The 576716-nt window shown below is 38.4% G+C and overlaps 4 protein-coding genes and 1 long non-coding RNA gene across 16 annotated transcripts; 2 read left to right on the plus strand and 3 right to left on the minus strand.

Moving 5' to 3' along the window:
* Positions 1–10674: 10674 nt before the first annotated feature.
* Positions 10675–32436, minus strand: LOC118250986 (uncharacterized). The gene is made up of 5 exons (XR_004779627.2): positions 32314–32436; positions 31453–31921; positions 26148–26320; positions 16172–16296; positions 10675–11676 (listed from the first exon to the last, which is right to left on the minus strand). It is a non-coding gene; the product is annotated as an uncharacterized LOC118250986 (long non-coding RNA).
* A 41-nt stretch (positions 32437–32477) lies between these two features.
* PRPF4B (pre-mRNA processing factor 4B) lies at positions 32478–56123 on the plus strand. Its single transcript, XM_035552685.2, is given in 16 exon segments — positions 32478–32582; positions 35899–35990; positions 35993–37091; positions 39966–40139; positions 40404–40559; positions 41178–41259; positions 42000–42210; positions 44027–44100; positions 45542–45632; positions 46305–46452; positions 47597–47734; positions 48921–49074; positions 51604–51718; positions 52214–52365; positions 52834–52920; positions 54603–56123. Coding segments are annotated over 16 exon segments (3018 nt in total). The 5' UTR covers positions 32478–32541; the 3' UTR covers positions 54807–56123.
* Positions 56124–80950: 24827 nt separating this feature from the next.
* On the minus strand, positions 80951–113003 carry OTULINL (OTU deubiquitinase with linear linkage specificity like). 11 transcript variants are annotated; one of them, XR_007707841.1, is made up of 11 exons: positions 106602–113003; positions 106253–106400; positions 92926–93085; positions 92783–92814; positions 92594–92685; positions 89527–89676; positions 88558–88686; positions 85752–86024; positions 82694–82909; positions 82461–82580; positions 80951–81270 (listed from the first exon to the last, which is right to left on the minus strand). XR_007707841.1 is itself a non-coding variant. In XM_035552678.2 (10 exons), exons 1-9 carry the CDS (start codon positions 106665–106667, stop codon positions 82730–82732), a joined length of 1230 nt encoding a protein of 409 aa, XP_035408571.1. In that variant the 5' UTR covers positions 106668–113003; the 3' UTR covers positions 80951–82580; positions 82694–82729. The 11 variants fall into 11 exon arrangements, 8 of the variants coding, with proteins under 8 accessions (XP_035408571.1, XP_035408570.1, XP_050564828.1 ...); XR_007707843.1 differs by lacking the exons at positions 106253–106400; positions 106602–113003 and adding exons at positions 93251–93378; positions 103217–103985; XR_007707842.1 differs by lacking the exons at positions 106253–106400; positions 106602–113003 and adding an exon at positions 103981–104057.
* Positions 113004–119027: 6024 nt separating this feature from the next.
* TRIO (trio Rho guanine nucleotide exchange factor) lies at positions 119028–367773 on the minus strand. The gene is given in 58 exon segments (XM_035552676.2): positions 119028–121462; positions 122208–122346; positions 123074–123274; positions 123940–124018; positions 124170–124291; positions 126955–127117; positions 127979–128006; positions 128469–128558; positions 128561–128606; positions 129453–129700; positions 133808–134577; positions 135432–135609; positions 136581–136772; positions 137661–137738; positions 137968–138018; positions 138628–138720; positions 139327–139416; positions 141292–141361; positions 141710–141813; positions 144790–144856; positions 145615–145763; positions 147897–147992; positions 151932–152102; positions 153283–153575; positions 186743–186986; positions 195294–195393; positions 196040–196182; positions 197533–197634; positions 200942–201132; positions 203186–203297; positions 205291–205383; positions 209094–209183; positions 209658–209727; positions 210450–210559; positions 211361–211427; positions 211966–212081; positions 212198–212392; positions 215222–215344; positions 218657–218772; positions 223298–223412; positions 224870–225019; positions 225893–226084; positions 227661–227780; positions 233559–233725; positions 234355–234550; positions 241406–241580; positions 242495–242664; positions 252259–252450; positions 258393–258515; positions 265805–266035; positions 269877–270008; positions 273397–273588; positions 284588–284710; positions 287373–287885; positions 288541–288733; positions 292057–292171; positions 298983–299057; positions 367610–367773. Coding segments are annotated over 57 exon segments (9087 nt in total). The 5' UTR covers positions 299038–299057; positions 367610–367773; the 3' UTR covers positions 119028–120919.
* Positions 367774–423871: 56098 nt separating this feature from the next.
* DNAH5 (dynein axonemal heavy chain 5) lies at positions 423872–552355 on the plus strand. Of its 2 annotated transcripts, none has more exons than XM_035552710.1 (79): positions 423872–423928; positions 429115–429249; positions 430472–430571; positions 433520–433662; positions 433985–434206; positions 434817–434954; positions 437453–437629; positions 437983–438096; positions 439370–439477; positions 440180–440302; positions 442112–442327; positions 445037–445144; positions 445865–445950; positions 446697–447018; positions 450635–450841; positions 452025–452196; positions 453511–453656; positions 455798–455960; positions 456865–457107; positions 457923–458113; positions 458192–458291; positions 459674–459798; positions 461385–461586; positions 462759–462994; positions 465060–465278; positions 465976–466038; positions 467008–467246; positions 468120–468360; positions 468807–469006; positions 469834–469987; positions 470614–470777; positions 471425–471581; positions 472474–472686; positions 473463–473687; positions 475005–475177; positions 476274–476452; positions 477350–477537; positions 477976–478170; positions 478495–478629; positions 479293–479400; positions 483426–483579; positions 484155–484301; positions 486078–486319; positions 492212–492388; positions 492902–493106; positions 493586–493728; positions 494463–494597; positions 496441–496563; positions 498591–498804; positions 499454–499677; positions 501159–501354; positions 503910–504082; positions 509615–509745; positions 510669–510822; positions 511606–511873; positions 512871–513102; positions 514687–514801; positions 515058–515234; positions 520321–520524; positions 522000–522179; positions 523080–523217; positions 523816–523951; positions 525454–525770; positions 527052–527207; positions 527691–527873; positions 532119–532362; positions 533448–533562; positions 533987–534177; positions 535439–535560; positions 536473–536622; positions 538859–539104; positions 540728–540947; positions 541602–541807; positions 542608–542811; positions 543368–543583; positions 546087–546299; positions 548393–548545; positions 550254–550485; positions 552204–552355. In XM_035552710.1, the coding sequence occupies exons 1-79, from the start codon at positions 423872–423874 to the stop codon at positions 552353–552355; spliced, it is 13875 nt and encodes a 4624-aa protein (XP_035408603.1). The 2 variants fall into 2 exon arrangements, with proteins under 2 accessions (XP_035408603.1, XP_035408602.1); XM_035552709.1 differs by having other exon boundaries at positions 430472–430556; positions 433499–433662.
* The last annotated feature ends 24361 nt before the right edge of the window (positions 552356–576716 follow it).

Below are 576716 nucleotides of genomic sequence, written 5' to 3' on the forward strand. Positions count from 1 at the left end.
CATAGGTCTGGCCACAGATCTACACGCAGTGTGGTTCTCCAAAGGGATTTTATTCATGTCAAACAGCACAGCTATATTTACAGCATGGAAGGAGATTTATAAACTACTGTGCTAACCTGACACCATCCCCTACTAGAAAGGGAATTTCAGATTCTGTAGAAGACACTCCACTTGAGACCATCACCCTCTTTGCTTTTACCAGTGCGGAATCAGCACAAGCCCACTAACTTCTTTCGATATGACACCAATTTACACCAGTGCAAGAGGAGAAGACAACTTGGCTCTAAATTTGATGCTGCCGCAGTGTTTGGTGGTAGTGATGCCGAATTCTGAGCAACTTTCCTTCTGAGGTGATGGGGTTGGGTGGCTTTCAACTAAAACATCTACACTAGAAGATATATATTTTTTCTACTTAAACTATCCAAGCGTTTAGGATTTTTGCCTCATGTTAATGAAGACAAATTACTTTGCAGTTACCATGTGATCTAGAAAAATGAATTAAAGATTATGAAGGAAATTTGCATCAGCATTTCTTTCACTGTCATGACTTGTACCAGCTGTAAACCTGACCTCAAAAATCCATGTTGTTGTACACGGTGCAAATCAAAAAGCACAACACAATACCATCTCTCACAGCCTTCCGGCAACACTGCATTTGTCATGCTAACTTAGAAGACACAGCAGTGACAAAGTTTGGAGTATGTATTAGCTTCTTTCCATTCTACGAGGTTCCTGCTACTTCTGCTGCATACACACAATGCTGTGATGAAACTGGTCTCTTACTTTTGTTGTCAGCACAGAGGAAACCACTAAACCACACGCCTCTAAACCTCACACTTCACAGACTCGCTTAGCAGCTTCCAATTTTTTTTCAGGTGTCACTGCATGGAGATGCGTTTAAATTGTTCTCTCTCTTCCTGGATGGCAGCCAGCACAACACACAAATTTGGGCAGGTTTGATACAGGCAATGTTCTGACTAATAGTGTGAAAGCATTTCATGAGAATAAAATAAAAAAAGAAAGAAATGACTTACTGCTAATGGCTTACTCCCTTTTGCTTTTTAGCAAATGACATCATAACAAGCCCAGGAGCGTGTAAGTCAGAAGCTAAGGCCAAAGAGAACCTGTGTGATTTACCTTCTCTCTGAAGTGCACATGCATTTCATTTCACTACCCAGTATGGAGGGCGCAGCACTAGAGCTAACAATACCATGTCCTGAAAAGAGTGAAGACAGATCCTGAGAGTGTCGCTGACAAAGGATGTAGAGCTGCACTTCTCTCACAGAGCAATTTGCTTCAGCATTTGTCTGTGTTGTCATTGTCTCACCCACGGCTGAGTCACAGCAGAGCTCTCCAGGGCTGTGTTGGAAAGAGCTGAGCATTCAGCTTTTCTCTGCCCTCCATAAGCTTTATCCGTTTTCATCCCTGTTCTGATTTATTTGGAGCACAACACAAAAAGACAGTGGGGTTTGTAAAATGGGTAAGATAATAGAAGAGCAAGTTTTCAATGTCCAGGAACACATGCAGAGTGCACTACACTTGGGAATATCTGGGAAAGAGATGACAGCCCGAACATTCTCAAGAAATTATGTTAGACTCAAAAAGTTGACTTAATAGTTATATTTCTGACACTGTACCTCTATCCCACCACTACCAGCAATGTTCTAGCACAGACTTTACAGTTTTAGAAAAGTTACAAATTAGTTGCCACCTGCTGATATTTAAACTTACATAGGGCTACAATTACAAGTAACTATCTGAAGACTTGTCCCTGTGTTTCTGCTCAGGCAAGAGTCTCACAAAAGCACAGAGGCTGGCAGAATATGTCCTCAGTGATGAGTCTCTTACATTTCTTCTTCACTCATCTTTTACCAGTTGAACAGTAGAAGAATAACACCACCTTCCTCCAGCCCTTGCTACCTAAGTAAACTGGGGTTAGGAGAAAGTGTTGTGGTTAGTAGCAGGGCATAGGGACAGATGGACAATAGAAAATTAATTTAGGGCAGAAGAGAATCAAAGCTCTGGAGCAACTTTCCAATAAGGCACAAAAACAACAACTCTCAGAATGGAATTGAATTGAATATTTGAAAATCATTTAATTCTTGTGAGAATGGGGATGAGACTCAGTGATACAAGAGATCCTTTGCAGTCCTGTATTTCAAAAGTGACTGTTTTGTGATGATTTTAGATGATGATTCTAGAACTTAATTGCATGTATAGTAAAAGCTTAATAATGATGTCTATTCCTTTACATCAGCCATGTTTTCCTACTTACATCTTGCTCTAGCATGTGGCGGGCAGGAACAGACATTGGCTTCACTTCTAAATGACTTTTAAAGGATAGAGGAAGAATACATTTCTTCTATGTAGGACTCCTGCCAGCAGTTCTGGAAGCTGGAGTTGTTGTCCTTATGCTTAGCAATACAGATATACAACACCACTTCATTTCACTCTAAGGAGCATATGGTCTGTCTAGCATGTACTTGAACCACTGCCATTTCATTCTAGCCTGGCTGCTTTGTAACAACAATAGAATATGGGTTTCAACCCATCCTTTTTTCCAGTAGCATCTTTTCAAACCCATGCTACTCATCTCCCAGCTACAAGCACAGTTGCAAATAACTAGGAAGCTCAGGAAAAAAATGACCTGCCAGTACTTAATCACTCGAGGCATATGGGTAAAATGTTTAAAAAAAAAAAAAAACACACAAAAAACCACCTTAGTACACTTTGTGTAATTAATGTTTAGCCATAAAGTGAAATGGTTAACTTAAATCTATTGATCAACCTCAGAGATCAAGGATTAAGCCTATCACCGTGTCTCTGTGGAACAGTTGCTGCATTGTGAGCAAGAGGGTAAAGAAGTGAATGAGATGACACTCTCATGAGCCAGAAAGGGAAAAGCAAACAAAATTGGTGTAACTATTTACACAAGAGAAGCATAATAAAATGACCATTCTGGATAAAACTGGCAAAAAAAATAAGCTTAACCACATTTGTTTATTACTGTTTGTGGTTTTTTTTTTTAATCTTATTACTTCAGAGGGCATTTTAAGAGAGCAAAATTTGGTCAAACAAATGCTCTGCTGATAGTTTTCAATCTCTTGTGGTGGTAAGTTTGCCAGAAAAATTAACATCGTGGAACAGTCCTGTTCCTTTTTTATGCAGGGCAATGACTTGAATCCATCAGAATTACTAATGACATGAGAAAAAATACACTGTAGAAAGAAACAGTTGGCAGTAATGAATTTAAATTCATCTTCATAGTGAGAAAAAGGAAATGTGTTGTGATAGGCTGACATCTTAATGAATGCACATACTGCTTGACTTCGAGTAGGGCGTTTGAGGATCTCCAAGGAACAGCATGATTCGACAAATGCTTGCTGGTGAATGCAAGAGTTGTAAAAGGAAAACTTAAGATTTTAAAAAGCAATTTCATAAATTAGCTGTTTTACAGCTTGTACTGTACTAGCATCTTCACAGTCACATTGGAGAAAAATAAAAAAAAAAAAAACCCTTTGGTGTTGCCATTCTTAGGTTATCATATGTTTTTACTGTGCGAAGCAGAGAGGAAACAGGATATCGCCCTCTTTCTGCAGGTTCTGTGCCAGCCAGGAAACACGCTATAGACTGACTCTGACAAGTAATTTATAAACTGTTTTTTGACCACACTGATTGCAATTACAAAATGAAAAGAAGAGCCAGAGTAATAGGAAGGCTAGAGAAAATGCACTTCCATTGGGGCTTAGAGTACTTGACTTATCAAAAACGAAATAAAGAATGATCTGATTACAGTGTGTAAACACACCTTCATGGTGAAAAATAGCAGGTCCCAGAGGGCTGTCTAACCTAGCGCAGAAATGCACTGCAAGAATCAATAGTAAGAAATTAAAGCTAAAAATAGCTATGTAAATTCAGAAATAAAATAGGCAACATTTTAACTATAACACATCACTAAGACTGATTATGAACAGAAACAGCAGATTCCTTTTTTTGGTTTTAGATGATACAATCTTTTCTTAAAACACAAGCCGTCTCTCGTCTAACACAAGTGGGCACAGAGAAGTTCTGTGGAAGGGACTACAGAGAACAGGCAAGGTAGGAGATCTGACACAGGCCCCCTTCTGTGCTTTTTGGGGCCAACCACCCTTTGAAATCAGTCAATTCTCAATACTCTAGCACACCAACAACCCCCTCGCTCTACAGTTTTGCCAAGTTTCCTATGAAAATAAAACACAACTTTGTGCTCCACACAGACATGGGTCTGTCCACTGCCTCTTACTAAGTAATTCTGGAGCCCAGTGGCCAATTTTAAATAACTTTAACAGAAAGGTAAGGGGACTCTAAAATACTAAATTGCTAAATAATTTGTGAAAATAGACAAAAGCGAGAGAATCTCATTTTCCCTACAGAGGAACTGGCCACAGCATTAGACACCAGAGAATCCATTTTTGGTAGTGAAAAATGTGGTGGGTAACGCTGCTTTTCTTACTCATTTGAATTCCACATTCACCATTAGGCTGCAGGGACTGTTCTTTTTTAAATGCCATTGCAATTATCAGACAGATCCCCCCAAAGGAAGATTTTTAATATGATTTCTGGCTACTGATAGCATTTCATTTGACAGAAAATCTAACCTGGAAAACAATCCCTTCACAGATCCTTTTGCAATATCAGGTCTACAGAGAGCAGAGGCCCTGGCTGTTCGAATGCTCCCAGCTGTGGCCACATCTAGGAAGCTCCCATCAAAGTGGGATTAATTACACTCGGAAAATAACTACTGCTTCCATTGGCCCTAGAATGAATCCAAATGCTTAATTTTAGATGGAACGCATGATTTCTTTGGCTACTAAAGTTTAGAAAGATGGATCACACACTTGGCTCCAGGAGAGCTGGAAACCTATACCAGATCAGTTGGGAAGATTCAATGGCAGGCAGAGCGCAGCCTTTTAGGAGGGTAGGGAGTAAAGTCATTGCCTACAGACACGGTGCATGAAACCCTGGCTTCAATCTCAATAACTTGACATTTATCTATAACTGTCATCTACAGAAAGGAAAATACAATAGAAGAAAGATCATGCGATGTCCATCCATAAGAGGCAGGTATTTACCTGAAAAAAAATGCCCCAAATCTTCAACAGGATATGTCTTTTATTAGGAGACAGATCGTATTAAATGACCTGTTTCTGCCTGTTTCTCGAGCTGTGACTAAGGCAGGATTAATTGCATCCTGTGAAAGGTGTACTGCATTGCTCATATGCTGTTAAGGAAACAGAAATTAAAGCTGCCACATGAAAATGGAGTTGTTGCATCTCCACGCAGTGGTTGGCATGTGAAGAAAAGGCATTCCAATCATCAAGACATCATTTCCGAAATTCAGACAACAATCAAACGTTTCAAGACAGTCATACCAACTAACACTGAGGAAGTGATGTTTTCTGAGCATGTAAAATGCTTACGCTATTCGGTTGTTTTTTCCTCGTATTTGTGTACGAACAGAGAATAGCAACAATAAATGGTAACACAGCTATTTATGATTGCAAGGCATTTTCTAATCCTGTCACACTGACACTGGACACACCCACGCCTAAAATTTTGAGGAGAGTCAAAGAGACACTGATTCAAGCAAGTGAATCAGTAGCAACCCTCTGAGCAACCTCATTCCAGCCAACCGCTAGCGCACATAACCTCACACGTAGGGCCAATGGGGATACACAGACAGGACACGAAGCCCCAGTCTCTTACCAACACATATTGGCAGGAAGCAGTAAAATTCTAGCCAAAGTATTCCTCATGACACAAAAGAGGAGAGCTACAGATTCCTTTCCCCAGGGATAAGAATTACTAATAATTATAGCAATGCACTCTGTTCTCCTGCTAGACTTGAATCGACAAGGCTCTGAGCCCCACCTATAAAGGGCAAAATTCCTTGGCTCCTGCTAACAGCTATTAGCCAGTACAACTCAGAGCACAGCAAATTAACACCGATTAGGTGCAGTCAGCACTTTTTGCAACAGATTACGGGCATACCTTTGAATATGCCTGGTTAGGAACACAAAGAGGGCTTTCCTGGGCTCTAGTGGCTTGTCCTTGCTCACTGGGTATTACTCACTGGGTGTGGAGCTATCAGGGAAACAACCCAAAAGAATGCTGAATATCAGTGTACAGCAGGGAACTTTCACCTACCCCTCCTCTGTTGGTTTGTCTGTTGATTCGTCTTCGTATGTCATCTCTTGTCACGTGTTTTCTTTATCTAAGTCTCTATTGACAGCTGCTTGTTGTGAAAATAATCAATCCATTGTACGTGAGGGAAAATAATCCATAAACATTTTTGGGATACCTTTCTACATAGACTGCTGCTGTGTTTGTAGCCAATTTATTTCTGTTGGCCTTTTATATTTCCTGTTATACACAGAATACCCTTCAAGAGAATGTCAAGTTAAAAACGTACCATTTAGATTTCCAATAAACTTGAAAAATTATCCAAGACATTTCAAGCAATGCAATTCAAGAATGTACATCATATTTATCACTAAGCCCTGTTTAGGTATGATCAAAAAAATAATAATGTGCCAACACAACGCATTACCTTGCAGAGCAGAGGTAACGCTTTAACTACCGGTCTTCTGAGGAATTTCAGGTTTAAGCAATTCCATCTGAGTCAGATTTCTCCTTCCTACATTTTTAGTTTTATTAGCTATCCTGAATTTGTTTTCAAGAAGGATCTTCTCGGGGAAGGAGGGAAGGAAGTTAGCTTTCTTCTCTATTTTTACTATTGTCCTAAAAGGGACAGATATATTTGAAAAGGCTGATGTGTGAGACAGAACTATTTTTTAAGATTGCCCAGAGAGGTTGTGGAGCCTCCATCATTAGAGATATTCCAAAGCTGCCCGGACATGGCCCTGGGCAACTGGCTCTAGGTGGGCCTGCCTGAGCAGAGGGATTGGACCAGATGACCTCCAGAGGTCCCATCCAACCTCAGTGAGTCTGTGATTCTCTAATTCCTGCCCTGACTTGCTTTGCAACCTCAAGTGAAGGAAAAGTTAAAAAAAACAACAAACAAACCCTCTTCTGCCTGATGATATTGCCATCACCTCTAAAGAAAGGGTCCTGACCATAAAGCCAGAACATCTGAAACCACTGCTTCAAAGAGACTAATTCAGTAACTGTTAGTCAACATGAGAAGAGACCGTAAACACAACATAATGATGAGAACTAATTCCTGTTCTGTCTAACACGGAAGATCTAAAAATTCTCTGGAATAGAAATTAGAACCCTGGTATCTTCATGCATATATAAAACACTTTCGCTGTAGTACTTTATAAGCCCAGTTTCAAAAGGCTTGTCTTCTGCACTCTCATAGGAAACACAGAATACGAACCACTGTCCTCCTGTGCAAAGAAGTGATCTGAACTGCCATCTGATATCTAAACACTAGTATCTATAAATTAAAGTAGGGCTCCTAGGACTTTCCCTGGTTGTTGTTTTATCAGAGCAAATTCCAGTCATCAAACAAAGAGGCAGATTTCATAAGTGAATCCTCACCAGAAGGAAGCATGTGAAGACCGTGGGTAAAACTCAATCCTACATTCAGTCTTAAATCTTAACTTGAAGGCTCCCTCCTCAGCGTCAATATCTGGATTGGACTCTGAGGCACCCAGCTCCCCAGTAACTCAATACATACCAAAGCTAGGACACGGGGTTGCTGTAGACGCTCCAAGCTTGGGGTCTGGTGTTCCTACAACATTTCCTGGAATCAGCCTTCAGTTACTATTGGAAGAAATCCATGTCACTGAGGAGTTCTATAAATTTAAGCCTTATTTAAATCCTAAATTAGTCTTGGTAGAAACACTCTTAAGTTCATGTTTCTTAGGCTTGTCCACAAACAACAGGAGATTAAGATTGCCCAAACTGGACAGTAATAAAATAACATTGGCACTGAACTGATAATATGGGCCACCCTAATCTGCCTCCCCTTTTTTCTACAATTTTGCAAGTTGAGGAAGGAGACGGGAGGCTCATTCACTATTCATATATATATATATGTATATATATATGAAATTAAGAAGAAAAAAAATCTGCAAAATTCCTCTCAACACCATTAAATCAGTTTAAAACAAGATTGGTAATGACATGTACATAGAAATGATCCAAATTAAAGAAAAAAAAATCAATCTAGCCCAAAGCAATCTAATAGCCTTCACACAGACCTGTATTCCCACATTTATGCACCACTTAGGTGCCTGTCAGGCATCTTCACTGAAGTTGGTAGGATGTTCTGTTCAGAACAGGCCTTAAGGTGTGGTTTTAAATCAATTTAATTAAAACGGTAGAAAAAGTTGTGTTCATCCTCTGAGATGTGTTTAGTGTTCCAGCCATGTATGAGCCTCACCACAGTAGTTATGCATACAAGCCTGAACCTGTGGCTAACATCAGGCACAGTGTGATTAATCCCAGATTAATCTGGCAAGAAATGAGCATGTTTATTATCTGTTGTATAATTCATCCCCTACTAATAGTTAAATTTTATTTTCAACAGGTACAATGCATGATCCTATTATTATAGACCAAGGAAAATGGGTACCTAGTCTTGTAATTGCCTTAGCAAAGTGTTTTAGGCAACTTTCATAATATATGGTGACAGAAATTCCCAGATGGTTAGCTAGATATGGAATTTGTCTTGATTTGTATATAGGTACTCATTAGCACAGGTAGTACTAACAGAAACAAACAACCACAAATTTGGGGAATGTGTTGTATGTTCAGTACATCAACAGAATCTACCCCTAACAGATTACACAGAAATCAACAAGCCTGTAGAGACAGGTATTGCTATGTGCAGTTTCCAATTAAAATATGCGTTATTTATAGCAGTAGAATCTTTGCCTCACTGTAACAAGACAAAGAGTCCTTTGTCAACTCTGCTACAACCCCTAACCTATGCTGAGACTGCACTGTGTGGAACATGTGTTCTATGAAATGTCTGCACTGACAGCAAAGGGAAATAGAAGGAAACAGAATGCAGGGGACAATTCTCTCAAGAGAAAGCACATTTCATTTAACAGCCTCATAACAGTTGCACAGAAAACTTTCTTCAGTTTCCCCTTGTACTCACGTAAGCTGATGCTCAAAAAACCACATGCATCACTTAGCTTTACTGGTTTACGCAGAAAGAAAGCAAAGCATACTAACTCAGGTATTCCCAGAAGAATTGTGCTTGGAGCTAGAAGTGGACTCATAGGATCTGTAATACACAATAACTGAACTAGAAACTGTTTTCTGAGCTAATGAAATTGTTAATATTTTATATTAATAAGTGATAGGTTTACATTATAGACACTTCAGAATTCCATTAATGTATATTAGTATAAAGAGCAGATTAGAATTTGGTTCTATAAATCACACCTTGTACATATAAAGATTGCTGTCAGCAGTCACTCTCTTCAGTACGCTAACTAATGATGAATATTTCTGCCCACTTACAATAGGCTAGTAAATATGTAAATATATAAAAAAAAATGAAGCGCTTATTTTACATTCATGATCCAAGCTCAATTAATTTCCCAAGCCTATTATACAACTACACAAACAACAGAGGGGGAAAAAAAAAAAGAAAAAAAAAATCAGCACATTAGAAATTCTAGTGGGCATGCAACTGCACCATGCTATGCCTGCAGCTCTGCTACTCCAAGCTGTACCCTTGCCTGTTTTCAATACTAGGGTTGAACTTAGTGCCTACATGAAAGATGCAAAAAACAGACAAAAGGCTGCCAGAAGTAATGTCTAGTAATTTGGTAAGTGGTATAGTCTACCCTGCACAATATTACTGAATAAATTCCCTAGAAAAGTAGGCACTAGATTGCTTACACCACAATTGTCAAGGTGACATTAAAATGAAAGCTCAGTCCACTTAACTGTTAGAAGTCCCCTTGTGCTTTTTGCAAGATTGCAACTGTTGATCTGAATTTTGGCTGAATTCCAGTTTGGTTAATTAAATTCCACACATCTACATCCACACATCTACTGATAAATGCTATTAAATAATGAACATGCTAAGTCAATGTCCTCTGGGTCTAACATCAGCAAGGATAGAAATAATTCCCTGGTGCAAAGTTAGGGAAAAGCTGCTGGAATACTTCTGAATAAAGTACTGCTGTTTCTGTAAATGAGTACTTACCATTCAAGCAAATTCAAGTTAAAGAACCATCAGAATATTACAGCATTTTGAGTGGTTTGTACAATGTAAATTGTACTAAAGAGAAGTAAAAACTTCTCATTAGTAATTATGTATGTGTTTAGTTGCAATGTCCAACTATTATAATTCCAGATGAAGAGGAACCAAGTGTGTTTGGTATGTGCTTCCAAACTTTCCTGTTCTGACTTCGTGACAGGAAGATGTGCATCAGTTTCTAACAATATAAACATTTTTCTTCGGAAAAAAAAAAAATATATACATATTTTTACATGTCTTCTACCATTTGCCAATACCTATTCTTCACATAACTCCTTTTACTAACATTTTGCTGTAAATCAAGGAAACCAAAACTTACCTGAAGAGAAATTTCTATCCTGTCGAACTAGTGTATTCTTTATGTTTAAGAGAGCAGTATAGGCACACTTCAGTCAGTGTTTGCTTCTGTCTAGTAGGAATTGTGATATTTTTTAATTATTTTTAGTAAGAGATACTTTTCCTGAGTAGCATTCATAGCTAACAACAAACTCTACAAAACCACCATAGTCAAAGAATGTAGAGTCTTAGAGTAAAACCAGTCCTCTAACAGCCTGAAGTTAGAAAATATTTTTCTTCTAATTTGATCTTCTTTAAAGTGAGCAATTTCCACGTGGTTGAATTAGGCACAGATGTATTTAGCCACTGAATTTTCAAGTCAGGTTTATTTGATGTCGTATTTCAATAGTTTATATTTTTACTTTAACTTGGACTAGTTCATAATAGATATACTTTGTTAAAAAAAATCCAGGAAACAATTTACTGACTTACAAGTATTACTGTGTCAACAGATTTTCTTGAATCCTTCAATGTTTTATATAAAGAGACCAATATTAAAAATGAGAGATGTAGCACAGAAACAACCTGTAGGGTTCAATGTTAGTTCAAGCACATTTCAACAGATTCTGCCTTCAAATGTCAAAATCTTCATTTGTAATTAAGCAGAATATATCAGGAAGATGTAACCAGAATGAAAAACCAACATATTCACCCTTTACAGAACACAAATCTCCATGCTTCTTTCAGCAAATTAGAGTTACAACCTGTACCGTAACATGCACACATGTTTTGGGGATGACCATCTTAAGCATCTTATTTGAATATGTCACCCGTACTTCTAATTGCCACAAGAGGACTGTTCCTTCTCTTCTTCCAGATCACCCCTGGCTTTCAGCGCAAAAGTCTGACAATGCCAACAGCTTCTTTATTTGCTGGGATGCTCTGGTGGAAACTTAAGCACGAAGAACCTAACATTCCATAAGAAGTGATTTGAGAGCAAAAGTGGGCTGGGAACTGGTTAATGAGGTTCCTGCACCCAGCTGATATTTCTTAATGTGTTTTCAGAGAAGTTGTTTGTCAGGGGAAGAATAGCAGCAAAAACTACAGCCAAATGCCTCACCAGTGCGATGTTGGTGTACATGAGAAGGTCCAACCTTGTCTTCTGAATCCTGTAAAAAATTAAAAATATATCAGTCATTAGTGCCAACTGTGAGCATTGCACAAACACGGGCAGTCAGTCTCTAGTTCCAAAATAGCTGAACAGTAGGTTAGGGGTGAGTCATCCCTAAAAAGATTGCATGGCTCTGTCCAGTGACAGAGCTAGACTAGAACACAGCTCTCCTGACTTCTAGGCCAAGGATTTCAGCTCCAGCATGCTCTTTTCCCAAGTGAGGGTTTCTAGAACTAAAATATGTCATTTTAAATGAGAAAGACAATGTCTTTCACCAGATCTTTTGCCTATCACTGGAAAAAGTTAGTGTAGTGTGTATCATATTGTCCACGAGATTTCTATTTTAGTGTACCTGTGGATACCTCTATTCTTTGAAATTAAAACCTCTGTACAGACATTAAAAATGCAAACTCCTACAAGCACAAGTCTGCCAATTTATTCTTTTGTCTTAATAGAACATGTATGGATTTATATAGTGAGGATACAATTGCTCCAGTTTGCAGCCACACAGAGCATAGTTGCATGCATTTTCACATGCATGTGCATCTATCTGCATGTGATTCCAGCTCAACATAATGAACACAGCAAATCCACCTGAATATAGTTTTGACCTTGCACTTGCCATCCTGTCCTATCAATTTTGTGTTACGAAAAGGGGGGCAAATCTCAAAATAAAGAATTTAACCATAACACAAATTGTGTCAAGAATTGATTCTATATTAAATTGTGAGGTCTGCTACATACTTACTATGGGTCTAAATCCTGCCCTAAACCAGTGGGATTATCGCCTGGTCCTAATCAAAACCTTCGTTCTTTTAGACTGGTGTAATGCCAACTCTAGGATCTAAACCTTGGTGTTCGCACTTCCTCTGTACTAGGCCAACCTAGGATGTAACTGTGTACAGACTGTAAGAGAATCCGGACTGAGACACGTGGATTACTCTCAGCATTTGTTACCAAACACCAACCAATCAGTTTCAAAGCTTATAAATTTGTAATGTAAGCTTCTTTGAATTTAAGTCCCTCGCCCCCAGCGTATGTTAAGGATCTATTTACTTTGGCAACAGCTACAAACAGTGCTATGAGCTAGGAATCAAAACCAATCACCTACAGTAGGATTCATCCCACATAATGCTATCTAACAGGCATATTATCTTCCAGGTTTCCTCTGTACAATTAACTACAGGCAGGCAGTAAGTAACGCTACTGGGGTGAATCAGCCCACACATTTAACTGTCTATTATGAAATTAGGATGTCTTCTGTGAATACCCATCATCTTCCACTGATTATAGAAGGGGAACTACAGAGATGTTAGATTAAACAAGCAACAAAGTAGATTAAAATTAATTCTTAGACTCGGTAAATGCACTCTACCAGCTTAAAAAAAATCATGGTTTGTGCTGCAAATATTTACCGGTTTTCTATATACGGGGTTGTACTACTTAAGCAGTGGTGTTATTTATGTGGATGGAACAAGCGAAAGACTGTGGACTTAACTCTCCTTTTCCCCTCACACTTAACAAGAAGTGTAATTGGTTGATCTGGCACATGAGAAAATGTTTTACAGCACAGACATAGAAAAGCTTTGGCTTTCAAGTTACGGTTTACGGAAAAGATTAAGTATTTTCCCAGACATTCTTATTAAATCATCACATAACTCTTTAAATCCCTATCTGTATTATTATCAGGAACACATAATTTTCAGGAAATCCTGTTGCAGCTTTTGACAGCAAAACTACCGAAAATGTGAACCTGTCGGATTCTGTGCAATCAGAAGCAGTCATCTGACTTCAGTCACTGAGTAATGCAGATATCTCATGCTGATTTACATTTCTTCTTCCAGATCACTTTGAGCTTTTAATACGAAAAAAGCCTTAAGGTAAAAGCACTCAACCTGTTGTAAACAGCCCAGATTCATACACATATGATTCTATGAACATTTCCAGTCTAGAGTTCATTATACACACATACACAGATACAAATACATATCAATACATTCTAAAATTAAATTTCACTGTAATCCTTAATTTTGATGAAGAGTTGCCACTTGAGATTTCACTATACTGGCATCCATATGATTACTGAAAAATAATGTCTCTGCTAAACACAGAGCACAAATAGTATTAGCTCATGAGAGCGTGAATAATGAAATTCTTTTCTAATTGAGTATCAGTAAGCAATGCATTTTTATTCTCAAACTAAACCAAAATACTACAGAAAAATGTAATCTCTTAACTTTTTCAGATTTCATTAATGTGGTTATGCCATCCTTAGCTTTGCTTACACTCAGATTTCCTTGCTCATGATTTCTGTTTCCACCCTTTACACCTCACTTTTGAATACAGCCCACTGAATCAGTCAATGGGTTCTATGTGGGTGTAAATCGTATGCTTGGGGACTGGAAAAGAGTTGTTAGCTTTAGGTGTTCAGTGTTTGTTTTCTACTTCTTTTATATTCCTACATTTTGTTGTATTCCTCCTACAGTTCCTGAAATAAAGGGTCTTACAGTGTACTGTCCTTAATATCTTAAGGCTATCACAGACCTGACAGAGACAACTTAGAACAAAAATAAGCCTTAACTATATTTACCCAATTGAAGCAAACTGTTTCCCAAGTGTCAATTTCAAACAGCCAAATTAATTAGGTCTAGAACACTATGCAAGCATTTACACTTTCCATTATGCAGACAGGAACTAAAATATTTTACATTAATATGTATTTTACATAAAAGAAAATAATACGTTCAGGCGGTGTTATCATTTCCTCTTACAGACACTGGTTAAAACATTTACCTCCTGATCCTATGGACTTTCATAATGTTACAATTTTTTAACTTATTAAAGAACAATTCTGTTAACTTAATTAAAACAGTCCCACAGCAAAAGTTAAGCATGCAAGTACCTACATTATGACAACTAAAGTGCATCCAAGCAGGCTGGTAGAAGGTGACGTGTTAATTTGCAAGCAACAAAATCTTTGATTCCTGTAAGTAGGGCTGACTTACTACAAATACATGAAAAAGTATATTGCAAAAAGAGACAAAATACTATAACATATTACAGAGTGGTTTATTAAAAAAATAGATTTTTAGTAGTACTGGACTCAAAATGACAGTCCGCTGTTACGCTTAGCTCTATCCAATAACTAAAGTTTATCTGATAGGAGGGGAAACTGGATTTCTCGTGCCTACCAGAAAAAAATGAATCAATAAATAGGTTACCAGTGTTCTACTCTACAGCCTGTGGAGTTCACCACTGCCATTCCTCTCAAATATCCCAACAACTGCTTTCTCCTGTTCATATAATTGGACATACATGTCATCTCCTAGAAAGTAAACATCTGCAAACAAGTAACTGGAACAGTAAGAGACCATTTGATTATTCAAATTCCCTTCATTTTTTAATACAAATATTGCGTAATATTTACAAGTCTGCATTTCTACCCAGCTGCCACAAAAGCTAGGAAAAGGCTTTTTTTCCTGTTATTCCATTACTCAGTTGCTGAAAAACTCTCAGCAAAGAAGGAATTTACTTCCAGCTCAAGGTATCCTATCACTTCTGACAGATGCATTTCCCAGTTTTAACTCTGCCATTAGAAGACTCTCCAAAAGTAGCACTAGTTTTATAATCAGAATTACAATTATTATAACAGATAAAGAAACAGAGTAAGTTTTCCTCCACAGAAGTAACAAACAAAAACTTATCAAGTCCTCTCCAACCACTGCGTGCTTTAAGAAGCAACTTGTGCAACTTGTGGACATTAGCTTATCCTAGTTTAAACCTCTGGAGTTAAAAAACAGAGCAAACAGTACATCCTTTAGCGTACAGAGTTTAAACACACAAAAATTTAACATTTAAACAGTCTCTAAGGCTGCTAAGTACACACTTTCAACACATACTTCAGCTACACTAAGACTAGCTAATGCTCCCACTCATCACATGATGCACTGTGCCAACACTGCAAAATGAAATGTGTTAGCACTGTCAGAAATGTGATTTCTGTCAGAAATGTTTCCTCAATTGGCGGGGGTGGGAGCGTGGAATCAAAACACTACAAGCAAAGCTGCAGACAAAAGCAAAGCTGCAGGCAAAATCAGTGTTAAGAAGCAGAATTGTACACACCTAGCACAGTACATTAAGACACGTGGTCACTGAATGAATGCATACAGATACTGTCACCTTCTTCTATCAGGTACTTTTTATTTGTCACATTACTGTTCCACACATCTTCCAGAATAGTCTATGTAGTAGTTATGTACAGAAAGAGCTATAAGGAAGGGACAGAAAGGAATTCCTTTAAATAAAAAAACCCTCATAGATCCAAGCTCCCTACAGGAATATATGTAAATGCTTGGCTTGCTTTTATTAATGGGTAGGAGTGCATACCTTAAAGTCTTTCCTAAGAAAATAAACACCACCAACCAATAAAACAAAATAAAATAAAACCAGTAAATTTTCAGAATTTGTATGACAGAGTGCTTATTTACACTTACCATCTTTATGAACAGAGTCAACATTCACAAGGCATCTCACTCATGTGTGTTCGTAAATGCTGCCACTTCACTACTTGCATCAATGGAGTTGTAAGGGCAGATGTCATATTTGAAAGGCTTCTGACCTACAGAAAGCAAACATGAAGAATGTAGTACCTTCTATGGGAACTCAGAGTGGGGGGAGGAAGATGAAATTCAAAAAAATAAATAAAAAAATCAGTGGATTAGCATTTACAGCACATGCTCAAATCCACAGCTCATCTTTCACGTGAACTCACTGCTAATGAATCATGATCTTACATTAAAGTCTATGCAGTTAAAGGTTATGGCCAGTTTTATCAGTAGGAGACCTACCGCATTTAAATTTGGCTTCCACCATAAGTGTAATCAAGAAAAACTGGCCAGACCCATTTCCAAATTTAGTTTTGATCTTTTTTTTCTGAATCAAAGTCCAGCGTGCTGACTTTCAGCCTACTCTGTCACGAGAAACCTCCACAAAACAAACAAACCAAAGAAGCACAAAACACAAAGCCATCCCTCAGAATGGCGGCAGAACAGGAAGTTTTCAAGAGGCAAAAGGAAATGACATTAAGGGAAAGCCATTTTGAACTTAATGAAGAAAACACACAAAGAATTTTCTCGAAAGACAGCAAGGACAACATTTAGGTCACAGATACAAAGATAAACAATGAATTTCAATAACAAAAGCATTGTGAGGTACATTCTTAAAGAACTACCCTCCCCTTTCATCTGCATGCGTGCTAACAATTTCTAATTCACAATATTTATGTTCTTATCTTTCTGAGGTAACTGAATACTGTTTTTACAGTGGAAAACCTGAAATGCACCTCAACAGAAAGAAACCACAGACTAAAAAAAAATGAAATAGAATTGCAGAATACAAAATGGTTGATGTTGGGAAGATCATCTGGTCCAACCCCAAATAGGCAAATTTATCTTCATCTTCAAAATCAAACACAAAGCAAGTAAATAATTTCAAGTTAAAAATAAAGAAAAGTGAACAGATTTTAAGAACTGAAGTCCTAACAATAACCCTGGTACAGTAATAATTCTCCTCAAGACAGCATTTTAAGGCACCATTATTACAAGTAACTCCAGTTACTTGTACAGTTTGTCCAGTTACTTGTACAGCATTTCGGTTTTATTAGTGTTACCTATTAAGAATTAATGCAGAGGATATAACAATGTGTACTCTTTACAGGGTCAGCATAATATGGAGATTTATTTTTATTTTTTAATGTTTACTCCCACTTGTCAATGGAGAAGCAAACAGGAAAGGGCTGAGGACATTTTCAGGAGCAATTGTAAATAGCCTGATGTCTAGATAACAGACTACTTTTTCCACAGGTAACAAGCAGCTTCCTAAAAGTCGTTACATGCATTTGCAGATTACATAGCAAGTCAGTGGCAGAACAAGTGATACGAAACTGTTCTGGATTTGCAATCCTTCTCCTAGACAGTGATTTATTTTATTCATTTTTGACAGAAGTTTAATTTATTGAGGATGGGTTTGGTCATGTGTCTACTTATGCACCTGAATATCTTTAACAATGCCTGGCCACAGTGTCTAGTCAAGTTCCCAGATGTCATCAGTTATCTCATCTTTAGATATCACGGTCTTTTTCCTCTACCTCTTGAAGCCTTTTTGAAGCCAGTTGCCTTCCACGTAGGCTAAGAATACTGAACAGAGCAAACGTCTGCCTTTCAAGACGCGGCATACTTGCTACCACATAGACTGGGAGCCATCTGTCCCAGTAGCATGCGACGTCTGGCAGCCTCCTTCACACCTCCGCTGCCTGCCAGCCAGCTGCCTGCCCTCCCCTCCTGCCGTGCGGTGTGCCAGGCCGTGGTCCCAGCGCTGCAAGACAGAGCACCACCCACGTCAACCAAGTGTCGGCGCGCCGTACTCCTGCCAAACCACTGCAAGAGCATTTCATTCCTTAAACCTGCTGAAAAGTTCATCTTCCCAACGTGGGCAAAAGTGGATGTATCCTATTCAGTATGCTATAGGATGAGTTCTCCACAGGCTGATTTACTTCAATATTCTCACAAGCAGATAACTGTCTCTCCGCTGTCCTGCCCACCCACTCACGACATACTTTATATAGCAGATTTCAGAAGGCCATTAATGCAACATAGCATGTTCCTGTGCTATTTGTTCCATTAAACTTATTTACAGATCTTGTAAAATGCTCAGTTCAAAAACGGAGAGAGACTTCACTTTTTAAATACCTACAAAATGGAGAAGATCCAAAAGCTCCAAGCAGACAGTGATACAAAGTATGTTCTGTGCAAATTCAGGATTTCTAAATACAAATGCCTTCATTTTGGCACGATGACAGACTTGATATAACCTTGATAATATAAAGTGTATGTAAACAAACTACTTGACTGAGATAGGAAAAAAGCAAACAAAGCATCAGTCAGAAGCTGGGGCTTCCAACAGGCTCAACGCTGAACTTTAAAACAGAACTCTCAAGTAGGAAACACACCAGAAAATGAAAGGGAATATAGCCAAGACAGGCAAACATCAATCTATAATATTAAGAAGAATCTTGAAATATGCAAAAATGTGCAAGTTGATTTAAAAAGTTTTGCAAAGGCATTCCCATTCTTTTCCGCTTATGGTATACCAGTAGAGAGAATAAGAAATAGCAATCTGATTCAAGCCCACATCCCTCCAAACTAGCAAAGACACCTTTCTCAGTTAATGTGCCAGGGATACAAGCTGTTCTTGTCTTTGTTATATCTATACCTTGTCACAAGTGTCTTCTGAATATAGATCCTAAACTGGGATTTCCTAAAGTACACCCATATTCAGGGAAGCAACACAAACATATCCTTAAGGGATAGACCACAGAAATAATTTAGTTAAAAATTTGCTTGTTTTGTTAAATCAGGATCTGATTTTGTTTGTCTGTTTCATATTCAACATAAGAAGAAGAACTACCAGTTGATAAAAAATAAAAAATACCCCTTTTCTTGAGAGATCCTTTCCACAGCACAGAAGCAGCACTCAATATTTGACTGTACAGTTGTTGTTTTTTTTTCCTTAAGTAATTTAAGTGGTAACATAAAAAAGACACGTGTAATCCACCTGTACAAATTCATATATGCTGTATCAGGGAGGCCTTGAGACTTGTTCAGTACTCATAGCGCCGGTAGTGAAAGGTTTTGATGCCAGCATGTATTCCCATGTGCCTCTGCAAAGCTAACTTTAAGAACACTTCCTGACAGAAAGGAAATGAACCTTGTCAGAGTTGGAAAATCATCATCTATTTTTCCTGTATAAGTGGTCTGAAGAGATGACATTTCTCAACTAGTATGTTAATTCAGGTTTTTGATGATTTTTATCATGAGTATTTGAGCTTATTACTTATATAGGAAATACTGATATCATTAAGGGAGGAATGAGAGCATAAAGATTCCTATCAGACCTGTCTACAGTCAAGTAATTCAGTTATTATTTTATTATCTTTCAACTAGTTATTTATATTCCCAGAATGACATAGCTTCCTGCGTTGAAGTAATTCACTAGCAGCCAATACTGCACAACGCAACATGCTCACATTGGATTGTTGTATTTTCCTGTTTGAATGGTCTGCCTACATTTTTTAGAATTTTTTTCTCTGTGTGAAAAATACAGATTCTACGTTCTCTATGGCATGACGTGTTACACTTTCAGGCCTGCAAGTGGAATTTATCCAAGTGGAAAAATAATGTGTGTCAGAATTACGTGTGCTTGTAAACAAAGAGAGGATTCCTAGGAAACAAAACTGTAAAACATTTACAGATCGTAGATCTACTCTTCCAAATTCCTCGATTTGCCAGATTCTTCCCCACACCATGCTTATAATACCTCAAAACCATTTAACTCTATGCCTCAAGCATTTAAAGTTCCTCAAAGCTCAGCAAAAATAAAGGAAGCACCGGTTGTTCACAAATTCACAAACAAGTCTGTAATGCACATCTATAACACAATAATTTCAAAGGGAGAAATATAAGCAGAGAACAACTTTAAAATCCTTGTCCTGTGGAAGTTAACTATGGCAGGTTTGAAAGGTGCTTACACCTCTATCCAGATTATTGATCAACATAGCAAAATGAAACAATTCCCTTTCAAATCATACCTGTAAATAATTAACTACCAAGTAAATACTAATTCTGACTACACGCACTACATTCATGTTAGATGTAATAAACAGGGTTACTCATTCTTTAAATACTCTATAATGAAAACACAGTTATTTTCATGACACATTTGTGAAGACAATGGAAGTCCTGCCATCTTAAAAACAAAGTATTTTAGAAAACAATGAAATTAGTTTATATTATGCTCAAGACTTCTACTGGTAGAAGTATTTCTGCTAATTCAAAAGACAGACTGAATCATACGGCTGTTATTTTACGTAATAAGATTCAAAACAAGAAAGATGCAAAAGGGGACTTGGCTTAATCCCCAATTATTTGTGTAGCTTAATACTTTCTTGCACCAGAGCAATAAAGCTTTGCACCAGAGAAATAAAGCTTACATTGCTTAAAGAATAAAAGCCCTTAATTTGCATGAGGGAACTAAAGTACTTAGGGGAATTGTTGCAGTGTTTGATACATAGAAGGTGTGAAAGCTAAAACAATAATCTCAGTAAAACCAAGGACCTATAAGGAAAAGTCTGGGATTTAAACAGTGGGCTTCAAGATGAAAGCCAACTCTGAAAGGCGAGCAGTACAATTCTGAATAATTCTTTGCATTAATTTTTCCCCTCTTCCCTAAACATTTGTGTTCTCTCACGGGGAAAGGCTATCACAAAAAGGCTTTCACATTGTGAAAGATCTAGATTCTCAGCTCCTACAGGATAGACAGAACTTTTTTAGCACTATGAAACAGAGACCAAAAATGCAGAAGCTGATTTCTGTAATATCTTTGTGAATCTAACACAAGCACAGTAGTTCAAATGTATATAATGTGCTGATTAACAGACTGGGAAAACATTCTTTGTTACCATTTCTATTCATTGAAATCAGAATTAAAAGTGTACTTTTATGCATTCAAAGGATGTCTTTCACAGTGACATAGCAGAACAACCTTTCCCTGTTAGCGGATTAGATGCTTTGTAGAAGAGTAGAGCTATTTGGATTTTCTAGCTATTTCAATCATTCCTTAACAAGTTTAAGCAGAGATGCCTTAACAAAAGTAACAGCTTTAAATACAGACTTTGGAATTCTGATGTTGTGGACAGTGCCCATCACATGCAGTGTTTGTGGTGCAAACTACCCACAGATATCAGTGTGTCCTTTTTCTTCAATAAGAAAAGGAGGACTGTGTTACTAGGAGATCTTCATAGGCTAAGGACCAAAAGACCAAACGAACTTGGAACTGTAGTATGGATTTTTCAACCTTTCATTCTTGAGATCTAAATAAGCCTTATTTGAAACATTGGGCAATTCAGACACATTAAGAGCAAAGGGTTTTTCTGTTTTTGGAACAGAATGGATTATTATCATGAGTATTCTTCATCAGAGTTTTAGGCTCCATAAAGCCCCCTTCCCGCCTCCACCCCACATTATAACACTTACGAAATTAACAAAACAGTCAGGCAAGACTGTCAAGAATCAGTTTCATTCTTCCCAGTTAGGCTTTGAACACTGATTATAGGTAGCTGATCATCACAGAAGCCACTATAATTTTCCTTTTTTAAGAACTAGCAGATAAAACTCAGCAACTGAAGAGGTTAGACTGCCCTCTCTCTGCCATTTTTTGCTAACTACTTCTGTAACATAAATAGAATTATGGCCACACACTTTCATGAAAGTCAAGACATTAGGGTATGCCAACATTTTCCCATATAGTCAGAAAACAGCATACTCCAAACTGGTAATATGGTATGTCTCCGTAAAGTTTTAGGTTATAAAAACTGTACTTCATTGCTGAAAGAAGGCAATACAATTCGGTTATACTGTTTAGTAGTTCTACTATTCCCTGTGAATCAAAGCCTTTAACTTGCATACAGTGTTGGAAGAAAGCAAGAGCCATCCTCGTACTGAATTAATATGTGAATTAAAATTATCTCTACATTTAATGTACTCTCAGCCTTATTTTCTGATGGAAGAAAAATGGCCAAGGGAGCATTATTTTGAATTGTAACATTACCTTAACTTAACTTGTAATGTAGGAAATACCAGATATTTGAAAAATGTAAGCAAGACTTAGGTGACTAACTTATAATGTCATGGAGTATGTCATGGAGTTCAGTTGTTCTGCTATCTCGTCCTTTAAAATATACATACACCTAATGTCATAGTCAAAAATCTTAAGTCTTCACATGGAGCTACCTTTTTTTATAAAATTGCATAAATTCAAATTAGATTTTACTAATTAAACTCTACTGTCTAAAACTGAAAAGAATGAAGACATCTAATTCATATATTACAGCTATCCTTGTAGCAAATGAGTTAGGTAGAAATAATCATTTTAAACTGGATCTCTGACAAGAGTATGTAGCCTACACTGAGGTAGGTATACAGTCAAAGAGGAACACTGAAAAAGCCCTTGAAAAAGCCATGGTTATGTTGCTCCTTTGCTGCCCCCTTCTGGAAAATAAAACAAACATAACAACAAGACAGGAAAATAGCTGGTCCCTGCATACCGTTATCCCCATTTCTCAGACGACTCAGCCTTGGGACGGCAGATCTTTTTTAGTTTAAAGGCTTTGGATTTTTTTTTTTTAAGTTTTAATTTTGAAGCATCAATAAACACTAAAATATATTTTCCAAAAGAGCTGTTAATCTAGGCATAATGAGAGACAACTCTAGGAAGAAGAGAAAGTGAGGCTGCTCGCTTTGGCACTCTGGAGCTCTGCCCAGCAGCACATTCTGCGCATTCAGAGGCACAGCCAGCACAGCAGGATTATCTGTATGCCATTCTGCCATCAGCGATTTAACCTAAGCTTCTGAACACAACACTGAATTGGCTGCAGTTTACAACAGATTCTGCTGTACCGGTGCTGCCACAGATTCTCAGGCAAATCTTTAGGGGAAAGCCTGTGGCTGTCTTCTCATCCATCATCACGGATACTTAGCAGTTTTTGCTAGCATGCCTTTCAAAGAGGCTGTAAGAAGGAAACAGGGTTAACTCGAAGCTTGCTTTGCTGGACAGGAAAACTCAAGTGAGAACGAGATATGAAAAACTCAAGTAAATTCGTAATCTGCCGTATTTGGAAGCACTGTTCCAGGGATAGCTCCAGAGACCCCTTCTGCAAACACACCTTTTACTTCTGAAACAGAGGTGTTACACATACGTCAGATAACAACACATTTCATACATAACCTTATACTAAATCTGGGTTGCTATTGTCCACTTGTTAAAACCAACAGTTGTAATGATGTAAGAATGTAAAATGCTTAACCTTGTACAACTATACTTCTCAAACACTTCAAAATTGAGACAAGTTATGTCAAAATACCTCTCTGTGATTGTAAGAGCAACTTGTCTGACTGCTCTGTTTGCACAATTTGTTGTGTCTGGAATGTGCTTTGACTATGACAAGGCTTGTTAACAGACTACTTAATTTAAAAAAGATGCCTATGTGAAAGGTGTCAGCATGTCAGCCTATTCTGTATCTATTAGCAATGCTGCTAGTTCATTAAAAGTAATTGGGCCTTTGACTATCCAAGCCCAAATTCCTTTTCTTTTTTATTATACCAATTTCAGTAAGCAATTAAAACATGTATTTATTTTTTCCACATGAGCAATAATGACTTCAAAGCAGGAAATCCAGATTCACTATAGACAGTTATTTCAGTCCTACAAAACAGCGGGGTAAAGAAGCTATTTGGGAAAAATCCTTGAAAATGTGAATTATTTAGATTACGGTACATAACTTTAAAAGTCAGAAAGTGGTTTCTCTAGTTAAATGGTAGGTGTGTACTGTGAATATGTTTTCTAGTAATGTAACAGGCATATGTATGGCCACGTATCACAAATAAAACATCCTCAAAAAGAAACTCGCATACTTAGAAGAAGCCTACAGAAACTGAATGTTCATTAACTCATTCACCTAAGTAGTAGGAAAACTATCACTAGAATATTGTGTGATGTGAAGTCATGGACAGGTGGCTACCAAAGGATCTTTTCTGAACAACGTGAAAGCATCAAATGCTTTCTTAAGTTCTCTTCAGAAGAGAGGATGCACTTGAGATCAGACAAAGTCTTAGTGTGAACTCATAGCTGCAGATAAATGGAACTTTACATTAACCGACAAAAGAGATTATTCAGTAACTACGCCTATTAAAAATGTACCGCTGACTACAGAGAAAGCTGTACACTCTCACATTTTTTTTCATCCAGTTTATGTGCAGGACTCTGAGAAGCCTCACACGTGCACAAGAGTACACATCTCATGGCAGTTCAATGAGCACTTCTCAGTGGTTCTTCCTTCTTACTGCTTGTAATAAAATGCAAGCTTTAGAAACAGCTCCTGCTTGGTTTATTCAAAAAGACCGGTACCATCACAAGACAAGTAGAAGATACAACTATTTGGATAGGGTACCTTATTTTCATTCAGGCTATCTGTGGAAAACTTTCTTGGAAAAATAGGTAAAGTACGTAAATAAGCGTACCACGTTATCAATTGTTCCAGGCTGGATGTGGTTCTAGGCAGCCTGCTCTAGTGGCTGGCAACCCTGCCCAGAGCAGGGGGGTTGAAACTAGATGACCTTTAAGGTCCTTTTCAAACCAGGCCATCCTATGATTCTATGATTCTGCAGTAAAGATCTACAGAACTACTTCGAGCATAACAAGCAGAATAGAGAATTTTGCTATAATACAGGCCATAGCTACTGCAGGTACTGCATGCTAATTCACTTGAATTCTTCTTTCCAGTTGCTTTTGTGTTGGACCACACGGGATTATCTTCAGTCTTCATCTCTTCCTCTCTTTAATTTGTGTTTTCTAATGGATTTGTTTGCGATGTCCATTCATCTGACGTCTGGTTTTGAATACTCAACCACAAATTGAACACAAAAGGGCTGGAGAAGTTGTGTGGTTTTTCACATGCTCTTTCAACTCTGCTCTAGATTGTCAAGAAAGAACTAAGTTAAGTAAGCTAATTCAAAAAGAAACCCCAAAATAAGTGTCAACTGACATTTTACATTACCACCAATGACTTAAAAGACTTAATTTCAGGTAAGATACTTTCAGGCAAAAGACAGTTTTAAAGGGACTTTTGAAATACTGTAACCCTCATAAATCAGTCCACTAAGAGAAAAAAACAAAAACAAACAAAAAACTTGCAGATCATTCTAGGTTATGTTTGTGAAACAAACACACAAACACACACAGAAGGGGGAAAAAAAAAAAGCTTCCCAGAAGAGCCGAAGAGCTAGACAAGCCATTTGATTTTTAACTGTAGGGCAGAATTAGATCTAAGTTGCTGATGTTGAGGAAGTAAATGGTCTATTTTACTTTTGCACATATAAATAGTAGATGACTTCCAGGAATGTTTAACTGCCATTCACACACACCCTAAAAGAACAGATTATCATTCTGTATGCACACTTTCATCATAGAATTGCTATGGTGCTGCTCTGCACAAAGAGAAAAAGGGGATGAAATAAGCACAAGTGATAATGATAAAATAAAAACACTTGGAAAGTTTCTACTGTCTTTGAGATGCTTGTTGCCACAATAAATATCCTTGCTTTTTTAAAAATGAGAAGGCAGAGAAGAGAGCCATGATTTTCAAGAATCTCATTTGATCTGAATCTATTGGGTTTATCAAATTAAATGTTTTATCATACAAAAGCTGTATCTAAAAACGCACGTTTTAAAAACTCGTGCTTTCTAAGTCTCCTCCATTGTGAACATTTATAGATAAAAAAACAACAGCAAAAACTTTAACACGTCATATATGTTATTTGAGACCGTATACTGAAGTAAGCATTAGGAATAAACACTTACCTCACCCTCTATCCAGTGTATGCCAGCTCCATGCTCCAGCAGGTTTTGGTGATCAATACATCATCAACCAACGCAGCGTATATGTTATGTGTCATGATGGAGGTGTTATGTGTCATGAAGAGTCATGATGGAGGTAAACCCGGCAACCCTAGAGGGTCTGGACATCACAGGACCTAAGGAACAAATTTGTGCATGTAACAATGTGCTCTGTGGTCTCACAGCCTGGTCACTAAAAGCCTACAGCACATCTTGGTAAAGCCAATGGATTTTTTGGTAACTTATTCTAATACGTTAAGGTAGATTCCCAAAATATCTTCCTCAAAGCTAAATAAATCCTATATTAAAACACAATAAAACCCTCAGCTCATTAAGTTTGCTAAGCCAAGAAATAAAATAATTAGGAAGTGCCATAATCAAAGTTGCCTTGGTAACCTTAATTTCATTGCTTTCTGCCTATACACTCAACACTCACTAAAAAAAAAAATCTACTAAAGCACTATTCATTCTTGCACTGAATTTGGGAAGAATAACGAGCAAGAAAGATTGTATGCAGGCAGGCAACCGAAGATTTTGAAAGTGTACCTACACACCCACACAGAAGATGAGTATCTGACTTTGCAGCTTTTATTGTGAGCTTTCTTGCTTTTAAACAAAAAAAAAAATTAAAAAAATAATAAAAAAAAAACCTTCTTGATATGGCTTGGGCTTTACTTTTTGAAACAATGTACCTAAGAAGTTAAGACAGAAATTCCAGATTTCACAATGGAGAACCATACATGGACCCACTGGCATTGCTGAAACCCTTAGATACACCAGAAACGTCTGATGTTAGATTTAATTGCTGTTAATTGCAATCTTTTACCCTCTTCTACTAATGTTGGTTCACTTATTTGAGACTCAAAATCCTTTCCCTCAGCTTTAGGCCGCCCGGTAACCTAAGTTACTTTCATTCTCCAAGACTTGCCACTTTATTTTATGCTCTGTGTGCTGTGCCCAGTCCCAGTAGCAGTTTCTGTCATATGCAAAATTGTGCTGAGGTTCATCTACCCATCTCACCCTGACCCCTAGCAACTTCTCACAGGTTTTCCAACTCCACTGGTCTTCAGCACCCAGCTTTTTTTAGATACTCTCTATGAATGAATTCAAAACATTTGGGACCAAAGAAAATCGTCAAATTTTCTTAGTCCTCCCTCCTTAAAGCACAAAGCACAATTAGCTTCCTACAGTAAAGTATCTTCACTGCTCCCTGCACTTTCCAGAGGCTGTGAAGAGGCCAAACCAAGACAGGTTTTTGCATCAGGAGCACGCCTTTCAGCTCTTCTAATGGAAGACACCATCTGAAAAATGCTTAGAGCGTTCCTGCAAGCCACGGGTTACTAGGGCTTTTTAAATAAAAGCCACACTCTTACTGCTTCCACTTTAAAATATTATGAGCAATAAGTTTTCCTCCACAGGCAATCTAGAAAATTGGCTGAATTATTTTGGTTGATCTCTTCTTAAAATAAAAGTATCGGTTGAAGGCAAAGAAAAAATTCAGCCAATACAGTTCAAACAAACAAACAGAAAAGCAAGACAGAAGGGCAAGTGAGAACAGTGTCTTTTACAGAAATAATAACTGTGGTAATAAAGCAGTTGATGCAGAGCAGCAAAAAAAAAGTAATTAAGTGTGGTTTTAATACAAAACTAAATAATGAGTTAGCATTGAAAATAGAGAAGAAGTGTGAAAGATGCAGGCACATCATGAATTCATTTCATTCCTGTTTTCAGAGGAATTATGTTTCTTTAACATAATCTTGGGGAACATTTATCAGCATGAAGAGGAGCTGTTGTTAGAGGCATAGCCTCTACCAATATTAAAATTGAAATTAAACAGTCAGATTTGATGGTGTCAAGGTTCTGCAAGAATGCCCAGCTCCCTCAGCAAGCGACAAAGCTGGATAGCGTCCTCAGAAAGTCGCTTTATGATTTAAGAAATGTTGAAGTTCCCCATATTTGATGGAACTAAATTAAATATATATATATATATATTGATAGGCTGCTATATAGTTCCTCGTCAGATTCACCCAGCTTCAGTTAACCTCATTAACCAAAGACAGCAGTCAGAAATCAGAGAAGCATGGACAGGTTTCTCCACACAGCCCTGGTCCAACCACCACAAGTCTGGGAAGCTGCAGGTTGAGTTCAGAGGAGCTGGAGCTGCTAGCAGTACAAACTGCAGTGTGCACTTTTGGCATTGTTCAATGCACAAGAGGAGTCAGAGAGAGACCAAACTCTTTGCCAACATGGATCTAATTTGAAGTTTGAACAAAGCTGGCCTTCATTCACAAGCATCCGAATTCTGATGATATTCCAGTCAAATTGTCACCAAGTTCAAATCAGAAAAGCTTCACACATGAAGCACCCCTCAGCTTTGATGTTTTAAACAGCACAATAATCTCTCCACACAAGTGAAGGGTCCAGTCTAATAACAAAAGTCAACAGAATTATGAGATAATACAGAGCCTTTCTTGTATGAAGCTTTCAAACCAATCTTACCTGTTGCAGATCGGAAGAAAGCTCTCACAGAGTAAGATGAAGCACACTGAAGACTGAAGATAAATTTGCTGCTACTAACTCAAAAACCAATGAATTTCCTTTTAAACTAACAGACAACCAAGCAATTGCTTAACCAAGCAATTACCAATTGCCAAAAATGATTGGTTTTGGAAATTACCAAAATAAGTCAATCAGGAAATCAAATCAACAGAAAGAAGTGCAAAAAGCCAAATATTTCATGGTGCCCTGCATCTCAATTCCCCGTATCTCCCTGCACTCTCTTCTCTTCACCTCTGTGTACTAAACAGCTGGTCCACATTAAACACTTGTTAACATAAATGTTCAAACTTAACTCCTGCGTAGTTTTAAAGTGCTTTGTGGTGGTTTTTGTTGTTGTTTTTCTGAGCAGTATAAGCCTGAATTTGGTTCAGATGCACAGTACATCAGAAGAAAGAGCAATTGTTGATCATGAAGACCCAATTTGAGCACGTGGGCTCTGGTGGCAACAGCAAGGTCAGCTCAGCACTAAGGATGCTCAACCCATTCCTCTCTCCCAGCATCGAACACAACAGCAGCAGCAACAAAAGGATGACAAGCAGTTCTCAAAGATTTCACACCACAATTAAAAATGAGTTAGCAAAATACACTGTTGCAGCAGAGTTATTTCGATGTGAATTATGGAATATCTGAAAAACCATGACGGAACGGATACCTAAGAAAAAAGCAAAATACCCAAGTTTCAAAGGACTATTTTTAGTGGTGAGATGCGATATGCTTTACACGCCCATTTTCTTCAAAGCTCATCTGCTGACAGTCTAAATTTGGTCTAGCGAAATAACTTGATTGGAGGTTGTGGGTTCTGCATAGAGGATTTCTGTTTAATGGTAAATGGAATCTAGACCACTAACTCTTTCCTGTAAAGCTTTTAGTGTAAAATCATTGAATTTCATAGCAAGTTCTAGACTCTCTTTTAAAATTCAAAAACCGAAAATGATGACGGGCAGCATGATTAGTCTCAGGCCTTTTGCCTCTTCATCCCCAGTACAGATGGCAAACTACCGCTATACAACTTATGTAAGTATCAACAATTACTTTTATTTAGACAGGCAACTAATATTAAGAAAACTTTCTGCATATGTTAACAGTGAATGGTTACAATCCTCAACATTCATTGCTCCTTGAACATAGTGGAAATTGTGAAACAAGTATCCCAGAACACATCACCCCAGGATGTCCTCTCACCACAGTTGCAAGGGAGGTAGATTTTTGATGTCTTTTTCAAACAAACTGTAAGGAAGTTATCCTTTAAAAGATACAACTGTCGATACAAAACAGTTCTCCTTTGACCTAAGAAAGTATTATTTATATAGGTACTCATAAATCTTTCCACCCTTATAACCATTTCTGTTTTGAAACACTGTGACAGAAGTGACAGGAGCTGTCACAATTCCAGCTCTCTCCTACACCCTTCTTCCCAGCCTCTTAGAGAGTGGACTGCAGCCTTGCTGCCTGCTTAGTTACATATAACTAAATGGAGACACTGTGCTGTTGTGAGCAAATAAGAATACTCATTCTGCTTTTAGCTCTAAAAATGACTTTTTTTTTCAAGTTACTTTTCCTGCAGAAATTCTGCTACAACCTTCCGTGGAAATTTTAAGCACTGTCATTTTAAGCACTTAAATTTCAGAACAACCCTACCTTTCCCAAAGATAAACAAGAAGACTTCAAAATTAGACTGCTGAGCACAATCTAATCTAAAGCCTCTAAAACCAACACCACAATGCAGATGCAAAGTCTGGCGTGGCAACGAACACAGGAAGCCCTGTTATTCCACATTCCCCACAAGCAGAGGGTTTTCTTAATCTGACTGCTGCCACAAATTGCGGAGCACTCCTGTGAGCCATCACCTCATTTCATAAAGACTTGCAGTGCTTTTGCACAGGCCTTACTGAGCAATCAGAACTGAACCAGCAGTTCAACCTGGGCAGCACGAATTTGGTCTATATGAGCCGTAGCAGCCAAGGCAACCTTGCTAAACATAAATAAGAAAATCTACAGTCACTGCAGATCACCTGCAACCCTGAGCAGTTGAATGGAAAAATGCCTGGATACAGATTTTTCACAAGTTTACCCAGTGACTTGAATGCAAGCACTAAACGCACGGCTTTATTGAGAGGAAAGCACCTGCAATTAGTAACAGAAACAATTTAAAGTTTTTCGTTCCTTGTTCAATTAAAGAACAGTTGGTCTGATCACACTTGTCATCAATGAAAATAACAGCAGAGGAATACTGGCATCCTGTCCTTTTCTAATTTACGAGATACAGATTAAGTTACTCATTTATAAATTGAGATAATATTTAGCTATTAGTTGTTTCACACAACTAAGCAATAAAAAAACATTAACCTTGATAATTTCTCAGTAACGTTACAGACCCATTAAAAAACTAATAATCTACAAATTACTGCAATATGACAGTCAACTACTCCTAGAAACTTTCCGAATCCACACTATAAAGTGAGCTAGGATTTTGCAAAATGAAGGAATATCACCAAAAAGTGAACATTTACAACACCTTTTAGAATTTTTGTTTCTTATTTCTTCCTTTTTTTTAATCAGAAAAACGTTTTGCTCTAACTTCTCATGATAGCATTTGCACCTCACACTAGAAACACTCTAATAAACTTACACATGACCAAATACAGTCATGTGCACTGATATGTTTATAGCTGAGGCAATTGTATGAGAATTAAAAATATATTTGACTTACTGGTAAAATCAGAGTGGATACATTGAACGTAGACTATTAATGGCGAGCTACACAAAGATATCTGCTCATTTTCAAATGATGATGATGATGAACACTTTTTGCACTGAAACAGATGAGGCTTCCTCTAGTGATGTTTTGTGCACTTTCCAGGTACTTTGTGACATTAAAACGCTTTCACAGATGAAGCCAGGATGTTTCATTTCTCTCTGAGAGATGCAGGTTTGCTGGTGGAGCACACTGGCATTCTTTGCAGAAAGCGCAGTCAGGCATTGGAAGAGGTTGCCCAGGGGAGTGGTGGAGTCACCGTCCCTGGGGGTGTTCAAGGAAAGGTTGGACGTGGTGCTTAGGGACATGGTTTAGTGGGTGACACTGGTGGTAGGGGGACGGTTGGACCAGATGACCTTGGGGTCTTTTCCAACCCTAATGATTCTGTGACTCATTCATTGTCAGACGTTGCTGGCAGGCATATCTACAGAAGACAAAGAACAAAACAGTTAAAGTCCACTTTCGGTCATGGTGATATCCAAAATCTGGTTGTGAAGATGATCTTAAGAGTGTGTGAAACGGAGCGAGGGCTTTGCCATGACAAAAACGAAGACATAAACAGCTTACTCAGCTCGCTTGTTGGGATAAAAACCGAACTAGGAGTTCGTAGCGTGAAGTTTATGACACCCAACCGTTAGAAAACGCGCGGATCCTCACAAGCACCGCTGAGAAAGCCGCTCTGCGGCCACAGCCCCGCACCAACCCCCCCAAACGCAGCCCAGCCCGCAGAAAGCGAACCCCGACGGCAAGCGGCGCCCCCCAGCCCCCGCTGCCAGCCGGGGCCCCCGAACCAGCCGCCCCCTTCCCAGCACCGACCTCACCGAGCCGCATGGCGCCGCCCCCCCGGATCGCCCCGGGGCAGGGGCGGCGCTGCGGGGGCCGCTCCCCGCCCACAGCCCGGCCGCGCTTCCGCCCGCCGCCGCCTCCGCAGCCGGCCCCGGCCACAGCCCCGGCCCCGGCCCCGGCTCCTCCCGGCGGTGCGGGCGCGCGTGCGCGGCGGCCCCGCGCCTCCCCGGCGGCCGCGCAGGAGTTGGGACGTTCAAAATGGCCGCCGCGGCCGAGCCCGAGCTGCTGCGGGCGCCCGAGTAAGGGAGCGGCGGGGAGCGGGCGGCGAGAGGAGGGCGAGGAGGAGGAGGAGGAGGAGGAGGACGGGGGGAGAGGAGCGGTGGGGTCGGGTCGGAGGGAGAGGGAGAGGAGGGAGGGAGACGGCGGCCGCGCGGCGGGAGAGGGGTTGCTAGGAGGCGGCCGGCGGGGCACGGCGGCCGCGAGGAGGAGGAGGAGGAAGAAGTGGGGACGGGGCGAGCGGGGCCGGCACCGCGTGGCCTCCACGCCGCCCGGCCTCGGCCTCGGGGGGGGGTGGGGGGAAGGCAGGGGGGAGCCGCTTCCTCCGCGGGCTTCGAGGCCGCCCGGGGCGCCGAGCTCGGGAGCCCCTGAGGCGAGCCCTCCTCCCTTCCCTCCTCCTCTCCCTTCCCCGCCTCGCCGGCCCGGCCTGCCCCCAGCGCCGGGCTCCCCGGCGGTACGGAAAGTGTCTGCGCCGGTGGAAGCGAGGAAGCGATTTGTCGCCGCCAGCTCCTCCTCCTCCTCGTCCTCCTCCCGCCGGCCCTCCGGCGGCCGGCTCCTCGGGGTGCCCGGCTTCCTGCGCGTGTGGCCCCACGAGTTGGTTTCGGTGCTTGGTTTGTGTTGGTTTCCGCCTTAAAAAGCGGCCCTTTGAGGATTTTTTTTCCCTCCAGTTAATCCTGGGAGTAGAGGACGCGAGTGTACGTGCGAAGCACATGGACGCAAAATAAGGGCGTTCGGTGTTTCGTAGAGAAACAATCCAGGGAAATAAGGTGGTGAGTGGAGATAGGGAGCCCGAAGGTAGGAAAAATGGGCGCCACCTCTTCGCAAATCTTCATGAACTTCCTGTGGTTCTCCTCCTTAAATTCCCCCACCAGGGAACGCGGGGCTGTAACAGGAATAAGTCCCGACTCCTATCTTTTTGAAGCCTCTGGCCCCGAAACGTGCAGATACCTCTCTGCCTCATCGCTTTGTGAAATCTTCCTAAAAGGTTTCTCAGCCATGTAATTACAGCTCTGAAGTGTTTAAATGAAGTGAAAGTTTGTGTGTGTTCTCATGGCACTGTTTGAAGGAAATGGATTCCTACGCATGAACTAACTGAAATATTTTGTGCTGACAGAATTTAATAATAATGGTGTATTTGAGGTACAAAAGCAAAGAAAACCGGCAGTCATATTAGCAATCCGGTGGCCTGAGGTGCTGCTGTGGGGGTGTACCCTATCTAGAGCCTCTGCTACCAGCTTGCTTTTGCAGAAAGTGAGGTGAAGTTCTTACATAACATGGCGATACATTTGATTAAAAAAAAAAATCCTTCTAGCTTTTGGTGTCATCTTGTCTGGAACAGCTTGAATAGATCATTTTTTTGTTGCTGTTCCGTAATATTTTTATAATGTATTGGAAGGACATCAGTATGTTAACAGGGTACTCTCCCAGCTTCCTGTAGCCAGCTAAAAGAAATCCTAAAAGATGCACGGTCACCTTAATACTCCCCTTGTCACATTTCTCTGCCCTTTTGCTAACTCATTGCACTGATGCTATTTGCTGTGGATTGCAAATCCAAACTGAGAAAGTTTTAAACCTAACCCTTTTTTCTTTTTTGGTATCTCTTGTGCCTAATGTGACACTGAATGAACTCATCACACGGTTTGACCTCTTTCTTTCGGATATTTTATTGTCACCATGGTGTCAAGTGACAGGAGGGGTCAGTTAAGAGGGATACCCTTCTTTTGCAGATGCTTTACTTGAGTAAGCAGTAGTAGTGGTAGAGATGTAAAAGAGAAAACATGCAGTGTTCATACTTCAGTTTCTAATAGAAACTTCAGTATTTTTTAACTCACAGTCTGTCCCCTTGGAAAGTGAAGAAAAACATTTCAGAACAATAAAGGGCTAATGGATAGCAAATTATTTCAGTGAATATCACCAAAATTTGTTTTGGTTTGATTTTTTTTTTCCCAGTACTTTAATTTGCACCAACTCAGGTAGGAGAGAATCCTGAACTGTGCTATTTGAAGATCCTATTCCTAATTGGGAAAACACTTATCAAATTTATAGTGAGGTGCCATCCTTTAGATGTCTTAGAATATTTCTGATACATTTATGCTATTGGATTGCTGGGCATAAGACCACGGTATGAACCTAGCGGAGTTCAGAGGATATCTCTACTTTTCTGTGCACATCCCACCAGTGCTCCAGACCGTCGTGGTCAGAGAATTTCTTTTCCATGAGCGAGGCTTGGGAAAGATCTGTATTTAAATGACTGAAGTGTTGGTAAATTCCAAAAGTAGTGCAGGTGAGGCAAGTTTGTGGAAAGGTTAATTTAGCTGGCACCTGTGCTGTGATTTGGCAACAGATTTCAAAAGGGAAATATCCATCTTAGCATAGCTGATAACATAATTGATGTTCTGAAGGTATTTGATAAACACTGTACGAGTCTATTGATAATCCAGTTTTGGCTTCTGAGGAAGATAACACAAGTGAATGCTTAATATGTCAGGGCTGAATAATGTAACTTTTGAAGGTGTTGTACTAATTAAATTGCATATTGCTTTGACTAGCTAATTGAACTGAGGTTTTTTTAGACACTACCATTCTTATTTTAATAACCTGCTGTATACTTATTTTCTATTTTTTTGCCCAATGCCATCCTGCAGGTCTAAAGATAACTGCTTTTTTTCTCAGGAAGCTGATAGTATTCTATATACGATTGGAAGGCTTTTCTGAAATTAACCTTCCTTAATTTGTCCTGTCCTTGATAGTGTTCCCTGCTTTGCAAATATAAATAGATTATAAAAACAGTTATTTATTTTCCAGCAGGTGTATACACGTACAGAAAGGAGTAACAAGAGAATCAGTCTGCTCTGCATGAAGTTTTGCACAATGGTTTACTTAGGTGGTCAGAATCATCCCTTGGCATAAGTTTTGATCTTGGAAGCAAAACTGTGGCCTGCCATTTGAAAGTACTTTTAAAAGGCATAGCTTGAGATAGGCATGTGAGTAGCGCAGCAAGTAAGAAAGATGATGGATTGACAGTATGCATAAATATGCAGCGCTGTTGTACGCTGTTAGCAGATATCGTCACTGTTGAACGTAAAACTGTAAACATTGATTTCACTTGTGTCTTGTTTTGTTAGTGCGTTTGCTGTATCTTCCTTCTGTGTTTTTTTTTTGCAGTCAGCTGTCTGTTCTTGATGAATCTGCTATTATAACTTTGTTACAATGGCTGTACGTTTTTAATTCTTTCAAAAGCAGATAAATGCTACTTCTATCATAAAAGAGACTAGCAAAGTAACATGAGTTGAAGGACTGCAGTGAATTGCTAGTACTGATCTGTATTTATTTTTGCAGGGCTGAGGATGCTAACGTGTCTGAGAAAAGTACAAATGAAGAAAATGGGGAAGTATCGGAGGCAGACCAACCTCAGAACAAGCACAACCGACACAAAAAAAGAAACACAAACATCGAAGTAAACACAAGAAACATAAACATTCTTCAGAAGAAGATAAGGACAAAAAACATAAACACAGACACAAACATAAGAAACATAAACGGAAAGAGGTAGCCGATACCTCTGACAAAGAAGATGGACCAGCTAAAAGAACTAAAATTGATTTTCTGGCTCCTCTGGAAGACTTGGAGAAACAAAGAGCATTATTGAAAGCTGAACTTGAAAATGAATTAATGGAAGGAAAAGTCCAGTCTGGTATGGGATTAATATTACAAGGTTACGAGTCAGGATCTGAAGAAGAGGGGGAAATTAATGAAAAAGTGCGGAATGGGACTAGGCCCACAACTAAATCAAGCACCAAGGGGAAATTAGAACCCGTGGAAAATAAAGCTAGTTCCAAGAAAGGAAATAAGAGTGAATCAAAAGAAAGGACTAGGCACAGGTCTGACAAAAAGAAAAGCAAGGTGGGAGTTGACGGAATCAAAGAGAAGACAACTAGAAGCAAGTCAAAAGAAAGGAGAAAATCCAAAAGCCCTTACAAAAGAAGCAAGTCTCAAGATCAGACAAGGAAATCAAGATCTCCGATGCTTAAAAGGCGATCTCAGGAGAAAAATAGGAAGTCTAAATCTCCCCCAGAAGACAGAAATAAGGCTGATGATAAAAGTAAATCAAGAGATCGCAGAAAGTCTCCGGTTGTAAATGAAAGTAAAAGTCGAGATCGTGGCAGAAAATCCAAATCTCCAACAGAACTCAGAAGCAAATCCAAAGATAGACGATCACGGTCCAAAGATAGAAAATCTAGGCGATCAGAGACTGACAAAGAAAAAAAGCCAATTAAATCTCCTTCTAAAGATGCTTCTTCAGGGAAAGAAAACAGGTCCCCTAGAAGACCTGGCCGAAGCCCAAAAGGAAGAAGCTTATCTCCCAAGCCACGTGAAAAGTCAAGAAGAAGCAGATCCCCTCTCTTTAATGATCGTAGATCTAAACAGAGTAAATCCCCCTCTCGAACCCGGTCTCCAGGTAGAAGACTGAGGAGTCGATCAGTAGAAAGGAAAAGAAGAGAATCAGAAAGGAGGCGTCTGTCTTCTCCCAGGTAACTTGAAGATGTCATGAACCGTTGCAAAAATGCCTTATGGGGTGAACTGTCTTCTAGTTTGGTGTTTCTCTTTTATTTTGGAAATAGCTATTAAAAGGGGAATCCGATTGTATGTTGCGTTACAAGTTTCCTTTGTATGTGTTCAGGTTTCAAAAATATTCCCCCCAGCTGCCAGACATGCAGACTCAGTGTTGGTTGTTAAAATACTGAGTTACTTGCTGCTCACACCAGTACTGTGAACAAGTTTTATAGCTCAGGTTTGGCCTTTTGTCACTCTGTTCGATTCAGATTTGAACTTCTATTTTGGTTCTTAGTTAATAGGTCTGTTTTCAGGAATTCCTGAGAAGAGAGATCTCTCTCTTTTTCCACTGCACTTAAATGTCGGTGTTGGCTAACTGTGGGTAATTAATACCACCACCACCTGCAAAATAGTCATACTGTCAGCACGATGTAAACAAATCTTGAATATCAAGATGTCCTTCTTAGTTGTTTTTTCTTAAATGTTTTGTCGCTCATTTGCTATAGGTATGGTAGCATTTCTTTGTATTGATCTGCATTAATGGTGAGACTGAGCTCGTGTATCATTGCCATATTCTGCATACACCTAACTGAGGGAGGACAGGCTGAAATCTTTCTAGTGTACTTTTAGCATTTGTTTTAAAAGGCGGTTTAGCCTCTGAAAAGAAATTACCTTGAGATCTGATGTAAACCATCAGGTAATAATTTCTAGCATCCCCTTCTCTGAAGCTGACAAGGCCTGGATGGTAAGTTTCCAGAGAACAATAAAAATGTATACTCTTCTGAAAGATAACTCGTTAAATGCAAAAACAATTCAGCAGGCAAAAGAGTTCAACGTTGCTTTTGGATGATGAGTAATTTTTAAATAACTTTAAACTTTTTAACATGGATTTTAGCTTCACACATTCTGAGAATTAAGAAGTATGAATTCGCACCTTGGAACCACTCAGATATAACTCAGTAAATAAGCATCACGTAAGTGTGAAAGTCGTCCTGCCTGCATCACTGAAAGTTACTCTAGTTTCAAGTATGGGTATCTTCCACAGGCACGGTTACCAGCTTGCTTTGACTATGCTTTTGATAAGCAATAGTGCAGGTGCTTTGGAGAATGACCCCAGTGGTGGTAACCAGATTAAACGAGTATTGTAAATGCTACCGGTTTATCTGGCTGCTTCTTGGTGAATGGGCATGCCGTTAAGCTTCTTTGACGTGGTATTCGTCTGTCTTAGCGTTTTACATCTTTCAGTTTTCATTTTTAATCACAGCTGGCATTGTAGCCAGTTTGAATTAGTTGTCTAAACACTACTTCAAGTGATGCATATGTCTAGAATTGTGCTGTCAAGTTCATAGAAAAGTAACTTTGACAACACTGTGGTGAGTAGGGGACTACTGAGAAATATCCTCTGCTGGAAGTGTTTGGAAATCATCAGGAGACGTTTTTGTGGGACATCTTGAGCCAATGCTCCTATGTTGGAGTATTAACTACCTGTAACTCGCCAGGCTGCCAGAGAAATTCAGGAGCTTTGACAAACAGTTTTAACCACAGATTCCCAGTAATTCTATTTTTTCTGTTTGTTTCCAGTGTTCTAGTCATGTGAGATACTTAGTTCTTTGACTGAATCTGTTTTTCTTACAGATATTGTGGCAGTACAACCACTTTGTTAATTAGGAAGCCTAGAACTGTCAGTTTATCTTCTTTTTTTTTTTTTTGGTAATACTGTTCACAAGAACATATCCTAAATTAGATGGGATGAAGAGATCAGCCTGCTCCATCATTGGAGTCTTGCAGAAACTGGTAGAACTTCTGTATGTGCTTAACTTTTTGTGTCTTACCATTCGCTCTTATGCATCAGTTCTGTATATGTGTCCATTATACATAGCTAGGGTATTCAAACCTGATATAATAGTTGCAAAAAAATAAATCATTACAGAATGGGTGGAATTAATCTTTCAGACCTGAGGGACTTCGTTCATTGATGGCATGCAGCAACAGAAATAACTTGTCCTGATTCGATTTAAAAGAAAATTAAAAGAAATAGAATAGCAACAGTTTATTTGAATATTTGAACAATGGTATAGAAATATTTCTAAGAGTTTATGTTGCAGCCTTGTCAGAATAGTTGTCAATACTTTTTTAGCATTCATTCTTCACAATTTTGGGTTGAAGTCTTGCTGTCAAGGAATACAATTAAGCTTTTTAATATCATTGGCTCATCAAGGATTGTTTTTCTTAAATAATTGTGCATCTATGTAGATAAGAATGAACAAATTTTGAACAGTACGTGGTATCATACTTCTCTACATTTGAGAAGGGTTAAGTGAGAATTGTAGTTTTCAGCTGCTGTACTAGAATGTGTGAAATGCTGAAACTGTCCAGTTCTAGTGCCCAAACTGAGGAAGACATGGAAGTCATTGCTACGGAGTAGCTTTGTGCTAAATTTAAACTGTATTGTAAAGTTTTTGAGAAGACTTCAATAATTAGTTTTTGGGTTTTCTTTATTGTTTAAATACGGCTTCTGATAAACATGAAAGCAGGCCACTATTTAAGTAAGACCCAAATACTAGCTTTGCTTTCAAACCATTCTCAGCTTTATCATAGTAATTGAGCTCTGTTTCCAGAATTGTCCTAAGCTAGACCTACACATGGGCACGTATTTCCCAGGGTGGGAAGAAACATACAAGGAGGGCAGCCAGCTCTGCAGTACACTTTTATCCATTCCTGCCCTCAGAAGCCCACGTGGTGGACCCTCACCTGCAGTGAGATACTTAAAGTGAGCTTTTAGAAGGAATTGCAGGTTTGTTGCTTTTCAGCTTGCTCCCACTTTTATTACTGTTCTTTCTCTTTATTTTAAGAACGCGGACCAGAGATGATATTTTGTCCAGACGTGAAAGATCAAAAGATATCAGCCCACCCAGTAGATGGTCTCCATCCAGGAGGAGGTCTCGCTCACCCATTAGAAGGAGGTCTCGGTCACCTCTTAGACGTAGCCGATCACCAAGAAGGCGGAGTAGGTCTCCTCGGAGGAGGTAAAGATACCACAGTTCTGTTTTGTTTCTTAAAATATGAATTAAAAAACACTAAGCGTCTCCTGTGTAAAAAAAAAAAAAAATTATGCATTTTCAGTCCACATTTATGTGCTAGCATAGTTGAATTAATTTTGTGCTCCACAAATTGATTTATTACTGGGAGTTGCTGTGTATCTTTGTTTCTTGAATCGATTTTCCTCCTTTTCTTTTAAAAAAAAAACCAAGAAAACAAAACCAAAAAAATAACCCCCCTACTGTTACTAGGGATAGAGGCCGAAGAAGTAGATCTCGCCTTCGAAGGAGGTCCAGGTCACGTGGTGGCCATAGACGTAGGAGCAGAAGCAAAGTTAAAGAAGACAAATTTAAAGGTAGTCTTTCTGAGGGTATGAAAGCTGAACAGGAATCTTCATCGGATGAAAAGTAAGTTTTAAGATTTAACTTAAGCTTCTTATCTAAAAATTACAGATCCACTTACATGGAGAATGAACTGATGTTTGTACTTCATGCTGTAGTTTTTGGCTTGTCACCTAAAACCTTAATCACATGTTTTAGTACTTATAATCTTGTCAAATGACTGTTGGGATGACCTAGAGGATCAAGATCTGTTGTCTAGCAGGCAGGCCGGAGGGGATGATGTATGGTTTGGTTGCTAAATTCAACTTGATTAATATCTTGTGAAAATCATTTGGTCTGTGTGTAACTGTAACAGCTGAAAGGATTGCCACTAGCGAATTGTTCTTATACTTGCTGAATATCTAATTAATCCAATTGAATAAAAACAAGCATTCATAACAATCAGGCTTGCAGTTACAAATGAAATGCTGAGTCCCAGTGAGATAACAAAAGCCACCTTTTCTCAGTAAGGAGATGTATTAAATCCCAGTGTGTGTATTTACACCTTTGCTTTCTGACTTAGCTGAACAGCTTTTGTTTAATATTCTGTTGTGTGTTTTCTACACCAAAGAACTGCATTTGATAAAATTCAGTATGTAATCTTATGTTTATAATGTTACATAAAAAGTAATTACATTTTTATAGTCTTGAAGATTTTGATTTGGAAGAAGAAGATGAAGAAGCAGAGATAAGACAAAGAAGGTTACAGCGGCAAGCAATTGTTCAGGTACGTGGTTATATTATCATGTGGGTTCCCCCTTCGTGAAAGTAGATAATGTATATAGTTATACATGTGAGTTTATTCCCATGAAGGTCTTGCTCCTTGTAAGAAGGTGGCAGTAGTGACAGGTATTACGTGGCTGAGTCCCCTGAAAGAGAGCTGAGGCCAGGCCAAGGGGTTGTAATTCTAAACCACAAGTTGGGTGTCTTTTTTTTTAAGGGTGGGATTTGGCACATGGTTAGAACGCAGTAGGCAAAATGCTTTAGCATATTTATTTGTAAAAATAGTGATCATAATTAGTGCCGCTTAAAATAAGGTCTAGGTTATAATAGTCATATTTTGAGTTTTATGCAATGCTCATTGTAAAAATTCTTTAGAACTGATTTTTTTTCTTAAGGACTCTATTTCACTCTGTGTGCCAGAATGGTTTCAGAATAAATCTGGAAGTATTGACGTTTTGTCAGGCCCGAGGAAATAGCTGATTTTCACTAAAATCAACTTTTATGGAAATAGAAAAATTGCCTGAAAAGACACAACTTTTTTAGCCTGATTTTTTTTTTTTTGGCCTCAGTGGTAGTGTTGTAGCAGAATAAGTTTTCACAAACTGTATCCAGTTCTACAAATCTGTTGCCATTAGAGATGTAGGTGATTATGAAAACTTAACTTCAGCACAAACCTTTCAGAGTGAGCATAAAAAATAATTGTGATAAACTGCGATGCTGAGATTAATAATTCTGTTTGTTTAGAAATACAAGGGCCAGACAGAAGACAGTAATATATCTGTGCCATCTGAACCAAGCAGTCCTCAAAGTAGTACACGTAGTCGCTCAAATTCGCCAGATGACATCCTAGAAAGGGTAGCTGCTGATGTTAAAGAGTATGAACGGGAAAACGTGGACACATTCGAGGCATCAGTAAAAGCCAAGCACAACCTCATGACAGTTGAACAGAACAACGGTAAGAATCTGAAATACTGCTCCACAATACAATGTGTGAAAGCTCAGCTCTTAAGCAGAACACTGCAAAAGAGACATCGCTTGGTTTCTTTGTATACCTTCATAGACCGTCTGCAATGCACCCTGTAGTGTTTGAAAAAATGCCTTGTTTTTGTCCTTTGAATTACAGTAAATCTTCCAAGCAGTCAAAGGCGTGTCTCTAGTTGCCAAGCAAATATACTTGGGCTAGTTTAACTACTCTGGTAATTGCAGCATCATGCTGTTTAACCTGCAAAACCCTTTAGGAGATAGTTGGACAGTTAGCTTGTATTTCATATCATGTACTAGATATATCTTTGGGATCTAAATAGGCTGTGTTCTAGTGGACGGTGCTTTGCAGTAGTAAAGCTGCATTTCTCTGGGACTGGTATCAGGACAAACTGCTCTGTAGTTTGTCCTGGTGTTCCCTTGAGCAGTATGTTTTCAGATTATTCTTGTGCAGTGGAGGTAGAAGGAACCATACTAAGCACCTTCCCTCTGTTAAGCATAGCACAAGTTGAAACTGAGTCTTTTCTACGCGTACAGTCAATAATATCTTGTTTCTTTTTTTGCGAGAGGGTATATAATGTTTTCTAGTTTTGTCCACTAAAGTATACGGAAATACAGCTGTTAACTACACAGACATTTTTAAGATAGGAGAGAGATTTTTTTTAAACTGTTCAAATACACCCGTGATGTCCAGGATTTTTTTATATTGGTAGGATTCTGGATCCAGGGGTGGCTATAACAACTGAAGGAAACAGTGGATCATCTGGTTTTTGTCAGAGCTATTTTTGATTTATATCCTGCCCTCCTATAGAGGCATGATAGTAAGTCGCTAAGGAACTAGTTAGTAACTCATTGTAGCCCAGTGAAAATGTAAGCAACTGAAACTAAAAAGAAAACTTAAGGCGGTTGCTGGAAGGGTCCACACCTGCAAACAGTGGTGTCAGCATGACAGATGATTCTTTGATGCTTTCAGATTTCAGTCCAGGTATTTTAAATGAAAGTCTGTAAGCATTGAGAACTGGAGAATACTGAGGTAAACAGTTTATTTTTCTCCATTGCTTAATACCCTAAATGGAGTATGTCTAATTCACTATGGTCATGAAGGAATGCTATCATAATTTGTGTTACAAAATAGTTTGAAGGTTATGTGCATTCACTAATGTGTGCTTAATTTGTATTTCTTTGTTTTTATCTTGTCAACCAAGTAAAATGTCTTTGGGACTTTAAAGATGATTAAAAGGTGAGAAAGGGATAATCTTGCCCACATTAAGATTCTCTCATGTTTCTCTTTTAAACATAATTAACTTTGTCTTTAACTGTAAGCTACACGAGATCCTTTTTGACATGGTTGAAGAAAGCACTAACCAAAGAAAGGGTTTCTGGGCTTTTCAACTCTGTTTTTTAGTAAAATACTTTGTGATTAGCAGAAACCCTTGAACTTGTATATTAAAAACATGTTTGTTTTTTTAATACATATACACACAGCCCTTATCTGTAGGGATCATGTACAGTATTTATTCTTTCTGTTATGTGAGTTGCTTGAAAGCTGTCATACTTAGTTTTTCAAGGAGGTGTAAATTTTTTTGAGTGCTTTGAAGAACTTAACCAATCTGAGTTTTGTATTTCTAGGATATAAAATGGTATTTGTTAGAAATGTTAGTAAAGCCACCTGTTTGCCACCATATTGATTTTGAGATTACAATTTTTGATTTGATATTGTTACAATATACTGGTAACAGTTATAAGTTTGTCATCTTTTTCATGTTGAGTAATCTAAATTTCCTTTTAAGGTTCAGCTCAGAAGAAACTGCTAGCTCCTGATATGTTCACAGAATCAGATGATATGTTTGCTGCATACTTTGATGTAGGTAATTCTTAGAGGTGAAATGTATCATTTTTTTCTCCTTGATTTTTGTTGAAGGGTTGCTGTCGCTTGAGGTTTGTGGGAATGCTGATTTGTACAAGCACGTGTAACCGAGTGGATGATGTGTTCTTTTGATCAGCTTAGGCAGACAAAGTGGTTGTTAGTTAATATTTCAGTGAAAAAAAAAAAAAAAAAAACAACTGCTGAAATTAAGAGGATTTTTGCCAGAGGAAACAGTTAGGGATATCTGCTGTTTAAATGGGACCCATGATTGCACACCGTAACAAACTTTGTTTATACATTATTCTTTTATGTTCATGTTAGCATGCTGCACTGTTTCTTCTTCAGGGAAGCGTACTTTCTGCAGAGATTTGTGTATGGTTAATTAGAAAGCGTCTGTGTAGTGTATTTTGATTTGCTAATGATGCTGTGTTGGGGTAATGTGGTGGCTTGTTCTTGGATGAAGAGTTGCATTTCCTGTTTTTATGTTTTGCACTATTCCAGCAACTTTTCTGTAAATGTGCTGAAGTGGCATGCAAATCTTGCCGGTCCAGTGAATAGTTTTGATACTAGTTGTTGCTGATATGCAACAACTTGAAATAAGTACAGGTAACAATTCTTTTCTTAACTCAAATTCTCCAGTTAAACTTGTTTTATGGCAGACATAATCTATTAGTTTTGACAGAAGTACTGGTGACAAAAGGCTGCCTTGGTATCACTATAATACACACCAAAAAAAATCAAAACGCTTTAACCTGGAAAAAGATAAATACTTAAAGAACAATGGAGGTTTTGTTTTTTTAAAAACTTCAAAATTGCAAGTAGGGATTTAAATAGCTTGTAAGTAACCAGTTCCCCTTCCAAAAAAAAAACCTGTTGTGCAATTGAAGATGCTTTGTACTACCCATAGATTTGGATTTGTGAATATTGCCAAATCTGTTAAAAGATGTCAACAGCAATTGTAATAATTGTATGATCATAAGTATAATAGTATGGATTTCGTGATGTCACTGAATTAACAGAAATTAAAGGCTTAAACTATTACAGTTACCCCTCAAATTGCTAAACTTAACTACAAACATACTGTATGCAGTGTCTTATTCAGATGATCCAAAATGTGTGTTCTAATTTGACTTGTGTAGAATCTTTGTAGGTAATAGTTGAAACTTGGCCCATTTCTCATCTTTAATAATAGTTCTTTTGTTTGTACCCACCCCCTTCCCTTGCAACAGTCTTCAAATGCTTGTATTTAAATAGCCTTTTGTGTTCAGTAGTTTCTCTCCTACAAGGTAAGTGTGTTTGTAGTGTGGGGAAGAGCATTGTTTCAGTAGGAAGAAAAGTGCCTAATCACATGGCCCTGGTTTGTATCAGTAAACATTAAGGCAAAACATATAGCTGGAGCATGCAATCAGAGCTGTTAATTTCGTTCTTTTTGTTTCAGAGTGCTCGTCTAAGGGCAGCTGGGTTTGGAAAAGACTTCAAAGAAAACCCAAATCTCAGGGATAACTGGACTGATGCCGAAGGCTATTATCGTAAGTCTTGTTGATTTCCAACTATAGCTAAAAGAAGGATGCTAAATGGAAAAGATCGTCATGTAGAAGTACTAAAGCATTCTAACGTAGATGTTCTGCTCTGCCTTCACTGAGTGTGGCATGCCCACAGTAGTTTTCTGGTCTTGCACACTTGTGTAGCATCAAATTACTCAAATTCTAAAAAAATAAAAAAATATCATTCAGAGTAAAACTAAAACCTGTCCATAGTCACAGCCATGACGGCAATGAGATCACCCTCACAAAGGAAGGGGTGCTTGCCAGGATCTGAAACGAAGTGAACCAGCATCCAGTAGAATACAGATAACAGTTGTGGTAGTTGTCATCTGCAACTCAAAATGGAGATAATTAAGTGAGCATATTTCACTTCACTAGCCAATATTAAAGCGCAATGTGAAGGCCAAAATATTAATGTAATGGATTAAACGCAGGCTTTAATCTCAGGAATGAAAATATTCCAGGCTTTGAAGCACAGTTTGTTCTCTGTAGTTTCCACAAAGCTAGGTGATATAAAACATTGTATGTTAGGAAATTTAAAATTGTACCATTTTTTCCTCTTTCTGAATTATACAGAATCATTTATTTTTCATAAAATGTTTTATGATGCGTGTCACTCGTAACTCTTACTTTAAATTGCTTGATTTTATCCTTCAGGTGTTAATATAGGTGAAGTTCTAGATAAACGTTACAATGTCTATGGTTACACTGGTCAGGGAGTCTTCAGTAATGTAGTACGAGCCAGGGATATGGCAAGAGCAAACCAAGAAGTAGCGGTTAAAATCATCAGGAACAATGAACTTATGTAAGTAATGTTTTTGTTTAATAATACTGTAATAAAGCACGTGAGACTGCTGGAAGTTTTTCCCGATGTGATTTGAATCTTCCTTTGTTTCAAGTGAAGTAAGAGATTACAGCTGTGATTCCAGCCTATTCTGCTAATATGCGCCATGTAATTGGAAGCCTTGAGGACTGTTTATCTGCACTTTACAGCTATCACAGGAGCAGGGTACTTGCATTTTCATCAGGCACTTTCTCACTTGTAAAGCTGCAGGGTACAGTGGCAAGAAACAAGCTTACAGTCATTTACGCGGTCTGCCCAGCCCTAAGATTTCTGAGATGGGAGTTGTAGACTGTAAAATGTTGCTTTGATGGACCAAATCCATTTGGCAAACTGTGGGTTGGATACAAATCAGTCATTTCTAACTTACAAAAAGACCTCTAAATTAATTATCTTTGCATATTCTTTGTATGTGTGCATGCATATAAGACAGTGATGGGACGCTGCCTGTAGGACAAAAATTACTGGAGGTCTTTTAGAATGAGTGAACATTAAGTAGGGTGATGTATTAAACTACATTATGTTATATGAGGACTTGTCTCTAATAGTCATTTTCAGCATCTGCTACAGTATTGCTGCGGTTGTGTGTTGTCTTCTTCCATTATGGGCAACTTAAATGGAAATCTTTTCCACTTATTATGCATTTTACGTTGGAAGTTTTAAAAGCTGTCTTGCTGTCTGTGTAACTGGGCTATTTTGAGCTATATGAATAGTATCTAGAAACATTTAAGAAAAAAGGTAATAAGCTGTTTGTTTGGTATATTAAGGTAATTCGGTTTGGGTATGTACTTGAGCGTAGTCAGTTTAGTTTAAAACTTTTTAAATAGTGTATGTGGTTAAATAGTTTTTGTTTGAAATAGTGTCATATTACAGGATGCAACCAGGAGGGCGGAAGAAAGGATAAGCAGGTTAAAAAGTCACAGGTGATCAAAGAATTAAATGGGTAGACAATGACAGTAAACCAGCTGTTGTTTTTAAGCAGTGCTACATTATGTAATCATGAGACACTTCATATTTTCTGACAATTAAAACAATGCAAGTAAATCTCTAAATTAAGCAAGGTACTAGAATCTCATTTTGTTTTCTAATTCTGCTTCTTTGTTTTCAGGCAAAAAACTGGCCTAAAAGAACTGGAATTTTTGAAGAAGCTCAATGATGCAGATCCGGATGACAAGTTTCATTGTCTAAGATTGTTCAGGCATTTCTACCACAAACAACATCTCTGTCTGGTATTTGAGCCACTGAGGTAAGGTGACAAATGGATGGGGTTCTCTGTAAAAAGTGAGGTAGTACTAAGCAATCTTTAACTTGGCTATTGTTTTAATTTTGACACCTTGTTCTATTGCCAACATTCAAGAACACTAGGAACTTAATCCGGAGGCACACATCTACAGTCTGCTGAACTAGTTCAGGTTTACATAGTGTCATTGTGAACTTTATGCCTGGTCAATATTTGAAACAAAATAATGCATTATTAAAGATGGTTCATCTCACAAATGCACCTCTTAACTGTTTTTAGTCAAAAAATTTTCTTAGCTTTCATAATTCTTTACAAATTTGGGTTGAAAATGCATTACTGGAGAGGTTGAGTATATGTATGTTCTATGAAGAATGCGTATACAACAACCCAAGAAAGAAAATTAGTGGTTTGCACACTCACTTTTTCTTCAGGTAATTAGGCTTCTTTGACAGGTTGATTGTAGACCCTCTTTTTTCATAGATATAGATGCAGTAGTTACCTTAGTTCCCATTCCTACTTAAATGTTGTTTGTATCCACTGTATTTGTATCCACTGTTTTTTCTCTGTATGTCATACTTTAATTCTTGCCACAGATACTTGAGGTGAAGATAAGTCGTTTGCTGAAGCAATACAAGTTTTATGAAATGTCTACTTGTTTTCATTAATAAGCCATGTGACAAATTACTTTCTTGTGCTGCGCTGTTTCTTTGTAGCACACTTGTACAGTGTTTCTATCCAGTGATGGTTTTGTCCAGGAATCGTGTGGTCTTTTTATCTGCTGTTCGTCATCAAAAAACACTGCCTCCTCAACTTCTATCTTTTGCATATTTTCTTTTTCATTCATTTCTCAAAAAACTCAGTACAGGGGCAGGACAGTTGTTAAGAAAATGCTGTTCATGTGCAAAGAAATCCTCTCAAATTAATCTGGATTAAAAACGTATTCTGAAGTGATGTCAGTCCAGTCTAGTAAGTAATTACACAGTAGAAATTATACAGTGTAGGGTAGATCTGATTGATCAGCATCTTTGTTTATTGCGGTAGAAAATAGTGAGGTATATATCTGAAGTTGAATGCAACTTTTCCCCAAAAATGTCTAAAGTTAACTAGTTTCCTCATGTTCATCTTAGATTTTGAAGGCAAGTATATTTTCCATTGCTAAGTTCTTTACTGTTCTTTCTCTTTCTTACAATAGCATGAATTTACGAGAGGTGTTGAAAAAGTATGGGAAAGATGTTGGTCTCCATATTAAAGCTGTGCGTTCCTACAGCCAACAGTTGTTCCTGGCTTTAAAACTTCTTAAAAGATGCAATATCCTACATGCAGATATTAAACCAGATAATATTTTGGTAAGTAATAAGTAATCGAAACCTATTTTGCACGGACAGTCTAGGGTGTAAAATCAAGATGTGAAATGAATACCATTCTGTTCATTTGGGTTAAGTAAAAATTTACTTCACCTGAAAAGGTTAAGAAAACGTTTTGAAATAAAATGTCATGTTGTGAAATGAAATGCTATCATGGTATAAATAAGTTAGTGAGAATTATAATGCAGCATCTAAATAACATCTTTCATATAATCTTTCTCTAACTAACCTGCATCCCCTTGTATCTTTCTAAAAAGTAGATCTTCCAAAGACAGTATCCTTTCTTAGGAAAAATCTTGGGACTTCTTTTATCAGTAGTTAAGTGTTCTTACTTTCTGCAAAATGGAAATAATTTGGTTAAACTTGGAAGTAGATTCTTCTGTTCACATGAATGAGATGATTGGGAAAAGTCATTCATGTCCTTTTCTTTTTTTCCTATTAAACATTGCTGTTAGCAGTGTAATAGCTACATCAGAAGAATCAAGTGTGTTGACTTCAGTTTTCTTGCTTGTCACCCATGAGACAAACACAGATTTTTATTTTATTTAAAATGGTTACTTCTTGCCATCTCTGCAGTAAAATTTACTGGTTGAGCATGAGATATGTGAACAACACTCTGTTTTATGAATGGTACTCTGGATACCAGAGGTGGAAGTCTAAACTGTTACAATTGGATTATCTAGAATGAAATCCAAGTCCAGCAATGATATTTTTGCATACTTTGTAGAGAATGGGATGACTGCATGTCATTAAGGTGTCAGGAGGCCACCACTGAGTCGTTTCCAGAAAGCTTTTTTTATGCAGTTCATCAGCTGTGAAATAATGTTTAACAGATTTAAATACTAATTTAAATACTAATATAGTGGCTGACTTGACCAAGTAGATACTTGAATGTGGTGATCAGGCAGGAAGGAATATGACTGGATTTGTTTTAATAATAGGAAGTCTATCCATTATTACTGAAAACAGTAGTACTTACCTGAATAACATGCTGGCCTTGACAATTTTACATATAAAAATGATGTTTCCTGCTACTACATGTTCAACTTATATGGTGTTCTCTCTGTCTCTTAAAAATTTCTGCATTCTGTTCCAAAGTGTACCATTTTTCATTTAATTGCAATTATATTGGGAAGTTCTATTACTACTTTGTTATAGCTTGATTAGGAATCTGACAGGGAAAAAGGGACTTCCATTGTGTACACTGCTGCATCAAAACTAAACTCTTGACACCCAGAAGACTTGCTTTCATGTAGATAATAAAACCGTTGGTTTACCTTAAGTAACTATCTAGTTTATGAAGCTGAATGCAGTAATTCCAGTCTTAGGTGACCTAAATAAATAGTCTATTTCTTATTATTTAAACTCCATTATGGAGTTACCTGGGAAAAAATGTATGTGTGTGTGTGTGTGTGTGTGTATATATATATATATATATATATATATATATATATATATATATATATATATAAAAAATAACAAATGATTTGCTCACTAATGACTACAAATTTTAGAACGACGTTTCTCTTGTAACACGTTTAATGTGCATGTTACATTCATTAGGGATAGGGTGATGCAATTAAGCACATTCAGGTTTTTAAATAGCTTTTGGTTGCCCTTCACGTGGCATGTTTGGTCTCAAATCACACTGCAGAAGTGGCTCGCTTATCTCTTTAGAGATTGACAAGCCTTTGCATCCTGGACTGATCTTGAGTAGGATATTGCCTGCCTGTTCAGAAGATGCTAACTTTAATTCTCTAGGGACTTAAGTAATATTTAGAGGATGCTTGAGGGATTACCTTTTCAAATAACTTTTGTATCAGTTCATATGAAGCAAAGCGAAACTGGTGCCATAATACCTTGGAAGAGTTGTCAGGGCACTGTGGCAAATGGTGTACCATATTTATTAACTATTTAGAAAGTACTGTGATAACTGTATGTGGGATTTTATTGTTCTTTGCATTATTTCTGAAACAGATGCTAATGTAAATGATATTCACTCAGTAATCCTTTGCATGCTGTTCAGTGAGTGTCATGCCATGATTGTCCAAAGCTATGAGAGTTTATTTCTGACTTTCTCAGCAGATGTCACTATTAGTGTGTTCTGTGCAGAAGTTTTAAAACAAGCAGACAAAAAAAAAAGCTTTGGGAATATTTTCTGTTTAGTTTTTGATCATTTTACAGATGGAAGCTGCTAAGTAATGTGTAAATACACACTATTGATGCAGAAATAGTGAAGTAACATTGAAAAAAAGTAACGTGGTAAGAGAAAAAGTATGTGAAACTGACCTTTTTCATGTTTCTTAGGATCTGAAGACGTTAACTGTCACTTTCGGTTTAAGAAGGTTTGGTTCCTTAGAATACAGAGAAGATTGAAATATGGGAAGAAATTGCAACTTAAAGGCTGAATATTTTTCTTATCTCTGACTTAAATGTATTGTTACTTTCACAGTGCTGTTGCCAATTTTGTCTACAACTAGTGCTAATGTGTATTTATATTTAACTTTTTAGGTGAATGAGTCTAAAACAATATTAAAGCTTTGTGATTTTGGATCAGCTTCGCATGTTGCAGATAATGATATCACACCATATCTAGTTAGTAGATTTTACCGAGCTCCCGAAATCAGTAAGTATTATTTTGGATTGGCTACGCTTATTTTAAGCAGCAGTAGTATATACCAGTAGTAGCAAATGAGAATTTGACTTGAGTTTACTTTCTGCTTGGTCTGAGCAAAATATCACTCTGGAAATATGATGGCAGTCAAAAAAATTCAGACTTGAAAGCATGTGTGACTCTTCATATGTGTTGGTGGTCAGCTCAGTGAGGGCAGGGAGAAGTCATTCTGATTTGTTATAGTTTTAATTCAGAGGTATTGTTCTGACTTACTGGTTTTTGACTGACTTAAGGTGTAGTGATTAGTTTGGGTGTAAGGTAAAAGCCTGTCTTGCTAAAATTGGGATGCTTAGTGAAAAGGCTTGCATCCTTCATTTATGATAATTAAGGTTCTTATTCCTAAGAGGAGGAGCACCAATATAGTTTCCAAATCAGATTTTATTATCTGTCTGCTCTTATGTCCTTAAAGCTGCTTTTATGGAATTAACTTGTATTGCTCTGTTTCAGTTATAGGAAAGATCTATGACTATGGTATAGATATGTGGTCTGTAGGCTGCACATTATATGAACTTTATACAGGAAAAATACTCTTTCCTGGCAAAACCAATAACCATATGTTGAAACTAGCCATGGATCTCAAAGGAAAGATGCCAAACAAGGTATGAAAAATAAGTATATGACTTTTAATTAATATCTGAAACCGCTGTTATGAACAGCAGAACATAATTTCTACTTCCTGCCTGAATTCTGCTTCTTATCATATACATCTTCTCTTAACAGCAAGTAAATATCAGACATCCTCTGACTATAATTTATATTGATTTAGAATCTTAAGAAGTGAAAGTATACAGCTTCTTTTTCATAGACTAAGTATAAAGTGAAAGCAGAAAACTTCTAAGCACTGACCTGAAAAAGATACGTAAGTCAATGGAAGATGCTCTCCTTTTGCAACTGGCTTGAACTGTTTTTTTATTCGGTCTAGTTATTTCTCACTGTCCTTTTGCCATATATTTCAGAAATACTAAATTATTCATGTTGCAATCAGTTGGTAGGTGTTGATGCTAATTGTGGAATTGATACAACATAGATATCTTACCTAAAGCTCTTGCTTTTCCCTAATTTTCCAGATGATTCGAAAAGGTGTGTTCAAAGATCAGCACTTTGATCAAAATCTCAACTTTATGTATATAGAAGTAGATAAAGTGACGGAAAGGGTAAGTCCTTAATGTGTCCACTATTACAGTATTTCAAACGTACCTTGATAACTAAAAGTAATATTTTGTAAACTATCAGAATGTCCTGTTGCAGCAGTGCGTACAAGTTACATAATTATAAACTGGTAGAATAGAAGTTTCTAAACTGGTAGAATAAGAAGTTTCCTATGATTCGGTAACATGTTTTAAGAGAAATATTTGGAGGTCAAGAAGCAGCAGAATACCCCCAGTTTGTCGATACTGGGTCCAGTCCTGTTCAGCTTCCTCATTAATGGTCTGGATAACGAGGTAGAGCGTACCCTCAGCAAATTCACAGATGGCACAAAACCACAGGGAGTGGCTGATACCCCAGAGGGCCACACAGCCATCCAGAGGGACCTCAACAGGCTGGAGAGATGCGCTGGCAAGAACCTCATGAGGCTCAGCGAAGTCTTACACCTGGGGAGGAACAACCCCAGGCACCAGTAAATGCTGGAGGCCACCCAGTTGGAAAGCAGGTCTGTAGAAAAGGACTAGGAGTCCTGCTGGATGCTAAGCTGAATGTGTCAGTTATGTGCCCCTGCTAGTAAGAAGGCTAACAGTATTCTTGGCTGCATTAGGCAAAGTATCACCAGCAGGTCAAGAGAGGTGAGTGATCCTTTAGCTCTTCTCAGCGTTGGTGAGGCTATGCCTGAAGTACTGTGTCCAGTCCTGGGACCCCCAGTACAAGAGAGACCTGGACATGCTGGAAAATGTCTAGCATAGGGACACAAAGATGATCGAAGGACTGGAGCAACTCTCCCATGAGGAAAGATCGCGAGAACTGGAATTGAGCCTGGAGAAGAGGAGGCTCAGGGGTGTGGCACAGAATCTTATCAATGCATATAAATACCTGAAGAGAGGGTACAATGAAGATGGAGCCAGGCTCTTTTCAGTGGCCTCCAGTTCCAGGACAGGAGGCAGTGAGCACAAACTGGAACACCAAAGGTTCTCTCTGAATGTCAGGAAGCACTTATTTACTGTGCAGGTGACAGAGCGCTGTCATAGGTTGCCCCAAGAGGTTGTGGAGTTTCCTTGGAGATCTTCAAAAGCTGTCTGGATGTGGTCCTGGGCAACCTGCTATAGATGGCCCTGCTTGAGCAGGAGGGTTGGACCAGGTGACCTCCAGAGGTCTCTTCCGACCTCAATTATTGTGTGATTCTGTGAAATCAGAGTTTAATTTTTGTAGGTAAAAAGGCTGTCTCCACATAACCTAAGCTTTAATAACTAAATAAAAGAAACTCTGCCTTCATTTCAGAGAAGGGTGTCAAACTTCAGTGTAATGCAACTGTGTTGCACAGAAAGTAGCAGTGGCCTCCTACAATTCTAACATGCTGTATTTATTAAGAACTGCAGAATTAGTGGTCAGATAGGGACACTTCCTTCCGAAGTGGAATTTTTACATTCTCTGTCAACAAGGATATTAGGTTCTTGTATGTACCTGCTGCTGGCAAAAGATGCAGTCTGGCCTACCCCAGTGGCTTTATTTCCACTTTTCCTTTGCCAGCCATGAATACTTATGATGCCATGTGATGATGATGAAGGGTGTTGCGGATGAGAGATAAGATAAGCAGCAACTGTTTTTGCAGGGTTAAGTTGTATACAAGGTATGGGGTTTTGTGTGTTACATCTTTTCTACAAGCTTGCCACTTTTGTGTTTGTAGGAGAAAGTTACTGTAATGAGCACCATTAATCCAACCAAGGACCTGTTAGCAGACTTGATTGGGTGCCAGCGACTCCCTGAAGACCAGCGTAAAAAAGTACACCAGCTCAAGGACTTGTTGGACCAGATTCTAATGTTAGATCCAGCTAAACGGATTAGCATCAACCAGGCTCTGCAGCACGCCTTCATCCAGGAAAAAATTTAAACCAGATGAAGAAATTCAAAGGGTTTGAGTAATTAAGATACAAAGACTGAAGAAATTTCACAACAGTTATTAATGTATATAAACATAAATATTTCCCCTGCAAAGTTGAGGAAGAAAAGATGCATTTGAATTAACATCAAGGCTGATATTTCTTTTAGAAATGTTAGAGTAATTCTGTTTTTGTGTCTTATGTGAAAATTTTCACTGTAGAACTGTTTTAATTGCCAAGACTGCACAGAAGTACAATGCTAATGTATATGGTTGCAGTTCGTATATATTATAAAAAAGAAAAAAGCATCTGCTTAAAAAAAAAAAAGCAGTAATACTGGGTGGTTGATTTGTTTTTAGCAGACTTGGCTTCATTTTTGTCTTTAAAAAATGGCCAGCATAAATGCTGTTTATATTCACATTTTCCTAGGTGTGTGTGTGCAGGCCACAGCAGCATGCCCTTGGTGTAGTCAGTGCCGAAGGGGGTCTGTTCCTTCTTGAGCCTGCCCGCAGGGATGGTCTCCTCTTTTAAAGCAGGTTGTGTACAACTTTCAGTACACTGAAGGTAAGCTAACCCATCAACATCACCGGTGTTTAAGCTGTTATTTTACTGGAACAACTGACAAATGAGAGACAATAGCATTGTGGCAGAATTCCCTGCATGTTTGATAAATGATCTTGTTTTATTTTCTGGCATTGCAACTGTGGCATAGTTACAACTTCCGTTCTGTTCATCACATTTAAAATTTTGAGAGTGCGCACTTGATGGATAGAGCGCCTTCAGTGTACTGTTTCTTATTACTTTAATTTTTTTAATCAACTTGCTATAGACTTTGTATACATTTTGTTAAATACAGTTCACTATGACAGAGCCAATACTTACAAAAGAGTTTTCATTTAGTAATTGCATACGTTGGGATCTCATTCAAAAGACCTTATATCTAAAGGATAGATAGACAACATAATGAAACTTTTTAACTATTTGTATGTCATTTTGAAAGTGTACTGCTTTATGCTAAAAGTGTTTCATTTGTTCATTGTTTTCATTATTTGTGATCATGTTGTCTTTCAATACAGGCATAAACCTTCCACTCTTGAACAAAGCAGCTGCTTTTTAAAAGCGGTAATTGCTTCTTTACCTTTTATTTCTTTTGTAAATGAAGCTTTTCTTTAAGAAATGTGACTTTAAAGTGTTGTCTCTTGCATAAAACAGTTGACACTTACTTATTGTAAAGTGAAGATTGTTCTGCTGCATGTAAAGTGGACCATGCAGATTTCTGTATGTTTTCAGTATGCATCATTAGATAATAAAGTCTTTTGTGAACAAGGCATTTGTAGCCATTTTTAAAAGAATCTGTCTTCAGTGATGGTAAATCAGGTAATTTGTAAGAACCACCCCTGCATTTTCTATTAATCATTTAATTAAAGGGACTATTAAAAATTATGATCTTTGGGAGAACTATAGGCTATATTAATTAGATATATAATTATCACTGCTTAAACAAAAAGAAAGGAAAAAAAAACCCTACAGATACTGTCTGTCTGCTTTCATTGTAATGAAATTATTCCTGTAGGACGTGGGATTAAATTCAGGCTTTAACTAATGTTTGTGCTGTTTTTCTCACTTTTCCTTTTGATGGTGCTGAAAGAGAAAAAGGAAAGCGAGTCACAGGCCACTCAACGCCTACTCCATGGGGTCTGATTTGCTGAGACACCAACTTCACCTTCCTAACAAGGTTATTTCTGACAGCATGTGTAGATAAACATTTAGCAACAAGTTAAAAACAGCTTGAAACATTTGGTTTGGTTATACAACAGGAGGAAAACAGAATCAAACTTTTCAGGTCCTTATTGCTGTTTTAATGTTCTTTTTTACAAAATTAAGAGGTTCCTCTTTATGTTTTTATTAATATATTCTGAAAAGGTGTGATAAACCCACTGGTTTCACATATTTTATAATAATTCTTTGAATTAAGAAAGGGTTTTTTAAATCCATCTAGGTATATAGTGACAACAATCATGCACTCTTAGTGCACTCAGGAATGGAAAATGAGGCAAAGCAGTCATTCTGCTGGTGGGGAACACCCCACCAAGGAGATGTAATGAACTACCTACAAAAGCAGGCAGGAGATGGGTGGTTTTGTATGCCTATTTGGAACCTTCAACCTGTCTCTTTTCAATTTTTTATTGTAAAATTCTTTATAAAAAGTAATCAGACTTTATTTCCACATATTAAGGTATCTCGTACATACCAGAAATAAATTCAGCTTTCACACTTAATGAAGTACTAGTTGCTTGCTAGTTAAATGCAGAAAGTAACTTGCACTTCCACAATGTAGGCAGCACTTCTGAGGGCAGTTTTACACAGGTAGTAACAGCTTATTCTTTCTGTTGCTTTGTAATTTATTCTTAAATTAGGAATATAAAACAAATGAGTTGGTGATACAAAAAGCAGTAGAAAAGATGCACCTTAATGCCTACAGAACTGTTTTAAGCTACTCTAGAGAAGCATAAAGTTGCTCGTTCACTTGTTCTTTGTGTTGTAGGTGCAGCTCAAAAGAAGATGATGACTACCAGAAGACATGAACAAAGGTTTCTGTCCTATAAAAGATATGAAAAATACTCTTCATATAGTTCTGTCCTAATCTTTTGGTTTCCAGCATTCCAATTAGAATTGATTAACACTGCTGCAGTATTGATAATTCCTGAAGCATACTTACTGTATGCCTACTGTGCTTGTTTCGTTTCTGGTTGAAGAGATTTGTAATTGTGATTAAATGTAGGTAAATAAGCATGACTGTTTAATGCAAATTTCTTAAAATGATTGAATGATCGCTACAAAACCTGTCATTTAGGAAAGTCTGCCATTTGCTTTCAGCTAGCAAATAGTTGAGCAGGTGATGTGCTTTTTTCTTTAGCTTCAGCAGGTTCATTAATTCTGTCAAACTGTATTGTTGATGCAGAGATTAGCTGACAGGCATTATTCAAAACCTGTGGATTTCAGTCCTGCATCCAGTATCAGTTTCAGGCATTTATGTTGACAACAGCAGAAAACCTTAATTCTAACTTCAAAAGCTTTCAGAATCAAAAACTTCTTGACAAGGTTAAGGAACCTCTTCAGTTTTAGGCAACACCTGTCCTTGTAGCCTCTGATCTTTAAGGACAGCAGAGAAGCTGCTGATGGTCACAGCAGTCAACTGAATTCCAGTGGCTGCAGCTTCGTACAAACAGAACAGTTAGGCAACAAGGTTTTCTTGTTGAACTATTTTTCAGCTGATCTAAGAAGGGAGGATAATTTATCTTTTCCTCCTATATGTGAAGATACAATTTGTATCTTTACCTGGGGTCCTACCTACCGAAAGTCTGGTTAAATCTACTGTGCTAACTTCTGTTTACTTTTCCCTCATGGCGACAAGGGACTTCACGTATTTTAATGTTTAGTTTACCACGCATCTAGAGCAAAACAAAATACTAGTTCTTTGTATTTAACTCAGATTCCTCAGGAGATGAAATGCCCTGTCTTTTCTTTTGTGCTGCAACAAACTAAATATGCAGTTAGATTGTCTTTTTATTACCATGGTATATACTGCTTTAAATAAGAAGTTAAAATCTGTTTAAGAGCCTTTGATAGATAGAATATAATATCCTGTAAAATATTTTTAATAATACTTTATCTCCATACATAGGGTAAGTGGCATTAAACCTCTGAAGAACCTTTATATGTATAATGACCCGTATAAAGAAGGCAGACCAGTTTGTGAGACTACTGGAGATAAAGCAATCTTCTACAGTATGTGTCAGATTGTAACACTGCGTGGAGAATGCTGGGAAGTGGCAATTGCTTGAAGTCAATAAAATATGCTTAAAACTTACTTGGATTGGATCTTTTCTGTTGTGTTCACAAGTGGGGTACTTGCAAAACTTCTAAATACATGAATGACTTTGAAATGTATTAAAAACAACTTTTTTGGAATGGGTTTGTCTGCTTTAGGTATCAGAGGTATTAAAGGCTTGGGGGATGCTGTGACAGCTGTCTTTTTTTTGTGGAGGAAAAGAATGTAGTGTTGATAGAGATGACTGCTGAACTGCTTGGTTGATGGCATGGCTTGCGTCTGTAAACAGAGGAAACAGAGGCTGTCACATGGTCTTTACATCACTAGTTACAGTAGATGGGAAATTTCTTCAAACTCTTTCAGTGCAAGCCTGAAAAGGCTTAAATGAAGGATACAAAAATATCTTTTCAGGTAGCTTAGTGTTAGCTTACCTATCAATAGATCTTGATAAGAAAAGTGAGGTTAGACAAATGGGAGAAAGAAGTGATTGGTGAAATAAGATGGAGTTCTGTATTTTCACATCTAACCTGTAAAACTATGGATCACATCATTAATGTCAGTATATCTGTTATTACAAGGTTACGGAGAGATGGTTGGTAATCTCCCTTAGAAAGAAAGTTCCTGCTTAGACTTTCACATTTTAATTTTGCTCATCCAAATATTTAACTAAAACTTAGTTTAAAGTTGTAGTAAATAAAATTATTTAAATAAAAAACTTGGCCCTTCCTTTCTATGATACACTTTATCATTTCAGCTGTTTCCTCATAAACACTGATGTTTGAGTGCAGCCCCTATAATGCTACAGACTGTTCAATTTAAATTTGTGAGACAAAATGTAAAGCTCTTTAGGGGCAGGTAGAAATAAATGCTTGGAAGACAGCAAAATAGTGTTAGCACGTCAGGCTAGTCAGCTTCTCTATACTACTCATTTCTACCACTACATTTTGGCTGCTTCTGTGCAAAAAGTCAGTATTAAAATCTAATTCTAGCTTTATTTTCTTCCTGTATTGTTGTTTTTTTTAAGTTAGAGCCCTCATCAACTGTGATCACAGGCAAAACTGTTCTCTGTCTGAATTCAATTTCTTAAAACAATTGTTACCCAGCTCTTTTTTCTGGCTTCTTACAGAGAGGATACATGAAGATAATAATTTGTTCAAATTCATTTGCCAATGGTTTTGTTGGCATAGCAGCCTGCCCTGTAAATTCCATATTTTGCCGATAATCTATGCCAGGAATGTAGGAGAACTCCAGGTAGATGCTGATACAGTCGCAGTCTACTTTATAACTAACTGTTCATGGTTTATTCTTAAAAGTGTTGCTTTTCAAGTGGGAGCACAAGAAATAGGGCTTTTTTTGTGTGTTTTGGAGGTTAGCATTTTATTTTTCACCCCTCATATCTGTTACTCTGTCATCATTTTGCTAGTACAAGATACAGATACATTATGTTCAAGTACAGGCACATACTGACTATATGAGGGATGGTTTGGAGAAATGACTTGAGACATAGTTCCACACACTAGAGCTGTCTTCACTAAATCTCATGTTTCTGGGGTTCATCATCAGTCAAAGCATCCACTTTTGGTTCTTGGTGATGCATAAAATGTAATCTAAACTCCATGTGTATTTTTGTAACTAGGCCTTTCTGACAAAATACTTTTGTGGCATTGTACAATTATCGCAGATAATACTGCAGTGTCAATATATCAAAAAGTGCAAAGGGAGATGGGGTACTTCCATGCACTTGGTTACCATTTGCCCCAAAGGCTACAAAGTAGAGACCAGTATTTTTAGATTTGTTTCATAATGTAGGTGAAGAGGACCAGCAGCCGTAATCTTGTTCCTGTGTACTACACACACTCTCCTCAAAACAGTGTTGAAGAGCTTTCCTCAGAGGGAGGGAGATGGCATCCCATCAGGAACAATAAAGCCAGAATTTCACTACAACTTGTGCTTAACTTACAAAAAGGCAAAACCTACACAAATCGTGGAAGACTGTTAAAAGAAACGAGCAGGGGGTACCTGCGAGGACTAGTAAGATACACCCTACCACAGAACAGGGCTGATGATAGTTACTGCCAACAATAAGCGAAGAAAGTCAGTGTGGCTTTCAAAAGAAACATGGAGTTGGTAAGGGGGAGTACTGAGCACAAGGCTATTGACTCTTCTGCCACCAGCTGCATGTGCAAGGTGTCCATCTCCTTCTCTCAAAGGGCACCTGTTAAGAGCATTGAAACAAATGCAAGAGCCTGGAGCCTGTGTAACTGCTGTACCCACCTTTTTTCTGCATCTGCAAGGGACAACCCAACCTGCTTCAGAAAGGAAAGCATTCCAGTTTCCAGTAACACGTTAAAAGCATTTACCTATCTCTTACATTGTTAAAGGAAATGGCCCTTTTAACAGACTATTAAACTATCTTTTGGCATGGTCTACAAGTCTTTGAAAACCTACTTAGACAAGGAGATGCACTAGGCCTTTCTTTTTGGATTTCTCATAGAATCTGAAGCATTATCAGGCAGAGGGACAATTTCGTAAGACTGAGCATTCATGTGTATTTCTGCATTGATGGAAAGAATGGCAACTACTTTTAAGTCACCAGCTGTCTCAGCAGAAGACATGTTTTTGGCATTTTGCATATCTCTTTGGCCAATGGTACCATAGCCTCCCTTAATGCTGCCGCTTCCAAATCTATCTCCCTGGCTAAATGTATTTTTTTCAGTCAGGACAGGCTGGAAATACAAGCAATGTATTCACTGCATCCTGACTGGAGTGTAAGAATTTTTTTGTATCATCTTCTGTAGATAAAACTGGAAGGAAATTCCCGGAGAGAAAAAGATAAGCCTGTCTTCCACGCTGCTGAAAGTAAGTTTCAATGGTGTAAATAGGAGGCCAGCAGCTCCTATTGAACAGGTTACTCAGAAAGGCTATGAAATTTCCATTCTTGGAGACAGTCAAAACTGAGCAAGATGCAACAACAAGCAACCTAATTTACCTCTGTAGCTGACCCTGCTTTAAACATGGGGCAAGACAAGAATGGCCTACAGAATAATATAGACTGGAGAGGACTGCTATGATTTGGGGTTTACTTCTGGCCTTTGTAAAATCTCATTTACTAGCAGTATTGTTTTTTTATGTGAAGTTCCTTGCAAGAAATGAGGTTTTGGTTCTACAGTAATAAAATGTTTGAGCCTTATCCTTTCATAAGTACTGTATCTTGCTGTTACCTTGATTCTCACCTGATGAATAAATATCCTAATTAGAATAAACAGGAAAATATTCTTCCATTAATCGAATGTGAGATGAACTCTTGAAAATAGTAAGAGCACTGCTGAACATATTGCAAGCGGGAGCAGCAGAATCTATATTCACAATTTTTGACAAAACCATTTCATCTGTAAGTACACTTGACAGTAGCTTCGAACCGTCACACTCACCACTCTGAATTTATCTATGTTCTTTCTGCTCCTAAAGCTTGTTCTCCAGTGAAGAAGTTCAACCTCACCTGCTACATATAAAAGGAGATTTACATTACCTAAATACAGCTAAAGTTCAGACATTGTACAAATCTATCTCCTATGTTAAAATAAAGCTCATCCTAAACCATTATCCGGATGAGCTACTCTGTATAGAACACTATATAGAACATGTGGACTGTACTCTTTCCATAGGAACAGAGTTTTCATCTAAAGCCAAGCTTACCTTTACACCATATTCGCTTGTGTACCTGCTAGACATCTATAATGGTGGCATAGATATTCAAACACATTTTTACAAAATTTTCTCTGGACTTAAGTAAAGATACTGTTCCATTCCAACTCTTGAATGAAGATTTTTCATCAGGGCTGAACAAGAGGAAAGCTTGCAGTTGCTTTTCCTTTTAATGGCCTTGTACACTCAGAAAATAGCAATTTACACACTCTTTCTTGGGAAATTTTAAGTTAATTTTGCAACACTCAAAATGCCTACCTATTTTCTTCCCCTAGGAGGCCTAAATTAAATAATACTTTGTTTCCAAAGAACTGGCAGTGTAAATTTAGGCACAGAATTCCCAGCATTTTGTAGAACATCCAGGCACCGTTGCAAGACAGGAAACAACTGATTTCATGACCTGACTCAAACTGGTCTTCTAGCTCATTAATGCTAACATACCACACGCATTTCTATTTGCAAGTGATTAATCTATTTTGCTTTATAAAGGCTTAATAAATAAATAAATAAAGAGCTGTTTATATTAGAATCCCAAATAATACCTATCTCATGCTTTTTTCCTTAAGGTTTTAATTTGAAATAATCAAAAAAAATCTCTTAACATGTGGTAAAATATGTAGTAGTTACATATATATATACACATATGTATGCATATATATATGTAAGAGCAATTTAAGGCATCCCACTGAAGACCTGCATAAGCAACATCTGAATTTTAAAGTGACAGAAACAGCAAGATTCATGTGTTTGGGAAGCTTCTGTACAAAGAGAAATTAATATAGTCTAAATAGTTACTTAATGGAAACAAGCTTCTTATAGACGAAAAGATGAATTTAAGCATGTTATTTTCCCGGTTTGAAGAGGTTTTCTTGAAATAGTCATCACAGTCCTCCAAAATCCATGAGTCCACAGAAGCATGTTCCAGAGTCCGAGACAGATGTAATCATATATGTATTTAATTTACAAGACCATCCATTATTTGGTCTCAGAGAAGCAGAGCTATCAGTAAGCTATTTTGCAGGTTAATCTATTTATACCAAGGCAAATGCGAGTAATTCCTCTGGAGTCTGAAAAACTTTGAGCCCACACCAGTTTCAGAAAGTTGGAATGTGAGCCAGAGACTGCATCTAACTCATTCCCCTATGTTTCCACTGTTTTAACATAATTATGCTAAGTAATAAAACTGTAATTAACACAATTAACATACGGCCTGTATGCTATGTTTTATTATTGCTTTACAAAGATTTGGAAAAAAAAAAAAAAGAAAAGAAAAATAAAAAAGCTGTAATTGTAGTAAGGAAAAGCCCTTTGGAAGAAAGTTAAGTACTTAAGTACTGGCTTGCTTATAAAGTGGTCTTACAAAATGTCTCAAGATCCTGGCACGTAAAACAGATGAAATCCTTTATTTTTTTTTTTTTAAATAACACAGCTGTACTCAACTCCCATGAGCTATTTCCCATCACTTCTAAACAGTAAGAAAACACGTATCCACTTAACTTATAAACTAAACTAAAATAGCAGTGCTGAGTGAGACTCACTTATAACAAGTAAGTAATTCAAGAAATTACTATTTTTCATACTAGTGTATTTCTGCTTTGGCATGGCAAGTGAGAGACCCTACCTTTTTGACAAGACAAAAGCTTACTCACTATTGAGCTTTGTCTGAAGAGGTTTGTTTTGCTCCTATATTGTTCATATGCAATGACATCTTCCTTGCAGAAAGGGTAGAGGTGGCAGCTGTATTTGCTATATTTGGCTTTAACTTTGAAGTTGCCAAAACAGCTGAATGAGAGCTTTGTTCAGAAACAGAGAAAGAGGAAGGTCTCCTCAAGAGCATATGGTTTGATTTTAAAATAACAGTGTCTTAGAGCTCTGTGGAGTATTGCGTGATGCTCTCAATTCCCTCACAGATGAACTGCTAGCTGTCGGTGTTCCACTACACACCTGCTTGTCCAATAGCGCTGGCAAACACATTTTGAACAGCTCAAACATGTACAGCATTTTCTTGATTAAAACCTGACTTAAGACAGGGAGACTGAGATAGCCCTGGCTGACTGACGTGCACTTTGAATAAATAGGTTGACTGCTGACTATCATCAGGGCAAAAGCTGTGAGGTCTTGGTCTTCTCTAGGGACAGATCAAAGCCTCACTTGTGGTTATCCTAGTCTGTAAACACTACCTTCTGAAAAGATTAATGAATGGCAGGGAAAGGAGGGGAGAGGAATATTTCCTTTTCACAGCTGGATATTAGTTTTTCAGTTCTATAGTTTATGGCTTTTTAGTTCAAATCTGTGCTTATATATACATAAAAACATAAAATGAATATTAAATATATAGACGAATCATCATTCATCTTTTCTTTCTCAGATACATTATTTTCTTCTGTTAAAAGACTCTCCTCTGCGTTATCATTTTGTAACTCGATGCTACGTTTGTAAACAGAGGGGGCTCTAAGCTGGAAATAAGGGTTTCAGCTCTAGTATCGGAAAAATATGCCAGTCTCACTTTGACCAGCAAATTACTATTGGTGTCTGCTGAAGGTTGGTGTAAGATGCTGATTAATGTTCAGTCACATTACTTTCCACTGCATAATCAGCAGCAAAAGTATTGTAAAACAATAATAATAAATAATTATGTGAATGTTATTTAAAATGTTATTCCATGTTCTTCATTTTCTACATGAAAATGGGCGTCCCAAAAGGAACATTCATGCTTTTAGTTTACATGAGCTATGTTCAGCTCCAAAGACTGAAACCAATCCTGTGTACCAGACTTCCAAGTTTCTTCTAGACTCCCAGCAGAAGATGTGCACCTTGCTTACTTTTTTATGCTCCAACAGCTACAAAAGGCCGAGGGAGGATCTTTTTTTTGTACTGTTTCTACTGGAATAACAACATAGTCCGTATTTTTGCTTTTCTAATACACCAATTACAGATCAAAGCAAACACTAGGCCATCATAACACAGGTAACAAACTACTGCCAATGTGTCATCTTCTAGGTTTCTCTGCCTCATTGCAGTTGATGCTTCATGAAAGGAATTTTACTGTGGCAAAGCACAGTCTTGTTCCGAGTATATGTTGCAATATTATGAATAAAAAATGATCCAGAGTGCTATGACACAGCAAGTTATTGGACAAAATTAACAAAAAGCTCAGCAGCCTGGTTTGCTTTAAAGAATGTTCTGGCTCCAATCCCCTTTGTCCCAATAACCAGAGGAAGCCTACTGTCCCATGATGATTAGAACACTGCCCAGAAGACAAAATTAAAATAATATCAAGATGTTTATCTACAACAAGAAAGAAAAAAGGAAATGAAGCTGGAAAGGCACAAGGGAAATTGTGGTTTGTTTTAAGCTGAGTCTGCACAAAACACAAGTTAAAGGAGTTTAAAAAATTAAGTTGTTTCTTGGTTTCACATCCATGATAGAATTCTCACTCTACCCTGTTAGACTCACTGTGCTCTCTGCTTTCCAATAAGCACAAAGGAACAACAAATTCTCACAGTATTAAATATGGAGAAAGTTAATGGCTTGGGAAAAGGAAGTGCTTAACATAAGTGTTTCTGTGGGTTCTTGCCCTTATGGCAGAATTTGTTCTGCCTTGATGGGTGTATTAGTGCATACTAAAACTTCAAACTAACATACTTAGGGTTTTGCTGAAGTAAGATAATCACTATTAAAATAGTTCTGAGGTAAACATTTTGGAGCAGTTATATGAGATCTTGGGGTATCTAATTTCAGCATCAGAATACAGTATAGTCATCACTAGAACAAAAGAAAATTCAGTAGTAGTAGTAAGTGGAAAGGTGCTTCTCTCTTGAAATTCACCCTGGTGGTTTTGAATAACCCAACTCACCAAGACGATTCTGAATCTTGGTGTTAGCCACACACTTTATAAGAGAACACCATCTTGAGACATCCAACTCATTCATGATGATACTGAGCGAAAGCAACACCAGAATAAACTCCTGTCAGATCCCAGTCTATGCCCTCTCACTTTGATAACATGACTACTGCTTCGTAGATTGCTTCAGCTGTTTCTACAGCTCTACAACTCTGATTTAATATAGGTCATATTTCCTGGAATTGTTTATGGCAGCTGCATAGCAGAACAGCACAGAAGCCTTACTAAATTTTAAATTGCATTCACTGCTGTTCACATAAACACCAAGCCACACTAACAATGGAAATTAGATCAGTTTGACATTGTTTGTCCTTGACAAATATGGACTATGTTTTGTTCTGGTTTATTATTGCAGAGTAGGGAGGAGACTTCCAAGAAACTCTCTACACTAATGTGACGTTGATATTCTACCTTCTGCTACTTGTATAAGAGTAGACCCTGATATAAAAACTTAAGGTACTGTATCACAACAGAAGAGTAAAGTCACATTTTCTTAGAAGATCAGAGCTTCTAAGATCAGAGTACAATGTGATCAGACCTTAGCTTCTGCTCTTTTGTTGCTCATATATTTTAAGTTTTAAAATGTTCCTTAAATCTAATCAATTTAGAAGTCAAAAGGAAATAGAACAATATTCAGCAGGCCTGTGAGACAGTGAAAATCTCTCTTCAGTCAATGAAAATTGTAACAATTTACAGACAGTTTTGTTATCTCTTTTAAGTAAATTGTTACAAACTGCATGTAATTTCTGAAAGCACTTTATTTTCTAATTTTTAATGTATGCAAATCTTTTCCAGATTTGTTATTAAACCTTCAAATCAATAGGTAGGGAACTCCTAGTTTCGTACACTTAGGATCAATTATATGACTTTTGGCTAAAATGTCTCTATGACAGGTAAAAAAAAAAAATACATTTAGAATAGATAGTTTACTGGCTGAAAAATACAGAACCCTGCACATCACAAAAGGCTAAACAGAGTGAAAGTATAGTATACTTCATTAGAGTGAACAGCAGTATACTATCACGAGAGATACAAACTGGAGATACCATCAGTTTATTTACATGTATGTTTAAGGAAAACTAGGTAAATGAATTATTCAAAGTTCAAGTTGAAGTTTTCAAGCTGCATAAATGTTTCTTGCACATTAGAATACATTGTACATAAGAAATGCTATTTGTACTCTAAAATACAGATGTGGTTCTTCTTACAGTTTTTTAGGGTCATAATTAAATTGGAAGAGAAAGCTACAAAAGCTAGAAAGAACAACAGCCAAACATAAACCTCCCTCTCTGCTATATACTACTCCTTTAATAATGAAAACCAGCAACAGGCAGAGTATACACAGAATGCACTGAAGAAATTACACTAAGAATAGATTTAATGAATTGTATATCTAGGTACCTACAGGCATCCTCAGGGTGTAACTACAGTGCAAAATAACTTACGTTCTAAAAGAGCTCTTATGTTAACGCACTGTTTGTTACCTCCCAAGTATCCTTCCTTAACTTTAATTAAAACAAATTTACATCAATTAACAAAATCCCTATGAGCACTCCAATTAGAAAATATGTAAGTTGATCGTTACCTGTTGATATTTAATTCCACACAGTACCAACACGTATTGCTCTCAACTGTAGCCTGGCTGGATAGCTATGATATTAACTATTCATTTTAATTTAACATAATCATTAAAACATTATTTTACCTGCTCACAGCAATACTCCTTCACAATGTGTCTTCCTCCAGGCATGAAACATTCCTTCCTTGCTGATATTTAGACCTTGCTAAAGTAAGGAAAAAATGGTTTTGTTTAAATATTAGTGACATGTTTTAGAATGAACACAATGAATACGAAATAAAACATGATAGCTGATTTATTTGGCCAAAGTTTACCTGTACTGTGCCACTCTTATTTTCAGATGACTTTAAGTCTGCCAATAATTCCAGGGGAAGTCTCTAAGAGTCCTCCTTCAAAAGAATAAACTAACTGGGGGATTTAGTGCACTTTCTAGAAATCATTAATTAATCTTCCAGGATCTTTTACTCCAGACATTTCTACCTGTTAAAATGCACATCTCTGTCAGTTTCAGTGAGCTGAACTCACCTTTTAATAATATGCTTCAAATGTTGTGTCTTCATCTGAACAAGATGAGGATTTTAGGTAGGGAGAAGTAAATACCTTCTGTAAAACTAACTACAACAGCTGGAAAACAGAGGAGTATTTTTGGGGCATGTGAACAAACAGCCATATGCCTGAAAAGTTTTCCACCTTTTACACTACACAAACCTCTCTAACCAAGGATAGTACCTCTTCCTCCAAACCTTATTTTGTTTACTTTCATAGCACACTATATCTCTGACACAATATAGGTGTATGTAAATTTTGTATTCATGAAAAGTGCTGGTTTGCAAGGCCCAGGAAAGAACACCTCAGCCCAGACAGAGCGTGTAGCTCTGTGTACCCCTGAAACAGAGTGAGGACTCCTGCAGGGATGAGCACCATACTGCAGCCCCTCTGCAGCAGTGCTCAGAGGATTCTCAGGCTATGAGCGCAGGCAGTGTGGCAATCTTTTGAGCAACACTTCTCACTCATACTGACTTGTGGCCCAGTAACAGACATGAGGTCCTCACCACTGTCCTACCAGCTTTCAACCTGGCCTTTGGATGGTGATGTGAGAAGGCCTGAGCAGAGTCTGGGTGTTTTCTTTCAGAAGAGGGGGAAAAAAATATACACCCAAAACTTTGATCCAGAGACTCGCTACTGCCTGACAGGATACTACTGAATTTTCAGTTGCACAGATTTACACTGTAATTCCAAAGTTACAGACAATATAACAGTAGCAACCTTAGCCTTTTGCTTCAGTCTTCTGCAGCCTTCAAACTAAAAGTCTTGCAAAGCTCTGCAGTCGTATTTGACTCATGAACTGGCAGAGAAGTGAAATATGACTCATGAGCTACATCTTATGCTGTGTAAACTTGAACCACTATCACAGATATTTTCCACTGTAACTAATTAATTAAAGTAATATGGTGTTAAACACTATATACAAGTTGCTTTCAAGCATATACATCTTGATTATTTTGAATGAAGAAGTAGTTAGTATCTTACAAAAGGATTTCTTTTTAATGTTTTAGATGTTGCAAGCTAGACTTATTCCATCTACTTAGGGCTACAGTGTTGATACTACATTTCACCTCTTACACACTATGTGCAATGTGTTTTAAAGTTTGCTTGGTTACAAACCAAAAAAAACTAACCTTCCAGGAAAATTTTGCAAATAGAAAAAATTTGCTTAGTTACTACTTGAAGGTCATATAACATCTACTGTTGTCTGCAAGCAAGTTAGGAAGGTTTACAGATGCAGGAAACCTTTTGAGGACAACCATGGTTTAGAGTTTTCCATCATAAATTCAACCTACTTGAAAAACATAGAAGTCCATGTTTAGATCAGAGATCTGTAACATTACATAACGTAAGTGTTTAGTTTCAATTGGGACAATGGAGAAGCACTTTGATACAGCAGAGTTGTTACACGATATTTACAACTGAACTATAAATACAATGTTAGAAACATAAGAATTGGCATTTGATGCAGCCTGAACATCCTGAGTCTTTTATGATAAAATAATACCCAGTGTAAGCTTTGAATTAATAATTTTCCAAACCTGTGTTCAAGTACCTTGCCATTAGTATATCTTCATGATATATTTGATTATTTACTTGTGATTCTATAGAAACATGGAAGAAGATCACAAAACAAATGTATAACTATGCCAAGTGTGACCTGAATCCTATTGCACACTGACTGCACCCCCATGTTAGCGGCACAGACACCAGCAATGGCAACACTTTGAAGGGAAGGGAGGGAACATTCCAGAACATTTGTTATAATCCTCACAATCTAATTATAATAAATAACATTAAAAAGTGATTGTATTCCAGCAGAAGTTATCTGAAATTGCTATTTTTGTATTTATTTTTTATTTTTGTATGGACTAAATAAAAATTGTTTGAAAAGATTCATCAGTCTTATTTTGTTGATAATAATGGGCACCTATAAAATGTGTAAAAGTGGCTAAAGATGCTGGTAGGCAAAAAACAATACCTTGTGAATAAAAAATTTTCAAAGTAAACTCCATGAGCGATCTGAAACATTCTGTAAGAATGATTAGATCTTTGATTTTCCAAAACGTTTCCTAAAATCACCCAGAAAGTACCATTCCCTACAAGTAATGTTGATTTATTCTCATTATTCAGTCAGAATAGAAAGAAAAACTACTCCAACAGATCTAATTCATTACAAAATAAAAGTTTTTCTTCCATTACCATGACATGCCAGCATTCACCGATCAAGGAAGCCCTATTTCTGCTATTTCATCCATCAGGTCACAGCAGCCTATGCCACCACCATTGTACCATAAAACCCCCAAAGACTTCAGGGACTCAGCATGTGAAACACGAGATCGCACAGCTGCTCTCCAACCCAAGATGCCATTAAAAAATAAAAATAAAATAAAATAAAAAACCATATAAGTCATAAAAACCTTGTCAAGACAAAAGACATGCTTCACCCTACCTGAGCCATCTCCAAGCTCAGGGGCTGCCATGGCCCTGAACCTCCTCCTCACTCCCATGCAGTGACCGCCATTTTGTTCCCAGCACAGGGCCTTGCACTTCATGGTGTCCTGCTGACACCCACCCTCTGCCGGCACAGTCCCTCTGGGTGCACCCACTGCCTCGCCACAGCTCCTTGCTGGCAGCCCAGCAGCTGTGTTGTGGCATCCCTGAGCCTGCCTATGCTATCCAGACCCTCACTCCAACAGCATGTTGCAGGCAGCCATTTTGTTGCGAGGATGCAGGCAGCCATTTTGTTGCGAGGAGCTGCAGGGCCTGTGGTTGCATCCTTTTTTTTGGCGTGCTTTTTGTCAATACCAACTCACTGTGATCAAGATACTTCTCTTGATGAGTTTTCTCCACCATTTGCTTTCACTGGCATGATTCCTACCTGCTTTCAGCAGCCTGGCCCCGTCCTCTTCAGTTCCTGGTGTACTCTCTGCCCTGATTTTGATTTTGAGACTGTAAAGACATCTGTGAACGCTGGACAAATTGTCTTGAAAGATAATTGCTTTGGGAATTTAACTGTTAAGTTGCTACAGTAAAAGGTCTTACTATCTTTTTTTATTATTATTTTTATTTTTTCCCAGAAAAAAAAAAAAAAGAAGCAATTCATGGAAAAATATAACACAGATTGCTGAAATTATGCTTGTTACATTGGATCTGGAAGTCTCATGTACAAGAGGCAAACCACTTTAGTTATTACTAAGAAGACTACAAGTGGTGAACCATTTAAAAAAAAATACTTCTTAAACCTACTTCCAAACAAAGATCTCTTTCTGAGGTGTATATTCAGTTTAATATTCTAATAGATGCATGTAATTATACTTTTAAAAAGCAGTCTAACTTGCTCAAAGTATGCAATATTTCTGAGCAACAGATTTATATAAATTTAAGTGTATTAGATAAAATATCAGTGCACAAAGCTGCTTCCTGTGTTTTCCATTTTGTATTGACATTTGAAAAGAAGATGTTAGTCATAACTAGTCATTAATTTGCAGCTTGGTCATACATATTGACTTATATACATCAGTAGAGATGTTTTTTTCAACAAAGGACAGTTGTCCTTTGTAAAGTCTTCCAGACAAAGATGGTGCCTTGCTTTTTGTTATTGCCTACTCTTAAGCATATGTGCACACATTACAAAAATGCTGAAATTAGAGATGCTAAGAAGAATTTCCACAGGATTCTGTTGAATTTCTGATGTTGGTTTGAAGGAGACAGCAATTTAAGAAATATAAACGATGGGTTGTCCCATCTTCTCCACTGTATCAAGTATGTTTTTCCATTATTGATTGCTTGAATTTTCTTTGCACTTGCGAAGGAAGTTTAGAATTAGCATTTGTGCTCAAGATTTTACATTAGATCTACCAAAGATGTATGCATGTTTATTATACTACAAAAACAAGTGGGCCTTGTTTTCGTAAGATAGAAAACAAATAGCCGTTTGCTTGTGTAAATCAGAATCCTTGCTGCTGCTGCCAAGACTGACTTTCTGTTAGTGCTGAGTTTAATAAATTGATTGCTATCAGTAGGCTTCTGAAGCTTCCTAAACCCAGTTGTGAAATACCGCATTAGCCAAACTACGTGATAAAGGGAAGTACCCAGGCTATGCAGCAGGTTTTGACCTGCAGCTCCAGGCTGTTGTTTCAAGCAAAAAATTCTGCTAGCATGGTTAGTTAAATACAGGTTTGAATTGAGAAGCATGCAGTTGGCAGGGCCACCAACTTTTCCTTTGATCTGGTGTGACCTCCTCTTTGAAGTGAAGCAGACCATGAGTCTGCCTGACCACCCGGGTGTAATGAAGTGAAAGTCCAATAGTGAGAAGCAAAACCACCATCTGGATTTGCCATGACATGCGATCAAGATGAAGTCAAATAGTGAGTTATAATGTTCTGCCTAGGGAGTCTGACATGTCTGTACCTGTCATATTTTTTCGGTTATGTGATAAAAGCTTATTTGCACACCTACAAATGAGCACAGAGAGAGACCACCCTCACCAGCTGTACTGATGGCAAACCTGTGAGCCTGACTTTAAGTGTAACGAGAGGATGTCTTTTGTAGTCAAATGTACTTTGTGACAGAGTGTACCATTATGGTCAAGAGAAGTAGCCTCAGTTTGGGTTACTGAAAAAATAAAACATCTTAAAGAACACTCTTTTTAGGTTTATTATTTTTTTAGGTTATTGATCTCTTTACTGGAAATACTATGTGGATAGTTATATGCATGTAGGTTATAAACAACTTGGCATCACTGTAAAACAGCATTTACCTACGTTTAATCTCTCCTAAATACCTTCTTTTATTAGGACATGTAATTGTAGCTGCTGCTTCAAGTACAAGAAAACTCAAAAATATCTCCAGTTAATGTCTTACTTGATGCTAGAATAGTTTGCTTTTAAAAAATTGTTTAACAAAGTGTAGCAGCTAGCTGATGACTTTGTTATATTTGCATCTCTTTCTCACCTGGATTAATAACATCTACTTTCATATTTCCTAGTCAAGACAGTTAAATACAGTTTCACAACATAAACAAATAACAAGTACATAATTCTCACATTACTGAGTATAAAAGGCTTTTTTTTTTTTTTTTTTTACCTTCTTTCTCTTATGCTTTTGCTTCTGAGCAGGCTTTCAGCTGCTTCCATTGTTTTGACCCAGGATCAATCCAGTATGAAGCTGAGTTGTGTATTTTGTTCTCTCATTGCTTCATCTTGCTGCTAAAACCTGAGTACTTTCTTCCCTGGCTTCACTTTCCTTTCCCTGTCACCTTGTGCTGTGGCTCTCCACCTGGTAGGGGTCAGGGTAACTGCCTTCAGAAGCATGGTTTACTCCACTAATTCTTGAGAGTTACGTAGGGAAAGCAGTGAAGTCAGCTTGTATCAGCCACCCACATCACACGTCACCCATATGTATTTGAATGAGAAGGAGTAAGGAAAGCAAAGCTGTTGCTGAATAATGTGAGTACTCAAGAAGTAACTGATATATATGGAAACATAGAAAATAACAGATAAAACTCTACTACTAGAAACTACCTCTGAAAAGAATGGAAATAGATTAAGACAAACAAAAACAAAACAAAACAAACAAACAAAAAAAACAAAATGGTACAAATGCACATCATATCACTATTTCTTGTGCTGTCCTGTTGGCATGTGGCTTAAAACATTCATTTGCTGTTCACTTTTCAAATGTTGCCTAATAGAACATAGAGCAATGCAAAGCATTACGTTCTAAAATAAAGTTCACTTTCATCAGCACTTCAAGAATTCTTGCTTTCCAACAAAAGGTCTCCAAAATACTTTACATCAACATTCTAAACTGCAAAAAAAAAAAAAAAAAAAAGAATAAAAAATATTAACCTACTAATTTAACCCCATAGCCTAAACTATCCTACTACAGTGAAAGCATCAGTTGCTTCCTTTTGTCTTAAGAATATCATTGCAAGTTTGATAGTTGAGGTCCTAATTTCCAGCAAATATCTCTCACCTTCTATTCAGACCTAACACAACTTCAGTTTATGAAGAGAGACTGAATGCCAGCTAAACTGTGTTTTGAACCATAAGTTTAAATCCAAAATATTTACTGTGACCTGGTGCACATCAAACAGCTTAGGATCAGAGATGAGACTAGCTCTATGCTGCCAGTGTTAGTGAAAAAATAAAATACGAAAAGAGGACTCCCAGGTCATATGCCAAGATTGAAATGGAGCACCAGAAAATTCTGTCTCACAGAGACAAAGGAAATCCTTAGGGTTCTCCTTCCTTCTGTTCATGCTCTTGGTATAAGATGAACCCAGAGAGTAGTAGTCACTGTACTCCCCTTTCCGGTCAGCCTCCCCCAGACTGGAAAAAAATAACAAAACAAAACAAAACAAAGGTCAATTCTATAGTTTTACCTGAGTTTAGAAGAGCAGGAAAAGTGGCTCCACTCAAAGGCTGCAGATATTAGCACTTTGCAAGAAACTGCTTATCTGATTGCTGGTAGCATCTCAGAGGAAACCTTTGCTTTGTTACTAAATTACATGCATGTGGGGCACTAAACCTATCTACAACTATCATTCTTTCTTCAACAGCTTCAAATACTTCTCTGTTAACATCTGTGTTGTTTGGTTTTTTTTTTTTTTAATTTTTATTTTTTTCTTTTATTTCACATTTGGGGGTCATAAAGGTAGTTAGCATCCTGATACTCATATATGTAATCAAGCCACAGTATTCCTACCTAACTCCGACTGGTGGCAGGCAGCAGCTCAGTTTTTCAAAGGAAGGAGAAGTGATAGCAAATCAGATGTACAGTAAGTCCTTCCTTCCCAGGCTGACAAACTGTTCATGATGTTTAAGAGCATTCCATGGACTGAGCTGCTGCACTGCATCATTTAGGCAGAAGTACAGATGAGATAGCTGAAACTGAGGCTTTGCATTTAGAGGTGTCTGAATGTGGATTTAAGTCAGTAACAAAGCATGGAGAGGATAACAGACACAGAAGCAACAGCCAAACAGGGAGGATTAGTACCACCTCCAATTCCAGAAAAATGTGAAACTGCAGATCAGGTTGCTTCTGCCCTGTTGTTGCTGAAGACAAATCAGTTGTTGCAGAGTGTGGCTTCTTCGCAAGTATGCACGGATTACCATTAACAAAGCTGACCAGAATAATCTTCAATTTATGAGCATAGATACTGGCAACTAGTTGGACTTTACCAGCCACCAAAGTGCTCATCACCTATTGGAAAATGAAGCCTGCACCCACACACTAACATTTTGGAAGGGACCTGGGAACTGACAATGAAGGAAGATAAAGATAAAGAAACTAGGGGATAAAGAAACTGGGGGATGACTTTAAAGCCATCAAGGTGTCAATAAACAATCTGTAAATTTGTATAAGGATTCCTTCTGCAAGGAATTTGATGACACTGTTTCCTGCCTTTATAGCTCACTGTGAGAAATGATTTCAGTCAACAGAGGGCGTTGGGACTACAAGTTAAGAGGACAGTAAAGGATGATCATCAGCCAGGTGAGAAAAAAAGTGGCGATCTTTCATCCCCCTGCACTCTTCAGTGAGGAAAGTCATACAGAAAGTGGTCACAAAAACGTTAGTTGATGCAGTTAATCCTTCTGGACTTTTATTGCTCTGTGTCTTTTTCTGAAAGGAGAAATAACGCATGAACCAGTAAATAGGCTGGCAGCTTTCCACGCAGGTGCTGTTCTCTTCTATCTTAATTAAAACGTTGATGCCTACTTTCTTCACCTCTCCTTGCATTTCCGAAGTACTGGGCTACCAGCAGCTGTAGCTCAAACAGTTGTAAGTTGATTCCTGAACGTATGATACTGTGCAGTATGCTCTATCCCCAGCTGAATTACACTTGGTGGACCAAATACTGAAACCAGCTTTCCTGGCTCATGCTGCTGTGAAGTCCTTTAATGAAGCCACTTTTATGCTCTGAAAATTTTTCTTTGCTCCCTTTTTCAAATACCTTGGTAATAACATTTCTACTATTTGAACTGTGACACCTTTTCTTCTCCTGCCCCTCAGTGATTCAAGGATCTATTCTGTGTAGAAACACTTCTGAAGATGCCCAGAACAGAATCAAACCCTTGTTCAGTTTGCATGGATTCATCTAAATATCAGCCAACATGAACTGCTCGCTGCTGTGTGGCTGCCCAGCACCCCTAGACTCCTTGTGTTACTACACCAGGTAGAGCATCCAGTGGTCATCACTGCACAGTTTCATTTGTGCTCAGGTGACTTCGGTGGAAGCTATAAGGAACGTGTCAATTCCACATACCTGGGGCTGCAGCTTTCTGGAGTTGTCTTCACACCAAATGCCATATCATGTCCAAAACGTAAAGAAATTTACCTTGCTAGTATGCTACGTCTAAAGTTTGACTCCTACTTTTCTCTTTACTTAGATAATATATTGTGGTCTAGTTCTCCACCAGCAAGAACTCCCACAAGCTCCCAGCAAGAACTCCCACAAGCTCCCATGCTGAAAGCTAACCTGGGCCCTTGAATATACCTTTGGTGACATTCAAGACAGGCATGTGGTCTGACTTGATCATCCATACTTCCTGATTAGATGTGTTTACTCCAGTACCACGGGTAGAAGCTATATAAAGACAAACAAACTTTTATAAAAACAGTAATTAAAGTGTAGCTTACCATTCACTCATTACCCTTGGAAAACAAAGAATTAATGTATTTTAAGAGAACAGTTTACTTTGTACGAAACAGAGAAAAATGTTAGAACATGTAATTACAATACTGCTTCTGCCAGATCAGTATTTTATTCAAAAAATTAATTACTATTAATGGGGAATCAACTTATTGAACTTACTTGAGTGAGTTTAGCATTAGTAACTGCAATCTTTACTTATTTATTTATTTATTTATTAGCATACTCTAGCTGGAATTAAATCAATCTGAATCACAGGCAGCTTTTCGTAACTAGAAAACAACTTTGGGAAGAGGAAGGAAGGGTCTCTCCCTATACACGTTAGTAGGTGTGTATCATGCTTTCTTGCTTTCATAAGCAAGAAAATCTTTCAAATGAAAGAGAGATCAAATTCTAAGGAGAAAGATTTAGCACCACTAGTCAGCATTCGAGGAAAAAAGTAATAAAATCCTTTTAAATCATTGTGTGGGGTGTGGGTGCCTAGTGGTGCCCCTGTGGCTCAGCAGGGCCGCAGCATGAGGGGAGGGCTCCAACAACCCCACTACAGGGCATGGGTGGGCACCTTGGGGTCAGCTGGGACAAAACACTGCCAGGCAGCCAGGGGGGCAGGAAGGAAAACGGGTGAGAAACAGCAGAGGGAACATCGAGGTAGGAGGTGGAGGTGCTCAGTGGTGGAGCAGGTGCCCCCTGAAGGGACCGCTGCCTGTGGAACAGCCACACTGGGGCCATGGATATCCCCACAATGGAGCAGGTGCACCCTTGAAGGGGGAGACTGCAGCTTGCAAAAGGCTCATGCTAAAGCATAGGAAAGGAGTGAGAAACAAGGAAGGGCAGAGAGAAACCACTGTGTCCTGGCTGCAGCCCCCCCGGAACCACTCCTTGCCTTGCTGAAGGGACTGCACATAGCCTATGGCAATAACAAGGGGCAGGAGAGGAGTCCAGAGGGAAGCTGAGCCTGGGAAGGAGGAGTGGTATTTTTTCCCTAAGTGTTTTAGTAATCGCCTTTTTGCTTGTTTCTTTGCCAATATCCAAACCAGTAATTAAATATTTATGCCATTTAGCACTAAATTAAGTTAAATTCCTCAAGCCTGTTTTGCCCATGATGGACCTTGGCAAGTGATTTCCTTGTCCTTATCTCCACCTACAAGCCTTCTTGCTCCTGTTCACGGTGTTTTCTCTGCTGTCTCGCTGGGGCAGGGGCAGTGAGCAAGCAGCTGTGTGGGTGCATGGCTGTTGACTGGGGTCAACCCACTGCCATCATCTGGGTAAGTGCAACAGGAACAGAAGATTCCCAGAAATGAGCTTACTAAAATACATTTTCTGACGCTTGGAAGCCATCTACTGGATAGGTAAAAAGAACACAACATCCTTAATAGCAAAATGCTAAATTTGTCAACCATAACTCAAAAGATGATAATTTCCAACATTTGTAGCATACAGTGTATCAAAATCCCCAAAATTACTATCATAGGGAAAACATTCAGCTTAACATGCCACTTGGCTTAAAGAATACAGAGTTATTAGCAGCTACTTGCTATAGACTTCAGCAGAAGCTGCACACAAACCTGCACAAGTGGATTCCAATTAGTTGCCACCACATTTCAATTAAGAGTTGATGCATGGCCAAAAGCTCTCTTAAAGTGGAAAAAGTTCTGGTTAAATGTCCTTTGAGGCATTAAATTTTGAATTATGCAAAACTGGAGTATACTGGAAGATGAAAGCATCCAGCACCTGCCCGACTTCTTTCATATTTCCAATTTTTCCAAGCAGTAAGTCTCCTTTCTACCCTCACTTGTGAGCGTGACCAACTCCAAGCCAGAGGTCCCAGCACTGCCCCAGCCATCCTCCTGACCCACTAACCCTGGCTGACACAAAGCTCCGTGGTTCACGAAAAGAGATGCAAATCAGCCAAGCCCCAGGGAGGTAGCTTTCTTGGTTTATCTCCTGTCCTTCCCAAGTAGGTCACAGCCTGTCTCCGGGGTGTGCGTGTCTCCTTGGAAAGTTTCTAACCAACCTCTGAAAAAGCCTCTGCAAGTCTGCATGCCCCATCCCTGGCTAAGGCCAGGTTTGGACTAACACCATGAAGGATGCTGTGAGGAGGAATGGATGCCATGAATTAAGGCAGCAGCACACCACCAACCCCAGCTGCCATGCCAGCCTCCTCTCCCAAACAATTTTAAGAGTTCCTTGAAGAACCGTGTCCTGTCCTCTCACAAAACCAGGCCCAAACTGAAAGGAGCTTCTCTCCTCACAGGGAGGACTTCAAACACTCTGAAACTCACTAGTCAAGACAAACAACTACACCTGGTGATTTTCAATTTGCTTCAACTTCGTAGACACAATCTAAACATGACGCTATCTGGACATGAAGTACAAGGGTAGAAGAATCCAGATTGCCAATATTGTGCTATGGAGTTGAAATGAAATATGGAATTTTCATACATTTTTGATAGGCAATTTTTAAAAAAGCTGTCACTTAGAAACAAGATTTTTTTTTACCCATTGTTATAATAAAGATACACACTGCTTCAGCTACTTGCTTAGTGTTCTTAACATACATTTTCAAGTTTTGGGAAGAAGCCAAACCCACCACTGAGGTTTCAATACACTTTGTCTTGCTAAGCCAGCAGTGGTAAATTATAAACACATTTTGATGTGAAACTTTGAGTTGTCTACAATACTGCAGTTAAAAAAATTGGTAATGTCTCTCCGCTAGTTGTTGCTGCTGTTCTCACCATAAGCTTCAATGTTTTTGCCTTAACTTAAGTCATTCTGATCTGATCTTCTCTCTCATACTCATAACTGAGACTTTGAGGGCTCATTCAATGCAGAGATCCACGTCTTGTTACCGTATTTTTTTCATGGGGAAAGATGAAACTAAATGCAAAAAAGCTAGAAAAAATATTTTAAAACTTTTTTTTTTTTTTAAATCAAGCAAAGCTTATTTTGGTTGACCTTGATAATTTTCTGAAGGATTAATGATCAAATTATTTCACAAACAACTGATTCTGAATCACATTGACCTGAGCTTACTGTTTAGGCGTATGGTAAGCAGTTCACAGCTCCAAGGTTTGGACCTAGAGTAGAAAACCATTTATTCCAATGACGACTAGATAAAATAAAAAATACATACATTATACACAAAGGATCTACATGAGACATCTGTATGCTGTGTTCAGTGGCTTGTCATTCCCAAATTTGTCCCATTTCTACAATTACAAAGCAAAGTTATTGGACATGAGTGATTTTGAAAAGACAGCCTTCCAAAGTTCAAGAGCAGAAAGGCAGTAATCACAGGTTCAGAAGATGAGAAGAGCTCTTTGATCACTTGACATCAGTAGAACAGAGCTCTCCAGTGCATGTCTTAGTGCTTAGCTTTCTGGATTCCTACAGCAAGCTTGTCTGTAACCACTGATTCAGGATGATTTTTTTTTCATATATACATATTTACATTTATATACTTGTATATTTTATACATATGTATATACATTCCTTTGTACATAAAATATTTGCTTTATCCGTAGCTAAAATGAATTATCAGAAAACACAATTAAAACCAGTGCAGCTCCAAACCTGTCTCAATGTTTCTCAGAGCACTTTCTGACTTCATGTGTAAGACTTGCAATTATCCTCACCTGAAATTTCTCCTCCTTCACATCTCACTTCTGCTGTTGTCGTGATTCAGCCAGCACTACTGACATCTGATGTTTCAACACATCTTTTCTGGATTCCTGGAACTACTTCACCTCAGACATCTAGACCAGGTATTTGTATGCTGGTCACTGCCAGCTCCCATTACAGTCAATGAGGAGGAACCATGTTCATGTTCTTCTGGAGATCAATTCCTCTGCTTAACTGCCTTCAACTCCACTGACCTTGCAGAGTGCCCAAGGTGACTTAGATCACACGTAAACATCCAAATTGGCGAGATAAATTTCACTGTCTGTGTTAGATCTTTATTAATTCCCTTCTATTAAGGTGCTTGACATTACATAAACATACATTTTGACAATTTAGCACTTTCAGCTATCATGCTTTTGCATTGCTATTCATAAATAATAGCAAACAATTAAAAAGCTCTCTATAAAAGTATACAATTTTTTGGTATGTCTGCTTGTACCAAAACAAGAATAAAATATAGACAAGTTTATTGATAGGTGCAAGTGTTATACATACTGTTGATGAAAAACAGACAACAATACCCTATGCCCAGGCATTATAACATTTCCCCACATGGAGCAGAACCAAATCTAAAGTGGGAAAAAAAGTGAAAATTTTCAGTGAAAAAAGTTGGTTTTTTGTTTGTTTGTTTTTTAAACTAAATATTCGACATGCAGGTCTTGATGAGATGAAATTCTTGTATGTATCAAGCCTTTTTAATTAAAAGCTACAAACTGCTGAACAAAACTGAACTTGGAAAAACTTTCAAGAAACAAACCTGCTATAATACAGCACTCAGGTGTTTGTATTTATAAATACATATACATACAAATAAAAGGACTGTAAGGGATAAAATTTCTTTCCTTTGCACAAAGGAGCAGAGCAGTCTTTGTGCACTCCAAGCATTACCATTTAGTTACCACATTCAACTGCTGTAGCTCCTGCATGCCCAGATTACAGTTTTGTATTCTTAATTACTACTAAAGGGACTTAATTACTACTAGGGGCTTCTATTTTCCCCTGCAGGAATTAAAACCAAACCTACCTACTCCTGTATCTGTACGACAATGAAAGAAGAGACTTTAGCTAATAATAACCCCCCACTTTTTCAATGTAACTGATACCTATGGGATTTTAAGTATTTCACAAATATTTTGCAAGATCTACTGTATCATTTTAATATTTGTACAAGTTAAGGTCCCTCATTTTAGAAATAATCAAAACACAAGTGAGCCTTTTAGAAAATAGAATCAGGCAAAAGGTCCCATGTAATAAAGTAAGTCTCATTTAGTTGTCCCAGACAGATTTCTTCAAACACTGGAGTCTAAACTTTTATCTGGCACTATATTCTTGTGTGTGTGTGTGTGTGTGTGTGTGTGTGGTTTTTCTCTCATTCTTTGTAACACTTCTTCAGCTTCAGATATCAGTACTGAGTGCAGACAGCTTAATTTCAAGTGTCTGAAGTAACTACAGTCTGCAGCTGTTTGCTCTTTCTGTCTCTGGAGGGAGACACTGCAACTGTGAAAGCATGATGTGATCTGAGTCAGCTACACAGTGGCCCTAGTTTACAGCCTCACATGCTGGGCAGCCTCAAATCAGTGCAAGTTTCATGTCCTGGAGTATAAACTCGGGACCCCAGGAGTTGCCTCCTGTGTGATTCATCCACCCTAGCTAGGGACAGAAAAGGGAAAGGCAGGAATTGCTTTAGGAACTTAAGTTTAAACCATCCAGATATTGCCAGAATAAACCATTAGCCTAACAAAGGAAAACATAACGTTACCTTTTCTTTCTTGGTCATTCAGTCTAATCTTGTGTGTCCAACAACCCTCAAATATGACACCCAGACAGTATATAACATTATATTTTATGCTTCTTTATGGCTGACTGGCAGTGAATTGAGCTGTAATGGGAAAGCAAAGTGTTTACACAATAAGCCCACAAATCATTTTGTAATCATCAACGTGCATTTCTGCCGCCAATTAGAAACTTAATTCACTGGAACCGGTTACTCACTATATTATACAAAGGAAAAGAACAGTCACTGGTCCTTCATGTTCTGATAACAGGGATGTGATAATAGTGGTCATCCTCAGTCAGGAGAGAAACCTCATTCCATTCCCTTCGGTACTCATCTGGATAGTTTACTTGAAAATCTTCAGTATTAAACCTATGCAGTCTGTAAACTCTAATCTTCACTTCAAGTAAGTATCCAAGAAGAAATATTTCAACCTAAAAATAAAACAGGCCTGTAAGACTTAGCAGAAAAAAGAGGGTTTATAATCTTTGGAAAAAAGGGCGGGCCACTGAGGAGGACTACAAGGATGTAGCGAGGCTGTGCAGGGAGAAAATTAGAAAGGCCAAAGCTCATCTGGAGCTCAACCTGGCTACTGCCGTTAAAGACAACAAAAAATCCTTTTACAAATATATCAGCGCGAAACGGAGGACTAAGGAGAATCTCCATCCTTTACTGGATGCGAGGGGAAACCTAGTTACTAAGGATGAGGAAAAGGCTGAGGTGCTTAATGCCGCCTTTGCCTCAGTCTTTAGCGGCAATACCGGTTGTTCTCTGGATACCCAGTGCCCTGAGCTGGTGGAAGGGGATGGGGAGCAGGATGTGGCCTTCGCTATTCATGAGGAAATGGTTGGCGACCTGCTAAGAAGCTTGGATGTGCGCAAGTCGACGGGGCCGGATGGGATGCACCCGAGGGTACTGAAAGAACTGGCGGAGGAGCTGGCCGAGCCGCTTTCCATCATTTATCGGCAGTCCTGGCTATCGGGGGAGGTCCCAGTTGACTGGCGGCTAGCCAATGTGACGCCCATCTACAAGAAGGGCCGGAGGGCAGACCCGGGGAACTATAGGCCTGTCAGTTTGACCTCAGTGCCAGGAAAGCTCATGGAGCAGATTATCTTGAGGGTCATCACGCGGCACTTGCAGGGCAAGCAGGCGATCAGGCCCAGTCAGCATGGGTTTATGAAAGACAGGTCCTGCTTGACGAACCTGATCTCCTTCTATGACAAAGTGACGCGCTTGGTGGATGAGGGAAGGGCTGTGGATGTGGTTTACCTTGACCTCAGTAAGGCTTTTGACACCGTTCCCCACAACATTCTCCTCAAGAAACTGGCTGCTCGGGGCTTGGACTGGCGTACGCTTCGCTGGGTTAGAAACTGGCTGGATAGCCGGGCCCAGAGAGTTGTGGTGAATGGAGTCAAATCTGGTTGGAGGCTGGTCACAAGTGGTGTCCCCCAGGGCTCGGTACTGGGGCCGGTCCTCTTTAATATCTTTATCGATGATCTGGATGAGGGCATCCAGTGCACCCTCAGTAAGTTTGCAGATGACACCAAGCTAAGTGCGTGTGTCGATCTGCTCGAGGGCAGGAAGGCTCTGCAGGAGGATCTGGATAGGCTGGAGCAATGGGCTGAGGTCAACTGTATGAAGTTCAACAAGGCCAAGTGCCGGGTCCTGCACCTGGGGCGCAACAACCCCAAGCAGAGCTACAGGCTGGGAGATGAGTGGTTGGAAAGCTGCCTGGCCGAGAAGGACCTGGGAGTATTGGTTGACAGTCCGCTGAATATGAGCCAGCAGTGTGCTCAGGTGGCCAAGAAGGCCAACAGCATCCTGGCCTGTATAAGAAGCAGTGTGGCCAGCAGGTCTAGGGAGGTGATTGTCCCCCTGTACTCGGCTCTGGTGAGGCCGCACCTCGAGTACTGTGTTCAGTTTTGGGCCCCTCGCTACAGGGAGGACATGGACGTGCTCAAGCGAGTCCAGAGAAGGGCGACCAAGCTGGTGAGGGGTCTGGAGAACAAGTCTTACGAGGAGTGGCTGAGGGAGCTGGGGTTGTTCAGCCTGGAGAAGAGGAGGCTCAGGGGCGACCTTATCGCTTTCTACAGTTACCTTAAAGGAGGCTGTAGCGAGGTGGGGGTTGGTCTGTTCTCCCACATGCCTGGTGACAGGACGAGGGGGAATGGGTGAAAGTTGCGCCAGGGGAGTTTTAGGTTGGATGTTAGGAAGTACTTCTTTACCGAAAGGGTTATTAAGCATTGGAACGGGCTGCCCAGGGAGGTGGTGGAGTCACCATCCCTGGAGGTCTTTAAAAGACGTTTAGATGTAGAGCTTAGCGATATGGTTTAGTGGAGTACTTAGTGTTAGGTCGGAGGTTGGACTCGATGATCTTGAGGTCTCTTCCAACCTAGAAATCTGTGTCTGTGTCTGACGTGTATTTCTAGACTTGGATTATTCTTCGTTTTAGAAATCTAAGTTAAAGCAAGTCACCTAGCTTATCTCAAAACAGTAGACAAAGAATTACAAAGGCCCTTTTGTAACCGAAGTAAGAAAATTAAAAGATTGAGGATATTCTCAGTGTCCCAGCCATCTTTCCACTGCTCTTTTGCATGTTAGGGTACTCTGGCTAACAGATGCAGCTTTGGAAACATCCGTCTTCCACCTTACACAATATATAATCTGCTCCCAAACTTGTTTCACACACCTTACTGAGGAGCAAGAAGGGACTAACATTTATTAAAAGATTGATACACCTTGGAAAATGGGAAGGCTGCCACCTTGTGATCACTTGCTAGCAAAATATAATGGTGAAAGGAAACATTTCTTTGTACTTCATGCATATTAAGCTTGAGAACTGGCTCTTCTTCCACACTACTTGCAAGAGCTGCCTTAATCTGGAAAAATGCTTTGGAAAAAGCTCACATCCTTGGGCATAGCCAGACAGAGCATAAAGTATCGAGTTACATCAAACTGAAGGGGAATGCAACATCTAACGATTAACTTGATAAACTGAAACTGATTATGAAAAATAATTTCACCCATTGGAAAGCTCTAAGCTGTCTCATTGACAGCTCACAGCACTTATTTCTGGCCTGGCAAGAAAGCTGTCAACCTATTTTATTGCTTTTTTTTTTTTTTTTATCTCCTTGGAAGATAAATGCCTGTCTGCAGTGCACTTCCCTACATCCCAAAGAAAAAAATAGACCAATTATCACAGATGATGTACAATATATTCCATCTCTGATGTCATTAGGTGAATAATTGTGATTTGTTTTTCATTTGTATCATTACCTGGTCTAGGCAACCAGAGTCACCTATGGAATTCAGATGATTCATCATGAAACTCAAAGGGTCAGACGAAGTATCCCGAGCAAGGAGGAGGCTAAAAAGATGAGGTATAGGTTCTTCCCTGTTCTTTATCTGCTCATAGGCTTCGACAACTTCATAAAGCATGATGAATTTTATGGCCTCATATAGTTTGTGCTCCTTGCTCTCATCAGAAAAGAGTGCATTACATAGGTTTCCTCTTTCTTCGTGATCTTTAGTACCACTTATTTCAATCCACTAGAAAGCACACAGAAGAACAATAATTACAGGTTCTGCAGTGAGATTTCAAACCTTATTCATTTCATTTTCCATTTATCCAGCTGAACCTATTTGCTACATAGAGCTCCAAGCATCTGGATGCTAATGATAGGCTACGAGAAAGCAAATGCAATTCCCCTATACAAAAGCCACCCACTGTCACACTAGAAAATCCAGCTATGACTGTAAGTAAAGAGTCTGTAAGGAACGTAACTACCAAAAATACCTGAGAAAGTTGTAGAAAAATCCATGTGGGTGCATCAAACACACACTAAACCATGAGCAAAGTTTAGATTAAGTGATGACTCCTGGCCTGTTTTTAACTTACAGCTTCCAAAATTTAGTTATTTTCCTACAGTATCCTTTATGTTGAAGTTATGCTAGCTTAAATTCTTTAGATGCCAAACCTAATTCAGAAGCAGGTCAGTTAAAAGGAACTTATATAAACTGGACATGCCAGCATGCTATTATGAACTATACCCATTTGTATGTCTTCAGCTTTCAGCTTCATGAGGTCATGTAGGACTGCAGTGGGTAGGAATTTCTCATTCTGCTCACTGTTGATAATGAGAGCTCCTTAACTCTGTGTTACTCTAGGGGGGTCAAATGTCAGTGCTCACACCTAGAAAAGGGTTGGCCGGGAGACTAATAATAACATTGGACAGGATACCAAACCAGAAAGCTTAAAGCAGCCAGTTCTGAACACAGTGGATAAAAGCTGTCATTTGGAACCAAAAGGTTTTTTAGGATCACAACAAAAGATGATGCTCAGTGACTGGGAATCAAATTAGTTTCAGTTAATTCTGTGTTTGTATCATTTATATGTTGAAACTGCCATAAACTGAACTGTAGCAACAACAACAAAAAAAAGAAAATAATCTAATTTACCTGCAATACTAAATTGAGAAACAGATCCCTCAATCTCCTCCTCATGCATTCCTGAAGACCTTTCTCACAGATGAGAAATGAAACCAAATGGATGACCCACTACTGCCCCTTTGCTAGAGGACCTCTGCTACCTAAGTGAAAAGCCTAGAGTGTAAGTTGCCTATTGACTTACACAGCCCAGGCACAACAGCATCTGCAGGCAGGAGCCTCCGAGATTAGGATGGAGCTGGGCAGCAGAGAGGTGGCTGCCTTGGGCTTAGCCAACAACCGGGCACTCTGCTGCAGTTTGGTCAACAGAGGCAAGTCTGGAGAGAGAAGGCTCAAACTCCTGAGTTCAGGGCGCAAAGCAAACCTCTTGAAAAAACATGCTGGTATTTGACTAATATTCCTCAAAAGTCTTCATATACTTCTGGCAGAGCCCACTTTCCCTGCATCTTCAAACGATAAGCTACAGCAGAAACGCATCTATAAGCTTTGGACACCAAGAAACGTTTACTAAATCTGGCTGTTCAAGCTCCGTGAAAACACACAAGGTTTCTTGGGGTACTGGCTAAATAATGAAGCAAGCAGGTAGTTAAATGCAACAGAACCCTAACTTCCAGTGCTGGCTCTTTTCACACCTCTAAATGTACCATAAAAACATTTGTTAAAATAAGTGAAAATCCATCTCACTGGCCAAACAGCATCTTTTTTAATAATAAAACTGGGAGTTAGACCTCGTGGTCAGTAAAAGCGCACTACATAATAAAGCTGCTCTGCAACAATTTGTAAACTGTATGGATTTGTTTACCATGCTGACTTGAAACATTTTTTCTTTACAAGCATGCAGTTTAAATGCTTAGTGCTTTGTAAGTCGATGTTATTTCCATAGAACCACAAGAAGATAAAAAACAAAAGCCAAACAACCCAACACTGACAAACAAAGAGCAACTAGGACAAAATGATAACTGCACACAAGAACCATGAGACACATCCCTGGAAGATGGGCAGCTGACACTGCAGGCAAGAGACAAGGACTGGTTCTCAGTTTTAATTCCCTCTTTTTATTTCCTAATACTTTGCTTCTATAGCTAAATAAGTCTAGTTATTATTTTGTTGTTGTTCTAAAATGGTTGGTTACTATCACTAATAGTGTTTAAAACTAGAGTTGCTGCTGTAATCAAGTGCTTCGGCTTACAGAGAGAACCTATCATAGAACATGATAAATAAAACATTTAACTGAGAGGAGAACAGAGGAAAGTCAAGATTGAGAAGAAAATGCACCATTTGTTTGTTCCATCCAATTTGGGGAGGGAATCTAGGAGGATACCCCATAGCATGTAGTTATTTTTGTTGAAATTATGAGGTATTGCAGGAGCCACTTGATGGCAAGGGCAGCTAACCATGCAGTAACAGCCGTGGATAGGATGGCCTTCCTAACTTGCTGGGAGACCCCAAATACTTAGCTTGTAGAACCCCCCAAAAACTGAATTCCTCTGCAGGAAAAATGATGGCCTGACCAGTAGCTGAGCTCTCTGAACCTGGGAAGCAGACTGCCACAGAAATATGTACTGAAGATCCCTAATTCAATTTCAACCCACTTCTCAGTGCTTTTATGCCTCCCGACCACCTCCTAAATACTCACGTTTGTCTTTAATGTTTCCATACATTTGCGTAATTTCCCAAAAGCGTTGGGACCTGTATATCTTTCTGGACCAAAACTGTACTGCTGAATCCAGTTGCAACCTTGAGAATACAAAAGCTTTTCAGGGAGCTGGAAGAAAAAAACAAAAAAAAAAAACAAGAAAATTAATTAAGTAGAGATCATAACCATAACAAGAAGGAGAACAAAGTTATATAAACTTGCCTACAGAGATTGCAACACATTTTAGTTTATGATGTGGTTCTATCCTCTGGTTGTACAGCTCAAACAAAAAATAGAAATAGGCTTCAGAACAAATCAAATGTTAAGGAAGCTCCATTCGACTGCCAAGTCCTTAAGAAACTTTTAAAACAATGCTAGCCAAAAAAGAAGAAAATATGTTCTCAGCAAAATATATAGCCCACACTCTAGGAAAGCTGGATACATCCAAACTCAGTAAGATTTCTAGGATTCCAGGCACTTTCCAGTTGGCAGGTGTGCCCCCACAGGCAGCAGCTACAGATACCCACCTCCCCACTGCTGCCTCCTGACAGAGCTCCTGGAACCCAGTACAGAGCTCACACTGCTCCGGCAACATGCTGAGCAGCTATGCTTGATGCTTTCTTCAGCTGTGCTCCCAAACGAGCCACTGGATTTTACATGGATGTGAATGAGGGGGAGCCAAGTCCTTTTGTGTTAAGGGAGTGCAATCTAGCAGAGCAGCAGAAACATTTATCTTGCCACTTTTTTTTTTCCCCTCTATTTTAAACCTCGTGCTCATGTCATTATATTTAGATCAGGGACTCTTTTTCAGTGAAGCATAGTTCAAAGAATTTGAAAAAGTTCTCTTTAAATTTCAATAACAATTTTCCTCTACTACCACAGCATACATATCCCTTTTATCATTGAACAAAGCTTCCTTCTGCATTGCAACGGCCCCTAGATCATGTTCATTTAGGAACTGAATTTTACCTTTAAGATATCTCTCTCCCTCATCCATGATGGAAAAGGAATGCCTTGGCTGAGTATTTGAAAAAGTACTGCTCTTAGCACGCAATAGTTGTCCTTCTTGACCTGTCGCAGATACTTGATATGATAGTTCCAAAACAATTCATTATATGCCTAAAACAGACCAACAAGAAATTTAGCAATAAACATTTTAATACTTGAATCAAGCCCATGTTAAACTGGGGTCCAATTCCAAACTACTCATAAGAGGGAACTAGGGAAAGAGAGAGTATATTTATAAGTTTTATATACACAAAAATGACCTAACATCATAGTTTTTGTAAACACCTTTAAACTGGCACTGCCCCTTAAAAGGGATTCTGCACTGTCTCTTAACCTGGCTATGTGCTCCAGTCTTTGCACTGTTGCTAGCATAAACATTTACGTGGTCACCAAATCAGAAGAGATCAGTGAAAATTTCTTTGCCATAACAGCTTTAACCCCAGTCACTTCACAAGTTATGCTGACACATGGGGTGGAGCAGCAAGAGGGCTGGAACATGCATCTGGAGAACTCTCCTTTTAGCAGAAACATCATCTTATCCTGACCTGAACCCATCACACGGTGATGACCTAAGGCTAAGGAAGAGTGACAGCAACCACAGCCAATACCACTTCTTAGCTGTGCAATCTCCCCCACTCTTCCTTTGCAGCGGCTGAGACTATTGTAGCCTAACGAATTCTTCCTGCGGGGTTAGCTTCCTGCTACTTTGACAAGTTCAGGTGGTTCAGAGAAGGATCCGATGAATGCCAGGGCCAGCACAAGAGGTGTACTGGGAGCACATGCTAGGAGCAGATGACAGCAGGGAGTCAGGCCTCTCCTTTGGGATGACCTGCTGTGCCAGCTAGCCCTTCTGGTGAACCACATCCAAAAGAACATGTAACAGTCAGCACAAGAGAGGCAGAGCGACTGCTCATCTAGAATGAGGCAAGGAAAAAGGAGAGGCAAGACAAGCAAAGGACTGCCCCTTTTGGTGACAGCAAGCAGGTGGGGCTTGTTCAGGTTCTCAGGAGACCTCAGCCTAAAACATCCTTCTTACAGTGACAACTTCAGCCCAATGTCACCATCCATCCACTAGGCTCCCCTGAGTCTCCTTTTCAGCTCTGATCATCTAACAGACTCATAGATCTTCTGAAAGACTCATTACCCAGCATATGGTTGCTAATTTATTAGAAGTTGTGTTATCTTTAGATACTTGTTCCTCCAAATCACTTTCAGCCTTGTTGCGTGTTGTTCTGGGCACTTCTGGCATTCTTGTTTTCCTGCATTTAATCTGGAAAGTTGGATCTTTTCTCCAGTCATCATTTGGACTTTCAAAACTGCTTTTTTGAAAGATTTCTTCTTTTTTCCTGATGCTTCCCTTATGTTTAGCCCCACTTCCTTCTATCCTCAACTCCTTTTGGATACACATTTGCTCTGTGATTCCAATAACATGACCTCAAACAATATACACGTCAAATACACCAACTATAAATACTTAAAGTCTCTTAGGTTCAGTCTTTTAGGTTCTTTTTAACAAGCTTCCTCATTTTTATGTAGTTTCCCTTTCTGAAGGTGGATGCAGTTGTAAGGATTCTTTTGATTTGTTGGTCTTGTAAGGATGTTGAATACAAATACATGCTGTCTCCTGCTTCAGAGCGCAGCAATAGTAATTAGAAAGCGGTATCTTGAGGCAGATCCTATGCACTACTTCAGGTCCAAGACAAGGGATGCTTCCTTTCCTAAAGCTCCCTGAAAAACTGTCCCATGAAACAGTCACTGGCAGCACCTTGAAGTTGAACCCCCTAGCTGTTGCCCAGGGCAGATATTCAGTGTCTCTCATTACTACTGCATCTCCTGCCCCCTCTACCTCTTTGATCTCTCTCAGCACAACTCCTTCTGCGTTCTCACCATCATTAGATAATCAGAAATACAGACTGGTGCCGTATTTGTGCTGAGCTGGTCTGAAATACCACACCATGAGGATGCCAGGATATAACGTCACAGTTAGCTGATCAACTGGATTTAACACTAAGCTTTCTTTAACAGATACCACTACTCTACCACCCGTACAGCTACTTCAGCTAGAAGTTGTATGAGAAAAGTATAGATCCAGCCCACAGTCTCCAAGCCTCCCTTGGTGACTGACACTTAACACAATTGAAACAGAGAGCCACAAAATAGATATCTGCTCTTCTTTGCTCCTAGAGACCCATCCCCATCACAAATTAGGATACTATAGTACTGCTGCAACGGCAAGCACCTGTCAGGGCCCTTCAGAGCGCACCACTGCTCCTGGCATGCCGTCTGCCACACTGCCTCCATCAAAGGCCACCAAGACAACTGCCAACAGCCCTTTGCACGTGCAATACCTTATGTCTTCTGTGAGAAATGCAGCTGCCATTTCTGCCTATGAGGGTGTAAGCACACATACAACACAGAGCTGGAGAACACACGAGCAGACAGAAAGCAGCTAACTAGCATTAGTGAGCCCTGAAGTAAGTAGGCCCCTGGCTCTGGAGTTCAGCTATCCAGGACATAAAGTCTGGCGCGGTACAGCACAGCTCTGTCACCTTGACTCATAATTAAGCAGAAAACCTACTAAGCTGTGAGAAACTATCAGCTAAAATGACAAGGTATGAGAAATAAAAACCCAATGAGAAGTATGATTATTAAGAGGATCTCAGCTGGCGTCTCAGACAAGAGACACTGCCTAAGGCCAAGTTATTTGGGCTGCAGTGCTTGGGATCATATTTTCGTGCTGTTGTAATGGGAGCTCACCCTGACTGCTTACAGCCGCTGCTTGGGTGGCTGGTACAATGGGGAAGAATTCGGAGAAGATGTAAAACTAAAATCTGATCTAGATTGTGATCTGCTCTACTGCACTCTTTATTTGGACTCATGCTAACATTATCCATTTTTCTCTTCATTTAAACAACTGGTGCAGCAAACTCTGGTAGTTGTAGCAGCTGCTTGTTCTGGAACTGACTGCTCTTCTTTCCTCAGGTACCTCTCCCCCATCCACGTGCAGAGATTAAATTTTAACTCTTACCTCCCTCATATGTTTGGCCTGCTTTGTTTCTCCTTTCCATTCTCTTGCACTATAGCCAAGTAGATCAACTTCTGCCAACACACTGTGATTCTCTAAATCAAGATTAATTCATAGATTAGTTACCTTCTCTTGTTCTGCATTTAAAGGGCAGGGGGATTAACGGAGGGAGAATGAAAACAAGAAGATTACTTATGAGTTTTCTTTGAAGGTAGTTGCTCCACCTGAAATCCAAATGATAAAACAGGTGTCAAAAAATGGGTTGTCAAAGGAAAATACTTACTGAAATAAGCAACAGCATTGAAAAATCAGAAGTCTGCATAATAAAAACCTACCGTTTCAATAGCTGTGCTAAAAAGCCATATAGCCTTCTGCAATACCAAAAAACAGCAATGAGGAAAGACATGCTTAGCGTTAGCTGTATTTTCACTTTTTGCCACATGAGACACAAAGATTGTTTGGTAGCTCTTGTCCAGGACTGCACCTCATGCCTTCCTACAACAGTGATAAAAAGAGAGAGAAAAAAAAAATAAAATCTTTCACTGCTTAGCAATACTTCTATTTTTTTAATTTCAAGAGAGAAATCATCCAAGCACCATATCATTCCAAATGAAAAACGCAAGACGAAATGCCAAAGGCACAGTATGTTTAGTAACTCACTTGTTTTTTCAAGTTTATAGGTTTTGGGGTGTACACCATTCATGCTTCCAAGCTTTCCTCCGCACAATGAAGGCTAGATATATAGTCAAAATAGAGTGGAAGGCTTCACAAGACCGATACCAAAGCAACTGTTCAATGACAACAACAAAAAAATTGCTTCAGGATGTGCTAGATCAGAGACGTGTACTGTCATTACTTTGCCATTAAGTCAAGGTTTTAACGACCAGAGGTTCCTAGGAGATGTAGTCTGCAAATGTGCCATATCAGGCAGTGCATTAGCTGACCAAGCAACATATGAATGCCACAGGAATTAAAGGAATGTTCCTGGCTCAATTTGGGCAAGTTTAGGGGCAATTTAAAACTCAGGAGAAAACTCCTCCCCAGGGATTTGGTAGCAAGCTCAGGAGATGATCACAAAGGGGGGGCAATCACACTGTTCTTCACTGACATAAGCCAGGACAGGGTTCTGTTGATCTTCTGGTGTTATTGGGAGGGCTAGACAAAGGTTTGGTAGTCTTCTGTTAATCAAAACCCCTAGAATTGAGAGAGGGTATGGAGGCTGAGGAACTGACAAATGCAGTCTGCTCCCTAAGTGAGAAATGTATTCTCTGGCTGAAATTTGAGCATAGGAAATTCCCAGATTTTATGACCAACAGCTGCTCTGTTAGTAACTTCTTCATTGTTTTTGTACAAAATTTTAAGAGAACTTTTTTTTTTTTAAAGGCATCTCCAGAGAAGGCTGAAAAGATTATTCTCTAGGGAGTCCATGAAGGGAATAATTCATTCAGCATAGTTTTATGTCATTTGAACTTCTGCCCCTCCTGGCTGTAACAGGAAATTTAAGAGGGGCTTAAGTTTTCCAAGGAGCTTAAGCCCATACACTGTCGAAAGCTATCCAGTCACAGAGTTGCATGTGAATTCAAACCTTGGCACTGAGATCAACAGCTACACATACATTTTTATGAGCACTGTAGTGTATATACGGAGCACTGCTGATATTTGGCCTTTCCCAATATTCTGTTGTTTTAAGAAACTTTATTACAGGATGTCATACGCATGTAGTCTGGACGCAAGACCCGTAACTAGTGCCTACCTTGAACAAGAGGCAGGTTAAGAGCTGTAAATGTAAAGGTATTAATAAACTTTAAAGAGGTAATGGGAAAAGTTTTTTGGCCACAAGTACAAATTTACACAAAACCCATACTCTTGCGAACACCATTCATAGAAGACAGACCTGTTATCTTCTACTCACATGCCGCACTAACAAGTGCTTAGCTGGCATAACCTGTATGTGCTGAGTAGGAAAAGCGCAGACACACATGCACACAACCAAGAAGACCAAAAAGCCAAAGCTGTAGGAAGTGTTTATTACTGGTCCCAAGTAACAGACAGCAAAACATCAGCTGTATGGTTCGAAAATGTCACAGCTCATGGAAACACTGGGATACTCCCACTTAGAGCACACACTGCTGATGGAAACCAAGAGATGCCTTCTTAATAAGCACCCAAATTGCTACCAAGAGAACAAAAACTGAGAACTAGTAGAAGACAACACTCCTAGCAGAATCAAGGCACAGCAATATATTCTCTCTTCTTTAGGATTGAAATATCAGCATTGAAAAATCTTATTCAACCATAAATAACTGAACCTCCTGCTGACTGGAATGGAACTTAAAGGCTTACAGATATTATTTGGTCCATGCAGTCAACAAGTGTTTTGGCTGTCACACTGTTGTTCAAAAACCAATGATGATTTGAACAAAACTTGCTAACAGCAACTTAAACATACAGTACCTACAGGAAGATGTGGCAGCCTTCCATCTCATTATTTAAAATGAGTGTATGTTCCCTTTTTTGAACGAACTGGTACTATAAAAAGTGGAACTGGTTTGTGTATTCAACTGACATGCTTTGCTTTATTGGGTACCAGAGATGTATGTGAACAGATCAACAGCATGCAAAAAATTCTTCCTTAACCCTTTTTACAGGCAAAAAGATGAGAGAACTGCATCAGCATGAGCTCTTATGGTAAAAGGAGCAATCTAAGCTTTTGATGGCATTAATCCTGCAAAAAGAACCAACCTTTTGTTGGGAGTCCAACAAAACCCCTTTTAAGGCACAGGGTTAGCAACTACATGAGCAACTGTTCTCCAAGGAGAAAGTTTCCCTAACAAAAAGCCTAATAGGAGATGGGAAAACCTGCAGACAAGTGATTTTGAGTATTTTCACTAGACTTTTATTACAGCACACCCTGGTCTTCATAAACTTTCCCTCCTGTCATGGAAAAGTTGCTGTTCAAACAGCACTTGGTAATTCAGTTACCACTTTAACTGAATATGTCACACTTTGAAATTTAATTACTTTTTTTTTTTATTCAAGTGACATCTAGAAGTGTCAGCTGGATCACAACGTGCTGCAGATAAAAATACATCACGAACAAGACACAGATTAACGAAGAGAGCAATTTAAAATAGATCTCTCCTCCTCCTACCTATCCCGTCCAAAACCCTTCAGAAAACAAAGAGCAATTAAATTAATAACATGCTGGGGAGGGGGGGGGAGTGGAGTAAAATAAACCGACAGATTTTTCAACTCAGTCCATCCCCTAGGATATGGATGCCAATCCCTTCTCTTTCTCTGCAGACAGCTACAGCCCGGCTGCTCTGCAACACGACATCTCTTTGGAGGCTGACTGCGAGCATCACCGCAGGGACTGGGAGGCTCAACTCTTCTCCCACACAGGACAGCAGAGCCCCAGGATGTCTCAGAGAGCTCCAAGAAGAAACTTTGATGAACAGAGGCTGAACAGCGCTGAGGTAGGAGCTGATAGCAGTGTTTGTCTTACAAAGTACGTAATGCACCATGTTTTCTTTTCATGCCACATCATCAACTTCCTGATGGTGCCAAACCTGCTGAAGTCAGCAGGAGAGGCACACAGAAGAAAGAATGCCAGAAAAATGACAAGTAGGAGACATCTGCAACATCTGCTTCTTGCACAAGTAACTCTTGTAGCTCAAGAAAAGTCACTAAAAAGAAAAAAAGCCCCACAACAGTCTCCCACACAACTCTTTTGAAGGCTGTCACCTTCAAAACGTGACTGACGAAATGCAAGATGTAGGGGATCAGCTGGGGAGCCAGCATGCAGCACTGTACACAGCACTGGAGCATGTTGCAGGATGGCAGTGTGATGGCACCTTGCACCTTCTTACTCCCCACCCTGTACCAAGGCCATGAGGAAGACAGAGTATCTTCCAAAATTTAAAGGAAGTCCCACAGTCAGCTTTTAAGACGTTCCTCTTCACAGTCTTGCATTCATTTTAGTATTGAAAATAGGACATAATACATGTTACCTAGTTCCCAAAAAGCAGGTATATCCTCCTCCAAAGAGAGGAACAAAATTTGGGATCCCCTGATCCAACCCTTCTGCTGCCCACCCATACCCTCCTTTTCACTCCTCTCCTGGATCCAGAGCTAGAAAGAGAGCCTGGGATTCCTTGATCCTACACTAAAAAGTGCAGGACTCAGGGATGCTGTATATCAGACCCTTTTCCAGCTTTCTTGAGCCTCCAGCTGAGGAATTTCTTAAATACCTTAAGTAACAGAAGCAAGGCTTGGCACCAGGAGGTCCACGTTTGCACGCACTCGGTGTGTGCTGCAGAGCTGTCTTTGTTACACGTTATGTTTTTCCAAACTGTGTAGCATAAGTACCAGGGTACAGCATAAAATTGGCTAACTCCCTCTTTTATGGGAACAAGATCAAACTGATCCTTATAAAGCAGGCATCCATTGAGTGCCACACAGATCCGCACATACACCTCAACTCTTTGAGCCAAAAGAGACAAAAAACTATTAATTATACAGACTGAATAGCTACAATAAATTACAAGCCCTAACAGCTTAAAAGAAAGAAGCATGCCTTTATAAGCAGTGCCAAGTGACTACTTTGATTTCCCAGAGTTTATTATCAGCACCATGCCGTAAATAAATAAATAAATAAAAGAGAAACTACCGAACCCAGAACAGATCAAACACAAGGTATACAGGAAGCACTGGGTGATTCAATAGCCATCTCATTAAGAAATCCTTCCTTTACCAAGCAAAGCAAGGTCAACCCATTGAGCAAACTTTCTTCACCTGTTCTGATGCAACAACTGGAGATTAGGATCTCTGCTTGGGATAAGAAGGGAAGGAACCGTTTACAGGCAAAGACAGTAATTGTCAGTGACTTACCAAAAGTTAAACCATGTCTACTGACCACATCTCAGCTTCTACCCAACAAAATTAAACAAAATCCCAGCCCCAAGCTGTTACCAGAATCATGCAATTACCTAGAAAACAGAATTGTTTCTGTAGCACCGAGGCCCATCACCGACAAGAAAGCCTTTATTTACACAGCTGGTCCGTGTAGGAGTCTCAAATGTTCTCTCAGCCCTCGTCCCCGTTCTGCAAAGGTCTTTCAGGAAAAATACATGAAAAAGGCAGGCAGCCTCATTTGGATTCCCTGGTCTTTAACAGGACCCGGACTGCTGCTGTTAACGTTTCCACCCAGCTCTGACAGCCGCTTACTCCCACTCTGTAGCAACAGGCACGATGAGTTCTCACCGGCTGCGTGATTATCTAAAGCACACCCTATTACGGTTACCTTCACAGAACCAATCTCATCTACGCAGTCAAGGTATTAATGCGTGCCTTAGCCCACATATACCATTTCTTCTCTACAAACTCCTACAAGAACAAAAGGAAAGGTCAGTGCTTGATCTCCTGTATAATTCAGTTTCCTTTTTCTTAAGGCACAGGGTGCCATCCGGGACCTTCAGATGAATCAAGCTCAACAACACTTCCATCTATGTAAGAAAAAAAACATGACAGAAGCCTTCAGAGATTTTACAGTCCACGGCAATATGTGAAAAGGCTTTTACACCATAAAAAACCTGAAGTATTTCTTAAAAGCTCTTTTTCCTAACCATGACTTAAACATAAATAAAATCAACTTCCTTTTAAAGAAGGAGCCTCTGAATTTTCTGCTATGCTGATTCCTCCTTTTTTCTCTCTCCCTCATGTGGAAAAACATCTGTCCTCGTTCAGAAACGCTATTTAATGCCTGTAAACTTCAAACAGAACTTACGTAAAAGCGCTAAATCCATTATTTCAAGGAAGCCCACTCCAAGGGTGCTTATTCTGTCTGCTGTTGAGCTGCACGTTGAGTCATCCCTAAAGCCACTCACATTTGTTTCTGTTTTATCTATTTGCAGACACAACTCTTCGAAATGGGTTCTATAATACTTTTTTTTTCTTCTGTGCTCAACCCAAATTGACAGAGTAAAGTAAATAGTTTCCTCCTGCACGTCTTCTTTTGCTTAAGTTTCGCTAATAGGCCAGAGTCGTATGAACGCCTTGGGTTTTTCTGTTGATTTGTCTAGATAGCTGAAGCTTTGGTCTGGAAAAAAGCCGAAGTCTTATGTTAGCAATAAGAATTTTAAATCCTGTTTGCTAGACAGCAGACAAGCTGTACCTACAGCCCACCCCTCCAGGGATGCACAGTCGCTAGTGGTGAGCCAGGCCGGCCATCAGCACTTCCCCCCAGTCCGACATATTGCAGGCACCATCTCTCCAGGCAGGGGTCTGGCAGGCTGCAGGGGTGCCTGGGGACAAAACAGCCCCTGGATGTCCCAGGTGGGTCCCCAGCCCCTCAGCAGCTCCTTGCTAAATAGCAGTCTGACACCTCGTGGGGTCCTTTGCTGAAGGGCTGTAGCTCCAGGGAGAAAGCAGCCAGAAACGCCAGCCCACTTGGCAGGCACTCGCTGCAGGAGGAATTTTTCATTTCTACTTGTTGACAAACAATTATCCCAAGCAATAGCCAGGGAACATGGTAGCGTCATGACAGACAACAACAAAAAAATGAACTCATCTGAGCCTGTTTACCACCTGAGCACCATCAGTAACAGCTGCTTGGTCTTGCAGGCAGTGCATATGTTTGACACCAGCATCTTGTTAAGATCCTGCTCCAAAAGCGAGCCCCTCTGATCAGGTTGCATCCACGCAGCTCATCATTCCCACCTCCATTCGCTGGCACGCAGCAGATCTTTGCTGCTGTACCCCCATGACTCTGATTTTACATCTGCCTGCACAGCACAGCCCCCTCCAGAACTCTACCAGACTCTGCACATAACAAAGTGCTACACAGAGCTGTGCATTTTTCATAAGGATTAAAAAGCAACATCTCCTGGCGGCACGTCAGATCACAATCCCCGTGCTTTCCCAGGAGGTGTGCGCAGAGGTTATTCCAGCATTATCGTTTGTCTGCTTGGGAGTTCTGCTTGTCTCTCTCCCTGTTTCCAAGATGGATTAAAAACAGAAGAGAAAAGTAACAGAAAGCAAAATATCAGTCATCACTTTGAATACAAATGACTGGAATTGGTCTTGCGTCTCTTTCCCTCCTCCTCTCAACGTCCAACCTGATGAAAGTCACAGCTCCAGCTTTATTCTGCAGGCAATAATGCTATTAGTATGGAGGCAGCTGGTATTTTTTAAACCGTGCTCCCTCTCTTCATCTTTTAAAGGGCATCGTTTTCAAGCTGACATGCTTGAGTTAGCTCACACACACAGGAGTCCCCTGCCAGTTTTCTGGGAGTGCATTACCATGCATTTCTTTCCTAAAATCTTAAGCAAAAAGGACACGTTGGAATGGAAAACCGACTGCATTGAGATAGCTTAAATTTTCGTTATGATCATGCGGTAGTACCAAAGTCATAGCTAGTACAAACGTTTCATTAAGACGTGATACGAGAACCCAAAATATTCTGCGTGGAAGTTCTCTGCCTGTGAAAACACATAATGTTATTGTTAAGCAGTTTCGATACCACTACAGACACTTGGATGCCCCGAGGAGCTCCAAGCACAGTGCTCAGGACCAACAGACCGCGGTGCTGCGACACCACAGCGTTTGCAGCAGCTGCCCAAGCACCTGGCAGCTAGGTGGGGAGGTCCACATAAAGTACAGATGATGCAGCCCTGTAAAATACACTCAGGTGTCACCCTCACATATCAAGCTCTTTTTGAGGGGGTGGCACTTGGCAAAGGCACAACTTATTTTCACTTGGAAACTAAGAAAACGATATACAGAATTTAGGGCCATTTCCAACCTTGGAATGTGGCAGCGTAATGTTTAGAAGATCTCCAGTGATGTGAAAGTGCCTATTTTTAAAACCTCAGCCTTTGGCAAGTGTGCCACAGCTAAAATTCGTGCACAGGAAGTGATACGAAATGAAACCAGAACTGAAGAGCGCTGAGGAAGCCAGCAGGTCGCTCCAGCGTAAACACGGCAGGCGCACACATTGCTCTGAGCTGTGCTCAGAACAAAACTGGGAGAAACTGGTAGGACATCCCTGTCTGACAGACCTAAAGAAAGCATCAAAGTCTGCAGGATGACGGATTTTGGCAGAGCCTGTGCAAGCTCAGCTAGGAGCGATGAAAACCATACCAGTGTTTCCCTGCGGCAGCCGACCCAGAGCCTTGCCCAGCACTGATGCTACAGCGCTGGATGATGGTCAAAGCCCCACGCGCAGGACAATGTCATGGCAATACTTTGGTGTTAAGGCACATGCTGCCTTCCCAGCATCAACCCAACCACCCTGCCCTGGAAACACAAATTCTAAACGCTTAAGGTCTGGGCAACCTTAGCAACATGTTATTATGGACAAGGGATCTCAGACAGGGTCTTGCCAAAGATCACACACACAGCTGGCGACAGAAGTAGGGACTGTGTATACATAGCCACACCATCCTGGATTTTCAGCCCTCCACCTTAAGGTGACACAGTTCAAATAAGACAGCACAGCTTCTCTGGTCAGCCTGCAGCCTTCTCCTCTGATAAATGTTTGTTGAAAGCAATCTTCAGGCAGCACAAGTTGCCTTGTCAGCCACATCATGCACGTGGCACCTGACCTTGCTGGTGGCATGGGGACAGGAGCTCGGGACACACCTCCCCTCCCCGTCAAGAGTTTCCAGCACAAGCTATAGAGAAATCCCGAATGCCAGGCTCTGGATCCTGAGGCTGCAAAAAGCTAGACAGTATTGCTCCTCAGTGGTGAAAAATGAGGAAGGAACTACAGTGACAAAATAAGGCTACAAAGAAACTAGAAGTTGCTGACACAATTTTTTTTTCAAAAACTTCACAAGGTGATCTACTGCTGCTCTGGAGTATTTGACAGCGTGTTTGCCCTCACTGTATCCTTCTCAAGACAAGGACAGCAGCACCCGTCTCCACCTTTTCTCACACTGGGGTGAAACTCCGACTTACTGTATGTTCAGCCGACAGATAACCCAACCATGAGTTACACTGCTCATTGAAAAACAACTTCCCATCATACCAAATCACGCAACACACAGACTAAACTCTGTCTAGCACCTCAGTACTGGCACGAGATCCCTAGCCACAAATAACCACTCTTATGTTGCTGTGGCTGGTACACGCAAGTCCTGAGTTTTCCATCGTGAAACTATTATGTTTTAGTTAACGAGCAGCTCTCTCTCTGTGATTCTGGAAGGCAGCATGCTGCGGTGTCTGCTCTGCGGTGTCCCAGCCACGCACCCAGGTCTGCTGTGCCGGGAATCCCAGCACCAGAGTGCATGGGCGAAGTTCCCTGTCCCTCCGACAGGCCCACAACACGAAAGCTGCATCGGCCTGGGAGTGCAGGAAGGATGCTGCTGTATGTCTGCTGTGGCCTCAGAAATTCCCTCACAGCAGAAAACAGATCCTTAAGTGATGCAGGGTCAAACATCAGACAGCAACGCAGATGAACATTTGACTTTAAGGAGTACTACAACTCTTTCAGAAGTCAGGATGGCTGAATAAAAACATGAATATAACAGGACTAATGGGGCCCGATGGTAATTTTTAAAACGGTTTCATAGCCTAAACTAAAAGGAAATTAAGAAGCTCCTTAAGATGAACTTCATGCCACCCAAATCACGCTCGCAAACTTAGTTATGCGGGTGTAATGACAGCAGCATAGCTGCACAACCTTTTGACACCTGAGCACTGGTTATTCCCTCGTGTTTTCAAAACAACTGAATTACAGCCATCCTCGTCTGCCCTAACATGATTTGGCACTGTGACTCCCACGGCTCAGCTGTGTGGGGCCAGGAAGCACAGCAGGGAGGTGTTTCTGAAATCTCAAACTCATTTGCCTGGGTAATCACACAAGGTCAATCATTTTCAGACATTAAGCTCCAGGAAAATTGCAGGCTTTACTGAAAAACCTGTTAATGTTTGTTATTATAGCCTCGGTAGATAGGATCTGAGGATTTAACCTGGAAGCGGTATCTAAGAAACGGGGTGGACAGAAAGTCCTGATACTGAGAGGGAAAGCCACACCACCTGGTCAGGCAGCCTGGTCCAAAAAGTAAAACAAAATGATAAAATGTGTATCCCAACAGCAAAAAAAAAAAAAAAACAAAAAAAAAAACAAAAAAAACTCAGAACTATGAAAACTATATATATATATATATATATATATATATATATATATATATATAATTTTTAGAAGGCCAAACCTGAAAAGCACCTGTAATTTAAATGCTGACCAGCATTTTACGGCTTTTGCCCTTGAAAATCAGTTCTAACACCCTTCACATGATGCTTAAACAACACTGCTAGCATATTGTATAAATATGCAAAACTGCAGCTTTTCCTCATGGTGTCCCCTTCGATTCCTAATTAAATTATTTACCCAGCAGTAACAGCACACAAGTCTTAAAGGAACAAACTTCAGTGACGAGCAAACAGTTTTCTGAGTGTTAAAACCAAAGCGAATCATTCTTTCCTGTGTCACACGCTTTACCTCTTTTGTTTCATCACTTGCAGAAACTGGAGCGGGTCAAAGGACGGAAGTGGGAATAACCGTGCTGTCACACATTAGTTAGCAACAGGGCACTTGGCGCCACGAAAGCTTAAAACTCACTTACTCAATGCCCCCGAAATCCGCTTCTTTCTTCACTTCAGAAAATGGAAGTGTAATAATTAAGTCCGCAGGGCTCCTCCAGGGAGCAGACAGCTGGTTCCTACGGAAGGTGGCGCAGAACAAGGGCTGAACTGGTACCCAGGGAGGCAGAAAGGTGTCCCGGCACATAGGGCACGGCACCTGCAGCCCACGGCACCACTCGACGGAGCTCCGGAGGCCGCAGTGCTGAGACCACACGCCACAGGTCCGAAGGGATACACCCATCTTCCCGCACCACATGCTCCTTTCTGATCCCCTTTTCCCCGAACCCTCACCTGTCTGATGGGAACAGAAGCCAGCGGGCAACGTTTGGGTTCAGATTCAGCACAGCAAAAACCGAACAAATGAAAACAACAGGAGCCTGGCACAACAAGAACCGAATGAACAAAAACAGCAGGAGCCCAGGCGTGCACCCAACACAAAGCGGCACGTGGTGTCACGGCAAAGCCACCCCAAGCCACACACCTTACAGCAACTCCCACAGGGCACACAAGATCCCCAAGACACAAAATAAGCACACCCATTCACAAAATGCAGAGCTCCCTCCAGAAGACCTGCCTCTTGCCCCAAAACCACCTCTCCGCAGCAGCAGCTCTCCCGATAATCCCATTTTTCATCTGAAAAACGGCCTCACGGCCTCGAGCAGGAAACGAAACCATAACAACAATAATAAATAATAATGAAATAAGGAAAAGAAACCGCGCAATCCCCTTCCCCCCCAGGCCTCACCGCTCCCCGCCAGCACCCGGAGCCCGGCTGGAGGCCGGCGGGCGGAGGCCATGGGGCGGAGGCCGGCACCGCCCCGGGCGCGCAGGGGGCGGGACGGGGGCGGGGGGACGTGGCCGTGTTCCCCCCGTTCTTTGCCCCCCCAGGCTTTAGGGGTAGTCTGTGGGATGGTTGTTTGGTGTTTTCTGTCAGCAACGGGACCCCCGACGGAGGCCAACCTCTGCCTGAGGTCGAGCCGTGATGTGTAAAGCCGGCTTGGTGACCTCAAAGTCATTTTGTGCTTTGTTGTTTTGTTGTTGTTTTTTTTTTTTTTTTTCCTACCATTAAAAATTCGTTTCCTCACTCATTCATTAGCAGGGTGGAGCGCGTTCGTCCCGAAAGAACTTCCCTGCCAGACCCCTTCCCCTGCAGCAGTGCCTCAGTTGTAACCCGCCCCAGCCCGACGTGGGGTATTTGCATAGAGCAGAGCTATTCCTTTTCTGGTTACACATTAAAAAACAGTTTTCTTTCATCTCCCCCGGGGACTTTGCAGGAGAAACAGAAGGGAATTGTAATGGGCTGAGCCAGTGACGCAGACTTAAATCTTTTACAGAGTTATTAGCAGTTCGCTGTGGCACAGGACTGGGACAAACTCACAGGGCTGTGTTCAGGAGCAGCGCAGGAGCTTAACGGGGCTGGGGACAAACCTGTCAAGTGCGGGCTCACAGAAAGCCACAAGAAGGATCACACAAGGAGAAGAAAATCTAGGTTCTAAAAGAAAAAGAAAAACAAAACAAAACAAAAAAACAGCTAAGAACTGACAGGGTAAATATTTGACTTCAAAGACACAAAACTGTCACCTGCTCAGCACTCTGTGCTGCTCTATAGAAAAATCCTTCTCAGAAATAATAATAAATAACAATAAAATAAAATAAAATAAAATAAAATAAAATAAAATAAAAAATTCCTGAGTGCCACCTCAGCACCCACAGACTTCAGTTTCCCCCTCTGGCTCCAGCTCCAGGAGCTGCTTCCCCTTGCGCTCAGCAGGCTGGTTTCAGCGCCGCTTCATGGTTTCATGCTCCGGCCAGGCCCAAATTTGTCCTCTTTCTGCCCATTCTGACTCGTGTAAGTATCTTGGGATTTAATAGATGGCTTCCATGCGCAGCTGGGCATGAAAGTTAATGTTTATCTGGCTGCTGACTCATTGGGGAAGAGAGGTGAAACACACCTAGTACAAAAGCTGCAAACCAAGGGCTGTCTCAGTGAGTCCTTCCCAGCTCCTGACTCTCTGCTCTCCTCTCAGGGCATCCGTTCACCACATCAGTGCGACCTGTAGAACAGCCTATGTCTCTCTGTGCTGCTACAAGGGTTCAGAAAGCTTGTCCAAGTGTGAACTTCCCCAAAACACCCTGGAGAACCATGCAGGGAGCTAGGGAAGGCCCCATTTAGAGGGTGTGCTCAAGGTTTTCTTTGCAGAAGTAACGCCTCCCCTCGGAGCAAGCAGCAGCTCCATGGGGACAACGGGGAAGCTCCAGGAGCTCAAACTGAAAAGCTGAAAGCAGCCTAAGCCTGAGTCTCTTCCTCCTGACTTTCTGCTCATGGCACTTTGCACATATTCATGATGCTTAGGCAAGGCTACATGCCAACTGCAAACCTCTACTGCTTCAGGTTATTTATGATATTTCCCGCTTTTATGGGAGTGTTATAAACTTGCCCATAACATGAACCTCACTTTGGTGCGTTTCTCCAGGTGATGGCATCTGCAAGCTGCAGCATGACTTGTGTTGACCTCCCTCTGCTTGTACCCACGTGAGACTCCAGAGCAAGCACAGCAAAAGCTTATACTGGAAGACGCACTAAGCAAGTATGAAGACATTTTAACTGTCTCTGCTTAAACTGACAAATCATCAGCAGAAGAAACTGCATATTCTTGCTCCCATCTGCAGATGAGTGACAGGATTATAACCACAGCCCAAAGAACCCAAACAATTCAAAAGGAGTGCTGAAAGTATTCACTGAGACAAAGGCAACAGTATCCAGCTCAGCAAAAGTGAAAAACCTAGGTACAGAGCTGATGAGAGCTTCAGCCTTCAGTTTTTCAAGTCCATTATTAACTGTCAGGAACAATTTCCCTATATATTTTAATTTACTACTACTACTCAGGTAGGTATAGTCCAACACAAAGGTAAAAGTAGTGCCCATGCAGCTATGATCTCCATCACAAAGGCTTCCTATGGTTGATCCCCAGCTTGGTGAGATGCCAAAATTTAGAGGCACAGCTCAATGAACTTACCAACCCTTCTCTTCGAGTGGTTAATTCTGCTTCTTTTTTCTTGCTCAGCAAACTGGTCTCTGTTTTTGCTCACAATCCTGTCATGTCGCCTCTGCATCTTCTCTCTGGAGTATGCTCCCAGCTGGGTTTCTCTCCCCAACTTCTTGTGCTGGGGACAAAATGAGACTTTACAGGCTGAGTTCGTCTTTACAGATCAACAAACGGTGAAAGGATCTGACTTCCTGTTTCATTTCCGTTTAAGTTTTCAAAGTCACCCAGGCTGTGTATGCTTCTCTATATCCAAGCCACAAGAAGAAAAAAAAATAAAGATCAAGCATAACTCAGCTATTTATAAAGGTCAAGTTGTTACCTCTCTGCACATCTTCCAAGTTGTTTGAGTATTGGAGTGACTTTCAAATGGTGATGTACCACCCATGCATGGTCTGTATCGTAGTAGTAATCTTCAAAGAGTCTGTCTCGGTGCTGCCTCTTCCTTTCAACTCCTATGTCATGTTTGATTACTACGTCTTTAACATACGCAGTCAATGTACTTCTGTACTTCTGTAGAAACACCGGGACTGTGAAGAGGTGGTCCACACAACCAACCCTTCTCCATTAAGATATGGACCGTGGGTAAAAGGTAGGGACCATGGATAAAAGTAAAGTTTACACAGATTATACGATAATTCACTTCATAGATACAGGATTTTTAATAAGCGTAAGAAAAGAGTCCTTTGAGAGATTCTTTCCTATCCCCTCCTCACTTGTTTTAGATTAAATGAGGCCAGTGGTTTCTCAACAGTCAAAGGCTACTAATTCTTTCTTAATTACACGGTAGGAAGATATATTGCAATGCCGCAGCCTAAGTTCACTAAATCCAGTCTTCTGCTCTGAAAATACCCACATGTTCCTATTTCAGAGATGGAAGCAACCATTTGCTTTGCCAGATTGGTCGCCTGTTGACTGTTGCACCACATTACCGATGGATTTAAAAAAAATTGCTGGAATGTGTATGGTTACTGACTCACATCTTCCCTTTCACAGGAATGTTGAGTTCCCTGCCTACTTTTTTTTTATTATGCTATTTTTGTTAAGTTAATTTTGAAAATATGCCTCCATTAACATCCTTGGATCAGGAGCATTTGCTTAAAACAATAATGGATATTTGGAAAAGTGAGGTTGGGAAAGTGGGTTGTATATATATATGCCCATATTTATATGTATATATGCAAGTATTTTATGTAAGGTGTTTTTTTGTTTTGTTTGTTTTGTTTGTGGGAGGTGGTTTTTTTTTTTTTTTTTTTTTTTTGGCTGTGTTCACCTTCCTAATTCATTTTGCCTGGTAGGTTGTTTTGCCCCTGCCAGAAACAGTTGTGGATGGTTAGAACTGATTACTCATACTCTTTTCTTCAGTTTCCACATTATTTATCCCATATACCATATTTCTCAACCAAGCATGGCTGACTGGTTCACCTGGATAACTATTTATCAACTCTTTATGCTTTATCCAAGCAGGAAAAGCATGGATTCCCTCAGTTTCCTGCTGTCCTGGGGCATGAATGTTTGCTTGAGCTCTGCACATCTTCTATAGTCCTGGGGGCTTCTTTAGAGCATGGTGAAAACACTGGGATTTCTGAACTGTATATTGCAGGGATCTAGGAACTTGGAGAAGTGAGGTCATCTGTGCTCCAACAGGATCAGGGGACAGGCAGAGCTCCAAAAGAAAGAAGAGGACATACTAAGACCTTCAGCAGCCCTTCCTTGCAGGAAAGCCCCAGCTGAGCTTTGCAACTCAAGTTACACACACACACAAAAAGCAGGATAAAATCCCTCCTCCACATATGCCGTGCTTTTTTTGGTAGAATCATTGATGAGATTTATGCAGGGTCACGGGGAAAAGGGGAAGAAAAACCCAAAGTGGAAGATGGCAAGCTTGGTGTGCCAGAGGCAGTGAACACCTGGGCTAATACAATCCACAGACTCGGAGTCGCTGTGTTTTGCTAAGTAGCCAGTGTTTGCATGCCTGCGTATTTGCACTCTTTATCATGTTCACAAGCTGACGAGGAAATTTCCTTTGTCCACCCCCGCACTTCTGTGGCTGGTGTTATCAGTGTGCCTCTCCTACCCGTGACATTCCCTTGTGGTTCTGTGAGATGCAGAAAACAAGGTCTGCGTTTGACTTTGCCACAGCTCAACAGGCTCCTTTCCCTGCTTGCAAACGATAGAAAGCTCTTGGTCCTCCACCAGCAGTTTGGAAACCCAAACATGATGTGTCAAAACATCACCCAGCTATCTGAATATTTTAAGCACAAATACAGTAGAGATGCAATGAACAGAGCTGTCCCAGAGTTGCAGGCAATTTCATCTCTATTACTGAGCTCTAAAGCCAGCTTCTTCCTTTCTTTCTGTCTCCTCCCTTCCTTTTGGAAGCTGACTAAGGTTCCAGAGACAAATACCCCCAAACTCCAATGGTATGTAGACATTTTTGTCCCACCATCACAAGTTCTCCTACCCTCCTCTCTCTTACCTGGAAGAAAATGACCCTTTTAGGAACAATTATCCTTATCATCAGCAACTTTCTGCCACAGGCTGGAGAGGATGGGGGCAGGAGAGATGCTGTCCTGTGCAGGTGCACAAGAGGTGACTTGGTGGGCTGATGGGTCATCCTTTTCCATCTGAAGACTATTAATGAGCCTAGCATCAGTACCTGCTGATCTCTGGACAGATTAGGATTTTGGAAGCATCAAGCAAGTTGTTAGCGCAGAGCTGCCCTCTGTGCCCTGGGTACGGGCACAGAAGATCAACATCTTTGGGAAAAAGAATCCCTGTTACAAAAACTCTGACAGGCCTTGCGTTTGGAGAGCTCTTTGTAAATAAGATACTTCCTACTTGTAATAAGAGTCCATAGCATGGCTTCTTTTTCCTTAGAAGTCAGCTTGCAAAGACTCGATGTTCTGCTATTTCTCCATCAGGCTGCAACACATCTCTGTCAAAAAACAAGGCACAGCATTTGCTTTTTTTTTTTTTTTTCATTTTTTTCCCTACTGTTAGTGCCTGCCTTTACAACAATGACTAAAGATATATGTTTCACAGTCATAAGTGCTTAGCTGCAAATGAAAGTAAGTATTTTAAGACCTGGCAGCTGTAAGTGATGCACTAAGACTCCAGAACCGAAGATCAGAGCACTCTCCTCCTTGTATTTCTCCTCTGAAGTAGAAGGAGCAAGCCACTTTCTGTCACCTATGCTAGGAACTGCAGTTTTTATATTAAAACAGCAAAACAGGATCACTAAGGGAAAGAAAAGAGCTCATTCTTTTAAGAGGAAGGAGACACCCCAACCCAAAATGTAAAATGCCATCAGTGAAAAGAATAAACTTCCTTCAGACGGAGAGTTAGCAACAAGCAGGAGAATGAATCAGATGTAAAGCCCTAGGCCACCGAGAGAAAGCAGCAGCCTGTGCACAAGGGAGCAACAGTGCTGATGGAAAAGTCATGAAGAGACAAGGGCTCGAGAATGTACATGCCTCCTTTCATAACCCAGCTTATTGACCTGAATGGCTTTTAGTAGGAACAGTAACAGAAGATGTCCCTTTCTGAAAGACTCTTTGTGTGGCTGATAGTTTGCTTATTCTGAATTGCAAAGATAAACATCCTGGCTCTATTTGCCATTTTTCTCCCCATCTCCTAACAGAGTCACCACCCACAGGGTGGGATACAAGGCAAGAGTTCAGAGGACGAATTTCTATTTTTGCACTTGCCAGCACCATATGTATCTTCAGCAAATCCTTTTACCACCTGTTAAAAAAGGGGAAAGGAAATAAGAAGCTTTCTCCATCTGAAAAGTGAAGCTTGAAGATTAACATTGAGAAATACTGAAAATACCACGGTGATGGAGACTCCTCAGCTGAGCATACAGCACCTGCTGTGTGGACAAGCAGCACTCTCATCTCCTTTTTCAGACAGTGGAAATAAAAACAGAATCCCCCTGCTTGCAGGGGATGTTCAGCACCTTCCTCTTGCAGCCAATTTACAGAAGAAAGGTGTGGATTTTGAGTAGCAATTGAAGAGCAAAGCAGTAATCTCCCTCCTAAGCTCAGGAGAACTGTGTCGTGGATTCTGCCTTTATTTCCTCTGTATTGTTTCTAGATTAGAAGATATCCTCTGAACAACCTGGATTTATGTTACATCAGAATAATGGTACTTTCAGTGGCACCTCAAGTTGACAGCTTGCAGATACTCAAAGCTGCTACCAAATTTTTGTGGGGCGTTTTACATTTAAAGTGATTATCAACTATACTATCACATAATTAGATCCTTACGTCCCAAGTTTTGTTTGAAAAGCTTAAGTGATTTCTGCATATGTTAATAAACTTGCTTTAGCAACAACAGCTTAAAGGCATGACACATTTTCTGGGAGGAGAAATGAAAGGGAGACCATCTAAACTTCCATTTTTGCGAAGAAAGGAATCTGCCATACTAGAGAGACAGCAGGAAACCAATGAGGAACAGAATGTACAACCATTGCTTCTGTTAAACATAGTTTCACAGCTCTGAGATGTTAAACAGCCTAGCTCCTGGACTCTCTTCTGCTAATATGTGTCTCATGTTCCCCAAATACCTTACCTTCAGGTTATTTCAAAAAACTCTGTATGATATTCTGCTTCCTTCTCCATCTACTCTAAGTTATTCTAGTATGCTTTGGAGCAGTCCTCTACAGGTCATACAAGCATAACGGTGCTGGATTTCCTTTCTCCTCTCCTTTGCTCTCCTCTCCTCCTTTCTCTTTTTTTCTCTATTTCTTTTTTCCTTTCTCTTTCTTTTTTCCTTTCTCTCTCTTTTCTTCTTTCTTTCACTTTCTTCTCTTTCTTTTTTTTTTCTTGTCCTTCTTTCTTTTTCTAAATTAGATCTAACAGAAGTATCAAATGCACAACCCCATCTTCTGATAGTGAAGCTATTTTTCCACCAATTGTGTTTTACAAGTGAAAAAAAAAAATTAGCAAAACATTATTTGTGTTCCTGTACTATTGTGTTTTTTTCAAGTGAACATGGGAGTAGACCCTACTCCGCTGACCTTCGAGTACTATTCTGGCACAAAATGTACTAGCATGACTCAAGCAGCATGACTAAAATGGCATCATGGTAAGGTAAATATAGTATATTTATACTTCCTTTCAGTGAAAATATTGCCAGGAGACAGACTTCAGAAAGAGCTACACCCAGTAGTAAAATACTTTATACTCAACAAACAAATACAGAGAGCTGTTACAAAGCCCAGTAGGCAACTCAGCCAGAAACAAGCAACTACTTTTAAGTGGCAATATGTTGGCTGCAAATGAGCAACTCAATAGGAGCTGAGACATTTGTATAGTCAAACTAGTGGGAGGCCTAAAATGCCAATGATAAGGCTGCAGGTGGCAGCAGATTTGGCGAGCTGAACAGCCGGTGTCTCTGTACATAGACCTATAGCCTCTGAAAGCTTTTTTTCCTCACCTCCAAATCTAACGTCATATTTGACTTGTTCTTGGAATTAATTGACACATTTCAAAAAAACAGCTTAAATGTGGCTGACAGAGTGGCAAATACACTCCAGCCAGTTGCCATACCTCATATTTTCCTGGTCAGAAACCAGGCTGGGGTTTAACTGTGCAACACAGAGACCTCCGCTACCTTCTCACCTCCATCATCTAACTATGGCGATAGCCTTGCTAAGCCAAACACCACTGTCGTGAACGTCTAGAAGGGTTTTGACTTTTGATACAGGAGCTCCAGAGTGTGAAGACAGCTATCTTGCTAGAAACAGGAAGCTGAGATATGCGCATTGCTCTGACAGATGCAAGATCTAATGCCTGCTCATTCTCCTCAAAAGGAGGCTAGGTCATGCAACGTGCTTGAAAAATTCTTTAAGGAAACAACAGTAGTTCACATGAATTTTTATACAGTGATTTCCTGTTTAAATGCTAGCTCATACAGATCACATATATTTTCCTCCCAACATAACTGCTCTCAGCACCTGAGCACTTTGTTTCTGGGACAGGGTACTTTGGACACGGGGATGTCCCCTTATGGTCCCCTATGTATAGAAAGGAAAAACTTATAAGGGGAGAAATATAAACAGACATCTTGGGGGATCGGATCCAGCAGAGCTTCCCGGAGAGATACAAACAGAGCTCTGGGGATTGATTGTGTCCTCCAGTAGAAAGCTGAGAACAGCAACCCCTGCTAAAGACAGTGCCTTCCAGTGCAACACTTCTTCACAGTAAAATAACGTAATTTTCAAGTCCAGTGGCTGGAGAAACTCTTGAATGTTAAAAAGAAAAAGGCTCAGTGACTACAAGAAGTTGCTGCAATAAGGCAGGGTGGCAGATGCCCCATGACAACACTGCAGCATGATAGAGAAATACAAGAGCTGGTTATAGTTAAGACAACCCACTTTTATACTGCAGATGACCTCCAAAATTTACCCAGGGTATATCCCCCATCTAATAGCCCTGCATCCAATTGGAAAGCTTTTCTCTTGGACCTATAAAATATAACAGAGGGAAAAGCTCAAATAACATCGTAGAAATTGATACTTCTCTGCCTAACGTGGGCAAAAAGTCAATGTTTGACATTGAGCAAAATTAGCCATGGAAAATAAAACCCTGCATTACATAGGACAATAATAGCTCTAAAAAAAACACTTTAGAACATAGACTGCAGCTTCCATGGCACTGGATTCCACAGCATGCACATGTGATTGTAATGCTCTTTTTTTTTTTTTTTTTTAGGTCACTTCACATCTCAATGGATTTATCACAATGGTTGTTTCCTAACACAGGGTCTGATGTGCGATAGAAAAGAAAAACTATAAAAACAAGATTACTAGAAAAAATAGGTTATCTAGGAATAGATTTGCAAAGCTGATAAAGAGTTTCTGTGAAGCACTTCAGTACAGAAAGAGTTCACATCTGAACTAATGGAAAAAGGCATTACCATTTCCTCCTTATTTTTTTAAACTGACAGATGGTGTCTTGGCCTTGTGAAAGGTTACCCCTCTCAACTCTTGAAGTTGATTAACAGAGAAAAATATGTTTCTTGATTATTTGTCAAACCAAACATTACGGACTCAAGAGGAAGATTCAACTTTAATCAAGTACTTGCACTCCTTACCCTACCACACCACAACCGGAAAAGTCACATCATGCAAACAGAAACAGATGTTCTCTTTCACAGGCAAATGCCATCCCTACCCATCCATAAATCCTCTGGAGGCTGAGAAGGAATCATGGTCAGCCATGTACCAACTATCCCAGGACATTCTTACTCAAAGAGACTTATAATATCTTTATTAAATACCAAATAAAGATATTTTCCCCTCCCTGAACTTTATCTCCGCAGTCTCTTTGGGATATTAGCTTCCAAGACAAGAGGCAATGACTGCTGGGGGAACACTTTTAACTTGTACAGTGAATTATTTTGAAAGGATGCCACCCATTCTCAGTGTGCTGTATCTTGCCGCCACTAGAACCATTAGCTTCTCAGAAATTGCTGGAAATATTTTTTTGAATAAAGGTTTTGATTACTATTTTGTATATTTGAACACGTTTCCAAGCCAGTCTTTCTGACATCTTCAGGTGGTGCCATCCTCCCTCATCAGCAGCTCTCTGGTCCTGTTCCAAAGACGTCAGAAGTTGGCTGCGATGGCTTTCCCATGGCTGAACTGCTGATGGCAGCACACTGTAACGCCAGCCACAGCCTCGTATCAGACAGCTAGCACAAAGGGGCAGGAAACAGTGATACATCAATTTGGAGGAAAAAAGAGAATATGAATTAGACATTTGCTGTAAAGTTCCATGTGAAAAAGTAGAACGTGTGCAGGCAGGCCAGCCGTGGCTTCTGTAGGTGGCCCGTTCTTCCAGTGGTCAGACTGCAATGTGCTGGCAGGGATCAGACTCAATTAAAGAAAGCCCTGAGTTGGCCACTCCTACTCCTAAGGAGGCAAGCGTTTTTAAACTTGGCACCATAGTGAGACATTGCAGTCGATTCCTTTGTGTGTTTGCCTGCTGTCTTCCACTTCTCTCTCTCTCATTTTATTTCTCCTCAGCCTCCGTCTGTCCTGGCCTCCCCAAGTACTTTTTGAAATTACTGGCTGTCTTGATTGGACGTAGCACCCTGGCTTTTCCAAGGCATTAGGTGGAACAAGGTAATGCACTTAGGTGGCCAGGTGGAGGACAGAGGCCATACCAGGGCTTTGCGGAAGAAGGAACAGGTAAACCAAACTCCTCTTTGACGCCGGTGACTCACTCAGCGTATTAGCAGCATTATGGGTTACATTATGAGTGTGGAAAAGCTTCTATTTCTTTCTCAGTAATTACCACATAATTAAACTCTGAGGCAAAACCCTGGGAAACCAGGCTTCCTTTCTTTGGTCATATAAATAGTTCCCTATGTCCCTCTTCATTGCTGTATTTCTATTTAGGGGGAAAGCAAGGAAGGGCAGATATCATTTTGTTAGTTTGCAAGCCCTGAATTTAGAAAAAAAAAAAATTACTAGGGATTGTGTATGCAGTCAACATACATCCATCTTCTTGCAGTAAGTGCAGCATGCGTGCACTCTGCTGCAGTTGCCACTCTTTCTTACAGCACATTGTAAACCACATGTGCCCACATAATTCAGTAGCACAGAGACTGTACGCTTTGTTTCGTCACATCTGACAGTCCTTTGGAAGTGAGATAGCTGGAGAAATAGCAACAAACATGCATAGGGAGAACATGCTCTGGAGCTCCAGTGAATAGACAATTTTCTTTTCTCCTGTGAGTGCTTGCATACTCACCTCACACTGTGTGGTAGATCCAGGCAACACATTTCTACATCCACAGAGTAACTCAGGCTTTTACTGAGCAGCAACAGAAGCATCATACATGGAAGCTAAGTAACAGCGTAGTGATTATGTGCTAAAATGACATTGCGAATCCAAACATAAGGACATTTTTAATTGCTATTGTTTGAATTGCAGTGGAGAATGGTCTCAGCAAAGAGAACAGATCTAACTTGACAATCTTGCTACAGGCTGTGAAACTGACAGGTAGCCAGTAAGACAACTTCCCCAGGGTCACATCCTTATATCATTTAGCTGTAGCAACCACCATGTACAAAGATTGACCTGAACGGCTGGATTTTATGCAGAACAAAAACCAAAGCTGAAGTTTTGCGTGAGTTATGAAGCAACTTGAACATAGAAGTGTGTTACAGGGAAATGAAAACAATGATAAATTAATTTATTAACTCCTGGCAAGAACAACACAAAGCTCCAGGCCCTCTTACCAGAATGAGAGATTACCTGGATTCAGTTCTCAGTGCAATGGAGTCCAAGGTAGGCTTGGACAGTTTCCTCCCACAGAATGAGAGGAAATGGGTCCAATGGCTCCAGGAGTTGGCAAGAAAACTCTTGACAGGATAGACTCCTGTTAAATAAGTTTTTGAAAATGTCAGGGGAGCTAGATTGATTTTCTGAAGAGTAAAATGAAGGCCAACAGCAGTCAGTTTCTACTTGTTTAATATAACAGACCTCTGTGCTGAGTTCCGTCAGAACAATCTCACCCTAAGCCAATGGTAATACCTCTGCTTAGTCTGGGGAATAAAATGGCTGAAAGTTAATGCTCATGCAGGATGTGCTGAAAGGGGGGAATCCAAGCTTTACATGTGTGATCATGGGCTCTAAATTGACAATTACCACTCAATTTGGGGACGAGATCTCAGGTTTAATATGCTAAGAAGTATCAACTCAAAAGAAGTCAAAGCAAGTTGAACATCTGGGATTTTCAGCAAAGAAATTGAGAACAAAGTGCCATTTTGTAACTGTAACTCATGTACCTGTATACTCATACACATAAGTATTGTATGAGCTTTACTTCCCTTCCTCCCATCAATAAAATTTGGAACTAGGAACTATGAAAAGTACCTCCAGCAGTCAAGAGGAGACTGCACATTAACTCATTAAGAAAACAGCTTTCCAGATTACTGCTCTTGACAGCTAGATAAATAAAAATATGGTATCTTTCCTGAAGATAGCTCAAAGTTGATTTTTTTTTTTTTTTAACTTCAAACATTTCTACCATGTTTTATCACTATGAGCTATAACCTGGGGGGAAAGCTAGAAAATCGGTGCTTTTCTCTAATACTAGTAAGTTCATAATGGCTTCTTTTATTGGACGGCAGAAATTGGCTGATGAGAGTTTATTATTAGCAGCCTGGGTGCTGGCTCTCCTCACACTACTAGGAGAACAGGAGAATAGGCTGCTCTCAATAACTCCAGCTTTCCCCCTACTGCTCATTTTGCTGAAGCTTTCTGTGTAAGGCTAAGGGAAGTGAACCAGGGAAGATGAGAAGTGTTCCTGTTTTGAGGACAAAAGACATCATGCGGGGAGCACGTTCTCCTATTCCTACTCATCTGGCTCCTAGCTCCTGTGGATGGTCATGGCCCACAGGCATCAAAATGGGAGATCTTATCCTTGTACTGAAGCTCAGTGTTACAGCACGGCGCAGAGGACCAGTGGCTGCATTTCTTCAAGAAATACGGAGGTGGCTGCCAGGCATGGGAATCTTGAGGTGCTGGGCAAGCGAGTGGGCTTGCCAGGAAGGAGACAGAACAGTGGGCACCAGCTCCTCCGCAGTGATGAGAGATCACCACGCTCTTGCACTACGGTGCCCAGAAAAAGTCCCTTGTCTTGGCTGCTTGGGCCGTTGCGAATGTGCAAGAAGCGCTGAAAGTACACCCTCTGCTGCTACACACGCGTGCTCTAATGCAACCTCCATCAGGATCCAATTGCAGCAAAATATTCAGAAGCTGTTTGCCTTAGGGATAAAGCACTGGTTCTGTCAAAAACGCCAAAGTGTCTAGAGGTGGTTTAAACAAATACAGAAACAGCTTTTGTTTGTTTTTACCTACCTCCACGTGCAAATGAAACCCTATAGCAGAGAAATTAATCACATGCACACACACTAAGTCTATACACAAATGGGAAAGGTATATAAAGTTTAGCTCATCTTCTGGACTGGATGAGAGATGACAACACTCCTTGCATTAATCCCTAAAACACAAATACACAGCTATTTGTAGCAAAGATTGACTGTCCAAATACTTCCCTGAATAACAGCTCCTCATACACTTCACTATCTGCACCCACTGATCAAGTACATCCCCTTGTTTCTCTCAAGATTTTGGGAGCCCTGGGGCTTAAACTTGTGTCAGCCCTTGTTTGTGTCCTTGCTTACATTCATTTCTCACTCCTCAGCCCGTCTTTTACATGGAGTCCTATCCTGACTGCCTCAGCAGCAGGGTTCTAATGCTTCTGACAATATCATGAAGTACATTACATGTAAAGAACATCCTATTATATTTTCAGGCACCTAATACCACCAGTCAGGTTTGCACAGGTACTGAAGTCTTTGCAGGAAGCCAAGTGCCTCTGCTGTGCCATTCTGGAGGATCTGTTGTGCCCTGGCCTGAACAGGCTGTTGGATCTGGAGAGAGATAGCCACTTACCTCTCTTCTATTCATTATAAGATCAATAGTCCCACCTGAGAATGAGGATAGCTTATACTAAGTGACATCTGTACTCACGTGAAACAAAAGCCAGGCTCTGTAATCCTATTCCTCACTAGCACAGGCAAGTATGTGATAGGTAAGGCAGTGCTGACTGCTTCCCCCACCACGGAAGTACTTCTTAGCCAGCTTCTCTGCTTACCATTGGCATAACAACTTCTGAGTTAAGTTTAGTGCAAAACCCCACTTTGCTAAAAGGCGTTAGCTTTCCCAAGTAACGGAGCTCTCACACTGGTGCTAGAAATAGTGCACTCTGGTTCACAAATGATTACAAGTTCCACGGCCATGAGGGGGACGCTTCCCTGCTACTGGAAACACTTACAAGCACGCTACTTCTCTTGGGTACGCCACCTGGGTAACTTCTCCCCTGCTTAGCGTATTTTCAGTCAAGAAAGAAGTATTTTAGAGAACTCAATGATACAAACCCTCCTACAGAACATGCTGCCATCTATTTCCTTGCCGTGGAAAAAGCTTCCAGCGGCTCATGCTTGGCAGTACATCTTCCCTAAATATTCTCTGTCTCAATGTAAATTGTCTCTCTCAATTTTCTGTCTCAATAGTAAATTGTGAGGTATAAAGGAGCAGTTTCATCACTGACACATAACAGCAGAATAAAAAGTGTAAATGAGTCATGTATACCATGCAGTGACAAGCAAAAACAATCTGTATTGTTTCTTGACCTTGGACTTCAAGTTGCAAATGTGTTAACAGAAAAGGGAGAGTGCTAAATACACAAAATGAATGAAAAAGCTTTCTGCTTCATCCCTTATAGGATGTGAACAGAGAACCCAAATCTTTATGGATGAAATAAACTTTTCCTTTGAGGCCTTCCAGATTCATTATGAAGATGTGGGAAATCTGTTCCCTGGTTTAATATTAAACCAAATTATAATCCTTTGGTCTTTAATTGGGAACATCTGGAAGAAAACTCTGCTGATCAGAATTTACTAGCTAATAAAGACTGTAATGAATTTCCACAGTTAGAGAGTTATGCATGTTTTATATAAAAGCAATCAGGACACTACAAAGCATTCAACACTTAGAGCAAAGGCAAATATTATTTTGTAAGGCATGAAATAAAGATACATCATTGCGAATTAAAATGAATTCTATGGCAATAAAACAATGTACTTTTTTTTTCCCAATACAGAGCCAAATTAAAACATAACCAAACCTACTTTCAAACTCCTTAAAGCAAGAGATCAGACAAATATGTCAAATATGTTTAATTTTTTTCAAAATAACTGATGGCAAAATAAAGTATTTACATCACATCATACTGTGTAAACATGTAACGTCACTGTACAAAGAAATATACATGCAAAATAAAGCAAAAATTTAACTAAAACAATAAAGGAAAATAATACACAAACATAATGATATGAGGTTGGTACGAATACACATCCAGTTTTGAAGTCAGTTGTTTTAAAAAGTTTCTGTACAACTTTACAAAAAAAAAAAAAAAAAGGAATAAATAGAATACAGTGGAAGCCGCAAAGCTCAAAACTAACCCAAGCTAGGTTATGGCTTAAGACCCATATATCTAACTATTGTGGGATGCCGGCTTGGTTTCTTTAAACATGGCATTTCACACAAACATAGATGACAACACACCCATATGAACTCAGTGATGCACAGAAAACCATCTCTGTCTTCTTAAATAGCTCACGTTAATATTACTTCAACCTTAAAAACAGTTACTAAGACAATTACATTACGTGTCAGACTCTCATCATCTGACCACTACTTTTTGAATGTATTCTTCACCAAAGAGCACAAAAGTCATTTGTTCATTTCACAGAAAGAAGTAAACAGTTTTGAAAATTCTTAAAAAGTAGCAAGTGTTGAGACTGATTTTGGGAAAGTCATACTTTGGCATTTTGAATATAATAATAAATTTTAAAAAGTGTCACCCTATTTCTTAACTGGTTTGAGATTTGGGATACGAATCTCTCTCTCTCTCTTTTAAACAATCCTTAAAACTGACTAGTCTTGACTAAATTCTATGCTAATCCTCATCTTAAACTAATAATGACAGTGTGGTACAACACACCCTCCCCTGCCCACCCAGAAACCCCAGACACACAAACAAAACCATAAAGCTCGCCGTACTAAGTATGTGCTTTTTCTATATATTTATTACAGTTACAACAGAGGTCCTCATAAATAGTTGCATAAAATGTTAAAGCCACAACATTGCACATGATATGAAATAAAACAAAATCCCAAATGAGTGCATTTACAGTATTTCATCCTGCTGTATACTGCTTGACAATCGGGTTGGCAAGCTGGGCACCAACCGGATGTCCTTTTCAAAAGGGACAGCGAACACTGACCCAAACTGAAGACCCGCACAGTGGTATACCACCATTTAGGAGGGAGGGGGGAAAAAAGGATAAGGAGGGAAAAAAATTACAGACCGAAGGCAGGTAACAGTCTATATACAAGTAAGGCCTACATTTTATCAGAGCAAAACGATTCATTCTATTTGTATGCAAAAACTTTGAGGTTGGATGCACTTAAAAGCAGAGTCTGATCTCAGTGCACTGCTACGTGAGATACATACAGGCGAGGCAACTGGAAAGCTCTAGGACCAAGTGAAAACCAGATGTTATAAATGGAAGCCTTATCAATGGGCAGCCATTTTGGTGAGTCTTCTCCAGGCGTGATTTCATTTTTGTTTGACACCAGTGCTTTGAACATAGGCATTTCTTCCTTGAATAAATCTTGAAAACGGTAGTTAAGTTCACTTGCAAAATTCAACTCTTGTTTATTAAAAAAACTATTTTTTTGCAGAAACCTGAATAAAATACTGTTACTGTATCACTCGTGACTGCTTTTGCAGAGTACAGTGCTATCGTCCTCCACCCCAGTGAAGTCTGCATTGCAAGTCCCACGCGCCACCTTGCGTGGTCCCCTTGGAATGCGTTTGCACACGAACATTCGCTAGCAGCTGGTTGGCTCGGGGTTTGCTTTCCTCAAAATTCAAGTCAACAGCTGATTGGCAGGAGGAGTCTATCTCCAGTCTGATTGATTGGCAGGAGGAGTCTATCTCCAGTCTGATTGGCAGGTGAAAGAGAATGAGAGAGAACTTCAAGCAAGGTCAAACTCTTGGCAAGAGCCTGCTCTGTAAGAAGTTTTTAATGCTACGGATGGGTCGAACATCATTCTGGTGTTTTCGCCGCTCAATGAACGAAGTCAGTCTGGATATGTCAATGCTGTCAGCACTTTTGCTGTTCCCCAGCTGCAGCCATTGCTCCTGGAGGGCCAGTGCAGCCGAGGGACGCTTAGCTGGATCATCCTGAAGCAGGAAGCATACAAAATCTTTGGCCTTCTGGCTAACTCCTTTGAAGTAGTCATCTGGGAAACTAAAGTCTAAGCGGCAAATATTCAGGCAAGTTTCCTCTACACTTTCATCCAGGAAAGGAGAGACGCCACTAAGAAGGACATATGTGAGCACTCCAATGCTCCAAACATCTGAAGTGAGGGAAACAGGATTTCCAAGAATAATTTCAGGAGCTGCAAACTCTGGGTTTCCAAGTAACTGGTGGATATAATACGTGGTATTGAGCTGGACCGCGTCTCCAAAGTCAGCCAGTTTTATTGTTGGCTTAGAGGAACTCTGGTCCACCAAAATATTTTCAGGCTAGAAAACATAAAAGCAAAAGAAAAAAAAGTGTTTTTTCAAGTCAATCTAACACACATTTGGTGCTCCAAAATTACTGTTTCCTAGCCTGCCCTGTTAGCTCAAGAAAGTAACAAACAGCTACAAATGATGAGGATCACTGCTGTAGGCAGCTTTGCAAAGCTCCTAGGCAGTCCTACCAGTCCTTTCCCCGGACTGACTGGCAGGCACTCTCTTGCTAACTGAAGTGTGCCATTAATGTGCTTTAGCTGCTGGTATTTTAACTTTTGCAGGAAATATAGCTCTGCCAGATAAGACTGCAAGTGTTTGCAATAACAGCTCTGCAAAATTTCACAGAAAACTGTGTTTGGCAACTTAATCTTAAAGTACAGCAATTATAAATAGAGGGTGGATAAACAATTACTCTGTTTGCTTTATGACGGAGAGAGAACAAAAACCTTGCATTTGAACTTCTGCTGCAAGTTTCACTGGGAAAAATAAAATAAATATATATTAAAAACCAAAACAAAACAACCGTGCTTGACAGCAATTATTTCCAGCACAAAGGAAATGGCCAGCAAGCTTTAAGAGGAAAGCATAGGGAATTCAAAGCTTCTGCTTTGATGGCTATGAGTGATCTAAAGCATCTGGGGATAGTGTTCCTCCCTGCCCACCCTCCCCCCCTTCATACAGCTGCCAGTTTCCTAGAAGGAAGTTTTTACGCCTGGAATGGTGCACGCTGCTGGAAATTCCATTCGCTCCTTACCTTTAGGTCCAAATGTGCTATTCTGCAGTTGTGAAGATACTGCACAGCTTCCAGAATCTCTCCCAGGTAGAGTCTGATCTTCCCCTCAGTGAGGTTTCCCCATCGCACGACGTAGTCTAGAAGGCGACCTTGGTCAGCCCTATTGGAAGGTTACATTTTAATGCAAGTATTAAAACATTTACATTTTAATACTGTATATAAGAACTAAAAGAAAAAGAAAGCCCACACTATACAATCAGTTTTTAAAGTTATATTAAAAAAAACCTTCATAGCAAGCGTCCCCTAACAACCACAATTTCATGAAGTAATCATCACTGTTTCTGATGTCTGGCTTGAGTTGCTCTATAATATACTTTTCTGCCTGCCAGTGGCAATGTTCTATGTCATTTACAGCTGACCTACATCTAAAATAAGGTGAACTAACTTTGGACTGGGAGCAGAGGGTGAAAGCAAGGAAAGAAAGGAAGAAATACAGTGTGTTATCTAGACCGAAAGATCAGATGTGTCATGCCATTAGGCTATGGGAATTACTGTAGCCTTCAAAATCTAGAAGACCGAAGACTAGGATATGAAGGGAAGAGCTGACATCAAACTACCAGATCACAACATTCCTAATTCACTTCTGCAATTGCTTGACATAAAATCATTTCTGGAATTCCAGACTAAGATAACCTACATATCAGTTTAATATGCCAACTTGTTTCCTCCCAAATTTACTATTAAACTTGACATTTTAGTTACAGTATTAGAGAACTGCAGTATTTTGCTTATGTGTTGTCAAACTTCCCTGAAATCTTAACGTTTCTTATTCATAAACCACTATAAACACCCTGGAAAGTCAGCTGTATAGACTGCATTTTACACACATTTCTAACACTAGTATGTAGTTGGTGGAGGTCTCAAAGGTATCAAGAAGGCCAATGAGCTGGGGATGCTGGAGATTCTGCATGACTCCAAGTTCATGGGTAACCTGGTCTCGCTTCATCAACTTCTTATTCACAAACTTAGTGGCTACTGCTCGCTTGGTTCCCTTCTGGTCACACTTCTTAACGACAGAAAATCTGCCCCTGGAATACAATATTGAAAGGAAAGGATTAACCGAAACTTGCACTAAGGAAATGCTTATACCTTCAAAGATTCTGGGAGATACCAATCAATTTAAGACCTCTAATAAGATATCCTTGCAGAATAGTTTCTGTCCACAAACAAGATTTAAAAGTCCATGCATCTTCTACAAAATATGTCTGTATAAATAATTAGCTGCAGATAGAGATCTGTTTTATCACATTTGTAAAGAACAAGTCAGAGTGGTATCCAACTTTCGAAAGTCCATCCAATAAGCCAGAAAAATGTATATTCTCCATGAGATATTTCATATTTTGCTCATTTTCAGATCTTTTGTGGCTTTAATTTTCATACCCTAAGTAAAGTTTGGAGTGCTTCACAGTAGAAGCAGCTTCAGTAAGGCATACTAAAAAAATGAAAAAAAAAAAAAAAAAAGGACTGTAGCTTTCCAAAATACTTGAACACTCATTCATGAATCTATGACACCAATTCAGCCTAAGCATGTTCTGTTTATGCAGTGCCATCTAGTGCAAGTAAGATTTTGGCTTCCTCATTTTTATTTAGCTCAGTATAATTCTTTCCTTTTTGGATCATGTAAGTATTCTATAAAGACAATTCAATTTTTTGAATGAGACATTCATATTTGACATCAGCATACAGAACGCACCTGCCAAGCTCAGCCACTTCACTGTAGAGGGAATCAAAGTTGTCTTTCCAGATTACCATGATTCCATCACTTCCAGGACCTACAAAAGAAAAAACAAAAAGAGAAGAATAGTAAAGGCAACATTTAATACAGTCAGAGCCTTCCTTAGAACTAAATGGTTGTAGTTATCGAATTGGGTAACAGGTGCTTTGAATGTAATCATAAAGAAAAGAGCAAAGAGACAGGCCTACCTAAAACTCGTAGACTGGCAGAAGATGAAACCGAACCCATATCGTTTGCAGCTATACACGTATAGATACCATCGTCTTCTGCAGTGACGCCAATGATTTTCAGTGAAGCCTCTCCTAAGTCACTGGGAAACACAATGGCATCCATGAACATTGTATTCAGTTTACAGACCTTAAGCTATGAAAATTAGACAAAGTGAGAGTGATAATGTTAATATTTCTTATTGTCCAGCCCCTGTACTCTATTGACAACTTTAACCTTGTTCCTGCCATTTCAGGAGTGTCTAGCAGAATCCAAGCATTTTGAGTGTACAAATTATCATGGAACATCCTGCAGACAACAGTGTGGTTTTTTTTTTTAAATAAAAAAAACATCCTCACTGACACTGTCTCAGTGTATCCTAGGTTCCTCTGTGTTTGAAAAAGCAAATGCTTCCCCTGCTCCCTCTATTTCTTGCAAATTATTAGAAGCAGTATCAAGACAACCATCCATCATTACTCTTTCTGAAAGGTTAGTTTCCATCCCTGACTCCCTGGAGTCATATAGAAGCTGGTTTAATGTTTGTACTTTCAGAGGATTCATCCCTTGTAGGAGTGGGCTCCACCTTCAGTACAAAAGGTACACCACTCTGTGACTTCAGAGACCTCAGAATCTGGGAGTATGAGGGTATGAGGAAACTCAGGAAGTCTTTTGAAGTTTTCCCTCAGCTCCATAAGAGACAGCAATAATCTATATAAGACAGGAGAAAGATTCTACAAACTCTTCCTTAAGCTTTCTTGTTGCTCAACTGCCCTTTTTATTTGATGGTTTGTCTTCAAATGTCTGCCTTAATCTTCCTCTGTGCAATTCATGTCTAGTACTTTTTATACCATCTACCATAGACAGAAAGAGTAAATAATTTTATTTGCATAAGTCTCTTACAAATGTGAACACTTGGCAAATCTTGCCTATGCTTTTCACCTCTAGACTCAAAACATTGTGCTATTCTTTCACAACATGGCATATTTTCAAGATTTTCCATCATTCTTATTGTTTGCCTTTGGATCTACCCCAGTTACTCCAAGTCATTTGAATAACTAAAACAAAAGCTGTTTGCCTCTCTCTTTATCCTGCCATTTAATTTCAGGGGAAAACAATATAAATTTTAGGAACACAGGAAGATGACTCTCCTCCCCCAGCTCAAAGAACATTTCATTACTAGTATCTCCAAAAATCTGTCAGCCACAACCAGTATGATTAACTAGTTATAATTCTGCAACAATAACAGATCACTGTGAGATAATTCCAGTGAATCTAGCTCTTACTCTTGTCTCACAATGGTTCTGGATACAATAGCACAGCTGCCACAATGTCCCTGTCTCTCCACAACAAAAGTTATACCAGGTGAAAAGGAAAAAGCAGCTACAGTAGGATACAAAGAACAACATAACATGCTATCAAGTTTGCATATGCATTGGGCTATATCATACAGCCTCTAATATAGCTATTAAGGAGGAAAGGTTTCACAAAAAACCCTTCACTCTGAAGTGAGAACATAATTCATAAACAAGACATTTCTTCACACTAAAGTGACTCTCTAAATAACACTTTCAGTAAATGAATGAAAAAATAAATGAAGAAAACTTTTCTAACAGGTAGTTTCATGTTCCAAAATGCAGTAATATCTGTTATTATGCAGCTGTTTGAATTACCAGTTAAGTCTGCTCAGTTCTATCACAGCAAAACTAAAACCAGACAAAGACATTTGTTTCCATGCTTTGACAATGAAGACAGTGGCACTGCAATGTTAATATGAACCAGAGGCTTTTCTTTGCAAAATACTGTCATGATCATTCCAAAAGCAGTCATTTGCCCCTAAAATGATGTATGCTACTAATGAAAAGATAGGATTGGCAATGGGACATGTCACAGAACTGGAATGCCACAGCATGCTGCTCTAGTTCAAGCACTGTGTCAGTGTCACAGAACCATGGTGTCTTATGTGAGAGCTAATGAGAAATAACAGCTGAATTTTCTTGTTTTTAAAATCAACTGAATATGACATTGGGGTACCCCCAGCCATACTCAGATGAATTAAACAACACTTCCAGAAAATCCGAACACTGAGGTATTCCTGTCTGAGGACAATCCCATCTTTATGTCTCAAAACCAAAAGCTATCCTTCGTCAAGGCTATGAAATACAATAGCTTCAGCAGTTCCTGTTCCTTCATTGGAGTTTTGCTCTTCCTGGATGCAGGAAAAAGTGATCCAGGATCCAGATTAGAAGTGCACCACCTTCCCCCAGGTGAAGAGAAGTCTGCTTTTTATCACAAATCACCTCAGTGATCCTGTTAACAGCACTGTCCATCAGAAACTGCTATGCTGGCACTACTGAGGGGAAACCAACTATGACCCAGGGATGGGAAATTCATTAGCTAACTTTAACACAAGTACAAGGGTTAGCTAAATATTAATGACTCCTGTAAGATTAAAGTAGCCTTCTGACACTGGGGTTTTATCCCTCAAGATTTACCAGCTTTGAATCCTCTTGCCACTAACTCCTGGAAATTTATGTGACAGCGGCAAGTTGAGTACTGAATTGCTATCAGTGGAATCTTTCTATGTGGAATCAGAGTATCATCATGAGTTAAGTTTTGTTTATTTTTTTAGATGCTCAATGCTAGGAGGAAAAAGAGGATATAATTAAGGACAATAACCCAAACACATCAAAACAAATAAGCCACTGAGGTAATTTACAATAATTTTCCCTTTTAAGACAAAGAGATATACTACACAAATTACTGTACCTGTACGAAATGCTGTGATGACCGTCATTGCTCAGTGTGTTATGATCAGGACCTTTCCAAGTAACTGAAGCCTTGGGGCGTCCACAGACTTTACACCTAAGCACGATGGTCTCTCCTGTCTCACATGTTACCTCACTCAATGGTATTATAAACTCTGGGGGAACTGGAAGAAGAATTTTAATGGCATTAGGTCAATTGAAGTTCATCAATTTGCTTTTCTATTTCACTCTCTTTTCTATTAGACAAAGTATGTTGTACTTACAATTTCCAGGGTTTATCTATCCCTCTACCCTTGGAGCATGTCCACGTTTAGGGCACTTGCTGGGGCTCTGTAGAGCTAATACTTTTTCTCTGCATGAACTTGGACATGACACTACTGAAATGCTATGGATAACCCTGAAATTTACCACAGTGAACCAAACACTCTGGGTCAAGTCAGCTAAATAAACAGAGAAGTAAAAAAAATATTTAAGGATATCTTTATATCCAGCCATGTTTGCAGAAGGGAATACAAAACACCTTCTCTACTGAGGCAGTGTAGTGTTTTCCCTTTTTGCTTACAGGTGAAACTCAAGAAGTTTGGCTCTTACTCCAGAGTGCCACTATTTTTCTCCTGATCAGCCTCTACACTGTAGAGACCCTGCACATTCCCTAGGATACAAAGCGAAAATGAAGCAGCAGAGGTCTCCAACTCTTGACCTTCTTATTTTGCAAATTCAACAGTGCCCAACTTCCATACAGTCTCAGTGGAGATGCATTAGTACAAGTATTTCAGAGCAACATATCATATGATCCTTGTGTTTTACATTGTCTTGGACATGTAAACAAAAACATCTTCCTTTCATCTTAAAAAAAAAAAAAAAAGACATTTCACTAACTGCCTCTCTTGTCCAAAATGAGGCTACATATATTTTACAGAAAACACTAATTCCTGATGTAATTCATGTTAAGCAAGTTCAAACAAATAAATCATGCTTTAATCAAATTACATTTACTGTGACTTTTAAAGATTAAAACAACTTACCATCATAAATGTAATTGGGGTTGAGAAGCTGGAAAGGAGAAATCAAAGAATTAGTGTCCTCATAAGTGTATAATAAAGTAAAGAATTATAGAAAATAAAGCACAGTGATGGCATAATAAAATATGTGGCATATAAATATATGGCACATATATAATATATATATATATATATATATAAATATATGGCATAATAAAATAAAGCCCAGTGATGGGCAGAAGTTAGTTGTACCCACAAAGGCCCAATAAACATTTGAATATCAGATTTTTTGTACCACTCTACTTTTTCTGCAGTATCCATATTCAGTATCATGCCTGTAGGTTCAAAAATCCTATCATCTTGTTTTGAAATTTAATAAACACTGTCCATTAGAACCACTGCTGTTTCCAATTCCTTCACGTGAAATTCTATCAGAAGCTAGAACTAGAAGCAACTTTTAAAGGAATTCCAACACAACTCCTTTTGAAAACCACTACATCTTTGTAACATTTACCTTTACAGAAACCTTGTTGGCAAGTCCTTCTCGGGATTTGCGGTAACCATTTTCTAGCTTGCCTTCCCTTTTGCCGTCTTTATCTTTTTCTCAGATTTCTTCCTTAAACGGAGTGCTGTGTGCCAAGATGTTGACTTCCTGAGTGTGGAACAGTAAGCTTTTATAAATTTTCTTTTAAAACTCTCAATTATGTGTTATAATCTCTAGCTTGAGATGACATTGGAAAAGTATCCCAGAATGTCATTTCATTGTATTAAAGCATACTGAAATGAAATACATTAAGTATTCCACATGAGATGCTATCTTTGGTTAAAACTGTAAGCAAGCTACAAGCAACTGTAAGCAAGCTATTAAGATTAGTCTGTAGTTCAGTATTTCTTGAAATCTTTGCTGCAATCGTAAACTTTCTATATGAAAATACAAATTGTCAATCAAACTGAACAACAAACAGCACAAAATCCATCTCAAACACAGGCTATAAAAGCTTTACATAAAACTGCTAAGAATGTGGTTATGATATTAGATCCACCATAGCAGAGTTCAGAGAGAGCTTTTGAGCACCACCAGTCATTTCAAATAGGTTTGTGGCTCAAGGTGGAAATCTAGGAACTCTGAAATCTCATTTCACTTGATGCAAACATTATTATGGTTTTTCTAAACAAAGATGTCTAACCTGGCAACTCATCCTATTGAATAAGCTAGTAACTGTTGTTTCTCTTCAGTGAGGTATTATTAATCTTCTTTTCCAAGAAAATTGCACTACTACAGCTTTTTGATAAAGAATACGTGCTTCTAGGTTCTTTCTTACCACTTTTTTTTTTTTTTTTTTTTTATCATTTTGCTAAGAGACCTCACATATACTCAATCTGTTTGATGTTCATTTATTTCTCAAAGATAACTTTAACTTTCAGTTTAAATGTTCAAATTGTCTGAATTGGAAGGTTTTTTTCCTCCTCCCCCTTCTACACACACCCAGGCACTCACTTGATGGTTCCATCAGGGTTGTCAATGATGACTGCACTGGTATGCCCCAAGACATAGCCGGGAATCCAGCCCTCGGCTGCGGGGCACTGATCAGTGGCGGCTCTGAACACCAAAAACATGTTCTGTTGGTTGCTGGCTAGAATCTGCACGACCTCTCCTTGGTAGACATTTATCTCATCCTCCTTCACTGCCGTGTAATCGTGTGTCACCAGCATGGTGGAGATATTGCTACTGCTGCTACTTTCACTCTGCAAGTGTCAACCAGAAGCACAAAGAAGAGGCAAAAAAAAAAAAAAAAAAAAAGAATCAAGTTTAAAGTTTATAAAGGAGAAAGGCTGCTCTTGGCCTGCTACATTTCAACCATGACCTGCATGATACACATTGATTAAGCTGTAGTCAAAGAAAAGAAATCAGATTTCTCTTATAGAGCTGCTGGTATCTATTTATCTTGTGTGAATTAGTTTGATCTTTGAATACCATTACGTATAGCAGGTGCAGAAATTTATTCCTTTTATTTTTAGTAAAGATCACTTAATTTTACTTCTTCCATTTTTTAAAGGATCTCAACTAGTCTTCCTTTCAAGCTCTGACTCTAAACCTCACATCTTTATCAGGTGACAAAGCCAAATTACATCACATATGACGATTTTTCATTAAGTCTTATGGGTGCATAACAAACCAAGACTTCACCTCATAAACACTGGAAACTCTAACAATGAAAAACGCATAATAGTCTTTCCTAGCACCATTTGTCAGATCTCAGACACCAGCTGTCTGCATACAAAACATGACAAGGTACATAAGAACAAAGCAGGCTTTTTGATAGTGTCTCTCTTAAAAATTAAAGGTTTCTCCCTGGTTTGAATCTATATGATCTGGTTTGTTCCTTTGAATGCATAGGATGAGGTAAATTACTGAAATACCAGATTATTTATTTCTTGGGCAGAATAGACCCACTCAAGCTGGAAATCTCACTTTTAAATGATTAGTGACTATGATAGCTGTGTGTTGTTAGCTGCTTATCACAAACTTTCAACTAGTGTTCATGGATGTTGTGCTTGTTTTCCCACTGAGCGTTTGCAGAGAGCTAATTATGGCTAACCAGGTGCACATTAAAAGTCACACTACTTTTCAAACCAAAAAGCCCTTCTCCTGGCCATGAATCCATGGTAACTTACTAAATTTAGACTCTTTTTGCCCATATACAAGCATTTCTCATATTAGGTTTAATAAATAGAGGTGTGAAATCTGTTATCAGACTGTGCAACCTATCCCCTGAAAGAAGCGATTTCCTTCTTGAAACAAGTTATAAATGAAGTGGATGGCCCATTAACAATATGCCATGAGGTATGTATGTGTGTGCACCTGCCTTCTGATTCTATGTTCTTACTTCAAACTCTTTCAGTTTGCTATCGGTGAGGACTCACTATTGCCTGGCAGTAACTGAGCTGAAAAAGGAAAGCAGTACCCAGCTGTAGCTGAATGCTACTACGGCTTATATAGCACAGCCATGTGGTAGCATCACGTATGTGCAAGCAGCACACAGAAAACTTGGCACACAGGATTAAAATAGTGTCACCTTTTTTCTCAAAACTGTCAAGTATTTGTTTTCTCAGTGTTGAGGAGACACAGCAAGGGTCAGTTGAGAGCATGGTACGCTGGGAGCCCCAAAACCCATGTTCTCATCGAATCTGCTAATGGCCATGAACAAGCTACTCCGTCTCTTGGTGCCTGCCCTTCCTCGTGTGTGTGCTGGCTGACTGAGAAACAAAGGCGTTCAGAAGGGAACTCTGATTACTCATTCCTACAATGTTCAGCACATCAGTGCCTGGGTTTCCAATTCCTTTCCTGTTTTCTCTATTAGGATGATGAAGCAAATGCTACCTGAGAGCAACATCTCCCCTGGACTGTACCTCTATTAAAGGATATTTATATTTAATTCCAGGTGCTATACTTCCAGTGGTAAGAACAGTTTCTCTGGCTTACAGGATTGTCTACATGGTCTTTTGTATTAGCAAGACCCTTCCATACTTCTGGCAAACAGGGAATAGTAGAACCTAAAAAATTCAGAAGTCTTATTTTCAGTCGCTGTTTAAACTAAGATTACAAATTCATAGATTCTTCTAGCTAGATCAAAAAAACCTCCATTCAGAGAAAGTCGCTTTTACTAATTCCTTTTGTTAGACCTATGTGGCAGAGGAGGGGAAGGCTGAAGTAGTAAAACCAACCTATACCCAAACCTTGTCCCATACACTACTTCTGAATATACTGTTTCTTAGCATGCAGTGGAATTTGTATGCAGGACTGGCTTGCATACATCTCTTTTTAATAGTTAAGTCTAGAAGGACAACTTTAAAGTCTGAATATTTCTTACTTTCACAAGGACAGATAAATCTATTAAATAATTGTATGGTAAGCACAAAGTAACTTTCTGTCTTGTGAACATACTTATATCACAATTTATTCTCACCACAAAAAGACAGCCCTTCCTTTGCCTTGCAAAGAAGTAATTATTCTTGCACAGGAGTTTTTTTTCTACTGCAAGTGTTGCTGGTCATCACTGTCTACAATTACTGGATTACAGAGGATATACAATCAAAATCTAAGAAATTGCTCGCATATGCCTGAAAAGCTAGCAAGAACAACTCATTTTTTTTCTTCTTAGGAGTAATCCTTCCATGCATAGGTAAGCTTGTGAAGAAACCTTAACCATGCGTGCATGTAAATATACACAAGCAAATGGTTAAATAAAAATATGCCTTCACAACCCATCTTCTCCAGCTTGTTGAATGCAGTGTGAAATCCTGCTAAAATATGGTCTATAAAGTAAGCATTATGAAGCTTAATTACCAAGCGCAATGTAGTTGTGAAGCAGAAGGCACATTCAGACATTGTTTTACACTAAGATAAAAACAAGCAAAGGTATCTTTGCTGATAGTATCAAAATTCAAATGTTTTGAAAACTTAGTGCCATCCTTTTTCTCCCTCTTTTTTTAATATAATGATATCAATTAATACTATGCAAGTCTTGATTCACATGCTGTGCAGTAATTGTGAGAAAGTCCAATTACCCCAGCTATTCTATTATCATCACATTTTGCTAGACTGAAGATATACACAAGACAGAGCTAAACCAAATTAAAAGTTGAAAGATCAGGATAAAAATATGATACATGCAAAGCACAATTTGTTCTTCTGAAGCTATTATAAAAGTATAAGAACTAAGAAGTCAAGAAAGCTCTCTGTTTAGTTATATTTAGCAGTTCTATAAAGAAATGCATGCATTTTAAAAAGTACAGCAAGTTAGGTTGATTTGCAAAATTGGTACTGCATACGATTTGTGAGAGAGTAGAAAAACAAACATTTGTGAACACAACACTTAGTGAGAAGAAAATCAAACGCACCTTTATTAGAAATAAAAAAGGCACCAGAGCCTGCCTACCACATCCACGGCAAGTGCCTTGACATTTTTGCTTATATTTGCACATGCCCCTGTGATTGCTGTGTTGCATTTCCTGGTAGATTTTATTACAGAGAATGTGGATTCTGTTGATACCCCAGCTTTCCGCACAAACACACCAAGTACATACTAAAAGGTTGAATCTCCAGATGCCCTAAAACAGTTCTTCTTATAAAGCAGAAGAGAAAAGTGGAGCCACTATTTGTTTTGATTGTAGTAGAAGAACAGTTGATTATTTTAGCTAGGTTTTGTTTGCCTATTTTGAGTGGACTGCAGGAAGCTTCCTTGACCAGGCAAAGGATTTAAAGAGAATGCTGCACATCACCTAAGGCTGAAAGGAGGAGGTGGGGGGCGGAAATAAATACAAAATAAAAATCAAGCAGCCCAGGGACTGTACCGTAGACATCTCAACGAAGTTAAAACTCAACAGGACAGTGCTGGCGGATTTGGCGTGACAGGGAAAAAAGCCCCAAGGCAATCTGCCAAAATCTCAAAGTCAGATTTAAATGCTGGCTGCATTGCATACCCCAAGGTGCTCTGGTTGCCACGCTTCAGCATGTTAATTATGTGCCTTCAAATTAGAGACAAAAAAGCAAGGACAGCAAGTTAGTATCAGCCTAGTGATCTATATTTTCAGCAGAGGCAGAAATTGCATCTAATGTTAGCAGTGTTTGTGTGTCTGTATACATATCACTGTCTATGTTTTTATGTATACATACACAAGAGGTAGGTGATTTGTTTTTTAATGTGCAGAAGACACTGGAACAGTTGATTATTTCAGAGCAGTACAGCACTGGAGAGCCAGAAGTTAGTACGGAGAGTGATGGTAACGCACAGAAAGGGAGCATGGGAAGGTTTTAGAAGAGCTCGCAGGACAGAGGTGCTCCGCTCTTACCCCATTACTCTGGGTGGAGTGAACTGACTGCTCGCTGGTCGAGGAGCATGTGCTCATGCGGTCTGTGTCCTTGCTGTGTGAAGAGTGGCGGTGAACCTGCCGCTGGAGGGAGTCATTGTCCCCAGGGAAAGTGAAGGAGCCAGGGCGGCTGGCAGGGGATGCTGGGATGGAGCTCCAAAAGGAGCCCTTCTGCAGGGGGCTGCTGGGTGGAAAGGTTTCTTTGCCAAAAGGAGAAGGGAAAGTCGTGGAGAGAGGAGAGTTCATTGGTGAGATGGCTCCTGGCCTCGGCTTCCCCAGCGTCAGTGATCCTATGCTGTTTCTTGAGCGACTTTCCTCTGAGCTTCCACGTGAGTCTTTCTGGGCTCCGTCAGCTGAGCCAGAAATGTTTCCCGCTGTCTTCCTGGGACTCTCAATAACTTTCATCTTGGGAATCTGCTCAGCTTCTCTCTGAGGACCGTCCGGTTCTGCACTGGGAGGGTGCCTGTCTGGCTGGCTCAGGCCAGTTTCTAAGGAGGTGTTGTAGTGTGGCAGGGAGAGATTGTGAATGGACATACCTGACATCTTGTCTGCCTCTGCTTGGGCCGAGGCTGCAGAGGAGACCAGGACTGGGGAATGGTGTCTGACAGGCTGGGGGATCCGGGACGGCCGGCTACGGCTGGAGCTGGGGATTCCACTAGAGCTGCTGGGGCCGCTGCTGTTACTGCTGCTGCTTCCGCTGCCGCCTCCACCGCTGCTGTGGTTCCTCTGGTACTCGATTGGGGACGTCAAGGCTGCAATGGGGAAAGGAGAGGAAGTGATCAGGGAAAGGAGGGCAGGATAGGGAACAGGAACAGCTTAAAACAGACATTTAGTAGCAAAAGGGGAGCACCGCTCAAATATGATGAATTCCCTTAGCAATGCCGGTCACACTGCAGACCTCAAGTCACTTTTCTATATTATACCTTCACGACCTGCTATATTAAACCTTTAAGAAAGACAGAAAAGCTAAATCCAGGCAAAAATGTTTTTCTTGTTTTCCTCTAGATCACATTGTCAGTCAGCAACCAAGATGAGAATAAAACAAGTGTGATTCCAATTCTCAGCTCATTGTTCTCTGTACTTTACATCTCTTAAAAAAATCTACATCGGGGCAACAACTGATGGATACAGAAATATAGCAAGAAACTTCTGGTGTCACACCAGACACCACCACCTTCTACTGTTCTCCTGCAGAATCTGAATGCTGTTGCCACAGTAAGGTGCAGCAACAATGGCCACCAAAATAACACAAGCAAAACACATTTTGAATGGATGCTTAAAACTCCACTTGCATTTAGTCTTTAAAGGCTTGCATTTGCTTAAACAGGGTACACAAACTCTCCACATCAACGGATGGTACCAGTCTTAATTCACTCCTACAAAACATTTGGAAAATTTCACTGAGAGAACACCATGTAAATTCAGACTACCACTCTTATGACAAATGCTAGCAATCTGTTCTGAAGCAAAAACGTGGCACATAACCTCCAACTGTTCTGCATTAGCTCAGGAAAAAGGAAACTTGCAAACAATTTCAAAGCCAAGAAACAACAGATGAGAGAGAAGTCACTCATTTATGAACTTTCAAAGAGAGCAAATCATTTACCATTTAAAAAGTTGCGCTGGTTTTCCAAAATTTGGTTTATTTCATGGATCCATAGCTGTCGGACTGCTGGGCTGGCAGAATGCAAAACAAAGGTCTCCGTGACATCGCCCGTTCTTGATGTTAGTGCAAATTTACATGGATCGCTGTCCACATTTTCCTCCAGGGAAAGGCAACTCACCTTCACAAAAAAAGAGAATTTCTTTCATGCATTTTTTGAGAAATTGCTTAGTTGATAGCTCAGAGTCAAATCTTCAAATGTAACTAAGATGACCATCTTTTTGCTCAGTAAAGTAATACCATGAAATGAAGGATTACAGTAAACTAAGGATTAATATATGTCATTTTTGGCACACTAAGGATTAATATATGTAATTTTTGGCAAAAGCAAAGTATCAACAACAGTCTCATTCTACAGCAGCCTTTGCTCCAGAGAGCGCAATAGCTGTGTACCGACTGATGCACTGCACTCCTATTATCTCTACACGGACACTATGGCTTAATGTTCTCCATCAGCCCTTGCTCTTCCCTTGTGTCATTTGAAATGCTGAGCCCACTCAGGAGCTCTACTGATGGCCCCACTGAAGTCCTCTCCTCCAACACCGTGGAACAGGTTGCCTGGCCAGTGCAGAACGGGATGTGCAACTGGTACATGGAGCAGCAAGGCAAATCAGAGGAAGCAGGGTCCACACAAAATGCTTCATGAGGAGGGCTGGTAAGCAATACCAGCAACAGCTTTTGTTCCTGGGAAGGTTTGAAGTGGGGGTTTTGCTTGCAGAAAAACTGACACATCCAAGAAGGTGCCAAATGTTACCTACACATTGGGACTGATTGCAGCTGAAACTCATCAGAAGGGATACTTAAAGACTTTTCCTTATTTGCAATGATTTTGCTATGCGGTGTACACACAATGTTTTGTCCAGGAACACCTGCTTTGGTATGCTTCACGTGGGAAGCATCAGAGAGCTGGAATCCAAATATTTCCATTTATCATCAGAGCGAGCATAAATCCAATAGGAGGTCATTGACTGACACCTTGCTGTGCTTTCAGATTGCTCTTCTAGAGGCCATTAGTGACTCCACACTGAATAAGGAACTGTTACCTTTGTGTCCCTTGCACAAACTCTGCTAAGATTCACACACAACAGTTACCTTGATACTGTTTTTAAACAAGAATCCGGGCATGGAGAAACCTTTCTTTTTATCTAGCGGCTCACTGAAAATGACAATCTGCTCAAACAGGAAGACCCGTCTCTCCTTGCAGCGTGGCAGAAGACCTGTGTCCTGGTCTGTAACCAAGAATGTGTCCTGGAGCAGGAGCTTACCCTGGGCTACAATTTTACCCTATAAACAGAAGCAAGTGGAAACATAGTGAGTGCAACCCTTCATTTTAACCCAATCAATCTTTTTTTTAGCAGATGCTCGTGCCAAAATAGTTTTGTATATTTTCCAATTTCTCAGTGTCACTGACCATTATATATTCATTGATCCTACAATACACGAGATACTCTTGTGTCCTCTCTCAAAAAACAACCCCCCCCCCCCCCTTTAAATTCATACTGCAGTTGGAGGTTTATTAGTAACACTGGTAAAATTGGAAGGCTCTCATCTCTCTATTCTTAAGATATTCCTTCCCTGCCACTTCTCACACAGTAAATCATATATACTTCCAGTGTCTTCCAGAGTACTGAAAAGGGGAAGAATTCAAGTTCATACCTGCAGAGCAGAAAGGGCTTTTTCTTTTTTTTTCAAATGGCTTTGCAAGTAGGACACATGACTACGACCTGGCTGATGCATACTGCTTCAACAGCCAACTTTCTTCTAGCCTTACCAAAACAAGAAGGGCTACAGTTGCCTCAGGTACTTTACTGACTGTAGCAAACTCCTCCTTTGTCTACACTGCTGAGGTCTGCTCAACTGCTAATAACTGATGACTTGAGTATTTCAAAATCATTAGTCAATAAGTGAACTGTAATAACACAAGCACTTCCTAGATTTTGTAGACAGACTTCTCTAGTGTGACTGACTTTGGAGGTTTCCAAGATGAAGTCCTTGACAGGGCTAAAAGGTAATTTTGCATTCACTACTTTTTACACTAGCAAACCACACGGCAAAGGAGCACCCCACCTCTCCTTATCCCCATCAACTCCCCCCACAATATTAATGGTTAATTTCTAGAGCATCTGACAGAAGCTCTAAGCAAAATCCACTGAAAAATCCCAGTCAACTTACATCAAATCCTTGCAGGCGGCCAACATTCATCATGTCATTACACCGTTTTGGTACTATACACATGACCTCTACAGCTCTCTGTTCAAGACAAATAAAAAGTCAAAGCTTATTTTTCCAAAACCAAGTTAGCAGGATGAAATTTAGTTTCATTTGCTATGGTTGATTTAGAACAGAAAGTAATGTGAAAAGTAAGCACCTATCACAAGCACATCCTCAAGAAGATAAGAAAAGGAAAATAACTTGTCAAAACAAGTATAAGTTCAGAGTTAAGAGCATTTAAATCACTGAGAGAAAATGTCTCAAGTACCTCTAGTTCTGTTGTATCAAGGTTAGCTTTTTTAGAATATTTGAGGAAGTCCTGAAAAAGGAAAAAACAATAATATAAGTTCTTTGCTCATTAAACCACACAGAGATATCTTAGAAAATCTGTACTTGCTATCCTGTCAGAGGATGAAAGACTAGGGAACACATACACTTTTTTTTTTTTTTTTTTTCTTTTTTAAGCTTCTTGTTGTGGGGCTTCCCCCTAATATTTTTTAAGATTTATTAACTATTTGTTTTAGATTATACAAGAACATGTACTAACATAATGACACCTGTGATAGACACGGTTGCTCTTCGGTAAACATTTACATGGTATTAAAATGGTTGCACATGTAGATGGAAAAATTGGGAGGAATCCCAGTAACTAATATCACATTTAGAGATGAAAAGAGTTGGGATATCCCTCTCATCATTGAATCATATTTGTACAAATTTTAAACATTTCGATGTCACTGACTTGAGTTCATCTGGTCTTTAACATTAAAAAACAAACAAATGAAAAAACAGTCCAAGCTATTTACTTCAATTTTTACAACTACCTGAATATATTCAGGAAAATAATCATTCTACATTGGAAAAGCATAAGCAGTATTTAAAAAAGAAAACATATCATTTAAAACGTACATTAAATCATTCACTTTACCTTTAGTAACAGCTGGTATTTCATAATTCTCTGCACAGGTTTTATTAGCAAGTCCGTGAGCTGAAGTCTGTGGCCCAGGCGTTGCTTTAGATCCTGAGGGATGTAAAACAAACATTTGGGGGGCTTAAAATGTTCTGATACTAAGAAACATAGCAGCATATATCACTATTAACGGCTAGCAAAACAAAACTGGTAAAAGTCAGAGCAGAATTTGATATGCAATTAGCAAAAGGTGGAGTCCTTCCCCTTATCTGTATGAGCTTTACTTCCAAAGTATTCTCTCCTCCCAGAATCTTTTTTTTTTTTTTTTAAATGATTGTTTAGTGAAATGTAATTTTTCAGTCACAGGTTGTATATTGGCCATTTTTCTACAGTGATCTTTGGTCATCCAATATTACCACTTCATATTATATACACTGTTAACCACCTAGACTAGGGCTAGTAAGGATAAGACTACTGATTAATCAGTATCTTCGAAAGGAAAACTAAAGTTCTGGTATAAGGTTAATACCTGGCTTTAGGAGCCTGTATCAGACTTGAGAAGTGAGAATAGAAATGGGCAAGAATTATAATTCAAAGGAATAATAACAACAACCAAATGTGCTTTTTTTTTTTTTTTTTTTTTAACTAGCAGATCTGATAATGCTTATGATTTGTACACACCCTTCACTTTGCATATATCCTCCCTCAAGAACTTACCTCAAAAAATGTATCAATGTATTCTGAGACAATGTGCTCAGACTTTGGTTTGTTTTGGCAGTAAACTATGTACATGTGCAACCTTCTCTCCTAGAAGAACAAAGATACAAAATAATATGTTATCAATTTTATCATCAGGAAAAAGCATGCCAGATTGAAATAGAGTATAATTTTAAGAAGTACAACTGTTCCAATGTATAAGCATAAAAAGGTCCTTTTGATGAAAAGAAGCAGCTACATATGCAGAAACTACAGATCTGAAACCAAATTTATCTGGGTATATCATAATGATTTTAGAAAGAAAACACAAGTAAAAAAAATTGCCTCAGGTGTATAGAAATGATAGCTTAGCAAGTCACATAATAAAAAGAACCACAGAAATTGTTTCTTTTAGTGGAACAATGTTCTTCACCAAGAACAATGTAGGGAGCCTCTGAAATATTGTATTTTTATTTGATTTTTTTAATTTTAATGATCTCATTATTACTCTAATGTATTATAATAATGTCTCCCTCCTATTTAGCTGTACAGAGCAGTTAAGAGAAACCTGTCTGTCTTTTACGTAGAAGATGTCATACTGGAATTTGAGTGTGGGAGTAGGTGATGTAGTCTGGAAATGGTGGTGCTAGTATTTTTGAACTCTGATTCTGTATTTTGTGTGCATGTGTTTTTAAGACTGAGGCAACAAAGAAATAGAGAGAGCATAACTTTGACCTTTAAGATTCATTCTTGGTTACCACCATGCTGGTTAAGAAACACAGACACACAATACGTGTTTATTATCTACTCCAAAATCTTCCTTATTTTACCAGGACTAGTTTGCTATTGATACTTTGCTAGTCAGAAAATTATAGAGCAATGACCAGCGAAGACAAGTGGAAAGTAAAAAAAGAAGATATAAGATGGAGCTTGAAAAGGACACAGGACATAGATCAAGAGCAGAAATAGAATTTTCTATTTCTAGGAAGTTCTAGCTAATAGTCAGGGTTTTGCCAGAGTATGTTGTAATAGGATCATAGCTTGCTCTTCCATCTGCAGTAGTAAGGGTGCTTTTCAAAAACAATTCAGTTACAAATATACCAGGAGAAAGTAAAACAGCAATCAGAAACAGGAAGAGTTACTCCCTTCAAATTTCCCATTTTACCAGTGTCAGGATTCTTCCCTCTCCCTATGCCTTTTTTTTTTTTTTTTTTTTTTTTTTTGTGATCCCTCAGAAATGAAACAGCTCACTCCTCATCATTAGTTCAGGAACTAGGCCTGACTTCCAGTGTTACTGTTCCATTAATGCTTGGTTCCATCCTCTTTTGCTACCTTGGTATTGACTTCAAACAGTCCACAAAGAAAATCCGAAGCCCACTAAATGTGCTTAAATCCAGTCTGTCCTCAGTCTTTGCACACTTGTGCAGTCACACTTAGCAGGCAAGTTTCCCTTCTGCTACCTGGTGTGATTTGGAGTACCTTGAGACCTCATCCCAAACAGATGCTAAGTTGTTCTTCTACACAAAGAGACGTCGCCCAAAAGACGGTAGGAGAATCATTAGTAGCACCTGAAGTTTGACATCTAGTTTCTAGGTAACTAGTTTATATTATTTCCTTCCAAAGCATTACCATATCTAGATGTATCACATGGCTATTCCTTTTAGTAAGCAGATGAAAAGCGGGGAAAAAAAGGGACTTGCATAAAATTATAAAGGGTTCTGTGTTGGACTAGGATTAAACATCATGAATGCCTGGCACTCATGATTTCTTCCCCAGGTGAAGAGGGAGGAATCTCAATCACTAGTGAGATTCTTACTAGTTTACTTAAAAGCTGTTATAACCTCTCTCTCCCTCTTTCTCTTGCAGTAAGAAACATTTTTTATTAACATTAACTTTCTTAACCATGTTATACCATAGATAAATCCTTAATAAACACATTAGTCAGCAGCAACAATAGGGGTTGGCCAAAGAAAACACTTTACTTACATGCTTAACAAACAGGGATCCCAGCTTTTCTGGATCTTCAAGGCACTTCTCCAATTCTCCTAAAAAGAAGCTGCACATAAACACAGTAAGTATTTTCTTCTGATAGCACATACTATGGCAGCAGGTGATTGCAAGGCAACCTAGTCTTATTACAATACATACTTTGCATCCCCTGTCAACAACTTTGGGTATTAACTTATTTCCAAAATGGCAATATTAACAGTGTAATATTTTAATACATATTCCAAAGGGACACACATGCCAAGATGGAAAAATACTGATGTTCGTTAATAAATTTTTCTTTCGTATATTGATAGAAACTTTTCTCCTACTCAGTCTGAGTGCTTGAGGTTGCCAAACTAGTATTTTCTAGGTAGAATTGTTCAGCAGGTGGCTTTAAAGTTAAAGATATACATACTCTCTGTGCCAGTCATAAATCTGATGAATATTTCCAAATACAATCTTGTCTTTGCCTTTCATGTCATCAGGAACTCCATCTTCCTTCATAAGTGCCATGTAACCCTGCAACAATCCAAGGAAACTCACTGTGAGTATTTCAACTTAAAGTGAGAATTGCCTTCTCATCTCCCTTTCCCCAGATGCCTTCCAAATTGCCCATGACAACAACTTGCTTAGGACACAAATCCAAACAAACCAAAAAAAACGCCCTATAACATAACTTAAAACATAAGTTATAATGCTCTACGTAACATAACTTATAACACATAAAACATGGCTACAAACATTATGAATTAATCTGAGGTTGTTTGTGCAACAGTGCCCAGAGTGCTGGAAAGATTAATTCACCTTAGCTAATTTAGACTGTGTGAACAGGCTCAAAGCATAGTGGAAACTTCAGCAGCTCAACCCCTATTCATCTGAACCAGGTGCAATGCTTTACCCAAGGCAGGGCTGTTACCAAGTACGAGTCAGTGCCACTGAACAAGCTTCTGTGCTCCTTTCCTCACTGCTTCTCATTTCAGTTATCCAAACTTACCCTACACTAAGATCTATGGAAGAAGAAAGCAACTGCACTGCATATAGGAATGCATTTACATGGACTAAAATTTGTGGTATGAGCAAACTGAACACCAAACAATTGAACGTCGATTCTATTAGCAAGCATTCTGGCTGCAAGACAGTTCCATTTACCATTTCCAGTAGTCCTGTCTTCTATTTTCTGATCTACATAGACTTGTCTCACTGTGCAATCCCATTGGCTTTTTAAAATTTCTTAATATTCATTCAAGTCTACTCCTTCTACTTTTTCTAAGACTTCTATTCCTAATTAGCCAGATTTTTTTTTTAGTTTGCCAAATTTATGTTTTCATGTCTAATGTTTTCATTAGGATTTTTTTTTGTTAGTTATGAAAATAATACCTGTTCATAGCTTTCTAATGCTCCCTTTAAATAGTGTATGACTACTATCACAATAGTGGGAAAAGCACACATTCGTTATACCTGCTTATTAAAAAAAAAAAATCACCAAACATCTTTTTAACTGCTTGTGTGGACAAAGTGAACAAATATATATGAATTGACCTTCAACTGCATACTGGTAAAATTTTGGTTTTCAATATTGATACAAAATTCACCACCAAAATAACATCAAGCTGTTATCTAAAATCATTTCCTGTCCTTTCTCAATAAATCATATGAAAAATAAAAGACACTCTTTGATGAGAGAGGAGAAGGATTAATTTCAGATTACTTAAGACTTTCTGTACCAATAACCTTCATGCACAACATAAAGACATTTTATATGCACAAGCATTTTATCTTGTGTATAAAATACTAATCCAGCATAAATGTTTAACACACAAAGCCTGCAGCGTTTGGAACTGATTCAACACAGACCTCATACATACAGGGAGTTGCCTCTGATCTATCTACAGCCCTGCTAAGCAGCTTTCTTTTGGAAATGTGTAGATCCAGGGGAAAAAAATGCAAGAAACCAATACAGATAAACAGCAGTCTTAAATCTTTCTGCAAATTAATTTAAGCTGATCAAATGTGGTGCTTAAATACAAGTACACGGTAAATTTTTTTTCAAACTGGTAGCAGTATCATACAGTGTCCTTTTTAAGATCAAGTTTGCCCTATTTTTCATTTTCTAAGAACATTTTTCTCTTCTTCAGATGTGAGCATCAGTACCTAAGGTGCCATTTAACTGTATTAAAAGAAGGTCTTGCCTGAAATCACTTACAGTTTAAGACCTACTGCCATAAGTACAGCAACATACACAGCACTACTCACTTGAGTAGTGTCACTAACCTTACCTGAGAGAAGTTGCACACCTACTGAAGTGTTAATGGGTTTAGGGCCTAAATTAATTCTTAACAAATGGATGTAGCAACCAAACAGTAACAAAAGGAAAATGGAAGATGCTTGTGGATTCATGGATATTTAAAGTCCTCCTACATGCACAAATAAGCTCTTAAGAATATTAAACATGCAGATTAGAAAAGTCTACTAATTTTGTAACTGTATGCCAAAAAAAAAAAGTCACATAGAACGACAGGGAAAGCAAACAAAAAAATTCAATTTAGCTATCTTAGCTATCAAAAATAATTTCTTCAACTATTGATGGTGAAAGCTCTGTAAGTCTTTTTGCTAGCTCCATAGTCCATAACAATTGCACTGGATAACACAATGGATGGATGATGTTTAAATATCAGTCTTACAAAACTTGTTAATCAGATAAAAAAGTAATTTGAGGCACTTGGACAGGAACATAACAAGATCCTGATGAAAATGATATTCATGAATGACAACATTCTATGGGAATGTTCTCAAAAGGCTGCCCCTTGCCCCAGAGGTTACTATTTGTAGGCTCTCCCATAGTCTGGCAGAAACTGATGCTTTTCTGGAGGAGGATTCATAGCTAGAAACAAATTTTGGCTCCACTAGAGGAAAATTTAGTGCCTGTCTTTTTTTTTTCTTCCCTCCATTAAAACAGAGTTTAAGAACTGAACCTTGTTGAAATTTACTGTTATATGCGTTCTCTCTGCTCTTCCATTTGCATTTTACTGGTAGCTCAAAATCACACATCTTCATTAAGTCTTATTTCCTTTCACAGAAGGGGAAACTAGGAAGTCTAAGAGAAGCCTAGCAGCAGGAAAGGGAGCAAGTCTTCCAAATCCAGTATAGTTGTTCTACCTGTTCAGCTACAAGGCTTTTTTGAATTCAGCTGGGCTAAAAATAAAATCATGTAGTCTAAGATACAATTACACCAGAGGTAGCGATCTTCAAAATGACAAAAGAACTACAGTCTTCGAAAGAACAGTAAGAAGCACACAATAATCGGAAGAAAGAAGGAATGAAATCTGATGTGGTATTTCTAATATATTAAAAACCTGCAGGAGGGAAAATTCTTAATGCAAACATTCAGATGTTCAGTTTCTTCCTGTGCTTTGATTTGAAAAAATAAAAATTGAGGTTTAAGCAATACAGTTGATTGGTACCACATTAAAAAAAAAAAAAAAAAAAAAAACATACCTCAACTACGTAGCCCAGATCTCGTACATAATCTCGCTCTGTCTCCACCAATTCCTGCAAGACGTAGCTACAAGGGAAAGAAAATGGTGAACACATGTTTCATTAAAGAAAACATTCTAAAAGAGGATTCATGACATACAACCTTTTACACATTTGCAGTCACATATTCTTGATAAGCAGCGCTGAAAAGGAAGAATTAATGCACATTCGTTCTAAGCAAGATGATTCTTTGACTTTGGAACTGGAGCAGGCTTGCTTCTGTTTATCAAAAGTCAGATGTTTTCCTACATGTGTCATTAAAATTAAACATTTAACTATTGTTTAAAATAAAATGCTACTACATCTCTGGTCTGGAGACTCTTAAGCACATGAACTGAGAGTTATTTCTTGCCACATATTTAAATAATTTTTGAAACCAGGAATGTTTTTGTTCTACCATGGTAACAGTTTACTACTAACAAAAGAAATTCAGAGTCCTTGGAGGAATGGTGTGGGGGAACAGAACAAGGGGAATGACCAGTTTTTTGAAGCCTAACAGACCTATGAATATTCAAAGATCAGTATCGTTCTGCATAACTGACACTGATGTTCTAAAAGTCAAACACAGATGTGACTGAAATTAAAATTCACAGGAAATTTATACTGGGACTAATGTTTGAGAAAAGTTTTTTCTTTGCATAATGTGAGTGCATGCTTGACACCTAACGTGAGTCCTCTCCCTTCCAGATTAACAGTTTCTGCTGCCAGCTCAAAAGGAACATTCTTTAAACACTCCACTTCTCTCTTTAAAACATTATCAAGAATAGAGCGAAAATGAGGTCTTACTGTCGTCTTTTTAAGGAGCTGGATTTCCTTTCTTCCATCTCATCTATGGGTGATGAGGAGGAGAGAAGAGAGTTATCTGAGGGGTTGAAGGACGGACTGCTGCTGTCACCTTGATCTACCAATAATGAACTTGGACGGTCTTCCAGGGCCTGAGAAGGCATTCAAGAAAGAAAGCAACAGTGATTTATTTCCTCTTTATTCACAATATACATTTATGTACAGCTGTATATGGAACCTGTGAAAGATCAATTACTGCAATGTATCAATATAGGACATCTCAAATAGGACATAGGAAATAGGATATAGGACAAAGGACATCTCAAGCTTCTAGAAAACCAATCAACAACTTAGTTTTCCAGGACAGATAATCTAAGCTCCTAGAAGCACATCTTAAACACATCAGTCTGTCCTTCACAGTAAAAGAATGGAGTTCAACTTGTTTGATCACGTGTCATGATCATGTTTGACACGTGTATGTGTGCTTATTGCTAGAGGTTAAATCATATTTATTATACTTTAGTTCTCTCATATGCAAGATACTTTCGATAATAAATAGAACAAACTTAAAGGGGATTCTTTGGATGTTCAGTTTTTTAAATCACAACAGATGGGGGTATTCTTTGTCAAACATTTTATATAGCCAGCCAAAATAATGACTTCTACACTGCCAATGCTGCTTTTGAGCTTCATAACAGGTCAAATCCTAGGAAAGAAGCAGTCTCTTCTGCCATACACTGTCTCCCATGCATGAACGCCTCAGTCTTAGTGTTTGTATAAGAGATGGAGAAGCCATGGGAGAAATAATATGAACAAATTTCGATGATGTATTTATTGGACTTCTTTAATTTAAGCCTATGAACTTGGATCAAGCTATGGTTGTGTGTCACATTTTCCTTGCACGCGATACAGTCTTTAACACAAGACACGTTTACTTCACCAGGGTGGGGTTCAACTGCAGTCTTTTTTTTTGTTTCCTTACAAATAGTAAAAAGCCCATAATGATAAGACTGGCCCAAAAAACAGGAGAAGCTGACCCTTGGCTAAAAATGTGAAATGAGAACATCTCCAACAGGGACTACATGCATGGATCATTAAACTATATCCACTGCTAGGTTGCCCGAAAGAGACATGAACAACCAAACTTTCTATTTACAAAAGCCTGCTTTGAATTTTCCCATAGATTACTTCTTATTCACCCTTCCGGTGCAACAGAAGTAAAAATTAAAGTTAATACTCCAAAAAAGTGCAGAAGTTATTTCATGCAGCAACATAAGTGAAGTGTTAAGTCTTTTTGAATGAATGAGTAAATGGAAATTCAAAGATCTTATTCTGAAATTCAAAGCTGCTTAAAATGAGAAAAAAAAAACCAAAACACCAGGAAATATCAACCTCTGGTAACATGGGCTTGCCAAGTTGCAGTCCTCTGTAGAGTTTTCACAGTGGCACTTCTACTAAGTCCAAAGGGGTCTTCTGTATGTTGCAAAAGGCAGACTTAAAGGTATCAATGGAATCACAGAATTTGTGAGGTCGGAGAGGACCATCTAGTCCAGCACCCTTGCTCAAACATGGTAGGCTAGAGCATGTTTTCCTGGACTGTCCAGTTGGATTTTGAGTATGAAGGAAGAACTTTCTGGAACCATCTCTATAACCCATTCCCTGTCAGTAAGCATCTCAGGGACACACAAACTTGAAAACACTAACTTTAAAAAGCTGACACAAATTGCTACTACTTAATTTGTTAGCAAACATTGCAAAGCAAAGAAGGAGCCAATAACACACAAAGCAATCCTCCCTTACTCTTTCAGGTATTTCTTCATTATCTTGTTATCTAAAGAGCAACTAGATAGCATAAACATTTATGTTTGAGGGTTATTTTTGTTTTACTCTGCAAGATCCACTGTAAATTTAGTTTCAAGTATTCTTCTAATAAAGGTCTATCAGGCAAATCAGGGTAACTCTGGGTATTAGCATTCATTTTTCTAATAGGACATTTTTATTCTATTTTTTGCTAAGAGGACATACATTTTCTTTGCTCTCTTCCTCCTCATATTTATTGTTTTTTACCTCTCTACAAAGCGACTCACCTATTTTTTAACTGCTTTCACAGAAAAGAGTGTACAAAGTGACCTATACACCAACCCACAAAGTGACTTTTGAAATATGCACTACATTTTACAAGTACAAGGTGCACGCTCAGGACGGGCATGGAGTTTTTCTCTGAATAGCAAATTGGGACTTAAAGACAATTAAAAAAAACACGCACATCTATCAATCAGCCTCACCATTTTGCTTTTGACGAGCTCTTCAATTGCACTGACTAGCTCTGCAGCACTGGGTGTCTCGGAGCTGGTAGGCCGCACCAATAATCGAGAAGATGTCTGTGCAATGACATAAAGGAAGGAGAATCCCAGAGTTAGCTTGGCACTTGCTCAAGAACCAAGAGACTTCCTTCACCTCTCTGTCAGACAAAAGTACCCAACAATAACTGTCAGTGTAACATAACACTGAAATCATCCCAACTTAGGCAACTGGAATTAGAAATTTTAAGTAAACCCCACAGAAGTTAAATGTCAAAATACTTCATGCCTTTCATTATAATTACTGGGATAAAAATTCCTGTTCCTACATGCAATAGAAGTCAAGGAAATATCCTTCATCTTGCTAATTATGCCTGACAAATGACTATAAAAAATCACCTGAGCTGACCCAGTGAACAACAAACAGTTAACATTTTATTGCTGGTTAAACAAAATGACAGCTGCAGAAAACTAACAAGAACCAAGAGGGCTTGAAATATAAGATGAAACACCAATTAAACTAAGAAAAAAAACACACCAGTAACTCAGGGGCATCTATTTTTCTAAAGGAGCTGGAATACATTGCCCAGATTCAGAGGGGAAATTGAGCTCACCATTCCTTGTGCCATCCATTTTCCCCAATGGTATGTGTAGAGTACAGAAGATCTCTGGCCTCACACGCTATAAAATGCCAGTTTATAGATACAACTGAAGGCAAAAGGCGTTCACAGTAAAGGATTCTGGTAGAGGGCCATTAAACTCAGTCTCAGTAATTTGCAAACAGAGTTGTTTGCACATTACATTCATCATTAAATAACTGGAAAGTGGAAACAGGGTGTAATATGAACCTTATTTCATATTACGAACAGCATGGTGAACATCACGTAGCACAGGGTAAGCTGTCCTGCAAATGTTTCCAACAAATTGAACAAAGAAATGGCATGTATAATGACTTAACACAGGAGGTTCTGCTCAAATCAAGTATGGGTGGGACAAGGCTCTCCTTAAGTCAATACAAAAAGCAACGTACAGATTTGGGGTAGTTTGCCTTGTATTCGCCTTATTCGGAAAGGAAAAGAGGGGTTGGGTAAGCAAAGGAAACATGGACAACTTTAAATGGAAAGATAGGGGAACTGAGCCAAAGCAGAGACAGAACACAAGTCAACATAATGCTGCGTCAGAGTTTACGAAGAGAAAACAAAAAGCAAAAATAATTAGTTTCATATTAGTATAACTTATCTTGAAACTTTAATACTGCTTATCCAAAATTAAACACAAACAACTTGTAAACTGCCATCAAATGCAAATCCATGAAGTGTGCAATGATTCTACCAAACAGAAGAATGCATACTGTGCAGGTGAGCTCTTAGGGGAGAAAATGGTTGTTATGTAGTGATATTAGACATACCAGCATGGCCTAGCAGATGATACTTGCATGCACACCAAAAACTAAGGCAGCCCACAGCTAGCATGTCTTTTAGGCAATCGTATGCTTCTGATATCTGTAAACAATTTTTTCCCAAAGCTGTGCTGGTATGCAACTTTTCACTTTGGATGCGGAGCTCAGCTCAGCCTCACGAAACACTGTCAGCATTGTAATCAGACTCTGGTCAAGGTCCCTTCTCTCTGTTGTGCTGCGGGAGTATATGAAGTGTGACCGTGGGTAAAACTTCAGAACTGCTTGGTTTCCAGTTCGTGTGGTTATATCGTATATTATCCGAAAAAGAAGGAGCTGCTGGGCTGCACCGATGAAGTCTGTCTATTGACCTTCCTGATGATATATGTGCTCTGGGAGCAGAACACAGCCCTTGCCCAGAAAACAAAGAAAGACGGAGGGAGCAAATGAGCACGTACAGGTGTGAGATGCTGCTGGAGCCCACAGCAGGCTGGGCAGGGCAGTGCAAGCCCAGAAAAGCTGGGAGTTTGCAGCATGAGTGTAGATCAGGAGCCACAGAAAGGAAGAAATGTTTGCAGTGAGGTGCAGACCAAAGCCAAGCCTCTGAGGTCATGAAAAGGAGGAGACATTCCTCGGGATCCAGAGGAGCTGAGCAACCCAAGAAACCACTGACCATAGCAGGAATGTGAAAGACTCCACCCAGAAGGCAGACGGCAGGGGATTTGTTTGTGAGCCTCCATTAATCAGTGACTCTGTCAATAGAGCCAACTGAGTTCTGCTGGGTAAAATGGCTCTGGCTTCTCACTTTTGTGTACCTAAAAAGCATTTGCTTTAGGTACTGAAAATTGGTGTTCTGTTTCAGTGCGTGGACTTCAGGGTGGCACATACAAACTTCAAGGCTGCTACATGATGGGACTTTGCTTCCCACCATGCAGATGCTGCATCAAAAAGATGTGCCTCAGAAGAAACAGCTTTATTTTGAACAGTTATGGCACAGCATATAACTGTACCAAATTTTAACTAACTTGTAAGAAGGTTTCTTTAGAATGAAGTTACAAGCATACCTCTTCAAATAACTGTTCTTGCTGTGTAAAAATAACTAATAATAAGCAAAAGCCACTTTTATCTGGACAAATTTTTATATGGCTTTCTTATAATTTCTTTTTGTATCATTGAAGGGACATGCAAATATGGCAGCTTCTCAGCAGAAGCTTTAATATAATATTTTCACCAACATTATTTTTATTCTATTCCTTAACCTCAAAGAGAGATTCTTATTTTCTAGCCCTAAAATATTCTCTCAGGTCTGAAGGTCAGCAAGATTTTAAAATGCCTGTTTTTGCCTGTTTCGTTTCAGGAGTGTTTCCCAAAATATTAACATTCCCCTCACCCCAACTTGTGTATTATAATATTCCAATTCAGAAAACATGTAGGAAATAAATACACATAGAACATGGAAGCCAGCCAGTTTGATCCTACAAATGACAGCTTCAGGGATGATTGAGATCCCTACTGGAAAGCAGTCAGATAAAAGGAAAAAAAAGTCAACGAGATCAGCCAAAGCTGTCAATGACATCTTCATCACTCAAAATAGCGACGATAAACTCACAATATTCATCAAGAGTCTTTACACTATATTACAATGGTTAAAAATTTTAAACAACAAAATGGGTAGACAATTGTAATGTGAGTATTTGCTGTGCAAGTCCAGACTGTTTCTATTCTAAAAACCTTAATTTCCTGGCTTGACAGTTGTCCCCTAAACATTCAATCTATGTTGAAAATTGAAATAAACCCTCTAAATGTATGAACTTCATAACATTTAAGAAAAACTGGTTATATGCATGTAAGAACTCCTTCACACAGTTACTACCTATATCCCAGAATTTCATCTACTAAAACAGAAGTTTCAACCCTCAATTTAAATGTGCTTTTGTTTGTTAAAAAACAAACAAAAACAAACCAAACAACAACAACAAAAAAAACAACACCAAAAAAGCCCAACAGCTGGATTATTACCCTTACTTGGATATTAAGTTTGTGGCACAGCTGTAAAAGCACACATTTAAAAATAAAAAATAATAAAAATATGCTACTATACAAAAACAACTTAAAGTCAACATCAACAGCTCTTTCTGTTAAGGTATGTACAGTTTTTTTTTTTTTTTCCCCAAACATGAGGCTATCCAAAATAATAGGGTTTAGTGAACAGTCTATTATCTAAAAAGGTTTCCAATATATAACTGTTCATTTCTCCAGATAAACTTTACTTGCACATATTTTAACTTGAGTACCAAAGGTATGGTTATAAAGCCATTAAATTCTAATCACTAAATATGACATCTGTTAAACAGATGTAAATAGGTTTGCAAAAACATCAAGCTTCTCAGTTCTACATAGAAAGGTCCAGTAGAAAAATTGTTGCACCTCTGCATTTAAAATATACAGTTCATTCACACACTTTCCACAGGAAACCCTTTTAATATTGTCTGAAGTTGCATGTTGATAATTTTTGTCTACCATAAAGATGTATTACATACTCTACAAAGACTTCTGGAGACAGAAGGAAGATTTTGGCAGAGGCTGTCTCAACATGCGAAGCCTTCCCTGCTTCCTCTTCCTACCTTGTCATCCTGCGAATCAGGCTGGAGAAGACTGTGTTGCTGAATTGCCATGGGAGGAGGAAGTGGTACAGCATCTGCTCCCTCTTCACCTTCTTCCTCTCCACAGCTCTGCATGCCTGAAGAGGATGACTTGGAGAGAGTGCCACTGCTCAGCCCTTCGTTCCGACCTCTCTGTAAATAAAATGAAGACATTCAAGCTCCATTGCCTTCTCAGTAGCATGAAGCTTGTTAAACACAAGCTTGTCTTAAGACAGTTCTGTAGATTCACCTGTCTCCCAAAAAGTCAAGACGATCCTACACACACAGGTCAACTCCTCAACAATGAAAAAAAAAAAAGCCTATGCTGAAGATTATGTTTTCAGTGTCTGGGGCAAAAGCAGATGGATTGAGATACTGAGAAACAGACAGCTTGAAATTTACTACAGAAAGGTGTTACCAAATACTTGCTTTCCAAGTTCGGTTCTGTGAAGTTAAAGTCACGTTTTACTAACTTAGTAACTGAAGGACTTTGTATTGGAAGTACTGACCTTCATATCGAGATGTCTGAAGGCTACAAAAAAACAGTACAAGAAGTATTTTGTCAATCATCCTTTCTAATTGAAACATGCAGCTCCACTTTAAAGTAGTGAAAGCAGACTGCCTGTATAATTTTTACAGTCATGTTGAAAGGCAGTCCTTCCAACTACACAAGGAACTATAAATTAGCCAAACTTTAATGCAACTGACTTCACAGGATAATTTAGGTACATTTAAAGGAAGACACCACAGACAGTTATTGTTCTTTCCTCACTTTTAAGGGGAAACCTGGTCGTAGATTTTCCCTCACTCACACAACTGCAGAATGATGCCCTCAAAACAAGGCTGCAACTGCACCAGAGAGAGTCTCTTTGTACAGTCTGGCATTCAAGGACAGATGCCAATATTCCTTCCCAAAGCACTTCTCCCACTTCTCCATGCTACCAAGTCACTAGTCTTTTCTTTCCCTATATTCACTGTATAACTCACTGGTGTTCCAAGCTTGCAGCACAATACATCAGGAGCAAGAAAAATAAGAACTAATTAACTGGGCATATCTAAGACCAGTTTTCTATATCATAACTACCAAAACTGCTAGTCAGATTCAAGTCAGGTAAAAGGGAACAATTGCGTAGTGTTTTATTGGAAGGGCACAAAGTATGCCTGGCACAGCACTTATGCAGAGAACAGCAGCCATCAGGAACGAGTAGTACAAGGCACAAGCCACTTAGCTCAACTGCTGGAGCGTCAACTTAAGAGAGAACCTTTACCAGAAAAGACGTAGTTTTAGCGGAGTCACAGAAACACGTCTCAGGCAGTTGCCCTCAACACTCACCTCTTCAATAGTTTCATCTTGTGGGGTTGCTGCGCTATCATCAGAGTCCTTCTGAGAGCCTGCATCGGCACTTTTGCGAACCTCTCTACTCTTCTTATGTTTGTGGGCCAGTTTTTTGACATGCCCGTCTGCTTTTCCACTGCTGAGACGCCTCACAGGACTGGTAAGCCATTTTCTCAAAGTGTTGCCAGGGCGCTTGGGACCCGGGGAACTCTGTGCTCCAATCATATGGGGTTGAAGCGATGTTACTGAAGCAGGAGGACTGGCATCATTGCTGGAGACTGAAAGGGAGTCTAAAAAAAAAGAACGAGGAGAGCATTTTAAAGATGAGATACTTGTAAGGGAGAAACAAGGCAAATGACTGGTAGTTCATTTATGTAAACCCTCCATCAGTTTGACTCAAAAAAAGTTTAAAAGGCATTATCATCTCCTGCAAATCGAAGACTGATGGTAACATAGCATTAACCATCAAATCACACATATGAAAACTAGAAGGCTACTCCTGCCAGCTGTTCACGTCACTTGAAACTACATAGCAAGCATAAACCCTATTAGAAACCTGCATTGACCTCCCAAAAACTGACATGTAACTTACTATGCTCAATATAAGACATGCTACTAGAGCAGTTTTAAGGACCCTAAGGACTATCTCATAGACTCAGATTGGATATATGCAAGAATAGACAAAATTACTTTAAAGTAAACTGGCCTTTAATAACACTAGAGCTATCACCGTCCATGTTGCACATGGCCACCCACAAATAAGCACTTTGTTTACAGCAGTCAAACATTACGTAGTTCTGACTGACTCAATTATTATAATTCATATCAGCACTACTGATACTTATTTGTTAATAGATTATTTTTTCAATATATAACCTGATTTTATGGAATGATACGATTATTTTATCCTTTAATGCATATTGCTTTGAGCATGGACACAAAAAGCAAAAAATTTTACCTCAGTGAGACAAGCAAAATTTTGTAAATCCCAAATTTCATTACAAATGCTCTAGTTACTTTCATTATTTATTTATTTTCTACCCTGGGAGACAGGGTAAGAAGAATCAAGAGAACAGCTAAATATCTGTTTATTTTGTTTAAATCTTCTTGGAGTTTTACTTTCCTTTCTTCCTTTTTTTTTTTTTTAAGAAGAGAACAACTATGTTTAAAGGCCCATTTCTTCAAGTCTCAGGATCAGCAGTATTTCTTAGCATGACAATGCCTGAAAAGTTCTATAGTCAAAGGACATAGCAATAGCTATATGCATATGAGGTCAATATTACTTTCCCACCAAGGCACTTGGAGCATAGAGTATGCTTACAATAAACACTCACTGGGTGAGCTATTGTGAGACTACATTGATTTTTCCCATGCAGCATAACGTTTCTTTCCCCGATTGCTCTTTTCCCTAAAAGCATATATATATATATTTTTTTTTTATATGAAGAAAGACACATTCTCATAATGCCACTCCTATGAATATTACCTAGCACCAGAATATTAACAAGACTCTGCTAGGTTGTCAAGTATGTTGGTTCCTTTTTTTTTTTTTTCCCCTGTGTGTGCACTTTTGTAGATAGCTAGTTTATATAAAGATGACATAAATCATGTTTTGTTGAATTTTTCTTCTGCTGGGAATTAAATGCAGTGTTTGCATTCCTTCTTGAAGTTTGACACAGATGTTCAGGTCACCTCTTCTGGCAGCTTTTCCATAAGAGGCATATTGCCAGTCTGACCAGAGGTAGTTTGAATTTTGTTGGATAACAAGGTCACTGTTGTAGCAATACACTTCACTGGAAACACACAAATCTTGGATCTACACACCAGTATGTGAGCCTGCTCTGTTTCCATAGAATATTAAGAGCAAATTCTGGCCTGAAAGCCACAGCTAAGATGGTGAAAGAGACATAGAATGTGAATAAAATAAGACAACACCTTTTTCCATAATTGTTCATTGTGTTTCAAAGAGGATTATCTTAAAAAAAAATACAAAATACCAAGAAAAAAAAAAAAAAAGAGACATTCCTTTCCTTGGAAACCAAAATTGTGATCAGGCTGTTTATAAACATTCCAGTTTGTTCCAATAAAACCAAATCTGCGTCCACTAACAGGCATGTGACTGTTAAAACACATCAGCTCTTGTGCTGAGGTCTGCTCTGTTATACTGAATGTACACATCCAGACCAATAACTGCTTTTTTGTTTTTCCATAAAGAAGATAAACTTCATAAAACATACTTTCAGTCCAGCAACCTAGTTACTAGCACTTTAAATCCAGAATCAGGATGCATCTACAGAATTACTCTCTAGCCACAACTGTAAGCATGCTGCACAAGACTAAGCAGACCTCCTACAATACCATCAACCTGGTTTAAGGCCTTAAGAATGGGTACCATCAGAAAGCAGATGCAGAATTATGTTAGTCACCTTTTTCTCAAGATGTAGAGACGTGAGTGTTACAGAATTACTACACACTTCTTTCTGGTGAAGCAGGAAACATATGGAAGAAATTAATTACCTGTAACCACAGTTTTCAACTTGCAGTCTGAAGATCCCTCTAAGGCCTGTGAATTACTGTTTAAGGATCGTCAGCAAGTATGTTTGAAAAGCAAGCATACTAGTCATCAGCACCCACATCACTATTGATTTCATTTTTAAATAAAGTAGTCTGTTTATTAAAAAAAATAATCCAAACAAAACTCCCAGTCACCTGCAAACTCTCCACGGGAATCCAAACAATCTCCCCGTAAACCTCTGTAAGAAGTTAGACTGCTCTTTTACCAAATCCACCTTTACCTTTATTGTATCATGCATCTTTTGATTTTTTTTTACCAGATTTCTCATTTCAGAAATCTAAGCAAGTATCAGCTGATGGATACTTCAATAACTTTCTGCCATCCTGCTAATGGAACACAGAAGAGCAGAGAACAGTAGTGGGGTTCTCGTAAATAAGTTTCTCAAAGCACAAACTGAATTTGTGCTTTCAAGACTTTTAGGATGTTATAAGCACTCAGCCTATTTTCTTCCATTTGTATATATTTTTCGGGTCCCAATAAGGGTCCATATAAGTCCATCCACAAATAAAACAGAGTATGTTCATTTGTTTATTAAAAAAAGCAATTAGGCCTTCACAATGAAGTTCACCAAGCACTAACTGTTTTGTGTTTTTGTATCTGTTGGCATTTCTTTCCTTTACAATTATTCCCTGCTGAGGAAAAGGCAGCATTGTGGTGCAGTAACTGATTGCGTAAGATTTATTTTTACATAAACATGCCTATCCCTAAGCATCTAACATGCCAGCAGTTAATAAAACCTTTTTCTAAAACCTCCTCAAATTTTTGCTCATCCTTTTGACAGTCAACACATGAAATAATGAATTTCTCATAAAACAAGCGGTACAATGAAGAGCCCCTGAAAGTGTGGGAAAGTAGTATTTTTGTCTGAATGCACTTTTGCTGTACCACTCCTACTCTTAACTCAAGGCAGCCAACAGTTTGTGGGCAGGAGGAGTGAAGAGAGCAGGAAGAAATGCATACAATCCACTGAAGTGGAGAAGATCTAAAAGACAAAACAATGTCAGCCAGACATGTTTCACAGCACATACTTCAGCCATATCCTCCCACACAGCATTAATTTTCATTTGGTGTGCAGCATGTAACTGCTTCTCATCTTCTCTTCTGCAAGATTTAATATGAAGTACGTATTATTAGGGCTTCAGGGAATCATAAAAGTGGACGGAGTGTAAGCAGTACACCAAAATGATAGCACTGCTCCCCTTTGCCTATGAAAGCACTGGGGGATAAGAAAAAGCCTAAAATTAATAAAAAATACTGCATTGCCATAAAAGCATCAGTCTAAATATCAAATTCTACTTAAAAAGTGTTGGAAAAATAAAAAGGTTTAACATCACCTGTATTAACCCAAATGGAATGTCAACCCACTAGTCTCTTCAGACCTGATTCCTCTCCCCGGCCCCCTTAAATTTGCAGAAAACACCCCCGCAGTCTCATAGATCAATGTTAATACTCAGTGCAAATAAAACACTGCGGTGTTTTTCCAGGGAGACCTTTTATTGTCCATTTTCCCATCCTATCCCAGCTCTCCGGAGTCCAGATTCTGCAATTCCTACTCCTATGAGTTTCCTCAGATCAGTATTTCTAGCCAAGGGTCACAATACTTGGGCACAGTCATGGAAAAAAAAAAAGTTGTTCAAGTTCATACATTTAAGTGGACACACTGTCAGATTCAAACGTTGGGGAATATCAGTATCCAATATAGGAGGTTTTCAAGAACACAAAATGAAAGACCTTTAATCTTCACTCTGAGAAAAGCCATTTGGGTGTGTCTTATTTTTGCCTGGCCCATCACTATATACCATATCTATCTATCTATCTAATCAGAGATACACACTTTGATTGATTACTATGCTTGGGAATGTTTATGCTAAAATTGGCTTTGTTTCCTTTGTGACTACATACCAAATTGTTTTTCTAGGGTTGCTCAAGGATATTTTATCACTAAAACGTGCTAAGAGGAAAAAAGGAGTATTCAAAAATTAAACCAAGAACAACATGGACTTTTTAAACCAAAACAGATGGAATAAATTTGGGGTATGCAAACCCCAACTGTGCTTCAAGTACAGTAAACTTTCTAGTGAGTGTCAGATTCCCTTTTTGAAAAAGATAAATGCAACAGATGGCCATCTTGGAGAGCGAAAAAGCCCCAACGCATATAACAATCACACATAGCAACACCAATCCAACTAGAAACCATCAAATTTAACAAAACCACCATTTACTCAAGTAGAGACAGCTTTATAATTCAATAGCTTATTAAAAACAAAACAAAACAAAACTAAGGGATGTGCTTTGTTTTATAATGCATAGCCACAATAAGAAAAGAGGGCATTTAACTTCCATTTCTCTCCAAGTAAAATCACATATGTTGCTCTGTTGCTAAGGTCAGAGAGTTCACTGAGAGTCCATAAATATATTTTTAAGTAAAAGAAAAAGGGCAGGCAGTGTGGGTTGTAACCCCCCTCAAACCAGAAGATAAAGTTACCTTCAATGAACAGACAAATTTTTGAAACTTAAAGGGAAATGGCAATTTTCATTCTAGTCCCAGCTTTCTTAACACTGGAAACATGCACATCTGCAATTAATAAACTGTTTTTTTCGTAAAAAATAAATCAGCCATGTTGAGCTAGTTGATGACTTGAAAGACTCTGCTTCATATTAACTATTTCCATATTGCCATTTTTAGACTTTTTGTATTTACAAGGAGAGTAAGGGGCTACAAAAACCCGACTTCCTTACCTAGGGAATCAACCAGTCTCCTTGATGCCTGCTCTGCACCATCTAAAACCAGAATGCTGCAAACACCTCACCCGCTCTGGGGACTATGAAACAGAAATTGGGCAAGGAGTTAAAAATAAAATAAAATAAAATAAAATAAAATAAAATAAAATAAAATAAAATAAAATAAAATAAAATAAAATAAAATAAAATGGAGCAAAGCAAGCTTGGTAGGCCCCTACATGGTGTGCCACACTACCACTGCAAGTCCTGTCCACTGCCATGGCCTGTACAGACTGAGGAGCCCACAAAAGCAGGCTGTCACACAGGGCAACTAGTCAGCTATCTGTAAATTGTGATGTAGGTACATTACAAATATTTGGGGATGAGAGCTGCTTGTTGGTTCAAAAAAAATGCAAGAATTTAATATGTAAGTTGGGTGCAATTGGAAGCAACAATCTCCAAGCCCATATCTACCTACAAACAAGCACATTCCGTTTTGAGCCAAGTCAATTTTTGCTTCAGAGGAAGTTACCTAATAACGAAAGCCCATAAAGCCCCAATCATAAAGTCATCATTTGTTATTAGATGAGATGGGGAAGGCCTGAAAAAAGAAAAAGAGTGAGAAGCTTATTCTACTTGCGGACACACGCAGTTTCTGCCTGGGAATTTCTTTTGCAGTCAAGGTGCCACATACGAGGCCATTCAGAACTCCATGAATGTCAAGAATTTTAGTTCTCTCCTGCTGGATATCCTCCTTGGACCCTTACTGCATAGTTTTTGTAAACCAATACTGGAACATATATCAAAATACATTAGATGTGTTTCAGCTTTAACAAACCACCATAAAAGCAGTTACCATTTAAAGACAATACAGTTTTAGCTTTATTAAGCTTGCAAATGTGGAATTTCCCCGATGCTCTTCGGGAAGCACTAATTTCACTTATGATACAAAGATAATTTTCATTAATTGTTAATAATTTTCATAGAATGCAAAAAAATAGTATTCAATATATAAACGCAAATCTAGATACAAATGAGACTGAAGAAGTGGAACACACTGCCTATGAACTTCTGTTCAGCAAATCTTTTCAGTCTTTTATTTCAAGTTATGCTCTATGCTGAAATATATTTTCTAAAATTTTCAGTGTGTGTAGCTAAAAGAAGATAGCTCAATTCTTTAGTATATCTTCCCAGACTAATGATTTGTCTATATTAATTGTGACTGATGCACATACATGCCCAGACCATTTAGATTTAAATATATTCAATAATTTAACCTTTCAAGTTATCAAAGCATGATTGTGTCAATATCAGATAGACTGGAATTCTAAGCTTGAGGCTAGATACTAGTCAACTTCTTTTAATGAGATCCTAAGCTGCTCCACAAGCATGTCTGCAATTTTAAAACAAACACACAGAAAACCTCAAGAGAGAGGTGGAGACAGACATTGTCAGCTTAACTTCCAAAGGTCTTTCTGAAATTGAAAAAAGTCATCCAACAAACCTATCTGCGATATCAGTAGAGGAAGGAATGAAGAAAATATCTGAGTAAGTGCAAAACGAATATACAATGTATTTGAGACAAAAAATCAGTGTTACATGCCTGAAGGGTTTAATACACTGTTTATGTTATTACTGTTCTGTCATCTCACACTCTTTTCTTTTTTCCAAATATCCTTTCGTACCTTCCTTTCTACCCTGTTCAGAAATTAAGGTTTTAAAATGTTTAACAATTTCATATGCATTATAAATTGCTCAAGGGGAGAGCTGTAAACACACCACTGTTAGTTGTGAGCTAAACATCAACACTGAAAAAAATCCTCCTCTTACAACTGCTGGATGGTTTTGCATCCACACTTTTTTTTTTTTCTTCAGCAGGAAGAAGGGATAATACTGTGCCAAAAAACACTTTCTCAGGTGAATAGAAGTAGTTCTGTTTGTACTCCCTGGAATTAAGACCACATGGATAAAAAACCCCCCAAACCTAAATTTTGTGTATTACTGCAAGTGCAAGGTAGTGCTTCAGAAGGAGAGAGTGGATTTTGTGGGTACTTCAACCTCTGCAACAAGCTGTTATTCAATACTACTTTTGGAAAGAAATATTTTTTTTTTTTGTCACAAGTAGGAAGCACTTAGAAGTTACTTAAGTTCAGTTTCCCAGTTTGTGAAAACCACCAGCTTTTAACAGATTAATCAGCTTCCCTGTATGCAGTTTATATTTTAATGATCAATGTCTTGATCTAAAGTCAACTCTTTCAGCTCGAACTTAAAGACAACCACCACATCCATGTGCCTGGCAGGACAGACTGATGACAGATTTATGTCGGTTGTCGGTTTGTCAGTCAAGTTCTCATCCTATGCCAGTCCAATAAAGTCTATTAAGCGCAACAAGCAAGCTATCCTCTATCATATCTCTACGGATCAAAGTGATCATTTTAGTATAATTAATTATACTGAATTATGCATCTTCCCCTAGATGGGGGCTGTACTTCTACTAATCCTTAATTGCACAGGGCTTGCATGCTTTTACATCAGAGCTGATAAACAGAAACCCATGCTCTAATTTTCAGACAAAGTTCTCTTCTTTTCATGAGCAGTCTCCAGTAGGCTTCTTTGGGACATCAGTTAGTTACCTATCTCTGGCACCTCACTAGTGCCTCCTACAGATAACATTTTACATCACTTGACATACTTCCTCTGCAGAGCTACAACAGGCAAGATTTTCACTGACAGATTTAAATAGTTACACACAACTCCTCCCTCAGAAGGACTGACACAAACCATGTAATTAGAAATATTAAGGTATCACCCTCGTTCCATTAAATAGTTGTGAAAGTTCTCCAGTGCAAACAGAAAAAGAAAATAAGAGAAATACTTATTTTCTATGTCAGAAAGCAAATTCTTCCACAGCAATGTAATTTTCCTATATCCCTTAAAATACAACTTTTAAAATCCAATCGTCACTGCTGAGATTTTTCACAAAGTCTCAACTACATCACTCATTTTCAAAAGTGTGTGTGTGTGTTGCAGTTTTACTACAGAGAGACATGCACATTTTAAGAGGTCTTCTTTATACGCTTTTTTCCCCCCAGATGCCCTGGCATGAGCAATCTCCGGCTCCTTTAAGATGACCAAATCAGAAGATCGGATGAAAGCATGGCCTGTCCGCTTCTTCCTCCAGCAGAACGGGTGCCACAGGAGCGGTGAATGCCGGCACCTGCCATGGTGCAGGCCCAAGGCCTCAGCCTGCAGCTCAGCCTGGAGCAGAGCAGAGCCACACACAGCCCTCGCCCCTAGCTTGCCCCAGCTCGTGTCACTGCTTATTAGTTTCAGATGCCGGCACAAGAAGCTGGCAGAGGGCACAGCACAGCTCCTGGAGCAGTGGGAGCTGGCAGCATCAGCTTCCTTCCCACTGCTCAGAGCTGTAGTGCTCCCAGCCTTTGACAAAATCAAGCAGCTAGCTGGTGGGGAGAAGCAAGCTCTGCGCCAAAGAAGGAAAAGAGTGAAGGCAGAAGCTCTGGGCCTGGGCCTCATAGGCAGTGCTGGCGCTTAAGACACTAGGCAGAAAGTTTTGCTGGCTGTTGACAAGCCATTTGTCTCATGCATGCTGAGTGCAACCTACTTTTGAAGAGCCATGCGGCGTGATGTTAGCAGCAACGATGTGGCTCTACTCTCGGTGGAAAGCTGTGTGTCACTTACGACAAATGGAAGCCACTATTTACACAAGATCTGTGACAAGCAGTTTCCGTTTTTAATCAGGGCAACTGCACAATCCATTTTACTCATCTGTTACTGAGCTGCAGTGTTTTATAATCTGCTCCTTTAATTTTTGCTGCAAAGTAACGTTGCCATCTGAAATGGATCAAAATAAATGCCACTCCGCAAAATAGTTATGAAGCAGCACAGCAACCTGTCTGATATGCCACGTGCAACAGTCCAGAAGAGGAAGACATGAACAGATATGAAAAAACGCCCTATCAATGCAGATAACAGAGCAGACAACCAAAAGGAAAAACAACAAAAAAGATTCATTTATCAAGTCTTCAGCTCTACTGAAAAACAGAGAAAGATATGGGGGAGGAGAAGAAAGGAAGCATGCCTGCAGAAATTGGGAAGCTCATTAGGAAGAACTACAATCTCAGACGTTATTTAAAGCAGCACATGCTGTACTTCCTTGAGCAAAAGCTCAACAGTGCAAAGCATCCAAACAGGAATTTATCCTATTAAGATTTTAGAATATCTTCACTCCTCCAGCAAAAAAGCTGCTTATTAGCTATATTACTGCAAGTGAGTTCAAGCAAATCTGATCTCAGAAGGAAGTAGGGGATGCACAGCTCTATTGGTGCAATTTTGAAATTGAGAAGATACGTACAGGTAGGGAGGAAATTAGCTTTCATTGCCCTAGCAAAAGCAATAAAAAACAAACTTCACAATTATGAAGACAAAAAACTACCGTATGTAAAATCAGCATAAAATGCTGCTAAACCAACTTTTTTTTCTCCTTTTGTCCAGAAGATTGAAAAAAACAGAGCAAGTATAACCTCTGCCAGATATTTGCAAAGGAGTAGACTCCAGGGAAAGATGAAAGCAGATGTATTTTATTCTCCACCCCCCACCAATGCCTTAAAAAATTCCAACACATGAGAAAACCTCCAACAACTCCCTATTAAAATTGTGAAAATATGTGGTAAGAGTCAATAAACAGATACTTTAAATCACCAAGCGTAGATATTGATAATAATTCATGATCATATATTCAAGGCTATTAATAAAGCCCATAAATGTAAATAAAGAGATAATACACAGTGGTAATATTAACTTAGAAGAACAAGTAACAGAAAAGAAATAATTACTTCTATATAATTTTATTTCTTTAAAAAAAAGTTATTAGAACACTCACACTAAAAAAAATACTTATTTCCTCTTCTCTTCACCTATTGCAGTTACATGTTAACATAAATACACATACTAATCCAACACTGATTTTAACAGTCTCTTTTTTTTTCCTCCATCCTCTTGATTCAAAGCAGAAGAGTTCATTAGAACAACCAGCGATTGTTTGGAGCCACAGCTTTAGCAACAGCTGTGCAAACACATCAATCTCAAGTTAGGAACTCTGCCATAAGCTTAATAATAATATGCTCATATCATTTAGCTTTGGGGCTATTACAATAACTGTGGTCATTTTCTCTTTCTAAATACTTTGCTCAAAAAATAGCTCAAAAAATAAATTAAGAAGGTAATTAAGTGAATTGGGAGGAGAGAGAGAATTGCTAAAACCATGACAAAATTTGTGCTCCAAAATTAATGTATAGAAAAGATGTTTCCTTATCCAATTCACTTAATATAGATCTAAACTAATTTTACTAACAGTGTTTTGTGTGGCAAAACCTTAACCCTTTTAGTGCACAGACTACCTGGAGTATTCATGAGCACACATACAGCCGTGCCACTGCTATCAGCCTCCACACTGCTCAGCTAGATGGCTGTAGGTGCTGACAGACAACTTCCTCCGGGCTCAATCCCTGCTCAATAACGCCATTATCAAGAGCAGACTTAGATGACAGTGATTGGAAACTGAACTGTTTTTAGACTTTTTATCTACAGATGGAAATGTAACCTGAGCAAAGCAGCAAGAGCACACATGATTTTAATAAAGGTTAGCCACGCTGGAAATATTTTTTAAAACAGACTCGCAGTCAAGGTTGACTAGCAGATAGCTATTAAAATCGTAACTGCAGATTTCTACATAGATGCCTTTTCAGGGTGAAGCATGGTAAGAGATTAGGAAAGGGGAAGATGCTCCTCTACAACTTCATCAATCTTGGAAAAAAAGAAGCTGAATGAGTTAGAAGGGGAAAGATAACTCTTGTATAAATGTATTTTAAAACAAGCAACCTATAAATTAGCGAAAGATGTGACATTTTATCTCGAAGTGCAATTAAAATGTATGAAACCCAGACTACACTGAATACTAAAAACAGAATCCATCATTGCCACGTTATTAATTTGATTACAGTCTCTTCAGAAATAACATATGCACTGCTGAGTTTTCTTTGGCATGATAAAAGCCCATATTGCGCACACAAAAGAGCTACTTTTTGCCATGCAACTGTTGTTCTTATTTCCTTCACAATTATTCCCAATAAAGGCTCAGAAGAAAGTTGATGTCATGAACTCTCAGTCATCTAAATCTCAGTTCCTAGAATCATTCCCCAGCTCCCACCCATCCAGTACTACCTAAGTGGCCACAGGAGAATGTGATAGCATCACGGTAGAGCTGTCCAAAACTGCTTTGCATGTAGGAATCAAAAGGAAAAAAAAAAAAAGGCAAATAAAAGAAGCAAAAACACTTCTTTTGAAAGGCAATAAAGTAGAATTTTTATTATTTGCTTTAATTAGTCAGAAAGGGCAGGGGGGAAGAGATCGGTATCAATAGTAACTTCTACCCAACAAAGATCATTGTTAATCACCTTTTTAAGTTATAGACTCAACCGTAAGCCTAAATTTAGGGGAAACATGAATTATTTGAAGGAAACAAAGAATTTAATTAGCTTCCCTTCTTTTCTGCATTGATTTTTTTTTCTTTTAATCAGGTCCCCTGCTTTCCATTCAATGCATCTCAGCAGCTGACCTCTATGAAGCTTTCTTCTTAGAGCAAACTACCTCATCAAATAGCGTTACATGTTTTTTGTTTTTTTTTTTTTTTTTAACACTAATTCACAGAAATGGACTGGAGGTGCCCAATCCCATGTTCAAAAACAAGGAAAAAAATGTGGTCTAAGAAACATACTTTCCTATTCTCTGAAGAAAACCTATCCTTACAGGGAATTGTTACATTATTAATGTGGTCTTTTCAAAGCAGGACGCGGTATACTTACACCACCTAAATTCTGTTATTCTCATCACCTCTATTAAAAGAATGAGTCAAAGCAAGCCTTGGTGGGCAGATTCAATGGATTTTTACAGCTGCTTGCAGCCACATCCAAAGGGAGATTATGAACATGTTGTTCGTTACTAGTCTAGCAATGAGCACCTTGAGGGAACTTTCATTACGTAAAGTGATAGCTTATTCTTATCCTGCTGCTTCACTGAAGTAATTCATTTAAAATAGAGCTGTAATAAAACAAGAGACAAGTTGAAATGTGAGTTGAGGCATTTCTGCTTTGCTCAGGTTAAGCCTATCCACTCAGATACAGACTTTTCACCATGATACCAAAAATACCTGCCCCAAATGCTTTGGTTACAGGTACTCTCAGAGAAAAACAGATTTGTCGAGGAGGTGAAGAGGCAGCTGCAATTTTCCTGTATAGAATCAAACTCCACCCTTCTCAAAATGTATCAATATTCATTCTGGGGTCTGTCCTTCTCTGCATTTGGGAAACCTTCTTGGTATTGAGTACTTTTTTCCCATCACCATTTTGAAGTTAAATCTAGAAGTTCTTTCCTACTTCAAATTTTGAATATTCTTCATTAATGATAAACTGGAATACAGTCATCTTAGCAAAACCCAAAAATGCCTAAATATATATATTTTTTCTTATTACAAAAATGGAGTTACATGTACAACTCATTACATAAAGTTTGCAAGACAAACCTAACAACATCTCCTTCAGAATAGTATACATTTTCCTTTTACATCTTTCAAAAATCTTTTAAACTAAGAGTTGAGTAGCTGGCTTGACAAGAAGTTGGTAGTAACAGGCCAATTTAAGTTACTACATTTTCATGCAGTACTTATAAGAGGTCAGACGAGAAGACACTGCAGTAGAGGGAACAGACTCCCAAGGATCAGAGGAGAAGACTGCTTGGGGCTAACTCCATCCACACTGCTGTTCAGTCTCAGCTTATTTCATAAAGCAAGTAATACACATGAAAGTTACATGAATCAAAATATGGCAAGTTTGACCGAAGAGATACATCCAAACCATAGGGGAGAAAAATTTGGAGTAGCTCAAATGAAAACAGGGATACCTGGGGATCTTACGACCTCATTCAGAGCAAGAAACCCAAGCCTGAAATCTTCAAGTTCACAAGTAAAGATGACAGCTGTGAAAGGACATCAGTCTTCCTGCATAAGCTCTTACATCTGAATTCATTTTGGGAGGACAAAGAGAGGGGTGTTGAGGGTAGCAAGGGAGTGGTACAATGTTTTCTGCTAGATCAACTCCCTGGTCTGGCTGCCTGTGTGCTTGCTCATGTTGACACAAGGGAAGCAGCTGGATCACATGTGCAAGCACAGGGGAAGTAAGCTGACAGTATCTGACATGTACTTCAGTTTTTACTAACCAAGAAACAGCACAAGATAACCTTCTTCTAAGTCGTGAAGCCTGAAAATTCAAAAAAGCCCTTTTGCAAGAACAGCGAGGAAGGACATACAGGTCAATAAGCAGCACCTTTGCATACTGAACTATACAGCTGACACATGAGCTCAGTTTCAGGAGGATTCTTGGTGCATGCTCTTTTGGTGGAGATGGAAAAGCAAACACAGCACATATTTAACAGCTTCCATCTGTATTCTAAAAGAATAGATTTTCAAAGTGTAGAGGTGGATCTACGCCAAGAATTACACCAACCCATTAGTAATACTGGACTCTCCCACTGCATCCTCTGAGCCTAGTCCTCAGAGACCTCTTATCCTCTCTTGGACACACTTTGCTAACAATTACTCTATAGTAAAAGCATCCTGTTTTATGGATGAATGATTTCTGGGGCTTGATATGCCATAAAATGTTATGAAAGGAAAAAAAATGCTAGTTTGATTCATACACATTATTTCAAACCATCTATTGCAAGCCTAATAAATACATTTCTTCAAAGCTAAATGAGAACTCTCCGTACTCCTACGACCACCTTTCCTCCTCCAAACTGGCCCCCAGATGGTTAATAACTTCAGGATAAATTTTGGTTCTGTAGATTTATTCCCTGGACTTCATCCATGAGATTTGCCTCTCAGATTTCCCAAATGAAATATAGACTCACGTGACCCACTTAGGGACTGAAATACATACATGCTATTGTTTCCTCTAGCTCATAAGGTAACTGAAAAAAGATGTTATGATTTCTAATATCCAGTTCCAGACAAACTACTCAACTCTCTCTTCAGCCAGATAACCATAAACAACTTCGATATTTATCCACACTTGTCTCAAATGCAGAGCATTTTTAAGTTATGGGAATGGGTGGAATTACCATGAGAATTGGTTTCCTCCCAACATCGCCATTACTTTCTCCAACTGATGTCAGATGAAGGCAAAAATACAATATGTATTTATTAATTTCAGTAGTTTCTTGCCAGTTCATTACTTAAGGCCTTATTTTCTTTCTCCCTCAATTTGATTGCATTTTTTCCTCCTCAGGCCTCAGGAAAAAGTGGGAAAAAAATTTTGGATCCTTCAATTAAACAGGAGTACACAGTTATCAATTGCACTACATGCATCCAACATGCTGATGAAAAATAAACTGAACATACTTAGAGAATTTTTAAGGAATTTGAAAAGTCAAAGACTCAGCTGAAGTTTTCTGTCAATAAAATCACGCAGTACAGTACATTGTGAATATTCAGTCTAAAACCAAATTATCAGTTTTAAGTTTGTAGTGGCCAGAAATACCAAAGTTATAATTTTTCTCATTCCAGTTCAAGCAATAGCATACAGTTATACTGGGGCATGCAAGTATGTTTGTTCGCCTATTATGAAAGGCCACTGAGCTTTTTTACAACATGGTTTGTATACACAGACATCTGTTTTTAAGAAACAGTGAGAGAACAATGAAAAATGTTTGTGAAATCACGTATGCTTGCCCAACAAAACTTTGTACATGTCTATGATCTTAATTTATATAAAAATTGGCTACACCCAGCATTTTACAAAGCAGGTTTTCTAAAAATACTTTGGAATTAAAAAATAGATAGATCTAAGCCTGAGTAACCACTGCAGTAATAAGAGTTCAAAAATGAAGCAAAAGAGTGAAGACAGGAAAACGCAAAGCAACATTAAAGAGGAAAAGACTCTTGCCATGCCATTAACAGACTTCCAGCTGAGAAGGCAGACACAGCTCTGGGTAAGCTATTGCTGTTGAACAGTTTGCTGCAAAGCATTCTGCCTATCAATTATTATTTGCAATCGACTCCTTTCATCCCCCCACTTCCAAGATACTGTGTACTTGTTTACATCTGCAATAACTGTTGTTTTAGAAAGTGATTACACAGCACTGGGGGCTACAGAGCAGCTTTCTGAGATCAGAGCTCTATTGCCAGGATCAGAGCTGATAGCCTGCTAACATTAACTCCCTTTGGCTGGTACTCCGATGCCCTGTTGTCTTTCAGGAGCTACTGAGACTTACACGCGGCCCTATGAGATTACTGTCCATTACATCCTTGATTCTGTATTTGTTATCCTCCTGCCATCTTCCCTCTCCTTTTGGTCCACCCATAAAAGCAATTTTGCTACTAACAAATGGCATAACTGGCCTTCTGCTGCTTATTTTACATATAAGCTCACAGCATACAGCAACAGGTATGCAAGACTTGAACGTAGCTGCAAACAACTGAAAAGGAAGCATCCCAACAGCTACATCAGCTCCAGACACTGACTGTTAGCACTGTTTTGTCCTGCAGATATTTCAGTGTTATGCATGAGAATCAAACTTGTTCTGCAGCAACAAAGTGGCAAGGACAAATATCATTTCCTGTTAATATTAGAATAGAGAAGGCGATGCAGACCCAGCAACAACTGAGTTCAACATGAACATCCCCAACCTTACCTGTGTTTCTGCAGTCATGATGGAAACAGCATTGCTTTCTTCCACATTACTCATTTCAGTAGCAATGATGGCTCTAAACAAGTTGCCTACAGACCAGTTTATTTCCCAACCACCCTTTCCTTTCAAGCTCTATTCCCGAAACGTTACTTCTCAACAGTAACTTAGTAAAAGTAACTGACAAATATTAAACACTATTATTTTTTGGTTTAGCAGCATTATTCTAAGAAAATTTCTAAGCTGTTAAAACAAATTACTACCCCTATTAACATCTCACAGAACAAGAGTTACCATTTCTCACTTCCACATCTCAGCTAAAAATAATCAAGTAGTACATGCATTCTTTTTCTGAAAGAGCTTACTGTACAGCATCCCAGCAGGTTACACAGCAGACTCATTTCATAACTGCTGCCTTTCCCATGCAGGTCCTTTCTGTTATACTCTGCACTTTTTGACTGGGGTCAAGAGGGAGGGGAGAGTAGAGGCAGAGAGAGAAGGAGAAAAGCAAACATCCTACTAAGATCCTATGACTGGAAAACAATCCCAAGACAAACAAACAGCCCTCCTCCCCCAGCCCGTTATTTCTATCGTACATATCTGTACCTAAATCCAGGATCCAGTATTTACAGCCACTCGGCTGCCCGTTACTGCAGCAGGTAGGATTTACTGAATGAAGCGATCCCAGCGTGTCAGTCTGTTTAATCCTGTTTGGCATGGCGAGGAGTCAGCTGTTCCGATACCCCCAGCTTACAAACACCTACTCGCCTGCACCCCAGGGATGTGTTACGGCTCCTCTGCGAGGTGTTCACACAGATAGCATTGCAAGCAAAGCCAGCAAATCGAGGGGGTTGCTATTATCTCTGCAGCCTGGTCTAGCCCACTGCCGTGCCGTCAGAGCAGCTCCTCTCTTCTAGGGATGCTCTCCTCTGACTCACTGAGCACAGTTCCAGTCTTTAAATTCACATGTGGGAATAGCCAGATGCGGCAGATTACACTCTACCGTAACTACCCTAATTGAGGCTCAAGTTCATCTTAAAAACACAGTAAAGCAGATATTTTTCCTCCCAGCCTCCAGAAAAGATACAGTCTGGCACCTCTACAAAGCTTTATAGCAACTGGAAGGCACAAATCCCACCTTTAACACCTCTTTTTTATTTTACAGTGCAGTTAGTTTTCAATGCTTTAGGCTAAAGCAACAAGAAATACAAAAAAGACAGGCATTTTCCGGTCAGCTAAAGCATGCAGCTCTTGCTGTGTAACTTCCATTTTCCTTCATAAAATCTGCACCAAACAAGGAATTACCCTTACCTTCATCTTCTCTCAAGCTTAGTTGGTGACAAAGAATAAAAAGTCAAACACTAGAAAATCCACACCTTTTGGTTAACTCATTTAAGGTCTTGCCCTGGTTTAAAGCAGATTTCAGATCTATCCAGTTCTAAGCTCATATTCTGTGAGATACATTTCTAGTTTATCATACTGTCTGCTTGCTCAGTAAACCGAAACTGCATGAAATTTTTTTCCAGTCTATGCATTCTTCACTTAGCATACCACACAAGCATTTGTCCCTGAAGATTCATTTTTATTTTTTAACTAAACACTTGAAAAACCTATAGAAGATGTTTGGTATCTTCTCCTGAACAGCTCATCATCTAATTTTAGAGGACACACAAAAAGCTACAACCACTAGATAGATAAACATCTAGGAGGCCAAAGCAAGGATTAAATTTCTGTAAAAACAGTAACGAAATGCTTTCATCATACTGTCATGAAAAAAGAGCCTTAAAGAAGTGAGATTGAACAAACAGTACTGCAAAAAACCCAAGCATGTAGTGGGAAAAAAGAAAAAGCATTAAGGAGGTTGCCAATGATAACAGTGCAAACAATTGCATGTAATGAAAGGAAAGGTAGAAATTTTATGTGGAGCTGAGAGCACATAGTGACCTAAAGCCAAAGAAGGCTCACCATCGGCACTTAACACAAACTGGATACACACATTAACCTGTTTGCAGTATTAAGGTGCTGTGTGCACCCTCCACCTGAGACTAAAATTTTTTCTTCTGATTTCTAAGGAAAGCCATCCTAAGCTCTGAATTAGTTTCTCTTTCATAGCCTCCTTCACTGAAACCATTAATTCTGCATCCTTAACATTTTTCTTCTGACCCAAGATGTCTTTCAAATGACACTGAATTCCTGAGGGGAGAGAAAAAAAAAGGAAGAAAAAAAATCTTCTTTTCTGAAGATAAACGATTTAGTTATTTTTATAGTTTGCCACCTACAGTGAGACTTCCACTAAGGCTAGTTTATTCTGCATGAAATTGTAGAACATCTGAAAGTGATTCTAGTTTCTAGTTGTTGAGTAAGAAAAATAATAAATGAAACAATCCTTTTCCACTACTCCCCAGCAGTTCTCACACACATCAAACACGCTAAACAATAACCAGCCATTCTTATTGTAGTTAAACTCAAAATCTTTAACATTTAGAAAAAGCTAGTGAAGTTACCTGTATAGCTTTGAAATAGTGATTTCCAGAAGTAAGAAAGCTTTTGACTAACACACAGCAAAATTTGTGTGTATATATATATACATACACACACACACACATATATGTTTTAAACTGCATATAAACTGACCTTATAACAGCAATAACATCTGCAGGAAGATATTTGAAATGCTGTGGAAGCCAAAGCATTTGCAACTTACTACTGCAACAAGTCCTTCCTTTTTTCTACTCAACTCAAACACCATTATTTTCAGGTTTTGCTTTGATCCCTTCTCAGAAGAGAAATCCGAAAAGTAAATTATGGTGGCAGTAGGGGGAGAATGACCACATGAACAACTACATAATGCATATCTCATAGGTTACTTGGTGAAGAAGAATGCAGCAAGGATATGCACTTGTCATCAATATACAAAATTGCCATAAAAAGCTCCATAGCACCATTGTAGTGGAGACAGCACACTCCACACGAATATGCTTGCAGGGTGGTTGTAGCTACTTGTAAGAAATTGATTTGGAAACATCTCAATTCATATACTGAAACAATAACTGTAGCTACTGAACTCACAGGGATCGTTATTTAGTACCATTATCATCTTAGATTAGCCTTAAATACCTGAAGTGTACCACAAGTAACAATTTCCATCCGAGGCAGAGACCTGTATCAATATATGTATTTTGAAGCCCAAACAAGCAGCCTATTAATGCTTTTCTGCGGTTTACTTTGGGCTCTGCTACAAAGCTCTCTTTGTCCTTTAGCTCCATTAGCTTTTCTGTATTTCAGAGCCTTAGCTCTCCTGGTCTGCTAAAGAGCTCGTTCTGCGACTCCTCACATCAGCCACTTTTTTTTTTTAGGAGCTCATCCTCAGTAATAATGAACCAGTCAGGTAACCTTAATTCAGCAGACAAGAAAATATCTATGTGCAGAACACCTTTAGGCACAAACAAAGCTTGGGTACAGAAGAGCTCTGACTGCATGACACACGTAGCACAGGGGCACAGAGTTGCCCCCACCACTACCCCCTGCTTAAATATTTCTAGTAGTCAGCTCAATGGAAGAAAAAAATTAAATTAGATTCATGAAGAAAAACACTCAAATAACAACCCATGCCATTTGGCAGCATCTAAAATAGCACTTTTTAAAAGACAAAATTAACTATTTCTTTTTTCACCTTAGCTGTTGTAAAGCTGAAAGGCATTTTCTCAGCTAAACAGTTAACACTGTTTCCTTTAAAAAAGTAGACAGTTATCAATCCTGCTGATAACTGATGGAAGGCCCTCCAGACCCCTACCCGTAGCAGTTTAAGACTTCACTGGTTAGCAGCTTAAGTTTCTTAGATCTGTGACAAAAGAAGCGTCTAGGTGAAAATCTTCTCATCAATGGCTATTTCAGGAAGATTTTTAAAAATTTCAGTCAAACCGGTCCTCTCACTTTCAAGACAGCATTTTGAAAAAGTGACTACATCCCAAAGAGTAAACAGAGAAACCAAAAAGCCCAGCAGTTTCTAGAAGAGCACTGTATATTCTCGGGAGACTGAGTAGCGCACACCTTGTATGCCGTACGTAAGCGAAGCATCACGTCCCTATCTATTAGATAGAGAGGGAATGGGATTAACTTTCTGCAGTTAATCTTGGGACTCACTGATAGACAACATCAGACCGACAAAAACAATTTAAGTTAGTAGGGTTTGCCTGCTCACCCCAGAACAGAAGGAACAGCTCATCAGTCTCTGCCTCTGACGGTCAACAGCTCAGCTTGCTGTAACTTCGGTGTCCCAGAGGTACTAGCTGTGACCTGCAGTGTCTGAAACCACCATTTGCCGTGGTATGAGCCCCCAGATGGAAGTGCTACTTCATTTCTGGGTACTATTAGCCTTGCATGTAAGGATGGAAACATTCATCTCTTTTGTTTAAGATGACAACTGGAGTTAAACTGACTGCATTTCTCTAAAACATTTGCATGGTAATAGAAACATCATCTTAACTGACATTAAAGCTGGGATAAACAGCATTCCAGCCTAATCCTCATAAGGCCTCATTACATTTTGCACCATCTTGGGTAAAACAAGCAAAACAAGAAAGGGAAACTAATAAAATGCAGAAATTTCATTTTTGAACACTTATTTAAGTTGAGAGCTTGAAAAAAAAGCCCAAGAACCAACATTTTTTCTCCTTAATACCTACTTTTTGCGAGGAAAAAAGAGTTTCAGAGATTGTAATGGGAGGGGGGGGGGAGGCTTCAAAATACAATTCTGTTCTCAAGCAAAACTACACCTGTCTCTGAAATCTTCCCCCTCTTATTCCAGACATTCAATTTAAAAAAGCAATTCCTGTATTTTGAAATCTGTACTACAAAGATACTTGGGGGAAAAAAATCCTGTTCATCTTAGAATTATAGAAGCTAGTTGAAATTAATAGAAGCATGATCTTTTTATTCAGTTCTGCCAGCATCTAAATGTCACAATTTCAAAATCATTTTTCGAAGTTGTCTATAAGGCAATTTTTTTTCACCATTTAGAAGTGCACTGTTCTCAGAATTTTGAGTCATGCTTCCGCATGTGGGAGAGAAAGGACTCAGACTTCTCCAGAACTGTGCAGGACCAAAGACCACACAGACCTAGGAGCCAAAGTTAGACATAAATCCATAACTCTTAAAATTCTTGCACTAAATTAACATTGCACAAACCAACTGGAATTTTATTTACACTGTGCATTGCCGATTTTTAAAAATAATAATCAGGCGGACTTTGCATACAAACCCTATCTTTGGCAAGTAGCATCTCTATCTCACAGCAGAATGCTCCAACGCAACCAAGAAACTGCAAAAATGCATCAATAAATAAATCTGAGGTTAAGCCTTCATAAGGTGAGTTCCCACACCATGATTACAATTCTGAAAGGCAGCTAGCTTTGCCTTTCCCTCAGCATACAATGTGCCCACAGTTTAAACGCTTGGAGCACAGCTGCGCCACTAGGATCTGGTTTCTTCAGCTCCACGCACAAAGATCATCCTGTTCCCAAAAGCCAGCCTTGCTGCTCCTCGCTCTCACAGATAACACTGCCGGTCTGCACGGCGTGGAGTCGTTCTCACAGCGGCTCTCTGCGTTTACATTCAGCACGTTGTTTCCTGTTCTTTCCTACCCATGCTGCCAGCTGCCAAAAGCACTCTACACTGAATCAGTCAGAAATTGTACTCTGCAGTGAACTGTGTGAGCATCCCTGATCTGGGATTTCTAAGAACTCCTTTCAATCCAATTTCAATAAAAAAAAAAAAACAACACAACAAAGCAACGTTATGTTTTTGAGTTAAAGCTATATCATTAGCTAGTAAACCTGGAGAAAGTATTTTCTGATTGACGGTAGAGATATTTTCAGCTGGGGGATGAATATCCCTCTCCTTTCTACATCTTGGGTAAGGCATTTGTCAAGAGCAACTGATATCAAGACACTGAAGTACTCAGACTTTAATTAAAACTGTTGGGAAATGAACCATTCATCCAACTATTCAGTCAGCAAGGCCAGGATCTAAACAAGCCCTTCCTGTCTCCAGCTTTGCAGAACATGCCCTAGCTGTTGCTCATGCCTGCAATAAGAAAGAATATCAAAAAGCACATGACATACAAAACTCTCTCATCTTACTCATTAGGCCGTTACTTTCTCAAATTTTTAAGCCTGTTCTGTGCTGTAGCCAAGGAACTGGAGTATGTATACCCCTCCCAGGAACGCAGAGGCCTTTCAAAGAAATGGTGAGACATTCAGTGTCCCTGGCTTTCTGTTTATCTGGAAAAGCTTTGGGAAAATTCTGACTCCTCAACACGGTCACCACTGCTGAATGCCAAATCAGCTTGAAGGATCCCAGCCACTGTCAGCAAAACCACAACAAACCAGCTTCAGATAATTCAAACAAAATCTTCTGGATGAGTCCAAGGAATGTTGCTCCACATACATGCACCACTTAGCAAAGGGTGGGAGGGGAGAAGAAATATGCCATGCCTCGTCTCCGCATTGGAGAAAACAGAAAAAAAGTTCCAAGCTAGAAATACTTGCTGTCCTAATGAGACATATGGAAGAAATGCTGGGTTTTGACATTAATTTTATTATCCAAGTCACCCTTAAGCATCCTTCTCACTGTTTTGTTTACTTGGATTTTTTGAAGTAGTCTCCTCAGCCTTATTTAAAACACCCTTTCTCTTCCTTCCCCACTCCAAAGAAAAAAAAAAAAGGAATCAGCTTGTTGGCAAGAAAAAAAAAATCCAGTCAAAACAATGTTCACTCTTCCAAACCAGTTGTAACTGCACATACAAGAATTGGATGCTTCTTAACATAAATCTCTGCTAATTATCTTAACGGGAAATGCATGCAGACAAAGATAAAAGGAAAAGATGAGAATATATTTATCCAAAATCTCCAGAATATTGAAGTACATTCCTGACTTAACATGAATTTAAGTCACTTAAAAGGTAAATGAACACGTCTAGTAGCCAAATTAGGTCATGAAAAATGAAAGAAAAAAACATTTTTAATATTGGATGCACAATCCCCGTAAGAAATATTGATACTGAAATTCCATACATGTGTATCCAGAGAAATTGCTTCTGCAATCTGCCTGGGCTACTTGCTGGTCAATATTGCTGATCTAAATGCATTTCTTATTCCACTTCTGCTAAGTTCATTTTTGTTAGTTCCAAAAAGTTTTCATCAAGACCTCTCCACTTTTCATCTCTGCTGAGTATCAGCCACAACCCAACACCTTGCTTTTTCTGGTAGCAGGGCAGGCACATGGGCACTGAATACACCTGAAGGACATCTGGATTTCAAGCACTAGTGTTTAACACAGAAACCTTGCATACTTTCACAGATACTTTTATTATATAAAAAGATACTTCAGTAAAATGAAGTAACCTCCAACAAGTCCTCTGTAGTATATCTAACAGGTGAACAAAATCAGAAATGGGAATTTTCTCTCTTTATATATAGTCAGGATTTCACATGCTGCATATTTATTAGTTATAACCAGAGATTTGTTACTAAACATATTTAAGTATATTTGGAGCCTAGCCTTACACCAGTGAGAAGAGGAATAAGGGAGCAACAAGCCCACAGCAAAGGGGTTCATTATTATACTTTGCCTATCAGATATTAAAACACAGAAACACTAGAGAACAGGTACTGCCAAACAATTCCCCAAATGTGTATTTCTGCCCTGTAATTATCATTTTTTCTAACCACTCTGAATTTTAGATGTAGAATAATTCAGTCCTGAAAAAGATAAAACATTTTTGTTTGGGTTACACAGTACACGTTTTACCTCCATTAAAAAAAAAAAGTTAGGTTTGAACCAAAAATCAAACACGTTCACACTGTTCACAAATTTGAAAAGAGCATACTTTGTACAACTTGCATCATCACCACTCACCAGAACTGTGATAATGTAGTTATGAAATGGCCGGTCTGATTCTAGACCTCAGATATTTCAGAAAGCAAGTAGTCAGTTGAGACAATGATGCCTCTTCAGCACAGCAATTAAAATTTAGGTGCAAGAAAGTATTTTTAACTGCCAGTTTCTCTACGTTCTCCTTTCTGAGCTAGTTCCTCCTGAACAATGCATGCCATCATAGTAAACGTTTTATATTGGTCATACTTAATTTTAACTGAAACACTTTTAAAAAAGATAATACTTCAAAGGCTCAAGGTTAAGGCAAAACTGTACTACCTCCTTCTGCACATATCTTCAGGGCACAACCTACTGTAAGCACTTTTTCTTTAGATGTTACTCTGGACCTGTAACCAGACCTCTGAGTCAGTGGTTTACCAAACTAATTCCGGCACAATTGCAGTTAGTCCTACCACATCTTTAGGATGAAAGGATTAACATACCTAAGCCTGTTCTACTAAATCAATCAGCAATTAGAGCGCACATATTTTATTATCCTTGAAACAATGTGAAAAGTTAGCACAAAACACGCTAGGATGGACCAACAACCTAGTCAGGCCATGATAAATATCCTCCTTAAAATGACTAGCGACTGAGATAAAAATCCTAAGACACATGCTTAACAAATTTGGTGGTTTGCACCAATTGAGTTTTTCTGTGTAATACTGCCCAAAGCAAACATCAATCCACTCATTCAACCAATTCTGTCATTTATTAAAACTTTCACTTAATACACTTTTCTACCAATGAGCCCTGTTTTCTTTCTCATTCTCTTTCATGATTGTCTTCACTACAAATTCCCTGCCTTTAACGTTCTAATTATCTCCTCCTATTATTCATAAGGGGACATATTACCTTTTAAGAGCTCTTAGGTCCCATCAGAACAAATGGACAGTCCAGTACAAGGTGGGTGCTACTACAAGTGGAAATAATTTCAAAGGAGAGCCAAGGGAATTAAAAAAAACAACCAAACCAACCCCCCAAAACCTGTAAGGAGGAGGGTTTTGAGTTTCCTTATCAGTTTTACAGATGCTTAGCCACTAAATTATGTTGCGCCTTAGAAAGTTCTGCTCAATCACTCTTTCACTGAGAAAAGGAGCAGCAAGAGAGAGCAATCTCACAGTTTCCTGAAAGAGCAACAACGTTAACTTAAGACTGAAGACCCCATTTACTTCCATGTACCTTAAGCATTTCTGCAGAAAGAAGACCATTCAGCTTCACTAGTTCTTTACAGGTGGCTTCCTTAGAAGCTTTCCTTCTCTTAGCATATTTGCAGGTTCTCACACGCAACTAGATTTACCTTGACTTTGTGTTTAAGGAATCTCCATATCACTGATTCCTTAAAGCTTACATTAAGGAATGAACACATGCCTAATCAGGCTAGGATCACACCCAAAAAGAATAACTAGAACTACTTCTGAACAGAAATATTTTTTACGATTCATTTCCATTTCTTACACGGAATTAATGTATTTTAGGGCAAAATCTAATGCACTACTGACATCCCTGCAGACTCTACCTGGAGTCCAAGAATTGAGACCACACTTTGAACATAACAAGTCCATGCTAACAATTCCAACTTTTAACATAGGATCACAGGATGACCCAGGTTGAAAGGGACCTCACAAATTCATCTAGTCCAACCTTCTGATCAATAGCTGTATCACCAAATATGCACTCATAGCAGTAATAAAATATTGTATAATGAAGTGATGATTTGAAACCAATGTCAACGATTTACAAGAGGTAAAAAGCATCTGTTCAAAAACAACAAAACCAAAAAAAACAACAACTAAAAACAGCAACAAAAAAAACCACAAACCAACCCTCCTGATACAGCTCCATAAAAAGTGATGAGCATTTCTGGTTTAGCACATGTAACAGAGATTAATTTACTCTCTGATTTCAGGAGAAGTGAAATGAAGTCAAGAAGATGCATACTTTCAGCAGCCTCCTCACAAAACCAGAATTGGGGGAAGTCACTGGGCTGCTAAATCCTTCAACTTCCACCTGCAGGCAGTGAAGACATCAGACGATTACGTGATGGCGTCCTGAAAGGTGCACAAGAACATCCACTCTAGCCTGCTCAACTATTTTATCCTTCCTCCATTTTCTCCTCTCTTCACAAAACAAATATTCTTTCCAGTACCAAGTTTAAGAACACGAACCACAGCAGCAAAAGCACCAGAAAACTAGAGAGCCAGAAAAGGAACAGATGACCTTACGGACAGCCGTATTACATAGTTCTGTGACAGAAGAAAAACTGATCAAGTTGAATTACCCAGACCGTCCTTGGAAACGCACAAGCACCCCAGCTGCAGAAAAATACACACCGCCAGCTGCCCCTTGTGACAACTCCCTGACTCTCGGAGCACCCTCCCTGCCAAAGAGCCGTCTCCCACCCCAGCGCCCTTCCCCTCTCCGCCCTGCCAGGCTGCTCCTTGCAGAAGGGAAATTCTTCCAGGTTGCTCTTGGCAGGCCAGCGCCAGCTCTGAAGCATTGCTGAATCCAGAAGAAAACACGGGGAACAAAGACACCCTCAACGAGTAATTTCTACCTCTGAAGCAACTTTTTCAACGATTTGTTGCACTTAGGACAGTTAAGAAAAATAAACACTCCAGGATGCTCAATTGCAAAATACTAGCAACGTTGTAGTGTACAATCTTAGTCTGCACTCTGTTCTGCCTCAAAATCCTGGTTAGGCAAAAAACTTGCTGTCAGAAAAAGGCTAATTGCAAGCAAAATAACTCTCTTGGGAAATCTAAAGCCATCAGAATTGCTGCTTTATATCCACCTTCTACCTCCCAGAGATCAGCTGTGCAAATACATCTGTTCTGAAGCAGATACTTTTTACACAGTGATTTCCTTTCCATCTGCAATTTATAAGAGAAAATATATTTGGCAGATCTCTGGGACCAAAAGTACATTCCAGCCAGTATTACAACGTTTCTTCTTTTTTTCAGATATAATAGCGAACTCCTCAACTTTCCTCAGCTTTCACTACCTATGTACAAAAATCCCAGAGACAAATTAACCACGTACTTATGCCTGCAATTAGAGTCAGCATGGAGAATGCAGATACACCAGACAGGTCTTCCCGAACTGGGTTATGGTAGAACACCACATAAGTCAGAGGCAGATTTATGCAGAAATCCATCCTGTGAGTGCTCTGAGCTAATGCAAACTTGATTTATAGAGAACTCTCCTACAAATTCAAATTGTGAGATTCAGTGAATTTTCAAAACCCATGCTATCTAGTTTAGGACTGAACAATGCCAAGGAAGCAATTCATACGGACTACTGTTTATTCAAGGCTGAATTAGAATTTGGCTGTCACCAAACTGACTATCTGATACAGTACAGCTATAAAACTCAATGCAACAATTATGATCTAACAGCCCGCAGGTAATTGCTGACATTTTACTTAAGTTTACTTATCCTCAAAACATGTTTTTAACCGCAGACTTAACTGAAAACTGTGAGGTGGGAAAGGCAGGACAGAGAATTCTTGTTTTACTTCTATAGTGTAGCTATTTTATTTACTTGGACCAGAGCATGAGAACATGTTTTTAAAAAAGCCCCAACTCCCCCCTTCAAATTATCTTTGCAACAATTAGACTATTAATGCTTCTTGGTAAAATATTTGTGATTACATGGAAATCTATGATTTATTAGGCTTTCAAAACAACTGGTAATTGCGAAGTTGGACTTTAGCTAATAAAATGCCTGCACCTTTTCAAGCCCAAGTTTGCCTGGTAACCATCTTGAACTGACACTGCAGCAAGACATTTACAATTTCTTGCTAATTTAGACTAGCAGAGTGTGAAATCCAACTGACTGCTCAGCCCTGTATCCTGTGAGCTGCTCCTAAGGCTTTCCATCAGTTGATTATCTGGATGGGCAGTCTGCTATTTGGAAATGTTATCAGGAAGCAATTGATTCATCAAGAAACGGAATTCTTAAATTTACATTCAGCATCTCGTATACTGTACCACATTTCTCAGTATCGCTTTCTGCATGCGATCACATCTGGCTATGTAGCAGGAGCTAATCCCTCGCTGTATTGTGCCCTGGAAACTACAGCCTGCACCTTTTGCCCTGTGGCCCCAAGGCAGCAAAGCAGAGCAAGCAACATACCTAGTCATTGTTACGAGTTGCTTTCCCTGTTGGCCTGGGTTGTAACTTTTTCATTTCCTGCAGCTGCAAAGGTTGTCAAGACAGTCTCTCAGAGGCAATGCTTTGGCTCTGAGCCACACGCTCGAAGATCTTTGTCCTTACTCATGGCCCCTACTTTGCTTGCTCACCGTCTTAAAACAGCAAATCTCCCCCTTCTGCAGCCTCCCTCTGCTTTTAAGCAAACAATTGCTGCTTAAGTCATGTTTTGTCTTTCTTTACTTCCACTGCAAACAAGCAGTCCATCTTCAATTGCTCAAACTGGATTCCCATTTTACTTGATCAAATTCTGCTGCTGTGCTATTAGAACTTCTGTGTTCTGCTGTGTTATTAGAACAGTATTTGGACTCAACATGGAAACACCCCATTTCTCAACTGTAACTTTCAAAGATCTCCATCATATGTGAGCTGTTTTACCTTTTATTCTCTCCCCTTCCCCTTTCCCCTAAAATTAATACTCTGAACAGAGGGTCTCCAGTTTTATGACAGCAAACTTAAATGCAACAAATTTAAGACTGTTTTATCCCATTCTGTGACCTCAACTATAAAATGTCTCCCTTTTCTGGGGAAGTATCTCTAGATCACCCATGCAATAATTCTTTTTCTTATTCCTGGGTAGGAGGTCCCCATACCCATTCAAGAAAAGCTTTGACACCTCAGACACAGCTCTTCAATGAAGTTTGTCTACCTTTGTGTCAGCTGTTTGATCCTCTTTATTACCATAGATTCTTTGAGAGATACTACAGTTGGGGGAAAAAAAAAGACTGCTGAAAAAACATTTTTTAGTTTATGGCACCATTAAGGACTGCATCCTCAGAGTAAAATCAAAAGCCAGCATTCATTATTGTAGTGGTGCATGGTACATCACACCACATTACGAAGATGTCACCCATCTTTCATATCTGAGCAAACCTGTACAGATACTCGTATTTTAAGTTTTAAAGCAGGCAGACATTGTACCTGTCAAAAGACCTTTGTTGCTAAGTTTTGAACCAAAGAGATCGCAACAACATTTGGCAGTGAGATGTGGTCCCCCCCATAAATGTAACTTATAATGCAGACGTGTAACTGTAAGCCTCCTGAGCAAGGGTTTGTTGCAGTCCTTGTTGCTCTTCAGTGACATCTGCAGGAGGGATATTTGGGACTAACACAAATTCTTCAGACGTCAGAAGGACTCAAAGTTGGAAAAGATGGTGAACTTTCTGATGTAAACAGGTAAAAGATTTACAAACAATTTTGAATACCTGCCATTTTTTTCTGAACTTACAAGCTTAATTTTGTTATACTAAATCCTCTGTCCCTTGCTTTTTTACCCAAAGCCTTGTGGCTATATAAATGCCCTGCAAACAAAGGAAAGAGAACTGGATATATAAAAAGAATGTTCAACAGAATGAAAAGAAACCTTGTTAAAAAAAAAGAGAAAAGCACCAAATAAAACAACAGGAACATTCTTTCTCACCCATACCCAATAACATGTGGGGAATCATTGGAAAAAAAAAATTGTTGCCGTATGTATTACTTGTGAAAAACATGTTCTTCCAAAGCTAGTAATTTATTTTTTTAGAGTGCACCAACTGTTAATCAGCCTCTTCACTACCCACTTGTTTGTCTTTTTCCCTATTATAAAAGGGATTTAGATTTTTAAAAATGTACTCATCTGTAAAAATGCATATTAAATTGATTAAATGACCCAAATAACTTATAAAAATAGATTTGATATCCAGCAGAGCAAGCAAGAGGTCTGGAATCCGCAATCAACCCTCCCTGTAACTGACTATCCATCCACCTCATGAAAGTCTTTTTTCTATGCAATCCTTTCCCATACTATTAACTACTATAAAATTCTTAAGATTAAAGATACTGTAAATACTTTTTTTTTGGTACCCCTTGATACTGATTAGATATTTAAAATAACAGACATTCTTAGAGGACAAATAAGATCTACAAAGATCTGTATGCAAACGAAAAGAGTCACTTTCTGGGCTGTCATCTCATCTTCTAACATCTCATCTTCTAACATGAGAATAAAACAACATTTACCTTTCGTGGTTGACAGACTGTGGACAGAAACTGAATGACCAAGATCAGCTGTCTGAACTAGGCCTCACTGAACATACAAAAGAATATTAAAGCAGAAAGTATTACCCTACTTTGGATGATCCTCACTTCAGATAATTTAAGGCATTAAATAACCCAACACTTTTGTACTTAGTGATGAGATGTGACTTCACGGAACTTAAGAATCAGCTGTAAATTAGAAGAGGTTTGCCATTTCAGAACTTTGACGCTCTCTTCATCTCTGATACTACATGGCTTTCCAGCTTGTTTAGTCAACAGATGGCACTGCTAAAAACTGTTGAAAAGATCAAAATTTACGGTCTGTAGAACTTGAAATATGAGGCACCAGAAAAACTTTGAATATTGTTTCACAGAAACAACTGAAGTTAGAGGATATTACTAAAGATCTACAGAGTTCAAACTATACTGAAAGGAGTGCAAAAACTTTTCACTTAATCCATTTTTATAAGCTAAGCACTCAGCATTCAAGCAGCTATCCCACCACTTTGCTGATAGTTGGTCATCTCCCATTTTGCTTTAGGATTACATAAAACCTCTCTCCCTCTCTGAGCCTTGTACAGCAGCTTGCGATGTCAGACATGCAAATGTCAGACTCATCTCTGCTGCATATCTCTTAACCCATGAACTGTATAGAATTACTCACACCTGATGCTCACACAGTTAGTGTGACATATCACATACCTTTGCAGACCTAAAAACTCCAGAGGGCAATATAGGAGGCTTTGTTAAATCATTCAAATACTCTGCAAGTTTTAATGCATTGTAAACAAACAAATAAACAAAAAATACATATTAAAAAGGCTGAAGTTGCAGAATCAATCACTAGAAAACTAGGAAATTTAATGCTTGTTAACCCAAGCGCATGAAGGTCTGCCTTGAATTATTTAAGTCATTCACTTATTCTTTCTTATGAGGGTGTTTTGTTGTTGCTGTTGGTTAAGGGTTTTGTTGTTGCTTGGAAGAATTCATACCTCAATCAATGCCCACAATGAACAATACTTAAAAACTGAGATCATCATCTAATTGTTTTTCCACTCTTCTGATTAGCATATTCCCCAATGCCTTGTTTACAGAGCTTTAATCAAATCCAGCACTTGAGAAAGAACAATTGCTTTCTGAGATCGTCTCAGGTACTTTTCACTATGTGGGGGAAAAATAATCAAAGCACTCCACCAACTTTCATTAAGTTTTTTTGTAACCCCTCTGTGTAATGAGTGCTATCAACCTCTTTCAAGCAATAAAGAGCTGAGTTACAGACCAAAGCCAAAGCATCCTGTGGCTTCAAGTGCACAATCTAAAGCTTTTTTTTTATTTGCCTCTCCAGATTACTTAGCGTTATATAATAGGTTGCATGTTCAAGACAGTTCAGAGTGACTTCAGTCACATGCACGGGAAACTTTACAGATCAAACCTCCAAGTCCTAAAGCCTGACACCCAGTAATGTGGGAATAAACAAGTAGCAGCTGCTTCTTATCAGCTGGGGTTTAGATGGCATGCAATAACATCACACAGGAAGCCTGTGGCAGAGGCAGGAACAGAAGTCACTTGAGCTTGCATTCAGCCCTGCAAACCACGTCGATTCTAGCATTTGCCTTATCCTGTTCTTCAGCGTCCATGATCAATATAATTAATTAAAGCTCTTTTTTCAAATCAATATGTCAAACGGAAACTAAATTAATTTTACAGTGCTCTGCCCCCTTTTTTCCCCAAACAAATACTAAAGGAAAAAAAGCAATACATATTACACCCACTGAAAGTAACCTCTCAAAGACAAAAACAGCTCTGTGTCTCCCTCAGGAGTCTGACAGGCCCAGTGTTCCTGATATAACATATATTGTCCAGTACAGCCTGCCTCTCTTAATAAAATTATCGGCATTCAAAGGTAAAGTTCCTAGCTCCAAAGGAAACTGGATTTATCAATTCTGTATTTAAAATAATAAATTAAAAAATGCCTGTTAACATTTCCATGATTTCACCCCCTTGTACAAGGAAAAAATGTTTTAGTGATACCCAAATGCATTTTCCAATGTTATCAAAATAACTGCAAACTTCTTCTTCCCAAACGGTTACAGGATACAAGAATTCAAAAAAGTATTACAACTAAATCCTTCAGATGTTTTTATCACTCCGTATTCAGGAAGTTCCCGCTGTGCATGTTCCTGATGTGAGAAATCCAAACTCTCCCTTTGTTAGGCAAGCATATTAATATAGGGTCTGTATTAACTGTGAAAAACTGTCACGTGCTAACTGGGATGGACTGAATAATTAAAAAAAAAATGAGCATATTTATGAAAAACTCTCCAAAGACAGAAGTTTGTGTTTTGGAAAACAAGTTTTCCCCAATACCATTTTCTTACCAATCTTGCTACTTGCAATAACAAACTTTTTGAAACGCATTTTCTTCCACAGCATGTGCTGAAACACCTTCTAATGAACTGGCTTACATTTATTTAATTATTTAAATTCATATTGCTTTCTGTTAGAAGCCTTCAAATTCAAATGGTTTCAAATGAAGCAAGCAAACATCCTTTCTAATACCTAACTACTCCGTGAGCCTGGGAAGTTTACTAAGCCAAAGGACTACAGCACAGCAAAACCTTAACTATCAAACAATTATCAGATTTTTACTGCACTCTTCAGGGGCCCATTCTTCCATTTGGAAACAGAACTGAAGTAAGATTTCAGAATCCAGCTACACTGGAAAAATGAATTAATTTTGCCACTGCTTGTCTGGAAAACTCAGTGAAGTAAAGTACAGAATTCCAAATACTCTGTTCCAGTGCCAGGGCACATGGGTGTATTTACCTCTTCCATCACTGAGCCTGACTTTATCACAACTCTTTAATGCATGGTTTCTAAGCGAACTATTGTTATTACATGCAGGAGATTTTCTTCTTCCCCACTTTCAGTGCATGACAGGAACAGATTTTCTTATTATCGAAGCTTGATCTAACACGATACGTAACTGTGTTTACCACGACATAATTTGCCTAAATCTCTTCCGTGTCTTCAGCCACGTTTTCACAAAAAAACTGCTGACTGTTTATTTTGGAATAGACAGCATGGCTGTAGGTTCCAAAAAGCACTGTGTTTTATCTAACTAAAAAATTAGAAACCAAAGCAGGGCAAGAACACTGAAGTTCCCATTTATGAAGTACTCCCTATTACCCCAAACTCATGCTGCTGACTAGAGACTTGGTTTTCATCATTTCTTACCTTTGTGGTTAAAGATCCCCTCCATCTCCATACTACTGCGAGAGTGAGCGATGCAGAGGGACCCGCAGGGGACCAGGCCTTCTGCGGCTGGGGACCGATCCGTGGTTCGAACCAGACACCAGTCAGGCTTGTCATGGGGTCGCTCCAGGACCTCCACTGTCTGCCCACGGCGGATCGTCAGCTCATTACTGTTGCAGGCAGTGAAGTCATGGATTACCACCGTCAGCTCGCACCCACCAGACAACTGTCAGGGAAAACAAGAACAAGAAGCCAGATGAACGCTCGTTATCAAACCATCCGTCACATACCGTTACCTATTTAGGATTCCTGGCAGGATTTGTATTTTGGATGAGATAGCAAGCTTCTCGGGCTTTCCACATCAAGAAGGGATCATTTCATAACCAAGCAGTTCTGATGCTTTAGTACAGATTTTTAACTCTGCTTGTCTCTTCCTGTGTTCAAAATACACTGGTTGTGACAGTGTTGGGCGGAGGATTTAAGCAGTTTTTCTTGCTAGACTGCTCCTTGCCCTGGAAGTTGAAGTAGCAGCCACTTCAGAGTGTTTTATGGCTGATAATTTGCAGCAAAAAGACAGATATTACTAAATACAATCACTCACAAGCTTTATCATCTTGCAAACCCAAGGCAGAAAAGCGATCTTTTTCAAATGAGCTTACTGTCCCATTCCCATGCCATTTACAGTCCTACATCTGCAGGTCACAAAATCACCCAGGATACTCCATACATAAATATAAAAATCAGCATAAACGTCTTCACATAAGATTCTCAAATACTTAACTATCTGATACAAACCCCACATTTACTTGTAACTTCCGCCTTCTTGTTGATTCCCCAAATAAAACTACACAAACTGGAATTAAAAGCATGCAAGCTCAGGGTTTCCCCCCCCAACTCCAAAACACTTTATTATAATTTTTTTTTGCCTAAGCTTATGTTTCCTCTCTTTGATTGTTTCATCTGCTTTGATCTGAAAATTATTATTTCAGCTTTGCAAAGCTCCCAAGATTACTCGGTGCCAGAACACCCATCTAACTTAACCAAACAGCCTGGGAATGCCTTCTCCTTACACAAGGCAGCAGTGTTCCTGGCTACTTCAGATTTTAGCGTCAGAAACCTTCTATAGTTCAGGATGCTGCAGTGCAACATCCACGTTAGATCATGGCTGGTATGTCCCTTCTACGAACTCAGTAGCTTGGATCAAGCCAGTGAACTCCTTCTACTCAAGGCAGTAACCCCACAATGCTTTACATTTGGACAAAGGTGGACAAACACTCTGTGAGAGTTGCAGCTGCAGCTAATATAGAGGCATGTGCTATACCAACATACTGAACCATTTTCACCACATTATTTTTGCCTATTGCATTTAGGCTTTTAAATGCAGCCTACATCCAATGAGCTTTAGGAAAAGGAAGTAACAGCCTGCACTGCTATTTATTAGTTTTCACTGAAAGCCTTTAACTAAAGCAATAGATAGAAACTTTGCTAGGATAACACTATCGTGTATTATCGAGCAAGCATTTTAGAACAGATGACAAAAAATGCAAAAACCCAAGTAAGACTAAAAGGCTAATTCTGACCTTCTCTTTCTCAAACCTGCAACAAACAACAGGATGTAACTCCTAGCAGACAGCTTGTAGTAACTTCAGGGCTTTCCCATGGTTTCTGCCTGCTAATCTCAATGGCTACCCTTGCTTGTGCCTGCACACAAAGAAGGAATAAAGTTTTCTTTGGGGAAATGCAGGGACTAAGAAGGGCTGAAAATCATTATACATGTAGTGTTTAAGGATGGTAAATCAGGTTGCATCCGTTTAGATCCAGGCTAAAAGTTAATCACATTGTTTACTACTACATCTCTCCAGACAGTCCTAATACCCAAATTATGGTAGTTACATCTTCAAAACATGCTACCTTCTCCCTCATTAAAAACTTCCTTTTCCCTCCCCCCACTTCTCTGTATTTTATTAGTTTTTAATCCATGCAAAACTATGCCAAAGGGGAAAAAGTAAGAGCTTTCCCTTGTTTTCTGGTATTGATTTATATTACAGCCTTCTTCAGACAAACTAAGCAACAATTGAAACCATCTGTATGCCTGATGGGGACCAAGAAAAAGCTGATGCAGTATGACTTCACAAGGTGGCTAACGCAGATTGAATTTTTCTCAGGCAAGTCCATATGCATCCCCAGTCAGTACAAGCACCAAGACAGTAACAAGTGGATACTTTCCAGAAACTCCATTTAGCCATTGTACTTTCCCCTAAATACCTACAGGAGCATAGCTCTGGTGCTCTACTTCCTTGTCTGACCCTTCATCTCCTTCAATAGGAGATTAAAATATACTTTAACACCAGCGCAAAGAACATCTGCTTTTGGCTTTCATGGAGATGTTATTTCTTCTCCTCCTAATTGAAAAAAAAACAAAAGCAGCTAAGACTTTTTGTTCATGAAGTATTTTGTATAGTATTAAGCTAAAGGAAAAAGCAAACAAACGTTGATAGTAGCTATGTCAGAAACTACCAAGGTACCAAAATAGTCATTAAGACTGTGTGGGAATTGGATGTCCTGGCTGATGAGTATTCCACTGAAACCAACTACTCCATCGCACTTCAACGTGCAAGACACTTCCCACATGCAGTTGTTAGCTCCACACTGTTCTCAAACGCTCTGACATTGTTAGATGCAACTCAGCACAGGACTTCTCCGCTGCTGCCTGAAGCACCTAAGGCAGTGCTGTGCTCTCCTGAGCCCACCTCCAAGTTAGCATCTCGGACAGTCAACCAGCATCAACTTTCACCTCCCCTGGGATGACAACCATTCTTTCTCCCCACAACTGTAATGGCCAGCAAACAGTGCGTTCCTCTTTGTTTCAGAGCTTGTTTTCTTTCCATAACATGCTTTCTGAAAGCAGTTTCATCCTCTACACTGATTAAATGCAGTTGGACAGCAAGGAGTGTTTGGGATTAAGTACATTGCTCAACAGCTGTTGTTGGACAGCTTTGGCAAGGCTCTCCAGGCTAGCTGGAGGGAAGAGAAAGAGGCACAGAAAAACCAGGAGACTGACTTGCACTGAAAAGAAGGGAGTTACAAACCACCTAAATCCAAATTTAGGCTGAACAAGGGCTTTTTATGCTTTATCCATCATTCTCAAGAAACCCATTATGTAAACTGAATTAATCATGCATGATAAAAATAAATGAGGCTATGTCTGAAACATGGAAAATGGAGAGGGAGAGACAAGATGAGAAACAAAAGCCAGACAAAAATAGAATGGCAGATTAAAAAAGGCGCAAGGTTTAATTAAACAGCTTATCATGGGACAGTGCATTGCTGTTGCTGAACTTAATGTTAGCCATCTAAGTTCATCTCTCTGGGGCTTTTTAATCACTGCTGACTGTAGAGAGGAAAAAGAAATAAAAGCATAACATGCTGGTTATGTAGACTGTTAGTGTAGGTTTGCTGAAGTCAGAGACACCACATCAGAATTTCATCTGCCATCAGACCCCGTGAAGATCACTACTGGCTGAGTTCTGCCAAGTACAATGACAGCCTTTACATTAGGCCATATTACCTCATCTCAGGGCTGCTTATTAAATTTACTTCCACATGGTAATTTCACATTAAGAGCGAGGAAAGAGCAGCTAATAAGATTTCTCAATTATTTGAAGTGTGAAAAATCTATAACCTCTTTTTTAAAATGGAAACAAGTGCACTGTGGGAGTAAAGAAATAGGGGAGAAGTTTTCTTCTCATAGTATTTCACTTTGACCAGGCAGCTGCTCAGACCTGATTTCTTACGCTGAGGAGAGGTGTATTCTCAGAACTGTGTCTGCTTCTTCGTTTGTTTTTTACTAAAATAAAAAATTAGATTTTTTTTTCCCGCTGGCAGACACCTTTTTCTTTTCTTTTTTTTTTTCTTCTGTGTTCTCAGCTGGTAGAACTAAATACCTGGTTGTCTCCCGCTGCTTCAGTCCTTCTTCTGTTTTCTGAAGTACTACACACAAGTTTTAAGAAGCATGTGAATGAAATACAACTTCACACAGACAACAATACAAAGTGTTACCAGCTGGACACAAAAGACAATTCATTAAAAATAAAATATTGCCGCACTGACCACACAGAGTAGCTAGGCTAGCATGATTCCTCCTATTTAGGATAACATCCTATGACAGCTCTTCTTATAAAAGCCTATCTCTTCTCAGCTACCAAAATAGTTGTTTGGATTATTTTGTATCTCTGTCAGCTCTGTTAACACAAGCATAAAAAGATCCATCAGACCGATGTTGTTTGCTTCAGCCTCCCCATTTCGTTTCCTATGCATTGGATTACATTCAAAACAAGATGTTAAAAATAGATCCAAGCTCCGAGGCTAGGTAACTGTTGAAAGCTGGAAAGAAAGACTGAGTGTCATCTCTTTTATTCATTAGCCACCTAAAATGCTGGGTATACAGCTAGAGAACGTGAATGGAGAAGGTGAAGAATGGAGAACATGAATGAAAGGTGAAGGGTGAAATATTTACTGAGAAGGGTGCAATAAGATCACTCATTTTGAAAACAGATGCTCTGATGGAAGTAGGAATCTCCCTCTCAAAAAGTTTTCATTTTACTCTGGACTCCATTATACCTTCTAATACTTCACGATGGGTTGGTGCTACAGGTGTATTTAGCTTGTCTTGCAATACGGAGATACACCACATGATAATAAAAAGGGGGGTGGAAAGGGATCTTAAGTCACCTAGTCCATTCCTTTCTCTTCCTCTAGATCATGATCAATTGCATCTATGTGAATCATGACTAACGTTTATCCAAAGCTTTCACAAATATTTCCAATTATGGACATTCCCTAGCCTTCCAAACCAGGCTGCTCTAGAGCTTCACATTCCATAGATATATAAAAAAAGTCTTTGCAACATGCAATCTTTTATAAAGACCATGTCCTTTAATCTCATTGTACCCACTAAAAATACGGGTAAAAGACTGGTCTGTAACTCCATGTAGTTTTTACACACTTGAAGACCTTAAGTTCTTCCTCACACCTTTTTTCTTCAGACTCATCAGCCCTAACTATTTTGGGGCTCTTATCTTACAAAGTAAGTTATGTTTGGCAGGCCTCTAATCAAATCTTTTGATTTTGCTGGAATTCTTCCAATGGCCCTCTAATTTGCTAAAATTCTGTATTCAAAACTGGACGCAGTACCTAATAGAAGCCTTACAGTTGCTGAGTAAAGAATGAGGACTTTCTGACCATCAGCATACGGCTGCTTCGTCCCATTTCATAAGTGCATCACAATTAAAAGACTACACGGGTTGTGAGCCTCTGTAACTTCTAGATCTCCTTCTCCAAAACTGTTCAGTACTCTCACCATTTTCATTAATACTTAATTATTTCCACCCATTCACATTAACTCAAATGAGTCCCTATTAAATTAGTATTTTGCCAGTTCATTTCTCCCTTTACCAAGATGATTCTGAATGCTAAAATTCCATCTTCCGATACAGTTTTCAGATTACATGAATCTGGGAAGGATGTCAGCCTTTATAAGTGGTTTACTGGATCATTACTGGGTCATTACTGAAAAGCAGGATGCAAAACTAGAGCCAACAATCAAAAGTTACAATTCTTTGCCCAATAATAAGCCCAAAAAGCAAGGGTGGAGAAGAAAAAAGGTAATGAGAAAGTTATTTTCTGTTGTTAAGGCATTGCCAAACAAGTCACAAAACAGGATGCAAAGAAAGAAGTTCATCTGGACAATACTCAACGATTTCCAAGGCCAACGATTTTTAGTTCTTTCAAAACAGATGTCTCAGCAGGCAAGAAAGAATATTTTATTTTGGATAAAAGATTTCACACTTGATATTCTCCACGTATAACAACTTAGCGCTTCTAACCAAAACATTATATTAAAAGAGTCAATTGTCTGAACATATGATTGGATAGAACAGAGGAAAGGTTTTACTTGGTTGCTGATTAGTATGAGTTGTTTGGTATTGTTTTTTCTTAACCACAATAGTGGACATGTGAACAGAATGAAGTTCAGCAACAGTATAATAAGTGATAAAATGCTAAACATTTTTACCATTTGCTTAACATATTAAATTAGCTGTTATTTTTAATGCTTCTCAGTTTGGAATCTAAGCTCAGTTTGGAACATGCTCCAAAACTGACTGAGAAGTTCCACTGCTCCAACTGACTAAACACATAAACAGTACCTAAAATCCCTATAATTGTTTCGCTCCACCTCTGTAAGGCATTCAAACACACTTTAAGCTTCCAATCTGAAGAAAAAAAAAAATTTTCAGTCAATTTTAAATCCCAAACGGACTAGAGCCAATGAATTCTCAACATACAAAATGAAAGATTACTTCAGATTCAGCAAGTATCAACTTATCCTACTTATTTCACTGGCCTTCTGCCTGTTGCTGTTCCTTAACAACTTTTGTTTTTTATTTATAAACAGATTTAAAAAATTTCTCATCTTAATGCATTTAACAAATCAAAACATAGAAATATTAAACAAAAATTCGCACACTTCAAAAAGTGCATAAACAGCCAGTTCCTTCCTTGGACAGGTATAGGAAAGACATAGCACAAGTAACCTCTAAGTGATTTCCCAGTTTCCAGTATGGATTGGTCCGTTCTTGTCAAAGAAAAGTCTAACAAGAATTTTATCTGTTAATTTGAAAACTCAAAGCTACTTTAAAACAAAACAAAACAAAAAAAAACTAAGCTCACTAACCAACTTTAAAACATAATTTGTCAATAAAATATTTAAAAGCTCTCTCCATCCCTCTTTCCTTCTATTCCTCCTCCTTTTAACTTATAAATCCTGTTGAACAGGTTGTTGGTAAGATTCTTCCTCACGTCAGACTGAAAGACAAACCTGGGGGCATTTCACTTTGCCAACTTTCTTAGTAATTCTTGTATGATGCCTGAAATATTGCTATGAAGGGCAACAGGAGACCATCCATATCATTTCCCAGTAAATAAGTACATCATAAGCAACTGAGGATGGGCAATTGCTGCACATAGCAGGGATGAATTGCATCACCTCAGCTGAAATTGAAGGACAATCTAGAAAAACAGCTTGACTTCTCAGTCAACAATCATGGAAATCAGAGAGATTATGTCTTGGCTTTGAGTGTGATAGATCACCCCAAATCTACACTAGTCATGGACTGTTAAGAGCAGAAATATCAACACAGGTTTTAAGAACACATTGAAAAATGCATTAAGCTATTTTCCAGTATAGATAAAACTTTTTTTTTTTTTGTAAATCACTCTATAACTAATAATGCAAGGAATAAAATAGCAAGAGAGTCACTGGAAGACTCTCTTGCTCTAAGCAACCATTTTGCTAACAGATATCCATAGAAGAACCACCAAAACTACAGACCAACTTCTGTACAAATGTACCAGGTCAAAGCAGAAGATATTTTTGACTAATCTAAGAACAACCCTAAGCCCTTCATACTTCTTTTTGTAAAGAAGAGGAAGACAGAAAAGAGAAAATTAAATCATAGGGTTTAAGTGACATGCAAAAATATGGAAAACAAACTCTCTTTTAAATGACCGTGGGAATTGTCAAAATGTTTCTCTGAGCAGCTACTCACCTAGCTGCCCTGTAATATACTGATTATTTTACCTGTATATTTTTAGTGGGTCATCAGAAGAATTTTACTGAATGAGGTAATAGGCCAAAAATCCGTAACTGTGTTTTCAAGTAATTTACTACTCAGCTTCTATCTTTTTTTTCATTCTCCTTTTGGATAAACATCTATTAGCCATCTCTACCTCCCTGTGAGGTCTTAACACCTCTCGCTTGCCAGAAATCTTTCAACTCCAAAGTAATACACACATGTTTCATATAAGAATTTTTGCTCTTTCGATGCCTATCTTTCTTCTACCCACGAGAAACTCTGGCTGTGTTATCCTTATGGGACAACCCAGCCAAAATCTATAGGCAAAGTTGGAGGAAAGAAATCACTAGTACCAGTATCATATGATACTTCAACTTGTGGGTTACTCCTCTCTAATATGATAATTTTCATTAGTTCTCATGCAGACACCGAACGCTCTTACTGTCTATGCATGTTTGCTTCACAAAAGTAACCACATGGAAATCACCAACCTCAAGAGAGTCAAAAACCAGATGGTATGCTTTCAGAAAAGCTGAGACTGCCATCATGAAAAAAAAAATATGCACAGCATTAAATTCTATGGAAAATATAACTTCATTTTTAATCTGTGACAAAGCTTTGGACAATCTGCAGAAGAGAGGGGGGAAAATATTTTCATTTTGTAATAAACAGAATTTGTGTATGACCTATTGGATTCAAATAATCACCCCTGATCCCCCACTGTATTCAAGATATTTACTCTTACTTAAGATATCTTACTTTTGCATACAGCTATATTTTAAAGATCAAATGCTTCCATGCCTCTTCTCTAAAAGTACTAAGGACTACTTTCAGGTGCTAACTCACACTAAGCTATGAATCGTTTGCTCTAAGAACAGAGCAACACCTGGGAAACTTACCTTATCGCTGTCTAGTGTGTTCTGTGAGGTTCTTGAGGCAATTGAAATAGTATCAGGTTGGCTGCTACCATCTCCCTGACTGTCCAGGTCCTCGCCGTCTCTGCAAATAGTTCAGTTTTCATTACAATATTAGCATTGTGTTTGTAATGTGTTAGCTCATACTTACAACTCTGAAAAAGGGGCACCTAGATATTGTGGCAATGGACCCTAGACAGACAAAATAACTGATGCAAAAATCAAATATTCAGCATTTAATACTTTGTTCTATGCTTAAAGTGAACAGATTCTTTTGTTCAACATCTACATCAACATCATGGAATTAATGTAACCAACCAGCCAGAGCAAGTTTTCATGCCAACTCTGGCAAGAAACAGCCACTTAGCAGTCTGCTTACTAATTTTGGCTAGGTCACTCATTTTAAGCTCTGTCAAAGGAAACCAAGGACCTGAATATGAGTAACACACACAGAATTGTGAAAATCTAAAATACACAGCTATCCTGCACTGCAGTTCCAAATTCCTTCTGTAATGGCTAAATCTACACTAGCCAGCAACTGTGCAGAGCAGAAATCTCAATATATTCAGCATTGCAGGAAACTGGAAAATAATTATAAGACAAAACTGGACACAATGGCTCTTGGTTTTGTCCAGTTCACTGAAAGCTATTAGAAATTCAACACTGCAGAGGAAACAGTGCTGTTGAAACAGCATACTTGAAGATCTCTGACTTTTTAAAATATTAATTACCTTCTTCCTTTCTGTTTTGTTGTTGGTGCCGTTTTGGGGATGTGGATTGGTTCTTTCAATGCTCCTTTCAAATGAATGGTCCTTTCTTGTATCACTTCCCGGATATGTTTAATCCAGTCCTGTTTATTTTCTATACTGGATGCCTTTGATATGTAAAAGAAACAAAAACACCAGACTGGACTATTATAGCTGAGAAAATCCACAAATATAGTCTAATGAATATCAAAGGCATAAAGAAAGACTGTGTGAATCATTTTTGAAAACATGAACAGAGAAATGGAAATCCAAGCTAGCTGTCTTCATTTTGAACCAACAATACTACTTTACACTTGTCAACATTGTTAATATTGTTCATTTAAAAACATTTTATTTAAGATTTACCTTCTTCTTGCATAACTTAAAGCCCCAAGAAGGCTGAAGCCCTATACGTACCTCATGATAGACACAGTGGATTGACTTAATTCAAGAATTCCAGTAATAGCACCTTGAATATTAGTATTTTAAACTCCTGATATGTTTTAGGTCAATTCTAACTTTATATAATAATCTGCTATTACTGAAAGAAAACTTACGTTGTGACGCATATACTTCCACAACCTATTTTATGTATTATTCTTACGACTTTTCAAACATATATGGAAGTGGAAAGCTAATTCAGGGATTGTATTTTAATGACTGTCTGCAACATATCATCTATATCGTTGAGATACCTCAGAAAAGATTTGATATCCAGCTGCTCAATGTGTAATCTGACTGTTGAATCCAATTTAGCCCAGTTACCCTGCACCTGAAATTCTATTAAATATAAGCATTGGTGTGGATTAAAAAAAAATATTGTGTATAAAATCTTACTTCTCTTAATTGCTATCTTCTGAAATAATTGATTTCTAATATACTATATACATTCAATAAACAAGGAAAACATCAAAATAGGATTCTAAAGGGGTGGAAAAAACTAGAGGAACAATGAACAGTTTGTAAAAGAAAACACATTTTTCCTAACGAACCTATTTAGAAGCCAAATACAGTTATGTTAAATATTTATTTACTGTTTTCATGGAATTTACTTATATTATTAATGAGCTCAGGACATGCTACTTTCAACCTTCAAAAACAAACAAAAAATCAACAAAATTGTTGAAAAGCTTCAGATACCATACGAATTATCTAAATACCTACACTCAAAGTACAGAAAAGAATAGGAACACCTTAAAGTGATCTTATGGAGAACGATCCCTTGAAAACAAAACCCTTTATACTGTTTGTATTGGTTTAATCCTTCAGTAGGCCAACACAGGTTCCCCTCTGCTGTCAAGTCACTTTGGTGATAAGTACACCATATCTGCTTCCATACAAGGGAAGACTATTTGTCAGCAGCTGTCACTCTAAAAGAAGCAGAAGTCATCACTGGTTACATTCCTAACAAGCAAGAACAATAACTACAACACTTGGTATATCCATATAAATTCACTAAACATATTCACTAAAGTTACCTTGAGAACAATTTTATTGTCTGAAGTTGGTGTTCTTCCAACCCAGAGAGCAAACTTGCAGGGATCTCCTTCTACGTGTTCTGTGACACCCAGTTCAGAAGTCTGGAATTAAGAAAAAAAAAGTCAGAACTCCATGGTAATTTTTTCACAGGAGACACAAAGGGATGCTCATATAATAATTGAGCTCTGCTATTTGAAGAGAGTTTTAGAAGGTTCAGTCTAGCTTCAGAGAAAATTCTTTATTCTTGGGAGGGTGGAGGGGGCTTCTTTAAAAGCAGCGGCTGCAAGCTAAACTTTTTATTTTTTTTAGTAAAGTAACTACTAACAATAGCACTTATAACCTGAAATACCAAATTGCTTCCAAAATTCCAAATTCCACATTTTTGACTTGACATTAAAAAAAAAAAAGCCGGGTAACTCTAAATAAAATAAATAGAAATACTTGGTGTAAACCAAGTGCTAGTTTCTCTCCTTGCTGATTTCCATTAGGGAATACTCATCACTTATTGATTTTTATGTTTTTGTTAAGATAAGATATGCTTAAGAATTGTCTTGGTATCTTCTAAAACTGTTTTCTGCCAGGCATGTCCTTTGTAGCGTTTCCTTCACAAGTGAGTCCTTGTAGTGTGAAACTGATAAAGAAATTCAAAAATTCAGTTTCCCTTGAGAATTTTGTGGGACAACTACATTAACAATCAGTCTCTGGGAATGTTTTAATGTCAGACTTTTATAGCTAATTATCATCAAAAATGTTTTTGCTTTCCAACTGGAATAACATCTCAATCATGTGAATTTGCTTCCAGTCGAACATTTCATATAGGCTTTCCTCCAAAAAAAATTACAACTGAGAAATATAGCTCAAACCACAAGAATCCTTACTCCAAAAGATAGCTGACAAGCATTCCTACATTATTAGAAACTGTATTTTTCCTCTCACATGCATCATCAGTAGCAAATACATTCATTGCAAGAGATGTTGGATGCACTGTACCTGAGTAAAGGTACTTTGGTTCTTGTCTCGCTTGGATACCAACTTGTTTTTTGTTGCTGCTTTTTTGGTTTGGTGTCTTTTTTTTTTTGAAGAGAAAAACACCCACCCTTTCATCTCTGTCATCTCACTTGGTAAAATTTTCATTGAAATACTTAAAGTCTGTGATGCATTTTAAACTTGACTCACCAACAACTCCTGTGTGTGTTAAAAAGCTTATAAAATACTTGATACAACACCACATTAATTAACTCTGAGAAAATATGCATTACTGCACAGCACAATGTAAAGTCTGAGAGACCGGGATAGTACAATTTAAATATATATTTTTAAAGCCCAGTAAAATTAGAAGCCTTGGTACACTTGCAAATGTTATTAATTCAGGAACAATTGAGACAATGCAATAGAGGCCTGTACAATAATGAGTGGCAGAGCAGACAGAGGTTGGTCACTGTCCCCTTCCATAATGGTGGGTGTCAAGCGAAACTAGTGGGAGGGACTCAGGTTCAAGCACAACACACAGAGGCAGTCCTGTACCTAAAATGTAACTAAGCAAAACATCTCTTTGCCAAAGGGTACTGGATATGTCAAAAGTCTGTATGAGGTCTGTGGACGAGCTCATGGAAGAAAAATCCTTTTAGGGTTACTGAGTGCACAGAAACCACACCCAGGCAAGGAAGCACCTAAACTGCCAATTACCGATGACTGGGAGAGTATTTTGGCAAATTATCACTTGCTTGCTTTGTTTCCATAGCCCTCCTGAGGCACTTGCTTTTGGCCACTTTCTCTTCTCAAAGGGGTTCATAAACACATTCTTCCACTAATACAAGTCACGCCATTGAATATCCTGCACTGGGAAACCACAACAGTAATCACATCCAAGTATTAGAGATGACCCTCACTTTCTTAAGACTGCCTTCCAGAGGTGGAAGATAGGATAATGTGCAAGAAAGATCTTTCAAACAACATGCATGCCTTCAACATCTGTATTAATGCCTTTTCTAAAAATCAAACTACAAGGATTGCTATAGTAAGTAATCTGCACTACAGGATATTTTGCAAACTAGGATATGAAGACAAAAAGATAAGCTTGTATTTTAAGAATGGGGTACAATATCAGTTTTCAACATTTCCAGCAACTTTTCTAGATTCTAGACAATTACTTGTTCTTGCCAGATGAACTGACACAACAAGCTTATGGGACTGATTTTTCACCTCTGTCTCCTTTCCCACGTAATGCTTTGGCAGCTGATATTCCCTCCAGTACAACTGAAGTTTTTTGTATTTCAGGTTCTTCAGGGCACCAAAGAAACACATGATCAACAATGCTGCGGTTTTGTTACCTGCCAGCTACCTTATATCAGGAAGGACAACAAGTGTTTGAAATGAAGTGACAGAACATGCAAAGTAAGACAGAGAAAAATCATTTTTTGAACCAACCTGCTTTACCAATTTGGACACAGAGGTGGGGAAGAGGGGAAGGAGGAGTAAGAAGGAGCTGAAGCAGGGAAAAAAGGCTCAGTATTCATACCACCTAGACTTGGTCATATACCCCAATCGGATCAATAGAATAAAAAGCTCTTTTAGAGCTTGATTTTGAGAGGTAAAGTTATTTCAAATTCTTTTTCTAAACCGTCTATTACGAAAGACAGTCTTGCATTGGCTGGGGGCAAATCAAACCAAGGGAGACTGTCACTTGACTACCTAAATTTACAGAGCGTGAATACTGCTCTCACCCAAGTCATCATATAAGATGTGTGAATTACACTTGTAAAGCGTACACGCTATAGATGAGGAATCCAAGAGGGGATTTTATTATTATTACTTTTTATTTTTAAATGGAAGGGAAAAAAAATCTCATCTCTACATCCTTTCAGTGGACCATAAGAGCTTTTTATTTATTTATTTATTAAAAAAAAAGAAAGAAAAAAAAAGAAAAGTATTACTGAGACTACTAGCCTCAGTAGACATTCTGGAATTAACTTTTCCATAACAAGGAGTACTTGTGTTTCCAGACCAGAATGTGTAGAACATCCACCAGAATGAATCTTTACTACACCTGTTACAGTAATATCCACGTTAAACTAGTATAATGGATGCATTCTGTCAACTACTTCCATCCTGCTTTCTAAAAATGAGCCTTAAAGGCTCTTAAAGAACCAACACATATGAAACAAAAACATTCTGGCCTAGTCTTGATTTCCCCATCCTGACACTGACACATAGTCTTCAGCAGTTGCTATCAACTTACTCTGTCTCCTGAAAAGCATAACAAAATAGCAAAGTCAGAAGATTCAGTCTGCATGTTTCAGTGCAGTATAATAGTTGTTCCAGTTCTTCAGGCATGTTTAAATTATCTGAGCTTAGTCATAATCATCTAGCCAGTTTTCTAAATAAGACCACTTATTCTTCCATACTTACAAACAGTTTACTCTTGTAAATGTACTTGCTCCTTCCACTTGAGTCCTTTACTTCTTTACTGAAAACCAAGGACATCTCAAAAAGGAAAAGGTGCCTCTCTCTCCCCTTTCGAATTAGAGTTTTGGGGTCCCATACTTGGAAGGATTCTTGAAGGATGAGCTCTCCCTGAGATTCTATATTTTCATCAAAGCCTAAAAACCCAATGAGAAGAAAGGTTCACCATGAAAAGTTGATAATATGAGCAAATTAAAAAGCACAGCTTCAGTTCATTAAGCAATTCATCTGACTTTTTTTTTCCCAAATACAGCTTGGAAAAGATAAGAGACCAAGGAAGCAATACTAAAAACAACCCTTGATTTTAACATTGTAATACACTAAATGAAACTGTAGCTCAAGTTTATGCCTAAATTTAGAAATCCAACTGTTAGGAAGTTTATCAACTCTTCTGGCAGAATTTCACCAACAAATGGCATCTCTTTCTGTTGACTTCTCTTAACTTCTTCCACAACAAAAATTATTTTTCCTACTAGGTTTCTGCCAATGTAGAAAGTGAACAGCTTGCAAGGACAAAGAGATCAGATCAGGTTGTTCTGACACGAGCAGGATCCCAAATGCCATCTTTTCTGCTAGTACACCTTCCCTATAGTGCATGCAAGAAGCACGTAAATGTATTCCAACAGGGAATGAAAAAAGATGGCAGCTCAGAGCTGCTGCCAGGTGATGAGCCTGCCATTGATTCACTCCACAATAAAGAAATTGCAGCTGGATTACTCATCTTGATATATATAACAAAGGTGAAAGTTGAGAATACCAATGAGTTTACTTCCACTCTAGTGACAGCGTTCTCCCAGTTTAATACAGAGCTTTAGAATTACAGGATAACAGAAATTGGTCTACGATACTCTTCTGAGTGGTATAAAATTGCATTTTGAAGAAATACTGCTTGCCAATAGTCTCTCAACAGAAAAACACCAGCCTTGTCAGGAGAACAACAGTTCCTTGCTATTCTAAACAGAGCAGAAGTATGGAGAGCATCAGAGGCAAGTTGCTTCAGGATGTTCATTCAAAAACCTCCAGAGACATAAAGAGGAAATGTGCTCACTCACTCTATTTGTTTAACATGGGATGACTCAACTATATACGCATGATTTGTTATAACACCAACTTATGTAAAAAATTAGGATATTCTCCAGAGTCACATTCCTGGTGTTAAAAGATTATTGCCAATGCTGGTCAGCATTTATACTAACACCATCTCCTCAACAAAGCATTTGGAACTGATCCTGCAGACTGACCAACATTCCTGTTGTTTTAAATCAGGGAAGAGAGGTGATTTTGAGCATTCACGTGACCAAGGATCACATGTCAAACCAAGATGAGTTTTATAGTAACTTGCATGGTACTGCATTCCTATGACAAGCTCCATTACGAAGGCATACAGGAAAAACACTATTGACTGAAAACACTTTACAATAAGTCTTTATTCTGCAACTGCAAGCTAAGGTGGCTCTGCTTTTACCTCAAAAAAAATACTTTGTCAAAGAAAAAAAGTTTTATTACTACGATGGCACCATCATACACAATAAAACGTCAACTACAAAATGGATTTTGGCAGAAAGTCGTTCTCAACACATAGAAGCAATTACATCCAAACTCAACTGTCTGCCATGAACATGATTATGCTGTTCTGGCTAAGGCTCAGGCTAAATTGGCTTATGCTGACATTTTACTGCCAGAAGATACATTTCATTTCAACCAGAAGTCTGTGGAACAGGCAGCAAACAGATGTGAAAACTACAAATTTCTTGGAGACTATTATTTGATGCATAAATCAGAAAAATCAACTCTAATACACGTATGACCCTCTTATAAAGAAGAATACTAGTTAGAAAATGTAGATGAAGCTACTATATCTGACTGTTCACCTGCTACATTTTAGGTGACTGGTGGAAAATTTTGCTAGCCTATGTATTTTTCAAATCTGCAGTGGCAGAGGTGTAGATCGGGATGAAAGATCATTTTTAAAATGTTAACAAAAATGTACCAGTTGTCCATCACAATTGATTTTCCTAAGTAAGTTTGCATTTTATACACCTCCAAATAAAAAGTATATAAAATACAAACCCAGAGATATAAAAATGTTCATATTCTTCAGATCTTCTCAGCATATAGTAATATAAAAAGTTATTAAACAAAGTTAATATACAGCATATGACTGAGTTAAAAGGCCAGTTTGAATCCTACCTTCCAGCATGCTGAGGTGCATGGCATCATTGGCTCGCTTTGGCACACTAAGCATCACCTCCAGGCCATCTTTAATCTCACCTTTACCTTCTTCACAGCATGTGAGCAACTCCTGCAAAAGAAAAGCAGACAATCTATCCTATGTTTCTACACTAATACAACAGACAATCAAATGCTACTTCTAAAAAGCAAAAAATCGTTTTTTGCACGTAACATCTACTTTGCTATTTTGTACTTCTTACTCTTCCAATGACTGATAGCATACGTTGTATTTATCACAATCTGTTCTTCACAGAGCAGCCCAAGCATTCAGTTAACCACCTCTGACTTAAATAAAATCATCTGGTTAATAATAAATCTTTAAAAATTAAAATAAGGACAGTTTTTTTTTTTGATAAGCACAGACACAGCTACTGGATGTAGTGCTACATCAAGGCCCAGAACAATACAGATGCTGAGTCATAAACATAGTGGACAGCGGGATAGCACAAAAGGGTCTGCATGTCAATCTTTACTCCACTGCTCCAAAGACCTGGTCTGTACTACTGCTGATAAAAGAATTTATGTTGTTTCATTTCAAATATTCAGGGATCTACTCTACTTTGCATCATTCACACAGTTGAAAGCATCCTACAGGCAATTTTTTTCTGTATACAAAAAAACATTAAATAATGGACAGAAGTTAGAAAAAGGAATATACTGAAATGTAGTAATTTAAGGTGACTCAGTTCAGTGCACATTCAAGACTCAACGATATTAATGTACGAGTGCTTAAGCTGATATTCAAATTTCCTCACATACTTTGAGCATTTGAATAGTATCGAGATAAAATGTAGCTTATATAACCAAAAGGGCACATTATGTTCTTTCTGTAATTCAAAAAGTCCACTTAATTCACTCCCTCAGGTTAAATTCCTTTTAAAGAGAAAGCCAGGTGACTCCTGCATTGCATCATTGCACTATTTTCATTTAACTGCCAATACTATCAATCACTGCATCAAAACAGTACAACACTACACTTAAATTTCTCATGACAACACCACAGAAAAGTGAATGTAACTAAATATCCTCTTGGAGAGGGAGAAGATTAGCAGTTTCAGCACTGTTTGCAAAAATAAACAGAATTTCTGAAGGTGTGTTTTGCCATCATTCAAGATTTGGGCTCCTTATCCTTCCATGTTTCATGACTCTTCTCTTATAGAAAAAAGGAAACTCAACAGCCATCAGATAAATCCATTTTATTATGCAGCAAAGCCATCTGGCTCTGAAAAGCCTGGTGAAACCCATCTATCCCATTCCTTCAATAATGCATCAGCTAAGACATGCTTAGATTAAAAAAGTAATTGTTGAAATCAGTCGCTAAAAATTCTAAAACACAATAACCTATTCATGCAAGTTATTAACTTAACCAAACTGCATTTTTTTGCAAGGGAAGAAATTGAAATATCACAGACTCACTTCCATCCAACTCAACCAGAAATAGCAAGGAATGTTTTTCAGAAGTTTTAAAAAACAATTATCCATGGAAGTTCTTGATTGGAAAGGGGAGACAGAGATCGGTTAAGTTACTTTTGTAGGGAGCTATTACAAAAGCAATGCCATCTAGTAGAGATCCAGCACAATTCAAGAACATTGCTGTTTAGCCACGGAAACATCTGTCTATTGAATGAAAGTGGTAACCAAAGGCTTCAGTTATTTTAACAGCTACTTTGTACTTGACATTACCAGGCAACATTACAAGTAACAATTTAATACCATTACCATAGCTAATGGTTAGTGAAAATTTGTTGCAGAAACCATTACAAAAACACACTTGTCCATACTGCCATGAATGATTTTTTGCTCTGGAAACCCAAAGGATATTTTCTAAGTAAACATTAGTAGAGAGGTATATCCTTCTGATTTACAGAAATCTGGGAAAAAGTTCCTTATTTATGCCATCTTTATTTTTCAGTGTTTTCCTAACAAATATTTCAGCAAGAGTAAAGCTGCCCAGGATGCTCTAGTCTCAAAGTGAAGAGTAAAAAAGCCTTCCTGATTTCAGAAACAGCTTCGCCTGCTTATGAACAGCAAACTCAGGTTAAGAATTTTCAGTTAGTACTGACCTTTAAAAGAAGCTGGTATTTTGTTATCCTTTGGACAGGTTTGATAAGGTAAGAGGAGATGGAGTTGGCCAGTCCATGTCGCTGTTGTATCTCCTACATGAAAAAAGGAAACATGAGGACTGTGAGCACCAACATGCATATATAGCTTGTTCTGAAGGCTACATAACAGACATTAACTGAAATTTCTATTTTAGCAGGAAGAAAGAAGAAGAAAAAAGACAACTGGATGACAAGATATTCCAGTCATAGGAAGTGATTTAGTTGAGAATTTACCCGCTTACTTTATGCAAACAAAAGAATATTACCTCCAAGGGTACCCTCTGAAGTATTTCAACAAGCCTAAATCCAAATAGCAGTGATTAGGAATATTGAACAAGTGGCACCGCCTTATTATTATTTTTATAAACTGGAATTTGTGGGGTTTTGTTACTTTCAGGACAGAAAACAAATCCGAGAGTTCTAGAGAACAATGAGGACTACTGCATGAAGACTGAGAAAGAAGTTTCTTGGCATCATCTGCTAGTTTTAACTAAGTCACAGAGCTTTTTTTTTTTTTTTTTCCCAAAAAGCTGTTACAAATCCACAAGGGGGAGCAAGAAGTAACATTTTCTAACCAAAGGAAAGAGGTTATGCAAGAGGTTAAAAAGAAACCAGAGCCACTTGTAAAAAAAGATGTCTTCGGCTAACCTAAAGAGGAAAATAAAAGTGACATGATAATTACATGGGATAATTACAGAATTCAAATACTGATCATGGATGAACTTCAAGGCCAGTGCTTGCCTTTTATCACAGAAGTGTATGTATTTTAACCACATTATTTCTAGCAGCAGGTTTATGCACTACAGCTATAGGCCTTCTAACCACAATTACAGCATCAGAAATTCCCAACAAAGGATTCACACGACATTTTCACGTGGCCCAGTCATGACATCACCAGGAGCTCTTGAAGTTACCTGTACACAGTCAGGTCTTCACTTTTCTAATCCACCTTAATTGAATTAGGGGATGGAGCGCTGGATACACTGCTAAAATAGAGGAACTGAGGATGTTCCACTGGAAGCAGTGGCAAGAACATATTTCTAATACAATTTTATTAGAGCCTTTGTTGCTTTTTAAAATAGTATCATAGAATCATAGATCGGTTTGGGTTGGAAGGGACCTTGAAGATCATCTAATTCTGCCCCCCAGACATGGGCAGGGACACCTCCCAGAAGATCAGGTTGTTCAAAGCCCCATGCAGCCTGGCCTTAAATACTTCCAGGGATGGGGCATCCACAGCTTCTCTGGGCAGCCTGTGCCAGGGCCTCACCACCCTCACAGTAAAGAATTTCATCCTTATATCTAATCTAAACCTACCCTTTTCTAGTTAACACCATTACTCCTTGTCCTGTCACTACACGCCGACAGAGTCCCTCCCCAGCTTTCCTGTAGGCCACTTCTAGGTGTTGGAAGGCTGCTGCAAGGTCTCCCCCCAGAGCCTTCTCTTCTCCAAGCTGAACAACCCCAACTCCCTCAGCCTGTCTTTGCAGGAGAGGTGCTGAGCCCCTTGATCATCTTCATGGACCTCCTCTGGACTCACTCCAACAGGTCCCTGTCCTTCTTGTGCTGGGGGCTCCAGAGCTGAATGCAGGGCTCCAGGTTGGGTCTCATGAGAGCAGAGCAGAGGGGAGAATCACCTCCCTCAAACTGCTGGCCACGCTGCTTGTGATGCAGCCCAGGATACAGTCGGCTTTCTGAGCTGCAGGCACACATTGCCAGCTCATGTTGAGCTTCTTGTAAACTAGCACCCTAAGATCTTTCTCATCATGGCTGCTTTCAATCCATTCTCTGTCCAGATGCAGGACCTTGCACTTGACCTTATTGAACCTCATGAGGTTCACATGGACCCACCTCTCAAGCCTGCCCAGGTCCCTCTGGATGGCAACCCTTCCCTCCCGCATGTCGACTGCACCACACAGCTTGGTGTCATCGGCAAACTTACTGAGGGTGCACTCAATCTCACTGTCCATGTCACTGACAAAGATATTAAACAGCAGTGGTCCCAATACTGACCCCTAAGGAACACCACTCATTACTGATCTCCACCTGCACATTGAGCCATTGACCACAACAATTTGAGCATGACCATCCAGCAAATTCCTTACCCACTGAGCGGTCCATCTGTCAAATCCACGTCTCTTCAATTTAGAGACAAGCATATAATGGGGGGCAGTGTTAAATGTTTTGCACAAGTCAAAGTAGATGATGTCAGTGGCTCTTCCCCTATCCACCAATGCTATAACCCCATTGTAGAAGGCCACCAGATTTGTCAGGCATGATCTGCCCTTAGCGAAGCCATGTCGGCTGTCATCAGTCACCTCTCTGTTTTCCATGTGCCTTAGCATAGTTTCCAGGAGGATCTGCTCCATGATCTTGCCAGGCACAGAGGTGAGATTGACTGGCCTGTAGTTCCCCGGGGTCTATCTTTTTTTCCCTTTTTAAAAATGGAGGTTGTGTTTCCCCTCTTCCCATCAGCAGGAACTTCAAAGGACTGCCATGACTTCTCAAATATGAAGGACAATGGCTTATCAACTACATCTGCCAGTTCCTTCAGAACCTGCAGATGTACCTCATCAGGTCCCATTGACTTGTGCACCTTCAGGTTCCTTAGATGGTCTTGAACCTGATCTCCTACACTGGCTGGTTCATCATTCTTCCAATCCCTGTCTTTGCCTTCTGGGGCTTGGACCATGTGGCTGGAGCTCTTGTCAGTGAAGACTGAGGCAAAATAGTTATGAAGTACCTCAGCCTCCTCCATATCCTGGGTGACCAGGTCTCCCATTTCCTTCTAGAGAGAGCCCACAATTTCCCTAGTCTTCCTTTTATCACCGATTTTTTTTTTCATCAGCAATTACAGTATTTAATGAGTTCTTTAAATTTTTTTGGTCGTATGACCATATCTAATTGATATGACCTGATTTTCTGTAATGTATCTACTTTTGTACAAGCACTGAAAACTAAACAGAGGCTTCACAGAAAGACTTTACCTTATACTGTTAAGAATTCCCATCTCCTTAGTGAAAGGCTTTTGAAATTAACACCAAGAGCTTCAGGGATATTATGCCCTTCCCTCTATTTCCACAACTAATTCTAAAAAACAATGGTGTTGTCGCTACTCATCTAGTAGCTTAGCACAGGAGAGGAGGAAACAATGTAATTGAATCATCTGTAAATATGTATTCAACAAAATCACCAAGGAAGAGCACAAAGTCCTTCAGAATGACTGAAATCCTCCAAAAACTCTCCAACAGCCACCATATTTTTGTCCTTTCCTAAATGGAATGTTACATGTAGACCAAGTAACTTTGGGACTGAATTAGCAATGGTTGGTTTAGCAGCTCTGAACAATGCCAGTCAACTGAATTACTACTGCATTCAATTACAAGTCAAAGGCACTCCAACAAATTTAACAAAGATTGTCGTCTTTTCTATGTATGGTGCAACCAAAGCAAATCAAAATGCTAAGATTTGCAGAATGTGCTAGTGAGAACTGAAGACTCATGTCTCAGCTGTTGCTGTCAAAACCCTGTTTGCAGTTCTGAACTCCTGTGATATAACACTGACGTCTTATATTTAACAGATTTATGAAGACCAATTGAGCAATATAAATTAACCATGTGAGATATATGACTGATTTTCTTAAGATGACAGTAAATTTTAGTATTAAGCTTGCATTTTCTTAAGAAATAAGGCACTCAATATAAATATAAATACAAGATTCAAACTGGCAAGACATATTTTTAAGATGGACATGAAGTACTTACATCAAAGTATGCTCCTGCATGTTCTAATATCAGCTGGGTAGAATCAGGCTTATTTTTACAGTAAGTAACATACATTTGGAACTTGTCTGCCTGCAGACAAAAATGCAAATTTATATGTTATCACATAGTGTAACTGCTGTCTCAAGAAGTTTTTACAGTTATCAGAGAACATTTCATCTGCCTCAAGAAACTAAGCAACATAGGATTATTTTCCTACTCAAACTGGCCACATAAGAAAATACATCATACAAATGCGACTGAAAACAATGGCAGCATATGCAAAAGTAGATTATTCATAGCTAAGACAAAGACAATGAACTAAACAAAAACCCAAATGGAGATTTTGGCAATTCACATAAACTTTGAGAGCAGCCAAGTACTGGCACCTGACAGCAGTACCTTGATTTCTTTCCTGTTCAAGATAGACAATTTTTTAAATCCAAATTTCAAGGAAGAGTTACTTTTACAGAGACTCAAATTTAAAAGAGACTTGAGAGTAAGTATCTACCCCTTCATGCTTCCTATCTCCCTTGTTACTTCTAAACACAAATCTGACTTTGTTACCCATGTCACGAAGCAGTGTCCGACATCTTCTGGTAACTGTTCATATTTTTCCAGCTCTTTGAGGAATATACTATGGGTAGAGAAGAAACAAACAGCATAAGGCACATGAAACATTTTCATTAAAGCAGCTTACATTGATCTATTGTCTGTGAATAGTTAGAAATCTTGCTGTAATTCATACCAACAACATGAGCTAACACTATTAAAAGGAATGGATGACAAATGTGTAGTATCAGAGATAATATAAATTAGCTATTATAATTCAATACAAACTCTGATGTGAAAGTTCGAAGTTGCTCCAGCAGACTTATGCAGTTAATACATGTACACATAAAAGTAAACAAAACTGAATAACTACAGTTCACCATCCAGAAGATTTCCTATTGTTTCAGTTTCAGGAAAAGTTTAGCCTTCATCTCAAGAGAAATAGGAGGCTGACTTGCTTTTTGAATACTCAAGTTAACTAAAGAAACTGTTAGCGCTATACCTGCTGAGTTCAGTGATTTCTACCTCTTCATGACAACTGGAAAATGTACAGCAATATTTTAATGCATTCAAATAATTTCTTAAAAGCTGAAAGATGTCTGAGACTGAAAAAGACAGTTTCTACTGGTGTACCTACCTGGTTACAAGAAGCAACAATTTTAACAATTTAACAGTATGAGAAGAAATCCTTTACATTTTTGATGGCAAAGAGTTCATTATTCATATGCACCATATTTTCATTAGGAAATCCCTCAGGTCATCATGTGGATTTACCACTAATATGGAAATGGGAGATAAGTCACTCACTTATTGTGGAACTCATAGATTTCCTGCATGTTTCCAAAGATAATGTGTTCTTTGTTTACAATACCAGGTGGGATCTCTTCAACTCCACTTGTCATTTCCCATAGATACGTCTGCCCAGGACAAAAAAGATGCATGAAAAAATCATCAAAAAGCTGAACAGAAGCACTCAGGTTATCTGTAAGCACACACTCAATGCAGAAAAATTGGTGAAAATCACGTAGCATCATCAACTCCAGTTGTCTGTTGTGTCACATATCACTTGTAATTTTGGCAGGAAAATACACGTTCTAAAACTGACAATTTAACATAGTCCTTCAGATTACATCATTTAAAATGCATAGTGCTCTTGACAACCTCTAATGCTTCAGGATATTCCTTACGAAGGTCATGTCTGCGGTCTGGAAGTTCATGTTTTGTGCAAGAGCTAACACTGAACATTACTAGCTTAAGCATAACAATTACTGGGCACTTCTCCATAGAATCTTTCTGAATTTCTATTCAAAAAGTCAGCGAGTAGCAGAACATGTGATACACATAATAAGGGAATTAACACAAGCTCTTTTCTCTTGCTAGCAAAGCATATAAATTAACCCCCTCCTTTTTCCTGTCCCTCTCCAAAAAGAAGGAAAAGAGAGGAGGAAAGGGAAACGAGAGGAGGAAAGGAAAAAGAGAAAAAAGTTTATGAATAAGGAAAATATCAAATACTAAAACTCAGTACTGACAAAAACAAAACATACAGGATGAATTCTGAAATGGCTGATATCAACTGTAATTCTAAGTTTCTTATTAATCGCAGAAAACGCAATTTAAGTCTTATGACAACAAACTGATTTTTTTTTTTTTTAAATCAAAAAGTAGAAAGCAACAGATTGAATCCTGCCTTCAAAAGCTAGTGAAAGAAGAAAACTTACATCCATGCATTCCCGGAGGTCTCTTACGTAAGCCTTTTCTGTCTGAATTAGCTCAGCCATAATAAACCTTAGGTGACAACAGAAAGACTAATCAAATCTCAGTCTGTTTAATCATTATGAATACATAATAACCAGAATACACACTTCTCATCAGGTTTTGCTTTTTCTACTGTTCTAGGAAAAATCTGAGAACTGAAATGCAACAAGAGAAAACACATGAAGGCAACGCGAGAGATAACATTCCTCCATTACTAATCAGTGCAAAAAGAAATGGGGAAGGAGATAGAAATTTTGTCAAATGCTTTTCCATTGCTATATTGATTTAACTTATCCTCCCTCCTCCCCTTACACATATAATTCACATTAATTCTAAAAAGAAAAAAAAGTTATAAAGTGCAACATGGCTTGGAAAGTTTAACATTCTGACATGCTCAAATTTTCTGTGAGAATGAGCATTGAATAAAAGGCAGTAGGAGCTAATGAATAGTATCACTCTCTTTTACTATTTATCTGATTTCTAAGCTCCCAGACAAGCCACGACGGTTGCTTCATTATCAGTATTGATTTATACACTCTCATTGATTAAAAATAAATAAATTCATTACTCTTTCCTGCGGGCAGATTTTCGTTTTTCTTCATTAAGCTCATGAGCAGCATCGCGCAGTTTCACCTCTGACCCAGGGACACTGGCTGGGATTATATCCAGCTGCAAGCTTTTGCTCTTTATTAAAGAAAAGAAATATTAATTAAGACAAGAGAAAATGATAGCTAAATCAAATGCAAGCAAAGTTTCTTTTTTTTTTTGCGCGTCTATCATCACACTCCAATTTCACTTACCGATTTATTGGAATCAGAGGAAATACCCAGAGCTTTCTCTAAAGAGGTCCTGTATTTCTCCATGCGCAGGGAAAAGTCTCTGTACCTCTTATCCACTGCTGTGACACATTTTTTAATCTCTGTTGCATGAGCATGCCCTTTTTCACAAAAGCCATCAGCCAGCTGTATCAACAACTTCACCCTCTCTTTGGTTTGCTATGAAAACAGGAAAATATCAAACAGTTACTAACTCTACCTGTCATGAAAGGGATCATTTTGCTTAACCTGCTACTAAGTACAGGTGGAGAAGCCATGAAAGGAGCTAGCTTCCTCCTCTCATCCCAGAACTTCTTTAAACAGATATCATTTTCTAAATACAAATGGCACAGGATGAATACAGAACTCCTTGGTTTTTACTGTTATATTAGAAGCTGGTTGCTTATTTTTCTTTCAAAAATGTGCTCCATATCTAACCCACAGACTAAATTCTGCTAGAAGAGCTTTGCAGAGCACACTTATCTTCCTTGCACTAACATAAAAGGATTTTGATCCCATTGAAAGTATTTTCTTCACTACCACTGAAGCACTGGTATTGGGCCAAGCCCACAAGGTCTCAGGAAACTTCCTCTCTTTTTACAAGGGCATCAATGAAATGCTATGATAGATATTATTTTTGTTATACTCTTTACAATTTAATGGATATAGACTATATTCTTTACATTTTTTCATACCATGTTTTGCTGTCACATAGTTCTTAGATTCTAAAAGAACAAGAAACCACCACCAAATCTGTAACTAAGTGCTTTTCCCAATTAACATGCTACCTAACACTATGCACTTTCTTTGTGTAAATCATAAATTATCCATAACATGACTTTATACCTCCACCTCTTTGATACCATGTCAGAGTAAAACATCCTGCCAGTGCCCTTGATAACAGAGAGTTAAGCAAAGCAGTTTATAAGAACTTTTTTTTTTCATTCTTTTTTTTTGGTGTTGTTGTTCGTCCTTTCTTTTTTTTTTCTTTTCTTTCTCTTTCCTTATGGTCACTCATCTAAGCACTTTTTTTCAGCGTGGAATTCCAAGTGTAAGAGCAAGCCAGGGCTAATATTTCCTCCCAGCCAGTAATGAAACTCGTTGAAACAAGTAGGGAGTGGCACTAACAACATCCTCTCAAAAGGGGCACCAGCGTCATCCACTGACTGACAGAGGAAGTAACGGGGGCAGTGGTGCTCTGCATGCTGGATGGAATCCAACAGAACAAAGGCTGGAGTGAAACTCGGAAGAAAATCTGGGTTTGAAAAACAGATATGGTCTCTGTTCTTTCTGGATTCTTTTCTCCCTTTCCATGTCCCATGAACAACTCTATCTCCAAGTCTCTTCCCTTCTGAGGTAGTCCTTTAGAAAAACAAACTCGTTTACTTTTTTGAGCTCCTTGGAAGACTGTAGAGCCAAGAGTTGGAAACAGGTGACAGTTACAAAATGAAACACAAAGACTGACAAGTTTACGTAACCTCAGGTACTTTGGTCATGCACTTGTTGTTGTTTTTTCACATGTGAAAACTACTAAGCCTCACATGTAACATCTCCATCTCTGTATAGGCCTCCAGAAACAGAAAAGAAAATAATTCTGCCACGGTTCAAGAAGTTGCAGTAGAATCACAGAATATTTTAATAAAACAAATAACCTTAGCAGTAATGATTTTTCACTATCTGCTGGTTTTCTACTATGCCACAATTAAATTGTAGATGAATAATATGTCCTGTTGTGTTTTATATCCTAAATGAACATTCAGTAATCCACAGACATAAGGATGTAAAAATGGAAATCAAAAGACCTCATGGTTTCCGTTTTTTTAAGTCATTTTTAAACTATTTCACTACAATTCTGTCATAAGAAATCAATTGCACGTAGGGTTGGCTGATAGATCTCCAGTAACACGGTGATTATTTTCTGATTATCTTTTGTTTTATTCCATTCCCAGAAGAAATACAGAAAGACAATGCAAATACACAAAGCTTCTTTGTGACATTCTTATTTAAGCTTTAAGACATTCTTACTGTGTTTTTTTGTTTGTTTTTTTAAATGGTACATGGTTTTATTTATTTATTTTTATCCTTGTGGACAGAGAAACTGATCAGAGGTGGCAACTCTTTAAGGATGCTTTTCTTAGAGCACAGACAACACCAAACTGAATGGGTGCAGTTGATACACCAGTAAGAAGGGATACCAACCAAAGGGACCTGGACAAGCTTGAGAAGTGAGCGCTAATCAGGTTCAACAAGTCCAAGTGCAAGGTGCTGCTCCTGGGTCAGGGCAATCCCAGGCATGAGCACAGACTGGGAGAACTCATTGAGAGCAGCCCTGCAGAGAAGGACTTGGGGAATCTGATGGATGAAAAGCTCGACATGAGCCGGCAGTGCGTGTTTGCAGCCCAGAAGGCCAACTGCATCCTGGGCTGCATCACCAGAGGAGTGGCCAGCAGGTGGAGAGAGGTGATTGTCCCCCTCTGCTCTGCCCTCCTGAGGCCCCACTTGAAGTACTGTGCCCAGGTCTGGAGCTCCCAGCACAAGAAAGATGTGGACCTGTTAGAACGGGTCCAGTGGAGGGCCACAAAGTTGATCAGATGGCTGCTCTTATAAAAAAAGGCTGAGAGAGCTGGAGATGTTCAGCCTGGAGAAGAGAAGGCTCCGGGGAGACCTCATTGTGGCATTTCATTACATAAAGGGGGCTTATAAAAAAGACAGAACTTTTTGCTCAGGCAGATAATAACAGAACAAGGGGGAATGGTTTTAAACTAAAAGAAGGGAGATTTAGATTAGAGGTTAGGAGGAGATTCTTCACTCAGAGGGTGGTGAGGCACTGGCACAGGCTGCCCAGAGAAACTGTGGATGCCCCATCCCTGGAGGTGTTCAAGGCCAGTCTGGATGGGGCCCAGGACAACCTAATCAAGTGGGTGGTGTCCCTGCCCATGGTAGGGGGGTTGGAACTAGATCATTTTTGAGGACCCTTCCAACCCAACCCATTTTGTAATTCTATTTTACCTTTGCTGTGATCTGAAATTCTTCATGTTCTTTTAGCAGCTCTTGAGTGTGCTGGATACTGGAACCAGTGGAAGTATGCGTGGATAAATAAAACTCTCCATTGTCATGAATCCATTCCAGAGCCTAAATAAAGCAAGAATGAAGGAAAAGTAAGAGAGAAGGCAATACACTTTTGCCAACAGAAACCAACTGTAATCAGCATTTCACAAACACAGATTGGTTATAGGTAAATTTTGCTCTACTTCACTTGAGGCAATTGTGTAATAGCTCTACAATATCAAACAGTTTGTAACTACAAAATAATTCACTTAGTCTATGAAGCAATGCTTCAGGGATTAAAGAAAAACAACTGACATACGAACCGGGTAACTTCAGGGAAGTCCACTATTACATTAGTAGTCTACTGTTAAATGGTTTTAACTGACTGTATTTACAGTTTCATTAATATACTCCTTAAACAAGCAAAAATCACTTTTTTGGTTCAACACAGGACAGCTGAACTTGAACATAAATGCGCGTTTTCCCAACCTATAAAAATTTATGCAAGACTGACAAATGTATAGGCTATACTTCTTCTATGCACTTAAGATTTAACTGTTGTTTCACTCTTTGGTTGACATGTATTCCAGCCTCACAAAGTATTACCATACTTTGTAGTATTACCATACTTTGTAGTTACGTATACTCCTAGAAGTTTAACCTGCAGCAAAGGAAGAACGGTGGGATGTATCAGTTCAATTAACGTATGTAGAGGTAAAAGGCGATAGTAAACAGTAAAACACAGTATTTTGTTACTGAAACTGAGTTATCTATGACCTGCAAGCTAAAATTGTTTCCCTTCTACATCCTAGCACCTTACTTTCTTACTATTATGAACCATGCTGATCCATGTTATGATTTGTTTTCTGCCCACATTAATATTCACTGCCCTTTTAGACATAACTCAATTGTTGCAATGAATCCTTCTCGCTTTTACTAGAAAAAAGTGAGTCCTTTCAACAAGCAGCCACTTAACACTAAAAATCAAAAATGTAAAACAACTTGACAATGCAAATCTTCAGTTACAACTCTTAATATAGGCTGCTACGGCAGTACGCAGAGGCACATGCACTTAGAAAATTCTTGGTTCTGACATATTAACTGTTCAATGAATTTAGTACTGTTTGGCTAGAACACTCACTGTCAATGCCTGAATGTTAACGACTGTAAGGGTGTACCAGGATGCTATTTACCCAGTCACATACTAGTGCAGATGCTAGCCTGAAGAGATGGGCCTGCACTTTTCAAGTGCCATTGACGGAAACAAACCAACTCCTCTTTGACTGGAATCAAGAAGAGGTGCACATCAGCTGGCCACCTGCACAATGTCTCATCATTCTAACATCAAACTTTACAGGTGAAGACCGATGTAGACAAGAAGCACATTAAAGGTTGATGCTATAAACAATGTTTATTTTGATACTTCTTGCTTTTCAGTTTTTAGCCTCCACTTTTTTTTTTTTGTGGGTTTATTACACAGTGATGGAATGAGTGACAAACAAAACTTTCCCTCTGCAAGTATCACCCTTTCATTACTTCTTGGCAGCTCTGTAGAGTCATGTGACCAGAAGTTAATCTTGATGTTAATTCCTACAGTTTAAGTCCGCTTGTTTCATATGAAGGTCAGGATTGTATGCTGGAATCACAGAATGGTTGAGGTTGGAAGGGACCTCTGGAGATCATCTGGGTCCAACCCCCCTGCCAAGCAGGATCACCTAGCACATATTTCACAGGATGGCATCCAGACAGGTTTTGAATATCTCCAAAGAAGGAGACTCTACAACCTCTCTGTCCAAGCTGTTTCAGTGCTCTGTCATCCTTACAGTAACGAAATGTTTCCTCATATTCAGCTGGAACTTCCTGTGTTTCAGTTTGTGCCCACTGCCTCTTGTCCTGTCGCTGGGCACCACTGAAGAGTCCAGCCCCATCCTCTTGACACCCACCCTTCAGATATTTGTACGTGTTGATAAGATCCCCTCTAAGTCTTCTCTTCACCAAGCTAAAATGTATAGAGTGCACATCAGCATACACGAACTGGAAAAAATCAATTTAGAGACCAGGTGAGCCCTTAATTCTGGAATGATAAGTAATTCTATCATTTTCCTTGCAAACTACTGTGGTATCTGTTTCCATAGCAGGGCATAGTTCTGAAAGCACAAATCATGGGCTCTTCCAACTTCCAAACAAAAACCATAATAAAGATAGCAATATTTCCCATTTATGGCTAGTCGGTATGGAGTGCCAATAAATGTGGCAGTGACTAAACTGAAGGTTGCTGCAAAACGGGATTTACAATGAAAACGCTGACAGATCTTTATCTCTGGTGTTTGACCATTAGTCAGTAATCTCTGTTCAAAAGCAAGCAGGTCATGTGCTTGGCAGAGGTTGAAGTTAAGGTCATTCACAAACCGGGAAGAGGGGTTGGAGTGGGGGTGTTGTAGTTTTTAATTGTTGTTTTAAAGGCTTATTCATCTTTGACTTCACTCCAGGATTTAACTTGCATTACTTTCTTTGTGAAGTCATGAAAGACAGGCTTCAGAAACCTTTCAAGATCAAAACAGACCACTAGTAATTAAGCCTCTGCCTACATTGGCTGTTGGAAAGAAATAAAAGATTAGCTTTTAGAGTCCTTTAAAATATGTCTAACTATATTTTGCACTATGGGCGTTGTGTTCTTTTTTGCGGAACAGGAACAGATTAGCTTCCTTTCTTTGTCCTATATCCAGTTTAAAAAAAAAAAAAAAAAAAGAGCTGCCGATCATTCCAGTTACCAATTCTGCCTTGGAACCCCCCAGCTTATTTTTATGGCTTCCATTATGACTAGTAAAGTCGATTTTTTTCAGCTGTAATTATTTAATGGTTATTTCCAGACTGCTAAATTCAACAAAATATAAGAAGTTGGACCTACCACGCAAATACACAAAAACTGCAAAGACTTTTGCAGTCATTCAATTACACTGTTTAATGAATTACCCAACTTCTGTTTTCTAGATTAGGTTAATCTAGATTAATTAGATTCCCTCCTAGCCCCAACCATCTGAGAAATATGTTGCTGCCTGTTATTTCCCTGATCAAATTAAGTGTGTTTGTGTAAAGTTAACAAGCATAACAATTTGTCAACACAAGCTTGAAGAAATGAGACTAGGCAGTATCAGATCAAGCTGGCAGAAGCAAAACACTACCTTTAAATTACAGCAATAAAGACCGGCTGCCTCAGCAGATTTAGTTGTTCTGTATTAAAGGAACAGCAAATAATTCATCTTACTTTCTATTTTAATTATTGATCTTTCAGGCATTTGGAATATTGAAGTCGATGGCAAATTTGCAATTATAGGACAAGCCAGTCCATGTCAAACCTTAATCACACTGAAGAGAATTTTTACATACAACCCTCACCTGTTTGGCACTTCTTTCAAACACCACATACTGTTGGCATTGATCAAGCCGTCTTTTACGCATGGTCCAATAATGCAACACACGGTTTTCACGCTGGAAGAGCTCATTCAAGATATCTGAAAGGAAGACAAACAGTTTCAACAGAGGTTATGACAAACAATTTTGAAATATACCAGAATCAGTGGAAGTAGTTTACACTGTAGAATTGGTAAGTGTTACTCTGTTATTTTATTTTGCTCTTTTTCATAATGTTCATGAAATGTTCAGTGCTCCTTTTTCATTACTACTTAGAGAAACATTAGTTAAAGAAACTAGAGATGTAACTGAAACCTATTAATGACACCTCTTCTTCTATCAGATGATTTTCATACAGGGATTGCCACTGTTTATAAGAGCTCAAAACTTAGTATGACAAAGATAGTTCTCGAAGGGTTTGCTCAGAAACAGTGAGCATGCACAAGTATATGCTTCAAGGCTCATATTAACCACAGAATAGTTTTTTTTTCTGAATATAGAAGTTTCCTATAAAGTATTTTTACAATTTAATATATATGGGTAAATATATAAGCTTAGCTCACTACAATAACAAATGCCACATATTCAAACATTATATAGAAGAACAAGAAAAAAAAACATGACAAAACAACAGTATAATTGAGAATGTTGACTTGCTCAAATATCAACGTTCATTGAGCCTCGACAGAATTTCCAGGTAATCAAATAATTAACTCCACAATTTGCTATTCCATTTCTGAGTATCAGAAACTGTCTAGCATTGAGAATTGCATCCAAATTATACTGTTAACCTGCAATTCCATGTGTCTGGCTTATAAGTTCTTTGATGGCAAAGGCTTTTCGCTTACAATATGCTGCAGATCTTATCTGAACTCTGCTTCTTTAATGCTTATTGGTTTTTATTTCAAATAAATAAATCCTAGCAGTTTTCTTGTGAAGCTCACTTTACCCACTGTTTCTTTCAGAACAGCAACCCTAGTGGATTTTGTAGCTACTGCAAACCCAGATGGCAAGGTGAAATACATAGGAATGGGGAATAGCAAGATCTCTGTCAGGTGATTCTGTTGGAAGTGCAAAGAACCCAAAGGGAACCCTCCACCATTTGGAAGAAACAGAAGAGACGACAAAAAAGGCTTATCCTTCACAGCAATGCTTTACTTATTTTTCTACTGACACCCACAACCGGGCATTTTCAATGAATACGAATGAAGAGTCTTAGGTGCTAGACCTCTGAACATCTTTGTGTCCCCCAGCCCCATGGTGCTGGTCCACCACATCTGAACTTGCAAAAGCTAACAACTCAGAGAAATTGTTTGACATAAGCTCAAAGGCAGCCTAAAGGGAAAAACATCTCTCCCTATCTATGGGTGAGCTGGGACGAATTACAATCACCTGCTACTGCCTTCCTGAGGATTATGAAACCTGGCTGCAGTGCTGCCAATATCTTCCTGCTTGGAAATACTGTAGTCCCATTTGACATGGAGCGCTGAGATCACCCAGAATTTGCTTTTTGTTGGAATCTGGTAACTGCAGCCAATGTTTTATTCCTGCTGGGCAGGCTACCCTCAAACATGCCTCAACTAATCTGTCCCCTTGCCAAGTCATGAGCTGATCTGCTACATGCAATGCTGCCTCACCTGCTTTCTCAGTTTTATTTCTGCCTTAGGCCACCTCTGAAATGCTTGCACAGAACACACACCAGATTTCTGGGGGACTAGCATTACATAATGTAATAAACCCAAATGGACACCATATAAAAAGAGACATCTTGATAATGACGCAAGTGAAGTAATTCTGATACACAGCAAGTAAGGTGAATTTAGCTAATTGGAACAGCACTTGTTCTGTGAGGACATGATACAGATGGCAAGCCAGTGAGAGACATTTGGCTGAGTCCCATTAGTTACTGCCATTAATTTCTTGGACTGACAAGGAATAGAACACATTTTATAAAATAACTATAAGAAGTTATGGAATGTAGACTTTCCATATCAGGTTTAGATGAGCAGCTCTACCTATTTCAAGCCTTCTGAACTGTCGTTTTCTTTAGTTCCAGCATTTGTTAGGATACCAAAGTAGTTCCTAAGCTTTCAATTTATTCTGGCTCTATCAGCTGAAATCTCTTGGGGCTTGTCTCTACACATCTTGCACTCTCTATCAGATTATCTAAAAATATGAGCAACACTAGACCAAAGTTCCTTCATCTACGATGTTCACCTGTAACCTGTGAAGCAGAGGCAAGAAAGAAGCACATGAAACAAGCAGCAGAAGGCAAGATGAAGATGCTCTGTTTCTGAGCTTACAGCTATTGTCACTGGCTGAATCCACCTGCCACAACAAAGTTTCGGGCCACTACTGCTTCATAAAAATTGGCTTTGGCATGGTGTCTGATACAGAATTTGTACAGCTGTAACGACATGTCAAGAAAATTATTTACACTGGTATGAAGGGACAGAATGACATCTTTCAGAGTTCAGTATCATTGTGATTACTGTTTCCCAAGAAGAATGTGTTTAGCTAAACTTTGCCTATATTAACAGATTGCTTTTCTAGACATTTTAACCTGCGTCTGGAAACAAGGATCAAGTCTGCCACTGAATAATGTATGTTAATTTGCTTTTTTGTTTGTTTTAAAAAAAAAAAGTTCAGCAGTTCTGCAGAAACTCAAGGGTTACTCCATTTTATAAACAGTTCTTTTTAGCGTCTGAATACTATATAATGAGCACAGTCTAACACATTATTTCATTTTGTTGAAACACAGGGTGCATCTGTTCTGCAGGACCATTACACACACTCGTACTCAGATGTATTCTTGAAATAAACGCTGTACTCTTTTCAATCCTATCTATTTAGAAAAGAGATTAAAAGAGACTACTGTTCTGAAATGTAATTATTTTTAAGGACATTAGCAAAGACTTCTCTACTTTTCCCTCATTTGAACACATTTATCTTTCTCAGAATGACTGTTTCTGCACAAAACAGCTTTTGGAACCAAATCTTAAAGTTTGCCTACAAGTCCTAATACTTTTTTTCTTACACTCAAGAAACATTATAGCACAACTTTCTGCTTTGATTTTCTTTTCTGCTACTAAGAGAAGAGCTAATTGACAAATGTCATTAACAATTTTTCACTATTGATACGACCTGCATCTGCACAGAAATTTTGTCTTATGCGGTTCTATAAACGTTGATGTCTTCAGGATGGGGGGAAATAATCCTTTGTCTTATTTGCACATGCGCAAAGTTTCAAGAGACACAATCTAATTATTTCCCTACAAATGTCCAATACTCTATTATCTCTCCAAGAAGAAAAAATCAGCACAGGGAGATTTTCAATTTGAGTACCATCAGATACATAGATGAGCTTAACAAACTTTTTTCCTGTTATAGGAAAATGAAGAAAGTGAGCATGTCCTTTTCTGGTAGAATCAAAAAATAATTTAGAGTGGAAGTGACGTCTGGAGATCACCTGGTCCAACGTCCCCCTCAAAGCAAGACTAACTTCAAAATTGTTCAGGGACTTGTTCAAATGAATTTTAAAATTTCCCAAAGACTCCACCACCTCTCTGGGCTACCTGTTCTACTCGGTGCTTTCTCACTCCCTGCTGTAACACTTTTTGCTTATATCCATTCAAAATTTTCTATTAGGACCAAAAAATTACAGCAAGGTCCTAATGCTGTGTTCCTCTGAGTTTGGCTCCACCTTCTGCATAACTCCCTTTGGATAGCTGCAAACAGCAATTAATTAGGCAATTTGACTTAGACTTCTCTGTTTCTAAGTCTGTAGCATTGACAAGTGTTCAGCCACGGGTTCAAAATGCATGAAGCAGTATATGACTAGCAAATAAGCTATTAAAATGCAGTATTTATTTCTGAATGTCTCCCTCTAATCTCTGTTCTGCCTACTTCACCCACCATTTATGCACACCCTACTAATTTCTGTTGTTTTGCCACTTTCATCCCTGAAAACCCTACAGATTTCTGTCTCTAGTCCATTCCCTACAACACAAGTTACACCTCAAAGCTGCACTATGTTGAATTAGTCCTACCAAAAGCCAAGCCCCACATAATGGTTCTTTCCGGCCTCAACTCAGCTACTACTTATCTAAACAAGATATTTAAATATGATGCCAGTTATCCTATACTTCATCAACTTCCTTAAAACTGATTCAGCTATATGAAGAGCCCAAGGGCATCATTCGAGGGATTGCCTTGTATCACCCTGGCATTCCTGAGGAACTCACAGAATGCACCACACCAGTAGACTGAGTAAGCTTCAAGTGATCAGCAGCTCCCTTTTGGCTTCAGACCAAACATTATCACATGGAAGTTTACTATCTCATTCTCTAAACAAAAGCAGCACATCTGAGTTTCAAATTGCAAGAAGATCAAGCGTAAGCAGGAGATAGATAAATTCAGAGCAAATTCATTTGGGTATAAGAAAATTTGATGACTGTCAGCTCTTTCAAAGTGTGAGAACAATTTTAATTAATTCCTGTTAAGCCTCACAGAACCACTTCCACTTGTGCAGGCTTCAGTCCCCCAGCATCACACACACCACAGCACATGATCATTGCACTCTTTGGATGGAAAAAAAAAAAAAAAAAAGAACAAGAATCCCCTTACTTTTGACTTGCTGTTCAGGTGCTTTAATGTGTGTCACCATCCCTGGCATGTTTACGCTATTCCTGTGCAGGTATTTCAGGAAGACATCGGCATTCCTCCGGGCCAGCGTGCAAGCCTAGAGAGTCAGCAGTATTATTTTCTTCCAAGATGTACACATATGCATCCAAAAGAGATGAAGGACCTTCCTCTCCCCCTTTTTGTGTATTTCCCCCTTCCCCCATTAAGAAGCGTTGCCTATTAACTTCTTCTACAAGTAAGCCAACCCAACCATTAAAATTGTTTCCCCAACAAATAATCCTTACTTATCCGGCAGGAAAAAGAAAACACACCTAAAAACTGAAACAAAAAACCCAACCAAACAAAATGATATTAGTTTTTATCTGAAGATCCTGGAAAGCAATTACCTGCTTTAGAGCTTTCAGCATGACTCAGAGCTCATAGTTTGTTTTGTGTATGTGCCACTTGAAATGATTTATTGCATAAACAGAGTGCACATGCTTATGACATCACCTGGATATTCTAAAACATCCACCAATACTTTACACAAAAAGTAATTGCTTTGCTGAAGTGAAACCAAACGTGCTAAAATATTAAGACACGTCCTTTAAAGGCCTTGAGAACTTTGAGTCCTCTCAGCTGTACTGCCAACGCTCAGCTCAGCTGCCTTCTTCACCTTAATGCACATCAAGTACTATATATGGTCTGGCTGCCTTATTTCTAATAATCAGAACATGAAATGCTGCTTTAAATTGGTTAGATGCAGTAACAAAGATACCAAGCAATTTCTCAAATTATTTTAACCCAAAGACTGGAAATTCACATGCCCGCTGCTGAAAGATGCATTTGACAGCATACTTAGAGCTACGCTAATGCATTTTTGAATGTTCTCATCTGTGCACTGAGAACAGAAAGGCTTTTAGTAAAACTAAGTTATATACTGTGAAGTCTTTCAAGGCGATACTGGAAAAAGCCTTTGGTTATAGGCTTAGTCATGCTGCTTTGCAAGCATCCGTTACACTTTAATTCAGTATGATCAATAACTCTCTTCATTAGGGCATTAGCTAGAATAAAAAACCTTTAATTTATCTGCAGACTATTACACAATCCCAGCTACTCCCAGATGCTTGTCTGGTAATTTTCTTCTTTCTGTACTGTAGTCCAAGTACAACTAAGAGTTGCTCTGATACACAGGCAGTAACCACAATATGTGACTGTCACTTCTTTTCCAAAGCAGCAGCTTTTAACTATTCTTTACAATGACAGTTGCTTAAAGCTGTGATTCCCAATTCAACTTCAGTCACAGTGGGAGACCTGACATCTATTGAAGTTCCACAGGAAATACATTTATAAGGCTGGCCACAATTTTATGAACTTGGCTATACTCTCTTATTCACTGTCAGAAGTGATTAACATGCCACTTACCACATTTTGTGGTTCAGAACATGTACATAGCTTAGCTTTTAACTAGACACTGCTCCATTGCTTTCCATGCACGTTTCAGCGCTGTAATAGTGAATGTTTGACTGCATGCTTTCTAAGACACAGAAGACCACAAAAAGTGACAAAACCTACCTTTAGGAATGCCTCCTTCTGTTCCAGGTGTTTGCTTATCATGGGTGTAACATGATCTGTTTCAGAGTTGGGACCCAGTTTGTCTGCTCCCCCACACCAGTCTTCTTCTCGCTTATATTCTTGCTCTAGGCTTTCCAGCACGCTGCACACCTATCGGGCAGAAGGAGTCCAACTTGCATGTAATTCAGTGCAACAAAAATTTGAAATTCAGGACAGAAAAACTGAAAACTGATCTATCCCTTACATATATCTTCTGACATATTTTTACTGGGACTTAAGGGAAGGTAACCAACTTTGGCTTTAGGTTTGCAAGCATTGGCCTTCTTAGGTGGAGTTGCTCAGGATGCTCTCTCTGAAGTTGCTCATCTTTCCCAGCCTCTGTGACTGCAAAGTTCAGGATAAGCTTTCGACATGATTGCAGAGGAAGCAACCTTGCCAATATTCCCACTAACTCTTCTGCTGACAAGTCAAATAAAGCTGATTTTTCTCTGACTCTCATACAAAACACAACATTAACCATCTGCAGTAGTTCCATTAAAACCTCTGTGTAACTTGCTTGTGGTTTAAGCAAAACTTCTTGATTCAAGCAGTAATTAAACTAAGGACTTGTATTCCTGTTTTATTTCGGAAATGTTTTACAAGCCTTTTTCTCGATTAAAATAAGAATCTGGGGAACATTAAAGGCCAGAGAGACAGAAGAGGCTGACAAAGATTTGAGTCTTCACCAATAACCACTGCACTTTGGTAATCTTTGAATTTTTCTAATTGAAGCGAGTGTAGCCAGACAAATTACACTGTAGCCTCCAAGTAGTTAGTGCAATTTGTCTACTACTCTTTTAAAACCATGATTTCTGTTTCTAAGGCAGCTGGGAAAATAATTTGCTTTTTGAATTTTTTGTATTTTATGACTGCGTTTCATTGTTATCAAATTGGTAAACATAACCAAATCCAGCCAACCGATTTTTTTGACACCACGCTGAAGAATTTACCAAGGCTGACACAGCTCATATAGCATTTCTGTACCTGTTCAGAAGTTTTATAGAAGGCAACAGAGGCATTCACAAGCTTGAGACGGTCCTCCATCTTCAGCATCAGTTGTTGCCAATGGGAAGCAACCTTCTCTGCACACTCCCTGATCATATCCATGTCATAGTGATTAGCCTGCAGCATTGCCTCTGCTTTCTGCTGAACCTGTAGGGCACTTTGATGCGTTTTCTGACAAGAGATGAAAATTCAGGGGTTCAGTAGAGCATTTGAGTTCATTTTCTTGAAGACCTCAAAGGCTCACATTTCCGCTGTGTCAGTGACACTTCTACACGCGCACACACATACTCATAAACTAAAAATAACTGTCTAATATTAGTCACTGCATGACTTCATTATGCAAACACAAGGAAAATAAATCCTATGGAGATTTACCAGCAAATCAACAATGATTAGCAGACTACAATAAAAGCCGACTGCAAAACATTAATCAGACATCTCATCTCTATGTCACAGTAAAATTCTTTATAACTATGAATTCCAGGTTGATTTTCTTTCCCTTCATCATAAGGAGGGAAAAAAAGATGGAAAGGATTTATCTTATTTTGGTCTGACAGCTATTTCTGTCCTCACAGCTTTAAGGCAGTCTATTGCAAATTAGTACTGAACCAAGATGCAAGCACGTAGGACAATAAAAAAGACAACTCTCTCCAGTCATTAGAAGAAAAATGTTTAACTTTAGTTCTCCATATAAACATATACTTTCCTAAATTCTTCAACACTTAACTATATTAAGTACGATTACATCTGAGTCCAGAATGACTCAGAAAACACAGAGTTTAACCTTCCTAGTCACTTATCCTTAAATTGACAAACAGCTAGAGGTCACACGATTCTTATACTTAAGAGTTACCAAAGCTCTCAAAATGAGAGTACATATAGCTCAAACTGTTAAAAAAAAAAAAAGAAAAAAAGAGAAACACAGAGCCCCACAAAATGGCATAAGAACATGAAACTATTGCTGCAAGACAGTACTACTGAAAATGAAAAGTTTTCCCAAAGAAACATAACATTGGTTACATTTTCAGCAAAAGTTCTTTAAAAGGCATACTATATATAACCAATGTCACCACAAATCCCTCAATAGTGCATATAAATCAATATTACTGTGTTCCAGTCAAACTTAAGATCTCTGTACAATTTTTGCACAGAGATGACCAGTCCAATAAATTTAGTTTGAAATCAAAGCAGGAGGAAGGACACTTCACCACACACAAATTTCAGTAAGATTTACCATTGAACAAAAATGGAAACATAAAAAGACCATATCATAATACACTGAATAAATGGCTGTTGTTCTTTAATCAGAATACATACAATTCATGTGTGTTGTTTCATTTATTCTCAACTTTAACACCTAGTTTTATATTGTTGTATTCTAAAAAAGGGAAACACCATTTTCAGTAAAGCTGCTGTTAACAGACTTACTTGATTTATATTTTAGCTTTTTTATTCTTCTCCAATCAAAAAATTACCACTTTACAATGTTGCAAAAAAGGCACCAAGAAGAGGTGGTCGTCTGGCATTGCAGCTCCAAAACAAGAAAAAAAGAACATGAACAAAAACCCCAGCTTCCCAATACGTGTTTTTTATCTCTTTGCCATGAGATGATTTCAATACTCTAGCGTTAACCCGCCAGTATGAACAGGGAAAGAAAGAGATACATCTCCTTAGGATGATGCTGTTTACAGAGACTCATGAACAGTAACAGAGAACTTAGATAGGGTCACTGAAATGGTGCTTTTACCTCTATTGCATGTTGAAACTGCTCATGTTCCCTCTGTAACTGTTCTGCTTCCTGCAAAGAGCTAGCAGTGATAAGGCCAGCATTTAGCATTGACTCCCCATTTCGGATCCATCCCAAAACCTGTAACAAAGGAGAAGACTTTAAAATACACAATTCCACTGCCAGCCAGCAAGAAAAGCATCATTGCTAGGGACTAAACCATTTATGGACACATGTGGTTCTGGAATTGATGCCTAAATTATTTATTATACGTTTACAGTGAGCAATATATATGTAATATAACACAGGCAATGACATTCACTTTAATTGCCTGTTTCGCTTAGCTGACAACTTGTATGTTTCAGTCAACTATTACATGTTTGTGGGTTCATTTTTTACTGAAGCAAGGTTGTGCTTCTGAATGTCACTTATGCCACCTGGAAAACAGAATAAAGTTACAAGTAATATTTGCTGAAGAGCCAGTGTCAGTCATGCAAATTGAGGACGTGCAGCTTAGTAAAAAGAGAGCAAATAATTCAGAATATTAACGTTGAGAAAAACATGACCGTTAAGTGTTTTCTAATTGCTTGAATGTTTTTGTTTTTCAGGAAGTGCCTTCTTGACTTGTCCACTAAAACCCCAAGAATTCCAGGATGGGGAGAAGCCTCAGGAGGCCACCTAGTGCATTCCTCACCAACAGCAGCAACATGTAACCTTAAGGCCTCCCCCCCCCCCCCAAAGATCTGTGCCTTGTTCATTACTCAAGACTCCAGTAATGGGCATCCCACACTTTCACCAGACATTTTTATCACCTTAAGTCTTCTTCCTAACATCTAACTGTCAAAATCTCTCTTGCTTTAATTTCACCTTATGTAATTTGTCCTGCACGCAATATACAAAAGAAAAAAACAAAACAAACAAAACCACCAACAAACAAGAAAAAATCAACAAACATTTATCCCTCTTGGCATCATTTTCCCCCATCCTCTCCCTCAATAATTTTACCCTACTCCTTCCTCTAGACAACACTCCTCAGTGACAACCAGTCTTCAACCACTCCCCTATGAACTTAGCCTCCTAATTTTTCTCACTACTCTTTTATGAGCTCTCTCCAGTTGATAACCATCACTTCTGTCAAAATCTTTCAAATACTGAGTAAAGCCGGACATAACTGAGGTTATTCACTGTTGTCTGTGAACTTTTCTGCGGAATTACTGCCCAGCCAGTAATTACCCCTGTGCTGCATTTGTTCAGCTGATTATTCCTGCCAGTAAATCATGCTCTGCATTTGTCACTAATAAAATTCATATCCTTCATGCAGCACAATTCTCCAATACATCGAGATTGTCCTGAACTGTAATTCAGTGTCTCCTGATTAATCGAAGTACCTTTGCCAGTTATTTTTGCCTTCATCTTCAAATTTAATAGCATAATCTCTGCACCAACATGCAGATTTTCTAACTACAAACATAAGCTTCTGGCCTTGAAACAACTGCTGCTGCTGCAAGGAAAGGCTTCCAGATCACAGCACAGAGCACGTGAAGAGTGACATGAAAAAAGTCAGGTTAAGACACCTGGGGTTTTTAAATACTCAAGGGAGCAAGCCAAGGAAGGCCTCAAGAATAAGAAAAGGGAAAACATACTAGGAAACAGAAGGGTCCAGAAGACTTTAAACAGAAATTAAGCTTGGAGGAAAGGATTTATCTCGAAGAACATAGAAGGTGGAAGATTTTTTAAAATCACTTTTTAACTTCTATTTTGTCTTACAACAGCATCTCTAAACTCTCTTTCTATCATACAAATTAATTCTTTCAGGTATAACGTAATAAAATGCACCACCTTTGTGTTAAAATACATTTAGCCTTCTCCAGAGAGTTTACAACGAATGAGAGCATTTAAAGCAGCACTAATTCAAAGCTCTTCTTGACTTGGCATCCTATCACCCGCAGCAGAGACAGCTAGCACAGAACTTGCTATTTCGAACACACTGATTTGCACTCCTGCTTATTGCAGATTAGGATGGAAGTGCAGAAGCTGATGGGACTCATAGGAGGGAAGTTGCCAGCAGCATTTTCTCCTTCCCCTTCTCTCTGCTCTGACAGAAAGGGATAACATAAGTACCAGTAAACAGCAAGCCCGTTCTTTTTCCAAGGCTGTTGCCTTGCAGTGTTTGTTGGCATATTCCCATCACCTCACTACTGGAGCAGACCACACATCCTATCTTTTCCCCTCCTAGTCTTCAGCAGGCTAGAAAAGCATCAGCAGAACATCAGCAAAATTGTAGAAACGAAACTGAGTTTGGGACACCTGAAAGGGTAGTTCTATAGATAGATGCTTGTTTTAAGTTTGGTTTCTTGTATTGATTTTTTACTCCAACTAGACACGATCACAAGATGCACCTGCTCCAGCAAACACTCCTATGTGCATTTTTATATCCATATGACCCTATATGGAGTGCCAGGATACTCACCCTGAACAGTATTCTTGGAGAATCAGAGCTCAAACACTGTGGACTGTGTTTGCACCAAGCTTTAAGATCTACATGTATGAATCCAAGGCAGCTCAAGGCATTCTTGAGGATTCAGGCTTGAACTACACTGTTGTACACATGTGAATATATAGACATATCCAAGAACATACACCATAATCACAGCAGCAAACAACAGTGCACTGCAAAGGTTTAACAAGCATAATAAAATCAGTGCACTTAGGAGCTTGGTAGAGGATTTGACCCATGTAGATGATGCATGCTAAGACAACCAAAGCATTCATTCTACACAGTGAGTACATGGGAGCAATTGCACCAATAAGTAATCCAGTAGCTATATATTTCAGGTGATCAAAGGTTTGGCTGGCAAACATGCAAGTGTAGTTGTGGATGAACCAGATGCTCTCTTAATTATTTCTCTGCCTCTAGTTGTATGTCCCTACCCTGTATAAAGTGATTGCATTTTCCTTTCCATGGTGTTTTTTTTTACATACAGCTGTCCTTTCTTACTTTAGTGAGCACCCTCTTCCTCCGGACTTCTATGGTGCAGGAAAACCTCAATATTCTGTCTGCTTTTGCCCTTTCTGCACCTATTAAATATCAGGTTGGAAAGCAAATTCTTTGTAGGATTTCTTTAAACCTATTTGTCTTCTAGCCCTTCTGCTTCCTCCTTGAGGCTTGATCTACAGAACTTCAATGACACAAAGCATAACTGGTACTGTAGTTGAGGGAGAAGTAACACTGGATGTTTTTATCTGCTTTCTGTGCTCAAAAGAAGCTCACCTAGTACGGAAAAGACTTTACTAACTTATAAAGACTTATTAACTTATAAAGACTGACTTACTTATAAAGGCTTAATTAACTTATGAAGACTTGATTAACTTATGAAGACTTAAAAAAACTTACTTAGCTAAAAAATGAAGCCAGGAGACAGTTTTCTGGTCTCAATTACAACAACCTGAGGGATGCACCCTATGGAAAAATTCCTACAGGATTCCAATCTAATGTCATGACTACAAGCTAAGTACATGTGAGTAAAATGTGAAACTACAACAGCAGTCATCTCAGTTTTGGCAGGAAAAAAAATCAAATGTCAATCTTGTTAAAAACTTAAATATGGAGACAGTATCCCATCTACATAATAAATATGCTTAACCTCTATTCATCAACAACAAATCTGGTAGGAAACCACAGTAATGTGACTAGAAAACCACGTGCTCACTGCTTCAGGCAATAAAATACAAATAACAAAACAGACTGAAGGGGAGGTTTACCATGCCATTTTACTCTCAAGAAAAGCACAGCGGCTGTGACCTGCTGAGCTATGGAGCTTTTCCCAGTTAAGAGGAAAAAACAAAGATCATGCTTCCTGATATTTAATAAAATTAAGGTAAATCAGAAGTGTTTTTCTGGAAAAGCTACTAAAATCACCAAAAGTTGAAGTTACTAGACCCAAAACATTCCCAAAAGGATCAAAAGAAATCCAAGACAATATAGCATTGTTTTAGTTCCATTCATTTTTTAGGCCTTCAGGCTGGGGAACTATTGCAGCTTCATTGGTACAATGAAAACTTGGAAGAGGAGTTTGTAATAGATGAACCTGTGAGCTAGGTGTTCATGTAAGCTTGGTTGAAAATTCACATCTATTAGAGCTTTTAATTCAAAATAAAATCCAAGTTGACAGTTGATAGAGATGTGTTCTATGAATATAAAATAGAATCATGTTTTTCTCCTAAAACCCACTCTATTATGAAGAAGCAGCTGCTAGAATAGCATACTACCTCTCTATTAATTATGAGACGAACTGATTTTTAAAAAAATCTAAACTTGAGCTTCACTTTCAGTCAGGTACTACTACTAGTACTGGCTTGGAAAAGTTAAAAACATCTTACAGAATGAATCTACAAAGCATGTGCTAAGTGTAACATGGATATGCCTCTACAATCCATGATATTCATCTTCTGCTTGTATCTGCAAAAATATGAAGCATTTATTCTGCAAATACATTTTAAACAGGTGTTTCTTTCTTGTCATATTTAACTTGTATGCAAACAAAGCTAATGCAGAAAGGTATTCAGCTTCTTGTGGGAGTATCCAATGGAAATAACTATTTTACAGTGCAATATTCTGTTCTGTAACTGAATATTATTTCAGTACTGTGGGAATTCATTACTTATCTTTCTTACTAATCTATCCCACCGTTGCCTACTGATGTACCACAATGGAATGAGACTGCCTCAGCTGGTATTCACATTTTCTTTTTCATTTTTTATTTTCTTTGCAAATTTGCATTCTTTTTCTTCATCCTCAAAACAGCTTGCAACTAAGTACAGAAACTATCAACCATTTCTTTTCATTTATTTCAACCATTACTTTTGTGAAAAGGCATTTGTAGTTTGCATTTTATGGAGGTGAAGAAGTACAAATATACACAGAGGATAATTCAGTACAGTATGCAAAGGCTTTAACTAGAAGGCCATATATTTGATTACTACCATAGACTGCACACAGTAGACACTACAAGTTCTCTGCATCCCTTTAATTCAAGGCCACACTGAAACTTTGGGTGTTCCACCACAGTCACCAACTGCTTCCTTGAAATACTTTGGGAATCTACTATTCACCTCTCCAATGACAACCAGACCCCTTCTGTATTACTTTGCAATCTGTGAGGTTTATCATTCACAGTCTCATATGGAAGATGCATTTTTCTAAGAGCTCGTGACAAATGGAAAAAAAAAAAAAGTTGTACTGGGAGTCATTATGTGACATATTAAATGCAACAGATTCTAGCAGACTTCTGTGAGGTTTTCAAGTCTGATAAGGTAAAAGTATTACTTTCTAGTGTTATTTTATTATTAAAACACTAAGCAAACAAAAAAAAAAAACACGCTATTTTCAACTGCTTTAGTGGCTTTGCCCACGGCATCTCAAATTCACCAAAGGTTTAGGTGTTTTTCAGGTAAGGACCTCAAAACTTAACACTTTATTGCCACGATAAGGAAAATTCAGCTTTCACCTCCAGGGAAGTAAACCTTACTATGATACCACTATGTATAGATGCAGCAAACAATATACGAAGAAGTATTAGGGCACTATTCAGGGAATATCACTGAACATTTCTATTAATCACCAAACAGATGATAAAAGTACGGTTTTTATCCTTATTCAAATTACACTTCAAATACATGACTTGTATCCATGTACAGATAGAGACTGTTAATGCAAATTTTAAAAAGTCACTTAATATTAACAAAGGATGAAATTTCTTTAGATGCTTAATTCACAGATGTCCCTCCCTACCTCCAAATACAAGAGTTTATATAACAAAGTAATTTTTTATTTCTATTTATGGGACTATATCTCTCCAAGAGGTATGAAAATAGCTCTTGGGGGTTGATCCCCCAGCTCAGGGCACAATTAATTCGTACCTGCTTGACTTCAGCCTGCAGATGGCGCAGCTGTACGCACTGTTCCAAGTGCTTGCGATGCTGCTCGGCGGCTAAATCCAGTTCCTGCTGCTTCTCATGGAGAAATTCCAGCAGATCCTGAACACGAGTTGCCATGTCTACATCTCTGTCACAAAGCAGCTCAACACCTGTAATCAATCAGCCAGACATTTATAATATAAGTAAGTCTTTCGAAGACAAACAGGACATTTCCTCTATTCTACACTTACTTTTCCAGTTACTTCTCAAAGTATAACTTAATCTTCAGAGCATTTGCTGAAACAATCAGGTTTTGCACCTTTTTTAAAAATGCAAAATTACTGTTATTATTTATTTATTTATTAAGAACCCTGCGATTTACCCCAGGTGACTGAATACAGTTAAAAACATCAACTGAAGGATCATAAGAAACCACAAAGGAAGAGTTCCTAATGGAAGCTGAAAATTGTAACTCGGTTAAATTCTTCCACTTAACTATAAAATTAACACCCTACTATTTACTCTGATTTTACTGGCTTCCTGCATGGAATCGCTTTCTTACAAAACTAAACGTCTCCAGGTGTTGCCAACTCCTAGATAACAATTACATGCCATAATTACAGCATATATTCATGAATGCTATTCAAATGATTCGAGTGTGAAGAAGAAAAAAACAGGTCCACGCTTCTCCAGTTTACATTTAACCAGCATGTCTGTCATTTTCAGACATCCCATGGAGAGACAACTGGGTAATTCTTGTAAAGCCACTACCTTGAGTAGCATGAAGGTGCCATCTTACCAGATGCCTGCACTTCATTGACATACTGCAGCAGATCCTGCCCTTGGTGGATGACATCAAACGTCAAATTATTCATGGTCAGGGCTTTGTCTGCATGATGCTGGAGCCTTTGTTCTGCTATTGTAAGATCTTCAGTGTCGAAGTCATTCATCTGCTGAGAGAGCTCATCATTCCAAGACTCAAGGTCTGAAATTATCTGAGAGAAAAACGAGAAAGACAATGTTCAGTTATCCATTAAACAATGCATTTTTATTTCCAATGTTGCACTTAAGATGGAGGTCAGAAACTTGAGTTGCTCATTGTTGGTTGAATTCACTGATCAGGTTTGATATGGTTCAGACGTGGGTTGTTTCAGCATGGGTTTTAAATTTTAGCAAACAATCCAGAAGAATATATTTGAGAACCAAAACACCTCTTGTTCAAACAGTGCTTGCCTCGTCAAGCACGTAACACCATGAATAGCCTAGCATTGTTTAAAGTAATTCGTTCATCAACACATCACTTGTGAAACAGATTAAAACATTAAAAAGGTTAAAAATATTATCTCCACCTTCAAAGGAAATTGTTGACTTAAAACATCTTTTCAGTTCTTCAGACTACATCAAGTAATAACTCATACACGAAGTGTCAGCTTAGTTTTCAGTTACACCATTCTCAAGCCCTTTTACAAAAAAGTCAGCTTTACCCCTCTGAGAGAAGGAAGCGTCAGGCTCTTTGAGCACCTTCAACTTCTAACAAACAACTGAGAAGCAGTATCTGTCACAAAAAGGTACTTAGCGAATGGAACCAGAACAAAAACTAATCAGAGTTAAATTTGTGTGCTGAAATAATTCAGATACACTAATTCTGGATTTTACTCTCAGCCATAAAACGTCCAGAGAAGGCATTAAGGAAGATTTTTAGTTTTTAACATGTATCAGAACAGGAAGTTTTCCTTGCCCATCCACACATGCACGTTTTCCAAATCACATTCCAAAACCTGACTGAAAACATAAACTCCTTTTAACTGGGATACCAAACTGTTTTCAAGTATAACAGATAATGCTTACAAATTATGTTCATCAAAGTGAGTTGAGTTCTTATAGCACAGGTTTGACGCATCAGTTACTTATTTCAGACAGGCCGACTGGTTATCATTAAACTGATCATTAGCAGATCATTGGGAAAGCAAAATTATAGATATCAAGAACGACGTGTGTCTTAGCTCTTGAGTTCTACAATTTCAGCAGTAGGACAAACTGACATGAATAATGTTAAATGACGGGGAGGAAAATACCCATTCATATAGCAAGGCACAGCAAAAAGAATCTGGCCAAAGCGGCACTAGCAACAAAACTGTTGTCTGCATAAATATTTAACCAAAGCCATTTGTTGTCAGCAGGAGTATGCCACCAAAGCTTTCCAAGCGGTTCATCAGAGCTGTGAAGTTACTGAGACAGTTAAATTACAACAGAAACTCCAGGGGAGATTTAAAAAAAAAAAAAAAAAAGAAGAAGAAAAGAAAAAAAATAACATGTAGAATAAAAACAGAATTAAAAAGAAGGCAAAGCCAAATCATCTGTACAAAGTTTCTACAGTTTCTTGATGATTTGTTTCCATTTTGCTCACATGGCACCATGAAAACTAGACATGTCAAGCAACTATTTTATAATTGCGGCATCAGTGACTTCACGTTCTAAAGGTGTTCTGCAAAAATTTTACTTCTAAAAAATTTTACACTACATATTCAAGTTCTACACCATGCTGTGATGGAGACACTCAACAATCAGGACAGCAATTTACAAACTCTAATCTTGGTTGGCCAGTTCTACCTCAGAGGAAACAGGCAGAAGCTCATGTTTCAGGGGTAACACTGAAAACACAAAAGCTGATGGACAATAGGAAAAGGAAGATATACAGAACAAGGCCCTTTAGCTACTGCTTAAAGTTTCTTTCATCTCTCTTCTATGTACTTCATACATCACACACAATCTACTTATGCATTATGACTGGCTTCCCCTCCAAACACACGCAGAGGCTTCCCCTCTCACAAAGTCCTACACAACTCCCATTTGTTTCCCTTCTACTCGGTCCACATCCGACCTGTCTTACCACCTGTCTGCGCTCTTCATCTTCTTTTAACTGACTTGAAATATTTCACAAACTTCAAGACTTCCTGACAGCCCAGTCTGAGAAATTCCTTACTTCCAACTCTCCAACTTACTTCCCTTCTCTGCTTTCACGTACCCCATACCTGCTCCTTCCACCTCATCTTCAGGAGTTCTAAACTCCTCCTCCTAGCACATCCATGCCAGAACACACTTTCTGGAAATTTATGATGCTGTGCAACAAAGATATTAAATGAATTACCCCTTGAAATGCAAGACAGGGTAAATAACAGCGAGATTTTTTCTTATTTCCTGTGAAAATCTGTTGCCATAACTTTCTTGTCTGTAAAATGGGATTAGTTTTCTACTTTATTCTAACACCTATCAAGTTCAATGACTGTGGCATACTTTCTAAGTTCTGTTACAGAATACTTCAAACTTCATAACAAACTTCCTAGTGATGGTGTTCTTACTCTTCACTGGAGACATCACAGTCACCATGAAGCACATCAACATGAGCATATTTTCCAGTAGCTCTCAGATCAGGATAACACTGTTCATTCCTTACTAAAAAGGATGTTTTGCTTCCTCAAAGCATCAATTGCATTATGAAAACTCTCCAAAATCAGAGTGCCAATCAGAGCGCCAACGTTCCTAAGTTACTCTCAAGAAACAACTGTTGTTAGACTTGGCAAAACTGGAAAACCGAAGCATTAAAGAAGATGGAGAAACCGTCTTTCAGAACACCATCTTCTGCCGTCTTTCTAAACATCTTCAAAAAGTGGATTTGATTTAATGACGCTTACTTTTGTCACTGTTTTAAAAACAGCCAATCTACTGCTCCTCAGAACACACCCCAACAACTTACCTGTCTCACTATCAAATCGAGTGAAAATAAAACAAACTTAGAACAGGCAATTGCTGTGGTTAAGCTTCAATTTTTTATATTAATGGAATGGTTTATTTTAAGTAAATTGCAGCCACTATGTCCTCTCAGACTATTCCTACGATTCACCTGACATGAACAAGGGGTAGTTTTAAGAGGTCAACACTGTTTTATCACCTCAGCCAAGAGATTTCAGTGATACTGCCTCCAAAGGACAAAAACAAAGAACAGCAAGAGTAACAACTTGTTCCCGTATTATTTTATGCAACCATGAGATTAAGATCATGGCCCACACTTCATTTAAAGTAGTCTGAAAGACTCTGTACAACTGCATGACATTCCCTGTCCCCTTTAAAAGGCCTGGAAACCAAAGATTCAAATAAATAATGCCAGCATGGTTCCACATTCATTCAAAAGCTAAGAAGCCATAGTGCACATCACCGCTGGGGTTCCTAACAACAGCAGTAGTCCTTACATTCTCTCAGCAGTAATTGCGTGGCTCACGATGATCTGTTTCAGCCATTATGAACCCACTGTGTGTTGAAGGCAGAGTTAAAAACAAAAAGAGCATGTTAAGCCCTGTCTGCCCACATACTTCAGGGCTTCCCCTGGAAGTTCCTCTGCTCTACAAGTGACACTTACAGACTAGGCTCCTATTTTGTTTCTGAAGTTTTGTCAAGCCATTCAGCATTAATTACACAGAACAAAGATGAATGACTAATAGACAACTAGAGTAACTGAATTGCAAATTAATACTGCTCTCACGAAATGGACAACCCAGCGAAAATACAGGGCAATTACCATAGCATTTGTTCAAGAAGTTCCTAGCACATAGTCTGAGCTGCCTGACATACCGTTGTATTTGTTACAACCTAGGGAGCACAGACAGGAAAGAAGGCAGGGTACAACACAGAAGAGATGCAGGCTCTTTCACACTGGATGGGAAAGAAAGAAAAAAAAACCCACAGGTCTCTTCTCAGAAGGGTGTAACCAGCATTCCTCGCAGCAACTGAATGCTAACCTGGACCTGGAAAATCGTATGTACTAGGGAGAAAGAAAAAGGGAGAATAGGAAAGGGAGGAGAGTTTGGTCTCTGTGATCCAGCACTTTGCATCTTTGCCTTTTCAGCTGGATGACTTCACAGGCATCTTGTAAGTATGGTCCAAAAATATAGCAGAGAGAAAGCTGTGGGCTGAAAAGTGTGCAGTATGCTTTCTGTGGAGCCCTGACATAGGCTTAGAGGTATTTAATTCATGGATAAGTGAAAAATGCACACAGATGACAGACAATTTACACATACCAAACCACACACGTATTGGCTGCATTCATTGCCACCAGTGCTACCTTGCTACTGATCAGGTCCATACACAGCTTCCTTATGCTACAAATACTTGTTCACTCTAACATGAGACTCTTCATATACCTTATTTTGCTCCTTCCTGCCTTTAGTTAATAAAGGCATTCACAACGGAGCCCTTCAAGTACCTCATGGCCAACGGCATTTAAAAGCTTACCAAGGATAGAGAAGGTTAAGTTAATGTGCTAAGACCAAGGGGCAAAATGGAGACAGTGCTGCAGTTACACCAGTATCAGAAGAACACAAGGATCTGAAAAGTTGCAGGATAAAAAGACAGTGACTAAAAGAAAGAGCATTTAACTACTGAAGGGAAGGAAAGGGACACAAAGAGGATGACTAACCCTGGCAGCAAATCTCCCCACTGTCCACAGGAGCACGGCTGCCTGGTATGAACCTGCAATGCCTACGTGAGCCCTTTGTTCCATTTTAGCGTGTGCTATTTTGCAAGTGCTAAGACAAGCTAGAGGCACTACTCGCCTCCCAGAAAAACATTTCTCACAGGATGCTCCCCTGAATGAACTACCCCTACAACCAAGTCTTAAATCACCGGGCAAAGGAGGATGTCAAAACAAAGCCTGCGAGTTCGTAGCTGGTGTCTGGCTCCTCCTCGCTATCATGTTACTTCAGCTCGGCTTCTGCTTTCACATGGCTGACCTGGAACCAGTCCCTGCTTTTTCTTCCCGGAAGTTTCCGAACAGATGTCTGCCTTGAGGGAGAGGGAAAAGAGAAGCATGCTTTGCTGAGGAAGCAGAGACAGCAAAGCAATCAACAATTTGCTGAAGATGCTCTGCAGGCAGGGTCATCACAGCCCAATTTCTTCCTAGGAGGGCTTCTCGGCAATCCTAAATAAGTACTATTTTTGTTTACAAGCCATATAAACAAAACATACCAACTCTTTGAACACAGTAACTGGTGCTTAACTTTATGTTGTATGAGCCAAATTGTAAAGCTTGCCAAGTGTCAGCTTCAGAAAAAGCAAACCCCGTGAAGTTAGAATATGCAGCTTTCCAATGCAAAATCCCACGGACGTCACCAAACAATATACACAGAAGTACTACTGTCTACATGATGTCATCCTGCACTGAAGGACTAAAACACATCTGCACACAGGGATTCTGCAACTGGCTCTCTGGTATTATACAGTTCTGGTTTAGGTAACCTACAGCAGAGAGCAGTCACCTTAACAACTTCACTGAGACCTTGAACCTAATTCATTCTTTAATTTTCTTAGCATGCCTTTGCCCCCTGCAGTTGCCATTTCCTTGACACAGCTGTTCTGAGAACATCGTGCAGACCCCATCGAGCACTGAAGATCAGTTCTGCACTGATTGTAAAGCTGCTGACAGTGCTATAAAAGCGGATACCTTTCATGTTCCTCCACACGTACCAGTCATCCAATTAATCATTGTGATCACAATTCTGACAAGCCTTTCCCTTACATACTCAAGACAGCTACCCTCACATAATCTAAATAGCAAAGTCCCTGCAGACTAGTTTCACCTCCTCAATGTGAACACCAAAATAGAGAAGCTTCTTAGTCTTCCTTTACAGTAGTTATTATTACTGTGGAGCATACAGTCTCACTTCCTCTGTGGGCACAAATCAAGGAACTGTGTCTGCCTGTGCCTGCACTGCACATGACAATTTGCTTAACTAAACCATAATCTTGCAACGATATCTAATCCTGGTTTTAAGAAAAAAACTTGGAAGCTATAACTTCTGGTGACTGACTCTTTATCCTTACACCATCCACATCTAACAGCTGCGGCTTTTACTTATGTAAATGGGAAGAGATCAAGTTAGCAACTCCTGTAGCATTATAGCTCCTGGTTTCCTGAGTCTCAAGGTAAACTATTATATAGTCAAACAGGATCATGTACCAATGGATAACCACAAACTTTCTGAAGCACCAACTCAGTTTTAGTCACTGTGTACAATGTTCCTGGTTTTACAGAAGTTGTATGATCAACTTAGCTGAAACTTTACAACGCAATTCTATTAACATAAGCTCCATGTGAAGTTTCGTGTCTGTCTGCATGCACGTCCCTGCACACGAACAGAACCTTTCCAATTGGCACAGCTGCAACCCTCCTCCAAAATCTGTACAATTTAAAAACCACCTGAAGTTTTGCAGAGGTGTAGCACTACAACTACTTTTTTGTTATTTTCGGAGATGGAAAAACATCTCATTTGAGAGAGAAAGAGAGACGAGGAGGGGGGGAGAGAAGGAGATTGCAAACAACATTCCCAAAGGTTAAAACAGAATTCCAAACACCATTTACAGTTGCCAACTGAAAAAAGGCTGCTGATTTGGAAAAGAAAGAGAAGAGGGATGTTACTACAAAGCAACAGTTTAGATGTTTTATATGAAGCCATCTTGCAAATCTTGTAATTCACATTAAGTGTAAGCATACTAGTTATATCAAGGCAGCTTGATATTTGAACCACATTTGCCAGATTAAGTGAATGGCACATTATGATTTCACACGACAAGACATATGACACTTGCTTAAATGCACACTGGGAAGCAATCAGAGTGGGAATTAACGTCAGTGAGCTCTGCTCTCTTCTGAGACTTTCATATACAAGACTAAAGTCTTATTTCAGGTGATAACTATCAGTCACTTGAGCCACACGCCAACGCGACCACACAACCATCTCAGCATAAATGTTCCTCCACAACGAGAAAAGTGCTGTACAACTCCAAGAGCAGACACTCACATCTATTGCATCTCTTTCAAATATGCGGAGCTGCAGAAACAGCTCAAGCTTGATCTTGCGTTCTTGAAACAGCTCCTCCATCTGAGATTGGGCCTCATCCAGCTGCTGCAGGACTGTCTCTATGTGGTTGATCGAGCTGTTATGGGGGGTCTTGTTACTAGAAATGGCTGAATCCCTATTCAAAGCAGAAGGGGTGGGGAGGAATAGAGAGGGGAGATTGTTATTGAAGAAAGAAAATCACACAATTTGGATGCTATACATGACCACGAAATGCAGGACTTCCTTAGAAAAGGTTAGTACCAGTCTTATTACTTGAAAGCTAAGTCCGTACATTCTGTTTATAAAAATCCAAATTCTGTTTTAGTACTTGAAAAAGCATTAAAAAATTAGACGACTTTCAATTTTGACTAATTCAACACCTAAGGACATTCTGTTTACAGGAAGAGCAAAATTTAAAACCAGAGAGAAACCCTTTTTTGTGAAAAGTAAGTGGCATATGATAACTATTTACTTCATAGGATCTTCCTGGCAGTGAAAAATCATTATAATATATTAAAAAAAAACAACACAAATATTTCACTGTAGTATAAAAAAACGATGCAAATTCAGATATGATAATATGAAGTCCTGTGGCAAATAGGACATGTATCAGTGTATAGGGGCCCTAAATTTATTTAGATTATTAATAAATTAAACGGACTGCAAACTGATGGTCTTCACTATGAAAACATTACATATCTGACTGCAAAACAATTTCAAACATCTCTTTATGAAAAGTCTGCTACTCAGAACTCAAAATACTGTGGAGTCCTGCGTGTCAGACTACAAAGGCATACAACTGCTCCTATTACAAAGGTAGCTTATGTAAACAAAGTCTCCACTTTATGAAGGTAGTGTTTATAAGCTGAGCTTCCTGTAAACAGAGGGTTAGAGACCATCAGTACAGCATGAAACATAACTAGTCTTAATATTTACAAATTTTATTTATAGGTCATAACTTGTAGTCATTATCTGTACTCTCAAAATAGAAAGAGCCTTGCAGAATATCAGAGGTATGCCAGAATAGATTTAAATAAAAACTTGTTTTACCTTAGTTGTTGTATGAGATCTTCGCCTTCTTTTATGACGTTGACTGTAACCTGCAGAGTGGTCTGTTGCTGTTGACCAAAACGTTTAATCAGGTCTTGGACAGCCTCCACAGACTCAGCATAGACATCATCAAGCAGTTCTTTCTGCAGCTCCTCAAGCCATGTCCACAGCTAAAGGAGGAAAAAAAATAAAAAAACAACAAATGTAAGCACCAGGATCAGGCAGTCACTATTCCAAATCAATCTGCTCGGACAAGAGAAAATAGATTGGTGTGGGGTGAGGGGGAGAAACAGGATTTGTTTCTCTTCATTGAAAAATCCCGTCTTCAATTTAATAAAAATGAGCCTTTGTTTCAAATAAGGTTTTCGTGTCTTGGAAATACCAGGGAAGCTTTCTCTGTGTTGCTAAGTCACCCTTTCTTTTCTATTTTCCTTCTACAGTACTGAGTGTATCCGACTGAGCAGCAGAGAGTTCATAGCGAGAATCCCATCTGCAGCTCTGCGAGAGAGTCGCGGGGAGGGAAATGCTATGGTAACACTCCCTGAGAGAAGGAAGGAAGGAAGGAAGGAAGGAAGGGAGATGTATTGTAGCCACCATCAAATTTACACTGCCAGGCTGACACATGCACACAGATAACATGACACTTTTCAGTGGCCTTCAGAAAAAGGAAAAAGAAAAGGGCATTTCAGAAAACAATATACTGAGAGATACCAGATGTGAAAAGTTATTTTTCTACCATGATCTCTACAGCTGTGGTGCTTACCCTGTTGCTTTCATTATCACGCTATTACAACAAAAAACTTCACAAGTAATTACACCAACATTTTTTTTGGCTTTTTTTTCTTACATATGCACGTAACCCTGTTCAGAATTGCCCACACATTGCAGTTTATGGAAAAATCCCTAGGAATATGCCAGCTAGATATCATTACCGGTCGCTTGAATCCTACTGTGTTCTTTCCACAATTTTATGAGGCAAGCTGTTGCATCCTAAGCTCTGTGTGGAAATTATTCACCAACAAACCAACTACTGTGCAAATGATAAAAACACTGCTTGAAGAGAGGGAGCATGCCTGTGTCCGCTACAACACTCTTGTGAGCTCTTAGAGCACAATGAAACAGCTATTCTCACAGGAAGCATCCAAATCAGGCCCTCCCCTTTGTTTTATCACCACATCTCAAACTCTGTGATTTCCAAGAACAAGGATTAAAGTCTACTTTCTATCCTGAGAAGACAACTTTTTTTCTGATTGACAATATTAAGATCTTTTGTCTACATTTTAATTTAATAAATATTTTAGAGATATAAATAGGCTTCATTAACCTCGAATCTAATTAAGAGATTACACAGTTAAAGTCAGTAAGCAATCAAAATGGCTTAGCTTCAAAAGACAGTAGAACAAATGCTTTATTTCTTTGCTTAACATTTTCTACAGAAATACCCATTTTATGCTGTTGTCTGTACAATATTCTGACCATAACGGTTTATTAACTCCCAATGGAGTTACAATAAAATAGAAAATTCAGTGAAGGATTCTCAGTTTTGATTAATAAGTTCCATTACAACTTTATTTTAAAACCAAATGCTAGGCTTTTGTTTTTGTTTTGTTTCCTTTAATATCTTAGAGCCTTACACACCTCTATTTCAGTTTTGAGTGAGCCAAATTCTAGGCTATGCTTTCACAAATCAGGAAAAATTAATGATACTTAACCAAACTCTCTTCCCCGAATTTACTAAGAAGAAACACCCAACAAACAGTAACAACAACAACAAACAGAACTGCCTATTCATCCACACTGATCTTCTGACTACTCATATGCTTCAAAGACAGTGCCTGTCACACATTTGAATGCAACTCTGTAGTCATAAACACCACAAGCTCAAGTCACAGCAGTCTCTCTTAATAAAAGAGCACGAATCAATGGAACTTACCAAGTGCATCAAAAGCCCTAGTCAACATTCATTCCAGCAGCACAACTCAATGCAAGATCCAAAACAAATATTTTTTCAAATGCATATTTAGAAATGCAAATTTCACATCAAGGCAAATGAAACTTAAGAGAAAGAAGCCTGATAGTACAACCCACAAACTTTACTCAGATTTCGATGGCCAGAAGACATGCTTTTATTCCTGTCCTAGTTTATAAGCTTTGTCTAAATTATAGAAATAGGATGCAGCGTTAGAGATCTTTCAAGTGAGCTGGTGTGCACACAGTTCCTGCAACTTGCAACTGTGCAAATATACACTGCAGAAAGCATACCACTTTGCTGTTGACTACAAATGGAACGCATCTGGTGCTAGCTAGAAGAGCTTTACCTCATGCTTACTGCACTGCCTATAAAAGGCCCAATTTTCAGAGACTTATCACAGACAAAGCGGAAATAAAGCCATTTTGGGTCTCCTGGACTATATCCAGCTTGCCCCATGGCTCCCTTACAAGCACCTGCGCTGCAGCTCATGGGAGGTCTAAGATCCACTTCATGTTTTTCCACTACGTCTTTTGCAGCTGAGCCTTGGGTCACATCCGTACAGGGGACACCTCACCTCTGGGATTGCTGTTCTTCACAAATGCTTCAGCCATTCCTGTGCCTGGCAGGAGAAGACCGGATAGGGTCAACAACACTTACAAGTGTTGGACTGGTGATGTATTGTGCCCGGGAACACTTCCCTGAAAGCTCACCCTGGGTACCGGAGACAAAGCCAGCACAGAACAAGCAGACGTTTTGCTCTGCGTAGTCGGCCCAAAGCATCACCACCTACCTGGAGCAGAAAGACACGGCTGCTAGCACAACAAAGTGTCATTCTGGCTGGCGTGCTGCCTGGTTGCCAGGAACAGAGAACCAGTTTCTTGCTGCAGAATCAGCACAGCATGACTGTAAACATGGTATCTTGACCCCACGGTGCCAAGGAGCTCAGAAATACACTGCATTTGCCTAGTTCATTAGTCAAATCACCCGCTGCTTGGGCAGGAAAAGCATTTTACAAATGTGCAGAAAGAGTGTGATAGTAATTAGCATGCAATACTTGTCTAGCTGTGATTCATAAATTGTTCTACTTTCAACAGTATAAGCCATTTCTAAAGCAACTAAAGAGCTTTGTGACACTTCCATAGGAAAAAAATATGTTCTAATACATTACCAGGTAAGCTTTTTACACTTTTCCACTATGTAAGTTTCTGACAAATAGTTTCCCCTCAAAATAATCTTGATCTGATGCAGTCTATATGCAAAAGGTAGAATTAAGCCACCACAGGTGAACAGAACTGTCAGGTTATCAAAGCTGAATATAAATGTGTGCAATTTATTGAGAGTTTAATTCACAATATCTGGCAACAGTGTGCTGGCTTGTGTAATGCTTTAAAACCAGCATGAGCACAGGGAATACTGCAAATTACATAAATTACCTTGTTTTCAGATAGGAAACTAAGGATGAAGACAGTACAAAATTGTAAAGTCAAAGGAAGACAAACAGTTTACTGTGGGGAAAGAACAGATACTGGAGCTTATCCATACATGTTCAGAAGTGCAGAACTACAGATTTTATACTGCAATGATGCTCTGTGACGACGCATTATTCCATCAAATAGTGAAAGCAAAAAGAATCTGATGGGAAAAAAAATCATCACTGAAAAAACACTAACCTTCTCCCAGTGTGAATTTCTGAGCAACATCTTACTGTGTTTTTCTATTCATTGTAAAAGAAAAGCCAAGAAGTCCCCAAACAAACCATTAGGTCCTGTGACCTCAATAAGAACTTTATCCAGTGGCAATACAGCTTTAATGTACAGTGAGAAAACCGTATAAATAACTAAATCCAGGCACAGAATAAGGCTCTTCTGCTCTTTTCATCTGCTCTCCACATCTTATCAGAATTAAAATTGGAGAGGGAAATCAAATTCTGAATCCCTGACAGGCAAATGTTTCACCCAGCACATTTTTTCTTGATCTAAATATAGCACAGACTAAGAAACATCTGCTTGAACGAGCCTGCATCCTGTGCTACCTCTTTCCTAAGTTCTTGGGAGCATGCCATTAGTCACTGAGATGGTATTATTTTAATTGTCTGCAACATCCTGGAAGTTTCAGTGTTTCCATCATGGGCCTCCATCCATTTAAGTCCCATCCCTGCAATCCCCTGAAAGACTGAAGCGAAATAAGACCTTACAGGATTTTGCTGAATATAATCAGAGAACAATTATTTGTGAGTACATATGTTCCCAAGTTCACAGTTATTTTATTAAGCAAAGTAACTGCCACTTTTACTATTTTCGAATCAGATAATTTACTTGGTTTTTCATTTTTATAATAGCTTTTGGATATGCAGTCAGTCTTTTCAGTAGGCTAAGCCAAAAAAAAGGCGCACAGTTTCTGCATTTAAAAACTGTCAGTTCCTCATTTTGCCTCTGCCCCCAGCACAGTGTTGCAGCCTGTGTATTACCACAGGCGGTTTTTTAAGGAGATGGTATTTGTACTGTGCCAAACGTTGCCATAATATTCCCTAGCATATATGTCTGGGCACGGGAGTCTGACGTCTGCCTGAAAGCTTTGGCCTTCAGGACATGCAGTTGGCAAAAATTGCATCTTAAGAACAAAAAAGTTAAGATGTTAAAGCCTCAGTAGGCTGTCTTCCGAGGACCTTTCGGTGACACTTAAGCTACTGAATACACAGGTATTTCTTGAAAATTAGATTTAATTATATTTAAAAGCTTCAAATATCCCCATCTGTTCTACAGTTATAATCATGTATATATTTTAATATATATATATATTCCAATTCATATATATACATATTGCAATTCAGAATAAGTTCGTCCTTGAAGCAACACCAAGTTTCTTACATCTCCCTAAAATTACATTAACTACCAGCATCCTGTCACCAGTTGTCCCATTACTTAACTGAACAAGAAAAAAAAGCCCATACCATAGCTTCAGAGGTCTATTTCTGCTTCACTTTTCCAAAGCACTTAGTACTATTTCAATAACACCTGGACTGCAACCCATAAACTTGGTCCATTCTTTTCAAGCCAAAGTAGCAATCAGCATTGAAAAACTTGAGAGAGGCAATTTGTGCTGGGTCCTATCAAACCAATAAAGCATAATACACTCTAATGTACTGCTGCTGAATGTTTCTCTCTTATTTCAGACTTAGAAATTGTCCTGCTCAACTTTAAAATCCAAGAATACCAGCATATCAACATAGCCACCAGAGACTGCACTTCCCATATTTTGCCAGACCAGCTGCCTGGGAAAGGAATGCTCCAGTTCCTAGCACAGGAGAAAGAAGCTTTCCTTTGACTTTAAGCTGTAGACCACCAGCACAGAAGAACGAAGTCCTCGGGAGTGACAGAACAGCAGGTCTGTCACCTCAAGGTGCACCCCAGGATGAAATGAATGAAAGCCCATGCTGGCAGACATCCTTCTATACCAGATAAGACAAAGGAGCGCATATTTCTGGCACTGAGTCAAGAGAAAGTGATACCGTACCAACGTGCTTTTTTGAATCAAATACACACACTCCATAGCTAGATGTGAGTCAGTCAGCAGCATTATGGTCAGAGCAAGGCCTCCTCAGCTTTCCCATGCACTGGCACCTTCAAAATGATGGCACCTTCCTTCAGCAGCTTGCACTGACTACCATTTCATCAGTTTTGTTCAGGAACCATGGGTTTCTGTATTTGAAATCTCTGCCAATTCCGCTTCCCTTGTCTTTGTTTCAGTCCCAGTATATTCTGGTGTAAAGTTTAGTTTGAGTAAGATGAAAAAAAAAAAAAAGAAAAGATAAATCTTCTAGTAACACCATTAAACATATTGTGTATACATAAAAAGTGCTGTGAGCTATTTTATAATCAACTTGTCAAAACATACACAAAGGTTATATGCAAAAGTCAACAGGCTCTTAAGAGATCATTTTCTTCCATGAGCATTCAGCCCTTATCTATATTCCCACACTTCACTCTAGTTAGGAAAATATCTGTTGCTCTACTTTGGCACTACTACAAACACCTGGTTTGGCCATAATTTCAGTCTTCCCACTCATAGATGTTGAGGGAGCTGAGAGAGAGAGAGAGAGAGAATGGAACAATTTCAATTCACACCAAAATTCTGTTCAATTCTATCTGGTGGCAGATTTCACAACAAAGGCTACTGTGGGCTTTTGCTCTCACGTTTTGCACACAAGCTTTTATGATAACCATTTATTTAGGAAATGTATCTTCTACCTGTGGGATTTTTCTCACATATCTCATTTGACCATGCCCTTCCCCATATTATTAAACACCGAAGTGGCAAAGGCCAGAAGAGATTCACTGTCTAGCAATGGTGAACAGTTTTGGGTGATCAGCTGCATCCCCAGGCTGGGAACCTGGACACAGTAAGTTCAATGCAATGACTCTGATGGGGATATTTATGGTCCCCCACACTTCTGAAGCTCACCAGTGGACATCTTTAACTTCAGCGCTTCACTTCCTGAAAAATTTGGCTTAGACTGAAATTTCTCACTGTTTGAATGGGAACTAAAAGTCAGTACTCACAATTTTACAAACTTAAATCTAAAAATAGCGTAGCAGTATGGAATCAATGTACATATAAGAAATAACAGATTTGCTTGGATCACCAGTAAGCAAAATGGGTAATGGTGAGAGCATTACATAACATCACATTTCTGCCTTCCCTGAATACATCCTTTTTTGCCCCATTGAGAAATGTGGCCTACTGAGGTTTCTTCACGAGGCGTCTGAGAACTTCTACGCTGTTTTCTGATGTTTCTAAGCCACAGGGAACTTTACCAGCTTGTAATAACCTGGCCACAGAACTTCTGGAAACGTTAAACAGAGCCAGCACTTCCAAAGGGCATCATAACAGGCTGCTGTGCACATATTACACAGCTGCTTTGTGCAAAAGTATAGCAAAAGTCTGTTACTTCTAGGATGTGTCAAATGGATCTACTGCGTTTGTGGCAATCGGGCTGCTTCTGAAAGCAGAAACGGGCTTAATAAGCGAGAACAGAGCAACAGAACTGAGCAGACACAGCAGGGCTGATGCTTCCCAGGGAAACTGGGAAAAGTTGCAGGCAAATTCTGTGTAAAGTGTAAAGGTTACACAAAGAAACAGGGGGGAGGAGTACTGGAATGCTCTTATCCAGATGAGGAACATTCATTCAGTGTGAAGTATTTCCGGGGAAAAGAATGAAATACAACAAAACATCCTACTTCAACAGTCAAGATATTGGATGTCTTTTGGAGCCGGACTTCAAAGCCTCTAAAACAGCCAACTGCTCTGAGTACCAGCTTTTTTCGGCTTTGTGGTTCTGTCCAAACTGTCACACACAAACAGGGTTTTTATTCTTCGTGCCCATTTTGTAGTTGAGGAAAACACAAAGACAACACTCACAAAGCACAAAATTCACCCTGAATACTTGAAGAGCAAAACGCTTTTTCTTTTTTAAAGCAACTGCAATGTCTTTGTACGGTTCAACAAACAGCATCTCATCCTACTACTTGAACTCCTCCCTTTGCCAGTTAAACACACGCATTAATTTCATAACTCAGCTATCCAGCAGAAAGGTTACATTCTTACAGGTATGCACTAATTTATGCAGCGACTTCCCACATCCTGTGGGAGAAATGCAATTCTCCTGCCAACAAAGCATGGATGACTTTCAGGTTCAGGGCATTTCTATCTTCCATCTGCTTTGTGATGCCTTCTCAGCACTCCACATGCGTGTTTGATAACAAACAACGTGCTCTTGAAAACAAAACAGAATATAGAAAGCACAGGACATCTCTGAGCTCGCTGTTTCTCTGCACATTAACCAAAGGGCTCGTCTACTAAATACGAACTGCCAGACTCGCTGTCCTCTGTATTTTTAAGTAGGATGAAAATAAATAAGATAGTCTTGCTTACGTAAATAAATACTCTTTTTAATTTTCCCTGCTTTATTAAGTATAGAGGTCAGCCACACAACCATAAATAAATATATAAACAAACAAATAAACAAACATTTAGACATCAACTACAGTGCCTTTCCCCAAAGTCCAGGCTTCAAAGAGGCTGCCATAGTAACAGCTGTGTGCGCTTACAGGGTCACAATAACATCCATTTTTAAGAAGAAATAAATCAAGATGCAGAGTATCTTTTTTCAATAAAACATTATTATCTAGGGGAGCAGTGGCAACATGCCAGCACATCTGGATCAGCCTCCCAGAATTTCTCTACAGTGACTCACAGATCAGTCTGATTTTTTCATTTTTTTTTTTAAAAGGACCTTCTCGCAACTCCTTTTATAGTCTTCATCTTTCATCACTACAATCAACTGCATCCATTGAAATACTGTTTAAGCTGCTTTTCTTGATGTTCAGAAAAACAGGTAATGAAGACATCTACAGAAACACCGAGCATGTCTCAGCAGCTGATTGCTCCTGTGCTTCACAACAGGTAATGGAACAGCACTAAGTGCTTGAGAAAAATGAAGCAAAAAGTTCATTAGAATAGTTTCAGAATAGTTTAAGATTCAGCATTTACGTTTTGTTTAAACAAGCAGAGTCCTGGGAGTGTACCACCGAGAAACCACCTAGCACAAAACTGATGGGGGAGCTATGTCCTCATATCTAAAGCTAAAATGTAATTCAATCCTGACCTTCTTCAAAGAGCAACTGCCTTGTGCATTTGTTTCAAGTGCAAAGCAGATGATTCACATACAAAAATCTCCCATTTAAGAAACTGATTTGAACACTACACTTTCCCACTGACCAGACCATTTCTTTACGTAGGGTGAAGGGGAGAAACACATATACACTGACATGCCGTGATACACAAGCCTTTCATATTTTCACCTAATATGAGCCGCAAAAAGATTTAACCTAACAGAAAACAAATCTACAATTGTCAAGATTTGCCACAGCCTATAACCAAGAACCCTTACTGAAGTCTTTATTCTAGCTCTACCTTATTCTACTGTCTCCCATGAGCTTGTAAATACACCTGGTCTGTGTCCTGAATCAGATGAGAAAAACTGATCCGGCTAAAAATTAAGTGTCTTTGCCTGATATTTTTTTCCTGATTTATCAGTTCCCTAGTCTAGCTCACTACGGAACTACAATAACATTTACATCAATTATCATAAGTAAAGATTTTTTTTTTTATGGTTTATGATTAATGATTTATTTTAAACAGGTTTGCTGCTGAATGCTAACTTACCAACTCATTATGTAATATCTGGCATCAAAGGTAATAGAACCTCTGACGGAGACTAAAACATGAGGCAAACCATTGTCAATATCAGATAAACTCTAGGTTGTGAAGAACTGTCAATGTAAATGAGTAAAATGCTATGTCTAAAACTGAAAGAAAAAGCCTCTCTGAGCAGCAGGGTTGCCTTAACTAGCCATTCACTGCAGTCTCCTGAACTGTGCCGGTCTAACCATGTGCCCGACAACTCAGTTGCTGGATAAAAAAAACAAGTGCCCAGCAGTCCCAACTCTGCAATGCCAACCTTCAGCTGTATCAGTCTGCTGATCTGACCCTTTCCCCTTCCCCATGACTGAACAAGCAAGTACACCTGCACAACAGAGAAGGCGAAAGCTGCTTATGGAAAACAGTAATGATAATAACAAAAATAAAGAACCACACCAAAAAACAACCCGGAACTGATTGTGCAATAGGGGGTTCATTACTTCACATGACAAAGTTTTACCAATGAAAGTAACCTTGAATAATAATGATTCTAAGTCTTAAAGATATGACCGTGACTTATCAGCGGTTTTACCTCTTTAACATGAGTGTGAAAGGACACAGACATGTCCAGCAGGATCTTGCGTTGCTCCACACGCCTAACAAAATCCTGTATCCTGTCTTCGAGCTGATGAGCAGCTTGATATATTTCCTCTGGATCACACTCTCCCGTCTGAGCAAGCTGTTCGGCTGCTTCTAGAAGTTTATCTGCATTGGTATATGTGTTCTGCAGAGAAATAAGTTAGTTTCACAGGATTAAATCAAAGAAAACTCAGCCATTATGCTTTGAAAGCCACTGCACAAATGAAAATCAAAGAGCAAAAAGACCCTTGGAATGCATTTTTCTTTCTTATTTTTTTAAGGTAGTAGAATATGATCTTACTAAAGATTTTATTGTATTTCTAGATACTTTTTCATTTAACTGTTGAATTCATTTCTTAGCTCCTTATTTATGTTCATTCAAAAGTCTCCTTGAGCCATAACTTAGAAGACTACTTATTCTTCCTTGGTATTAGTATTTTACATTCACAACAAGAATAAATATCGATCTAAATGTCTAATAACTTGTAAACTGTCCTGTTCCAACACTGGAAAAAATCACAACAGTAGTGACCAGAAGACTTATCAAAAGTGTATTATCAGAGGTGAGAAAGTCCTAGCTGCTGACAGAGACACGTGGAATCAAATTGATACATCCAGCAGAAAGGTGGAGAGTGACCATGCACAGAAACAGAGAAACATCTCTTCATCCTTACAGAAATGAGGTATCCAAAATTCATGTCAGCTGGGTCACCATTTGTGAAAGCAGCAACAAAGTAAGATTTAGAAGTAGGCTATGGCTGAGTGTTGGAGTGGAATATTGTCCCAATATGTCATACGATTAACTAAAGCTGATCAGTCAGTCACAGCAGAAAACAGAATGGGAGAAATCTGCCATCTGATGTGCTGAGCGTGCTATGGTCCAGAGAAGGGAGAGAGAGAGATTTAACAACTCTTAAAGCTTAGAACTTGCAGCCTGCATCCTTATGATTCTCATTAACTCAAAATAGGACTGGTTCCAAATGTGCTATAATTTGGGCATGCTCTTTTCTGAGCCTAACCTTGGGTTTTCACGCATTAGAATGGTTCTCAGAATGGACTCATCAAGAAAGCACAGAAGGATGTTAAACTCTGGTGAATACAGATTAAAGTCAAACCTACAGTAAAGAGGCTTTGCTGATGTCACCACATGAGGTCTCCTGACAAGGCTGTACTACAGAGTATGTAAAAAAAATGTTGCCAATATAAACTGCACATTTCTCTTTTCCTTTCTGCCCTCCCTCATCATCTTCTCTCAACTCAATTTGCTTGCAAGGATGCATTAAGCCTACGTAAATGTTTTTTCTTTGCCATAAATATTGTATCACACCTCTAATTAATATTATAATATTCAGAAAATTTAAATCCAAACCTGGCCCTTAAACTTAACTAAGAGGCAGAAAACCAGAGTTCTCCTCCAGGGTCTCAAACAAGTTGCATAAAGCAAGCCCAGGACGGATTACATGACTCAGTGCAGCCTTCACATATCTGGGGGGAGTTCCCCCTTCATTTATGGTATCTACGTAAGGAATTCCATCCATGCTGCTTCTGGATTTTGACTATGTGCACCTTAGTCCTTCCTTAACCTTCAGCTTTTAATTGCACCGAGAGGCAGAGAACTCCTCCCCAGTTTCCCTGGGAAAGCCTGCATAGACAAAGACAAACCCACCCTTTTCAGAGTGGAGCATATTGCTCAACGCTCCAGAGCTGCAGCTCAGGCCGTGCTGGCCCAGAACGCGCTCTGATCTGTGCTCTGGTGTTCTGTGCTCCCCAGTCACAGACTACACGTGTTCCAGGGGCAAGGCTGAAGGTCCTCAAGGCACTCCTCAACAACAAATACTTCATCAACTCAGAGAGCCACACCCAGCTACAGATGGCTGAAACAAAAGTTTCCCATTTTAATAAAAACTTGATCTCGCACATGAAGCATTGTTTATGAATTCCAGGAGTATCTTCCACATAACAGGCCCAGGCACAGCAAACTTCTCTTCCTGTAAGCTGGATGGTGAAGTACCTGCGCTTCAAAATTAACACAACCTAGAGGCTGCTTTCAAAGCAGGTTGCAAATCTCAAGCCTTAACAGCAGACGCATGCCTTATCGCTAAAACTTCTCTTCCAAGTAGAGCTGGAATACAATATAAATATTTATCTTGGGAGATAGTAACTGCCATCCAGAATAGAAACCATAGCAAATACGAGTGCTCTACTAACTCATGCTGCTGCCAGCTCTGTGCTTACTTCTAAACAAAGCTTGGAGGAAAAAACAGAACACTGAAGATTTTGAAAGTGTTGGTAGCAAGGGGCAGCCGCCAGTTACAAGGTTAGGCAGAAAGGGCAGGAGCTTTCCCTCAAATCTGCTTATGCCCCTTTCCTAAACTGACAAAGGAGCCTTCATGGTGACACATTCAACACAGAGGTTGGAAACCAGTTAACACTTCCTCAGAATTTCTCCGCTAGTACACCCTCCCCAAATCCCAGAGGAAAAGAATCAACCTGGCAAGAACTTTAAGTCCTTTAGTCCATCCCTCTGTGCCCCAGGGCACGATCAACTATACTCAAATCTTTAATAAGCATTATTTTCCAAAATACTGCAAAAATCCAATAATGGACAGCCCATCACTTTCCCAAATGATGTATCCTATTGCTTTCCTAGTCTTCCTATTGAGAAGCCTTCTCTGCATATTCTTCAGAAAAAAAAAAACAAGCCTGATATTTTTAGAAAGGATAGGAAGTGACAGCATTGAAAAGTCAAAATTAAATTTAAGAGATTAGTGCATAAATGAGTACTAACAACAATAAATACAACAGGAGTGCGTGAAGCCTAGTGCGCTGTGGAGGGGAGGGAGAGACGTGTTATGGACAGAGGGAGATTAACAGAGGTATACAAAGCATTAAAGGTAGAGAAAATTAAAATAGATTACTCATTAAATGCAGTGGATGCTATCACGTTTAAGCATCAGACAACACACTTAAAATGAAAAAGCAGAAGTACTTTTCATCTAAGGAGCAATTAAATTGCATAACTCATTGGCACAGGAACTGGCATACATTCCAAAAGCATAAATTGGTTCAAGAAGCAGCTAGCCTAATTAAGGGAAGAAAAGTCCATCAATGACTAAACACTAGTTCTGATGCATCCTTCAGTTCCAGACATCAAATAGACCCAAACAATTGGGAGAGTAAAGATAACAACCTTTTTTTTTTTTTAATCTGGTGATGGCCACAAGACATAGACCTTCAGTTTGATGCATTACAGCCATTCATGGGTACAGTAAAGTAAGAATTAATTCACGTAGAGAAGCTTTCTTCCAACCTTAAAGGAGGTGGTACTGGTGGCAGTAGGAAACTTATAGGTGTATTCAAATAAGGAAGTATCATTTTCGTGCATCTCTTGCACCAAGTAGGCTGAGCTCTTAACTCAGATGCAGTCTACAGATAGAGAAGAGAACTTAGCAGTGGAAAAATGTCACACTGATTAATTCTTGCCATAACATTTTCATGAGTTTTGAGTGTGAAAAAGCAGGCATCGATCATAGTTGAAAGAAGAGAAGCTGACTTCAAATTTCATGCTGAAATGTACGGGGAAGTACAACCGCACTATTGATCTGCATCCAGTGCTCGAAGCTGTAAATCTGTGCCCGTACGTGAACTGGTTAAGTCGAAAGCAGAAGTCTTGGCACTGACTAAATGGTCTCATGGATATGAAGGTGGTCATGGGAAGGGGGTGGGAGGTGGAGAAATGCTAAGTAAAAAGTGGATTGGACAGGCTACCTGTGAAAACAGCAAAACTAAGTTTTACTACAGTGGGTACAAGTCAAAGTGTGTATGTGTAGCATGAATGTCAACGCATGAGAATCTGGGGAGGACTTCCAGTCAGATGAGTTTTGACTATGTAATGTTTCTGTGGTGGTACCAAAAAGTGCAAAAACAGAGACAAGCCTTCCTTTCACATGAATTTTAAACTAAATAATTTGTGAGCCTACAGTCCATTGACTCTGGAACATCTTTTCTATTCTATACACAGCTTATTTTAACATTTCTTTGAATGCTGCTGAAGAATTGGCATCTCATTCACATTAAAAAAAAAACAAAAACACAAATGAGGGAGGAAGGAGAAGGGAAGAAAAAAAGAAAAATAGCCCTAATCTAGAGTTAGTCTTCGACCAGGAACATTTCAGGATTACTATTGGCTTGCTGCATATTTTATAAAATTTTGCTATGCCGCTGGCAGTTCACTTGACACTGCTTCCTCTCAACTTCTGACTAGAGCTGACTGAAAACCCCTGATGATGCCTAGGGTCCTATTAAGAAACAAACAAACAAAATATCTGGACCAACCAGAAATGTAGGTAGAGAATAAATTAACTGAAAGTTATTAACAGGGACTTCAGATTGCTTGCTTTCTTATACTTGAACATAATCTTCCTTATAATACCCATGGCAAAAATGTCTTTTACAGCCTGCTTATATCCAGTTTTAGAACAAGTAAGAGAAACAATTCAGAGGGTGTGCCTCTCTTGGCAGTCACTATAAATTGAAAAAATTAAGAGATGAAAAAAAAGATTTACTTATTAGATCATTTCGTCCACCCTTCTGTCAGTGGAGGATGGTTCCCCATAGTATATTTAAGCTCTCTGACCAGTCTAGTTTTCAGTGTCGCCAAAAATAGAAATTCCACCCATCCCCTAAAGAGATCATTTTAAACTCTAGTAGCGTTCAGTTTTAGGAAGCTTTTGCTAAGTATTTTCTGTACAACTACTTTCTAGCTTAAATAAAAATGTAAATTAACAAGATGCTTTTCCTTCCTTTTCTTTTTTTTTTTTCCCAACAGTTTACATCCCACTAATAGTTCTACAAACTTCATCCCCTTTGGTTACTCAAACATTTTCTTCTTCTTTGCTCAAATAACACAGTATTAAGTATGAGATCATTTGGGTTTTCTTAAGTGTCTTACACAAATAGATCCTTGCTTGTCTGACCCAGAAAAATAAGTATGTCTCCTTGGAAAATATTACAGATTTTACTTAAAATGAAGTATTATACATGCATATGGAAAATCCAGCATGTGAATATATAAAACTAACGAAGCTTATTATTTAGCAAAAGTTAATAGGAAATCAATATTAATGAAGCTTTGTGATACTATTTCAATTCCTCAGCCACTGGACTGCTCTAAGACCATATTTACAGTATGTTTTAGTAATCAAACAGGCAAACTATAAACACAGACAAATGACACAGGCAAACTATAAACACACCTCCAATGCATCGACCATACCAGGTGTGACTGCTAAGCTGCCGCATGTCACTTCAGAATTTTGTAGTTCACCTTCTGAGTGAAGGACCCTACCTTAATGAGGTTTTTCTTGATGAACATTAGACATTTACTATCACCAATTATTAATTTTGAATAGACACCGTGTGTTACTAATGGGGAGGATTCAAGCCTTCAGCTTCTCAGGATGGGTTTTACTAATCTTGCATCCCTTTTCTAGGCTGCTACCCGAACCACCCTCCTTGCAGTGCTCCCTGAATTTCTTAGTGCCTCTACTTCATTCAGCTTGACATTTTTTTTTTTTTTGAGTGTGTTTTGAAGTTATATCATCAGTTCCACTAAAAGCTAAAACTAGAGTCTTCCCACAGAAAAAAACAGTGGTATTAGTCATTCAAAACAAGAGGGCATATACAAACTCAACTGCATTCAAAGCAAATAACCTAAAGGGGTTTTCTGGAGCACCTGGTTTCTTAGAAGCCTGATTTTCATTTTATCCTTTTTATTTTTTAAGGAATGCTTTCAAACAACTAAGTGAAAATAAAGAAAATACAATAATAGCAGTTCTTTCAGGCTTCAAGGCTCCCACTCCCTGTAACACTGTGGATTTTTTTTTTTTTCTTACTGAAGCTGAAGTGCAGAAGAGAAATGAATAAAAGCTTGTGATAGAAACAAAATAGGCCATTCTTGGAACAGATTTGGTTTTTTTGTAGTAGTACAGCTCTCTGCCTAGCCCTTCAGTTCCAGGGCAAAGGGTTTTCATATATTTCAATGGCAAACATACAGTACTGCAAGTGTCTATTTTTATTTTATTTTACCTGTGCGACCTCTTCAAAGTCTTCATGGCGTTTCTGCAATGCCCTAGCTCGATGAAGGGATTTCCCCACCCCGGTATGTTTGCTAAGAAAGGCTTCTCCATGGTTTTCAATCCAATCCAACACCTGTGGTGCAGAAGAAAAACACAAAAACTAAATGGATGCACTGAATATCTTGTTGCAATACAAACACAACTGTTGTGATAAAAAGACAACTATTCAAGAAACTAAGGAGCTTTAAAGGGACTGCAAAGCCATTAGTTATATGCTCTTATGAACACTCGTGAACTTTTATGAAGGCCAAAACTAGCTGAAAGTAGGTAAATTGTATGATTTAGGATGCATTTGAAGTCTACCAAGGACAGCGTAATTTCCACACATTCATAAATTTGACAGCAAATCTGATCCAACTGGCTGGACCCCTGGTGAGTTGTCTCTCTGTAGTCTGTGCCTTCAGCTGACATTTTTCTGTAATATAACGCTAATGGAGTCTGCACATTCCCAAACAATGCTGGTGAGTAACAGTAATGTCTTATATTAGAGAAGAAGTTGCTTCTCCTACTGCATATTGTGAAGTCAAGAAGAAAAATATTTTTTTTAACTAATAGTTACAAATATAATTGAGTTGAAATCCTTATGAGATGAATGACGCCTGCATTCAGAGCACATGAAGAATTCTGCCCCAGTTCCACAGAACTATCTCCCCAAAACATCAGATAGATATAATTGTGTACTGTAAATTCCATAGCAGAAAACGTGAGGAATGAAAGACATTTTAAGGACATTAAAGCTTCTACCACAATGACTGGTCTGACAGCTTTATAAATAGTAAGTTGTACATGCAATTAGTTCCTGCCAGTTAACACAAAGGATTACTGCACACATACCAAGTTTCTGATGAGCGAATGAACAAAAACATCTGGTCTCTCTCCAAACCAATACATCTTAGCCATATTTTAATTCCTTCATTAACTAGCATGCATATGGTATTTAATTCTTTGGAAGATACTCTGAGGTTCAAGAATGCTGTTCAGAATTAAAAACAACTCCATATGAGTAATTTTCCTAAGTCAGCTAATCACTTTTATACAGTATTTATGAAGAGGTGTGGAATGCTTTACGTAATGTTCACCTCCAGCATTCTTTTAGTTTATCATAGAATCCCTGAATAGCTGAGGTTGGAAGGGACCTCTGGAGATCATCTGGTCCAAGCCCCTGCTCAAGCGGCATCACCAGGAGCCACTTGCCCAGGACCAGGACCAGATGACTTTTGAATATCTCCAAGGAAAGGGCCTCCACAACCGCTCTGGGCAATCTGTGTCAGTGCTCGGTGACTCATATCGTAGCGTTTCCTGATGTTCAGACAGCACCTCCTGTGCACCAGTTTGTGCCCTCTGGCTCTTGTTCTGTCACTGGGCACCACTGAGAGCCTGGCTCCATCCTCTTTGCACCCTGCTTTCAGGTATTTATGCACACTGATGAGATCCCCCCTGAGCCTCCACTTCTCCAGGCTGAACAGTCCCCGCTCTCTCAGCTTCTCCTCACATGTGAGATGTTCCAGTCCCTTCACCATTTCCATGGTACTTCAGTGGTACTGTTCATGGTACTCCAGTAGCACTTTGCCTAAGGCAGCCCTGGATACCATTAGCCTTCTTTGCGGCAAGGGCACACTACTAGTTCATGGTCAACTTGGTGTCCACCAGGATGCTCAATTTCACTTGATTCTTTCAAGGGTAAGAATTGATTGAAGAAGGTAGAAGGAGCAGCCAAACATGGCCTCAGTCATCTGAAAAGTTTATGTTACCAATGCTTTTGACTAGTTTCAGTACACCACTCTGTCCTTCTCATTCTAAAAAGAGCTGAAGAGAGACATGTTTGGATGAGAGAATTAGACTAGAGTCTAGAGGCTACTGACAATAATAAGCTAACAAATGAAATCAACAGCAAAATCTGCCCCAGAAAACTGGATGAAAAGCAAAAAGCGGTACAGTGAGAACACATATTGTGCCGAATAATGCTCATTAACTTCTCAAGAGAAGAAATTGCCACAGAAATCCAGTACACAGACCATAACTTAAACCAGTAAACTAGAGAGGCACTGCTGCCCCTAAATGAAACCAGTATGAATACAAATCTTATTAGTGTTCAGCCTTCTTACCTTGATTCTTAACAAAACTGAGGTGTTTGGAAATTTCACAGCATGTAAAAGCAGAGTCAGACATAAGAGTATTCTCTTACCCATCAATGAAAATTTCTACGTACCACTTTGACCAAAGAACAATACCATTAGTCGACACTGATATTAGGCATTTGCAACTTAAACAATGCATATTCTCCCTCCTCCTGGAAGAGGTAAAGAGTTATCCTATATATCATACCAACCCACTAAGAACTTGTCTACTAGTACTGGAAGTACATGGAATTCACTGTGGTAACGCAGTAATACACAGACACATAGTAAGACACTTTTCAGTGAAAGGGTGAACAATCTTATTCTTGACTACAGCAAGTTGCTTTAGTAAATTGCAATTAAGCTGTAACTGCAGTCTCAGCAGAATCATCCTTATGCCCAATATAGGATCTAGAAAAGTGCTCATCCTTAAAGCACTGATACAGACTATTTAGAAGAAGTAATTATTATGGAAAGATGGCTTCATCTTGACAAAATCATCATTGATGGCTGCAATATATGTTGTATATGTGCTGTTTGCAGAAATAAACGATAGACAGCTGATCTTTTGCAGATTCAACATGCTCATTTTCACCAATTTTTCCCACATTATTATCCAGTCCTTCCCCCCCACACTCCCTTTAGCTATTTTGCACACTTACATTTTTTTGATCTCCACCGCTTTACTCGGTGCTATTTTCCAGACATAAAATTTAGAAGGGGAGGGTGGAAATCTTGGAATTTCTTATCTTCAAGTAGTTAAAATGTGCAAACACTCTCTCCCAAAAACAATTATTTCACACTGGCACCGCCTCCAAATGCGACAGTAGAATCAGGCAGTGAAATCAGTAGTATTTTGATGCCGAGAAACTAGAAAGCATTCTTGACCCGCCCTTCATTAGTCAAGACTGAAACAAATGACTTAAAACAAAACCTCAGTCTTTGTGGCCAGCAGATCAAGGAAGGAGAAACAGCACATTTATCCAGAACAGACAAAGACGACATCCAAGGTCAGTGGGGATGTAATAAATACATGATTTAAATCAACTTCTACATGAATGTTTTGCTAATGTCTGACTTGCAAGCCACTAACGTTGTTTTTCAGGCCCTAAAGCTTTCACTGTATGAGTGTCAGCAGTATCTCTACACCAGAAACGTTATCTTTATTTTGACCTTTTTACAAGTCTGCTTTTTTTTTTTTTTTAAATCGGAATTGTCAGAGCCACTTCCTTTCCTTCCCTGATGTGAAAGGCTAATATATATTTCCCACTTGATAACCTTGTCAATTCTTAAGCATAAAATTATAATTTTATTAGCATAGTTAATATTAGGAGGATTATTTTCAACAATTGAATGCAACAGCATTTTTTTAATTAGCATCCAATTTTTGGTGGTAATTAGCATCCAATTTTTGGTGGTAATATATTAACAAGAAATTAGATATCCTGGCATGTTTCTGCTATTTAATGTGAAACTCAGAACTCTGTGCAGTTTAACACAGTCAGAGGTGTTCACATTCCACCCTTCAGATCTGATGTAATTTATGTGGTACCTATCATTTTTATTATTTCAAGTGCCTTGCCTTACTGTTTGCTCCAAGAAATTAGCAGATGATTCTTGGTGTACACAGCTAGCTAGCACCATAGTGTTTCTGTTGATTTGGAAAGCTCCACAAGAAACTCCTTCCCAATGCTGAGCAAAACAGGGGAAAAAGAAAAAAAAAGAAAAGCAGCTGTCTAAGGAGGAGTAACGCAAAATGTGGTACACAGCCTATTTGTCTTCCAACTCAGCTCTGTCACTCACTTAACACTTTCATGAACTGATTTATTTCATTAACCTGGTAGAAAACTAAGCCAGGACAGGGATGAGGAGGAAATCACTGACTCATCCTGAAGGACAGTTATAAATTCACTTACAGTGCAACTTGGTTACTTGCCACTGTGTTTTATTTAACTATAAACAGTGGAAAAGGGTTACACTTCGTTTATTTCATCATGAAAAAAATTACATTTAGCTTCACTGACAATAATGAAAGAAGATTTTCACACTAGTTGTTAAATCATCCTAGACAATCTTAAATTAATTTATTAAGGTTTGAAGAAAGATTAGCAACCTTGAGAGAATGTGCAAATGAAAACTAAGATATTTCAGAAAGTTTCTTTGGAGCTCTACATAATCATACCAGAATTGTCTTGGATATAAATTTAAACAACACCTCAAAACCAAGTAATTTCATGCACTGAATAGAGTCAATGAGTATTCAGTTGAAGAGCTAACATTTCTCAGACAAATTAGATGATCTGGTAAGATTTGTTTTACTCTTTCAAGAAAAAAAGAATCTTTATTGTTCAAGATCACTTTTTTTTTTTTCCTGTGGATTTTCAAAGCTAAGGGAGCAACAAATTGCCAAAGCAAGATTATTCCAGGAAAACTGCATTATGTGCTTGCCATTTTCTTTAAGACCTCTGCTACTGGCTACTTTTTGATGAATTTATCTGGTGTGGATGTTGATTTATCACTGTCTTACAGCATGAAATTGGAGTATGACAAGCTGTATGTCAAAAGGGAACATTAACCACAATTCACACTGTGATCAACTAAAAAGCAGTGTCCAAAATACACCAGTATATAAAGCTAATTTGAAGTAACATAACAAAAAGCTATACCTCCATGTGAAACATTTCACAACCCTTAAAGTGGATGGCTAATGACCATTACAAGGATAAACCAAAGGACAACACAGTCTTTGACAGTAACAGCTACTGGATATTAAGGGAAGGACTGAGGAGCATGGCAACTGTGTTCTACTTCACTGAACCAGGGGCTGTGTTTCTGTACATAAAATTTACTTTTAAATCTGAAGTGGTTGATAGAGATGCACATTAACACTAGAAGATGCAGTTTCAAATTGTCAAGAGGTCATCTTGATACCTTAATGCAAGACCTGCCTTGCACAGCATACAGAAAAAACAAGGGCATAACAAGGAAGAAAGAGAAATTTTGCCAGCCAGTAGGTAAGTATTGTATAATAAGCCTAGAGGGAGAGTAACCCTCTTGAATTTTTTTGTAACAACAACTTCTGGTATACCGATAATCCACACATGTAACTTGGATAACGCATTCCTGATACTCAAAGTCATACAAGTAGGTACAGCTGTCTACTTCGGTGTTTTCAGTCCTGTGACTGTTTGATGCTAAATGCACCAGTTCTGAGAGCTAACTGGTCTCAGACAGAGGAGGAACATCCAGCTCCTTGCTGAAGAAGCAGATCATGACTCTACCATGACCTCAGTCTGACAAAGGGTTATTTGCCAGCTTTAAAGAAACAAGCAGTCTCAGAGCTAAGTCTTTCACCCAGAGCCGTGAATTAGGATGTAGAAGAAAATGAGAATTTCATATAAACATTTTATGACTCCCAAGATAATAAAAGCAAAGAGTAGGATCAGCACAGTAAGGCTCACTGTAGCATTTAATAAACACCCCAGGAAATAAACTGCCTGCAGCCTAACCTACAGGCCTGAAATCTGAATTATGCATCCTGCAAATAACCGCAGGAGGCCACTTGGCCTTGGTAGGTCCTCCCCGGACTGAATTCAGAGTAGACGAGCGAGTTTCAGGGCCCAATCCACACTTGTTGAGACTAGGCTACAGCTGAGAGGATCTATTTTTTTTCCATATGAGAAACAAACTACTATTTTAATTTCTATATCTGAAAATTCCTTCAGAATGAAGGTTGTTAAATGTAAGAGGTGATTTTGACAAGTCCACTTCCCTGACTATTCACATGCAAGTACCAACATCAGACCCTCCAGACTAACTACTGTTGATATAATAAACTTGATGAGGAGCCTCTAGGATTTATACAGTGGTATAAGAGTGGTTTCAGATTGGTTCTCAGTGACTTTCCTGACATTCATAACATTAACTCTGCTTTCTTTTTCTTTTTTATGGTCAGCTGACATTTTTCACACATTTCCACATTCTTTGTTACAGCTCACTGTTGAGAATTTGGAAAACTGCTTGCCTTTTGAATATTTGCCTTTTTAACACCAAAAAGTAACTAATTAACATTTTTAATAATTTTAAACTTAATGTTTAAGTATTTTTTAATCTTTTTTCTTTAACATACAGGAAAAGATAGGCAGTATGTATAGAAATTTGAGCAAACAAGATTGCTTACACACACCCTGCCCCTGCCTGATTTAAATCTTTGTCAATGACTGCAAATGGAAACCAAGCTATTTTCCTCCCAACTGCTTACACCCAACATTTTCTCGATGTAAGTACGTGAAACAGGTAAATACGTGAAATTTGACTTAAAGTGCAACTAATCTGGAAGAAACAAGATTATTTTAACAGAATGTATGACTGGTTATCTAAAATTCACATTCAGAAGTTCCTGGTCTGTAAACACTTTTACACTGAAATGAAAGAACATGATCAGTAAGTATTGACCATATCTTTACTTTTTATAGAATAGATATCAAGGATATAAATACATTACTAGCATCTCTGTCAATTGCCATCGAAAATTTTCTGTTTATTAAAAATCCATTACTAAAGGAGATTTTTTTACAGCTTTACCTTTTTAAGCTAAAACCATGTCACACAGAGGTATTAATGTTTGTACTTAACTCCTAACTTTTATGGATGCCATAATAATAGCAAAAACATGGCAGCTAATAGCCATCAATTCAAGAACAGTGACAATGTCAGAAAGTAATCTTATCTGTAATTATTCTACTTATTTAGCACAGTATGTTCAGGTTTAAAAAAAAAAAAAGAACACCTGTAAAGTATCCCTGAGAATTTGAAACTAAAATCTTGTTACAGAATAACACAGTTAATTTATTGCATGTTACTACTACAACTCTTTTCTGACATCAAGTCCGGAATTTTACCTAGAATGTGAATACCAGCTTCCAGCACAAACTTAAAACAGCTTCTGTCTAGAATAAAAATCTTTGTCATCCTACCTGAATTCAAGTAAAAAAGAGAAGGTAATTTAAAAAAAGAAAGAAAATGAAGCGGAGCTACCTTACGAACATAATTTCTACCTGTAATAGCAAGTCTCCTCTCTTAACACACAGAACTTGGAATCAGTCAATCGATCCCATGGATATATTTGTATGTTGAATTAAAGAACATGGGGTCTAGCAATCAAACCCATCTGTCACTGCAACCAGCATCCAATCACAACCTGACAGAACAGAAATGCATTTAGAAAACATGAAGTAAAACCTACCTGTTGAACATCCTGTTGAAAAACACATAGCTGAAGCCGCTGGTGTAAGCGGACCTTTCGATGCTGCCAAATGTTTTCCAGTTGGCGCTGGTGGTGCAGTACTTCATGGATGACATCCAGAACGTGATGAACTGCTTTTGAGTAGTTGGCAGAAGCAGTGAGAGAATCGGAACTTCCAGGAGTCAACGGCCTCTGAAGTTTGTCAAGCAGTGACTTTCCATCTTGGCTCACCTGACCACCAGAAAGCACAAAGAATTACTTGTCTGCCAAAATCTTGCTACTCTACTATTTCATTTCCCCTGCTCCCTATTTTAGATTTAGGAACTCAGGGAGCAGTACAAAATCTTTATTACTATTCCAGGCGTGATTATGTGCAGCTGTTCTAAGAAAAAAAGAAAACGCAACTGCGTTTTTATATCCTTACTCTACGAAAGAAAATTTAAAGAAGCAGCACTCTTCTAAGTAACAGCCTGTCTTTTGATAAGAGTGCTTTTCCTTTACTGTGATCTTTTTTTTTTTTTTTGAACAGTCAAATCTCACTATGAAGCTCTTTTAAGCTTCAGCACTCTCTCTCATCAATAAAGCACCAAAAATTATGCAATTGTCCAGAACTGTCTTTCCAGGACCATCTCTCTCTTTTATTTTGCTGTGAAGAGGAACAGGGAAGTTACTTTCTACGAGTTAATATTAATCTGACGAATGCATTTAGACCAACAGATATGGACTTAGGACACAGTTTCGTCTGACATGATTTACAGCTTTTAGATTATTACTGATACTGGCAAGCCAAAGGCAAACTGGTGTTAAGACAAACCTAACCTGATCAAATTACTTAAAACCTTTCCATGTAGCACAATATATTATTTTCCAAAATGTGTCTAACTACTGAAGCTATAAGAATGTTAGTAATTTATAGTTATTGTCTTCTCTGATTCAAACCATGGCAAAAACATTTAGTTTCCATGCTAATTAAAAAGCAATAATCCTTCCTTATCTGGCCACTGTTGATGTTTAACACTTGCCAGGGCTGTTGAAAGCACTTTTCATTGCTGTTAGCTACTCCGTCAGTTTTAGCATGAAGCTCAGAGAACTATTACAGTTTGGTATCACTCAGCTACCTGTAAAAAACTTTCCTAATTGCTCGTCCAATAGGACGGAAAATTCATCCAAAACTACAAGAGTGGGACGTGAACAACAGTCAGAATCTGTCTAATCAACACCATGTCACAAACAGAAAATTGGCCAAGGCTTTTTCCCAATGGCTATTTTCATCAATTTTCACTAAATTTAGGCACAATTAAAGATTGCTGTTTAGTAGTCAAACAGATCTGAAAGGAAGTTCTTCTCTAACAAATAGTTTGCAAGAGAGTTTATTTCTCATTTAAGCTTTTTCATTTCAGTGGTAGCTACGAATGCACAGAATGAAGCTCACTTGAAACAGTAGCTCTCATAAAGTCCAGTCAGGTAGAAAAAAAGTGTAGTCCACAGTAGCTGCTACTATAGTAATGATTTTTATTCCCTTTCTATATCCAAAACCATTATCTAGAACAAGTCGTTCAAATATTTGAAGACAATAGACTTCAATTACCTATCAAGAGTCCATGAAATTTAGAAAAAAATATGTGAAAGCCCCTTGATCTGATTAGTTTATTAGCTTGACAAACAAATGAGCATGCCTGTTTCCCCTTTGGATTAATACAGTGGGCCTTTCTTCCTTCCCAGGGCATAACTACCCTAAGATTTCAGCAAGATATATGTAACAACATTTAAGGCACAGCTATTGGATTTTCAAGCACACCAGTCATCTAGGATTATGAGCTTAGATAAATTACTTTTCTAGTAGTATACAGCAATTATCCTCAGTAAAATAAGACTCAGAGCTAGTTTTAAAACCATTTACTGTCTTCTACTTTGCAACCAAATTGTATTGTCAAGACATCACAATCTAAAAATGACTGTTATAATTTCCACACTGTTCCTTTCTCCCAGCTGTTCATTCCCCGCAAAATGAAAGGAGATCTGTGCTGTAACAGAAATGAAGTCATACGTGTAATAATAATAAGCGGTAGTTCTAAAATATCTTTACACAGAAAGGTAACTCCATTGATCTCCAAAAAAAGAATGCATATTTAAATAAGAAGAAATAAAACTTTCTGTCCAGAGGAACATGACTTGTACATACATATATGACTACTGTTTCTGCACAAATTCTGATTTCTAAAGAATAAGCTATTCCTTTACCAGATGGGGAAAAGCAATAACGTAAAATCAGAAGAAAGGTGCCTATGTCAAAAGCTACAGCTCTGAAACCCTAGATAAATTTCCAAAGTGTTTGTGAGCAATCCTATTATCTACCCATCTCATTTATTTTTATTATGCATCACCAGGAAGTAAACAGTATTTACCGTAGTAATACACAGTACTTATTTACACTTAACAGCAGACTCCGATTCATTCACATCCCTGTTTAAAAACACACCAAAAAAGAACAAAACAACCAAACAAAAATTCCAATGTTTTAACTTCAATGCTTTATAATTATTCCAGACAGTCCAAACCTTTTTATTCCTTGCTGCATTCTCATGGAGCATGCACCCCAGATTGCCTCATCACACTCATCCACTACAAACATGCTACGTTTCTCTCTCTCTCTGTCATTTTAAAAGGGGGTCCTCTCAATGAACAAAGGTTACAATAAAAAAATAAAAAGCTTCCCTAAAAAACAAGTTCTCAAGAATGAGTTAAAACATGTAGCAAGATCACAAGTTTTATCACCAAAGATGGTATCAGGAACAGGTATATCAGCATGTGTTTTACACAAGACAACAGCTCATGAACTCTGGACATCTGACTAATGGTAATAAAGTTTATGCAGGCCCTAAGATGGCAGGCATGCAAAAATCCAGTATACTAACAATATGGACTGATCATCAGCACTAACCTTACATTCCTTTACTGATAAATGAAACGTGACCACACTTAAGATTCAACTGCCCCTAACAGAGTTGATTCACCAGAAAGTAGTTTTGTCTTTTATGTCAAGTATAAATCGCAAACATTACTTCATTCCTACACCACTTCCTTTTAAAATGTGCAAAGTGTGGCCTAAGCTGTCCTGTGTCCATGTCCTGTGTCGATAATTTTATACCATGATTTAATCAAATGCATATTTCCGCATAATTTGCAACAGAAACTGCTTTATTTGACTCAGATCAGTTCCATACAACACCAAAAATAGTTTTATTCTGTGATGCTGATAGCCGGGTGAAAAAAAATTAAGCAAAGCTCAAAGTAATACAAAAAATACCTGTGAGCTAATAATGAAGTCTATGCCCATTTGATTTCTCTAAGCTAACTGAAGAACATGAGAGAACTCAATTTGAAGAAAAATGATGTATACGTCAGTCATTGTTTTTAGGACACCTTCAGAATAAGCATTTATGGTGCATTTACTAATAATACAAATACTAAAAAGCATTCTCAAAAATACTCCAATATGTTCAGGATTAGAGCAGCAGCATACGATATACTAATCTTATGAAGGCTGGTTACACAGGCATGTTGGCTCACTGAAGTGCCTTCAAGGTTGGCAAAACTAAGTATATAACTTCTGGTTTGTCAAATGATGTCCTCGGATGGTTAAACCTTTTTTGTCAGACAGTTTCACAGACTGATTTTCAAAACACACTTAAAGCAATCCATACCAACAGCATACTTTTCCAGCTTGTTTCCGTTCAGGCATTTTAATGACAGTATCGTACTGCTATTAGAAGGTAGGAACACACAAATGTAAACTAAACATACTTAATACACTGCATGGATTGTTTGTACCATTGATTGGTTGGTTTCATCTTGCCTTTAAATTTGAGATGATTAAGAGGAAGACTTAAAATTTAACTTTAACTTTGAGTAATAGCAGCAAAATACAGTATACTAAACTAGGCGGAAGAAGCCTGGCGTTTGAGTTTCCAACTAACACATCATGCAACAGCCAATGCCAGTTTATGACCCAATCTTAATATTACACCATATTATCAAGTCAGCAACCTGAGGAAACAAAGAAGACGCTTGCCTCAGAGTAAGCCAAGGTAATATGCTCATATATCCCTTGATGATGATGGATAGCATCTTCTAAATCTTGCAGTTCTGAGGGAAGTTCCACCTCTCCACAGGCTTTACACCATGAATCCACGTTGCTCATATACTGCAACAGAGAAGAGACATTCTACTTAATTTGGGGTTCTATCAATAAGTAAATATACTTTAGAAACACACAAAAGGACAAACATCTGTGTGACGGTCATTGAGAAGGCTCCTGTTAAGTGAAAAGTCTTCAATGCATTTATTTCTGAACTGCCCAAAATTAAGATTATATTTGAACAGAGACAAATTTTCAAGCCTGATGATACTGTTGCTTCTAGGTATATATACGGAACTCTTTCAGCCCTTCACAGACAGGCAGGCTTAATTACATGTTGGCAGCATTCAGCACCAATTAAACCATTGGCAATGCTGATACTTCAAGTTTACTCTTGCTCCTTTTCTCAACTTTGCAGCTAAGAAAAACTTTATTTCACTCTGCACCTACCATTTCAGATGCATGAAAGGCAACAAAGATCTTGTCTACAAAAATTGGTAAAAACGTGCTACAGACCCTCTTACCTGTCAACTCCCTGTTCAGATACTCACAGTACATTAATTAAGCTATTCCCTCACTTTTTTTAAAGCTTTAGAGAAAACAAAGTTACTTTGCACTTGTGCACACTCACATACACAGACTTAATGGTGAAAGCCAATTAATGGTTCACTGAAACACTTCCTAGTTGTCTTTTGTTGGAAAGAGTGTCAAGGAGGCAAAGCACGTTAAGAGCACAGTAAATTCACACCTTAGTCCCCACAGCACTAAGTTCCCCATACAGAGAAGCACTAAATCCATTTGGCAACCTACTACAGTAGCAAGCATGTAAGGGATTTACAACTTAAGCGGGGGTCTCTTAGGACTAACACTGTACTTTGAGCACACAGCTATGTCAGCATAGCTGCTCAAGTCAAACCTTGCAGGGGAAATTGAGGATATTGCGACAGAATCTCTTCTGCGGATAACTCAAGTCATCTCTGAAGCTTAAGCTGCCCTGACAGAACAGAAACTGTCATCACAGCTGTACGCACTTCAAAAGTTCTGTCAACTTATTTTTGACAGCTAGGGGGCATGAATTTTACACCCTTGTTATGCTAGGCAAGGAAAGAGGAAAAAAGAATCTGCTTTTTTCTAGGATTTTTCATAGCTGTTACACTTAGTATAGCCAAGCACGTGTGATAGCTTGTAAACTAAATTTGTCTTCTCTTTGTGTGAAGTTCTATAGTCTCAGGAGCTTTAAGAAGCCAAAACATTTCTCTCATTACATGGATCTTAAATCCTGGGTCACACATAGTCTTTTGAGGAAAAGTAGTCCACAGGCCACTTCTGGCACTCCATTATTGTTTGACTACGGGAAGAAAGGGTGGTGAAGTGTTTATTTCTTAGATACTTGCTTAATTCTCTTTTAATCAAGGGACAGTTTTAACAAATCTCTAATGTTAAGCACTTAACATTAAAAGAAGCTCCATGTAGGACCACGGAGCTGCGTCTTTTGTACCAGTCAGCATGAACTGACAGCTGGGTGCAGTCTTCTCTGCGTCTGAGGAGGCAGTGACACTTACCTGTAGCTTGCAAGGGAACACACGCATTCAAGAAGGGTGTGTTATTTCTTTCGCTACTTATTTATTAATAATTTCTATGTAGGTCAAACATCACCAGTCTCTAAAGGGGTCATTCCTGTCACTCCAAACTCACTCTCCACTGTCAACAGCTACATCAAGGCCAGGTATCTTACAAAGCAACTATGACAATCCATCAGAGTTAATCATCAAGTGAAAACTGCAAAAAGTACAATTAAGGAGAGGAAGTAAATTAATCCCTGAACATACTGCAGTATTTTCTCTCATTCTTCTCTTTCCCCTTGTTTAGATTTACCTATGTGTTTAGTGCTGAAGAAAGGAACACCAACTAGTACCACAGTTGCCCACAAACTTTTTTGCACACGAAAAACGTACTCCCCTGACTTCTGATTAAAATCAATTTTTTACAAAAAAGGACGACACTTCAGTCAGAGTATACCTATCTGTTCATGTTTTACCATCTTTCTCCCATATGTAAGACCAATAATGCTTAAAAATTAACCTAAATAACCTCAGCAATTAGAAGAGCATCAATGCTGATAAGCTATCATGATGTGTCTAACAAATGCTTCAAGCTGGTTGGTGACTTTTACAGCAGAAAACAATTTCTTCCTCTTCTTTCTGTGCAACTTCTCTTTAAAACCCGCTAAAAATACTTATTATAGGAGCGTTAGTTTATATACTTTGCATTAAGCTCTCTAAGATTAAACCAACGTCATCACTAACAATGAGAGGCACTGTGTATTTGCATCTTAGTATGTTCACATTTCTAATCTCTGGGCATTTATAAATTGAATTTCTGTATGGTAGAAAATGGAAAAAAAAACAACCACCTTCTTAAAATAATAAGGTGTGCTGCTTCTCTTGATTTCTCCAGTTATCATCAACTCCCAACTGGTCCATTCAATTATTCTAAATTAAAGTTATATCAGACGTGAGACCTTTTCTTAGATCCAATCTAGCATTGCAAATGGAAAGAAAAGCATCTATGGCAGCTGTACAGCATACCAGAGCTTCAGTCAGCCATAAGCATTCAAGAACCTCTGCCCTCCAAATTCACCAGAGACATACACAGTAGACAGTCTATAATATCAATGGGTGACTCAACAGCACACGCACAGCAACTCCTTCAGAACTGAATTCCCTTGAGGGGAAAAACATGCTTTCACCATCAAGACTATTAACTTGGAGATATTTATTCCTATTCCCCTATATATACCTCCTCTCTTGCAGTTACACACGGTTAATGACTTAATTAAAATAAATGGTATGGGCCTACAGCTAAATTTTTTGTTTAATTTAGGAGGAATCTCTTACGGGATACTAAGTAAACATCTCCCACCACAATTTCAGATTCAGAAGACTGTTAATTAACTTCTCAACTTTCAGGCCAGTTCAGCTTGGTTTTCTATAAGCAATTATTAGGAATTAAATACTAACAACTCTAGAACTGATTTGCGAACACTTCTCTCTCATTAGGGTGGAGGAGTGAAGTAAATAGAATAAGTGAATGATTTCTGGAAATAGAAAAGGCATTATACTGACACTGATTATATTAAATGTTTTTCTTCCCTTCCTTCAACTCAAAAGCTTCATATAGTTAAGCTTTTATGTCTATTTCATTTTGACTCATGTATCTAATTTGGCTAAGATTTATCTCGCATTGGTGTTGGCGAGGCATTTTGGGGAGAATATAAGGGTAGCAGGCTGTCCTACAGAGAACAAGTTTCCATTGGAACATCAGCTGAAATGAATGATCTGGCTTTCTAGCTGACCTTTTTAAACACTCCATTTACTTTTGTTTGGACAGAAGTACAACGGAATTCACCTTTCCAGCATGAAAACTTTTGCTGGCTCCCTCCACGTTCACTAACCTGTTCAGCTTTCTGATGGAAGATAGAGGACATATCCAGTAGTGTGCTACGTTCATCCAAGGCTGCAGCAAATGCTTTCCATTCTTGCTCCAACTGACTAGCGATCTGTTTTATTTGCTGTGAAGCGTAATGACCAGACTCAACCAGGCGATTTGCCACTGACATGATGCGGTTTATGTTTACATACACATTCTGTGGAGAAGACGAAGGGAAAAATTAGTTTGCAGACCACTTGAATATATAAGCATACTTCTATAAAATTATCCTTGAATACGGCAATGCTTAGTAGACTGGTTTTACTTGACAAATTTGTGCATGCCTGATTTTGGAATCTAGGTGTATACTGTAGCAGCCTATTGGTATCACTGGTAAGAGAGAAGGACAACTTGAAAAGACTAGCTCAACGATTAGCTTAAAGTTATGTTATGTGAAGACCCATTATTACAACAAAGAGGAAAAGGAAAAGCTGACCATAGATGTTCAAGTCAACAAGACACTTAGACACACACAATACAGGAAATTCAAAGTATCATCAGCATGCATTTGATCTCTCAATGGTATGTATATGGGGAACAACATTCTAAAAACATTTACATCAACTTCTGAAAGTACTTCTACTTTTAAAGTAACAAAACACAGAACTCTGAGTTCTAAAGAGTTCAACATTTTTAGATATGATTTTCCTGCCACTGTACTGCCTCAGATCTTAACACTGAAAACTAGACAAATAAGGTCATTGACCAGTAAGATTCCCTAGCATGCGAGCACTACTAAACAATGGCTCTTAGTCACTGTAATTTTCTTTCCTTCCAACTCACATATGCATTTTGACCTGAAGTGTCTAAAAGCTGTTCTTGATTCTGTATGAACAAACAGTATTTTTCAAAGGAAGCAAATAAGTGTTTCCGATTTCTTCAAAGCCAGAAACAAAAATAGCTTCAGTACCAAAAAGTTTCTAGGTAGCTCCTTCAGAGCTACACGTACACAGTGCTGGGTTGACACTTCTTTTAACAGGGCTGACTCTCATATACCTGGAAAAAAGTTCTTAGAATCACAGCATTGCTGAAGCTGGCCATCTCCTCTGGAAATCATCTAGTTCAAACACCTGCTCAAAGCAGAGTCAATCAGAGCAGGTTGCTCAGGGCCATGTCCAGTGGGCTTTTGAAAATCTCCACAGATGGAGACAACACAATCTCTCTGGGCAACCTGCTCTAGTGTTTAATCATTCTCACTTAAAAAAAAATAAATAAATAAAAGTTTTTTACTTATGTTTAAAGGGAATTCATTGTATTTCAGCTTGTACTCATTACCTCTTGTTCTGTCATTGACTACCATGCTGAAAAGTCTGGTTCTGTGTTCTTTACTCCCTCCCATCAAGTATTTAAAAAACCTTCTGAGTATTCTCTTATCCCTGGAAACCAATCCCAGCTCTCTCAGCTTTTCCTTATCCACTAGATGCCTCAATCCCGTAATCACCTCTGTGGCCCTTTGCGAGACTTGCTTCATCATGGGTTGGTCAGCATGCTGGCAAAGATACTTTTGCTCCACATAGTCAGGTAGCAGCCTTGAAAGGGTCCCATGGTTGTAGAAGCCAAACCCTGCTGCAAACACCAGCTGTGTAACCAACTGTTGACCTGCTCCTTCTCAAGTCCTACTTTCTCACCACCAGGATTGAGGAGAACAACATCTGGGCCCCCAAGCCCTTGACCATTGCCCCTAGAGCCAGGCAGTCACGTTCGATACTTTCCAGGTCACCCTGGCAGTATCACCGGTGCTCACATGGAAGAGCAGCAGGGGGTAATAGTCTGAGGGCTGGACAAGCTTTGTTATTCTTTCTGCAACATCCCAAATCCAAGTCCCCAGCAAGAAGCACACTTCCATAGACAGTAAGTCAGGTTTGCAGATGGGGTGCTCTGTCCCCTACAGAAGGGAACCCCCGTTGCTCTCACTCACCACTTCCTTTTGGTGCTCCTGTGAGGCTCAACCTCAGCCAGCACAGATGTTTCATTTGACACAGCTCCTGGCTCCTCGTCAGCTATGAGGTCAGTGAACCGATTCTACAGCTGCAAATCTTGAGGCGGAGCAGGAACCTTCCTCCCTGTGCCAGAAGCCATTACCATCCAACCTGTAACATCACAGGAACTCCCATTTCCCAAAAAAACAGGCACAGACTCCGCCTGAGCCTCCCTTCAGTGCAATTAACAGCTTGGACTCTTCAAGCTGCAGAGTCATGGAAAAGATCTGGTCAATCCCTTATTATCTCTGATGCTCTGCAAGTCTGCTGACCTCCTCCTGAAGCTCCTTCACTTGGCAACACAGCTCCTTAATAACTGCACACCTCCCGTGAGCAAGGAAACCACTTCCGGCTGCCCCAGCCTTGGCAAGAGGCCGCAGACACTCCCTGAAGCCTCAGACCTGCATCTTCCTTTTGGAGCTCCCACAGGATAGAGGCCCCTGTGGCACATCACTGCTGCTGAGGACATGGGTGCTGTTCTGAGCACAGTTGCTGGTCCTTTCTGTGATCTGCGGTGCAAATTGCAGTTGGCTGCTTCCGTTAACAACTCATTCTTGCCTATATCCTAAAAATTTACACGAGCCCAAACTGCCAAACACTATCAGAAACAATGGTTGGGCAGGAAAAGAAGTCATTATCTCAACATTCTTTAAGGAAATGTTTTCCCTCCTGTCTGTGCAGTGCTTTCTGAAATTCCAGTAGGCAAGAAACAGCACAGAGCAGTTAGCTACTTGTCAGCAGCAGCACCGCAACTTGCCCTGGTCAAGGGTTGGGTAACACAGCATCATGAGCCAAGAGAGACAGAACAATGCAGACAAGAACCAACTGCAACAACTCTCAGTAAAGGCCACAAATCAACAATGACAGAGGAACAAAACCCAAAATTTCTTGAAAACTGTATTGTTATTTTACTGCGGATAGATTTGTTGGGCAGCTTGTGCTGAAATCTACGTATACTCCTACCAGTAAAAGAGGTTGGGGGAGCACTGGAATGGGGACACCCAACACCACGTAGACGCCGTGCCCGAGGTGGAACCACTACTTGCTGGCACTGAGCTGCTGCCCCGGGCCTGACACAGACTGGCAGGAGCAAGTGTTGCAGTTCCCCCAGGCTTCACTCTGCTGACTGAGTGGTAATTGGCATTGGTCTCTGTTACTTGTATGGGTATGTATGTGTACATATGCAAGGGTAGGCATAAAGTTCTCCTGGCAGCTTGTACCTCAGTTGGTCCACTTAAACTGGATGCAGAAGTGTTATGTTGTCTTTCCTCCCTGCACAATACTACCTTTTCATTGTTATCTCTCATGCCTATGCTTTCCTCTTAAACACACCTGAACATCCATAGGAGAATAGAACTGTTATTTCCAACAAATTGTAGAAGACTTGGGAGCACTTGCACCTGTTAAAGTGTAAGTAGCATAAATGCTAGACTGCTAAATGAATCCAGAAAACCAGGACATGGACAACGGCATGACAAAATGTGTCAAAAGAGAATAGCATAAAGACTGTATTAGACTGCCACTTGAACTACCTGTGTATTGTAATAAAAGAATTTTGGAAATTCTGGAATGTTGGTTCGATATGAAGGACAGGGCACCAAAAATAGGTAGCTAAGTACATCAAAACCAAGCTGTGGTTAAAATGCATTCAGCTTCCCGTGGCAATCTGGCTTCACAAACGTGGAATACCCCCTGTAGTAGTATGAATATGAATTAATATACTGACAGTTGAACACTTTCCAAGCTATGCATACCACGTTCATTTCCTCAAAAAATCCTGTAATAATCTCAACAACTTTTTCTGCTATCATATCCTGTACTAACTGACATATCTACTAAACATTTAAATTCCAGTATTTCAGAATGCAATGATCCAGAAGAGCCAGATGTAGTTAACGAGGAAAACGAACTTCAAACAGCAATTCACTACAATTGGAATGTCCAACTAATCCTTGAAGATTTACAAATATTACTCCATTTTCTAAAGGGACAGGCAGGTTTACTGTCATTATTATATAACAAATACAAATTTTGTGCACTGCTTCAGCAGCACCATTCCAAGCAATCTTCCACTCGTTCCTTTGGTTCCAGGAACTGACTTGTTGTTATTCACTGCACGAATTTACATCCTCATTTCAGCTAAAGAAACAACAGCTATCAGGTAGTAACTGTTAAAGACTTTTTTAGCCATCTCATTTATATCATGTGAATCTGCACAAGGCAACTGCAGCTTCTAAATACTCACCAGCTGTCTAAAAAGCAAAATGCTAAAGCAGCACTTCATTTCTTTCATTGTATTACACATGACCAATGTAGCAAAACTAAAAAGGGAACATCTCAACTTACAGCATTACAGTGTGTATAGTAAGTACATTAATGTATGTAGTACAATTATTTTCTCTCACAATACCCTTTAGCCAGAAGCTGAAAAGACAGCTTATAATATCTGGAAAGCTCCACAGCACAGAGTTATTCCCTACAAGGCGACATGATTAGTAGCCCACCACAAGCTGCAGTGCACTGTCATTCTTTGCTGCATGCCTGAAAAGCGAGTACACTGAAAAATATAGGTGACAGCCTGCCAGCCTGACTGAACTTCGACTGTACTTAATACAAAACATAGCTGGCAGATGCCCTGAAGGCTTTATTTTATTTCCTGATTTTCCTAGACCCACTTATAAAATGTTTGTTTAGTGCTAAGATTCCTAACAGGATTTTTCTGACACAAAGAATATTAAGCATCCAGCGTTAAAAAGAACTACCCCAGTGACATGGTCCATAAGCATCATAACTGGCACCTATATAATATACTGCAGTGAGTTATAAGCTAATCATCTGCAATGAAAATATTTTAGCACTGTTCTAGCAATGGAATTTCCAATTCATCTGCCACTTCACCACAGAAGTGGCAACTAAGGTGAGGTATAGCATTAATGTATGAAGTAACACCCGCTTTAATGATTTAAATGTTTTGTAAACCTCCCTCTTCTATTCCCTCTTTTGCAGCAACAGTAAAGGGAGTTGCAGAACAAACACAAGTCACTTTGTCTCTTGCCTTGAACAAAAATAAAATCAGCAACATACAGACCTACAATTGAGGAGATAGTTAACCCATTCTTCAGCTATTCGGTTCCTTAAAATATTCTCAGGTAACTATTTAAATGTTGCTATCACTATTGTAACAAGTTAAATATATATTTCATATAAATATATATTTCATATAAATATATATTTCATCCCACTCTAACTTTTTTCAAATTTTTCATCTCGCTTTCCTGTATTTTTCATGGTAGACCCAGGGAAACTAAGACTCTATAGTCTACCACCACCACCATTTTTTCTCCTTTGCTTTTCACTTTCTCACAGTAAACACCCATGCCTTCATCCTGTCCTTAAAGCTGTGTCTTTCTTCACCTGGATGCTCCCCATCACATCATTAAGTACAGTGACCTAAACCAGACCTAGCTCTCTAGGAGGACCGACTGAAACAAGGCAATTTCTTTAGAAACCTTAAATTCAGCACCTCCAGTAATTATTAAAAGTGAAACAAGGTTTGCTCCTTTGCAGTAGCACCTTTAGCAACTCTATTTCTTCAGTTCATGATCCACTGACATGAACATACCTGAAGGTGAACATACCCTTTCTGTTAAGGATTTTACAGCTGGGAGACTTCTTGTTAAACTTCTAAGTATTTTTACTGAAAGCCCTGCCTGAACAAGCTATTAGTTGAAAAAAAAAATTAAACTGGGGTTTAAATTTGTTTTAAAACAAATTTTAAAATTGGGTTTATGTGGCAAGGTTTTGGTAGTGAGGGGCTGCAGGGGTGACCTTTGTGAGCAGAACCCAGCAGCTGCTCCATGTCAGATCAGAGCCAGCTCCCGCCGGCTCCGAAAGGGACCTGCTGCTTGACAGAGTTGAGCCAGTGAGCAATGCTGGGTGGGCCTCTGGGAGAGCAGATTTAAGGAAGGGAAAAAAACTGCTGCACCACAAAGGCTAGAAGAATGAGGAGTGAGAAACAGCCCTGCAGCCCCCAAGGTGAGTGCAGCAGGAGGTGCTCCAGGCACGGAGCAGCAGTTCCCCTGAGGCCCGTGGAGGAGCCCCCGGTGGAGCAGGTGGATGTGGCCTGGAGGAGGCTGCGGCCCATGGAGAGCCCCCACAGGAGCAGGCCCCAGGCTGGAGCTGCAGCCCGTGGAGAGGAGCCCACGCAGGAGGGGAGAGTAACCACAAAGGAGCGGCAGAGACAAGAGTGTTAGGGACTGACTACAGCCCCCATTCCCCGTTCCCTTGTGCCACTCAGGGGGACGACATAGAAGAGGGTGGATGGGGGGAATGTGGTTTTAGTTTCTCACTGCTCTAACCTGCTAGTAATAGGTAAGAAATTATATTAATCTGCCTATGCTGAGTCTGTTTTGCCCATGATGCTAATTGTTGAGTGACCTCCCTGTCCTTATCTCAACCCTTCAGCCCTTTCCATCGTATTTTCTTCCCTTTTCCCTTTGAGGAGAAGGAGTGAGAGAGCGGCTGTGGTGGAGTTCAGCTGCCCAGCTGGGTAAAACCACCACATAACAAAAATTGCACAATTCACAACCTACGGTTTTGGTCTTGTGTGCCGAAGTCTCAGAGGACTCAGGGAAGTTTAGAATTCACATGGTGCTTAAGTGTATCTTAAATGACAACTCTGGGTGGTTACAAAATATATTTTAAATAAAAGGAATCAAGAGTGAAAAATATCAGTAGTACAAAGGAGTAGAAAGAGTCACACTAACTGTCAGCTAAGCTGATTTTACCTCACCTGACCTTCTTAATGTTTTCATTTTTACCAGTCTCTGTGGCTGGACTCGAGCAAGCCAAGGTGAGTATGTCATCCTTGAAACTTTTAATTCTATAATCCCAGCGAGATTCAAGTGTTATGTTCATACTTCTATTTCAAGCTCCTCACACTCTGACCGCTCTGTCACTTTCTTTTTGAGTGAAATTAATTATTTGATTGCCACCTTGATAAAGCGGTCTAGTGTATGCCAACAGCCTGTTCTGGGAACAGTGTTAATCAACTTACCAATATGCTTACAGTTGACACAGTAACAGGACTTTCTGGATTAAGGCTAATAAACATCAGTTCCACTGATGGTTCTATCAGCACCCTGAGAGAAGAAGTAGTCACAGCACACCCTTGACAGTAGGCAGTCAACCTTCTCCAAGGAAAGCTTCTTTTTGATTACATTGCTTTCCAATGATTTTCACCTAGGCAGTGAGGGGCACAGTTAAGCTTTAATGAAAGCAAGGTGCTTTGATCTAGTGAGAAAAGTAGCAGAAAATACACAGAAAACATCATTTTCCTCCTCACCCATATTTCACATGATGGCTTTAGCTTCCCTTGTGTCACAGAAGACTTGCAAAAATAGCAAGAAATAAGAGTGGACAGAGTATCAGTCCCTCCTGCTCTTCCATGCATGGCTAATAGTACAATCATAGCATAAATTCTGCATTTTAAAAACTAGACAGATTTTTTCTTTGTATTTACAACTCTCATAACTTATTTGCAAGTTTCTACCTTAAAAGGTAGTAAAAATTTGTTTTGAGAAGCGAGGCGTTGGTTTAGTCATCTGAAGAGGAACTTGAAATTAAAACTGAGTATTGCTTAGCTCACATAAATCTCAAGACTTGACAACAGCAATTTGTTGTTGCTGAAAGCAGGTCTTTTAAATGATAGTGAAAAAACATAGAATCATTAAGGTTGAAAAAGACCTCCAAGATCATCAACCACCGCCCTACCACCAATGTCACCCACTAAACCACGTCCCTAAGCACCAGGTCCAACCTTTCCTTGAACACCCCCAGGGACCACCCACACCTGTGGGACCACACTCCACCACCTCCCTGGGCAACCCTTTCCAATGCTCTTTCTAAGAAGAAATTTCACCTAATTTCCAACCTGAACATATTCAGCTTTAGAGGCGAGAATCACTGAGATACCATTTTTCCCCACAGTTAGGGAAGATGGGAACTACTTGCCCTGTAAAGAAACTATCTTGCCCCTTATCAGTGCACAGCTTCTTGATTTCAGTAATGGGAGGTTACATACCTACCCATAGCTGAACATGTGAACTGTATTTCAGACAGCATCCTTTCCAGCCACACCAATCTGTGTGTGTTGAGTAGTGGTAACAAAACATATTTCCATCTTTGATGCGCATCTCTGCACCTATCCAGCTTTTCCCTAGGACAGTTTCATTGCAATAAGAACCAGCCTGCACTTTAAGCTTAAGACTTTAGTGAACTTACTCATATGCACCTTGAAGTGCAACCACATGTGTCTATCACATACTGAATATGCAGGATGCCTAGATGTATCACTTGAGAACGAAGCTGCTGGAAGTGCAATTAAATTTCCTCCCCCAATATATTCTTCACCTTTTTGTTTTTACATTTGGTTTAAACTTCCAGCTACTTTGTGCTGTAATATTGAAAACTGGGTTCTAAAAACGGCAGAAAGCCATTATAAGGAAAAAAGAAAAATTCAGCAAATCTTCTTTATCCTTGATGTAGCCAACTCTTTTTGATAACAGGAACTAAGTAGTTTTCACAATGGTTTACAACCAGGTGGCTCATTTCAGACTGGAAGGCCAGATTAAAGTTTTGGCATCTCACCCAAAGGCTGATACTTTCTCACCCGAGCTCGGCAGAAGCAGCTGCAGAACTTGCCCTCCTGCACCTCTCGGAAAGCCAAGCTGCTACTTGGGAAGGAAGGGGAGATGGGAGAGCCAGCCATTGATGGAGGGTAGCACCTGCTGCGAAGGGAGCATGTGCCCTGCAGCAATCACAATGTGTTAAGAAAAGCAGCTGCAACATCAATTATCAGGGTTAAGCTGTGAGCAAGTGCAAGAGGTATTTAGCTGCTTGGGCAGCATTTATCCTTTGAACAGCCCTTCCCTGCCTAAAGTGAGCCTAAAGAAACTGCCTGGAAAGCAAGATCTATCAGGGTCCAATTAGGGCCACAATGAAAAGCCTTCAAAATCTCCTGCATATAATAATACTTAGTTGCCACTCCTCCTTCCTCCACGCTGTCCAATTGAATAAATTTACATTGCTGTAGATGTGTTAGAAGCTAAATTCCTTCTCTAGTGCTAGAGCACTCATTAAGAGATCTTAAATCAGCTCTGATTACTGAAGAGTTACACTGACTGCAGCAGCAAACAAAACAGTAGCTTGGTTAGCACAGAACGCATCTGAAGAGAGGTCAGGGAGAAACTGAACACGCTTTGCAGGAGTTAAGATTGCCTGACATTTTTCCAGTTAAAAACACAAGAATGGCCTGCCAAAATTCAATCAGCTCATGTCATTTTTAAAGTCATATTCAGCATAATTTTCCCCCATACTATACATGTTCAATTTTGGCTATTTAACCAAATAAAACAGAAAACCTGAACGCTCTTGAAATCAAAACACAGGGCTAATCGTTTTCTCATTCTATGGGAAAGAACCACTTCATGGGGACTATGCTTGCCCCAGATTTAAACTGCTCCTTACATGCTTCAAAAAATCATTGTGCAAGATGAGGAAAAGTCCTGTGTAATTAACACACTTGACTATTACAGGCAAAACAGAGATTAACAGCAAAAGATTAAGAACAGGAGGGATTACGCTACATCACTCAAGTGCTTCCTAGTGTTGCTATCATCTAAACAGTGTGGAGGTTTTTCTTGTTTGTTTGTTTGTTTTTTAAAAAGACAATGAAGGAGAAGAAAACAAGCCACCTGATTTGAAGAAAAAATCACAGTAACTAACATCAGGAGAGGCTAACAGAATGAGAATAATTTAACCTGTACAGTATGAGCCCAAGAACAGCTTGGAAGGATATCCAATATTACCAAGCTTCAAAAGTCATCTCATGTCAATGACGCCTACTGTCCTCCTCTGAGTGCCTTTCTGCTGCATTTTATGTGCAGAGCAACGAACAGCAGTAATTAGTTATTCCATGAAACAGCAAATCTCTATGCCCAAAGAGTGGACCTGTACCTTCCAAACCTAAAGGTCAAAGTTACTTCCATGTATGATGTTACATAACTTCAATACAATGTTCTGCAACGTTCACTTTATTCTTGGCGAAAAGTAAATCATTGCTTTTATTTATTTGTTAAAAAAGCTTTCACAAAGATAGCTGAGTCGCAGAAGAAAGTTTACTTCTCTACTGCTGTCTCCTACTGCCTTAACTTGGTCAAAACTAGACACAAGAGCTGCCTTACTATCCCTTTAATGATTTTAGCAAGACAAATAACCAAGGGTAGTTTACTTTGACATGCTTTCTTTCCACAGTTAGTAGTCCTGTCCTACAAAAACACCCTCTTGCAAGAGCTGACTGTTTCAACCATACTTTAATTCAATTCCCATCCTTGGACTGCCAAGGATGTTAATTTCTAACAAGAGTTGTAGTGTTCTTCTTCCATTGAGCTGACAGACAGGGACTGGATTTAGGCCCAGGCTCCCGAAGTTACTTATACACCTCCAACCCTCCTAGTGAAAAAGAACCAAAATATTCTTGAGAATTTAGTCCCCATGTGCAAACAGGGCATTCATGAAACTGGTAACAAGCAGCTTTCACTCACTGCAGGTTACAAACTGAATTCTTAATTGCAGATGATGGCTCATTAAGATAATATTTGACAAGAAAAATATTTGCTTTAGCTCCATGCCACTGCGCCAGAAATGAGAAGTGTGTGCTCTTAAAAATAAATAAATAAATAAATAAATGAAAATTACTACACTGGGCTCAGCTATTGATTAGCACTTCTCAGAACTTTTTGTACCTGAGATGCAATCTATTCTGAAGATCCTGAGTTTTTTTTTTTTTAAATCGTATTACATATGATTCCTTGAAATTTCCTAAAAGATGCAAAACTGTACTCAAACACATATCCCAGGTTCTAAAAGTTTGGATGCATATATTTTAGATGTTCCAAGGTTGCACTGAATATTGCCAATGGTCCAAATAATTCAGTTGCTCAATCACAGTACCTCTGTACTTGGCCATCTTTTATTTTCTTCTTTTGTTGTACAACTTCACTGCTCAAATACAATTTCTACTAGTTGTAATAGGAGGAATGATTTGTGTATGTGATTTATGAATTCTACCTTAACAAAGAGCAAATGTCAGCACTGTGAAGTGAGGCCCATTCTTACCATACAGTTCATGGCAAAGTGATTGTGCTGTGTCTGAAGTTCCATAGCATGGGGATGACTGGTTCCGATCTCCGTGTAGCTGTTTAGAAACAGACCTTTGTTGTGTGTAATCCAGTCAAACATCTGCAAGGAAATATTAAGGAAAAAAAAATCACTGATTTGTTGTGGAGGAAATCACATGCAAGTAACATGAGAAATCTGTGACAAAGACAACAGAAAGAGCTGCCATTAAAATTAACACGGATTGTCTTTCCCCTGTAAGTTACTGTACATTTTAAAGAAATCAGTACTGAAATCTGACTTTTCGGACCATCATCCTCAGCTGTTGAACCTTTTCTTTAGGTGTTTATCTCAAGCTACAGTAAAGTCAACTTCATTACTACAAAGCCATAGTAAACAAACAGACTTGGGGAACAGCCCTGTGTTATAAAGCTTATACATACTTTAGTGTCAGCATTTTGTGATGTCAGCAGTTTAGTAATTTAAAATGAGAATGTGTCAACTCATGGAAATTAAGTATTTCAGTAAGTCTCATATTTTTAGCTCACAACTTTATGGCAGATTTGAAAACAACTTTTCTACTGCTAAGCAAATTAAAAAAAAATACTTGAGCAGTGTTACATATTACCTTCTTCCAGAAAAAATTAGGAATAAACTTCGAAGATGTGTAAAAACAACAACAACAAAAAAATATTCAAACAAAGTTTAGGAAAGGTCTTATCTAACAATGGCCATTACTGAAGGTACAATAGGTATGTTAACAGTGGCACTGGAAAACAAAGTTTTCAAAGACCAAGCAGCTCAGCAAAAGACCAAGTTTTACAGTTTTACACACACACAGTGGTCTTGAAATCTTTGCTGTATTTCAACTCAAAAGACCCACCTACACTCTGGGTTAGCTTAAAAAGATATTTCTGAAAGAAATGGCTACAAAGAGTAGTAAGAACTCATTTAAAGATCTTTTAAAGTACACAGGCTAACAGAGCAATGTTATCAGATCCAATATTCCAGCCATGTACATGAAAAATCAAACTGTAAGTAGACAACAGTATGGTAAGAACTGCAAACAAACAAAAAGTTTTAACTTTTAAGAGTTTAGACAATTGAAGAAGATCACACAGTCCTAAAATTTTCGGTTTCTTGTCTACAATACATTGAAGACGTAGATTAAGACAAGGGCCTTAACCAAAAAGTGGTTGGGATACCACATAAACCACCTTTCGAATCTTTTTCTAGTGGTTGATGTGGGAATAAAGTTCCAAGAACACTGGCTGCTGTCAGCCTCCTTTTGAGGTGCCTCATACTTGCTGCTATTTTGAAAGATGGATGCATGAATCTAACACAGATTCTTGGATTCAGGAGCCTAGGAAACACAGATATGAGCTTATACAATCACATGGCAGGACAGAGATCAATTCCATAGGCTCACGTATTTGATAAGGGGTTTCTTAAAGCCCAAGTTATGTATGCAACTTTTAGATGAGTAAATGAAGAACAATACCACTTGAGCATCATCAAAAGATATTTTGTTAATGGTGTAATTAAGTGGCTGAATGGTTGCTAAAAAGCATTTCGGGCCTGAAAGAACAGTATTAGATCATTGGCTTATTATTTCCTAAATAATTTTATGACTCTAAATTCACATGACTGGATTTTTTTTCAACTCCTTACATGCCCCTACTATTTTCAGCTACACTCAGTAAACACTCGCTTTAAATGGTACTGAAGTTTCTTTTTTAAACACAGCAGAAAACATTAAGAGTCCTGTTGTGAAAGTTCCTGAGCAGAAATGTCCAGGGGACAGGAAAGTACAGGGGAAGAAAACTGAGGAAGACAGAGGAAGGAGAAGTATTTTATCTGCTTGCTCTGTTTTCCCAGACATCTGCTTATGACCACTACTGGAGAGCAAGATACTAGTTTAACATAGACCTTTGGTCTCACCCAGTTCAGACATTCTTATGTTACGTATTTTAAGAAATCTGACAAAGACCATACTTACCACTTGACTGGATAGTCTAGTTACTTCTTCTCCCAGAGAAAAACTCCCCCTCCTTCCTTAAAGCTATTTGTTCCATGGTAGCAAGTTAGCGATTGCAAAACAATTCTATACGAAAATAGATCTTATTTGAGCTCATCTAACAGTGCGCTGCCTGCTACGGTGGTTCTTCAAATTTCATGTCAATCAAGAGCTTTATCATTCAAAGGGACTGGTTAACCCGAAACACTCTGAAATCAGGCAGTCCCCTGTTAATGACATATGATTGTCAAAAAAGATATGTCAGTTTTTATCCTGGGACCTTAAATCTGGCATCAATGAAGCAGTTTGCCATGTCAACCTCTTCAGACTTTCTCAGCTACCTGCCACTCAAATCCCAAGGGTCACTCAAAAGGAGACTGATGCAATCCTTAATCATCTGTATTTATAAAGCATACAGCATCCATCTTCATTTGATGCCTGAAAAAGCTTCTGTCTGGAGCAAAACTTTAAAGCTTTTAAAGCAAAAGCTGTAAAGTTGCGACCACCTAAATTTTTCTTCAATGAAAGTTACCTGTGTTCTTTACAGCTTGGAATTACTGCTCCATCCACTCTACTCCAGAAGACTAAGATTAAGTATCAATAAAAAAATCCCTTACTTCTCATTAAAAGCCTAGCGACTAACTTAGAGTTTTGTCTTTAGAAGACAAAATTTACTATTTGTAATTATCCTTGGTACTCTTTTCAAGTCAGTCAGTCGTTGTTTGTTAATTGCAGTGCCCCTTTGTCCTCCCCTCCCCAATCCCTTACCTTTTCAGCATCCTGCTCGAACAGCCTGAGCTGAAAACATTGGTCCAATTTCAATTTCCGCACATGCCACATCTGATGCAGATGCTGCCGCGTTGAGTGCAGCCTGTCCAGCATGGTGGATACTTTGGGTAAAAGGTTCTGTAAGTCTGCATTCCCTGACCCAGAGTTCTTTTTGGGGAAGCTATCGCTGCTCTGTATTCGCTGGAGCAGCTTTTGTCCTTCCACATCAAGGTCCTCAATAGGAGCCTTAATGACTTTCTTTTTTAATTGTGAATGCTCCTCTATCATATTGCGAGCACCTTCCAGGTCCTGAGGCATTTCCTTTTTTGACAATATATCTTGCAGTTCCTCCAGTCTGGACAGCATATGGGTTGCATTGCTAATGTAGTCCTCAAAGGCAACTCTGATTTCTATCCACTCCTCATGGTTGTACTCCAAACAGCCATCGAATTCTGGGGTTAGCTGAGAAGGATCAACTACTTTGGTAAGGCCTTCCAGAGACACCATATTTGTCTAAAGCAATAAAAACAAAAATAAAAAAACACTGTTAGTGAAATGAATTTGAAATTTTCTTACGAGTTTTTGTTTCTCTGTCTAAAAAGTTGATCGTGACTTATGAAGTCCACGTGACTTAACTTTGCTTATGCATTTCTTTTCCAATGCCAATTCTGATGAGCCTCCTGTCTTGCAGGCATTTCCACTCAGTCAGAGAAATTTTATTTCTTTCTTACCCCACTACACTGAAGGAAAAAAAAAAGAGCAACCACTCTTCCAGCTACTGTTTTGATTAGTTTTTGATTTGGATATTGTGAGCAGCAGCAGGATAGCAGCAAGGTTTATTTGGCTGCTTTCATCTGCGTGGAACGGTGGTGACAGAATGATTACCACAGTACAGACCAAGACAAAATAAAGATGAAACCCAACACTTTACCATGAGGGGTAAAACCCTAAGTCCATCTCTTTCATGCTCAGAAAAAGTACGTATGACTATGGGCACAATTATCTAGTTTAAGCTTACGAAATAAACTACATTTCTTCTAGAACAACTGGCCCCATCTACCCCTCTCTTACCCGGAACATAATTTGAGACTGCTCAAGATGCTGGTCGGTACTGAGCACACTTAAACCATGAAATAAATATAAATTCATATACGATAGGGGAAATTACCTCAAACTCAAACTTAGAGCTGCCAAAGTTAGTCCTCTGTTTCTGCCAGAAGTTGTCTGGCTTGATTATCAGTGCAACATGAATACAGCATGGGAAGGATTCCTGTAAAATCTTCAGCAGAGGCTTTATGGAGTCCCATTTTGACCCACGCATATCTACAATGACGGTGAATCCCCTTTTACATACTTCCTCACTGCAGAAGAAAGGAGAAAATGTTACCAAGCAAGCATTACAAATTTGAACACAGCACTTTTACTTGCAACACACTGCCTAATGAATGTGCTCTCTCCAGCTAACAATCCCACCCCTAGGGCATCACTGTTGACTATCTGATGCATACAGCAGTTCTCATGAAGGCAGTGCAAAACCTCTCAGGAAGCTTGCTGCCATCCCACTGCCAAACTCCTGGTGGGGGATAGCTTTAAACTTGTTGCCGATTCGATAATCTGCCTTCACCTCCTCTTTCGTTTTCCTTGCTTATATTCACATGAATATAAACCAGAATTCAGTCCTCTCCCCTTCACCCAACACGTACATTACACTCACTGTTTACAGAAGCACCAAAATGTAATTAATTTACAAATGACTCCGTAGCACACACGCACACTTTACTGATGACAATGTTCATGTTTTTCTAATGATTGAGGGGATCCTCTAGAAGACAGAAGTTGGTATGCTGTTCTTACCTACTGCTTCTGAAACTTTTTTAAACTCAGATCTTGTTTCATATTTCCTGAGAGTTAAAAAGTGTTAGTTTGCAGAGGGAAAACCTTCACTGACAATTACTTCTGTAATGGGATCAATCTGTGGATAGCTAATGGATAAGAAAGCATTTTTTGGCTGTGAAGAAAACCATACTAACCTATTTCTACAAAATTTGATCTCAATTTTGCTGTCCAAAAGTTAGCAGACCTTATACAAAAATTTCCTGGCAACTTTTCTGAAAATGTCAGATTTCATTTCTTTTCTTCATTACTTATTGTACACTTAGTACTTGCTGCTGATCAAAAGCAGCAATCACCACCAACACCGGGAATTTTGATGTTGTTCCAAGAGAACCTACTACAAGACCTTGTTAACATGGAAAGGGAAAATATTTCAAAACTGAGTCATAGCCAATGGACTATTAAGAGGAACCAAATGTCCACTGTTTAAGTACATTAGTCACTTACAGGGATGTGACTAACGTAAACGGAATTCCGGAGTTCATGTGTTAAGGTTTTTAGAGAGTCCAGGAAGTAAGGATGCTTCATTGGCAGTATTCAGATAAAGATAAATTATGACCGACTCTGGAGGGCAGAAGAGCTTCTGAAAGGAGTTGTAATACAGCTTTCCTTAGGAAAGTAGCTTTTTGAAGTTAGTTTAAAAAAGAAAAAGTTTTAAAAAGGAGTTTATCAAGATAAATGCTGGCTCTCTCACCTACTCAAAGGTGGGCACACAATTAAAAAGACAAAACCAAATATTGTTTTGAAGCTAAGACACACCCATTATTGAAAGGCTGCACGTTATATGAGAGCTTCTCAGCCCATCCCTATCCAACCACACAAACTGGCTGCTGCATAAGGAAGACTGCTCGCCACTAATTCACAAGGCATACATCTACTAGGATGCATGAAGCAGCTGCTCACCACGTGATGCAGATGTGTCCTCCGCTCATGTGGCCCCATCAGCTGACAAAAGACAAATCCCTTTTGGCTAAGGATCAAAACAATAAAAACTGTTCTGGGAGGCTTTGGTCAGCCAAGGTCCTCTGTTTGGTAAACCTGAACTACACTAATACCTGGTCCAGTCAGTGCTGATGACTTAAACTTAGTAAAAATTTTAAATCAGATAAATTGTCAAAGTAGTGCAATTCAGAGATGGAATACTGCCTTAACTGTTTTGATCCCTTGCCAAAAAACTGATACCTCTGAATCTTCAGCTATGTAGGATAACTGTACTGCAATCATTTGTTGACAAACTAGCTGTTGGGGCTATTTGCACCAGTTGAGAAAACCCAAGACTTCTCAATTTAGGAGTTACATGACCAGTCCCCTAAAACATGATGTGTATGAAAATGAGTCTAGCTTCTAATAAAGCTCCCTTTATCCTCAAATCTTTGCCATGTTTGCAGAGATATAAAATCCTGTACCAAAGTTTCTATTTTAAATCTATTGATACTAGATTAACATACTCCTTTTGCCAGAATACAACTGTATTTTGCCACATTATCTCCACAAAACTCTCTATGGCCTATTTTGATGCATATTTAGCTATTAACTTCTCTAGTAACTTGAAGACCTAGAGGGCCAGAATACATCTCAGACATTCTAATGTGAAATTAAATGATTTCAAAGGTAAAAATCTCAAGACTTCTTCCCCTCTCCCTCCTCTATCCCCCCAAATCTCCCAGTTTAATCAAAAATAAAGAAAAAATACTAAACACTCCTAAGCTTAAAAGTGAAGTAAATACCAGAAAAATTGAATTACCAACAATTACCCATAAGGAAAGCCATAAACGCTCTCAACTAGACTTTTTGAAGGTTTGGCTTTCTTTGTTTGCTTTGTTTTGGGCAGTTGTTTTTCTTTGCTTAATGAGAACACACATGTCAATCTGAAACTGATATCTGATTACATCAGATGCAAGGAAGAGTGCACACAAATTAACACCTCACAGAAATGTGGAAAAAAAATACATTCAGGCATGTTGTCCTGGAGATTTTGACAACTGCTCCTGCAGGTTACATGCAAACAAATTCAAGCACAGTTGGAGTTGCTCTAGTCTGTACCAAATGTTGGCAGAATCTGAGATAAACCTACAATCAGTGCCTTAAGCTCATTTTTCTCCTTAGTTCTACTACTCAAGAACAAAGTTCTATCTGAACAATTTTTTTTTTTTTACTATTTAATATATATATATTTTTAATATATATTCATATATACATGCACACATACAAGCATTAGATTTGGTGATTAGTTTAAATAACACATTGTAATACATAGTTTAATTTTTTACAGTAGTAACAGTAGTTTCACAGATCTCTCCACAGGTTTATCTGAGACCTGTACAAGCAAATTTTACGTACATTTCTCCTGGTTATTCTTAAGTTATAATGCCCTGATTCAACACGTCCGACACAAATAACCGTTTGGAACGTTGTGCTGACCCAGTCCACACAAGATACACTGTGAATGACGACCAGCATGTTTCTAATTGTTGATGTACTGAAAGCCTTTGAGTTGTATTCACAAATTTTCAACAATGACAGCTATGTAGCATGGCAGTACTATTTCCAAGACAAACTACTTCCAGCTAAAGCACGCCAGATATTCTGCCAAGAGCCTGCCTTCTACAGGGCAGAGTAACTATTTAGGCCTTTTCAAAAAACCAGTCTGAAAACAGTAACTGACAGAACTTGGTACAAATTTGCTCATTTTCTTTAACCACTCAGTCTCCTAGCTTGTAAGTATACTGAAATATATTCCAGTTGTTTTGTTGCACAGCATCAGAGCTTATCAAGGCTTATCATCACTTACCTAGGAATACAAGCTAGGTAAGAAATTAGTCTCCTAAGGTCTTCCTGCCGTATTCTATCATGATTACTACGAGCTGGAAACGTTAGGATGGGGCCTCCACGCTTATCTCTGCCACCTGAAAAACAAAACATGTCAAAAACAAATCAACACATCTTAACACTATTCTTGTTTGCAAAAGTAGTCTTCATAATGCTTTTGGAAAACCTAACTCCTACACTTGAATAAATAACCACTTAAAGATTTCAAGTTAAATGCTAACACTGTCATTTAGAGACCAGCTTAAAATCGCATTTTGGGATTATCAATGAGTACATTGTCACAATTCCTACAATGAGGAAATACCTGTCAAAAAAAAAAAAAAAGTGAAACAGACTAATTACAATTACATATTACAATCACATTCAAGTTTGATGGGCAGTCTGACATCTCTAGCATTGGTGCTTTGTTACATATTTAATTTTTGAATCAGCAGTTATACAGATGAAATTTAATTATAGAGTTATGCTACTTTGTTGGCAAGCATTTAGACAATATTCAGTGTTAATTTCATTACTAGCACCACGTTTAGGCATATAGTATACCAGAACAACGTGAGTACTATTACATCGTTTTACCCTGTTGTGATGTGCAGATTCTGAATGGTCGGTTTATAGTTTTTAATTGTTAGCAATGCAAATGAAGGAAGTGCTGAATCCACTCAATTCAAAAGGTTTAAAAAAACTTACGTGGCTCCACTTAAATGTATAATTAAAATGAAATTTTATATTCAATGCCTTGTTAATGGATACAAAATGTTACTTTTAGTAAATATTAGTTTCAAGTCAGTAGCCTATCTTTATCAATGCTTGTACAATAGCAGTCATTCCTACAAGCTGAATTTCACATACATGTTCTCAACCACAGATGCATGGACTATTTTCTCCTGTCCTGTGGAAATGTAGAGAAACACCATTCAGTATTCCTGAGTGATTTCTCATTGTAAATCAGCTCCCCATTGTAATTTAATGTTATTAAACAGACTTTTTATTAAACAGAGTTTTAAAAAATCCTTTAAAAAGACAGACAAAAAGTAAACGAATAAATTCAGTCACTCAAGAATCCACCAGTATCCTCTCCAGAGCACTCTGGGTGCGCTTGCTGGAGACATCAAGCCTAGCTGCCGAGGTCTCCAGAAAGCACCTCCACTGGACACGTTCCCCACAAGGCACCCGTCGAAACTCAGACAAGGGAAAAGCAGCTTTGGATTTCTGTCAAGCTGCAATGCCAGAAACCTAGACGTAAAAGGGAATTCATCTTACGTTCTATGACCCTCTTAAATGGGACGAGAGAGTAAAAACAACTCTTCTTCTAAAGAAAGAGAGGGGTAAGTCTAGCTTTGACCAGCCCAGTCCGTTTGCCAAGCAGAGCACATTAAGGATTTTGCGTAGCAAGAGACAGAACGAAGACACGACAAAAGCTACAGAGAAAGGCAGTATAAATGATCAGACCAGGAGTCTTACAGCCCAAGCCTCTGCTCAGCTCCACAATGACCAGTGGGCTTCAAAGCTAACAAACTTAGCTCAAAGTCTGCTGCAGCCCTTAACGCTCGCTCTCCTCAGCTACAGATCTAAAAGATGTACGTTACAGCTAGAAAATATTACTAATTCCAACACCACAGAAAAAGTGGGGTTGATTGCTTAAAGTGAAAATTCTTCCTTCAAAGCAACAGCTAGCAGTGAAGAGCACACACTGAGTCTTCTTAACACTCTCCAAGTGTTTTACACAAATGCCTTGTTATACAAAGTCATCTCAGATCGTTCTCCAGGCCTTTCCCACAGATCAAATATTTTATCATGTTATTTTCCAGTATGGCAGAAGAAAGAAATGTATACTTTTAATGTCTTTTGGATGCCTCTGCAATTGACTCCCACCTCCACACGTACACCACAGAGGAAATAAGTTTTTAAAGTACACTGCGTAAATTTCTGATAAATTATATCCCAAAATTTTTGTACATTGCAGACAAAATTTGTCATGCAAATTTCAGGTCTAGCTGAGTAATGAAGAAATTAATAATAGCTTTGATTTTTGGCAAAACAAGTTTCACTGTCCAGTCTTGAACCAGATGCTAAGATTCTAAGTATTAGGCAAAGAAGTCCCTAAGGCTTTAGAATACAACCAATATCTTTTTCATCTACTAAACACAAAGGTTTTTTCATCCTTATGCCTGGAAAGCCAAAACATAGGCCTTTTCCAATAAATAACTCTGGTTTCCTTTCTGCCTAATGCTCCTGTGTCATACACAGTTAAAAGTAACAATGTATGAGGCATCAGGTGGGAATTTCCTGTCTCACAATAGCTATTCTTCAACTCAACTCCCTTATTTGTCCTGGTTTAACAAAAACCATATTAAGCTACTGCTTTCATCAGTCAGGCTTCCATTTTTACCCTTTTCTTTTATACAAAACCCTCATGCTACTGAGATAGAGTATCTCTGTTTATACCCAGATGTGTCATATGAGTAGCCGATCAACTCACATGAGTCAGCCAACATGAATCACTTCTGTCTAGTGCACATCGCAAAGAGCAGTCTTGTCAACGGTCTCCAAAAGGCACCAGAATCAAACAGGCTGAGCAGTGCAGTTTTTGTTCAGGAAATACCTTTTTACCCAGTCTCAAAATACTTAGGTAAAGCAAAGCAGTAAGCTTTTATGGAGAGGGAGGTGCTGGTCTCTTCTCCCTGGTCACCAATGACAGGACGCATGGGAATGGCACCAAACTGCTCCGGGGCGGGTTCAGACTGGACATGAGGAAAAACGTCTTCACCGTGAGGGTGCTCAAACACTGGCACAGGCTTCCTAGAGGGGTGGTTGGTGCCCCGTGCATGTCAGTGTTCAAGAGATGTTTGAATAATGCCCCCTCATTTATATGCTTCAACTTTTGGTTAGCCCTGAAGTGACCAGGCAGTTGTACTCGATCTTTGTAGGTCCTTTCCCACTGAACTACTCTAAATTAAATGTATGGCATGTTTGAAATTCGGGACAAGTTATCTAGAACTGTTTCTTGTATGAAACCAAGATAACTGCACCTTTTAAGAAAATGCTCCCCTTGCTTAAGTATATGTGGAGATGTAAGAGTGTCTGTACTCAACAGGCTTCAGTTTAAACGACAGATTTTATCCCTGAATCCATCTTACTTCATGGTAACAAGTTAAGAAGGTTTTTCTGTTTCAGACAACGAGATTCCCCATACGCCAGCAGATTATTGCCCAGTTAGGTGTCAGTCAGTTCAGGGAAGTCTTTTATTTCCCTCTCAATCCACTTTTTTGGAGAACTACTCTGTTGGCAATATTACAAGAACAAGGGATTCAGAGGGAAGATGCACCCCAGCATTTGCATTCTACACTCACCGTGACAGCAAAATAATCCAGTTCTTTTGCTACTTTGTCCGGTAGAAGATAAAGCCTTCCAGCCCGTGAGTGATGTCAGGACAGTTATTTCCAATAAAGAATTACTCCAGTATCAGTATGTACACAACTGAGGCTAGTTTGGGGAGCTTTTTGACTTTGCAGTTATCAACCTACATACGGCAAGATGCACGCCACAACACTTGACAGAAGTATTTGTTCTGCACCTCCCTGCCTCCTGCCCTAGCACAAACTACCTGCAGATCTGTTTCAGATTTGAATTCTCATTCAGAGACTACGTCTCCTTCTCACACCATCACCTCAGTCATTAACTTTACTCTTCTTTAGCAGTTTGAGCATCACAGATATGCTAACATACTTTAAGATACAAACAGAGCCCACAGATTTTAACAAGTCCAGATGAGTAACCACATCGTAGTCCTCATTTGTACATTGTTTATTGTGAAGCATTTAGTTTAAAATTCTTTAAAAATAGACAAACAAAAACCCACTTAACCTGGCCTGTGCCACAAATAACTGAGACAAGGTGGCAGAATTCTATCTAAATATATCGTCAGATGTGCTAGACTATGAAAACACTTTTTTTTTTTTTTTATTTATTTACAAAAACACATCATTAACAGATCAATAAAAGGGGCTAAACTGGATTGCAACAATGGAGAAGAAACCAAGAGTGAATCACATCAGACCTACTGCGGTTTGTGGTAGAGAAAAAGCAATGACAAACAGTCTTTTCAAAAGTGATGAAGTGCTCAGACTGTGCAAAGAGAAAGAAAGACAGAAATAATGCTGAGTAGGCATGTAAAACGTACCCACTTGAAAACAAATGGGAGGAATAAACGGAAAGGAAAGACTGAAACAAAGCAATACAGAATTACAGCCTAACTCAGCCTGAAGAGGTACCTATTGGAGGCAGAAAGGGAAGGTCTCAAATACAGTTTAACTGCAATATAGTACAGTTGGGAGTAAAAATGGTAACTCAGGGGAAGGTATCTGAAATCAAGTCCTTTAACTCTTAATGCACTAAGATTTCTGATTCAGTCAAAACATACCATTTCAAGAATGACTTAGGAAATACCTATGGTCGAAACAGTCTGCTGCTCAAATCAGGAGCAAAGTAGGCAGAAATGCTGCAGTGGGCTCCCAAAATCCTGGTGGAGGTGGGAGTCTCCAACTTTCCAGCAACGACTTCAGATTCAGACCTCTTATTTCAAGATAAGCTGCTCTCAGAAAGTACTCATTAAAGTCATCATTGTATAAAAATCAGTGTCCTTAGTATTCTAAGAACACAAAGATGACTATACTGCCATACAGTCCATTCTTATTCATTTAACTTAGAGAAGGCTGGCCTCAGCTGAGAAAGGCAGACAGACAAAAGACAGGGGACATGAACCAAGAATCAAAAGCACTCTTTTTTTCTTCAGATGGTGCTATTTATGTGACTTTCCTGCTCTACAAAAGAGACACATTTCTTTGCGCTATTGATTGTCATACTTTATTTCTCCTTAAGAAGGTACCTGAGAATCTACTCTGAACACGTCGCAACAACTCTACCAGAGCTCCAACACAAAATTGGAGAAAAAAATACAGAAACCATAGTGATGTTTGTGGATATCTTAGCTTTAATGGGAGTATTACAGGTTTTAGTAAAGACAGCTTAGTTATCTTTAGATAGTTTTAGTAAAGATACTTGCAATAGCCTTTTTCCTACTTTACTAGTTACTATATTTAAAAATATTAATACCCAGTACTAAAGCAAAAGCTGTACTTTTGAGGATAACAAAGGATGCACGCTGAAAGCCTCTGTAAGTCAATAAGTAGTCCAGTGGGTCTCGTGTACCTTTGTGTTCCCAGATAGAAGGCTGGACAGTTCTTATTCCAAAATGGTTAAACCCAAGCAGTGGAGTTACTTTGTTTGTTGGGGGGAATGGAGGGGAAGATGTCAATCATTTCCGTTACTAATATATCTCATTTCAATGAGAACCACTTGCAATGGAAATGTGAAACTATGGATTTTGGCAGAGCAGCTCCAGCCAGCCTCACCGTCCCCATCTGCTTGCTCCATTCTTCTGTCAGAAGTTACTACCTTCACACGGGCTCACTGGCAACCATTTCTGCCTACACCACACGTCCTCTGGTTCACAATCCATCATCTCCATTTAAATTCATCTTCAGCTTTCATTTGGCCTTCTGTACTTTTACCGAATTAGTGCCTTTTGAGAAGGCCGTAATGTTAAAAACTCACATTAGAGAAAACCTATAATCTTTCAGTGCCCTCCTATGGGGTCTAAACTAAGCTCTTTACAATCTAGAAATTCAGAAGTCTTGGAATGGAAACAGATTAAAATTTTCATAAAGTGCCATAAAGCAAGGACAAAACAGAAGGGCAATGAGGGATTGAAATTCTGCGTTTAACTCCGTTTTCTCTTTTTTTCCTCAGAAAATACAGTTCTAAGCAAGCCTTCACCAGCATTACAATCCATAAGGAAAAGAATCAGGAGTTTCTGGACTACCAGGGAAATTGACCCTGGGCAGTCTGTTATGTCAGTCATTAGAGTTACCCGGACCTTTTACAAAAACGTCTTTCTTGTTCTACAGTGACACTTGACTCAGCAGAGCAGACAGAATGCAGTACTGTGAACTCCACACTGTTCTCGCAAGCGTCATCATCCACGCACAGCAGATCTCTAAAGAGTGCAGTATCAGGGATTATTTTGTATGCTTTAATATTTACAGATATGAGTCTTATTTCTGGAGTTCCTGACAAATTATTTATCCTGACCCTGCCCCACCCCCCAAAAAAAAAAACACCTTTCAAATATGAGACTGTCTTCTAAGTCATCTGACACTAAGATTATGGTGAAGAGCATGATGCTGATTAATCCCAACAGATTTGGATGTATTTACTTCAGAAAGTCACACCCAAAATTCATTTCACAAGAATAAGCACCTCAAATAGCCATCATTCTATCAAGTTACTTATCCAGTTATAGAATAAATTATGATATTGATTGATCTGAGCCCCACTTTTAAATCCTCTGCTACTCCTTCTTAAGTACTCAACTGACTTCAAGGTGTATGCTAGAGGCAGCTAAAATTAGATGCGAACTCATTTTACCGTGGAGATATTGTATGTGCTTCAAAGGAGATGCACTGAAGTTTCAGCTCTGCTACACCGATATTTCTCCCATGCCTCAGAATGACCAGTAACAAAGCCCACTCTGCAAAACTTTCTAGCAGAAGAACCAGAAATAAGACAACAAATATGACTACAGTCCAGGTTGTTCTAAATAATGCTGTTGGATATGCAGGACAAGCAGTACATTCCCTATTCAACAAAACACATAACTTCATTATTGCAGATCCTTTCGCAATGCTCATGTTACATTTGGGATACCTAGCTATATTGTTTTCCTGTATTTCTGTGATTTTTGCAATGATATTTATAGTATTTAAATACTATTTTGTATGTGAATAATATCAAAGTTATGCATTACGCAACAGAAGAAAATAACTGTACCTGAAAGGTATGCAACTTTTTCCTTTAAAATTGGCAAAACTTCCATAGCCTTCATTTCATCATTTTTGCGAAACCCTGAAAAATGAACACGACAAGGTAATTAGTCAGAAATTCAGAGATTAGCTGCTACATTTAATGAAAATAACTGTGTAACATTTACCCTTGGAATACAATCTCAATGTTATGCTGACAGGAATTAAGATCATCTTACAATAAAAGGCTGTGAAAAATAACCTGTAAACCTTTTAAAATTATTAATAAAGAAATCACCACTTTGACTAGCTTAACACAAACATCATAGTATCCTAGCAAGACTCCATAGAAAACAGGACATTGGAATTAGCCTTTTCCATCAGTAAATAAAAACTGTCACTTGGCTCCTGTTACTTTTAGGCATTCCAACTTCAGCTCTCACTTTCTGCTCCAGCAGAGGAGTAGTATAAAGCTCATAAGAGTAGGTTCCTTAAAAGCAAGTACCAGCCACTTTCCATCATTAAATATACACATATATATTTTTTAAAAAGCTAACGCAGCAACACTATTTAAATCCAACTTTCGTCATATTACTTCCCTAAGCAGAATCAGAGATCAAACTACATCTTCTCTGCTCCCTGCAAGAGTAGTATCTTGTACCAGAGCACACTTTGCCTTATTAACTCTACACACACAGGTTGAAATGGTCCCTAGGATGAGCAATTACTGTCAATTTTGCAAAGCTGTGTATCACCAGTTTGCCCTCTTCTTTTCTTCTATTACATTTCTGTGGACAGATTATAAACTTTCCCTTTAATAACAGAGATTGAGGAAGCACTGCATTTATGATCTTAAATTCCATATTGATCTGTACAATATGACATTGGCTGCTTTGGGGCCAAGCTGTTTCATCTTACGCAAACTGGGTGGTTTTTTTACCCACACTTTAACTAAATGCCCCTGTGACTCTTCCCAGTCTCTCTGGATTCATGTCTCTTTTATTTTTAAACAAACAAAAAAAGATTAAGCACCTCAAATAGCCATCATCCCATCAAGCAAAGGTTACTTATCAAGTTATAGAATATGTTACGATATTCAGTAATCTGAACCCCACTTTTTTCTTATTTTTTTAAATAACTACAACAACAAAGTGTTGTGAAGTGTCTGAAGAAGGTCCCTCTTCTGGGGTAAGTGGGAAGCACTTATTTCTTTACCCCAGTTGAAGCCCAGAAGTGCCAGTTGCTGTTTAATAAGAATAGCCCCAAAAGCCTGTTAGAGCACAGCTGTGTTCCTCAAAGCAACAGTATGAGTTATCTAAAAGGTAAAATAAGCTTCTTCATTATTTATAGTTTCTGAGAATTCTTACAAGAGTAAGCTCAGGTATGCACGTGGCATTATTTTCTAAAATGAATTGCTCTTCCCCCGTGCAATTCCTCCAGTGAGCGCAGCAGAACCTTTGAAGCAGGCTATCACTTCTCTTCCTCCTCAAAAATATCCAAAATGTTACATATCCCTTTGTCTCAAGCCTCTGAGCCTTAACAAAACAGCGGCATGCTTCTGAGCTAAAACCTGGAAGTACCTGCTGTACTAGTGTATGAAAAATACAAGACTTATAAATACAGGCACCCTACACATAAAATACACGACAGGTTTCCTATTCCAGTCGGCAATTCTGAGATTTCTGTGCCACTGTAGCTAGTCATGGGCATTATCCTTCAAAACCCACACAGGACAAACCAACCCGAACACCTGAGGAACCCAGCCAGCTGGGTGTTTACAGGTCATGAGCTATGAGGAAGGACCAAACCAAACCAAACTGTTTACTGTGAAGAATCGAGGGGAGACATGGTAGCAGCGCACAAAACACATACAAGTCCACTAGTGGCAAAAGTAAGCTGTCCAGAACTGCAGCAAGACATTTACGGCACGTGGCGTGAAGTTTTGTAAATGAAAGAAGAGTGAAGCAGCACAGGAGATTGCCTGTGGACCGGCAACCGCTGGGGATTTTTTAAAAATGCATTAGACACACGTCTGTCAGAAATGTCATGAATGTAGGCCATGGCGGAGTCCCTCCAGATCACTGCAAGTGTTCAGCTGGAATATTGCCTCACCACCAACTGCAAACGAAACAAAACTAAACAAATCTTCCACTCACTGGCTAGTTCTTTGTGTGTGTTTTTTTGTTTGTTTTGTTTGTTTGTTTGTTTGTTCCCCCCCCCCCCCCCCCCCGACACCAAACGGGATATAAGTTCTCAGAGAGGCAGGGCCGGGAGAAGGACGGTTCCTCAGGCAATCCCCGGCTGCTCAGAGCACTTCTGAGCTGCAGGCATCAGGCAGGATTTTGCACTCAGGCAGCGGCTCCAGGCCAAGGGAGCAGCTGTGGGCAGCAGGTATCCGCTCCATCTTTGCGCTTAGGCTCCTAGGAGATTAAGGTGGCTCAAAAGGGACCTCTTGTCACCATCCAGAGTACTGGCTACGGGTTAGCAACCTTTTAGGGAACCTGCCTCCAGTTGTATACCTCCTCTGTTTTCATCTGGTAGGAACTAAAGCTGTAATCGAGTTCAAGAAAACCGTGGGCTCAGTCTAAAAAGACAAAAGGAGAAAACTCAGTCTAAAAGGGCAGCAAATACCTTTCTCCATCCTGAAATATTTGGGCTTCAGTTGACTGCTACAGCATACAGACACACTTCCAGAGTTAAATGTTTTTTGCAACATGCTCTGAGCTACTCTGCTGTAAGCTTAATGTCGATTTAGCATGCCTGGCTTTCATATGAACCGTGGCAATTCCTTAGCTTTACAGCAAATTTAGAGGTAGAAAACGCTTTCTCCTCACCTAAAAAGCATGCAGCAACTTGTGCTGTGCTTTGCTGTCAGTCTTAGCTCCAAACTACCCCAGACACCGATGTTACCACAACCTGCTTCCTTCGACTCCTCAGCCCTGAACCTAGCTCACCCCAGAGCGTGCGCGGCAGCTGCGCATCTTACTTCGCCTGCAGCACGTCAGCAGCAAGGAAACATTTAGCTAACACTTCTGTGCTCCCACTACGGGGCTGCTCAAGGCAAACAGCCTGGTAAGCACGGCAGCGCCTGGCTCATGCTCCGGATCTGCGTATCCTTAAGGCTCGCTGCTGCCTCGGAGCCTGGTTTTGTGCCAGCGCTGCAGTGCCGGGGCTTCCAGGCAAAGGCGGCGGGGAGCAACGCGGGGGAACGAGGCCGCTTCGAGGGGTCCCCCCACCACTTTTGGAGCCCCCCCCCCCCCACCGGGGCGAGGAGGGGCTGGCTGGAAGGCGACGCCATTTGCCGCGGCACCGGCCCCTCCGCCTGCTGCGGCAGGTGACGTCACCCTCCGCCGGTCGGTGACGTCACCCTCCGCCGGGCGGTGACGTCACCCCGCGCCGGGCGGACAAAGGCGCGGCGTGCCGCTGCCGCCCGTGCTGCGCTGCTCCCCTCAGCGGCCCCTGCGCGGTTTGGGTTTGTGTTATTAATATTATTTTTTAACGTGGCTTGTAATGCCAAATCCCTGCCTTTCGGAGACACGCAGGCGATCCCCCCCCTGACATTTTCAGCACCCGCTGAAGGCACACTCGAGCCACAGCCTCGCCTTTTTAATCACACATCACGTTCTACCAGTCACGAAGGAGGAAGCTCAAATTAGGCCAATCGATATTCAGCTTCAGTAGATTAAGGATCGCACGACTCGGTAGCCCGTCTCTATTTAAGAGATTTTTTGCCCCGGGAAGCTTTCAGCATCGCACAGTGCCCCGAGCTACAACCCAACACCATACTACAGCAGCGTTAGCACCGAGCACTGACTGAAACCGTATCACACAGCCAAGCACCTTCAAAACACAAACAAGAAAGAAGCAAAAATCACCCAAGCTTTCTGCACAGATGTATACGCTGGAAAGCAAAGGGGACTTTCCTGCACACACACCGTCACCTTCTTTGCCCCTACAACCCCAGAGGCGGAAGACACCGTCAGCCAGCCAAATGTAGTAAGTCATGTTGTCTGTACTAATCCTTCATCTCACACCGTATGTAAGGAAGGTACTGTGCTGCACAAAAGGATATAACCCAGCTTTTATAAGATTCCTCGTATTAAAACAGCATGGGAATGGGAAATTGAGGCTAAGAGTGTCATCTTTTCGCAAAGAGGCTGACGAAGCTCTCTCCCATTGCTGTCACAAAAAATTGAGTCAAAACTTTACGGAAACGTGGCTAGAAAAAGCTTTCTGAAAAGACAAACAAAAAGAGAGCATCCTCATACCAAATTTGCACATTTAAGAGCACTACTGCTTTTTAACCTTGCATTGTAAAATGCTTTGAACAGCCACGACCAAAAAAAGCCAGACTTGTCAGAGAATATGCCGGTGCTTTAGACTCTCTTCTGATTCCAGAGGAATGGCTCCATGCATCTTTGATGAAATGAATCACCTTTTCCACAGGGCCGTTCCCTCCAGCACCAGCTTTCTCATCCCCACCTCATCTTTACCAGAAGTCCCACCCCAACCCAGAGGAACCTCATTCAGGAAGCTGTTTCCCAGCAGAACACTCCCTTCATTTCAACTAACGGACCCGCCGCGATAGCCTTCAGTTCCAAACCCAGGAGCTTCTGCAGAAAGGGAAAGCCATGACCCGATGAACTCAGAGGGCAGGCACTCAGGACTGCTACACTGATGCCACGTCTCAAGAGATCCGGGAGGTATGTAGCAATCAGATGGACTTAGGTTAAAAATAGATAAAAACAACTTCCATGGAAAAAAAAAGAAGAGAGACAAAGACTATTTCCTAAACCAAGAAGCAACCTTCTGCATCTGAGAAGGTGCAGAGACACTGAACTGGTCTGCACAGCTTCTTTCACCGGTCCCTTTGTGCTAATGAAGTTTCTTCTTGGAGTAGAAAAGCTCAAAACTGCTGCCAGCCCACATTTAAGCAAAAAGGCACCAAGATGCTGCTGTCTTCAGCATTTCCTCTATATCACAGCATGAATGATATTAACTACAAGATTTTCATATCTGAGCTATTCCTCCCTGCAAGTATAAAGCCATCATAGTCACATTTCAACAGAAATTGTCTTCAAGTTAATTTAAAAAAAAGTAAAGAAGCTGCAAATGTAATAAAATGAATTCATTCACTGTTAGACTGATTCATTCAGGTTTCTTTGTCTTTTTTGTTTTTTTCCCATAAAAGATGATGACACTGGTATTAACTCCTGAAAATGAATAGGTTTACTCTACTTTGCTTATCAGTTAACAGCTGTATACAACAAACCTCAGCTCGAAGTTTATTTGTAAGTTCCCTCCCATGTTTTCCAAGTGTCCAGAAAGAGAAAAAGAGCACAAAGCAGCTCCCTATTTCTCTTAGTTTGCTATGGAAAAGATTTAAAATTAGCCAGTTTCTAAAGATTGTTTTAGACTATAAAAAATACTTCTAAACAAAATCTGAATAGATTGACAAGTAGCCACTGTGGAAACCCTTCGCATCCTTACGCTGAAGTTACTATATACCAACCAGCATAGATTAAGTCAGCAGAACCATTCAACTCTTTCTTTTCTTCAATAAGATACGTAAAAATGGTTGCTGAGCTCCACCGGTACATAGGTTTACAAATGCAATCAGAGTACTGAGGTACAGGTGAGAAAGGAAACTGAACTTTCATAAAGCAGAATGGGACAAAACCAACGCTAATTGAGAATACCACCCTGTCAAAGGGAAAAAAAAAAGGTAACTAGTGTTAATACACGTATGGGATTACTGACGGTTTTTCTTGATTTTAACATGGAATTTTAAGTGCTGAATTCAATTTTACGGTATGCTTAACTATAAATTTGTACTTTTGTGTTCAAGTACAGGATTCATAAAGCGATTGGAGCTGTCAGTTCACCAACTGCACTGTTATCACTTCCCGATATAGACATTGCCTATATTCATTTCTGCTCAGCAATCTCACACCATATTTCATGTTGCAAAAAAAAAACACAACAAAATTCAGAGAAATTATGGCAAAGAATACAACTGTTTTCTTCCCTTCATGAGCTTCCAGATGACCAGTTACAGCAGGTATAAAATGGGAATTCATCTCATGGATTCTAACTTTCAAGAATGGCTGTCATTGCATCTTTAAAAACATACATCTTCTGTTTTAGGAAAAAATGAAGAACTCTATCAGTATTATTTTTTTTAATGACATACAGAGCATTAAGCAACTTTATTAACCTTAGCATTCATCATTTACTTATTCACACTTCTTGGACAGGATTGTAAAGCCTACAGTTAACTGCAAGGACACAGCTTAGAGGCATAAAACCAGAGGAGCGTGACTTCAGTGTTGTTCCCACAGCCATATTCACACTCTTAAATAAAGTATTTGTTGTAGCTAATAGCTGTTCATAACACTAAGAAACCTGCCCTTAATTTAAAGCAATCCCAATAACATGACATGAGCATCCTTTCCACTTCTCCAGTTTTGATCAGGCTCAAAATCGTGCTCATCAGAAAACACGACACCTGCAAACCCTGAGTTTAATCCCAACAGCTCCCAGACACGTTCCACCTCTTCCTGTGCTGTTTTGCATCCTATGTGCTATCAGTACACGCTGCACAGAGCTACACCACACCAGTGCAGAGCTGCTATGCAGTGCTGCCATACGGCCAGCTGGGGCCTCACGGAAGTGAACGGCTTAGAAGCTGCCTTGAAGGAGGAAAACGAGAATTACTAGACTGCGATGAGCTGCTTATACTGCTCTCAGTTTGGGGCATTTTCAGGTTTTGCTAAATGTGTGGGGTTCTCTTTCTATTTTTAACTGTTCTCTGTTCAAAACGCATATCGATGAATGGCAGTGCCTTACAGCATCAAGCATCGCTTTTGTGTTTCCTAGCCTTCAGCCTGTGAACCAGGCATCCAGCGCCTTTATTCATTTTTCCCTTTATTTGCTGAAAACGTGTGCGCGCTGCTCGCCCCCCCCCATCACCACACGGCGCCCCGCCCGCAGCCCGCCCCGCAGCCCCTCCCAACCGCCAACGGCCGGCCGCGCGCAGCTGCCCGCGCCGCACGTCCGCAGCGACGGGCGGGGGGGGGAAGGAGGCGGCGCTTTCCGCCCGCAGCTGCCGCAGGGCCGCGCTCCCCTCATGGCCGGGCCGGGCGGTCGCAGCTCCTTCATGGCACGGGCAGCGTAAAGCTGGTGTGTGGGCACGTAAACGAGCCCGCCGTCCTGCTCCGGCACGCTGCCAGCACCACGAGTAGATGTCCCCACACCGTTTTATTTTGGTAGAGGACACCCGTGACAGGGGCGTGTCACAGCGCCTCGTGCCCATTCCGTGCAATAACATGCTCAGGTGTAAGAAGTATTACGTACGTATCATAGTACTGGTAAATCAGGATAATCACAGAATGGTGGAGGTTGGAAGGGACCTCCAGAGATCACCTAGTCCAACCCCTCTGCTCAAGCAGCGTCACCTAGAGCATGTTACACAGGATGGCATCGAGGCGGGTTTGGGGTATCTCCAGAGAAGGAGACTCCACAAGCTCTCTGGGCAGCCCGTTCCAGTGCTCCATCACCCAGACCTCACGTGGTGATGAAACCTCCTGTGGTCCAATTTATACCCATCACCCCTTGTCCTATCACTGGCCACCACCAAGAAGAGTTTGGCCCCATCCCCATTACACTGTCCCCTGGGGTATCTGTGGAGGTTGGTAACATCCCATCTCCATCTCCTCGTCCCTAGGCTAAACAGCTCGCTTAGTCTTTCCTCATAAGACAGATGACTCCATGATGTCAGTGACACAGGCACTGTGAATTATAATACTTTAATTAAGTTCACAAAAATTTGCCTAATTTAAACTGGATTAAAATGGGTTTGTCGGTCTACAAACCTGATTCACTCTACACGAAACTCTAAACACACATGACTTCCTGGAAAAGCTCTTTAAGGCAACAATAGGAACTAACATTTTAATTGCATTAAAAAGCAGCGATGTACTTTGGCATGCATAGGAATGCATTACTTCAGAAGTCTACAATGTATTTTAAAAGCACTAGGTAAGACTTCAACAATGTTTCTGTCTTCATGTGTTTGGTTTCTCACACAATTAAAGACACACAAATTGTCTCTGAAAATTTCAAAGTCTAAAACCAATTAGCAGTTCTAAATCACCTAGCAAGTGTGGTTAGAAATACTAATCCTTGCAGGAACAGTAACAGAATGTGAAATTAGATTTAAGCTGTTTTCACCTTTACTTTAAAATATATATATATATATTTTACTTCTTAGATCATCTCATAAGGTTAACATGCAAGTTTATGGCAGTAGTACAGAGGAGCAACCATTGATACATTATTTAGTTTGGCAAATATTTTTATTTTTACACATTATTAAATGAGAAGCACTCTACTGAAGTGCTTTTGGTACAGAGCCACTTTTGTTGTACTCAAGTCACGCGGCAGAATTCTTCGTTGCTTTTGAGCTCCAATACTCTGAGACATGAGAAACTGGCAATTTGAATGGAATATCTACTATTATTTAAAAAAAAAAAAAAAAAGGAAAAAAATAAAAAGGAAGAAAATCTGAGAAATCAAGTCACAGAGGTTTACCTAGCCATAACCTTTCCCAGCCCAAGTCATTTGGCTTTTTCAAAACATTTGAACAGATGATGGGTGTATTCTGGACTCAGCACGTGGAAAAGTGTGTCGAGTCCAACATTGTTACTGAGCATCCAATTAAAAGACTGCAAGACTTGGACTGCAACTTCTCTGTAAAAGACTTCCTCAAAAGCTTCAAGAGCTAATACATCACAACTGCCTTCCTTCATGCTTCCCTAACCAAGCACAAATGTATACGGCCAGCATCTCCTACTACGTCTGATTTACAAGAGCATTCCCACTAAGTCCTTTACGCACACAGTTTTCCTGTTATGCTTTTACCTCCACTACCACCGCATCCCCCCAGCCTTACTCCTGGCTAATGACAGGTCAGTTTGTAGGCACTACCTCAAGAGTAATAGAAATAGATGGAGCATTTTATCTGCTGTCCATTTACTCTTCACAAAGGGTATCAGGAGGACTAGTCTTCTGCAGAAGTTACTTAAGAGAACTTGAAGTACACATACATCAGCTTGAGATGTCTGAAGACCCATCCTCCAGCAGATGCTTTGACTCAGTATGCTTCTGTTCTCATAAGGAAGAGAGGCAACACTTAGACCATTCAGCTCAGTTGCATGCAGAGCATCCCAGGCAGCTCAAATCACTTCTAATGTTAACTTAGTTCTGAACTTGGTAACTGAGAGCACCAAACCCAGATGAACTCCATGGTTTGTAACTGTTCAAAGACGCTGCCACCAAGCAAGCAAGCAGCAGTATACATTTATCTCAGAATGATGATACTATTAGCAGCAGCAAAACTGCCTTGATTTCAAAGCAGACTAAGAAGTGTACTACCATCTCAACATCAGGGGAAAACAAACATTAAGTAGTTGAGACTCGTAAAGAGCAAAATTTTGAAATAACAGGACTTATTCTGTAACTTATCCTTAAAATAACTATATGCATGATGATGCTAAGATCCAAGTTAAGCATTATAATGCAGTTCTCGACTTGCCTCGATAGTTTTGTTTTTATTATCATATTATACAGAATGGTAATTTAAGAATCAAAATCAACAAAGCTATTTCAAGTTTATTTCGATGTACAACAAAATACCTCATATGAATCCAAAATGCTTTCCAGACCAGGCCAATATTAGAAACATTAACTGCCCATCAAAGCAGCCTGTTGTTGGCAGATGTGAGATAATTCTATCCTTACACAAGGCCCGATTTTGACCTCTTTGGGTAATTGATTGCCATTAAAATCACTTTTCAAGTGGCTGTTCTTATATCCAGATTTGTTGAACTGTCATTCTTCAAGCTCTTGGCTCAATGACCTTCTATGAATATAAGCTCCCTAACCTAATCAGATTTTTATCTTTCCAATTTAATGTAAAATATTCCACATTATAGATGTCAGCATTTACAAAATCTGATTTCTCATAAAGACTTCCAATTAAATGTGAAAATCAAATTTATTGTGATTTTATTTTTTGTTGAACTAAGCATTGAAATAACTGATGATTATGAGCAATAGCTCTTCACCTGCACTGAACATTTGTTTTGCAGTATCTAAAATCGAATCACTCAGATAAAAGGTAGAACAAGAATTGCTCGAGCCTCTGAACAGAAAGCAAAACTTTCCAGTCTGCTTTATTTTACCATCTCAGCCTAGTGCTGTTACTTTTTACTCTATCAGCACCTACCAGCTGATTTCAAAGGAATTTAAGGCTTCATTATATCATGCAGTTGAACTCCTTCTATGAAACATATAAATGCAAGATGATACAATTAGGATGCGCAGGATGTAACTCCTGGCAGATGGTGGACTAACCACAAAGATCTAGTGGAAAGTTACTTGTAGTTTTCCAGAAGGACACGATTCACTTTAAGCATTAAGCCTTAATCAAAGTACTAAGCTCCAAGGTCCAATACAAAGCTAAAATATTTTAATTTTCTGGTACAGACTTCTGTTCAAACAGGTACCGACAGCTCATTAAATGATCATGGGGATTATACGTGTGTTTGTGCAAGCTGTGACAGAGTGAAAGTGAAGGAAGGAGTTCTGCCCAAGAACAAGTTCCATGCAACCACACTATCAAGGATGTAATTTGGCCAATAGTCCCTTTTGGTGGCACTGCTAGCTTAACATAAGCTGAGGATTCTTAGTTTGATTAACCACTATTGTGTTGCTAGTCAGAACAGAGGCTACCATGCATTTAACTCTGTTTATCAAGTACAGCTGTCCTTTGACAAGCTGGTTAAAAATAAAAAATAAAGTTCAATAAATAGAGATCTTCCTACTGAAATGCAAATGTTGTCATCCAGAAGAAAACATGTTTGAGGAAATTTTCACTTCTAGGGCGGGGGAAGGAGAGAGAGATGGGGAATTTTCAATATAAATAGAATTCCTTGAGACCTCAGAAATGAAGGCTGTTCAAGTGATCGTGTTCAACCAGGAAGAGACTGTCTTCACCAACACAGCAAAGACATCAGGCAGGCAAGTAAGCAGACTTCCAAATACATATTTAAATCAGGACAGGCAGTTGAGCTAAATACAAGGTATATGAAAATAACCTGTTCAAGTCAAGTGCAAACAAACTTGTCTGTTTAAGTCACAAATATCTGTAATTAATTTTGCATATTTTGGCTATTGTTTTAAAAAAAGCACACAATTTGAAATACTCATCTTTGCTTTCCTTAAGAGAAGGCTTACTGACCATTATTGGTCAACATCAAGGCACTGAATCCACGTGGGTATTTCTATCTTGAAAATGAAGATACAGGGACATTAACGAGCATCTCTCTTACTAGCACACTGCTCCATCAAAGAGCAAAAGGGTATAAAAAGTAAAACAGAATAAGCTATTTGGAGAGCTACTTTGCAAAAGCGAAACAAAAAAACTTTATAGTGACAGCCATGAAAATCTCTCAGACACACAATGAATTAATAAGAAACACAATTGAATTTAGAACAAAAAAATCAGTAGCGTGTTTACAAGTTTCTAGGACTGACAAGGTAGTCCACGACTGAAGATGTTATCTTAAAGCAGATCTCTGTTTAAATGAAAGAAATGCAATTTAGCGTTTCAGCAAACACCTCAACAAATCATTTAAGGAACTATCAGTATTTCTATTTATTTATTTTTACCTCCAAGCGTAGCTCTTGCACATTCTCCTACAAAACCCAGGTTAAATTAACCAACTTGTAAATTACATAGAAACAAATTCAAGGATTTCAGTTGTGGAACAGTCCTGAAAGTAGAGACTGTATTTAATCCCCCCCCAAAAGCAATTAAATTACTCAATTTCTTGTAACAAAGCGATTGACTATAGTTAACAGAAATCAATATATCACATAATAAAATAAATGCATACTACTGACTTCTTTTAATGCCCCTTATGCTTAAGCTTACAATCAAAAAGGAAAAAAAAAACAACTATGATCTAGGCATTCAAATACATGCCTGGTATCTCTGCACACTTATCAAGTATTGTAGGATTGAAGCATATTACTGATGATTAAGAGCTGGCTCTAGCACCAGACTATGGAGCTGATCTGGTTCCAGAATTCCAGCCTACCAAATAAACAGAAGCTGAAGTTAGATAAACCAACCACACCTGTATATTTAATTTCAAGCATCAGAAGCTCAGCTGTGAGTTTGAATTTTAACATACTATGGCACATTCAAGCAAAGCATATCACACGTCAACTAGCATCTTGAATTGGGAAGGCTCTTCAGAGGTCCTTCTTGTTTCCAAAAAGAGAAAGAAAATTTTGAAGAGGAGCATCATGGAGACCCTGCATTACAATAAAATTAACCTAAAGCAGACAGCAGCACTTGTAGGAATGCCACTGGAGATTAAGGTCGAATTACAAAAGCCAGAATTACTGCATTACAGTAGTCAGCTACAATGCCATCCTCTGAATTTTTTCCTTCCAGAACAGCAGTTTTAGAGCAAGGAAACACTGTGTTGTTACTGGTTCAAAGACTGTTCTTTAATGAACAGTTGTCAGGTGAACAGTGCTATTTTGACACAGAAGGCCATTATCCTATCTGTGTACATCCTTATCTCCAGAATCGTCTTCATTTACTAGGAAGTGCTATTGTCCTGAATACACCACAGGCATTCCTTTTTTATAATGAGCTCAGTGTCTGCATTTATGCTCCCTTCAGCAGATGACTAATATTACGAGCACGCTATTTTGATTGACGCCTAATACCATAGCTGCCATTATCACTTACATCATCCTAAAACATGAAGTGTTACCCACATCTATTTGGAGACTAAAAGAATACAGAACTGCTTTGACACATTGTCAAGAAGCACTGTCAAGCTTCACCCACCATAACTATGTTTTCTGATTCTCCATCTTACAAGGTCAGTAACTAAAACACAAGTAGAGAGGATTCTACCATATTATAGCTACACATTCAATTTCATTTTGAATATTATACAGTAACATGCCATTACAAGACAAAGTTCAAGGAATAGTCAATTGACTTACCATTCAGAAGTATCAGTACACCTGTTTTTTGGTTTGTATCCCACTTATAAGAACACATTGTTCGTACCCCAAAGGTTTAATGTGCCTGTGGCCAACAGAATGGATGAACTAAATGGTGTTTAGGAGCAGCAGCAAATTAAATCCTTATCCTTTTAACAAAAACAAAAAAAAAATCTGATTTCAAAAACTCAGAGTTCAAGTCCCAAGTGAATTTGATGTAGTTTCCATAACTGCTAGGTTCATCTTCTCCAAAAAGGTCTATTTCCAAGTCAAAACATTTTTCAACCAGTCTTGTTTGAGCAGTCAGATGAAAGAAAAAAGAAGTACAATGCATGTCCTAAATCTAAGTCATTTTTGCCGATGCATATCTTCTGCTTGTACAGTTTTGCTTGACTGTCAGTTTGTTTAACAGTTGCTCTGCCTGGATTTACTACCAAATAGGCTTTGACAATGATTGCTATTTAATCCTATGTAATACCCAGATGCAACTGTTCCCAGATAGCACGACAGTTTAAAAACACAGTCTCCCTGACTACATGCAAGTCTAGAGTCATGCACCAGAAACCTTTTAACTGCAAAACTCAACAGTAAAATGGACCACTCTATCACAAACAAAAGCTATTAATCTTTGTTTATATCTATAATCTATGAAAAGCAAATAATTATAATTAAGACATAATTGCTTACTGAAAGTTTCAGTTTGGTAATCTGAAATTTATTATGTTTGTACTTTAGACAATGACATTTCAGTAAAACCAAGTAACAAGGTTAACACCTAAGTGTCAGCACTTAAACCACCTTTGAAATAGTACAACACAAATGCCAAAACCTGAAATACCCTTTGTGCAGTACAATTTAAACTCAACAGTTAGATTTCTCTCTGACCACTCATCTAATAAAAAATAACTGTTTCAATTGTAGAAGTTGAACACAACTATGTGGACGTCTGTTAGCAATTCTCAGTTTCTTTCTGCTATGTTTAGAGCTGTCAGCTTCTAGGACCATTCAATGAGCAGTATTTGTGTGTATATAAAAACACATACATATATATATAATTTCTCATTTGAATCATCTGTAGATTTCATCCTGTTTTTTTTTATGAATTCTAATATATAATCCCCATAGTACAATAACAACATTTGTTACATAAAATGCTTCAGTATACACAAGAACTTGCTAGCAAGGATATGCCACAAAAGTCTGGGAGATATAACAAAATCTGGAATTATTTCCCTAATTGTTTCATCTCAGCTTATATTAACATGGAACAGAATTCTTCAATTACTCCTGAACATCCACATCCCAGTTTCTGAAATGCGTATCCTATTGAAGATATTGCCATGATCCACATGAATATCCACATACACGACCTTAGAAAATTAAAATTGAAGCAACATATTTAAAGTCTGTCTTGATCACTAAAACACTAGAAAATCCTTCCCAAAATAAAACAAAAAAACTAAGACCCCCACAATATTTTCTAGTTAGTGCTCTACAGATATAGACAAATAACCTGAACAATTATTAACTGTCTGATAAACTTAGTTTCAGCATAACACATACCTAAGATTTAGATAATAAACTACATCAGCAATTAAGAAGAAACATTAAGCATTTGTAGGGTGAGTAACAACTCCTGCCTACAGTACCAGCTGATAAACCTTAAGACAAATTACAGCAGAGAAGAACAAAATAATCTGCTTGAGTTCACCTTAAAAATATCAAATGCTCCATTATATCACTACTTGACAATCTAATCAAAAAGCGAACATAGCTGGATAGTAATATGACTGATGGATTTCAACTTCTTTATGCCAACTCTGAGTATGAGAAGAAAAAAAAAAAGGTGGGGTGGGGGGCTCCTTTGGGATTGAGTTAACAAAGGCAAGATACTAAAAACAAACGTAAAGATGGCAGATTAATTGCCATTTTTCAAGACTGACTTACAGTGTGTCACAATAACACAGGGCACAAGAAATCCAGGCCAGAGCTGGAGCACTTCCAAACAAAGGTACTCAGCATCTCTACTCCACGACAACTCAAATGAAACACCACATCTTACCAGACTACACCCGGAGCATTATTAACAGGCTGCAGTTTTAATGCTTCATGAAAAGCTGAACTCAAATTTGGCTCCACAACACCTAAATTACCCACTTTACTCCAAAGATAAAGGAATGTGCTTATTTGCTTTAAATTAGACATGGCCACTTTAGTACTTAAAGAAGAGGACCACTATTAAGTCAGCCCTCTCGTTTTAATCTGCAGTATTAGTCACTGGTGCTCTGTATGGCAGATGCATTTGGGCAGACAAAAACTCCAGCTTCCCTGTCAGCGAGTCTTCCACAGGCTTGTTTAACAACTTGCATAGCACAGCTAGGAACACCCAGTAATACATACAATTTCCAGATTTGTGCATATGTTTGCCAATACTTCATGAACCTTGCCTTTTGTTTCCAGGACTTCCAAACAAAACAAGATGATTTTGTTAAAACAGCTAGTAGCAGACTAGCTCATAAAAAAGTGATATGACTTTTTCTTTTTTAAGGAATAAAGAAAGACAGGTTCCTCTTTTACTGTTTTGTCTGTGCTCACCACAGTACCAGAATGCCTCCCTGACATGAGTATCAGAAAGCACGCCTCTGACTATTAGCTGCGGGAGCGGGAAAACATTTGATCTGTGCCATAGCAAGAGCATCAACCTGCAGCACTGACAGCCTTCCTGACAGACCCAGGACACAGTTTGTCCTAGTGGTAGGCCACCGTGATTCCACATCAATCTGCTACACAAAAATGACTAACCCTCCCCCTTTCTTCTTCAGGAAACAAGAGTGCAAAGGAAACCACAAGGATGCTCTTTTAGCTGTTTCCAAACAACGTGCTTGTAATGTGACTCAGGCACTTGAAAGAGTATTTTACCATGAAACACTACTCCATACATTGACAATTACTTTAGTAGGTCTATGCCAACTATGTAAGCAATTCAACTTATAATAGGATGCCAGAGGTTACTGCAGAACATGAATGCAGCTGTGACAGACGGGTAAGTATCACGAGTAAGTATCTATGTGTTGCTAAACACTGGCCTCCCCAACATCATGTGGGCAAGCGTACCACAGAAACTACCCCCAAAAAATTAAACAAGGACAGCCCAAACACACGGCCTACCTCCCAGCTAAACATGGCCTCACAGGGAACTCACTCACTCACCGCTGCAGGCCCCGTATATCCATGCTCAAAAAATTACATTAATTCGTTGTTGTCATGTCTGAAAATCAATTATAACTCATGGTACCACACATCTCATGCTTCATTTGAGGAAAATTTCTCACATTTACCATACAGGCTGTTAATACAGCTTTCTTCAGAGGCCTACATGCATTAAGCCACCTGAAGTTGATCAGGACCAGTCTGGGTGTTCAAGCATCCGCCTATCACAGCCATTACTCTTCAACTTTTAACTCTTTTAACTCAGCAGCTTTAGCTCTGCCCTTAAAACTTATGTTTACACTCCAGACTTTTGTAGCTTGAACATGCACAGGAAGGTGCACAGGATAACAAGGGCTGGTAAGCAATTAAATTGAGTGACCTTAAGACATTTGGTTTCGACATAAGATAAATACTTGTTTAGATTTATGTTTTCACCTACAGTTGTTCACTGCTATACTGGGATTCTGGCATAATAAGCAGTCCATAATTTCCTCTCCAGCTGCTTCTTCTCTAATTTATGTTCCTTTTCTTTCTTGAGATTGCTTCCCTGCACCAGGGTCCTGCAGCTATGTCTATAATGCCCATGTGGAAGCAACTTCCCTGTTCTGCCTCAGTTTTCTGAGTGATAAGGTTACTCCACTCACCAAATTGCAGGAATTTATGACTCATTTCAACATCACCTAATACTTAATGTTGTCCTTACTGCTATCTTTAGACCTAATATTTCACAAAATGGTAGTGGTTGGAAGGGACCTCTGGAGGTCAAGTGATCCATCTTCCCTGCTCAAGCAGGGCCACCATGAGCCACTTGCCCAGGACCACACCCAGGAGGCTTTTGAAGATCCCCAAGAAGGGAGACTCCACAACTTCTATGGGCAACCTGTGCCAGGCTCTGTCACCCACATAATAGAGAATGTTTCCTGATGTTCAGACAGAGCCTTGTGTTTCAGTTTGTGCCCACTGCCTCTTGTCCTGGCACTGGAAACCACTGTAAAGAGTTAACTATAACCTACTACACTTTACGGTCAAAAGATGCTAGCAGATATTCAGATTCTCTCCGCACCCTTTACATGAAAGAAATCCTCTAACTCGAAATGAGTAATCCGAAGTACTAACAAGGGCGCCTGAAACATCTTAGGACCTTGAGAGACAAAGCAGCTCCTGATGGCTCTGTTTAACTTGAATACCAGTTCCAAATACAGAACAACTCAGATTGGAAGGAACCTTACTTAATAAAACCTCTTGCTCAAAGCAGGATCAGCTGAGGTCAGACCAGACTGCTCAGAATTTAACCCAGTTTGGTCTTTAAACCTGCAAAAGCCAAATTCCACAGCCTCTCTGGGCAATCTTTCTAGTGCTTAATTATGCTCACAGGGAAAATCTCCCAAGTTTCAGTTTATAACTGTTGTCTCTTGCTCCTCCTCTCATGCACAAAAAGGCTGTCTTCATCTTCTTAATTCCCTCCTTCTAGGTATCAGAAAGCTACTAGTAGGCTACTATTAGGTCCCCTGAGGCCTTCTTGTCCTCAGGTTCAATAAGCCTAGTCACCTCAGCGTCTCCTCACAGGGCAACTGCTCCAACACCAAAAACACTGGTGACTCTCCAGCTGGATCTGATCAAGCTTACTGACATTTGTCTTGAATTGGCCCCAGACTGGACACAGTACTCCAAATGCTGAGCACAGGGTGAAAAGCCATCATCTCAGTCTACTGACTGTTCACCTGTTAATATAGCTCAGGATGCTGTTACTCTCCACTGCTGCCAGAGCATATTGCTGGCTCATGCATAGCCTACACCGTCTACCAGGACAGCCATGGCCTTCTAAGTGGAGTTTCTATCAACCACTCAGTCCCCACCCTGTATTAATATACAGGAGTTGGTCCATTCCACATGTGAAACCTTGTATTTGTCCTTGTTGGATTTCATGAGGTCTGTCCTGTGTAGGTCCCTCTCACCGGCAGCCTGCCCTCAACCGTATGGACTATACCCCCTCCCCCACCCCCCAAGTCTGGTGACACTCACAAACGTAATACGGGTGGGCCGTACCCTCTTCCAGAGCACTGATGAAGATATTAGGCAGCATAGGGCTCAGGATAAAAGAACTCCACTTGTAACAGGTACAGAATGAATCATTAATGACTATCTTCTGAACTTGATGATCCAGACAGTTTTTCACTCCACATGCAGCCCAGCTGTCTAGATCAGAGTGTCCCAACTTGAATACAAAGCTGTTGCTGTGGGGAGACCACGTCAAAAGGCTTGATAAAATTCAAAATAGAGGACATCCGCTGCTCTCCCCCTTATCCACAGATCCACTCACAGTTCATCACAGAGGGTGATCAGGTTGGTCAGACATGATTTATCCCTGGTAAATTGATGCTAGCTATGCCCAAGCAGCAACATCATCTTCACAAACCCACAGCTGGACTTGGTCCATGATTTTCCTGTGTATCAAAGGGAAGCTGACCAGCCTGTAGTTCCACGGACAACAACTCTTGTTCTTCTTTACGATTTGCCTTTTGCTAGTCATTGAGAAACTTGTCCCATATCCATGACCTTGCAAAGATGACAGAGCATGTGTTCTAATGCCAAGCATGTATCTTGGCACCCTAATATGTATCCCACCTAGTCCTATGGACTTGACTGACATGGGTCAAGACTTCAAGAGCTCCTTGACTTGAACCTCTTCCACTTCTCTCCAAATCCTGTCTCCAGCTAAAAAAGATCTTTAGCTCTTCTTGATGGGAAAGAAGTCATTGAGTAACTCTGCCTCACCTACATCTGTGGTCACTAAATTCCCTGCCCCATTCAGCAACAGGCACACCTTTTTCTTGTTTATTCTTCTGCTGCTAGTGTAGCAGGAGCAACTCTTCTTATTGCCCTCAATGTCCATCTCGTTTCAACTCTGGCTGAACTTTTGCTTTCCTTTGCATTACTACTTGGCATTCTTCCTGCAGATACTCTGATATCATGAATTTTCTTGGACTTCACCTAATTCACTGTCTCAAGAGCTTTCCCCATGAACGGATTGCTCCTAAAATCTAATTTATCATTGGACCTGGCGAAGAAGGTACAACACGACCATCTAATTGTTCACTGAGACATTCCTCGTTGCCACTTAGTTTACACAACCTGTTCCTAAAATCCCACTCTGCAGATCAACTTTCTACAGTTACTGCTGAGTGCCAAGAATATATGTTTTATATATTTCCTAAAGCCATCTCATATTCATACTTGCTCACTGAAGAACACCTAGAATACAGTTTGTCCTTAAAATGGAGAACAATTATAGAAATGGTGGGATAGCTGATACCACTGCATTTTTGGTACAATGGAATAACTCAATCTTAGTTCAACTGGAGGAACCTCTGATTGGACCATGTACAATCAAGTTTTGGGCTCTTTTATATAAATAAAATTAAATTAACATATTAACAAAGTAACTGTTAGGACTACATATTAGCATCCAAAGTTCTCAGTTATTTTCCTCTAAGTAAACATCTCAGAAATCATGCTATTAACCTTCATATTACAAATCCAGATTACTGCAGCAAGTTTTTAAAAAGGAAAAGATGGCAACAATATCATAGGCCTGTAATTTGATCACTGAAGAAAAAGTGAGAGGAAGCACTGTCATTGTAAATATACAGAGAAGATCCAAAGATAGTTTTTATTGACCATTAAAATCATAACATTTTTAACAATTAAATCTTGAGCTAACCACACAGTCATCAAGTTTAAAACACATATGACAGGTCAATCAACCATAAGGTTGTAATAAAGCATCCTAAATCACCATAAGATTATTCACTTCTGTCAAAGCAAACTCAACAATTTAGCTATTTGTATCCATCTCCTGTTATTAGTCTTGTGCCAAAGGTTAACAGAGAGAACAACAGCCCTCTGCAATTTCAAACATTCTGACCAAGAAAACTGGCAAATACCGGTGTGAAATGTTGTTTTTGCCTTTTCTGCATATTTAAGTTTAACAAGCCAAAAATCCAATTGATAGAGTCATAGCCTGTTTGGGGAGCTGTAGTGAATTTTTATACAAATAAGGCATTCTACTTGAGAAGTTGAGGAGCACAATATATGTAATGGATAGTTAGGTCAAAAATGCTACGCTTGTAAACATCAGCCCACAAGAAGTCACAACTGGAGGAACATGCTATCTTCCCAGACTGGAAGAAAAGCAAAAGCTTAACATCTTCTATGAGGGATTTTGACAAACAGGTGAAAGCTACTTACTTCTTTAAATACAGACAAATGAAGTCAGGTGCTAAACTGAGCAATTTCTTTGGTTTTGACCAGTTAGTTCTCCTACTCCTGTAAGTAAAAGAGCAGTAGTAGCCCAAGCTGGATCAACTCTGATGCTGCCATTCCTGATCACATTGCCATTAATCAGCACAAGTATCACAAAGTATAATTTCACTGATGCTTCTGTTTAACAAAGCACTTTAACCTAATGTGATTATGATAAATTTGGTTGCACTTCATTCCAGTAGTTTTATATTCCTCTTGCCAAATTGCACAAGGGAGAGACTACAGCCTTCCGAGTACTGCAATTCAGTACCAGGAAAATCCTCTCATTGTTGATGAGCAAATACCTCGACTCATTTATATTCAGCAAGTCTGATCATTATAGAGAGAACATGGCAACAGGCTTCACGTGGGAAATCCCTCCATACAGGAAATCATTCATGAAAAGTGTTTTCTCAAAAATTATCATTATCAAGCTATGCAGACCAAAAACTACCTCAGGTTCATCTGCCCCATACAATCAGCTATATAGAAAAGACCATAAACATTTATTTATTAACTTCAAATAGCATATGAATATTTTGTTGTCTGTTTTGCTAACCTTTTAAGTCAAGAGAAAACCCTAGTCATTTTTAATGTGCTCAGAAACAGCGGCAGACTCAGAATTTCCGTTTTGAGCATGGAACCAAAGGGACCATGAGTGCAGCAAGAGCCAGAAACGAACAAATCAAACTAAGGGCTTTGCACAGCTCTTTGGACTACAGCGAAACCAAGCTACAAAGCTGATTAGCTGCACAAGGGAAATACATTATATTAGAAGCATTTCACCTTCTGTTACTCAATTGCAAACATCATCTTTGGTTGTACATGTGATTTCTGACTATAATACAAAGATTTACTGATAAAGTGGTCATTAATGAAGGAAAAGTAACTCTCTCGGGGTAACTAATTTGAAAACAGCTAGTAAGTATAGCTGGAGGTCATAATTTAATGGCATGCCTCACGGGGTCTACACTGGGGTCTAGTCCTGTTTAACTTCTTCAGTAATTACCTGGATAACGAAGCAGAGTATACCCTCAGCATGTTTGAAGATGACAGAGAACTGGCAGAAGGGGCTGATACACCAGAGGGTCCTGCTGCCATCCAGAGGGAGCTGGACAGGCTGAAGGTATGGACTGATGGGAACCTCACAAAGCTCAAAGAGAAATGCAAAGTCCTGCACCCAAGGTAGAATAATCCCATGTACCAGTATATGCTTGATATACGCCTGACCAGCGTAAGAAATGAACAATTAGTAAAACATATGAAAGGTAACTAAATAACTCTTAATGGACTGAAATGAAACCTTAGCTTTTAACTAACTTCAGGCTCCTGAACACCTTTATCTTCTCATTTCTGGAGGAAAACAGAATGAAAAGGTAACTGAAAAATGAAGAAATGGCTCTTCACTTCAGACCAATGAATACAATGACACCCATCCAAACAATTCAGTTTTCTTTAAGATTATTTCTATAGCTATGATACACACACTGAACGTGAAATGATACAGAAGGCGATGCTCTTAACATCTTCTCATATTTTTCTTGCAACAGAAACTTCAGTGTATTAAAACATTCTGCACTCATTTCAGATTGTCACTCTATTATTGTTTACCTTTCCGTATTGATCCTAATTGTACCATTTAAACAATGGACATTTAAATCTCTCCAATTAAGACAAAACATTTTAGACCCATTTTTAAATATTTCCACTGTGATGCATTTAAATTACTCTTAGCACTAGAGTGGACCAACTCTGAGTAGTTACCTTGTACTAAGTGTCCACACCTTCTCCCACTACACTTCTTTTTCTTTAAAAAACACAGCTACTACATTTTCTCTGTAAGTCTTCCAATCAAAAAATCAGGATCACCACCTGGCACGTACCGCAGAAAGGTACCTAACAATTTAGCACATTCTCAGCCCGACACTTTCAGCAGTAACTTCCCTAAGCTTAGCAGACTGGCCCAAGGCAACAGGCAGGAGCTCACCTTGTTCCAGTGGTTCTGTTGCATGGGCTGCCAGTTTAATCATGACTGCCAGTTTAATCTCTGTACAGAGACAGCCACATCAAACTGCTGGTATCCGAATTGTGCTGTATGATTAGACTAAGTGATCTACTTCAAGTCTACAGACACGTAAGCATGAAAAACCAACAAACCAGCATATCACAGCCTACGGTTCCCATCTGATGGGGAAAACTCAATGCCTAGTTTAGCTGTGTTCCTTGAGAACGAACAAACTACCAGCTCAGCCCTGCACAACAATCCTGACAGCAACGTGTGTTATTTTTGAAAGTATGTAGAACTGCCCAAATGTCTTTTCGGGTTAGGAACCTCCACCTCCCAGATACTTGGAACCCTCTACGCTTCAGCAGAAATTTCTCTCCACCATCTAGCTTTCCTTCTCATCCACTTGCATACTAACCTCATTTAATTTCTACTAAACCTCAGCGGTCCACACTGAAGAGTTCAGTCCACCAAATCAATCCCAAATATTTACTTGATTTATTAAAAACAAAAACCTCACACCACACCTCCATTTGACTTGCCACTGAAACACAACTCTCTTCTGCAGAGGTTACGTAACTGGAAATAACAATCTTGTCCAGCTAAAAAGTTGTCAAATTTCAATATCAGACCAGATTCACAGCTCGTCTAAAAACTGTTCGTCAGCTGTAAAAATGCTGTAAATGCTGACCTGGTTTCTTGCATTTAGTATTTCAAGCATCCTTGATGTCTGCGCTTCAGTTAATAACATTGGAGTATAATACGATTCCATACATATACAGATATTATTTAACCTTCAACAAAAGATTTTTATGGGGCTGATCAGCGTTTTGTCTTTGTCCCACTGAGAGTAAATATATTTAACTATGGAAATGAAGATGGGCCACTGGACCATGCTCTACAGTAATGCTGCAGAATCAAGAAAAAGAGCCAGCATGGCAATGCATTCGTAGTAGGGCAATTGAATTTGTCAATGACTTCCCTTGCCTTAAAAGCCTCTTCTGTTAAATGTTTGAACTATTATTTATTTATAAGTTAAGAAATTTCAGATCAAATTGCAGTAAGATTGTTTCTGGAGATGTTTCAGAAGAAAAAAATCAGCAGGTTTTTTTTTGTCACTGATGGTGGGGGGTGTTGTTGTTCATCTGCTCTAAACAAAGAGCTCATTAACTAACAGGAACGTCTTCAAAGCATCTGCTCATAGCAAGGGCGTAAGTGCAGTCCAAAAACAACTTACAAGTAGCCCTATTCCCCCCTACCCCCAACACCCTCTTGAAAAAAGTTATACTTCATAGCTGAGATGAAGTTAAATGTAAGTTTTTGTGTCAAACTCCTACTCAGAGAAAATCAATTTATGTCTAGAGGGAAAAATTGCAATTAGAGTTATTTAAGTGTCTTGAAACACACAGAATTAAGAACACTTAAAATGAACTTTGAAAAAATAATTTTTGAAGTGTGAAATGCCAACCACAACATATATAGCAATTAATATTCAGCACTGCATGTCAGATTGACATGTATTACTAATGCTTAACAATTCTGTGTATACTTAAAAAGCTTTACATAGTTCTTCCCCAGTTTTTCAAGGGAAGCTTCTAAAGCATACAGAAATTTTCTGCAAAGATACCTGTTCGTTTTGTTACATTTAACCAAATGTTTACTTAAACTTAACTTCCAAGCTAAAATGCCTTTGCTATCCTTCTACCTTATCAAATATTAGCCACTGTTCAAAATGATATCACGTTCAGTGTAATGATTTGCTGATTGCCTTTTTTTTTTTCCAGCAGAGGAATTCAGCTAGAATCTCCAATATTTTCCCATGTTTTTATGGCAGTCAAATACTGAACTTCTAAAAATAGAGATCCTTTGTAATAGTTAGAGGAAACGATGGCAAGAGTACAGACTCCTCTCTGAAAATGGACTTTTAAAGTCAACCAGGAAAGGGGTGACAATGCACTGACAACTATATAAATTCATTCCATGCCCACAAATTTAGCATACAATATAATCTGTAACAAATTAATACAATTTCGACATTATCAAGTACATCAAGAGCCTAGAGGTTAGTTTAGCCTGCATGACCACCCCAGCTACTGGCCTACGTTACGTCAGTTTCATCAATCTGTGAAGAGATGCACGTACTGTAAGCAAACCTGCAGGCAGAAAGTCTTTTTAGACATGCTAGACTGTCAAGGGAAGAGATTGCCCTGCTCTGCTTTGCAGTCCACAAAAGTGTCTAAACGTGGCAAATTCTCATAGAAACATATTTGAGTTAACCTCAACTCTGAGGAATTTGTGTGAGAAAAATGATGCAAAAAGAAATCAAACAACTGACTTTGAACTTCACCCATATTTTTTTTTCCCTAAGTTTCCTCTTGATTTATTAGCGTGCTTTTTCCTTGGCTTACCATTGTGTTGTAGCTGGAAAAACGTCCACTGAAATCCCACTGAAAGAATCATGTAGTAACTACAACTTCAAGAATTGTCAATTATACGGATTGGTAAAGACTCGTAAAAATGGTTCATTCGTTAACCTACATTTTCATCCACCTATAGCCAGCATGCACCTTTCTAAGTATTTCTACGCTTCACCAATACAATCTATGTAAACCCACTGTTGAACTAAGAAGCCAACAATACTGTTTAAGCCAGTGGATCTCATGTAAAATTCTCTGATATATTCAAAGATGAAAAAGCTTTTGGTTACAAGCTACACAGGGCAATATTTTAAAGCCTGGTTGTAAATTAAAACTCATTGAGACTAAATTTACTGTTTACAGACAGGTGGAAAGCAATTTTACAAACTTACAGTTTTGTACCTCTTGCCTGGTTCTGTCATTCACTAAGTTCTTCCTTCTTATGTGTTCTTATGCTCCTTAATTGATAAACCACATTAATTTATAAACAGCATTATAAGTTCACACATATTTGCTGTACAGAGGAAAAGGGTTCACATTTTCTCCATTTGCCTTTAAGCAGAGACCTTACAGTCCAGTGGCACAGCAACCAATCAGCCTGGAGAACCCCAGTATTAAAACAAAACTTAAAATTATTTACCTAAATTTCTGCCAGGGACAAAGTTGGCTTTTGCACACATTATTTGTCTCTCTTTGCTCCAAAGTCAGGCTGCAAACCATGTGGATGAGACTGTGAACCTTTTTTTTTTTCCCTCCCAGAATTGGCCATTTATTTACTGCACAGCATTAACACTGACTGCTCCAGAGACTTCCAACATATCAGTCACCACCTTCGTTACACACATGCCGCCTATCAGACAGAAGGAACCAGCAGCAAGTTTTTAGAGTAACAGAGCAAATGGAAACCCACTAGGCACACTATGAAGCCCAACTAGAGGAGTCCTTGCCTCCTACTATTTTTGAATGTCTTTCACACTGCAGCATGTTCTGAACTGTTACCATCTTCTATAGCATGGGCTTACACCTTAACATTTTATCTTAAGCATGCATTCTCCAGGTAGCAGCAGCCACTGTTGTATAATTCATTTAATTTCAACTTCAGATTTCTTTTTAGACTTGGAAGATCCTATGATTTTTTTTTTTTATTTATGCTCTCAAGATCTGGCCAGTCAAGGACTTGTGCAGTTAAGCTAGCTAGTTACATTTGTCTTTAATCTGCTCAAGCTAGCTTGAAATGCTTCAAGTAAAACAAGGCTCAGTCTATTATACTATATATTGGCACCTAAGTGACCAAAGTACCCAAACAGTTAGGTAGAGATCTTATTTTCTTTGGAAACATCTTTATTATTGTCAGAGTCCCCATCTGGGGACACAAGCTTCTACTATTTCCAGTTTAAACCATTCACAGCATTTGTTTTTGTGGCTTTTGTCTAGTTCTCACAACCCTCCTAGATCATTTGATGCACTGAAGCTGAGTCATGCTTTTATGAGGATCTCCGCTCCCTTCACAATTACAGGATCAAACCTAAGGTTTGATCTTCTCTATAACCAGTCTGATCATTTTGAACAGCTATTATCTAATTTTGTCTGATCCACAGGCTAAGCTTACTCATTATGACTGATCTTTAAGCTGTATTTAGCACAAAATGAAATGGTGAAGACATGAAAATATCTGATTCAGACGGAATAAGGCTGTCACGATTCTCCTTTTCATCAACAACAACGAGGGCACAGTTCTGGGTCACTACATACAGCACCGATATCTTCCCCCTTCTCCACCCTGAATTGAAAACGAGGCCTCCTAGTTGAAAGAACTGTCCACGAACCTCACACTTGATAAGAATGAAGTCAAAGCTGACAACTTCTTCCCTAGAGTCCTCACGAACATTAGGAGACCTGGGAGACTGCTTTAGCTCAGAGCTCAGGTAAAATAGTACAGGGCAGCACTCTCAGATAACGCACATGTAAAACTACAATACTGGTAATAACATTAATTATGCTTTCTACTCCAATAACAAACACACACGCAAAAAAATAAAATTGTCCTTCAGTTAGCTTGAGATAGCTTCCCTTTTTGTTTTGTGTACTGATTCAAGTAGCTTTCCAGCAACACTAAGGAGTCCAATCTTCTCGTGTGCATTTGGTGTGCAGTTGGATCCTGTCACTTACCTTCCCTGGCAGCTTTTTGTTACTGCTGGAAGAGCTTTCATATTAGGTTTCATCTGTAATTCTTCAGTCTGCTTAGACTGCATTTACAGATGGGATTCCTCAAATACGTTTTCCTTACTTCTTCAGTAACAAATTCCTTTCAGAAGTCATTAAAAAAGAAAAAGGAGTTTTAAACAAAAAATACCACACCCTAGAAAAATCTGCTCAACTTCTTCGGCAATGCTAAACACATTGGTAGATTGAGCTTCATCTTCAGACAACACCCTATTTATTTGAGACATCTAGTAAGGAAAAAAAATCTCTGCTATTAACTGTCCCTGTAGACATATTTTCTGACTGATAATACTCAGATCTTCCTTTTTGCAGAATGTTGGCAGTATTTCAAAAGTGAGTCAGTCTCTTAAAATATGTATCACATCACTTCAGGGATACCATTCAAGAGTCCACTTAAAATTTACATGGAACATTCTTTCTGAAGCCTATTTCCAGAAAGTTAATGCACTTTGCGAGCAAGGCAAGTAAAAGTGTTTCAACTACGGGCTCTCAAGGAGTTCCTAAGCACCAACTGAAGAGATGCAACAATTCAGCCATCAGCAGGCACCTCAACAAGCCATTCATGTTCCAAAGATCACAAGACGTTTTTTGTTGGTTTGAAACATTTTGCTGTTGTTTTGCAGATATCCTCACTGGATATCTGAATAGCCATATTCCTGCCAATTACACATTATGTATTGCTTGCACTCAACCTGGATACAGCAGGCTATCAGTTCCCTAATGTTACTTTCCATATCTCAGTGTTGTCCTCTCATGCTTTCTCCACACCAGCCCACTGACAAACCAAGCTGTTCCGACTTCAGCTTCCTCCCTTGATGTGTCTCCACTCCTCAGTTACTGCAGAAAGCATGACTACACTGACAGAAAAAGCCTGAAAACCCTAGTGCCCTACCAGTGTTAAGAAACAAAATGACAACACCATTTTGTATTTGGACGCTAGTGGTGCTGGAAGAAATTAATGACAGTTGTGACTGCTAAAGTTACTGGTGACATCTCAAAATCTTCCCTGAATGCATGATTTGAAAGCAAAACGGATAGTTTTTTTAGCTGAACTTAGCCAGAAGGACTTCACCCTAATAGAAACGGCTTACAAGAAATTTTAAGGGAAGAAAAAATGAGATGTCTGCTATCTGCTCCTCTCAACAGCGCTCTGACAAGCAAAGCAATCCACACAAGTAAACAATTTAAGTTTTGCCTAGACAACCAAAAGGAAAGCACCCAAAGGAAGCCAGTGGTCACTTCTATCTGCAAAGGAACTAGGAGCAGTTGTGGACATTTTGCAGCAGATGATCAAGACTGAATTAGAAATACCCTCTGCATGCCACAAATAGTTTGAAGGCTGCAGCAATGCTTACAGAGGGCATCTCAACCCCTATATCCAGGCACAACAAAGTCACTGACACAGTATGGCATTCTCAGATGTCCAGCCTCCTCCAGCTAAAATGGGATTCAGCTGATACATATCAATATTTTAAAAAAGCTGTGCAAGGTAAATCCCTAGACTCATGCAGCCCGCTAGAGCTAAGATTCAAGCCTTCAGACAAGCCCCATCATTACACTTCTCTTTTCCTTAAGCTGAGTGATGTTGCAGACTGGGCTGGTGGATCCCTAAACCGACCTAAAGAGCCCGTGTCCCCAGCTGCTCATTCCTGCCCCTGCACTGCTCCCACTGTCGTGCCAACAGAAGTATTTGTGCAGCTGCGTGATGAAAAGCAGCAGGGAACTGATCCAGCCAAACAGTAATCTGCTGAAAAGACTTGGGGGAAGAAGGTCTTAAACTGACTCCGTTTTGTTCAAATCCAGCGTGTGGAGGAACCAGCATGAGCAGCCAGGAAGCTCAATCTGGCACCGTTTCCGAATTGCAAACTGAACCATAGCCCAAGGTGAGGGTCCTTTTTATCCTCTTCTCAACGGGCTCATTCTGCCGAGTGCCAAATAAGCTTGAAGACTTCTTACCACCCTAAATTCTAAGAACTGGTTTAGTCGAGGCCCTATACTCTTGCCTCCTACGCTAATCGAATGGTGCCAACAGCTTTCTGGCCACTGTTGGAAAAGGAGGCTTTTGGAATGCTGTTCTCTGCAGGTGACTTCAGCTAGGATAAATATGTAACTGAGCAGCAACCCAAAACAATGCTCACAACGCACTTGCAGCTCTCCCTGGCAAACGACTGCAACTATTCAAGTAGCAATATTTATAGCTTAATTTTTTGGAACTATACATTATCCATACAATGATGTATTTCTAGCCAGTAGAAATCTTAACAATTTGCAATCAATCTACATATTCAAGTACTAATATATATATATATATATATACATGTATGTGTGTGTGTATATATATATATATATACACATACAAGCTCCCCCCACATACACACACACAAGAGCGAAAAAATACTGCTATGAAAATAAGAGCATATGACCACAGGCTGGGGGTGAACGATCACAGAAACAGCACCTAAATGGAGCCCACTAGAAACAAGCAGCATGTAACTGGCTTTGTAAATTCTTAACACAGACCAACTTGCAGCAGTTCCTAAATCGCTTTGAACCACGAGATCTCTACCTAAAACTTAAGGTCTAAATCTACTACTCTTAAAACATGCTGTTAAGTTTTCCCACGTAATTGTGGTTCTGCATGCTATCTATCCAACTGAAGATTACATGCAGCGCAATTAAAACCAACAACTACTGAGAAGCTTTGAGCGTAACTTGTCAACACCTTGTAAGGAACTTAAAACTACAAAGTTTAAATATGATTTTTTCAAGACCTATAGGCAGAGTAGAGAAAGCATAACATCTTGTGGCATGTGCTTATTTTATTTCTTTATAGAATTAAATCAAGCTTGGGCATCACAGGACCACCCCTAGTGCAGTTCCCATGGCTTGCCTCACAGTCCTCAAACCATCATCACACCATTAGCAGATACTCAGAAGTCCTTTTTCCTCCACATGCATCTGCTGTACCACAAGAAGGCCACCAAGGCTTGACAAGCTGAGAGGAAAGCCACAACAGAAGTTGTTCTCCTCCAGCATGGAAAGAGAACCAGAAGTAAGAGATGGAGTAGAAGAGCACAGCACCAAATGATGGCTCACCCCTGCAACCTTCACAGTTATCTCCAGTACACTCTTGTCCATCACCAGCAAAACAACAGGCAGCATCTGAGGCAAGGTCCATCAGGGCAAGGGAAGAGCATGCTCTGAACAGCAGGGTTTGTAAAAGGTGGTGGAGAGCAAGTGTGGGACGAGACGCAGAGGAGGTCAAGCATGAAAGAGGTACATTGAAACTAGAGGTGTTGGGACGAGAGCAGAAGGCAAATACTGAGAGAAGTCTTAGCAGCACTCTCGCTGCTTGGCAATATACTGAGGACAGAATGAGTTAAATTGTGAAGTGGTGGCTGTTTTCTTGGGTTTTGTGCCTTTTTTTTTTTTTTTTGCCACACCTTTAGCCAGTCTGATAGGCATGCAAACTAGTGATTTTCGCAATTTGAAATACACTATTGTATTTCTTCCCTTTTCCTGATATCTAAGTCACAAAGCTGATACTTTGCCTCAGACTTGCATTCTCCTACTTTGCATGAAAACATTCATATTTCTGAAAGGCTAGGTAGAAGAATTCCAGATTATCTTGTTATTTACACCAACCCTGAAATCCTTCACATGCACACTTTACACACATACTTTATATGAAGACTGCAAGAAGACCTTTCTTTTGAAAGGAAGGAGAAATTTTAGTGCAACAGAAGTACTGCTAAGAGCAATAATTTGAGTTACACTCCAGGCATGTTCTGCCAACAAAACATACTACTTCCTTCTTTAGACTAAAATAATCTTCATGTAAGCTGTCAACTTTTCAGTTTCCACAACCAAACCTAAATCAACCAAATCTAAAAATATACTTTGCGTAACATACTCAGAATTTCCCTCCATTACAGTAAGTTATAGTTCCAGTCTTATTTTACTCATAAACTTCAATTTAGGTTGTGCATTCTAGTAACATCGTGTAACCCCAGCAATGTGAGTGGCATAATGTTTTTAACAGCAATGTAAAATTTATCTTTTTTTTTTCCATCATACTACAGAGAACAAGATGACCCTACGCTGAAATTTAACAGGTTTCACTTTGTCCTTTAATCTATTTAAATAAAACCTTTCTTTATAGGAAAACCAGTATCCTGGCCTATGCAAGTCACCAAAAGGCTAATTTGTCCCAGTTAAAATTGCTATGCTCACTCAATTATAAAGCCAGGCACAGAAAGCTAAACAGCAATCCAAATGGCAGGGAACAAGGGGGAACCCACCCCCGCACCAAATGTTTTCAGCCAAAGAAATGAAAGTTACCCTATTAGAATAGCAATATGAACAATAAGACATTGAAATGAAGAGCTGCAATGTACTCAGGCAAGCATGCCTTCAAGAAGAGGCATTTCTAAGAGTAATAAGCAAATAAACCTAGAAAATCACTCAGTGTTATGCCGAAGTGTGACAAAAAGTTATCTTAGCAGTGGAAAACTCCTAAAAGTTTTTCTGCCCTGTTACAATTTCAACTACAAGATCAGAAAAGCAGGTTTTCTAATTGCTACTAAGGCACTGCAACTGATTTCCCATATACCAGCACTGCTCTAGAATTTCTAAGCTGCTAACAGTTCAGACAACTAAGCATCTTGAGTGAAGAGACCACACGTGTGAAACAAACCATGCTAATTAGTACAGACAACCTCAACCCTGTTGGATCTGCACCAGTTCAAAGTGCCACAATACCTCTGAAGCCTGACGTTGCTGAGAAATTTTATAAGCCAGAGCCAATAAACTACAGCAGATACAACACGGTCTCCACATCGTGCAAGCATCATCCTATTCCCACCCAAATCCTGTTTTATGGAGGTCACTCCATCCCCTGCCAAGCCCTTCCAGGGGCTGACTGTAGCATATACTTCTGTCTCACAGCTGCCTACTACCAAGGGAGCAGATGCAGGTGAAAGAATCAGCACAACATGTACTGAATGTCATTAATCAAAAGTGACTATCTAATGGCATTTGAATCTACAGTCATTCAATGACCTAAAGCAATAAAGCAACTGAAGGTACTCTGAGTTGCTCATGTAGTTCATTACACATCCCACATAGTCCCCTCTTCCTGTGGAAACCAGCTTAAATTCCCCTACTCAGCATCTTCAACTCTACCACATCTTTTAGACAGAGTTTGGGTGCACCATCACTGCTCCTAGCTGCCTGCACAGTAATGCAATTAGCACATCCTTAACGACAACCCACAAGATGATAACCATCCCAGTCACACAAAATCCCTTTCGAAAGCACTCATAAGTGCCTCAGTAACACTTCTGACTGCTCCAAGTGCTACTTATCACAAATACCCGCAACTTGTACTATTTGACCAACCAGCTTTGAAGCATGAGCAAGTTTATTAGAGAGCTCTAGCAACAAACTTCAAGCTTCCCCTTCAAGAAACGAGGGGTGGGCAAAAGACTGCATCGTGACAAGGGAAAGGGAAACTATACCCTGTAAACCAGAATGCTAGTCATTTGGCTGCAGCTAAAAGTAATTAAACTCTACTCCAACAGTCTCCTACTTACTTCTAAGAGGCTACCTACTTCCTTTCCACTGCTTGTCTTAACACCCAGATAGTGACAGTCAGACAAAATAAATTCCTCCAATGATAATTTTTATCATTTCTATCTTCAACCCACAGGGCTTCTGCTGCATCAGTAAGTCCAACTTGAGAAAAACATTAACTCATCCAAGAGACTACGCATTAACTCATCCGAGAGACTCTGTCACCAGTATGTAAAATGGCTCCAAAAAGCATCCTCAGCTGGACTCACTTCCCCTGTATGAAGGCAACCCATCAGTCTCCTGTATCGAGTGTTACATGTTTCTACATAAGGTGAAGGAAAAAGCACACGGCTTAATTTAAGTTGTACCCAAGCTAAACTCTGGCATTTGCTTTTTTGTTGAGACAAATTGTTTAAGAAATTGTCCTAATATCCTCTTGTCAGATCTATGCTTTCACTCTTCCAGTTGTCCAAACAGACAATTAACTATGCATAAATTCCCTTCCTTTACTCGTTATTAGACCTAACAAATGCAGAAGAGCTCATTAAACAGTAAGAACTCATAATTAAATCAAGTTAAAATTTTAATCAGGTAATCAATATATACTTTTTTTTTTTTTTTTTAAATAAATCGAGTTATCCATTTCTTCTTCAGCTCTTGAGAACCTGGAGCCATCTCTCCACTATTCCATGCTTGGCCAAATGACATCCCCCTTTCTCCACAGCATTGGCCATGTCTGCACGCAAAGAGTACATCTGAGCAGTAACATTAACCCAAAGCACTTCCAGTTGTGTCTGATGAACTGGCAGGTCACCTGTGTACACAGGAAGTAATTGCTCCACTTCAACACTATCTCAAAATGCTATTTTAAACGCTTAGGGAACGGGACAGGTGATTTGAATTGGCACAACAGTATCAGTATTTTCACATTCAGCCTACCACAATTCTGAAGATTTAAGCTACACATTGAAAATCCAGGCAAAATAGGCACTAGAGAGATTGGACATAAAACATATACCTTATACCTATGAGCTGCAATAAATGAAATTCATGCACGTCTGAACTTCTCTTTCAAAATTTAACCCTCTTCCTCTCCCATTTTTCCCCTTCTCATGTTCTTGCTAGCTCAACAATGTTCGATATACACCCTTCTGAATCACCAAGCAGCTTTTACGTATACTAGAAATTACTGGACTCTGAAGTGAAACAAACCACCATCAAGCATCGATCTCATGCTTGTGAGGTCACAAAAAAAAACAACAGCACCATGTGGATGCCTGGCAATAGAGTTGTGGTCTCTCCAAGTGATCCTTGATGCAAAAGGGGAGCTTACATGGCTTGGAAACAGTGCATCACTGAGGACAGAGTGCTCCAAAATGTCATTTTTTTTGAGCCGTCGAATTAAAGAGGAGAAATAGGAATTATCAAAATCTCCCTGTAAGCACTAGTAATTATTCTCTCATCACTTGTTTTCTGTAGCCCATAAATTCCAGAAGACTGTTTCAGCTCAGCTTGAGCAGTCTGGCAACTCTGACATACGTAGAACTTTCATTTCATAGGTAATACTATGATAAGAGGCCATGACTGAGTAAAATTCAGAGAAATTATTAATGTACTGTGGTAACACCACTTTACTTTCTTACATATATATTCATTCTTCTCTGGCTATGAACTACCAAAGACTATGTATTCCTTTCCTCATTTTCTTCAAACAATTGCCCCAAAAGCTGCCAATGTTTGATGGGTAAGAGACATATCACACACTCCAGTATCATGAAGCTCAAATGGATCAGTTTGAGAAAGGTCAAGATTCTCTTTTCAAAGTACTCATCAAAAGGTTTCCATCTTACTTAAAGAATCTCATGCAATAATTATGAACAGCAACATTTTTTTTGATGTGTTTCTTATTCTTCACTTACAGATGCCCAAAGCCCTTGCACTTAGTTTTCTGACTCTTCTTTCTCAGCGCCATCTGGAGCTGCTCAGACTGACACTTAACACCAAAATCCCTAAGCAGTAATAATCAGATTTGTTTTCAGCTTCATGTTACTTCAACATACTGACACTAATACATGCTTGCACATCCATATTAACACCTCCACCACCACACTATGCTCAGGTGTTCAACAATCCTGCTCTTGAAAGTCTTTTCCTGATGCAAGACAGAAAAATACATACTACAGATAGACACAAAACTCTAAACTTGGTCATAAAAACATCACTCTAGTTACTTTGACCAATTTTGGTTGTGAAATCACAATTGCTCATCTATGTTTTTCTCTACCTTTCCCTTTTAACCAGCAGGGATTTAAGGTACTATTCATTCATTCATGGCTCTACTTGTACGTTGTCAGTTATCTTCTATTTCCACTTTGCATACTCTTACATGTAGATACAATCACAGCAATATTATCTTTTTTTTTTTTTTTTTTTTATTAATTCTGCTGTGTTTTCACAGAAGCTTTAATTCTTCAATTCAGTTAAGTAGCAGTCCTGCTATGAATCATCCCTCAGACCCAACTTTTTTTCCTAGATTTTCCAGAGCATCTCTGGCTACCTCTTTCTTCTTTTCACATTTACTTTACTCTTTTACCATTAACCAGGCCTACAGTTTTACAGTAACACTCCTGAGACGATAGGCAGAAGTATCAAGAATGACAAGCCCATTGAACTTTTCATTCAGATTTTAGTTGTGCGAACCACTTCTGGTTCTGATCTGTTGCTATTCCTGTGTTAAGGAAATGTCCATCGTGCTGCCAGCATGTATTCTAACAACTAGTTACTACTGAAGAAAGGCTATTTCCAATGCAAGTTCAATTAGCTGAAATTACCCCAATCTATTTTAAAAGTAAAAAATATTACATATTTATTACCTATTCAATCCAGATTCCATTAATGGTACCGCTTCATATTAACACCAAAATTCCTTTTCAATAAACTCTCCTGCTAGCACTAGAAGCAGGTTTTGTTGAACATTTATAAAGAAAAAGTATCTTTCCAAAATCAATTTTAAAGTCTAAGAAGTCTGTGTTAATCAGCACTGGAGCAGGTAATTCACATTGCCAGATCCATGTTATATGAATCCACAGAGCTTCTTCCATCTGTGAATGAAATACATACTCATGGCAGCACCTAAGAATATTTAGGAAGTTCTTCAGACCTATTACATGAGTCATGTCCCTCTGTCCCCAACACCAGCAATTCCAACAACTCTCACTTTGTATCGATAGGAAAACAAATAAGCATTTGCTTTACAGGTTTAACTGGTCCAAGCTGGGCAAACACCAACATTACGGTAAGTTTTTCAAGGACAGTGTTCAGTAAATCTCCAAGTTATTTCTCTATAACTTTACAGCCAATGTCCCTCATTTAACTGGTCCATTTTAGCACCTCTACTTTCCACCAGCTCACAAGGATTAACTTCAAAGGATGAGCCACCATTACAGGTGAAATACAATGGAGGGAAATGGCTAATGCTTTTCTCAAAATTTAAGTTATAATCAGAAGTTCACCATGTCCGTAGTCATCTCCAACTTCTCGCACTTTAATTCATTAGCTGTCACATTTCTTAAACTAACAAAAACAATACACACCAGCACATACATACGTTCTTCTTTTGGTTTCTGCAGCTTAACATCATACATATATATTTTTTGTCTTCAATGATCGAGATATTCCTAAGCACCTTAGCATATCTACTTCGGTTTTGGTTTTGTTCCTTCTTTTAAATGAAGTCACGGCTCAAACATTATGGGACATTCACTTCATTTGGTGGTCGAAACTTAACAAATTAACTCTGTTTTCTATAGGCTTTTGATCATTTAAATATTTGAGTCAAGTTTCAAGGCTTAACACTTCTTCACAATCTGTTTTCTGGATAATATGATGCCCTGCTACTAAGCAGCCTCCTCCACCACTTCGTCATGTGTATCTCACCTCTCACTCAGTCTGGCAGTTTACTTTCTTCTTTAACATCAGGCTTTGAAAGGATTCTATTTGAAAGGAAATTTCTGAGCATCCCACCTTCTCCTCCCTGCACCATGCAGTTACCAAAGTTTACCTTAAAAAAATAACTCCTCCACTGCAAGATAATTTTCAAGTGTTATTCATTTTGTGGCTGAAATTTCATTGTTTCACATCAGCTGCTAAACCTATCTCTATTTCAGGGAACAACTGCATAAGCTAAGAAGGAAAGAAGGGGAAAATCTAATCACCTTCATATAACTAAGTTTAGCCTAAATAAAAATGCATTTGTTTACCTACACACTTCTTAAAGCTTATCACTTAACTCCTATCTGGAAAATAAATAATACAACCGTTTGCTACAAAGTGACTAAAATCACTTTAATTATATTCACCTCCCCTGGAAGTAAAATTAAGGTAAAGATTAGTTTCTACAGAAATTCTGCAGACTTACTTTTTTTCAGAGCCATTAGACTGAAGCACTCAGAGGTTTTAAAACTTTACTCAGCAGTATTTTAGTACTGTAATCATTAAGCTTGCTAATGGAAAATAAGTGCACAGCGTTCAAAATCTGTGTATTTTTCAGTGATGCAAATAAGCCCTCATTCTGCACTTTAAGTGAATTACCTACTTTCAGTAAGTCTAAATTTTGAGTATTAACTAAAACTGAAGATTTTAATTTTGCTATTTTCTGGAGGGCCATCACAAACTAGTATCCCTGGTGCAGTATTTAACCTTAATTTTGATTCAAAATTATTCAGTTTCAAGACGAAGACACACTGCAGTATTTTCTAAGTGTATCCTGTTTTTTGGGTTGACTTTCAAGTGTCTCAAATTAACAGCAAACCCTGTAACAATAACAAACAATAATTCCCACCTGCTTTTATTTAATCCCAAAGGCACTTGGGCAACAGATCAAGTCTGAAACAACACAGATGCAATTCTGTTTAAGAATTTGCCCCTTAAATTTTAACATCGAGTCAGGAAATGGCTTTCTTTCATCTCTCTTTTCATGTAAGTGTTAATTTTTTCACTTCCAACAGTAAAGAATTGCTACTTCACTCAGCTATAGCACTCCTGTAGCCAAAGCACTTACTACGTCCATATCACTGTTACCTGTGCTCATCCTGTGGTATTATTTGCTTTATTTCTTTAACTCAGATGTATTCCAAACAACACAATGAAGTAGCAGGTGCTGAAAACTGACTGTTAGGACTTACTTGGCAGTCAAATCACTCAGCCACTATGCATCACTTGCTGGTTGTTGGTGCTTCCACTATTACATATGAAATCGCTAAGGATTAATCTAGCTTGCAGTCCAGAACATCTAGTTGGGTGTTTTTACATAATTTTCATTTTTCATACAGTGTCTTAAAACTCAATCTTTGGGTAAGTAATTGAAACACATACTTACAATCAATGTGCTACAGTTCTTAGTTACAGACAGTTTGCTTGTTATGTGTGTTAAGTATACATAAGCTTCTTAGTAGGATACTAGTAGAATACATATTTTAGCCAGGCCACACCACCATACAACTTCTTGAACAAGGTTAAATAATTAGAAAGTTTTTATTTTATTTTTTTATTTTTTTTTGGACTTAAATACAATTTTTCTTGTGTGCTTCAAAATCATTTCTGTGTTTTGATTCTTCAGGTTTAGGCAATAATTTTATTACCTTGTATAACTATAAAGTATCTTACCAGTATTAGAAACAATTTCTAATGTTCAAAACACTGACATTATCAAATGCTTTTTAAAATGTCATTACAAAACACACTTTTTGAGTTTGCTGTTAGTAGGAGCAGCACATGTTCCAACTACAAATGTTTGAAACAACAAGCATCTTTTGCTGTAAACCCAAGCCCTAGAGCAAACTGGGAGAGGGGATTAAGTCACTGCCATTAAATGAGAACTTATCCACTCAGCAGTGTTATTTGTGTGCTGGCTGTAGCAGTGCTATTGCTAGACAGGCTGCACTAAGCCACTGTGCAATTAATACAGTCAAGTATTACATCCACTGCTAACATCCTAAGCAGTAGATCAAGGACAAGAACTAAGGGTGCCCTAGTTTTTCACATCTGGGAGCAGGAAAAAAAGGCAAGTTCATAATTCCAGGACATACAACACAACTCAAACTCCTGCTGCCTTTTTTTTAAGAAGCGTGACAAAGCTACAACAAACTTGCACCACAAGATGCAAACCAATGCAGACTGATATAACAATCAGTGGTAAAGCTGGTTTAGGATATTCTGATTAAAGCAAAATTCAACTGCATAGACCAAATTCAAGAGGTATCACATTGTAACACAGCAGGCTTAGTAACAGATTAAAAAACCACCACCACCACTTCTTGATTCTGAGAACCATTAGGCCATCACTCGTTAGCAAGAACAAACAGAAGCCCTTACCCAAGCTTATCTTTTGCAAGCCTTTAGGGTTCCCATGCAATTTCCAAGTGAAAAGTCTCTTACATAACTAAGTACGAAGGTATTCAATTCCACAGCTCCGCTTTTCCACTCTAGGGTTTTTTTTGCCTTTCCTCCCCTTTTTGGGTATCTACCATTTAAATACACAATACAACAGAACAGAACAGTTCAATTAGAAGGGACCCACAAAGGTCAAAGCCCAACTACTGGACCTCTTCAGGGCTAACCAGAAGTTAAAGCATGTTATTGAGGGCACTGTCCAAAAATCTCTTGAACCCTGACAGGCACAGGGCATCAACCACCTCGCTAGGAAGCCTGTGCCAGAGCTTGACCACCCTCATGGTAAAGATATTTTCCTGATGTCCAGCCTGACCCTCCCCTGGCGCAGCTTTGTGGGGTTCCCGTCCTGCCATCAGTGACCAGGAGCAGAGACCGGCGCCTCCCTCTGCGCTTCCCTCCTCACAGAGCTGCAGAGAGCCATGGGGTCACCTCTCAGCCTCCTCTTCTCTGGATGAGACAACCCAAGTGTCCTCAGCCTCTCCTCACAGGACATGCCTTCCTGTCCTTTTATGAAGGTTTTTGCCCTCCTCTGGACACTTTCAAGGACCTTAACATGCTTTCTATATTGTGAAGCCCAGAACTGCACACAATATTCAAGGTGAGGCCACACCAAGGCTAAACACAGCAGGAGAATCACCTCTTTTAACCGGCTGGCTGTGTTTAATGCACCCAAAATACGCTTTGTCCCTTGGCTGCCAGGACACACTTCTGGCTTGTGTTGTGCCTGCAGCCACCCAGCACCGCCCGGTCCCTTTTTGAGCTGCTCCCTGGCCATGGACACCCCCGGGACCTCGCAGGCCTCGCACTCTGCTCTATATGCAGTGACTGCTGCTGCTGTTATGAGATGCAACTGTTGTTCCTTTGACATCTCAGCTTTAAGGCTGATAACATCAAAATCATGATTAGGCATTTAAAAGTGGAAGGTTTAGCTCACTTCATTGAAGTGTTCAACCTCCCCACCTGCTCTGTGAGCTCTACTACTCTCCTGCTCTCCTCAACCTACACAACGTAAGATGCATATATACCCTCTCCTCCTGTCCCTTGAGGAGTGCTTGCCGGGACACATGCTACACACGCATTTAAGACACTTCCCTTTAATAGACAGTGCTTTAAAGACAGTACAGACATTATTCTAATTAAATAGCATTCAAATTGGTCTACACGCATTGCACTTGATCAATAATGACATTTTAGTTACTCAACTTGATTTCAACAATTACAACTAACCAATATATCATGAAAGGATTGCCTATTGCCTCTGATGAGTACCCAACCATGTCAGCAAAGGACTAATTTCATTTGGTATTTAATATTTAAACAAAGGCACTTACATTTTCATGGAGTATAGTTAGGGGCAACTAACGAGTTTAATTAATGCTTGAGATGATGTCAGCATGCTGTGAAGATAGACTTAATCAGTACTGCTGCTACTGAAACACCCAGAACAACAGTTTAGGTTAAACTACACACATACCAAGCTTTTACTCATCACTTACGCTCTTGAGTTCTTTCTAACACCTGTCTTAGTATGAGGAGGAACATCCTCCTCTCTACCTTTTATTGTAGTAAAAGAAAAAAAGTTATCAACTCCTCATCCCAAACAACAGGGCAAACTGGAAGGAAAAACAAACAAACAAAACCAAGTAAGTTATGTACTGCTATGACTCATATGAGCAATTGTAATACTGTTTAAAAAGCACCTTCACACTGCAAGGCCTGGAAACCACTCTCTCACTTTAAAAGCATTTAATTAGAAGACTTGTTACCATTTGTTCTAACCAGGCACTTCCCCACTTACACTACTTTGAGCTGTTTGACATATCTAATTAGTTAAACCCCTTCTTAGAAAAACTTCAGCAAGGGGATATAAAACAAAATAATATGGAGCTTAACTTTAATTCCAACCTAGCTATAAATATTATCACTAACTGGAAGTAACTGATTAAAATAAATAAAACAGACCCCTTTATAAACTGTGCTAACTAATGTTTCTTTACCTACTTTACATTCAGGCTGTAAGTACTTCACTGAGATGAAAGTCTTCTGTTTGGGTACATACACATTTCAGCAGGGGACATGAACATGTGTTTCAAGGATGCTACTACAAGGAGGAATGCTTTAGTCCAGCTGGTATCAGCAACAAGTACTTCCTCAGAAAAGCTACATCAGGAGAATTAAACCACAACCCCAGTAAGAGCTAACTCATCTAACCTATGCCTTAACAACTCATTTACATAATCAGCAGCTTTCCCAATCTCCACAGACCAAAGAGATGACATCTCTAATTATATGTATTCATAGTCAAGCTTAATCAAAAATATTCCTTTGCAACCAGAACAGTAGCCCTGGCATTAAGCTTCTTTTTATGAGAAACACAGCATGATTAAGTATAATAATGGACTTTTCAAAGTTCTTTCTGAACAACTGTGGAAAAGTAGAAGGAGCAAGCTAATTCCACATAAAGTACAAGTGATTTTGTTCTACATCCAGAAAAAAAATCTAAGTATAAACCTGTGGTAATAATTTTATCCATGCATTCCAAGTTCTTTTACAACTTCTTAATCCAGGAATATCATATATCCTGTCCACTGAATTTCCTGTGAAAAGCCCCCCCCCCCCCCCCCCCCAAAAAAAGAATTTTAAATAGAAGTTACTTCTATTTTACATTTCACAAGTGTTTTTTCCTCATTTGCTTTGTATTGTACATTTAGACAGCATTTTCTAAAGCCAGTGGCATACTTGACTAAAAATAGACAGCAAAATTCTCTTTGAATTTTAAGTATCTGCAGCGAATCAAGCACTGTCATTTTATCACCAAATACAGGTGGTATAGATAAAAAAAATGGATTTGGATGAGAATTTGTAAGAGATTTCTTGGCTTCTCCTCTACATAAGAGAAACAGCCTACAGATTATTGAAACTCAATTCATTGGTATTCTCATTCACCATTAAGCTCCACAATTAATTTAGCAGGACTACGCTGAACATAGGTAACACTGTCTAAGGTATATGGTAGTTTGAGCAGACTACAAGATTATACCCGCCTTTGTTTCTCTATTATCACTTCTTGTATTTTAAGAACATTTATACTAAGCTTTGTCATTACAAGCTTATTATATTTATTGCTTATTATCACAAATCATATTATCATTATGATTACGAAAGAGTCATAAAATATACTTATTGTTATTTAAGGAACTTGGCATTTACAACAAATAAAAGTGAGTTAATTCAACTTTTGTAGAAAAAGTATTATCTAAGGTGAATAATACACACAGTGTAACACCTAATATTATATGACCTGATCATATTAATCCTTGGGAAGAAATCTATTTTTAAGTCTGTACCATATCAATTTAATTTTAAAAGCTCATAATGCTTTGTGTGTAACATCAACTCTTTGGAGCTGTTTTACAACTAGGTGTAGCTACTGGAGAATGGCCAGCATTGCTTTATTCCTTTCATTTATTTCTTTCATTCACACAAAACACTCTCCCCACCTTTCATGGGCACTGAAGTGATGTGCTTCGCCAAAAGAGGAAAACATTTCCCTAAGCCAAGTTTACTATCCAAACTCCAAAGAGTTAACTCACTTGGAGGAAAATAAAATAAAATAAAATGGAAAAATCTTGCAAGTTCAAAGCTTGCCCTTCATTAGGCCAGCCACTCCTACATTCTTCCATTCCTCAAAGATGACCGTGTATTTAGATGTATTTACATATATACGTGCCAGTACTCACACAAAAAAAAGACAACTCCATTCAGTCTCAGCGATCAGTTTACCTCATGCACTACTATGAGTAAGTACAGTAAGATTTCACAGTACATCCTTCTGGAAGCTGAGGCCATCTGCAAGGATTTCGGAACCGAGTACTAGTATCAGAGCTTAAATATCAAGCCCAGTCCCAAGAACCATTTAAACATCACTAATAGCACTGCCACACACATAAACCACTAGGCATGAGTTTCACTTCACCCTATTTCCAAACAGAAAGAAAACTGGGATAGCATTGGTCTAAATGAAGTTAAACTACAACAGCTGTCTTTGTATAGAAGATTATATCATTTTTTTCCTTACAGTGAACTAATCAGCTTATTTTACAATTAAACATTACCTTAGAAGAGTATAGGGATCCCTTTGTTTCTATATTCTCTAATAGCATCACCGTCATGTTCATAAACCCCAACAGATGCAACAGCGTACAAACACTGAAATGACACATTAAACAAGGCAATGATATTACAGCTGTTGTGCAAAAGGGATGAGAAGCCATCCCAACCCTCTGCAAATAAAAAAGAATATACCTGAATACTGAAAGTTTCCAAGGTCAGTTACCTCAAACAGGAGTTAACAGCTATGACAGAGAGGATTTGAAGAGACTAGAAATAAACCACCTTACTTTTAAAGATTAAAAACTAATTTCAAGATTTTCTTAGACCTGAGTCTTGCTTCCTGTTATCAGGCAATCCAAGGTCACTAACACTTTCAGTTACATTCACAACAAATGGCTTATAAGTACTGAACTTCTCTTACTTGGGGATGTAGTTTAACTCAACACCTAATGCCCAAACTACATTGGCTCTGATTTGGTGACCGCCTCAGCTTAATTTACAAGTTAACTAAGTATTTTAATCATCTTATACGATCAAAGATATGCTCAATGTAGATGAAAGTAAAAGCATGCAAACAGGGAAAAAAAGAAAGAAAAAAAGAAAGAAAGGAAGAAGGTCATATGCTCAGAATTAGTGGCAAGGAAGAGAGAACACTAAAAACAACATTACACAGCTGTGTGCTCACATTTTCAATACAATCTAGTTCCACCTTCTCAAACACAATACAAAAATGAAGGAAAGTTCAGCAAAGACCAACCAGGATAATTAAAATGAGTCTTATACACACACACAAATGGATAGAGTAAGACTCTTTGGCATGGAAAATTGGGAAACATGAGAAGGGTTTGACAAAACCATCAGTGACCTGAACAAGGCAAATTAATTGTACTTAATCATGTGCCAACTCTTTCAACACACAAGATGGATCTATCAAACAAAAGTAGGTGGTAGCAGGTTTCGCAATAAGGATGCGGCTCCTTACACAATGTGTAGTAAAAGCTATGAAACTCTACCACTCGATTTTAAAGACATAAAAGTGTACATAATCCCAAGGGGACACTGAACAAGTTAATAGATAATAAGCTCCACAGGTCATTGAAAATACAGAAATATCATTTGTCTTTGGAAAATCCAGCTGGACGCTGAGGGAAGCACCACAGAGGTTTACCTTAACCCTGTGGAGCATTTCTTTCCTAGGCAGCTGTTTTGACCACCAGTGGAGGTAGGATAATGGGACAGGTGCACATTTGGCTTGACCCAGAGGGATGATAGTTTCTCGAGTTCCTGTAGCCTAAAGACATCTCACAGAAATTTACAAACAGGAGTTTCAGCCACTAATAACAAGTTTCACAACTTAACAGCACCCACTGGGATACCATATATTATAACATGAGTAAGTAGCATTCTGTGATAACTCTCATCTGCCATTTATCATCTAAAATGGAAGGTGACCAAAGATTGCTTTAGTCATTTTACTATTACCTGGAAGACACATCTATGTTACATTACTCAAGTTAGTGGAACAACAGCTCCTCTCAATCAAGCACTCATCGTTAATATCAAAACAACGTTTGGTCTTTTCTCCATCTGAATCTATTAGTCAAGTAAGTGACTGGGGATAAGTGATACTTTTGAGAGGCTCAGCACTCAATTCTTGGAAACCTACAATAGGGCTTACACTGGGGGACAGGCAGAATTTACATGAACCAAAGCTGACATTCCCACCAGAGCCCTACATACTTGAGTAAAACCTCTGCTGAGATCTCTTCCTTGGTATTGACATGCACATCTGCAGAACTCGGCAGCTCTGTCACCAAGGGACTTTCTGCCCTTGTAGCACTGACTGCAAAACGGAATGGTCGAGTGGGCTGTAGGAGGGAAGAAAAACATCCCATAAATACTCCCTCTTCTCTTCTCTTTATAAACACAACTCCAAACATGGCAATTCTGACTCTGTAGGGAATGTTTTCAATCACGCTTGATGATTTTGATTTTACAAATGGTCTATTAGCAGAGCCACGCAAATAACTACAACTGCTTACCCACCAGAGGAGAAAAAGATGCACTGGAGTTTGGAGCACTGGGAGCTAGCCGCACAAGAAAGCTAGAATATACTGCAGCCTGAAGTACCCTTTTCTGTCCACAGATTTCTTTAATATCTAAGCAAGCTTTAGAGAAATTGTTGCACTGTGTCTGAACAAAGAGGTGCAGTAAGAGAATGAGTGAAGGTCTATTCTCTCCTGGAAGAATCAGGCAGGCTTATCTATACAAGCCCCTTTCACTGAGAGGTTACAGGCAGACTTCCAATCACAGCATTTTCTTTTCCCTGAGAAGGGAAGAGTTCACTGAAGTTCCCTGTCAGCCCAAATTGTAACTGTGCCATTAGACAACAAAGTCAAAAGCTAAATTCTACAAACAGGTTTATGAAACCAACAGCAAGTTGTGAATGCAACCAAAGAAAGCAAAGGCAGACTGAATTATTTCCAAAGACAAGATTTCCCTTCACACCTCTGACTCTGGGATGAAATTAAAAAAAACAAAACACCACCACCATTTTCATGCCACAAGACCATTTGTAACACAGCCATCTTAAACATATTGTTCTTTTCTTAAATGTTCTTTAGTTACACTCACTTACCCAAGATTCAAACTAAGTCTATTAATACAAGTATTTATCAACTACCCACTAAGTCACATCATTATTATAACCTCCCTCTCAAGAAATGAAGCTGTACATCCAAATCTGCTTACAGCTCACAAAGTTAGGGGTTAAAGTCCAGGAGGAAACAGATGGTGGCTGGCTGTTGATGCATCAACATACAGGCACGGAAAGAATTGCTAGAGGAACAAGGTTTGCATCATCCTCCAGCAACAATGACAATATTAAGGTACTAAACAGAAGGTAGCAAGATACATATTACACATAATTTTTAAAGACGCATACGTATTGCCAAGAATCTACATCCTTCTGACTGGGCAATTTCACTGACAGCGTCAAAGACTTAGTGTTGAATTTGAAAAACTGTCAGAGTCTTTCTACTGTATAACTAAGTATAAAACTTACACCTGGAGCTCAGAATCTAGAGGAGCTGTTTAGAGGCATCACTTCCAAACTTCAGGATAGGCAAAAACTTGTTTTAAAGTTAATTTCATTTCACTGTGATAGAGTGTTAACTTACAACTCTTGATAGATTAAAAAATAAGGTGCATGCCTGTCCCACACCTTCTCTCCAGAAAAATTCACAAATGCAAATGAACTCACTCACAGCAGGTCTCGGGAAATCCAAATTTTCACTCTAGTCTCCTGTCACCCCTTCCTAGGCAATGTGAACAAGTTCAGCAGCCAAAAGATTTGAGGCCTTGAAGTTTTTGAAGTTGGCAGCAACCCCTGAAGAGCCTGGATCTCAGCAAATCCTATCTGCCAGCAGTGACCTTCACTAAGCCCTTTAGCACATATCCATTAAGTGCTCCACACCAGGATTTTTAATCAGAATTGATCCATGTTGCTTACAGCTCTTCTCTTCTGGAGTTATCCTGACATCCTCATGTTCCAGAAAACACCCACAGAGAAGACAAATGGGAGTGTTGGCACCTCCTCTGAAGCGCAACCTTGCAAGCCCATACCCCAGTGACATTTGAACTGAGCTACAACAAAGTTGCAATCAAACAGCTGAGACTTGAGAACATACTCAGGTAACTCTACTACAGAGATGTAAACTCTGGCAGATGGGGAAAAGAATTCAAGTCCAGCTAACACAGCAAGCCTATTCAAGCACCAAGTCCTACACTGATGCCAGGTTAACTAATAACACAATTCCAAAATTTATCTAAGCATTTGGAGAGCTAACAGTTTATGCCAATCAGAATGGGCATAGTGAAAAGAACTACCTTCTAAATAACATTACCCTTTGGGCAGTCATACTTCTCCAGCCTGTTCCAAAAATATTTCACAGATGGTAATGAATTCTACAATAATTTTTAAAGCCTTTCTAAAAAAAAAAAAAAAAAAAAAAAAGGTATGAGCAGAACTCAACTATTGAAGACAATGTAGTTACTGAACTCCTTTCTAAATAAAAAAAATTTGGAGAAGCTTTTGGGGTGAGAATAACTTCTCCAGCACATCTGCATTGGAGAGTCAATTCACATGCCTGCTTCTGGTTGTCTTCTTCCTACAGGGTTTCAATTGCTGCTTGACTTTGAGCAGTTCTACAGAGAAACATTTTGACATTTTCAATAAACACAGGAGTGGGAAGTGTATAGCTATCTTCTCATTCATGCCTCCACCATGTTTTCTCTAAGACCGAATGTGTGGATGAAAAAGAGATCTAGTCACATAGGGTAGAGAGGAACCTTGAATGTCTATCCTTCTCTAGAACATTAGTGAGCAACTCGAGCCTTTTATACACACAGAGCTCTTCACAACTTGAAGCACAGGTCCCAGTCAAAACTAGGACCTGCTCTGGGGTGGTGCTGACAGGTAATCGAAATGTCTCACTACAGAAGTGACTATAACTGCAACAGTGCCTGTGCCCCATGCAGCACCATGTCCCTCATCTCTTACCTGTAAATTGAGCAGCCACCTCTTCCCTTCCTTCAGCATTCCAAGTCCTTACAGTCCCAAGATATTTGGATACCCAGAAAGGTTGGCTGCCCTTAATCAGAAGCACGATGCACTCCTTTAGAGGGATCACTCAATTCTCACAGTAAATGTGAGTAAGATTCTCTGTCACTAAAAAGTCTTTGTTATTTCATTTGAATGTCTGCTCAGTTTCAGGACGTAACCTGCTGGCCCTCTTTGGCTGAGTCTTCATTAGCTTGTCGTGCAGCACAACAGAAAAAGGTCAGTACAGCAAAATCTTGATGCTGAGGACTCATGTTTTGCAGGAGGTTTTACTTCAGACTACCTGTTTTCTGGTTGTGTTCACCTGATATCTATTGGTAAAGAGAGCATGTCTTTTAGCTTAATTTTATCTGAAAGGAACCCTGTTTGTGCACCTCCAGTGCTCCACAATGGAGAGCGAATAACTATAAAATGGGACAATCATGAGATGCACTTCAAAAGCACACTTTGATCTGAACTAAAACGCTAATGAGAAACAGCCATTAAAGGCTCTAGACACCCAATCAGACTGTATGCAGTACCAGGCCTACAGAATGCAGGGGAAAGTAATCCTTTTTACCCTAACTTCTGTACACTGAAGAAACATCTTTTCCATCATATCATACCACTGAGATACAATCTGCCTATACTTCAAGGTTTGGACAGATACAGATATTGCATCTATGGTAGATCTGATCTATGGAACACTGCAGTTCGAAGCTTGAATTGTGCTATCTTTTATCTGAAAGGAATCCCGTTTGTTAGTTGGTGTAAGTTATGGTACCAAAAGTACCATAAAATAGCTTTTCAGTGGATCAGGAAGCCGAGTGCTGGGATAAAGCAAGCTGCACAGTGAGCCCTACTGATTAGGAACCATATGAACAGCTACAGTCTATCTTGCAGTCCTCCGATGGAGTAAGATGCTACTGACCAGAGTATCATCAAAGTAAAGCAGACAGTTTCAGAAGCTTGCCTCTCCACTACAGAAACACAATTCTAAAAAAGCAAACAGATCTTGTACATTAAAACAGATCGTTTTTGTTGTCTTCTTACTACAGCACACAGACACTTTGTGCACGTACTACTACAGTTATTTTTGGCAAAGGTCACATCAAGATGGCAATCTGATTCAGCTAGGGACTTCCTCAAATTGCAGACACCTGGAAGTTGTTTATATCTTCCATGGCTGGCATCTAGAATTTTCTTAACTTTAGAAACAGGCTACACAAATCTGAATTTTCATGCCACAGAAATAGAAAGGAAGCCACAATCTCTCTTCTGAGAAAGCCACAAATGAAATAGTTCCCAAGGGAAAACTGTAATCATGAAGGTATTTTTCCCTCATTTTAATTTTCAATTTCAGCCGGCAACAGTAGAACAAAATGGACATGTTAGACAAGGCCATTAAAAAGCCAGCCTCTTCTTTATGAAAACTTACCAGGTCAAGTTACACACAGTGCTCTTCCTCAGACTGAGACAAGTGTTTATTTCCCTTTCAGGAGCTTTAACTCAGTTTACTTATTCTTTTTGTGATGCACAGAGCTCCAGGCATTTCAGCAGCATGGCAAACCAGTGAATAACTTGAACTAAAATAACCAACAAGTTTTTCTGACTGCAAAGAAGCTATTAAAATTTTGATGCAAGACCTGCTGCAGCTGACAAAAGATCAGGAGGGAAAGCAAGAGCAGTTTCAAAAATACATGTAGTTACAGGATGACTTTGCAAAGTAAGACCTCAAAGTTATCTATCCCTGTTAGTTATCATTTGAGGACAGACATCGATTATCTCTGCAAACACAAAAAGGACAGTGCCGCTTTTGAATAACGGTAGCAAGGCGAATAAGCAATTATTGATTCCTGTGTTTGCCAAACATTTTCACCCACTCATAACAAGGAGAGTTTAAGAGGATTTTCACTGCATAGTTGGTAATAACACGACCGGCCTCTCCAGCTCGTAAAAGGGAAGTCAGAGCACAAGCCAGATGCAGAATTCTCACAAATACTGATTCACAGCTCTAGTCACACTCAAAGTCACGGATGAAACAAGCAATGCAGTCATCCAATAAGCCAAGAAAGGGAAAGAGAGGGCAATTATGTCTCTGTTTAACAGAGCACCATTTAAAGTATTCCTTCTGAATCAGCACCAACCCTTGTGATCAGTATTCTTGGCCTACCATCAATGAATTTAATTATACAATTATTGAAAAAATGCAGTGCTCTCCATTCCCTGCTTGCCCACAACCAGTTCAATACCAGTCACAGAAATTACTCAGAGAGAAAATGTAGAGTAGCTACCTCAAATTTTACTTTTGAAGCTCAAGTCACAGAAGTGCGTGGATATTAGCTCAAGCATTACTGAAAATTAGGCGTTTCCTTTAATTAAGCATGTAGAGCCTAATCTTCTGTATCAGCTGATACAATGCAAGCTGACACCAAGTTTCCTAGCACCCCCCCGTTACTTCGCTGAGATTCATCTCAACTATTTAGCTGGCAGCTGTGTGCTTGGATCCAGATCACCTAGCACAGCTTGGCCTGGCTGTTGGATCTTCCTCCACCGCTGTGCTCCCACAGGCAACAGTTTCAGCCCCTCCCAGGTCCTGCCTTCTTTTAACTCTCCATGCATCGGATATGCTTTCACAGCTCTGCTACCAAACCGACTTGCTGTCCCACAGCCAATGCCTACTTAGCTCCTCTTTTTTTGCGACCTGAAACAGCTGCACCGATCATTTAAGATAGATACCGTGGTAATAAGCACGATGTTCCTACAGCTCAAGCTGATATAGCTATACTCTACAGACAATGTTCTCAAACAGGAAGGAATTCAACACAAAGGAAAGAACAGGATGTTGAACCCGTATTGTTCTACCGCTGACACATTTGTTGCTGGTTGTGGAGTGAGATGCTCTCCTCCCTTGGTGTCAGCTTGGGGCTTTTTCCTCCTGCACATGGGAGCTGGTGGAGGACAGAGCACAAGAGGGCACCAAGTAAGGAACATGCAGCTCTCCTCTCTCAACTTGCATTGTCTTCAACAGATAAAGTATGCCTTCACCTTTGTTGTTACAAACTAAAAATGAGAAGCAAGGTTCAACACTAACAATACCTTAATGTAATAAGGATGTGCCTTGTTTTCTAAGTTGACCATTTCAGAAAGCCTTTGAAAGAGACAATGTTCTTTTCAACGCTTCAGTGTCACTAGCAGTCCCAAGTGGCAATTAATTTTGGATCCTGACTGATGCCCTAATGTTCCAGCTATACCAACTACACATTAAGCAAAGGACTTCCTTCATCAAAGGACGGGAATTTAATTGAGGCTATAATCAAATAGGTCTCTGAAAGCTTAAGGGAAAGGCAGAGATGTGGTGACTAAAAATGTCTTTAAGAACACACGTACAACTTCTTTCCCCTCAGGAATTCAAGTTGTATAGCCTATATTCAACTCTCTTTGACACGCAGGAGCCAGTCAGACCACAGGATCCTTGTAACTAAACACCATAAAGTCCAGTATATCACCTTTGCTTCCAAAAAAACACCAAAAACAAAAAACACACAAACCAACAACTTTCACAGCTGCACCAAGAAGCAGGGCAACAGGCAAGCAATCCTATATATTCAAAGAGCCAAAGAAAAAGCGCAGTATTATCAGACAGCATGCCTCAGCAAAACTTGACTAATCATCTCTAGCCTTAGAAGCAACTACAACGTAAAAGTCAGAACCACAGCATGTTCACAGGGAGAACCACCAGCAGCACAAGGGAAGCAACAGTACTTATTTTCAGGTTTTACAGTTAAGCTAGGCTCGAGAAGGGCATCTGTGATCCTGTTCAGAACCGTGCATTGCTTGCTATAAATTACTGCTCTCATACATTTGTTCCTTCTTATCAGCGTGGTTCTTCAGTTACAAACATTTTTCAGTCTATTTTTTTTTCAAGTGTATATGAACACAAGCCTCTTTCTACCTGTGCTTCTATTCCATTGACAATTTTTTTCACTCCTACCATTATAGGATACCATCCCTTTGGCAAGGCCAATTTTAAAGGAAAAAAAAAATAAAGTTAGCTCATTAATACATAGCTGTCTTTATAAAACTTATTCTCTTAATTAAGAGCCATTTTCAAGCTATCAGCCAATTAGTAATTTCATACACTTGGCTAACTGACAATTTCCTCCACCAGATTCAAATAAAAATCAGTACCATGACATTTCATCTTTAAAACATGGACCAAAATACTTTCAATGGACTCAAAACCCTGACCAAATACGGCACAAAAGCAGGACAGACAATAATACCATCACGTATGCTTCTTAAATTAAAGGCACTGAGCAAAACGTATGGGGTGTGATTTGCTTGTTTCTTATGCCAATCTATTTCTCATTTTAGAAACACTAATGCTGTTAACATGAGATAATCTGTACAGAAAGCAGCTATTGAAGTAGATGTTATCTGAAAAAAATAGCTCTGCCACACTCAGTTTCTGCGCTAAACTGAAGTCAGTTATAAGTATTTTAAATATCACAGGGAATGACAATTCTAATTGCACACTGCAGGACCAGATCCAAGATTGCTGTCAAAGCAACTTCTCAGAATATGCTAACTTGGAAATTACTGTTAGCCCAGCGAGTAAACTGGAGTTAGCTCTTGTTTCTTCACTCAACCTCAGTTTTTCAGCTATTTGAACTGCCCTTTTTGGAAACCTATCTTCACATGAACAACGTCAGCCTTTCCTTCAACATTCTTGAGTACAAGGCAACAATCAAAATGAAGGTGACTTAGCTGCCTCTTTATAGGTTCAGTTCAAGGCAACTAATGTTTCACATCTCACACTACTTCACCAACAAGAACTTTTGACCACAAAGAAGAAAAAGTCCCTGAGAAGACGTCAGCCTGAAATTAGTCACAGTTCCTTTTTATTAGAGAGCGTTAAGTTTCCCAGTTCAGGAGGTTTAGATCTGCCTGCCGAAGCAGAGGAGACTGTCAGCAAAACAACCAGTCGCCACCCACATTTTCAAACAGCTTTATTTTCCTACAGCTATGACATTTCTCTAATTAAAAGATGTGATTAGCAATCTCATCTGAACACAACAAGATGATTACCTAGAGATACGGTTCAACATAGCTTCGGAGATCTGTATGGCCTCTTACACATATCCTCTGCAGGGCTCCTGACAAATCAGAGGCAACAGTGAGGGGACTGATCACAAAGTTGTTCGTGTGCTGGGGTCCTTGTGGACCTAAGATTGTGCCAATGTATTTCAGGAACAACTGAGCTGCTCTTTCCACAAAGGCCCAAATAGTACTTTTCTGCTGAGGGTGGCAGGAAGAGTGAGAATAGGAGAGAGAAAGAAAAAAGGTCATTTTTAAGGTTAACACAGGTTAACAGTAACTTGTTCTTGAGTTAAGTCAATGAGATTGCAGTTTACAGTACAAAATTAAGACCTTCTATGAAAATTTTCCTCTCCTGGTTCTTGCTCTTTTCTTCAGGGTATGAAGAAACGTTAGGCCTATCTAGGGCATGGCCTATTAACAGCTTGCCTCTCTTATTTTAGCACATTATCACTGTAATACAAACATGTGAGCAGCATGGTGCATACAAGAGGCAACCCACCGCCCCATTCCTTTCAAGCGCTGGTCCTCTCAACAACCTCACAGCACTAGCAATTTCAGGTTTTCTGCAGTAGGTACCCATTATCTCCCTCCCATTCTTCCGCCTAGGCTCATACTTGTCACGCTCTGTTTTAAAACAACAAAACCTTCCTTTTGGCCTTGAAATCAGTATTTGCTTCAGGGAAACAGTACATTTTTGTCAAATGGCCTGTGAAAATTTAGGCTCCCTTGCATCTATTACTCTGCCTGTGTACATCAGTACACCATTTAACCCTGCTCCAGTATTCCTGTAAGACCTTAGCCGCAAGAGACAGAGGTTCTGGCAGCAGGAAGGTGGCATGGTGGCTTCCAGTATTTTTGTGAACAAACCGACCCTCACCCTGAATTCTACCAGTTCTCTCTTCACCTTCCTAGATTTCGCTTTGATCCCTCATCACCTTAAGATACGCTCCAGCCTGCCCCAAAGCCAAGTGTTGCTGCCTTCTCAGACTATTTCCCACATCAGTGCCAATCTTGAGCATATTTGGGCAGAAGCAAAATAAGGACAGATGAGCTTATTCTCTGGAAGTCTACTTCAACCACCGGATGCTCAACAATTCACACCACAGGCCTGCCTCACTGCTTATAAATTGCTCAATTACTCCTTAATGCGAGCAACTGTTTTGCTCATTCCTCCCTCCCTTTCTCCACAAGATCAACAGTGTAACTGAAACCTCAACTTTGACTCGGATCCTGACCTAATTCTTCATATTTGCTTCAACAGGAGTGGACACCTAGATGAGAAATGCACCACAAAAAGAATATTTAGGTTGGAAAAGACCTTGAAGATCATCACGTCCAGCCATCAACCTGACCTACTGAGTTCCGTCTCTAAACCTTGTCCCTTAGTGCCATGTCCACACATCTCTTAAATACCTCCAAGGACGGGCAACCCACCACTTCCTGGGCAACCCATTCCAACAGAATTCATTTGTGCTTGCTGTTAAAGTGGATGGCAATACTGCCCTTATGTTACGTGCTATTTAAAAGCTAAGAGAACCAATATCCAGAAAAAAGACTTTGAAACTAACAAATACCGAAATTATAACTAACATTTCCAGATGTTTGTCACCTCTGACATGCAATGCTACTACGGAGATTTCCTCTCTGATAACAATTTCCCTAGCCATTTTTCAACAAAGAACACATTTAAATGCTGTACTAGATTTAGCTTACGATGAAGCAGCAGTTATTTTACATATTCAGCCCATTTCTGTTTCACCAGACAAGAGTTACATGGCTTTTGCACAGCAACATAATTCTTTTCTATCCCAACGGGAGGCATCCCTTCTTCTGCAATCGGGTCCTTTCTTCAGAAGTTACATGACAGCTCAGAAAGTTTCTTATTAAAGCAGAAATTTTACTGCTTGCATGCTGGCAAAAATTCTAGCGTAGTAACTTATGTCACTTATCAACATGTATATCCACTTAAGCTCTTCAGTGCCATTTGTGCTTCCAGGGAGGGGTTTTGCACATGAAGCCTAGCCTATAACGCAGTGGAAGTTTTCCCTCATCTCGACACGGTTTATGTGTTTTAAGATCTTAACTACGTATAAGCTTATGCAAGCATAATGTAGCATTTGGTTCCTTTTTCCTTCTTAACGTTTGACAGTTTTTTAGATCTTGCTTGGCTTGTTTATACAAGCATGGCAGAACTGACCTGGTGCTCAACAAATCAAACCAAGATTTTTTTGAACAAGCTAGCAAATTTAATGGTTTAGTGTATTCAGGTTGTTAGTCCAAAAAATAAAACAAAATAAAATGCTGCCTCTTAGTAAAGTACTTAACTTGTGTTTGTACAAAGAGATGCTTTCCTGCAATCAACATCTCTGTTTAAGAAAGCAGCTTACACATCCACCCTCCTTAATATCATATAGTGAATTAATGCACTTCTACTCCCAAAATAACTCTGATATAACACACTAATCCAGCATAGTCTGCTAAAACCAGTGTCATCTACCGTCATCCACTAAGGCATTTAATAAAAACTTAAACCCTAAATAAAAACCCTAAACAATGACTTAATTGAGCTAGGACCAGGCTTGATAGAAGCTGTCACAAAAAAAAGCACTCAAACTAGGTAATGCAGCACAAAAGCTGCCTGTGCAACCCTTATTAGTCAATGCAGCACACATGCTTTAACACTTGCTATGCGTCACTTTTCCATATGACCCCCTACTTATCTCTGTACACATAATGGACCTCCTATGGAGATGAACACTGATGCCTAGTGATTGAGCTCATTGTCTGTCGGACCTCTGTCTTACTTACTGAGCAAAAGGAACAAAAGAAGGGATCACACACGTTCGGACAACAATTAAGACAGTAAAAAGCCACTCTGGAAAAAGATGGCTATCCTTCCTCTAATCTCTCCTGCCCTAAGAAAAGTCTTATTAAACCAGGAGAACCCAAAGCAGCCAGTTCTGTACTCACCTCTGAAGTTTTGTAGCTACCACACAAGCCAGAACACAATGTATTTGTAGAGGAGGTAACTGGGAGTGAAATTCCTATGACAAGTACCGGAAAACACTGCACAAACAAAAATTCAAGCCTAGAATACTACTCTGCCTGCTAGCGAACACACACGCACACAGAAAAGATCGATCTTTTTGTCTGCTGTATCAACACACACAAACGCTGCAGCACATGCAGACAAAGGAGCAGAGCTCAGGCTGCCTAGACAACTCAAAAGCTCTCCCTTAAGTGTTCTACCTTAACATCAAGGTATATCCATGCTTACCTTCCCACACTCAAACACAGGACTCTACAACTTCCTTTTCACTGCCTAAAGACCATCTGCAACATTATGGAGAGCTGTATCTTCTAGTTCTTTGATCCCCCTCCTGTTGCCTCAGTGGACATGAACTGCAAGTTCAGCCCTGGCACAGGTTCCAAGTCATAAACTTGCCTACAAGCAGAAACATCGCTCATTAAGTTTGCAACTCAGCTAACCAACTGGTCTTTCAAAGAGTTTTTATAGCTTTAATTTCAGAACAGTGGTTAGCACAACAAGAACAGCAACATGGGCAAATCCATTTCAACACCACGCTACAAAAATGAGATTTTCAAAACAGTAGTTACAACGCTTTGCTACATCACAATATACTTCATGAATACAAAGTTCAAATTGGCATATTGTACCACTACTGTAAGTAGTCCGGTCATTTTTCTACAAACTGTTTATTGCTTTAACAGATAAATTGCTGCTTGGAACAGACACTATTTTAGTTATCAAAGACAGCAAAATTTGTTCAAAACAACCTTGAAAAAAACATTCTTAAGCTCCTCTGGAAAACTAAACAAAAACAAACAAGAGCACAACTATTAATACATCTGTCAAGTAAACATTCTTCAGTAGGCAACATACTGGGAAAAGAGAAGACATTAAATATAAAACCTTAGCCCTCATCTGTGGGGGAGGCAGGAGGGAGTGGAGACAGCTACTGCTTAAAGTTCTAGACTGTAGGGCTACCATGTTTACCCATAAATTACTATTAGTTATGTTTACAAATAGAGTAACACTTGCTTTACCAGCAAAGTACATGTCCCCCCAAAAATGAAGCACTGCTCCAGAAAGAAAGACAACTTATCTTGACTTTGATGGCACTTCTGTGGTCATCTAAGGAACGTAATTTAGATTGCTCTTTGTATATGAAGATTTTTTTTCCAATACTCTCTTCCAATACATAAATTTTAAGCACCCTGAACAAGCTGATTTTTCCTTAACCTCAGAGAAGACTTGATAGCTTCCAAACCAAGGTTTGTGGCAGAACAGAAGGCAAACCTTCTAGAGGTTCCTAGACAACTGAAAAATCATATCTTAAATGCCTGGGTTACCACAACTCTCTTTTCTTTATTATCATAGAATGGTTTGGACTGGAAGGGACCTTAAAGACCATCTAATTCAACCCCCTGCACCATGGGCAGGGACACCTCCCACCAGACCAGGTTGCCCAAAGTCCCATCCAGCCTGGCCTTGAACACCTCCAGGGATGGGGCATCCACAGCTTCTCTGGGCAGCCTGTGCCAGTGCCTCACCACCCCCTGGGTAAAGAGCTTCTTCCTTATATCTAATCTAAATCTACCCTCTTAGTTTAAAAACATAATTCCTTGTCCTATCACTACACTCCCTGATAAAAAGTCCTTCTCCAGCTTTCTTGTAGGCCCCCTTTAGGTACTGGAAGCTCTCCCTGGAGCCTTCTCTTCTCCAGGCTGAAGAAACCCAACTCCCTCAGCCTGTCTCCAGCCATTTGATCATCCCTGTGGCCCTCCTCTGGACTCACTCCAACAGCTCCATGTCCTTGTGCTGAGGGCCTCAGAGCTGAACACAGCGCTCCAGGTGGGGTCTCGCAAGAGCAAAGCAGAGGGGGACAATCACCTCCCTCACCCTGCTGGACATGCTGCTTTTGATGCACATAGGATATTGGTTGGCTTTCTGGGCTGCAAGCACACATTGCCAGCTCATATCAAGCTTCTCATCCACCAACACCCCCAGGTTCTTCCCCTCAGCACTGCTCTCAATCCACTCTCCTCCCAGCCTGTATGTGTGCTTGGGATTGTCCTGGCTGAGGTGCAGGACTTCACACTTGGCCTTGTCGCACTTCATGAGGTTCACACAGGCCCACCTCTCAAGCCCATCCATGTCCCTCTGGATGGCATTCCTTCCCTCCAGCGTGTCGACTGAACCACACAGCTTGGTGTCATAAGCAAATTTGCTGAGGGTGCACTCAATCTCACTGTCCAACTCAGGAAATATAATTTCCACAGCAGAGCTAAAAAAAACAACAAAAACCCACACAGTAAAAATCCACAATCCACTTTTCCAGAGAATTAAACTGGGCTATAGAAATAATCAAGAAATTATTAGACTTTTCAGTGCTGTCTCGTATTTAAGGCACTTGGAGAGCTCTCTCACAAGGCTTGACACAATTCTTTACCCAAAGTTGTCCACTATAAAGTTTAACAAATGAAAAACCAGAAAAGGGTTATACTACTCAGTTATGTAAGTTACAAAGGTACAAATTTGGATTTATATTTAGTTCTTCAATTCCCACCCAGAGTTCAACTCAGTAAACTGATCTATATTTAGCTTTTGACTCTTTTGGACATTTCCTTCCTTCATCTGTGTAAATGCGTCACAGCTTCTCAAATGTTTCCCTTTGGCTAGGGAAGGATGCATCTGATTCCAAGCTTTAAAAAAAAAAAAAAAGTTAACACACACGCCAAGTGGTTATTGTTGGACAAGTTGCACCCTTATTCCGAGTTAAGGACAGGCAAATCTGACTGCAACCTTTGCAGCATACAACAAATGATACTGCTCTTTCTGCACCAACAGACAGAAGCACATCAGGGCTATCCTCTGCTAGGATCACCACGAGCCAAACTGTATTTTATCACTTTCTTATAAGCAGGCTTGCCTTAGCTCTGCTGACTTGGTAATTCAATAGACAAGCAGTAGAATTTTCCCATAATGGGAACAGAAATGAAGTTCAGGATTTTTACTTTTTGCTAAGCCACCAAGACAAGAAATTCAGTCAGGTGAGTGTTCTTGTTTTTCTTTGGAAAGCTAAATTTGGAGAAGCTGATGTCTTTTATATATATATATATATATATATATATATATATATATATATATATATATATATTTTACTGAAGCATCAAGAAGCCAACCAACAAGTTACTATACTAGATAAGCGATTACGGCTCACTTGGTCTTTCCATCTGAAACGGTGTCACTGTCCTAATGGATTTGAGCTTGGCTTGCCTTTGTTGTCCTTACAGAAGCCCAGCTCACTAGAAACCCTGTCAGTTAAGCAACACGCAGCACTGATTTCCTCTCTGAGCTTTGCAAGCCACGACAAGTCGAAGTCTAACAACTATCCTTAACTGCAGAAAACAGCTACTCGAGGCATACAAAACGTGACTTTAAGGGGTGCAAAGAAGAGCATAAGCTAATGCTGTAACCGTCCCATTTCCATGGTTTTAGGGCCACCCTGACATGCAATTGCAACCAAAGTGGACTTGCTACCTGACATCAATAAAATAGATAAATAAATGAAATTAGGGATAAAAGCTCAGATATGAAGGCTGGATTTTTTTCAAAAATGACAATCATGGTTGTTCATTTTCTTTAGCAGAGACACCATATCCTATTTTATTTCTGCATAGTAACAGAGGGAGGCTTCAAAAGGGTGGGGTTTGATGTCTAAAGTTTGATCAGCTTTGGCATCAAATAGGACCATCCACAGTCAACTTACATTGATTCACCTTGCTTTGCTGCAGCTTTCTACATTTTTTCCTGTGCTTTCAACTGCAGATAACCATTTCTCCAATTCCAGAAGAATTAGAAAAAGCAAAGACATTTCAACCTTAACCCAAATTTTTTAGAAGAGGGCGGAACATTTTTACGTTCTCAGAAAATGATATCATCTTTGCTTCCAATGCTGCATAACCTAACATGTCCAGAAGTTAGTAGCATGAAAAACATTTGGAAAGCAAAGGTCTTACAACCTTAACGCTCCACTAGAAAATTCTATCCAGTACTGTACAGCCAAGTCTACACAATGGCTATAGCAAAGCACATTGTGTAGTGTAAGAGGCTAGCTAAATAACGCCTAGTATTTAAACACTCCATTTATTCTAACTCACTTCTCAGGATGTTCTTGATGTATTCTCCTGCTGTTCTTATGTATCCTCCCTTTATTGTCTCGGCCAAATTTTAAGACACGTCACCCCATTTCATCCAAAAATTTAACATCTGCTTTGGCTCTGAAAACAAGCAGTCCCCAAGACTTCAATGTTTGACAGTTATTTTTTTTCAAGAAATCTCAGCAACAATATCTCTTGTTGTTTGATGGCCTCAAAGTTATTTACTACCTATGTGACAATCACAAAGCTTAGAGAAAAACTTTGACCAAATGCCTTGGCAGACTACCTCAAAAGCCTGCAGGTTTCACTGATGCACAACAACGCAAGAATTTCTTATAAAATTTATTTTATTTTTTTGTCTTTATTTGCTCTTTTAAACAAGAAGTGAGGTATGGACTATATAAAAACAAATAGGTATTTAACACTTCCTTGTGAGCCTTAACTGGTGATAGTGTACTTCTCTGTTTATTTCCAGCACTTATGAAATCTCTTTTCACCACGACCCCAGACCCTCAACCTCCAATTGCTAAACACTGGTGTATGAAGCTAACTACAGAAAGCACTGTTAGTTGTTCACATAGTCTGCAGACACCTTAAGAATGACTACTATTGCTCATATACATACTAAGACAGCAAGGAAACATGAGTAATTAAACTTTGGCTATATTCATGGCAGACCAGAATACAGCACTATTAGTCACAATAGTGCTGTTAGGTGCCTACTGCCCCCAACTTTTTGTTAAGATTCATCGAACAAACTCAGTTTTCAAACCACACAGAAGATTCTGTTTGCCAGCATACACACACACACACTTATCTATATATTTATTCCCAGGCAAATGAGTTAAACAAACCTTCCTGAATCTGAGCCTCACATTTTGACTGTTGCGTAAGTTGGTAATATTAACTAGACTCCTACACAGATTTGTAGGAACGAATTATCTGTGCACCCTGTTGAAATACTTCCACATAAATCATACCAGACAAAGCAATGCAATGGCATATTTCAACTGCTGGAGACCTACAGTTTTCTTCTGATCATTTAAATCTTGCTTCCTAACCATCCGCAATACTACTAAGGAATTTTCTCGCCGCTCTGCAGAGGTCCTCTTATGGGGAAGAAAAAAAAAAGCAGCACTATAAAACACTGAAGAATTGAAATCATTATTACTAAGGTCCAGGTTACAAACACCACATTCAAAGTAGCAGCAAGATGCACAGGTGAGCACTGCACACTAGGAAAACCTGTTTGATATATGCAGGGTTTTTTTGCCTTTGTTTTTTAAAATCAATCATTGCTACAGCCATCTATGCATGGCAGTAGTAATGATGTAAAGTGATGAAACAGATTTGACAATGCTTTGACAAGACTCCATTCAACAACCATGGAAACCAGCCCTATTTTTTAAATAAATGCCCAAAGACAATTAGGCCATCTCCATCTCCTCTGTGCAACCACAAGCATCTGGGATCCACAGCTCCAGTTTCCGATGAGTTAGAACATCCATTTGGCAGACAAGTGAATGGAAAGGGCTTGGTATCATTAAAGCTGAGTCTATAGGCTCTTGCCACACAGACTGTTTGGTAAAACTTTGTGGACACAAGTAATTTATGACCCTCCTCTTTGTGTATGAATATACCAAGCTATTCTAGAGATTCAAAAGCAGATGCTTTAATGTAGTGTCTACTGCTAAAAGCACTTGAGATGTTGTTCCTTGTCATTTCAATTCCTCCTCCTCACTACTGGGAAAGTGATCTGTTTTCTCAAAACAGCAGTATCCTTCCTGAAGGAACATGACTCAGCTTTGCAGATCATGCGTATTACTTCACCAGTAATCTACTTTTTGATTTCACTGCACCAAGAAAACGTTAAGTTAGACAAAGTTGCTTCTCCAAATCAAACAAATGTCTTTATGAGAAGAACCAAGTATGCAACCATTTTAGTGATTAGTTTTAAATTAGCTTGCTATGGCTTTAATTTTTCATTTTAACCAGTAGCCCTTTCATAGACCTCTTCTTTTTAGACAATACTTGTTTCTCACAGCATCAAGAAGAAAAATTGTTTTCCCTTGTTCTCATAAAAATCATCATTTAATTTCAAAAGAATGTCACACACCTACCAGGGCATTTCCAAAGTTTGCGTGTCTTTCCTGTTTTAATGCTTTTGCTGACCATAAACAGCTATTTCAGAGTGATCTCATCTCCTTCTTCAAGCTGCAGAGCAAAATCACAGTGCAGTTTCAGCCTATTAATAAACTGACCAAACTGTCTGGATATAAAGAGGCCTATTTGTTCACACTTGAACTATTTTTTTAACTGAAAAATAGTAGAGAAATAGTAATATTTTCTCTTTATATTGGGATAGGGAAAGTCTTTTCAATCCTTGTCGAGATTTTATTTACTTTCACAACCATTTTACATTGAAAAGCTTTGGGAAGCCACGTGAAATTTCAGTTTGAAGTTTCATACTTGCTTCTGCAGAACACATCTAGCTGGAGAAAACACACCTCTTTAAGAGAAGTTTACCAGCCACCTCATCTACACAGCAATGAAGCTCTGCAAACAGGGAAAGCTTGAGCTGCAACAAGTCTCTTTTCTAATTCTGTCAGCTCCTTTCTAAGCTTAGTTCTGAGCACGTCAGTGTTTCATGCCTGCTCAAACTTACTCCTCTCAAGAACTGGCCTGGCTTTTCTCTAGCTCCCATTTACCTTCCACTTCAAACGTGCATTTAGTTTATCAACTGTCAGCTGTCACAGATGCTACAAGTAATTCTATTTCCTCTTGGTAATGATCATGACTTCTGCCTCTCTTGCCCACACAACCTAACCTCTACCTTTCCCTATCCTTCAGTACCCCAAGAAGTTTGTCTCTTCCACACCAAACGAAGTTGCACAGCAGCTGTTGCATCTCACACCGACACGTGCTGTCCTCTTGCTCGTTATTCCAGGAAATGTCAATCCAACAACACTATTCCCAGGGTAACGTCTCCATTGTATTGTTTCTGTAATTATTTTAGTCCTGCAACTACCAAGCTGTGAAATTTCTATGTCTTTTAGCTTTTTCAGCTCCCTCTCTCCCCCAACATCTTATTAAAATGGATGTTGTGGAATCCAACTGAAAACTTCACAAGAGGTCCCACTTCTTCTCCAGCCTGAATCAGGCAGCCCTAATGACAGCAAAGCTGCTGCAACTTCCTCGCTGACCAGCGCGACTCATAGGACAAAATAACAGAGTCATGAAAAGCAATGTCCAACTTGTTTCGTGGCTTATACTCCCTGCGTACCTCACCACTTCACAAAACCCCCAACGTACCTCAGCTCCTGACAGCCGCAGGGCCCCGAATGAATACTTGCAGAGAACAGCATGGAGATACCATGTGGGGTACCACCAGTTTTCCCTGCCAACACTTCATTTTTGGCTTCCCTATTAGACTATTTTTATTAGATGTTTGCAGCTACTCTGTAGCTAGTCCAAATGCCATGCCAAGTAACCCACACAACCACAGCTCTGACTACGCTCACTGTAAGTCAGCCACTACATATCGACAGGAGATGGATAAACCTTCGCAGAAAGCCACTATCTGAACTTTACACGTTGTGTGTTCTGCTCCATGGATTTAAGCTGAAAATTGCCCTTGGTTTTAAATTTTGATGCCTAGTATGAAAGTTACTTTGTCCATGATCTAAAAGGTAGCATGTTTCTGATTAGTAGTATTCATGGAAAAGTTTGCTGCACAGCATGCATACTTTTTTCTCCATTTCTTTTCCTCCCTCTTTTCTTCCCCTCTTCGAAAAGATTTTTTTTGCTTCACTAGCATTATTAACATTATCTACGACAGACAGACAGCCTTCCTAGCCACCATTACACAAGACACTAATGTAAAGCAACAAGACAAAGTTGTGTAGAACAAGGTGACAAGGAAGAAGCAAATTACAGTTCCTCACTTTAAACTTGAAATCCCGCATTTCTCAACAAATCTTTTGGTTTTTATCTTTACATTATTATTTAAGCGCTATTCACAAAAACTAAGCAAGCCACAAAATTCATTATTTAAGAGGAAGAAACAACAACTAAATGTTTTTATGCTATTAATACTTCCTATATGGTCTTACCTACTCAGCCTAGACTGCAATAGGCAGATGTGTACTCAAGCCTCAGGCAGACTGACCAAAGCCTCTCAAGCCACTAGTACTTGCAGAAGTCTTCAACCTTATGTCCATAACCACAATAGAATTCAGCATCCCATTTTCCCAAAACACTCGCATAAACATTTTAGTGGGCACATATATCTCAAAACAAAGTTTAAAGTTTTCCTACCATTAAGCTTACAATAAGCAGCACCTACAGGAAAGGGTAAGCATACAATGCTAGAACCAAGTGCCATTCAAAACTATTCTGGCAACCACCTCCTTCTCTGACTTCCCGTCGGGGAGAGGTGGCACACCAAACCCCGTGCTTCAGACACCATTCTTCTCCAGACCCACTCCTCTTCCATCTCAGAGACCTCCTGCGGAGAAAGGACTGCTGCCACCTGCAGAGACTCATTTTTAACACGGCAAGTCCTCCACCTTTGTGTTTTCCTAGATCAAGTTCTGAATTATGATTGACAATTGTATTTGGATTTGATCTGGCAAAGACAGAAATGTTCAAAAACACAAAGGAAAAATAAGACGCCCTGGAAGTCTTGTCAGTAGGGTGCATAACTGCTGAGGCTTAGCCAGAGCAAGGTCCCTCAGAATGTAAATTTTGCTGCTTCTGTAAACGTGGTGAGTGTTGAAATAAACAGTGGTAACAATCAGAATCTCCTCAGTGGCTTCAGAAACTGTACCATTGGTCTGTGCATGAATGAAGTTACTGCACAGCTCTCTGACAGCTCTCAGATGTAATTTATCATACAGGAAATAATTACATCCACTTTCATCACAAAACAGTGAAGAGTTATCAGTTGGCAACTTCTTTGTTTATTTTTCCACTGAGACTTCTTGCAGTCACTTATAAAGTTACTTGCTATATTGTCTAGCTAAGAGTTGCCTAAGTGTTTGCAAGCCTTTTTCTCTGCATTGTTTGGTATTCACAGATCTCTTCAGCATCCCAGGAAGGTATATTTAACTATAATGTACAATCACTATCTCTTATACTTAGCTGAGATGCTAGATGGAAAAAAAAAAAAGTTTTGTTCTTATCGCTTAAAAACAAAATTAATGAACTTTAACTTGCAATAATCATTTGGCTTGGAGGACGATGTTATAATAGCATGATTAAACTTAAATGGACAGCCCTCATTCTTGCATCGCAAAGATGTCAGCTGACTGGTGCACCACCTTCCCAAAATATTACGGACTTGAAGCTCTAAAGATGGAGATTTAAAAACAGTAACAATGAAAGGACAAGATGAACAAACAAGCCTTCTGTACATTTACTGCCTTGTAAGCCATGCCTTGATGATAGTCTCTCAATTCCACTTTGTACACTTATTTCCTGAAAGTATGCTCACGTAATTTTTAGTTGAATCTTTGAATACATTTCGAGAGCTTTTTACTTAATACTTTGACACAGAATAGATCTTGTATACTTAACACATGCATCAATACCCTGCTACCCAGACTCTTAGAATTAGAAAACAAAACTGCAGACTAAGAGATTTTATTCATCATTTCAAGTCGCACAACTTTAATTAGACAAAAAGGGACACTTGTCTTTACATCTTCAGCTCCAAACATATCCTCTCCATCAGTTACACTGTCATCTCTAATCTCCAGTTTACATATAGCACAGAAAGGCACTTCCTACAACCACTGTGTTTTCTCAGTCTAAATGTAATCGCTTTGCTTGGCACCATCTCTGCTTCTTAGCGGTTTCACTCTTAATCGTGCCACAAGGAAGGTGACAGATCTAAGAAGGTGCTCCCGCCTTTTTATCTTCAATTAATAAGATTTGGATAGCAAATACATAACAAGTAAGCTGCCTCTATTGCTTCCAACTCTGATACATCTAATTTTAAATTGAAATTCAAGACACATTATGTTTTCATACTACCACCTCACTTCCAGTCCAGCTTCTTCCTTCAGTAACATTTCTTTGTGTTTCAGTTGCAACCAATTTCCACAACAACTCAGAGGGAGTTTACATTTACATAACCAAAGCAGAAACTGGAAACATGCACATTTCAAGTGAACATGGCCATTGTTCAATATCCTAATAAAACATCTTCCAAATGCTGAAATTCTGTTCTTCAGGCTACTTCAGTTCTGCTTCAGGCTTTGTCTTTCAAAAGGACAGGAGGAAAGCTAACCACCCCCCTGGCTGTACAACTGACCAATTTAACTAGCCTAAGATTAGAACTGATTGTTCAGGCATTGTGGTTTTCATTTGTTTTTGGTTGGGTTTTTTCCCCTCTCCTGGAAAACACTGTAACATTTTTACTCATTTTCTCTTTTAAGTAACAGCTACAGCTTTGCTGACATTCTCTGCAAGTGACAGGAAAAAGGAAGCATTTGTCATTGTAAATACTGTAAAGAGAAAAATATTTTGTCTGCTCCCACGTACACCAAACTAAGCTTTGTGCTTGTTCATTGATTGCTGTGTCCATTGTGTTTCACTGAAATAAAAAAAAATAATTGTACCTCCTGTCCAAACAAAGGGAAGCACCGAGATCTTTTAACGGACCCTTTTCTTATAGAAGACTAGATCATGTAGGGGTGCAGAGTTTAATGAACTCTTCCCAATACCGAACACGTACAGAGATGCCAGAACCTTTTCCAGTGTGTGACACTGCTCTGGCTGAACCAGATCACCTCCATGCAGAAATACAGAAATGTTGTTAAATATTATAAAAGAGTTCCTCAATAAACATGTGATGTCTTTTTCTACTGCTTTCAGATTTTCAGCTGCTGCAAGACTAAGCTCCCCTACTATATCAGAAGCTATCAGCATCAGAAGTCATCGCAGCACCACTTACGAGCTTATCAAGTCTGTGTCATTCCCCTACCCACACACCAATGTGGAGGATGACTACTAATACAGCTGGCTGGGTCGTCCAGAGCTGCCAGATTACTACACAACACGTACCTATTTGTAACTACGCAAGCCTACTATTGGAACCCATTATTTTGATTTTAGTGTAAAAATGACGTTTTAAGAACAGCAAAGCTCAGATCAGTCCTTCGTCCACGACACAACCCACCACGGCCAGCATCTTGACAATGAGTTTCGCGCTCGACGCTGTCATGCGAAACAGGTTTCTGGGAAGCACCAGGCCCCTCAGAGCCTTGCCCCACTGCTCGGTCCATCTGTCCGCGCAGAAGCGGCTCTGAACCCCGCTTCAGGGATGCCTGCCGTGAATCACACCTCCTCCTTCATCCCCATGAAGCCCAGCACGTCCAGCGGCGAGCACCGGCCACCAGAAGCACCGATTGTGCCGCTTCCCACCTCCCTCACCGACTTTCCTTAAAAACCCCCATTAACGCAGCCTTCGTCAGCATTGTTCTTACTGCCATCGGTTTTATTATTTATTGTTATTTTTCACACGCAAAACCGGCAATCCCCCTTCATCTTTCCCGGCGGTGAGTCTGCATTTTCCTCTCACGCCGCTCCTTTTTAGGCAGCCCAAGGGAGCAAGCGCCCGGCCCGCCCGCCCCGCCCGGGGGTGCCCGGGGGGACGAGGAGCCGCCGGCGGCGAGGAAGAGGAGGAGGAAGAGGAGGAGGAGGACGACGAGAAGCAGCCGCCGCCCGGGGAAGGGCCCCGAGCAGCGGAGGGAGACTCGGCCGCCGCCGCCCCCTCCCCGCCGCCATTACCGGGGGCACGGTGCGGGCGGCGGGGCGGCGGTGGCGGCCTCCATGTTGCACCCCGACGGCCTGTCAGCGCCGCCGCCCCCTCCCCGGTGCCCCCCTCGGGAGCCCCGGCCGGGGAGCCCCGGGGGCGGCTTGCGGCCGCCTCTCCACTACCACCGCCCGCGGTGCCTTGCGGAGCGCCGTCATCTCTCCCCGGCCGCCGCGCTGCCCGCAGCCCTGCGGCACGCCGCTGCCTCGGCTCCCGCTCTCCTCTTCCTCCTCCTCATCTTCCTCCCCGCCGGCAGCCAGGTGCCGCCGCCCGGTACCGGCAGCCGCACCTGTCACCGGCGGCGGCTCCCGGACCCAGCCCCGGCGGCCGGGCCGCGTCCAGCCCGCAACAGCGCCGTTGTCCGCCGCCGGGCCCCGCCGAGGAGGAGGAGGAGGCGGCAAGATGGACACTGCCGAGCCGGCCGCGCTCAGCCCGGCGGCTCCCACCTGGCCAGCCCGCCCCGGGGCCACCTGACAAAGCCGGCTCCCCTCGCCCCCGCTCCCCGGGGGGAAGATGTCGCTTCACCCCCACACCCCCCCCCCCCACCCCGCTCCGCACTCACCGGATCGGAAGAAACGCCGCGATGTCCGCCGAGTCCTTGGCCGCCTCCTCGGCCCCTTCCCCGGCGCCGCTGCCGGCCGTGGCGGTGGCGGTGGCGGTGGAGGAGGAGGCGGCGGCGGTGGCGGCGGCGCTGCTCATGGCTGCGGCGTGCGGCGGCTCCTCGGGGCGAGACCCCCCGGCCCCGGCGCCGCCGCCCCCGGCTTCAGCCCCGGGCGGGCGCGGCTCTCAGGGCGGCAGCCGGAGCGAGCGGGCGAGCAGTGCGCGGCTGCGGGCGGCCACGGCGGGCGCAGGGACATGGAGGTATGCGCGGAATGGCAGCGCCGGGAGCGCCCACCCCCCGCAGCCACCTAGGAGGCGGCGCGGGCATGCACGGAGCCGGAGCGCAGACAATTGCGGGAGGAGGAGGAGGAGGAGGAGGAGGAGGAGGAGGAGGAGGAGGAGGAGGAGGAGGGCGACGACGGCATGGGGAGGGCCAGCAGTCAGCGCAGCGAGGAGCCGGTGGAAGGAGGAGGAGGAGGAGGAGGAGGAGGAAGGAGGGAGACGCTTCCAGCCTTTTGCCTTTTTCTTTTATTTATTATTTCTTCCCCCCCCCCGCGCGAGGCGGAGGAGCGGCGGCCGCGCTAGTGCCGATGCCCGCAGCAGCCGCCGGCCTCCATCTTGTTTGGGGGGCGGGGGGGGAGCGGGGAGGGAGGGAGGGAGGGAGGGGGCGTTCGGGATTCTCCGGCTGCCTCCGCCGCTGCTCGGCAGGGGGCGGGGCGGCGCGGCGCATGACGTCACGGCTCCCGCCGAGCCCGCACCCCATTGGCTGCGGCGCGGGGCCGGGAGAGCCCGCGGGGGGGTCTCTGAGAGGGGGGCTGTGAGGGGGGCTGTGAGGAGGGCTGTGAGGAGGGCTGTGGGGTGTGAGGAGGAGGGGCTGGGGGCTCCCTGCTAGATTTGGGGAAAAATAAGGATAAACCTTGTTTTTTTCCCCCCGGAGGAGTGCCTTTAAAAGATATTGAGGCATTGTCCACTGCATGACATTCTAACTATTGTGCGTTCAAACAATGATTGTAATTATTTTATCTTCTGCTGCGTTAGATTCTAACTACTGTGCGTTCAAACAACGATAGTAACTATTTTTAATTTTTTTTTCTCAGTGATTTCGGGGAAGCTTTGAAGCGTTTTCTATCGTGCAGTAGCCCAACGAACAAAAAATAAGCCAGTGGTTCGTGATAGAAAGTGTAATCGGGTGCTCGGTTCAAGCACGTCCTAGCACAATCGTGCTTCTTGTGTTAACCTATCAGAATAACATGAAGGCAGGGCTGAAGAGAGAGTGGTGAAGAAGGCAGCTGAGCAGTTTCACAAACTTATACAGCCAAATAACATCTCAAAAGCTCATGGTCAGTGGTCAGAAACACTGCAGAGTGTGGTTGAAATGGTCATAGCTGAATGGTCAGAAACATTGCAGAGCATAGCTGAGAAGCGGTACAGCTGCAAGAATTGAACTCCTGAACCTTCCGTGAGCGTTAGAAGCAAAGGTAACTGCAAGAAAAAACGTGGTTCTGTTGGTTTATCGCAGTCAGATGATGTGGAAGTCATTTTCCCAAGGTTTGTGTTTGGTCAAAGTCGTGCAGCTTGATGAAAAAGCTTTTGTGTGACTACCCTTGCCCTAATTTCTCTCACAGAGACGAGATTAGTTTGACTGAAAAGATTTTTTTAATGTTTTTCTTTCAGACAGTGGGCACAGGAAAGAGTTCCAAATTAGCACCCCACTGGCACAAGTGGTTGCAATGTGAATTCCTTTCTAGCTGGCCTAGCAGCAACCACCTAGCAATAAAACAACTGGAACAAGTGCTGCTGCTCTTTAGTGAGCAGTAGCCTGACCTGGGAGTAGGAATAGGGTATTTTACATCAGCACTGAGGAAATTGTATGAGAATGAGAGAAAATGGGATAGGTGAATGAAAAGGCTTAACATAATGAGTAAAGAAAATAAAGGTCTCCTGGAACTTCCATAATTCAAGTTTTTGGTGACTTGAGAACAAGATAGTGCTCAAGATGATTTGTTTTCGGTTTTAAATTAAGACTGATACCTTGTTCAACAGTGCAATTTAGTAGTTGTAGTAATAATTGTAGAAGCAGGAGCAAGGTCACAGGTTTCAAGTTTACTGATTGCCACTTGTAACCAGTTATTGCCAGTGTTAGCTTTAGAAGACTGGTCTGTCCAACAGCTGTTGAAAATGAGATATTGACCACTTGTTTCCACCTAGTCGCTCATCCAGCATACTGCACAATTGATTGTCAGTGGCTGCTAAAAAGCCAAGGTTCGTTTGAAAAATTTTTCAGGCTGTGTGACTGATTTTTTTTCCTTTCCCCTGTCTCCTCAATCTGCTGAATTGCAGGTGATGATGCTTTTGTTTTTCTTTAATACATGGATGCCCTGAGCCATGTCTCCTGCTGGAAGAGCCTCTCATCAATACAAAACTAAGAGAATAGGGAGTGGTTCCCAGCTCCAAGGATTTAGTTCCATGCATTGATTGAGATCAAATAGCTGAGAATTCAAGTTCTTTACCTGCACCAGAAATGGTCCATACAGGGAAACCCCTTGAACAGCCAAATAAATTCATGTCCTTTGCAGCATTCAAAGGGACTGTAGTACAGTTGTTACAGTCACATTCATGATGCAACATTTACTGAAGGATAATTTATAATAAATAGACAAATATAGGAAAATGACATTATGACCAAGTCACTTAACTCTTGTAATAAAGCAAAGATTTAATTCACAGGTATCCACTTTAGATCTCAGATTTAATATTTTGACATTAGGGAATCAAGTTCCTTAGTCCAGTTGTTCTTGATCATTTGAGGCATAAAAGCGGGGGTAAAAACAAAATTTTAAAAAAGGTATAAATTTTCTATGTGGAGAAAATTGCATATTGAAAAGTTGTGCAAGTTTGCCTACTTTGGAAGCCTGGCATTGGAGGATAGCATTGTTCTCCATCCTCAGCTCCTACTTCGCTTGTCTCAGATTTTTTCAGTCTACAAATGTTTTTGCACCAATTAGAGTGGTAAATGCAGTTAAGGAGAAATACTCTTATTTACAAAAGAGGTACTTTAAGGGTACTGCAACCTGCTAAATATCAGCACTTGTAAGGCTGAGATTCAAATTAAAATGTTTGTTTGTTTGTTTTGTTCAATTGCTCACCAGGAGCTTTAAAAACTGAAGATGTTGAAATCATGCTTAACTTCTATACCTACTTTATATATATGTAGAAGTTATTTAATTTTATGAAAGTAAATTGTTCAGTTTTACACCTGGGAAAGATAAATACTCTAAAAGAATTGTTGTTTGATTTGTTTGTCCTTTATGTTTCTTTGTGTGGAGTCTTACTTAGGCTGAACAGTCACTCTAAAACCAGTATATCAATGCACAAAGATCTTTATTCCAGGCAAAGAGATCTATTGTGAGTAAAGAAGCTTGTGCCATGTCTAGCCTTCAGTATACAGGCTGAGAAGTGCCACATGTCACCTCATGTTTCATCCCTAAAAGCATATGCAGACTGGTTACTGGTCAAGTTCTTTTCCTACACCATTTGCTGTCCACTTAATGAAGAAAAAGAATTGCCTCATTTGGTAAGACAATGAAGAAAGCGGGGCAACAGCTTGATTTAAGATCACCAACATTTGTAAGTTTTCAGGAGAAGTGAACTAGAAACTCCTTAGTTTGGATGAGCATCAGACAGGATACTGATCTCTCTGGGTGGTCAAACTGATTTGTCTCATTGCTCAAAACCAAAAAAACCTTCAATTAAGGGAAGGAAAAAAAAGAGCCAACAGCCAGGTTTTTACGTTAGAGTTCACTTCCCATAGTTGTTCACAAGCTCTACCGTCCACATTTATCTCACAAGCTAATACATAGAATATAAAAGTGTGAGGGACATGGACAGCTCTTTAAGAGAAAATATACGTCGACTTCACTTCAACCTAGCCAGGCTGCAAGAACTGCTTCTTACAAACATTATTTTTCTGCAGCAGACTTTCAGGGAGTTCCAAACAAATGTATAAAACAAGGCAGAAGCATTTGTGGTAACTACTAGAGAATGCCGTACCAGTTGCTGCTGCACTTCCAAGATGACGAGGCTTCTTTTAAGTTAGTAGTAGTTGAGGAAAGCAACCGAAGTTATTAATGTGTACCACCTCCAAGTTGCTATCTGGATTCTAATCTGCATTGTGCTTGTGTTATAGCAACATTTGTCAACTTCAAATTATCCTTCAAGCACAAGATACATCTCTGTTATCTGTAAAGTAGCACTGAGGCATTTTCCAGCAGTTATGATTATTATCTCCCCCTTTTCTGCAGAAGCATCCGTGTCTTTTTGAAAGTGCACTGCAGTTGTCTCGAGCACTATTGAATCTACATGTTCCCCTTCCTTACGCTATAAAACCAAGTTCTCATTTCATTATATGAGTTCCATCAGCTTTTGAAACTTCTGCCTTTGACTTCTCATCAGTTTTTCTGCTTTTCTGAAAAACAGTTAATTTTTTAGTATCTGATAGTGGATAAACTGACTATCAGCTCTATAAAATATCGCCAGTCTCCTTGAAAATATTTTCCACATACTTCCACTCGTAAGGCCTTTTGCATTCTTACATTTGTTGTAAACTTAGAGCAGCACTGCCAGCACACATCAGGACATAACGCTTCACGGCTTAGTGCCTGCAAAGAGAGGCTTAGTGCACTTAGGTCAAAAACTATGTAAAGCCAGGGTTTGGTGGTTACTACAGCTAAAGTTTTCCTGCTCATGTGGTCGTGACTGTCAAATCTTAAGCAAAGAATCAAGCAGTTTTTTAATAACCTACAGACCTACTTGTGCATTTTTGCATGCCATTTACCAAAAAAGTTAAGCATCCTGATTTTATTTATAACCAAACCACAGTTGTTGTTGTTTTGTGTGTGTGTGTTTTTAATTCTCACCATTTCAATGATGTGATATCTCTATAAAAATCCAGCTCCCAGTTCTGCTACATGGCATGTACTGATTCGTCAATGTCAAGGACACTTCTGTTATGTGTAGAAATTACACCACCCGTCTGATATTTTATAGACTATTGGTGGTCTATACGCCATCTGTTGACTAACCTCAGCCTAATGAAGTGTTGGTTTTTCTTTTTACACTTAGGCACTCGTAATTCTACATTATTGTACAGTTATTGGCGGCTGAACCGCTCGGCTGCATCTCAGACAAGTCATTTACTGCCTTCGCTGTCCACATCTTCAAAAGATGCATTTTCTCACCATAAGGAAGCGTGCATATATGTAAATGGACACACACAGGCAAACCCTAATTTCAGATTTTCTATCGCTGGCATTACAATCTAAGCTACACTGAGCTTTCAAAGAGTATTTTCCTACATGTCCAAGATTTCCTAGGCAGAAATGTGTGCAGTGCTTCAGAGACCTGCTGAAAATTGAACTTAACGATGCCTGGCTGAAAACAACATGCACATTCAATGTAAGACCACAGTCCAGCTGGATCATGTCCATGGTCACTGTTGGAGAGTGTCCAGAGGAGGACTACAAAGATGGTGAAGGGCCTAGAGGGGAAGACGTATGAGGAGCGGCTGAGGTCACTTGGGCTGTTCAGCCTGGAAAAGAGGAGGCTGAGGGGGGACCTCATCGCGGTCTACAGCTTCCTCACAAGGGGGAGTGGAGGCGATCCATTCTCTTTAGTTAGCAGTGATAGGACCCACAGGAATGGCGTCAAGCTGCAACAGGGGAGGTTTAGGCTAGACATCAGGAAGAGGTTCTTCACTGAGAGGGTGGTCGCACACTGGAACAGGCTCCCCAGGGGAGTAGTCACTGCACCAAGCCCGTCGGAGTTTAAGAAGAGATTGGACTGTGCTCTTAGTCATATGGTCTGAGTTTTGGGGTAGACCTGTGTGGTGCCAGGAGTTGGACTCTATGATCTTTATGGGTCCCTTCCAACTCGGGATGTTGTATGATTCTATGATTCTATATTCAGAAACCCTAATAGTAGGACAATGCATGCTAAAGACTCTATAATTGGGTTACTTCCCTATTTTAATCAGTTATTCTCAAGATGGCATAACCTGCTTGTAAAACAATTTTCCTGAACAGAACAACAGGTCAAATTACATATTCTTGATCATTTAACACTTTTATACCAGTGTTTTCGTCCCTGAACTCTCAATGTCTATGCTTTGATTAGGGTATGCTTCCAGCTAAGAGAGATGTAGGATTTTTTGTTGTTGTTGTTTTGTTTTGTTTTTCCTGGTTAAAGAGACTGGCAACACTACATGTGTTCATCTTAACTGATGAAGAGTTAAAGATGTCTACTCAGTCTTTCTTTAACTTTAGCAGCATTCTATGAAAAAATCTCAGAGAATAATTCAACACTATCCTCTTCTTCTTTAATTCCACCTTGCACTGTTTCACACATTAATCCTTACAAGAAAAACCATCCTGTTGCAAGTCTTCATAAGTTTAAATTAAGAATTATTAAGAATTAAAATTAAAAAAAAAAAAAAAGAATTTGGGCTCCAACTGAAACAATGAGGACTTTGTGTGGCTGACCAGAGAAAAAAGATGTAATAGCTGTTGGTTGCACTTCAGAAAGCATAAACAGACTAACACTACGTATTTCCTTCTTGGCCTTCCAGAATGTTGCTCTTTTCGTTTTGTCTTTCTAAACTAGGTAACTGACCTGTGCAACCTCATGACTTGTGTCAGATCATTTTCATGGTTCTGAACGTACCATTTGATTACATGCTGTACATACTGTTAAACGGCACTGCTGTGTCTCATGGTGATGGAGGCTCAAAAAATAGCTCACCAATTAATCTAAGCAATTATGCTAGTCATTGCCAACAGATCAGCAGACAGCCTTATGTTATGTCGCTTTCTTATACCAAGCATTTAGACACACCCTATACTACACCTATGAGAAAACTGTTCACTTAGTATCAAAGCAATATTAAGTCTAATAGAAAATCATCCTTCTGCTTTAACAGTTAGTTAATTTTACCGGCTTGTCTGCAATCAATTGTCGAAATAATGTGCTAGAGCAGGCATAGAGCAGCACATAAGAGCCATGCATAAAATAGAATTGTAATCTATGAACTTAGACAAAGTGAAAAGTCAATCAAAAGTGAAGCTTAAAACAAATGGCATCCTGCTTCAAGAATTATCTCTTAGAAGAAGGCATTTAAATCAGTTCTGCTGCTTGTGTACTCGTATTCATGTAACTTTATCAGCATGCTGGTTTAGAGTTGCCCAGATTGGAAAGCATCTTGGATGCCTATGTCTGTATCACTTCTGTCAATCAGTATCTTCTCACAGGGTTTGAAGAAATTTGAGTAATTGCTTATGCAACAAACAAACCAAAAATGCATAGTTCCTTTTCTATGCACAGAACTGAATTGCAGTTTGAGTCATTTAAATCTGCCAATTTAATATATATACATACATATTTACAATACTTTTGTATCTGGTGCTAGGCAGTTAGCTTTCATAGCAGCTTGTGTAACGTGTAAGTTTGTTGGTTTTGTATGACTGAAATCTTCACATCTTCATAGTTCTCCCTGAATGCATTCAGTGCCTGCTGACTTCACTGCTTTGAAAGGCAAAGAGTTTAAGTTTTTCAGCCAGGTAAGATTTACAATTGGACCTTGAGGTTTTCCAGGTTCACTTGAGAGTTCATTAAAGAGCCACTTTCAAGGGGGTTTCAGTCAAGGTACCAGTCAAGGCTGTTCTGCTGTGCTGGTGCAAGCATTTTTAACTAGGCGGCAAGAGTGTGCAAACAGGTCCCTCAGATTTGTTTTAGTTGGAGAGAATTGGTTTGCTCAGAAATAGGGCTTCCAAATTCCCAAGGAGATTTCTTGAGACCCATGGCTAGTCCCATCCCATCCAGCTATTGTCCCAGCTGATCTCTTCTTTCAAAGCCACATTTTGCAATTTGCTTTCTTTATTTTTAGATACATACATGTTTAAAGATTTCTTCCTTCTTTTGGTTTTGTCAAGGCTTTTTCTCCAGATTGGTTATTTTAGGGTACTCATCATTTTCTGTGGGTATTTCATGATTGCCTGTGCACTATTGTCTCTGTGCATAGTATGGGATATTTTCAGATCAGTAAGTGAATGGTTTTATTTAGGGAGGTCAATTTCCAGGTAAGGATTCATTCATACCAGTCAGCCAAAATTGTCATCCTAGTCGGTTATACTATTAAACAGTAGCAGCAGATGTCATTTCTGACATTGCTTGGTCTTCACGAATTTTGTGAGGGTGCGCAGCCATGAACTGCCAACCTTGCCTTCTTCTAGGAGCTGCTGCAGTGGGAAAGAGCTGACCAATGTGGAACAAAGTTTCCTACTGTTTCCTGTATTCATAATCAGAAAGTCGAATTCCTTGCCATGTCTGGGCAGCCACTTGGCTTTCAGCAGCAGAGAAGCAGCAGCTGCAGCAATGTTCAGTGGACGGAGGACAGTAAATAAATTGTTTTTATTTTTTTCTGTCCTCTCCAATTTTTCAATTAGAAGACAAACCCTCTTTTATTTTCCTTCATCCTGCCTGGTATATTCATCTTCCCTCATTATATCACAGTAAGCTAATTGAGCAAAATGCAAGTGTTTGTTAGCATTTTGCTCCTCATGTGCTTGCTTCCTTCTCTTTTCTATTTAGCAGCTAATTTCATGGGTAGTCCCAGTTTCCAATTTTCAATAGAATAAGCTAATTAGAGTGGAACTCTTGGGGACAACAGTGGCAAGTTTTTGATATTCGCCCTGAAAGGTATCCAGCACATACTGCTGTTGGCATGTTAACTCCAGTTACAGCCAGTTGCTTCTGAAGATGTTCAGCAACTGGCAAACCATTCAGGACTTACACAGTCGCTGGGTCTTCCACATTCCCTCCGGGGGCTCAGCTGCTGTGTCTGAAGATAGAAATGCAGAAGGGCTTCAGCTCCCAAGTGTTTCCAGTCCATAGTCTCTTTGTGAGTACACAAGACCAAAGATGTTATCTATCTATGCTTTCATTCCTGAATAGATAAAGGACTGCTTGGTTTGTACATGAAGCAAGTTTACAGATCAGATGCTCAGCATGGCTTACACTGTATTCCTGCCTCCGAGTTCTCAGAGAGGAGAAGATATGTGGGACAGGAGCTGTTTTCAGTTGGCAGCGCTCCCAGGAAATGCCCACAAACTTCTGGGCCTTGGCATACTTGTAGGACACATACTATTCCTGCATTTTGCTAAAATGATCGATGCAGTTTAATAACCAAAAATAATCCTTTGACAGGTAGAAGGCTACACCCAGTCATTTCAGTTGCCATCAATATTAGTGGATAGCCCTAGAGTTTTATCAGTTATCTCCTTCATATTGATAAGAGGTGCAAAATGACTCTGACAGTAAATTTCTAACAATAGAGTAACCAGATTGGGAGCAAGTGCCATGCCATACAGATACTCATTTCAGTTAATTTACTAAGCACATTTTTTAACCTAAGCATTAAAATTTAAATGATCAATACTTGTTAATGAAAGATTGCATGTTGGGTCTCACAAAACAGTTACATTAAATTTTGCTATTCAAATCATGTACATGAATTACATTCCTATTTACTGTTTTCTCATAACAAAACTATTTCCTGTGTGAGACCTACCAAGTGTATTGGCCCAGGTGTCCCCTAAACTTAGATATTTCTCAAATAGGTTTGGAGATTTGCACAGTTTTATGAAGCTTTTGATTTGCCAAATCTGTAAGGGCTTCACAAAGGTGCCTTCCATAGGAGCTACAGCAGCTCATGTGAGTACTTGTCGTTGCAGCATGCAGCAAAAATTGAGACCAAATTGTGTCCTCTAGCCAAATATGAAATTTGAGTATCTTCATTACACTATGGAGATTGTGTGACAAGCAGCAATTTCATTATAAAAGCAACTTTTCCATGTTTGGTTATTTCAGGTAACATGTTGCTTCAAGCTCCATGTGCTCATTTAAAACATTCTTCATAGGCTTTGATTGCTGGGTTGAGCCGTGAATAAATACCACTGCTAACACAACCTGCCCCTGTGTTTTGTCAAAAAGAAAAAAAAAAGGGCAATTCTTTTCTGAACTTGCTGCAATGCATACTATATTTTGTCACTTCACTTGCATTCCATTTTTTTTTGGTTGTGTGGAATTTGATTACTTTGAATTATTGTCTGATTCTGCAGTTAACTACAGTGACCTCTAAGCTTGTGTAATTATTAAAAGTCACATTTAACAACAATGTGATATAAAATTATTGTTATGCTACAGGGAAGAACAAATCCAGTCAGACACCATGGGGTTGATACTAGTTTTATTAAAGTATTAGCTCACCTAGAAGTATGATTTCTGATTTAACTGATTGTGCTTTTTAGCAGGGATAAATATCAAAAGCCTTGCACAAATCTGACAAATCCAAAATTCCACAAAAATAATTTCTTACAAATGAAGATTGTATTAGGCTATAAGAAGCTACAGTAAGCTACAACTGTGATACCTGGAGGAAAAGATCTACTGTGATGCTATTTTCACTACCAAGTGTCCACCCATGAGTAATTAGAGCCTACACTAACTTAGAATCATAGATCATAGAATATCCTGAGTTGAAAGGGACCCACAAGGATCATTGAGTCCAACTCCTGGTTTCATACAGGACCAACCAAAAATCAGACCACGTGTCTGAGAGTATCGTCCAAACACTTCTTCAACTCTGTCAGGCTCGGTGCCATGACTGCTTCCCTGGGGAGCCTGTCCCAGTGCCCGACCACCCTCTGGGTGCAGAACCTTTTCCTAACCCCCAGCCTGACCCTGCCCTGTCCCAGCTCCATGCCGTTCCCTCGGGTCCTGTCGCTGTCCCCAGAGAGCAGAGCTCAGCACCTGCCCCTCCGCTCCCCTTGTGAGGGAGCTGCAGGCCGCCATGAGGCCTCCCCTCAGCCTGCTCTGCTCTGGGCTGAAAAAACCAAGGGACCTCAGCCACTCATACATCTTGCCCTCTAGAACCTTCACCATCTTCATAGCCCTCCTTTGGATGCTCTCTAATAGATTTACGTCCTTTTTATACTGTGGTGCCCCAAACTGCACACAGTACTTGAGGTGAGGCTGCACCAGCGCAGAGCAGAGTGGGACAATCCCTTCCCTCGACCAGCTAGCAGTGCCGTGCCTGATTTACCCTGTTGGCCCTTTTGGCTGCCAGAGCACATGGTTTACAGAATCACAGGATAGTTTGGGTTGTAAGGGAGCTTAAAGATCATTTAATTCCAGCCTCTCTGTCACGGGTAGACTCATGTTGACACATGTACAACTTGCTGTCAGACTCCCCAGATTCCTTTCTGTGGGGCTGCTCTCCAGCCTTTCACCTCCCAGACCGTACATATAGCCAGGGTTGCCCTGTCCCAGGTGCAGAATTCGTCACTTAGTCTTGCTAAATTTCATGCAGTTAGTGATTGGCCAGCCTTCTAACTAGTTAAGATCTCTCTGCAAGGATTCTTTGCTCTTGAGGGAATCACCAGCTCCTCCTAATTTAGTGTCATCTGCAAACTTACTTAGTATACCTTCAAGTCCTACATCCAGGTCATTTATAAGGACATTGAAAAGAACTGACCTAGTATGTACTCCTTGGGAACCCCACTAGTGACTGGTCACCGGCCTGATGTAATCCCATTTACGCCTTTGAGCACAACCCATCATGCAACTGTTAACCCATCATATTATGTATTTTTCTAGCTGTATGCTGACATTTTGTTTAGAAGGATACTGTGAGAAACAGTATCAAAAACTTTACTGAAATCCAAAAAGATCACAACAACTTGCTTCTCTTGGTCAACTAGGTGGGTAACCTTGTCATAAATGGAAATTAAGTTCATTAAACAGGCCTTTCCCCTCGTTGTCATTGGCCATGACTGATGACTGCATTGTCTTTCTGGTGTTTTTTTTGAAAATCCCAGAATAATCTTCTCCATAATTTTACCAGGCACTGAAGTTAGACTGACAGACTTGTAATTACCAGTGTCTTCTTTGTTGCCCTTCTTGAAAACTGGGACAACATGTGCTGGCTTCTGGTTGACTGGGACCATTGCAGATTCCGTAGAACTTGCATAATAAAATGGTTAATAATTTTTTATTTTTATTTTTATTTTTTTGTTTTTGTTTTTATTTTTTTATTATTTTTTATTTTTATTTTTAATTCTCTGGCTTACTTTTTGTCATATTTTACAGAATTCAAGGGAGCAAGCATGTAGCTTTATCCTTTTGAGGTGAAAAAAAATTGCATTTCTGATCATTTCACTCCATTATATCATTTATTAAACAGATTACAGTTATTCACAAGCTCTCAAATTCTTTGCATCATTGTGGATTTCATTTTCCACTGTCGTATCTTGTGCTGTATTTGAAAAATATAGCTACTATTTAACACAACCTTTCTGTTTTAAATTTGTTATATGTAACATCCAAAGATGGAGACACTTTTATTAACTTTTCAAGATATATGGTGGGCTTTTTTAGGTGTTTTCCTTAAGGACAATGTCAAGAAAAGCAATGAAAGATTTAAAATAGTTTTCTATATATATCAATAAATATTTATATACACATAATTTTTTAGAATTATGTTCCTTTTTTTTTTTTTAACTACAGTAAGAGTAATCTGGCACTTGCTCCTTTTATGCCACTTTTTCTGTACTATCTTAAAGCCAACAGTTCTCTTCAACTGTGATTTCTTTGGCAGTATTCAAAACTAGTTTTCTTCTTTTTCATACATAATGAAATGAATTCACTCCGTCATCATTCATTCATGGGACACATTCATTCCTTGAAATATATTTAGAAACATTATTGTTTCCCATTGATTCAACAACAATATTTTTATTTATAAATGGTCTTCAGAAAATAGTTATATCCCATTAATATTTTCATATATTTAAGCATATTAATATTTTCATATCTAAGATTTTTAGATTATTATAAATTAGGTAATAAACTGAATATTAAAAACATTCCAAAGAGTGAAACTTTGCTTTTATTAATATTGAGGTTTCGTGAACAAGGCCAGTCAGAACACTATGAATAAACAAAACAAAACTGTACTCCAAGTGTTATCTGTGGAGGAATAAGGTGGCAGCTGAAGCTGAAGACCAGTCATGGAGATGCACAACTGCTTCAGAAAGCTGTCAATAGTCTTTTCATAACAGACTATCTGAATGAGCTGAATAAGTACTGATATTCGTATTTTCCATAAAACAAATGGTTTTAAATTACAGAGTTGCCTGTTTTTTTCAATGACTGCTGACTTTGAAAGTGTAAGCAGTTTGATCACAATGGAAGGTTTCTTCTCTATTCACTAAGCAATCCATTTGCCATGAAGAGTGAAAATACTGATCTGTAATGTCATCCTCTATCTTGTTTCAGATAGCAATACATACTGAATGCCGGAGAGAAATAAATAGCTTTACCAATAGCCTTATACTGCTATCATAAATCCTAAAACACAAGTATCACTATCCTGTAAAAAATATTCACATTTTGACTATTGTACCTGTAGGTGAAAGGAAGCCAATTGGAAAACTCGGTAGGAAAAGCTGGTATCTTTGATCAGATGAGCTGGTATAACTGGAAAAGCCAGACAAGGTTTTAGACACGCACATTCTTCAAACCAACTGAAGTAGTCTTATATGCCTTCACTTTTTTTTTTTTTGAAGACTTTCTTCACGCTATAAATTTAGTTTCTCTTACATCCTCAGAATATCATGACAGCAAAAATACTATTTTAGAATGTTATGAGGTCCATAAATTATTTCTTTTGATTGGATTTGACCATACTGCTTTTTAATTAAATAAGTTATTTCCTTTCCCTTTTGAATTACGGAAAACAGGAGAGGAGTAAATCCGTAATCTCTCCATTCCATTTACCAGATTAAACTTGGACCATATTTTGCAGTTATCGTTCTCTCTATATTAAATGGTCTTAATCATTTCTATGCATACCTATGTTTATGTCTTTTATGCTTCTAAACAATTTTGTTATTTTTTTCTGGACTCAGTTGCTTCTTTAACTTTTGTATCAGATAATGTATGAAAAGCTGATCAGATTTCTTAGTTCTTCTCAAGATGGGGATTTCCTGTGTATTTATCCAATAATATTGTAAGTTCTAGTATTAGTAGTAAATACATTGGTGGTGTAATCTTATTTTAGTCTAAACTGTGAGTTGCTATCAATCCATCTAAAAAGATCATGTAGCAAATACATTTTTGCACCTTTATAATATCCTTATCTTATACTTGCACAAAAGTGGGGATTTATTGCATTAACGTTGGTGGGGGAGTAAAGGTTTATTTTTTTAGTTCTGATGTGATAATAGTAACACAATAAAAAAGTTTAGAAATTAATACCAAAAGAGAGAGACAGAAAGAGAGAGAGAAAGCTAATGTATGGACACAAATCCATTATTCCAAAAATATATACATTTAGGAAAAGGTTAGACAAATAAATGTAAGAAATGAAATAGATTTAGGTCTCCCTGCCTTGAGGTAGTGCTCTAAATTGGATAACCTCTTAAGGTACCTTCCAGACCTTTAACTGTGCAGAATGAAATGCATAATTAAAAAATCTAGACCTCCCTGCACATGCATTAATCTAAGTCATTAATGAATATTTACATTTTACGAGTCACTCTCTTTCAAATTGCTAATAAATCGAGTAGATAAGAAAATGGTGGTTCTAGCAGAGAGCCTTTCCTTGTTCATGTCAAATAGCAGCATGAAGAAGTTCAACAGTGACTCCTCTTATTTTTCTTTTCTTTCTTTTCTTTTTTCTTTTCTTTTCTTTTCTTTTCTTTTCTTTTCTTTTCTTTTCTTTTCTTTTCTTTTCTTTTCTTTTCTTTTCTTTTCTTTTCTTTTCTTTTCTTTTTTCTTTTCTTTTCTTTTCTTTTCTTTTCTTTTCTTTTCTTTTCTTTTCTTTTCTTTTCTTTTCTTTTCTTTTTTCTTCTCTTCTCTTCTCTTCTCTTCTCTTCTCTTCTTTTCTCTTCTCTTCTCTTCTCTTCTCTTTTCTCTTTTCTCTTTTCTCTTTTCTCTTCTCTTTCTCAGCTTGCCTTTTTCTTTTTGCTCTTCACTGTGCGACTTGCTTCTTTTCTGCTTCAAAGGAATTTATCTAAGAATTTTTACACATGGAAAATAATACTGCATGTGCTAACATGTCGATTTATACAGTAATTTTTACACCAGAATGATTCCTTTTGTAAACTGGAATATTTTCTTCAGTTTACACTATATTGCTTTGGAAGGAGTTTTAACTGAAGTGAAAAGTTTTCTTTTAATCTAGAACAATTGTGGCAATGCAAAGATTGATACCCTTTTAATGGCTGCATATTGATTTAACAATGTCACTATAAAACGTACAATGATATAACTGTTCTTATAGAAACAGATGAATATTTCATCGCAGACAGAACCTTCCTCTGTGATATGATTATTTGGATCAGCAACCTTAAGAAAGTTAGACATACCTGTGAACTAAAAAATGGAATTCTAATCTTCTTCTGGTATATGAGCATATGTGTTGTGATTGTTTTTAAATATATATTTCAGTAGACCATTGTGGGTGCATTCCTTTGTTTAAAAAAAAAAAAGTAGAAGAAGAAGAAAAAGAAAAGTATGGATTCCTTACGACAAACATTAGGACCCTTACAAGAGGTTAAATTGAAGCTTTGAAAGTCAAGTTTTGTCTATAGGCAAACCTAGGTTGCATACGTTTAGGTGCTTTCAATGTCCATTACTAATTTTAGTGCTCTTCCGGATCAGTTTCACAGTGAGCTGTGCTGTTTATTTTCCTGTCTTAATGGTTGAGTAAGTGGGGAAGGGCTGTTTTCTACCAATTCCACATGTACTACCAGACCCAGCCTCTGCTTAAATCCTATGATGCAAGAAGAATTCTAAGCTGGATGCATGCTTCCGACCCCAGAAACAATCTCTGTGAATCATGTATCCATATCTTCTAGTCCACGTCTCTTCAACCTTTGTAAAGTGAAAGTTCATCTTTCCTTTTTATAAAAAATCTATGGGCAAGCTTACAAAGACGCTATACTTTTCTTCACTTACAACCAAATTGAATTATTTTAAACTTCAAATATCATTTTAGTACTTAGTCCCATTTTCTTGCCTGCTTGCCTGTAAATGCATCAGTTTGTTCTATTATTTTACATTTTTTTTCACATGATCTTCTGATGCCTTGTGATCTGCCTGATACAATTTGAGAGCCACTATTCTGCGAAGAGTAGTGAGCAGAGGCTGAGGAAGGCTCACTAAGTGGTCTGCTGTCCAGACACTGAGGAGACATTAGGTCAGGAACCATCACAATGCCTTCATGGTAACCCTTGTCTTTCTCCAGTGAGCAGCCAAATTTGAGAGCAAGCCCAAAGAAGACATCTAAAGAGCTCCAGAAATAATCTGTCCTGAAGTAACAGCATATGTGTAAAGATTTCCTCCCTTTGCTGCCCCTTCTCTAGGTGCACCATATAAAGAGGTGATCTTGCTCACCGATTACCACTAATATTGGAACCGTTTTTTCAAGACTGAGTTAGGAGATGTTGGAGTCTACTCCTTGGTGAGTTTTTAACCAGTGATTCTGAATTACAGCAGAGCTAGATGGCATCTGATAAGGTATAGATCAAATGCAGTAAAAGTTCCAGGCAGAGGCAATTTCTGCCTTTAATAAAAGATCCCAGAGATGGATCTTTCATTTTAGCCGCTTTTCATTGGCACTATTGAAACTTAGTTCCCTAAAACATAAATCAGTACTTTCTCTCATGGCCAAATCAGAGGCAATTGCAGCTTAAGTATAAAGACTTCCTTACATTAGTCTCGTGTGGGTGCAATACCATGAAGCAATGGACGACAACAAAGGGAGAGCTCAGCCCCGCTCAGCAGGAAATGGAAACCCTATGGCAAGCAACTCCACACTCCTCTTGAAACAAAGAAGGGCTCTCTCACACCAGCTACCTAGCTGACCAACTTTGCACAGTAAGGACCATTCCAAAACAAATACCTCTCTTCTTTTTATAGTTCCTGTGGTGCATGGCAATGCACAAGCAGAAATTAAAAGCAGTGAGGCAAAACTGGAGAGTCAAACCCCACAAGCAGCTTGATTGTGCAGACTCAAACAACTGTTAGTGCCTTCCCTAGGTTCCCATCTTTTTACAGCTGATGTACCTTAGGCACTTTACAAGGTGTAGGATGCTTTACCAGCTTGCTGAGGTGTTCTACCCATCAGGCAGGTCTGGGTCATGATGTGGGCTAATCCCCTGGTTTCTACAAGTCCAGGGCTTGCAGTAGGTCTCTGCCATGTGACGGCACTCTTGGACAGCAGGAATACAAGGCAGAGGACTTGGCTGGGCAGGTGCTGCCTTGCTTAGACACACTCCTGCAAGACACTATATGCATTATCTGTTCTTTCCTGGCAAGTGAAAAGGAGCAAGCAGGGTGAACTGCATGTGTCCATTCTCCTTTGCAGTTCCAGAATGGGAAAGTCTTGTCATTTGACAAGTTAGACCCCAGCCTCAGGAAGCCTGTGGTGTCCTCAGCTCTCAATAGCTTCTGGCACGTGAGCCAAAGTGTAAGTACTGCTTCTTCACTTTCTGTTAAGAATTAATAGTAGAATGCTCCAATGTTTTCTAAGTTTAATGATGGGGCCACAAGTGATGATCTGAATTGCAGATGGCAATGGTTCCTTCCTCTCTGATTTGGCTTTGATAGTTCCTTTGATGTAGAAGAACTGTGAGCCTAATTTGCATAACATTACTCCCACTCCTATCAGTCTGTTGATGAGCTATCTTTATTAAATTTTCCACCATTTTGGGATTATTTACATACTTCCTGATTTTATAATGAGATCCTGTTTAACTACACAGGGAGCCTACTGATGAACATCTGGTACCTTATGAGTTTTGTTACTCTTAGCATGGTGTTTAAGATTTTGCTCCTGTTACAAATTATTCCACTCCATCAGAAATGACTACCTTTCTTAATTGACATGCAGTGTCTTGTCAGGGAAATGGCAACTGGGGATGATAAAACAAATAGCATGATAATTATGAACAAGTTGAATTGGTGGTTTTGCCCTTTATTAATATGAACATATGGAATATCTCCAAAATAAAAACATAAAAATAATTATGTTTGTGTTTTTACTAATTCTCTCCTTGTTACAATTTTCACTTTTATTCTGACTCCAGATTTCTTCCTCTCTGTAGCAGAACGTTTTCTGGAAAAAGATTTCTCTTACTGCAGAGTGGAAGAGTGAAGATCTGTTTTCAGAGAGCCCTTGAATATAAGGAACATCCAATTTTTGGCCAGAAAATAGATTAAACTTTTGAAACTCTGTTAAACTTCATTAAATGTGCACTTGCCTTTCTTATTTTCATGAACTGATTTGGTTATAATATTTAACGTTTTCATTGAGATTACCATGTGACATCACTCATTGTCCAGCTTCTGACGTATTTTTCTCTTATTCTCTAATATCTTGTTCTTTGGTTTTAGGCAGCACAGTGAAAAAGAGAAAACAAAATCCAAAACTGCAAACATAACAAAGATTTCCTTCGCAATTTTTTCTTAGAATTAGTTCAGGAGATGGAGTCTGCTTTATTGTCCAAAAGAAATAAAAATTCCTAGGAGCTCTTCTATGCTGGTTTGAAGAGGTCCCCCAAGCTTACCCTTGGGACTGGAGAGATGGAAGATGCTAGTGCACCTAGGGCTAAGGTCTAATACTGGTTAAACTCCAAGGCTTCCACTGCAGTTCAACTAGCAATGAGAGCTTTACTTGTGCAATAGGCAGGCTATTCAAAATACATACCCGGGAGGAAGACCTTATTCAGCTATAGATATATAAGTGTACTAAAACAAAGATTCTGGACAACAGCATCAAAGAGCTGCAAGCTTTCAAATTTTTTTAAATTTATTTATTTATCTTAGCATATTTGCCTGCCTTGCAAAGAAACATTTTTCTACCCAGAAACTTTTGTAACTTTCACAAATTGCCAACTTGCCCATCCTTTAACTCTGAATATCTTGATGCTTGTGAATGTCCAGAAGTACCTATTAGTAATGAGGTTATTCTTGCTGGAAATAATGTATTGGGTTCACTGCAAAATTTAAAAAATCTTCTCCACACCCATTTTAAATAGCAGTCCCTTAAGTACCAAATAATTAGTTTAGTGAATAATGCAAGGTATTCCAGGAGTTAGGTATGCAGGGTTAAACCAAACACTAAAGAATTACATCACTAGCTAGTTCCTAGCACGTCTGCTTTGTAATATGTAGAACATGCCCATGTACAAGAAGAAGAAAAAAAAATAAAATTTTTTGTGAATCTCTATAAGGTACAAAAATTTAGTTTGTGATTTATTTTGATTGAAAATATCTCCTCATTTGCCTCTTGCAAAGTAACCATTAATTTACAATTTGAGTGTTAATATGTGGCAGAGCATTAATGTTTCAGATAATTTTTGCATACCTAAAATGTCTATAACAGACAGTGGGTTTTCTAATTAAAAATAAGACACTATATGTAATTCTGTAATATATTTTAAAGTGCAAAGCCTTTTAGATTGTGCTTTTCCTTCCTTTAAAAGAATGTTAGGAGTTTTGAAGGGTACATGGAGAAGATCACTTTTTATTTGATGAGTCAAGTTTATAATAAAATGGCTCCAAAGACCAAATAAAAAATATCTGAGATGACAGAAGGCAGGATATTAATATATTGATATAATCTAGTTAATAATACAATATGTTCCCAAGCTTAGAGTTTTTGAGAAACTTTGAGGACTAAGATGACTGTGTTTTTTTTTCAGGTATCACAAAGTTACACAGTACATTTTATGGTTTAAAAGGTACATTTAAAAATAGGCGATATATGCACACACACACTTGTTACTGCATTGCCCTGGTCAGGCTGCAGAGTGAATCCATGATCAGCTCCCCTCCTGAGAAAACGTCCTCTACACAGAATAAATAATTGGGCATGAAGGATTCATGTGGCAGCTCTGCGTCCAACAGTACAGGAGGCAAAGACGCACAGAAAATGGAAGACTGCAATGTATGAACATCTCAGCAGTCCTCAGGTGCCAAAGCAGCCCTTAGGGCAGCAGGTAGCTTGTTTTGGTGGCCATGTTGATACAACAGATAGGAAGGCATAAAACTCCTTAAAGTCATCTTTGCCCTCTTCTTACACCCTCAGGCCAAGCACAAGTCCAATTTTGCTGGTGCCACCATGTTCAGCCACATTGTGGCTGAGTTCTTTAATACTTAGCACGTTCCAAAAACCTCCCTCTTTTCACAGGGCTGATTCAATAAACAAAACACAATAAAAGCTACTGAAAAGTCTGGAGCAGGAAGGAAGCTGGCTTACCACTCCTTGATTTCCCATGCTGCCAGTGTTATAAATTGCCTTTTTCAACAAGGTGGCTGCAGATGGCCTAGAATTTCACTTTCTTTTCTTCTAAGTATAATTCAGAATCAGTGTATCAGTCCTAAAAGCATGAGCCTTGACATCGGAGGAGGAGGGGACTGAAGGGTTTCATTGCTAGCGGGAAGGTGCTCCTTTGAAAGCATCATCCATCTTGGGTGATCACTGAGGGGTGGAGGAAAACACCCATTCCTAGAAACCTGGTTACAAAATTTCCTTTAATGTTTCTAAGGACAGGAATCTGTCTTTTTAATTTACACACAAACCTGATGGATATTTTAAGAATTGTTAACATTCCTTTATATCAACCTGTTTTATGCTTCCTGGCTCCTTGCTCTACCTGCCACTTGAGCTTGTGTATAGTAAGGACTTGTATCACTTTCCATATGTGTCTTACCTTCATATGGCTATGCTTTCCATAATGTGCACTGAATACCTAAGTGTTTTAAAAATATCTATGTGGTATTGAAATACGTTTTTCCATAATCTAATTGCATTGGTCCCTCCCTATGCTGTGCTAAATCTCAGAACACTGTCTAAATTTAATTTAATTCAAGATTATAGTTGAGGTACCTCAATTATTTTTAAATGGTATACTTCATTTTTATGTAGATTTCTATGGGTGTAGGTATGAATGCAATGTGTGATAATGAAGAAAACTACAGTGATTGTGCTCGAACCATTCAGAGCAGTGGATAATTGCAGCCTGTATGGTGTCTCTCTTCACTCTGTATTAATACACAGAGGCCTGACCTGAGGATGTAAATTCTGTATGGGGATAATTTCTGAAAGCAGAATTTTACTTCTAGCCATGCAAATACCTCATTGTTCACTGGACATTTTGAATTATATATTAAAAGACACAAGCTAAAATCATGCTCTTTGTACTGAAAGGACGAGCTCCTTTATTCAGCAGATTTTAATACCATCCAGAAAAGCAGGGTCTGCACAGCATTTGAGAGTTAGGCTTTTGTTTCTCAAAATCTCATGTGCCTCTGGGACAGGAAGAAAGCCTGTGCAACAGGTTTCTGCACCCTTACCGACTTGTTCAGACAAATTAACTTGTTATGACCAGTTTTGCTCAGTCTTCCTGAGGGGAGACAAAGGGGCGTGGAGTGTCATAACGCTGCCTCACTTTTCTCAGTGAATGTTTTTGCTTTGCAGCTTGATTTGAATGGAGTTGTTTTTTTTTTTTTTTTTTTTTTTTTTAAGCACTCGTGACGCTCCCCCTCCGATCTCTGCGGTTGGGTAGAGCTCGTGCACTGTGAGCCTTGACCTTGGAGCAGGAGCAGGCACAACAGAGAGCTGTTTCCATCTCCCTGGCAAAGGACCCTTGGTCTTGGATGCACATCCGTGGTCTCCTGGCTCTCAGGCCCATCCGTCAGGATGGCACGGAGCCCATCCTCAGCCTTGTTACATACGCTCACTGCAACGCAGGTACTCAGCAGCCATGGGCTTAGGGCAGGCACTCCACAGCATGGCAAATAGCGCCCAGCATACAGGAAATAACACCTCTGGGCTGTTTGTAGCTCTGTATGTTTATTTCGGGCATATGTGTTATGTAGATAGATGTCATGGGATCTGTGGATAGAAAAACATGAGTCAAAATATTTGTATCTGGAAGCAGGAAATCAGACTCCTAAGTCTGTATGTCTGTATATATATATATATATATGTACATATACATGTGTCCATGTGTATGCCCTGTTTTTCAAAGAGGAGGATACCCTGCAGTTCCCTGTACAGAAACAGATATTCATTCAGAACATCTGAAAATCAAACCGCTTGAAAATATGGACTGGACAGACACCTGGCACAGCGCTCATTTAGCAAGTAGCTCTCTTTTAGACTCCTGTTTCTGTAAATCTTGGTTATTTATGATACCATCCAGGATAAGACCATGGCATCTTGAAGTGAAACGCTGAAGGGACAAGCTCAGCCTCTTGGATGCACAACTGGCGCAAGGCATGGAGGTGTACAGAGGAGATGACGTTTGCTTGCAGCTCTTTGGCTGCATTGCCTCTAGATCACCGCTCCACAAGTGTGCAGGCAGATTCATGTTATCTTTTTCAGATAATGGACTGTGGACCTCCAGCAAACTTTCTCTTCAGAGCTTTGTGTGCAATACTGCTCTCTGTGCACTCTCGGTGTGAGGTCTCCTGACTTCTCGCTCTGTGTGAGGGTGGCTTAACAGTCACTGAAAATGTGGGCTCAGTGATTAGCGTGCTGGCAGCAGAGCGGCAGGAGGTCTTGCTTACATCCACAGGGCCAAACAAAGGTCTCTTTGTAGGGCCCGCTGCTGTGGGAGTGGGGAAGCTTAAGAATACACAGTTTGTCATCAGCAATTATCTGGTGTCATAACTGAGGATCTGCCACAACACCTACAGTTCCGACACACAGTGTGCCTCTGTTGTGTAGTTCATTCTCATTGACTTATTTTTATATTGTGTCCTTTGCAACAATCTTGCTAATTAAGAGGCTCCATACACCACTACGTATAACGGATATACTGAGTTCCCTAAGCACTATTAAACGCTGGAAGGACGTAAAAGAGCAATAGAGTAAATGCAAACCAATCACATATATCCTTCTGTGTATTTATGGTTATACCTGTAGAGAAATGTGTGAATTCCCTATTGTTTTAAGGAGTCCTCTCTGAAGCACAGAGAGGTTCATTTATAGCCTCTCAGCTCTTCACAGACTACTTTTGAATAGGGAGCTATGAACGGTCACTGGTACTATTTTTAATTTTTCCTCTTTTTCAACAGTCATTTAAAAGAAGAGGTTTATTCATTTATTCAGTTAAATTCACCAGGGATAGCTGCACTGGAGAAGGGACTGAAAGCTCCAATTCACTTTAATTTGTCTGTTTGCTTACACTCTCTATTGGAATGCAGTAGCAAACAGCCAGAAGTTTTTTATTCATGAACATACTCTTTGAACAAGGACATTTGAAAATAGACATTCAGTTCTGTAACCATGAATATAAGTTTTGGTTCCAGTAAGAGAGAGGCAATGAACTGTGTCATAGATGTCCTGCAGAATTAAGCTCTTTGCGGGCCTCAGTGTGGCAAAAAGTGGAAACGTAAAATCCTGTAGCCCACACCGTTGAAGCATTGACTCGTCTTTGACACAGCCACCGGGGCTCTGCTCAGAGCCTGATGGTGAACTGAACTGTCCTGATGGGCCCAGGGTTAGGCAAGTGCTAAATCTCAGTGAACTCATTCAGGGCTCGTGCTTAAATGTCATGTTGATTCGTGTCATGAGAGTGCTAGCAATCCAAAGAAACAAACTAGAAAAAAAAATAATAAAATCAAACAAACAATCATTCAGCATAAAACTTCAGTAGTTAACACACCTAGTGGCACTGGCTTTGACCGTAGGCAAAAGGGTGATGGAAATAATTCCCATGGTGTTGATGCAGCAAGGCAAAACTGTGGTCACAAACACAACACATAACCAAAACCCAGGAAAACTCCAGAGCCCAGCTCATAGGTCCGAGATACCATTAATACTCTCCACTGAAGGATGCCTGAATGGTCTAGAGGATGCATGGTGTTTTGTCTCTATTTGCAAGGCTCAAGTTGCTGTAGCTGCCGTATAAATCTTCCCATCCCCAACCTGGCCCTCAAGCCATGGCTTTGCTGTGTGGCAGCACACTTGCTGCAGCTCCGGGGCAAAATTGCTCATCCTCAGCTGAGTCAATGCCTGCAATGCCCAGGGGGTAAATAACCAGCCAACCTCCATGGTGGGTGTCGAGGGGGGTCCTTCTGACCCCAGAAACAACAGATTGCAAGTTGCCCTACCTGCACCTTTATTTGTGTAAGTCCATGGATGAACCATAAGAATTAGAGTTTCCCCCCTCTTTCCCTAAATATGTGATCTACAAAGCAATGACGTTTCAATAAAAGGTGTTAAGAGTGTAGCTTTCTTAGATAGCATGTGTTGTCCGATAGATCTCAAGTTCTATTTAACTGTCTGTGTCTCTCTCTATTTATTTATCTGTTTCAAAGTTCTAGTTTTGTTTTGTTCCCTTTTTGCAAGCAGAGAAATTGAGTGATATTTGCTATATGACATATAAATGTGTGGTCATAATATTGCATACATAATTCTCCGAATAATGGCATATCATTTAAAAACCAGAATGATGAACTGTAGTATAATTACAAAAATTAGATACCTGTTTAAATAAATATATGCTGTTGTACTTAAATTTTAACTTAATTTCCATGTTTTCCTTCAGCCTAGGAAGCCTTTCAGAAAATAAAATTTGTATTAAATGTATACTCCTTGTCCAGTTTTCCCTTTTTTCTTCAAACAATATTACGTATATATAATGTGATATGCATCTGTCCAATTTAACAGCTTAAAGAAATAAGAGCCTTCGTAGTTGTGCTTAACCACGTTAACAATATTCCCCAGTCTGTGGAGTTACTGTCCCACAGGAATTTTTCTCTGGATGTTAAAATAAAGGCGTTCTTGTACATAAATGAAATATTTGTTGTTGTATAAGGACACAATCATTTCCTAAATATGCAAGTTAAATAACCACTCTAGCCTCACCTCATGTACAGAGAAGGTGGGACACAAAGTCCCTTTGTACCTGTGTGTCCCTGCTGATGTGCCAGAACCTCAATACAACGTTACTACTATTAAAAAAATCTGCTGCGTTTCTCTGCATCCTGGAAGACAGCAGGAGCTAAAGAAGTGAGCTGTGTCATTCTGAAAGCCACTCATTATCAGAAACATCTCCCGTATTTTTGAGCTGTTGAATAAATTACAAAGGTTCAACTACTTAATTCAAACTTTTTTTTTTTTGAGTAAAGCAAATATTTATTTGCTTATCTATTTATTTATTTGGTATTTTTCCACAGGTGTTCATCACAGATATTTTTGCTCCCTTACTGTTGGGCTGACCATAACATTTTGTTGAAATGTAGTGAGAGCATCTGTTCCAGGACGTTTTTTCCCCTTGGCAGTGGTGCCAGCTCCCAGCCCTCAGCCACTGCTTCTGTTCCCCATCCAGTCCCTTGGCCTGTGCCAGACGTCAGCAGAGCCGTGAGTTGCACTGGATGAATGCATTGCTTGATGTTGAAGTTGACATATGCACCCTAGTGTGGCCCTCAGGAGGAAAGAGAACAGTAGAGGCATAGACTGTGGAAAACAGTTACAGAAGACAACTGCAATCTCAATATAGTTATCTTTTTCACCCTTCATTTATGCTTCTCCCAACATTTTTGACCAGTCAAAGCATAGCATATCTTATTGCATAAGTATTTGTGTAACATATCACTTCATGATGAGAAGTTCAGGCCTTTATCTACTGTATTATGTCTCAACAACTGTGGTAATTTTGTGCCAATGTAAAACTAGGTTCCAAGCATAAAATGAGTATAAAATTCTAATTCAATATTCCTCTGGAAGATTGTATGAGACAAAACAAAAATATAAATGGTAACTCCTACATTTAGTACTAAAGTCCTCCTAGCGTTAAAATGCTGTTGTTATCTGCATTGAAATCAGTTTTTATTTTGGCCTTGGTAACAATTCAGATGTCACTGCCTCCAAGAAAGCCCAGTAGCATAACCCGAAAATATAGCATTTTCTGAATGCACACTTCCAACTCGAAGAAGAATCACAAAAGGGGAAGAACGAGATGGCTCAGCCACTCACGGACTGACATACCCACCTCGTGCTTTGCCACAGGCAAGACTGAGTTAATTACATCTGTAGAAAGGTATACTGCTCCTGATGTATGAGGGCAGAACACATATGTGTAAATCATGATTAATACAGGTGTGAAGGCAACATTTCTTGCAGGCAGAGTTTGACCAAGCAGATGGCATACATTCTTTCAGAATTAGTTTAATCACCTTCATTTGTTGACATGCTTTTAATTTTAACAGAATAAATGATTAAGAAGAATTGCTATGCAGTCTTACAGGCATGAAGGATGCTGGAAGACAGCAGAAGCAAGAAAATGTGGTGCAGAAAATCAACATCTGAAAATGTGGCACAGAAAATCATCATTTTCTCATTTTTGTCCTAACTTGATAATTGGGTAAGAAAAAAGCCCAATAAAATGTGTGTTCCTTTGGACACTGGGACAATCCATTTGCTGGTAAAAGAGGGTGATCTAAATTATGTCACTGACATAAATGAATTAAAGAAGTCACCATTAAATGTAAAGACTGTAATTTATGACTACTAGGAATCTGCAGTGCTGTTAAAAAGGTAATAGCAGGCACTGGCAGACAGACAGGATCAGAAAGGGCAGAGGGTAGAAGATTATTGCAGCTAGGAAGGGAGGTGTGGTTGTCCAGAAGTCTTACTTAAAAGCAGCATGCCAAGGAAAAGACCAACTGAGGTGACTTTCCCATTTTATGATCTTTAGAGAATCAGCTTAAAGAAAGGAGTTAAAGTACATCAGTTCTTTGGCACAGATAGGAGTATTTCAACTTTGAAAAAAAAAAATGCTGCAACATTACGAAGCTGACATATGAGATACTTTATATGGGTGGGATTCTCCTTATTTGTTGTTGTTATTTAAAATGTGTCATGCAACAAGTAGCTATAGCTACCTTTGCAGCTTGACAGATGAGGATGTGAACGTGCTGTGAAGATCACATAGTTCCTTTTCTTCAGAAACACAGAGTTTCCTGGGACATCCCACTCGTGCTCAGGAAGGTCACATACTGACCACAGCCTCAGGACGTCTGAAGCAGCCTAAGCAAAGACATTAAAATGCCGTTTACTGTATTTCTCTTGTTTTCACAAATATCAGTCTCTCAGCATGAATCACTGGCCTATAGATGAATCACTTTAAGTATATGGCTTAAAAAGTCCATTGGAAAAAAAAAAGTAACTTTTAGGGTTAGGCCACTATGTTTTCTAAATTTTATTTTGCCACTTTACATCATTTGCAGTGAGTTACAACATAATATTCATTTATATTAGCTTGGGTAATTTTCTACATCATTCTGAACCAAAGTTTTTGGTCCAGTATTCTTGTTAGACAAATGTTTCCAAAGCATATATGCTGATATGAATGGTCAGGCATGTTTTTCTTAGTGTTTCATAGCACTGCTTTTCTCCTTGAGCTAGAAAAGCACATATGATCACCTGTTCTTTTTTCTCTATATTTCTCCGCAGTGGCCAGTGGTCAGAAATTACAGATTGACTGATAGAAAATCTAACTACTGGGATTTCAGACAATTCTCTTTTTCCCTTATTTCACACCCTTAATCTTTTTTTTTTTTTTTTTTTCTGAAGGAATCAGTATACTTCCAGAGCAGGTATCTGGAATCAAAGCAACTACTGGCTCTATTTTTGTGGCATGTTGTGTATTTTCAAACAAGCATTGAAAATAGTCTGGGTTTTTCTCTCATTGTGAAGGAATTTCTTTCTGTTTGTAATTTCCTGCCATGAAAGATTTCATGCAGATAATGGTTTTCAAAGTATGCAATTGCTTGCGCAATTTGAGACGATAGCTTACTAGTTTTTGTTTCCTGTCTCAGCCAAAGAACAATAAGGAAAGCTCAACAGAAGCCTAGCAAATTTTGGACCACTTCATCCTTCTGTTGCTGCAAAAGAGAAATAACCAAGTATGCTAGAATATAAATTACATTAATTCAGTCAAAGTACCCTTATTATTTACTGACCTGCTCTCTTAATCTTTCTTATCTCAAATCCTCATTTTTAAGTGGAAGCTCAGAACTCATCAGAACATGGGGTGGGGCTCTATTTAGTGGTAGGGTTTTGAGAATGGTGCTACTGATCAGTCTAACATGCAGAGCCACATGACAGATGTAAAGCCTCAAAATAATGCTGTTTTGTAGTATATTTCTGTATATGATAAACACTGAAATTAGATTTTTAATTGTATTGTCAATGTAAGTGTTGTCAGCTTTATAAATGTACTAGGTATTGTTATTTTCATACAAAAGTATTTATGAGCCCAAAGTGGTTTTATATTCAAAGCCCATGTTCTGCTCACTTTGAGATATTGCTGCCCAGAGAATAATTTTTTATGTGCACTGAGAGGGCAGGTCTATACACGGAAAATCAAAGAGAATTATGAAACGTAATAGCCCATAGAATTCCAGTTCTGCATTGGTGTTTTGAGTGAATTGCTTGTCAATTCTGCAGCCCTCAAGATTTCATTGATATTTAAGGATGTTTAGGCAACAAATTATGGCCAGTAACTCTTTGCATATAATGTTAATATAATCAAACATCTATACTTTATCGCTAGGTTCTGTCCCGTGAACTTGAAACACAGTGTTATGTTTAGTGGTGTGCTTTGTTGTGATGATAGTTGTATCCTAAGAGTATACTGACATTATTAATGTGCATTTCTTTTCCAGTCAAATAAAATGATCTTAGTTGGTTAAAAAGAAGAAATTAGTATTATACTCACTCAAGACTCTGTTTGACTTGAAGTTCAGCAAGGCCAAGTGCCAGGTCATGAACCTGGACCGAGGCAATCCCAAGCACACATACAGGGTGGGTGGAGAATGGATTGAGAGCAGCACTGAGGAGAAGGACCTGGGGGCGTTGGTTAATGAGAAGATTGATACGAGATAGCAATGTATGCTTGCAGCCCAGAAAGCCAACCGTATCCTGGCTGCATCGAAAGCAGCATGGCCAGCAGGGTGAGGGAGGTGATTGTCCCCCTCTTCTCTGCTCTTGTGAGACCCCACCTGGAGCCCAGCATCCAACTCTGGGGCCTCGCATCCAACTCTGGGGCCCCCAGCACAAGAAGGACGTGGACCTGTTGGAGTGAGTCCAGAGGAGGGCCACAAGGATGATCAGAGGGCTGGAGCACGTCTCCTATGAAGACAGGCTGAGGGAGTTGGGGTTGTTCAGCCTGGAGAAGAGAAGGCTCCAGGGAGACCTTACAGCAGCCTTACAGTACCTAAAGGGGGCGTACAGGAAAGCTGGGGAGGGACTCTGTGTCAGGGAGTGTAGTGACAGGACAAGGGGGAATGACATTAAACTAAAAGAGGGTAGATTTAGATTAGATATAAGGAGGAAATTCTTACTGTGAGGGTAGTGAGGCCCTGGCACAGGCTGCCCAGAGAAGCTGTGGATGCCCCATCCCTGGAAGTATTTAAGGCCAGGCTGGATGGGGCTTTGAGCAGCCTGGTCTGGTGGGAGGTGTCCCTGCCCATGGTAGGGGGCTGGAACTAGGTGGTCTTTAAGGTCCCATCCAACCCAAATCATTCTAGGATTATGATTCTATGATTTCAAAGTGGTCTTAGTCTACGAAATAACAAAGTATTCAAGTATAAAATCAGAAGTGATGATAATAGTGACAACTACAAGGCAAGGAACAAATTAACAGATTAAAGAAAGAACTGGAAATTATTATTCATATAAGCTTTGTTTTGTTATGGTTATGTACTTTTTATCAGCGATTCTGAATACCAAATACTGGTGAAATGTTCACATTAACAGTAGGGTTTCATTCTTACCCAGCTTTCTGAAAAAATCCCAGAGATACAAAGTGTAAACAGGTTTATATACAATTTTATCATTTGAGATAGTGTCTTTATGTTTTTCTTGATATAGAAAAGTCCTATGTTTGTGAGAACTACATATTAGAAAATGCTGAATTTCCAATGTGTTTATAGTCTGGTGGTGTGGAGCATTTACAATGTTTTCGTCTGGATGGGAATGTCGAAAGATGTGAGGAAGAAAATCTTTCCCTCTCCTACTCCCTCTCTCTCTCTTTCTTTTCTGACTTCAAATCTTTTATTTCCTCCCTAAGTGAATTCCTCCTGTTTTCCACAAAACATTTTCTATAAAATTCTCTTTCCCACCAAATATGTACCAGAGGATCTGCCATCATTAGCCTGCCAGCTCTCCTTTCTACTGGGTCTTTCAGCTTCCTTTCTCCAGGCCCTTCCACTGCTGTCTCCATGTGCTTACTGGAAGAAGAAGCTGTGATGTAAAGCACAGGTTTTTACTCCCTGTGCAGTCCTGGAGGAGCCAGAAAGACGTTTGAGACTGACTGCATGGCCAGCCAGCAATACTTTCTGTTTGAGTCCTGAAATTTTGTATACCAGGGGAGAAGACAGCAGGAAGCTTCTACCATTTGTTGAGGGACAAAGCCACCATAACACAGGAAACAGCTGTGTTTGTCTGACTTTCCAGAGGATGAAGGAGAAACAGGGGAGGAGTCAAACAGAACTTTGACTGAGTCCTAGATAGATTTATTGGAGGGTCTGAAAATTCAGTGTTATGAGACCCTCCCAGTGGACCTGGCCTAATTGCATCCTGAGTTTGTACTGATTGCCATCACTAGTGTGTGCCATGATCTCAATATCATGAGTACACAATCACGTACTAATACTAGCAGCTGTTTGTGTTCATTTATTCCCTAGAGAATCAGCCCAGCTTTCTATTTGGAAAGAGAGTAGTACATTATACTCATAGGTGAAAAGCTAACTGGTAAGCTCAATGTGTAACAGAACTCACTGAACATAAACTGAGTTTCCAAATGGTGCATTAGAAGAATTTTGACCGTAAAACTCACTGTTTTCTAAACCTACAGCCTTTCAAAGCATTTATCTGTGAGATTGTCCATATTTCCCAAAGAAATCTGTGTGGTTAGAGTCTTACCCTTTGCTTTGACTTCTGTTACACCGAGGAAATTCAGTGGTCAATGTCTAAATTGTCTGCACTGACTAAAGCTTTCAGAGGTCTCTCTTCTGCTTTCTGCTCTACCTATTGTGTGTGCAAGACATGGTCAGTGCAACTCTGCTGCAGGAGCTCTCCTGTGGCTGCTCCGACCTCCTGGGAGGCTGGGAAGGACATGGTGTCTCAACCAGGAGACACAGATGAACATCTCTCAGTGTGGAGGGATTTTGTGCCATCGCAGTCAGAGGAGACAGGGAATCACAGTCTGAACTGGTTTGTGTCGCACTCACTAAATACTGCAGACATGGCTACAATAGGCTCTATTAATTTTGCAAGGTGTTAATCCAAATGCGTTCATCCAAAATGCAATTCCCAGTCTGTGAAGACAAGAATAGAATTTAAATTCTATAGATAAAGGCGGAGATAGGAGCAGTAGGACAAGTTTATGGACAGAACAAACTAGACACCAGTTTTCAAATTTATGTTGCATAATCACACTGAAATTTCTCTGGTCCCTCTATCTTGAACAACCTCTCTGGGACAGGAATCTTCAGGGACAGCTTCTCAGTGACTCGTTCCCTTCCCTTCAAGACTGAATGCTGATTCAATCTATCCTCAATTTTTCTGTCAGTCTCTAACCTTTTCAGTGACCGAGGGAGTCATTTTGGCCCCTTGCCCAAGAGAGGTTTGGGAGCCATCTGGGGGAGGCGAGCTGCATGCCTTTCACTGCCATCAGAGGCAGGGCAGCATTCCTCTGCTCACAACCCGCACCCATCTGTCCCCCATCAGCTGGGCAGTACTAAAATAAATCGGGAGTGGGCTGATGCAGAAGCAGTGTTACAGAAGGTATGTTCTCCACAGGAAATGTGTAAACAAATATTTGGAAGATCTAAAAATATGAACAAAGAGGCCTCCGTGACACAACAATGAACCTTGCAGCACTTGTTCTATCCATGTTTATTAAATAGAAAAACTAAATTGCTAAGTAAAAGTAGTTTTAAACAATCAAAGCTATAGACTCTTCAAGGTAACATCCTTAATATTAAGTTTACAGTTTAACATCTTGCTCAGTTTTTGTATAGCCTCATCTGCTTAAAACAGATAGATTAAAAATAACTACTATTGCAAAGCATCCAAAGAGAGCTTGCTTGGACTCCTACATCACGTTCTCTTTTGGCGTGACCTTTGTTACTGAAAAAAAATCAGGCTTACATCCACATTTTTCAAAAATTTTTGAAAGTACTGTTGGAGATGACTGTATCCATCCAGACTTGTGCCCAGTGCTAATCTCTTGAGAATTTTCTACCTCAGCAGCAGCAGCCCCTCTCCCTTACTGTATATGGTCAGTAAAAAGTCTGCAAGAAGCATTGTAGAGGCAGTGCCACAGAATTTTTACCGGTCCAGTATTTAATATCACTGTTTCTCCCAATTAAAGTACAGAAGTAACTCATATCCTGTTGCTATGGGTCTGTCCAAGACATTCTGATGTTTATTACTCTTTTCCCTTGTGTTGAATCTCTGCCCAGTTATGTGTCATGAGCAGATTCCACTCCCTTATGGCCATATTCCTTCACCCTGGCCAAAGATGTGTATGTGAGGAATGAAGTCACTCCCAGTTGTTACTGGTCTCTGTGGCACACAGCTCTTCATATTTCTCTAGCCCAAACTCTCATTTTACACAATTGCTCTCTGCCAAGCTAGCTCTTTAACTATGCCTAACAATATAATTATTTTTTTATCTACTTTCTACTGAGGTCTTGACAAGCTCTTTGAAGAGGTTGCAAGGCAAAAGTGCTCTAAAACACCAGGTAAATTAGGAGCACAGTTGCTCAGTTTTGTTTTTCAAAAGCAATCTGAATTGTTAAACTCCCTCCCTCCTGTGACTTTACATGAAGTACCTCCAGTTAAATTCTAACTTCCTGAGAGTTTCTTGATTTTCACTTTAAGCAGAACTTTGTCCTCTTCTCTTTGTTGACTTTTCTTGTATTCTTCTCTAGTGTGATCTTTCTTGGCAATTAAGGGCTGAAATGTTAGTTGCGGGATTTGTTGGTATGGTCACAACCATGTAGACATTTACATATTTTTTCCTTTTTTAACATGTGATACATTTAATTTTTTTTTTGTTTGTTTTTTTCAGAGGCTTTCTTTAGCAACTGGAAATGAAAGCAATCACATTCAGACTCCTTTATCCTCCCCTTATATCCATGCTAGCTACTGTAACACTAACCATTCCTGCTACCAGCCTGTTTTCCTAAAGAAAAGGCCCTCCACCCCTCAGGAACAACACTTTGATTTCAGGGCTTCCTCTCGCCTTTCTCAGCATGAACACTTTTGGATCAGTTCTTCAAACACTTCTCTGCTGCTCCCATTGCTCTACAACATCTCCTTGCTCCAGCTGCTGGGCCCTCCTTTTCAGAGAACTGGTAGGGAGAGCCAGGAGAGCATACCCTCACGGCACTGCTGCTGCTCTAAATTGTTATCCATGCTCCCGGTGCTTCTACCATGTTGAATTTGTGTGAGTTTACCCAGCACAGCTCACACACCCCCATTTCCTAAGGGTATGGTAAAGTAATTCACTTGATCTTCTGCCTTCAGAAAACTGGAATGCATTTTTCATTAGTTGCGTTCGAAAAAAGAGATCAGATTTACAACTCCAACAATGGGGTAGTTTTCCTTTCTCTTCTTCAACTATATATCATGAGTTATTTATCTGCCTGCAAGCCCAAACGTTCTTCATCAAAAAATTCCTGTCTGTTTCTGAGACTGACCATAACACCTGTGGCAATTTCCAGTTGCCAGCTCTTGTCCTTTCCATCCATTTCCTAATTACAATTTCTCATTATGCTTACTGCTTAGACCTCCTGTCTTGGTCTAGTTGTCATTTTCCTCAACATTTATTTTTCCTCCTCTGAGAAATAAATGTATGCTAATTTTTGCTACCTGACAGTCATACCCAAGGGAATATATTTTTATATATGTACACTTCTCTCTCTGTATATACTATTTAATAATATTCATCCATCAGTAAATTACTGGTTTATCTTCAGATAGACCATAGAAAAGTTCCATGTGTTTACACCATCCAGTCAAAAAATAATGAATAAATAATAACAATTCAGTCTGTGGTTTGTCCTGGCCACTCATATCCGATGCTAAAAGACAAAACATTCTTTTGTTTCGTCACCTCAGTTGTGATCATCACTGAGGTGGGCATTCAGCCTCTGCAGTCAGGTCTGCCATTTCCCTGCCTTGATTGACGGAGGAGCAAGTGAGACCAGGGAACTCCTGGCATGCCCAGAATGGCATGTGGATGCACAGGACTCCGCTAGGGCACATCTTCCTTGTTTTTTCTTGACTGATTGCCTTTCAAGAACAAAAACAACATACCGTTTCATGTCTGTCTTACAAATTTGCCTAAAAAATTACAACAAAATATATAATGATTCCTCACATAGTCAAATGGGACCATGTCTATCTGAGGCAAATATTTTGTCGTAGCTATATTGTGCTTGATTAAGTTCATTAATGTCAGAGATGTGGATAGTTACAAAGTTGCTCTTCTATGGAGAACCATTGGTTTTGATTGGTTTATGACACAGTTAAGACTTCCTTACCTTGGCTCCTGTGGGCTAACAGCTGCTATAGAAATACTCCGATCTGATTGACACGGGTAGAGATGGAAAAGTGGGTAGTATTGCCATCATCATTAAAAAATCACTGCTTTTTTTTTTCATGGTCACAGTGCATGAAGAGAAAAGCAGCCATTGCAACTGAACACTTTTACTGTACAGAAAAAAGTAGATTTTGGATTTATGGTCATGGTGATTGTGAAAAAGTAGACTCAAATGTAGAGCATCTTCTAGCTAGGATTAGATGTGTTCGAGTGTTTGGGATTATCTCCCCCTCTAGTGGCTGTTCTAGGTAAACATATAAAAACTGGGATTATTCAAATTAACTATCATTATTTCAGGGGTTCAGATGGAAGTGACCAAAGCAGTCTGTTCTTTTTTTGCTGTACTGGATTCAAGTAAAAGGGTGTTAATGGAAAACAGAATAAGATTTGAAAATCTTGAATATCTTAAATGCTTGACAGTGATTTGAATATGTCACAAGCTCTCCTGAGTTTATTTAGACACCCAAGCAAGAGTATGACATGTGAATAAATCTTTCATTCATCCCAGCATTAGTAAAGCAAGAGCTGGAATGCTGTTTTTCCTAGAAATTAAATTGGAAGAGAAAACACTTCTATGTTTACAACGCTAATATCTAAAACATGCACAATAATCTTCAGTTATAGAAACTTGTATTAGTAACTATCTCAGTAAAACAGATTTCTGTTTTATAAGAACCAACATTGTTCTTAAACAGCCTGGAATGCATCTACAATGACATGACTAGTTTTATGGATGAGGGGAGAGCAGTGGATGTTTGTCTTGATATTACTATGACATACTCACCCTCTGTGAGTGTGTAGATGATACAACACTGGGTGGAGTGATATACCAGATGGCTGTGCCCATTCAGGGGGGCTTTGGGAAGCTGGAGACGTGGTCCAACAGGAATCTCCTGAAGTTCAACAGAAGGCTATACCAAGTTCTGCATCTGGAGAGGAGTAACACCATGGGAAGATGCTCTACACCAAGGTCCAGGGACTGACCGACTGGAAGTAACTTTGAAGAGAAGGACCTGTGGGTCCTGGTGGAGAAGTTGAACATGAGCCATCGGTGTGATCTTGCAGCAAAGAAGACTGACTGCATCACAGGCTGCATTGGGAAGAGTGTCCCCAGCAGGTCAAGGGACGTGATCCTTCCTTTCTACTCACCCCTAGTGAGACCGCATCTGGAGTTGTGTGTCCATTTCTTGGCTCCCTTTTGCAAGAGGCACAATGACATGGTGGAACAAGTGCAGCAAGGGCCACGAAGATTATTAATGGACTGGAGCACCTTTCATACCAGGAGAGACTGGGAGAGTGGCCACTGCTCAGCCTGGAGAAGGGAAGGTTCAGAGGGATCCTATCAACATATATAGATACCTGAAGGAAGAGTACAAACAAGACAAAGCCAGGGTCTTTTCAGTGGTGCCGAGTGACAGGACAAAAGGCAATGGGCACAAATTGAAATACAGAAACTTCTGCTAAAGTATAGGAAAAAAAATTACTAGGAGGGTGGCCAAACAGTGGAACGGGTTGCTCAGAGGTGTTGTGAAGTCTCCATCAATAGAGATATTAAAGACTCAACTGGACATGGTCCTGGGCAACCTGTCCTGGTTGACCTGCTCAGAGCAGGGCTTTGGATTAGACAATATCCAGAGGTCCATTCCAGCTTCAACCATTCCGTGATTCTGTGTGACAGCAGCACCTTCAGTACCCTTATTGCTATTAGAATCTCAGTGAGGAGACTGTGATAAGATATATTTGTCCTGAGAGTTAAAAAGTAATCACATGGAGAATACTAGTGCTAAGGAGGAGTGCATAATACAGAGATGTTTATAATAAGCAAACTGTATGTGGAAGGATAAAATCAAAAAGGAGTGATACAGAATGAGCAAAGGATCTAGTAAACAAATAGTGGGTGGCCTAGGGAAGACAACAATGCCTAGTGCCCTTTTGTTAATAAATAATAAAAAGAGGTATGTATGGATACAGCCAGAATAGGAAAGAATCAGATTAAAGAAATACTGTGAAATACTGATATAATTTAGAGCTACTCAGGAAAACAGGAAATGAAATATACCTTTGAATACTGAGAACAATCTTCCAAACAAGATATCAGTTTTTTTGTCTTTTTTTTTTTTTTTTTTTTGAGTAGTACTCATGATGATGATGTGTAGAGTCTCAGGGACATAAAAATATCAGACATGGTAACTTTCATTTAGAAATAGGGGAAGAAGAATTCTCAAGATTACTAGAACAAATCATTACGCTATCATTTCCTAGTGGTTCAGGGGACAAGAAGGGGAAAGAAAATGTACAACATGGATTTTTCACAAAGAATCTGTCTCACATCAATCCAATTACCTTCCTTGATAGTTCAGCTGCTTGACAGGCATGTATTCACCTAGTGGCAACTAATACATCTAACACATCCGTAATTTGTAGTGAAGTTCCCAACACAAATCTTTTGATATATATATATTATTTATATATTTTTAAAGGAACAAGACAGATGTGATCTAGTTTAATTTACTATGATGGAGGTCAGCAGCTGTTAGAAAGACTGTGTTAAAAGACAAGCCATAAATTATTTTCCAAGAAACTCTGGGAAGGTATCATATGAAAGTCAGTCTTACAGGAGCCTGACTTGCTAGGACATAGCTCATAAGGGAATGGAGAATGTATGTTCGCATGCAGTACCAAGCTGGGAGAGCTAATCCAGATGTGGATCAGAGGATGGGAATGAAACTCAAAACAGTTTTTGTTAAAGAAGCAGAGCATGAAAGAAAAGAAGCAGAGCATGAAAGAAAAGCTCTGAAATTCAGTAAAGTAATCTGAAGTATTCTAGAAAGGAAAAAAAAAGTAAAAATCAGTAAGCATAAAATGGAAAAAATATGGATACACAAAAGTGTATCAGAAAATGACGTGAGATCTTGCAGCTGTCAATGTGAATATGGAAACAATGCAAAGTTAAAAGAATAGATACTGTGTGGCAGTGTTTTAAAAGGTTATATTTAAACTGTTAGTAGAAAGCTTTCCTTACTTCTCTGTGGCTTCTAAGGACACTCTTCACATGTCACATTTTGGCAACAATACTGACAAACTGGAAAATCATGAAGAATAGAATTTATAAATTCCAAAGAGATGCTGAAATAATTAGCTCTTGGCTGAAACAATTAGCAATTAGCTTCTTTCTAGGAGAAAAAATGGAAGGAGAAAACAACATTTCCCACTGGGAGGAAGTGAGGGGACAGCTGTGTGGGGTTTAGCTGTCTACCAGGGCTAACTCACAACAAATACACTAAATATTATGATTAGAAAGGTTGTATTTTCTGCCTAACCACCAAAGGAAAGGTGATTAAAAGTCTACTACGAAAGAGCAATTTATATTATTTTAAAAAATTATTGAAACAGATAAAATGAGAAACAGGCTATGCTCCCTGGAGGGTGTGGGGGGTGTGGGGGATATAGTCCCTGACTTCTTGAGATTTTTAAGAGCAGGCTGAAATGTCCTGTTAGGGAACATTTAAGAATTGTTGGGACACTGATGTTAGGAAATGTTTAGGAATTGTTGGGCCAAGACCTGGAGTTTCTGCAGGTCTCCTGCAGCCCTGTGTTATGCACGTTTCCATTGAAAGCTTATCAGGAGCTAATTCCACAAAGAATTTATTATCATTATTATTTTAAATCCAGAATCTGTGCTTTACTCCTAGTTTTTATCATTCATGTTCCTGTGAATGTATTGACATAGATTCCAGGTGAGCAAAAGCTGCTAATGCCTCAGTGCCAAGTCATACATATTTAGTCTGCCCTTCATGCATATTTAATCTTAGAGAGCTTTTGGTACTTTTGTGTATGTCCTGTAACCGTTTTCTACAGTGTGAGTATCACCCTCACTTCTTTCTCCTGTCAAGAGGTTAGGAGATGGAGATCTCCTTGGTGACATCTTTGTTTATGAATACATTTGGGGTTTGGTTTGTGGAACAGTGATTGCTGGATGTGTAACATGGTGTCAGACAGAGCTTCGTTTTCTCTGTCAGGTTCTGTGAGCAAGGAGTGCTGGTAACAAGATTCTCTGCTCATTTAAGAGGGCGCCCCGCACTGCGTTATCCAGTTGGCAGAAGGCAGTATTATGTTCACCGGTAGCATCCAAACGTCTTAAATTTCATTGCCATTTTGCCACGGCAGCCTTTGAAGCTTTTATCTGTCTAATTCTCCTTCCTTTCCTCAGCCTCCTGCCTCCCTCAGCAAGGGAGGGCTGCAGAAACACCCAACTTTCGGGAGTCCCCGAAGACAAGCTGTGAGACCAGGATCCTCCAGCGACCCCCCCACCACCAGGGCTGCCCCCGTCGCCTTTGCAGGGCCCTGTCCTCGCCATGGCAACGGCGGCGGGTCGGGACGGCAGCGCCCGGTGATGGCGGCGCCGCAGGGCCCGCGGCAGGGCCCGGGGTCTTCACCCACTGCCTCCCGGACAGATCCCGGTCCGCAGCCCCCCACAGGGCCCGGGCTCCGCCGCGGGGCTCCCGGCCGGGCCGTGGGCCCCGGGGAGAGCTGCAGGGAGACCCAGGTGCGGGAAGGCTCCGAGGGGCGAAAGCAACCCAGGGGGAACCAAGGCTCGCCCCGCTGGCGGCGGCCTCCGGGAGGCCGAGGTGGGGAGGGGGGCTTGGTGGCGGCTGGAGGCTTTGTGGGAAGGGTAGTTTTAGGCTGACTCTTCTGTGGTGCCAGGTTTTCTTTTTCCTTCTTTCCCTGTAAGGTTTCTCTGGGGCAAGACGTTGGATGCGGTGCTTAGGGACATGGCTTAGTGGGTGATAGTGGTGGTAGGGGGGTGGTTGGACCAGAGGATCTTGGAGGTCTCTTCCAACTCTGATGATTCTATGGCTGCATGAAGAGCTCCTCTGCACGTAGGTATTCATTCCCTCCAGCTCAGCAGTCACTATCTGTCTGCTTATGTTTCCCGAGGTAGCTGTATGCTTTGATAATGGGAGGTAATGGGAGGTCACATCATCGCCTGTTGCTTTTACGGGAAGCAATTTTTCTCTGCGATGAACTTCACAAACCCTTTCTGTTTATAAACAGAAGACATATAGTTATATTGTTTTCCGTTTTAGTTACGGGGGCAGCTGATTCCAATAGCTCATGATGCGACTCGAGGTAGGGAAATTCCCAGGTGCTCCTTCCAGTACTCCTCGCAGTCCGAGGCTGCCCTTGAGGACTGCCATGGAAAGGGTAACGCGGTGTGTGCTGAGCAGGTCTGCTGCTCTCAGCTCTGCTCTGATAACTGCTTCATTGCTGCCTTGGTTGAGTCAGAGCACATGGTGACCTATACAAACCTTTTTGCATGTGTTAATGTTGAACAAAGCTGCTTTTTTTTTTTTTTTTTTTGTAAACTGTGTGTTTTGCCTTTGTTTTGGCTGGGCTCTCAATCGACGTAAAAGCAAGAAAGATTGCAGTCTTTCGTTATTCATGGAAGTTAACCTGATTACCTTTTCCTAGACAGGGTGTATAGCAAATAGATCCCAGGGATGTCTGGATTTCATTAGATTCCCTTAATGTTAAAGGGAATATATTTTAAAGATTAGATTCACTTAATGTTAAATAAATACACTTTCTTGGAGTAGCTTCCAGGACACATCCAAAAGTCAGCTGAAATTTGTGTACAACTACAAATATAACAAGCTGAGCTATTAAAAAGTTAAATTTTTATCATAGCCTGCTTCTTTTTCCTTCTGTTCTCATGGATACGTGGCTAAGAGATTAAATAGTCGTTCTTTAGTTTTTACTTTTTTTAGTATATTGTTGTATTATATTTAACATTTAATGTCTCCATGGGCTGGTAGGCTGGAGACTTTTACTCTTGTGCAGCTTGAAAATCAGCTCTTATTAGCAAGTATGTGTGTCTTGTTTCTCTCCTCTCTCTCTCTCTTTCTCTCTTTAAAAACTGACTAGGTGATGTAACTTCCTAATTGTAGGATATTTTTGATAATTTAGCAGCCCATGTTTTTTGGTGGATGGAGTGAAGAAAGGTCACAATAAAGGAGGATTCCTTCAACATTTGAGCAATGCAGTTTAACAAGCGAGGACAAGAAAGCAATTGGGTTATTATTTTGCTCAGGGTGACCTCAATGGGATATTTTATTAGATAGACCAACATAATTGTTACTTATCTTTTTATGTCTACCCTAAATTTTCAGATGTTCAGAATCTTTCCTTCCATGTGGGCTTTTCCCACTGCTTCCTCAGTGTGATGTATATATGTAAAATAAAAACTGGGGGTATGTAATGTCTCTCCAGTATCTCTACTTTTCCAGGAAAACAAAATTAGGACACTAAGAATTTCTAAATACCAGGTGTGAAATCACGTAAACAGGCAAAAAGGATTTGATGAAATAAAGGAGAAAATAAGGGTGAATGTTTAAGCCCATTGAGGGTGTTGGGTTGCCCTGATGGGAAACTAACCTTAATCTTTATTCGTGTTTCTGCCTAGAAACAAACAAAATGCAGAAGATGCTGTGGATTCAGCTTCTGCTAAGTCACTGAATGCAGGTACACATCTTGCAGCGGTTATAACCTAGCACGTCATTCCATGGGAAAAATCCCATATTCATCAGTGTACATCAAAATGAACAGGGGTAGAAAGCTGCATAATTTGTATCTTTCTGAGGAATTCTGCAGAGACACAAGGAGAGATGGTTTTAGATGTGGAAACTGGAAAGAAAAACTGTATGGAAGGATATGAGGAAAAGACTAATTACTGACTTCTTTGCTTATCTCTGTGTTTTCCCAGCAATGATTGGATGTCTTTGATCAGATAAAAAGTATCTACTTGCTAATTGGTGGCAGTAAACCACTGGATACAATTACTCAATATCAAAGCATGCAACAGTATGAAAACACTGTTATATTAGAATAAGATGGGTGAAGTAATCTTGACAGTAGTTTAACGATAGATATCCTAGGCTGTGGATTGTAGCACGCTATGAGCAGCAGATTAACGGTGAACCAAAAGGTTAAATACAGACAGTAGCATTTAGCATTGCTTATGTCTTCCAGGGTAAAGAAGGTCAGGCCAAATTACAGAAGAGTTCTTAGGGACTCTGTCACAATTTCAGGACAAAAAAACCCACCTCTTAATGTCTGCAAATCTCTACTCATTGTACTAAAAATATTTGAGGACAGGTTTGCCATCAATTTTATACTCAATTCATACTCAGATTTGGTTGATAGCTGGAGCTGTCTTTCCTAGTTGGCTGAAGAAAGAGGAGGGAAACGCTCTCTGTAAAGACGTCAGAGGCATTCAGGACTCCTAGAAAAGCTGAAGATATTGCTAAAGTATTGTCATAGAAATAGTATATTAGTATGTAGTATAAAAATTATTAGAAACTTCAGGTTCCTGAGGGAATAAATCCTCTGTGGGTGTTGCATGTTGTTTTGTATCTTCTACTCTATACTGCAGCAGTTTTTATCCTGCTGCTCCTATGCTCTCCTGGCGCCTTGCACCCATAAACCTGACAGTGCTGTTAAGGCAGGTTGAAAAATATTCTAGCTTACGATTTTAGAGTACCTTAAATGATTTTACTTTTCTTAGAACAGTGAAGAAGCTGGTATTTTACGACTGAAGTACGTGACTTGAGACTCTGCATGTTGGATACTTGCTTATAAAAGAAAATATACTGAGTTTTTCCGTAGCACGTGTGAGCACAGCAAATTTAAAGAATGATCAAATTTTGACTACAGGAAAAAGGTTTTTATTAACAGATAGTGCTGGGTAGAGGATGGAAGCTACAGATGTTAAGGTATTATGAGAGCATAGCCTGGTGTGCAACCAGGTGCCGGAAGCTGGAGGGGGTAGGATGCAGTTTCTGTTTTGTCACTGTTTGGTAATTTATGTACTAAAGACATTGTAAACCTGCAGGTTGGGGGAGATGACACCCATTCTGCCTTTTATGAAGTTAATCTGGCACATTTTAAGACAGGAAAATGAAAAGCATGGAAATCAAGATTTCATATGTATGTTTCTGAAGATCACAAGTTTGAAAAAGAAATTATGTTCTGTTCACAAGATTTCTGTATCCTTTAAAAAATGTGTTTTATGTGTGATGAACTGTGTGTTAATAAAAAATAGGTCAAAAAGTACAGAACTCTGCACTGAATCATCACACTTAGTTTTCGATAAGTTTTTAGAGTGAGGGACAAAAGACAGAGAAGAAGTTCAGACCCACAAAAATTTATTAGCATGATTTTTAGTTGATGGCATATATCGATTTTAGTGGTGAAAAAATTTTATTTTGTTATTATTATGTTTTTTTTTTTTTTTGGGGGGGGGTGGGTGTGGTAAAAAACAAACAATCGAAGAAGAGAGAGAAAAGGGAAAACTTTGCCCAGGGCAGCCAGGTGGAGCAGTGATGGGTCCCAGCTATGATTATTACCTCTTTTTCTCTTTTTTCTGGAGAGGAAAAAACCAACCTCCCCTCCCAACAAATAATAATAATAATAATAAAAAAAAAAAAAAACAACCAACAAAACAGGTATGAAACAAATGAACAACAACGATAAAACAGATAAAACTTCTGTGTTGGCTGGATGGTATGTTTTTTGTGCCATAACTGCTATTACTAAAACTTATCAAGAGGATATTTTTTAGTTATTAGTCAAATATCTGAGTAGATTTGATTAAATATCCTTAATTGTTTCAATTCTATTTCAGTGAATTCTTATCAAGCTTAAGTTGTAGGGAAATTAATAGGTAAAAGTTGCATTAAATGGAATCTCATTTGGTGGTAAATGGAGACCTCCAAATGTACAGATTGCAAAATGAGTAAGACTTTCTTAGTGTACTTAGAACTAAATGTTAATTAAGGAAGTGATAAACTTATTAAATAAATAATAATAATAAAAAAAACTTCTATTTTTCTCCCCAGCTTCCACATTTGGAAATGTATATATTGAAGAACTTAATGTCTCTTAATTGTACACGTATTAGTAAACTAAAGAAAGGGAGGGGAAACAAGGAAGACATTTTACTTGTAATGCTTTCAAACCAAGCAGAGCTCTTATATGAGTTGCTCATACATCTGAACAAACAGCTCTTGCCGAGCTACTGTGGAAAAGCTGTGAAGCTTCTCTTTTTAGCTGATGTCCACCTTTCCAGAGGTGGACTGGTAGACCTGTCCCAAACTCGGATACTGTGAATGACCCACAGGGCAGCTGGAGGTTTAAATAACCTCCCAGGGACTGGAAAGAAGCACCAAGCTCAACGTAGCTACGGGGCTGTTTTCATGAATGTGTTGCTTCTAATACAGTAATCGCTTTCCTTTTCTGATAAAGTATAGTGGAAATACCTTTTTCTTGAGATCTGTAATGGCATGGGTATGTTGTGAACAGGTTATTTGTGTCCTGATTGCTGCTTAGCTAGCATCCACATCTCCAGCATAAGATGTGATTTTCCTGTGACCCATAAGTCACACGAGTTACTCTTGTGAGCTCAGCACAGCTGTGAGTGGAGTTTTAAAAAGATTTAGATCAATTTAGTTTAGCTGTGTCTGAACAACTGTAATAGCCTTTGATTGCAGTACACAAGTGCTAACCATGTGTGGTGAAAAAGCCTGAATTCAGCACAAGTAATCAAAAACATAAAAATGTTAATATTGCTTATTAAAAGGGATGTAAAAATTCCATTGCTGGAATTCTTTTACTTGCTTCTGTGCGCATCCAGGTGAGCTTCTAGTGCTGGCAACTAAGTCTAACATTGACTTATGCCACGGAGCACCTTGCTGGGCCAGAACCGAGTGGTCTTGTCTGATTGCCATTGATAACCAGACAAGAGGTGAGCTTTTTAGTGACAAGGCTGGTAATTCCATGGAAAACAAGCTATTCAATAGTTTGTTATTAATACCAAACTACTCACAAGCATCCCAAGTTAGTACAATTAAGCTTTATTTATTGATTTATTATCTTACACGATTTGCATATTAGCAAAAAATCAGACATGAATCTTTAAGGCTTCTGCTGCTGAATTCCCTTCCAGGTAAAATTAATGAAAAGCAGTAGAACAAAATATGAACCACTATGTCACTGTATTCATTTAAAAGGGTATCAAAGTAGCTTGTAGAAAGCAATTAACACCTGTGAAAGTTATGTATTACCACACATAGAGATAAATCACCCATGGTAAATTTGTCCAGCTTTCCACACTAATCTGGCAAATGTACATCAATTATGTCTTGATAGGCTGCATCAGTAAAGGAGGGTATTATCCTCCCAAATTTAAAGGCAACAATCTGAAAGTTAGTTCTATTTATCATGTGTATATTGCTAATCTATTCAAATATAAAAATATATTTATCTTTATAGTCATAACTAGCAAAAAAGTTGCATTTTTTTAACCAAATCTGTATTTCCTTGTTTAATTTACCTAAAATGGAGATGTTTTAGCTTCAGAAGCTTGTCTCCAGGAATCCCCAAATGTTTGTTAGACTTGGTGCTGCCTTAATGAAAGAGAGAAATGATTACAAGTGATCGAATGGTTAAGTCTTGGAGACCCTTTCTCACACTCTCAGCGCTACAAAAGGTGGCTGTTTTAGACTGTAAGATGTTTATAAAGTTGTTGAGCAGAGATGTGATCCAAAACAAAGACGTTGTTGAGCTCTTGGCTGTAGAGATGACATGTGATCTCTGTGGATAGCTCTTGAAAATGAAAAAGAAAAAGTAAAAGCAACATTTCTGTAAGGCACAATTGTTCAGGCTGATCTGGCCTGTTTACAGCCTGCCTGAGGGAATGTTATCTCCAAACACGAAGCAAATAGAATAGAAACGCCACTTGACTTAATGCTACGTGCTACACAGAAAATTAGCAATTCTTTGCAATGAAAGTCATGATTATTTTCTTTTCTTGAAACTAAATACTTCTTTTAATATACCGAAATTCTGCAGGTGGCAGAAAGGGAATGTTTTATGGCTTTCTAGAAAATATACACCAACAGCATCTGTTAGCATTGAATTGTTGACCCCACATGGCATGAGACAAAACATTCTTTGGAAATAAAGTATTACATCTTCTGGTGTTGTGCTGATTGAGAAGCTGAGGTTTTAACTCTAGGAAGGATAAGAATGTACTTAGTACTTTATGATACTGTACTAACTGTCTGCAGGATAACTTGCATATCATACAGTGAGAAAGTCAATTCTTACAGAGAAATGGTGATAAACACCACATCTAAAGGAGGTTCCTGCAGAATGAAAACATGTTTAAATTGGATTAGGAATAGAGACATATTTCAGCTGCTGTATAATGGAGCAATCCTTCCTTCCCACTGTCAACCTGGTAAATGCGTTACTGTCGGGGAGAAGGATAAAGAAGCTAGCATTAACAAATGTACGTGGAGCAGAGGTCTTGATGGAGTACAGTTCTAATCTGCATAAATCTAGATAGCCATGACATACAGGAAACAAGACCTGAAGGAAAAGCTTTTAAAAGAATCGAATGCTTGCAAGTCAATAGTATAACTCAAGAACTATGAAAAGTAACATCAGCCTAAAGGAATTTTGATAATACAGTTTTGGCTGATGCTGATAGAATCATAGAGTCATAGAATATCCCGAGTTGGAAGGGACCCACAAGGATCATTGAGTCCAACTCCTGGCACCACACAGGTCTACCCAAAAATTCAGACCATATGACTAAGAGCACAGTCCAAACGCTTCTTAAACTCCGACAGGCTTGGTGCCATGACTACATCCCTGGGGAGCCTGTTCCAGTGCACGACAATCCTCTCGGTGAAGAACCTAAGATACTTGCTTAGTATTCAACTTGGAAGATAGTGAGCATGTCTATTAGGAATTTGTTTTGGAAAGTTAAAACTCAAGTTTAATTTTAGCTGTGGGTGACCATCATTCTAGAACAGTAGTTCCCAACATAAATTTTGTCATCATGGACTAACTAGTGTAGTATTTGCTGCTGTATAGATTACCAATAGGTTCATTCAGCATTAAAGTGTTGTTCTTGTTGCGGAACTCTTATTACAGTAGTTAAAATAAACCTAACTTTCATACCTTCTTCAAGGAATCCTCAAGGACTGTAGGGTAGTCGCATACCCTTAGAGCTTGATGTGAAGGTTATGGTGACTCTGCTGAGACCTCTTGATGAACACAGGAATTCAGTGTTTAAGTTTCAACTTTGTCATTCCCCCTTAGACATGTTGGATAGTCATAAGTTTGCATATTAATGTTACGTCTAGACTTGTGAACATAGAACAAAGAGAATCTTTATAACCAATTAAAACCTATCTTAAATTCCTCCTGACTTGGAAATACTTGCCTTGACTTTTGGAGGCTTTGCTGTTTTAATAGTAAAGTTATATTTTCAATATAAAAATGCTGAATGAATGGATGGCTGTAATGCGGAACATGCAGTCTGATGAGAGATATCACGCTTACTACTGGTGTGTCTGTAGTGAGCTATGTAGGCAGATTGCTCCTTGCTCCATCAAGAGAGATAAGCAAGCTGCAGTAAAGTATTTGTGAAAGCTCTGTATCTAATGCAAATGGCCAAAGTCTGGGGACTCGAGTAGCAAATAAAAACACTCAAGATGCTATAGAATGTATATGTGAATATGCAGACTTTTTAAAGCTAGCAAATTACCAGAGATTAATTTGTTAAAAGTGCTGTTCTGTTGACTTTGAAATCCAGATGAATGGATGCATCTTCCCTTTGTCTACAAAGGAGAAACCTTGCAGGACAATGAAGACAGGAATTGTATTCTCCACACTCCCTGTATTATCTGTTCCAGGGCTCATGACCTTTGTTGTGACTGCTGACAAGTTCCAAAGAAATAGTGATCTATCTTGGGTATTGCCATGTTGCAGAATTTTGATTTAGCAGCTTCTAGTAGCTGTATAGATAGCAAACAGTAAGGCAGAGTCAGCTGCTTTGTTGCTTCAATAATGTTTTCTTTTTTTCCTCCTCTGGAGATAGCTACTGCTAAAATAACAAGGTGACTCAGTGAGGTAGTAAAATAACACGTGAAGGACTTGGAATCCTGTATGGGTTGAACAGACTATTTAATCCCAGTTGTGGAAAGGAAAAACAACCCAAACCTGTTATAAAAACCACACATTTGATGGCTGTCTGACACACTTTCAGTGTTGCTCTTTGAATCTGGTGTTCTGGTAATGCTAGTTATTCGTCTGTGTAGGCGTAATTGCTTGTATGAAAAACATACATAATTTTAGGCCTTTTGAGAAACAGAAAAGGGAATCCCTTTCTTAGGAGTCAACAAGAACGTTGACTGCATTTTTACTGCAAAGTATGCATAGTGATCTGTAGGAATTGTAGATTTGCTCAGTGTGAATTCAGGCTGGTGGGAGAACCTTTGAAGTTCTGGGAAGAATATCTGCAGTACAGCATATTAAAACTGTAAGAGGATTTTTCCCCTTGGAAAGGGGACCTAACTGCAGTTTGATAAAAACTCCAAAACATTCTATAGGCAACTGGAAAGGAGGTCAAACATTAAGTATTATTATAACTTAGATCTCACAGGGATTTGACAGTATTCAAATCAATTTATAACTAATATTTCTCTATCAATATGTCTCTATTATATGCCCACAGGTGGCTTGGTCATTACATTATAAAGGAAGCGGTAATAATACTAAGCAAAAGCAAGATTCTGTATGCAACTAGAGCTAAAAATTAGGCTAAACTTCAGGATTTACTCAGTGTGGGTTAATCGGTTAATATGCAGTCAGACCCCAGGAGAGATTCCCTTTTGGTAGTATGGAAGGAAAAAAAAGACATTTAGCCTGCCCTGCTGGCAGTGGTTCTAAGCTGAACTATGCCTAATACACCAGTGAAATCTTCTAAGAACTGGTCTTTGAACTTTTGAGGTATATATTATCACCAATTAATGAAATATGGAGTTGCATGAGCGTGAATCTCTTGAGTTTAGAGTTTACTTTTCAAATGCATGACTTAATACTATAGCAGTTCTGATTTAACTATAAAAATGCTCAATTCAAAACAAGCTGCCAAGTTAATGAGTAAGAACACCCTACCTTAGCTTCCTGTTGGGGCCTGCAGGGAAGAAAAACAACTTTATTTCAAAGGTTAAGTGAGCAACAAGTTAATTAGTCCATGAACTGTTATTACAGTGATGCGTCGTTTGCCATGCAACAGCTTGAAAAGTGAATCTTTTAATTGTTTAATGCTAGGCAACAGCTACTGAATACTATCATTTTTACTTTCACTGCAGATGGTATCACAGTGTTGTCTCCGTATAGGAAGCTGTGAGCTATTTATACATATAAATATATATGTATATATTTAATAGATATAGGTGTATATAAGTGTGTAAATATGTGTATACACACATACATAGACAACTTCTGTTTGTTAGAGATTCTTCTGACTTTGACCAAAATCTTCCTGAATCTCCTTTTTTTTTTTTTTGACGTAGACTCCTAAGAACTTTTGCTGTGATTGAGGTGAAATGGTGGGTGCTTATAAGAGGAAAGTAGATACCACTGCATTTATATTTGAAAGGTGATCTATGGTAGCTTGAAAGGTCTTTGGGACTGAATTGTTAATTGGTAGATGTTACCTTCAAGGGAAGTAATCCTTAAGAACTCTTCTAAAAAAGCCAAGTGACAGTTTTGGATCCTCTTCCATAAAAGAGACTGTGGATTTGGCTGCCCATTTTATGCTGGAGGCCTGCATTTCCACTTCAGAAACGTGGGAATGAGAGAATGAGGACCCCAGAGCTCTTTTTCGCCTGAGGAAGTAGCGTGAAGAAGAGAAGAGAAACAAATGCCTTCTCATGAAATGCTAAACAAGCAGCGAACCTTATGTGATAGGCTGCTCCATCCATACAAACGTAAAGAAGAGATGCAAAATTTGGGGTGAGTTCTAGATCTCTGTTGAATGCATGCTTAACTGGTGCTCACAGGGAAAGGAAATCCAGACAAGCTAGGCAGGCTGGAGAACTTCAGTATGAAGTTTTACACTGAGACCGAGACTGTCTTGATTTCATGACTTTTCTAGCCCCATGATGATTTTGGTGGAAATGTTGTCCAGTGTTTGCCTTTTGCTATCAATAGAATCTCTCTCTGCTACTGTTGCTTTTCATCTACATTATTTATGGGATATTGTGTAACTCTTCTATTGCAGGAGCTGTTTATATTGAAGTGTGAGCAAGTCTCTTCTAAATCTTATCTAAATCTATTTTCTTCTACCCTTCATTGAAAACCATTTTATTCTGGAGCTAGAGGTAACAGGAAAGCAATAGTTAGGTCTGGTGTGGAACTGGAAACCAAATCTAATGATCAGTAATACAATGCAAGGTAATGGTTGCTCAGGCAGCTTAATTTGTCATACTTTTATTTGATATGCTTGTATCTAAGACATGGCAGCTTAAATCGTTCTTTCCTTGAGACACAGGTGACTGTTGGCAGTCCTATAACAAATTCTGTGGTCATTGCTGTAAAACTTGTTTCTGAACAGAAGCGGATATATGCAGATGGCACAAGACACAGAAATACCCTTACGCTTTATTTTCTTGGACAAGCAAGGTTTCACCTAGAAGATGGCCTAACATTCATCTCAGTGCTATGGTACGTGTAGGATATTCTCAAACCACATAAGATTTCAGCCTTCTGTGAAAAGAAGAATATATGTTCATCTATGCTAGACTAATCGTTCTGGACCCTACTATCCTAATATCCCCCTGTTTCATAACTTGTCATCTTCTCAGAAAAACAAATAGCTAAAATAACTCCACTACAGCATCGCATGCAGTGAGATGGATCCATAAATGATTAAATGTAGTCAACTTTTCAGTTTCAGCTGTCTTGGGGTAGGATCTCATCAAATGATTCTTCTGGCAGTAGCAGTCGGGTTTTGAGTGCTTGAATTACTGAAAATTGTACTTGCTGTTGATCTAAGTTTCTGCATCTCAAATGCACAAGGTGCTGCTTAGTGTTTAAAAAGGAAAATACAGAGACTACTAGGGTAAAAATAGTGCTGGCTTACTAAAAGAAACTTTAATTTTTTTCTGTATTTAAACTGCTGGGGAGAATTTATCAAAGCTAAACTCTTTCAAACTGCAGCTCCACCCACCTTGTGAAATCGAGCAGGAAAAAACCCTGTCCAAACCCAAACCAACTCAAAACTCAAAGTTCTTTTCTTTGGTATCTAGTAAGAAGTGAATATTCACGGCTTCCTTTTTGGCACAGCTGAACAAAGCTAGAACTGGAAAGACAAAGAGTAAAATACAACCTTAATCCTGAGTTGACAGATGGGGCCTGGTTTTCCATTCATGTGATGTCATACCTGTAACTGAGCCCTTATCTAGGATGATAATTACTTTCTTTAAGTAAAGAGTACTTTACCTAAGTAAAGTAAAGTACTTTAAGTACTTTACTTAAAATAAAGTACTTAAGTATTTTTAAATTTTTAAATTTTATTTTTAAATTAAAATCTTAAAGTACTTTAAGTATTATTAAGTACTTTCTCTATCTTAGCCTGTTATTTAGAAAGGTAGAAACAGGCTGCATGGTAGTGATGACCAGAGACATTCACTTTACATATTAAATCAGGATTATTCTTTTTGTGTTTATCTACAATGAATTTTCATCTGCCACTTTCACAAATAGTTGTTCAGTCTTGGAAGGTTCTGTAATTCTTGTGGTCATCCTTATTACCTTGAATAACTTGGTTTCATCATGAGGCGTTGTCACTGTCACAGCTTTTGCCTTTTCCACCCGAATATGTTGAACAGCGCGGATGCCTGGAGAGCTCCACTGGTGACCTGCTGTTTCTGTAATGACTCAGTGTACATTTTATTCCTATCCTTTCCTTCCCGCTATTTAGTTGAATTCTTTTTTTTTGCTGAAGGATCATTTCCCTTATGCTTTTCTTAAAAGCATTTGACAATGGATCTTTCTGAAAGCTTTTTGCAAATCCAGGTCATTTAGATCAATCTTCTTTACACAAATTCTTATTAACCCCTTCAGTGAACCTCAGCAGATCCTGATAAGTGTTTCTCTCTTTTACAAAAACCTTGTTGACTTTTTCTTGGGAAAATTTCTTGGGAAATTAATTTAATTACTTGGTCCTTAATTCTCTTCTTCATTATAATTTCTGCCATTTTACCTCGTCTGTCTTTCTCATCTTTTTTTTTTCTCATTCAGCTTTGCGATCCTGAACATATACATTTTATAAGCCAGTGTCTAGTCCTCTTGATATTGATGCAAATTGCATGTCACTTTAAGTAGTTCTGCTCTTTTGGATTTGCTTTCCTTTAGAATTTTTGGGTGACTAAACATCTAAATCATTACTTACCATTGATTTTTTTCATTTTCTTTCTTTCTTTGTCTCTTTCTTTCTTTATCAGCTTATATCATTGTCTAGCCACAAAGTGTTACTATTTAAGTGGGAGTGTGGGTGGTTCCTATGAAGGAAATATTGAACTCTTCTACATCAAAAATGTATATAAACCTAGTAATCTTATATTGCCTTCCGGCAGTACTTTGTATTTATTTTTTATCCACTCCTGTTGAAGCAAATTTGAAGAATTAAGTCAGGATCCAAGTCAAAGTTCAGGTTTCTGTATCTATTATTAGCTGTTGTATTCATTGCATATCACATTGCTTCACCTTGCCTCATTGCATTTTCCTTTAAGTTTCCAGACTTTAATTCACCTGGATTTTCTTTATATCAGTGTTACTCCAGCTTTTTGGAGGATGCCTTCTTGCTTTTACTTTATCTTTTATCTATGTTGGCTTGCTAATGCTTCCTCAAGTGTTTCTGGTAGAAGCTGTGCAGTTGCTCTGCATTTCCAGTGTTCTTAAATAGTTTGCCTGCTGTCTACAAGCATTTTATTCTTTTGACTGCTTCTCTTTACCTTCTTTTTTTTTTTTTTTTTAGTGTTTCCTCGTTTTGAAGTAACATGATGGTATTTCCGTAGTGTACGTGGAGGTTTCCTGCTGATACTGTTCCCTGCCACAGGCTTGTCTCTGATCACTACTAGCATGTCACAGTCAATAATTCCTTCCTAATCAACCTGTCACCAATATCCTGCACTATGTCTATTTTATTTGTGACTACTGAAACTTCACTCTGTTAGGCTCTGGTTGGTTGCCTTGTTAAATTGTTTGAACACTGAGCTCTTTTACACTGGTGTAGGCTTTTTAATCTTTTCTGTATCATAAATAGCTAGATGTATGGTGCAATGTGCCAGTGATACCTTCCTTATACCGAGTTTCTAGTGCTATTACAGTGATGTCTCCATTCAGAGACCACATTCCAGTTTTCCCCAACATTTTTATAGGACTTCTTGAGCTTAGGTGTAAGCAGGTATGCACTTGTTTTGGTTTCCTGTTTGGTTTTCTATTTCCTTCCACCTGTTCAAAGGGACAATACCTTTTCCAGCCTTTTGCTATGATTTCCAGTGTGACAGGTGACAGTCTCTGCTCTGTCATGTGCCTTGAAGATGTAGGGTTTCCGGCACTTTATTCAAGCAGATATATTTGAAACCATGTGCTCTTTAATGCCTGCTAGCTTTTCCTCAGGCTGTGTTTAAAAACAACCCCCCTGATCTTCTTTTCCAAGGGTAAGAGCTATAGATTTTCCTTAACTTGTTTCTTCGACAAGCACTCCCTTTGTTTCAGCTGTGTCCCCATCTTCCAGTGAATCTGGACCTTGTTTCTCTCCCAGTCTTAACTTGCATGTTGAGAATTTATCACTCTCTTTAGTCTGCACTGCATGGGATACTGTGAGCATCTGAGCAGTGCTGGGGACACTTGAAGAACATGAGGCAGAGTATTTTTGCCTTTGATCCGTACCTTACTCTGACTGAAAATAATGGGCACAATGTCCAAATAACTGGTAATAGAAAAGGGCAGAGAAGGTGTCAGATTCTGTAGCTCATTAAAATGGAAAATAAATTACTTGCATGGTTATTTGAACTAAAATTTTCTGTCCCCAGAATGCTGTCTCTTAATTTGCAACTTTTAAAATTAATTAATTATTTTTTTACTTTTATATTTTTAATTAATCATTTAATATATTTATATAATAGTATATAAATATAATATATAATATAATAAAACAATATAATTATTTAATAAATAAGACCCAAACATCCTATCTTGGTAAACAGAAGGTTAATTAATTTATTTTGCATATTGATATATATCTATTTATATATTCAGTATTTGTGCTATCTTTTTTTTTTCTTTTTAATTTTTATTTTTATTTTCCTAGCAGAGCATGAAATAGGCAAGCAGAGCCTGAAGAACTAATATTTTGCATAAAGCAGAGCAGAGAATTACACTAGGATGTGCTACATGGTAGTTAAATTCCTTAAGCAGTGTCATCTTCCACCATAAAAGGCCTGCTGGGCAGCAAGATGACATTATTTACAGCTTACAACCTTAGTCATATCTTTTTCCTCATCAAACAAGAAGGTTCAAGGGATTTCTAACTTAGGAAAAATTGTATCTTTCAGCTATGATAGGCTGAAAGCAAAGCAGTTAAAAAAAATTCCTGCCTCAGTTAAAGGTATTAAAACCTCAGTGTTATTTGATTTTCGAAAGCAGTTCAGGTACCATAAGAAAGTTCACCTTTACCTTTGATTGTTTTCATTGTAATTATATTAAAATAATTCAGCAGAGGATGATGAGCTTTTCTTTAAGTTCCACTTTCATTCAGGGTAGATTTTCATCTCTGATTTGTAAGGGGCAACTCCGTTTGTATTTCAATTGCCAAATACTGTCATCGTGGCCGTATTTGTGGTCTTGTGAAAAAACAGCATAAAAGCAATGTACACAAGGCTTTCAACCACTAGATGGCAGCTAACTACTACCTGTAATTACCCATAAGGAAAGAAACTCGTTGGAGTTCTGCAGTACGGCACCATCCAAAAATTCTTGACATAGTGAAATGAACTTGCGTAAATTATCAAATAATATGACAACTAAATGTTTTCATCTGAAAACTTTTTTACTAATTCAATTGATTCTTCACTTCTTGGTTTTACTGACCTGTATAGTGTTGATTTACCCCAAACAGACATTTTGTAGAGTGTTGAACGTAGTCATGGCTATCCAGAGATACGTGGCATATTAAAATTATTCTGAGAATGTTGAGTTACAATACAAGATTGTATATCCACCTTAATGTATATATTACATTACTAAAAAAACACCGTGGCTTCACCATGGATCTTACCTCCCAAACATCTAGGGGGAAAATGCATTTTTTAATTAAAGGCCTGGTTGGGGATTGCTAATAATATATATATATAAAAGGTTTATTAAATACTGAAAAAAAAATCTAAATTTTTACAAAATAAAAACACTCTTTAGTGTTCTGAAATATATCCAGAATTAACTCATTGTGTAATATTCACTAATATGTTTAATTTTTAAGCGAGGCTGTAAATGCAATTCTTTTCAGTTTTTCTCTTTCAAACACACACACACATATATATATAATCAGATTTGATAGTAGTAGGTGGGGAAAATTGTATGAAAAATCAGATAATGTGGGGAAAATGGCTTTTACTCATGAGATTTTTATCAACACTGAGGTTGTCAAGTGATTGTAGATACGATTCATGTTGATATCAATGGAGGCAAAAATATTTAGGAGCATTCTAAGCCTGAAATAGCTGTAAAAAGTGTCTTGTTTTTCTTGTTCTTAATATTGGATCATTAGCTTGTTTCTCTTGGCATTTTCAAGGGGACATCGGATGGGATTCTGTCACTGAAGTTGAAAAAATAAGGTTATTTTAAAAAGAAAAAAATTGTTCATTGTTGAAGAAAAATTGCTCTATTAAGCAACTATCGCACAACTGAAAAATAACCTAGAGTGAATGTGCTTGTATAAAATATATGAATAGAAACCTGGGTAGTTCAGTAGTTGGTAGGTAATAGCTATTTGAAAGCTGCTTGACAGCTGTTGCTATATATTTAACCAGTCACCTGCGACAAGGAAACAAAGGTGTCTGTTGACATGAGCATTACCTAAGAAGGCTAAACACAAATCAAATAAGCAGCTATTAAATTGACTTTTGCAAATGGTTATGTTGCCCTTGAGCATGATGGATTGTGTCGAGTGGTGTTTGTATATAAACAATATCACCTTAACAACACTGAGGTTGGTAGCAATGATTTTCAACTCCTAATCTGTAGGCAGTAAATTCTGGTGGTTAGAGCCCTCTAGTTTCTCAAGTTGTCCAATTTAGTCTTGAAGTAACTTAAATGCACATTACAGCTGAATTAAGGAAAAAATAGATGCAGAGCTAAGCTTAATAGTTGCTAGCTTTTTAGGTCTTCACTGTATTTTCTAGGTCTTTTTTGGTGTTCCTACAGAAAAGGAATGAAACAAAGATGAACAAAAGGTTGGGGGGAGAGAGCAAAATGATGAAAGAAGAAGCTTGCACCACAGTTTAAGGCTTAGTGTTGAAAAATAGTACTTGATGTTTATATCAAATAGTACAATGTTTAGAGCTGGAAGAAAGCAACTTTGGAAACAGAGCATTGGCAGAGTTATAAAGGTAAGGAAAACTGAATTTTGGATTAGGTCCAGACTAGTAACCATACAGCTTGAAAAAATGCTTGAATTGAAGGTGGGTGGGTGGCAAATATATATTTTAAAATGACATAAGTGGATGATGTTCATTTCATAAAATCTTCTAATTATAAAGAAAATGGATAAACTATGTCTTTTAAAGCAAAAAAGCATTTGGGATAGGTATTTATCAGGTGAAGTAGCCTTTTTTTTTTTGGTGCAACTGGTCTTACAGTTAATTGGTAGGGTATCAGCCAAGGCTTAGTTGCATGATTCATTGTGAAAGGCAAGTTTGCACTCAGACATATTTATGCCTTTAGTACTGGTACTTATATCTTGTCCAGATTGTTACAGTGGTCTGGCAATGGTATAATTTCACAAATGTTACAGTTTGTGCTTGTTGCTGGATCTGCCAACAAAACAAGGGTGGGCTCTGCCACCAAGGAAAACTGAAATTTAACTTAACTCTTGTCCTTGTAAAAAGGGAATCGAATTTTGAACGCACATGCATAGTACTGAAAAACAATAATAAAATACAGCAGTCTTTAAGACCCCTAGACTAATCATAAAAGCTGGTTGTTTGAACAAACTCTTCTTTTGTTAACATGATGTTGTAACAAACATTGGAAAGCTCTGCCTGATATTTGACATTTAAGAGTCAGTTGAGGTGACTGCCCTAATTCTGTAGGGTGTGTGCTTTTTGGAGAGGAGAGAATGAGAAGGTGTCTGCTTGTTGAAAACTCAAGTTGCTTGGAAAGCATAAGAAAATGCTTTGCAGTTCACTTTTCAAGTGAAGTCTGTGAACAATATAAAGCATCTTAGCGTGTTACAGGAGAGATGGGGGACTATTGTGTTGGTTAAATACATTTCAGATAAGACAGTGAATTGACAATAGACCTCTCATTCTTTTTGACTCTTTTACTATTGAACTTCCCAGTAAATTTCATGTTTCGCTTACCCATAAGACTTTCATCAGTGTGTGTTGAAACTCAGTGATGCACAATGTTCTGACAACCAAATACATTACTTGCTAGATAAACTGTGTTCAGGAACAAGTTTTAACTTGAGCAAGTACGGCTGGCATACTAAATAACATTCATGCTGTTTAGAGTCTGCAGGCACATCAGTAACTGCACTCACTCTGTAATGGAGAAGTTGGCAATAGTCAAAATGTTTTTTCTGAGGCTATTGCTTCAAACACCCAAGGCATCTCTGACTTCTGATTTTTTGTTATCTTCTGCTTAAATATATATGGTTATATACTATCATAGTTAGAAGACTTTTATTTATTTTTTATTTTTTTTTACTTCCTATTTGTTGCTTCACATTGGTGGTGTGATGTTTCTGGGTTTAGGTAAGTGTTAAAATGGACTTAAGAATATCCCCTTTATTCTGCTTAATGAACAGATATCTGCTGAAGTATGTTTCTTGTGCTAAACTTTTGGGATTTAGATATTAGGAATTTTAGGGGTTTTGTATAAAATAAAGCAAGTTACTTGTTATAACTATACTAATCATCAGAAAGGACTTCTCAGGTAATTGTTTTAACTTTGGTTTTGCATCTGTTTTGAGACTGTCATGGATTATTTTTTATCTTCTTAGGTAAGGGACAGGGGATGGAGTGGGAAAAAGACCCAACAAACTAAAAGTGGCTGTGCGGCTGTTCTTTAAATGAAGAGCTGAAGTTAAGCTGTACCATATAAAAACTTGGACAATCCTTCCTTCCAGATAGCTAAGTGAGAATGCATGAGAATGACATTAGTCTAGAGAATGCCAATCCATCTGGATTCCCCTATGCCACTAAACTTTATGAAGAGGCTTTGCTGTATGACCTTGATCAGAATTGCTAGCTGATCCTATTCAGGGTTTGCTGGTAAGGGCTACTGCACGTACCAGCCACTTCTCACTTAAATACACAAGCAGTAGCTTATGTGGGTGAGCAGTGCTTTCATCTTTAAACCTTGCTCTTTCAGTGTTCTCTTAGGTGACATTTATTTGAATTACATAAACCTGGTTGTTAGAGATTGTCTGTATTTTATGTCCTGCGGAATTCACTACAAAAGTATGTATCCCTAAACACCATTGTACAAAAACTCCTAGGGCATGACCATACTGTTGTTAGAAGCAAGATGCGGGGGGAGTCAAAGTCAGCACCTTAAAGTTCAAAGAATTTTGAGAACAGATTACTGAATTCACTCACTGAAGTTATGTTCGATACAATAGGACTGAGTGCTTCAGGGCCTGAAATGCACTCCCATGCGAAAATAGGGAAGGAAACAAATCTGGAGTAGTAGAAATTTACTTCTTCTTCCATATCATTTTGCTCTCTGATGTCTGATCCTTAAAGATAGGATGAAAAAAAATGAAAATGGGGGGAAAAAGCTCAATATTTGCTTACCATTCATTCTCTGAGATTCCTTATCCGAAGTAAATAATATCTTTAAAATATTCTATAAATACTATGCAAATCAAAATTGATATTTTCATCAGTTTTCAGTCTGTTTTCTGAGTGCTTTTATATATTTAAATTAATGACTTGCTATTGAAAGCACTGAAATTAAATTTCCTGTACTTTTCCTGGGGCAGACAAATCCTAAAAATGAGGTAAAAGTTTCTTCTGATGGCTGCAACAACTGAGAAGTGAGAATTTGTGACTGGGGAACACTTACTCTGGTGAGGAGAAAACATTCTTAGAAATAGGCCACACCTGGAGTACTGCATCCAGGTCTGGGGCCCCCAGCACAAGAAGGATGTGGACCTGTTAGAGCGGGTCCAGAGGAGGGCCATGAAGATGCTCAGAGGGCTAGAGCACTTCTGGAGCACCTATGAAGAAAGGCTGAAAGAGGTGGGGCTGTTCAACTTGGAGAAGAGAAGGCTCCGGGGTGACATCATTGTGGCCTTTCAATACTTAAAGGGAGCTTATAAAGAAGGTGGAGAGCAACTCTTTGCTTGGGCAGATGATGATAGGACGAGGAGTAATGGTTTTAAACTAAAAGAGGAGAGACTTAGATTAGAGTTTAGGAAAAAATTCTTCACTCAGGGGGCGGTGAGGCACTGGCACAGGCTGCCCAGAGAAGCTGGGGATGCCCCATCCCTGGAAGTGTTCAAGGCCAGGTTGGAGGAGGCCTTGAGCAACCTATCTAGTGGGTGGCATCCCTGCCTACGGCAGGGGGGTTGGAACTAGATGATCTTTGAGGTCCTTTCCAACCTGAGACATTCTGATTCTATGATAGCAGATCATCAAGATATGGAAGCATGACAGGTGGGGTGTTCTTGAATTGCGTTGTAAGACTGTCAGGAAAAAATGCATGCAACTCGCATTAACTAGAGATATATCCAACAACAATGCAAGAGCCTTCCCAAAGTGACAAATGATGAATGCAAGTGAATGTCTTAGTTTGCAGAGAACTGTAGATTTACTATTCTGTTAATAATTGCCTGTTTTCTCTAGGGATGGATATATTTTTTTTAAGGTAATTGGACTTTTAAAGTTTTGTGGTTGCATAGACATCAGATACTGCATAATTCTAGGTGAACAGCTATACACAACAGTTAGCAGACATGATATAGGACTTTAGAGATTGCAACTAAAGGATTAGAAAATATTAAAAGAACTGAAGCAAATACGAGGACGTGATTGCCTAGTTGTGAGGTTTCTTATACTTTCAGCCTGTATAAACAGCCATTTGTAGGAGAAATGGCGGCTATGAACTTATCAAAAGCCACCTGTGTGTAGGAGGGAACTAATAACCTGTGTAAGATCGATACTTTGTGCTGCAATATATCTAGAGCTCTGTGCTAGAATCTTAGCAGAGTACAAAAAGTAGTCTCACTGTAGTTTAAGCAAAATAAAAACACATTTATTTATTTATTTATTTCTGAATTACATAGAAACTATCTAATTGGCATAGTGGCTATATTTTTCCATGCTAAAGATCCATTGCCAGTCGTGCTCAAATTGTTGAAACAACAAAGCTCATCAGTTTTAACGATTATGGCACTATCTTCTAGTGTGAGGCTGATTCAGCCAAAAAAGGTTGCTTTTTGTATATCTAATTAGTAGAAAAATTTCTACCCTGTTCTGAGAAGGTGTAGGACAGGCCAGTAATGTGATGACATTCCACTTCTGGAAAAGTGGAGACAATGTTAGAGAGTGGCAGAGCTAAAATAGCATGAAGTATATATATACAAATTAATCTGCTACTGCATTCGTCAGGCATATCTGCATAAAGAACGCAATTTGGGTGTTTGTCTTTAAAATGGAAAAACGTTTCCAGTACAATCAGCATTTATGCAGACATGCTGGTAATTATGAGTTTACCAAATATTTGAAAATTCCTTCAGGAAGCAGCAAAGAAATTTACATAAGGGTATAAAGTACATTATGCAGGTCCTATTGGCTCTGCAGAAGCTTGTAGATAAATCACTTGTGCATACTTTATAGAGTTACTAGATTTTTTGTAGTCATAGGGGAAATAAAGATTGAATTTACCACCAGTGAAATATAATTCTAAATTTCTTTTGAAAATGAAATGATATTAAATCTTGTAATCCGCAAGCACAATAGAAGCAGTAACTACTCCAGAAGGCTATTTTGTCTGTAATGTAATGAGGTGTATTACATATGGGAATTCAATTTAATTAGAAGAGTAGGCATACTGCTTGAAGAATAGTATAATAGCAATAGTTAAGCACATTTATAAACACTTGAGTACCTTGAGGCTTGATTTACTTCTCATTATATTAAAGAGATAATGTATGAAATCTTAGCTTCCTCCAGCAGCATTTGTCTGTGTTGGAGAATGCTTACAATATCTTCCACAAATAAAGATTGAGTCAAAGTCCTGTGTTGATTTGATGGTCAAATGTGAATAGACTGAAAAGCCAGAACTAATAACTTCGGTTGTTGAAGATGACTTGCACGATGATGGAGCTGTATATATAAAGCATTTTTATTTTTTTTCCTAGAGAGACTTCCAGCAAACGAATAACACCATACAAAAAGCAGGTGTTGGAAATTTTATGCCTTAAAAATGTAAACTACAAATATAGAAGACTGCAATAGCCTTCATTTAAAAAAAAAAAAAAGAATTCAAAAATTTGCTTTTTATTTGTCTTCAAAATTGATTTTTTTTTTGATTTTTTTGTTGTTCACTTTGTGTTTTATAATAGCAAAAGCTAAAGGAGGAAAGGGAGGCTAAACGTGCTCGGCTGGATGACAGACATGATTACTTACTGGAGACTGTTGCCACTTGTGTGAATCTGGACAAAGCGGAAGTAGAAGATGCTATTCTTGATGGTAACCAGGTAATCTGATTAATTTGATAAATGATACTTATAAGTTGCTTTAGAACTGATGTTACCATCAAATACTTATTGAGATAGTTAAGATAGTTGTCAGACTTTGTGGTTTCAAAGGCTCAGAAGAGTCATCCTCATCCACACTCCACTGATTGCTGCTGTTTCCACTAGGCTGTCACCTGCATTTGTGAGACTATATTGTGAGATTAGGAAATTAAATCAGCTAGAAAATACTTGACAAAATAGAGTGGCTAGTGATCCCACCAAGTACATGAGGCTTAGTGTTGTTACTATGTAAGCACTTAGAAATAAATATTTTGAGGAAAGGATACAACACAAAATGATGGTAAGTATTATATGCAATGGAGATGCATTTTGTGATTTGAAAATAAATCACTATTTTTTAAAACTTAAGTTTTAAAACTGAGGCATTCTCATTTCAGTGCTAATATATTGAGAAACTGGAGAAAGTCCAGTGGAAGACTACCAAGATGGTCAGGAGCAAAGGGCATGTTAAGTATAAGAGGGAGAATAAGTGAGGGGCAGTCAGGTAATAGCCTGCAGTTGCTTAAAGAGTAGTTGCAAAGATGACAGCTGAACCATTCTTAGCAGTGGTAGGTGACATAACAAGGGGCAATAGCCACAACTTACAGATTACACATTAAGAGACCCTTCTTTACCAGAAGGGTAAAGCAGCATGGGAGTAAGTTACTCAAGAGGATGAGCTGAGCTACTGTTGACAAAAGAGGAGGTTAGCCCAGTGATCTCCCAGAGGCCCCTTCCAACATACCTGTGATTCTGTATGAAACAGGAAAACGAGCTGTGCAGAACGCTGTCACACAGGTTAAAACACAGAGCTTGTTTCAGCCTTCACTGAGGTGCTGCTGCACTTCAGTAAATGAAGAAATGCACTGTGCCCTCAGATTGAGAGATGATGTGCAGTAAGTGGTTTCAGTAAATTGGAACATGGCCTGGCTATATTCAGTTCTGTTCAGCATGGAAAAAATCAAATGTTTAAATTAAGTAGTATGTGCTACTAAAGGGAAAAAAAAACTTTTTTTTTTTTCTTTTTATTTTGGAAGGCAGTAACAGGTCCTGGTGTAATTTTAGTACTGAACAACGATAATGTGATGTGTATTTATCAGCACTTTTTGTCAAAAATCTGAGCACGTTAAACTTTTCATAGTGTGTATGACAGGCATAAACAATTCAACATGATCTCAAACAGATAGAGCGCATTGACAAATTCTTGGCACCTGGAGGTCTGCGCCATCTGATGTTCTACTATCAAGATGTCGAGGCAAATGATGCAGGTAAAGCAACTTTGGGTTTCCTGCAACATACTGTAGTTCTGCTGAGTAAATGTGCAAAGAAAAAACATATGGTCAAATTTATTTTATTAACTGGGGCTTAAGGCAAGTCAGGTTAGGTCGTCTTTGCTCAAGAAGTGAGGATTGATGAAATTACTGAAGCTTGTTAGTGCACTTTTGCATATTGTTAATATTCAGCAGCAAGGTACTTCCTTGCAAATCCAGCAGCTCTTGCCTGGGGGGTTGAAAAATGGTTTTTGGTAGTTAAAGGGCAACTTTCACACAAGGCGAACAGTAACAGGTGCTCTGCCCCCTCCCTTCCAGTCACACCATCAATTCGCTCTGGAAGCCCTCCCCATTTTTTGGCACATGACCATCTGCTCCAGTAGTCCTGTGACATGACAATCCAGCTCCAGGAGGCCCCTGTGTGGGGCCACAAAGCCATTACTCCAGAAGTCCTCTCCTTCACTTCTGTTCATATCCCCTGCCCTTCCCCAGGGCTCTCCATTTTAGCACACTTCTGGGGGAAGCCTCCTTCTCACCTTCTGTGGAAGCAACTTGTGACTCCTGTGTCGTTTCTCCGTAGCTTCTGTCTCAGTCTCGTGTTGCTCCCATTGGGACCAGCCAGGGGTCTTCTGCTGGTGTTCCCATTATGTCCATGACAGCCTGCGAGATGTCTGATCACATTTTTGCAAAATTTTGAGTGTAACTTTTAATGCACAGCTTAACAGCTTCTAGAATCCTTTTCAGTAACAGCACATCTTTCCTAAAGAGATAGCAGTGTCTACTCTAGCTCAATACATCATGGGAATGCCCTGAAAACAGATGACTGTTTTTGGTCTGGCCTCTGTAATTACTAATTTAAGATTATTGTGCAAGTTTGTGTTCATTGGCAATAAATGAAATTAATAAAAGTCTCTGAGTCAATGCTGTTTTGCTGGTGACAGAGCCCTTGATGTACTTGAGGAAAACAAAAAAAGAGACTTCAGGAGATGGGAAGGAGGAAAGTGATGCTAACAAAAGGGAGGGGAGGAGACACATGGGTGGCCATGTGATCCAAAATGGGGATCTCTTGGTGTGGTGGTTTTACTCAGGTGGGCAGCCGAGCTCCACCACAACTGCTCTCTCACTTCCCCTCCTCCAAAGGAAAGGGGGAGAAAATACAATGGAAAGGGCTCAAGGGTTGAGATAAGGATGGGGAGATCGCTCAACAATCATCGTGATGGGCAAAACAGAGTAGGGAGATAGTAAAATGTATTGCCTATTACTAACAACCTAGAGAAGTGAGAAACAAAGGAAAGAAACCCAAAACGTCTTCCCCCCAACCATCCTCTTCCACCTCCTCCCGCTGAGCGGCACAGGGGAACAGGGAATGGGGGCTGCAGTCAGTCATCTCCTTTATGGTCACTCTCTGCCCCTGCTGCACGTGGGGTCCCTCCCGCGGTATGCCGTCCTTCCCGAGCTGATCCCACATGGGCTTCCCACAGGCAGCAGCTCTTCAAGAACTGTTCCCACATGGCTCCGTACCATGGGGTCCATCTGTCAGGAGCAAACAGCTCCAGCACGGGTGCCCCATGGGCGGCAGCTCCCCCCAGACCCCCTGCTCCTGCGTGGGCTCCTCTCCATGGGCTGTAGCTCCAGCCCAGGGCCTGCTCCTGCGGGGGCTCCCCTTGGACTGCAGTGTGGAGATCTGCTCCATGTGGGACCCATGGGCTGCAGGGGGACAGCCTGCTCCACCAGGGGCCTCTCCACAGGCCGCAGGGGACTTCTGCTCCACCGCCTGGAGCACCTCTTCACTGACCTTGGTGCCTGCAAGCTTCTTCTCACTCCTCTCTCTCTCCCAGCTGCTATTCCCCAGCATTTTTTTTTCCCTTTTCTTAAATATGCTCTCACAGAGGCACAAACAACTTCACTTATTGGCCTACAACCTCACTTATTGGCCTGGCTCTGGCCAGCGGCAGGGCCCTTATCTAACATGCTTCTGGATACTTCTCGCAGAAGCCACCCCTGTGGCCCCCGGCTACCAAAACCTCGCCACGTAAACCCACTACACTGGGGCTGATGGGCATGTGACTGAACAAAAAAGGGGTAATAGTGCTGTCACTTTTTGTCTTGGTTGGATGTTGTTCTTTATTTACTGATATAAACAACTTGTTTTTTTATCTTTTTATTGTTGCAGTGGTTCACTGAGAAGTAAGTGTGTGTGCATGCATGTGCATGCATTCATTTTTCTCTGAGAAAATTTTCATTTTTGCATTAAAACCATTAATGGAAAATGAATGTAGCCAAAACAAAAATAATACACAATTTAAGAGAGTGATTTTTCCTCTAAAGATATTGGTACTTCTTGGTGACTCTTTACAAATGTTATCAATAGCATAAATCTGTGAGCAGCATATTCATATTTGGGGAAGAAGAAAGGGAAGGAAAGTCCTTTGTAGCCTCATCATCTTTGTGTTTCCCCAAAGAATCCACTATGGCCTGTCTCTCCTTGTTTCCTGAAACACTCTGCTTCTGTTTTACTGCATATCAGACTTAGGTGTTCATGTTCTTAAGGAAAGACAGTTAATTGATAATGGCTCCTTTGAGGTGAACTACATTTGCAGTTTTTTTTAAGCGATAGAGCATTACCTGCAACTACATAATAGGGCTGGATTGACATGTAAGAGGACCTTGACCCTGAACGTTTTTTTAGAAGGAACAGAAAATGAATAAATGAATAGAAAAGGCTTTTGATATGAGAATGGTAAAATTAGATGAAATAATTCTTATGGTGCTGTTAGGACTGTGGGTGCTGTGTACCTTCCTTGAGAAGTCACACGGGGAAGCTCTAGGGGACTGGGACTCATGGATACACAAATGGTGACTGAACTGTTTGTTTAGGAAGCTTTTCTTTGAATAAATCATCAGTGTTTTTTAAATATTTATTTTATTTCAACCTACAGGACATTTTAGCTTTCCAGGAGTAGGAATCAACTCTCATTTGACAAAGAAGAAGAAACCTAAAGTGTTTGTGACAGAGGGAAAAGAAGTTGCTTTAACTGGTGTATGTGTTTTCTTCATTAGATCTAGTCTTTTGAAAGCCATTACAACTGAGAATATCTATCAGGTAAGAGTCAGTGACTGCTGTTTGGTATGCATAATCTTGTTGAAGATTTATTTTAATCTCAGAGTATTTACTATCAGCACATAACTTGACAGCCTTTGACATGGTGAAAAGAGCGAAAGGATGGAGTTTGGCTAAGTGAAATGCAGGACAAAAAAAGGAGGGAAATAGAAAAAGTGACACTGTCCGGTGACAGCAACTCTAAGTATATCATTGTGAAGCAATGATGACAAAAAGTAATTAGTCAACACCTAAGTATCAAGTATAAATACATGATGACAAAATTTTCTTTTCCATTTAAATATTTATTGCATGTCTTTTACAGGAAGTAAATTTTAGTATGATGGATGTAGGTCGAGATGGCCTACTGGAAAGTGTTGAGCAGTTGCTATCAGAAATCTTCATTCCAGCCTTACGGCATACAGACTATGACTGGCTTGAACTTGGCGAACCTCAACAAGCTTCCAGTATTAAGCAGGAGTTTCTTGCTTCCCTTGAAGCATTTGTTACTGTGCTCTCAGGAACTCAGCAAAGTCTGCTAGAAAAGGTAATATGTTCAAGTAGCAACTAGCAATCCAGCTAGCTGTGGAATGTCTCTTTGCCTGAACTTTTTGAATTTACTGTTTTGTAGAATACTTTTGCTTGTAGAACACAAATTGCTTTTGTTAAGCTGGAGAAAAAATAATGCTTCTAAATACTGTTTGTTGTCATCAGTAACTTGTTATACATTGATCTGTGGCTTTAATATCTGTGAAAGTTTGTGGTTTTAACAATTCTGCAGCTGCTTCTGTTATTGTTTGTTTTGGTGCTAGTTCTTTTGAGTTATTCACTTCTTGGCTCTGGTATTTGTGGCTTTTCTTAAAGAAAACCAAGAATGATTAACGTACAACAAACAGTTACTTCAACTGTTGATTTCTATTTTTTCTTTATTAAGGAAATGACATGAGAGCACAGCTGCTAGCTTGAAGAGTTCTTCAGATTCTGAAGTCCAGTTCTGGGCTCAAACCAGAATTTAAACAAATTCAAATTGAAGTGGGAATATGAAGTCAGATACCCCAAGTAGGGAAATCAGTCACTATGTAAATTTCTTGGGTTATTTGTCACAAAAATTTCAGCACTTCGTTTTCTTTTTTTTTTTTTTTTAACTTGTGTTGTAGGTTAATCTGAAGAAATGTGAAACATATGATCTGAAAAATCTAAAAGGACCTTCAGATTATCTGATGGTTGCTAACAACATAGGCAGTCTTGAGAGAATAGAAGTCTGCATGAAAGGATGGATCAAAGAGCTTGAACAGGTGATATACACTGCAGAAGTGCAAAATATAAACACATTTGCATATTGGCAGGTTGAATTTAATCCTGGTGCTACCTTCCTATAAAGATAGATGTGATTGATCCCTATGTCTTAAGTTACTATTAGCATGTTTTATGTGCTTTTACTTCTAAATTAGAAGATTACAGACAGCTTTTTCCATCTACTTTTAAATGGAGTGTACACGTGTATTTGGAAGCATAGTTCCCTGTTACTGCTTAATTGCCTCATCCACACACTGATGGAGCATCTTAATGTGGTTAGAAATACTGTAAGGTTGTAAGGTCAGTGTACTTGTTTTAAGTACAAATAAAATTAAAAAGTACAGATCAGATTTGTAACTGCAATTTTTTATCTCAGAAGCAGGTCCTCTATAGACTATATAGCATGGCTCTTAAAGTCCTTTTCACCAAAAAAAAAATGAAACTATCAATTGAGATTCATTTGCAATACATTCAAGGTAAAACATAGAAGCTGAGGGAAACATGTTCTGTAATGTGTATAAAGGCAGACATTAAGGAAGAGGACAGCATGATTAACTTCTAAATTTGGAAAATGGAAACTTAGTTGCTACCTTATTCTCTGTTCTGCATGTAGAAATTATTGCCAAGATTTTATCAGAGAAGTATGTTTATTTACAAATTAGGAAATCAGCTCCATGGAGGACATTTCTGTATTTATTAAGGTCTACGCCTCTTAAAAGGGAGGAATTTAAGAAAAAAAAACAACCCAAATCTCTTGAATTTATATGCTGAAACTGGTGGGTAGAATGTATCACAGTGAACTGCACTTATACCAAAAGAGTTGTGGTCAACAGCTCAGTGTCCGAGTACAGATCAACGATAAGCGGTGTTTCTGAGGAGTGAGTAATGGGACCAGTACCTCTTTGTCAGTGACATGGACAGTGGGATCGAGCACACCCTCAGCAAGTTTTCCAGTGACACCAAGCTGTGTGGTGCAGTCAACATGCTGGAGGGAAGGGTTGCCATCCAGAGGGACCTGGAAAGGCTTGAGAGGTGGGCCTGTGCGAACCTCATGAGGTTCAACAAGGCCAAGTGCCAGGTCATGCACCTGGGTTGAGGCAATCCCAAGCAGATCACTATGTATATTTAAGCTGATAATATGTTATTAGTACAGGCTAATTTTTCCCCACATTGTCTGGTTCTCCAAGGGACTTAAATCTGCATTTCCTCTCTGGAGCATGGCTTCATCCTTTATAAACAAATTATTGTGAGAATCGTCATGATCGAGTTGAACTAAGGGTTCTTTTAAACCAATGCCATCTCTTTGATAATGGGCAAAAGTGATCCTGGTGAAGAGTAGAAAAGCAGAGTAAGGCAGTACCTCCCATCAGTTTTCTTCCAGCCCCTAACGATTTATAATTCAGAGATTTTATGAGCTATTTTATTTTTTTATTTTATTTCAGTAACCTTCTGTGGTTTTCTTTTCCACATAAACTTCTGCAGTCTTCCCTACAGCTTGCACAGGAAACATAATGATGCAGCCACAAATTAGTTCAACCCATGTTATAGAGCTGAGAGGGAAAAGCTGTTCCCACTGAGATGATGAATGGGATAAAGAAGCCTCCAAAGTAGTTTGAAATGTACCTGAATGTATCTTAATCCTCAAAATCTTGAGTGATACATTTCAAAATAGTAAAAGGAGTTGTTTTACCATTACCATTTCAAAGTTGTTTTCAATATTCATTCACTACATTCACGATTAAAGTTTTCACATTCAGCATTGTTACAGATTTGTAGTGCATTCTTCTATTTGTTGTGACTCAAGTGTTGTAAAATACTAGGTGGAATCAGCTAGTAAAATTTTTCACTGAATCAAAAATCTTACAAAAAATATGCTTATCAAAAAAATGTTGAGAAGCAAACTAGAACAATCTTGACTTCAGTATATTCTAATGTAGCTGGTTACTTGTAGTTGGATGCCCACTGGAGAAAGATCACAGTGATTATGCTCCTTCCTATTCATACTTCTACACATACTGTGAGTTCCAACCGTCCATATTGTGTACGGCAAAATATTTTGGCTATGGTTATATTATGGTCACTGAGGTGAGTATCTCTACCTCATAATCTACTCCTGGAATAAATAGACTGCTAGAAAAGATTCACTTTATCCAAGAAAACAAAAAGTAGAAAACAGTGATTCCTAGTGGATGTAATGAAAGCAAAAGGAACACTTTAATATGGTGATTGCTATTCTTAGTGGTCAAAATCATACTTCAAAACATGATTTGCAGCTTATTTGCAGAAAATGTCTGTAACAGCATTCCTGAGATATTCCCTCTTTGACTCAAACCAAAGAAGACCAAGCAAAACTAAAGATGGATCATGTGAGATGGTGGCTGAGTTACATAGTTTATCACAGGAGTTAACACTGACAGTTAAATTTTGAATTAATCCATGCTATCCATGCAGATAAAAAATATTAGCATCAGTCACTAATATTACTATATGGTAAAAGATTCTTGCAGAAAATGACCAGTTGAGAAGGGAAGCTGATGACCTTGGACCACGAGCAGAGCTTGATTACTGGAAGAGAAGACTTTCTAAATTCAGTTACCTTATGGATCAGCTGAAGAACCCAGACATGAAGGCAGTGCTTGGAGTACTCACTGCTGCTAAATCCAAACTGCTGAAGGTTTCTATTTTGAATTATGACAGATGTAAAGACTATAAATTCACTGTGTAGCCTACTTCATTTTGGTAATGTTTATAACATTGCTGGTGGGCAAAATATTGAAGTATCTTTGACTTCTGTTTTCTTCTGCCTCAAAATATTCTTCTGCATCAAAATATTCCCCAGTTTGAGTAGGTAAATTTTAAATCTAGTTTATTTTTTTGGGAATCCCCTTTGTCCAAAGTACAAGATGTGTGCTTTCAAAGTAGTTAAAAGGTTAATGACAAAAAAGGGTGATCTCAAAACTGCTTAGTCAAAACAGTATTTCTGAAATGTGTTTTTTATTATTATTATTTTCAATTTTCTCTTCTTAGAATTGGCGGGTGTTGGATATTCGCATCACAAATGCAGTAAATGAAGCTAAAGATAATGTGAAATACCTATACTCTCTGGAAAAATGTTGCGACCCATTATACAATACTGACCCTGTAAGCAAAACTTCTCAAATCTTAACATAAATCTCCTGAGACAACTGAAATGAATGTAGTTTGTAGTTTATAGGATCAGTTTGGAAACGACATAGTTAGATAGCAGTTTAGGTATCTATCTTCAGTTTGGGACTATTCAGTCATGCTAAAAGTGGTTTAATGGGAATTTCTGGCTATAAAAGATTTTCAGTCTAATGATGAAACTGGATTCTGTGCTATGGGAGGAAGTGAAAAATTTGAAAATTAAAAAAAAAAAAGAAAAAGTGAACATGGTGATATGTTGAAGACAAAGGATGGGCTTTCTCTTTGTGGTGGTGGCCAGGTCATGCTTAGACTAACATTTATAAGGCAATTTACAGCTTCTTGGCTTAGGAAATACAAATATGGTTAAACATTAATGTGTAAATATAAATCACCTTCCCATGCTTTAGTAACACAGTGATGCAGGTGTAATGTAGTAAATATGGAGTAATGAGTAATATGGAGTAATGAGTAATATGGAGTAGGAAGGATTCTCTTATCCCATTAACTGCTAAAGTAGATGGCAAATGGTTGCTTTTACTAAAACTGTGTTTGTAACTGGCTGTGTGTCTTGCTAGTCAGAGAAATATGATGAATAGTCCTGAAAACTCAAAGCTTTGACTGTCCGTCTTCTTCTTTCTCTTTACTTTTTCCCAAAGTGAAATTGCTTCGAAACAGTTCTTTGGGCAACCCTGGTATGGTTCATGATGCAGTCTGTTTCCCTTTACTGGACAGTGATAAAACTGTGTTTTCTTTTACTGTTTCCCAGTCCGATGTTTCAGTCTCACTTAGGAAACGTTAGTATGATAAAGATTTGGGTAGTGAGAAACAAAAAAATAAAACTACCTTCCCATCCCTCACACCTGTTCTTCCCATGCTCAACCTCACCCCTCCATTCTGCACTCCTCTACCTCCTTGAGCAGCGCAGGGGCTAGGGCATGCTGCTGGGGTGTAAAAACATTCTTTTGGTGAAAGTAACAGTAATTTGGAAGAGGCCTTTGTCTCTATCAGATTTATCTCACTGGTCAGAGTTCTTTCAAGCCAAGCCTCTAGCAAAATTGTTTTCCCAAAATTGGGCTGTAGAGCTTGGATGTTGAAGTATGACTGGGTGTTTTACAGGACAGGCCCAGGGGGAGGCAGAAATGTTAGAAATATTGTGTTAGTAATGCACCTGGATTCTCTAAACAGGTGTTGAGCTAAAGTAAGATGATAAATGTATTGAGATAAGTTCGGAGACTGTGTTCCTTTACAGGTGTCCATGGTGGATGCTATTCCAGGGCTTATAAATGCAATTAAAATGATTCAGAGTATCTCTCAGTATTACAATACCTCTGAAAAGATATCCTCGCTGTTTGTAAAGGTAGGTGCGAAGTAATGTTTTGTCGTTGGCTGAGTAAGACAGAATATGCAAAGGGAATAAGCAATTTAAGAGCCATCATTTTGGTCAGTTTTATGCTGTTCTTTGAATGGATAAAGAATTGGAAATAGTGACAAAGCTTCTCCAAAGTTAGAAATTATTTTACTAGAAATAACTAGGAATTGTAAGACTTTTTCAGACTTCTTGAAGATCATGGTTAATTTCAACCATGACATGCACAGATCTGAGGAGCTTTTTTATTAGGATGATTTTTGCCTACAGTGAACCGTGCTTTGCAAAAGCAGTTATATTAACAGAGCCCTTAAATCTTTTTAAGATTTCATAAAGAAGGAACTGAAGTTGGAAGGACATCTTGTTCTTTTATTATTATAGTCTCATGGGCCCTTGTTTTTTCCTTTTCTTTCAGAAGGTCCAAAGTCTTATGACTGTAGTCTGTGTCATTTCAAGGTTGATAAAAGGTGTTTAGGTTTAGGATTAGTGCAGTTAATCAACAACGGTTTGGCAGTGTAATAGTCTGCAGGCCATATACTGCAAGGAACATGGTCTATGTGTCTGGTATTCGGTATTGCTATTTTGGAGGTCTTAGGCCAGTGGAATCAGAGGTATGGAATGAGATGAAAAGAAGGGTAAGATGTGCTTTGTCTTGCAGCAGTTTTTTTTTCACAAGGTCAAAATTGCTTATAGGTGACTAATCAGATGATCACAGCATGTAAATCTTATATCACAAATAACGATACTGCCACCATCTGGAGTCAACCTCAGGAGACAGTTATGGAAAAGCTTTTTGCAGCCATTCGGCTTAAACAGGTATGTGCAAAGAACATCTGAAAAACAGAATATAAGGTGAGATTTCAGTGGGCATGATAAACAGTGGAGTATGTATTTTATACAAGGAAGAAATGTTATAATGAAGGAAAATGAAGCAACTGAAAAATACCCTTTGACACTGGGTTGTTTTTATTAGAGCTAATGAAGAATTTAGTCCAGTGTCTGATGAACTTCTGGAAACAGTATTTCCATCCTTACCCTAACACAACTAAGCTTCTTATATGACAATTACTTGGATTTTCATGTCTGAGTTTCTCTAGAAAGTTTCTTCTTGTGTATGTATGATAGAAATGAAAACAGAGGGTCTTGCTGAGCCAAATATATTCTGAAGATATCTGGACAACCTATATCTTTAGAACAGACAGTTTCTAAACTGAGAATAACTGAGAAGAATTTGGCTGTTCACATTGTCTAGGCTTGTTAGGATTTTTTTTTTTGTGTGTATACAATTCCATGATCATTTTGTGACTTTTATTTTTCCCCACACAGGATCATAGGATAATTTTTAGAACATAGGATCATAGAATAATTTACATTGGAAGGGTCCTCAGGAGTTATCTTGTCCAATCTCTTACTCAAAGCTAAAGCAGAGGCAGCTGTGAGTTCAAACCTGGTTGCTCAGGGCTTTATCCAGTTCTGTCTTGAAATTTTCCAAGGATGGAGACCGCACACCTGCTGCTGCTTGACTGTCCTTAGGGTGAAGGATTTTCTCCTTACCATTCAGTCAGAACAGCTTCTGTTTTAGTTTACTTGCACTATCTCTTGGCCACTGTCCATGCACTACTGTGAAGAGCCTACCTTTGCCTTTTTGTCTTTTTGATAGCCTGCCTGCAGGTATAAGGCTCATTTTAGGTTTTCTCTGTTATTACTTTTTCATTTCTTAATAATAATGTGTACCTAAAAGAACGAAACTTTATCCTGACACCTTCTGAAGAAACAAATCTTTCAGAGTTACTGCACAAATTAGTGTGAATTTATATGACAGCTTCTTACCATCAGGAACAATCAGTAAACTTGTATATTTCTGTAAAGGTATAACAAAATTTTCAGCTGCAGCATTAAAATATGTTGAAGGATTAGGCTTTTATGTGAGTCTTACCAAGTCTAAAAGCTTTCATAAAATCAATTTAGGAAACTCTGGGCCCTTTGTATTAATACCTATGCATATGGTTATTGATACGTATATGTGATAGAAAATAATGAAGTTTGTATTTTGAGGTGAACTACTCCTGAAAGAAACCATCCCAAGGAAATCTGTTGCCTATGTAAAATGACTTTGAGAAGAATTTAATTTGAACATGTTTGGAGTAGGGTTTGTGCCCAGTTAACAAAGCAGAAAGAAAAATGGAAGTTGCAATAGAGCAGCATTTTAACTTTAGAAGGGTTTTATTTTGAAAAGTGGTTTTAGATAATCTGAAATATGTTTACCCAATAAAAGTGCTCAGTGCACAAACATTATTTCCAATTTCTGAAAACTGAAATCTGGGTTGTCATCTTAGGTGTTCAGTGGACCCATTTTTCAAGCCCTGCTATAAAATGAAGGGAAGAAAATTTCACACTAGCTAAGGATGAAATGTACACATATTTGTGCATATATGTGCAATTTATTCTTTTGATGAAATGTGTGACCCCATAATGGTATTGTTCATGACTGTTTATTGATCAAACTTCTACTTGCTACTGAGTTAGAGGGGATTATATCTGTCTGCATGACTGTTGTTATATCTTATGGCAATGTTTTTTATTACATGTTCGACATTCTACTTTGAAATTCTTCTTTATTTTTAGGAGTATCAAAATTGCTATCACAATGTGAAAGAAAAACTGGAGCAAAATCCAGCTGAAAGACAGTTTGATTTTAGTGAGATGTATATCTTTGGAAAATTTGAAAGCTTTCATCGACGTCTGGTAAAGATAATAGATGTTTTCAATACTATGAAAACCTACTCAGTTCTACAGGAGTCTAAGATAGAGGGTTTGGAAGGAATGATCACAAAATATGAGGTACACAGTAACTTTTGGATATCCTTTGAGTGTGACTTGAAAATGAAACGTTAAATAATTAGGAAAACTAGAAAGCATTTATCAAGAGAAAAAATAGCTCTGAAAGCTGTGCTAAAATGACTGGGAAATAGCTAATGTTGCAAGTCCGTGACCACTGGGGGAGAGAGCAGATGATGAAAAGGAGCAGGTGGCCATGTGAAGGAGCTGTGTTAAAATCAAAGTTGATTGAAAAATGAACTAAATGTGAGGCCTTTGTAACAGGTGTCAGGGTTTTGCATTACGATCAGTAGAAAAAGTGAGAAGTCCAAAATTTTTCTCTTTAAAAATGTTTTGTGAGTTATGAAAGTGTACTGTGACTGCTTATCTCTTGTCTACTGTTCAAGGGGGCATCTGGTCAAGAGGGCAGTTCCATTGCTCTGCTGGTTGATGCTGCAGCCAGATTTTCCTTGCAGCTTGGAGTGAAAACAAACCCCAGTTCCATTTCTGTAATGTATAAAAGGAAACAAATACAAGTTTAGTTTCTTCAAATAAGTTATTTTCAGCAAAGAGGAAAAAAAAAAAAAAAACCAACACAAAACCCAAACCGCCTTGTGCTCTCAGATTTACATCATTACATTAGGGAAATAGCTTTATTCCAGCAAAGCAAATTAATAGATTTACTTAAAATCTGTACTCATCCATCGATACATTGCATTTCAAAATGCAAAATTATACTGTCGATAACTTTGCATTTCAAGGGAGGAAAAAAGAGTCAACTCACAAATGTCTGTTTTTGTGGTGAAGGATGGAAAGAAATGAGTTATCAGGTTTGCTCTGGAAAGCTCTCCAAGCTTTTTCTTCTGTAACAGTTTAATCTCTTGCTTGCTTTATTACTACTTTTGGTTTCTTTCATGGCCATTTTATTTAGTAGGAGTGAGACTTGAACAACAAAGAGCTCTTCTAAGAATTTCAACATGCTAAATTTTTGTTCTTCTTCCATTTCTGATGAGATTATGATGATTTTTTTTTTTTTAGTGGCAAGTACAGCCTTCCCTGCTTTTTCTGAGCCTGACTTAACTTACCTTATTTTATACCTTAGTGCACTGTCATAATAAGTCAGAAGTATTCAATGTATTGAGTTTGTAGACTGCTTTTAGAGATCACACCATACAGTGGCAGAAAAATGTGGCATTCTAATTTGCTTAACCCTGTCCTCTTCCTTTTTTATGGCCACAAATAAAATACTTTGCTGATGTAGTTAAATAACCATAGGGTAAAATGTGAGCATTCCATTGTGCATCCTGATTTGATTCAATCCATGTTGTAGTCCAGGGTTTTGATTCTTTTATAGTCTTCTGAGAAGAAACCTGGGTGCAACTGGAAGGAGAGCTTGGCCCAAGGACTGTTCCAAATAGGTAGGATGAATGTGGACTGCTCTAAAGAGTGTTCCCTTCATTGAGAGCTGCTCTCTAAAGCTGGCCCAAGAGACTTCTCTGCAACTCTGGTTGCTGAGAATTATCAGATCACGCTATGAAGATACTATTTTGGTAGGTTGGAACACAGGCGTCTCATTTATTTGGGGCTTTTTCAGTTGAGAAGCTACGTGTGACTGTTAGCCCACTGTGGTGCAGTCTGCAAACTCTACACAGGTACACCACATCACCCATTGCAGCACTCAGGTCCTAAAGTAAGAGCTTTTTGTGAAGGTTTTTTTTTTTTCCTGTTCTTTTGTTTTTTAAGGGGGGGGGGTGTATAAGGAGAAGATTAAGCATGTTTATGTAGAAGGTAGTACATGGAACGTTGTGGATAGTACACGTAAAGGATAGAAAGTGATTGTACTATTTTAATGGTGGCAAAATTGAGGTACTGAAGTATTTTATGTGGATTTTAGCTGTAGTTAAGTGACTGATTAAGTAACTTGGAAAAAAATGTGTAGTCGGAAATTGCCATGTTGCAGTTCTTCGTGCTTTACCACATAGTTGCTATCTAGGATTTGCATGTTTGTAGATGAAAGCATAGGATTTTTCTTTACAGGCAAGGAACAAAAGTGAAGTTCAGTTGGCTTATAATCAAATGGCAGAAGTCTGCTGTGCTGAAAATATTTTGAGCTTTATAGTTGTATTGTGGTAAATTACTAGCATGTTGAACAGTGATCTATCATCAGAAATCTTTAACTGTGGGTACACCTCATGAGAGATTCTGATTAAGATGTACTTTCCTTAAAATGGACAGCAGCTACATAAACGAAGGAATAATAAGTCCTAGGCTGGTGACATACTGCATCTTACTGTGGCTTTTGAATAGTCTATTTTTTTGTGATGTGAGTTAAAGACATGGAAAATACTACTGTGAAAATAATTTCCTATATTGAACTTCGTTAACTTTTAAATAGAACTAATGAACCTCTACATGAGAAAATGTTTCATGGGTAACAATGAGTAACAAATGCTTTTTATGAAAAGTAAGAGTCTGATTATTCTGTCAGTTCTAACTGACTTAAAGTGGAAGTAAGTAATATAACTGCAAGTCATATGGCCATTGCACAAACTTGTTTCCTGCAAATACATCATTTAAATGATCTGTGATCTCATTTAAGTGAGCAAATAATGGCAACTAATGGCAAAGTCAAATTGTGAATGTGCACAACCCATTGTGCTAAATATTTTGATGTGTTAAGTTTTTGCTAAGACCATATTTGGTGATAATTTTTTTTTCTATGAAACTGTGTAGAGTATTGTTGACATCATGAAGAAAAAGCATTACAATTTCTTGGATCAACGGAAGGCTGACTTTGACCAAGACTATGAAGAGTTTTGCAAAGAGATAAATGATCTTCACGTAGGTTTTATGAATCAAATAAGTATTAAATGTAGTAACGATTCCTCATGAAAACAAAAGTACATCTATCTGAGTTACCACCAAACAAATTATGGAAATCTCAATCTATATTCTGAAACGGAGAAATGACTGTAATGTGCCTCTATGTTAAAGCTAGGATTTATTACTTAACATCTAAACCACTTTCACGAAATAGACCAGAAAGGGCCTTTAGGCACTCCAACAACAGGATTTCTCATTACTCTATTTAAAAATGATGCTAGCAAGAATAACATAAAAATGGTCAATTTTGTTGGGTGAGTGGGAGCATAGCACAAATAAATTAGATAGTTAACTTTCCTGTAGTTCTAAAATCACAAATTGGTGGAAGGAGTGGACAGATGTTTAAGTTCAAATTTAAAATAAATACTTGTCTTGCTTTGGTTGCCAAAGATTTGAGCATTCTTTTAGGCTCTCAGTATGGTGGAACTTTGGAGGTTCAAAAGCTTTTTCTGGTTGCACAGGTACCAGAGGGAACAGGAGGAAGGAAATGCCTTGAAAGTTGGCTGTATTTTGCTTAAAATGGGTGGAAGAGAGGTCAAATTGATACTTACTGAGGTTGCTCTCATATAAACTTTGTTCTAATGTAATACGTTATAAATCCTGCAAAATAACATCTGGTGTATTTGAGATGTGTAACTTATGTAGTTCTTCACAGTAGAATTATTTGTTCTACTCCAGGATCAGTTAAAGAGTTTTATGGACAACACCTTTGAAAATATTGTGGACACTGAAAAGGCACTGTCCATGTTGAAGAAATTTGAAAGGTACTGTGTGCTACCTAGCCTGCTGGAATTCTGACAGACAATGGAAATAATGCTTTGAGGGTGGTGAGAAAGGGGAGAGTAGAGTAGGTATCTCCTTAAATACAAACAAAATCCAACTTAATCTCCTTTCCCTCAGCTGCTCAGCTCTGGTAAGAGATGTCTCCTCAGCTATGTGGATGAATAAAAAATACATATTTTTATGTATCCAAAAATATAAAATATGAATGGCCTTCATCTTTCAAAATTAGTATATGTACAGGAAAACTGTTCTGGTTGTTGGCATCTGTGCTTTAGTTTTGTCCTTAAACAATGAAATTAATTTGTTCACACAGTAAAGTTAGAATGCTTGAGTAGGAAATAGTGAAATCTGTCTTGATAAAGTCAGATTGTTGCAAAGCAGCCTCAGTCTTTGTTGTGTCAGTTTTCTTACAATATTCTGCTTAGTAGAATAGACCGATAGTGGCAGATCAGTCACAGTTTGCACATAATTTTAGCTCGGTATTTGAAAACAGTGACAGAACAGAAAATGTGTAGGCCTACTTGGAAACTTTTATCATCTGGCCTAAATCTTGGTTGTTTGGAATCAGGTTGTGACAGTATTTGTTCAAGCTCTAGTGAAAAATCTTCTGCTGGAGTAGTTATTTTCTAAGGAATGCAAGGGTGTCTGGGAAAATTTTTTCAACAGTGCATCAGAAGAATTTCAGGATTCTTGAAGAAATTTTTCTAATGGTTATTTTTTGAAACAGATTACAAATCCCGAATCTTGGCATTGATGAAAAATATCAGAAAATCCTTCAGAACTATGGACATGACATAGAAGCAATCTGTGAGCTCTATACTAAGCAGAAACAAGACCCTCCATTGGCTCGTAATCTGCCTCCAATAGCTGGTAGGATCCTGTGGGCACGCCACCTGTTCCAGAGAATCCAGGAGCCCATGGAGTCTTTCCAGCAGCACCCATCTGTACTGCAGACACCGGATGGCAAGCGAGTAATCCGCAACTACAACAAAGTAGCAAAAGTTCTTATGGAGTTTGAAGTGATCTATCACAGGGGATGGCTTCAGCAGGTAAAACAGCAGATTTTGATTACATATTTCTTTTAAAAAAACATGGTGGATTTTTGTTGGTGGTAGACTGTTAAAATCCAGCTTTGCAGACCAGACTGGATTCCTGTTGTGCCAGGCACCACTGAAACACTGGGTTACAGCAGTGTGAAAGAATTTCTGCTTAATAGTCAGGTATGCTATGCTTTAGATTTAGCTGAATTTAGGAGCACGTGAAAGATCATGTTAATTATAATGAAAAAATATTTGTTATGGAAATACATAATGGAAATCCAGTGATAGCCTTAGCTGCCCCTCAGTCTTTGTCATATCTGACTGACTGGTGCAAGAAGGTCACATGGGGAGAGGAGTTTTGTCAGCTGGTTGTCTTAAGATAAAAGCAGACACAAGTTTCCTCTGTTCTGAATAGTATGATCCTCTTTTTTTAAGCAATAATCCACGCGTACCCTCAGAGTGAGTGTATGTATAAAAAGAATCTAATTTCAACTGATAGAGCATCTTATAGAATTAATAAAGTACATCGGACAAATGTATTTTGCACTATTTCACTTCCTATCAAATATCTGGTAAGGCAGAATACTTTGTAGTTGAATATCTTCAGAAATCATGGTTTACCGTAAGTTCTAAATCTCATTTGACTGATTTTATTATTCTCTTGTTTTTTGTACATAGAACCTCTGAATGCCTTCATATTATCAAATGGTGTCTGTAAGGTCTATTTTCTAGTTTTGAAATCTCTGAAAGTTTCTACTATCCTATTGGCATATTTTCTACCTCCAGTTTCTCTGTTGCTTTGGCAAAGAGCATGCTTTAGAAAAATTGGCCTCAGCCTCTGAAATCTCAAAAGAAAGGGATCACAATCTACAGATAACTCTTCTGAAGTTGTTGGCATAGTTAGCAATGCAGCTGCCTCTTGTTCTTGGAGCTCAACACCAACTTTTTTATAATATGAAAAACACTGAGGCAGATAAATATCAGTCTTCTCAAAGCTAGTCTTAGACAAGATCTGAGACTAGACGCTCCTGCTGTCTCTTGCCCAATCTAAATATACTCCTCCTTTCCCTTTCACATTTGCAATTGCCATTAAGGCTTAAGGGATCACTAAATTTGATTGTCCAATTCTGTAAGTTGGAGAATTTGTGTCAATTTGGTGTGCTAAAACAGGAGAAGGCACTAAAATATTGGAGGATGCATAATATGCTGTCTTCAGACTGCTTTGGCTCTGGTGCTGGGTATATGTTACTGATGGTGAATCTGGTACTAACTCCCCACTGGGAATCAAGGAACCTGAAGAGTATAACCTGGAGGTATCTGTATCATTCTTTTTCAGAAAAGAAATTGTGGTGCTTCAGAAAGCCTTTGGCATTTGTTTGGTATTTCTATCCTGAACTTGGTTTCAGATCTGATTCTAGTATTGTGCTGGATATCTGCACGGTTCCAAGTATACCGGTGATAGATTTCACTGAACTATGCCTGAGATAAGTCCCTGCCTGGGCACTTTTAAGATGGGTTCCCTATCCCAGCTGTAAAGACTAAGGAGGATGTGTGCTTCTTGTGGGGCTGCACATGTTGTCTTTGGCTAGATGATCTATTGATCAGATTTTCTGACATGTAGCATGCCTTTACAGAGCAGTTAACTACATTCTCCTTTCGGCTTTCACAAAATGGCTAAAATGTCCAAGGCATGAGGCTCTCACCTGAACTGGTGACTGGCTTTGTGAGGTCCTAGTCCCTATTCTGAATTGTGCTGAAAGTAAGAGTGGCTTCTCTGGTAGCACAGCCATGTCCCACTAGGCAGCCATATACTCACTGAGCCTGCTTCAATAATTTGGGAGCAAAGAGGGGTGGATTTGAACACAATTTCAAGTTTTTGAAACGGAAAGACATGCCTTGAAAATGTATGAAAAGCATGTTTATTCACATCAATGTACTCGTCTACTAGATTATTAAAAATAATGTGATTACTGTTCAGTAGTCTCTTCTCACTTCTTGAGGCATCAAGGGCACAAGCTGATGTGGACATGAATATCAGAGAACACAAGGTGGAGCTCATGCTCTATTCCTGAAGAAAAGGAAGATGTGAGAGGGGCGAGTGTCCTGTGCAGAATACAAATGCAACAGAACTAGGGCTGTGGCATGCTACCTTTTATCATACTATACAATGGAAGTAGTTAAGTTTAGTGTCTTTTTCTGATATTTAAGAATATTTTCTTCCCTTTTGTCTGTTTGTTCCTGAATGCCAACCACTTTGTTTATCTACTTCTTTTAATAGCATAAGATGTAAAGCCATAATTTTCATGCTATGCCCAATTCAGCTTGGACATAGTGAAATAATTAAATACTGGGAAGTATGAAAGTGCAGTTCTATGTCAGTGTAAGATTCGTGCCTTCAACATACCCCTTATTTCTGTTAACAATGTGTACTACCTTAGTAATCAAAACTGCCTAAAAAAAAAACATGAATGGGAGAGGAAGAAAGTGAAAGTAGAAATAACAAGTCTCTGAAGCCCAAAGAAGAGTACACTAAGATTTGCTGGTGAACTTTGGAGAAAAAAGTTCAGCTGCTCTTTAAGGCAGTTGTACAGAGTAAGCGACTTCGTTGTTAGTGGATAAAGCACAACAACTTCACTGACAAAAGTTGACTAATGTTTACTTGAAAATTGTCTGTAATGTCATTATAATATATGAAACTGTTGAAGGAAGCAGTATAGTCAAGCATATATTAGTCATTGAAAGAGGAAGCAAAGTGTGTGTGTTACATAAAAAAAGGAAGAAATGCATGGAAAATCATTGGGTTCTAAAGCTATTGCTTAAAGACAAGCTTCATCTCAAAGTAAAGTGATACATGAAACTTAAGAAGTGAATAATGAAAAATAAAGTTATGTCAGAGAAAGGACAACAGGAAAACAGAAATAGCAGCAAGACGTGACTGGTATCCATGAGTGATCTTCTTAGATTCTTAGGAATCTTCTTCCTTATAGTCAAACGGAAAACAAATGATATTGAACTACTCAAATGAGGCAGTTAAATCACTAGTGTGATTAGGCTTCCCTTTTAAGAACAAAATAATTTTAATAAATATTAATTTAATCTTTTAAAAAAATTGTCCTGGAGGTTGGATGTAATTGGGAGTTACAGAGCCATTAAGACTGCAGTGTGATATAGCTGTTTGTTAGTGGAAAACAAGTGAAAGGAGAAGCTAGGAATCAATTACAAAAGATGTCTGAAGAAATTATCCAAGATTAAATGCAGTTCATCGAAGAGGTTATGCAGCCTTCAGAATGTGTGGTAAGTTTTAACGAAATGAGATTTCAGAGGACAGAATTAAAAAAAAATCTATGGCTTTGCTTTCAATGTTTGACTGTGGAATGGGGCCTAGGATATCCAGGAACCAACAGAAAAATATCTGTCTGATGAAGAACAGTTAATTTGACTGTTAAGTATTTGGGTACATACAGATCGCATCAATAAAATTCTATTTTTGATTCATACCATATCAATCTTCATTGCAATATCTGATTTTAGTATCTCTTCATACCAAACTGATATTTACAGCCAAAACTAAGTATTTTGTTGCACTGGCTTGTCTGATCAGGAGTGATGACTTTCTTTCCTGCAGATTGAATTAACTAAAACAGGACTTCAGGCAACTCTATTGGTAAAAGCTCCAGAAACAGGAGAATTATTTGTGAATTTTGACCCTCAAATATTAACTTTAATTAGAGAAACAGATTGCATGGCTCACATGTGCCTTGAAATCCCACCATTTGCAATTGCTATTCAACAGAAGAGAGACTGGTATAAGAAGATTGTCCACAATTTGCAGGTGGGTTAATTTTAGTTGTTTTATACATGTGTAGCATATGTTAAAATGACTAGGCTCTATAGTCATGGGAAAGTTAAAAATGATGATCAACCATTATGCATTAAGACAACATTAGCAAGTCTTTTTATTTTATTTTTTTGAATCTTTATAACTTTGTCTTGAGATGTTTAAAAAAGAATTTCCTAGCTTTGTGTCTTCTGTGAAGTTGCTTCCAAGTTGCACAGGTTTAGGGAAGCACTGCAGACTTTGGGAAAGAGATAAGGATGGGGAGAAAAGGAGACGTACAAGATTCCTCACTCCACTGCCAGCTTTCTAAATGATAAGTAGTTCATCTCTTATCCAACAATGGAATTAACATTTGATACACTTTGTTTTGAGAGGATAATTAGGAGGGAGGAACAGATGGTATGCCTTTAAAAAGTGTAAAACATCCAGTAAATAGCATATAGCAGAAGAGTTTCTGCACCACTGTTTTGACATAGATGCCTATAGAACAGTTTAAAAAAGAGAAGCATAAGCTTCCCCTTCTCTTGTCTTTTAAATTCTTTGGATTATTTTGTCTACCCTTGAACAGACAAGGTTCTAGATAACTGAAGAAGACAAAGATTCTAAGATGGCAGGTGTCTGGAAGACTATAACTTCACAGGGCTACTTGATTCTCAAATGAGAAAAAATGTCATGTTACATCATAAAGTTATTACAAGGATAGTTTCTTGCAAAATATGAAAATAGATCAGTGGGTTAAAGATGCGTTTAAAACCAAATACCACATTAAAGCTCTGGTAAGGCTGTTCTAATAAAACTGCTGAAAAGTTAAGTTAGATGATGATTTTTTTTCTTGGGCTTTTTTTTTTTTTTTTTTTTCTCCTGGAGCATCCATTTAGGGACTAAAATATGCAAGCTACTTCAAAAAACAAAGAAACAAACAAAAAAAACCACCACCCTTTTAATATATCTGAAAGTGATTCCCTGTGAATTAGTACTTGTACTATTATGAAAAGTAGCAAACAGTGAACTTTTTGCCAAAAATAATAAAAAAACTCCCAAACAATTTCTTAGTGCTTCTTAAGAATTTCAGTAATGTAAATACAGAGGAATTGTCTTAATTTAAGTCATGATGAGTGTATGTGAAGAGGTTGGGACCAGTGTATATTAAAATGCTTTCATTCCCTGTTTGTTTCAGATGATTCTGGCAGAATATAAAAGAATTAAACTGAAAATACAACATCCTATTGAACAATTGATGATCCCTTGGTTAGCAAATGTAGATGATGCTATCCAGCCAGGTCTGATATTACTGACCTGGACATCATTGAATATTGAGAAATATATTAATACAGTTTTTGACAAACTAGGTAAGTCACTTGCCTCTTCCCCTGACTTCTGCTTGTTTGTTTCTATACAAATGCAAGTTACATTATTAAGCTTGCTGTCCTTGATATGATTTGCGCTTAATTGACTCGTACATTACAGAAATTAGAATTTTCGCCCATCCTGTACTTCATGAAACGTCTGCTTTAAAAAACATCTTTTTTTTTTTTTCTCCTAACATCTTTGTCAAATTTTTACTTAAATGAATAGGAATGCAATAAGGTTTAAGCAAGCATAAAGTAGTATGTAAAAGGTCCTGTGTATTTTGAAATCAGAGAAAGATAGCTATTTTAGCTCTTTTTTTCCCTAAAGAATATCTAGGTTTCAGACCTTTCCTAGTCTTGCCTTTTGTTTCTACATGCACAAAACAAGTTCTTAGGGAATATCTTCACTGAATTAGCACTGTCAGTACCTAATAGCTTTTCCTATTACACTTATTTTAAAAAAAAAAAAGTATCTTTAACACAAATGCACACACAGCTCTTTGGGCAACAGCTTTAGAAAACAGATGAGCTTTTATTTTATTCAAAAGATTATCACAAGACTGCACTGAGATGCATTATGTTTCTGAAGATACCAAGTTCCTTTTGTTTCATGTCTAATATTATATCAAATACAGATTCTGATTTTTGGAATTAAGTATGTCACTATAGTGGAAATTTTCTTTATTTGAAATGGAAAATTAAAAAACATGTTGGATGCTAGCTTGACATTACAGTCAATATAATTTTGAATATCACAAATAGTTTGAGTCTGGAACAGGCACTTTGCTTTTATTTCACTTTCAGCATTAAAAATGAATTGCTATATAACTGTGAAAATTCTAGTGATCAGTGTCTGATAACTATTACTTGGCTTCTAACATTTTTTGAAGGATTTGTCAAAAATTTCTGTTGCTAGTGGGTTTGCCAAGTGGTAACTGATTCAAGCTATAGGAGAAGGGGAAGTATTCCTCAAAGACCTCAACTGAATTGTAATGTCTTTATATTTTTGCATTTATTTTTGAAATGCATATACTTAAAGCATTTCTTGTGTATTTTTATGGTATTTCACCTATTATATTTTAGGATATGTACAGCATGTAGTAGATGAGCGTATGTTATGCAAAGCATCAATTATGAATTCAGTGGTGAACTTTGCCATACAAGTTTAGATGTTTGAAATAAACTGGTTAAGGTGTAGAATTCGTATAAAATTTAATATGTTAGTTTATTGAAGGAAAATATTTAGCAGGGCTCTGCAAAAACTATTATTTCAAACTTTTAAGCTTGTTTTGAATCTTCCATTTGCCTCAAAAGCTGACCTGGAGTTATTGCTTGATCGAGTGAATGACTTGATTGAATTTCGTATTGATGCTGTCCTTCAAGAAATGAGTAGTGTGCCACTCTGTAAGTTGCCAGAAGATGAACCACTGGACTGTGAGGAATTTCTCCATAAGACTAAGGTTATTACATGAAATTTTCATAAAGATGTATTTAATATTTTGAATTAAAGTCTGTTCATTTTTTATGAGATAAAACCACTGCAGAATTAATGAAGAATGTGTTGGAAAGCGAAGTAAGGAAATCCCCAGTTGTTTTTTGGCTAGAACATTAAAAAGGAACAAAAATACGAAATGCAAAGATGTCTGAGCTGATACATTCATTTCTGAGTTTACTAATGCCAAGGCAACTGCTGTGTGATATTTCCTTTATGCTTTGATACCACTCAAGTGTTTTTCCTCTGTGATAGTTTTTTTTTTTTTTTTTTTTTTACTGTTGCTTGTTTAGTGCCTTTACCGGCATTGGGAATTGCCCAGCTGATGACTGTGAATAGCATCCATAACAAGTGCGCTTGGTTGCCTGGGAGAGTAAATACTCAGTACATGATCATTTCCATAGTATCTTTCAAAATCTTGAGCTGTCTTGAGTTGATATGTGCAAAATATACTCAGAAGTGCCTGAGTGAAGGTATTCTGGGAAGAACCCCTTCATTTACTCCATCAAAATACTGACATGTTCAGGGGGATTAACCGTAAGCATTTAAGTTGCTAGCAGGTGAAAGATAATTAAACTAGTAATAAAATTGAATGTTATTTTTAGCAGACCGTAGTAAGATATTCTGGCCTTTTAGGATATAAAGTCTAACTTGTGTTTTCTCCTGAAATAAACTTTGCTTTTGAAAAGATTGTAGATCATATAAATAAATCCCTATGCCTGGTCTTCTGTAGTAATAAACACTACAGTGAGTTTTGTTTCTCTTAGCATACTTACCTTTTGGTCTTTCCTCTTTTGTCCCATGTTAAAACTTTCCTTATTGTTAATTAGAAAGAAAAACTTAGAATATTTTTTATGGAATGAATGGTATTTTGTAAACCTCAAAATCCATAGTTTGTTGTTGATTCTGCTGCTACTTTTTCTCCTGATAGGGCTAGTACTAAAATATATAATCACTGAAGTAAAAATAGGTGAGAGTGAGCACAAAAGAAAGCTTGAACTTCTGCCTACCAATTACAGCACCACAACAGCTGATCATTTTGAATTAACAGAGTAAATTGTATACTAACCCCAGTTATGGGTACAATGGAAATAATAAGATTAGTAAGCTTATTTCAGTTTCCTATTAGAAAATACTAGAAATAAATTCTATCATGTATCATATGTCTTTAAGTTTCCAAAGAAGCTGCTACAACAAAAAGTGCTATACTATGGGAAGAAAAACCAAACCAAACCAAACCACCAAAGTAGCTTGTTTAAATATTTTCTCTGATACTACAGAACAGATCTCTCAAATAGAATGAATCATTAGGAAGACCAAGTATTATGTCTTAAAATTTGGAAATGACTGCATCTTGCTAATGTCTGAATTCTTCCAGTTACTGATTTCAATTAAACAGAGGTAGCCAGGTTTGAGTAAGCTTAAAGAAATAGGAGATAATAGAGAGAGAAAAAAAAAAGGCAATTATAAAAATTATACTTCACTAAAAATATGTGATCTATTTAACTTTAAATATTAAAGAAAGAAAACCTGCACAATACTTTAAAATATTTCTGAATTTTATTAAATCTCATTATTTGTTTTCTTCTCCCCCCAGTTAATAATTTTCTTGTTTATTCTAATAATAAATACAACTTTTGATGGATTTTATCTCCTATCTGACTATAAAAGGAAAATGCAATTAGCTAATACTCCTTATGGCACAATCAAGTAATATAAAGTGGAAATGATTAAATGAAAGGTTAATGTCTCCCATACCTACACTGAAAAAATGAGAAAATTAAGAAATACTTGCTTTTGGGAGCTCTTTAACATAGCTATGCATTATAAACATTATTTCGTAATATTAAATCTGGATGAGTTGTGTATTTTAGGAAACAAGTCACAGCAATTTTGAAAGATGTTTATGATGTCTCATTTGTCAGAACAAAAAGCCCAAAACTGAATAATTTGGAACAAACCAGTTTAAAAATAATGCTGTGCATTGATCATGTTTTTTTCACAAATAAGGGGCCTGGAATATTGTGTTAATAAAGGCTTCTGTGACCATGAAATAGACATAAGTACCAGGAACCATAAGAAAATATGTTTGTTTTGGTTTGATAATAGGAGCTCTGTGTAAAAGGTTCCCAGACTTTACATTTGAAAAGCTCACTGGTAGAAGAAGCAGCTAATGAGCTGGTTAACATGTTACTAGACAATGAAGTACAGATCAAAAAAGAAGACAAGAAGTCAGTTGATCTCACTGGTGAAATAAGGGAAAAAAATACAGGTAAGATTATATTGTACCTCTATGCTTATGTTTCTTTTGCATGCTTGATACCATTGAGAGGATACTGTAGCTCAGCTGACTGAAGTATAGGTCGGTATCTAATGTTTAAAGACTTTTGCTTGAGTTTGTCTGGATAATGATAGATTATCTAACAATCATCTGCAAAATACATCAATGTTAATAGTCTAACTTTCATGTTCATATATTAATATATTAGAAACAACTACTTATGGGCCTTGGTTAAGTGCTGGACTTAGAGAAACATAGAATGGTTTGGGTTGGAAGGAATCTTAAATATCATTTAATTCCAACCCCTCTGCCCATGGCACCTTCCACTAGACCAGGTTGCTCAAAGCACTGTCCGACCTGGACTATCCACTTCCAGCCCTATCCACTTCCAGGGAGTACTTCAAGGGACATCCACAATTTCTCTGGGCAACCTGTTCCAGTGCCTCACCACCCTCACAGTAAAGAATTTATTCCTAGTATCTTATCTAAACCTACCCTCTTTTAGTTTAAAGCCATTCCCTCTTGTTCTGTCACTACACTTCCTGACATAGAGTCCCTCTCCAGCTTTCCTGTAGGCTCCCTTTAGGTACTGTAAGGCTGCTGTAAGGTCTCCCTGGAGCCTTCCCTTCTCCAGGCTGATAAAGCCTTGAGATTCTTAGATTCTTTCTCTATGAAATATCTTTTTTTTTTTTTTTGTGTGTTTGTGGTAATTATGCCAATTTGAACTGAGTAGACAAGGTGGATAAGGATAAAATGACAAGTACAATGAGGTACAGATGAGTATTTACACTTCGGTAAAATTTAGCTATTAGTTCAGACACTTGTGGGTGTTTTGGTTTATTGTGTTTTCAAGTCTCCTAAATCAATTTAACTGGCTAGATTTTTTATGTTTTAGCCACAGAGGAGGAAAGAAGATCAAAAAGCCTGATTTCCTCCCACAATTCCAGTGAGATATGGGCCGGACTATCCCCTCCAGCAAAGAGGAAGAAAACGGATTTAGAAGTGTTAGAGGAAGAAGCCAATGAACTGCTTTCCTACTTCAATGGCTGTAATATTGACACTCTTTTGAAAGTCACTCGAAACACTCTGGAGACCATACGCAAGCGCATCCATGCATGTTCCATGATCAGCTTCTTAGGTGCCCATATTTTAGTACTTTCCCTGCTTAGTTAGCCTATGAAAAGAAATATGTAGATGTAATATACCAAAACTATATCAAAAAGAGCCATATATGTAAAAGAGGAGAAAACATGGGAAGTTGAGTAAACTGTCTTGATAAATCACAGTTGATAACATGGTATTTTTCCAGAGGAATTTTTCTTTCCTTTAAGAGTAGGTATGTATCATAGTGATACTGTTTCTCTTAGGACAGACACTACTGTTCTGGAGATGGATAATATATTTGGAGCTTGGTAAGTGGTTGCTGTGTGCCCTTGGCTTTTATATAAAAATGTATGAAAAAACACTAGAGAAAGAGGTGTATTATCTTTCTCTTACTAATTGTCTTAAGATCTTTCTATATGTTATGCTCTAACACTCTTTTTGAAGTGTTTTCTTGTTACTTATTTTTAAGAAGCAAAAAAAAAAAAAGCATTTGGTTTTGGCCTCTCTAGCATATAAGGCATCCAATATGAAGAGATTCTGATAAGTTTTTGTGCCCAATTTAATATGCTGACTGTGAGTACAAGACAGATAATTTTCTGTTAAACAGAGCTTAGCTGTGCAGAACAATTTGATGAGGAGAGAAATAACGTGGCACATAGATATTGTTGATGCTACTATGGACTTTAACAATATGTCTTGTAAATTACCCAGGAGTCTTTTTTCCTTAAGAAATAACACTCAGTACTCAATATTGTGCTGTATATATTGGTTTACATCATTATAGATCCTAGAATGAGGTCTTGAAAAGAGTTGTGAACTTTTTTGTTGCTGTTATTGTCTTTCATTTAGAAAATCACAGTGCCTCTAAGAAGAAAACAAGTGCTCATCCTATTATTAGGACTAGCATTAACCTATGTATCCCTAAAATCATCATGACTCCCTCTTTGGATGAGGTACAGCAAATGCTTAATAAAGCTGTAGACAGCATTGTGAAAGTAATGAAAGGAGTTGGACTGTGGAGTAAGGAGAGAATATCCAAGGTTTGTCTTTAATAACTATACTTAAAACTAATGTCTCAAAACTGCTGCAAATAGAAAATGATTTTTTTTTTTCCACAGAAGAAAATGTTAGAGAGAAAAGTAGCTGTGTTGCAGTGTGAGAGCGGAGACAGCGATTCTGATGATGGAATGAAAGAGATTGGAATGAAAAACATGCATGGTAATGATAAACTCAATTTTAATTTTAGGTAAATGTGATTTATACAGTATACAAAAAAAGATAGCAAATATAAAATGCATCAGAAGGAAGAGAATAAAGACTTCATACATTTTAAACCACCTCAGAGTAGAAATAGGATGTAACAATACCAGAGCTTTTCTTTGTGATTAAAAACCAGGCTGGGCTGAAGACACTTGTCCTTGTGGGAATTTGAGTAAGGGAGTTTTGTGTGTGCCTCGTACAGTTATATTGCTTTGGGTTCTACTTGCAATGTGTGAGAAGCTGTTAGGGAGCCAGCTTGGGCAACACAGCAGATATTTTGAGTGAATTTGGAAAACAATTATAGTCACTACCACTGCACGAAAGAGCTTTTGTGATTTGCCAGCATGGTTTGTAACTTCACATCTTGAAATGGTCTTAAAGCTTGTGTTGACATTCCTTTAGGAAAGGTAAGTTGATCCTAAACAAAGACTGTTACTGAATAGAAATACCTATATAAAATCTCAATACTGGTGGAGAGATTTTTGTGTAGGATTGAATAGACTGAAACTGTTAAAAGGACTTAATGTGTTTTGTGATCAGGCATGGAATTAAGTTATTGAACATATTCATTGAAGGAAATTTAAGAAATTGGTTGCTGGGTTTTTCTTATCTGAAAATTTTCAAAATCAAGCCAAATTAATTACTCTACTTTGTACTTCAGGTGCTTCAAAATATATTGAATGTTTCTAGGGTATCTTCCTCTTACACACCTAAAAAATAGGGAAGTAATATTTGAACTGCTTAAGAAATTAAATTGTTCTTTCAAAACCAAGAGTTTCTCTTGCTTGAGATGGAATAAAGCAATGATGATGAACTCAATCCTATGGGTATTTCCTAACTAATGGACATTCTTTTTATCATTCTTTTCTTTTGAGGCCTGGCTGTGATAATCCTCTAGGATTTAATGTTTACTTTGATTTCAAATTGTAACTGTAGCCTGTCCCGGGTATTTCAGAAAATAAAAATATATAAAGATTCTGTCAGTGCTGACTTATCAGTAAATCACTTAGGTGGAGTGTGCAGGAAAAAAAAAAGGTTGGGGAGGGAAAGGGGAAGATTATACTTGAAAAATTAGAGAGAAACTTGTTCCAGATTTGATAGAGAACCCAGATGAAGCAAGTTTCCCAACTACAGAGAAGTTTATGAATATGTGGTAACTATATTGGCTACTTAGATTTCTAGCTGCCTTTTTGATTAATAATAACACATAATTTTAAAATGCATGCTTATTGAAAAACAGGTCATTAGCTTTTGTTGATAGGAATTTGCTGGGCGTAAGCAATATGTTTGTCCTAAAACTGCTTTTGTATTTGATTCAGCCTTTGTAGATAGTACATCAGATGCAGCATCACTCAATTTGTCTGATTCAGTTCAAAACAAGAACTACTTCAAGAGTGTTTCAGAGAACAAAGAAATTATTAAATTGGTATCTTTACTCACCACTGCTATTAATTCTACAAAAAAGGTAAGACAATAGGGATGTTAATTTTATATTACTATTCAAGAAATATAAATGTATGACTTTTAATATCCTTGGACAATAAAGGTAGTCATTGAAAGCACGGTTAAACATATGAATGAGAAAGTGTAGGATAGCGGATGAAAAACATGTGGCTGCAATTTTACATTTATGTTTTGAAAGTGTAACATAGGTTACACTTGTGTACCTAACACAGTGTACTCAGTGTTCAAAGGCTTATGAGGTTTTGAGTATTATATAAAGTAAAGCTTAAGTATGATTAAAAATGTATCTCCAGTTAGTAAAACATTATTTAAAAAATCTTAAGTATAATTGAGTCTGCATATTTAGTACAGAACCAGTAGTAATTGTACAAGTGTGTAAAATACGGTTTTATTCACATAGAAATTATAGTGAAGCCAGCATGAGTTCTGGCCCAATGTGAAGTGTTTGTGAAGCTTTTTGGAAGAAAGCTAGCTGTCAGCTTGGTGTTTGTTGAGTGCTGCGTAGGATTTGATACTGGAGGCTAGGAGACAGCTTAAGGAGTATGCGTGATTTCTTTGCCCTTTTCTTATTCCCTGCACTCTCTAGTAAACTGTAGGTCTAGAAATGGTATTTCTTTGGGAAACTCTGCATCAGTTCCTCCTGGGGCCAGTCCAACCTTACAATGGAGCCTTGACATGTGGAAATTTTTGACTCAATGCATTGTAACATCAGTAGTATTAAACTATAACTAGCGCAATGACATACAGGTTTGTGCTGAAGACACCAAGGTGTGGTTGGCAATGGTGGATAGTTATCCTGATATTTTGATACCCAATATGTTGTAGTTGGAAGCTGCTATCATTTTGCCAGGCTAAATCCTTCAAACAGTATGTTTATTGTAAGTTGTCATGAGTATTATCTCTCATGATAGTCACCTCTCATGTACATTTTTAATAAGCTGAAGTGATGACAATTTATCCTTAACATTTTTATAAATTCTTGAGAATCAGAAAAATAATTGTATTGCACACTCCTTAAATGATTTTCAAATCAGAGATACCTAATTGACTATATAATTTATTGTTAACATTGCAAATGTGATAGGTCTTTAAAAAAAAAACACCCTCATAATTTCATTATTCAAGAACAGATTGAGTAACTGCTGTTCCTGTTATGTTGGGCCCTGGAGGTCAGGTTTCAGTTGCTAGTCCGGTGAGTTGTAGAGAAGGATACTGGAGGAAATCGAAGAAGAAGGCATCTTTACATGAGTTTTTGCTATTGGATAAGTGCACAGTGTCTTAGACTTGAAGGAGTATTTTATTTCCCACTGATTCTTAGCATTTTATTGACTGAAGAATCACTTCATTGGAAAATACTGTAACTGATTTGACAAACTGAATGTGATTAGCATACAGTGTCTGGCAAGGCTGATGATTGCTAATGAGCCTGCTTTAGCATAAATTTACCAGCAGCCTTCTGTTTTACTGAGATGAGGCAGCCTGCTCCACTATTGAGTACTTAATGTGTTCAAAATAGCAGAAGCTAAGAAATTATGTGTACACTACGGTTTGCTGAGAATCTTTCTGTGAACTTGTATTGCATTTCAGGAGGTTCTTACAGCTTTGGAGAGCTTCAGTTGTTACCACCATATATGGCAGAGAGACAAGGAGGAAACCATTGATGAATTCATGATGGGAAACCCATTACTCTCTGAATTTGAATCTCAAATTCTGCATTTCAGAGACTTGGATCTGAAAATCAATTCTGAGCCTGAATACATCTGTGTGGGAGCTATTGCACTGTACACTGGTAAAGTTCAACTTTCCACTTCTCACAGTTTTCCACTTCTCACAGTTCTCCACTTCTCTCCAGAGGCACATACTTTCTGACTCCTGTAGGAAGGAGAAATGTTTAGTTTTGGGTGAGTGACTTACGTTAAAGATGTAAAGCAGAAACATGGAATGGCTGTTTGTTATTTTGGCTGTAAAATGCATGCAAAAAGTCCCACTAATAAGGGTATCTATGAGGCTTATCTGATGTTTCTTCCCCTGTCTGCATAAGTGAAATCTGAGAAAGCAAAATGGTTTGTTTCTTCATTAGGAAAGAGTATGAAACAAATGTCTTTTATTATATAGCAAAGCTTGGCTATTGAAACGTGATTTAGGTGGGGTAGGTCTGATATTTAATAAATTGAAAAGACCATTGTGTGAGAGCTAAGCATGGAAAGAGACTCTATGTAAAAAGGAAGAAACAGAAGTGAAATATGCACAGGAATGAACATGTGGCAGTAACAGGGTTGAAATTATATCCAGCTAAAATTTTATGTAGTGCTTGTAGTAGTATTGATTTTTGACTTCTCTGTTGAGAACAGTGAGGAACAAATTTGAACTGAATGCCAGAGCTTTAGGGAAATGGATTGAATTGCTGCAAAATGGGGCAGGAACTCAGCCAGACTTCAAGTTTCTCTCTAAGTATTTGTCACTTGGTTCCACTGATGGTATAGATAGAACTCTTAACAATTAAATGACTGGTGGAGAATTTGGTTTCATTAAATGTCAGATCTAACTTTCTATTTCTTCCGCTTACATATGAGACTTTTACATTTCCTCCGCTCATGTGATTTTTTTTTTGGGGGGGAAAGGTTTAGATGTAGAGGAGAATATTAATTAATTTATTATTGATTTGTAGGAAAGAAATGTGTGTAATGATGTATAAACGCGATGAAAAAAGTGTGCAGTTCAGCCTCATCTTTCCAATCGGAAAGGTATTTTGAGAAGGTTAGGAGGAAAATCTTGAATTGCAAGTAACCCTATAAACCACTTGATGGTGTCAAAATGGTTTCATCTTTTCTGCACATGCATGTTTAGACTGAAAAAAAAACAGAACTGGGAGTGAAGAGAATACATATTCAAACAAGATTAAAAGTACATCTTAAGATATCTAAAATATCTACATTTCTATTGTGTGTTCAATGTTTTTAGCTGATCTGAAGCTAGCACTGAGAGCAGAAACCAAAGCCTGGATGACTCTCCTAGGTTATCATTGTAATAAGAAGTACAGAACAGAGATGGAGACAATTTTCACTTTTATAGAGGAAACTGACAAGAAGTTAAATCGCCGCATTGAGGATCTGGATGATATAAGGACAGCCATGTCTGCATTAAAAGAGATCAGAGAACTACAGATCTCCATAGACTCTAAAGTCGGGCCTATTGAGGTAGTTAACAGGAATGTTGCATGTATGGGTAACGTTTCTACAGAGCAATTGTTTTCTGGGTTAGAATTTAACAGTGCACTTTGATTTCATATGTATTAAATGTTGGGTGGCAGACCTGTTGTGTTCCTGTAAACCTTTTTTTTAATAATACTGTAGTTTTGCAAAATGCACAATTGTCTAGATGTTCAGAAGAATTTTTTTTGTAAGACAAGTTCATGATTCCCAATTACCCATACTTTTATTGTCAGGGTTGTCTTATTTTATTATTATTTTTTAATATTGAAAGTTAACACAGAAGTCATATCTACAAAATATCAACAGATCTATTTTTCTATTTTGAAAATGCCAAAAGTGTATTTGCTGTCAGACAAATATCTCACACCTGTGTTTTCTCACCTAGTTTGAGCTGAGCTGAGGTAATTTATGAAATGCAGTATGTGCAAATAATGGAAATCAGCCCAGAGCCCTTCTGTATTTCACAGAAGAAATCTAAGAAGGAACAAAACACTCAGCCTTGGAAGCCGTGAGGGTCTCCCTAGTTCTGTGAAGGAGCAAACTAGTACTAGTAGTTTATGGTGAAAAGCAAAGCACATCCACAGCTGGAAACATCTGTGACATTTTTATGGGTACCGGAGTCTCTTAGGAGCTGACATTTTAGAAGTTTGCGGTAAGACCTGGCCTGGTTTGCTCTATGATGTGGAGCCTAGGCATGAGCCTTGGTAGCCAAGTATTCCTAAAATTCCAATTATAAAAGTAGGAGCCTGGAGTCCATAGGCACAAGGAGTCATGCTTCAGATTTTTGAAACAGGTTGATGAATTTTCCTCACAGTAGGGTGGCAGGCAGATAGTCATGTTTCCATTTTGATAATTTGTTTGCAAGGTGATAAAACCGGAAAATGGAAATAATTCTACTTTCTGAAAAAATTGACATTAAACTGTTAGGCCACAAAAATTCATTGCTACCTTACCCTATGCTAGTTCACAGTAAGTGAATTTCACCTACTATTTAGGTTGAAATACAGTAAGTTAATTTTATTTGTGTTTTTGTGAGACTTGACTAAGGATTTTAGAATGTGTAGTGTTAACACATGGGTGGTACAAGTGGAGATCATTGTTCCTGGAAAACAAAGGACCATTAAGTATATTTATAGTCATGAGAAGTCATAACAGAGAGAGACTTTTTACCAGGGCCTGTAGTAAACTTGTTGAGGCAAAAGGTGGTTTAGAGTAGGAACTGCCCCAGGACAAGGCAAAAGGTTTTAAATTGAAAGACCGTACATTTCGAGTGGGTATAAGGAAAAAAAAAAGTCATGATGAGGGCAGTGAGGTGATGGAACAAGTTGTCTGGTGGAGTCATGGATGCCACATCATTTGAAGTGTTCAAGGTTGGATTGGACAGGGCTTTGAGCAACCTGATCTACTGAAAGTTGTCCTTACCTATGGCACGGGAGTTGGAACTAGTTAATCTTTAATGGTCCCCCCTGACCGTTCTGTGATTCTATTGTAGAATAGTTCTAACTTTTGAAACAGCTTCTGCATATTAGTTGTAACTTTTGAAATGGTTTCTTAATGCTTTGTTGTTGAAGACATGAAGTGGGGCTTCAGTGTCTGTATTGAACAGATGTTTGTTTGCTTTGCTAACTTGGAGGCCTCTGGTTAGTTATTTTCTTATGGCTCACCTCCTGTAATATTCAGCTTGGGTCATACTGGATCTGAATAATATTCTTATTAAGATGAAACTAAAACCTGTAGACGTTAGCAGTACTTTAACTGGAAATAGTTTTTAGGGATACAGATGGCAATAGAACAAATAATCTGTCAGAAAGCAGAATGCTATGTGAAAGGTTAGGAGTAAAGGAGAGCAAGCTATTTTTCCTTTTGATATTTCTTCTGGTTTGGCATTGGCTTGCCGGATTGTGCCAATTGCTATGTAAAAAGAACAAATTTTCTGTTATTTCTAGCAAGTCATTTTCATTCTTAAACATTTAAAACGTTAATATACATATATGTCTAAAATTACCATCTCTTAACATTTTTTGTTTATCTTGATCCAACCTTCTGACAGGAATCCTATGCTATGTTAAACAAATATGATCTACTTGTGGCCAAGGAAGAGTCAGAGAAGGTGGATACTTTGCATTACACTTGGGAAAAATTGCTACTCCGAGCAAATGAAGTGCAGAATGAGCTCATTGCTTTGCAGCCAAAGTTCAGAGGGGAACTCATTAGCACTGTGAAGACTTTTACTGAAGACTGCGCTCAGTTCTATTCAGATTATGATCAGGTAGGAGTTTATGTTATATTGTGTTAGAGGAGCTTTTGAGGAGCTGTGGAAGCATGGAAAGATTGTGGAGTTGACTAAATAGTGGAATGTTTCTGTGCTATCTGAAGAGTATGTTTATTCTTGTTAGTGTGATATTTGAGTTTCAATGCAGGACAGGCTTTGGTTCTTTCTTTGTGTGTGACTGAAGTTTAATCTGGTAACCAGCTCTTAAAGAAAGGCTGGAGACACACAGAGTTCACGATACAGAGCTTGTTAGCACGTGCAAACATGAAGGTTGAAGTTAAAGAGGAATTATGTTAGAATATAAGAGTTTTCTGATCTTGAATGTAAGTAGAAATGACTTCAGCTCTTATATTCCTTCTCAGTAGAATATGAGTCAAGCTGAACTAGTCTTTTAACTAATACTTATTTTTTATTGATAAAGGTGCAACTCTTGCCTACCTTTTCCAATATTAACAAAACTTCTGTATTAAAAAGAAAATGGCTTGTCTTTGTTCTTTTTTGAAAGTATTTTTTTGTTTTAGTAGGTAATTTTGTAGTCTCTCAGTTCAACTGCAACCTGATGTAAGGATGGAATCCTGCAACCACAAAAATGTTTGCGTTTCTAATCACTTTTTTGGAAAATGCTGCTTAGAAATAATTTGTGGTTATTTATGTCCTCTGAACTCACTCTAAACTCTTTTTTTTTTTCTTCCAGAATGGGCCAATGGTGGTTGGCTTAGAGCCTCATGAAGCCAGTGACAGGCTTACTATGTTTCAGGTACTATTCATTCTAAAATATTTCTTAATGCTTATTGCAAATAAACTAACAACTGAAGGCTTTGAGAATGAATCTAGGGTAGTTGAACTAATTTTCATTGATACATAGGGTTACTGATTGGGCAAAGTCTATTTTAACTTAATGATGAAAGATAAGATGGTATTTTTTCCAACATTTTCAAGGAATGTTGATTAAAATGGTAATTTTAGGAGCTGCATAAGAGAGGCTGCATAGGTAATGAGTAATAATAACTAGATTCAGAACCTACTCTCAAGTTGAGTGTATTTGGCGATAGGCTGTTCTTGTGTTCATTAACGTGGCTTTTGCATGACTGCAATTTTGCCCAATTCTTTTTGTTCTCCTTTTCTTACTTAAAAAAAAAAAGGTTTTAAAAGTTTCCATACAAACTGACTATTTCTACTGTTGAAATGTTTCTTTGTGCGGTGGTTAATTTCTTCTCCTGTAACGCTGTCTTCTAATTGTTTTCCTTTTCCCATTGTGTTATTTGTTTGGTTTTCGTATATGTTTCCTCAGTTATATAGCAGCTGTCAAGTAAATTTTGTTGTTCTTTCTGCTGCTCAAACAGTAATAATCCTTACTTTGACCCTTCATTAAGAGAATTGCACAGCTTACTTGAGGAGTTAAAATTTGCAGCATCCACCTCTCTTTGCTTTCCACATCATGCTCAACCTCTTTCAAATGCAAGCTTACCATGTACTGTTTATTCTGTCACTGTGCTACATGGAATAAATGACCTCCCTGTCAACTTCTAAAGATGTGCCTCCAAATTCCAAACTCCTAAAAAGTTTTTTCACATGAAAATTTCAATCAGAACCTGTTGACAGTAAGGTGTTAGTATCTCCTGTACATCCTTCTAGCATTTACTAGATTTTAACCACTAATGCAGCTCTAAGCATAATGCCAGATGTATTTAAATGTATTACATGTAATTGCTTGCTTTCTCTCTAGAATCGATTTGATAATCTCTTTCGGAAATATATTGCTTATACTGGTGGGGAAGATCTTTTTGGTTTGCCTGTTACACAGTATCCTCAGCTACTTGAAATAAAGAAGGAACTGACTCTGTTACAGAAACTCTATAATCTGTATAACAATGTCCTTGATACAGTCAGTGGCTACTATGATATTCTTTGGTCAGAATTAGACACTGGAAAAATTAATAGTGAACTTCTGGAGTTTCAGAACAGGTGAGAAACTCTTTCTGTGAAAAGAAGCCTAAAATACTTTTGTTACTTCTTAAATATGATTATAATTGGTTAGCATCATTAATTTTAATTGAAAAATATGTCCATTACCAATACATAATTTAAGGGAGCCAGTTTAGACTCTAAATGTTGAGGATTGTTGCTGCTTAGAGAGTTTGGGTAGCTTCCTTCCTTCCTTCCTTCCTTCCTTCCTTTCTTTTTCTTTCTTTTTCCTTCCTTCCTTCCTTCCTTCCTTCCTTCCTTCCTTCCTTCTTTTCTTTCTTTCTTTCTTTCTTTTTCTTTCTTTCTTTTTCTTTCTTTCCGTACATTAAAATTGCTATTTATTTTCTTCATGATTCAAATTTAACTTGTTTGTTTTAATATTATTAGTCATGAGAGAGATTCTCCCTATATCAAAGGCAGGTTAGTGAATTGCTGAATATTTTTGCTACAAAATAGGATATATTGCATGCATAGGCTATGAACTTGTAATGAAATCAGGAATCAAATGATTTAAAGAATTAAATCTGCCTGTTCTGAGGAACAGTGGTTTTGCTAGAGAATAGAGCAGTTCATCTCATAAGCCTCACCAAAAGATGAAATCAAGAATAAAGTGATTCAATTGTCTTTGAAGGTCACTTGGACAAAGTATATTGGAATTATGCAGCTACACTTCTTAGGGTGAGCCTGCAGGTGTCCACCTACCAGTCAGTGAAATAGACTGGAAATATTTAGTCATATACAGAATCTTCAAAATACAGGGAACCTGAATTTGGAGGGTATGTAGTTTAATGTTAAAACTATATATGGTGGTTAAATGGGTAAAAGAAAGAATATCTGAAACTGTGTGAGAAAACATGGATTATTTTTATGTAGATGCCGTAAGCTTCCTCGTGGTGTTAAGCAATGGCAGGCCTTTTCTGACCTAAAGAAGACTATTGAGGACTTCTGTGAATGTTGTCCATTGCTTGAGCATATGTCAAATAAAGCAATGATGCCTCGGCACTGGAAGCGGATTACAGATCTCACTGAGCACAGCTTTGATGTGGAAAGTGAAACATTCAAACTGAGGAATATTATGGAAGCTCCACTACTTAGATATAAAGAGGAAATAGAGGTATTGTGAAATGGATGCATGAAAGTAAGCAATCTGCTCAGATAATATCTGAGTAACAGTAGTAAGAAGGAAAACAGTATTTCCAAAGAAAGAACAGAGAAATAGTCTGTCACTTCAGTTTTCTGTGTAAAATGATGATGCATGTATTGTGGTGTCAACTTTATTAAACCATGCCATGTGGCTCAGGAGTTAATTTATGAGGATGCTTTGCAATATTAAAGTTATGAAAATAATCACTATATTATTCTTGTAGTCTCCACAAACTTGACCATATTGTGATGTGGTACATGGATTATTAGTTATGGTGTTTTTATGTCTGTAAATCTTTCCAGTTGATAAATAATTGCTCATCAAACTAAACAGAGTTAAAGGAAATGCCAGTTAGATTTGGATACCAAAGACCTGAACAGTTGATAGCTTGTTTTGACATCTTATTTATTTAAAAGGATATCTGCATAAGTGCTGTGAAGGAGAAAGACATTGAACAGAAGTTAAAACAAGTGATAGCTGAATGGGACAACAAAACGTTTATCTTTGCAAACTTTAAAACCCGTGGGGAACTTCTTTTAAGAGGAGACAGCACATCAGAAACAATTGCTACCATGGAGGACAGCTTGATGATTCTTGGTTCTCTCATGAGTAACAGGTAACAAGAAAAGCACTGTGTATTTATGTGAGTTATAAATATCAGCAAGAGGCTTTGTTTTATTGAAGAAATTTATCTTTCACAAAGGAGAAGGAAAGTAAACATCTAGATAAAAACTAAAAGCTTACTTGTCCTTGAGCTGTTCATGGGCTAGTTCTCATTGTCTGTTTTCCTGCATTAAGTTATTTTGAAATAATGTGTTCAGACTTCTGATTAATCAGCTGGACAGTTTCCATGGATGCAAGACAGTGGTGATAAACATAAAAGGGAACACTGCCTAGTTGTGGCAGGGGTCCTACTGGCATTACAGGCACTGCTACTCTGCCCTAGTGGTAGACCACTACCTCTTTTGCAGACTTTTGCTGAAGGTACTGAAAATGCAAGTTAAAATGAACTCTGGTTTGTCTGGTTTTACATGTCAAAGCTCCTGGATAAAATAAGGAACACAGAACCTGATCATCAGGAAGATGTCCAGAAGCAAGTGTTTGGTTGATAAGGACCTGGTCACTACGAGTTTTGCAGCTTTGAAGAGATTACGTAGTCCCTTTTTGAAACCACTTTACCTTAGAATGAAATTTAAATCTTACTCCCATTCATCTCCAGCTTATTCAGAGCTGTGCTACATACCATGTGCACAAAGGAGCAAGTTGGAGCTGATTTCTTTTTAGCCCCTAACTAACTGAATTGAGTAAGGTATGGGTTAGTATACTTTAACTTGACAAACATGCAAGTGGCAAAATTATTCCTCCTCATGTTAGAAGACTGAGCTGGCTTTCAAGAGACTTTTTTCCTGCCTGAAGTAAAGCAAGTATCTTTTTTAATTTTAGATACAACACACCATTCAAGACACAGATTCAAAAATGGGTGCACTATCTTTCCAACACAACAGATATCATTGAGAACTGGATGACTGTGCAGAACTTGTGGATTTACTTAGAAGCTGTGTTCGTTGGTGGTGACATAGCAAAGCAACTTCCAAAGGTTTTCAGACCTGCCTTTTTTCAGTTTGGTTTTCTAAATTTTAAGAAAAAAAAATTAATTGTGATGTAACTGGTGCAGTAACATAAGCTTCATTGTTTTGGTACTTAACAAAATTAGACTTGCTAAGACATATTTATCTAGTTATCATTTTATTTCTAGATTGTTAAATTATTAACCAATATTTGTGTAAGTGTTTTGCCTAGTGGTAACCTAGCCTAAGTTAGCCTTGTAGTACTTACCAGTAGCCTAGTAGCGCCCGCAGTTTTGCTAGGAATACTTGTCTTAAATTTTTCTATATTGCTTTTGGAATTAGAAGTAATTCAATTTTTAGAAAAACTCTTCAAATTTGGATCATGCAATTCAAGCATAAGGTGTTTTCTGTGTTTTACTCTAAGAATGAAAGAAGAAAAAGTTGATAGCAGGCTTGGCAGTGAAGCATAAAATAAGCTGTATTACGTGAGCAGAAAGATTTGTGTTTTTCTAAACTGAAAAATCTTTGGGGTTGGACTCTGGTAATTACTTGTGAGAAGATTACTGGTGCCAATTCTGCTAGCAAGTTCCTTTTGCCTCTTCTCTCTTCCTTCCCCCATCCCTTCCTCTCCATCTTTACCCCCATGTTTTGACAGGAAGCAAAGCGTTTCTCTAATATTGATAAATCCTGGGTGAGGATCATGACCCGAGCTCATGAAACACCCAATGTTGTTCAGTGCTGCGTTGGAGATGAAATCATGGGACAGCTACTACCACATTTACTAGAACAGCTTGAAATCTGTCAGAAATCACTCACAGGGTAAGATTACCACAAGACCAGTCTTGGGCAGATGGTTGTGAATTGCTTAACTAGCTAAAAAGGAAGTACTGTCCCATGGACTTTGCAAAGATTGTGTGTTTATTTCACTATGAATTCAGTTGAACTGAGCAAACAAGGTATCAGGATGGTGCAACACCTCCAAAGAAATTGCTAGTACCAAACTGGTAAGTATTTGATTTGTGACTAAGCTGTCACTATCTCTGCTGATACTGGAGCTGTTTCTGCCTGTTTTCAATACAGCAGGGAGTCTAGGTCTATATATTCTTTTCAGATCCTTCACATGTGTGGGAGAAATTCAGCATGAGGTACCTAAGCAGCAAGTAACTGACCTAATAAAAAAACACTTCACTTTAATTTCATTTTAGTAGTATTTACATCATAGCTAACAATAAAAGCTTTCAATTGAATGATTTTTGATACTGAAAGAGTAATCTTAAAGCAGGTACTTTACATGAAGGTACAATGAATAAGAATTATTGGGGTTACCAATGACATAAATTGCAATTTTTGCTATTTTTTTCTCACAATGGCATTGTGAGAAATATCACCTTTAAAGAGGAAAGGATGTATAAAGTAATCTAATTCACTTTCTGTCTACTTCCTCCCCAAAACATTTATAAATACAGGTACCTGGAAAAAAAACGCCTCCTATTTCCACGATTCTTCTTTGTGTCAGATCCTGCCCTCTTAGAAATTCTTGGCCAGGCATCAGACTCTCACACTATACAGGCACATCTGCTGAATGTCTTTGACAACATTAAAACTGTCAAGTTCCATGAAAAGGTATGTGTTGCCCAAATCTCAGAGTTATATTCTTTCAAATTGTTAAACAATTTGTGATACTTGTTAAATAGCAAGCTACCTGGGTGCATAGGGCATTTGGCTGTTTTACCAAGCTCATCACTTACTATGATGCTGCATAGGCTCTCCTAATATAAGATTTAGTTTCATATCTTCATTTGCTTAATAGGAAAACTTTATATAGAATAGCAAAACAAACCAAAAATTGTCACCAGTGCTTAGGTTTCAGACAAAACACACCTAGGTACTGAACTGTCTTCTGTGGCTTAATATAGGCTAGCTTCTTCTCAGATGAGCTTCAGATTCTTTTTGAGCATATTTGTATGTTTAGGTTGCTTGAAAACATGCTATTTGAAGAACAACTTTCTTACACCCTTTATGGAAAAAATATATTGTGATACAGATATTTTTTTCCTCTGAATGTATGCACGTCCTTAGACATTTGCTTCCTCCACATGCATGAAATTCCTTTCAATGACCATGTTTCGTAACTTCAGTGTTTCCATTATTTTTTATTTTAAGACGACAACTTATGTTAGGATATTAACGCACCACTAATGAGTGAAGGTTTCCTTTATTGTGACTGGAAAGCATATGCTGTCATTGAAATTGAAGTAAAATTCAAGAGTTGACAGTGTATTGGGGTTTGCCTTCATGTTCAGGTGGCAATGTTTTGTTTAAAGCCTTTCTTCATACTGAAAGCAATGATTTTATTGTTTTCACATTTGCTTAATAGATTGGTATAAATTTTAGTGACCTTAAAAGGTTTAATGAAACGCTGGCAGGAAAATCAGGCAGTTACTGATCATAAATTGATCAGAAAATTGATGATAAATCTGTAAATCATAAATTGTTCTTGCCTTGCTTTTATTAGGTATATGATCGTATATTGTCAATTAGCTCACGAGAGGGTGAGACTATTGAGCTGAGTAGACCTGTAATGGCTGAAGGTAATGTGGAAGTTTGGCTGAATTCTCTGTTGAAGGAATCCCAGCTGTCACTGCATCATGTTATTCGCCAGGCAGCTATGCATATCCAGGAAACTGGTTTCCAGCTGACTGAATTTCTTTCTACTTACCCAGCCCAGGTAAAATCATTGTTAAATTAATGAAAAATTGCTCACAGATAGGTTAGCACATTGGTGGGATTTTCTTGTCTTTGCAATTAAGATTGCAGCCAGTATTACAAATGCAAAACTGACATTTAAATTTATCTTAATCACTTCAGTCTTTTAAATTCCAATTTACATATCTGAAACCAAAAGATCAAAACTTACCCTGAAGCTCTTGTTCAAAAAGATGCTGAATACAATAAATTAATGCAATAGAGTTAACAGTATTTCTTTACACACTTAATACCTAACTACTGAAAGAAAAGTAGTAAAATTGTATGTTTGTTTATACATTCAGGAAAGCACTATGTTGTCAAAGGCTCGGAGCTGTGGGTGGTACTGGGGGAAAATTATTTTCTCTGTATGAGCTTCTTCACTTGTGATCAGGAATGTTCTTGGAAAGGAAATAAAAAGTTCATGAATTACTGAAGGAATATATTAAATCGAAGCATTAATTATTCTGATAACCGATTTGTTATTTATTATATCTTATGTAAATTATATTGAACGGTTGTGTCAGCTGTGCATCATAGGTGCTATCTATGAGACTGAAATGTGGACTTTACTAGATGCTTATGAATGGAGTTAGGACACAAAATAAATGCACAGGTTGAATGACCTCTATATGGAAGATGAATAAATAATTTTATACAAGTAGGCAGAATCATTTAATTATGTTATTTGTTTCTGTGAATGTACATTTAAGGTGAAATAGAAAAGATGATGAAGCATACTCTTTCATGTTTCATAAGGTTGGGTTGTTGGGGATCCAAATGATTTGGACACGAGACTCAGAAGAAGCTTTGACTAATGCCAGGTATGATAAAAAAATTATGCGAAAGACAAACCAGTTTTTCCTGGATCTTCTAAACATGCTGATAGATATGACAACAAAAGACCTTAACCCAGTCGAGCGAATTAAATATGAGACATTAATCACTGTTCACGTGCATCAGAGGGACATCTTTGATGGTCTGGTAAGTATTGAAAAATTTATTGAGATATGAGGCAGTAGTCATGTAAAACAATGTGAAAGAAGACAGTGTAGCTATGATGTATGAATGCCTGCATCTTAAGCCAAACAATTAATTTCAGGATTGTAATGACTGTGTGACTTTGAATATTACAGAAATGCTGGTGTTGCTTCAATACATGTCATAGCTTCTCTTTAAGTAATTGTGTTGTTGTCGGCTTCCCCCTCTCCCCCACAACCATAGAAGAATTTTATAGTGCTTTGTGTTCGCCCATTTAAATCAGATGTGTCTGCTGTGTGATCAGTTAGGGACTTCTTTTTCCTCATCTACTATGTGGCAAGTAATCATTCTTTCTATAGACTACTTTGGGAGTCTTGAGGAATAAATAGAATGAATATATAGTGTTATAGTACAGGAGAAAGCCTGACGTTTCTTGAAGCTGCCATCATCGCTGTTCTAGTTTCAATAGCATACCTAATTATTACTTAGAGGTTTGTTTATTCACTTCACACCTTCTTATGCAGCCACAGGATACCGAAATTAGGAAAGTGAAAGCATTTACTTCTTAAACAATTGAAATTAAAAGCTGTCATGCCTTTTACCTTCAGGAAGATCTGGACTTAACTCTAATTATGCTGTCTGGGGAAAGGATTACTGAGTTTTAACCCATTGCGGATAGGCAGGCACCAGTGTAGGACCAGTTGTTTCTACTTAAAATCATCCTAGCAATCCTATGTGAAGTATCATTTCTAGATACAATTAAATGGGGCCTCTTTTTTGATAGGTATTTTAATATTCAGTTGGTCAACTTTGAATTCTCCCAGCTCTGTTGTATTTCTTAACATGATATACTTTATTAAAAACAAAAAAATCGTGAGTTTTGTGACACTATGTAAATCAGAAAAAAAGGTATTTCAAGACAGTGTCACAGTGTGCAGATATTAGTTACTGTGCAGATATTAGTTACGTTCCTTCTGTTCAGATGTGAAAATAAAATGATGGAGTTGAATAGTAGAAATAGGAATTTTAATGTTAGCCAGCTTTAATGACTTTTGTGTAAGGCCATGGACTGTACATTTGTACTTAGAATTTCCTTTCCCTTAGTGTGGTTCCAGGGACAGCAGCAGCAACACTTAAGGATTTTTTTGTGGTAGAAGCCAAAGTAAGGTCTCCACTATTCTTGTGCTACTAGCTTACACTGTGCCTTTCATTGTGTTTGCAGTGCTGCCTTTACAGTACCGCTTAGATGAGTTAATATAAACGCAGAAATAAATGTTAACCATGAATGCCACGCTCCTTGTCTTTTTCCTCTTTTCTTAGTGTTGCAAGCATATCAAGAGCCCTACAGACTTCGAGTGGCTGAAACAGTGTAGATTTTATTTTAATGAAGACTCTGATAAAATGATGATTAATATCACTGATGTGGGTTTCACATACCAGAATGAATTCTTGGGCTGTACTGACAGGCTTGTCATAACTCCTCTTACAGACAGGTGACAAAGACTGATTTTATTTGTTTATTCTTTCTTGTTTATTCTTTCACCCCAAATCTAGGCATTTACAAGAGCAATTTAGTCATTCTTATTAGATGCAAAATAGATCTCTGCAGAGTTTGTCCTTCACAGTCTTTATCAAAGTCAATACATTTACATGAAATATGTTAATATTTTTGTTTCTGTTCCATACAATATGGAATAACTTCCAACCGGCTTTATTTCTGCCACATGCTTTTATGTGGTGCTTTTATGCTTTTTTATGTTCCTTATGTATATAAAACATGGGATTATGATCCGTGTGCATACGATGCTAATATACTTGAGGATCAGGTACATCCAACAGATAACAGTATGCAGAGAGAGAGAGAGAGGACAAAAATACATGTTTACAGGCAAGTAATGGTAACAGCTAAGGAAGAATAAACAGGAAAATCAATTTTATTAAGTTACAATAAACTGGTATGTCTACCTACCTAACTGTAATAACACACAAAAAGATTTATAAACGAAATGTCTAAATAAGTGACAAAATAAGGGATTTGAAAAAATAGATTTTTAAAACTATTTCCTACAGCAAATTCTGCAGCTTCTCTTTAGATACAATTGACAGATGGTGTTCTACAGCATCACACCAATCTCACTTATGAAAATGAGATACACTGATCAAATTTTAAAGGTGGATAAAATGTCAGAGATATCTGTTCTTTATTCTTGTACTCCACAGTATGATGTAGCTCAGAGCTACTTTAGCTAAAGCAATTTAGGAACTAAGCTAACCAAACTGGTTAGGCAGAGTAGCTGTAACTTTTTTCTTCCCTTGTGATCTTTCAGGTTGCTGGTTATTGAAGATTATCTGTTCTTCCACTTTTTATGTATGAAGAGACTAACGATAGTATTACTCGCATGAGAGGCTGAGTGAAGGGTTTTTCTTCTGGCTGATTTAAATTGTAATTAGAGGCATGTCATTTCAGTACTTTTCTTGTCTTCTTAAATATGTGCTTCCTCATGTGACATGCTTGAGTAAGAGCCTCTGGCACAACATAGAAAACTGTGTACTTTGCCTGTTAAGTGATGATAACTTGTTGTCTTTTAGATGTTATATCACTTTGGCTCAAGCTTTAGGCATGAATATGGGTGGAGCACCTGTGGGACCTGCAGGAACTGGAAAAACTGAAACCATCAAAGATATGGGACGGTGTCTTGGTAAATATGTAGTGGTCTTCAACTGTTCAGACCAGATGGATTTCCGAGGACTTGGGAGGATATTCAAAGGTAAGATGTGGACTATATGAAAGTTACAAATGCTTAGAGAACACCTTTGTATGTCAAGATTAACACATAATCAGCAGCTGGTTCTCTGTCTTTTAACAAACACAAGTAATTAATATCTTGATATGAATGTAAAATACCATTGCAACACTCTCTCCAAGAAATAGAAGTGTCTAATAAGATTAGACAGTTTATGAAAGGGTATATAAATACCCTTAAAATAATCAAGGAGGACTGCCAGTGTATGCATGTGTGAAATTTATTACTGGACTGGTGGAATGTGTTGGATTTAGATTTCAGTATTTTGTCATTACAAATGTCAAAGTTCTTATCAGTTGAAAGAAATACATGAATAGCAGAAGATACGTTTAAAACAATTGGTGCAGCTCACTGAAGGTAGATACAAACATTATTTTAAGCATCAGAAATTGATACCAACTGTGGTGATGGTGATTCCCACCCCCACCCCCAAATAGCTGTAGAAGAATGGAAATGTGGCACAGAGTGACCTCTAGCTTCTTTCTGAGTGAAATTGTCTTTTACTGTTCATTTTATTATGTGAAATAAGCTACTGACATTACATCATATTTTCATAGACTTATTGCAGGGATTTTCTTGGAGGTAGGGAGGAACAGGAAAAATGTTGAAGATACTGATAAAAGGAGCAGAAATCTAATGTTGTGTCAGAGAACATAGAAAGGCTTGAAGACTTCAGAAACTTTGTACATTCTTGCCTTAAAAAGAATCAAACTATTCTCCTTGTTCCTTACTAAGCCCTCCAAAGGACTTTTTTTTACTTTTTCCTAAGGCAGATGAATCTGATTTTTTTGTCTTACGAATTATACCAAAAAAGGATTAACAACATAATGGTCAGATGTTTAGTTGCTCTTCTCTTTGAAGGTCTTGCTCAGTCTGGCTCCTGGGGCTGCTTTGATGAATTCAATCGTATTGATTTACCAGTACTATCAGTAGCTGCACAGCAAATTGCAATTGTGTTGACATGTAAGAAGGAACATAAAAACAGCTTTATTTTTACCGACGGAGATAATGTGGAAATGAACCCTGAATTTGGCATCTTTCTTACTATGGTAGGTATTCAGTAGGTTTCTGATATGCCAGTGATGATTGTACAATAATCGCTTCTAACCTGATATGTTAAATGTATTTGCTAACTCTGGTGTCACTCAGTTCTTTGAATTCACTGACAATTTGCGATGTGAGCATTGCTAACAAAGACAGTTTAGTGGGTCTTTTTCATGGACGTTAGTTAGAAGTAACCAGTCAAAACTGGACCTGTAAGACAAATGAAATCTAGATTTGAAGTGTTCAGGTGTCACATCTTTCATACCTCATATATGAGAGGCTAAAATGCTATAAAGATATGGTGATAAATTTAGCTGGTAACTCATTTTTTACATGGGATTTAAAGCCAAAAAGCTACTTTTGTCAAATTAGACTATATGTTCCTTTGCTGATTCTTTGGTTTCTGCAAGGTGGTCAACATCAGAACTTGTTCTTCTCTCCAGAATCCAGGATATGCTGGACGGCAGGAACTTCCTGAAAACTTGAAGATCAACTTCCGTTCAGTGGCCATGATGGTTCCTGATCGTCAAATTATAATTCGTGTCAAGTTGGCTAGCTGTGGTTTTATTGCTAATGTTGTATTGGCAAGGAAGTTCTTTACACTGTACAAGCTGTGTGAAGAACAACTTTCAAAACAGGTGATAATTTTCATTTGTGGAAAAATTATCTTAAGGAAAGACTATAAATGGTGACACAAATTATTAGTATTAATTTGTACATTTACCTATTATATCAACCTATGATTTTTTTCACTTTTATCGTTTCAGTTCTCTTCCCCTTCCTACCGTGGGAGTGAATGAATGTCTGTGTGGTTCTCAGGGGGTATTGTGGGTAAACCCCCAACAGATGTTAGGAGACATTTGTACCACATGTACCACTTCTCATACCTTGAATGATAAGTTTGAATTGTTTCATCCTCATAAACTAGGGAAATTTTTTCCCAAACTTTGTATATATTTTAGGTGCATTATGATTTTGGCTTGCGGAATATATTGTCGGTTCTACGCACATTGGGAGCGGCAAAAAGAGCAAATCCTACAGATACTGAGTCTACCATAGTCATGCGTGTGCTGAGAGACATGAACCTGTCTAAACTGGTAAGATCTGAGGACCTAGTAAATTAATTAAACTATACTTTGGAGCCAACTGTTTTTGGGCTCACAATTTAAATCTGTTAAGGTGATCACTAGCAGACTGGATGTGGCCTTTACCTCTAATTCTAGCTTGGAAATCGTGCACTCACTGGATGACTTGATTTATTCAGATTTTTTTTTTAAACTTATTTCCACTGCTACCTACAGAAAGAAATGACCAAATAGAACTCTGTGTAATAGCCTATTTGGAAGTTTTGGCCTAAAGCTTTCTGCTTATTGTATTTAGTCACTCTTTTAAAAAGTTATTTATACTAATGAGTGCTACCTCAACAGACTTAAATAGTTAACAAAACCTCTTCTGATGTGATACTTCATCTCCTTTATTATCTTTTATAGACCTTAGACAAAAAAAAATCTATCTGTATAAATGGTATTACTAAAATCTACTTTATTAAATTCAACTGGTATATTAGTGGTTTATTTTCAAAAACTTCATTATTGGAAGCATCACACGATCTCCTTCTGCTCTGTCCTGCTAGTTACCATAGATTGTTCCTTAGGTTTTTAAATATTTCTTTAGCCCACGATAATTAAAGGTTGTCTTTTGAGATGCTAGAATAAATGGAAATAAAAAAGATATTTTTTTTCTCTCCTGATTTTCCCTAGATTGATGAAGATGAACCCTTATTCCTAAGTCTAATTGAAGATCTGTTTCCAGATATACACCTTGATAAAGTACAGTATCCTGAATTGGAAGCTGCTATTGACAAACAGGTAATGTTTCTCTTGATATGTGCTGTTGTGGCATAACTAGTATGATGAGATGTCTGTAGAAATTACTGGTGCTGAATCTACCCAGCTGGTAAGATTAAGCTTTTCCATAAATCTTTATCATTGGCATATTAATATTAGTCTTATCATTAGGGATGTCACTGAATTGTTGTGGTGTCCTGTGGTATTCTTGTGAATCATTTGTGGTGATCGGTTTGAAAAACATATGTATGTACATTTGCCTTATGTGAATTAGGATTTAATAGTTGTATAAAGTCTAATCAACAGAACATGTGCTTGAGGAAAGATTTTGCTGAAATGACATTTCCTCTATTTCAGTTTCCATTAGATCTTTTGGAACACTGTGATAGGGCTGACTTAAGAACATCAGTGGGATTTACAAAGTTAATGAAGTATGAACACTTAAATGATCAGTTTTATTAAACTTTCCTCCAGAATTTCAATAATTCCTCGAATAATTATCTAATAGTTAAACAGAGAAATAAAAAGCTCAAAAAAAAAAACACTCAAGAAAAAGAAGAAAAAACAGCATGTAAAAACACATTTCTGAAGAATTTGAGTAAATGACTTCTCATTTACTTATATTTAATATGATTATTTATAAATAAATAGGTCTGTTTATGGGTTTCTTAGCAAGGAAGAGTTGAATCATCAGCTACTGTCTATAAAACTGTTTTGCTTTCTGTAGTTTATACAGCTGATTTTAAAAAAAGGACTCCTAAATAGTTTCCATTAGGAGAAACTATATGAAACCTGAATCTTATGCTTTAAACTGTCATTTCCTAGTAAATTAAAAAGAGGTGATAATAACATGGTCTTCATAGCTCTACTGTTGGTAAACTATGAGGCCAGACATAGAAAGTATCAACTCCATTTAACAACAAACTGTATTGGGTTTATGTGGCAATTGCATTTACATGGCAGCAGGTGGGCTGCAGGGGTGGCCTCTGTGAGCAGAGCCCAGCAGCTGCCCCATGTCAGATTGGAGCCAGCTCCAGCCGGCTCCAAAAGGGATCTGCCGCTGGCCAGAGCCAAGACAGGGAGTGATGCTGGTTGGGCCTCTGGGAGAGCAGATTGAAGAAATGGAAAACAAACAAACAAACTAAAAACAAACAAAAGAAACAAAAACCACTGCTGTACAGCAGCAGCTGGGAGAAAGGAGTGAGAACCAGCTCTGCAGACCCCAAGGTCAGTGCAGAAGGAGGTACACACCCATGTTGGAGCAGTTCTTGAAGAGCTGCTGCCTGTGGGCAGCCCACACAGGATCAGTTTAGGAAGGACAGCATCCTGTGGGAGGGACCCCATGTGGAGCAGGGGCAGAGAGTGACTGTGAAGGAGTGGCGGAGACGAAGTGCCAGGGACTGGCCACAGCCCCCATTCCCTGTTCCCCTGTGCCGCTTGGGGAAAGTAGCTAGGAGAGGGTGGATGGGGGGGAAGGTGTTTTTAGCTTGCTTTTTAGTTTCTCAATGTTCTAGTCCACTAGTGATAGGCAATAAATTATATTAATTTCCCTATGCTGAGTCTGTTTTGCCCATGATAATTGGTGAGTGATCTTCCTGTCCTTATCTTGGCCGTTGAGCCCTTTCCATCGTATTTTCTCCTCCTGTTTTTTTTTTTTTTTTTTTTTTTTTTTTTTTTTGAGGAGTGGGAGTGAGAGAGCAGTTGTGGTGGAGTTCAGTTACATAGCAGGGTAAAACCACCACACAAACCATTAAGACTCCTACCACTTGCTTGCAGGTATGCTATATTGTCAGCCCATACTCAAGCAGTGGTGGAAACTTGAAGAGCTGTGATCAACTTATGTAGAACAAAAGTAATTAAAAATCAGATCTGGGGATCTCCCAATGCAATTTAGTGACAGTGTTGAATGACAATTTAGTGACAGTGTTGAAATTTTTGGTAGTTTGTTTTGGGCATTTGCTTAATGTTGTGCATCTGTATTTCTCATTCCACTAAAACTTAATATCTAGAGAAACCCAAAGTGGTCAGCCAAATTTTGTTTGTCTTGGATGAGGATCAATGATTTATTGAATGGAGCTCTTAGTTGTGTTTTCAAAGCTATAATGATTCAGTACAATGAAAACAGCTAGGTTAGGACAGAGTCAAATTTAAGAGGACTGTCTTTATTAGGAAAGGGAGGCAGAAGCTGTTGTGAAAAGATCATCAAGAAGAAACCATCATTACATAAATGAAAGTGTTTTCCTGTGTTTATGTGTTGTGGTGGGTTGACCCTGGCTGGCAGCTATGCCCCTACACAGTCGCTTGCACACTTTCCCCTAGTGGTATGGGGGAGGGATTTGTATGGACAAAAATGAGGAAAAATAAGCTCGTGGGTTGAGATAAAGTCATTTTGTAAGTGAAGAAAAAAAAAAAGAAGAAAGAAGTGATGCAAGAGCAGTCACTTACCATCAGCAGACCAATGCCCAGCCGGTCTCCAAGCAACAGCTACTTCAGAGAAACTTCCCTCCAGGTTTTATTGCTGAGCATGATGTCGTATGGTAACAAATATCCCTTTGCTCTGTTGGGGTCAGCTGTCACAGCTGTGTCCTCTCCCAGCCTCTTGCCCACTCTCTGCCTATGCACTGGCAGGGCATTGTGAGAAATGGAGAAGGCCTTGTTGCAGTGCAAGTGCTGTTCAGTAATAGCCAAAACACTGGTGTGTTTTGGTCATAAATCTAAACCACAGCAACATATGTTCTGCTACGAAGCAAATTAAATCCATCCCAACCAGATCCAGTGTGTGTAACAGCTGTTAATAGAGGTTCTTTTCAGAACATATAAAGTCTGTTTGTGAACATGCTTCTCTTTAATATGAGGGATATCTAGTCTACAAGACTATTGCAGAAACCACGTGTATTACAAATCATTAAGAAAATATCAGTGCCCATTAGGACTTGATTAGGCTGAAGGAATAACTGAAGTGACCATCTTGTTTTATGTGAAGATGGAAATCAGTTCAGATATGTTCTTTGGGTGCATCATTACCTTGTGGATATTTTACTGGATACATGTGGACTCTGGAAAGAAGCTAAAAAGCTATATTCAGTACCTTAAAGGCAGCTTGATAGGTTTGTTGTTAGCTTCAAGAGCTGTTAAGATGTAATGGTAGCAGAATTTTGTCGTGTTTCCATGAAAATGGTGCATATGATGTCTTCACTGTGCTTTGCAAACTCCATTGCTTCAGCAGTTGTGTTCTTGATGGTTCTGAAGAGTTGGTGGCAGCTTATACTTCATGGTTGCTGTTGATGAATTCATCCTGTGCAGCCTTCTTTTCTTGGCTTCCTTGCAGAGTGGGGTAAATAAATTGAGCTGGCATGAGTAATACAGCATGTATTAGTGCTAGCCTAAGCACTGGCAGTTTTAAAGTGATGTGATTTAATATATGATGAGAAAAGCACTGTCTCAAAAATATATATACACATAAATACACACATGCACACATATGTACTGTGGCAGTCCTCTGGTTTCAGAACTTAGTTGATTTGTGACAGGAGATTTCATGGGGTCATCACGGCAGGAACGTTAGCCTGAAAGACCTTAGTGAACTTACTGGTATAAAAGAATCATATGATATTCGATTTTGAAACAGCATGTCTTTTCTCGGAAGGGTAACATGAAGAAGTTACTCCAAGATCTCTCTGCACACTGATGAATATTTTACAAAGTGATTTGCAGAAGAACTTTGAAGTTCTTTGAAGTTCAATAGAAGAAGGCTATTGTAGGCATTTAAGGAGCTTTATAATTAGAAACATGCCATAATAATAACAATAATAAAATCTTTCTGACTGGCAAGTGAGACATTTCGTAGCTGTGAAAGACATTTATCTTAGCTTATTGCTCTGAAGACATATTTGAACACCAAAAAACTCTGCTTTTTCCAAATAGTTTGTTATATACACAAAACCTTTAAAAAGATTGTAGTCTTCTATTGAATAAAGATTTTTAAAATACCAAAGTATCATGTGCGCTAAAATGGTGGTAATCTGGATTTCTGTTGCTATCTATAGGTAGAGAATGCTGGACTTGTTTGTCATCCTCCTTGGAAACTGAAGGTTATCCAGCTTTTTGAAACTCAGAGAGTAAGACATGGATTAATGACATTAGGGCCTAGTGGTGCAGGAAAAACTACTTGCATCCACACTTTGATGAAAGCAATGACAGGTACGTGAGCATTTATATTATAAAATGTTACAAAATTCTGCTTTGTTTCTTCAAAGGAAGCCTCAATTACTTCATTGTGAGGATAACTTACTGGAAAAATCAGTTTCAGTGTATTGTGATACTAAAAATTATCATGGTAACATCTTTTAAAAACTTAAAAATACTTGACATTCAAATTCATATAATATATACATCCTGTTTTCCATATATCAGAAATTTTTATTCTAGAAACACTGAGAAAGAGGAGTACTGTCTGGGTAGGCAGCTGGAAAAAGTGGTTAAAGCATCTTACTTGTTCAGCTGAGGTAATGCTGACAGCTTTCCCTTACCGTAAGTAGTTAGGCCTTTTCCTTTTTGAACACAATTCACAAGACAGGGTCTTTATCTGCAGTATAAAATTACTACTACTTCTATTATTTTGTGCTGCTAGGAAATTTTCCAAGTAAGCACACAGTCTCACTATAATGGTGAATGTGTATTAAACCATCCACATGGGTGTAATGATGTTGAATTTGTCAAAGTTCTCTGACTTTTGAAAAGAAATACCAAAACTAACTGATGATCTGCCTGCATAGATTGTGGACAGCCACATCGTGAAATGAGAATGAATCCTAAAGCTATAACTGCACCACAGATGTTTGGACGTCTTGATGTGGCAACCAATGATTGGACAGATGGAATATTTTCAACGCTCTGGAGAAAAACTTTAAGAGCCAAGAAAGGTATACCAAAGAAAACCCTTCCTCCAAAACAAAACAAGCTGCAGGTCTCTCTAAAGCACAGTAGCTGATTTTTTTTTTTTGAATATAGCTGTAAGAACTTCCGTTAATTGTATTTAAAAAGTCTCTGGTCTAAATACTTTGTGTTGAAACTGTGTAGTGTAGCAAATACTGTTTTGCTTATCCCTCTCTTTGAAATGATAGGCTTTTGCATGAAAGAAAGTGGAAAGTAAGAATTTTTTCCTACAGCACTGTTATAATATAAAATTTTGGTGCTGTCAGGATTTCTACCAGGTCTCAAACTGCCGTAATAGAAGGGTGTGAATCTCCTTAAGTTGTATCGTATCTGCCAGCCCTGCACATGCCACAGTCCATCTGAAATGGTGCTAGATAATTCCATTTAGGCAACCAATTTCTGCCTGACATATACAAAATAATTCTGGCATATTCTTAGTCTGCTATATTAATTAAAGGAGGGGCGTTGGTGGTTTGGTGCTAGATAGATTCTTTCTTGTTTTGTCTGAATATTAGTATATGACCTTATAATTAGGCCATTTGGACTAAAAAGGAAGAAAAAGGTGTAAAGAGAAAATGCAAACATTTGTTGTTCAATTAAAAAAAAAGCATTAGTCTTTAAGGATACAGATTCATTAAAATAGAAAAATAACTTTTAGACTTAATTTTATTGGATTTGTTTCAAATTTGGAAATGTAGTACCCTGGGGAATGTAGCATTTCATTAATTGTTGGTTCTGTTTTTTCCCTCAGCATGAAATATTAAGTTAGCACACTCACATGACTTTCTCAGTCAGATTCACCATTTGCAATGCTCCCGTAATGACTCTTTATGAAGACCATCTCATGCCTGAGAAGCCTGTACTGTAGCTATGAAAAACCTCTAAATGTAAAGGTGTTTGGCTAAGAAGTGAGTTTTCTTATCCTGAACCTTCTTGGTTCATGCCTAGCAACACAGCACCTAGATAGTAAAGACTCTCTCTGAAGGCAGATGAGAGTGGGGCTCTTTCTGACTACATATATCTCTGGCAGTGCACAGCAGGGCTAGCATCCTAAGGGATGGGGAGTTGGAAGCCAAGGGGACTGCCAGGGCAAGGGCCTTGCCAGCTGGGGCTGGTTGCCCAGTACTTGACTGAGGCGAGCAGCGCAGACCTAGACCCTCCCAGGAAACACAAGCATGCATTAATATACACTTGTAGTACTAATTGGAAAGAGCTGGAAAAGCTTCCAAAGGAGCTGGATCAAGTTTGTAAGCAGGGGAATCAAAAACAAGAATCTTTTCTTAATGGTCCTTTTTTATATATGAAAGTGAGCATGCTATTTGAGAAAGTGTTTTTTCAAGTGTTCCTTTCATTTAATCTCACTACATTTACACTAACATTTTGGAAACAGATGAATGGTGGTTTTAAATAGTTCTGCAGTTTCTATCTTTATGTTGCTTTACGTAAGTTGAAATAAACCTAATTTATTATTGAATTGAAGACTGGAATCATAAAGCTGTGTTTCAGACTATTACAAACTGATGACATATGCTTATGACACTGTATATACTGAGTAACGGATAATTATTATGATAAGGTGACAAACTGAAGTACTTAATTGAAAGTGAGTAATGGAAATGGTAATTGTATTTAAAGCTGAGATTGTAGCTGTGTGCATGAATTCAGAATTAGTTGAAAATATGTTTGAAGAGAGAAGAAACTGGTCCTTGAAAGAAACTAAAACTTCTTTCATAGGCATTTTTGTCTTTTATTTTGGACTGTAGGTGACCACATCTGGATAGTTCTTGATGGTCCAGTTGATGCTATTTGGATTGAGAACCTTAATTCTGTCCTGGATGATAACAGAACTCTAACACTTGCAAATGGAGATCGTATACCTATGGCACCAAATTGTAAAATAGTCTTTGAGCCTCATAATATTGATAATGCTTCTCCGGCAACAGTTTCAAGGAATGGGATGGTATTCATGAGCTCTTCAGTTCTCAACTGGAGTCCTATCCTTGAGGTACAGTAGCTAAGTGATTATATTTGTTTATATATTGAAAGTTCTATTGGTTGTATTCAGCACTTTACTATTGCTACTTTAGGACCTGATTTTGTGACTCTAGCTATGAAATAGCCTTTATGCTGTATAAATATATAGGTGAGTATTTAATATAGCAGAGTTTATGGTAGATTGCACAAAGTATGTTTTTTCAGGAACATAGTAAACATATTACAGTTAAAAAAATAGCAACCCTCATATTTCACATTTGGATAAATCTGTAATTCAAGGTAATTTATGCAATTGAAGAACAGCTCAGTTGTCAAAACACTGAGTTCTTAGCAGCTTCTTCTGCAGCTTCAGAGCAATGAAGAAGAAAGAGTAAACAGGCTGATTCGGAAATCTAGCAATCCTCAAGAAATCCTCAAATTTCTTATCTTTTTAACTCATGAAGCCTCTTATGCTTGTAAATCTTATTTGCTTGCTCTAATGGATTCCTTGTCCATAAATTTCTGATTTGTCTGGCAATCAAGAAAAAGTTGATATGCCTCAGGACATGGTCTCTGGTACTGACTGGATCAGCTGTTAGTGTATGAGTGATTTTAGTAGAGACAGAAATCAAGAGAGAGACAGTATGCACCTGTCCAAATCCTGAGCAGAAGACAGTGCCTGGAGTCAGTGGAGCCCCTGCGGGAGGTGTGTCCTGGGCATGGAACTAGCAGGTGAAGGAGTTGGGGGAAGAAGTGAGAAGACTCATGTGCCCTCAGGGAAGACAAATAGGAGATCAGCAGGGTCCTTGCAGAGATACTGCAGCATCAAGATCCAGAGCCCTTTAACGGAAAGAAAGAGAGTCTGTAAGAGACTGAATTCAAAGGTTTGCTGAACAGAAACTCCCAGGATAAGGAAGCCTGGAAACTTGCGACTGGCAACAGAAGGGAGGCTGCTTTTCCACCTGCAGATCTGAAATGGTAGAAGAGGCATAATGCCTTGAGAACAGGTGAGGAGAAACAAGACCCATGTGGGGAGGCATCAGAACTGGTTTAGCCTTAACCAATGAAGAGGAAAAGGAGTGTGATTGTCATCAGAGACTCCCCTCTGTGTTGGAGATGCCCTTCTGTTGTGACTCAGCAATGGAGGTTTGGTGCTTGTGAGGGACTAAGTTTTGTAGCAGACAGACTGCTAAGGCTTTCACGTCCTCAGACTCCTTACCCTTGTTGCTCATCCACAAGGGTGCAATGAAACTTATAGGGACAATGCTGAGGTTGTCAAAAGTGACTGCAGAGCTGTTGGGGATGACGACGAAGGGCAAGGGGACCCAGGTGATGTTCTTGATCCTGCTATTCGGCATGAAAGGCTCAGGTAGAAGTGTACGCATCCAACAGGTCAATACCTAAGTGTGTGTCAAGTGTCACAGGCAGAGGCTCGATTTCTATGACCAGGGGACTTTGAGGAACAAAGACTGCTGAATAGGGACAAAATTCTTCTCATCAAGTTAGGCAACACTGATGAGGGGATGAAGTAGATACTCAACACGTTTGCAGACTGCTTCTTCAGAGGGACCTGAACAGACTGGAGAAACTGGCTGACGGGTACTGGCTTATGATGTTCAATGAAAGAAAATGCAAGATATATGGAATAAGCCCACAAAGCAACACAGGCTGCAGGCTGACTGGTTAGGAAGTAGGTCTTCATAAAAGGAGCTGAAAGGTACTGGTAGATGAACTGTGTGCCTTTGTAGCAAAGAAGACCAATTGCATCCTGCACTGTACATCTACTAAGAAGCGTGGCCAGCAGGTCTAAGGAGGCAGATATGACGCAGTTATTGGAACTGAATTACAGTTGCATTCTGCTGTTGTTACAAAAGCTTCTCTGTAGAGAAAACAGATTTCTCAAAAAATCATAAAACCCCTAAGCTGCTTCTCATTTTCTCAATTTTTTATCTTTCAATGAATGCTGGAAGATGTATTTTTCTTCTTACTGAAAGAATAACACACATGCTGTTTTCTTCCCCATTTTTTATTTTTATTTATTGATAATTCAATAAGGTCCATACCAACCTGTAACACAACCTCTAGTTAGGAACTGCACAAACTAATATTGTAGCAAGATGTCTCAATTACAACCCAGTTCCCTACTGAAATTCATCCAAAAGCACAAGCAAGAATCTCTGGACCTTTTGCTTTAATTTTTCCTCAGTCTGATTAGTGATGTTAGTGCACCTGAGTCAAATATTTTTTCCTAATTATTCTAGTACCTAATCTTATTTTTTCTACCTGAGTGCCCCTAGCATTCTGAATCTAGTATTTTGGGATATTGATATTTTCATTCACAACAAAACGAAAATAAAGACAGGAGGAAGTGTTTTGGAAGAACAGCAAAATTAAGGCAAGAGGAAAGATTTCTGCAAAATTTTCACCATAGTTTTAGAAATATTTAATTTGTTTTATTGTGAAGGTTGGGGATAGCAGGGAATATTCATTTTTTTCTGCTCTCCAACCTTTATAAAATCTCCAGCATGCTCTCAATTTATTATCTGATATCTGATAAACTGCATCTCTGTCAGAAATCCCTTAGGAGACACAAACATTCTACTAGTGCTCTGGCTGCTGTTGCATTTAAGAGAGTTTACCTCCAACTCATTTAGAAAGTAAAACAAAAGAAGTGAGGTGTTTATGCTTGGACTCTGTAGTGATAATGCTTAGTAACCATTTTCATTCTGATCCTTCACACCTGAAGGAACAAAGGGAAGCCTTTCTTGGTATGAAAATGTTGATATCTTTGGAGACAAATATTAACAGTTTAGGCCGTAAGACTTGATATGTTCTATTTCTTAAAGAAGATGGCAATGCAACTCTTAGAAAAACATGCTTTCTCATGTACTCTGCCTATGCTTTTAATAATGATCCTCCTTGTTATTTTCTGTTCTCGATCTTTTCTTTTTCAGTATCTCTTAACACACAAAATCTTTTACATGAGTTTTCCATAGGGCTTTTCTCACAATTATTAATGTAATTATTTTTGCTGTTATATATATTTTTTTATTTTTTTCAAATAGTGGATGCTTAGCTGTTTTAAATGCAGCAAGAGCCAGTTTGCAAATATTCCAAGCCAGTTTTGCTTGAGAGATAATCCACTGAACTCCAAAACACGTGATTCCTTACTGAAGTCTTCTAATGACAGATGAATTGTGGTTTAGTAAATGAGACAAATTTTCACATTACTTTTTGCTCTTTTATTAACCGCAAATTCCCAGTGTTTTGTTCCAGAACTGTCCATGCTTCTGGATGCATTATCTTCCATGCATTATCTTCCTTTCTAGTTATGGGAATATTAATATGATTCCCCATATTTATGTTACTTCACTGCTAAAGTGTTACCATATTTCTTTAGTACTGCCTGCAGCCTTTCCCTTTTACAATGATATGAAGTCATATGGAGGTGTTTAATCACACCAGCACTTGATAATCATCACTAATTCATTTGATATGTTTCTTTGCCAAGCTCAAAATGTGTGCATTCTTATTGGAAGAAAATAACTTTTTAGTAAGTTTCCTAATAATTTGGCCATTAACAAATTTTTACCCAGGCAAATAAATGCAGTCAATACACGTGCCTTATGTATATTTCTGCAAGGCTTTTTTTTTTTTTTTTTTATCAGTACAGATACTTGGAAAAATGTAAATGAAAAAATATGCATCTAGGACAGTGACTTCCATGAGATTCCACTTGTGTTGTTTCTTTCCATACTTACAGCACTGCCTACGGCCTACTGATGTTAGGTTTTCACAGATCTGCCTCCTTGTATTGGTTTTCCCTCCTTGTTTATTTGCAGACAACAGCCTATTGAATGTTTCAGTTTAAATCGATATATAGATTTAGCTGAAAAGACAGCAAAACCAAAGAAAATAGGCATTTAATTTTGCTTTATCAGACCTGATTTACCTCCTTATTTCAAAGTGATACAGAGACTAAATTTAGTTGTTTTGATGTAAGTGTTGCACAGAAGTAGTTTCACTTATTCTATAATGATCTTATGCTTTTATTTTGGTGGTAGCAACAGTTAAAAGGAAAACATGAAACAACCTTTCCAACCTTCCTTTCTCTCCCCCCACCCTCCCTACATAAAAAAAAAAAGAAATTGACTGTGAAATTGCAACATGTAGTTATTTATCTTTTGAGCCAATAGCATATTTGTGTTTTTGTTTTGTTTTTACTTCAAAAACAAAACATCTTGATGACTTTTCCAGTCCATCTTCCTTTGAATCTATTTGTTGTAGTGATATATAGTATGTATTCCAGCAGGCAGTGTAGTTGTTAATCTTGCATTGTTTACTTATTTTACTAACAGAATTAAATGAAGTTTTTTTCTTTAGTTCCTAATTCTCAGATGCTGAAATGAACATAGATTTGTTTGATATTTCAAAAGCATTTTGAAAAATAATAGAATACAGATAGCTTATGAGAACATTGTATATATTTAGATTTCCCGTGATTATAATTTATAAATACCTAAATGTAGCAACCTATTGGGATATCATATATCAAGGCATAAGCAATTTCCAAATTAACTGAAAGAGATCTGAAACTTGCCATATTGGTAGTCTTGTCTAACATGCTTCTTAAGCAGATATTGCAAAGTGATCAAAGGTATTTGTTCCATTACTCATCAATGCCTTCAAAAGCAACAATATTTTACCACCTTTTCTAATCTACCCTAATATTTTCTGAACAGCTGGTTAAGTTCCAGATACGTATTTTAAGTAGTTCTGCCATTTAATCTTTTGCTCTTTGTTTTCCATGTACTTGTCTCTAGAAAGCTTTTTCATACATCTACCTATTTGTAATTAGTTTTGCTTTGGACCAGAAAAGATAAAGTTTCAGAAGATTATGTAGGTAGATGTATGGAAAGCAATCATGGAAGCACAGAACAGTTGAGGCTGGAAAGGGTCATTGGAGACCATGTAGTTGAACCCACCTCACTCAAAACAGGACAACTGGAGCAGGTTGTGTAGGACTGTGTCCAGGTGGGTTTTGGGTATCTCCATAGTTCCAACATTCAACATAGACACCAGAAGACTCTCTGAGAAATCTGTTTCAGTATTAAACCACCCTTACAATAAGAAAGAGAAAAAAGTTATGTTTAGATTGTATTTACTGTATTTCAATTTGTTCCAAATATTAGTTTGAATTTTGGTCAAGACTCTGCAAGTGTTTTTGCTGATGAGTGTATTTTATGTGGGAAATAAATTCATGAGAAATAGATAAGAAGCATTCTACCACAGAAATAATGGAAGACTTCTGAGTAAATCTAAGAAGCAGGTTACTGCTTTAAGCTAAAGGCATCAAAGAACAAATACTGTTCTATGATCTTATAAAACAGTTTTAATTAGGTTTTGTTTATCCAACATTACAGATACAGAGATTCCCAATAAAAATACTACTATTAATCAGGCACACAGCATAAGTTCATGGACACTCAGCAGTCATCCTCCCTGAAATACTTTTCCTCTGCAATTGCCGGGTGTTTCAGGGGTACTGTGTATCACTGCTAAAAGCTAACATTGTGAAGAACAAATCAAACTTGTGTTAAATGCATATTCTTTCTTTGCAGAGTTTAATCACAGCAATTGTGATTAAAAAATACTTGAAAGAATGCTTTTTGTGCTGTTAAAAACTTTGAGTGCTTTTATTTTTCAGTATCAATGCTGAACCTCCAGTGGAGTTATCCATCCCTGAGTAAAGAGTTGGACCTTCTGCTAGCCAAACTGTGCCCCCAAACCAGTGAACTGAGTCCTCCACCCCTCTCAAGAAAAATCAACTTTCCATGCTTACAGTATCTTTTGAATTAGCAGAGCCGAACTGATTGACTTGCATTGGGAATTAAATTTATTTTCTCACTGTACTCTGTAACAGGGATTTTTGAAAAGGCGTTCCTTCCAAGAAGCTGAAATTCTACGTCAGCTGTACTCTTCATCGTTCCCAGACTTACACCGCTTCAGTATTCAGTCTCTGCAGAGCAAGACTGAGATGTTGGAAGCCTTTGTGATTATGCAGAGCATTAATATGCTGCAAGGTCTTATCCCACCTAAGGTAAAGTAGTGTAGGTTTTTTTATGTTTATTTATCTAATGGAGATAATTTTAAGTCATGCAGTTATGTAGAGAGATTTTTTAATGTCTTGGAGTATAAATGAAGATGCAGGATGGTGAGGAATATATTTTTCTTTTGAAAACGGTACCTAGGCTGTGTCCTCTTTTCACTTTCGGATTTGGTGTTAATACACATAGAACATGCATCAGCAGCTTTTCTTCAGGGTGGTTTTTTTTTAAATTTTTTAATTTTATGGATTGTTACCAGATTATAAACTAAAAATTAAACAGATCAAATGCTGTAATGGGTTATTAAAAGTGATATTTGCAGGGTGGTTTTCTGTTTTTTTTGTGGTCCACTAGGTACTGTTTCGGTCTATTAGTTGACAACAACATCAGTAAATTTAAACATAACTGAAGGCTTTTAACTTGATGTTACTAGTGATATCAAGTAGAAAATTCAGGCTATTGAAAACAAAATGGAACAAAACAAAAAATTTAACTTAATTCTTTAGGAGCAAGGAGGGGAACTGACTCCAAAACACTTGGAAAGGTTGTACATCTTCTCTCTTATGTGGTGTGTCGGAGCATTACTAGAACTGGAAGACAGATGCAAAATGGAGCACTGGCTTCGAAACCATGCAACAATAAAGCTTGATCTTCCCTGTATTCCTGAAGGCAGTGAAGATACCATATTTGATTATTATGTGGCATCTGACGGTTAGTTACCCTGTTGAGTGCTTTGGGGGTAGAACTTAAAAGTTATTTTAAAATTGTGCTTCTTTTCAAGAATTAGTGTAGTGTTTTTTTTTTTTTTTTAGCTTAACTTGTGTTTAGTTTTACAACTGCACTTTACTGGTAATGTTGTATAAAGCTTTTTCCTGTTGCCTTTGAGAATTCAGAATGTGGATACATTGCTACAGAAATCTACATGGATTTTGTGCTAATGAATTGTCAAGTGAACAAAAATAGACAAGAACATGTGTTCTTGTCATAATTTTAGGGAACAGCTGGAACGGTGGACCATGTTGCTTTTCTCAGGGGTTTAAGAGAAGTAAGACTCTTAGATAATTTTGGTCTGAATTTACAGAGAATAGCATGCATTAAAGGAACTGACAGATAAGTCAACTTGATGGAAGATAAAATAAGTGACAATGCCTTGTATTTATAAAACATCAAGTTCATTTCTTTTCTATTAGGTAATTGGATGCACTGGAATACACGTGTTGAAGAGTATGTATATCCTAGTAGCAGCACTCCAGAGTACAGCTCCATTCTTGTGCCAAATGTTGACAATGTGAGGATGGATTTCCTTATTGAAACTATTGCAAAACAGGGCAAGGTACTTTGTCAGTATTTCACATCTAAATTATGATAATAGTATGCATGATGACATTTTTGAATTAGAAGTGAAACTGGATATTATTGAAGAGGAAGAATTTCATTTTTTTTTGTGATATAAAACGATAATAGTGATTCCAGGGGCTATGTTCATGTGAATATTACTTGAGTTGTAGAATATTAATGCTTCCAGCCTTTTCTGTCTTTCCACCACCCATCCCTCCAGTTGCAGAAATAATGGGAATGCAATGTAGTCAGGTCAGAGCAGAAGAGATTCTTTCCTGCAGTTGCAGGGGAGAACAAAGAGCAGTGGAGTGCCAGACTCTGCTGATAGGAATTCTGCCAGATGAAGCAGTTACAGGATTCATACACCTTTATTTAGGGTATGCAACCCCTTCTTCAACAAAACTATGTCAAATAAGCAGTATATAGAAAATAACAGCAGTGACTGAAATCCTTCAGATGATGAGGCTCTAGGCAGTACTTCCTTTTTTTCTGTTGTTGTTTGAATAATCCACTCCTTTGCTCATTAAATTGTGCTAACTGACAAGACCATTAGCTGCACATGTTTAACTAGTGAGGCCTGCAAAGACATCAACTATTTTGCTTCTATACATCCCTTGTTAAAAGTTTTTCTAATTTAATCTCTGCTTAAAAGATACACGGGATTGGTGAGATGTTGCCAAAATACATGTCTCTTGTGTGTCATCTTATTTCTGTGTTGTCTTTGTCTAGGCTGTCCTACTAATTGGTGAGCAAGGAACTGCAAAGACTGTTATCATCAAAGGTTTTATGTCAAAATATAACCCTGAAAGCCACATAGCTAAGAGTTTGAATTTTTCATCTGCAACTACACCATTAATTTTCCAGGTATAGTAGTCATTCACTTTCTAATAACATGACTGGATTCAGAGACTAATGAATGTACTGAGAATTTCTTGGGAAGATACTGCTGAAAGTGGTTTATTTAATTACAGGTGAGTGCAGAAACAAAAAGAACCTGCTGAAATGGACGAAGCACATGATTTAAAAAGACTTCTGTAAACCGTGTGTCCTTTAACTTCTTCAGTAGTTACTGAGCTATTCTTAGACTTTTACAATACCATGCTTATTATTTCCTTGATCGTACTTAATATTTTTATGTCAAATATATCAGTTCTCACTAATTGGGTAGAGCTGTCGGCAACTTCACTCAGATTTCACTAAAATCTGTGTGTAAAGTAAGTGCTACCCACAACAATCTGTCATAATGTGTGCTGTCTGCAATTTCATTTTGAGTAAATTATATTACTCATTAAAAAGTAACACATGCAGTGCAGCTGCTCTAAACAGAACTATGAAATCTTAAATCCTGCATTGTACTGCCTGTCTAAATTTCTGCTGAGCTACTTTGAATTATTTCAAGATTCTTTAACCTGCTGGCAATAAATATATGGGAAATATTTTTAATGTGGTTTCATATGCCAAGCCTAAGCACTGTCTGTGCTGTAAGCAGAAGTGCTGTCTATAAACTTAATGTGTCATCTATAAGATATAGCTTATATAATATAGTATATACATAGCTTGCTTATATATAGTGAGAAGATGAAAGGAAAAAAGTGGTGGTAAGCATGCTTCTAAACAAAGATATTTCATTAAGTCTCTTCAGTTTGTGTGTGTGAATTATCACTTTATGATTTTATGAAGTATTTTGTTGTCTGCTGGAAAAGTCATCAAGAATCACTTCTGACAGATTATTGCAATATTAATCTTGCAATATTAATAGATGTTTAATTTGTCAAAGTGTTACAGACACTAGCTAGCAGGTAGTTGAACTGGCAGAAGACAGACAAAAGAAATATGTATCACGATAAAAGATTCTTAAAATTCATTAGAAGTTTTATGATATTTTTGCATTATTCTATGAAATAGGACAAAAGATTGTCTTAGCTTGTCTTAGCTGAAGGTCTCAGTGTCTGACTAGTAATTAACAAAACTGAATTTCAGGACTGGAAGCTTTAGCATTAAACAGATGAGCATGACTGTTTCCCCCTATCCATTTCCTCTCTGCTCCCTCTCAAGATGAATACTCCTCCCTTTAACCTCACATGTGGATGCAATGATTATTTAATGTCCTCCTCAGCTACACGGACTATAAATTAAGTTAGCAGAATACAAATGTAGATGGATATGATGCATACGTTTTACAATTCTCATTAACATCACAAAAACTGAAATGTTGTCTCAATACATTTTAGTGTTTGTATATACAAAAATAAGCCTGGTGATTTCTTAATTTCTTGCAATAATGTCAAACAAGCATCTTAATAGTATGTTAAAATGGTATCCTAAAATTGAGAAGATCAGCAAACAGACAAAATTTGTTAGTCACATTTTTATCTCTTACTGCTTGTAATCATTTTTTTTTTTTGATTTTGGAAACTGAAAAAGAAAAGTTTGAGACAGCTTCAAAATTATGAAACTAATGCATGGTTGTCTACACTGTATATTTCATATATCTGATGCCAACCTAATGCTGTAGAGCACGAGATTTCAGACAGCCTAGTTGGATTACTGCAATGACGTCTAGAATGTGTTGTCTAAATCTTCTAAATCAGAATTTGTAAAAATCTATGTAACAGAAACTTACTATATACCTATCCATAATATGGTTAATGAATGAATCATGTATGAAAAAGAAGGGCTAATTTTATTAATAATTGCTTTTTAACAGCGCACGATAGAAAGTTACGTGGACAAGCGCATGGGAACAACGTATGGTCCGCCTGCAGGCAAAAAGATGACAGTCTTCATTGATGATGTGAATATGCCCATAATAAATGAATGGGGAGATCAGGTTAGTTTTGTAAAAAAGGAAAGAAGCGGGCAGAGAATATTTTCTTTGTATCCTTGTTACACTGTAAAATGGCTTCTCTTTTCAGACAGGCAATAAAAGGATAAACAAGGTATCTACACTTAGTTTTTAAAGTATTTTTTTTAAGAACCCATCCAGCTTTATATTATCATGAACTGAAAATAAGTGTACTGACTAAACAAGCAGTTTAGAATAGACTAGAATAGAGCAGTTCAGTTAGAAGGGACCTTCAAACATCATCTAGCCCAACTGCCTGACCCCTTCAGGGCTAACTGAAAGTTAAAGCGTATTAATGAGGGCATTATCCAAATGTTTCTTGAACACTGACAGGCGTGGGGCATCAACCACCACTCTAGGAAGCCTGTTCCAGTGTATGACCACCCTCATGGTAAAGACATTTTCCTCACTTCCAGCCTGACCCTCCCCTAGTGCAGCTTTGTGCTGTTTCCATCCCGCCACCAGTGACCAGGGAGCAGAGACCGGTGCCTCCCTCTGCACTTTCCCTCCTCTGGGAGTTGCAGAGAGCCATGGGATCACCTCTCAGCCTCGTTTTTTCCAGAAAAAATAACCCAAATGTCCTCAGCCTCTCCTCACAGGACATGCCTTCCAGCCCTTTTATGGACTTTGTTGCCCTCATCTGGACATGTCTATTGTGGAGCCCCAAACTGCACACAACACTCAAGGTGAGACCACACCAATGCTAAATACAGCAGGAGAATCACCTCTTTTGACTGGCTGGCTGTGCTGTATTTAATGCACCCCAAAATGTGTTTTGCCCCTTGGCTACCAGGGCACACAGCTGCCTCATGTTGAGCCTGCTGTTGACCAGCACACCCAGGTCCCTTTCTGCTGAGCTGCTCCCCAGCCACTCATCTCCCAGTCTGTACGTGTCCAGCAATACTCGCAGTATGTGTCCCAGGTGCAGAACCTGGCATTTTCCTTTGTTGAACTGCGTGCTGTTGCTAATCACCCAGTGCTCCAGTCTAACTGGATGCCTCTGCAAAGCCTCTCATCCCTCCAGACATTCAACAGCACTTCCCTATGATTCTAGCATAATCAGCAAACTTGCTGAGGATGCACTACTTTCCTGCATCTAGATCACTGATAAAAACGTTAAACGGGACTAGCCCTAGAACTGAGCCTTGGAGATTCTCAGTTAGCCAGTTAAAACATAGCTATATAATTTTAACACTGTTTTTTAATAATCATTTTTTACTCAAAACAATTAATAAATGTTGGTTAGAATGAACCTCTTGGCACACAAATTGTGATGGCAAACTGGCTTTGTAGACAATAATTAAAATTTATGAACTTGACAGGTAAGAACTGACTTCTGCTTTTGGTAACTAATTGAAGTAATCATTATCTGCATTGGCAAGATAGGTCTGAAGTATACTGCATTGGAAACTAATTAAATGTTAGAATTTCTAGAGAAGTATACTTTTACAGTGTACTGTCAATGGGTTGGTCAAAGAAGAAAGCAAGGGGTTCCATTCATGGCTAAATAAAGGAATCTTGCTTTTTTTTTTTTTTTTTTTAATATGGAAGTAATCCTGTGTTTGCAGCTTGAAAAAACATTTCTCATTTCTGATTGTTACACATGGAAATTTCATCAAAATATTTGGTAGCAGATGCAACATACGAAGATACATCAGCTTGTGTTTCCAATACAGATACATGAGAGAAGTGTTTCCAATACAGAAGTATTGGAAATCATGCAGCAATCAAGCAAGACTGAATTTGGGAATGAGGATTTAATTCTAAGATAGGAATTCTACTTCCACCAGGATTCTTGTCCATAGATATTACAAATGGAAAGGACAAACTAAGTATGCTTATGCCTAGCAGTACATTTTTCTCCAGAAACAAACAAACAAATGAAAAGCAAGGGCTTCAGGGAGAAAATAATGTTATATTCTTTATTGGACTTTCAAGTACATTAGTATGTTTTTTATTTCATTTATTTGTGTGTATAATATTCTGTTATGTACTACCTGGCTATTTTGCAGGTTACTAATGAGATAGTAAGGCAGCTTATGGAACAGAATGGACTGTATAATCTGGAAAAGCCAGGCGAATTTACCAATATTGTGGATATTCAGTTTTTGGCTGCCATGATCCATCCTGGGGGAGGTCGCAATGACATTCCACAGAGACTCAAGAGACAATTTTCTGTGTTCAACTGTACTCTGCCGTCTAATTCTTCTATTGACAAAATTTTTGGTAAAGAAAAATTAGCTTTGTATCCATCCAATTTCTGAAAATGGTAGTTGTTTTTTCTTTATCCCTCTCTCTCTAAATATTATGATTAACATTGAGGCTTAATACCATTCTAATTTGCTTACCAACGCGTTTTCGTACAGCACTTGCTCCCCACCTGCAACTTCAATAATCTGCAATTTTTTGGGCCCAGTCATATCTCAGGATCTATTGGTATGCCAAGGGTTAGGCATGAAGGCCATTTCTTATTTTGGTGGCAATGCTGGAGAGTTGTTAAGGTGCTACTGGTGCTAAGAATGAGCGATTAATAGCTAGGCTTTTGCAAAAGACAGGAACACGCTGTTCTCAGAGAAGTGATTGACTATATGAAGGGTTTGTGAACTGCTTTGGTAGACTAAAGTAGACTTTCAGAGGCTGGTTAATTAAGACCTAAATGTCCAGTGTGTTTGTGGCACGATATGTTGTAACACCAAGAGAATGAAGATTTGAATAAGGAAGACTGGGAAGCCCTTTCAACAAGTTTTTTTTTTTTTTAAAGGTTTTGGGGTTAAAAAAAAAACACAACAAAAACACACTTGAAAAGATCATAACTCTTGTTGTTGTGCTAATGCCTCTTAGAAAATCTTTCATTTGGCAATTTTCATTTTCAAAGGTGTAATTGGAGAAGGGCATTATTGTAGTGAGAGGGGATTTTCAGAAGACGTGAAAGAAACTGTAGCCAAGCTAGTGCCACTGACACGCAGGCTGTGGCAGATTACCAAGCTAAAAATGTTGCCCACACCAGCCAAGTTCCATTATATCTTCAACCTTAGAGATCTCTCAAGAATTTGGCAAGGAATGCTGAATACTACATCAGAAGTCATCAATGAACCAAAGGTAAGTGTATCACGTTAGTGTTTTTGTCATATAGTCAATTAGTATACAATTAGTGGAAAAAAAAAGATGAAGAGTCTAACTTCTTGGCATTTGAATTTGTGTTAGAAACAAATCCTTTTTGATTGAAAAACATTTTTCAGCTTTTTTTGAGGCAAGCGCAACATTTTTGTTCAGCTTTTACAGTCCCACCTGAATTAAGAACTTTGTTTCCTGACTATAACTCAAACTTTTTTTTTTTTTTTTTAAATGAGAGAAGAAGGCTAGCTTTTATACTGTTACTGACAAATGCTAGTTTATTTAAAAGCAGGGAGCGAAGAAAGTTATGAGAAACAATGAACTTTATTTTAAATAGATAGAAGTGCATCTATCTTGGTTAAAATAGATGAACGTTTCTCCTCTCCCAACTAGTGTCTTGAGACTTTCAGTCACTGTCTAATATCTGTCTAAAAATTGATTTCTGGCTAACAACTTAAAAGGAAGAGAAAATAACAAGTCAATGCGATTTTTTTTCCATAATCCACCTTTCTTCCAGGAAAAAAAAAAAACATAAAACAACTTTATGCATCAGTTTTCCTTCAGGTGTTTTAAGGAAAAGCCATTTAGTGTTTTGAGCAGTGAAACATGAAGTGCTGGAAAAGCAATGGTTATAGTAAAAAATTGTTATACATTTGGGTTACATAATCACTTCATGTTTAGTGTACTTCCCTGGTTGTTGAATAAGCTCCTGCATTCTACTATATCTGAAATTTAAATTTTAGTATTGGTTTTAATTTTCAAAACTAAAAATATACAGCACTAAGGTGATTTTACATATAAATATTGCTCAAAATCTGATTGTATGAATTTACGTATTAGTTCTGAGACCTGACATAGTATGCATCAGTTATACAAAGTGCTGTAGGCTCAAATGAGTTCTTCAAGGAGTACTTGGATTTTTTTTCTGCTACTATGTAGTAATTTGATAGGATTAAAAACACTGCTGCCAGAATTAAAAACCTTTAGGTTTTCTTACTCCATCCTCTGACCAAACAGAAGGACTTTAAAGGTAAATTGAATTCGGGCAAGGAATAATATAAACACCTCTACATTTTTTTTCTCAAACTACTTTGGGTTTGTTGTTGGGGGTGACATTTATGTTTGGCATGAAATCGCTCATGCTGTGATGCTGTTATTTCCACCCACCTTCCACCTAAAATGTAACTGGTTACAGAAGTTATTTATGAGTGTTACCATGTATGGATCTAGTCCTAAGGCTACAGAAATAAAAGCTTCATTAGCTAAATATGCTCCAGTTTGGAATGCTAGATAAAGGCTTCTGGCACAGTTAATGTAAAATTAAAGGGTTATTTGGTAAAACGAGAAGCCCAAGGTCTCTTTGCTGACTGTAACCAAACATACCACTGTTTATTTTCCAGTTTTAATATGATTTAAAAATATGACGTATTTTATTGCAAGCCTTATCTTGTCTTTTGTTTAAATAGGTACTGATAAAACTGTGGAAGCATGAATGTAAGTGTGTTATTGCTGATCGTTTCACAACCTCAGAAGATGTAAAGTGGTTTAACACAGTTGTGGTAAAACTCATTGAGGAGGAATTTGAAGAAAAAAAAGCTTTGCTGAATCCTGAAATTGATGCATTCTTTGTTGACTTCTTAAGGGAGGGACCTGAAAGAACTGGTAAGGATGGGCTCTGATAACCATGGATATGGCAAGAATAGAGAAGGGGGTATGATGAAATAGATGCTAATGTAAATATGTCTCAACATGCATAGTAAGGTTATGCATCAAAGGTGTCTGTCCTGTCCAGTGACTGTCCAGTGTAGTCTATGTTACCATCTGTGACACATGATTATGTTTATGGGATAAGTCTGTATATTTATTCTGGTCATCTGTATAGAACAGCCATGAACATAGTAGGTTGACAAAACTGACAAAGTGTGAGTATGAGTCCCTTATTTTAGAGTGATGAAAGAAATATGGTATAAATGATTTTAGCTGGATTGCGGTACTAGATAAAAGCACCATCCCATAGAAACCTGGTATACGAATGTCTCCGGGCTTACTCAGTAACTTCTAGGACATACATGATACATGCTTTTATAACAGATGGGAGTTATTTCAAAATCTCTGGAAAACTAGTAAAACCTTTTGAATTTTTCATGTAGCTTGTAACAATGTCTTTGTGTATTTTAAATAAAACCCAGATAACTACATAACCTGGCAATATTTCTTAGTAGATACATAAGAACAAGGAATAACTGTTTGTGGTTTGGGAAAGTCATTATTAAACCACTGAGTGATTCAATTATCTGTTCATATCATTGTATTGGTGTGTAGTGGAAGCAACAAAAAGTTGGCATAAGTAGTTAAATGCAACTTAAATCTCTTGGATAATTTAAGTAGTCAGAAAGGAGTGACAACAGGAGAGTAAAGGGTAGGAAATGTTTGAGTTAAAGTAATGAAATACATGTAGAAAGCAAACTGATGTGAGAAAGCAGCCAGATATGTCCTTAAATAACTTGTGAACTGTGTCAATATAGAGAGGACTGAAATGTAAGTCAGAATGCATACAGAGAGAGCGAGAAGTGACTTTTAATGAGAAAATTTGAATCCACATTATCAAAAAATAAATGTGAAAAGCAGCATGTATTTCTCAAAATAACTTTCATCATCATGACTATTTAACTATGCATGCCTCAGTAATATGCCTTTTGACATGAAACTTCGTCTAAATACAAAGTCAGAGGCCTGAATTTAGAAAGGGTTTGTTTCATCCTTGATATGTGTGTCAGTCTTGAGAACTCCTTCCTGTTGTGGCATTAAGCAAAAAGCATAAAAACTGTAATTTTGTTTTAATTGTCCCTGTAACAGAATTTAGTATTGAGCATTATGATGAAGTGTAACAGCAGGAGTTGTGTTTCTGAGCTCTTAAATACTTAAAAAAGACAGCTGACATAATTTCAAATAATGCTATGCTCAGGCTAATGTTAAGCTGACATATGTGCCCTGTATCTCTTTGGTTTGTACTATTGCAATATATTTGTCCCTGAGATAAATACGCAGAGAAGAGATGAAGTAGCTCAAAAAACTTTGACTTAACTTTCAGACCTTAGCTTCACAAAAAATCGTTCGTAATGCTTGTGTTCTGCAGTCCTTCAAACTGTTCGAAGGTGTTTTTTATCAATTAGCTATGACATTGCTATTTAGTACTTGTGATTGGGGTAGGGAAAAGTTTAGTACATTATACCTGCTGCCTCTGTAAATAATTTAAATGTCTGCCCTTTCTTAGGTCTGGTACTTGATCAGGATGTCTTTTGTCATTAATAATAAAACTGCAGGAACAAGAGAAAGCTGACATAATTCTCCTAAATGGTTCAGAAATGTAAAAACATCACTACAGTTTAACTCCTTGCTGTATTTATTATTAGGTCCTTATCTGTAGCTGAGTAAGACTTAGTTGCTTAAATGTCTCATTCAACTTTTACGAAACTTATTTGCACCTGGAATATTCAATTATTCAGATATTGAAAAGCCACCTAGACATGGTCCTGGGTTCTAGGTGGCCCTGGTTGAGCAGGGGAGTTGGACCAGATGACCTCTAGAGGTCTCTTCCAACCTCAGCCATGCTTTGATTCTATTTGCTGTAACATTTTTTACTAGTGGAGCTCATGACCGCTATAAGCATGATTAATGCCTATGAATGGCAATGTGAGATGGTAGCACAATTTCCTCCTTTTCTTTGGATAAGGAGTTGACAATTTCTTGTGGTTTTCAGATCCCATCTGAAACAAATATTTATCTTTTACAGTGAATATACATTTCTTGTGTGTGTGTATAAATTATTAATTTTAGTAGTATTTTTCACTAGTGCAGAGATTTAATCAACTTGCAATTTTTGACTACAATATTTATTTATTTTCTGTTGCTACTGTTGTTTCTAGCATCTCAGTTAATTTCAAGTTTTCACTATTCACATTTCAGAGGTAGAGAAAGAAGGCTTCTTAGTTTTTCCTGGTTTTGCCTTTAAAAATTAAGTAGCTGAACTTTATTGTTCCTTGTAGAAAGAGTATAAGTAGCATTCTTATATGTATATCTAATATGCAACATTATGTATAATAAATCTTGCTTTGGTTGCTTAGGGACTTTTAATTACCTTCACTTACTCATCCTTACATTTTGCCTTCTTCAGTCATTTAAACTATTAAGGATTTGTTACTTGTATTCTGTTCTAGGTGAAAAATTAGAGGAAGTTAATTTAGATATCCCGAAAATCTATGAGCCAATTTACTGCTTTCATCAGCTACGGAATTGTTTAAATAAGTTTTTACAAGCATACAATGAGAATGTCCGTGGTACTGGAATGGACATGGTTTTCTTTGAGGATGCTATGATTCATTTAGTAAAGGTACAGTCTTATTGGATTGACATTTTTTATCGCTATTGCTCTTTTCCACATGTCCTTACACATATGAACTTGGTTGTGTTTGAAAATGAGTGAAGGTATGTACAAATCAAGGTAAAATACTTCTAAAATTGAAACAAGCCATTTTGTGCTATAAAAGTTTCTTTCACCCTTTGACCAAGTATTAAAACTCCACTCTTCTGAAAATACACCAGATGGAACTATTCTTTTATATCTATCTTTTATATCTAGTGAGATCATGTTCCTAAGTATCTAACTCTTTTTCAGCATTTCTTCTTATTAATTCTTCTAAGAGCCCTTCCTCTCTTTGGGATGAGTGAAATAAAATTCAGGTTAGGACATAATTGGCTGCTGATGAAGAAGTATGTACAGCAGAACAGGAATAAATCTAGTCTGAACTTTCTTTGAAGATCCACAGTATGCTCACTTCTTTTAAAATTTCTTTGACTATGGATTAGACCTAACCATAATTTGATAGGGTTGTTCCTATATAATAGGTTTCATACAAAGGAGGAGCATTTTTTTTTTTTTGTAACTTAAGAAAAACTATTATTTCTCATTAGTGCAATGAGGTTATCAGTATTTCTTATAAAAATTATTAAGAACTGAATATCGGGTTGCACTATCCTAACAAATGATAAAATAAATATAAAAATAATTTGAATTATGCAAACACTTTGCATCTGCAATTTTCAAAACTTTAGAGTGGATTCACATCAATTCATAAAATTGAATTCTTTCTTTTAAGGTCTTGTCTGTAAAATAGATGCTATTCTGCTGGGGAATTCTTTTTGAAAATTGTTAAATCATCATCACAATTGCTACCAAATTTCTGGTTTACTCCTAGTAAAAAGTTCTATATAAATTCAGGATCTGGCCAAAATCTCTTGCTCTCTCTGGTTAGCTAGCTGATAAATACTCGAAGCATTATCTTGATGTTCTCTTGGATAAAATGAATAGACAGTGCTTGTCTGATCCCATATTCTTGAAACCAGCAATTACAGCTCTGCAGGTCTGAGCTTTATACCTTAGCTAGAGTTGAGGCAGGCTCTAGAAGAAAGCTAGGTGAGCACAGTTAAGGTGATGCTAATCTGAGCTGATGTGGCATCACTTGAATGAGTTAAAATTGAAGAATATCTGAACCCTAGAACAAAGCTTCTGAGCATACAGCTTGTGTGCCTCTGCCAGGGAAAAAATAGTAGACATAATTGAAGTGATCAGTAATATTCCAGGGGTGGTGTGCAAATGTATTTTTATTTCTCAGGTTAAATATTAAGTATGCTTAGAATAAGCCTTCATACTTGATTTTATCTTTGCTTGTAAACATTAACCTATGAAAAATAGCAATTACACTGTGTTCAATATATGACGTATATAATTTTAAAAGTGCAAGAAGCAGACATGCTGATTTTTAATAACTTGTGAAAAAGTCTGCTCCAGGAATTGCAAGTAAATAGACTTGCATTTCAGACTCAGACTGCTTAATGGCATGATGGAATTCTAGAGGCATCAGAGAAATATTGAGGATAATAAAGAGAACAGGAACCAATTCTGCGTGTCATTGCTTGTGCAGAGGAGACTGGCTGCTCACCAGCTGGTTGGGCAAGTGGCTCCATGCCGTTCCAGAAATGAATACAGGCTGCTCTGTGTGCTGCAAGTATCTGTTCATGTGCAATTGGTGGGGTGTGGAGTAAGTTCCTCCCCTATGCTTAAAGGCATATTTTCTCAGCATACGACAACAACAGGGGATAAAACCAGGCACGCCGGTGATGAGCTAAGGGATGGTGTGCTAGAATCAGAGGGACTGTGTGCTAGTGAGGCCCTTCGGTCGGCTACACAAGGTGCTGTGTGTAGGGAGGCACATTTGAAGTGCTTCTACACAAACGCACGCAGTATGAGGAATAAAATGGATGAGCTAGAAGTCTTGTCCCAGTCCCGCAGCTACAACATCATCAGCATACGCAAAACCTGGTGGGATGAGTCCTGTGGCTGGTGTGTTGCAATAGATGGTTACAGGCTCTTCAAGAGGGACAGGCAGGGTAGGCGGGGTGGCGGGGTGGCAATGTATGTGAAGCATGGGCTGGACTGTGTGGAACTTCAAGTTGGCGATGGCAAAGTTGAGAGCCTCTGGGTAAGGATTAAGGGACGAACAAATAAAGGGGATGTTGTTGTGGGAGTTTATTACAGACCACCTGGCCAGGACGACAACGCTGATGAATTATTCTTTGCAGAACTAAGAGATGCCTCAAGATCAACTCCACTTGTCCTTATGGGGGATTTCAACTTGCCAGATGTCAACTGGGATCACCACACGGCTGACACGAGCAAGTCCAGGAGGTTCATAAAGCACCTAGATGATAACTTCTTGGTGCAGGTGCTAAGAGAGCCAACTAGGAAAGGTGCCCTCCTACATCTGTTGCTGGAGAACAGAGAGGGTCTTGTGGGAGACGTGGCAATTGGCGGCTGTCTCGGTCATAGTGACCATGAAGTGGTTGAGTTTAGGGTTTATGGTGACAGAAGGAAAACTGTCGCCAAAACTTCAGCCTTGGATATGGGGAAAGCAGACTTCAGGCTGCTCAGGGAACTAGTCAGCAAGGTCCCCTGGGAAACTGCTTTTGAAGGCATTGGCGTCCATCAGTGCTGGTCAATCTTTAAGCACTGCCTCCTAAAAACACAAGATCAGGCGATTCCAAAATATTGGAAGTCAGGCAAGCGGGGCAGAAGGCTGGCCTGGCTGACCAGGGATCTTCCACTGGAGCTTAGGCGAAAAAAGAAAGTGTACGGCTGCTGGAAGGAGGGTCAGGCGATGAGGAAGGAATACAGGGATGCTGTTTGTGTTTGTAGGGAGAAAATTCATGTGGCCAAAGCCCAACTAGAGTTGAAGCTGGCCATGTCTGTGGGAGACAATAAAAAAGGTTTTTTTAGATATGTGAACAGAAAAAGGAGAACCAAAGAAAACATAGGTCCGCTACTAGGTGGGGAAGGTCTCCTCACAGACAATGACATAGGCAAAGCAGAGACGTTTAATGCCTTCTTCGCCTCTGTCTTCAACACTGATGATGGGCTTCGGGACCCAGGGTACCCTGAGCTGGAGGACCATGACAGTGGGAATGACAAACTCCCAACCAACCCTGAATGTGTGCGGGATTTGCTGCTCCACCTGGATCCATACAAGTCCATGGGTCCGGATAGGATTCATCCCAGGGTGCTTAAAGAGCTGGCTGACGTCATCGCAGGACCTCTCTCAATTATTTTTCAATGATCTTGGGAATTTGGAGAGGTCCCATTGAACTGGAAGCTGGCAAGTGTTGTGCCAATTTTCAAGAAGGGTAAGAAAGAAGACCCTAGCAATTGCAGGCCTGTCAGTCTCACGTCAGTGCCTGGTAAAATTATGGTGAGGATGATCCTTGAATTTACTGAAGTGCACCTGGGGGACAATGCAGTCATTGGTCCCAGCCTATATGGGTTCATGAGGGGTAGGTCCTGCCTAACAAGTTTGATTTCTTTTTATGATAAGATCACCCACCTAGTCGATCAAGGGAAACCAGCTGATGTGATCTTTTTGGACTTCAGCAAATTTTTTGACACGGTTTCCCATAGGATCCTACTGGATAAAATGTCCAGCATACAGCTAAACAAAAACATCATGCGATGGGTGAGCAATTGGCTGACGGGCAGGGCTCAAAGGTAAATCTGTAAATGTGGTAAATGGGGCCACATCTGTCTGGCGGGTGGTCACTTGTGGGGTCCCTCAAGGCTCCATTTTAGGGCCAGTCCTCTTCAATGTTTTTATAAATGATTTGGATGTAGGACTAGAAGGTGTTTTGAGCAAATTTGTTGGCAACACCAAACTTGAAGGAGTTGTGGACTCGGATGAGGGTGGAAAGGCCTTGCAGAGAGACCTGGACAGATTGGAGATCTGGGCGATCACCAACCACATGAAGTTTAACAAAAGCAAGTGCCGGGTCCCGCACCTGGGACAGGGCAACCCTGGCTATACGTACAGACTGGGTGACGAGTTGCTGGAGAGCAGCCCCGCAGAGAGGGATCTGGGGGTTGTGGTTGACAGCAAGTTGAATATGAGCCAGCAGTGTGCCCTGGCAGCCAGGAGGGCCAACCGTATCCTGGGATGCATCAAGCACGGCATTGCTAGTTAGTCGAGGGAAGTGATTGTCCCGCTTTACTCTGCGCTGGTGCGGCCTCACCTCGAGTACTGTGTGCAGTTCTGGGCACCACAGTACAAAAAGGACATTAAACTGTTGGAGAGTGTCCAGAGGAGGGCGACGAAGATGGTGAAGGGCCTAGAGGGGAAGACACATGAGGAGTGGCTGAGGTCACTTGGCCCGTTCAGCCTGGAGAAGAGGAGGCTGAGGGGGGACCTCATCGCAGTCTACAACTTCCTCGCGAGGGGGAGTGGAGAGGCAGGTGACCTATTCTCCGTTATCACCAGTGACAGGACCCGTGGGAACGGCGTCAAGCTGAGGCACAGGAAGTTTAGGCTAGACATCAGGAAGAGGTTCTTCACCAAAAGGGTGGTTGCACACTGGAACAGGCTCCCCAGTGAAGTAGTCACTGCACCAAGCCTATCTGAATTTAAGAAGAGATTGGACTGTGCACTTAGTCACATGGTCTAAACTTTTGGGCAGACCTGTGCGGTGCCAGGAGTTGGACTTGGTGATCCTTATGGGTCCCTTCCAACTCGGGATATTCCATGATTCTATGATCTACCTGTTTCCAGATTTCCTGGTACTGTTTTTTTGGCAGTGGACAGTGGAACAAGTTCTGCATGGAGTTCACAGTGCTGAAAATGTGCTTGCTTTGAATTCGAAAGGGTCTGTTTGTTTACAGTGCACTGTGATGAACTGAAGTGGGGCGTAGTAAGTAACTACTATCTTTCACTTGAAAGAGAAATAACGAACGGGAAAGAGAGGGGGACCTATATGGGCGATGTTTCACAGAGAACAAATATTCATACTGGTATTGTGCATTTGTATAATCAAGTAAACTAGAAGCTTAAGAAGTCTGATTATAAATATACAATTTTTACCTACTGTGGGGGACTGTTCTTCCTGAATTTAATAGTCCTGGGACAACTTGTCTTTCTGGTCTCAATGAAGGAACCTAGAGAGATGAGTCTTACTAAAGTTGTCCAGAGACCATAGTACTGTGGAAATTATAATTTGTTTCCCAATTTAAATAATCTTAAATGCTATGAGAGCATATCACTACTGAGATTTGCTTATGCTTTGTGGAAGTGTGAGATGCAGTTCTATTGATAATTGAAAGTTTGTAGTGGTGGGATCGAGTGGTTGCTATTGGAAGGTTTACAGAAAATACTGCAAAGTACAAATGCCCATAGGATATAATTATTAATAATATAGAATCCTTGAATTAAAACTTAAAATTTCAGTTTGTTTTGCATTTCTAACATAATTTTATTACTGCAGTAGCACTGGATTTTGTTTTGGTATGTAACTGTTACACATTTTAGCAATAGATGGCTTTAATCTACAGATTTCTCGGGTGATTCGTACTCCTCGTGGAAATGCTCTTTTAGTTGGAGTTGGTGGCTCAGGAAAGCAGAGCTTGACAAGACTGGCATCGTTCATAGCTGGCTATGATACATTGCAGATCACGTTAACACGGTGAGCGTAAACTAAAATTTAAGAAAATAAATACTTTGCCTTCCTTTAAATAAATTAGGCTCCCAGTCTCTGCAGTGAGAAAAAGAACAAGTGCAATGTAGACTGAGCACTGTTGCCTCGAGTATAAAAATATGAAAATTTAGATGGTGTGAAAGGATTTTACTTGATTTTATACAGTGAGTCTAAGCTTTTATCTTCTTTGAAATAGTAATTTTTTTCATACTTTTCACTGAGTGGGAAGGAATATTGGCAGTATAAAGTTATTATTACCCTCTGTCTTTATACAGTGCACTGCGTTGAACTAAACATGTTTGTAGGTGGTATCTATCCATAATGCTTTCTGAGTTTATCTTGCAATATTTGAAGTAATGCCTTGTGTGAGGAGATGGAATACTTACCCACTGCCTGTTAATTTGGTAAATATGATGTTTGATATATGCCAGTATTTCGACAGTTTTTTCCAGGTATATATTACCTTATTTTATAGTATTCAGTCCATTTTTTTTTTTTTGGAATAACTCACAGAATAAATTAAAAATAATTATAAATCTTTCTATGAGAATATGAGTGCCTCCCAAAGTGTCTACAGGACATCTCAATGATCAGGGAATATTTTCAGCACTCAAATATGATGATGTCATTGTAGAGAAGGTAAATGTTTTGAATTCTTTTGCTGCTGTGTGAAAAAGAGGTCTGGAAAGAGAAGAATGGATTAGCTATTTAATGGGAAAATTTGAAATAAGCAATGTATTTCCAGCTAATCTAAATCAAAATTCTTGGACAGTTGGCACATTTTTGCCGTAAGTTCCAAGACGTTATTTCTTACTCAAGTTTGCTAGTTGTTTTTTTTTTTTTTTTTTTTTTTTTTTAACTAGATGCCCTTTTAAAAAGGATTAAACATTAATAGGACTGTTTTCCTGTAGATCGTACAACACTTCAAACTTGATGGAAGATCTGAAACTCTTGTACAGAACATCAGGACTGCAAGGGAGAGGTGTATGTTTTCTTTTTACAGACAATGAGGTCAAAGATGAGTCTTTCTTGGAATACCTGAACAATGTTTTATCATCAGGGGAGGTAGGATGCTTTCTGATGATATTTTTTTTTGCTTTAAAAAAATATCTGAAGCAATAACTGAATTTATTTTAATATTCTTTTATATGTCTGGGGCACACTTTCACAAAATAACACTCGAGTGCTTATTATCATTACAATATTATTAAAATTGAAATAAACCTTTGTATTAGGTTACAGAGTGAGACAAAACTATGGTAAAATTTAGAATGAGCATCATCTTTCCATACAGAGAAATTGTCTAAGTCAGTTCCTTCTAAGTGTATTGATAATCTGTCAGGAACATGATAATAGCTTGGAAAAAAAATGAAACTTAAGGAACATCACTGAAGTTGAACAAAATTATATGTTAGATTAAAAATATACATTAGATTTTGTATGGTAAAATTGTGTTCAGAATGGATGGGATAGCTTTTGTTTTTCGTCTTTTTCGATTTTTTTAAATTTTCTTTTTTTTGAAGATGTGTGTCTTTTTCATGTCATCTCTACTACTTAGTAGAATATTAAGAGAAGTAAGCAAATGTCATTGGACAAGAATGCTCTGTTTTTCACATGGGAGAATGGATTTTACTTTTACAGCAGGTTAGATTTCAGTGTGTATAATGGAGTCACTTCAGAAAAAGTTCTGGTTTAAAGGAGTGGTTTGGGTCCTAATAACTTCTGTGTCTGAAATGAGTATTCTTTCCTGAAAAACTATGCATTAAGTCAGTCTTGTTTATGTATTCTATATGGGATCATTTCCTAAAACATGGAAAAAAAAACCACCAACTTCTTTTTTTCTCAAAGGTGTCAAACTTATTTGCACGTGATGAAATAGATGAGATCATTAGTGACCTCATACCTGCCTTGAAAAAGGAACATCCACGTAGACCTCCAACCAGTGAAGTTCTGTATGATTACTTCATGACCAGAGTCCGTCAGAACCTCCATGTGGTTCTTTGCTTTTCACCAGTAGGTGAAAAGTTTCGAAACAGGGCGCTGAAGTTCCCTGCTCTCATTTCTGGATGCACTATAGATTGGTTCAGCCGCTGGCCTAAGGATGCTTTAGTGGCAGGTAGGTGTAGGTTTTGTCTTCAGAGATAGTTAATTCATGACTTATTTCATGACTGGTGACCGTGAAATTGTTTTAATAGCTTTGAATGCAAGCAAAGCTTGTTTTGCCAGCACACTGGCAGAAGAAACTTGCTTGGTTCAAAAATTTGATGGACATGTTTTCTCCTTGCTGTTGAAATGTTTTTAACAAAGGAAGGGCTTTGAATACCGTTAGAAGAAAAGTTTCCCTTAAAGAAGGCTTAAAGCGTTAATAGAGAAAGCAAGATACCACTAAAGAAAGTGACTTAGTAACTATGCTTATGATCAGGTGTAGAGGGGGAGTCTGTGGTTATGTAATCCTTGATATCTAGCAGTTGAACAGGTTCAGGGAGAAAAAGTAGTTGCACACTTGGGAGGAGAAAAGATACCAGATTGTTGGCTATAATTTTTTTACTGAGAGTATGGAATAATTTAAGAATCTGCTAGTGCAGAATGAAGAAGACCAGGGTTTCAGAAGCTGGGTGAGATCTGACACAGTATCTTGTTGATGCAATGTGAAAGCAACTCCCATGTCACAGCTGTCAGTAAGTTGATAATTAGTCTTTACATTCTAAATTTATAGAAGACAATGATAGGATGAATCTCAGATTGCCAATAACATTTGCATAAAGAGTTTTCTTCCAGAGGTGTTCTCCTTTCTGCAGCTATTGCCTGGTGTAATCTATACCATCCTTTAAAAGACAGAATACGGCTTTGTGAACTGTTAGATATATAATGCAATTTAAAGTTTAGACACATACTGAGCCAAATATATATGAGTAAGTGGTGGAGAGATCAATTGCTCTGAGCAGATGATATAAATTAGGTAAAATACTTCTCTTTGTCATGAGACACAGTCATATATATATACATGTATACATAGCCATGTATACATAATGGTGATGCATGTTGATTTGTTTGTAAGCTAAGAGTCTTTCCTGAACACTTACTTATTTGAATGTTGTTCTTGTTTTCTTAAGTATCTGAACATTTCCTGTCCTCATATGCTATGGACTGCACTGCTGAGACAAAGAGGGAAATTGTGCAGTGTATGGGTTCATTCCAGGATGGAGTGGCAGAGAAGTGTTCTGATTACTTTCAAAGATACAGACGTCCTACACATGTGACTCCCAAATCCTACCTCTCTTTTATTCAGGGATATAAAACTACATACAAAGAAAAGCATGCAGAAGTGCAGACATTAGCAAACAGGTATAGTGCTCAGTTTACTATTGTCTTTTTGTAGTTTTCTTTCTCAGCTAGGTATTTTCAGTTGTACTTATTTCAATGTATGGCTTATCTCTGCGTAGCAGAAGTTTTCTTTGGGGTTTCCTAAAATTGGTAAAGGAGTAATTGAACAAATGTTAGATTTGCTTTTCACATGTAAGTTAAAGACTAAAAGGTAGTGATGTATTAAAGAGCAAGGTGGTGGAAATAATTTAATATAAACCATTACCATGCAATTTTAATGAATAAAGGAAAACAGCTACATGCTATTTAACAATATATTCAAAATAACGTTTGATTTACCCAAGAGCAACTTTTGTTTTCTTGCTAAACAATTGTATTGATCTGATATGAACATGTAAAAAAGATCATTGGTATTTTTGGTTTGTCATTACATGGTAAAATTTAGGCTGTTGAACCTTTTACTTCTGGCTTATTAAGCATTTTTGTATATTCCTCTTTTCAGATACTTTATTAAACTAGTGCAGTCTGTCTGCAGATTTTAACTTCACGTCGGAAATAATAGTCAACTAGAATGTAAAATTAGCAGTTAGTGTATCAGTTGGCATCACCCTTAAGAAAACTTATTTCCTTGATTTTGAAAAACTGGCACAGAGAGCTGGAAGCCTTTAAGAAAGTTTCAAACTAATTTATTTCACTTTGAAACATTCTTTAACTTGAAAGCCAAACTGAATTAGAAATATCTTGTTATGGTGTGCGTGAAGACTTGTAAAACAGGGGGATGGTCCAGTGTTGTACTTTCTGAGCTTCAAATGTACTAGATGAATTCGTGAATAGAAATTTGTGCTATTTCACCTTAATTGCAGAATCTCAAGGACTTTAGCAGATGTTACTCTTTATCTGTTCTGTATTTTGATTTACCTTTTCCAGTCCTGCTTAGCCTTTGCAGTTGCAGCCTCTGTAGTTTTCTGTCCCTCCTATGCCAAATGTATATTTTCCTAGTCTACAGCTCACTTAAACTTAAGTCTTTGTTATGAGGAATTACATTTTGATAAACAAAAAAGTGCTGTTGAAGGGCCAATTTAATGCTCAATCATAAAAGTGTTATCTCAGTGCTGTTTTCCTGTTAATCTCTCTTGGTTGTTCTTGATTTTGATATTTTGATTTTATTAACCTCCTCAACATCCTCTTCAAACAAGAAATAGTGATTTGAGATATTTCTTAGGATTTTAGTAATCAGAAAATGCTTTCTGCTGCGTAGAGCTCAGTCCTCAATGGGGAACTCAATGGGGACAGTGACATATGTGGAACTAACATATACAATTTTAATGCAATAATAAAGGTATACTCTTTGATTTAAAGGTGTGGAACATTTCGAGTCATATGCTCTCTTTAGGCAAGTATTTATGGTTCACTTTCTTGATTGTGAAGACATCAGATGCATACGTGGAAGTTTCTGAACAAGTTTTATTTTGTGTGTAAAACATCCTTAGGTATTAGATCCATCTGATTCATTCTACTGATGGAATAATTTGGAAAGTTGAGAATTGAGAATTCTGGAAATTGAGAAATTACATACTTCCCGTTTTTTTTGCTTTTTAACTCCAGAATGAATACTGGACTGGAAAAATTGAAAGAAGCCTCTGAGTCAGTGGCTGCTCTAAGCAAAGAGCTGGAGATAAAAGAAAAGGAACTTCAAATTGCCAATGAAAAAGCTGACATGGTATGTACAAACTTTGAAGTGTATAGTGCTTAGATTTTTTTTTCTTAAATTTTGAAAAGATTAATTGAGTAATAGGAAGTTTAGTGTTGAAAAAAGGAAAAAAGGATCTTGGAAACATAACAGTAACAACAAAGTGATTGTTTGAACATCCTGGTTTTTGGAACTTGAATTCAACAGATAAAATTTTACAACAGAAATATAAATTCTTCCAGCTAGATATTTTCTTGAATATTTAGTGTGTGGGTTTTCATTCTAGGTATTGAAGGAAGTTACTGTAAAAGCACAGGCTGCTGAGAAGGTGAAGGGTGAAGTTCAGAAAGTGAAAGATAAAGCCCAAGCTATTGTAGACGGCATCTCAGTTGACAAAGCCATTGCTGAAGAAAAGTTGGAAGCTGCTAAACCTGCTTTGGAGGAGGCAGAAGCAGCCTTACAGGTTAGTGCGAAAAAGTTGGACCAAGTATAACATTTCTTTCCCGTAAGATGTGCTTCTCTGAAAACACGTGTAAGATTGCAGATGTGCCATGTAACTGGCAGAAGATGAGTACAGATAGATATACATATTTTCAGGTTTAGATTTTGTTTTGTTTGTCTTTTTCCACCTGAATATCAAATCTAAAATGGGCAGTTTTTCAGCAAAGGGCAAATTTTAACTTTCACTTGAAACTGTAGTTTATCTATGTTGTGCTGCAGGTTGATATTACACTGGTAACTGAGTGTTGCTACTGTTATAAAACAGCTAATGTGCAATGAGCAAAGAAATGAGTGCCTTTCCTGTAAAAACAGTTATAATTACATTCAAATCTAAACCTCATGTTTTGTTTTTAAGTTTTCGCCAATGAATTCATGTTGAATGAGTTTGGTGATTCTCTCCTTTCTGCCTTCATCAGAAAAGTTTCTTCTGTCCTTTGAGATGTTAAATCACTCAGATTTCTAGCAATCACCATGGGACTTCAAGTCTTTCAACCCACTCTTTTTGTGAAGCTTTTTTAATAGAATTATAATGTTCTGCTTATGTTTCATCATTAGTGATGAAACAAATACTATTTTTTGTTGATCTCACATGGTATTTTTAATATCTTTTCATCTGAATGTGTACGAGAATGTACCTTAAGGCATTTATGTTGTGAATAGCAATAGTGGGATCTGAAGTAAATAAGTGGGATCTGGGTTGGTGAGGTGCTGGTGTCTCAAGAAACAGAAAAAAATGAACAAAAACCATGAAGGATGGCTAAATCTTGATGGTCATTATGTAGATTTACTGGAAGGTTTTCCTTTGAGAGTCTGCTGACAGTGGTGATGGTTAAGGACCATTCTGATGCTTCCTCAAATCAAAGTCTTGAAAATGTAGTATGCATAAGTTTTCAAGGATGTTATGAATGTAGAACTTCACTTTGAGGGGGAGATGCTTAACACTTCCTGACTGCCTTGATTCTGAAAAGGCAGAATTGAAATGTCTAAATGAAAGTTGATATGACAGCTGATGAGAGTGGAATAAGGAATAAAAATCATAAGATTCTGATACTCAGCTACAGGAGAAGGTAAAAAAAACCCAACAACAACAAATGAACAACATACAAACAAACAAAAAAGGAAACAGCAAAAATGTAGAGGTGTGTGACTATTCTGACAAGTGTATAAGCAAACAGTGCTAACTGGGCAGTATCTGAGGTATGAAAAGAACACTGTTGACCTGTCTTCTATCCTGTGTCTTATTGCAGCTTACATTCTGCTTTTGGCCAAAGATACCAAACCAAAACAATACTGCTGTTCTTGAAATCTTGTATTCTAATAAATGAAAATCTGTTTTTAAGGAAAAGCCGTACTATCACTATTTTGAGACTTCACAAAGGAGAAAGCTAACTGGGCTTACTCTGTCTCCAGATTTTCTTTCATTTTGCATTTGCTATAATAAACTGCTTTACGCGTGCCTAAAAGAGGAAGGAAAACTCTCATAAAATTCAGCTGTTCAGCGTACATATCTGTATTCTCAGAATGTATTCATTCATTCAGAAACTCATTTAAGCAAATTCTTTGTACAAGTCTGTATAGGGCTGCATCTTTCATGGAATGAATTCACAATGATTATGGATTTATAAACTTCCCACGAGGGATTCCTTTAATGGAATTCTGTTTGCAAAGTAGACAAATGTCTACTAAAATATACAATTAAATATAAAGGCCATTTCCCAGATGATAAATCCATAGTTGGTTATTCCATTCAATTTTTACATATTTTATGACTGTCAATGCTACATTGAGAAACTGTTAGGTACAGAACAGTTTACAAGCTTTTTTTAAACATATATCAGTGCTGTTTCATGTTTTCATTAATAATGTAGATAGTGGGTTTGAGCGCATCCTCAGCAAGATTTCAGATGACAGCAAGCTGAGTGGTGCAGTTGGTACACTAATGTGAGGGGATGCAATCTAGAGAGACCTTGACAGGGTTGGGACAAGCTCCTGTATCAGTACAGATTGGATGCTGAATTGATTGAGAGCAGCCCTACAAGGAAGGACTTGGGGCTGCTGGTGGATGAAGAATTGGACACGAGTCGGCTATGTGCACTTGCAGCCCAGAAAACCTATTGTATCCTGGGCTGCATAAAAAGAATCATGGCCAAGAGATCAAGGGAGGTGGTTCTCCCCATCTACTCTGCCCTCATGAGACCCCACCTGGAGTGCTGTATCTAGCTCTGGGGTTGCCAGTACAAAAAAGATACCGAGCTGATCAAGTGGGTTTAGAGGAGGGCCATGAAAATGATCAGAAGACTGGAGCCCACTACTGCAAAGAAAAGTTGAGAGAATTGGGCTTGTTAAGCCTGGAAAAGGGAAGTCTCCAGGGCAGACCTTATTTCGGCCTTTCAGTATATAGAGGTCTTAAAAGAAAGATGGAGGATTTTTTACCAGGGTCTGTAGTGACAGGGCAAGGGGCATTAGTTTTAAACTGAAAGAGGGTAGATTTAGACTGCATATAAGAGAGAAATTCTTCATGATGAGGGTGATTGTATTGTGGTTTAACCCTTCTAGGCAACTAAGCACCGTACAAGTGCTCACTCACTTCCCTAGTGGGATCGGAAGAGAAGTGGAACAGTAAAAGTGACAAAACTTGTGGATTGAGATTGAGACAGTTTAATAGGTTGTTGTGGTTTAGCCCGGCTGGCAGCCAAACACCACACAGCCGTTCGCTCACCCTCCCCCCTCCCTCTCCGGGATGGGGGAGAGAAACGGGAAAGTGAAGCCTGTGAGTTGAGATAAGGACAGTTTATTAAGACAGGGAAAATAATAACAATAATAATAATAATAATAATAATAGTAATAATGTGTACAAAGTGATGCACAATGCAATTGCTCACCACCCGTTGACCGATGCCCAGCCTATCCCCGAGCAGCCGGCCCCCCCACCCCGGCTAGCCACCCCTATATATTGTTCAGCATGACGTCAGATGGTATGGAATACCCCTTTGGCCAGTTTGGGTCAGCTGTCCTGGGTCTGTCCCCTCCCAGCTCCTGCTGCACCCCCAGCCTGCTCGCTAGCAGGACAGAGCGAGAAGCTGAAAAGTCCTTGGCTTGGTGTAAGCATTGCTCTACACCAATTAAAACATCAGCATGTTATCAGCGCTCTTCTCATCCTAATCCAAAACATAGCACCCTGCCAGCTACTAGGAGGAAAATTAACTCTGTCCTACCTGAAACCAGGACATAGGTAAAGCAAAAGCTGTGCACACAAGCAAAGCAAAATAAGGAATTCGTTCACTTGCTTCTGGCGGGCAGATATTTAGCCATTTCCAGGAAGGGTGGGCTTCATCACAAGCAATGATTACTTGGGAAGACAAACTCCAAATGACCCCCTTTCCCTTAGCTTTTACTGCTGAGCATGATGCCATATGGTATGGAATAATCTTCTGGTCAGTTGGGACCAGCTGTTTCAGCTGTGTCCCCTCCCAGCTTCTTGTGTGCCCCCAGCCTCCTTGCTGGCAGGGCTGAAGCAGACAAGACCTTGACTCTGTGTAAGCACAGCTCAACTACATCTAAAACTTTGGTTGTGTTATCAACATTATTTTTCATCACAAATCAACATAGCACCATACAAGCTACTATGAAAAATTACTCTATCCCAGTCCAAACCAGTGAACACTGGAATGTGTTGCCCAGAGAAGTTGTGTATCCCCCATCATTTGAAATGTTCAAAGTCAGGTTGGGCCGGGCTTTCATCAGCTTGATCTAGTGAAAGATGTACTTGCTCATGGCAGGGGCGTTGGACTAGATGATCTTTAAATGTCCTTTTCAACCCAAGGTATTCCATGATATATGAAGACTAATTTTTTTTTTTTTTAAGTTTGGGTAAGAATTGTCGAAGTTCATTAAAACTTAGTTGCATTTGAAATAAAAAGGACATGTTAAATGCACAACTAGAAGTGAAAAGTAGAATAGAATAGAATGCAACTCTTGTCACAATTTGGATGGTAGCAAAAGTGGCTGGGGGTGAATTTCTTGATGGTCACTAATAAGCACAGAATAAAGTTTCCAGTTGTATATCTAGAAAAACTCTGCTAAATTTTCAGGTGCACACTGATCGCAACAAACAGCACTGTTTTGAAGGGAAGCAAAAGGGAGGTGATCAGAATAACCTACAATAATTTTCAATCCCATTGTTAAAGTATAAACACAAGTAATTAAAAACTTCCTTTAGCAATTCCAAGAGAGGCATTTGCTAGGTTAGATGCAAAGTATCATTCACTCATTCACATATCACTCCTGCAATAACCTATTAGTTTCTGTTGAATCTATGACTGTTGTAGTAGTGGCTTTGCCCATTGGAAGGGACCATTTTTGAGTGACTTTTTTTTTCTTTCTCTGTATGTGGTTCAGTGCGCTAACTGCTCAGGTTGGTGCATTTCTAAGGAGATATCTTCAGTAGTCTTTTCTGATGGTCCTTTTAAATTCGTGATGTACACTAGTCTTACAAGTTATAGTGTTACATTTGCACCCTAGAATTACTTTGCCATGCTTAATAGGGCCCAGTTTTTCATACATTATTATAATATATATATATATATATTCTCCCAGGCTTGCTTCTACACCAGGAACGTTTCCAGCATGATAAAACAGAAGGTGCATATCTATATATCTATCAGGCCTTCTCACTGGTTCTCTTAATTCACCTTCAGTTACCATATATCAACAGAATGCATTTCCCATTCCAGATTGTGTTTCTACTCAATAGGTTTGCTTTATAATAAAAATTTAGGTAAAATTTTAAGATATTGCTATCTTAGTCTTTGTTTTGTCAAAAGTGGTTGTAGCAGTTGCGAGGAAGTTGTAGTCAAAATATGGCTGAAGAGTCCTTCTAGCTTCATGCTTTTGGGTTATAAAATTATTTTCAATCAGAAATAACATGAAAAATAATTTTTTTATTCTCCAGTGGATTAATGCTGTCACTGACCTTGTGTTCTATGTCTTATTTAATAAATAATAACAATAATTGTTTAATTGTTTTATCGTTTGTTTCAATTTTGTAGACAATAAAACCTGCAGATATTGCCACTGTCCGAACACTTGGTCGACCTCCTCACCTTATTATGCGTATCATGGATTGTGTATTACTGCTCTTCCAGAGAAAACTGAACAATGTAAAAATTGATCAGGAAAAATGTTGTACCACCCCATCATGGCAAGAATCTTTGAAACTGATGACAGCAGGAAACTTCTTACAGAACCTACAGGTACTTGTATAACCTTCTGCTCATTACTGTTTTAAATTTAAGAAAATTGGGGAAAGTGTTTCCTTTGGTGTCCATAGGAGAACAAATGTGCAAGGCAAATCAAGCACACAATAGATCTGAAATGTTAAGGGCTTAAAAAATAAGTATGTTGTAATAAAATAAATTTGAATCCATCTGGCAAAGTCAGGTCATAAATCAGTTACAGCTTCTCCTAAGTGTGGCAATGAAATTACCTTCAGTGACAAATGATTTAGAGCTTTTAACATTTGAATAGCCATTACTTATCTGTTTGCTTAGAGCTGATAAGAAAGAGAAACAAAATGTTTTCTAACTTTTCTTTAATTTTGAGCATTGTAACTTGTGTAGTGGTTTACAAAAGAATGGGTTATTATTAGGATGTATAAAGTCAGAATTTTTTGAAATTTGGGATTTTTGGCTCCATAATATGTCTATAGAAATGGAAAGAGTATACAGTGAATAAATCTGTTAGCTCATAGTTTAAGCTAGGAATGTTATGATTAATCTACTTAGAGAATAGTTTATATGTTGTCCTGTACCACTGGACTTAATAATCTGATTTCTTCATTTAGAGGAATAATGTTCTCATAAACCAAAGAATATAAATGACTCTTAAAGTTTATACTTTGGTTAAAGCTTCCCTATTAGGTAGCAATAATTTTCTGCATTTATAATCACATTGAGTTTACTTCATCTGTCTCTGGTCCAGTGGGAATTAACAGATAATAAGCTCGACCAACTTTGTATGGCTGGTAGTACCATGAATTTACTGAAGGACTTCAACATTTTATTGCTTGTGCATAAATAAGCCTATTTGTGCTTCTGGAAACAGCTATTTTTCAAGTTCATCAATGATATACCTTGTAAATAAACCTTTGAAGGTAACTAAACTTATACAGAATGTTTGGCCATCAAAAAACATTTAAGGGAGAAATTTCAGAGCTTTTGGGATGAAAATGGAAGAGGCATTGTTTAAAAAAAAGAGAGGCACAAAACAAATTGTTAAAATTGAAACACGTTGCATTAATGATTAAAGGTAGTTTAAGGGGAAGATAGCTGGCTACCCTTTGAAAATACTGTCTTGTAGAATGTGTGTCCATTAACCAGATCTTTTTCCCTGTCTTTTTTAAAGAATATTGTTATTTATTCAGTATTGAGGTAAATGGAATTTCAAACTGAATCTCAGTGATATTTTATACTTGACTGCCAGTTATGTAACGTTAGTGGATAAGATAGGATAGAGAAGATCATAAATGAAGGCAAACATTTTTACATTTTGTATGAAAATAGACTAGAGTAGAATGACTTCGGACGGATCCCAAATATACATGAGACAGATAACTTAATACTAGCTGTTTTTAAATAACATTTGTGATCCTGGTAGTGTTCCGTGTGTGCTAAAGTATATATATGTATAGTTTATGTACATACATAGTACATACTGTTTTTTTTTTAAGCAATTTCCGAAGGATACAATTAATGAAGAAGTGGTAGAGCTTTTGAGCCCTTATTTTGAAATGGTGGATTACAACATTGAGACAGCTAAGAGAGTATGTGGGAATGTTGCTGGGCTTTGCTCGTGGACCAAAGCCATGGCTGTATTTTTTTCTATCAACAAAGAAGTATTACCCTTAAAGGTAAGTCTATTAATCAACGCGAGGCACACAAACACCTTTCACTCCTTCTCCTCCCTGCACATGTACAATTGAGGATTTCATCTGCTGGAAACGTCAGCTGCCTTATTGTAACTGGTGCCTGCTTTGGTAGGAATTTACTATATTGAAAATAATAACTACAATGAAATATGCTTCAAATGTACTACCACTTCTAGGCTGTCAAGATCATTAAAAAGATTATGCAGTTTTACGCCTCTGGGCCCCTTTTGAATGGGGTTGAAGCAGATATTTAGTTTAATTCACAGTTACAATTGCTTTACCTTAAAAAAGAAAATGCTTGAGATCTGATTCATTTAATATTCAGGATATCAGTTCATAAGACTATACAGAGACTCTGCTCATCAGTGTTATTTAGAGAAAAACAGGCCTAAATAGTTGTTGAAGGGCAAGACTGAAAGTCAGGAAAAACATGGTCAAGCATGATTTGAACAAAGAATAGGTCTATATTTGTTATGGGAATGATCTAGAGTGAAGGAAGATTTGTGATTACAGGTAGTATCTTTCATTAAACAAAGCAAAATAGGTGGTGGGAAAAAAAAAAACACAACAAAAACAACAAACCAAAACAGGCTTTTCATGGCACTAGTCTTTCTAAAGGCCATTTCAGACTAATTTTGTGCCAGCTGAAAAGGGCTAATGTGCCCAGAAGTTTTTCTATTTTTTTTTCAAATTTCTATAAGACCAACTAATTAACTACCTGAAAGAAAAAGTTTGTTGTAAAATTGAAATAAAAGTTTTTAATGAAAGATGAAATCTCTACTGAACATTTTGATTATGTGATACAGTGCAATGAAACTCTATTTGACATACATTATAACAAATGTATGTGGAAATACACTTTTTTATTTGTATGCTTCACAGGCTAATTTGGCAATCCAGGAGAATCGCCTAACCACTGCTATGCTGGATCTGCAGAGAGCTCAGGAAGAGCTGGGTGCCAAGCAAGAAGAGTTAGATATTGTGCAGGCAGAGTATGAAAAAGCCATGAGAGAAAAACAGGTGAATGTATCTTTGCTGAAAAGAGACTGTTAGAGAAGGTTGCCACCCATCCTTTGAGCAAAACTTAATGCATCCTCTCATAATTCTTTGTTATTCCTTGGAAAAAACATTGATGGACTGAGAAAAAGAGATGATGTTTTGGATATTCCCTTTCTGGATCTCACCTTTCTTCTTCTCCTCCTCCTTCCCACCGCCTCAAAAAATATTTTAATTGAGTTATTTCTTTAGTGCCTAGTACTGTAACATCAAATTTTGTTAATATATGTTATCAGTGCATAATGTATTTGAAATTCTGGGCAGAATTTCCCAGAATTAATAAGTACCAGGCATCTCATGCATCCTTTAACATATGTGTCAACATGAAAATTAAGAGCAGGAATATTAAAAGGTTGAATCATATTTATGGCAGATGTTGATAGTTTGTCGTGATATCCTTCTTCCCTCCCATTTTCCCTCCTTCTCCATACAGCAATATGATATGTTACTGAAAATATATTTGTGAACTCTTGTTCTACTGGTTTAATTAGGCATAGAGATTTTTCTGTCCTATCAGATACATGGCTGTAAACCATATATTTTGGTGTATGGTTTTATCTAGACTTTGCTTGAAGATGCTGAACGTTGCCGGCATAAAATGCAAACTGCTTCGAGTCTTATAAGTGGTCTAGCTGGTGAAAAAGAGAGATGGACTAAACAGAGTAAAGAATTTGCCATTCAGACCAAGAGGCTAGTGGGTAAGCATTTGTCCACACCTTTGAACTTAGAAGTAAATTAGCTGCTTGAATTGTAATGGATAATGAAATTAAAAACATTTGGAATTTCAAATGTCTCCTTTGCAGCTCAGATTTACCATTGCGAAAATAGAGGTAATTGTTAATTCTCTTGCTGAAGCACAGCTAGGTGAAATATGCAATGAGACTGAGGTTTATATTAAAAAAACCCTAGAATACTCTGTGTATGCTGTGGTGAAGATGTACCTTAACATAAGATGCATTGAATGCTTGGGACACTGATATTTTAACTTGGTAGGCAGTAGTCCAAAGCGTGATGTGTTGACGTGTAAGAAAGAGCCAGTAAAATGTTTATAACAGAATACACGTGGAGGAGAGAAAGACTGATATTCGGTCATATTGACTTCTAAGTATAGAAGTCAAGAATTTTAAATGCATTTACCAATGTTCATGAAACTTTTGTTTCTTAGAACTAATTTTTTGTTGTGTAAATAAACACTTGGAAATGAAAGTACTTTATTTTAAGGATTTATTGATTAGTTATACCAAGTAAATGAAATTTATCTTGTCCTTTTATATGGCCTGAAGTTGTTTCTCTGACCTTTGCCTTGAAATGTTGCAAAAAGCAGGTAGTTGTGGTTGTGTATTATTTGCTGGCACAGTGTGTGTGTGTGTGTGTGTGGTGTGTGTGTGTGTCTATTATTAACTTACTAAAAATACAGGATGCCTTCCCCACACACTCATCATGTTTTTAAATAGATAACTTGGAAAAGTATAAAAAAAATTAGTACTCAGTATAAAAGCACAATATCTTCTCCAGATTGGAATCCTGTATTATTACTTCTGAAGTACAAAAAATTGACTAGTGTCATGAGACTTAGGCTGGGAGGAGGAAATTTTGAGGCTGACCAGAAGATTAAAACTTGTGTCACACAATGTTTCCGTAGTGATGTCTGTTACTGCATTTTCTTGTTAGTAGTAATAATTGCAGTTGATCTTAATTGGCACTCCAAATTAAGCATTGGCATTACCTAATTAAACATTAGCATTAGTATTAGCGCAGCATTTTGCCCTTCCTTTTGCTGTTTCCCAGAGGCACCACCAGCTTGGCTGCGGGGCTTGGCTGTGCCCTGCAGTGGGGCTGTTGGAATCTGCTGGAATTGTCTGTTTCTGGCATGGAGTAGCCCCTGGCCTCTTTTAAGAGGCCACGCCTGCTACCAACACCTTGCAATGTAAACCTAACTCAGTGTGTTACTTTAATTTTTTCTTCTCTTGATTCCTAGAGTTGCTCTGTAAAGGTAAGGTAAATATGGCATCTAGTGAAATGTAGCATTGCTTTACTGTGCGATGAATTTGGAGAAAAAAGCTCATTTATCATCTTTATCAGCCAAAGTGCGTTCTTCCAGTTACCATCAAAAACATAACAAATCAAGAAGGAAGTGTCTCCATCATGAATAAAATTTGCGAAGTCGTAAAGTTTTGTTTTCTTTCTTTTTCTTTTTAAGGTGATGTACTGTTGGCTACAGCTTTTCTGTCCTACTCTGGTCCTTTCAACGAAGAGTTCCGCAGTCTGCTGTTAAATGACTGGCAAAAGGAAATGAAAGCCCGGAAAATCCCCTTTAGTACCAACCTGAACCTCATAGAAATGTTGACTGATGCTCCTACTATCAGTGAATGGAACCTGCAAGGATTACCAAATGATGACTTATCCATACAGAATGGAATCATTGCCACTAAAGCATCTCGTTATCCTTTATTAATTGATCCACAGGCACAGGGTAAAATTTGGCTTAAGAATAAGGAAGTCAGGAATGAACTCCAGGTAACAGGAATTGTGGTGCTTTCAGAGTCCCTAGAAACTCTTAGCTGACAAAACATGTCAAATCTGTGATTCAGATAACAATTAGCAAACAGTTTTTATAAAAAAAAAATATATATATATGTATATAGGTAGATTGGAGATTTGACTAGATACGAAAAATGTACATTTGAAGCTTATTAATACCAGTAGCTCATTTTTTAAAAAAGAATTTGTTTGAAAGAAACATAAACTACTGGAGACCAACCTGAATGTGTAATGTCTGATACAGGCTGAAGCATATTTGCAGAATACTATAAACATTAGAAAAAACAAATGATTAGTAAAAGTTCATATACATGTTTAAAAAAGGATGCATGGCATGATATTGTTATTTTCTCATAATCAGAAATTATTAATAATTTGTGTTGTCTTAGTATGGATGTCAGTTGCTAAATATTCTGCAAATGTGTAGTGAATACAGAATTGCCCCAACATATTGTTTGAGGCAAGATACACCAAATCAATTCAAACAGGAAAGTACAAGGAAGAAAGTCTTTGTTTGCTGCAATAATAATTCCACCAACAAAACATATTTTTTAAGGTATTCCTAAAAAGGGTAGAGGAGTTTGAAGGACGATAATAAATTGGCTCTTAGACTATTAATAGGAAATACCTGTCCTTCATATTGATTCCTCTGTCAGCGTGGAACCCTAGTCATATTTAAAAAAAAAAAAGCAAAAAAAAAAAAAGCAAAAAGAAAAAAGATGATGATTAGACTTTAATTTTAGAGTTATAAACAAACTAAGTTGAATACGCTTTGTGTATGTGTTGAAAAGATAATCACAATTGTGCTAAGAATAACTTCGTAAAGCAAAGACTATTTAATGGCTTATTCAATATATAAAACACTAATTTTTGAGGAAAAACCTCTAATCTTGGGATTTGCCTTGCTGTGGTTTGACTTGGGTAACTTAGCCAGGATAAAACTGACGTTGATAAAAGGTTCCTGTGAATTTATTGTCTAGTTGCACTCATAAATTATGAAAACTTTACGTGCTCAGTGTCGTCTTACTTCTACTCTTGTAGTCGAAAACTAGCAGTTTGCATTCAGTGATATCTGAGAATACAGTACACTGATGCTTATCTCTTGTAGTCACAATCTTTGCCATAATTTAGCTATAGGACCATTGTTCTTGTCGGTAATTTATCTGAATAAAATGAATTAGTCTTTGAATATAAGACAAGCATTAAGTTTGGTTACTGGGCGAAACATAACATATAGGTCCATGATTGTATTTTTAGATCACTTCTTTGAATCACAAGTATTTCAGAAATCACTTAGAAGACAGCCTTTCTCTGGGAAGACCTCTTCTGATAGAAGATGTTGGAGAAGAGCTTGACCCAGCACTAGATAATATTTTGGAAAGAAATTTCATTAAAACAGGTTCCACCAATAAGGTAAAAACAAAGCAAATGAACAAACAAGCGGAAACTGCCTCCTACCTGCCCTCAACAGAAAATCTTTTATTAAATATATGCCTCCAAAAGGTTAAAATGTTTTAAATTTGATCAATGCTAATTCAAAATAAAAAAGGTTTTAAATTTAAACTCACAAATAGTTAAGAAACACTATAGGTTAAATATATTATCCTTTTGTTTATGACAATTCTAAGTGAAGAAGGTACCAAGATCTCTGTTTGCCTCGTGTAATGTTCTTCATTTAAGGGATGCAATGATGAAAAGTAACCGGAATTGAAAGAACCTGTGAACACATCAGTTAAACTGTTCTATGGATATTTTCAACAAGTTCTTTGCATCAGACATGTAATTTTAGGCTGGATGTTTATGCTTTTGAACAGAAAGATGTAAACTTTGTTTCTACATGTAGTACCTCCAAGAGTGTGCACTGTCACTTGATGTCTTTTTCTTACTTTTCTTAAGGTGAAGGTTGGTGATAAAGAAGTAGATGTGATGAATGGCTTCAGACTTTACATTACCACAAAACTGCCAAATCCAGGTTACTCTCCTGAAATTAATGCTCGAACCTCCATCATTGACTTTACTGTGACCATGAAAGGTCTTGAAAATCAGCTCTTAGGAAGAGTCATTCTCACAGAGAAACAGGTAAAAGAAATAATTATATTTTTCTCCTGACTATGTGTCTTATATTTACCTGTAGATGATTTCACTTTATTTCAATTTATTACTCTTACTTCCCATATTGCAGAGTAATTTTCTGTCTCTCTGTTGTGACTGTTCTTAATATAACCTGTTTAAGATGTTTTAAAAGCTGGAACAGAAGAAAAATGACTCAGTCAACCAGAAGTTTCTGTCTGTCTTTACTCTTGCAACCATACCATACTCTATTTTTCCTGCCTCACTGAGGTATAACGTCATGAACATTGTCTGTGAAAAGGAAAATGGTCTAGAATAGAAACTGATATTCTTCTGCCTAGACACTGTGGAACTCATGGCAATGTAACCTGGTGCAAAGGACTTAGTTACTTCCTTGCTGCAAGGGGAAATGGTCTGCCTAACTAATCTGACACTGCAGATTCATTAATTAAGCAAGTCCAAGTTCAGGATGACAATGCCACTAAGCATGCCACCAGCAGTTCTGGATCTTTAGAACTATTGGATACTTTATTCCTTAAATATAAGGTGGACCACTGTTGAGGTCAAAAACCACACTATGAATCTGTGATACTATGCATCTATGACTGTATTTGCTAAAATTTGGCAACAGTTCCAGTTTACCTTCACTGGAGAGGAGTGTGTTTGTTCTCTTATTGTGGCAGCTATTGAACTATTTTATTTTATTTTTTTCTTCCCCTTCCATGAAAGACTTTCCAGTGTAATGGCTGAAGTAATCTTGTTAATGTTAAGTAGTTGCATTTCTCTGATCAGTCCATGGAACTCATGAGGGAAACCATACTCATTCTATGAAGACTTATATTCTGTCAGGCAGCTTCATTGCGCTATCAGCTTAACTTCAACCAGTGACAGCTTGTCAACTCATGTAATGGAATGGTCACTGTCTGTCTGAAACGTACCATGATGTGTACATTCACAAAACCTCATGTTAAACTTTACTTCTTGTCCCTGCAACTCAATATATTCCTCAGGATGACAGTTGTTTTATCATCAAATTCCTTCATCACAATTTCCTTTTGATTATGCAGGCAAATACATTATCAGAAGGCATGTGCTTTTTCATGTTCTTCTACCAATAAAAATAATCATTGAAAATGGATCAGAGAGCCCATTCTAGTGGTCAGCTCTACTAACTGACATGTCTGAAGGGAAAATATCTATGTTCTTGCAGAGCAGTTAGGGGTCACTGCCTGTGCTGTCAGGACTGTTGTGCTAGACTGTTGTGCTAGGACTCAAGTTGTGTTGGCATGTTTGTTTTCTCCATATTGTTTTCACGGTGCTTCATTTAACAACCTGAATGTTGAATAATTCCTTGTTAAATTCTGCTTGTTCTTCTCCAGCCCAGATAAGCAAACATGAAGGCAGCACAGTTGAACATGGGACTCTTGACTAAGTTCAGATGCAAAAAGGAGGTACACTGAAGGTGGAAGCAGGGACAGGCTACTTAGAAGGTATAAACAGACATTGCCTGTACAAGTAGGAATGGAGTTAAGAAAGCCAAATCTCAGTGGTAGCTGAAACCAATGAGAGAGGTGAAGGCCAAGAAGAAAGGTCTTTGTAAGTATTTTGACAGCAAAAGGAACACTAAGGAAGTTTGGTGCCATTGCTCTCTGGGGCAGGGAACCAAGTTCCAAGGGATATGGAAAATGATGAGGAACTTGACAGGTAAGAATTGCCCTCAGGCTTCCTAGAACCTTGAGTCTATTAGAAGAGTCTGTGGGAGTTGAGAGTACCCACTATAGAAGAAAGATTTAAGGATCGCTTAAGCTAATTAGATATACACAAGCCCATGGGACCAGATGCGATGTTTCTGATGGTGCTGACAGATCTGGCTAATGCCATGGTAGTCTGTTTTCTGTCATCTTTGAAAGGTTGTGGTAGTAAAGGGAAATTCTTAATGACTGGAACCTGTCTGCAGGAAAGGCAAAAGGGAAGATCCTGATAACTACAGGCTGGCCAGCCTCACTTCAGTACCTGGAAAAAGTTATGGCCCTGAGAAACTGACCTATTTAGACATCCTTTGAGCAGGGGGTTGGAGTAGATAATTTCTGGAGGTCCCTTTGTGGTGGTTTTACTTTGCTGGGCAGCTGAACTCCACCAGAACTGCTCTCTCACTTCCCTTCTTCCTCAGAAGACAGGGAGAAGAAAGTATGCTGGAAAGGAAGGGAAAAGGAAAAAAAAAAAAAAAGGCTCATGGGTTGAGTTAAGGAAGTTAAGGATAATTTAATTAAAGGAAAATGAAGAGGGAAAGAGGGAAGAAAATAAGCAAAGGCCACGCAGAAGCACAGAGAAAGAGGAAAAAAAAGTCTCTACTTCTCATCAACAAGTAATGTTCAGCCATGTCCTGGGAAGCAGGGCCTCCATACGTGTAGCAGTTGTTTGGGAGGACAGACATCTTCATAACAAGAGCCCCCTCCCCTCCTTTCCCATGTTTTATCGCTGAGTGCGACATCATATGGTATGGAATATCTATATTCCATATTCCATATATTATTATTATTATATAATTATTTAATTGGATGCTAGCATTCTTTTAATGCTATACTTTAAAAATTTGTTTCTACTTCATTAAACCTAAATAATGCTTTTCTTGCTTTGTAATAGCTACCCATTTTTTTCTTTAGTTCCAGTAGGCATCAGTTGATTAAAATGGAGTTAAGATTAATTTTCTTATATTTTATTTGATCAGCGCTTGTCAGACTCTTTTGAATTTGTTCTCATATCTTCTATGCAATATGATATTTACATTACACTTTGACAACGGTCCCAATAAATCTCTTCTAACTGGTGATGATGATTTATTATGCCTTTTGTACAGTAAGAAGAAAAGGATCTAAATCTGATAATGAGATGATGATTTTTTTTAAATCATTTTTAAGGTTAAAGGACTTTCTTTCCAAGAACAAGTCTTGAAATAGTTAAGAGTGTTAAGCAGAATGTAGGAGTAAAAAGGCCACAAGTTTAGAATGTGAAAAAAAATGTGTGGCAAGTCTGTATAACTGAAATGGTGGAGTAAAAGCTTTCTGTAAATGTTGCTAAGGTCTTAGGTTCATGATGCCTCTACCACTTTATGAGAAAGCATGTATTTCCCAGTGTTGTCCATTTCTTTGGAAGAAGTAGCAGCCTAAATGCAGTGCTGAAGTGGACTTGGAAAAGGTGGACTGAACACAATTTTCAGCTTTGGAAACACATTCTTAAAACTATCCACCAGATCTTTGTAAATGGTGCAGGAGTACTTGTGTAGACACAGCTAATATATCTATCATCCATCTCACTTATTATTGATAACCAGGAAAAGATTCATATTATCCTTATCTTCTGAAAGACTGTTAACCCTTCCTTTCACTTTTTTTCATCCTTTTTGCTCACTGTATTGAAACATATATATTGTTTCAGTAGAGTATTTTTCTTTCTGAGGGATTTGTAATGTTTTAAATTTTTTTTGAATTTAGGAGAAATAGAAGAATAAACGGAAAGACATTGTATCTCTGAACAACTTATTTTTCTGAGTATTTTAAGCAGCAATTCTTTTCATTTTTATGTAAAGCTGTTAATCAGCATATATCTATCTTTTATACATGACTTCTGGGAAACAAAGTAATTATATAAACCACATAGCTTGTATTACTAAAAATAATCAACTAAATACCTATAGCTAAAGAACTTAATTTTTGAGTTCTACATGCTTTCTTTTCTTAAACAATGAAACATTTTAGTGATAGCCCTGTCCAATGGAGGAATATTTTAGATCTGCTTCTTGAAAGCTTTGATGCTTGATTAGTTGACTAAGGATGCTTGTTGTTAAACAGAATATGTTTTCAATATGGTGATTGGAAAACAAGGCATAAATGAAGAAAGCATTAGTTAAGTTAAAGCTAAACCTGTCCTTGGAAAGGTGTTTGCCCCTGTCTTTGTCTGAAACAGAGAAGAAAAGCAATTAATTTTTTGGACTTCTAGTTCTATTAGGACATGATATCAGCATTCTCTATAGTATTTGCTGAAACAGTTTGTTAACATGTACTTACATAGCAGGTTTGGAAACCTGACAATAGACCTACTGTCAGAAATACGACTGTAATTCTTTCTGCAAATTAGTGCCGTTACTCTTGACCTACACTGTTTCAGTAGGATAAGTACTTTTAAAACTAAATACCTTGTTATATTTTGCTTTTGATTGCTCTTCTGTTTTCCAAATATTACCATGTATCTCAACAGGAATTAGAGAAAGAAAGAACAGATCTTATGGAAGATGTGACTTTAAACAAAAGGACGATGAAAGAGCTGGAAGATAACCTTTTGTTCCGACTTACAAGCACTAAGGGTTCTCTGGCAGATGATGAGAGTTTAATAATTGTACTGAGTAAGACTAAAAAGACTGCTGAGGAGGTAACACAGAAACTGCAAACTTCTGCTGAAACAGAGGTACAGATCAACTCAGCCCGTGAAGAGTACAGACCTGGTGAGTGTGAGATAGTGATGAAAGGCACATGACTGGAGAATACAGTTAAAGGAACAATATCTAGAGTAAGAGAAATGATAGGATGAAATCAGGAGGGCTGTAGTGGGTTGAAAGCACCTGTGTTTTCCTGTAAGTAAAACATATCTAGGAAATGGTATGTTGAGCTGTGCTGGACAAAATAATCAATGTTGTATTTCATGTGAAATTTATAAAATGGAATGATCTATTTTCTCCCTGGACTTCCCACTGCTCCATGCAGGAGGGTAAGTGTCTATCTAGTCTACTGGAGAAAGAAGCTTGAGAAGGTTTGGTTGCTACTTCTCAGCAGTTAAAATGTTGACAGTTTTTATGGACTCTCAGTGAGACTAGTCTTTAGGGTATTTAGGTAACTGTATGATTGGGTTCAAAATGGCTCTATTTTAGGGAGCAGTATAATGGTAAATGCTTTGAATCTGTTTTGGGGAATGTTTTACTTATCCTGTCACAGATCCTTAAGTTATAGTCAACATGTTTCATCCGTCTTTTGTCTTTTAACTGACAAGTGAAACCATGTGAAAAAAGTGAAAGAAGGTACTCTCTGGAATTGTGTTATACCTGCATTTTAGGAAATGGTACAGTTAATGTAGCAGAAAGCACTGCAGATTTTATAAAATGTTTGTATTTAAAATTGGATGGCTGCTAAAAGTAAGTTAGATCAGTGCTGGGTAAGTTAAATCAATACAATCTATTTGGCTTTTATATGACTCTTGTAAAAGTCGGTAAGAGAAATTTGTTTGGATACTCAAACTACTTCAAACTGTCATACTTCTTACATGGTCTACTAATGAACTGAATATTTCAATATACCATCTAGTTCCTTTCCAAATATACTCAGAATTGCAAAAAGATTTATTTATTCTTTTTTTGCTAATGCATAAATGAAGATTAAATTAACATTTTAATTATTTTTTGGCCAGTAAAGAATAGAGCAACTCAAAGACCTTTGATTAGTATATATTCTCAAACTCAATATGTTTGCTGTAAAGATTTAAAGTTTTCTGCTTTGCATTTCTGCTTTGAACACAGTCTTGTTTTGTGTCCTTCAGTTGCAACTCGAGGTAGCATCTTATATTTCCTTATTACTGAGATGAGCATGGTCAATGTGATGTATCAGACTTCACTTCGGCAGTTTTTGGGGCTTTTTGACCACTCCCTAGCCAGGTAATTTGGCTAAGCAGAAGTATCATTTATACATATCCAATCCTGGAGGTGGTTGTAGTACAGTAAAGATTTGTTGTAATCTAATACCAGAAAGAAGAGTGTTGCCAGTTACAATCTTGACAGGAATTGTCAGTTTAAAAACCCGTAGGCCTTTGTCTGTTGGTAACCAAGGCAATGAACCTTCAATTGTACTTACAATCCTTAAAAATTGGGTACTAGATAATTAAAAAGCATTATACTGTGTTGATTTTCAGCTATGTGGAATAGAAAAGGATTTTTTTTTCTCTTTCAGTCTGAAAGTTGTTGCTAGCTTGCTCTCTGATATTTCAGAATTCTGGGCTCTGGCTTTTTGTCTTTTACATAGCATTCTCTTTAATAAGGTCTATCCAAATTGACATTCAACTACCTACCCTTCTTCCAACAGGTCTACCAAGAGCCCCATAACTAGCAAGAGGATTACTAATATTATTGAACATATGACGTATGAAGTGTTCAAATATGCAGCCCGAGGACTTTATGAGGAGCACAAATTTCTTTTCACATTATTACTTACGTTGAAGATTGATATACAAAGAAACAGAGTGAAGCATGAAGAATTTCTGACCCTTATAAAAGGTTTGAACTACAGAATGGTTTTAAATAGAACACATGCATTATTGCAGAAAATTTGTGAGCTGTGGTTGTGTCTCCTAGCCAAGCTATTGCTTCCTTTTGAACATAAGTCAGTCAAGTGAAAGAATGCATGCTTATTATTCTGTTCTGGTGATAGACAACATCATATGGTAGTTCTAATTTGTAGGAGTACATTGAATTTTAATAAGTTCAGCTTTGAGAATTGTGGCAATTTAAAAGGAAAATTGCTAAGTATCCTTTCCGTTGATATTTATGTCTACTGTTCAAATACCACCATGTATGTGGTTTGACTATAAACATTTTTTACACTTTTACGGCTTTTATTTTATTTGGTAATTGAAGGCAGACAAGAGAGTGGAAAGGAAAAGAAAACGATGCTAACAGTTTATAAGAATATCATACTTTTAGCTGAACATGACAAGCTTATGGCATTAATCTTCTCTGCACGCGAACTCTTTGTATCTGCACTGAATAGCTTGGAGTTGCTTTATATTGGTGGTCCAAGATCCTCCAAAATATGCTTAATTTTCTAGGCAACATTTACTTATGGATTATAACTGTTAATTTTTCCAAGCTGAATCTTCAGAAAATCATTTCTAAAATGTGCATTTCTCAACAAACATTTATTTTCAGGCATATTGCACAAAGAAACAGTTATGTAAATCCTCAAAAAAGAACAAAGATTAAGGTGAAGGTACATGAACAAATTTAATGTAAACAAACCAAACTGCAAGCTGTTCTTCATCAAAGATGTCTTAACTTACAGGTGGTTAAAAATCTTGATTCTTGTAGCTTGTGTTTTATTTTTATTTTGTTTTTGCTTTCTTTTAGTTTAAGTGGAATTCCAAGGAAGGCAAATGCACATACTGAATAGATTATTACATTATCTACAACAACAAAAATTTGAAGAAAAAATTGAAATTCAGCTTCATAACTTTTTTCTTCATAAACTCAAGCTTATTCTTTTACATTAAATATAGGCTTAGCTTGTGGTGGGAAGATGATACGAATTTTAAAATATTATGCTTTAAAGTGGGATGAAAAATAAGATTTGAAAATAAATTTTACATGTTACCTACTCAGAAATTTCTTTATGACCATCCTATATGACAATGTGTTTCTCCAGACTGGGAAGACTTTCTGGTCATGTGGTATCTAGCTTACGTTTTCTTTTTTTTTTTTTTTGAGGTTGTGTGTGTGTCTCTGAGAATTCTGAATATAGCCAATTCCCATTTTCTTTCAGGTGGTGCTTCTCTGGACCTTAAAGCTTGTCCTCCCAAGCCAGCTAAATGGATCCTGGATATGACTTGGCTGAACTTGGTGGAGCTCAGTAAACTTAGCCAATTTTCAGATATTCTTGACCAAGTAAGCAACAGCTTTTTAAAAGGAATCTCTTTTCTTTGAGGGTGATTATTTGATAATGACAAGGATCAAGATCAAGACATGGAGCGAGAAACTGGTTTATTTATGAACAGAATGGAAATGGTAGCCCCAAAATAGTCAGTTTTGGCCCTGACTGCTTAGCAATCTGTATAAAAAGACTTAAAAACAAAAAACAACAAAACAAAACAGACAGCAGCAACAACAACAACAACAACAAAACAACCACCACCAATGAAAACAACACAGTAAAATGAGAAGAAAGTAGAAACTTTCACACACTACAATTATACTGCTTTCAGACCGGGATACATCTTGACATTATCCCCTTAAGGTTGTTAGACCTTCTTGCATCCCTGTTGTGCTTTCTTACTCATGTTTTATCATGTTTGTTCCAGTATTTCACTGATTATATGCAGTAGGAATGAGGGAATGAGTGCTCAGTAAATTCAACACTTGTATGAATAACCTTAATGAACACTTAAGTGTATGGTAAAAGGGAGTAAGTAAATTGCATTTGGTATATGGGAAGAGCACCATCTGTACTGTGAGGAGCAGATATGTACATAGCGTTTCAAAAGCTAACAGCCTAGCTATGTGTGTTCTGACCTTGCTATGCTATTATATTAGTAATGGAGAATAATTAGTAGTAGTCCATCTTTTCTGAATATGAGTACTTGAGGGCGTTGTTGCATTGTACAATTTTGTGCTTAAAATCTGAAGGCTTATTGTCTCTTTTCTTAATACCCTTGCTAACCTGTGTAGTAACACTGATAAACAAATGCTTGTGAATGGATTAAGTGTCTCTGGCACTCATTAATAGTTTCTGAGCTTGTTGCAGTTGAAATGTGACTTGTCTGTTTATTGAGATTTACTCCTTTGATGGTATAACTGCAGATTTCCAGAGCAGAGAAAGAATGGAAAGTCTGGTTTGATAATGAGAATCCCGAAGAAGAACCAGTTCCTAGTGGCTATGATCAGTCTCTGGACTGCTTCAGACATCTTCTTCTTATCAGATCTTGGTGCCCTGACAGGACCATAGCTCAGGTACATTTATGTCATCACATAGTTTATCCAGGTGTTGATAGGATAATAATCAAAGGATTGCAGTTTAGTACATTTTAATTTAATGATAAAAGCATTTTTCTTATGGACCTTTTCAGTGAATTTTCTGAAGTTCTTCTCAGATAGTCTATCATATTTTACATGTGTTAGCAAAATGATTCCAATATATTGAATGGGTATTAGTCACAGATATTATTATGAAGATGGGATTTCATTTGGAAACTTATGTGTTTATCCAGTTCTGCCTTATTAGTTCAGATGGTATTTTTGACTTTTCTTGCAATCATATTAATCCTCAGATTAGGCTGCAGTAAAGACTTTTCATTACTTGGTTGGTTGAGGAAAAACAAAACATGAAAAGAATTTAATTGTGGAACCATTTCTTGAATGGAACAATTTTAAGACCAAGCTTAGAAAAATCTATAATCATGTCTGTTCAAAATTTTTAATTTCAAACCATCTATTTAGAAAGAGAGAAGTATGAAATTAAATCTTAATAAAATGATAAGACTTATTTTTAAGAAAAGTGAAATTGTAGGAGCCTATTTTTAGTCTTTGTGTTTCTCCAGTGCAAAAGAATAAATTTATGCAATTTCAGTATGATATCTGGCAATTTACTGAAGTCAGAATACATCACTAATAGTGTGGTTTTCATGTTATTGATTAAAACCTTTAGACATTGTGACTGGATTCAGAGAAGGTCTCGACATTTATTGGCATAACTGCAGTCAATAAAAGGTTAAATGGTACTATGTAATGAATATCTCAGATGTGTGAAATGTATATGAAACTGATCAAGCAAAATTAGATCCTCAGTTTTGTTAATGGGGGCAAGATAACCTTTCATCTTATGATGTTTTATGATAACTGATAGTTAGTCAAATGCTAAATGCTGAATATCTTTTTCTGAGAAGTATCCCAAGGGTATTAATTGGGAGATTACTCTATGAGAGAAGCAATCTGTTGGTTAAGAATACACAAAAGATTATCTCAGGCTGTTTGAAAGATCCTTTTAAATTTCTTAGTAATAAGGAACAATTATCTAATAATTTTTGCAGTATATAAATAAGACATATGTCTCATCCTGCTCAGCTGGGGAGGAGATCTGTTTGAATCTCTGAGTCGGAGGGCAAGACCATATGAGTCTTTCAGGGTTTTAGCAAGGTTAAAATTCTACTGATAATTTGCTGAGGAATTATTAGAGGCTTGGCAAAAGCATATGCATTCCGAATAAACAAACAGGAATATAGGGAGAGATACAGAGATACATCACCACCCATGGGTCCTGCATTGACTTGTGCTCTTCAGGTTCTCAGATGGTGGGTGCACACCCAGATGCTTTAGAGTCGGGGTTTTTAAAGCTTAGTCCCTGCTTCTGTGCAGGTTCAGGAGTTCTGCACCACCCTTTCCTGGGTATGCATGTTTCATATCGGGGAATGATAGAGAAATGAGTCTGGGGTAGTTCTCTGGGTTCATGGTGGTCTTCTACCCCCTCCACCCACCTTATTTCAGGTGCAGGCACTGCCTACATGAGGCCCGCTCCCTTGTGTTGGTTTTCTTTCAAGGTCCAAGGTTAAGACATAATGAAAACTGCATTGTTGTTGCTTGGGGGAGCTGAACTCCGCAGCATAACAGAGATGGTCTTCACCTGCTCCTCTGGGTCTTCTATTTAGTGACAGTTTTTTTTTTCATCACTATTAATATTGACTCATTATTGGTTTAAGCATAAAGGTGGTAAAGACCTAATGACTTTGAAACATATATCCTTTCCTTCTTTTTTCCCCCTAAGATAATATTTTCAAATCATTAAAACCTTTCTGTTTAGCAGGATTATTGTTTTTATTATCCTGTAATATATGTAGGTGTTATATGTAATATATATAATATTTGTAACAGTGCATGCAGCCATATGTATTAGAATAATTATAAGTTTTGACTGGTCTTGTAAAGCTGTAAGCAGTAACACCTTCAAAGGCAGTGTAGTATGTTAACATATAAAAATAAATTTGTTGTATGTTTTTATTTCGGCCATTAAATTTATATAACATAACATTTAATATTTTATAAATTTTATATAGGCAAAGGCTAATATAAATTTTAGCAGCCTTTGCTCTTCAGCTTACATATTGGCTGTATTTACACTGGGCAGAAAATGATATTAAGTAATTATACAGTATGGTATGGTAAGATTTACTTTTTTTTTTTTTTTTTAATACAGGCAAGAAAATACATTGTTGACACTATGGGGGAGAAATATGCAGAAGGAGTCATCTTGGACTTGGAGAAGACATGGGAAGAGTCAGATCCACGTACTCCTCTCATATGCTTTCTTTCCATGGGTTCTGATCCTACAGACTTAATCATTGCTTTGGGAAAAAGGCTGAAGATGGAGACACGTTATGTTTCCATGGGCCAGGGGCAAGAAGTCCATGCTCGTAAACTTCTACATCAGACGATGGCTCATGTAAGAGACACATTTTATTTTATTTTTTTGAACATTTATAAATTGAAACTCTGTTATTAAATAAAGTTGTTTGTTGGGTAGTTAACGCTGATGGAAGAACCTATCTTTATTTGCATAAATACATGTCCTAAGCAATAGAACTGTCTTTTCACATTTATTAAATTGAATATAATAAACTTTTTGACGTTGTGCAGACATGACTCTTTTTCAGAGGAAATAGAGTTTTTGCTGTAGGTTGTTGACTGATGAACGTATCTGAATTGCTCAATTATTTGTATTGCATGAATTTTAAAAGTTCTTCAGCAAACCTCAACATTTTTTTTCAGTTTCTTGTATTTTTAGCAATACAAACATGTTTTGTTAAATGAAGATGAATTCCAAGTATAATTGGAAGTGTAATATAATATAAGTATGTAAATATAATATATTCAAGTGTAATTGATAATTACATAACCTTGGGAAAAGCAAGGCTGTATAGCAAAATAGCTTGTATTGCTGTAACCTACATTTTGAACAGGGATGGGCAATCTGATAGGACAGGCTTTTTTACAAGTGAAAAATGGTAGAATTAAAGAATAAAATCATCTATGTCAGAAACAAATGCTAACAAATGCTAACAAGTTTGCCCATTAGTTGATAGTACAGCTAACATGAACAGATTAAGTTTCTTGTGCTCCTGAGATACATGCTCCTTCCCAGTCTGTATAACCAGTTTCCCTCTGACTTTTGCCTCCAATTCTCATTTGACAACTTCACATTAAAATCTAATTAGCAGATCAGATGAGAGGAAACGTTCAAAAGATAAAGAGCTCCTTTTGTTTAGTTAAAAGAAATGTAGTTACTTTCCTTCACTGTCTAACATACCCTCTTAATGAACGGGTATGTGAGACATCTGTATGAGGTACAGTAATTCATATGGGAATGTTTTGATATCAGTTATTTGATACCAGTTTATTAAGATAATATATGTATATTTGTTTTTCCGAAACCTATGACCCTTTTGAGGAACCAGGTTTAGCAAGCTGGTAAAGAGCAGTTTTTTCTGTCTATGGAGCTTCTGAGTTACTTTATACCTCCAAGTTTCTTTACTCATGATCAATGAAATCATGGGTTCATCTAGAAAGTCAAGATTTCTGATACTTCTCAGTGCTATAGTCGTTCCCAGATATGTTTTGAATGTACTGAAATAGTAGGGACTATGTGAGAAGACCAGATTGGACAAATAGGAACCTCTCGTTTAAATGATAAAACCACACAAGATAACAACTCCAGAATGAGCTTCCCACAGCTTAGCTCACATGAGCCTTCTCTTGGAGAAAAAGTACTTCGTTAATTGCATATCTACCATTGCTTTGGATACTGGTCTCCATTTGTATATGAAATGTACATGAAAACAAGTGGTTAAGGCCTTGGTTTTGATTTGATGGGCTTGTGGTGCAAAACTGTGGAGGATTTCTTCCTTTTAACAATTCTCATAAGCACTTAACCCTGTTTATACTAGCTTTTGCTATAGTTTAGGTACATTGGTTGTGTTCTTTACCTACATCAGAAACAAAGATTGATTTTAGTGCTTGCAGTATGCAAACACTATCAATAACATTATATTCTGGTGTTTTAAACTAGGGAGGTTGGGCACTTCTGCAAAACTGCCACCTTGGACTTGACTTTTTGGATGAGTTGATGGACACCGTAATAGAGACAGAGACAGTCCATGAAGGCTTTCGACTGTGGATGACAACTGAAATTCACAAACAGTTCCCCATCACGCTTCTTCAAATGTGTATTAAGTTTACCAATGAACCACCACAAGGGCTCAGAGCTGGACTAAAGAGAACATATAGCGGTGAGTGCTAGAGTGATGATAATTCAAAATTAAATTTTGTTTGTTTTTGGAGGCTTTGTAGTTATTGCGTAGTTGCTCAGTAGCCAATGGTAATGGGTGGAAGCAACTATGAGGAACTGATCATGACAATGCAAGGACACATCTTGATTCTTTGTTTGAGCTAGAAGTTGTGAAAGTTAGAAGGAAGAGATCTGCTGAAGTTCTGATTCCAGAACTAATTAGACAGCAGAACATGGAAATGCTTTTTCTTTTCTCAAATATTGTCTTCTACTATCTCAGTTCTAAATATTTAAATTGTTAAACTCCTAATGTATTTGGCAGAAAAGTAACATATTAATCTTTGTTGGCTATTAAATGTCCTTTACACTGCATTCAATAAAGTTCTGTAGTCAAAGAGTCTTTAGAAAAAAAGCAACCCAATGCAGAGTGAACTATTAGCAAGTTGTTTCTTCATTTTCTGAAGTTTACTCTCTTAATTTGGGCTACTGCTATGAAGTGTCTCCAGCACAGAACATTTTGTAGGACAGTAATTGCCTCTAGGCAGAGGTAGGTAGTCAGATAAATATCTGTAGGACTGATGTTTTAGTACTGATTTGAAGTACTTTTGAAAATACTGCTACTGTGTTTCTTATAAAGCCCACTTATAATTAATAGGTGTCAGCCAGGATTTACTAGATGTCAGTGACATGGTACAATGGAAACCAATGTTGTATGCTGTAGCTTTTCTACACTCCACTATTCAAGAAAGACGGAAGTTTGGATCTCTGGGTTGGAATATACCCTATGAGTTTAACCAAGCCGATTTCAATGCCACTGTGCAATTCATTCAAAACCACTTAGATGGCGTGGATGCCAAGAAGGTAATTAACATTTCTGGGGAAGGTGGATTACAGTTAGAAAACTTTCCAATAGCAGAATATATATACATAGTTCCCAATAATTGAAACAAAAATGTGATTTTAAATTATTATTTATTTTCCACAAACATTCAGTATTCCAAGTATACATGTCTGTAGACCAGCATGTTTAAATTACACTTTTAATCTTGTGCATGCAGAATTTCTGTATTAACCCATATGTTAAAACAAAACAAAACCAAAACCAATGCTCCAGGCCTTCTCACGCTAAAACTTCTGAAGTATAAACCTTAGAAGTATAGACCTTCATTTCAAAGCTAATTATGTCAGATAGTTAAAAATGGACTACTGTTTTTTTAAATACTCTTTTGTTTAAATCAGTATGCTCCAAGCTATCTTGGCTGCATAAAGACATGGACAGTTGCCTTTACTGACTGTGTAGGATTTCTTACATTCCTCACTTTCATTTAGACAGTTGTTGTACAGAGAGAGATATGTGGCAAATCACTTTGCAATTAACATTTTAAGTGAAGTTGAAAGTGTGATTGGAATGTAGCTGTATCACTCTTGCTCAGATGCCGGAATAAGCCTCTTTAATTAGTTGTCAATGAATTATATTTTGAGAAATCCTTGAAGTTGTTCTGCGAATACAGTGTTATATTAACACAAGAGTGGTAAGAAAATAACTTGCTTTCAAGAGGGACAGGGATACAGGACTTTGTGTATCAGGTGTTCTTACTAAGAAAGATATAAATAAGTGAGAAGAGGATTAGCTGAAGTCACTTTTTTCTGTTTGGTTTCAGGGGATCTCCTGGAGTACTGTTTGTTACATGATAGGTGAGATTCAGTATGGTGGCCGTGTGACAGATGACTATGACAAAAGGCTGATGAACACCTTTGTAAAGGTTTGGTTCAGTGAAAATACATTCAGTCAAGAATTCTGCTTCTACAAAGGATACAGCATACCCAAATGTACTGTGGTGGATCAATATCTTCAGTACATACAGGTTGGTAGATGAAAGCTTCTCAACAGAGGAAAAAAACACAATTCACTTAAGTTTCTCACAAGTTTCTTTGTTCCTGAATTTTGTCTTTTCTTCTGAGTATGTTTTTTGTCTCTTCTTCACAGATTCTTTATTGCTTTTTAACAGTCTGTGTATTTTTTAGTGACAGTACTAGTTATCATTATTATCATGTCAGTACCCTTTTCTTTTTCATGTGATTTACTTGAGGGATGTAGCTGAATGGATACAGTTATTAGAGTGTACAGAATGGAGTCCAGCTATTGGGTACAACCTCACAGAAACAAAGAGTGTAGAGATATGGAAGAACAAGCTGACTATTGAAATAGTGTATGAAGGTAAAAACTACATTTATTGTTAACTTTGGTGTGACTTGGGCTGTGACATGACAAATAACTCGCAGAAAGTTATTTGCAGTAAGACTGTGTGAAGAGATCCAGCTTCTTACTTAACCATGTAAGATTTTTTGTTTGTTATTTTTAAAAATACTTAGCATATAAATCTATCTCAAATTGTGCTCTTTTTATGTTTCACTATGTAGAGTCTTCCTGCTTACGACACACCAGAGGTGTTTGGTTTGCACCCCAATGCTGATATCACTTACCAAAGTAAGCTTTCCAAAGATGTATTGGATATCATTCTCTGTATTCAGCCTAAAGACAGCTCGGGTGGAGGAGGTGAAACCAGGGAGGCAGTTGTAGCCAGACTGGCTGATGATATGCTGGAAAAGCTTCCTGATGATTATGTACCATTTGAAGTGAGTTATTGTAATTCTGTCAAATACATTTGCTATTTCTTGCTTTGTGTGATTTTTTTTTTTAAAAAGGTATTATTATTTTTTTAAAGCGTATCTGAATTAATTTATACAGAAAATACTTTAAAAACATAAAGTGGCCTGACCAGACTCTTAACATCTATAATGAAGTCACTAAGTATATCCTGAAGGGCTTATATAAGAGCTTTTTCAAAATATTAAACTACTTAATGCTTAAGTTGTCATTTGCACTACGGAGGGCAGGGGAGGTCATCAGTTTTTCAGACAAGCTTGTTGACATTGTAGTAGAAAACTGAGGTAGTGTTACAAATGTATTTATGCTTCTAAATGTATTACTGCTTTAATATGTGTATTACCATGGGATTCAGCTTACAACCTGAACATATTTTTAGGTTGTTTTAATTTCCAATGGTAGGAAATGATTTTCTTCAGTGAAATGAATGCTGAAAAGCTTGACAAGTGATAGCTTTCATTGTCTGAAACCTAGTATTGCTATCTCAAGACTGATATTAACACATAGTAGCCCATGTAATGTTATTTGTAATGGCCACTTGATGCTTCACAGTCATTTCTTTTCTGAAATACTAATTTCTTTTTACGTGGAAGATGGGATGTTTCTAGAGATGAGAAATTTCTTAGAAAGTTAGAAAACATTTACTGATGACAAGATACATGGGCACACAAATTGGCTGCACTCTGTCCCCATCCTCAAGACTAAATTTAGCTGAGTATTTGAAAAAGTGTTGTTTCTGGGTCTAAGTTGTACTTTAGTCCCCCAGAATTTTAGGATACTGACATATTTCTTACCAGATAAGGCTGGTTACGAACATCAAAAAAATGACAGGAAAGTGCTTGTAAAATAGCTATGTTTTCAATATTTCCCATATCAGAGGATGCTGAACTTTTGTGTTTGTTTATCTGCAAAAGCATGAAAGCAAGAAGGTTTGGTTATGACATTAGTAAAGCATTTGCAATACTTTTGTTATGAAATAGAATATGAAAATGAAATGAAATGAATATGAATATGAAATATGAATCATCGCAATATATCATCAGAAAAAAAATCATGCTTGTGTGTTGTGCAAGGGCTAGCCTTAACAGATTCCCAAACTTTCCACCTGCTCATTTAGGCAGTAAGATGTTTTATTAATTAGATCCTGCTATCTCCTCCTTGAGGAAGATCTATCTTCCTATCCTTAGTCATCTGGCGTTTGAATTACTCTTTAATGGATGTTAGCATGAAGACCTAATAGAGGGCTAAGTAGCTTATGAACCCCTAAATTGTCCTGCTAGGATGCTGAGCTGTGAGAAAGGAGCAAGGAAATTTGTACAGTCTGACAGCCTTCTTTCTCTTTTTCCACAGTAATAACTTTTTGAGTATAGACTCTTTTCAGGTACCCATCTTATATCTGTTGCTTTGTGTTTTCTGAAGCCCATTTTGAGTTTCATAGTCTTCTTTCCCCAAAAATGGCATAATTATGATAATGTTGTGTATCTGAACAGATGAGTTATGTATCTGAATTTTGAATAACAACTATCTAGCAGTCTTCCAAAGGTTTGTACTTGCTGAAGTTTCTTACCTAGAGTCGTCCTAGAAGCCTGAGTTTTATGGCTTTCCAAAAGACCGTAGGTGCTGAACCAGAAGTCTGAGATCTGCAAAGAATTGCAATTTGTTCAGCTTCTTAGAAGGGTATTGCTTTAGTGATGGGCTAAATGTCCTGGTAGCTGTTAGTCCATCTCTCTTCAACTTTTACCTAGCATCTTCAGGAATAAATACGTGGATTAATAAAGGCATATATTGCATACTGTTGTTGTATAGGTACATTTATCTCTATCAAAGTTTGCAAGAGATCTATTTGGGAGGATCAGCTTTGATCCTGATCTGTCTTAAATTAGAGGGGAAATGACAAATTCAAATTTAGTTTGTATCAATAAAAGTGAATGAGTAGCACTAAAATTTTTCACTTGTTGAAAATTATTTAAAGTCCTCTTTTTGGTTGTTGTTTTAGAGTAAATGTGTAGCAAAATCCTGATAATCTTGGAAATGTTACGTGTATTTCTAAGAGGGTTGATACTATATATAGAATTCAGTATGTATGATATACTGATATAAGATATGATTTATAATTTTTTAATCTTTGGCATAAATAGGGCCATATAGATTACAGAATTTCTGGTTATGTCCCTACAGTTGTTAGATTGTTAACTTTACACTTTTAAATGGCTTTTTAAATGACTTTAGCTCGTAGAATTATATATATACTAAATCATGGTTTAGGCTAAAAATACAGCCAGTCTCAGCATTGTAGAATTCACTTGGAACAAAATCCTATGTTTCTGTTGCAGAGAACTTGAGGATTTTGCCAAACTGACCACTTAACTTCTTTACTTAAAGTAGTGTATCATAAAAATTGTATTGGTGCCTAATCTTGGCATAAATCCAGCTTTTATTTCTGTTGAAGGGTCTTTGGTTTTCTACTTACAGGTAAAAGAGAAACTAAAGAACATGGGACCTTTTCAGCCTATGAACATATTTTTACGACAGGAGATTGAACAAATACAGAGAGTTATTTCATTAGTGAGAAGCACTCTGACTGATCTAAAACTTGCCATTGATGGAACAATTGTTATGAGTGAAAATCTGAGGGATGCTTTAGACTGCATGTATAATGGAAGAATTCCTGCTAGCTGGACAAAAGTAGGTGTGCATCGCTTGTTTTGTTAGAAAAAATAAGTGCTTATTTAATTTTTGTAGAGTTAAACTTATAGCCAGACGGTAAATACTTTTTTAAACATAAGTGTCCATGTTAACCATGACACAGTGTGACTGCTGGGCTAATTTGGGCTAAAATAAGAACAGTCAAAACAAGTCGTCTTTCATTTATAAAAATAGAAATGAGTGTGGCAGATGCAGATATTTCCCATTTTAATAGACTATGTATATTGGCAGGTGAGAAGGCTAGAAAGAAGAAAATAACTTTAAATACAATGATAGATTTTTAGAAACAGCACCCACACTAGTGGATCACTCTGTTGCTATTCTTTGAAACTAGGACTTGTAGTCACAGAATCACAGAACAGTAGAAGATGGAAGGGACCTCTGGAGGTAGTCTAGTCCAACCCCACTTAAAGTGAGGTCAACTAAAGCGGGTGTCACAGGACTTTCCAAGACTAAAGCCTAAAACCTCTCTGGGAAACCTGTGTTCTGGTATTCAACCATCCTCACTGTAAAGAAATAAAAAAAATAAAAAGAAGTGATTTCTTAAGTTTAAATAGAATTTCCCATGTTTCATCTTGTGCCTCTTGTCCTTTCACTGTGAAGGGTCTGGATCCATCATCTTCATTTCACCCCATGCATGGTATAAGCATTGATAATATCTCCCCTGAGCCTTCTCTTCTGCACGTTAACCAATCCCAGCTCTCTCAGCCAGTACGCATATGATAGATGCTCCCATCCCTTAACCATCTTCATGGCACTTCTGAAGACTTGCAAAGTATTGATTACATCATTTTTTTTAGATCATGGTGTGGTTGATAGCAATGTGATGATAACTACAACAGTCTCATCAAAGTCTAAATATTTTCATATTCTAGCATTGTGCTAGGCTAGCTGTCCTGGTGATGTTATTTCCAAATAGGGATAAAATTAAATATTTCAGTAATAATTATACACTAATACAGAGTAAAATAAAATATGTGTCTCAGAGGAAAGAGTGGGAAACTGTCTAATGGATAGATATGGCATTGGGTTTTATTAAGCTATTAAGCTGCTTAGGAGTTTTTTTTTTTTTCAATTTCTTTTAGTATATCGAGACATTCCTACTCACTGGACAGCTCTAATAGAGATGTTAAAAGCACATAGATGTGCTCAGAGTAATGTAGGTACCCCCCCAACTTCAGATAGAATTGCTCTTCCTTTGAATTATTCAGCTATTGGGGTAACCAAAGAACTCTTTCTCTTATGTATTTTAATGGGATACTTGATTATATTTAAAAACATAAACCAGTCACCCAGCTAATCCTTTTGAAGGCAATTAACTTTTTTAATTTAAAAGATTTCATTTTATTACATTTGTACTGAATCCATGGGTTGAAATCTGACAGCTCTCTTTGATTTAAAGAAAGTAATTCAATTATTCCACTCTTTCACTTACAAATCAGAAATAGAAATTGTTTTCAGGGAGAATGAGAGCTGTTGATGGCAGCTGATGAAAATAAATATAGAGAGGTTTGTTTTGTTTTGTTTTTATTAATAAAGTATTTTCATGGTACAAAACAGACCATAATGGATGCTTCACAGAACAAGTATGATACGACTATTCAAAGAAAAAAAATCATCATAAATCTTTCCATAGTATAAGTTCAATTTTCCTTAACATTTTTTTTCATTTTTTTTTTCAGAAAAAGCTGAATAGTTTTGGCAGAAATCCTATTATCTTGAAGCAATGACCCTGACTTTAGAAAGACATGTAGACAATATTTCTTCCTAGTTCAAACAGCTATCTAATTCTGTGAAAACATCATAAAATAGACAATTACCACAGGGAACATTAAGCATATCTGAATGGAATGGTAGCAATGAATTTGAACAGAACAAGAATTTGCTTCAGGTTTCAGTGTGAGGCAACTATCAGGCTAAAAGCTAATGTATAAAAAATGAGCTTTAAACATGCTTTACTAATATTACCTTGTTTACTACCTTCTGAGGAATTACTTTTAATTGACATGAATGTGATGTTTTAAAACTGTTGAACAAGATTAAAAAATGAACACACAGTTTATTATTTTTAGGCATCTTGGGCTTCGAGTACGCTTGGTTTCTGGTTTACTGAACTTCTAGAAAGAAACCACCAATTTTACAGTTGGATTTTTGAAAGACGACCAAACTGCTTCTGGATGACAGGGTTTTTTAATCCTCAAGGATTTTTAACTGCAATGAGACAGGTAAATAGTATTCAAAGTCTCACTCTGCCTATTCTTAGATATACTTTTGAAATGTATATTGGTGTGAAGGATGTTGAGTTATGCACATGGCTCCGTCTTATCAACAGTGAAGATATATGACTGCATAACTGATTATGGCTTACTGAGTGATATTCCACCACATGTACTTTTTCATTATCAAGCACTAGTATGTTAATTTTTTTTTCACTACTTTGATCCTAGGCCTATGAGGGCTACCTTACAACATTATTAAGATAGAGTGGAGAAGTAATGTCTCATGTTACTATTCAGACATTCCTGAAAAGAGGTGTTACACCCATGAACTTCCTTTTTTTTTTTTTCTCTTTTTGTTTTTTTTCCCTCCCTTTTGTTCTGTGTTCAGTTCTTGCCCAGAGCTACTTTTTCCTTTAAAAGGAGACAATAAATACCTATGCTGGTCAGCATACTGGGACATAGATTGGAGACGATAATTCTGTCATATTGGGAAAGAATACTCAGGTAGGAATGCAATGGGAGCTCAGACAAAAGCTAACTTTTGGAGGAGACAGAACGAAGGCTTACAGAAAAGGAAATACCTTGCCTCTCTCTCTCAAATCTGGGTAGTGTAATCTTTGGATATCTAATTGAAGTTTCAGTGGGTGATCTACTAATAGCACAGCCATATAACCTTGGAATTATATAACAAAATACTTTTTTTTTTGAATAAACAGTCCTAAGTTGGGATTTATCTTGCACCCAAACCTGTGAAAAGGATTTATTAGTAGGATCGATCTTCTGAACTTTTCTGGTTCCCTAGTAGAGAACGAGAGGTACATAACAACCTAAAGGTCACAGGTGAACAACAAAGTGTCTGTCTGGGCTCTGCTCTTGAGCTCTACCATGAAGTAAATAGAAATGAGAAGGGTGAAGAGCTAGAATGATAATTGAACTTTAACTCTTCTGCTCTTTTAAAGCAGCTGAATAAATGCAGTATGGGGTAAACATTAACTTCAAAATGAATTCCAGTTACTTCAAACAAAGATCTTGAAAAAATTTAATAAACTGGGATAAAACTTAGGTGTGACATAACTTAATAGTAAGAAATAATAAGGGATTGGGCAAGATAGTTGAGCAAGTGTTGTCCAGTGCAGTAATTAACTGACTAAATTTAAAATGTGTTGACTCTTGAACACATCCATCTCCAAGTGTTGTCTTTTTTTTTTTTTTTTGACAGTCTCTTTAAGTAGTTTTAGAGCTGAGTGAGCTCCCTCTCACTATTAAGAATACAGTTAATGAATACCATAGTTACAAGAAAAGGTAGCTAATCCCAGAAAACGTGTGGCAAAACATGCATTTTGCTTTTTTTCATTGGAACTGTTTTACTCATCACAGTGGTTTCTTATTTCATGAAAGCTGTGAAATTTTCATGTTCACAAGAGCCAACTTCTATTGGCATTCATTGGTTGTGTTACTGTATAGTTGTAAGATACTGTATATAATAAAAAGATTGAAAATCAAATACAGCAGATAAAGTACTGGAAGCCTAGTAGTACCATCCCATCGCTGGCTTAGAGAGAAGGCTAATGCTGTAGACATGTATAGTATATAAAGTTAAATTTGAGAGGGTAAATTGTGACCATAAAAAAATGTTTCTAATAAATGCTTGGAAAAATATGGTTCTCTGCATATGTAAAAATGTAACTTCCAGATCTTCATCTGTTTTGGGCAGGAAATAACAAGGGCTAACAAAGGATGGGCTCTGGACAGTGTAGTGCTGTGCAATGAGGTCACTAAATGGATGAAAGATGATATCACAAGCCCTCCTTTAGAAGGTGTCTATGTGTATGGTCTATATTTGGAAGGAGCTAGCTGGGACAGAAGAAACATGAGACTGACTGAATCTAAATCCAAGGTGCTCTTCGAGATGATGCCAGTTATAAGGATATATGCAGAGAACAACAGTACGTAACTGAATTGTAAAGGACATTAATTTGATAGACTTCGGTGTAACTTTTTTTTTTTTTTTTTTTTCAGCTGCATGAAAGTCTCTTGAGCTTCAGGGATTTCATCAGGCTGTCTCTATTCATGTATACATACAGCATCTTTTTCAAGAGGAGAGGCTTCTCAGTCTTCTATATAAAATGTGCTAGTGGCTTTCCTTGATAATTGATAATGGGCACTTCTTCCCCTAATATTTAGATAGGTCTCTACCTTCTGTTCTTAGTGGTGTTAATAACTTTTTAAAACCAATTACAGAAGAGCTGTTCTCTGCCTTGTGACAAACGTGCTCTTATTCAGTCTTTTGCTGCAATTAGAAGTCATAATTCCTGGTGCAAATACATACTGTGTTTTAACACTAACATAGATGCTAGTAATGTTCTTAATACACAACTCTGAAAATACTGTTGCTTACTTTTCTCACAAAGTATATGGGTAGTGTGTGGCACTTAGTCTATTTTCTCATTGGTATTTTGAAGTGCTAGGTATACATTTGATATGATAACTTATATAACAGAAGTTTATATATCATAAACCTGGATATTTGCAGAATGCCACTCCTAAACTGATGAGATGGTTGAATCAAAATTTACAATTTACAAGCTTTGAAACCTAAACCCCCACACCAAAATTCACTGTAACATACAAGTTTTTTATATCTATAAATTTATGTATACATATATATACATATATATACAACATATATATACAACATGTATATCACACATATAAGGTATTTATGGTATTCATATAACATATATGTTATATATGTGCTGTATATACATAAAAATACACTCCTTTTTTCCTGGACAGGGCTATGCTTGAGTTAACAGAGGCAGCAAGCAGTGGCAAGAAGTGATGGAAAATGTTTTGGTCTTTGAGGCAGAAAAGGGCTGTAAGAACTGAAAGAAAATTAGGGAGTTAAAGAACAATAAAAATATTGGTTTATGGAAATATGTGATTTAGATTATTATTATGTGTGTGTGTGTGAATAAAATAGGAAATGACATTGAATAGGAATGTGTGATAGGATAGGAATATCCAATGTTGAATGTAAAACAGGAAGCTTCCATTTAAAGTGTTCCACCTCCCGAAGCAAAGTCTGCTTATGTGATATTTTTCCAGGGTTTTCTGTAGCTAATCTTTTATAACAGACATAATGACTGTGAAAGTAGCCAATATGCCAAATAATGAACACTGAAATATTAAGAGTAGACTATTTTTCTGATTCTTCAGTGAAAAAGTTGATTTATATTCTGAAAGACTAACTAAATTTCAAAATGTATTGTTCACTGTTTTTCCATGAGTAGGGCATATTGTTATTTTGACATATTAATAATATATTTTTAAGCCACTGTTCAATGGACAGGTTGAACTAATAATTATGCTAATCAAGCTAGAGCGTCCATTTACATTTCTTGCTACATCCAGTTCCTGGGGGCTGACATTAAATCCTAAGCCTCCAGGAATTTCAAGGATTGCATTATTACCTTCATGTGGCAATAGCACAATGATGAACAGTGTGAGAATCAAGTATGATTTTTTTTTGGTGGTGATGGAGAAATGTGTGCTATTGAACTTTGATTCAGTTTTATGTTTGCCTTGTGCCCAGTCCCTTAAGGCCCTGTTTTCATACCCCCAGTTTCATTTTTTTTTTTTAATGTCTTTTCTGTCTTCTCAGCTTCAAAGGATCCACGCTTATATTCGTGTCCAGTCTACAAAAAGACTGTTCGAACAGATCTGAATTACATTGCTGCCATGGATCTTAGAACCCTTCAGCCTCCAGAGCACTGGGTACTGCGTGGGGTAGCACTTCTGTGTGATGTCAAATAATGTTGAAAAAGGGTTACTAATTCTTCTCTGATTTTAAATATTAGCATTGATGTAGTTAGCTATATGATAGATTGTTTTATAAAAATGTATTTTCTAAGTCACAGACGCCATTATGGCCATTTTAGTCTTTTTTTCTCAATAAACCTGTACATTAGGCTTATAAAGGCTAAATCTTAGAGTAATAGTAAGTTTGGTAAATAGATTCAAGCACTACCTTTGATATTTTGGTTTTCATGATAAATATTTAGAGTTCCTATCTCACTAATGTCTACTTTATTTTATCTTGAATAAAGATTGATTTGAACATTGTTACTTTTCAGTGGTTAATTATGGTTGTGTCAGGGCTTCAAGCAGCTAAGTACGTATCTTTATTTTTTTTTCTTTTTTCTTTTTTTTTCACCTACGGAAAGCTAAGATGAGTTGATTATTCATAGTAGTTAATATACTTCATGATGATGTTCCAAGATTATCTTCTGGCTGATAGTTTCTAGGTGGCTTGCTCTCTAAATAAGGAAGGTAAGACTGGAACAATGTTGCACCTGTTCCATCACTTGGAAAACAATTTCATTGTGTTACACAGGAAAGCAAGCATTTGACAGCTGCCAGAATTCCTTATTACCTGATTCATGACCTATAAATAAGTAATGGAGAGAAAGAAAATCATTCCATAAAAATGAAGTTGCTGCTTCTTTTTTTTTTTTTTCATGTGCTGGTACACCAGATGTGAGTCAACCTTCGTCAAGGTTATTAGTTGTATGACAGCAGCTTTAGCTTCGTTCCTGCTATATTTTTGCAATGTTGTGATTTTATATATTGTCCGTTTTCTTTAACCTTTTCTACTTATGTGCTGAAGTCTTTTTGCATCTCAGCTAGCTTAAGTTCACATGGGAGTCTGTCTTCAGAGAGAAACATTAATACCTCTACTTAGTTGAACACTGTTGGCTTTGCAAATCAACTACACTTTTGTAGTCATCAAAAAGTCTTTTTTTTTTCTTTTTGAGTCCAATAGGTCATGTACCTTAGAGTGATCCACTAGTCATTCATGCTAAAAAGTACTGTAGAAGATTCTATTAAACTAAAAGAAGGGAGATTTAGTTTAGATGTTATAGATGTTAGGAGGAAATTCTTTATACAGAGGGTGGTGAGGCACTGGAACAGGTTGCCCAGAGAAGTTGTGGATGCCCCATCCCTGGAAGTGTTTAAGGCTAGGTTTGATGGGGCCTTGGGCAACCTGGTCTGGTGGGAGGTGTCCCTGTCTATGGCAGGGGGGTTGGAACTGGATGATCTTTAAAGTCCCTTCCAACCCAAACCATTCTGTGATTGTATGATTCTAAGAGGAAGCAGAAAGAGAAAGTATTGCTGGTGCATCTGTCATACATAAATCCTGCAACGGAGAAGCTATTTTCAATTCTATGTCAAATCCACACATGGAATTTGAAGGGTTCCACTTTCAGAGATTATAAGGAAGAAAGAAAAAGGAAGTTTTTATCACAGTGGGCAATACAGTTCCATCTTAAAAGTGTAGTCATCATTACAAGTTTTTTTTTTTTTAAAGTACATTATTAAATTCTATGTACTAACTGGATTGCAGAGAAAGTATCTCATTCTGAATTGTCATTCATTAAATTCTTTTGATTTTAAAATTAATATTGAAGAAAGATTTTTTTTTTCCTATATATTATGCTTTTTTTTTTTCCTTCCTTCCCTTGCTTGGACAATTATCCTGTTCTAACTAGCTGGAGCTGAACATAAAATCTGGCTTCTTAATGAATCTTGAAGTGGAGCTTGACTAGTGCTCATATACAACATTCTTATTTTTATCAATCATGTTTTAACATCGTGTTTGCATTGCATAAGCATGATATATGTGTACAAATATCTGAAGGATTCTGGAACATATAAAAAGCTTAGGAAAAAATGCTGCTGAGTTAGATTCATATGAGACATAGCTCATCAGCTGTGTAAAATAAAAGATCTATTAAATAGATGAAGAAAAATGACATAGTTCTTTATGGATCTTAAGATGTACTTGATTTACAGTTTACTGGAGCATCTGGCATCTTCTTTCAATCTATAATATGCAGCTTTTCCTTAAAATTTTCCAACTGCTATACAACTTTTTTCTTTACTTTTTGTTCTTATAAAAGCTTAAAGTTAAAATATCCAGCATGAGTGACAGTGTATACGTGTTTGTGTATGAATATAATAAATGGAAAATGAAAATCTGGGCTTTTAAACTAACCAGCGAATACAAGTTGCCAATCTGAATTTGCCTGTGAAGTCTGCACATAGGTAGGAACAGAAATTTCTTTGTATTTATGTGCATATCATATCTTTTAAGGAAGTATCCAAAACAGAGAATAATAACAAGAAGAACCAACACTCAGAAAGCTGGCAGAAGAAAGAGTGAGAAGAGAGAGAAGAGTGAGAAATATATTAAATATTTTTATTTTATGTTTTAAATATTTATTATTTGAAGTGGATACCGCCTCTTAACTTTTTAGTGAAGCCATTATTTATGCTGTAATCACTCTGAGAACTATAGTAGCTATTTCAGTTTTTGCTGTTGGAGGGTATGAGATATTCTACCTTGGCAAGAAAAACAGCAGATGTTTGACTGGTGTTTTATAAACATTTTTTTTCCAAAGTTGTTATCTTAGGTCAAGAAAATTTGGGCAAAAAAGAAGAACCAGGAAACTACCTGAAAGAAAAGCACTTAACATGGTCTAACAGAAGGTACTGTAACTTGTAAGACAGTGCTTTTGCATGCATTTTCTGCAAATAACTTTCAGTTTGCAGTTTCTCTGTTTCTCTAGAAACAGTTTTTCTGTTTCTCTAGTTTCTACTGCAAGAACTGCAGTCAGTATACGTAGCTCTTCACTCAGAGCACCGCCATCCTGCCCAACTTCCATAACTTGAATATAAAATGACTTTTTTTTTTTTCTTGAGAAGAAAGTAAGCTAGAATATCTTTTCAATTGGCCTTACTAAATCATATGTCACAGTATGCTTCCCTGTATTTAGGTTGAAACAGCTCATATCTATCTTGCTTGCTCCGAGTGATCTGTGATTCCAGCATAGTAATAGTAGATTAGTTTGGGAAGGGCACTATAAGTAATCTTTCTTTTTCCTTGCTAATCTGATCAATACATACTTAGAAAATAAATGCTGAATGATGATGAAGCCTGCTAGCTCTGTATGTGATTGTGGCAAGAGTGGGTGTGCAAACCTGGCCTAGAAGTTCTGTGTGAAATAAAATGTGTTCAATACATCTCCCTTTTTTTAGCTATTATTTGCAAAAATCAGTTCCTTTGTACTAACTTACATAAATCAATATTGTTTCAATTGAGATGTTTTGAAGAAAATATACAGACAATAAATAAATTATTGCAGTCAAAATTGAAATGACTGTGCCTTCAAAGAAAAATGTTCATTTCATGCACAAAATAAGTTGCTTCACATTTCTTCTTGACACTGTGTTGTGGAATAATCAAGCTCAAAAATATATACTAGAGTAGGCAATGACATGTTGAGTTTTCATTTTAAGTATTTTGAAGATATTCTATCATTTTTAGTGATAGAAAAAGTGAGCCAACAAAGAAGTAATTCTTGCTGAAGAATAAAAAATCACTTAACACTCGATGTTTTCCTATTTTGGTCACCAAATTCTGTATAGTAATCCTTACTTACAGAGGACAAATAAGACTATTCTTTATTCTTTCAAAGCAAGAGGTCTCAAGTGAATAATATTTGAAGTTCAGTATGTTTGCTACTTGGATAAAGTGAGAAGCAAATTAAGAAATACATTTATGCATAATAGGAGAAATTTCACAAAAGGAGGATGTACAACAAAACATGGAAATGAAATCTTTATGAAGAAAAATACTGTCTTTGAATTGCAAAGATTTGATTAACTGATTTTGGTGTTACACTGTTGTATCAGCATAATAAAAATTGTGCTTGATCCCTACACAATGAATGAGAAATTGCATCATGAGTTGAGTTTTTAAGCAGGTTTGAGTGAATCTTTTCTCCTTTAATTCAATTTAAAAAAAAAGAAAGAAAAAAAAAAAGGAAACAATATTCCTCCAAGAGCTAGTTGTTTGCACTGGATATACAGTGGTTTCTGGTCTCTATAATACTAAAATGACCAGATGGAAAACCAGACCCTGGAAATATCATCCAACAATGTTTGGTGTTTTATGTTTGGTGTACGCAGTCGAGTACAACCAGAGATATCCTCAGAATAGTACTTCATGAGCAGGTTGCTCTTTTACCTTGTGTCGAATGAGTTCTTGTCTTTGAAAAGAAAAAAAAAGGCTCAGAAGAAGTCAAGGGAGAGTCATGTTAGAAAGTAGAGGGGATCAGAATCACCTCAATATTTTATTGTACGTTCTATTTATTAAATTAATTTTATTTTAGGGTAAATGTTCTCTAGATCTATTACTTGTAACTATGGATGTTAGCTGTGGTATCACATGTATGCAGATGTTGAGTATTAGACATGTATAGCGTACTTCTCTTTTTCTCACACACTATATAAGAAAGTTTCAGACATTGTCTTTTCAGATATTTTATCAAACCTTTGAGAACACTGTTACCATTCTAAATTATCATGATGACTTGATTGTGTTGTAGATTCACAGTACCTATGGGTATAAAGAAAGTGCCAGGATTTCACAGCTTATGTTGTGGAACAGGGGACATCTGGACTCCGGATGCGGTTCTCACTATTTAATCACACTGGTTTTATTTCTTTTTCTAGCACCTTTGCATTGGGAGTATGGAAATCAGATACGTTCCAGAGATTAAATTTTTGGTGTTGGTATTTGCAAAATGCGCTGACAGTGAAAAGCATAGGAACAGTACAAACGTCTTTATAATTAGACAGTTCAGAGCTTTGGGCTATGTTACTGTATCTTGCATCTTGTAGGTTTTACAAGGCACGCTGTGGCACTGGGACAGTCAATAAAAAAACATCTTTGTACTTTTTCTTAAGAAGAGATTGTTCCTTGCATTAAGTGGAGATAAGAGAGATCTGAGGAGGGATCAAGACAATTGAAATGGGTACTGAGAACAGAGCAGTTTCTGCCATTCATCTAAATAAGGTTAAGGCTCAGGGGTGGAAGCTTTTGAAATAAAAGCAGCTCTGTTCCTGAACTTATTTGATAAAATAATCTTGCTTGCCCTCTTTCTCTTCTGACTTCCTTTATTTATTTATTTTCAGTGGGAATATTTTATTTCCTTGATTATAGTATTTAAACCCCATAATTATTGTTATAAAGGGTACAAGTAGAAGTGGCTAATAATTTTAGATAGATTGATTACAGTTAATACACAGTTCAGTGAATGACGTATTAAATGGTCCTCTTTTTTTCAATAATCTTTTGTGGCTCAGGCTGTGGAAATGACGTATGAAAAATACTAAACGTGTAAAAAAGAATAAAATTCTAGATATGGTACAGCTTGTCTAATTGAGGCGTTCATCTGATTTGATGCTTCTATGTGCTCAGTCTTGGCATTAACCAATATTATTTAATATCTGGAGTTATAAAATGACATTAAGATATTTTATGTTTTTAATTTATATTAGATTAATACAAATCCGAATGAGTTTCCTTTAATAGAAGTTAAAAGCTATTTGTCTTTGTAATCATCTACAGACACTGTTTTCATGGTGATTGTTGGAATGAGAAAACTATTAAAGAGAAATGTGTTTATTACAGGAAAAGTGCTGAGAATGAATTTACCTAAAGTGCTGTCTTATGCATGATAGAAAAAAGGCAAAGAGATCTTTTCCAATTTTCTTAATTACAGAAGATCACGTGTGACTGCTCTAAGTAGAAAATATCCTATCGAATTAAAAACACTCACATACAAAATAAGCTAAGGAAAGCTTGTTTTCCATAACAAATTTCTAAGTAAAAGAATACTTTTAATTAAAAGAAAAATATATGTGTGCACAAAATAAATGTTTTAAATTGACTTTAGATGACAGAGATTTTATTTAGTTGTGTAATGGAATTGGAGTCTGAAAGTTCTCACAAGTAAAGGTGAAATATGTAAGTGTCTGACCAATAAGTCAAAAGGTTCAATAAATCACAATTAAATGTAGGCAAGCAATAAAGTGAATATTACAATTATAGACAATTAATTGCAAGTTTCAGAAAACAGTTTAAGCATTGTGGCTTTAAGATCTTGGTCTAAATGGTCAAATATGTTATTCCTAATATAGCTGCAAGGCAAGATTATGTAAAAACAAACAAACAAATAAACAACAAAATGACAAAAAAAAAATGTTTCATCTGAATAGTTTTATCTGTCATTGACAACTGGTAAGTTTGCATGCATAAAATACCAATTTCAGACATGATTATAAGTATTTTCTACCTAATCTGCTTTCTAGTCTCAGAGGTTCAGCAGCCAGAACAGCAGAATTAAGGTGATAATCCCAGAGCATTTTTAAAATGCAGTCTCTTCTCTATCTGGAGATACCTACTTTGAGTATTGTGCCTTGGAGAAAGCGAGGAAGTGACTGTGCATCCCATTTGCATGCAGGATCCAGTTCTGACTGGCTGAAGTACCATAGCTGAGATAAAAGGCTAATGTGGAAGGAAGGTAGCAGGGACTGTCTTGGTGCCACTGTGGACAGCTTCAGCTGTGTCTGAGAAGAGAGGCACATCTACTGCTGTGAGTGTTGTAAGAAAAGTGCTCTCTGTAGGCACATTTCCTAACAGAATTGTGTTCTCTGCTGTTTAGTACTCATACTCAGCCTATGAAATCCTCAATATCCCTGCTGTTTATGAAACTATGAAGGATGTAATGTTTGTTTTGGTGACTTATATCAGTGAGGTTAAATTCAATTACCCTAACCTGGTATACTTGAAAGCTTAGAGTAGCACAACTCTCTCTGCACAGATGTTTTTAAGCACCCAGAAATGTGTGCATTTTATAATATTTTAGCTAGTTAAACAATGGATTTCAGAAAGCCAGTTAGTAAGTACTTTTAGGGAAACCTAAAAATTCCTGACAAGCAGCTCTCAAAAGACTGTCATCTGGCAGTAGGTAGCACTATCTGTTCTCCCGTTTTTTATGCAAGACTAATGATCATGATCTCTTTGGGCCATTTTCAGAAAAGAAAAATGCTGTCTTACTCATCATTGTTATCACAGATTGTCAGCACTTTGATTCCATTGTTCAATTTCTGTTTAAAAGAGAGAGTGATTTTTTAGAATGTTAGTTTTTGCATCTGCCATAAGTTGCAGAATTCCTCAACACCAGAAAATGCCATGTCATCTAGCTGGTGCTGTTTCCTAGGCAATGTTAAGCCACTTTGCTGAAGCGAAGACTCTCATACAAAATTGCCATTCTCGCAGGCTAAGCCAAGGATCAAATGTCATGTTTAAACAATTGTAATGATAGGATTAGATTGGAATTAAGTTTGAAACATTAATAAGCAGTTGTTTATAGTTCATATTTTGCATTAGAAATAAACAACAATGGAGCCATTAACTAGAAGTTATGGGCACTGATATCCCAGTTAAATAAGTGAGGTAGAAAAAGAAGATTAAAGTCCCAACAAGTGACAGGTTTCTTTGAGTCTTTCACCCTTGTAAAAAGTATTGAGGCCTGGAGGGGAAGACTTTGTTTTCAGCATGCTTCTTTTCCCTTTCTCCTCTTTACCATCTTTCCATATTTTCACATCTCATCATGAGTATTACAGTCTTCTGTGAGTTGATGTATGACTCAAGCTGCTGCTGAATCACAGACTTGGCCATTTAAATATATTTCATTGCAAGTGGCATGAAAAGAGCAGCTGCTCTGTTACCACCTCTCTTTTTGCAGGGGCTCATGTGCCTGAAGCTGTTGGAGCTGTGGCTCACTAGGTGTCAGCAAAGTCATCCAGAAAAAAGCTTTTTCCCTGAGATTGAAATAAGGGTGTGAAAGTTAGAACTTCATGTATGTAGCAGAAATTTTAAAGCATATGAGGTAGTTGCTTTAGTTCAAGTTAACCTAACCTAGAAAACCAGTGTTATTGTGCTTTCTATGCCATTAGCTCAGTTTTATTTCATAGTCAAGCAGCTTTCTTTATGTATCATCTGTGTGTGTCTAGGGAAGAGTGACTAAGTGGTGCATTTAACACAGCAAACGAGAAAAGCAGTTGGTAGAAAAGTGATCTCTTTATCAAAGTGTGAACTTTCTAAAATGTCCTAGTTGCTGAGTGTAGAGGTTTGCATTCCCACAAATAAATTCCTCTTCCATTTCAATTCTGTTACCAGGTTCCGTAGTTTCTTCTGAAGGCATGGATTTGGATTCCACTAGTTGATTAAAAACGTGATGTATTTTCTCTGGCTTTCAGCTAGCTTCTGCCACAGATGTTACTATCTGCCTCTGCACTCAAGGCAATTGTGCTTGCCAGCCATTCAGATGTCATCTTCCACGAGTACGCTTCATTCTGGCTAACACTGGGCTCAACAGTGGGTTTTTCTTTTATGCCTTGACAAATGTTATCTGATAGATTGTCCTCTCCCTCAGAACTTTGCCTTTCTTTTCCAATGCCTTTTTAACATTTTGGTCTGTGTTTAGGGGTGTTTGCAAAGGCTTGCCTTGCCACTCTGTAGAACCAAATGGTTCAGAAAAGCCTTTCTATAATCTTCACAAAATCAGCTTTACCTGGATCTACCATAGCACTAGCCATAGCTTGCACCCAGAGAACAAGAAGTTTGGACTTCATAATATGCAACAAAATGTAACTAATACAATCCACATGTAGGGTGCATAGTTGCATACATTTCAGTATATATAAATTACTATGCATATGAATTTTATGTTTTTAAAAGATTTTGAAATACTTGGTAGATGGCATTCTCTCAAATAGCATTTTCTTTTTTTCTTTTTTTCTTCCTTATTTTTTTAAACCAGACTCTTGGTATCCATGTAGAAGCAATTGCTAAGCAGTTTAGGGAATTGTCTGTGGAAAGTGGAGCTTATTGCTGTATTTATTTATGGAATGGATTCAGCCTCTGTCTAAGTGGAAAAGCATATATATTGGCTTATTGAGGAGGCTGAAAAGTTCATCCTCTGTGTCTGATGAAATACGTTGAGTTAGAGATGTGTGATGCTATAAGGCATGAAGTAATGACCTCTGAGGCTCAAGAAAGAGTCCCAGTAAAAATTAGCTGGCCAAATCTAAGGCTATGCAGTATTAAATATGGTCTGTGAAACTGCTGTTTAATGTTAAGCTACTGCAAATATTCATGAGGATGCATTCTCTAAAGAAGTGAAACACCGAATTTAATTACTATAACCTTCACATAATTCCTGGCATTTAAAGCTTTAAATTTATTTTTGAAGAGACAGTTTTGAAGATGGTGCTTTACAGACTACAGCAGTGTTTAACTTCTGCTGCGTTAAAAGGAACAGACTTATTTTAAAAGGTATCAAGTATATAAGCTTCATTGTTAGTGATCTAATTTACACAGAACAAAGAATAAATTTTGTCTTTTGCCATTCCCTTATCTGGAACATTTGGACTGAGAAAGATCAGGATGCAATAATTGCTTTGAGATAATCCAGTAAAGAAACATATGGGCTTTCTCTTTTCATAAGGCTAGCATGGTTTAAACTTTTTTTTTTTTTAATATGGGAAAAGGAGTATATTATTTATTTTTGACAAAATAATATATATGCTTAAAAATAAACATCTATGTATTAAAAAGTTGGTGTTATATGAGTTGAGAACACAGAGATAGTGTGAGCCTCTATGTCAATAATACAAAAGAGAAGTCTTCTAAGTCTCAGACTGTGACTGAATACATAGATAATTGTAGCTCAAAAAAACAGCAGGAATTCTTATAAATGAATGGATTTAAGTATGCATAGAAATACAGATACAAAATTACATATCTGTATCATTTTCCAAAATGTTGTGGTTTAATCCTGTAGGCAGTTAAGCACCACACAGACAATTCACTCACTCTCCCTGCCCCAGTGGGTTTTGGGGCAGAATTAAAAAAAAAAACAAAAAACCACGCGTAAAACTCATAGGTTGAGATAAAAACAATAGGACAGAAAAAAAAAAGGGAATTATAACAATAACAAGCAAGTATATATATAAAACAAGTAATGAACAGTGCAATTGCCCACCACCCAGCCTCCTTGCTGGCAGGGCAGCACAAGAAGCAGAAAAGGCCTTGGCTCTGTGTAAGCGCTGCTCTGCAACAACTAAAACATCAGCATGTTAGCAGCATTATTTTCATCCTAAATCCAAAATATAGCACTTACCAGCCACTATGAAAAAAATTAACTCTATCTGAGCCAAAACCAGGATACAAAAATAACTTCTAAATATCCTGAAATCCACCACAATTAACTGCATGCTTGCTTGTTTGGAAACATGCTATCAAGAGGCACATTTTCATGTTATCTTAGCTTTTGACAAAAATTAATTCTCAGACTTATTCGTGTATGGACACTTTCTGTTTTAAACATAACAAATTTGTGATCAAGTGGTTATATGTAATATACTGCATTGCGAGGAGCAGCTCCTTCATTTTGTATAAGTCAAATATACACATTTACAGGCCCCTTCATGTCAATCTCCATAAGATTTAAAGGAGGTGTGCTAATGATAAAAATCATTAACAATTGTGTTTGCATATCTCTCAAATACTGTGCAGCACATCATCTCTTGTGACCGGAGGTGGGGATTTGTTGGCGCCATTCAGAAAACAGTAAGGGATTTTTTGAAAATCTAACATCAATGCAAGTGCCCTGGGTAGTAGTAGTGATGGTGCAGTTGCTTTATCTTTCCATAGTTAACTTTGGAACATCATATGAAATCATTTCTAATATTGTAAGAAATGTTCTAGGAGTTACTGTAAAAGTCGGAAATTGATTTTGCTGGCAAATGGAAAAGAGGAACAACAGACTGCAAGTGTAGTGTGATTGCTACATGACGTCCATTCAGCTTTTGATGCATAGAAACACTTTGGTGTCAGAGGTAGTATCATTAATTATAGAGAAAGTGAAAGAGTCCCCAAGCAAGAGAATGGTTCTCACTTAAGCCAGACACCCAAGCTACTGATGTTTCCCAGAGACAGAGTCAATAAGGGACTCACACATTCAGGTTGTGGCAGCATGCATTCTGTGAAGCAGTTTAGTCCTTAGTTTCAGGAACATGATGAAGAGGGATATCCCATACAAAATGTGTTTTATTTTTGGAGGTGAGCAGCTTTACATTTTCTCCCAGGGTTTTTGTGCTGTCAGAGGCACCCTGGCTTGGTCTCTAGTGTGTAACTTTGTAGAAGTAGGCTTTGGGGACAGGGTAAAAGAAAGAAAAAGCTCACTGCAGATAAACTGGTGGCATTTATAAGCTGTAAAGCCTTGACTGGCTTTTAATAACTTTAATTTCTTTAATTTCTTTAGCACTATTTGTGCAAAAATTTGTCTTAAATGCTGCGTGTTCTGACTTCCTGAACTCTCCAAATTTATTGTACCATTTTAGTTTAACAGTAATAATGGAAAATAATAGTAGAATAAAATCTTGGGTTTTGTGTTCCAAGTGTACCTCTGCTCATAAGACCATTTACTGAGGTGAATTAAGAGCATTGTTCAGGTCTCTGCTGTTATTTCTTTAAATTATCTGTAGATTTTTGTGATGCTAGTTTGTTAGGGCAGAACTGTATATTAATTGCAGGTTGCTTTCTTGGTGTAATAAAAATTTATTAACTTAATTTTTATAGAACCACCATTCCAAACAAATGAAGTAAGAAATTAAAAATATAATGGATTTCTTTGAATACAAGAACAAAATTTTCATGAGAAAAATATGGAAGCAGAAAAAATACCTGAGAGGATTCCTTGAAGTTATTGTTCTTTTAAACCACTAGGTAATATTGTTATTTTGTATACAGTGTGGTTAGTATGAAATCTTATTTTGAAAGCAAAATGTCAGAGTTCCATGTTCCTGTCATTCCCCTTTCTTTATTGACATTATGATATGAGAATGCTAAAGGAAATAAAAAAAAGACTTAGAGGATTCTGCATGACTTAATGCTGCTATGTTAGAGAAAAGAAAAGACAGAGCCCTTGATATGATCAAGGGTTATTCACTCATGCTGAATGAGTGCTTGAAAGGCATATGGTGGAGTGTATATTAAAAATGAAAGTTCTTTATCATAATATGTTTGAAAACAGGTAATATGTACAGTAAGGTTGTATGCAAACATGCATCTTACATTTTCTGGAGATATTAAAAAAAAATAAAATAAAATTTCAACTAAGCAATATGCATTTAGATCAGTAAAAACACAACATAAGATCCATGTAATACAGCTGAGTTACAGCTTATCTTTGAGGGGCATAACAAACAGGAAGCTTGACAAGAAATTTTGAAGACATTGGCAATTCAACTATAGAAAAACCTGCAAGATAGAATTATTCTTAAATTATTTCTAACGAAAATTAAAAGCAGCATTAAGAAATTTGAAGCCCAAGTTAGTGCAGTGCTTCTGAAAATGTTTGCATTTGGAACAGATACTAACTAGAAGCAAATAGCTGTTGGTTTAAGCCATGTGGTGTCTTGAATGCTATACACTAAATCCCACTATTAACAGTAGGAAGGTTGTATTTTCTTAAAAGAAGACAAATTTCTTCAGAAGCACTGCGTGTGATTGTTAGGAAGTACAGCTAGTGAGGGCAGTTGACCACAGAAGCCAGGGAATGTTTGAGTAGAAACTGGGTATTTGTCCAAATGCAGGTTACATAGCGAGTCTTAAGCTTGACAGAAATTCTCTGAACTGCCTTGTTTGAGAACGCAGTTTAGCAATTAGACACATTTCTTTCTAGCTGAAGCCACTTACAAGAGGTGCATAAGCCATAAACCAGCTGATAGCAAAATTTATTTGATCCTTCATGCAGGATATTGTTTTTGCAGTTGCTGGTATCTTGGCCAATTTTTTACAGTTGAGTATGAAACTATGGTTTACCTGTGCAGTGCAGAAAGTTGTCAAGGCTGTTCTTAGTATGTATGGATGATTTGGTCTTTAGCTTTCCTCTGACTTCCCTGATGTGCTGGCTGGAGACACGTTGTCCACAGTGATTTCTTCCGACTCCTTGAGGCCTCTGGGACAACAGTCTTCAGAGCAGATGGTAAGCAAATCTCCCTGGGGTCCTGAATCCTTGCGGGGTACCCAGGCTACAAGCAGGAGGACAAAGCTACCAGCTGGAGAATGTTGATAAAGAGAAGAAGAATAAAGGTATGGGAGTAAAGCCATCATTGGCATATGGAAGAGGCAACATAAAGAAGATCCAGAGTACAGTTAAAAGCAGGTGGAAGGAGGGGAAGAAGGAAGGGACATGAGCACATTGGGGACTTAGAGGCTTAAGATATGGGAACAGGGAATAAGATAACTAACAGAGAGAAACAAGTGCAGAAATTAGGTGAAAAAAAAAATCAGCGTAGGAGCCTAGAAGCATGAAGACACTACAGCAATAGCTGTAGGGTTCTATTGCAATGCATGGCTTTGCACCAGTGATTCTTGTGTGTGGATATTAATTTATTGGCAGAAAAGTGAAAGTCAGACTTAGTAGTATATAAAGGTACTCCCCCATATATCGGCATTAATTCAAAATTCATTAATTTCTGGGTAGTTAGTCACCCTGAAGTGTTGGCTGCTATTTTGCAGTCTCAATTCAAAACGAGTAATGAGCTCTGTATTTCTTTGTTTCTTTTAGACAACCTGTCCTTGGCCAGTTTCCCAATTGATTATCATCTGGACTTACAGTTTGAAGCTTTTTCTCTTTTATTGTAAATATTTTTGATACAAACAGTGCATTTATTGTTTCAAAACCATTTTTTTTTTCCTAGAATCCTTTTGCTGAAATGATAGAAGCAAAAGCAGTGAAATGACCAAGTGTGAGCATTTAAAATCTTTCTGTGGATTTTCCTTTTGTTCTACAGCTGTTGTTTCTATGGAGTAGTCACTGTTGCTATGTATTTTTTCTCTTTGTGCTTGTCAGAACATGACTAGCTGGGTCAACATGCTCATGGTGTTAGTAGGGAATAACATAATTGCTGCTTGATTAGAAGAGGTATTTTAGAAACAGCTTTCTGCATTAGAAAAATCCCTATGATGTTTAAATTTTTCTAGCAATGGCATAATCATGAGTAATTAACCAAACAAGGCACATTTAATTGCGATGAGGTATATTGGAAAAAAAGCCGGGAGAGGAGGTAAATCTGAGCAATATTCAATATTGCAGTGTCCTGAGCTTTGCTACTACTTAGTGTGCACTTGTGCGTATCAATCTAAATTGTCTAGAGCAATGAAGCAGTGATCCTTCAATCATTCTAATCAATACTATGCAGCCAGACAGGTTAAGTAGTAACCTACCATGGCTGACTAGACTAAACTTAAAAGAACCCTTCTCAGTCTGTGTTCTCACGGGTGCACTCAGATGGGTGCTCTTTCACCTAAAGGACATGCAGACGCCCAACAGCGAGCTTTTGGGAAATGTTTTGAGCTGTGTAACTTTTAAGAGCCAATGGGTTGTGTCTCACAGATGTCAGTGGAAGAGAAATGAAGAACACATCACTAGTAAAAGCTGGCATGTTGCATCCACTGACTTTTGGTTGGGTTGCCTCTTATTCTGAGAAATGTCTAACATAACTTATAAATGAGAAAAAATATTGTGCTTTTTTTTTTTTCCTTTTTCTTTTCCCCACAAGTTTTCTTCACAGACTGCTGAATTTCTCAGTCAGTCAGATCCCACAGCCTTTGCAGCTCAGAATGCACTTGAACACGAAACTCGATGAATTTTGTCATCTTGAATATTATGCTGACAGAGAAAGTATCTTAAGAAAAATCCTGGAGCCAAGGCAGAATGTGGTATAGAGATGAAGCAGCCCGGAGGTGAGAGGTGCTGATTTGCACTGTCAAGTGCTGCTGTGTATGAATTCTGACCCCTGCACAGGGACAGATTCAGCAGAGATGGATTCAGCCCAGTGAAAGTTCAGAGAGTCCAAGAACTTCCTATCGGCAGAAAAAAGAAAAACACATTTGCAGCATTCATTTTAGTGAAGGCTTCTGCAAATGCAGATTTACCTCTGAATTACTAGAGACCCGTCTTTCTGAAGAGAGGATGTAAAATAAAAGTGTAGCACCTCAGAATGGGAAGTGGAGCCAGAATGGGTAAGCATGTCATGGAGGACGATATTCACAGCGCAGATTGTTTTAGTTATACAGCAGGATGAAAACTCAACTGTTTGCACAATGTCAAAATTTTACGATAGAAATGCCAGTGTAAGATCAACTAATGGAGTATCAGTAAAGGCACTGAATCAAATTCTCAGTGTCAGCTGTGCCAGCATGCTGTCCTGTGCCAAACCTATAATGAACTGGTGATACAGTGATCACATTGTACTGAGATCATGGTCATCTGAGAATCATTATTAAACTGTGATTACTCCATATCCACTGCTTATTGTTTCCTCTTTGCTTTGGGCTTAGAAGTTTATTAAAATGGTACAACGTGACCTTTAGATTTTTGAGAGATATAATTTGGTACATCAATATTTTGACAGTTTTTCTCAAATGAGAACTAAGCTTGGAAGAAACCTTGGATGAGCCTGTTATCATGATCCATGTGAACAAATGGGTTGCCAGAGGCAGGTTTAAAAATGCGCTGTTTTATGGACCCAGTAAATACACATAGCTCCTGTAAACGAAGAGGTGGCAGATAGTTCTTCAGAAAGTTGGAAAATCTATGAAGAAACAGCTTAATTTAATTGAGCTTAAAACTTGAAATCCCAATTGAAAAAAAAAAAAGATGATACATTCAATGGTTGATAGGACATGCTTGTCAAAATTAACATCATTTGATGCTCCTTTTGCTTGGCTTTTACAGAGCTGAAATTAGGATAGCTGAAGATGAAGACAGTACAATCTTTTCACCCCTCAAAAATCTTTTTCTCTGTTCAGGGTCAGAATAAGCCAAATAAATTCTGTTGCAAGGCCCTTAGCAACAGAAGCATAGTGAAGGTATATTTGGACAAGACTGGTACTGCAGAAGTAGGGCTATGACTAAGATAGAAGTGACAGCAAGAGGGGAAATCATAGAACAAAGTCAGTTTTTGGATGGAGGTGGGACTACTGCATCTGCTGATTTGAGCTGAGCTGTGCTTATTCCTGATGGCTGGAAATAAACTAGGTGCTAGGGATGTAAGAAAATGAGGTTTTCTGTTCAAGTTACTTTGTAATTTTATGGATGTTCTCTTTATTTTTGCAATATTCTGATATTACAAAGAAATGTATGATATGTGATGTTGCAAAGAGGTATATACTGTGGGTTTGCTACCAGAACTACATAGTCTGGTGTAACATAAAATTTCTCTCTATTTTCAGAAGACTTACTAGAAAGGATCTGTGCCTTAAGAAACAGAAGTACACCGCTGGTCATTTGATATGCCCTAAAACATTTCACTGTAAAGCTTTTGTATAGTTTGAAAGGAAGAGTTGTACAGTTAGTCTTTTTGACAAAGATGTTGTGTGTACATTTTTTTTTTCTTTATATCTTAAAATGTCACAGGGAGTGAAGTGTAGGGGAAAGATGCATGTTGAGGTAGTGCTGTAATTCTGCACTTTATCATTATAAGGTGAAGCTGTGTATGGTATTCCTTCCTAACCCCCTTCAATTCTGTTGTCGTATTTGAGCAATACAGCTGGTGATTCTTCTGTGGACATGCCTGTTTTTGGGAAGCTGTTCTGTGAAAAAGGCATTGCAGTCTTTTGCAAAGAGGAATGAGTTCTTTCGATGTCATGTAATATAGAGCTTTTTAACAAGAACTGGAGATAAGGTGTTAGTAACATTCTGAAACTTCAGCTTTGAACAGGCATGAAAATATCTGTTTCCTATCCACCTATCCTTTCCATAATATTGCTTTGCAGTTAAGGGAGACCTCCCTTTGTGGCACTGCTTCCCTTCGCCATCCATCCAGAAGATGGATAAAAATAATTTGGCTGTTAAAATGTATTGTGTGATGATTGCACTGATATCCAGAAGGGCTGCAGTTTTATGGGATCAATGTTCCATGCAAAGGCTTTCAGAATACTACTACAGAGTATTTTCTCACAGAGAGGGAGTAAGATTTTTTATGTTTTATTTTACTAGCAATTGTGGAGCCATTTGAAATCTCCTGGTGACTTATACATTCTGCTTTTGTAAGGTGTCCCATTGTCCTGCAGTGTGATAGTGGAAATTGAAACATTAGGAAGCTTCCCTTTGCGACAACAGAGAAACAGAATTTCTTTCCATACTTTTTACTTGGGATCTTACTCAGCTTTTACAGTAGGAAGGAGATTTCCCCCAGTTACCCTAGTATATCAGTGGTAGACAGAAATGCTGATTACATTGCCGTAATGTGTAACACCAGAACCAACAGTTAATAGACTACTTTTCCTTCTTTTTTGAAGGGGCTGATTAAAGTGATACGGGATAGTCCTGAACTGTGCTTCACTTCTGGTACAATCATAGCAGCCACATTATTCATCACTCCAGTGCTTCCACCTCTCCCCCTCTTATCTGGTTAGAGATTTACTCATTCTTTAGGTGTTTCTGTATTGACTGTGCAATGAGGATTTATGGACAACATATAAAATGAAACAGGGAGATGAAGAGGAAAGATAAGGTCAACAGCTCAACAGCTGAGTATGTTTCATTTAACACTTGAGTATGTTTCATTTAACAAAAACAAGAGAACCTGTGTTTTCTACTGAAGATATAGATTTTTAATCTATGTAAATTTACTGATTAGCTTAAAAGACTTTTTTTTTTTAAAAAAAAAACAACAAATAATGTAGTCTTAATACTTCCCATTATATTTTGTGTAAATACCTTGAAATATGAATTATAGGATTGTTTTCTGCCAACTTTTTGTTTGTTTTGCTTGGTTCTAAGAGAAACAGAATCTGGCCAAGAGGAATCATACAGAATAATCCATATATCCCTGAGGTAAATTATTGTTGTTTTTCAGGCAGCCTCTGAATGCATAAAGAAAAATGTACAGCAACAGATATGACTGTAAGTTTAAACTCTAGGTTTTTTTTTTAAAAATTGGTGCATTGGGGTTTGCTTTTATAGTTAATTGTAATATTACATCTCTTTTCTAAAGAAGATAAACTTAGCAATTTAATTTTTTGACTAACATAATATTTTTTTTTTCTTGATCTGAAATAGTGCAAATGAAGGACAATCAATTTATGGCTTTGTGTTAATCACTGTCTATCATAGATCCATCATTAGAAAAGCCATCTGTATAAAATAATTGTAATAATGTTTCAGTAAGACCACATTTCTTATTCTAAATTTGTGCAACTTTCATTTTAAATTTCCAATAGTAGAATCTCTGTAAAATTATTTTTTTGGAATTGGTATAGTAGACACAATCTACATAAATAACTGCCCGAATGGTCCTGATTATGCTATGCTTAGACTATTATTATGTGTAACTAGTGCTTCATACTGAATGATATATTTCTCAGACTATGACATTTAAAATTAGCTGATGGGTTGGGTTTCCCAGGATTGTATGGAAAGAGCATAGATCCTGATAAATGTGTATATTTACTTTCTGAATTCACTGAATACATTCCCTTTCTAGGTGCCAGACTGGTAGAAGCTTGTATGTGAATGTTAGTCAGAGAACAAATGCTGTGTTCAAAATGGTGGTGCCCAGGCTGATGTGATCTGCCGATATGCCTCAACAATGAACCAGAACTGTGCATTTTGGAGTGGAAGGGGATGTGAGTAGGGACCCAGTATCTGACAAAGTTGTCCTTCTCTTGTGTGAGGGCTGTTGGTGATGATTTTGTGTAGTATTTTTAAAATTGCGCTGCAAAGAAGTGAACTGGTATCATAAATTCAGATCAAGTTAGGATGTGCTGGTTATGCATTTGACTAAAAAGCTCTGTTTATGACCTCATCCGAGATGAAAAATCTGTTACTGCATCACTAGGGACTCAATATATTTAAATTTCTATAACTTCTTTATTTGCAGTTATTTAATATGTACATTTTTTTTTCTTAATTGAAAAATCAGCCTCATAGGTTTTTTTTTTAGAACTCCTGCTTCAGTTTACTATGTATTTAACTGCTTCAAGGAGTTGCTTTGCTGATAAACACAGGTTAAACATGTTGAACCAATGTCTGAGGAGCTCACTGGAAAAAGAATGCCACGTACATCTTTTGAACTCACTGATCCAGCAGCAAGAGAACACAGAGCTCTGCTACTCCATTTGCTCATTTTCCAAAGCAGTACACTGTAGGCTTCCAAGCCCTAATCATCTGCTGACAGACACACAGACCCTGTGACAAAAGAACGTAACATTATATAATAAGGTTGAATGTGTGAGGCCATGAGTCTAGAAATAGCACTCCTTAAGCCTTCTAAGATCTTGCAGTTCCTCTCTCCTGTAAGTTTCTGATAATGTTAAATTGTGTGCATGGATAAATAATATGGCAATAGGAAGAAGACCAGCATTTTAGGAAGTAGATATTTCATCCTTATATCTGTGTTAGAGTGTATAAAAAGCATGTTATGTATTAAAGGCTGCTTCTTTCCACAGTGCAAGTGTCTTGCTGGTCATTGTCTTTATCTTTCAAACTGATGTGAAATAATAAAATACTAGTGTGGAATACAGTAAGAAAAACTGTGAGGAACGCTGAAGATGAATTACCCATGTCTTTGCAGTAAAAGCATGCTTAAGCTGACATATGAACCCAGATCTTCTGAGTTATCATCCAGTATATCTAGACTGCTGAGCAAATTCACGGCTACAGTTTTGCAAGGTATGGTATTATACTACTGCTCATTTCAAAAAAATCCATAATCACTAGTGTCCCTAAAACACAAAGATGCCTGTCTTTGTCTGTCTTTCCACCTTTAGTTTCTTTGAGTCTCAAAAACTTGAATAACTCCTGGGGACACCTGATGGAAAATGAAATTAGAAATAGGTAAGATACCTGCTCTTTGCACATTAATTTTATGTGATTAATCTTCACTGCAGCACCACTAATTCAGAAGCCTACAACCATATTTGTAGGAACTGATATTTATTTGAAAGTGAAACATAACATCATGATGTTCTTTTAATGCCTGATACATTACTGGTCACAAGATTTTACGAGTTAATTTGGGTGTGCTGAGTAATACTACGTATGTTAAGCAAAAGTTTCAACAGTCTGTCAGACTAATGAGAAAGTTCCTCTCTTCTAATGTTAGACAGAAAAAAATCAGCAAGGAGTGAAATGGTCTAGAGCATGAATTAAGTAAAACTTGTCATTTTAAAGAGCATATAGTTGATTTCTTGTGCAGATAAGTAGCTAAGAAAACAAATTTTTCTCCATTGTATGTTCTCTTTCAGAAATAAAATGAAAGGTAGAGAAGAGGCATCCTATTAATTAATACGTATTGGCACACTAATAATAACAACTGCAGTAAGTAGTGGGGGTGAAGTTTGGATACAAGAACTAAACCTTCTTCACTGCATATCTTGAGATAAGTTGGGCTAGAGAAAAAATCAAATTCAAATGCTAACCAACCAAAGAGTTACCTAACCAACTAAAGACCCTAAGTGAGCAGGGAAGAGGAAATATAGGCTATATGATAGGTTTACAATCAGGTGTATTTTAGACTCTGGAAGGGAAAATGATGGAAACGACAGGACTTCAATTATTGGGATGTGAATAACAGCCAAATCACGATATCTGTTTAATCAAGTAGACAATCAGGAGTGTTTTATATTCCAAAAGAAAACCATTTATGAAAGAGATGGGAAAGATTAAAACACGTTTGAGTGCTATGCAAGCTAAAGAACCTGCACAGACTGCAAAGCAAAAGAAAACTTCAGTGATGTCTATGACTGTCTCTCACCTGCATGAGTCCTGCTGCAATGAGGGACTGCAGAAGGGGTGAAGAAGGAATGGAGCAGGTTTTTTTGTTTGTTTGTTTTTTTAAAGACTTTAGAAAATGTCGTCTTTAAGGAATTTTGACTGCTCTTTAATTATATTTGAACTAATTATTCAGAGAGCATCATTCTTGATGGCAATTAAGTAGAATGTCAATGTCAAGCCTAAAGATAGGAAACTGTTCTAGAACCTTAATATAACATTTAATTTATTCAAACAAAATGCTTAATCATCTGAGGAGAAAAAAAAAACTCCTGTTGTTTATTTAGCACTGATAGGAAGCTTCATAAATCAATTTAGAGTGATGTTTTCTAGAGAAGGAATTAATTATTTCCCTTTTATTTAAAAATATTTCCATGATCAAAACAATGGCTAAATCTAATTGTACTTGAAAAAGATGTATTTCAGCAGTGGTAGTGAGGATTAAAATATTTGATGAATGTGCAAGCAGTTTGGCTAATAGTTCTCTAAATGGATAAATTCCAAGCAAATGCTGATTTTTTTGCTTCATTTCCACTTGTCCTTGAAAAACATGAAGTTGCCATGTTAATTCATCACCTAATTTTATCCAGATTGATTAGGTAATAACAAGTTTGGATCCTACTGGTGCATTATTTAGTTCTTCTGCAAATAAGTAATTCCTCACACTTGAGGACTCCTGGTTTAAGAACTGAATGCTAACAGAATACAGCCCTATTTATTTAATTTTTCACTCATTTCAAACCACAAGATTTTAATCAGCACTGTGATGATGATAATATCTAGAAAGGGTTTAAACTTAGTGTGCTGTGATGATTTAGTTTTGATTGCATGTTACGTAATAAAAGTGGTTCCTTATAGAGCCATAACAGCAGGATGCTTTAGTTCACCAGGCCAAAGGAAGTTCAAAACTTTGCTCGTACTTGGTGTCACAGCTGTAACCTTGGGGAATAAAAATAGGAGATTGAAGATAGGGATTATTGCTCTGATGGGGCTGGATTTAAAAGCTTCACCTACACAAGCACTCGTTCCTGTCTCCAGATCTTTCTACTACTATCTACATGCACAATATAAACTGTTCATATGGTTCTCCATCTTGACTGTATTCTTTTGACCTTATTTTTTGGAGATCTACTCCAAAACTGAAATATAAATTTAACTTCCTTTTATTTTTTATTTTTTATTGTTATTTTTAATTTAATTTAATTTAATTTATTTATTTATTTTACAACACAATATGGCTTGTGCAACCTTGGCATGGATGCAGGAGAAGGTGAACACCACTCTAGAAATCTGGCCTGTTCAGAGATATTAGATGACAATATTGCACAGAAAGTGCATACATACATTGACCATACATACTGTGATCCCATAGCTCAGTCAATACCTTTGCTAACATGTAGGCTCATTATTAAAGTTGCCAGCTCTCAGATATGAGGCTTGTTCTCTCTGAATTTGCCAGGCTTGTTCTGTTTGAGCTCGACTTGACTTCTCTGGAGCTTTGTATTTTACTTGATTTAGGTGTAATAATTTCTCTTCTCACTTCATGGGTAACTATGGCCAGTTATTTTACTTTCCTGATCTTTGTATGGTACAACCATAATTTTACAGAGACTGTAGTAGTAAATTACAACCTGAGTCTTAAAACAACCAACAACATAGAAATGACTCAAAGTGGATTCTAGCTGAGTAAAAATTCACCATCTTTCTATAGGTCAACAACATGATATTGCTACCAGCAAAGTATGCACTAACCCCCATCAGGCTGAAGTGTCCAAATTTAGGAGCCAGAGAAGTAAGGGAAGGGTGAGCATTACACCGTAAAAAATGGCAGAAATTAGAAAGTGTCTGTATAACGATCTCAATCAAATGATTTCTGAAGCTGAGATAATGTAGTATTGCATTGCACTGTCAATTCTTGGCAGCAATGGTTAAATACAAGTCTGATTTTGTACATCAGACTGCTGGAGGAAAAAACTAACATGAGGAAAGAATCAACTCTATTCCTCAAAAAAGACTTTGATTTGAGCAGGATTCTGGATATGGGGTTAAAATTCCTTTTGCTCTTAATTTTGGTATTGTCATCTTTTGTATTGTAAATTGTTCAATGACATCACTGACTGCTTTTCCACCTACGACTTTCTCTGTAAAGATAAGTGTTAAACTTCACTTTTGTTGCTCTGTAGGGCTGGAATCCCTTCTCAGCACTGTTAAGTGCTGTTAAGGGAGCAAAAATGTCTTGATAGAAGCAATTTTAAAAGGCAGCAGTTTCTGACTGCTCCTTACTTCCAAGTATTGTAGAAACAATGTCTGGTGTCTGTGCAGCAGTAGCCTCACTCTTTGTGAGATGGTGTTTCATAATGTTCCTGAGTTTCTACCAGTGTTATTAAATACAGGGGAAGAACTGAAAAGTGGATTTTTTTTTTTAATTTTTATTTTTTCCTCCAGAAGGAGATCTGAGCTTTTTAAATTCAGATTTTTAATTTCAGATTACATACATGATAAGATTTAAAACTCTATGGTAAACAGCAGCAGCTGGCAGTTAGCATATGTGGTTAATCCTGATGGACTCTTTGTTACAGAAGGACTCTTAATTTACTATAAATGTGTAATGCCCCCTTTTTAAGACTGCATAGTCAAGCATCTGTGTGAACAACTGGCTGGTTTGGATCTGTCATTTTGGAAATTGAGATACGAGTCTTCAGTGTTTAAAGGTGTTTCCATCCTACACAGATTTTTTATCAGGCATTCTGGTACTTAGTTCTTAGTCTGGTACTTAGGGATTTCAGCTTGCCAGACGTCAACTGGGATCACCACACGGCTGACACGAGCAAGTCCAGGAGGTTCATAAAGCACCTAGATGATAACTTCTTGGTGCAGGTGCTAAGAGAGCCAACTAGGAAAGGTGCCCTCCTACATCTGTTGCTGGAGAACAGAGAGGGTCTTGTGGGAGACGTGGCAATTGGCGGCTGTCTCGGTCATAGTGACCATGAAGTGGTTGAGTTTAGGGTTTATGGTGACAGAAGGAAAACTGTCGCCAAAACTTCAGCCTTGGATATGGGGAAAGCAGACTTCAGGCTGCTCAGGGAACTAGTCAGCAAGGTCCCCTGGGAAACTGCTTTTGAAGGCATTGGCGTCCATCAGTGCTGGTCAATCTTTAAGCACTGCCTCCTAAAAACACAAGATCAGGCGATTCCAAAATATCGGAAGTCAGGCAAGCGGGGCAGAAGGCCGGCCTGGCTGACCAGGGATCTTCTACTGGAGCTTAGGTGAAAAAAGAAAGTGTACGGCTGCTGGAAGGAGGGTCAGGCGATGAGGAAGGAATACAGGGATGCTGTTTGTGTTTGTAGGGAGAAAATTTGTGTGGCCAAAGCCCAACTAGAGTTGAAGCTGGCCATGTCTGTGGGAGACAATAA

Source organism: Cygnus atratus, chromosome 2 (assembly GCF_013377495.2).
Source record: "Cygnus atratus isolate AKBS03 ecotype Queensland, Australia chromosome 2, CAtr_DNAZoo_HiC_assembly, whole genome shotgun sequence".
Lineage (NCBI taxonomy): Eukaryota > Metazoa > Chordata > Aves > Anseriformes > Anatidae > Cygnus > Cygnus atratus.

Bases quoted from the DNA above. Each gene is read 5' to 3' on its own strand.
- OTULINL (XM_035552678.2), bottom strand. From the start codon at position 106,667: ATGGGTGGTACATCACCATTTGAAAGTCACTCCAATACTCAAACAACT. The intron at 93,086-106,252 runs GTAAGTTCATTG...TCACTGTTGTAG, and splicing joins CCACTCGAAGAGAAGGGTTG to GAAGGCATGAGGTGCAGTCC. The intron at 88,687-89,526 runs GTAAAATTCAGT...TTTTTCTTCCAG, and splicing joins GGGAGAGAGATATCTTAAAG to CTCCCTGAAAAGCTTTTGTA.
- DNAH5 (XM_035552709.1), top strand. From the start codon at position 423,872: ATGTTTAGAGCTGGAAGAAAGCAACTTTGGAAACAGAGCATTGGCAGA. The intron at 527,874-532,118 runs GTAAAAGAAATA...GTATCTCAACAG, and splicing joins TCATTCTCACAGAGAAACAG to GAATTAGAGAAAGAAAGAAC. The intron at 532,363-533,447 runs GTGAGTGTGAGA...TGTGTCCTTCAG, and splicing joins CCGTGAAGAGTACAGACCTG to TTGCAACTCGAGGTAGCATC.